General features: G+C 42.9%; 7 protein-coding genes, 3 long non-coding RNA genes and 1 pseudogene across 27 annotated transcripts; 5 read left to right on the top strand and 6 right to left on the bottom strand.

Annotated features, from left to right (window-relative positions):
* Positions 1 to 27,986: 27,986 nt before the first annotated feature.
* On the bottom strand, positions 27,987 to 59,625 carry LOC112917867 (uncharacterized). The gene is made up of 3 exons (XR_011997586.1): positions 59,411 to 59,625; positions 52,109 to 52,204; positions 27,987 to 28,067 (listed from the first exon to the last, which is right to left on the bottom strand). It is a non-coding gene; the product is annotated as an uncharacterized lncRNA (long non-coding RNA).
* A 1,448-nt stretch (positions 59,626 to 61,073) lies between these two features.
* On the bottom strand, positions 61,074 to 62,804 carry ADRB1 (adrenoceptor beta 1). Its single transcript, XM_025991888.2, has one exon. It carries the CDS (start codon positions 62,674 to 62,676, stop codon positions 61,216 to 61,218), a length of 1,461 nt encoding a protein of 486 aa, XP_025847673.2. The 5' UTR covers positions 62,677 to 62,804; the 3' UTR covers positions 61,074 to 61,215.
* A 581-nt stretch (positions 62,805 to 63,385) lies between these two features.
* LOC112916237 (uncharacterized) lies at positions 63,386 to 199,995 on the top strand. 2 transcript variants are annotated; one of them, XR_003234275.2, is made up of 8 exons: positions 63,386 to 64,255; positions 124,276 to 124,355; positions 147,330 to 147,435; positions 189,992 to 190,070; positions 190,491 to 190,548; positions 194,595 to 194,675; positions 198,461 to 198,635; positions 199,767 to 199,995. It is a non-coding gene; the product is annotated as an uncharacterized lncRNA (long non-coding RNA). The 2 variants fall into 2 exon arrangements; XR_011997585.1 differs by lacking the exon at positions 124,276 to 124,355 and having other exon boundaries at positions 63,388 to 64,255.
* Positions 183,696 to 249,384, bottom strand: NHLRC2 (NHL repeat containing 2). Of its 4 annotated transcripts, none has more exons than XM_072740087.1 (11): positions 248,742 to 249,180; positions 245,560 to 245,712; positions 228,265 to 228,720; positions 225,929 to 226,050; positions 221,312 to 221,441; positions 208,639 to 208,738; positions 205,700 to 205,931; positions 204,989 to 205,111; positions 203,636 to 203,845; positions 202,453 to 202,672; positions 183,696 to 183,925 (listed from the first exon to the last, which is right to left on the bottom strand). In XM_072740087.1, the coding sequence occupies exons 1-11, from the start codon at positions 249,019 to 249,021 to the stop codon at positions 183,837 to 183,839; spliced, it is 2,115 nt and encodes a 704-aa protein (XP_072596188.1). In that variant the 5' UTR covers positions 249,022 to 249,180; the 3' UTR covers positions 183,696 to 183,836. The 4 variants fall into 4 exon arrangements, 3 of the variants coding, with proteins under 3 accessions (XP_072596188.1, XP_025849623.2, XP_025849631.2); XM_025993838.2 differs by lacking the exon at positions 183,696 to 183,925 and adding an exon at positions 197,843 to 198,620 and having other exon boundaries at positions 248,742 to 249,384; XR_011997584.1 differs by lacking the exon at positions 183,696 to 183,925 and adding an exon at positions 199,530 to 200,661 and having other exon boundaries at positions 201,506 to 202,672.
* On the top strand, positions 248,948 to 270,226 carry DCLRE1A (DNA cross-link repair 1A). 5 transcript variants are annotated; one of them, XM_025993824.2, is made up of 10 exons: positions 248,948 to 249,437; positions 250,033 to 251,173; positions 253,157 to 254,848; positions 256,750 to 256,883; positions 257,997 to 258,115; positions 261,295 to 261,435; positions 262,965 to 263,110; positions 263,909 to 264,063; positions 267,877 to 268,018; positions 269,415 to 270,226. In XM_025993824.2, the coding sequence occupies exons 2-10, from the start codon at positions 250,711 to 250,713 to the stop codon at positions 269,573 to 269,575; spliced, it is 3,153 nt and encodes a 1,050-aa protein (XP_025849609.2). In that variant the 5' UTR covers positions 248,948 to 249,437; positions 250,033 to 250,710; the 3' UTR covers positions 269,576 to 270,226. The 5 variants fall into 5 exon arrangements, with proteins under 5 accessions (XP_025849609.2, XP_025849599.2, XP_025849590.2 ...); XM_025993814.2 differs by lacking the exon at positions 248,948 to 249,437 and adding an exon at positions 249,583 to 249,675; XM_025993805.2 differs by lacking the exon at positions 248,948 to 249,437 and adding an exon at positions 249,604 to 249,884.
* Positions 270,227 to 284,919: 14,693 nt separating this feature from the next.
* Positions 284,920 to 307,135, top strand: LOC140595729 (uncharacterized). Its single transcript, XR_011997582.1, has 5 exons — positions 284,920 to 284,951; positions 296,540 to 296,620; positions 297,217 to 297,391; positions 299,014 to 299,353; positions 304,771 to 307,135. It is a non-coding gene; the product is annotated as an uncharacterized lncRNA (long non-coding RNA).
* Positions 307,136 to 308,634: 1,499 nt separating this feature from the next.
* PLEKHS1 (pleckstrin homology domain containing S1) lies at positions 308,635 to 330,874 on the bottom strand. 2 transcript variants are annotated; one of them, XM_025993734.2, is made up of 13 exons: positions 330,775 to 330,874; positions 328,979 to 329,025; positions 324,374 to 324,462; positions 324,156 to 324,262; positions 323,345 to 323,479; positions 320,949 to 321,024; positions 320,127 to 320,252; positions 317,998 to 318,123; positions 316,815 to 316,921; positions 315,451 to 315,657; positions 314,602 to 314,703; positions 313,411 to 313,546; positions 308,635 to 310,348 (listed from the first exon to the last, which is right to left on the bottom strand). In XM_025993734.2, exons 2-13 carry the CDS (start codon positions 329,004 to 329,006, stop codon positions 310,178 to 310,180), a joined length of 1,410 nt encoding a protein of 469 aa, XP_025849519.1. In that variant the 5' UTR covers positions 329,007 to 329,025; positions 330,775 to 330,874; the 3' UTR covers positions 308,635 to 310,177. The 2 variants fall into 2 exon arrangements, with proteins under 2 accessions (XP_025849519.1, XP_025849527.1); XM_025993742.2 differs by having other exon boundaries at positions 320,127 to 320,249.
* LOC112918248 (U4 spliceosomal RNA) lies at positions 323,893 to 324,016 on the top strand (annotated as a pseudogene).
* A 14,102-nt stretch (positions 330,875 to 344,976) lies between the features above and the next one.
* Positions 344,977 to 376,715, bottom strand: CASP7 (caspase 7). Of its 2 annotated transcripts, none has more exons than XM_072740084.1 (7): positions 376,550 to 376,715; positions 369,089 to 369,198; positions 352,182 to 352,318; positions 351,595 to 351,723; positions 350,675 to 350,850; positions 350,154 to 350,283; positions 344,977 to 346,555 (listed from the first exon to the last, which is right to left on the bottom strand). In XM_072740084.1, exons 2-7 carry the CDS (start codon positions 369,196 to 369,198, stop codon positions 346,332 to 346,334), a joined length of 906 nt encoding a protein of 301 aa, XP_072596185.1. In that variant the 5' UTR covers positions 376,550 to 376,715; the 3' UTR covers positions 344,977 to 346,331. The 2 variants fall into 2 exon arrangements, with proteins under 2 accessions (XP_072596185.1, XP_072596186.1); XM_072740085.1 differs by having other exon boundaries at positions 352,182 to 352,315; positions 376,550 to 376,704.
* Positions 376,716 to 384,528: 7,813 nt separating this feature from the next.
* Positions 384,529 to 455,700, top strand: NRAP (nebulin related anchoring protein). 8 transcript variants are annotated; one of them, XM_072740079.1, is made up of 42 exons: positions 384,578 to 384,941; positions 385,256 to 385,350; positions 385,903 to 385,990; positions 390,169 to 390,273; positions 392,888 to 392,992; positions 393,730 to 393,834; positions 394,554 to 394,658; positions 395,417 to 395,524; positions 395,813 to 395,911; positions 398,923 to 399,027; positions 400,018 to 400,134; positions 402,285 to 402,389; positions 403,840 to 403,947; positions 405,151 to 405,255; positions 410,214 to 410,312; positions 411,620 to 411,724; positions 413,454 to 413,561; positions 413,825 to 413,926; positions 416,463 to 416,660; positions 417,242 to 417,346; positions 419,767 to 419,865; positions 420,932 to 421,036; positions 422,408 to 422,515; positions 423,985 to 424,296; positions 425,496 to 425,600; positions 428,368 to 428,466; positions 430,080 to 430,184; positions 430,903 to 431,010; positions 431,556 to 431,669; positions 433,365 to 433,562; positions 435,267 to 435,371; positions 436,795 to 436,893; positions 438,866 to 438,970; positions 439,320 to 439,427; positions 440,296 to 440,607; positions 446,305 to 446,409; positions 447,147 to 447,245; positions 448,534 to 448,638; positions 451,961 to 452,068; positions 453,593 to 453,904; positions 454,636 to 454,767; positions 455,330 to 455,700. In XM_072740079.1, exons 1-42 carry the CDS (start codon positions 384,870 to 384,872, stop codon positions 455,432 to 455,434), a joined length of 5,187 nt encoding a protein of 1,728 aa, XP_072596180.1. In that variant the 5' UTR covers positions 384,578 to 384,869; the 3' UTR covers positions 455,435 to 455,700. The 8 variants fall into 8 exon arrangements, with proteins under 8 accessions (XP_072596184.1, XP_072596180.1, XP_072596178.1 ...); XM_072740077.1 differs by having other exon boundaries at positions 384,623 to 384,941; positions 393,727 to 393,834; XM_072740076.1 differs by having other exon boundaries at positions 384,623 to 384,941; positions 393,727 to 393,834; positions 398,920 to 399,027.
* On the bottom strand, positions 454,829 to 488,232 carry HABP2 (hyaluronan binding protein 2). The gene is made up of 13 exons (XM_025993723.2): positions 488,013 to 488,232; positions 476,734 to 476,770; positions 469,804 to 469,914; positions 468,268 to 468,375; positions 466,941 to 467,057; positions 465,939 to 466,058; positions 465,271 to 465,442; positions 463,993 to 464,090; positions 462,640 to 462,892; positions 461,412 to 461,554; positions 460,525 to 460,659; positions 458,636 to 458,781; positions 454,829 to 456,189 (listed from the first exon to the last, which is right to left on the bottom strand). The coding sequence occupies exons 1-13, from the start codon at positions 488,079 to 488,081 to the stop codon at positions 456,025 to 456,027; spliced, it is 1,674 nt and encodes a 557-aa protein (XP_025849508.1). The 5' UTR covers positions 488,082 to 488,232; the 3' UTR covers positions 454,829 to 456,024.
* Between the last annotated feature and the right edge of the window lie 474 nt (positions 488,233 to 488,706).

The following is a 488,706-nucleotide window of genomic DNA, read 5'->3' as shown; positions in this document are numbered from 1 at the left end:
CTCCTGACTGGACCCAGACTGCTACTGAAGGTGAGAGTGACGTCTGTGGTAGAACCTCCTGAAAAGCACAAAGAGAAGAGGTTGACCTCAGAAACCTAATGTTTATCACACCAAAGATATCATTGCTTCTACTATCATTTAACAATTCATACGGGATCATTATTTATATGCAAAGCACCATGGGAGATAAGACAAGTCCCTGCTTGGAACAAGATGATAAGGAACCAGCACCCTGAGATAGCCCTGATGGTAGTGGGAAGAGGACAAGATTCCTGCTGGAAGAGACATCATCACTTGAGAAGGGCCTTCATGCATAGGTCACAACATATGGAAGGAAAACTAGAAAAGTCCAGATGGAAGAAGCCTCCATGCCTTTTTTGCTCAGGGTCCTGTAGGTGTCTCAGAGATGGTAACAGGAAACGTGCAGAAGGAATAGCTAGTGGTTCTGTTTGGCTAGCACTTCATCTGGATCATGTGCTTGGCACAGAAACATGAGTCTATTTTGCATTGCCAGGCTTTATCATGTTCAACCTTTATCAAGCAATGGTGAGACCCATAGGAATGGAAGGGACCTTAGGAAGGTATCTACCAACAGCCAGGCCATGAACAGCCTTGAGTGTCCCACAAAAGAAACAGAGTAACTGGGTTTGCCCAGTTGCTTCAATGGAAAGCCACAGGTTGGGGTCCCATCCACACTAATATATTGACTTCTCATCGTATTGACAGGTATAATAATAATACTTTCAGAAAAGTGCACATAGCATAAATAATACAGCTTAATAAATTGCTAAACCAAACACAGCTGTGCAATCAACACCCAGTGCTTTATTTTTCCTGATTGGATCCTGACTGATACACCCCAAACCCCTCCTCATGCTCCCAGTCATCACCCATCTTGGAAGGATGACTCTCCTAACTTCTAATAACATCGATTTATTTTACCCCACTTTTTGGGACTCGATATGCATGTACCCATACAGGAGGTATTCTTTTGAGTCAACATTTTGTTTAAAAGATCATCCATGTTGTTGGGTATTGTTGCAGGTCATTTATTCCTTTTGCTGTGCAGTGCTTCATTGTGTGGGTATATCACAGTTTATCCAGACTAATATTGATGAGCTCTGGGGGAGTTTCCAGTTTGGGACTCCTAGGAACAAAGCTGCGATGATATTGTTGTACACGTGTCTGATAAAGCAAATGGATATATATTTAGTGCACATATGCCTGGCACTAGAATATTGAGTCACAAGATACACACATGTCTATTTTTAGTAGGAACTACCCAATTTTCCCAGCATGGTTGTACCATTTGTACACTCACTAGCTGTGCATAAGATTCCCAGTTGCTCTATATCCTAGCAAACATTTATTTTGCACAGACATTAATTTTTTAAAAGATTTTATTTATTAGAGAGAGAGAGAGAGAACACGAGTTGGGGAGGGGCAGAGGGAGAGAGAGAAGCAGATTCCCCTCTGAGCAGGGAGCCTGATGCAGGACTTAGACCCTGAGATCATGACCTGAGCCGAAGGCAGACGTGTAACCAACTGAGCCATCCAGGGGCCCCAAGCACAGATATTATTTTTTTAAAGGAGACACTGAAATGTATGGGCCAATCAGAGTGGGTGACCCAACGGAGGAAGACTCTGAAAACCATGTTCTTAAGAAATTATTGAAAAGAATAAGGGCTTTTTTAACCTAGAAAAGGGAGAATTCTGGGGAGATAAGAGCACTGTGTCTGGCAGAGAACTGAAGAGTTGCTAGGTAAAGAGGGATTAGATCGGTCTCTGGGCTCCATGGAAAAGCAGGAATCCCTCTAGGTTCAAGGACCCACCCAGGATTTACTGCTGGTCAAGTTAGGGTAGGACTTAATCCCAGGTTGGCCTGTTTTCAAAACCCATATCCTTTTTATTTTTATGCTTATATATCAGTTTTATTTTTTAAACATTTGGAGATATCAACATATAAAATTGTATATATTTAAGGTGTTCAACTTGTTATTTCCATATATGTACACATTGTGGAGAGATCAGTGCAATCAAGCTTAATAATTTATCCATCACCTGCACATTGTTGCGATTGTGTGTATGTGTGTGTGAAGATTTAATCTGAGATCTGTCCTCTTTTTTTTTTTTTTAAGATTTTATTTATTCATGAGAGACAGAGGCAGAGACACAGGCAGAGGGAGAAACAGGTTCCATGGAGGAAGCCCGATGCGGGACTCGATCCTAGAGACCCTGGGCTGAAGGCAGCACTAAACTGCTGAGCCACCCGGGCTGCCCGAGATCTATCCTCTTAGCAAATTGTGTACAACGGAGTACTGTTAACTATCGTCCCTCTGCTATACATGGCTATTATGTCATCAGAATTCGTTCATCCTGCATAACTAGAACCTTGCCCTCTGACCAACATCTTCTCATTTCCCCTTCCCCACCTGCCCCTGGCAACCATCACCTTCTTGCTGCTTCTACGAATTTGATTATTTTACATTCCACATATAAGTGGAATCATGCAGTATTTGTCTTCTGTGTCTGGCTTATTTCACTTAGCATAATGTCCTCCAAGTTCATCTATTTTGTCCCAAATTGGAGGATTTCCTTCTTTTCTTTTTTAAGGCTGAATAATACTTCACTGAATTTTATATTTTCTTTATGCATTTTTCCATCAATCGATATTTAGATTATTTCCATACCTCAACTTTGTGAGTAATGCTTCAGTGAACATGGGATCCCAATTATATCTTCCTTGGGTCTATATCCAGAAGTGGGATTGCTGGATCAAACAGTAGTTCTATTTATAACTTTTTGAGGAAACTCCATCATGCTTTCCATAATGACAGTACCAATTTACATTCCCACCAACAATGCACCAGGGCTCTCTTTTATCCACATCCTTACCAACACTTATTCTTTGTCCTTTCGATAATAGCCATTCTGACAGGTGTGAGGTGATATCTCATTGTGGTTTTGATTTACATTTCCCTGATGTTTAGCAATGTTGAGCACCTGTTAGCCATTCGTATGCCTTCACAAAGCCCATGTTCTTTCAACATGACTGGTTTCTAAAAGTCTGAAGGAGGTCTCTAATATCAAATATATGCTTTACCTAATAAAAATGACTAAATTGGGAAAATAAGCCTGTAAGTCATCATAAATTACTTTGGTGGAAGTTGATGGTATTAGAAGACAGTGTGGCATCCCTGCAAGACTTTGGAGTCCATTTATTCACTCATGGAACAAATATTTCTCCAGTGCCTGCCAAATGCCTGGCACTGATCTAGACACTGAGATCCTGCAGTAGAAGAATAGGTTTTGTCTGCCAGTGAGTACAGCTGACAAACTAGTTGAGGATGGGAAGAGGAAGAAAGAAAATAAGAAATAAATAAGAAAACAGATGATTTCCAAGTATGCAAAACCTTTGCAGTGCCACATATATGTGGGTTCAAATTCTTAAAATTGACTTTGGACTTTGGACCCACAGCTACCCTAAGCCCCTGTTTTTGTATCTGTAAAAACACCTATAACATATGTTTGCTGTGCGGATGAAAGGGGCTTATTATATAAAACATAGAGCATGGGGCCTGCTAGAATGAATAAGCCCACAATAAGTTGTTATAACTATGAAACAAGTCGTCAGTTACACATTTCTTCCCAGATACCCATAGAAATCTTATACACCTGTTGTTTTTCAAACTTCATTTCAATTTCTAAGATCTGATTATTCAGCCCTATAGAGAGGAAGGATTGGCTAAATTAGTTACTATGTATAAATCACCTTTAATAATGCTTGGCAAATATTAAGTACTATATGTGTTTATTAAATGAATACATGTATGGATGAATGAACGAGTAAATTCTATTCTGGATGTGGTTCCTATCCGCTTCCATATCCACTTCCTATTAGGAGCCTGATTATATCCCTGATATAATTTTTCATCTCTTTTCCAAACAACCTTATATTTCCAACCTGACATAACCAGGCACACTGCACTTCAATTCATTCAACAAATATTTACCGAATATGTCTGGCACTGTTCTAGATACTGGGAATACCAACAGTGGACATTTTTAGTAAAGATTAAAATACTAGCATGAAGCAATAAATTCAGGCTAAGGGTGATTTCAAAATAATTTGAGAAATTATTTCAAAATATTTTTGCCTCAAAGAATTTGTTTTTTTCTAAGTTTAGTTGGAAACTGGTTGTCACCCCATGTCAAGTGGAGTGCTTGCGTGAGCTGCTTTCATTTACTGATCTGACATACCAAGAAACTGTGAGGTCTAAATGCTCGGTGTTTTCTAGAGTCTAAGTGGCTCAGTAGCAGGGAGTAGGGGTAAGGAGAAATGAGGATAGAATGTGAATATGGTAACAACCAAGATGACAATTAGGTGACTTGGATCTAGACTGCGGGGACCTAGAGAACAGTAAAAGAGGTAACAGGACCAGGTTAGGAAACCAGCCTCTGACAATCTGCCTCTGAGCATGCTTCCACCTTACTGCTTTCTTAAGGACCATGAAGCAAAAGGACCAGCATTTGGGTAAATCTAGGAAGCATGTGAGCCAAATAGAAATGTGTTGTGAGAAATTATGGCGCTTAGCAAGTGTGGTGTCTTCAAGAAATGGCCTGGAGTGGAGTCAGAACAAGGCGTTTTGAGGTGACCTATCAATCAGGCAGATCAAACTGCAGCCAATTCACCCTGCAAGGTCCACCAGGGCACAGGCGCTACCCTAAGAGACTTGGGTGAGATAAGAGCTCCAGTGGTATTGATCAAGGCCTTGAACAGATCAATTATAGTTTTTTGTTTTTATTTATTTATTTATTTATTTATTTATTTATTTATTTATTTATTTTTATTTTTAATGATTTATTTATTTATTTATTTATTTATTTTTATTTATTTATTTTTAATGATTTATTTATTTATTTATTTATTTATTTATTTTTAATGATTTATTTATTTACTTACTTATTTTTTCATGATAGACGTAGAGAGAGAGAGAGAGAGGCAAAGACACAGGAGGAGGGAAAAGCAGGCTCCATGCCGGGAGCTCAACGTGGTCGATCCCGGGACTCCAGGATCGCTCCCTAGGCCAAAGGCAGGCACTAAACCGCTGAGCCACCCAGGGATCCCCTGTTTGTTTCTTTTTAGGGAGAGAGAGTGCATGTGAGTTGAAGAGGGGTGCAGAGGGAGAAGGAGAGAGGGAATCCCGAACAGACTCCAGTGCCAGCCCAAATGAGAGCTCAATCCCACAACCCAAAGATCACGACCTGAGCTGACATCAGGAGCCCCAACACCCAACTAACTGAGCCACCCAGGTTCTCTAAACAGGTCAATTTTAATAAAATCAGTAAATATGACAACACTAGCAAATGAACCCCCTCTGACAATGGACTAGGAGCAATTTTACATCTACCTATGTGTTCTGCTGGCTTACACAAGGGTAGAGGCAAATAAATGCCTTACCTCCAACTGAGCTACTTCATTGCTGTGTTAATGCAAGTAGCGGATACTACTATAAATCAATTTTTAAAAATAACTTATGTTTGCTAACTCATTTGATTCATGCAAAAAACCTATTTTACAGATGAGCAAGCTAAGTAAGTTTAAGCAATGTGCTTGAGGTCACCGAGCTAGCAAGTGGCAGAGTCAGAATTTGCACCATGGCCTCAGACAGACTGCATGGTCTCAGCCAGGACACCAAATTCCTAATCAACAGGATCCTCAGTCCTGACACAGTCAGGGCACAAAAAAGAATGCACAACCACCACTTGTCGAGTAAGTGAATGAATTATAAATCATTCGGTGTTCTCTTAACTACCATTTGTCTAAGCAGTTGGAAGGCCAACTACACAATGCCAAAGAAAAAGTAACACAGCACATAAGCAATATCACAGTAGATCTCTGTACTGGTCACAAATTCTCTAGGTGGTTCAGATTAATTTGAGCAGCCTAAGATACAATTTACTCTGCAGGTGATTGAAAAAGAATATACCACATGATGATAATTATAATATACAAAAATGGCATGTATTTCTTGCCAGTGTATTAGAGTCTCTAGGAAAGCTTTCCACTCTTTGCCGGTTTCTTCGCTAGAAGGATATGCAAGTAGATACTGGTTTCCACAAGGACAAAGACCTGTCCTGGCAGTGGACTGCCTTTTGATATTTGGCCACATTTTAACTGAAAGGAAGCAGAGCTTTGTCACCACATTTTAATGCATCACAGAAAACGATATTGTCTTAGCACTGCCTCAAGTTCTATTTTTAAATGATATATTCTACTTATAAATATATTTTTATATTTAAAAAAAATTTGTTTCCTGTGACAGAAAACTCCCTTGGCAGAAATTTTGCTAAACATCCAGTGACATAGAAAAGATTTTTGTGTTGACTACTTTGGTTGATTGATTTCTCAACACCCATGATAAAAACTCTCTGAGCTCTAATGCTCTTTGGATGTGAAAAGAGTATGGTTTATCATCTCTAAATTCCATTACATGTCGTAAAATAAAAATATTCTCCAGATAGACCCAGGATTTCGAGGCCAAGTACAGTTGCTTACTTACTGACATTTCTTATTCTAATCTAATTAATTGACATGGATCAAATACCTGTTTTGAAAAATGCATGGAAAGTACAAAAAATATAGTCAAGTAGGGAGCTACAGATTCATCAGATGAATGCAACGAATTACTGCCTGGTACCTAATCATTAAAGAGGAAAGTTGGGGAAAAAAAAACCCCTTTAAATAACCTCAAATGATGGGAGTACAAGTTTTTCTGGAGTATGGTACCCTTAATATTATCGATTTTGACTGTTCTTGTTACTTTATCCTCAGCGTACTTTCTCTAAATGCAGATGAATTTCAGACGGTCTAAGGAGCGCCCTGAGATGACAAGACCATCTAACAGAATTAGTGACACTTGGCATTAAACCCGCGAATGGCTTTAAAAGTTTGAAAAGCACAAAACTGAATTATTTCATTTATGTCAAATCATTAAAGAACCATTCTGTGCTTACTTGAAAATGTGTAAATTGAATAATTATTCTTATGCTATCACCCTTTGCTTAAGGTTTTGAGTTTTAATATTTATTTGTTTTGTTTTTTAGTTTTGTCAAAAGAATGGGTTTTAGTAATCAAAAAAGTTAGGTTCCTAATTTGTTTGCTTGCATACAAGGGAGTCAGTGTTTGACTTCGGATCTGGGCTCATTTTCAGCTCCTTACACCATTTTCCACTGACAAGTTCTTCCCCTGGAATGGTTCTGGGAAATCTTAAGCCAGTCTTGCTTGTCGAAAATGTGCAACAAGTCTTTCCCATGTGTTGTTTATTTCCAGGCCACTGATTTTGTGCTAGGAAGACCTTGACATCATGTGATATGTGATACAAATATGACAGCCATCTCCTGGAATAAAGTTGGAGTTCTTAGGGTGCAAGAGCTTATATTTTTGTGTAGTGACATGCTTGGACAAACAATTTAACTAGCCAGAAAAATTAAGAGAAGTTCTGTACCATCAAAAACTCCAACAGCAAGAATCTCATATGAACTTGAAGGAAGCTATGGTGAAATGGGTAGGGAGTATATATTCTGGAATCAGACTACCTGGGTTTGATCACTTGATCTAACTGTTTGATCTAGTTGCCTCAGTTTCCTCATATGCTTAATGATGGTGAGAGAGGCAGATTGTGGTGTTGTCATGAGATCCAAATGAGATAATAGCATACGGCACGCCATGTACTGTCACACAGCATGAGCACTGAACAAGTGTTAGCTGTTGTAACATATAATTCAGAACACATGCATTAAACATGGCTCTTCTAAGCTTGGGAACAATGCAAGGTCACAGGCACTAGGAAAAAGACTGCAATCATGCAAATGGCATGATGAAATTAAAGACTTGGCCTTATCCTTGTAAAAGAATTCCCAAAGAAGCACAAATTATAAAGGCATAGTCACAGAGTTATTATAGAACTCCTTGCCTCTAGTGATAATGATAATAAGGATTTTTTTATGTGTGTGTGTGTGTGTGTGTGTGTGGTCTCTGCACTGTGGATCACATTATGGCGAAAGAAGAAGCTGTTACCCACTCAAATTATCAGGCACAGTACCCATGATAAAGTGGTTTGGGGTCGTCACCCAACACACTGGCACAGACCCGAGTCCATTCTTATCCACCTTCTCTCTGATTAGCCTCATGAGGTGTTTTTTGAAATTGTTTATGTGAAAAATAAAGATAATTCATAAAAGCCTTGCAGATTAATCCTCATGGAAGCTCCTAGAAAGTTCTGAGGGACTTAAGTTTATGCTCTAAATGCCACTAGGTGGCAGAGGAATGTTATGAAACCAGCTAACCCTCACCAGCCGAGAACGGTGCATCCCCCCTTCCTTCTCATCACGGGGTGGGTGGCCTGTCCGTAGGACCCTGAGAGAACTTTTCTGTAACGTGGATTTTTCTTCCTTGTTCTTCCACATACTCAGCCTTCAGAAGAGTCTGTGGTTCTGGACCGCAGGCACTAGCATCATCTAGCAGATCACGAGTGTAATTCTACTGTTGCCCAGATCCCTAAACCAAAAATAGCAAAAGCTTCCCAACCTTTGAAAATTTTATTTTCAAGTCTGGACATTTGGAAGAAAGGACAACAATCTTGCAGGCACGTTGCAGGACACTTGTCAAAGTGGATGAGCCCAACACACTGGGACACTGTCTTTCTTCCTTACATCACGCAGATCCACTTCTCAAACCTCCCTTTCTTCCACTCTGAGGAGGGACAAGGAACTCTATTTTATCTAAATCTTTAACTTCTTAACTTCAGAAATCATTCTTTTGGGCTATAGAGCATCATTTCTGGTGCTCCAAAATTCGGGAGGCTTTGGACTAAGCACAAATGATTTAATCAATTTCTCTTATTTTCATTTTTAATTTAATTTAATTTTTATTATTTTTTAAGATTTTATTTATTTATTCTTGAGAAACAGAGAGAGAGAGAGAGAGAGAGGCAGGCAGAGGGAGGAGCAGGCTCCATGCAGGGAGCCTGACGTGGGACTCGATCCTGGGACACCAGGATCACGCCCTGGGCCGAAGGCACACGCTCAACTGATGAGCCACCAGGGCTGCCCTTATTTTCATTTTTTAAAAGATAAGGTCCTGAGTCTCAGATGAAAGGCACTCTTTTTAATCCCGAGGTCTAGCTCAGTTTTACCCTATCTGGAGGGAGTTCAGGATGGGTTGATCAAGGAGTCTTCATAAACAGAAAGGAACTACCCTCCTGGAAAAGAGCTCTTTAAAAACAACAACAACAACAACAACAACAACAACAACAACAACAAGGATTTCATTTATTTATTCATGAGAGACACAGAGAAGCAGAGACATAGAGGGAGAAGCAGACTCCCTGCAGGGAACCTGATGCAGGACTCAATCCCAGGACCCCAGGATCACGATCTGAGCCAAAGGCACTGAGCCACCAGGCACCCAAAAGAGCCCCCTTAATGTCATGTGCCCAGCACATGAAGCAGAAATCTAGCAGGTTCTGCTTTACGATTTGGAATTTTATTATATTCAATATAATTTGCTAATAGTAACAACTATATTTTCCCTCTATTACTTATAACCAGGTAATTGTTATAATTTCTGGAGAGAAACCAAAGGTAGCTAACTGAGGCCCTTGGTTTCAGAAAAAAAGTCTTCCCCTTTTCTTTCCACATGGCAGATGCCTACTGCAGATTTGAGCAGGGCCAGCTGAGATGACAGCAGGGCATGTGGCCTGAAAAGGATTCATGCAGAGATATGATGAGGACCTCACAGTCTCAAAGGACATCTTATCGAGGTGACAGGGAGTTGGATTCAGAGGTGGCAAGTAAGAATGTGTCCTCCTACAGGACCCCCTTCCTCCCACCTGTGTCCTAAGCCCTCTGCGTGTTCCAGATCTGTCCAGGGCCTTTGCCAGACACAGGCTTGTTCTCTTTCTGATGAGCCAGTAGCCTCTGATGTTAGCCGAGATGCTGGCAAAGCATTTATGTCCATCCAGCACCTCTGCAGGTGACTGCCACCGTGGCCATTCGCTTGCTCTGTGAGTGGAGCTTTCCAGCAAAGGATCTATTTCTTGGCTTTGGGGAGAAAGTGGGAGAGAAAAATCCAGTTTTCCAATTAAGGAAACATCAAACTCAGGGGCTTCCAAATTATGCCTGCACACTCCTTTCTTCTCTAAAGAAACCCTCTGTCCTTGTAGGCGGGGAGCTGGGCGCTGGGCTTTCCCTGCATCCCACAAGGGGTTACTGGGTGGAGAGCCCGGGGTAGGGGAACAGCCTGCTTCCTGAGCCTTGCATCTCTGCCACCAGGCGTGCCTTTGAAGGGTGCCCTGGAAGGGGAGAGCGCACTGGATCGGTACCCCCCAACTAGTCCCTGCCCCTCCGTCCCTGGCCCACTCCCCACGGCTGTACCCAGCGCCCGGCCTGCCTTCTCCCTCTGGAGCCCAGCTCCCCCTGGTTGTGCATGGAGCCCTCTCTTCCCTGGGGATCCCTGTGCAGCCCCCCTCCCTCCCCAAGCTGAGACCACGCTCCCTCCCCGCCCCTGGGAGCCAGGTCTTTCCCCTCTGCTTGCCTCCCTGGAAAGGAAAGCCACCCTCATTTCTCATTTCGGTCCCTCCCCTGCTGGATGGTTTCTCCTTGGTTAGTAGGAGAGATTTTCCCAAGGAGCTGTTTCCCTTCCTCGTAAAGAATATTGGCTTAAAATTTTTTTTTAAAATTATTTATTCATGAAAGACACACAGAGAGAGGCAGAGACAGAGGCAGAGGGAGAAGCAGGCTCCATGCAGGGAGCCCCAGGTGGGACTCGATCCCAGGACTCAGGCCCTGAGCCCAAGGTGGCCGCTCGATGGCTGAGCCACCCAGGCGTCCCAGAACACTTGCTTTTGCAGCTAGGTACACTTCTGAAGCTTTGAGAAGAATATTGGTGCTTACCCAGAAATTTGCAAACTTGCTCTCAGTGGTGAGTGAAAAAGATGGTTTTTCCTGTTAAGGGCTCTGTTGCGCTGCCCTGGGAGGGGTAGTGCACCCTTCGGTGGGGGCTCTTTAGAGGATGGACAAGTGCCCACCACTCTGGGGTCCCCACGCCTCGTTTTGTGGTGCCTGGGGGACCAGCAGACTTAAACTTGTCCCTGGAGGAGGGGAAAGAGCCCCCAGGTGACAGGCTGTAGGGGATGCTGACTTCCCTTGGCACGAAGCTTGCAGGTTTGAGGCTGGCCTTTACTGGCATGATTGGAGTCTTTGCCAGTTGCGCATGTATTGATAAAGACCTAGTGATCATCTTGAAAGCTACAGAGATGGCCCGAAAGAAAACACAAAGGCCTATTTCTAATAAATCCAGCTAACATGTGGTACGAATGTTAGTGACCAGAAGCCTGGACTCTTGGGTTTTGGTTCTAGAACCAGGCAGGGTACGAAATCCTCATGGAGGCCCACCCTTTAGCCAGGGTGGAGATGGAGAACCCAGCATGTGACGGCGCCCTTGGCGGCTGCACACATGGGCTGTGTCACTGCCACTTTCAGCAGTTACTTTTTTTTTTTTAATATTTTATTTATTTATTTATTCATGAAAGACACACAGAGAGAGGCAGAGACAGAGGCAGAGGGAGAAGCAGGCTCCATGCAGGGAGCCCAACGTGGGACTCGACCCCAAGTCTCCAGGATCACACCCTGGGCCAAAGGCAGCACTAAACCGCTGAGCCACCCAGGCTGTCCAGCAGTTACTATTTTAACCAGGTAGCCTGATTTCTGCCTGCTGGAAAAGTCAGCCACCACCGTGTCCTTCCTCCTGTCCCCTGCCCCAACCCCCCACCAGGAGTGATAAATTCACCTCCAGCCCTTTTGGCAAGGAAGTATTCTGGCCAGAATAGGGCTTGGCTTCTGGGCCACCAGTTGCAAAGCTGTCCTGGTGACTGGGGGGCTCTGTTCCCTCTGCTTTGAGAAGTTTCCCCAGAGGTCAGGCCCAGTTGGGACTCGGTGAGCGTCCCCTCCAGAGGCAGGGAGGAAAGGGGAAATGACTTGTCGAGCAAAACATTGCTCCCACCCAGATTTCACTTCCGTTTCAGAAGGCGAAGCGACGGAGGCGAGGGTGCTCTGGTGGCTCGGAGAGGACTGGGGGACCGGGGGGCCCCCGGAGAGCAGCAAGAAGAGAAGCAAGAAGGCAGCCCCTCCAGGCGCACAGCCCCTCCTGCTTGGGCAGCGGGGGCAGCGCACTTCAGTTCTCCCCAGAGGCAGTGAGTGGGAGCCAAGGGTCTGTTTTGAATTGGAATTTGGTCCACCTGAAGAAGAGGTCAAGTTTTTCTCAGAATGTCACTCTCTACCCGATTTCTCAAATAGGGATGTGAATATTGGGTAAATCAAGACAGATAAGGAGGGACGTGTTAGCTTTCCCATGCAGGGGAGGGATAAAGAGTGGGAACAGGGGACCCTGAATTATTTTCCACTGCTGTCAAGGATCAAAGGAACATTTTACTATTAATACGAATTGAACCAAAAGGCACCTGAAATGAAAAGAACATGAATTTGTGTCTGTGTGTATAACCCCTCGGGCAACTAAACAGAAAGCAAATAGTAAATCAGAATCCCATCACCCATTAGCAGCTCTGAAGCCAGGGCTTTCCACCCCAAGTAAATGGTTTTCTTTGATAAAGGATTTTCACACTGGGGCATGTGGACTACAGTTCGCTCTGCCTCTTGCGTTCACCTCCCTGAGCCTGTCTCAGTTTGCTCGGGCTGCCATTAACAAGATGTATTTTCTCACAGTCTTGGATGCTAAAGTCGATCAAGGGGCCAGTAGGTTTGTTTCTTTTCTGAGGCCTCTCTCCTTGGCTTGTTGATGGCCGCCTTCTTGCCGCATCCACCTATTGCTGTCTCTCATGTGCGTGCACAAGCCTGATGGCTTCCTTTCTCTCTGTGTCCTAGTGTCCTCTGCTTTTAAGGACACCAAACCTACTGGATTAGGATGACCCTCAAGACCCCATTTTAACTTAACTACTTACTCCACTGGGCATGGGGTCAGTGTAATCCATTACCTACAGATGATGCAAAATACCAAGTTGGCCGGATGAATCTTATAGGATATTTCGTTAAGCAGGAGAAGACTCCTCATTTGTCTTCCTATGTAGTTTCTGGGGAGCTTTGCCAAAAATATCTCTTGCCTCCAACAACTTCCCTCTGACTCTTCCTTCCTCAATCACAGGAGGCTATTGAGGATCTGAAGGTTCAGAAAAAGTTGGAGGTCACCCTGGGTTTGAGACTAGGGCCAGACAGGCTAAACTCAGGCTGGAAAAAAAATTCGGATTCTGTCCGCCTTAGAGGCTGAACATTTGATGCAATGAGGCAATCCTGGGTTCTATGAAAAACAAGGGCCGGTTATATACATTACACACACACACACACACACACACACACACACACACGAGTGCACAGAAACCAACTATCCTTGAATAAAGAAAGTAGCATTGGTTATTTTTTACTACTAGGGATTGCCAACCTGTGCCGAAGAAAGCCCTTAGTCTGTAGAGGGTAAAATAACACCATCATCACCCTGGATCTCTTTTCCTCAAATTTTGAGACTTTAACACTAAATGAGGAGCATAATACCCAAGTCTGCTATGTCAGCCATGAGAATCCCTTGTCTGTTGGTTTCAATGTCATATGATGGGGTGTGGGCAAGATGGGGAATGGAGCCATACCCTCCTTGGATGTCCAAAAGCCTAGCGGTGACACCTTGGTTTCTTTCTGGTGCCCAGTCCCCATTCTGAAGTGTAGGAGTGCCAAGAAGAAATGCAAAGCCTAGAGCCACAAAATAAATACTGTGATAAACTGAGGCAGAAATGGGCCTCCAGCCCTAAGGCAGGAAGGAAAAAACAAAAAAGCATCAGGAAAGTATAGCTTGCTGCATGAAAAAAGCCAATTCAAAAGAATGGGAAGAAGAAGGACCTAAGGAATTTAACTTTTTACTTTGGACCAACAGACTATTTTGTAGCCCAGAAACTCCTTTTCTTTGGATTCCAACCTTGCTTTATGTCCAAAACGGGACTGGAAATGGACATTATGAAGCCAAAAATATCAAACAGCCTTAGATCCTTGGTTAAAAACATTAGCAGCAACACACGACAGAGCTCACCTCCCCCATTCTTAACATTTCATTATGAGAGGAAAACCACAGGCCGAACTTAGCAAAGGCTGTTATAATTAACTCACAAGCCTTCATGTGCTTGCTAGTGGTTTCCGAGTCTCTGAGGCTCAGAAGTAATGTAATATGGGTTTATTTAATATGTATTACGGAGGGAGGAAACAAAAACACATTTTTACTCTTTTGCTAAACAGCAGCCCGATTCTATTGCATCCATTTAATTTACTATTTCCAGGCTCAAGGGAATCATTTCCTTGTGACATTTATCTACATAGATTTGGGATGAAAGGAGTTAACATGTGTCCATCAGGCTTCCTAATGGCAAGTAACAGAGGCCAAATCTGGTCCCTTACAGCAGAAAGGAATTTATTGAAGTGTGTTAGATAACTTCTAGAATCCCAGGAGGGCCAGAGAATGAAGCCTGGAGGCTATGCAGTCAACAACAATCCCCAAAATCAATTCTTGAGCTGTTCTGGGGGCTGTTCTACTGCCTTCTCCCTGGGCCAAGAGATTGCTCCTTGTGCTGTGACCTCTTCTCACACTAGGCAAACTTCTGGATCATCTATAAGTTGGTTGTAGTGGCCACCGTCCTAGCCAGCATGCCCCCAAATCCTAACAAGCCTCCTCTGGTTCTCAGGTTGTTCCTCCTTCTCCAGAGATCTCTATGCAAATCTACTCCCTGCCCCAAACCCCTTTTGGGGAACCCAAACTTATCCAATGGAAAGGGGCTTGTGCTCTGGAACCACCCACCCCAATGTACCCCAGTTGCTTTTTCTCAGGTTGGAGTTGTTCTGTCTGGAGTAGCCACCTAGGGTGGTCCAGACCCCATGATCACTGAATCTTTGAGGCTGGGTCTCCTTGTCCCCAGTCTGTCATGGGGATGGCAGGCACTCCTGATTCTTTGACTACTGACCTGTTAGAGCAAGCTCATGCATACCTCCGAAGACTGGATAAGTAATAAGTCTTACAGGGCCGAATAGTGTAGACTCCTAGCAAGAAAGACAGTTCTTTTTTTTTTTTTTAATTGGAGTTCAATTTGCCAACATATAGCATATCACCCAGTGCTCATCCCGTCAAGTGCCCCCCTCAGTGCCTGTGACCCAGTCACCCCAACCCCCAGCCCACCACCCCTTGTTCGTTTCCCAGAGTTAGGAGTCTCTCATGTAAGAAAGACAATTCTTATGTACATGTCAAGGCTCTTTTCCTTCCGACACAGTGAGCCTTATTTCTATGCTGAGTGGTCACCTTGGAGTAGTCCAAGATAGGTAAAGGTCCCACAGTACTTTCTGTGGGCTATTCCCATTGCCATTCTGGCAAGAGCTCCTGGCTGACCATTTATGGAAAGGACTCATCCATCCCTTTGTCCTTCTCCATCTCTCTCTTGGGGGTGGAAGGCAGTACAGGGCCTGGTGCTACTTCTTTCCATTACTGTGTCATGTGTCACCCTCCATGTATGAGTGTCACAAGGCTGTATATTGAACATTTAATGTAGCAGAATAACCAGCGTGAGGATTGGCTACAGCTATATTTCTCAGCCGTAAGCTCATCAGGAAAGAATGAGAGGTATTTTTCCCTTCTCCCAACAGAGGAGCCAGGTTCTGTGTTCTGGATGTCAGGATTTCTCCTGTCTCAGGGAAGCATTTGATGCCTTTATTTTCAACGGTCCAGGAGACAGGACTCAACCCATTGGTATAGCAAGGGCTCTGTGGGTTGAAGGGGAGCTCCAAGGCTGGCCCAAGGGAAGGAGGGGAGGTCTTGAAATGGTGAAGACCCATCCAGCCTGCGGACACTACCTCATTGCAAGGAGACACCTTGGACAAGGGATGGTCACCTGGAGGCAGTGAAACATCAGGTACTGCTGTGCATTGCTCTGACAGCTAAGGTGAGTGTCCCCTGGTGCTGAGCCTGGCATGCAAGGAGTGGTGCACTTGGCATTAACTGCCTGCCAGCACCTGCACCAGTTGACCTGGCCTCATGGAGTAAGCAGGGCTCGGTTCAGATGGAATTGCAGCCCTGGACAGATGGCCATAGACCGTACCCACAAGCACAAGCACCCTAGAACAACCCAGGTTTGAGCTTCTCAAGTCCATTCATATGTGAAGATTTTTCAGTAAATATAGTACAGTATTGTAAATGTATTTTCTCTTCCTTATGATTTTCTCAATGACATCTTATTTTCTCTAGCTTACTTTAGTGTAAGGATATAGTACATAATGTGTACAACATACAAAATATTTGTTAATTGACTTTTGATGTTGTCAGTAAGGCTTTTGGTCAGCAATAGGCTGTTAGTAGTCAAGTTTTGGAGGAATCAAAATTTTTCTATGATCTTTGAGTGCGTGGGAAGTCAGCACCTCTAATATCTGCCTGGTTCAAGAGTCAACTGTATATAAGGTGATATAAGGTGAACCAACTGAGCATTGACCCTAGACTTAGAGAGTTAGTTTGGATGCTATCATATTCTCAAGAGGTTACAGAACCTCCAAGACTGGAGGCCCAAAGTATAAAATGGTTATTGGACTTCTCCCTGACCCTCACAAAATCTGATTTTGGAATAATTTTAGATTTACAGAAATGTTGCAAAGACACCACAGAGTTAATGTTGTTGCTTTATACATCGTGTTATGCTAACTAAACCCAAACTTTATTTGGATGTCTCCAGTTTTTCCACTAATGTCCTCTTTCTGTTCCAGGATCCAATCAAAGGGACCACATAGAGTTTAATCATCATGTCTCTCCAGTCTTCTCCAGTGTATGACAGCTTTTCTGTCTTCCCTATTTTTCTGTGACCTTAATGATCCTAAGGAGTGTTGGCCAACTATCCTGTAGAATGTCTCGCAAACTGAGTTTGTCAGACATTTTTCTCATGATTAGACTGGGGTTGTGGGATCTGGGGGAGAATACCACAAGGGTGAAGTGCTCTTTTCATCACATCACATCACTTCACATCAGAGGGTCCAGGACACCCACATGACATCACTAATCATGTCAGCCTTCATTACTTGGTGGACGTGGTGTCGCCAGCTTTCACCACCGTAAAGTTATGAAGCCCATTTCCCTGTTCTATTCTTTTAAAGCCACCCAGCCCTTTTTTATTTGCAATGGAAAAACAAAGAAATATGATGCTACTTGCAACAGAGTGTCATGGAACAGTTCTTGCCTGTTATATTTATATTTGAGCAAGGGTTTTCTTGAAGCCCTCTGCCTCGACCAAAAGTAGCAACTCTAATGGTAGGAATTTCAGGCTCTGTGACAGTTGGGTGTGGGCGTGTGGGCCTGGGTGATAAATGCAAGCAGCGTTCTCAATCCTACCGCTCAGGCAGTGCCCTGCTCCTCTGCCTATATATAGGACCGGAGCATGGAGTAGCCTGTTCATAAAATCTTCGTACAGATTTGAACACTTAACACACCCACACACATTTGAGGGACTATCCTACCACTTATTTTTTAACACAGGGGATAAATGCAGATTTAGAAGGGGTGATGATTGTTTACTCAGGGCAAATCTTTGATCGAGAGCGTAATTAGAGAGGAATATGGTTCCCTTTCTATTTCAAGTCCAGCTTGCTCCCAATGAGACAGTCACTCCATTGCAAGAGTAAGCACTTCCTTCCATCTTTGAAATTGGAGATAGGTGTGGAAACAAGCGTATAACCCCCAGCTTCGGTGTTTGGTGTTCATGCTCCCTCTAAGATGCTGTGTCTATCCTTTGAACTTGTTGCAGCCAGTTTCAGCTGCGGATATGACTTCAAGCATCTCTGATTTTCTCAACTGCCTCCTTTGACCCCGAGAGTTATGGATTTTCAGGTTTAAAGCTTGAGACAGAAAGTATTTCTGTGGTTGGGATCAGCAGAAAGACTATGAATCATTCAGAAGCTCTGCAATGACAAAGTCCTTGTTGGAACATTGCAGAAGTTGTTTATTGGGCTTCTGACTCGTAGAGAAACAAGGAATTTAGCAACAGATTTAGAGCAATAAAGGATGGTAATGTTTGTTCACACTTCGTGCTGTCAGAATTAAAATTCAGTTCCATCAGCCTTCGACTTGGGTCCTTCACAGAAACCATCTCATAATATCCTTTCACGTGGGCTGTGTTACAGCAGTTCTGCAGGAGGTGAGAGCAAAGCATAGATCTGATGGAAGGTTTTTCAAGGGATTGAAGATTCGGAAGTGGCCTCAGTGGGGCGGGGGGTGGTTCTGAGTCCAGAAAGGCACCTTAGGGTCAACTCAAGATCAAGGGTGAAGCAAGCCTCCCACATCCACCTCATTTTAAACCTTTTCTTTTATTCAACCCTTTTGCTGGAAATGGGACTGCAGGGCAGAGGATTAGAACGAGGTTCTGCCTCTGAGTCCTGAGAGGCTCACAGTTTGGAGGGGGTGGCCACAGGGGAAGGAGGACGAGAGACAGATGGACGAACACTGGCCAGAATTACCGGGTGATGAGATGGAGTGGGACGGGAAGGGCATTCTAGGCAAAGTCAGGGGGCGCTAAAAGGCTCAGAGGCGGGCTCCGAGAACTGCAGGTAACTAAAACTAACCAGCTTCCATGGAAACAACGGGATTTTGCTTCTCTTAAAAAAAAATGGCATAACACATTAAAGTTCATTTGGAATTAACATGCCAACAAAGCTAAGGAAATCTGGAGAAACAATAACGGGAAGAGGAAGAGGCCTTAAATGTTAAAGGAGATCAGAACGCTGCTTTATATATTTTTAAAAGATTTTTATTTATTTATTTGTCAGAGAGAGAGAGAGAGAGAGCACAAGCAGGGGGAGTGGCAGAGGGAGAAGCAGACCCTCGCTGAGCAGGGAGCCCGATGAGGGACTCAATCCCAAGCCCCAGGATCATGACCTGAGCTGAAGGCAGACGCTTAACCGATGGGCCACCCAGGCATTCCCAGAAAGCTGCTTTAAAACACTATGCTCTGGGCATAAGAACTGATAAGTAGATAGAACAGAACAGTTAACCTAAAACAGACCCCAGAACATTTATGTACTTACTAGATCATAAGGAATTAATGGAGGAAGATGTGAATTATTCAAAAAGTGGTGGAGAAATTGGTTACTTGTAAAAGATTGAAGTTACAGCCTCATCTGATATATTAAAATATGTTACAGTTGGATTAGCATAAAACATGAAGCCTTTTTTTTTATTAAAAAAAAAAGATGTTATTTAATTGATTTGACGGAGAGAGAGAGAGCACAAGCAGGGGGAAGGATAGAGGAGATGGAAGCAGACTCCCTGCTGAGCAGGAAGCCTGATCCCAGGACTCCAGGATCATGACCTGAGCCAAAGGCAGATGCTTAACCAACTGAGCCACCCAGGTGCCCCTAACATGAAGCTTTTTATTTATTTGCTTATTTTTAACGATTTTATTTATTAGTGAGAGACACACAGAGAGAGACAGAGACACAGGCAGAGGGAGCAGCAGGCTCCCTGTGGGGGACCCGATGTGGGACTCAATTCCAGGACCCCGGGATCATGCCCTGAACCGAAGGCAGATGCTCAACCACTGAGCCACCCAGGAACCCCAACATGAAGCCTTTTAAATGTAGAAGAAAATGTCAGAATTGAGCACTTTCTAAGTACCACTTCGATAGAATAAATTGTTATGAAGAAGAATGAGATTTATCAATAAAACAAAAAGGAATTCTTATGTATCTAAAGAAACAGCAATAAAAAGGCAAATGACAAGCTGGCAAAAATATTTTAACACTATGATAAAAGATTAATAGTATTCTCTTACAGGCAAACTTTACAAAATATACCAGAGAAATAGGCAAAGGACACGAACAGGAGTGTATACACCCAATAAAAGTTAAAGGATGTTCAACGTTGGAGATGATGCGAGAATGCACAATAAAATGAAAAGAGGGGGCAGCCCGGGTGGCTCAGCGGTTTAGTGCCACTTTCAGCCCAGGGCCTGATCCTGGAGACCTGGGATCGAGTCCCATGTCAGGCTCCCTGTATTGAGCCTGCTTCTCCTTCTGTCTCTGCCTCTCTGTCTCTCTCTGTGTCTCTCATGAATAAATAAAAAAATAAAAAAAATAATTTAGAAAAAAAAATAAAAATAAATAAAATGAAAAGAGCATATTTTCACCTATCCAAGCAGCAAATATTTTAAAAGAAGGGACTCCGGCAATACATACCATGAGCTGTGAAAATGTGTTCATCACCTTTGACCCTAAATTACACCTTTAGAGACCTATCTGAAGGCTAGAATTTTGAAAATTATAACTGGTTTTTTTTTTTGGTTAAGATTTATTAATTTATTTTAGAAAGAGAGAGAGAGGGAGGGATGGAGGGAGGAGGGGCAGAGGGAGAGAATCTTAAACAGACATCCCACCGAGCGGGGAACTGGATGTGGGCCTCAATCTCACAACCCCGAGATCATGACCTGAGACGAAATCAAGAGCGGGATGCTCAACCGACTGAGCCCCCAGGTGCCCCAACACCCCCATTTTTAAAAGCAAACTCTCCTTCCATTAATGTATGTGGGGCGTAAACCTACCAGTTATAGCTCTTCTCTTTCACATCATTTTACAATATTGTAAAAAAAAAGGGGGGGGGGGTTGTAGTCAGATTATTGAGTCACTAAAAGAGTAACAACAGGAAGAGTTACTTAACCATTCTTACCTTCAGTTTCTTAATCTTTAAAATGAGATCTTGTTGTTAGATTAATTCTCTTAAGTATGGGGGGGCACATAATAATTGCTCAATGAGTGGTGGAGTCATGGTTTCCATGTCCTCATCATTCTGATCCAACTCTTCAACATGCATTTGCTGATTTGATTTGAATAATCAGGGCAACTACTATTATCCATTTAGGAATCTGGGAGAGAACAAGAATCTGGCAGAGGAGGAGAGAGGAAGGAATTTTGGAAAATTTGAAGGATCTTGGTGCGTGATGGAGCAAAGTGGGCACCATGCAGTAGAAACTAGTCCAAGTGCTCCCACGGGAGAAGGAAGCAGAGCCTGGTGGGAAATAGAAGTTCTAGACCCCTGAGAGCTAAGTACAGATCAGCCTAGGCAAAAAAAAAAAAAAAAAAAAAAAAAAAAGATTAACCATATAAGTTTTCAGGGCATATCTATCTTGAAGGAAGCCACCAACAACTCTTGCTCCACCTTAGCCTGAAAAAAACCGAGACGACAGTCAGCAGTGCCCATCTTCCTGTGCGAGACATAATCACTTCTGTCAGCGTAAGGGCTCATGGTGTCTCTGCCTAATGGAGGAAACTCAAAACTGGTGTAGAGACTTGGTTAGCAGGACAGCTCCCAGGTGGGGTGATGTCCAGCTGCTCCCAGATTCCCATTACAAAAACGGGAACAGCCAGTCCTAGGGCTGCAAACTAAGGAAGACCTGCTGCCCCGTGTCAGGAGCATGCAGGAATTTCTGTTTTCTGCAACTCACTCAGACTTGAGCAGATTAAGGGAGAGATGAGTCCATCTGAGGCTGACTGTGTAATGCAGACCTTGGGCAAACTCCCTGCCCCCCGAGAACACAGCCCGGAAAACTTCAAAGCCCGACTCCCTGTATCTGTGAATTCCTGGGCTCATGTTCTCACGATCCCTTCTGCCTCTGGCCCCTCTGGCCGCTCTGGCCCTCACACCACCCCTAATTGGCCCCATATCAGCCAGGCCAGAAACTCCAAACCTTCAACACTTTTCACAGAGAATCCACTCAGACCAGGCACGTCATGAGTTTAGTTGTTTTAAGTCAGTTGCTCCCCCAACTGGGGCAGTTTTGCCTCCCAGGGGACATTTGTGAGTGTGTAGAGACAGTTTTGGTTGTCACACGGGGGGAGGGATGCTAGTGGCATCTAGAGGGTAGCTGGCCTACCATGACAAAGAATTATCTTACCCCAAATGTCAATAGTGTTGATGTTGAGAAACTGTGCCCGAACCAAAGATGTGAAGGTCGTGAGGCTGGTGACCTCAGCCAGCGCATGGGTTCCTGTCATTTCTCTGTCTTTCCTTCCTTCTTTTATTTTCCTCTGCCCCCCCTTGCCCCCTCCACTAGCCCCCTACTTCTCAAGAGCAAAACAAATCCCTCTCCCTGCCTCATGGTCTTCAGTCAAGCCATCACCTTTAGGGATATGAATATATCTTTGGAGTTTCATCCACTCTGCCAAGCAGCTCATCAAATTGTTTCTTCTAAGTACAGGGCTCTGTCTAGGCTGGTCAATGCGACCTCTCCCACCCACAACTATTACACACACATGGGGCAGAGCCACTTCTCTGGGAAATGGAAGAGGCATAGACCCCCACCAGTCTTTGGGGAACAGCACTTTCTTGCACCAGCACGTGGAGTGGGCAGTGGTGCCAGGCAGAGTCAGGGACCCTAGGGCTCTTTGCTCAGAGGCAGACGGCGTCAGGCAAAGCATGTGTGATGCTATAGTCACAGACAGTCTCTGGCATGAAGGTGAAGCCTTCTTCGCGAGAGTCTATGCTGCCTTTGTCCCCAGCCCTGTCATATGCTCTGCCGAGGCTCCTGGACCGCTGAGAAACTGGAGTGAATCTCTTGTGTAAGAAATGCAACAGGCAGCCCCTTCATTTTGGAAAGATTGCATCTCTACTCCCAATAGCCCATCCACCTCTCTTTGGAAGGGTTGACTCCAGAGACAGATAGATACATGTGACACAGAGGACCCCCAAGTTTTAAAGAAGGGAAACCACTGGAGGAATCAAGCCAACATGCAAAATAAACAATAAAATAGACTCAGTGCAGAAAAAAAAAAGGTTTAATTTGAATTCTACTAATAGGTCCAAGAAGACACCACTGCTGGGACAACAGCCCAGGTGATCTTGAGAAGGAGGCTTCTGAGAGCAAGAGAGAAGACCTGGAGATGAGAACTGTGATTGCCACATTGCAACCCCCAGTGGAGGCCCTGGATGCCACAGAATTGCAATTCAGTGAAGAAGATAAAATTGAGACATTCTCCCAGAACCCAGAGGAAAAATTAAAAAAAAGAGAGAGAGAGAGAGAGAGAGAGAGAGAGAGATTATGGGAGCAAGTTTAATAACGATAAATATTATTTCAAAAAGAGGTTGGGGAGTAGAAGAGCATGGAATGGAAGCAGAAAGGGATGGGGAAAGATACCCAGAACTGCTATAGTTAAAAAAAAAAAAAAGGTAGTAAGGGAATGAGGATCTTCCTAGAAAGGATGAATTCAGACCTAATGAGGAAGTACAACGTGTCCTGAGAACAGGCGGAAATAAACCTATTAAAAGCAAGATTCAGCAGAGAGTGAGGCCTGCCTGGGCCCAGCCCACTCTGCCCAGCAGCATCTTGCCAGTAATATTTGGAGAGGTCTATATAGCCCACACATTTTCCGCCAACACTACCAGCAAAAGTTCTCTAATCTGCAGCAAGAAGACAATCAAAAGGACCTGATAAGCATAACTGGAATCCATTGTTATTGAGAATTGCAGTTTATTGCAAAGTATGGAAGAAAAATATATATTACACATGTGCATTTTATGTACACGTATACCTGCACTTCTGATTTAGATGATTCTTATATTAATTTCTTGAGCACAGGGGAATGGCAAAAACCCTCTGTTTGGTGTGGCTGAGAGAAAAGTACTCGTTTTGCTCTAGTCCGGATCCTTTGCTGCCCAAGACCACAGGATGTGGCTGCTCCTCGCTTCTGCAGGTCCCGTGCTGGTCTGAGAGGCCATGGTCATCGTTTCTGATGTCCTCATTCAAGGTCATTTTTTTTTCTTTTTTACATTCCAGGGGATTGTTTTATTCAAGCTTTTCACATGCAAGTTGTCATTAGGATCTGTGCTCCCACTAGAGTCTCCTTTTGCATTATATTACCTGTCGTCAGTTCTGGGTTGAGATACAGCAATTCTTTTCTTTTTTAACTGTGACAAAATTGACAGATAACATTGTATTAGCTTCAGGTGTACAACATCATGATTCACTATTTGTATCCATTATGATCATCCCAGTAAGTCTGGCTAGTATCTATCATCTTATATGGTTAAAAAAAATATATATATATATATATATATATATATATAATTTTTAAAAAAGTTTTTTCCTTGTGATGAAAACTTTCAAGATCTATTCTCTTTGCAGCTTCCAAATATGGGCAAAATAGGTGAAGATGATTAAGAGTGATGAACGTCCAGTTATCAAATAAATCACGGGGTTTCTTTTGGTACAATCTCCCACCAAGGTGGGTGCTGTGCCGGCCTGTCTGTCCCTGCTGTCTCCACCTGTGGGTGCATAAGCTCCCCTGGTGCTCTGTCCCACGCCCGCTTGCTCTAGGATGCAATATTTAGCTCTTTACCTCCTGCGTATACTATGCCAATGGGAGGAGTTAACTCTGCAGCATTTGGTGGGGGAAATAAATTCCTAATTGGAATCTGAGATGAAGAGGTGTCTCTAGGTGGCAGACACCTGGGCTCCATTGTGCTCCCCATGTAGCATCTTAAAACAGCCTCCAGGCTGCTGCAGCTTGGGGTTTCCCACGAGGAACTCATGCCTGAGTCCACGTGGATACAGAAGCATCCTCAGTGCTGCGTCAGCACCCAAAGCCTGTCACCCTCCCCTTGAGAATGAGCTCCAGGGTGATGGAGGTGACTCCCTGCTCAGGAGTTCTGAATTTAACAAACTCAGACTTAGTGGCCAGTCATGAAGACCTAACCAGGAGATTCAGAACATCTGTAGAGGCTTGAAAACCCACTCGAAAAAAAAAAAAAAAAAAGAAAAAGAAAAAGAAAACCCACTCGAGGTAAAACCTGCCCACGTTTGCAAACCCAGAGAATTCCTGGAGCTTTGAAGTCCTAAGTAGGAAATGAGAAGCATTTGCGAGCTCAGATAATGCTGGAATGTCTTCAGAAGGAAAATCTAGAAAAGCAGATTGTATAGAAAGGATAGAGGAACTCCCACTTTAATTTTTATTCATATATATATGTATATTATTTAGATTTTTAACAGTCAGCTACATATTTTGTTTTCCTGTATTTTTAAGATGGTTAGAAACAAGACAAAAGCAAAATAGAACAAAAACAAAGGGGGATTCCTGGCCAAGAACACAGAGGTGCTAGGCTTGGAGACTTGGTCTTTAAGTGTTGTAGATCCCTGCGTACCAGAGCCTGATGTAAATGGTACAATCACCAGGACATAGGAGCGGGACTGTGAGGACAGAGAAAGTGGGAGGTGGAGAAAGAGTCCTGGCCCACAGCCTTGAGAAGCCCAGGTAAGCCTTGTACTGTGGTTTTGATTTTAACTCATACAGTTCATCCCCTTACAAGACCATGTGTGGTAGATCACCCTAGTAATTGTCCTTAGAAACTTCCACGTCTGTGCTCTTGGTAGTCTCCTCCCATAGGGACTCCAGATCCGACCCCATGAGATACCAGCAAATATGGATGCCATCTCAGAATGTTACCTCCATGTGGAGCAACCCAAGCTTGCCTGTTCAGGACCCAGCTGACAGTCAATACCAACTTCCAGACACGTAAGGCCATATTAGGCCACCCTGCCCCAGCTGAACTGCCTGATAGATACCTTTTGCAGCATGAATGACTCAGGTAGGATCCGCAGAAGCAGCACTAGCTAGGTCCAGCCCAAACTGCTGACACACACAATCCTAAGAAAATTAAATAGTTGTTTTAAGCCACAAAGTCTCAGGTGGTTTATCACGTGGCAGTATGCAACTGGTACACGGTGTCAGATGTCTTGTTACACTTGCATTTAGCACCTTGCTCTGCCAATAAACCAATCCTCTTATAGGTTTTACTGAAAGAGGGACAGGATAAGAGAATGAAAAATAGTACGGTATAGTTAGGGTTAAGCATTTAATCTCCCTGTGACTCCAGTTTATCTCTAGATTGGAGGTCCAACATCACCAGGTTTAGGTAAAAATGCTGTTTCTCCTCTAATTGCACCAGGAGATCAGAAATGGATTTTCAACTTCCAAAGGAGAGAAGTTTACCCAGTTCTCTGTGTTCTTCTCTCCAGGGAGATAGTTTGAGGAGTTTGGGGGAAAAGCCTGGGTCCCAGTTGAACTACCAAAAATTTCATATCAGGGAGCCCCAAGCCTCCTGGGCTGAGTCCCTCCCCAAGAACCTACCAGGCAGTGCTTCTAGAGGCCACTGATGAACTTGCATGTTTTCCTCCCTTCCTGAGGAGAGGAAAGGAGGAAAGTCATGTCTAAGGTATGGAACTGCTTCTGAATTTTTTTGGAGGGGGGGGTACAGGGGGAGAAGAGGTTTGAAATTTCAAAGTATAGTCTTGGGTAACTCTCAAAGAGGCTTTTTGTCTTTTGACCCTGCGTTTGCATGTTATAGCCAATTACTTATGTAATTTGTTAATGTTTACATTTATAATGATTAATAAGCATCATTTAAAAAAATGAAACAAAAAAAATGAAACAGGTCCTGTTAACTAGAGCCTTTTTTCTCAAAATGATTTATTTGATGAATCCTGTTTTTCTTATGTCTTCTCCATGGAAAGGCCAATCTGGCTGCAGTTTGGTTGTCAGGTTTCTCAAAAATGGGTGCCCTACTTGCACCCAAGACATGCCTTGCATGCACAGATCTGTCTTAACCTCTAAGGAAGGTTCTAACCTTTTCATCTTTCCTACAGCCTTGCCCTCAAGAGAAGTAATAGCAGTCATCTGAGGTAGTTTGTAGTGCAGGTCTCCTTCTAAAAATCTTTCAACAGCTACTAGGATGTGAGGAGAAAGCCCCAGACATGTTTCCCCAGGGTGACATTGAACGGTATACCAAATGGAATACCTGCCTTTGGGGGGTCCTGGGGCTGCCCTCTGGGTGTGTGCCCTTGGTTAACTTGAGGCTTTTGGGCATTCCAGACTGCCACGGTGGGACATCAGAGCCTGAGTTTACACGACCTCTGGGCATTCATCCTCTGACCCCCTCAATAATGAGATTCTTACTCACTATTTTCATCTATCTATCTATCTATCTATCTATCTATTTATTTATTTATTTATTTAAATTTTTATTTATTTATGATAGTCACACACACACACACAGAGAGAGAGAGAGAGAGAGAGAGAGGCAGAGACATAGGCAGAGGGAGAAGCAGGTTCCATGCACTGGGAGCCTGACGTGGGATTCGATCCCGGGTCTCCAGGATCGCGCCCTGGGCCAAAGGCAGGCGCCAAACTGCTGCGCCACCCAGGGATCCCCATCTATCTATTTATTATCATTAGTAATGAGTCAATCAAAAACAACAGCCTATTATGAATGATCTGGTTTACTAGGCGTAGTAAGCTATCAAAGAAGCATGAAATAAAGTCTCTGGTTAAGAACATGAATGTTCTACATATTAGGGGGGGAAAAAGTCAAGAACGATAAGAGGAAAGAACCTGAAGCTAAATGTAACTAGAAACAAATAAGCCCAAGTGTATTTCAAAGGAATAACACAACCACCACTGAGTAGATGTGGGGGAGGAGGAGGACAAGTCATTTTGGAACATCATACTTTGACTACCTATCCCCAGTCCAGGATGGAAAAAAAAGAATGGCCAATGAGTCTTGAACTCCTTTTAGTAGATTTATTTTGTGTAGTGGGGTGTGGAATTGAGCAAATGAGTAAATAGGTCAATATCTTAGGAGTCAGAGGCCTCATGGTGAAGAAAGGGGTGTGCAAATACAGAATGGAGGAATGCAAGGAAGAGCTCTGAGAAGGGTCTGGGATCCAGGGTGTCAGTGAAACCTGTGATTTCTACTCTTAACCCTTGAGCTTCTGTTTCTATTCTTGGACCACTTGCCTCTGTACCCCCATCCATCCTGTTCCAGTCACAGAGAATTTCCTTCCCATCACTTCGGTATATTGAAACCTTACCTCTTCTCCACAGAAGTTTCTATCTTCTACTCTCCAGGAGTAATTTCTTCTCTGAATGTCCATGGTTCTATAACAGATTCACTAAAAACACATTAACATTTGCCTTAGAATAAAGTTACATATGAGTGTCTTACCTTATATAAGCACTTTTTGATGAAGGACCAATGTCAGATCCTTCTTGGTTTCTCACAGGGTACCCAGGAATTCAATAATGACTTGTTCAATGAAGAAGGAAAGGAATATTTTAACAAGAATAATCAGTGTTCCGCAAAAATCTGACTGCACACATACTAAAGAGGGCAGATGTTCCTTAATGATAAATCTTGGTTTTAATAAGCGCCCTGTGGATCCATAGTGTGATATATCCTTCAGAAAGGAAGGTTGCAGGACATGCTAGTAGAGGTATAGTGTTTAGAACAAAGGAGGTGCTTAGGCCAATCTATTTGCCTTCAGCAAACTATTTCCTGATATTTGATTTTTTGGTATTGTATTCAAATATTTTTGACCATGATTTAAGAGAATTGTGATCCACATGCTCAAAACCATGCCATGAGCGGAATGGGATGAATGGGATTGGTTGGACTGAAAGAGATTCCCTGGGAGAGAAAGGGGCCAAGAGAAAAGAAGATGCACAACAATTGACTTTAAATATCTGGAAAGATGCTATGTGGAAGAAGGATTGGATTTACTTTACGTCTTCCCAGGGAGCAGACATAAGGTCAATTTTGGTGGAGATTGGTGCGAGGGACATCTTTGCCCCAGTTTAAGGAAGGGCTTTCTGACAAATAGAGTTGTCTATCTGGGAATGGCCAGTTGGGATCGGGTATTAATTATCTTCTCAGCAGTGGGCTGGAAGAGCTGGCCAGCACCATGGTATAGGACAATCATGTAACAGGTGCGGAGTCACACTGTATCACTTCCAGATACCTTCCACCTCTAATTTCCTATGACTCTATGATGCTGATTAAGAAGATAAGCCCCAAGAAACATTTAATGAACAAAACGACATGTGATGAAGTATAGCCAATGAGTGCCAAAGGAGCCAAGTAAACAGCAGTAGAGTCCTGGGGTTGGGCTTCATGGGGAAGTGGGTGGCATAGCATGGAGGTTGGGGAGGGGTGATGGAGACTTCTGGCAGAAGATCCAGCATAAGCAAAGGGGAAGGTCCGTAGCACAGTAGTGCAGCAGAGCTGAGAACATGGGCCGAGAAACCATGTTCTGTGGGAATGTAGGATCGGGTTACGCCTTGAAAGTTTATCAGGGGAATTAAGGCAAACAAAACAACCATGCCCCAGATTTGAAGTTCTAGTTCTTATTCCTGTCAATTACTAGCTGAGTGACCTTGAGTAGATCATGTTTCCCAGACCTTTGCTTCACCACTTTGCAGATAAGTAGTCTGGATGGAATGGTCAAGATTCCTTCTCCTTGGCAAGGCAGTGGCCTTTGGAAGATAAATTATTGGCTGCTGTTGTAGCAGATTCATGGGCAATGGTGGGACATGAGAGGAGTATTTGAAGATTAATTGAATATGCAGGGTAGATTGAAGTAGGAAGAGACTCAGGTTGGGAAGAACAGCTACGAGGCAATTCTAGTAACTGTTTCTTAAAATAATATCATTCAACTTTAATATTGTTTACTCAGAGTTTGATGCCACGGTGTCAGGAAGTGTGAAGTTTGGTCCCTCTATATGTCAACTTTGTTTCTAGGTCAAATTAATTTCCTGTCTTCCTGAGAACTTAAAAAAAAAAACAACCCAAAACAAAAAAACCGCCATGCTGCTGCCATCATTCTACTAAACATTGCACCAGTGACCGAAGTCTGGTTTTTGCATTCTGTGCATGAGACTGGTTTTGGGGAGGGCTCCCTTAGCAGTGTCTCTGGTACCATGTCCTGCAAAATATGCAGCATCATCCATGCAAGTATTGAAACAAGAATTTTCATACCACTTTTTTTCTCAGCCATCAGGAGATGGCCCGACCCAAACCTGGCTGGCCAAGAAATTCAGAATCTTGATCTCTTATTCCTGCCAGGCACTTGGTTTCATGATGAAGTTTCCCCCTGAGCTGTGGAAGAGCTCTTACAATGACAGTTTGCTCTGCTTCGTAAAGGAAAGTGCTCTTTCCACTGAGAGGTGAATGCTTGGGGCTGCTCTTAGGAGGTGGTGACTCCTCTCCTGGTCACAGCTTCACAGCTGGCCAGACTGAGAGGGAAGGAAAGTCAAAGCCACCTTAGGGTGCCCATGGCTGGTGGAGGCCGGGGGTGAGATGGAAGGGGAGGAGAGGAGTCTTTGATCAGTCTAACGGGCCGCTTCACTGAGCTAGAAGCACTAATTAGAGAACCAGTAGGTTGTAGGTCAGTGGCTGGAATGTCTTCAGAGAGTGGCCTGACTGTGATGTTATATGACAGATACTGCCTGGTGACTTGTCAGGGAAGCGTGAGAAGCTCCAGTTTACAAGTGCAGCTGGCAGTGGTGTGATGAGAGTTCACAAAAACGGAGTCTGTCAAGGAGGATTGGAATACACTGAGGTAGGGAGAGCCTAGCTGGGCCTCTGGGAACACCTGTTCGGCACATCACTCTGAATGCATGTTAGCTACCCCAGCACCCCACAGCCACTTTTCTTCCTTTTCTTCCTTCCTGCCTTTCCTCCAGTGTCTGAATAGAAAACGGATTTGGAAGAAGGAAGATGTGAGAAGCAAGATGAAATCGGGGTGAGGTTTGAGGATGGGGAGTCATTTTAATCACTTCACTGGTAGGTCATCCAGCCGAGAGAGAGAGGTAAAATCAGTGTGAGTTGTGGGCTCACTTCTGACACCTTATCCCCCTCTTTGCTCTTTCCCTTGTATTCCCAAAGCGCTGTCTATAGACCAGTGCTGGTCTGCAGGGTGTTCTTCATTTTGTTTTTTTCTTTTACGACCCACGATGAGATAACCACAGAAATTAGGATAAAGTCTGTAAAAACTTGCATAACAGTCTGGCATTGCTGGGACATCCAAGTGCATTGTGATCGTGTTTTACCAAAGCTTGGGTTTCCAATGGATCGGAAACTTAAAAAACTGGTCCCCTTTCACAGTAGTTTAAGAAGTGCTGCTCATGCTCTATCACTCATCAACAAAATGTTTACTTAGGGCCTATGGCACCCCAGTATCAGCTCTAGGGTTGGCAGTCTGGGCTTTGTATGGCTAACGAGTGATTCGAGGGTGGTGGTCTGGTCTTCCCTTGTGTCAAGGTAGATTCCAGAGAAAAGAGGCCACATCTCAATCTTCTTTGGTGTCCACCTAAGCCTCTGGCACAGTGCCAAGAACAAAGTAGACACACAATAAGTATGTGTTGAATAAAGCTATTATTTTGCAATCATAGTAAGAAAAATGAGATAAAAATTTGACAGCTGTGTGTGGCTACAGCAAGTAGGTGGCTTCTTGCCTTTCCGTCTCCCTACTCTGTCTATACCCATTCTAAAGATAAGCTTTTGTGATCACAAATATGGAATGAAAATGACTCTACTTCTGAACTTGAATAACAACCCAAATCTAAAAATGTCTGGTTTCTATAAGGAGTCTTTGAAGGAAGCCAAACTCTTGCTAGGCAAATTGTGTGGTCTGGCTTATCTGTGGATTATCTTAAAATTTTAGAGGTGGGGAAGTGGCTGGTGACTGGAGTCAAGGGTTCTCAAAAAAATACATACCTTTGGTGCCAGCAGTTGGCACAGAAATGATTTCACTATGCAGCTGGATAGTAGTAATGCCTCCGATAGGAACCAAAGCCTCAAAGTGGCCTCAGCAATCACCCACCTCTCTGATTCTCAGATTTCATGGCAGGGGAATTGAGATTCAGATAAAGTAAGTGACTTGCCTTTCTGGTTATAAATTTTAACCCATTTCAACGATTTACGATGCAAACATAACTTACTTTGGGCCAAAGTTTAATAATACGCAATCTTGCCACTAAAATGAACACAGTTGCAAAGGAAAACCTTAGTGATTTGACGTTTATTCAGGTCAGAGGAAGGCCAAAAACATACGTTGGCAAGAGTGTGCGTCTCAACCTGAGAGAGAATGCGTATTGTAGTAACTAGCAAACTGACCTCAGGGTCAGAGGGCACACTGGCAGTTAAAAAAAGGTTCATGGTCCACTGGAAAATTCTTTTCTTTTCTTTCTTTCTTGTAAATATTTACTTATTTATTTTAGAGAGAGAGAGAAGGGCGGGGTAGAGAATCCCAAGAAGACTCTGTGTTGAGCACATAGCCTGATGCAAGGCTTGATCTCACAACCCTGAGATCGCAACCTGAGCTGAAACTAAGAGTCAGATGCTTAACTGTGCCACCCAGATGCCCCTGGAAAATGATTTTCTGAGTCCCTTTTTATTTAGTATAAATGTAATGTACCATGATGAGCTCCCATAGCCTTCAGGGTGGCCCACCACCCCCAAGTACAGAGTTTTTTATCCTTGGCACTACTGACATTTTGGAATGGGTAATTCTTTGGAGTCATGGGAGGCTGTCCTGTCCATCGTAAGATGCTTAACAGCAACTATCCCTGGCCTCTACCCTCCAGATGCCAGAGCATCTCCCAGTTGTGACAATGGAAAATATATTTCGATATTGCCAAATGTTGCTCCCAGTTGGGAACTGCTGGTGGAATGGTTACTTATAGCTGTAGTGAACTAAACATGTAGTGCGATGATGCCTAACATCATTAGTCATTAGGGAAATGGAAACTGAAGCTGTAATGAGATATTCCCTCCCACCTGTAAAAAATGGCTAATTTTTTTTAAATGACAATATGATATGCTGGCAAGGATGTCAAAGAATTGGAAGTCTTTCTAAAAAGATTTTATTATTTTTTGAGTAATCTCTATACCCAATGTGTATCTCACAACCCCCAAGATCAAGAGTTATTATATGTTCTTCTGACTGAGCCAGCCAGTCTTGGGAAACTGGGAGTCTGAGAAACTGGAAATCTTTCTTTTTTAAAATAATTATTGTTACTACTTTTAAAAAGATTTTATTTATTTACCTTGGGGTGACATGAGCGAGAGAAGGGAGGAACACAGGGAGAGGCAGAGAGAGAATCCGAAGCATACTTCATGCTCAGCCCGGAGAGGAACTTGGGGGCTCGATCCCACAACTGTGCTATCATGTCCTGAGTCAAAACCAAGAGTTGGTCCCTCAAGCGACTGAGCCAACCAGGCACCCCAGAAACTGGAAGTCTTATACACCACTGGTGGGAATGCAAAATAGTACAGTCACTTTGGAAAATAAGTTGGCAGTTCCTTATAAAACTGTACACTTACTATGTGACCCAGTAGTCTCACTCCCAATTATAAAACTGAAATGAAAATTTACATTCACACAACAACCTATATGTGAACGTTTATAGCAGTTTTACTTATAAATGCCAAAAAAAGGTAGAAACAACCTGAATGTCTTTCAATTTTTGTATGGATAAACACTCTTTGGTTCATCTATACAATGGAATACTAATTCACAACAAAAACCAACGGATTATTGGTATGTTACAACAACAAAGATACATCTCAGATTCCCTACTGCCACTGAAGGAAGCCAGCCCCAAAGAGATGTGTGATTCCATTTCTATGACATCCTGGGAAAGGCAAAATTGTAGGGACAGGAAGTAGATCTGAAACTGGAGGTGAGGGGAGAGGGTTGCCTACAAAAATACACAAAGATACAGAGGAATCTTTTGGGTGATGGAACTTTTTTTTTTTTTTTTTTTTTTTTGTGATGCAACTATTTGATACATTTGTTGTGTTTATAGTCATATGACTGTATGTGTCTGTCGAGCTCACAGGACTGTCTGCCTGAAGGGGTGAATTTTCCTGTATGTACTACCTACATACTACTGTGTGCATTAATTTTAAAACATGAAAAATATGTGCTGGTATTATCAGAATTAAGTTAGCTAAAATAAATATAGTTCTTCATCTTTTCCAAGCTAAAAATTCACACTTCTCTAAGTTAGCTGGGCAGAAGAAGAACGATAAAATATTGTTTCCATAGCAAAGGCCCAGACGTTGTGATTTAATATTCCTTAGGTACGCCAAATGCCCTGGATACTATATAGCCCATATAGAAAGGAGGCAGTCCTTGCCCTTCTGGTAAAACAAACTTTAGCATCAAGCTCCATTAACTGGCCTCAGACATTTAAAATTTGTAAAATTTGTAATGCAAATATATGCAAGTCCTATGGTCACACACTGTTAGAGACACCTCCAGGACTTGCATCTTACACTTCTTCGTATTATGGAAAAAGCAAGTGATTAGCAAGTGTTTGATGATGATGGCGATGGTTGTGGTGGTGGTGATGGCATCAAGGCACAGGATAGTCTAGTCCTGTGCTGGATTTACTTCTGCCTACATTGAGTATCTTTAAAAGGCCAGTTTTGGATGGAAGAAGAGTGAGAAGTGGATCTAGAAGGACAGAAAGAGAATATCCAGGATGCCTCCCAATCACCTCAGTGTGAGAAAGTTATGCAGATGAGAAATCAAGAATGTTAATTGATAAGCTTGCTCATCTTGAGATAAGAGTGTGTCTTGGGCCCCACTAAGCCATCTTCTGGGCTGGGATTATAGTTCCCCAGAGGGAGTATTTTAGCCTGTATCCCCCACTGAGCTGCCAAGAATAATGATTTTAGGTGTGAGACTAGGAACTCTCCCAGAAGGCTGTCTTCAAGGTCAAGGGGACCATCTGGAACTGAAATGAGAGATCCACTGACAGGCGGGGAGGGCTGAGTGAGGCAGAGCTCACTGGGGAGCAACTGGCATCTAGCCCCTGTGTTTGAGAAGTTCTTCCTTTAGCCTTATGGTTCTCCATTTTATTTCTTAAAGATAAAAATACACAGAAAACATTAGTGAAACAAGCTGTAATAAGAGAATCTATGGTAAAAGATAACACACAAAACATAATTTCAATATAGTACAAACTGAAAGTCACCAAGGATGAAAAGAAGACCCTTCTGCTTGAATTGGCGAGTCTGGAAGGTACGAATATGTGACCTACACTGTTGAAGCAAAAGATAAAATAGGATTCTTCTTGGGAGAAACTTAGAGACGGCCAGGTAATAGGTCTGGTCAGGGCCTAATAGAGGGTTTGGACCGAAGCATCATCTCTGGCTATCCTCGTTCTTTGGTTTCAGTCACAGATGGGCATCTGAGGTTGGAAATGCCCACACAGGTTACATCCACGTGCTTTCCCCACCAAGCCAGAGGTATGCAAAACTCACTCAAAAACTATTACCAGCCCTCTCCTTGTCTCTCTCTCTAAGCGCCTCTGCTCCAAACCAGGGCAGGTCAAGCCCACGGGAAGCTACTCAAATACAATAAATAACCTCCCCATTTCCATCAGGCAGTGTGCAGTCTTAGCTGACTCACACTGAGATCTCCCCGGCCTCAGCCAGAAGTCAGGGGGCGAAATGTAAAAAGCAGACCATAGAAGGAATTGCTGAGTGCTACCTGGAAGGACAAGTTGAAAGTTCAACGCCTACAAACGTTTATTTCACTTCCGTTCTCTCTGGTAGAATTTCACAGAGGCCAAGTTTATCAAAACTCTGGAACCTTCTTCCCTCCAAAGTAGATCACACACCGAAAGATGTTTTCTGGAAGCCAGATGGGCTAAGTCCGCCCTCTGAGTACTAGCTCTCCCAGAATTCGAAAATGACAAAGTGACATGTTGCAGATCCCACATTTACTAGTTACTGATAGATAATGCAGGAAGGATCGTGGCTTCAAAGCACATGTTTTGGAAATTATGTAAATGTGTATATTTATGCAATGGATTATGAAAACCTTTTAAAAACAAACTTGGGCATTTACATTGCAGACCCTCAGATTCCAAACAAGTTGTTGTGCTCCATTTCAACTTCCATTCACCAGCATGAGGTCTTTTAAAAAAATATTGCCTTGCAATGAAATAATGAAAGAAAGCCACACACCAAAATAAGCTAATGAGGCCTCCCTCCAGATCACTACTCTGCATAATTTAAGGGGTGGAAAAGACTATCTTTCAGCACAGGGAAATTACAAACTGTGACAAGACTGTGAGGATAGAAAATGGAAGCAAGCCGTAACAGAAGCAAAAGTTGAAACTCCATGAGAAGGAAAGAAGATAAGTGTTTACTTTTTTGACTTTAATAAACTTTGTGGGGAGAGGGATGAAATAATTTAATTCCGGGAGGAAAAAAATGTGCTTTCATCTTCAAAGCACTTTCATTTGAATAAAACAGCTCCCTGAAATAAAAACAAAAGAATTTTGGCGGATTAGTACTCATTGCAATTCATTAAAATGTTGTGCTTTTTAATTTAATAGATCAGAGATCCTCATGATACCCTTGGAGGTGCAGTTCAGTGCTTTTTAAAAAAGACTTTAATGTCTTTCACTTGTGCATAAATATCATCAAACTATAGGGGCACCTGGGTGGCTCCGTGGATTGAGTGTCTGACTCTTAATTTCAGCTCAGGTCGCGATTTCAGGGTGGTGGGATTGAGCCCCACGTCAGGCTCCATGCTCAGCGTGGAGTCTGCTTGAGATTCTCTCTCTCCTTCTCCCTCTGTTCCTACTCCCGCTCACCTACATTCTCTCGAAGCCAACGAGCTTCAGCTTTTTTATCTTAATTTTTTAATGTTTTAATTTTTAAGTAATCTCTATACGCACCGTAGGGCTCGAACTCACAACCCTAAGACCAAGAGTTCCATGTTCCACTGACTGAGCCAGCTAGGTGCCCCTATTTTTTAATTCTTAAAAGATTTTGGTGTCCAGATATTAATATTAATCAACTCTAGGAGGCGGTGGTATACAGATACCTGATCCTAATAATCTTTACTTTTTTATTCTCTTTATCTTCCTGTTTAATAAAATGTAAAATTTTAAGGAAAAGCAAAACCCCATTGAGCTCAGTTGCAGTCAATTATAGATGTGCAAACCATGAATGGAGCAGTTATTATCAGAGTGAAACAAATATAGACTCAAAGGATAGAAACTCACATCTGACCCTTTGTGTAAGGTCCTTCTGCTGAATTCTTGCATGAGAATGAATCAGACTCCCCCAGATACAAACCTCCTGGTGCAGCTGTTGATAACTTGTTGTTGCCACCCCCATGGACTGGATTTTCCCTTTCGTTGCTGTGTGCTGGCTTGCCCTCTCTGGAATCCCTCCTCCCTGTGTTTTCGGCATAATCAACATGACAGTTTTTGATTAAAAAAAATTTTTTTTCCTGCTCTCCTACATGAGATTTGGGAATATAGACTAAATACAGAGAGGTAATTACAAGTAAGGCTCTGCCCTAGTTAATCAATTCATCTTGATTCAGTTGAACAGGCTTGTCAGGCCTTTGTTCTGACATCAGATGCCTCTCCCCAGCTCCTGTCTGCAGTCCAAGCACAGCCTCTATTCCCTTGGACGTTGCACAGGTGAAGCTTCCTTTCCAGGAAGACCTTACTTACTCCAGGCAGTTATTAGACACTCTGGTCTCCTACTCAGAGCCCTCGGCTTGATTAGTGTCCCCATTGTCTGAGCACATGCTAGGACAAACTCTCTCAACCACTGCCCTGGATTTCTGAACTTTTTGTCCTGAGCCAGTTCATGTATTTACTCTCTTCTGGTCAGCTTTCCAGCCCTGAAGTTGGAAAATACTCATCCTGTTTTATGGGTGGCTGGCTGGCAGAGGAATTTTTCAAATCTTTATGTATTTAGGAGAGGTTTATAGTAAAATGACAAACATGCTGGGAACTTTCAAAAGTGTAGATTTTTAAATTTTTTTATTTTTATTTTATTTTATCTATTTATTTTAAAAGATTTTATCTACTTATTCATGAGAGGCAGAGACATAGGCAGAGGGAGAAGCAGGCCTCATGCAGGGACCCCGATAAGGGACTTGATCCCCAGACTCCAAGATCATACCCTGAGCCAAAGGCAGACACCCAACCATTGAGCCACCCAGATGCCCCAGAGTTTTGTTTTTTGTTTTTTTTTTAAATGGAGAAAAGGTAAATATAAATATGGAGAAACAATATGTGGGGCTATTGGGTGACCACAAATAAATCGGTTTCCAGTTCACCCTATTAACAAACCATCTTAGTCTCTTTTTAAAAGTTTTTCCCCCTTATTTTTTCTTGGGTTTATCCAAATATTCTACTAGTGTGGTATGGTTGCATGAGTGCAGAAGGGGTGTAGGTGTTGGAACCTGACTGGCCTGGATTCAAGCTCGCCTCACTCAGTCTCTGGGTCTCAGTCTTCTCATATGGAAGATGGGAATAATAATACTGGCATCTATTTTTATATATAGAATTAGAAGGAAAGTCTCTGCTTCTCACCCACTACCAAACCTAGCACGCAGAATCTGTCCACGCTACCCAGCAAGAGTAATCAGCACTGAGACGATGTCCGAACTAATCTGCTCTGAAGGGGCAGGGACATGCGAAATCTCTGACTCTGGGACACCAGTTCAGCTGCTCTGGAAAATAAACTTCTTTCGAAATGAACAATTTAAGCGTGAGATCGGTGTTTGGAGTGGATAACTGTTAAGGTTGTTGCAAGTCTGGGATTCCATGATTCAATGAATATAAATTGTTTTCTAGAAAGAAATTAATGTGTTGAGTTAAAGTTGCACCCATTTATACAGAGTCACCAGACTGGACAGAAGTTCCAGTTAGTTTACTGACTTGTTTAAAAAAAAAAAAAAAACAGGTCTTGCAGCAACAGAGGTTGGACTGCTTCATGGAAAATCTTCTCTGCAGCACTACAAACTGGAAAAGGAATTTAGAAGGCCTCCATACGGCCAGCTGCACTTGCCTTCTCTTCTTCAAAGTCTGAGGTTGGCTATATAGTTTATGAAGTATTTTCTCTAGGAGATCTTGAGAATCATTGCTGTGGCATCAGGGCTCCCAGCAGACGCATTTCAGGGAAAGGAAGGGAGGAGGCTATCATTATTTGGATTCCAAAAGTAAAATCCTAATAACAGCATCATCCTAGAAAATGCATTTTTGAAATAACTTCCAAAGAGCAAGTAGGTAATGCAATAACAATTTTTATTTGCACCGGAAAGTACTATTTGTGGCCATTATGACTGCATCTCTTCTTAAATATTTCAAAGATGTTAAAATGAGTTTCAAGTAAGAGGAAAACCTAAATGCCAGAAAGAAAAATCGTGACTGATGTCTTTAGCCTGATGTCAAAGCTTTCTATAGGAAAGGGTGGACTTTTGATTTGACTTTTTTTTTTTTTAGATTTTATGTATTTATTCATGAGAGACACAGAGGGAGGCAGAGACATAGGCAGAGGGAGATGCAGGCTCCCTGCGGGGAGCCTGAATGCAGGACTCCATCCCAGGACCCTGGGATCATGAACTGAGCCCAAGGCAGACACTCAACCACTGAGCCTCCAAGGCACCCTTGATTTTATTTTATTTTTTAAGATTTTATTTATTTATTCACGAGAGACAGAGAGAGAGAGAGAGAGAGAGAGGCAGAGACACAGGCAGAGGGAGAAGCAGGCTCCATGCAGGGAGCCCGATGCAGGACTCGATCCCAGGTCTCCAGGACCATACCCCGGGCCGAAGGCAGGCGCCAAACCGCCAAGCCACCTAGGGATCCCCCTTGATTTGATTTTTACCAAGAAAATTGTAGCTCACTCTATTGTACTGTAGGTGTGTATTTAAAACACGGTTATGCAACAGCCTTTGATCAGCTGAATCACATTCTGCACATCTTACTTGATTACATATAGTGTCATATTTTCTGCTAATTATTCCTTTGAGTGCAATCAGACTAAGTTCTCTGTATTCTGGTTTTCAGCACAGGCATACAGTTAGGCTTTAATAAACACTTAACAATTAGCTTTTCAGGAATTTTTATATTCATTTCTGCGTGATTGTCAATTAGCGGGGACTCTATCCCTCTCCCCGCATGCATGTGGTTGTTAATGACAAGTAATCCAATGAACCTGGGGCTGCTATTTAAATGTCTACTGCTCAGTTGCATTAAGTAGTTTATGTCTTAGGATTCTGGGGATGTGGAAATTTGAATTTCCCTAATTCAGGGGAAATTGTGGAAAAACACTCAGGGGCTAAGACCATGGAAATGAGGTATGTAGGGTACAAATCAGAAAGAAAAACACAGGTGTGCCTGGGTGACTCTGTCGGTTAAACGGGTTAAGCCTCTGCCTTCAGCTCAGGTCATGATCTCCAGGTCCTGGGATTGAGCCCCGCATCGGGCTCCTTGCTCAGTGGGGAGATGCTTCTCCCTCTGCCGCTCCCCCCGCTTGTGCTCTCTCACTCTCTCTCAAATAAAGAAATAAATTTTTAAAAATCTTTAAAAAAAAAAGAAGGAAAAACAGATTTTGTCATGCATGAGAAAAGAAAAGGTCTTTTGGGGTAAAACAGAAGCAGTCACTAACATTAAAATCGTGATCTTCAATTGACAAATGCAGCTGTATCCTTAGATCTTGCACCTTTGGACATTACCCAGGTCATCATGGTTCAGCATTGAGGTAGGGAGAATGGCCCCATCAAATAAATTGCAATTTTCACTCCCCAACTCCAGGGTGATTTGGAGAGTTACTCTCTTAAATTTTTTTTTTTTTAATTTTTTATTTATTTATGATAGTCACAGAGAGAGAGAGAGAGGCAGAGACACAGGCGGAGGGAGAAGCAGGCTCCATTCACCGGGAGCCTGATGTGGGATTCGATCCCGGGTCTCCAGGATCGCGCCCTGGGCCAAAGGCAGGCGCCAAACCGCTGCGCCACCCAGGGATCCCCTGGAGAGTTACTCTCTTAAGCAAGACTCAGGCTGTCACCACCCACCTGACAAAGCAGGGGGAGGATCAGAGAACCCCGCAGGGGGAGGGGGAGATGGTGCTCCCACTTCCTTTTTTTTAAAAAGATTTTATTTATCTATTCATGAGAGACAGAGAGAGAGGCAGACACATAGGCAGAGGGAGAAGCAGGTTCCTCGCAGGGAGCCCAATGTCGGACTTGATCCCCAGACCCAGGATCACGCCCTGAGCTGAAGGCAGACGCTCAACCACTGAGCCACCCAGGCATCTCCTCACTTCTGTTCCATTAAAGGGCACTGGGTGTCCTGGGTGGGCGACCGTCTGGAGCATTGCACATGGGTGGACAAGAAGAGCTCTGAAGGATGGTGCCAGGGCTCCTAAAGCACCGTACAGCCACTTGTCCAACTCCACACTTGGGGCAAGTTATTGGGCCTCACTAAGCCTTAGTTTCTTCATCCATAAAATGTGATAACATTCATCTCACAGGGTTTTCTCCGATCGAGTGACACCCATGAGGGCATTGAGCATAGTGCTAAATAAAATAAGCAACACAAGAGAAAGACTAGCAATTGTTTTTAAAGTATTCTGATTTTATGCATCATTCCTGAAGTATTATTATCCTATTTTTCCAATTTCTTTTCGAGGACAGGTCCAAAAAACAAGGAGCATAGCTATAGTTATTAATGTGATGTAGTTTCCTGTGGGTCGGACCTGGTTCTGGGAGGGGCAAGGCCCCCTCTATGTCCTTATGGCTTGCCGCTGCCTATGGATTCCTCTTCCTCAGCTCCAGTGTAGGAAGGGGGTCCGATGTAATTAACATCTGCTGTCACTTGCTCCTCTGATTGTTTATGGTTTTCTGTTGTCTAATGACTACATGTCTGGGACTCCTATTTTTAACATTTACAACCTGACAGATGACAGCTCTTGGGTTAGAATTGTTCATTAAAAATAGGATTCTCAACAGGTAGCTGTTAGAAACAGAAAGGAGGCTGACTTAGGGAAGGTCACCTGATAATAGTGATTATTTTGACATAGCTGGAAAACAGTAGAACAGAGAGGAACAGAAAATGCCCGGTCAACACCAGTGCTCTCGGTCAAGGGAACTTGACAGTTATGCAACAGACAGACGCAGCGGTGGCAGTGCCAAGAATCTGCTTCAATCTGCCTGCACCCTGTTCTGAAACTGAGTGACCTTCTTGGAAGTGGGTGAATTTACCCTGCTATTTCTGGCCGCAGTTCCGGTTCTCAGGCTCTTTATTCTACCAGTGGCACTTCTAAAGTAAGAAATATGTTGTCTGCTTGATACCAAGTCCTTGGTGCCAAACACATTCTTTTAATGATGTAGGGGGAAAGTCCTGCATAAATTGGACAACAAACTAAAACTATAAGGAAAGAGAATATAACCCTTTCTTAGCTCTTCTTGGGGAACTCACCTGTCTTGAAGCTGATGCACCATGTTTTTCTAGAATGAGAAAGAATATATATATGTGTGTGTGTGTGTATGCACACACATATATAGAAAAGATATATATGTATGTATGTCTGCACTTTCTATATATTTATATGGAAATGACATATATAAACACATTTTATACATACATAAAGGATATATGTACACACATGTACATACATGTGCATATATATACATAGGTACATCATATTTAATAATCCTGCAACTATTTTATATAATTCTATGCTTTTCTAACTATTTTATATAATGTCTGAATTGGCTATAAGGAAGAAGCATTTGTCTGTGAAGATATTAGAAATATTGTCATTTGAGAACAATCTAAAGTCGGAGAAGGACAAACATTATATGGTCTCATTAATTTGGGGAATATAAAAAATAGTGAAAGGGAATAAAGGGGAAAGGGGAAAAAATGAGTGAGAAATATCAGAAAGGGAGACAGAACATGAAAGACCCCTAACTCTGGGAAACGAACTAGGAGTGGTGGAAGGGGAGGTGGGCGGGGGGTGGGGGTGACTGGGTGGCGGGCACTGAGGGGGGCACTTGACGGGATGAGCACTGGGTGTTGTTCTATATGTTGGCAAATTGAACTCCAATAAAAAATAAATTTATTAAAAAAAGAAAAGAAAACAATCTAAGGAAACTAGAAATGACTATTTCTTTCCCCAGCGTTTGTCCCCTCCCCATCGTGATTCTCTCACTTGTTTTTTTGTGGTTTTGTTGGTGCTATTAGAGTGTTTTCACTTTTCCTTAGAGGTGGGCCAACTATCCCCACATCTCCATATCTAGCCCTAGGCTGAGCCACAAATCCATTTTCTTAGCTGCTTGGTGGGTATCTCTCCCTGGGTGTCCCGTCAAACTCAAGAAGCTCAAACCACACATCTAGCTCTGTTTATTTGAACTATTTGAACTCCGCCCCCCCCCCCCCCCCCCCGCTGCTGCTCCTACCCCTCCACACACACACCCGCCAAGAGGCTCTTCTTCCTTTCTGCAATTTATAGCCTTGTCTTATCATTGAGACTCACTGAACTTATATCCCTTTCTCCAGTTCTTTCTCCACCAGACAATCCTCCCTGTTCTGGTGGAGTGCGTGCAATGGAACTCAAGCCTGAGTTGGTCATTCTTTTACATGAAAGTTTCAGTGACACTCTCCACTCTTCAGAATGAAGTCTAGAATTCTTGGGCAGACTTATAGACTCCTTCCCAGTCTAGCCTTTGCCTGTGTGCCGTGTATCCTCTCCCACTGTGCTCGCCTTGGTGGCCTTAGGTTCCAGCCATGGAAATGTTCTTGCCACCTCTGGGATCCAGCCTATTCTTTCTTACCTCCATGACTTTGGAAAGTTCCCTCCTCTGCTTGGAATGCCCTTTCCAACTTGGCAAAAACTACTCATCAACCAAGTTCCAGCTTAACTTGAAGCCTTTTGGCGATGCTTTCTTTGATTGTCCCTGCCCATTTGGGGATCTATTCCCTCTTGGAGGGGGGGGGTCTCATGGTAAACCCTGCAAAATTCAGTTGGAGACTGACATTATCCACTTATGCTACGAGGAGCCAGGATTGGCAATTGTATGTTTTCATTACATCATGTAGTACCTGGCTTCTAGCTGAGGCTCAATACATATTTCTAGAGAAAAATATAAATCAATTAACTCTTTAAAAACCTCTTTATTTTGTTTTTTATTTATGATAATCACACACACACACACACACACACACACAGAGAGAGAGAGAGGCAGAGACACAGGCAAAGGGAGAAGCAGGCTCCATGCACCGGGAGCCTGACGTGGGATTCGATCCCGCCTCTCCAGGATCGCGCCCTGGGCCAAAGGCAGGCGCCAAACCACTGTGCCACCCAGGGATCCCTATTTTATTTTTAAAAGACTTTATTTATTCATGGGAGACACAGAGAGAGAGAGAGAGGCAGAGACATAAGCCGAGGGAAAAGCAAGCTCCCTACGAGGAACCCGATGTGGGACTCGATTCCAGGACCCCAGGATCACGACCTGAACTGAAGGCAGATGCATAACCACCGAGGCACCCAGGTGCCCCTAAAGGCCCCTTTAAAGAGGCACCTGGGTGGCTCAGTAGTGAGCATCTGCCTTTGGCTCAGGTCGTGATTCCGGGGTCCTGGGATGGAGTCCCACATCGGGATTCCCGCAGGGAGCCTGCTTCTCCCTCTGCCTATGTCTCTGCCTCTCTCTGTGTGTCTATCATGAATAAATAAATAAAATCTTTTTAAAAACACTTTAAAATCATTGAATTTTCCTTCAAAGAGAGGTTGAACTTTCAGGTTTAACATTTCATGGTTAAATGTAAGGTAGTTACAAGTAATCAGTGCTAGAAAAAAGTCTTTGCTGCTACCTTGTTCAACCAGCAGTCTTTTTAGAAATTCAATATTGTGGTTAAGAGACAGAAAATTGCTCCCCCAAACTTACTGGAGGCAGAGGGCACTAGAAGCCATGCCAGTCCCAATCCCCAGCTCAAGGGCCTTTTTATCTCGTGCCTCCATTGGAAGTACCCAGAATAGGAATTTTTCATAATTCTCTCGTGTCATGGATTTAACCTGCCATGTGAATGTGGGTAATTCTACAGGTCAGACAAACTGCTCGTTTATATAAATAAATACTGAAACAAAAACGCTTGTACTTGACCCCTAGGCAATAAATCAGGTTGAAAATGAAGCCGTTAAAAATGTCAGCAGCTCTGCCCAGGAGAGGTAATAGAAGTCACCATAGGAAAGAGAGGACACAAGTAGTAAAAAAGAGAATTTTGGCTTGGCTAAGTTCAGATCATCAAATAAACTTTGGGCCACCTGAAAATCTGAAAATTCTATCTTTTAGCCTGAAAATCTGTTTGTGGGACTCTCGTACCAGTCTCTCCCTTGGGATTCCATGTTTTTCTTCTGAACAGGTCAGGCTCAGGATTCCACAGGAAAGACTCTCTCAGCATCCTGAAAGCCCCTCCTAGATCCTCCCAGAAGATAAGGGGAACAAAACAAAGGAATTGCATCCTTTTTCATCCTTAGAAAGTAAATTGAATTAGAATCTGGGACTATGAATTTACTTACATCATTCAAAAAACTGGTTGATATGTATTGAGGGCCAAGTCATTCTCATTTAACAGATGAGGAAGTGAGTTTGAAGAGGTAAATCACTGGCCTAGGGTCAAAGATCAAGTGACAGCAAACTTAGGACCCAGGTCTGTTGCCATGGTAACTGCTCTGCTCTGCTGCTGCTTCATTCTGAGGGGTGAAAAGATTCGGGAGTTTTATTGTGGCTGGATTCATTTGTTCCAGAACAAGTGGAACCTAGTCCAATTGCAGCTGGTGGGAGGTATTCTGGAAGGCAAGATGGAAGACCTGGGTGGTTCGGGTTCTGGCCGACATTCCCCATCTAGAAGTGAGTTTTTAGTGGGAATGGTGGTGCGACTCTGGGAGAAAATAAAGGACTTAGTGGGTCCAGGCACTGGGTGGGCTTGTGCTTAATGGATGACCATAGTACCTCTGAGAGCTATGACCCCCCCCCTCCCCCCAACACCAAACATAACAGAACTCTTTGAACCTGGAACTGAGACCAGCCATGTCAGTATGAGCTATTTGTTCCAGGAAACCTTCCCTTGGGAATGATAAGACTATAAACCAATAAATAACTGCACAGTTTGCTGCAGGAAATCCTGCAGATCAGTTTACCAGAGGCAAGAGGCAAACAAATGGCATTGCTTTTCAAATGGCAGTTTACTCGTCAAGACTTTCTTCAATCCCCTTGCTGTGCTATGCCCACCGACCACAGACGCGATACCACAACTCTGCTCGTCTCACTCAGCTCCACCTTCAAAGAGCTGCTGTAAATCACTGTGACCAGTTCTGAATACCCTATAAATATCCATGTTGACATTTCCTTTGGAGACGCTGCTAAGACTTTGTTGAGATGGTGTTCTCCTTTATCGCAGTAAGTTCTAATAAATTTGGCTTTGCTGTATCAACAAATCATCTGGGGACGTTCAGGGGAGTACAGTATTGAGGACTTTCCACCCCCTTTTATTGATGTGGAAACTGAGGTTCAGAGACACTAAGTAACTGTACTTTAGTAACACAGCCAATACATCCACAGAACCAGATTCAAATCTGGTTGTCTGCTTTCCAAGACCAGGTTACCATGGAAGCCTCGACTTCCTCATCTGTGAAATGAGGGAATCACATTGGCTCATGAAGATTAAGATTCTTCTCTGCTTGCTTTCAACTTTGATAAAAATAAATTTAACTATTTTTAAAACCAGAATAAATTTTCTTCCCTTCTCTTTCCCTTTTGTTGGAATATTCCCCGCAATTTTTGTTTTACATGGTTTTGTCTATCTAAAGACATTGCAAACCTAGTAGAAAAGGACCCTATTGAATTTTTTTTTATTGTGGTAAAAGACATGTAACCTAAAATTCACCATTTTAACCATTCCCAGGTGTGCAATTCAGTGGCATTTAGTACATTTAAAAAGGCGGTGTAGGGGTGCTTGCCTGGCTCAGTTGGTAGAGTGTGTGACTCTTGATCTCGCGGTTGTGGGTTTCAGCCCCATCCTGGATGTAGAGATTACTTTAAAGAATTACAAAACATGGATTTTTGGATGGCTCAGTCAGCTGAGTGCCTTACTCTGGGTTTTGGATCAGGTCATGACCTCGTAGTCATGAGATTGGCTGTGGCACTGTGGGGAGTCTGCTTGGGATTCTTTCTCTTCCTCTGCCCCTTCAACCCCCCTCAAATAAATAAATAAATCTTTAAAAATAGTCCAAAACATTGCTGAGAGAAATTAAATACAATTTTTTTAAAAGGTTGTGCTACCATCACTGTTTTCCAGGTCCAGAACAATTTCATCACCCCAAAAGGAAATCCCAAATGCATTAAACGTTCTCCATAACCCCCTCCCTCTTGGCCTCTGGCCACCTCTCGCCTCTATTCCATCTTTGTGGATTTACCTATTCTGGATAGTTCATATAAAAAGAATCATGCAATATGTGGCTTTTGTGTCAGTTTTTTTCACCTAGCATAATGTTTTTAAGCTCCTATCACATTTCGTGTTTCGTAATGGTCATGGTATATTTTTGACACTGAATAGCAGCAAAGGAACAAACCAGTTACATTAATCTCTATGATTGAGGATTTTTGTCCTACTGGGGAAGGAGAAGTGGTCCCCAAGGGTAACAATGTGAAAGAAAACCTTCCATACCCTGTGGCCACTTGGCCTAAGGAGAACTCTCCATCATTCTCTGCAGGCTCAGGGCTGAACCTGATAAGGAGAGTGTGTGTGTGGGAAGGGTGAGGAACCAGTCACCTGGCTTTGGGGTGCTTTTGTTGACCTACCTGTTCTTTTCCTGCATAGTCTTTGTATGCTCATGAAGACAGTGTGTAAAGTGGTTGGATAACGCCTAGCAACAGGGTGAGATTTCAGTTGGGATCCAGCTTGCCCTTAGGACAGTTCATATTTAATTTCACCAGCCTAAATGGAGAGAGGCTGCACAGGGAAGCTTTTCTGTCCACACCTGGCAAGGAACCATTGCTCTCTCAACTTCCCGTGCAAAAGGAAGTCAGTCTTTGCAATGTGATCACAGAGTTAGTTCATGCATTCCTTCTGCAGGTGTGCCAAGGTGCTGGTGTTTGTGAGCAAGTCTCTTTGAGACGCTTAGATTGTGAAAAGGATGCTTTTCATGAACCATTCAGATAAGTGTGCAGAAGGAAGGGTATACTGCAGCCCTCCCAGAATCCTCTATCAGACTCCTAAAAACATCAAAAAGAAGAAATGGTGTGCCTGCTACTGACAAATCTAAATCATGATTTGATGCCAGGCACTAATATAAATCTTTTCTCCAGTGACAGTGCAACACTTAGAAAATTTACTTCATCATTTCCTTTCCCAGTTAATGTCAAATTGAAAATTGATGCTTGATACATTTACTAGCAGAAAATGTTATGTCTTTCCATAGAGGACCTCTTTTCTGTTTTTCTTTCCCCTGAGTTATGGATGATAGGGGATGTTAAAATACACAAAGGGAAACTAAAAATGCCATTATGCTTCCTTTTCTTAACCTTTAAGGTAAAGACAAGGGGTCACAATGAGTTTAAAATATTTTATCTTATAAATATTGCATCGAGAATCATAAGTTGAGATAAATGTCACAGAAGCCACTGAAACATATGACCACAGTTAATTTATGAGGCAACCTAAAGAAGCTCAGGGTACTAAGATTGCTGTGAAATGATAAAACATTAGCTTTCTGGGATCCCTGGGTGGCTCAGCCATTTAGCACCTGCCTTCAGCCCAGGGCATGATCCTAGAGCCCCGGGATTGAGTCCCACATCAGGCTCCCTGTATGGAGCCTGCTTTTTCCTCTGCCTGTGTCTCTGCCTCTCTCTCTGTGTGTGTCTCTCATGAATAAATAAATAAAATCTAAAAAAATAAAAATAAAAAAACACATTAGCTTTCTTTTCAAATATGGCAAGTATCTAAGGGAGGAATGCTTAACCAGAGGTCAAAAGACCCCTTGACAATGACTGTGACACTTTTCACTTTTTACTATGTGCATCTTTCTGGGTGAAGATCATAACATTGTTTTTTCCTTTTTCCTTTTGTAATCTCAAAGGGGCTCATAGATAAGAAGATTCTTTGATCTAAGAGGTAGTCAGACTACAGTGATTCTAAAGGTCTGTTCCAGTCCCGAGATTCCTTGGAATCAGCCATGTATTCATCAAGGATGCTTTCCTAGTACGCACATGTAGACATGTAGATAAGCAGACAAACAGAAGATTGGCTATGTGATATATTGTTATTGTTTTCAAGAAACTGCTCATCAATCACCTTCATGCCTTTGGCTATTCTTTTTTATTTTTTTAAGGAGGTTCCATGCCCAAGGTGAGGCTCAAACTCATGACCTTGAGAACAAGAGTTGTGTGCTCTACTAATTGAGCCAGCCAAGTGTCCCTGCCTTTCTTAATCTCTGCTAATAGAAAGCAGCCTTAGTTATTTAAAATCTTCCTGCAGGGGTCCCGACTCTTGACTTCAGCTCAGGTCATGATCTCAGGGTCCTGAGATGGAGCCCTGAGTTAGGCTTCACACTCAGCGGGGAGTCTACTTGAGATTCTCTACCCCTCTCTCTCTGCCCCTTTCTCCTCTCCCCACTCACACACTCTAACTCTCTCTCTCTCAAATAAATAAATAAAATCTTTAAAATCTCCCTGCAATTGCCACTGCCTCAATAACTGTTTCATTACCCCTCTTACAAGTATGTATTGAATAGTATTACTCATAACGTAATTGATTTAACATATTTAGTAGGTCTAAAGATGTTTCATTGCCTGCCCTGAAAAATAGATGCCATTCTACAAGGGAACATTTCATATTACAGGTCCACAGTTTCTCATTCTTGATTCCCTAATCCAGAAAGTTCTGAGGATAGAGCTTTTCCATAAATCATTTGAGAGTAAATGTGACCTGACTTGGACTCATTTGGCAGCAAACCTGACCTGAACTAGTGAGAGTCTATTTATAGTCATTATTTATCCACTTAGTATGAATAATCAAACATTTCACTGCAGAGACATTAATGTTTGATTATAAAATTCTGATCTGGACTCTGCTTAGGGTATTATGTAATATATAGTGTATGCATGTATGCATCATACTTGCCTTCCTAAAACTCAAAAAATTCTTGAGAGGTCCAAAGGACAGAGCCTCAAATAAGGGTTTGTGGATTTATACCAGATATTTTGTCTAATCTCACTCACTCACTCTATTTATCTATCATCTATCTATCTATCTAATCTATCATCTATCTATATCTAATCCATCTATCATCTATCTAATATATCTATATCATTAAATGAAATGGAAACAATGCTATTTCTGTTCTCAAGACTAATAGAATCAAATACCTGGGTTCCCATAATGTAGAAACAGAAACAGGAGCTTTTCTAGTGGGGAATATGCTTTAATCTTAATGTCATTGGGGAGCCAGCAAAATATCCTCTCCACTCCCACCCTCATGAACTCAGAAATAATAAGTGAAAGCAGAGATATAGTCTTTGTAAAAAGCCAGATCAGTAACACTTGACAGTGACCTGCTTAAGTATCTTAACTTCTACAAAGGAAGATGTATCTGTTGGAAGGTGGAGGCCTTGGTGATAGCAAAAGGTGAGAAAGAGTCAAATGTAGGCAGGTTTCCATCCAAGCCCTATCGAGGAGAGAAAGGAGAATAGGTCTTTAAGCCAGTAGATTTCCAATATTCCAGCCCACTATACAAACAGATGCATTGATCAATTTTAGCCTAATGCCCTTAACATTAAATTTTACAACCAGCTTCCCTTGTTCTGACCCCATACTTCCTAAGTAGTCTTTCAATTATAATTATCTTCCCTGGGCATGGAGAGAGAACATCTGATCATGCTCAGGGAGGTGTAATAGGCTTTGGGACAGTTGCATTGGAAATTATTAAACTGGCTTTCTGATTTTATGTATCAATCTCAGGAGCTGACCTAGAGAAATGCATTCTTGCCACATAAGTTTCTGAGTGTTTAGGGCTGAGGGTCTGTAAATGCCTGAAGGCCATGCCTTTCATGGGGGTCACCTCATGGTAGGCCCTGCATTGCTGCCCACATTCCTTGTCTAAAGCCTCAGCACCGAGTCTCTCACAAACAATAATCCTGCTATGGTAATACAAATATAATGCTATTTAAATGAACTGTGCAATATTCAGTACATACATACATACATAAACAAAGAACACCAGCTAAAGTCCCAATGCTTTGTCAAAAGGCAAGAATCCATATAATTTCCCTTGAAATAGCTAAGGATTCGACATGAACTTTATTTCTTGTGTTAAGATGGCAAGACAATGATTGTGAATCTGTTTCAAGTGGAAATGCCCTGAATGGGAGATGCAAACTTTGAGAGAACTATGATGTTTGTTTGCTCCAAATACATTTTTTAGGGATATAATGTCATTTCTTACAGGATTGAAATGCAGACAGAAAATTTAAAACAAATCTGTGTGTTGACAAAGTAGGATCTGATTGATTCTCTTAGCTATGTTGATTGTTAGGATCCAGGGAGACCACATAGAGTCGGGAAAGGGACTTTTTTCTCTTGAAGTCCAGCAAGAAAAATGGCTATAGATCTCTCAGTTAGAAAGGAGAAAATCCCATTTAGGAAAGAACACACTACGTGACAAGTAAATCAACTATTTTGCCCCCTGACAACTGAACCTAGAGCCTAGAACATGTCGTTCTGAGTTAATAGTTTTAGTGAAATGCCTATTTTTAAAGAATGATAATATACAGTATACCACCCTCATACTCATTGAATTTATGTTGCCAAGGTACATAATTCCAGCAATCTATGTGCATTTCTAGAAATAAATTCATTTCTTAGAAGTGTTTGGGAAATAACCCCATTGTTTCCTGTGACACTAGCAGAGCTTGTTTCCTATGCATGTCAGTTTGAGGTTTGGCAACTTCTTAGAAAAAGTATTCTTTATGTCTGTAGGAAAAATCTGAATTTACAAAAGAAATAGAGGGTCACATCAGATTTTCTTGTGGTGCACAGGTCTAGGTAGGCCTGTTATCACTATGTGCCTGGATTGCTACAGAAGCCAGAGAACTTGGCTCTTTGGTTCTAGTTAGATTGCCAATGAATGTTCTGAGTGCATAACCTGTGCCAGGCACAGGAGCATTGGAGAGTTCAAGATAAGAAGACAAGGCCTTTATCCTACAATAGCCTCTAGACAAAAGTTTGGTGCATGGATAGGAGATAGACTTAGGAGTCGGGTGCCTAGACTTGATTAAAACTCCTCACCTGTTGCCTTGAACCAATTACCTGAGCTCTGTTGCCTTACCTCCACTGGGGGCATGATCTTTGGGCATTTTCTGGGCCCTCAGTCCTGTGCACATAGAAACTTGATTGGCAAAAAAGCAGTTCTCTGGGTCAGCCCCTGAGGTTGAGATACAAAAACCAGAAAGCCAATTTAATAATGAACTCGTATCTATTATAGGAGATTAAGCAAATCTTAGTTTTTTGATTTGGAAAATGTCATCATTGATGATTATGAGGGTTAAGACATTACATCCACCTATCATCCCTTTTTAAAAAAGAAAAAAAAGATTTTATTTATTTATTCATGAGAGACAGCAGAGACATAGGCAGAGGGAGAAACAGGCTCCCTGCAGGGGGCCTGATGTGGGACTCGATCCCAGGACCCCGGGATCACGACCTGAGCCAAAGGCAGACATTCAATCACTGAGCCGCTGAGGTGCCCCCACCATCATGCCTCTGATGCCAGGTTACTCTTCCTAAGACACTGTCTTTCTCATGACACTCTTGCTCATAAATCTCCATGCTTTCAGGAAGGTTAGAGTTCATCACTTTTGCATTAGTCTTCTGATCCATTACCAAATGACTTTTCCAACTTCATCTTCTAATTACTCCAACCACAGAAACTGTCTACAGTTGGCATTTGTTTGAAAATTCATCTCGACACACATACCTCTGTGGTATGTGCTCCTGCAGTTCTTTCCCTCTTGTAACTTCTCATGGAATGACTTTTCACATCATTTTATCCTCTTATCCAAGACCCTCATCAGATATGCCACCCCTCCACCCATTCCCTTCTCTCAACTCGATAGCTGCAATATCAATTTGGCACCTACTGGCCATATTTGGCACCCACTGGCTATTGAACACTTGAAATGTGGAGAGTCCCAGTGAAGATGGGCTATAGATGCAGCCTACATATCCGATTTAAAAAAATGTATCTGATTAAATTGTTTTATATCAATTACATGTCGAAATGATAATGCTAAATTCGCCTGTTTATTTTTACTTTTTTAAAAAATGTAAAGGTGCCTGGGTGGCTCAGTCGGTTAAGCCATTGACTCTCGGTTTTGACTTGGGTTGTGATCTTGGGGTCATGAGATCAAGCCCTGAATCTGACTCTGTGTTCAGCATGGAGTCTGCTTGTTTCCCTGCCTCTGTTCCTCCCCAGCTTGTGTACTCTCTCTCTCTCTCTCAAATGAATAAATGAATAAGTAAGTAAATAAATAAAATCTTTAAAAAAAATTTTAAAATGTGGTACTAGAGGAAGTAAAATTAAATATAGAGCTTGCATTATATTTCTATTGGCTAGTGCTGGTCTAGAGCCCTTGCTTTCGCCTGAGTTTCTGGCACTCAACCATGCCTGCCTCATTCTTTGTCTCTTTTCCCATGTGGAGGTCTAATCTCTCCAGTCAGAGTGCCTCGGGGACAAGCTCAGAGTCTTAGACTGGTTGTATCCCAAGCTCACTCAGTGCATAGTACCCTCAATCTTTTAAGAACGGTTGAATATATGAGTCACATCTCACATCTCAAAGACTCATCACAGAAATCCTCTAAATAGCTCAGGTGTCTCCTGAGCACAACTAATGTGAGAAAATTAATTTATCCGTATAAGCATAGTCATACTCAAAAGCTTTGAAGAGAGTTGTAAACGTTTGCCTTTTGAGGAGGGAATTTTCTTGGTTGCCCCTTTGGAGAAACATTTATATTGCCTGTTTTGTTCTGTGTTCACAAGGATGTTTCATGCAGGGACTATAAGGACGTATTAATTTTCATGTTACACTTTGTCGCTTTGTATGATATTTTTTTTCAGATCTTCAGAATTTTGTGGCTCTGGTGACATTGAAAAAAGTTAATGGCACGATTCTAGGAAGGATGATATGTTGATGCCACCAGACCAGGTGTCACACATAACACTGTACTGTGCTGCATTTCATTCTAGCTTCCAGCCAGGAGGAATGCCTGTAGCTGGGATGAGTCCCACTTAAAAAACAGGAAGAATGACAAGCAGCCTGGGTGGCTCAGCAGTTTAAGTGCCTGCCTTTGGCCCAGGGTATGATCCTGGAGACCCGGGATCACGTCAGGCTCCCTGTATGGAGCCTGCTTCTCCCTCTGCCTGTGTCTTTGCCTCTCTCTCTCTCATGAATAAATGAATTTTTAAAATCTTAAAAAACAAAAAACAAAAAACAAAAACAAAAACAAAAAAACCCCAGGAAGAATGAAAGAATTTGAAGTGGTTTGTATGAATACATGGAAATAGTGCATAGAAAGCTGAGGGGGGGGGGTGTCATTATTTTTCATGTATATCATCAGAAGGATTTTTATAGAGAAAATGGTGGATCGATCAGTCATCCTTTGTGAAATGGTATGGGGATCAGTCACAAGTCAAAACAGCAAGAGGGATTTGTGTTAACTACAAAGGAAACATTTGCTGATAGGACAGGCTATAAAATGGTTGGGTAAGTCTTTAAGTCTTAAGCTGAATTCCATCAATTTCAGTGGTCTGTGCTGATGGATGTATAGACTTGCTTGAGTAAAACAGTATTGTTTACTAGACATATCAAGGTCCTTCCCACACCAGAGTCTGGAGTTTTTCTTAGTGACTCAGTTTTACTTAAGTATACCTATTTTAAGAGAAAAAAATTATTTCAAGGTGGATAACAGAATCATTTAAGCCCAAGGAATTCTTTAAGAGGAGCGTCTTACTAAAATGTAATACCTCTAATGGCTTTAGAAAACTCCCTGGAAAAAAAAAAAAAAAGAAAGAAAACTCCCTGGAGTGGCAGAAAATGTCATTGGAACATCTATTCATGTTTACTTTTTAAAAGCATTTTTAACAAGGACAGTAAGATGGTAGGTGAATTCCTCCAGTTAACGTTAACAGATATGTTATGCCAGTAAAGTTCCCGTAGGTTTGTCACTGTTAGGTTGGGAAGGAAGGAATCCAATACCCTCCAAGCCACAAAAGAGGTAAACAAAAAGACCAACTCCCATTGCTCTCAGCATTTTTCATCTCTGAATTGCTATGTCCAGAAAAAGAGAACAATCCAGGGAGTCGCTTTTAGCATTTACAACTCAATGCTAAATTGTAGAGGTGAGCAACTTTCCAAATTGACTTACATTTTTTCTCAAAGTGGCTGTGGGTGAAAAATCATTAAACAACCATTTTTTGCTTAGCACACGGCAAACAGGTTTTTTAAGCCGATTTTTAGGGAGGTTATTTTATTTAGCTGAGGTTTCTGCAGAACTTTAAATGTGATAAAAAGTGAAGGACTATTTGTTTGGATTCATGGGGTATTATACATATATATTTTGCTCTTTTTAGCCTTTCCTTTCACTTAAAAAGAAAAAAAAAAAAAAAACACCAGCAACCAGGGATTTTGTGGGTGGAGTTGCAAGGAAAGGGAAAAGAAAGGAGGAAGTACTTGAAATGATAGACTTTGCAAAGCAATAAACTCCTATCTCAAAGGGTTTCACAAACAAAGCCTCCTGATCAGGCTTTGTGGGAAGTGAACCTGAGTGGTAGGGAAACCAACCCACTTTCCCAAGGTCACTGGCCCCAGTGGCCAGCCAGAGCAGCCAAAGTCTTTGGACCATCTATTTGAACAAGTGTTTTTTTTTTTTTTTCCTCTCTCTCTCTCTCCAAGAACAGAAATTTACCCAAGCTCACCTAATAATGACTTGAAAACTGATTTACATATAGTTGAAGGTGGACTAGCTGATGTTATCCTTTGCAATCAGGATACTGAAAGACTGACAAGGTCATTTGGTTAAAAAGTGAAAAGTCAAGAAAAACAGAAAAATAAAGCCTAAGAAAACCCCACACCCTACACTCAACGTGAAGACCTTTTATAGGAAATGTACAAACAATCCTTAAAACATTTTTTTTCATTTGTAATTATGAGCAATACTGAAATTCTCAGGAAGAAATCCAAACTGAACACATTTAAAATGCATCATCATAGGTTAAGTTTTGTGGCATAAATAGGAAGAAAACAGCTTGATCTTGCTAATACTAATTAACAGCTATGAGCAAGGGAATGTGGAGAGAGAAGAAAGGAATTATAATGAAAGCATTGAGACATGTTGAAAATCAGAGGCTTAGGAGACTGTTCATGAGAAATTAGTGCTGCTATGAAGATAATTTATCTAGAATTAGATGTTCTAGATATTTCAGTTCATTCAAGAAGAACTGAGGAAGTGCTCAAGAGAAGCGCTAAGGGAGTGTGGTGGCTCCCAGACAAGCAGGTGCAGAAGGTAGACATGTGTTCAGAGTGATCTTTGCACAACATGCAAGTGAAGGCAAAGGTTTAAAGGGTGTAGACGGTTGCTTCCAGTGCTTTCTTGGGTCCTGCTGACAATACTGCAAAGATTATGCTCTCATGATGATGTTATAGCATAAACTTTTCCTTGTGGCTGCTCTGCTCTTCAGAGCAGTTAGATTTGGAACCCTATTAACTGCTCCGTCAAATGACCAAATCTTATTGATTCAGAAACTATCTCCCTCTTTCCACAAAAGGGTAAAAAGACTCTGCTGAAGGGAAATTAATCCACAAAGCACCTATTAATAGTATTACCACCTCTTTGATTACATTCTCAGGGCTATTTCATTTACTCTTTAAGTGAAAGCAAGGTAAAAGTGGGAATTTCAGGAGAGGTGTATGTCTCAGAAAATAGTCCAGTGGAGTTTGCTTAAAAAATCTTTGCAATGTAGCAATGCCATTTAGGACATACTGAATACCAAATTCTGAGATTCAGGAGCAAGATTCTTGATGGAAATTTAAATAACGTGGAGGGTTATGTGTGAAGGAGAAGAGAGAGAGAAATTAATTTAATTCCATTTGCTGATGTGACTGTAGCACAACTATTTTTAGGTATAATCCAAACAGTGCATATCTTCTCCATTTTGATTAGTAGCAAATTGGCAGGGATTCAAAAGAATTAGTATTTCTCAGCACAATATGCCAGAAATGTACAAAATAAAACTAAATTATCCGTGCCAATGGGTTTAATTTGAATTACTGCGAAGGTTCTTTATTTGTGTTTTTTCCTTCAAAAGAACTAATGGGTCCAGCTTTGTTAAAAAAATCTTTTTTTCTTTTAAAGCTTTACACATATGGCAGCAAAACTTAATTTCCCTTTAGACCCCTGCTTAGAAGCTCTTGCTAAAAACTTGAAATGATAATATCATCCTGATACTTTGGGTGCAGAATTTCCGCCTGACAATTTTACATATTGCCAGAGGAAGTTAGCATGTTCAGAATACAAAATTAAAATAAGCTAGGAGAATGTGCCTCACAAGGAAAGGTTTCACAATAGCCACTTAGAAGTTATTAGTAATTCCCAAAAAGCACTTATTAATAATTCCAGTTCCAAAGAAAGCACCGACCGAAAAAAATAAACTCCATTTGAGAAGTTTTACATAGGCAAGTTTGGCAAAGGATTCACCTATACGCTATACCAATCCCACATTTCTGCACTGAAGAGAGAATTTGTAGATGCTGGAATATCTTGTTATACGCTAGAGAACTTTGCACAATCTAAACATAATTTCCAGTGTAGTGAATCAATGACGTTGGGTCACACTGAAGGTCACTGTTTTAATTTTAAGGTTTAAGCCTTTGGAATTTGTTGCACACAAACTCACGGCATGAGGTTGATTTTCTGGATATTCATTGCTGTCCTCTATCCCTTGTGGTGTGTCTTATTTCACCAGATTAAACAGGATCGACAGTTCTCTCGTTGCCATGAGCTGTTGGGAATGACAGCCCCCGTTTCCTGCATGTCTGTCATAAATCAGTGTTTGTCTTCTTCAAAGAAAACCAAAAAGGAGTTATCATGGGTAGCTGGAAATCACTGACTCGGTCTGTTTCAGAATCCTCATAATCCTCAGGGTACTCAAGGGATCCTAGAAAAATCTTTCTCCATTTCCTACAAATACATACCAACTGGACCCAAGATTAGTTTCTTGTAATTCATTCAAGAGTTTAGACCAAGTAGTTAAACTATACATATTTGTTTATTAAAGTTTAAAGGAGTGTCATGATTTTAAGACCTGAGTTTTGATGGGCCTGGAAATTGGGGCTGGGAAACTGTCTTTTTATTTAGGCACAAAGACTTATCTTTTTATTTATTTATGATAGTCACAGAGAGAGAGAGAGAGAGAGAGAGAGAGAGGCAGAGACACAGGCAGAGGGAGAAGCAGGCTCCATGCCCCGGGAGCCCGATGTGGGACTCGATCCTGGGACTCCAGGACCACAACCTGGGCCAAAGGCAGGGGCCAAAGGCAGGGGCCAAACCACTGCACCACCCAGGGATCCCACACAAAGACTTATCTAAACAAAATAACAATGAGGAAGTCAGGAGAGGGAAACATTACCCTGGCGTTTGAGTATTTGTCAGATGAAACTGTAGGCGTTTTCTATCAATTTTCTAGTATAAATTAAAATAAAGAACAAAATCCCTAACAAAATGCATTTTACATACTCATGGTGGGGTAAAGGAGGACAAAGTAGGCTCTATCTGGGGGAAGGAGTGAGATTTCAACCTGAGATTGATTTTATATTCTCCAAACCAAGTTTCTTTCAGTATTTTTCTTTAAATAAGTTTTGCCATTTTGCCCCTCCCACCCCTTCCTTCCTTCCTTTTTTTTTTTTTCCCTGGAGAAAGGGGTTAAACTTCATAGCATCTTTTGTTCATACAACCTTCTGTTGGTCTGGTCTCCAACACATCTACATCATTAACCTTTCTCAGAAGACTGTCTCCTGGTCTTTAGAATATTCCATCGCCAAAAAAAAAAAAAAAAAAAAAAAAAAAAAAGATAATCAATCTTGACTTTCCTTAGCAGGGAATAGTTTCTTCATGCTAAAGCCCAGAATGAGTCAAAACCTTATAATCCTCCATTTGGTTTATTTACTATACGATCATGAAATATAAAGCTTGTTTAAAAATAAAAAGATAAATACTTAAACTTATTTTGGAGAAGTGTAGAACTAATCCCAGGATGCTATTTCACTATACTTTCTTTAGAAACCAATTTTATGGAAAATATCCTATCCATTTGGGCGTGACACTTTTGCTAGGGAGTTAAAAATTTTCACATTTGCTTTTACCTGTGTCCACCCCCAAATTCTGGGAAAATGGTCTACTTAATTACATAAGAGAAAAAAAAATGTTTACTTAAAAGCTGTTTTTTGTAAATTTTTGCTTAAGCATAAAAGCACTTTTCACTCTAAACGGCCACTGGAGAAATCTGCACAGACTGATCATCATCTGTAAGCTGTGATTTTCTACTGGAAAAGAAAAACAAGCTGTGGAAGCCACTTACCTCGCTCTGGCAGGCAACTCATTATTCAAGGAGGTAGTTTTTTTCCCCCTTGCGTTTCTGTGCAAAGTTGCAGTTGATTTACCTGGCTCTATCACTTTTTTTTTTTTTTTTTTTTTAAAGATACACAATCCCAAATGTCACTTCTTAAGTCAAGTGCAGCAGATGGGATCTTGAAAACAACTATAAGTAGTCTAGGATACCTTGAATCCGACTGTGAAAATTTAGGGCAAGTCTGCAGCTCTCAGTAGGTGCATGCCTTATTTGGTCTAGAGGCATTTTGCTATGTTACTGAGTCATGAAAAGCTATTAAAAGAGCTCTATGGGAAACCCAGCCTATATTTTGAACAAAACAAACTGTCTTTTCCATTATCACTGACCCCTTACAGACACACGGCACATAATCTTGATTGTGCTTCATTGGTATTTATTGCACATGGACCAATCCCTCACACAGTAGTTAGTTGCACCAGAGTATAAATACTTGGTAGAACAGACAGAGGAAATACCATTTACACACGAGTGCTAAATTTTACCAGCAGATTCACGTGGGCACTTGGACATAAAAAAATAATAATAAAAATCCTTAAGGTAATTATATTTATAATATGGATACAGTTACAGTACCATGATAAAAGAGTATAAAAATGTATTTTTCCCAATAAACCATTAGCTCAATAACATAACAGACAACAGAAGTAGAGTCTGAATTTTATTTTAGTTTTGTAAGATCTGCCCCCTGCCCCGTTAAAAAATATTTCATTTCTTTTTGTGCAAGTAGTATCTCGTGTGGACTTTACAATTGCTAACACTGTGCAAAAATGGTATTTGGAACTACTCCTTGTTTTGTGTTTTTTTTTTTTTTTTTTTTTAAACGCATGTGTGCAGTAATCTGAACTGTTTCCTTTTGGGGTTTGTTTGTGGGTTTGTTTTTCTTTTTTTCCTGTCCTGTCTTCAATGGACAGAGTCACATGTCTCAGAGGCTCAGCGCCTGGTCCTCCCAACTGGTATTGATACATAAATAAGCTGTTTAATATAAACAAGTCTTTCTATCTTGCTGTGCAATGTGCACAGTGTGAGGTAGAAACCCCTCAGCCTGACCACCGAGGCGCGCGGGGACAGCAGGTGTGCCCTACAAAAAAGAAAGCAAGGTGAGGCTTGTTCCAAGAATAGCTTAAAATTTCTTGAAACGTGACTTTTTTTTTTTTTTTTTTTTTGCATATCCATCCTTTCTTCCCCCTTTGCTTTAAGGACAGGAAAAAATCACTACTCAGAGGAGTTAAAAATGAAATTTCTCTGGAAAGCAAAGGAAATCCGTCCTAGCCGCTGTCATTCCCTCCTGTGTGTCCGACTGCTGGCTCCTGCGCCCCAGAACGGGACGGGAAGCCAAGCCCATAGACCTCGATGCTTCTCCCTCCCGCTGCTACCCAGTCCTGGAAGCAAGTGTCACAAACCACCTGGAGGTGGCGGGGGTGGAGCGGGGGTGGGGAATCAAGACAACTCCAGAAACCGAAGATGCATCACACGCACACGCCAAAGAAAAGGCCGAAGCACACACACACGGGGGGCGGGGAGGAAGAGAAGGAAGGAAAGAAAGAAAAAAGGAACCCAAGACGGACGTGCGAGCCGCTGTCCCGCGTGCGCAACGGTCCGTGGCTTTCGCGCGTCTGCCTCGGAGGAGTGAGACGGGGGTCGCGGGCCTGGAGTTCACCTGCTCTGGGTCTGGAGTAACCACCGCTGCGTCCCCCGGGGGGCGCGCGGGGCGCGCGGGGCGGGGCGGGGCGCGCGGGGCGGGGCGGGGCGCGCGTCTACACCCGGGATTCCGAGGAGGCGCCCGCGCGGCGGCCCGCGCCGTCCAGGCTGGAGTCGCTGTCGGCCGCCGCCCCGCCGTTGCAGCCGGCCCAGGGCTCCAGCAGGCGCGCGGGCGGCGCGGCCCCGGCCCCGGCCCCGGCCCCGGCGTCGTCCTCGTCGTCGTCGTCGTCGTCGTCGTCCGAGGCGGCCCCGGGGGACGGCGGCGGGCGCGCCCGCGGGGGGTCCCCGGCGGCCCCGTGGCCTGCGCGGGCGGCGCGGCGCGCGCAGCACAGCAGGCGCTGGAAGGCCCTGCGGAAGTCGGGGCTGCGGCAGTAGATGATGGGGTTGAAGGCCGAGTTGGCGTAGCCCAGCCAGTTGAAGAAGACGAAGAGGCGGTCGGGCACCAGGTCGCGGTGGAAGGCCTTGACCACGTTGGCCAGGAAGAAGGGCAGCCAGCACAGCGTGAACACGCCCATGATGATGCCCAGCGTCTTGAGCGCCTTCTGCTCGCGCAGCGCCACGAGGCGCGAGGGCCGCCGCCTGCCGACGCGCCCGTTGGCCAGCGGGGCGGCCGCGGCGGGGCGCGGGGGGCCGGGCGCGGGCGCGGGGGGCGCGGGCGGGGGCGCGGGCGCGGGGGGCGCGGGCGGGGGCGCGGCGGGCCGCGCGGGGCCGCCCAGGAAGCGGCGCTCGCAGCTGTCGATCTTCTTCACCTGCTTCTGCGCCTCGCGGAACACCCGCAGGTACACGAAGGCCATGATGCACAGCGGCACGTAGAAGGAGACGACGGACGAGGCGATGGCGTAGGCCCGGTTGGTGACGAAGTCGCAGCACTTGGGGTCGTTGTAGCAGCGGCGCGCCTCGTCGCCCCCGGCCCGCCACCAGTGCATGAGGATGGGCAGGAAGGACACGAGCGCCGAGATGGCCCACACGGTGCACACGAGGGCCCGCGCGCGCGCGCGCGTGAGCAGGCTCCGGTAGCGGAAGGGCGCGGTGATGGCCAGGTAGCGGTCCAGCGCGATGACACACAGGGTCTCGATGCTGGCCGTCACGCACAGCACGTCCACCGAGGTCCAGAGCTCGCACAGGAAGGAGCCGTACTCCCAGCGGCCCCGCATGACGATCGTGGCCCCGAAGGGCACCACCAGCAGCCCCATGACGAGGTCGGCGCTGGCCAGGGACATGATGAACAGGTTGGTGAGCGTCTGCAGCCGCGGCGTCTTGGCGATGGCCGCGATCACCAGCACGTTGCCCGCCACGATGAGCAGCACGATGAGCGCCATCAGCAGGCCGATGCCCGCCGTCCACTGCTGCGACAGCGGCGCGGGGCCCTCGCTGGTCGGGGCCAGCGGCGAGGCGGACGGCGACGCGGGCACCAGCAGCCTCGCCGCCGTGGCCGCGCCCGCGCCGTCGGGGAGCGGCGCGGCCGACGACAGGTTGCAGGGCTCGGCGGCGCCCAGGGCGAGCGCCCCCGCGCCCATGCCGAGCTGCGGAGGCCGGGGGCGGGGGGTGTGGCGGGCTGGGGCCCGGGCCGTGGCCGGGGACCACGCCGGGGGACGTGGGGCGCGGGGGTCGCGGCCGGGTCAGGGCAGCCGCCGCGCGGGGCCGGAGGCATGGGCGCCGGGCGCCTTCCCCGCGGGAGCCGTGCGCTGCCGCCGCCGCCGCCGCCGCTGCTGCCGCTGGAGCCGCTGCGGGAGCCGCTGCTGGAGCCGCTGCTGGAGCCGCTGCCGGAGCCGCTGCCGCTGCTGCAACAGCCGCCGGGACCTCAGCATGTTTCTGAGCGCGCCGAGCCCGCGGCCCCGGCACCCGGCACCCACCCCACCCCGCTCCCACTCCCCCGAGCCAGCCCCCGGGACCTCGCGTCAGGCTCCTGCAGCCAATCCGGGCAAAGGCACGCCCCTCTCTGGTTCACCCCCCCCACCCCCCGCATCCGAACTCCCCGCACCCCCCACCTCCCACCCCCCCCCTCCCACCCGCCGTTCAGCCGCCCGGGGGTGTCCGGGGCAGATCGCGCACGAGCGCCGCCCCCGCGCCCGCCGCCGTCCCGAGCGCGCCCCTTGGAGCGCCCGCGGGGGGCCAGGGCCCTGCGCCCCCGTCCCCCGCCCGCGTTCCCGCCGCCCCCGCAGCTCCCGCTCTCCCCCGCGCCCCTCCCCCCTCTGGCATCCTCTACCTCGGGGGCCCCGGCTCCCCGCGGAGCAGAGCGCGCGCTCCCCTGGGCGGGAAGGGGACCCGCGGTCCTCCCGGCGCCCGAGCGCCCCGGACCGTCCGTCCGCTGCGGTCGGAGCAGTGGGGCTGCCAGGCGGTGTCTCGGATCCGCAGCCTTGCAGAGGGCGCGTGAAACCCTTCCCCGGTCCGGAGGGGGCCCAGCCGGCCCGCGTCCTGCCCGCTCGGGGGGGATCGGCGGCGGGTGCTAGTGGTGAGAGGAAACTTCGCAGCAGAGCGCCCTGCAGGAGCAAACCGCGCCTCCGCCGAGATCGCTCCCTGGGCGCTCTCGCAAGCAGCTTCTGTTCCAGTGCGGCAGAAGCAGAAAGGAAGCGAAGGCTTGTGCATCTGACAGCTAACGCTGAGGACCGGTGGGAAAATCACACACCCCTCGGCCCCCCCAGCTAATGAATATGTGAGTCTGGTGCAGCAGCGTGTGTCGATACCGTAGACAGAGGCTTACGGAAAACACGAATGTTAACGCAGAATCAAGGACCCCGCCCAAAACAAAAGGACACGTCTAATTGCGTTTCAGACCTTTCCACGTTCGGCAGCAACACCTGCGTTTTGGGTGTTACTACTCGTGATGTGACTTGATATTTTGAGCTGGGTCAATACAGACCAAGAGGCACCGGTAGTTTGGGTTGACATAACCCAAAACATCTGACATTTCGGATTCCTCGGGCTGCTCGGTGGCTTTCTCCTTTGCCCACGTTCCCAGATTCTGAAAACTCTAGCATTAGCTCTGGAGGGATGAGAGCAGAAAAATACGTAAATACTCGAGAGGATTAATAGCCCTATAGCGCTTAAGGCTCCATCAGTGGTTTTTGAGTTGGCCAGTGAATCCGTTGGAAATTGGTGAGTCGTTAGCCTATCAGGGGGCGGGATTCTGGGGGGGGGGGGGACAGCCACGCTGAAGGCACAGTGTATAGCTGCTGGACTGCAAGCCCCCTCTCTGATCCCGCCGCCACCGAGTCCTCAGCTGAGCCTTGAAAATAAAAGGCCTTTAATGGAATCCTTGAGAAGTAAACAGCTTCTAATTACCCATGTAAGGGTGCACGAAAACTATGCAATGCTCACAACACCCTTCTAGCATTGGAGTAAAAGGAAGAGGGTCTGGAGGGAGGAGCATCCACGTCTGGACCAAACTCCTATTCTTACCTTGAGGAGAGAGAGACTGGGTTTGCACAGCTCCCCAAGTCAAGAGCTAAAAGCAAGGCTTACTCGGCTTATAAGGTCCAGCAGTTTTAACCACCTTCCCTTACTTAAATCCAAACATAAACTTGCTTTAGGCCCAAACTGGATAATCAATCAGTGTTGGAAGGCAGGGTGGGTGTGGGTGTGGGTGATTTGTTTATTCACCCCTGCGCCAGGACTTGTCAGCCTGGTTCTGCCAACTTGGGGAGGTGGTGAAGGGGGGAGAGTAAGGAAAGGAGGGGTGCCAGAAAGAGGGGGAGGAACAGGGGCTGCACCCCAAGTTCAGCCTCAGTTACCTGTCACTGCCAACTCGGGCTCCCTCCCCCTTCAGGCTTCCTTCTGCTGCCGTCCTCAAGAGGCAGACTCAAAATAGCCACGGGGTTGGAAAGAGTTGCGTGTGTCGCTGCCCAGGAAAGGGGTTCTGAGTGCTGGGCCGCGGAGCGAGGTGGAGGGAATGTGGGGAGGAGGCTTTCTATCCTGCACCGGCTCTGCGTCAAGAGGTGTTACTGGAAGAGTGTGTGCCAAGCCCAAGTGCCCCTGATGGGCCAAGGGATTGCATTTCTGTGAGCGATAAAGCCAGAAGGTGGTTGTGGATTTCAGTGCGAGGCCCCGGATGCCAGTAACATTGCCATAGGGATACAGGTCTGTGTACTTGTGTGTGTACAGGCTCTGTATAGATCTGAGCATTTGTATACATATGTATAAACCACGTGTCAGGACATGAGATTTGGATTGAAGCTTTTTCCCCTGCTCACTCAGAGATACATCAAACTCCCCCCAGATTTCTGGATAATAAATACATTTGATCACAAATATTCACCATCAGAAAGTTAATTTTTTTTAAAGATTTATTTATTTGCTCATGATAGACATATAGAGAGAGAGGCAGAGACACAGGCAGAGGGAGAAGCAGGCTCCATGCAGGGAGCCCGACGTGGGACTCGGATCCCCGGACTCTAGGATCGCGCCCTGGGCCAAAGGCAGGCACTAAACCGCTGAGCCACCCAGGGATCCCCAGAAAGTTTTTTTTTTAATTTTTTAAATAAATATATTTTTTATTGGTGTTCAATTTGACAACATACAGAATAACACCCAGTGCTCATCCCGACAAGTGCCCACCTCAGTGCCCGCCACCCAGTCACCCCCACCCCCCGCCCACCTCCCCTACCACCACCCCTAGTTGGTTTCCCAGAGTTAGGAGTCTTTCATGTACTGTCTCCCTTTCTGATATTTCCCACTTATTTTTTCTCCTTTCCCCTTTATTCCCTTTCACTATTTTTTATATTCCCCAAATGAATGAGACCATATAATGTTTGTCCTTCTCCGATTGACTTACTTCACTCAGCATAATACCCTCTAGTTCCATCCACGTCGAAGCAAATGGTGGGTATTTGTCGTTTCTAATGGCTGAGTAACATTCCATTGTATACATAAACCACATCTTCTTTATCCATTTATCCCAGAAAGTTATTTTAATAGGAGTTCCAACATAGGGCTGCGGACATAAAGGGGTCCCTGGCATTCTTGGGGCTTTCTTTCACTTGTACTTATGGAAAAGTTCAGAATAGCCTGCATTCAACTAGAGCTAGCTTTTTCTTTTTTTCTTTTTTAAAATCTTATTTATTCATTATTTTTTTCTATTTTAAAATCTTATTTAGACACAGAAAGAGAGAGAGGCAGAGACATAGGCAGAGGGAGAAGCAGGTTCCCTGCGGGGAGCCCAATGCGGGACTCGATCCCAGGACCCCAGGATCATGCCCTGAGCCAGAGGCAGATGCTCAACCACTGAGGCACGAGGTGCCCCTAGAGTTAGCTTTCTTTTAAAATAAAATGGTCTCTGATCTCCTTTAAATCCTACATTTCATGACACTTTGGGAGGGAGGAACTTTTGAGCTGCCTTTTTCGGTCCTTAGATGAGGATATAGATTAAAAAGAGAAGGTTCACCGTATCCACTTACACAGCTGTTACATGTTGCAAGTTCAAAAGGAATAGCTCCGCCATTTCCCCATTCCCTCCTGGAAACTGCCAGAATGAATCAGTTTTTCGGGACCCCTCATTTGACAGTACTTCACAAAAAAGAACAGGAAGCTCCCAGGACAAATGCTACTAAGTGTGAGGAGAGGTGGTAGGCTTCTTCCTCCATGGTTACTTCCCCCACCTCCCTTTCCATCCCACTATCATGGTCTGCATCTGCCAGCCTCTGCGTCTCCCTTGCTCAATTTAATCTGGCATGCCAGGGTCAAATTAATATTTCTAAAACGCTGTTTTGAAGCAAGATGCTGGGTTTATTCTGTGAGTTGGCAAATTGAACACCAATAAAAAATAAATTTATTATTAAAAAAAAAATGAAGCAAGATGCTGTCGAGGTCAGAGACCTTCACTCTTTAACTTGGCGTAAAGGTCTAGTTCCAAGTGGCCTTTCCAGCACTATATTGCAGTACAATTGTCCCTGTCACCCTAACTTGCCGTTCTGTGTTCTTTTTCCTTTTTTTCCTTTTTTGGGTCTATACTTGTTTTCTTCCCCCCCCCCCCATCTGTACTCTTTCTCATTGGGTTCTTTCCACCAAGAATCCCCTCCTCCATCTCTGTTTCAATAGATTTGGCCTTCAAGACTTGGTTGATAAGTTTTTTATTTTATAATCATCCCTGCCCACTGTTTCTAGAAATGATCTCTCCTTCCTCTACCTACCATACTTTGCTAATTGCATTTCACAAGGTTATTAACAATATATTGCCTTTTGACACCTCTTGTCATTTAATTTTTACGTTTTTCTTTTTTCTTCTCAGACGGATTGTAAGCTCTCCGAGAGCCAAGACTATCCTATACATTTTTATATTTCCCATGTTTATTAATACTTACTTAATTAACTTAAGCTTTGAGTCATAAATATTTCATGTTCAATTTATTAAAATCTCATTATTTACTAGAATGAGAAAGAATTGAGTATTTTTGGAGTTGCAATCTTTCCCTAATGCTTAGAATTTACAGTAATAATTCATATTCCTCTAGTCCAGTCCATTTTTTTCATATAAGCATTTCAAAATACTTTGTAAATATAAGATAGGCTCCTGAGATAAATTTATATCATATCTACTCAGTAATGAATAAAATCGGACATAGGTAATAGGTTTTCCAAAGGGGTCACGCAAGTCCACATCAATAAAAAAGCATTACCTAATCTTCATAAATATTTAAGGTGAATGACCTTTTTCCTTAACCTTTCATTTGTGATACTATATATCCAGGATTTCTGCTCTAGGAGACTAGCTGATGACTTGAATCTTGTTTCAGGTTCTAGATTGAATTAAAGGTCTGTACAGCAGCAATTGATAGTAATTACAACCACCTATGGTTGCAAGCCATGAGGTTGGCCAACATGTTTCCATTCTTGAGCTGATTTTGCTAGAAAATGAGATAAAAATAATAGTGAGTAGCCTGACCGGACAACTTTTGGAATGTGGGCCAAAGGAAGTCTTGGGCGGGGGGGGGGCAGGAAATTTCCAAGGGAAGCCCCAAGAAGTGTATCAAAATAGTAAGCAAAATTTGTCTGGAGGCTGATAATGGGTGGAGGGATTTGTTAATCAGAGCTCCAGTGGCTGTTTCAGGGGGAAGGCACACAACTTTTCACATAAAGCAATACTACTGCTGAAACAGTCACCCAGCACTAACCAAAGAACAGCCTGCACCTGTGGCTGGCCCTTAAGGTCATATTCTGGCTTTGCAGCCACAGTTTACACAGAGACAAGCAGCTCCATCCACTGTGATAAGAAAGAGGACAGTGTGTGATCATAGCAAAGCCTGGACTCTGGAAAATTCAAAAGCTTTCCTCTCTCCCACTTCCTCCCTCTTGGCCACCTCCTCCTCTTCCTGGTGTGTCTAATGAGTACATTGAACAATGCTAGAGCCAATAACAATATTTTTCAAAATTTGGGTGCATTGGAACGTGTTCAGACTTAGGAGGCAGAAGATCCAGGTTTATATCCTGGCTTTGTCACTCCTGGGTTTGACCTTCCGCAGTGGCTTCATCTTGAAAACGGATTTACCATGCCCCCCCTCCCCATGGGATTGTGCATAGATTAAATGAGAGAATGTACGTGAAAGCTCCTTGAAATCACATATAGCTCTGTTTATTTGCGACACAGCAAATTCAATCTCATCCAATCCTCATGACATTTCAAAGCATGAAAGGGGTCAGACTTTGCTCGTATGAGAAGTCCATTCACTTAAATAAGCTTCTCTTTATCAGTTGGATTCTTCTCTCACACCAGATATTAATATGACTCAGAGGCTGGATAACAGCAAACTATTTTTAAATGCTTCTACCTTTGGCACATCACCTTTTTAAAAAAAGTTCCCCCCATCCCACTTTTTTGGTGCCCTTCCTTGGTATGTACCCTATCCTACTTGTTTATTTGAATCTCTTGAAATAAATTCCCTTAAAGTATTTCAGTGGTGAAATATTAGCAGTAAAGGGTTTTGTTTTTTTGTCTTCTCAAGTCAACTACTTACAACACCATGACTAGTAACTTAAAAAAAAAAAAAAAAGGAAGGCAATGCAATATAAAACTAAAGCCAACTTTCAGAAATTCTGTTCTTATTCAGTTGTATAATGAATAAAAGTGGATCACCCGCCAGCTGCTATCTTACCTTTAGGCGCTCGTGGCAATAGGGGTATCATTGCTACACATGGAAAGCATTTGGCCAGAAGTCGTCCTTCAGGGGACCCAAGTCCAGAGCTTGTGGCGACAACAAGCTGTGCTGGTTACTGGAAACTCTAGGTTTCATTTTAACAGAGTCTTACCGTGTTCCAGATAAAACAATTATGTCGTAACCAGCCCAGGAGTTTGTAACAAGAATCCCCCTCCCCCCCAAGACCTTGTTTTAAGTTTCTGAAAGGTAGGAATGAAACATTTTAAACATTTTAGCTCCCATTTATGCTGGCCATGTAGTTTGTACTTGAGACATTTCTGTGGAATAGAGGAACCACTTCAAAGCTTATGTGTGGTAGATAATCCCAAATAAAAAAAGACATTGTGTTTTCCATTCATCCATGGGACATGGCATCTGGGTCATTCGACTGAATGGAATTGCCACAGGGAACCAGTGGAAGAAGCTGGTTGTCTGCTCTGCCTCCCTCCAGGGGATAGACCAAATTATTTACATTTCTCTCTTTTTCACGCATTCCCATGAGACACCCAACAGGTGTCTTCTTCCATATTTTCCACTTCTTTGTACTGTATAGATATTTTTCTAGTTAACTTACTCATTACTTACGTACTACGTAAAAGGCCATCCAGACGCACTCAATATACAGAGGCATGGCAGGTCCTTTGCCTTGGAATGACTGAGTCTGAAGACACTGGTGAGACAGTATTGCTGCCACTTTGGTTTTGATAACCAGTGTGATCAGGCTTCTTGCTTTGAAAATAAATATCACCTGTCGGGCAGGACATTTATTTTCCACAATGTCTCAGCTTTGCAGCTCCTTGAATAAAATCTGTTAGAGACCTTTATCCCATGATAGATTTGTGTTTCCAGAGCATCATCCCCTAATTAAATGTTGAGGGGGCAATGACCTTCTTAGAGGACCTCTTCTAAATAGGAATTACTTTTTACACTGGTGGAGAAATGATTGGATTTTTTTTCTCCCCGTTTTAATATGGAGAGACTGAAGCATAGGGAGGGAGACGTGCTTGAGGTTTCAAGGAAAGGAAAAGGGAGTTCTTGACTTTCCTGCCTCCTGAGCTAATCTTTAATTACCAGAACCTGCATCCTTAACAGATTTTGGCTCACCTCTGACTGCTTGTCAGCATAATTCAATTGCATGATATATTTGGGACCCTGGAGCAGGTCGTGAAGTAATTTTTTGAATACAAAGCTCTGAACAAGTGAAGAGATTCTATCATGCAATGTTTATTTGTATTGTTCAATTGGTTTAAGTATAAGAGATCTAGAAGAATAATCATAGTTAGCCACACAAATGAAATTCTCATTGTTAGTACATTTCAGTGTGAATTTCCCAAAGTGCCACATGAATGCTAACTCTGAAGACAAAAAGAACACCAAAGAAAAGCCAAGCAATTAAGCAATTTGGTTTTTTGTTTTGTTTGTTTTTTAATCTGTAACTGGAAAAAGATTTCACAGAAGACTCTTACTGAGAATGAAAGGCTCAAAAGTTGGGACAACCTTGGGGATTTTTTTTTTTTAAAAGATTTTATTTATTCATTCATGAGAAACACAGAGACACAGGCAGAGGGAGAAGGAGGCTCCATGCAGGGAGCCCGACGCGGGACTCGATCCCGGGACTCCAGGATCAGGCCCCAGGCTGAAGGCGGCGCTAAACTGCTGAGCCACCCGGGCTGCCCAACCTCGGAAGTTTTATTCAAGAGTCTAAATAAAGCTGCTCGAGAGTTTGGAACAGAAAAAAAAAAAGCTCTACTTGCGTTGCCATTCCACATCCTAATACCTTTTCCAAACCAGGTAGTCATATATACACTAAGCTGTGAGGCTCTGAAATGCCGGGGAAAGGCACTATTCTAGTATTGGCATGGTACTGAAAATATTTTTTTTCTTATTCTGAAAATATGTGATTCTGACTTGCCACCATTTCCATCCTGCTCCCTACCTTTCCTCTCTCCTGCTGCCAATTACTCTGCAGCGGGCGTGTTTCACATCGGGACCCCCACCCCCATGACTAATTAATAGAGATTATATACTTTTTCATAGCTCTCTCTTGCAGATGGTCTCGGTTTATAAAAAAAATCCCACACATAAATACTCATATATATAGTTTTCGTAAGTCCTCATCTGGGAGGTGACTTAGGATAAAAGTATAAGCAAGTTAGAAGCCCCTGAGTAACCTTGCAAAAAAATAATAATCAGTATTTTATAGCATAGCCAGTCTTGATGGCAGATTTTGAAAATATCCCTAGCCTATGCAGCTTTATTCTAGATGCTTTTTTACTACATAATTTCAAATGATGGCATTTAAGCAAGATCACACTCATTTTAGTGATTAGTTTTGTCATTTACCTTTCTATACCATAATGATTAAGAATGCAGGCTCTGGAGTTGGACCACCTGGGTTAAAATCCAGGTTCTCCCACTTAGTAGCTGGATGACTCAGAACAAGTTGTTTGAACACCTCAGGCCTGTTTCCTCATCTGTTAAATGGGAATAATAATATCCTACCTAACTTGGGTGCTGTTTGGGAGGAGCCAATAAGATAGAGCATAACAGCAATTGCCATAGTCCTTGGCTTATCATAAATGCTTAACAAGCATCAGCACTGTTATTTCTCCCCCTGGCACCACCAGCATCTCTACAGATCATGGCATAAAGAGAAAAATATTCATTCTGTGCAAAACCAAGGGTGGCAAAGAAGGCAGCTTCCAATCAGTGGAAATTGAATAATTGAATAAATATGTTCTTTTTTGAAAGCGAGAGGATGTAGTAAAGAATCTAATTTGGTAAGTACTCTTTTGGTTTCAAAGGCAAGTTTATTCCTTTGTGGTCATTTAATCTTATTACCGTTCCGCTTGGGGAATTAGAATTTCCTAAACTAATTTTGCATCATGGAAAGGTCATTCCAGAGAGTTCTACCCTATGGTATAACCATATTCCAAGTATATGAGACAACAATGACAAAAGAAAGCCTCACTGGACTCTTGATAGAGAAAAGCCTATTTCCCCAGATATAATTGATCCAAGCTGCTGCTTTTTATGGTGTAAATTTATAAGACCTCAAGGAGGCCAGAAGAATCTCTTGTGACCTGCTTTGTGTCAGCATAGCACAGCCCTTCAGTTCCCCTGAGGACAAGGGGTCTCACCACCTCATCCCCGGAGGACAGAGGGTATAGAAGGAGGGAACAAAAGAAGTTTTTCCAAGTCTCTGAGGTTCGACCCCTAGGAGACTCTTAGACCCTAACTTGGAACTATTAATTTTATTTCAGAACCAATTACAACGTCTTGTTTTTCCGGTTTATGTTCTTTCATAACAGACTAAGAGAAACAAACTGGAGTGAAGGAGTAAGGCAGGAGCAGAGGGCAAAGAGGACATCCGGGAACTGTCTGTTAGAACACAGGGAAACGAGGGATGCCATTTACTGCAGAGACAGTGTTCTGTACCTGCAGACACTGTTGAAAGGTTTAGAGGGTGTTTAGCCATCCTCAGACTAAGAAACAGAGTGTGCATCTTTATTAAATAGTAGTATGAAAATTTTGGAACTTTGTATTTTCCAGAACACTTCTGTTACCTAGAAAATGAATGTATATGGACTATTTCATTCTCCAATGATGCTGGACCAATAAGGTGTGAATTAGATGGCTAGAAGTCCAAAATCAAGGTGCCAGTTGGTTCTCTCCAAGGGCTAGGAGCAGAGGGTCTGTCTCCTTGGCTTGTAGCTGGCTGTCTTCCCTCTGTGTTCAAATTTTTCCTTTTGATAAGGATACTTGTCATATTGAATCAGACCCACCTCAGTGACCTCATTTTATCTCCATTACCTCTGTAAAAGCCACGTTTGGAGATCCAAATAGGGTCAAGTTCTGAGGAATTGGGGGCTAGGACTCCCACACATGTTTTTTGCGGGGGGATACAGTCAACCCAGACCAAGATGTTACTTGTATGTAAGAAAGTTTGACGCTTTGTACACAATCTCTAGTCACCTGTGTTTCAAAATGTTTTCTTATGTCTTCTAAGACAGAGGGCCAGCAGAATGATTTCTCAGAGTTCACACTGAAGGTGGCCCCCCAAATAAGTAGCATGCAGACCCCGGTGAGAATAGCTACCTTTGTTGTGGGATTACGGCCAGCCTCAAAATCATGAATGCCACAGGCTGAGTGTGGTCAGATCAGGTTCCCATGTGTGCTAAGTAACCTGGGTCTTCATACAGAGGGGGAGGGATACATGTAAGCCACATCCCTGTTCAGTATGTGTCCCAGGTAGGGTTAAATGCACTGCTCTTTTATAGCTCTCACTACACACCAAGAAACTCAACTCTGGTCTTGTAAATGAAATAGAAAAATTCAGGTTCACCTTAATAATTCCCATTCAAGGAGAAAAATCAGCCAATGCACTTGGTTGGTTGTACAGACTACTTTTCAGTGGGTTGTTTTGACATTGTGTAGACCTACAAACAGTTGCCCTCCACAGCTGCAACATGGGTGTTATTTTTTTCTGAACCAGAATTAGGGTAACAGACAGCAAATAACTGGGTAGGAGAGATACAACAAACCTTTATAACTGAAGAACAAAGCTGGCCTTTGAGGCAAGATAAACTCAGATACTCACTCATATAGAACCCATTGACTAACAGGATTTTGATGACCTTGAAGTAATGATTTTGACTGAGAGGGTGATTCAGATCCTAAAATATTGGCAAGCAGGGGTTTGAGTAAGAAATAACTCCCTTCAGTATGTCGATTTAGATTTATTACGGGATCTGAAGCTCATGAACATTCTAATTTTATCCACCCTTAAGTGGTATATCTAATTGTCCTCTGTGGATACCGACGACAGAGCTGAGAACGTTTTAACCTGTGCAGGGCCATGGACCAAATGAAACTGACTTTTATGCCCCAAACACAAAAACCAAAAAAAAAAAAAAAAAACAAAACCAAAAAACCCACCTGATTAAGGTCTGAGAATTCAATCTGAGCATTTGTCTTGCCATTTGATATTGAGAATGGCTCACAGCTGTCCTGGATGCCTCTGCCATAGGAGCTGAATATGGAACCGGATGCCTAAGTATAAAAATGAGGATCTCTCTAACATAGTATGGCATTCTGCATTGCAGTGATGCCAACTCCTCCTGACAGATAAATCTGTTACGTGTGTGCTATGTAAACAGCATGAATTTAGATGTATATGCAACAGTATTTTTAAAAATGTCACATCTAAGTGTTTTTAATGACTAGGTTAGTTCAGTAGAACAATCTTATATAAGATGGTACTTAAAGAAAAGCTCAAATCTGTGCATCTGAGTATTATTTAGTCATCTGTTTGTGCAACTATATTTTTAACTTAATTTATGATGAACAAATAGTCTTTCTGAACTCCCAAGCTGTGTTTCCATACTTCAGTTTGGTTTATTTTCCTCTCAATTTCTTTCAGAACCCATTACAGAGAACTTTCTTTGGAAACTTCATAAAGTTAGCAGCATCCGTCAGAAAGCACCAAACCAAACAACCAAAATTAAAAACTGAGAATAGAATCATAGGGCATATGCATTCTTTCCAAGGCAATGTAACAGAAACAGATCTCTGTCACATTCTTTCTTTCTTTTTCCTGTTTCTCTTTATCTTTATTGAAAACATCATCTGTGGCCATGTAGAACGCCTACCAACACTTCTGAGTGCCAAAGAATGTTTATATTTTTGTTAATTGATGTGTCATTATTGTTACCGTATTAATGGTAATATACAGCTATAAAAATCCACTTGCCATGGGATGCAGGATAGTAGGTCTGTATGAAAGACTTGGACCCTGTCTTCAAGAAGTTTATCTTTCGAGAGTTTCCATCCCTTCCTTCCTTCTAATTTCACTGAGGAATAATTGACAAATACATGGTGCATATATTCAAAGTATACACTGTCATGATTTGGTATACATATGGGGTGTGGGATGATCACCAGAATCAACATAGCATATCTATCACCTCATATAGTTAACATAGGTAAGTCTTTTCGATTTTGTGGTGAGAACACTCCTAATCTCTGTTTCTATGAACTTTTGTTTTCATTTTGTTTTGTTTTAGATTCCACAGTATTTTGTCTTTCTCTGTCTAGCTAATCTCACTGAGCGTAATGCCCCCAGATTTATCCGCATTGTCACAAATGGCAGGATTCCCTCCTTTTTCATGGCTAAATAATATTCCATTGTGTCTATATGCCACATTTTCTTTATCTCTCCATCTGTCAAAGGGCATTTAAGTTGTTTATACATGGCTATTGTGAAAAATGTTGCAATGAACACGAAAGCACAGGTATCTCTTTCAGATCCTGATTTCAATTCTTTTGGATATGTACCCACAAGTGGGATTGCTGGATCGTAGGGGTAGTTCTATTTTTAATGCTATAAAGAACCTCCATACTTTTTTCCATAATGGCTTTGCCAATTTCCATTCCCAACAAGTGTACCAGGGTTCCCTTTTCTCTGTGTCCTCGCCAACATTTGTCATCTCTTGTCTTTTTTTATCAGACCCAACCTAGCAGGTGTGAGGTGATATCTCATTGTGGTTCTGGTTTGCATTTCCCTGATGATGAGTGACAGATGTCACTACGGATTGGTCAGAGCCAGTGACTAAACACCAGGCATTATTCTAAGGGTGTCATTTGCAACATCGAACTTAATTCTTGTAACAGCCTTATCTGGTATTATGTTTTCTTTGTAAAGGAAGAAACTGAGGCTCACAGAAGTTGAGTGATTTGTCCAAAGTTTCACAACTAGTAAATGGCAGAGCAGGACTTTCAACTCAGGTTTGTGTGACTCCAAGACCAGAACTCTTGACCACTCTAAAATAAGGCTTCATTTTATTTTTTTCCTGTTTTGAAACAGCTTCATTTTTTTTTTTGAAACTAAGATCCAAATTCAACTGATAAAAGAAAATCTTAAGTGAATACTATGCATAATGTCATGTCAATTTTTTCCGTGTTTAGCTTTTGTAAAAACTTCATTTGTAAGGATGTTTTCCATGAATGCACAGGGCTGGTTCCCCACGAGTTACCAAATTCTGCCTGTTTGGCATGTCCATGGCCTCTCAATACTTTCAAAATTTTTTTTTAAATTTGTTATTTATTTATGATAGTCACAGAGAGAGAGAGAGGCAGAGACACAGGCAGAGGGAGAAGCAGGCTCCACGCACCGGGAGCCCGACGTGGGATTCGATCCCGGGTCTCCAGGATCGCGCCCTGGGCCAAAGGCAGGCGCCAAACCGCTGCGCCACCCAGGGATCCCTACTTTCAAAATTTTGTTCCAATTTCTGTGACCAACAAGGAGAAAATGACCATTAACTTGGGGTGCCACCATCGGGAACAACATTGGCGAATGTTGATCTCACTCCCTAGGATCCCTTTCCTCACCTGGGGCCCAGGCAGCAAGCCAACCTTTCACCCTTATAGTTTTGCCAGCATGAGTCAGCTAATCCTATATCCCCTCAATCCCATAAATCAGGCTAGGCTCTCCACCAGATTCTCTTAAAGTCTCCTGCTTGGTTTGAGGGCAGTGGGAAAGAGCCACTCCTCCACAAAGAGCCTAGGAGTGACATTCAAGCCTCTAGTGAAGACCCTCATGATGAGACTAGGCCCCTGTGTGGTGTTTTGGGTCACCCTCTGCATGGATGGTCTGGCTCCTCTCTTTAGAATGCGTGGGTGCCTAACAAACCCTCAGCTGTAGAGTCTCAGCCCACACTGAGCATCAGAAAAGTCCTCTGTTAACATCCTATTACCATAGTTCGGGAGTTTTTGGCACTCAGTTGTAATCAGAGTCATGATGGAGACAGTGAGAGAAGGGGAGGGATGCCTTAGAAGGGTGTGTAGGGAAGTGAGGCTGCCAGACACGAGATGGGGGGGCGCTAACATTCAAAGCCACATGGCGACGAGTAACCCACTACCTGGAGAAAAACATCCCAGATGCTGAGGTGAGACCCTGGAGATGAGAAAAGACCTAGAAGAGAATTCTGTTGAGGAAGCAAAGAGAAGAGAGCTTCAAGAGAGGGGAGGTATAAAGGACCAGCTCCTAGATACTCAAAGAGCTCCTAGAAATCAAGAATGAGAAAAGACTAGCAGCTCAGTAGAAAACAGGCAAAGATCAGGATCAGAGAGCCCTCGATGATAGGAAGGTGGCCCCTGAACATCTGCAGAGATGCTCAGCCTCACGCCCAATATGGGATCCCTGGTGAAAACTACCTGGGGGCCCATTTCTCACCTTGGAGATGGGCAGACACAGCGGGGACGTGGTGCTGATCAGAGCGCAGTGTGGTTCCACCCCAGCGAACGTGGCAGCTGCCACCCAAACCACACACTAAGTCCATCTTGGACACAGAGGGACCCTGACTGGCCTGGAAACACATTTCCCTTCTGGGTTCTAGGACAAAAACGTCTCCGATTTTCTTCCTGGGCCATTGTGTTCGCTGACTATTCCTCTTCGGCCTCTCAGTGCCGGGCTCTGGACTCATTCCAGAGCTCTCTTCTCCATCTTCACCCTCTCCTTAAGTCACCTCATCCAATCCCATTGCCTAGTTGTTCTTTTTTTTTTGGGGGGGGGGAGCATGGTAAAATACCTGTTTTATATAAATTTCACCATTTTAAAGTGGACCATTTAGTGGCACTTAGTACATTCACATTATTGTGCAACTGCCACATCCACCTGGTCCCAGAGCATCCCCCATCACCCCCAAATAAAACTCTGTACCTATTAAGTGGTCCCTCCCCATTCCCTCCTTTCTCAACCCCTGAAAACTACTAATCCCGCTTCTGTCTCTGGATTTGCTTCTTCTGGATGTTCTGTATAAATGGAATTATTCACCAGCACAATGTTTTCAAGGTCTGTCTACTTGGTAGCATGTGTTCGGGCTTCCTTCTCTTCGGGGCTGAATCGTATTCCATTGTGTGGTTATTCTGCTTTTCATTTATCCGTTCATCTGTTGATGGCCATCTGGGTTGTTTCTACCATTTGGCTGTTTTCAGTAGTGTTGCTATGTTGTGCACAAGTTCTGTTTTCAATTCTTTGTGGTCTATACCTAGGAGTGGAATTGCTGGATCATACACTAATTCTATATTTAAACCAAATGCTTGCCTTTTTTTTTTTTTAACATCCATAGACTGATGACGCCAAAATCTATAGCCCTGCCTGATTCCTCCCAACTGTCTACTTCAAATCTCGTCTGGCATGCGGATATCGCCCTGCTGACTTGTCAGTACTGAAGCTGTTGCTCTCCGCTCCTTCCAGACTCCTCTTCATCCAGTCTTCCCAGCTCAGGAAATTGCACTGCCGTTGACATGGGTGGAGTGGAGACCCTAGGGCTCGCCCTCACTTTTCCCTTTTCCAGCTCTCCCCACATCCAGTCCATCAGCAAGTGCCATGGACTCTGTGTTTGTAGTCCTCTCCCCTTTACCCTGCTGCTACTTGGTTCAAGCCAGCAAATTCCTCTCTTGCCCCTAGAGTTTATTCTCTGCTCTGTAGCCGAGAGTGGCTTTTAAAAAGATATATATGATCAGAGAGGGTGATGGAACGTGAGAGACTCCTAGCTCTGGGAAACAAACAAGGGGTGGTGGAAAGGGAGGTGGCAGGGGGTTGGGGTGACTGGGTGACGGGCACTGAGGGGACACTTGACGGGATGAGCACTGGGTGTTATGCTATATGTTGGCAGATGGAACTCCAATAAAAAAAAAGGGAAAAAAAAGATATATATGATCTTTAAAAACAAAAACAAAAACAAAACTACTAAGCTCTCCTGCTTCAACCCCCGCTCCCACAGTGGTTTGCATTGCATTTAGAATTTTTTTTTCTTTTTTTTTTTACATTTAGAATTAAACCCAAACTTGCTCCGGTGGTCTGAGGCCTATGGTAATCTGCTTGCCTCCTCCCCTTTCCTTCCTTTTCCCTTGCTCTCTGCGTTTACTACACAGGCCCCTCTGTCCCTTGAATTGGAGCCTGCCACAGGGACTCTGAACTTGCTGCCCCCTCTGTCAGAAGCTGCATGGCAGTTCTTCTTCACTATGGAAGCTCTTCCACTCCAGTGCTACCTCCTTACAGAGGCCTCGTCTGACCGCCCCTTCCCTCAGACTCAGCCAATCTGGAGCTTATACCAGTCTGTTTCTTACATTGGTACATTGTTGGCATTTCACATCATTATCTGAAATTACCTTATTTATATTTACGTGTTTATATGATCATTTATCCGTTCATAAAAGGAACCCCTTCCAACCCCCTTCAGCAAATATAAGCTGCGCGAAAACAGCAATTTTGTCAGTATTATGGCTAACTCTTCAGACTCTTGGACACTGCCTGGCATCTATCAGGCACAGAGAAAACATCTGTTGGAGAAAACATCTGTTTTGGAGAAAACTTTTGTTGAAGGAGAAAGGTTCACATCTCACCTGGCCCTGAACAAACCTTCCTGAACCCACTACCACCTCTCATTTCCCTCCTGCTCCTCATCTACATATTTCCAGAAAGAGCAGATCATACCTAATGTACGTATTTAGTCATTCTTCTTTCCCTGCGTAATCCTCAACAATCCTGCTTTTCCCACCACTACCATCCAAAAGTGCTTTCTCAAAGATCTCCATAAAAGTCAAAACCAGTTTTCCAGGGCACTACAGCCTTTCTGTAGCACTGGACATTATTAACCCTGTTCAGTTCATGGATCTCCCTTTGAAATAGTGTCCTCTCTTGGCATGGCTTCTGGACCTACCAGGGGCATGGTAAACCTGGGAATACACCCTGGAGCATCCCAGAAATGTACTTGGGAGTTTCAGCCATCATACCTGGTGAGCAGATGGTCCAGAACAATGATGCCGGGTCATTGGCCTGAACACCCCGTGAAGAACACAAAGGGGAGCTGCTCAAAGCACCAGAGCTCCTGTGCTCATTCAGGTGGTACTTTTTCAGGGGTGTGTCATGCTGGGTGCCTGACAGCCAGGGAAGGTGCCCTTCACCAAAGGGCACTGCTGAGCCACCTGCTCTGTGTAGTTGTCCTTGGGCTGTCGATTGGTCTTTTATCTGCAAAGTTAAATAAGATCCTTTTCCTGTGCCTGTGGAAGCTTTTGATACATTCCAGTGGGTCAAAGGCGTATCTGCCGCAGCTGGACACATGATGTTCTAAATCATAGTCCTTGTCTCACTCCACTCAATTCCCACTTTGTGCAAGGGATGTGGTGGTTGGGAGTGCCCACCTCTCCCGTCTACTGGCTACATGGCCTTGGACAAGTTACTGCATACCTTAAATCCTCTAGCTCGATATCTGAAAATTGAGCAAAACCACTATGACTTCATAGGTACCTTGACTCTGATATGAGGATGCCTAGAACATTCAACCGTCAATGGGTCCCTACTGCCCTCTTAATTAGCTCTGGCATTCAGGCCCCCACCCCATGATCCTTGGTGGCTCCTCAGGTCCTGCCTTCCCCAGCATGCTGGGTCCTGGGCTTTTGGCCCAACCTTCCATTGCTTATGGGAGACCATTCCCCCCTTGGGCTTTTCTTTTTTTCCACATTTAAAAAAAAAATTTAAATTCAATTAGCCAACATATAATACATGAGCAGTTTCAGATGTAGTGTTCAATAATTCATCAGTTGCATAGAGCACCCAGCACTGGGGATCCCTGGGTGGCTCAGAGGTTTGGCGCCTGCTTTCTGCCCAGAGCGTGATCCTAGAGACCTGGCATCGAGTCCCATGTCAGACTCCCTGCATGGAGCCTGCTTCTCCCTCTGCCTGTGTCTCTGCCTCTCTCTGTGTGTCTCTCATGAATAAATAAAATCTTTTTTTTTTTTAAAAGAAAGAACACCCAGTGCTTATCACATCATGTGCCCTCCTTCATGCCTGTCATCCAGTTACCCTATCCCCCCACCCACCTCCCCTTCAGCCACCCTTAGTTAGTTTCCCAGAGCTAGGAGTCTCTCATGGTTTGTTTCCCTCTCTGATATCTTCCCATTCAGTTTTCCTTCCCTTCCCATATTAAAAAAAAAAAAATGGACAGGCATTAATTTTATAATAGGGAAAAAACACCTCAGCATTCATATTGTTTTGAATTACCCACCCTTATTTCAAAAGCCACGTATCCATCCATAAACCCTTTTTGAATTACCCCATCACCTGTGGGTGCTCAGACCCATGGATTCATCCTTTTAGAATCCCATTCTTTTTAAACCTCTCTGAGGACTCACAGTATTGGCCCTTAAAGTGTACAAAGTCAAGGATGTATGAGGGTAGAATATGAATATATGACCACTTGTTAGAGAAATCCAAATGTAAACTCAGAGGGTAAATCTTCACTCTTCACTCATTGGGTATTTTGACTGCAGGGATCACAGACTATCCAGCTGCCCTGCCCATGATTTCAATAAATATTTGTTTAATTGAATTGTTAACCAACGCATGTAAGAACAAGCAGGATCTACATGCCTTGTCTCCTATAAATAGAATAAAAATAACCCATGTAATTCATCAGATGAACTGATAAAAGGTTTTGTTCTCTTGCCTGGAGAGAGGGCCAGAGCGAGACCAGTTAGAAGCTTGTCCTTTCCAAACCCAGCAGCTTAATGCCACTTGAATGGATGAAAAACAGCAGCGGTTATAATGATCTACGAGTTCCTATCCATCTTTTGCTTTTCCACCCATGAAAGATACTTGAAGTACTTTCCAAGGACCAGATCTCATGAGGGGAAGAGGTGCCGCCCTCATTCCCTGCCTTGCAGAACAGTAATCGCAAAGGAATGTTTATCCCTGTGGACGCTTCACTCTGGCCTCGCCTTCACTCACCCGGCTGTGCTGTGCGGGGTTGTGCTCGACCCGCCTCCTACCTGATTTTGTGGCAGCAGACTAATGATGAGCTGATGAGCTCTTTTTTTTTTTTCTTCCTTGAAGACGTTTAGTTCCTCTGGGTGGTTAGTAAAATAGAATGAAGCATTGCCATTTTAATCCTATTGATTAAAAGGGGAGGCTGAATAAGACCATTCTCTCCACTGTTGACTTGTCTGTTTAAATTTTCTGTTTTCTTTAAACGTGAGCCAAAAAGCCTCGTTCTATTTTTAGTGATTGCGATCATCATTAAGCAGCCTTCTCTACACACCTTCCTGTTGTGAAGTCTGTACAAATTGGGTTAGTTCCGGTCCAAAAGGAACTTGTAATTTAAAACAGCATAAAAGCCAGTGTTTCTCAACTGGGGGCAGTTGTGCATCCCTGGAGGACGTTTGGCAATGTCTGGAGATGTGTTTGGTTGTTGTAACTTTGGGGTGGGAGTGTTATCAGCATCCAGTAGGTAGAGGCCAGGGATGCTGCTAACCATTCCGTAATGCATTAATAGCCCCACAACAACAAAAAACACCAATCCCAACATTTCAGTAGCACGGAGTTTGAGAAATCCTGATGTGAACGTATGGACTTAAATGCACAAATAGTTTAAAAATAGTGATGGGGCACCTGGGTCACTCAGTGGTTGAGTGTCTCTGCCTTTGGCTCAAGTCGTGATCCCAGAATTGTGGGATCGAGTCCCACATCGGGCTCCCTACAGGGAGCCTGTTTCTCCCTCTGCCTGTGTCTCTCCCTCTCTCACTGTGTCCCTCATGAATAAGCAAATAAAATCTTAAATCTTAAAAAATCTTTGATCTTAAATCTTAAAAAAATAAAAATAGTGATCCCACTTTGTGCAAGGGATGTGGTGGTTGGGTGTTGGGAGTACAGATCGAGAAATGTCTACCTTCTATCTAGAAGGTCTACACAAGAGATGGGAGGGGTCACAGACAACTTGGTGCCTACCAGAAGAGGTCCCGGGGGGCAGAGTCAACCACCTTTCTTCCAGATTGCAACAGGCCCTGTGAAAGGGACCAGGAGGGTGCAGGAGATCTTTTCTGAGCCAAGAGATCTTCATGAGTGCGTCTGATGGCTTAAAATCATTCTGATTTTTAACACTGGGGTCGACATCTGACAAAAGCACCAGTCATTTAGGAAGCAATCACTAACTCGCAAACCCTTTAAGTTGTAAGTGGTGGACTTCATTCTGTGATTTCGAAAGGAGTCACAAAGGCCAGAAACAACCGAAAGTCCAGGATCATGTTAATTCAAAGACCAAAAAAGAGGAACCATTCAGCCAGCTCAAAGAAATTATTGCATCATTTCCTTGTGTGCGGTTCAGGTTAAAAATAACCTTTAATCCTTGTCAAGCGCAAACTGTCTTGTCAAAGAGAATTAGGAAATTACCTCAGTGCCAGGTTATAGGGTGGGGCAGAGAAGGGGCGATTCATCAAGGAAGAAATTACTTGCTGTGTTTTAGGATTAAAGTGTCTGAGTGACTACAGAAAAGATGGGGCTGAGGGGGTACGAATGTGAAGGGAGAAGGCGAGGAAGGTGTGTGGGGAAGAGTTGGTAGCTTTTGCATGGGGAGGCACATGTGTGCCACCCGGGGAGGGGGGGCTGGCTCAAGTGTCCTGAAGCCTTGGGCAACTGGTTGTTCTTTTGTTCTCGGTCTTGGGCAGTCTGCCTTGGCCTTGAGCGCTCACAGAGATAGTCGGCAAACCACAAGCTCTGTGCCTATTGGGCCAGTGGTGAAACATGGGGAGGCTGACCTTCGAAGAGCCCCAGAGCCATCTCTGCACCTCAGCATGACCACAACACACCCAAGGCAAGAACAGACATGCTCCTCGTAGGGTCACCACTGCACAGACAGTAAAAGAACAGGGGGTGGGGGTGGGGGCAGGGGTGGCATCTGTTGAGTGAAGGAGGTTTTTTTGACCTTTGAGATTAACTATAGATTTCAGCCAGCTGGCAGTCACCTCCCATTTGCCTCTATGTGAAAAACCCCATAAAACAAACAAACAAACAAACAAAGGTGCTGTAGATGTGCCCCAAATTACACTGAAGACAGTGAAGTATGAGCAAAGATTGTCAAGGGCTCTGATGTCCTATCCCACTGTCCCTCCAGCCTTGTAATTGAGGACAAGGCTTATTGCTCTAGAGTTAAACTAGACTCCTTCTATGCAGTGATTCCAGAGCCTGTGTGAATATGCATCTTGTGGGAATTGGCAATTAAAAGATTAAGGCTTGTTTTCTTTTCTTCTTCTTCTTCTTTTTTTTTTTTTTTTTTTTTGAGGTTATACTGTACAGAGGTTGAAGTAAATGTTCACATCTGGTCTTGTGTGTGTGTGTGTGTGTGTGTGTGTGTGTATGTTTTAAAACTCAAAACCACAATAACTCTGAGCATGGCTTTTAGACATGAGCAGTACCATGATATCCTGTGTAATAAGCAAAAGAAATAAGAGAAATATGGTTTTCTTAGAACTGCCTAACTCAACTGGGAGAGTAGAAAACACACAGGCTGGACCCAGGTTTAAATCTTCCTCACCTCTCACTGGTGATAGCTCCTTGAGCAGTTCAGCTCGTTTTTCTGAGATTTAATTATGTCAACAGTGGAATGGAAATAACATTGCTTACTTCCTAGGATTCTAATGTGAAATGAATAAGCTAATGTGTGTAAGAGCCCTGCATAGTACCTGGGTTTGGTGGGTGCTTAATGAATAGTATTTATTGCCATATTTTTTTTTCTGTTAGAGAAGTACAGTGTCTCTTTGAGACATTGTTCTGTCAGTGATTATATATCACATTATATAATATGCCACAAAACCATGTCGTTACCAGTAGTCCGACAAATGCCAACACATTTTTCATTAGTACTGTCATCAAAACCCCTCTGTGAGGCACTTACCACGTAGAATTAAAACTTGCTCACCTGTTTGCAATTTCTATAAGTGGTGGTAAATCAAAAATATCTGTGTATACATAGATGTAAGCCAACTGTTAGAGAAAAATGCATCATAATGAATATGACATCATTTGGTTTGAAGGCTACGGAGGTTTGGTCAGCAGAAGCAATAGCTCAAGGGAGATGCTGGGACTCTAGCCAATAACTTCTGACCTACAGACAGAGAAGAGACTCTGGGAACTGAAATGTCTCTTATCACATTTTAATTCAAAAAATAGAATCTTACGCTCTGAGCCCAATCTATAAATGGAATAAGATATCAGGAAGAGTAGTTTTCAGGTGATAAATAGTGCATTTGGCAAAGAGCTTTCTACATGTGGCATCGGTAAAGCATGGGACTTTCTTCCTGCATATTCCCACCATGCGTATCTACAAAACAGATGGATGTCTGGAACTTAATGGTAACGCCATTCATTTATATAACACTTGTATACTGGGGCACCTTGACATGTAAGACCTCAAAAGTGGGGAAACTTATTGACTGATTGGTCTGTCTCTTCATCCATCCATCCATCCATCCATCCATCCATCCATTCATCCATCCACGCATCCATCCATCTACCCACCTACCCACCATCCCCCACCATTCACCTATCCACCCATTCAACTAACATTAATTGAATGCATCCTTTCTGCCAGGCCCTGGGCCGTAGGCCAAGCAAAAAGATGGAAAGGCTCAATTCTACTCCTCAAGGGCCTTTCAAAGCACTGAGAGTTGGACACTGAGAGTCAAAAGGGAGATATATTCAAAATTCAGTGAGTTACACATGGGCTGGGCACATAGCCGACTTTTAGTAAATACCGAATAAAGCCGATAAGAATAAACCACAGGTGTGTGTGGCAAGAGATGCCATTTCCAGCTCTCTCTGCCTTATTTATCTTGAGAGCAAGGGACTTTGAGCCTGACTTTCATCAGTTCGGAGGGGGAATAACTAGTGAGTAGGTGGCTCTTGCCTCTCTTTCTAGCCTACATTCCTCATCTCCAGAGAGAATGTTTCTGTGGCTTGAAGCCTTTAATGGAGAAAGTTCTCCCTAACAGGCTGTCTTCACTTCCAGCGAGGGAGGGCCCTTTGCTGCGTGCTTGGTCACTGACGATCCTGGTGGAGGGAGCCCAGGGATCATGTTCACGTTCAGCCGCTGAGTGGGCTGGATGGGGGCCATCTGTGTTACTCTCTCTTTATCTAATGTGGGTGCACAGGGCAGCCAGGAGTGGGTTTTTGAAAGGAATACTCAGAAAAGTTAAAAAATAGCACAGATGTCATCCCCAGTTCAATATCAAGTTGCGATTTATTGTTCATTTTAGTTTGTCTTCTGTGCCTTTTGCCAAGGATTTGGCCGTGTATACTTTGGCTTTTTTGAATTAGAATTTCAAACTACATGGAAACTCTGGTGCCATTGTTTTGCTTTGTTTTGTTTTAAGCAAATAAACAAAAAAATTGAATGCTGCACTTGTCTGTTTTAGACATCAGCAAAGACTGAAATTGATTTTCATATAATTCTGAGTTATAATAACTTTCACCTACTTGGATTCGGTCTGCAGTTTTGGCATGAACTGATGGGAGTTAAAATATTGTGAAGCTTAAACTTTTTTTTTTCTGGTTTGGATTTGAGAGTTTCTGGAGGGTTGAGATTTGAAAGTGATCATTATAAAACACATCATCATCAATCAAATTACTGAGACCACGGTGTACATGGCGTTCCATTCCAGCCTTGCGGAAATCATCCCATCAATTCTAATCTGGCCATTGTCACCGGAGCAGACAAAGAATCCATCAAATCAACAAGTATTTATCCAGGACTTATTACATACTTAGCACAGTTTCAGGGTAGCATTTGGAAGAGGAGCAGGACAATGTGGCAGATGTCTAAGATACATTCCTTCCTTATGTGAACAAGTACAAAGGAAAATAACATTTTTTTCCCCTCAAAATACTGTCTGTATAATCACTAGCTTTGAATAGATGTATGATTTTAGGTTACAAGGTTGAAAATATTGTAACTGCTCGTACTTTTAATGTCCGATGAGTTATTCGGGGGGTGCAAAACCCTACAAACTTATTATACTGGTCTGGTGTTTTCTTTTTCACAATTGTTGCTGATTTTGGCAGCATAGAACGGACCCCCCATCCTGTCTGCTGAAGAGCACAACAGTCTAGAAAGGGCTTCAAGGGAATTATTTCCTCCCTGGCACCCCTGCTGCTGAGTGATCAGCAAGGCTCTGCATGCCAGTTGGTATTGTACGGTCTCTAAGGCCCACGGAGCTGAGCAGCAGGCAGACAGACCCGGCTGTTCTGTGCATAGTCGTGGAAAAGGGTTGGAAGTGGCCAGGTTATATAACACTATGACTTTAAGAGAAATCCAGACCCTTTTCCAATAAATAAAGCCACAGTTGGGAAGTATAGGGGAAATTTTCACTGTACTGTCCAGCTAGGGAGGCATTCAAGGCACCTGTGAGTTTTCCAACAGCTCCCAGGTATAGTTTACACGGCACAAAAGCACACCCGTTTTAAGTGCGCTGTTCAACGAGCTTTAGCAAATTCATACAGTCGTGCAACTGTCAATATAATCCAGTTATAGAACATCCCCAACATTCCTTTAGGCCCATTTTCAGTCAATCCCTGCTCCCACCCACAGACCCAGACAACCACTGAGCTGCTTTTTGTCTAGGAATTTCACATAAATGGAATCATACAATATGTTGTCTTCTGTGTCTGGCTTCTTTCACTTAGCATCATGTTTTTACAGTTCATTCATGTTGTTTCATGTATCAGTAATTCACTTTTTCTTTCTGCGGAGTGTTCCTCTGTATGGATAGATCACTTCGTCAATCTCGTCCTCAGCTGATGAACATTTAGATCTTTTCCAGTTTTTGCTATAATACGCACTCTGTCGCTGACCGCTTTAGGCAAAACATGACACTCGTGATGAAATGACAGTTTGATCCACTCTGATTTTGTCCATGTCGCTGCACCAGTTCTGAAATAGACTTGTATTCGGCCCATGTGATATAAAACACATCCGAAAGTGGGAAGTTATTAAATGGATATTTTGTCCAGTTAAGACTTCGGTTACGCCACCTGAACCAGATCTTAGAGACTTGAGATGAGCCAACTCTCCCCAAGAGCAAGAGAAATTTGCCCAAAGACACTCTTACAAATTTTTTTCCTCTCTTACTATATCTATTTTCTTACTCTTCAAGTACTTCCCGGCTCCAGCTACCCTGTACTTCACCATTCATGCATACGCAAATATTTCATGGCCCTTTCCTTGTGTTAAGGCAGGTGCAGTGGTGGATATGACAAAGGGTCAAACATGAAAATTCTAACCAGTTTTGCAGAGGTACCCAAGTCAGTTTTTTGAACATTTTAGACTGACACCCACAGTAAGAAATACATCTTACTATATATAAATGACCGAGACAAAAGTTCCGTAAAATGGTACGTAACATTACCACGTGTAGGGCTCTATGTCATTTTCTGTTTCATTAAAAAGAGTTGACTGCAACCCACTGAATGGATTTTGCCAACACTCAAGGGTTGCATCTCGCAATTTTTTAAAAAGTTTCACAAAATGTTAACACTTTAAGATAAAGAAGGAGAGGAGGATGCTTTCCATCCAGGAGGACTGGGGCATGAGAGAATCAAATGGGGGCTGAGCTGGGGGTGGACAGTGTGGGGCAGGGGATGTGAGGAACTTCGTAGCAGCACAGATACCGCTCTGACCTTTGTCAGTCTGGCTTCCACCAGGCTTGGACCACAGTCCCCGGCAAGTCCTGTGTAATGAGGAAGCCAGGCCCCTGCGGTTTGGCAGAGGTGGGTGGCTGAAGGGATGACAGCGAGAGGACTTTTCCTTCCTCCCCAGCGAATAGAACAAGCCCAACCTCGTAAAGCAAATGTGCCCTCAGTTATTTGAAATTTACTGCCCTTGGATTTGATAATAGTTCTCTTGGAGTAGCTGAAGCGCCCAAGAACCGAGCGGGTTTTATGATCTCCCTGGAAGACCAAACACTTGGGCTGTGTCTCCAATTCTTTTGGAATCAATAATTATCTTTGGATGTTTTTCTTTCCTCTTCATCCAATCCTTTAAAAATTCCTTCCCTAGCCTGTTTTCTCTCTGCTGTCTTTCTTATGAAATAGCTAAAGCTGGACACTCTAACAAAACGGCCCCTTTCATCGTTGCCACCCAAATCCTTTATTTGGTGGTACTTCTCTCTGTCCCTAATTCTGGGGGGTGACAAGTGCCGTGGCAGACGTGGCTTTTAGATGAGCAGGGGGGGATTTTTTTTAAGAGGTGTTTATTGAAAAGTTATTATTGACGAAGGGTTTGACATACTTCATCTCATTTAATTCTCAAAATGAGCCCATTGAAGAAGACACTCTTGCCTCCATTTTCCAAAATTAAAAGTGGGGCTCAGAGAGGCTAGTTAACTTACCGGAGATCACAGAGCTATTAATTGGCAGAGTTGAGATTCCACCCCGAGTCTGCTGACTCTAAAGCATGTGAAGTTGCTGGTACCCATCCTGCAAACAGTCACTGAGAATCCATTGTGGGTGGGCATCATCCCTGCCCTGAGATGCTCATGGCACTGTATGATGTGACCTGGAAACAGCGAGAAAGACCTGACAGCTGTTGGGAGTTGGTCTGAGAGATCCGTGGGGGAGAAGCTGAGGGGTCGGAGGTTTATCGGTAGGAAGTGGGGAGCCCCTGGAGGTTTCTGAGCAGGGGAATCACGTGGCAGATGGAAGCTGCATCTGGCAGCAGATGGGAGGTGATGAGCATCTGGCTCGGGAAGGCAGCAGGGTGGGGGGTGAAGGGGGGCAAGCAGAGAGGAATGCCACGAATGTGGGAGCCTGACCAGACCTGATGGCTGATTCTGTCCAGGCATCAAAGCATCCCGCTTACTCTTCCCGCCATCCTGGCTGACTGGAGCGTCCCCCCTCCCTGGCTCATCCAAGAGAACTTGCCTGCAAAAGTCCCCAAGCCCTTGTTAGTCTTGAATTCTGCTCCTGGGAGAAGCTCTGTTGCCTCTCGCCTCTGGCTGCTGCTGGATTTGGCTGGAGGTCTGTTTCTTGGGTATCCTGAACTCATTAGTGTGTGAGACAAGTTTAACTGCTCTCAACCACAACAAATTATTTCACATTTTCCCCAGTTGCGTTTACGTGCTTTTGGAGACTGTGAGTTTCCTTGCATTGGGCCAGGTTCCACAGTGCTCCCTGCAATATGGTGCCCCCATCTGCTGCTGTTTCCTACAGTGTGTAGCCGAAAAAATCTTGAGTCAAGCCTGCCACGTTGGTGGATTCCCATTTTCAACATTTTCCTCTGGCTTCATAATTTCCTCCACCCGAGACAGGATCTTGCGCTTCAAAAACACAAGGCTCAGGCTGTGACCTCGGTCATGTCTGTCCCTCCTTGTGTTGGGCCACACAACCCTTCTAGCCACGGTTGCTCACCTGGCTCTTGATCTTTGGGAAAGAGGTGAGATGGTTACAGTGGCTCATGGCAGCCCATGATTGGGAAAGGTCAGGATCGTAGAATTAAACATGAAGGAAACAGCTTTTGTAAGCTGGACCAATTCTGCCTCTGAGAAACAGCACAATGTGGAGAACCCTTGATTTTCCAGTAAGTTTCAAACTAAGTCCAGCGACTGGGAAAAGCCAGGATTGATGAGTAGAGATAGAGTTCACCAGCTATGGAACCTAGGGAAGCTGACTTAATGGTGTCTGAACCTCAGGTTTCTTGTTTATAAAATGCCTTCAGAGATCACCACTGCCTCCTAGAGTGGGTGCCATGGTTGAACACGGTAGCATTCACACCTGGCACAGGTGGGCATGTCTTCATCTTTTTCTTTTTTAAGATTTTATTTATTTATTCATGAGAGACACACAGAGAGAGGCAGAGACACAGGCGGAGAGAGAAGCAGGCTCCCTGCGAGGAGCTTGATGCAGGACTCGATCCCAGGACACCAGGATCATGACCTGAGCCAAAGGCAGACGCTTAACCACTGAGCAACCCAGGTACCCCTGTCTTCATCTTCTTGTCCTTTATTTGCATTCATGCCTTTGGCTTGTTGGTCCTTTACCTCCTCTGAGCAGAAAAGCATAGTGGTCAAGAATGTGGCCTCAGGGTTCAGATCCTGACCCAACTTTGGGAAGTCAACCCAAGTTGACTTCAAAGTGCCCAAGCCTCAGTTTGCCCCCAAGTACATTGGGGGTGTTGTGAGCAGTAAGCAAGCTGATCTTTACAATCCTTGAATCTCAGAACTCTTAGGAGCTACCAGCTGGTCAGGGGAGCAGGCCTCTTCTCATCTTCCCCTTTCTTGCAGTTGCGCATTGCTTCTCTATGATGGACGATCTAACACAACCTGGAATTCAGTGCCAGTGAGCCCCATGATGAGTCTTGGATACTATGTGTGACTTCTGAGAAAGCTGCAGAGCAATAGTCTCAGCTTTGGAAGCTTTAGAAGCTCCTCTTCTCTTGGACACATTTCCTATGGCACATAAGCTTTATGAATAGGCTACTTCCTTTGGAAGAAAACAGTTTAGAAAACTTCATTATTTTTTAAATTTTAAAAAATTATGGTAAAATATATATAACATTTGACATTATAGAATTTGATGTTTTAGCCATATCTGAGTGTACAACCCGGCAGCATTACCTACATTCACATTCTTGTGCAACCATCACCACCGTCCATCTCTAGAACTTTTTCATCGTGTAAAACTGAAACTCTGCACCTATTAAACACTAACTCCCCATTCCACTCTCCCTCTGGTCCCTGACAAGCACCATCCTGCTTTCTATCGCTGTGAATGTGACTGCTCCAGGCACCTTGTACAAGTGGAATTGTACAGCATTTGTCCTTTTGTGTCTGCCTTCTTTCACTAGGCATCATGTTTTCAAGGTTCATCTGTATTGTAGCAGGTGTCATAATTCCTCCCTTCGCCTGGCGGGGTAAGCTCAATCCCACAACCAAGAGATCACGACCTGAGCCAAAACCAAGAGTCAGACACTTAACCCATGTAGCCACCTGGGCATTCCCATCTTAACCATTTCTAAATGTATAGTTCAGTAGTGTTAAACACATTTAAATTGTTGTGAAACAGATCTCCAGAACCTTTTCATCTTCCAAAACTGAAGCTCTGTACCTATTAAAAAATAATTCCCCTTTGGCCTCCCCCCACCCCAGTCCCTGGTAACCACCATTCTACTTTCTATTTCTATGAATTTGACTACCTTCCATAGCTCATATCAGTGAAATCATACAGTGTTTGTCTTTTTGAACTGACTTATTCAGTCACATTTTGTGACTTTACAAAATGTCCTGAAGGTTTATCCATGTTGTAGCAAGAGACAGGATTTCCTTCCTTTTCTGGGCTGAATAATATTCTACTGTATGTGACTACCACACTTGGCTTATCCATTCATCTGTCAGTGTATATTTGCGTTGCTACTGCCTCTTGGCTATTGTTACTAGTGCTGCCATGAACATGGATGTGCAAACATCTCTTTGAGACCCTGCTCTCAATTCTTTTGGAGATTATATATATATATATATATATATATATATATATATATATATACAGAAGCAAGATTGCTGGGTCACAGGGCAGTTCTATTTTTGCATCTTTAAGAAACCCCCATACTGTTTTCCATAGTTGCTGCTCTAATTTTAAAAGCATCAACAGGGTACAGGTGTCCCAGTTTCTCCACAACCTCACAGACAGTTGTCATGTACTGTTTGTTTAATTTTTTTTTCATAGTAGCCATTCTGATGGGTGTGAAGTGATAATTCATTGTGGCTTTAACTTACATTTCTCTCATGATGAATGCTGTTGAGCAGCTTTTCATATACTTGTTGACCATTCATATATCATCTTTGGAGAAATGTCTGTTCAAGTCCTTTGCTCATTTTTAAACCAAGTTGTTTGATGATTTCATTGTTGAGGTATAGGAATTCTTTAGCTATTCGGGATGCTATCCCTTTACCAGATATATGATTTTTAAACATTTTCTCCCATTCTACAGGTTGCTTTTTCACTCTCTTGTTTGTGTCTTTTGTTTTGTTTTGTTTTGTTTTCAAGATTTTATTTACTTATTCATAAGAGACCCAGAAAGAGAGAGCCAGAGACACAGGCAGAGGAAGAATCAGGCTCCATGCAGGGAGCCTGATGTGGGACTCGATCCCAGGACTCCAGGATCACACCCTGGGCTGAAGGCAGGCGCTAAACTGCTGAACTACCCAAGCATCCCTATTTGTGTCTTTTGATACACAAAGGTTTTTGAGTTTGGTACAGCCTCATTTTGGCTATTTTTGCTAATAACTTCATTTTAAAAAATATTTTATTTACTTATTTGAGAGAGAGAGAGCACACAAGTGGGGTGGAGGGAGGGGCAGAGGGAGAGGGATAAGCAGACTCCCCTCTGAACAGGGAGCCTGACGCAGGGCTTGATCTCCAAACCCTGAGATCATGACCTGAGCCATGTGTAACTGGCTGAGCCACCCAAGCTCTCCATAAATAACTTCATTTTAAGACAAAGAGAAGTGTGGTTATTTTTCCTGCATACATGTTATATTCTAAATAAGCCTGTAGATTTTAAGGCCAGTGGAACAAACCTATAATAATAATAGCAAATCATAACATCTCCCTCTCATTTCATTTGATGCAAGAGAAAAAATGGTCATGATGTTCATTTTAGAATATTCAGAACTCGGGGTGAGTAGTGCAGGGGTTAAGTGCAGCCTCTATCGTCTGTGTTCTGGGCCCAGGTCCACCCCCTCCTACCTGTGTCATCTGAATGCTTACCCAGTTCTCTAAGCCTGAATTCCTTATCTTTAAGATGAGATAATAACAGCTTTTATGTTATCTTGAGAATTAGGTGTGCTCATGTCTGCAAATTGCCAGAGAGAGTACCTGGCACAAAGTAAGGATGTGTTCAGTAAACCGAGGCCATTGCTCTTCTAATCCCATGCTGACCAGTGTTCCCTGCTGTTCCGGACATTTTCATTAAAAAAGGCTTGTTGGCAAAACTATTGAGACAATAAAAAGATCAGTGGTCACCAGCAGTTCAAGGAAAGGGTGGGTGACTAGGTTGGAGCAGAGGGGACTCTCAGGGCAGTGAAATTATGCTGTATGATAACAGTGGGTACATGATGTTTTACATTTGTTAAAACCTATAAAATGGACAACACAAAAAAATGAACCCTAATGTAAACTGTGGACATCTATTAAAAATATTGTATTAATATTGGTTCGTCAGTTGTAACACCTGTGTCACATGAATGCAGGATGTCACTAATAGGGGACACTGTGTATGAGGGGAGGGGTAGTACTGTACTATCTACTCACTCTAGATTGCTCTGAAAGATAGTCTGTTAATGTTTTTAAAAAGACGTGGTAATCATCCATACCGTGTGTCGTCCTACCTCATTCCTTCCATCCTGGGGGAAACAAGTCCTCCAAGGTCCACCTGCCAAGAGGTGTCATCTTGAAGTTCTCTCACCATCTGATTGTCTGTCTCCCCCATTTTATCCTTCACCAGTCTCTCTCCTAAGGCACCATCTAATGGGAAAGGGGCTTTGAATGGATCCGCCATCCTCTGACAAAGACAGGATGGTCCTCTCCTTTCTCACAGAGTAATGTGAACAGCCAAAGATGAGGAGGCTGGAGCCAACAGTGAGAGAATTCATTACTTACCCTTGGCTTACATTTCAAACGGAAGCATTCATCTATAATAGGTTCTTGTCCTAATTATAAGACGTCACCTCTTACTTGCTGCCCTACAGGTCAGCAGTACCCTGTAAATAATAACTACAATCTCATGTTTCACAAGGGTCTTTAGGTCCTCCCACCCTGAGGCTGACTCTAGGGACTGCCCTTACACGCTATGCTGTTCTGCATCCACGCATGTTGACTACCCTAAAAGGAATGGTGCCATTTTTCTTTTTGAACCAAATGAAAAGATGGGGAGAAAATATAGCTTACATTTAATGCCAGGGAGACCAGCCAACAGCATATTCATATAGAAATATTCTGTACCAAGCAAGTTTGCCTTACATAGACCAATACTCATCCCTTGGAACTGAAGTGCAGTCACAGGCTTATGAACCGTTCTCAGCATTGGACACACCTCTGTCACATCAACGATGAATAGTGCCTTTTTGGACATTGCAGCTGCACTGCCCCGAAAGACAAAGAGGTCACGCAGAAGGTAAATAATATCAAGTGTAGGATACTCTTGGGTGTTTGAGAAATGGCCATAATAAAAAATGTAATATTAGATTCTTGAAAAGCTTTAACCTTTTCCTCCAGATGCTAAGTATAGCCACCATGGTGACCCTCCTGTGTGCCCTTATTTGAAGTTACTCTCCATTCACAGCTCTCATTGAAGGCAGGGGACAATTAGGCAATGTTTGCCTTATGTGATTGGCCCTCTAGCCTCAGAGGAAAAATGCTGAATGGGGACAGAGAAGCTGGAGTTTACTGAGGGCCCCTGGAGCCCTGAGGTCATGTGAAGATGAGGCTTGGGTGTAGGGCCTGGGAAGCCAATTGCTTAGCTTGGGGGGTGGGAAGCAGAGGTTAAGTGCCTCACGCAGGAGGGCAGACGTGCAAGGAGAGGCAGAGACAGGATGACACCATCCCAGAGAGAGGGACATGGACAGGGTAGCAGCCTGATGCCTTTCTGGGTCCCTGGAGGCCCGCTACATTTCCTATACCAGGATCCCAGGAGGGGCTTCCTTTGCCTTATAATAACCTCCTTCTTAACTGTGCTTTTGGGAAATCCATATCTGTTCCTGCCACCAAATGCTATGGTTGGAAAGCACTCGGATGATGAGTGTCTGTCTGTCCCATCAAAAACAGACTCCTTTAGAAATGCATTTCAAAAATGGGCAAAAGACTTTAATAGACCTTTCTTCAAAGAAGATACACAAATAACCAATGAACATATGAAAGATGCTTGGTATCATTAGTCATTAGGGGAATGCAAATCAAAACCACAATGAGGTACCGCTTCATACCCGTAAGGATGGCTATTATTAAAATAAAAGCTGAAGAAGAAGGAAAATAACAAGTTATTTGTTAATGAAGACATACAGAAAGGGGAACCCTCCTATGTTGCTGGTGGGAATGTAAAACGGTACAGTGATGTGGCAATTCCTCAAAAAAATTAAACATAGACTTACCTTATCACCCAGCAATTCCACTCCTAAAGGTAGACCCACAAGAACTGAAAGAAAGCAAAATCTCCAACAGATACTTGCACATGAATGTCCAAGCGTGTGAATAATTGCAGCGTTATTCACAATAGTCAAAAGATATAGAAATAACCCAATGTTCATCAATATTTCTGGTATGGATAAGCAAAAGTGGTTTTTCTATACTATGAGATATTATTCAGCCTTGGAAAGGAATAAAATTCCGATACATGCTATACCATGGATGAGCCCTGAAAACATGCCTATTGAAAGAAATCAGACACGAAAGGACAAATGTTGTGTGATTTCACTTATATGAGGTACCTAGAGTGGTGACCAGTGGGTGGAAAGGGGAATGGAAAGTTGTTTAATGGAGTTTCAATTCTGCAAGATGAAAAAGTTCTGGAGATGGATGGTGATGATGCTTGTACAACAGTGTGAATGCTGCTGAATTATATACTTAAAAATGGTTAAAATGTTAAATTTTAGTGTTATGTATATTTTGCCACAATAAAAACAAATGAACAAAAGGCAATGGAGAGCAGACTCTTTTCTTTCTTTCATCATTTTGTCATGGTCATTGAGCATCTGGCAAATCCACTTGATGCTTTCTGTGCTGTTGTATGTAGGTGAGACATAGCGATGTGATAAAAGGGAGCTGATTGTTGCCTGACCTGTGTTGTAACCAGCATTATTCCAGACCAGTTGGGGTCAAGTCCTGAAATGGTGAGGAAATGAAGGAGATTTTGTTCTTATTCAGGGAGCTGCTCCCCCTGAGAGCACACACATCTAAACCTTTGATGGATGCACTCTTTTGAAACTTTTTCCTAATAATACGGTGGCATATCTTTTATTACCATGTTAGTAATTTTGCCCATACTGAACACAAAGTTTCCCTCCAGGTTGTTAAAAATAAGTGAGGAAGAATGTTCATCACAGAACTATTATAATAATTAAAAAGCTAAAAGCAATCTAAGTGTCTAAGGTAGGGATATAGCTAAGTCCATTATGGTATGTCCATACAATAGGACATTAGGTAGCATTAAAAATCATGTTTCTAAGAGTATTGAACAATGTGAGGAAATGCTCATATATAATGTTGAGTGGGATACAAAACTGGGTATTCATCATGGTTCCAATTTTTTATGACTATATCTGTATAGAAAATTATTTTAAAGAATAATACTAAAATGTTAATTTTTCATATTATGTGATTATTTCAGAGCAGAAAAATTTTAGGTAATTTGATTTTTTTCTTTATACTTCTTTTTCCCTGTTAAGGGATAATGTAAGTTATTTTTATATTCAGGAAAATTAAGTGTTACTAATTTTTTAAAAAGAAAGTGAGGGACACCTGGACGGCTCAGTTGGTTAAGTATCCAACTCTTGGTTTTAGCTCAGGTCATGATCTCAGGGTCGTGAGATCAGGCTGCATTGGTCTCGCCCTGGGTGCGTGGAGCCTGCTTGGGATTCTCTCTTCTTTTTCTCTCTGCCTCTCCCCACTCCCCCTGCTTCCCCACCCTGTCCACAACACACACTCTCTATATAAAAAAGAAGAAAGAAAGAAGAAAAAGAAAGAAAGAGAGAAAGAAAGAAAGAAGGAAAGAAAGAAACACAGAGAGAGAGAGAATAAAGAAAAAGAAGGAAAGAAAAAAGATAGATTAGTTTTGGTGCACAAGGGAGTCAAGTGTAGTACTCTCAGGACAGTTTCCAAGGCCCAGAAGCCCTTGACGCTTGGCCTAGGTCTGCAGTTGTCATGCATGCTAAGAGCACTGCTGAGTGACAAGTTTCCAGCCCACTCTTCCTGGAGACATCAGCTTGGTGGATCATTTATTTTGTTTGTCAACAATTTGAGGCAGCAACGTAGCCACCTGCTTCTTTTGCTAGAATTTGTGTCAGACTTTAGTCACTACTATTATATCGACACTTTCTAAATGAAGGTTTCACTTCTGTCCCCTGCACCTATCCAAAGTTGCACAGACCCTTCCACTCCTGAGCCCCTGGCAGCCCCCATTCTCCAAAGCTTTAGAGTTCCTGATTGCTTACTCAAAAAGAATCCCAGTGCTTGTTTATAATCTACAGAGCAGTTATCTGGGGAACTCTGAACTCATCTTGGTTTGAGTTTTGCGGAAAGGAATAGATTACTCTTCTTCCCCAATAAAATACATTCCCAGCTTGCTATTGTATAGAATACTTAAACCACAAACAAAATAAAAACTAGTGACATACTTCCTGATGTTAGCATCACAAACATTATTACAAAAGGAAAATTAGGTCAGCAACTCAATACAAGTGGTTATTTTATACTGCCTGTTATCATTCTCCTGATGAGAACAGTACTTAAGATTCTACAGGAATTGTTACATTTGCGTTTCATAAATATAAACCCTGTCATTGGCCTAAGCTTCTTCTGTTTTGGAACATTTAGGATGTTTAGTGTAATTTGTGTATCTTTTGCACTACATGAATCAATGTGGGATTATATAGCAAGAATTTAATTCAGATTTATTAAAATCTATCACCACGAAGCAAAACACTTGTTTGCAATGACTGAGGATTTTTTTTTATTATTAAATAATTATGGTAGTGTGTTCTTGGGCATTCTTTTAAAAAGCCGCTCTCTATCTAGGCAAAAGCACCATATTCTTTGAAAATGTTGGGAACAAATCATTTTCCTTAGCCAAATGGAAGCACCCAGGCCATTAAAATGATTATCCACTTTGAAAACAGACACTACAAGATTGAAATATAAAATACTCTTACAGAGCAACTTAAAAGAGCAAAACCTTGAAATAAAGACTAATCTAGAACACTTGCTAGAAAGACCAGCCAATGTCATCAAAATCAGTTCTACCAGCACAAAGCACCCTTGAGAATCTTGTTTGACATTGTTGAATGTTGAGACTGTTTGGACACAATTATGGCTATTGTTGGTCACAGCTCTGGCATGACACTAAACTAACATGCCTGTGCTGTCATTGTCTCAAGGTCAAGTTCAGACCATACCAGAAAGCTTAGCTACAGCTGAGTGGGTGACAAGAAGCAAGTACAAGGCCAAGACTATTTGCTATGGTGACTGAACACCTCCATTGTAAGAACAACATTTTTAATCAAAGTGACATTTTAATCATAAGTGGAAAATAAATCTAAATATTTAAAAACTTAAAAGAAATGAATACCCAATGGAGAGAGGCCATGAAATTCCTCTAACAAATCTGTCTTCTGGAAATAGCCAGGGAAACCCCCAAATCACAGAAAATGGCTAGCCTTAAAATGACCAACTCCTGCTAAAGTTAAATGTCCACCCTAGGAGCTGACCATGGAAGGTAATTACAAATGAACACATGAATAAGAGTTTTAGGAATGTAAACCACCAGGTTATAAACATCAACTGTTTTTTTTTAATATTTATTTATTTATTTATTTATGATAGACATAGAGAGAGAGAGAGAGGCAGAGACACAGGCAGAGGGAGAAGCAGGCTCCATGCTAGGAGCCTGACACGGGACTCGATCCCGGGTCTCCAGGATCGCACCCTGGGCCAAAGGCAGGCGCCAAACCGCTGAGCCACCCAGGGATCCCCAAACATCAACTGTTTAGTCAACTTTTGTTAATTGATTTTTTATGTTATTAAAAAAAATCTAAATATTTATGATAGCATTTAACAAGACAGTATTGATCTATTTATTTTAATTTAACATGCTAAATCTTCCTTTAAAAATGGGAAGAAGAAATAATTAGGGAAAGGAGCATATGATTATTGCCTCTAACAGCTTTATTGAAATACAATTCATATATCATACAATTCATCCATTTAAAATGTACAATTCAGTGGCTTTTAGTGTGGTTACAGAGGTATGCAAAACCATAGCCATGGTCAATTATAGAACATTTTCATCACCCCCAAAAGAAGCCCTATATCCCTTAGCCATCTCTTCCTAATCTATTCCTTCCCCCATATCACCTCCAGCCTTAGACAACCACTAATCTACTTTCTATCTCTATAGATTTGTCTATTCTGGACGTTTCATATACATAGAAATAATATAATATGTGGCTCTTTTTGATTTGGCTTCTTGCACTTGCCATATTGTTTTCCAGGTTCATTCATCTTGTAGCATGTATCAGTTTTGAATACTATTCCATTGTATGAACATACCACGTTTTATTTATCCGTTCATCAGTTGATGGACATGTGGGTTATTTCCACTTTTTGGCAGTTATGAATAATGCTACTGTGGACATTTCATACTAATCTTTGTGTGGAGATATGTTTTCAGTTCTTATAGGTATATGCATAGGACTGCACTTGCTAGGTCATATGGAACTGTGTTTAACCTTTGAGTAACAGTAGCTTATAATTATGGCATTAAATTTTCTTAAACATTTTATCCAGCATACATTTATATATAACTCAAGCAGATAGCCCTTAGAACTCTCATTGTAACTATAGTTTACTCTATTAAGGCTGATGATTCAGACACTCCTAGGACATGCAAGTCTCTCTCATTGCTCAGTACCAGACGTTTCTATGTTGATTTGGATTTATGTATGTGACACTTCTCTCCAAAACAACATAACGTGACACCTTGGAAATTATATGGCTTATTATGAAAGCAACCCTGCAGGGAGTGAAAAGTTAGGCAGAGACACTGGGATGTTGAGCTACATATAAAAAGTCATAGTGATTTGTGGTGGCCTGAAATAAGATCTTAGACTACCTAATCACCATGTCTATACCCAAAAGATGTAGTATGTGACTATCTTCTAAATTATTATGAAAAAGAGCTTTCTCTTTATGCACAGGTCCCTCTTACTTTTCCTTCCTAGGAATATTGACAGTTTTTTCAGGTGTGTGTGTGTGTGTGTGTGTGTGTGTGAACCAATTACCTTGAAATAGGTGTGATTCTTTCCTTATGTAAGGCAATGTAAACACTTTTTCAACAAGGAGTGCAGTAGCAATTTTCAAGTATATATGTCACCCAGGTAGCTTTGGGAACATTTTAAACAAATACTTTTCATTATTTCTAGGACTACACTTTTATTTTTATGTGTATTTTTCCCTGTAAAAGCCTTTAATTCTTCTACAAACTTTTTATCAAGGTTTTTATTAAGGCTTACTTTCTTGTAAGTGTTGCATTTCATTCATTCATTTATTCATTTTATTCATTCATTCAAAGCCATTCATTTATTGAAAGTCAAGGGGAATTTCAAGGTACTTGGGAGAGAGATCAAGAGAGGGACATTTGATGGGATTGGAGAGGTGGGCAGAGATGGATCTTGTAGAGCTCTGGAGGTTTGGTACAAAGGATTCTGGGTTTCATTCCATGTTCAGCAGGAAGCCACAGATGGGGGGGATGTGATATGATATGTTAAAGAAGATACTTCTGGAGTATTGGAAATTTAGAGCCATTCAACAATCCACAAGAAAGATGATAGTGGCTTGGATTAGAGAGATAGCAGTGTAGATCCAGAGAAGAGGATGGGCTGGGGATATATTTTGGGAGTAGCCATAGAAATGGAATTGAGGAAGATGAGAAAGAGAGAGAAAGAGAGAATGAGAATGAATCAAGCATTACTGCCAGGTTTCTAGTTCAGATTAATGGTGATGGTGATTACCCTTCAATGAAATGAGGAAGACTAGGGTAGAGTGGAAAATTGAAGTAATTTTGGAACATGAAGTCTAATATGCCTGTAAGACATCCAAATGGTGATAGTAAATGAACATCTGTGCATGCTAAGGTGAGCTCAAGGGTGTGACTCAGGTTGGAGAGACATTTTTCAGGCATTTACACCCTATGGATTATACAGCTGTGGGAATACTAAGGTCTCCTTGTGAGAGAATGTGGAGGGAGGCAAGAAGGGGCTTGAGGGCCAAGCCCTGGCAGACATGGAGAGGGGAGATAGAGGAAAAAACTTGCAAAAGGGATTCCAAAAAGGCAGAGAGAGAATAGAAGGCAAGCCAAGAACATAGGAATCACAGGAGCCAAGAGAGAGGAATGCCTGGAGTGGGAGAAAGGAAGAAGCTGGAGGTCTTGATCAGGGCAATTTTAGTAGAATGAAAGAGAGACAAGAGTAGAATTGGATTACCACGGGCTAAGGAGTGAAAGGGAGGTGGATCCAATGGGTGTGTAGACAATTCCTTTGAGAAGTTTGGATGTGAGAAAGAGCACAGAAATGGGGAAGTGGCTGAAGTTGGGAGAAATAGCGAGTTTCTCTTAAGATTAAAGGTAGGAGTTGTTCACTATGGGGATGAAGGAAAGGACACACAGAGAGAGAGATTGCTAGCTAATCACTATTTTCTAAAGTATGAAAAAGGCAAGATTGGCAGTTGAGAACTGGGGTGTGGACAGAGCAGAGAAGAAAAGGTATGGGATTTCTGTCTTGTTCAGCGGGAAGATACACTTACTAGGGAGAGAAGGATTTGGAATCTCAGGCTGTGTTGAGGACCATTTAAGATAATTTACTTAAAGGGAAATCAAATTTGCCAATGATTGTGAGAGGAGTTCTGGTGATACAGACCCCAGAGTTAAGTAACAGTGAATCCTAGAGTGGGAACAGTTTATTATTCCCCCATTCTCTTTTAGTTGACGGAGGAGAAAGCCTCAGGGTGGCACAAGTACATCTATAGTAATTCTCTAATTTCTGTTAATGTCCCTTTTTAAGCAAGAGAGAGCAGGTCTCAGACTTGATCTGAAATCATGTCAAGGGATCCCTGGGTGGCGCAGCGGTTTGGCGCCTGCCTTTGGCCCAGGGCGCGATCCTGGAGACCCGGGATCGAATCCCACATCGGGCTCCCGGTGCATGGAGCCTGCTTCTACCTCTGCCTGTGTCTCTGCCTCTCTCTCTCTCTGTGACTATCATAAATAAAAAAAAGTTAAAAAAAATTATTGAAATCATGTCAAGTAGGAATTGAATAACACTGCTTTGCTTTCATTGCACTTACCTTTCTATGATAATTATGCTTTTGTCAAAGGATACCGGTTTTCCATTTATGCTGGTGAAACACAATTTTCTTTTAAAATACAATTATTTGAGTTTTAAAAGAAATGACCAAAATGGTCACAATGGCAGAAGAAAGACTGGGACTTGTATTCCCTCACGTTGCCTGACCTGATTTTCATTAGTGTAACAGTTAACTTCCTCTACTCTTGTAAATTAGTGTCAAAGGGATGAGTCTCAAATTCCTGAGGTGAGATGGGCTGTACTGTGGGATGGGAACCACACTGATGAATTAATAGCCCAGCATCCCGGGAACCACCATGTAAGCTAATCCAATGGCAAGTGTTTGTGAGCTAGCTGGCGACAAAGAAATCCCAGGGCAGGAGAGCAGATGGTTGCACTGCCTGGTGCTGTACTCTTCCCCCTACACTATCCACCCCAGCTGTTGCCTCCCGTTAGAGTTCCTTCTGCTGCCATCTGTGCCCACCTTCCCTATGTAGTGTTATCATTCTGCTTTAGAACCATTCTCGCTGCCTGCCCTGCTGCTGTGCAAGAGAGAACACAAGAGAAGCTGAGGACACATTCCCAACCATCTGACTTCAGCATTGGCCCTTGGCCTTTGTGAGCATGGGCACCACCACTGGACGAATCAGAGACTAAGGGATTTTCCTGGTCGGTGGTGCCTGAAGGAAACCTGTCATTTTTTAAATTGAGACAATGCCCTTCTTGGTAGAAGGAGGAAAAAAGTCCTTTTTCTTTTTTCGCTTTTGGATTTCCAGCCATGTATGTGGACTTGTTTCTAGCAGAATAGTATCTTGTAGGGTGACCAGCTTTCCCAATTTCCCTGGGATTGTTTTGGCTTTAAAACCAGAAGTCTCACATCTTAGGAATCCCCCGAGTTTCAGGCAAACTGTAATGGTTGGTAACTGTAATCTTAGGTCCAGAGACAAGTGTACACTTGTGGGGTGGCATTTCTCTTGGACACTAAAGAATGTTCAGATGGCTGTGTCCAGAAACCTGTGTTTTGACAAAGTCAAGGGTATTAAATGATTTCCTCATTCAGATTTAGACCACAGTGAAAATATTAAAACCATGCTGTTTTTGTTAATACAAGTTATGTAATGCATTAAGAGAAGCGTTTGTTGCATCAGCAGTGGCTTTAATTGGGCTGAGGCAGGAAAACCTACAAAGAACCATTCTTCAAGGCATGTTTATAAAACCTGCTATGTTCATAGTGAGACGTCAGCTCCAATCAGCTTCTGACAGGTGGATTGATCCTATGATATATCTGTCTGCAAAACAGGCTGTGCATACCCCAAATACTTGGGATTTGCATTGTGTGTTACCTTAAAGTAATGCTAGCTGCAATGATAAACAACTCTGAAATAAATAGTAGAAGTGAATTTCTCATGCACTTAGAGTCTGAAACAGATATTTCTGATGGGTTGGTACTTCTCCTCCAAGCAGTGATTCAGGGACCTAGGCTCCTTCCATTTTGTGGTTGTATCCAACACATCGCTTTCAAGATTGTGATTATCTGCATCAAGCCATCAGAAGGGTAAAGAACATAGAAAAACATGCATTATAGTTTTGGGGGGAGGACAGGCTTAGATGTGACATACAACATCCATTTATATTGCTGACTAGGCAGTCCCAGGCCACATCCAACTGCAAAATGATTGGGAAATTCTGTCCAGCTAGTGCCTGGAAAGAAGAGGATGTGGGCTTGGTGAAAGGTAGCAGTGTCTATGACAGGTGATTGTCTTGTGTCCTTCTCACTGTAAACCTGAGGCAGACTTAATCCTGAATGTAAGAAACCTGGAAGTGCAGACACATGAGATTGAATTCTGTTTCTTTTAATCTTTCTTAATGTACTCCATCCTCACACATAAGTTGTACTTTTTTTCCCCTCTAAAACTATAGCTCATTTGGGTCAAATAAAAGTAGACAGTTTCTTTTTAAAAAAAAAACATTTTATTTATTTATTCATGACAGAGAGAGAGAGAGAGAGAGAGAGAGAGAGGCAGAGATACAGGTAGAGGGAGAAGCAGGCTCCATGCAGGGAGCCTGATGCAGGACTCAATCCCAGGACCCCAAGATCACGACCTGAGCTGAAGGCGGCACTAAACCACTGAACCACTCAGGCTGCCCTACAGTTTATTTCTTAATGTGTGGTTTCGAACTCTTAAGGAAAGGAGGTGAGGTCATAATTGTAAAGAAATACACTTATAACAGGTGAATGATCTTTCTGATTGAACAGGCCTAGAGAGTTCCCCTGCTCCTAAAGGTAACTTCTTAAGACTCGTGGAGGTCTGCATTCATTTTCTATTGCTTCGACAAACTACCACAAACTCAGTGCCTTAAAACAACACACATTTATTAGGGTTCTGAAGGCCAGAAGTCCAAAATCAGCCTCAGTGGGCTTAATGTCAAGGTGTCCACAGAGCTGCATTCTTTCTGGAGGCAATGAGGGGAGAATTCATTTCCCTGACTTTGCCAGCTTCTAGGGCCATCGCATTCCTTAACTCGTGGCTACACATCATGCTGACCTCTGTTTTCTTCAACACATCTCCATCTCTCTCTGACTTTTCTGCCTTCCTTTTATAAGGACCTGTTGGTCTCCTTGATTACTTTGGGCTCACTTGGATAATTCAATATAAGCTCTCCATCTCCAGGTCCTTAACTTAGTCACACCTGCAAAGTCCCTTTACCATGTAAGGTAACATTTCAAAGGTTCCATGGATTAAAAAATGCACATCTTTGGGTGAGTAGGGAGCTATTATTCAGCCTAGCATAAGATCCTATGCCTCTACTTTGAGTAATAATCAGCACATCTAAAGATACATTAAGAGATTAATGGGTATGATTGTGTCATTGACCTGACCTGGGGTAGGTAGCAATCTGTAGGACACTGGAGGGACTGAATCATTAAGAAATGCAACAATCGTGATATAATAGTGTCAGCACACAATAGGAGAAGAAACATGAAAACAAAAAAAATACCAATAATAACTTGTGAACATCTTCATGGAAATTGATGAGGTATGGGTAGAAGCACCTCAGAGTCTGTGTTAAGGGTGAAAAAAGAGAAGAACAGAAGTGGTTTTTGTGGGACCATAATATAGATAAAGAGATTGCCAAAGCTGATCACAGAATTGACAAAAGGCCATGAGAATGAGCAGTGTGGGGACTGTGCTAGGGAGGGTATCACAACTAGAATAGAGTGACACGTCTTGCTTTGTATCGGTTCCATCTCCCAGAGATTTGTTTGGGTAAGCAACTCAGGATCCAGTTCTGGCCAATAGAGAGAAATGAGTTCTGTGGAAAGAGAAGTCATCTTGGGGAAAAGAGAACAAGCGGCATCATGCATGTGTATAGATGATTCTATGGGTGGGCTGGGGGGAAAAAGGAGAGAGTTATATTTGTTCCAGGAGCTATACTAGGGGCCTTCTATGTCATGTTCTGTAAATAGTGCACAAGTTCTAAGAAGTAGTTCGTTGTATTAGTTATCTATTGCTGTGTAACAAATTGCCCCCGAATTTAATGGCTTAAAACTAAGAAGAGTCATCTATTATTATCATCCCTTGTGGTTGTGAGGGTTGATCATGTTGATCTAGGGGTTCTGGCTTGGAGTATCTACATATTTGCAGGCAGACAAGCTGAGGCAGGAATAATCCTAAGGCTTCTTTGTACACATGCCTGATGTCCGCATTTGGAACACTCAAACACTGAGGAACTGGAAGACTGAGTAGCTTCAGGATAGCCAAACTTCTTACATGGTGGCTCTGGACTCCATGGTGGGCTTCCTATATAAAATATAGGACACTCAGTTAAAATTCAAATTTCAGAGAAACAACAAATAGCTTCATTAGTATAAGTATGTCCTGTGCATAGACTAAAAATTATTTGTTGTTTTTCTGAAATTCAAATTTAGCTGGGTATCCTGTACTTTTACTTGCTAAACTGGGCAACTCTATTCCAAAAGCTCATGTCCTGTGTTGCCTTGCATGGCTTACTCTCAGAAGTTGCATAGCATTCTTCTGCCTGCCTAGATAGAGGGTAGCCATATAGCATTAAGAAAAGCATAGGGTTGGGGCATGTATATTTATTGGTGTGGCCATCTGAAAAATACAGTCTTCAGAGTACAGCCTTCAGAGTACAGCCTTCTGTACAGATCAGGAAACTTGGGTATAAGCGGATTCCTTGACTTGGTGAGGTGACATTGCCAATGAGTGGGAGTGCCAGGATTCAAATCCATGGCTGCCTAGACCTGGAATCCATTTTTGAGCACATAATATCCACGAAGGAGGAAAGTTTCACAGTTCAGCACACAATCTAGACTTTAGGGAAGCAGATGTCCCAAAGACCAGAGGAGAGATAGGCCAGATGTCCCCGTCAGATATTTTCAAATGAATGATGTCCCCAGAGGGTTGGGACGCTCTCAGAAATGTCACTCTGAGTCTGCAATTGCAAGTGATCTTCCTGCAGAAGAAAAGGGAATAGGGCTAGTAAAACCAGAGGCTGCACAGGAAATCCTCTGATGTTCTCAGACTTTAATAGGGGAGGAACAAAAATGGGAAGGAAGAGTACTTAACCAAGGACAAATAGAAATCTGTGGCGGAGAATTGTAGGAATAGCAGCAGGAAGCGTTACACCCCAAATGGTCTCAGCGAGAATGTCTGGGAAAACAAGGAAGGGCTAGACTTGTTGCTTTAGGTCAATGGTGTAACATTTATGGGCCAGAAGAGGAAGGAACTCTTCCAAGACAATGACCTTGAAACCAAAACAGCCTCTGGAACACAATAGATGATCAATACATATTAGTTCAATGCATGAATTAACACGCAAATAGGTTGAAGAGGGAAATAAAGTTATGCCAGGATTGGCTCCAGTAAGAAATCACTGAGTTCTTTGAAATGGGGCTTTTGGTACCAAAAATCTACAGCCAGGTGGGATGCTAAGGGTCAAGATCGTAAAGAAAGCAAACATCAGTCTGATGTCCTGAAGGAGTAATTAATTAATGGCCATTAAAATGGGTTATTGGCAAAAATTAGGACCACTGTTCCATTGCAGAATTAACAGACGTTTTGACTCAGCAGTATCTTTGGTTTGAAATGGTTACAATGTAAAACACAGTCATTCATTTTAAAGATTTGTCTTGTTTTAGTTGAATGTTTAAAATTCTTCCAACTCTGTATTTTCTTGCTAAGAAAAACCTTTAGCTCAATTTCTGACTAGAGAAGTAGTATCAAACTTTAACATTTCTTCTCACCCCTTAAGTTTGAGTTTAATGTATTAACTGAAGACCTTGTCTTTGTAACTATTTTAATATTTATCTCTATGAAATGCAGAGGACTTTTTTGTGCAATGGATAATACAATACAAAAAAAGGCTTGTTTTTGGTTTGGGTGTGCTTTCCGAATTTGTTTGTTGGCAAAAAAATTTTGACTAATATAATCAGTAAATGCTTTATCTTTTCATCTATAATTACAGATTTTATGTATCAATGTTGGACTTTTCCCATCAGGCCCTTGTGAGATTTGCATTCAGGACACCTGTAGCTGAAAGCATTTAGCTTATTTTGGTATTCAGAAATCTGTTGATAGATGCCAAAATTAAGACATCAAATACATGTATTCAGCCATTATTTTTTTGAATTCCTACCATGTACAGTCTGTGTTTTAGGCACTGAAGACAGAGCAATTAATACAATTGACTTTGGTAAACAAGTAATCAAATTAAAAAAAATAACTTCATAATGTAATATATACCATAAAAGGAAAAAAAAAGGTGGGGGGGATATGGAGTGACTGTAAAACCTTCTATTGTTGATATTTAGCTAAGATTTGTACAGGATGGGGGGTTGCCTGGGTGGCTCAATGGGTTAAGCCTCCAACTCTTGGTTTCAGCTCAGGTCATGATCTCAGGGTGGTGAGATGGAGCCCCGCATTGGGCTCCGCACTCAATGGGGAGTCTGCTTAAGACTCTCTCCCTCTCTCTCTCCCCCTGCCCTACCACTTGCACTCTCTCTCTCCCTCCCCCTCTCTCTCTAAAAAAAGAAAAAAAATATTTGTATAAGATAGTGACATATGAACACAGACTAAATTGATAAGGAGCCAGCCATTATGGATATAATAAGGTAATAAAAATATATTATCCTGCTAATAAATCCTATAAGAATGTATTTAGTTAGTTATTTAGGGATTTGACTGCCCAGAGCCAGGTGCTGTGGCTCGGCTGCCATCCAACCAAGTGGGCCAACAGATAGGCCTCCCGGGAGCGAGCTGCCCGGGCACCTGTGGCCCAGCGCCGGCCTTCCTAGCAGGACAGAGTGATGCTGTGGCTCCGTTTCTGCCTCCCACATCTTGTACATGATTGTGGGCCTTGCTAACCTGGAGCTGTGCCTGCAAAGGAATTCTGAGAAATGGAGTTCCAGCTTAGCTGGGTCGACACAATGCAAGGCCAGCCAGCTTGTTCTCAGAACAGCGAGATGACCAGGGTGGCTCACCTCCCCCGTTTTTGCTCCTGCCTTCCCTCCTCAGTGCAGATCTGTTGGACACTGCTGTCCCTGGCCCACACACAATACCGAATTCCCTCTCATTTCTCTATTTTCCATGGCACTCATTACCTTCTCCGCACAGTTATTCATTATCATTGTGTTTATTGCTTGCCATTTGCTTCCCATCTGTAGGATGGAAGCTCCACAGGAGCATCAATACTTTTCCATCTTGTCTTGTGATGTGTCCCAAATGGCTTGAACAGCCCTGTCACCGAGTGGGCATTTAGAACAATGGAAGCATGTCACAGATGGGTCTGGAGGAGTCAGCTGCAGCCAGGTCAGGTGGCATGGATTTAATTGTAAATGTGGTGAGAAGCCTTTGGGTGGTTTTCACCTGGGGAGTCATGTTTTAAAAAGCTCACTGTGGCAGCGTCCGCATGTGAAGGGGTGGACGTGAGGGGCCTGGAACAGGGCTGAGCCCAGAAGCAGGAAGACCAGGTAGGAAGTGATTGCCATTATCAGGTTGGGGTGAGAAGAGTGGTTACAGAGGAGAGGCGGGTTGTCAGATTCAAGATATATTTAAGTGGAAGAGCTTGCAGCACTTGCCAACGGGTTGGATATAAAAGATGAAGGTAGCTCCAGGTTTTCTTCTGAGCTACTGAGTGACATGGTGGGCCCATAGGCAGAGCCAAGGACTGGGAGAGGAGGAGGTCTGAGGACAGGAACTATGGTTTTCATTTATCATCTAACAAGTATTTGCTGAGTTTCTACTATGTCCTGAGCACTGTGCTAAGTCTTATGGATACAACCGTGAACAAGATGGACTAAAATCCTTGCCTTCTGACAGCTTATATTCTCATGGGAGGAAAAATCATTAAACAGGAAAGTCGGTAAGATGTAGTTTGTTACAAGGTGTTAAGAGATGGGGATAAGGGAGGAGGTAAGGAGTGTAAAGGGAGGTTGTAATTCAAAATAAGGTGGTCAAGAAGACCTCTTAACAAAGGGCCTTTGATAAAGACTTGGAGGAGGTAAGGGAGCAACTCATGAGGACACCTGGTGAAAGAATTTTCCAGCAAGATGGACTAGCAAATTCTCCTAAGGTGGAGCCTGCCTGCCATGTTTGAGAGGTAGCAAAGAGACCAGCAGTGAAAGGGGAGGACAGGGACAGGGAAGTGATGGGCTGGGGATCATCACTACGTATGGATTTGGCATGAGATGAGAAGCCCTCAGAAGCAGAGGAGCGACATCAGCCAATTTAACCTTTTGAAAGGTATGAGCCACCATTAACTATCCTGGTGGAGATGTCAAGGAAGAATTTGGATATGAGTCTGGAGCTCAAGGGAGAAATTGCTGCTGGATTTGGGTGCTACCTGTGTATGAGAGTGTTCATGCCATGGGACTAGATAAGGTCAACCAGGGAAATGTAAATAGGGAAATGCAAATAAAAGGCAGCAAAAATCCAAGAAGAAAGTGTTATACATGGATACTTAGGCCATCTGTAGTTTATTCCTGGTTCTGTTTCTTTTGCACCCTGACCGGGGGACCACTATTGGGAACAATGGTTGATTTAATTCTTATACAGTGCTCTGAGAGTCCATAATCAAAGGGACTTACAAATTCAAAAATGCATAATACATGGGCATATTGTAGTCCTTTGTAAGAAAAGCTCTGACTGTAAGTGGCGTCTGGTGGGCAGATATAACTGACAGACTCAGAAATGACCAAACATTGTCCACTACAGGTAGAGTCCAGCCTTTGTTCCTGGGACCAAACGCCACATTTGGCAGAGGCTGATGCTTTGTGCAATTAAGGCCAGTTAAGGTCACAGTTGGCTTGAAGCTTTACATAAAGAGATTACTCTTGCCTGTCCACAGATGGTCAGAGGCTAGCAGGAGTGTTCTGGTCAACCAGCTATCTGTAGTGAAGTGGGGTGGGAAGAGCCTGATTTGTGGTGTTTGCCTATTTCCACGGGTGTAAATAGTCTCACCACAGCCGATTTCAAGTTTCCAATGATTTAACAACTAGCTTTCAAAATTCCTGTGATTTTCCTGAATACCTAACAGCTGACGTCAGCATGCCACACTTTCTCTTTCCATAACCTATGACTAGGCCATACGTTTGAAGCCCCCAAGCCTGTGGCTTCTCAGATTCTCTCCACCCCCTCTATGTGTGCCTGCAATTCACATTGAAGGTGGCCAAGCGCACAGCACAAAGGCATTTACCTCTGGAGCTGGGAGCTCTTTCTCTGTCACAGTCACTTTTAGCCACGACCCCAAGAAGACATTAGCAAGTGATTTCTGAATTGAACTTGCTGTCTGTCATTTCCTGCTGCAGGATGCTTGTCCTTTGCTGGGATGGGCTTATATCTGGCATATAATGACGCTTTCTGCGCCATTAAATTATTTTGAGACCTCCTCTAGAGAGGGCCCTGAACTTGATGCTAGGGACGCAATGAACACAAACCTGCCCTTCAGGCCCTTGTAGGAGAGTTGAGAAAAGTGGAAAGAATACCTGGGAAGGTTATAATAATACTTTTTAAATTTTTTAGAGTCAGCAAATATGCCGTGCAAAATGAGGACTACAGATGGTGGATGCCTTAGGAGTTCACAGTAGGCAAACGCGGGCAGGCTTTCATGGGAGCTATGGGGCTGGAATCTGTGCGAAGGCACAGACTGAACACCATGGGAAGCTTGGGACTGGGATCCCATTTGCTTTCCTCATTTTCATTTACCGCTTTGCATCCAAGGAAATACCATTCCCCCAAGTACTCGTAATGATCAGCAAAATGCCCCTGGATGATTATACATTAAAACAAAGACCATATATCTATATATTTACTTAAATCAATGCACTACCCTCCCCAGGTCCACCTAAAATTCCACCCCATTTCTGAAAGTCACATATGGGAAGTTCAACATCCTTTGGGACTCACTGCTACTTAGGAGTGGGAAAGGAACTGTTTACTGAACCAATTCACTACATTTAGAGCCCAGTGACCTTTCTCCCATATGTACTATACTGTGTTTGAGGAAAGAAGCTCAACTAGTTGGTCAGTGGATTCTATGTGGTCACTGCAGCCTCTTTTTTCATGCAAATCAGACCCAGTATGAAGCATCTCAGGTTGGTCCTGTGGCTCGGAGAAGCAGGTGAAGCTATACCGAAGTGTCACCACCTCCAGGTCCCCAGGACAGGAGGCATTGTGTGGCTCCCAGGGGGGCACAAATGTCCCCCATCAGTCTCTTTGTGTATGTGATAGTGATTTGGGGGAAAATGCACAAACTAGAAGACATCCAGAAAGTGAGACTGTTCTCACTGGCGACATTTGTGCCGCATTCTTCCCGCCCCTGGTGTGCAATTGCAACACTGAGACCGGTGGTTTCTGGGAGCCAAGTGGTTGATTGGGAGCCCCAGGAGGCAACAAATACAAATTAATCTTCAGGTCCACCAGTTCCCCTGAAACACACCGCTTGCTAAACTGTGACTTTCAAGCCAAGAGCGGCAATTTTCCACAGCTCAAGTCTGGGAAAGGCTATGAAACCACATGGGTCAGAAAACCAAAGGTGGTTTTTTGCTATTTTGCATGGAGCAGCAGAGGTACAACTCCAGAATTCCAGATGGGCAGCAGCTGGAGAGAGTGTGTGTCCACAAAGCTGCATAGCAACTCAGAAAGCAACTGCTGGAGGTTTCTAAAAACAAACCACTGTCTTGTCTTGTCTTGTCTTGTCTTGTCTTGTCTTGTCTTGTCTTGTCTTGTCTTGTCTTCTCTTCTCTTCTCTTCTCTTCTCTTCTCTTCTCCTTCCCTCCTTTCCCATCCCCTCCCCTCCCCTCTCCTCTCCTCCTTTTCTTTCTTTCTTTCTTTCTTTCTTTCTTTCTTTCTTTCTTTCTTTCTTTCTTTCTTCCTTTCTCTCTCTCTCTCTCTCTCTCTTTCTTTCTTTCTTTCTTTCTTTCTTTCTTTCTTTCTTTCTTTCAGCTTCTCTAAACTGTTGGATTAACTTCTTTGGAAAGAAAGAGAAAAAAACAAAAAACAAACCCAAACCTGGAACCCATTGTTTTGTTTTCTCAATTTTCTTGTCAACTGACTCACAATTAAAAAATGTCAATTTCAATCAATTTCAATTCTGCAGAACAGAAAACTAGAGAATTTATAGGCAACTATTATAAACAAAGAAACCATCTGGTTCTTTAAGTAATTTTTTTCTGACAGAGTTCTCTCCAAGTCCTAAGATCACTTATTTTTCCTCATTGCACCACTGTGAATATTCCTGTTTTTCCATAAAGCCACAGAGCCCAGCTCAGGTAGGTTCCTTTGAAGAGGCAGGCCCCTTCCCCTCAGGGAGGGTGGGCTTCCCAACCAAAAGGCCCAACCAAAAGTGGGGTAATAAGGACATCTGTCTCTTATGTGGGGAGGGCTGTGTTATGGGAAGCAGCTCCATGACTAGTGGAGGTCATCCAACCCTGGTTATTCTGGTTCATTTGTCATTTTGTAGTGACAGTTTTCACTTTCCTCCAGGAATCTCCAGGGAGGTTTTACAACATTGTGACTAAAATTCTGTCATGTGCTGGTAGCTTCTCCAGACTGAGGATTTACTTGCCCCAAAGCCAGAGGTGGCTCCATCTTGGGGGCAAAGTCTTATGTAAGCCATGTGACAGCAAACAGTGGTCTCTAATCCCCCATCCTTGGGGGGCCCTCCTTCCTTTCAGTACCATGCGTACTGGCTCACAGCCCTATCCCACCTTCGGGAACCATCTGGCATCCCTGTCAGGGTTTCTGCAGGTTCCCGATAGAGCCTTGCTTTCTGCTCACCAGGCTGGGCCTCAGAGAATTCTCTGATGTGGACTTTCCATGCTCAGCATCTTGTCTTCCGAGACACCTCTCTTTCCTCTGCCTCTTTCTCTCTCTTCCAACCCAGTGTCAAATGCCACAGGACGCCCTATCACAAGACTGTGGCACTTGGCCGGCTTTGCTGCAGGCTCAGGAGGGATGGGCTGGAGCTCTAGGTGAATGTCACTCAGTCCTGACCCAAGTCTGATCTTCCTTTTCAGGCCCTCGGGGTGTCATTCTGCTGCTGGGTCCTCTTGTTCCCCTAAACTGGTCCTGTCACTCCCAGCTCCTCTCCCAGTTCCCCTGCCTCAGGCCATCCTGGCCCTCCCTGGGCTGCCCTTGAAGTCTTTACTTTCTGCCCGCTTGATCTGCCGCAGCACCTTCTAAGCTCACCCTGCCCAGAAAGACTATGCCCATTGGTCTCTCCTCCCTCAACCAAATGGCCCACCAAACCCATGAAGATATTTTTATCCTCACAGATGAAAGGGAGAAGCAATCATCTACAAGAAGAGAGGAATGGTGCCACTCTGCTATGAGGCCATGGCTAATAAGCTGGGAATTGGCTTTATTTCTCACTAAACTCGGATTGACTGTCCCAGTCTAAGACTACACTGGGTCTGTGTGGCACTGGATTTAGGTTCAAATACATATCAAGTGCTTCGGTGCCAGACATTCCAGTGAGCACTACAGATACAAGAGTGGACAAGCCAGGCATGTTCCCGAAGACGTGTGGCTGATGACGAAGGGCATGTGAGGACTTCCAAGAACCCCAGAATGTGCTTAGGCCCCTTGCTCCAGCCACATTCTGTTTTACCTCAGGGAATTTAGGTTGAAACCAACAGGCTAGGCCTGGAGAAGGGCTTGTGCCTCACAAGCTTAGAGACCCACAGAGCTCAGATCATCCTTGAGAATGCTGCATCCTGGACACACAAGTGAAGTCTTAGAGTTACCACCCAATTAAAAAAAATTTTTTTTAAAGATTTTATTTATTCATGAGACACCCAGAGAGAGAGGCAGAGACATAGACAGAGGGAGAAGCAGACTCCCTGCAGGACCCAGGACTCCCTTCAGCTCATGACCTGAGCTGAAGGCAAACACTCAACCACTGAGCCACCCAGGTGCCCCTCCTTCCAAAGTTTCTTCCAGTTCTGGCTCTGGCCAGAGCTGGGGACATACTTTCACAGGGTGATAGCTGCAGCCACAGTGATAGCTGGGAGCCAGAGGGAGGTCAAGACTACAGTCACAGAACACCTATAGAAGAAATGGATGTCAGTTTCTGCTTTGTGACCAGATCCATGGTCACAGCGTGATTCCCCAGAATTAGGTGTAGGGAGAGCCACAAAAGCCATGAGTGGTATGATTGTGGCTTTTAGCAGTTGTGTCCTCATTTCTGTGGTCAAGCAGAGAGGCTGAGAACATGTTGTGAGAAGAATGTTCCAGTAATGCCAGCTGGGTGCCAAGGGCAGAGAAGCAGGTTAATGTGGATCCTGAGAGGAGAGTCAGGCCCTTCCCCACTCCTGTGGAATTGGCTGCATGGGAAACTACCAGATTTATTCCACATTTTAATATTCTATATGCCTTACTTTCATTTCTTCTAGAACCCTCTGCTGTGGTTTCAATGCTATTTTAAAAACGCATGAAAAAAAAAAAACGCATGAAAATAAAACCACTGGTTAATGACCAAGATGCTACCTAAAATTTCAGTTCTGACCAACTTGTGGTCTAGACTAGAATTAGACAGTTCGTTTTTTGACAGGCACTTGTATCCCCTGGAGGTCTTGTTAAAATGCTAATTCTGATTCAGTGACTCCAGAGGGAGACCTGAGATCCTGCACTTTGGATGAGGCCTGGGTGATGCTGAAACTGCTGGCCTATAGCCCACACTTTTTAAATGGCAAAGCTTGATGATCTCATGGGCTCCACTAACACCACGTCCACAGTTCTGAGTCACCGTGAAAGGAACAAGGACAACAGGAGCACCCAAGACAAGGCTGAAACTCCTATGTCAGTGACTAAGGAAGAAGCAGCATTTCTCTTCCCTGTCCTCCTCCCACCGCCAGAGTTCACACTCTTGGGAACTGGGTTTAAGCTGATGTTCCTTCTCCCCCCTTGGCAGACACCCTACCTCCCTAGGATATTTCCATCTGTCAAGGATGGAACCACTTCTCCAAGCCCTTTCCAGTTAGTAAGAAGAGTGACTCTGGCTCCCAATACAGAATGTGACTTGTTCTTGAACCAAATTTCTGTGATCTTGGCTTGGGGAAGAATCAGTCTTCTCTTATTCCAGAAGAGTCGATATGATTAATGGTGGGCCGGCATTTGCCTTGCATATTCTTCACAACAAACCTGCAAGGAGGTTTTCCTATCCTCATTTGTAGAGGAAGAAACAGAGGCTTGGAGAGAAGTCAGGCAACACGTCCAAGGTCGTACAACTGACCAGTAACAGAGCTGCCATCGTAGACTGTGCTCCTTTCACCACAACTTACTGGTTTTCAATGACATATTCAAAAAGCTCAGGGTTTTTCTGGATTTCAGACACTGAAATCCATTAGTTGTGACCCTGCTACCAAACAGGGTGACCTTAAATTACTATAGACAAGAGATGGGAAAGGGTCATTAAGTACCAGGCAACATTTATTACTTAAACCAATGGATGTGTCCTAATGACTTTTTGAATTTCAAGGGTAAAGAAAACAAACAAACACATAAGCTTCCAGGCAAATCACTACAAATGAATATGTATCAGTGTACCTTTAGATTTCTCTTCTATTACATGAAACAAAAGAAGTAATTGTTGAACAGCATTGACATAATTTTTGGGAGAAATGTTTATGAACCAATAATTCTAACATATAGCGAAGTTAATGTTTGCAAAGACATTATCAGATTCTAGACCTTAGGAAGTCAACCACCTACATGCCTTGTATAAAAAGATTACCCATGGGGATCCCTGGGTGGCTCAGCGGTTTAGCGCCTGCCTTCGGCCCAGGGCATAATTCTGGAGACCCGGGATTGAGCCCCACATCAGGCTCCCTGCATGGAGCCTGCTTCTTCCTCTGCCTGTGTCTCTGCCTCTCGCTCTCTCTGTGTCTCTCATGAATAAATATATAAAATCTTTAAAAAAAAAAAAAAAGATTACCCAAAGAAGAATACCAATTAGCAAATGAAATAAAACAAATGACTTAAGAATGGGGCAGACACAGTATAAGTGTACAGTGTTTTGTGACCAGTTAAATACAATACAGTTAAATCTAAATAGTTATTGCTGTGTGGTTATAAAACTTCATATAAATATCAAAGTAATTATTGAAAAAGAAAATATATATTATTAGTAATAACAATTTAAGCCAAAAATTCCCAATTAAATAAACCAAAGCTGGAAATGGCTGAAGTAGAAAGTAAGTAATAATGTACTAAATGTCATGTTTATATATAAGAAAGGCAACAGGAACTATTTCATTCCTGTCAGTGACAATCAGAGAAAAATGAATTACATTAATATTAAACATAGTAAAGATGCACTATATTTTCCCCAAAATTATTAGAAAAGAAAAAATAAAATAGGTCAGACAAGTATAGCTTAAAGTGTAAACAGCTGTTAATCCTAAATAATAGAATTACACATGATTTCATTGTCTTCTTTTTACTTTGTTTGCATTTTCCAAATTTCTATAATAAACTTGAATTATTTTTTTTTAATTTCTTTTTTAAATTTTTATTTATTTATGATAGTCACACATACAGAGAGAGAGAGTCAGAGACACAGGCAGAGGGAGAGGCAGGCTCCATGCACCGGGAGCCCGATGTGGGATTCGATCCCGCGTCTCCAGGATCGTGCCCTGGGCCAAAGGCAGGCGCCAAACCGCTGCGCCACCCAGGGATCCCCTTGAATTATTTTATAATATACAAATGAAATCCCCAAAATTACTATGGAAAATATTTGCTCCTTTAAAAAAAACTATGCATGCAACCAGTAAACCAGTCTTACACGGTCTAATACCAAATAGCCTTGCTAACTGGAATTTCCTCATTTTAGTCTGTAGTCTCAGGATGGAATTTATCTGTTTCTAAGCCTCAAATGTAAGCATGAATAATTGATATACCTGGAACCTCCTATGAATATATCAGTGATCTTTGCTTTGTGAATAGCGTCAGATGAAGGCAAAACTCAATGACTTTACCCTGAAAGGTGAGGTCACTTAACCGACTGGATAAAACCCTCCCCTTTTAGCACTTCATTTTTAGTTCATTGAAAGACATAATTTTATCACCACCATCACTGTCACCATCACCATCACCACTACCAACACGAACTATCACCATCATCCTCATCACCATCACCACAACCACCACCACCGCACTGCTTATCCTCATAGCTGGCACATAGTAAGTGCTCATTAAGTATTTGTTCAGTGGTGATGCTGACATGAGATTGGGGGGGAAAGCTGGCATGGGTAGGAGAAGGAGGTATGATTAATCGAGAATATTTGGTCTGAGGATCTGAGGCATGTCAGGGGGAGATATCCTTCAGGCAACTGGGAATGTATGACTGGAACTAGGGGGCCAGGTCCAGCCTGGAAGCCTGGCTTTGAGAGCTGTTGAGAAGGAGAGAGAGAGAGAGAGAAAGAGAGAGAGAGAGAGAGAGAGACACGCAGGCAGCTTGACAGCTTGACAGTTTATGCTTTGAAGGCAGCAAGAGCTCTGTGAGTACAACAGCAGAGGGATAGGAGAAGAACAGGGCATATTGGGTTTTGTAAATCAGAGAAGGACATAGTGTTAAGGAGTAGGCAGTCAAATGTGCTTTAAGGAGCAGAGACTTCAAGGAGAACTCAGAGGAGGCTTGGGTATGAGGAGAGGCCATCCAACTTGATGATTACGGATCATTGGTGTCCTCTCAGTGAGGACACTCTATCAGACTTGCACTGTCTGACCTCGTAGCTACACATGGCGGTTGAGAACTTGAAATGAGGCAAACTCAAGTTGAGATGTGCTCCAAGTGCAAAAAAAACACACTGAACTATGAAGACTTAGAGAAATTAGGGGTGGGGGGGAAAGAATGCAATGTGGCTTATTAATAGTTTTTATATAGATCACATGTTGAAATGATATTTTCATTTCCAATATATTAGGTGAGGTTATAGGATGTATTGGGTCAAATAAAATATGTTATTAAAAGTAGTTTCAGGTGCCTAGGTGGCTCAGTTGGTTAAGTGTCTGCCTTCGGCTCAAGTCATGATCTCAGGGTCCTGGGATCGAGCCCCTGGTGGGGTCCCTGCTCAGCAAGGAGTCTGCTTCTTCCTCGCCCTCTGCCCCTCCCCTCTGCTCATGCACTCTCTGTCTCACACTTTCTCTCTCAAATAAATAAATAAATCTTTTTTAAAAAGTAGTTTCAACTATTTTTTTTTACATTTTTTAGTATGATTACTAGATTCTTTCCAACTACACATGTGGCTCACATCATATTTCTACTGGACACTGTCAGGCTAGTCTGCCAGATGTTAAAATTCAGCAGCATGTGTAAACTTGTCTTTCTTTTCCTTCCTTCCTTCCTTCCTTCCTTCCTTCCTTCCTTCCTTCCTTCCTTCCTTCTTCTTCCTTCCTCTTCTCTCTCTCTCCCTCCCTCTTTTCCTCCCTCCCCCCCTCCCTCCCTCCCCCTTCCTTCCTCCCTTTACAAATAAATGCATTTTAGCAGCTAGTATTTTCTGATGGACACTTGAGTGGTTGATCTTCCACTCTCAATAAAAATAGATGCTTTTTATAATATCAAATCATCAAATTGCTTTAGCATTAAATTGCCTGGAGCCATATTAAAGTCAGTGATACATAGTACATTAGCTATACTGAGCTATTAGCTTCCCTGGGAGAAAAAGAAATAACATAAATGAAGTTTCTTGTACACTAAGCAGCAAATAAATGAAAGCCTTTGAGGAAACCACCTACATAAAGTCCTGAAATTGTAATTACCCTACCTCCAATTTGGCAAACTGAGGTTTTCTTACAATATAGCCATCTCCCAAATAATGGTCCCTCCTGGTGGGAGGTAGCGAGACTGTGGGTTGCATGGGTCCGAGACAAAGATGTTACTGACACCTGAACAGCTGCCTAAGAAGGAAATTCCTAATGTTCTTCTTGGCTGGGATCAGGAATTGTTCTTGGACGTTGTGAGGTCAGCCTTTCTCTCTTGTATCTGCTTGTAGTGCAATGAATTGACTCACTTCTTAGAAAAATAAAAGGACACAGTACAACAAGTTGCTTCTACTCCCCTCTGGTTTCTATGAAAAAATATTAAATATGCAGTATTGAAATCTAGTGTCACATAGCTGTGTGGATGTCCTTCCTTTTTTTTTTTTTTAATTAATTTTTTTGGTGTTCAATTTACCAACATACAGAAAAACACCCAGTGCTCATCCCGTCAAGTGTCCACCTCAGTGCCCGTCACCCATTCCCCTCCAACACCCGCCCTCCGCCCCCTTCCACCACCCCTAGTTCGTTTCCCCAAGTTAGGAGTCTTTATGTTCTGTCTCCCTTCCTGATATTTCCCAACATTTCTTCTCCCTTCCTTTCTATTCCCTTTCACTATTATTTATATTCCCCAAATGAATGAGAACATACACTGCTTGTCCTTCTCCGATTGACTTACTTCACTCAGCATAATACCCTCCAGTTCCATCCACGTTGAAGCAAATGGTGGGTATTTGTCGTTTCTAACAGCTGAGTAATATTCCATTGTATACATAAACCACATCTTCTTTATCCATTCATCTTTCGATGGACACCGAGGCTCCTTCCACAGTTTGGCTATTGTGGCCATTGCTGATAGAAACATCGGGGTGCAGGTGTCCCGTGGATGTCCTTCCTGAAGGGGATAGAGAACTTTAGGGCTAGAAGGGACCCAATGAGGCAATCATTTCAGTAGACAAAGAAGTGGACTCAGGTCCTGTGGTCCCATGATGGCTGGTTCACCTCATCTGTCACCAGCAGAGCCACAAGGAGACCTGTCCATCCTGCTGCCTGCTCCCCATGGCTTGCCTCTCCTGTGTCCCCTACCTCCATTTCCTCAGGAAACTCTGTGGGACCGGAGCTGCCAAGAAGCTCCTGCACCTTAGGGTGGCTTTCTTCAGCAGTGATTTTTTTTTTTTTTTTTTTTTTTTTTTTTTAGTAAATGAAAGGAAAATGGTCCTTTTCTCAAATGCTAATTTAGGAACTTGGGGTTTTAAGTGAACACCTCTGGTCATGATTGGCATTTTTAATCCAGGAGCAGTGAAAATAAAACCAAGATTAATTGATTCCTTCCTATGTTTGCACAGCTATAGCCTTGGTTGAGGGGCAAAGAAGGGATTACAAAAAGTTTCCCATGTAGTGACCTCCTTTCTATAAAGCAGGACACCATTTTGCATCCAGAATCCTAGCTCAGAAGTAGGACTCACCTCTCTATTGATGGTGTCACATTCCAAGTGCGCCAGAGTAAAGACCAAGGATGTCATAGTTGTGAACGCCCATGGCCATTTCAATATGCACCAGGTTCCTCAGAAGCAGACCCTGAGATGCGGACTTATGTGTGAATACCTTATGAATGAAGCCTTCCCAGGGACTAGGGGAGCAGGACAAGGATCGAGAGAAGCTGAGTGCAGGTGTGCTCTCCTGTTACAGCCCTGCCTCAGCCTGATCCCACAGAGGATCCCTGCAATGTCAATGATCCCTCAGAGGGAATGCAGTCCTGGGCCAGGACTTTGTAAGGGCTGACCTGACCAAGTGGGTTCCTGGGTGGCCCCAGTTCTCTGTAGGTGTAGTCACAGAGAGTAGTCTTCTGGAGTGAGTCACGGGGGCGGGCCAGAAGCAGAGCACACAGGGCCAGGGCTTGGACACATGACCCAAAGAGGGATATGGAAGGGATCTTGGCGTGGTCCTGCCAGTGTCTGCTGCACCCCAGCTTTGGCTTGAACAGAATCTCGACATTATCCGCTATTCTGCGTTTGTCTTCCAGGGTTTCTTACCCGGACATCTGGGTTGGAATGTGCAGTGGACATCTGCTGTTTTCTGGTTACCCAATAGCCATCCCTCTTTCCTTTGATCACTGTAATTTAATTATTATTAGGTGATTGGGCAATACTCAACTAATAGTAATTTCAGGAAACGATTCTTAGTCTGTATCTTTTGGCAGAGACGACTCGCCCAGACCTCCTGGGTGAGCACATGCCCAAGGCCCCGGCAATCAGCACAGTCCATTCCCTACGGCCCCGTGACTGGTGACTGGTTCAGGGATAGTACCCCCGTCAGGAGTTGGATACAGGGAATGGGAATGACTCTGGCAGTTTTGAAGCAGAAAGATATTTTATGCAAGGGAATAGGTGCTCATGAGGTCCCTGGGAGGCTGGAAGAGCAGGCTCTGGCTGGGTCTTCAGGAAAGATGCTTTTGCTCACCAGAGATCAAGTAAGAAGGTAGAGAGGTAGGAGCCACCAACCCCCAAACCATAGTATTCAAGAATGTACCCAGTTGTTATACTCCAGGCCTCAAAAGCTTCTCAATGCCGGCGAAACTAGAGATTGTCCACGGGAACAGTGGTCCTTGTCCAGAAGCCACGACCGAGGCAGCAAGACAGTGGCACTCGGGTCACTGCTACCTTCCAGATCGCACCCAAGGACATCTAACAGGTGGCAGCTCTTTTGCCTGGCTGACCAGGAGGCCGGGGATATAGATTTTCAGGTTGCAGCCTTTGTAGCCCAGGGAAGCGTTTCTAGAAGGGCTCTGAGGGCCGGTTCCTGTGACCCACCCCCCCCTCAGGAAACAAGAGTTAGGAATTTGGTTTGGTCATTGAGGGGGAAGAAAAGCTCTCTGTTTCCTGTCGGATGTGAACATGAGAAGAGTTGGTTTAGAGCTGCCGGAAGCTCTCTTGACATCAGATAAGGTCTGAGAATGAAGCCAGTGCCTAGTGCAGAACAGAGTCAATCTGAGAGATCTAGAAGGACGCTTCTTAAGAGTCCAGCGAGGTGACTCCTTCAAGGTCACACAACAGGGACGGGCAGCACTGGATCTAGAACACCTGACACCCCGTGCAAGCTTCTCCCCATCATGCGGTCCTCCACTTAGGGCCCATCAGCCAGCCCGGCAGCTGGCAGGGCTTCCCAGTCCAGGTTTGCTACAGAAGCCGGCTGGCCCGACCCCTGTCAGGAGGCAGAGGTCCCTCCAGAGGGGCCTTAGCAGAGGACCCAAGCACTCAAAGCACATTTGCGTGGCAGGCCTGGTGGAGCCCAGTGTGTGTGAATCACTCACAACTGGGGCTTGGTGAGTGCGAAGTGCAGAGCTGGCTTTGCAAACACCCCAGGGGTTCTCTCTGAGTGGCACACTAAAATGTGACCACACCGGTTCGAGCTATTTTAAGCTTCAGAAACCAAGGGAGGTTAGGCGGGGTGAACCTGCGGGCTCTGAGGGCAGATGAGTTCCAGGCCAGCTTTCTCTGTGCCTCCAAGGTCACCTTGGGCCCCTCCGCTGTCATCGGTGACCTTGCTTTCCTCTTCCCTCTTGAAGGATGGGAAGGATGGACCCTTATAACCTCAGGGGGAGGGAGCTGAAGGAGTGGGAGTGGGGTGAGCACCTGGTCTGGTGCACCTGTTAGACAGGAGGAGGGGTGAAGGGACTGTCTGCTAGATCTGCGGTGCTGCCCTTACACTTATTTATTTGCACCAGTTTTATTTAATCCTCACAATGACCCTTTGAGGTACACACAACCGTTATCTTCATTTGTCACAGGAAGAAACAGAGGCTCAGAGGGAGTAAGAAGCTAACCCAAGGGCTCAAGGTGACACAGCAAAACTGGAATCTGAAACCAGGTGGGTCTGCATCCTTAATCACTGTGCCCTGTGGCCTCAAAACCCAGTCATAACCGCATGTATGCAGCTTTCTATTCCTCCCGACAGCTCTGGAAGTTCCATTTATAAACCCCATTTTATTCATCCACCTCGATTTCGATTCAAGTCGTGATCTCCGGGTGGTGAGAGGGAGCCCTCCACGCTCAGCAGGGAGTCTGCTTGCTTCAAGATTCTCCCTCTCCTGCTCCCTCCCAGCCTGCTCTTGTGCCCATTCTCTCTCAAAAAATAAATATAAATAAAAATAAGTGGGGATCGCTGGGTGGCTCAGCAGTTTAGCACCTGCCTTCAGCCCAGGGCATGATCCTGGAGTCCTGGGATGGAGTCCCACATCGAGCTCCCTGCATGGAACCTGTTTCTCCCTCTGCCTCTCTCTCTCTCTCTCTCTGTTTCTCATGAATAAATAAATAAAATCTTTAAAAAAAGTAAGTAAATAAATAAATAAATAAATAAATATAAACCCCATTTTTCAGATGAGGAAACCAAAGCTCACAGAGCTTGAGAACTCCCCCCAAGGATATACAGTCATACCCTTCTCCCCACTGGCCCTGGTATCTTACCTTTCCACCTTTAAGTGCAAAGACTTTTAGTGCTTGGAAACAATTTCTTCCTAGGAGAGACACGAACTCTACTGAGGAAACTGAGGGTCTAACAGGTTGGGTGGTCACACAGCAAACGGATGGATGGGTACGAAGAACCTAGACTCTGGACCCTTCGCTGTGTGCAAACAGTCCCTTAGTTTCCAACATACATTCTAATTTCAGGGATGTTTTATCTACATTTCTAGCTCATCTTCATTTGGTAGTAGCTTCTGCAACTTTGGCTTCAAGCTTCTCTATAGCTTCACCTTATCCTCTGTCAAGGAGTCAGTGATCTGTGACTGCACAAAGAGATTGAATTAGGGCTTCTGTAATTCTGTAATTATGACGGATACTTCTATAAGGAGAAGATACTTTTCAAAACAGGAACCCTCCTTTGATACAGTGTTGACACCTATAGTCTTTTGCCAGCTGAGGTCGGGAGCCCAGCTACACCAAAACCCAGGCAACAAAACTCCTCTAGGTTTCTCTTCATAGTTTTCTTGCAAACACCTGTGGGCTGGCAGAAGGGGCTGGGCCAGCCTGGGGGTTGGGTAAGCAGTGTTAGAGATAAAAAAGCCTAGAATCTGGGAACCAATAGATATTTGATGTGGTCTGGCCTTTCTTAAGTATCTTAGACAACAAAAATTTTTTAAAAAAAATTCTAATTATGGTAAAGTAGATGTTGCAGTTCTAAATAATATAACAACTATGGCAGAAAGCTGCATTTTAATTCCTTGACTGACTCCTTTTCGGAAATCGACAAGTATTTACCAAAATTCTTGCCTTCACCGAGTACTATAGAAGCCAGGTGCTGGGGACCAGAAATGAATCCAACTGGGCCCCTGTCCTCTGGCACCCCGCAGTCTAGTGAGAAAGATGAAAATAGTCATAGTAGCTCCAAAGCTGTGTGTACAGTGCTGTGATGTGGGCAGGCCCAGTGTCAGGACAAAGTGTTTGGCCACCAGCATTTCCTTAGGTGGGGAAAGTATGGGATGCTTGAGCTTTATGGAGGCCTGGGAGGCTGCCCAGATGAGAGGTGGGGCATTTCAGGGAAAGGCAATGGCTTGTATAAAGGCCCAGAGCTGGAATAGGATACCTGGAGGACCCCAAGTGGTAGTGGCCACAGGGAAGGTTGTTGAGGAATGAGAGATGAAGTTGAAGAGCTCAGCATGTTTGGTTTTGAAGAGCCCTGCATGTTACACAGAGGAATTTAAATTGTCTCCTGGAGGCCATGAAGAGCTGTTGAAGAAATTAAGCAGGAATGTGACATGACGGGGTTTCTATTTTAGAAAGTCACTCTGGCTGCCATTGGAGGATGGACGGAATGCCTCGTGAGACCAGCAATGGGGAAGCCATTTAGGGGAGGATGATGGCCAGGAAAGAGGACTGACATGGCACCCAGTGTGCAGTGGGGACCAGAAGGGGGAGGTGGAGAGGACATGTGCATTGAGATATTTAAGCAGAAGAGTCAAGAATGAGTGCTAAATTTTTTTAATTGGCTGTTTGGGTGGTGAACATGCTGAAAAAAATAAGGGGGTTCTTTTAAGAAACTGAAAAAGTTATGAATTATTATAATACAAAGGAAGTTAGGAAAATAAAGAAATGAAAAAAAATACCCAATAATCTCATCATCATGGCACAACTAGTGTGCATATTTCGATTTATTTCCTTCCAATATTTCCCCCTAGTTTGTAAAGCAAAGTCAGTTTCCTAGATGACACTTTGTCTTGAGTGTTGGCTGCTTAATGGGAAATGCTGCACACTTCTTCAAGCCTGGGAAAGACTTACTTCTAGACCTATTGCTGGAGGCTCCATCATCACTTCTTATTTTGAAAGAGATCAATTTTTTTTTTTTTTTTGCATCTCTAAGAGCCAGTCACTTTGATCCAGGACTTTCTTGATCACGAATGTTTTATAGTTTCCTCTGTTCCATAGCTTGGTGCATCGATAGTTTGTTCCCTTCTACTTCCCCACTGGCCATAAAAATGATCAAGATGATGGAACACCTCATGCCTTTGTGTCCTGGAAAATTCAGCCTGAGATGCCAAGAAATGACAGTGTTCATATTAGTCCTTGCTGTGGCTTGTGAGGCCCACTTGTTGGAGAAGTTGGTGGGGAGTGCAACCCTCCCCCCCAAATGTTTCATTTAGCGCCCTGGTGTTTTCACTGCCAGAGTATTCTCTGAGGGTAGTTCCGCTTCTAGCCTTGCTCCACAAGGTGTGTCCAGCTTGGAAAATAAAAAGTAATTGATGAGAAGCTTATAAAAAAAAGTTATCCTGGCTCTAGCTGGCTCTTCTGGGTCAGAATAATTTGCCATTGGCAAGCTCCGTGTTTTGCACAGGAATAGAGAGAAACCTGCAGCCTTCTTGGGGAAGGTATTATGCAGGATGTCAGTCCTCTTGGCTTTGCATGAAAGGCCTCAGGGGCATGACCAGACAGTCAGTGGCCTTATTCTGTGTTATCAGGCTGAAAGGTGATCTTGGGCAGAGCAGACATTTGTGGGACAGAGGCAAGCCTGGAAGGGGAGCCAAATGAATCTGCCAATTCGGTGTGAAGATGTGCTTTCGGCGGAGTGTTGGCAAATAGGAGGCCACTAGATCCACTCCTTGGGTTGTCCCTGCTCTTCCTGGTCACCAGGAGCCTTCCTTTTCCTAGGCTCCTCTGGGAAAAAATGTGGTGATCAATGAACCCAGGGCAGGAGAGAGCTTCAAAGTAGGAGCTGGATAGTAGGGAACCGGGAAAAGGCTGATGCCCCACAGTAGGCGTTGGCACCATTTTTATCTCTCACATGCCCTTGTGCAGGGAGGACAGGATGGCATCCAACAGTATGTTCTCTGGGGCTTTGCCCAGGCTAATTTTACATGACAATGGGTGCTCTATGCTCTTCCATGGAGCACTGGAATGGCTCTGCAGGTTTCGAGTGGCCTGGCAGTGGAGTTGTTCCGGCCCAGCTCAGCAGCAGGAAGGGGCCTGTGGGTAACCGAGGAGCCCGGACAAGCATTTCCCTTGGCCACTCCTGTGCTTCCTATAGAAGAGGGCCTTCACTGGTCACAGGAGGGGTTGTCCAGGGCACAGCGGGTCGCCGTCCTTGACCACTGGGCTCTTTCATGCAGGCTGAAATGAAGATCGGACTTTTCATTCCACGTGGCTCACAGGGAGATTTTGCAAGGCAGTGTGTCAGAGTGTTTGTGTGGCTTCCTGCAGGCCTAGCCCTTCACACTCTGTCCACGTGAAAACGCCCAGTGAGCCAGAGACAGAAAGACACCCGGGGCCTCAAGCGCAGTTGGACTTGATCAAGCTACTCATGCTAGCAGGAGTAGAAGCTTAGTGGTCAGCAGAGTAGCAAGATGGTTTTGAAATTTGCTGGGCTCTTTAAAAATAGATAAAGAAAACCAAATGACTTTTTTTTTTCAAAGGAAACCACTGATAAAGGAATTGTGACATAAACAAAGAAAAATGTAAGCACTCTGTTCTTTTGAGAGCAATAAAGGCAGCGAACAGGGAAATGCCAGAAGCTGTGACCCAAAGTGTGCACTCTTCTCGGATCCCATTTCCATTTGCACACAAAGGGGAGATTCTTGTTTTCAAGTCACCTTCACAAAAAGGTATAACTCAGTGAAGGAAATGAGCTATAATTATAATTAGTATTTTTTAGTTTGTTCTTTCAATCAAAATAGCTCTTAAGTAGAGTATCCCAGTGCAACTTAATCTTATGTCAACACGTGCTCTGGAGAGCCTGCACTGGCCCCACATTCACACCAGGGGTACAGGTGTCTGGGTGAGAATCTCTCCATAAGGAAGTCTGTCTCTATTTATCCCATGGGACCTTCCACTTACACAGCTCGTAGGCTTTCTTTGTTTAAGCGCATGGTTCCTGAAGGCAGAGACAGAACCAGATCGAACCTTTTGGACTCTTGGTAGCAAGTGACAGGAACCAAATTTGAACTACTTTATAAGCACACAAAAAGGGTGGGAAGAAAGGGGGGGCTTGACATTGTTTAGGTCATATAGCTGGAAACAACATAGGCAGAAGTAGCAGACATCCACTACAATCTACCTTAGCACCCAAAGGGGACAGTAGCCTCAGCCTCTTCCATTGCGGCACCCCAAAGTCCTACTGTTTCTCTGTGGTTGCTGGGCCATGAGCCATTCCAGAGCTCTCCTTTGATTCCACCCACCTTTCCCTTTTGAGCATGTAGCATACCTTCCACTGAAAATCCTGGTCTTTCTGATTCATGTTCCAGGAAGACTAAGGTCTAGAAAATAGTTTTGGATTTGTAATAACCCAAGATCCCTGAATGGATAGGATGCTGTGGTATTAGAATCCTGCATTAGGGAAGGAGTTGGCACAGCAAGCAGATGCAGCTCAAAGTTCTTTTTCTTCCATCTCCATAAAATTCCAAGATTCCAAGGAGTGGACTTTTGACTCTAGTCGGGGCTCCTTCAACTCACCCAATAGCCAATAATTATTGACTTTGTCCTGTGCTTCTAGAGGTAAAGAGTAGAAGAGGAGGCTGAGTGTCTTTACTGCATGGAACAGAGACCTACCCAGCTGAGCTGAGACCTATTTATCTTGAGATAAGAATTCCTATGGCACAATTTCATGGAGATCTAAGAATAGGGCCAGTAGTGGGCATTACAAAGAGTGCACAAGGGGGATGGCTGGGGGTTCCTGCTAGATATGCCAACAGCAGGTGTTTTCCTCCTCATACGACTCCCCAGAAATGTGTGTGCTTGTGTGCTTTTTATTTAGCTCTGCACTCCTGAGAGACTATAAGAAAGGTGTTCATCTTATTCACAGCTGTAATTCACAGCACAAAGTGTGGCTCAAAGGAAATGTTCCTTGTATTTTTGTTCAGTGAGTTCATGGATCTTCACCTGATGCTCTGCTCTTTCAGTGACCAGTTAACTCCATGTTCTTGATTCTATCAGGCCTATTCCTGGTTGGCTTCTCTGGTGCCTCTGCTTTTCCAAAATTTTCTCCCATAACCCTGGATTGCATTTGACCTGTCATGATCTTTTCAACCTCTTCTCCATTTTGACCTTTTGGTTTTAGCTTCCACCATTAACTGACCAATAGGCTAGCAAACTAGGATAGTCTAATTTATTAGTTCAAATTCTTAAGAGGGAGGGAGAGAGGAAGATAGAGAGAGAGAAAACCAATTAGTTAGGTCATCCATTTGTACCAGGTCATAGATTGTGAGCCACCTAGAAGATTGTCCTTCATCTGATGCCCACTTTCATCATTAGCTGAGTGAAGGATAGAAGTCAATGTCAACTGGTTCAAAATATAGGTTCCTAGGCTGTGGGGTCTGTGGACCAGGCAGTTTCTCAAAGAATGGAGTGGGTGCAAAAGGCAATATTTGACCTCTCTTGTAAAAAAGGGCAAACTCTCTAAAGAGCTTATTATAGTTAGATAAGACTTAAAGGCAGATCAATATTAATCCATATAAGATCTGTTCTTGCTGCCTAACAATTCTTCCTCCTTTCTTCTAAGAGACATCTTAGGCCACAGCAGAGTTCAGGTGACCCAGGATAGGCTCATCATTGGACCTCAACTCCATAGCCTTAGTGATTGAGTCAAAGGTGAACATGTGTCACAGGCAAGTCAATAAGAGTTCTTTGAAATTTTTAACAATGGATCTAAAGAGGAGTGCCTGGGTAGCTCAGTCGGTTAAGGATCTGACTCTTGATCTCAGCTCAGGTCTTGATCTCAGGGTTGAGTTCAGGTCCCAAGTTGGGCTCCATGCTGGGTGTGGAGCCTACTTAAATAAATAAACAAACAAAAACAAAAAAAACCCCACAATAACAACAACAAAAACAATGGATCTAAAAGACAGCAGATATTTTTTTCTCTCTGATCATAGAACTGCTGGGTTATGAGTTTCTACTGCCAGCAGCCAGGTCCTCCATCATATGGAGGAAAGATTAAAATACAAAAGTGAGGACAAGATACTGAGAGAGAAGCTTGGCAGCTCTCACTCCTCACAGCCCAAGGTGAATCCTGCCTTTGTTTTTGTTCTTCCCCCTATTTGATTCAGAGGTCCAATAAATTCTCTCTCTCTGTCTCTGTCTCTCTGTGTATTTCTTTCTTTCTCTTTCCTCTTCCTCTCTTTGCTCAGGCTAATTTAAGTGGACTTTCTTACGCAACAAAGGTAGTTTTGAATTAAGATGAATGCTAAATTTGGCCATTTAAACTAAATATCTGTTAAATGAGCAAAACTGAAAGTTATAGACATTCGAGGGAAAGAAAAAGAGACAAAGAAAGAAACAGAGAGCTAACAAGCAAGCCAGCAAGCAGCACTGGCCCAGGAATCTAGAAGAGACTTCATGGCTGGCCACATAAGCCTTCATGATGAGGATTGAACTTGATTTTGGAGAAGGATGGGATATGAAAAGATAAGGGATGGGGACAAGGGAATGTCTTCCAGGTGAAATGGTATGGAAGAAGGCTTATGAAGGAGAAGGAGAGAATGAGCACAACATAGAAGTGGGCACACTCTTACTTTAAGCCTTGCTTTCCTAAGATTGATTTCATCTATTGATCTCAACTGAAAATTCTTTCAGAATGTGGGCTATTTCTTTTGCATCCCTGTCCTCACTAATGATCCCTACTATTGCAAGAATTCCAAGATCGATAGTGCTAGTGTTCTGGAACTCTTGAGTGGCATTCTCACAATTCCCAAGTCACCAAGAATCCCATTCCCAATGGGGAATGATCATGATAAGAATAGTCATAATTTTGAGTTTCACAGCATCTTATTTTCCATGATTTAAAAGTTCTTCTTAGTAGGGAGTAACCTACATCTTCAACATCTTCCAAAATGCCTTTAGCTTCTACTTGATGCTATGGTAGACCTGGAATAGATTTAAAATTCTTTCTGGGTTAGGTACTGTTTTAAAATCTGATCAGAGAGGATCCCTGTGTGTCTCAGCGGTTTAGCGCCTGCCTTGGCCCCGGGCGTGATCCTGGGGACCCAGGATCGGGCTCCCGGCATGGAGCCTGCTTCTCCCTCTGCCTGTGTCACTGCCTCTCCCTCTCTCATGAATAAATAAATAAAATCTTTTAAAAAATCTAATCAGAGACTCGTGAAATCTATGAATTCTCTCTCAGGAAAAATATACACATATAAAAATTTCTGCATAAAACTGCAAGGGACATTCAGCCATTCCCAAGACCCACCCACAGATCTCTAGGGATCCATTGAGCTCCTGGTTAAAAATGCTGGAAGGTAGGGGGGTTATTTGGACTTTAGTATTTTAGTTCCATTGCAATACTCTTTTTCCTAGAATAGCTCATATAAATCCCTTCCTGCTGGTTTTCTTGCATGCTTGGTTATTTTTTACCATGACTTGATCATTTTCCTTGAGAAATGATTTGTAGGAGTGTTTTGAGGCCTAGGTTAGGGATACAGTTTTTCCAAATAGAATTTGTGATTGCTCCTGCTATGTGCTTAAAAACTCTACTGGGCAGCCTGGGTGGCTCAGTGGATTTAGCACTGCCTTCAGCCCAGGGCATGGTCCTGGAGACCTGGGATCAAGTCCCACGCCAGGCTCCCTGCATGGAGCCTGCTTCTCCCTCTGCCTGTGTCTCTGCCTCTCTCTCTCTCTCTCTGTCTCTCTCTCTGTCTCTCACGAATAAATAAATAAAATCTTTAAAAAAAAACCCAAACAAACAAACTACCAATTCAGAACCTCTTTAAATGATATGGATAGCTTACAAAACTTTTGGCTCTCCAGGAGACATGATTTTGGGCTCATGTGGTAGACTCAATGATAGCCCTCAAAAGGACATACCTACATGTTAATCCACGGAACCTACGAATGTTACCATATTTGGAAAAGTGTAATTAAGCTAAGGATTTTGAGATGAAATCAGCCTGGATTATCTAGGTGGGCCCTAAATCCAATGACAAGTGTCCCTATAAGAGACGCACAAAGGAAAGATGCACAGAGTAGAGGAGTCAGAGCTAAGAGATGCCAGCAGCCGCCAGAAGGTAAAAGAGGAAAAGAACAGAATCTCACACAGAGCCTTTGGAGGGAATGCAGCCCTGCTAACACCTTGATTTCAGATTGCTGGCCTCCAGAACTGTGAAGGAACAAATTTCTGGGTTTTTTTTTTTTGAGGGGGGATTGGTGTTTTTTTTTTTTTTTTAAGCCCCTGGTTAGTGGTATTTGTTACAGCAGCTACAAGAAACCAATACAGGCTCCCAACAGGACTGGCCTATTATGATACCTCCTCTAGGACACTTTCTCTGGTCTGCTCTGCTTCACACCAAGATAGCTGGAAAAGAGATGCCAAAAAGTATGCAGGGTTTCTTATCTACAAGTCAGCCTGCCACAGTTTCATAGATGTTGGCAGAAGATGCAAGATTGCCAGGTCAGAGACAAAGGATAGTTTATTTCTTGCAGCAGCAGTAGTAGCCAGAGCATTTGTGTGGGTTCAGTGTACCCCAATTTCCACAGAGTGACATGAAGAGGACCAGATAATGCCTGCACACACAGTGTGCAACATCTTCTAAAGGCTGTTTATTATACCAACATCCTTGGAAAAACAATCCAGAACAAAGGCAGTGGGTGCTTCTACTCACAAGATGTGAAGAAATGAAGGGGAGCCATGCAGAATCTTCCCCCACAACAGAGAGCTGGAGGGGGTGGGGGGATGAGCTGGGCTGCGTTTACTTCTTCCTCACTCTTGTTCTGAAGGTACACAAGTTATCAATGGCTACGTGACCCCATCTGTCCAATTACCAGAAATGGACCAGAGCAGCTCATGTGTAAGTGCCTGATGGTGATACAAGTGGTACAAGGGTTGGATGAGTCCTTACATGGAACAGAAATGAGTGAAAAGTGGTAGTTTCCAAGGGGGTGACAATCTGTTTCACGAACTACTGAGAGATGTGGTATAGTTATTGTAGCCCAATGTCCTGTGAGGCTATTTGAACTATCTTGCGAGGTGGTTTCAAAAGAATGCTCAAACTACTTTGAGCAACCATAGCCTTGTTTTTTAAAAAGGAGGTGGGAAGTGGGGAGCAGCTTTCAGGGTGACTGCTTTGAAGAAGGCCTCCCTTATTTGGATGTAGGGTCCAGCAGGACTGTTATACAGCAAAGCGGCAAGCTCCCTGGTTGATAATTCTGTGTCCTGAGAGCCCACCAGCACTAAGCTGTGAGGGGGAAGGCAGGCATACCTACAGCCAAGGGGTGAAGTCAGAGAGGGTAAGCTGTACCCAGGACCATTCCCTGCCTAATGGCACATTCCCACCTACAGGGACTCCATGGTCAATGCATCGCTCAAGGCTTACGTAGAAGCAGAAGGAGCCAGACTTTGGAAAAACCCACCCCAGCTCCTGTGGTTTGTCTTTATTCATGGTTTCCATAGTTGAGGTGCTCTCTGAGCCAGGCACTTCTGTTGGGAATCTTATCACCTGCCAATCTACATGGCCGCTTTGGGAACGGAAGTGCTCAAGCCAAGATGGACTTCCGCCTTAGCTCATTGTAACGCCTGCGTTCAACCGCTTGTGTTGATTCCATCGGAGGAAGAAAGCCACTGAGGCAGAAGCAGATAAAATGCAGATATGATTGATTGCCGGTGCTCCAAGGAGGAGGAGAGGGAGAGGCTGTGTGGTAAAGAAAATCCAAAGTGTTCTTTCTTCATCAAAGTTAAATGTTTCTGAATTCAGTACCTAATCCAGAACAAAACCCAATGCCTGAGATGTGAACTTTCTTTTTCTTCTTCTTTTTTTTTTTTTTCCTTTTTATTTTTGAGAGCTAAGCACATGTTTCCCCCTGCGTCAGCAAGGGGGAAAAGCGAGTTAAAGGCAACCAAAGGACATGAACTTGAACTGAAGCTTGAAAATATAGGCTGTCTTAGATTGGATCTCAAGATTCAGAGACATTTTGATATAGAGCTGAACATAAGTCTTTTCTCCTCCAAAGACCAGTTACCCTTTGTTCTGGAAGCAGAAAGGTTGAGCCTACATTTCCCAGGGTGGAAAAAAAAAATAAGGCTTCCAATTGAGCAAAAACCACAGTTTTCCCAAGACTTATTTTGGTTCTTTATCTTGAGGCTGGTTGGACATAAGATCTTGAGTTGGAATGTACGTTTGTAAGGGTGAAGGTGTCTCCAAGGATGGCACTTGTAGGCTTTACTTAGAGCTTTGTAGACGTGCACAGTGACCCTTGATGGTTGGGGGTTGACTTGTGGTCCAGGGGTGTCGTGAGTTGTTGCATGCAAAGGACTGAAGCAGGCAGTGTAGGAAAGAGCCTGGCTGCTGTTTCTGCATAGACTCTAGAACAAGACAAAAGGGTCTTTGCTCTGCTCTAGTTGGGGGGCTGGAATCTTTAGCATGAGGCTTAAGAGAGTTAACGTAACCAGAGGGCAGTGCGCAACCCCAGCTATAACATCAGTTTGGGCCACCATTTGGCCCAGCTAACCTAGGGGCAAAATGGAACTTTAGAGGGCACCCTTATTTCACAGTAGGAGACAGTGTGACCTGGAGGTGAGATGGGCTTTACCTAAGCCTTTGCATTGGTCTGGTCCTCAAGAAGCAGGCTCCAAGGCAGGACTCAATAGGCAAGGATTTTATTAGCGAGAACACCTATGTGGGGGATAACGTGGAAGAAGCCAGACAAGGCCACGGGGCAGGTGTGATCTGAGTGGAAGCATTCTAGACTGCTGTGTGGTCCAAGTCAGGTTAGCAAGGCTGCTGGGGGTGGGGCAGCCAAAATCAGCTGGCGGAGGAGTCTTATGTCTCCCAGGAAGGGGGCCAACTTAGAATCCCTACCATGTCATTCACTGGCCTCTGTGAAAGACTGGCAGTGGATTTCCGGGTGACAGCTGGGACCCTAGGCACATTCTCTCTCTCTTTTTTTTTTTTAAGATTTTATTTATTTATTCATGAGAGACAGAGACAGAGAGAGAGAGAGAGAGAGAGAGGAGAGAGAGAGAGAAGCAGAGACACAGGCAGAGAGTTAAGGAGCCCAACGCAGGACTCGATCCCAGGACTCCAGGATCACCCCCTGGGCTAAAGGCAGGAGTTAAACTGCTGAGCCACCCAGGCGTCCCCTACTGACACATTCTCACAGCCACCTCAATGCACTTGAACTTGGACTCACAGCTGGTACTCATCCTCCCTCTCTTCCTTTCTCCTTTCTAAATACCTCTCATCTTCTCTGTCACCTTGGCAAGTCCTGATGGCTCATGTATGACCAAAACTGTCATTCCTGGGAATACCTGAACCCTTGATAACAAACTCTTTTCAGGCTTGGGTTGGTGCTCATGTCTGCTTATAGTTAGGGAGAAGCCAAGGAATACCAGGTGATACCCAAGTAGATTGCTTGGATTCACACATACTCCTCTGTGCCCCCGTCATGTAAAAGCATCTCTCTGTTCTCCAGATTATCAAGGTCAAGAGCCCCAGCCAGCATAATGATTTCTCTCTTCTCCTGATGATCCTTGACCATGAATTCAAAATACACTGGTGGCAGCCATAAATTATAGTTCAATGGGCTGTTTGTTGTGTACCCTTTGGGAGACCAGGACCTTCAACTGGGCAGAGTCCAGAGCTGCAGGGACAGGAAGTTTAAGATCTCCAATGAGTCATTGGGAGTGATGGTGAGTGGAGCCACTCACTGCTGCATCTACCCCTTTGGTTCTTAAACTCATGTATCTTTCCTACTAGAGACCGTACCATGTAGGAGCCTCTGACTTAATAAACATACTACATCCTAAAGGACACACCCTATTTTTTCTGAGGGTTTCCTCCGAGTTGACACTTGAGCTGCACCTTTAGAAGCTTGTTCCAGGAGGTAGGCTAATCACCAAGTCAGCTGCCCAAGCACATATCCAATTGGAGAATGACATGCCAGTCTCTGCACTTTGCAAGTTCCCCCAATTTTCATGAGTGACTTGACTAACTTCAGGGAAGGTGTTGTATTATCTGTAATTTACTTTCAAACACTCTACCATACATGGTATGATATATACGTGGGTGCTGGCGTTAAACTCTGGGAAGCTAGTCAATGTTTAGAGTACACTAACCAGGAGCCCCCACTCTCACAATGGTGAGTTTGCATCTGAGAACTCTAAGGTCACTAAAGGCCTTCAGCCCTTATGCTAGATGACCTCCAATACATTCTCCATCCTCCACACTGCCCGGGGTGGGCCCTAGGAGCTGATGTTGGTGAGAGGTGCTAACCCAGCCTCTCTGCCTCTGGCTTCCTGTAAGGTTCAGCTGGTGGAAGGCAGAACAGATGATTGCCAGCTGGAAGGATGGAGAGGCTGGGGTGTTTATCCCTCTTTCCCACCCACAGCCCAAGCAAGCCCTCTGCGGCTCTGAATCAACAGTGGCTCCTTTCCTCCACAAAGGTTCCAGTTGCTGCTGAGCCGCCTTCCATTCAGCTACAGCTCCCTCCAGGTTCTGAACAATTCTTCTTCTGTGCCTTCAGGCTTTGGACAAGGATGGCAAAGCCTCTCACGGTTGCTCACTCTGGGGTGCTCCGGCTTCCGTTTGTTATTTCTTTTCACCCTGCCCTCACCCCTTTGTGACAGCGCCTTTCTAAACATTCTTTCATCCCCTTGTGTGAGTGTGCTATCTGTTTTCTGCCAAGACTTTGACAATAGAAACACTTTTATCTCAGATCAACACTCAAAGGTTTATTAATTAGTCTGGGGATTTTTAGACATGATTCTTATATTGGTGAAATGCGTGGTGTTCAAGATACGTGAATCAGTTGACTAGGAATGGTGTATGAGTGCCTCTGCCCTTGCACAGAGTATAGGAACCGAGAAAGTTCAACAGCCTCTTCCTTCTGGATTACCACTTTGAGCCTGAGATCTACCTAACTGTTTCCCTTAACCTGGGAATCTTGATGATAACTAGTCAGTTGGCTGAAACTCTCCAGCCAGTAGAACACTCTTACATTTGCCTCAAGGGAATCCAAGGACAGAGTGCAGGGACTTTATCAAGTTCACAGGTAGGTTGGATGACTTTTTTTTTTTTAATTTTGTTTTGTTCTATCTCCTTGCTTATAAAAGTCAGTATATGTGTCAGAACTTGGTTAGGACCTCTAGACTGTAGAGTGAGACATGGTTCACCCTCTTCTATCTCAAACTATTAGAAGCTACCAATACTACCTGAAGAAACACTCCATCATTGGGAACCATCAAGCTGGTTTCGGTCAGATCACAACAGAGAGATGCATTCGTCTCTCCTCCATGATAAGGGAAGGAGAGAATCGTTTTTCCCCAGACACCGGGCCTCCTCAGAGACCAAAGACCACAGTGGCACTGCCCTTCCCATGCCCTTTGTGGATTGTGTGTGGGAGGAGGGAGGAAAGTTTTGACATTTCTTAGTAAGTGCTGCCCAGGTTACCTGGCCCCTTACCCGATAGCTCTTTTCAGAGGCTGGAGTACATAAGGACTCTGTTTTCATCTCTGGGTCCTCATTACTGATTTGGGGCCCCAAGTGACATCAATATGTTATTATGAGCTATATTTACAAATGTAGCATTTCATTGGAGGTAATCTCCAGAGAGATCATATGGCTAAAATCCTCAAATTGTGGGAGAGGAAAAGAGGCCCAGGGAGGCTAAGTGACTCATCCAAGGCCACTCTCACTTGGTGGGTTGAGAGTAATTGGACCCAAATCACCCACCACATGCAGGGTTCTCTATGCACCTGAGGTGATTGTGCAGAAAAACTGGTATAATAAGTTCAAGGGCAAAGATTGTATGGAGGCACGTTGATCAATCACCGAGCAATCATTCTGTGTACCCAGAATTATGCCCAGAACTATGGGTCAGGTGAAGAAGAAGAGACATGGTCCCTCCTTGAAGAATTCACTGTCTGGTTGGGGGCTATCACTAAGCTGGGAAACAGCAATGCACTAGCTCCCTAGTGTGGAATGGCTCTGAGAACGCAGGAACACAAAGAATGGTAATTTAGGAGATGGGTGAAAGGTGTGCTCCATGCTCAGACATACCTGGTTCAAATCCTAGTTCTCCTTGGGCAAGCACTTAACCTTCCCAAGCCTCCCTTTACCAACTATGTGGGACTAGTAAGTGCCTGTGTCATAGAAGAGTGAAAATTCCATAAGATCTTGCTGCTAAATGCTTTGCATGGAGTTGGATTACGTGGTAAATGCTCTGCTGTCTGATTAATACTAATTAGTTTATTTAGTAATCTAAAAGGAGAACAAACACCTTGCTTCTTGATCAAGCCTCACAGTACATCTGGTATTCCAAAGAGTTTATTTAGGGGGCCGAAAAATCTTGAAGATGCTAATTAAATGACTGAAATGACCTGCCAAGTAAATATGATCTAGAGACAGGATTAGTTGAGATCAACCAATTACGGTGGGATTACCTGGCCACTGCCATGTCAGGGCTGACTGAGTGTCACACAGTATTCAAGGAGCAGTAATCACCTGCTTTCCCACATACTTCCTCATCTTCCGCCTTTCGATTGGCCACAGAAGCAAGCACAGAGCTAGAAATGACCAAGAAATCCATTTTCAGAGTTGTCTTTGTAGGGCAACTGCCATGCAGCTGTGTAGAAATGGATTACTTGTTCTTAAGGTCTCCGTTTGCTAATCTCCTTACCAGCTTCACAAATATCCCAAGATCAGGTTTAGTCCTAGATCACTCTACTGTAATGCAACTCCAAGGTGATAATATGATGAGGCCAGAGTGCACTCCTGTCCCTGAGTTCTTCATGAGTTAATTAAAAAGGTTACCTGCACCAGGCTACCTGCATGAATGGAGCCAGAAAGAGGACATTTGTCTGTCCAGCTGTGGGACGAACATTTTGATATAAGGAAAATTAAATAGAATGTTCCAGAATCCCAAAAATGTAACTTTGGCTCAAAAACCACTATTTTAATCTGAAAGATGTTTTCACCAGATAACAAAGCCTTAATCTGGTGTAAACACTGTCTGAACCCCCATGGTTCAGAATTAGTTGGAAAAATCAGGATATGAAACAAGTAAACTTTAGTTTAGTTAGGTCCATAGTCAGACTACTCAAACATAGGAAGAATTTGCTGTTCTCTTAGTATCTGCAATGGTGACAAATCTGTAACCTTTTATGTATTTATTTTTAAAGATTTAATTAATTTATGTATTTGAGATAGAAGATATAGCAAGAGACAGCATGAACAGGCAAGAGAAGGAGAAGCAGGCTCCCCACTGAGCAGAGAGCCTAATGTGGGGCTTGATCCTATGACCCGAGATCATGACCTGAGCCTAAGGCAGACACTTCACCAACTGAGCCACTTGGGCACCCCAGGCCTATAGCCTTTTAGACTGACTTGTACACTGACATGGATTTAACACAAGGAAATAAGAATGAAATTTACTGCAAAGAGAAATTCCATTCCTGGATTTGCCCTGAGAGCTTCCTGACTTACCATCTATAAAAAAATGGTGGATATAGCGGGGCGACTGTAAAATTTCTTTACCTTTCTTGCATGTTAGGAAATATTCCTAATGAAATGTTGGCAAAGAATGAAAAAATAAGTGTAGTAAATAAGATCTGTATACATGCACTCTACATATCATATCAATACGTGACACAGGTAGTTAATATTTAGAATTGTGAGGCATTTTTCTTAAGAATTGAATCCTTCAGAAAGAGTAGAATATTGTAAAGATAACAGGGAGACTCTTTTTTATATTAATTTGCTTAACATCTTTCCCCCTCAGATAACACCTACACATTGGCTTTTAGAAAACTGCTTGGGGTAGAAGGGCTTTTAGGGTGAGTAGCAACTGGCCTCTCTGCTCAACCTCCCACAACCCCAGGCCTGCTCCCACAGCTAATTGCATTTGCTCACTTCTGTTTGTTTGCTTTTGGTGATTATTTCCCTATCTTTAACTAACAAGCTTACGCTGCTAGTTCTCATTTTATCAACTTGAGACATTGTCTGTTGACTTCCTGCCTTGGGAAATGTGGATTTGCTCCTGGACGCTAGCCCTGTCCACTATCCACATCATCCCTGTTTCCCCTGCCATCCCCCTCACCCTCCTCCCCACCAAAGACACCACCGTCCAGTCCTCCACCAGCTATCTCTGCAACTTTGAATATATACCTAGATCTCCATTTCTTGTGCTATCAGCCATCCCTATCATCTCTTGATCCCATCAGTTTAAATGTGCCAAAAAGAAAAACAGAAAAAAAAACCAAACCCTGTAACATCTCCATGTTGAAAGTTCCATTCTAACGTGGTGAACAAGCACAGTGCTAAGACCATAGTAGGCACCGCATAAACACCCAGATAAGTGGGTATCAGTCATGTTTGCCAACACCAAGTTCAAAAAACCAGGGTCTCCCCACAACCTCCTCAACCCTGGGAGGCAGGCAGCAAGTGGGAACAAAGCCAAAAGGCATTTCACAAACCTCTTTCCATGTCATTTAAGGAAAGAGCACCACCTCTACTCTGCATCCTTGCAGGATTCTGAAAGGTCTCTACACTGCATTAAATTTTAAAAAATGAGATTCAAGAAAGCAAGATAGAAGCATCACAGACTATCAGAGGGAAATGAGGCCAACATAGGGGGATATCCTCGGGCTTCCCAGTTTGTCTGAGCTGTCCCCAAACTGTTTCTTTGTGTCTCTCTTAGAGACACAAAATGGCCTGCGGGGACTGTGGCATGAGCCTTCTAGCATACTCTTCATGGAGTCGTAGGCTCTGTTTTGTCCTGACATGCATCTTTGCTGTGCGTGTGTGTGATACCTTCATGGAACTGCATAGAGCTTCTATCCAGGGATTCAAGGGTTTCAGTCATCTTGCTTTTCTCCTTACCTCCCATTATTGGTCCCTTACTTTACTGCACTAGAGCCTGAGTCTCCCGAAATGTAGGCCAATTCACTCCACGACTTTGCTCGAAGATGTCAAACCCAGTGTATTGATCCAGTAGCTGTTTTATCAGAAGCCGGTTGTTTATGCTCTGACATGCACAGAGCTCTCTCTGTGCCCTACTTCCCACCAGATGCTGCAAACAGCTGCATTCCAGAATTTAATATAATGGTTTAGGAGTGTGACAATCCCACATTGCCATCTGACACAGTCAACTGAGGAGAGAACCCCTCCCATTTTTCTTATTTGACAGGAAGAGAAAGCAACAGTTCAGAGCAATTCTGTGCCTTCTTCTAGCATGCCCCGATTTGCTAATTTTTCTTACCCTTGAATGGACCTCTGTTAATTCCACGTCTAGAATGCTGGCCTCCACCTGCCCCCAGTGATATCCACCTCTGAATCCCTCGATCCTGTGAATGAGTCACCTTATTAGGCAAAAGGGACTTTCAAACATGGTTAAGGACTGGGGAGATGGGTAGATTTTTCTGAATTATCCAGATGAGTCCAATCTGATCACATGAATCCTTAAAAACAGAGACCATTTCCCAGTGGTTAGAAGGAGATGTGACTGTGGAAGGAAGGGGTCAGATCATTGTACCATGGGAAAGACTCAGCCTGCCATTACTGTTTTTGAAGATGGAGGAAGGGGGCCATGAGCCACGGAATGTGGGCAGCTTCCAGAAGCTAAACAAAGGGCAGGGAAGCAGTTTCTTTCAGAGGGTCTACAGAAAGGAACACAGTCTTACCCACACCTTGAATTTACCTCCGCATGACCCATTTTAGGCTTTCAACCTACAGAACTGTAAGATCATGCATGTGTTGTTTTCAATCACCAAGTTTGCTGTGATTTGTAATAGCAGTATTAGATAACCAATACACCGCGCTCGTCCAGATTGGCATGCCCTTACAAGATGCAAAGCCAACCAATTCTTCATAACAGCTAGGCACTTGACAATTGCTTATAAATCACATATGGGGAAATCTCAGCTACCTGGGACTTTTGCAAAATATGTCAAGGTGATGATACTTGAGTTTCTCCAAACAGTTCAGGATTTATTTATGTAAGACCCGAAACATTTTTTACTTTATTTTTTAAAAGACTTTATTTATTTATTTATTTATTTATTTATTTAAGAGAGAGAGAGAGAGAGAGAGAGAGAACAAAAGGGGTAGGGGCAGAGGGAGAAGCAGACTCCTCATGAGCAGGGAGCCTGATGTGGGACTTGATCCCAGGACCCCAGGACCCCAGGACCATGACTTGAGCTGAAGGCAGATGCTTAACTGACTGAGCCACCCGGGTGCCTCAACATTTTTTATTTTAAACATTTCGTAAGATGAACATTCGTAACTTTTAAGAAGTTTAAAATTTGACATTCTAAGTTAAATATCCGAGTTTAACATTTTAACCTTTAGGAAGATTAAATCCTTTATAAATCATATGTATATGTATATATAATACATATATATATAAAAATATATATACACGTATTTCTTCATATACACAGATATATACATATATATTCCTTTCTATTTAAGCAGAATACATTAAACTTTCTTTAACATTTTTTTGCAGTGCGTGGGGGGATTTCCTATTTTGAGCATTAGTTATTACCCAATATTATAGCATCACTGTGTGGCTGACTGAGTACTGAAAAACTACCATATGTAACAGATTTTCTAGAATGATCCCAATTTTAAATATTCTGTCTCCCTTTCCTTATGTTGGTCAAATGACCTTTCCTGATTTTCTGCTAGGACCCTGGTCCTATAGCTATATGGCTATTTGCCCTCAAAATAATTGGCCCCAAGCTGCTGTGCAAAAGGGAATTCTAAATCGTGTGTTCGCCTTGAATAGATTAAAAAGAAATAAAAATATTTTGCAGTTTCCTGTGTGTTACCTTTCAGCCCTGATGAAGGATTTTCTGCCCCAACCGTTTAGTTAGTTGTGTCATCCTTATTGGGCTGCTGGCATGGTGAGAGTAAGAGGCCTCAGGAAGTTAACTGGCAGTCCTGCCAAGCAGTTGATCTGTAGCGGGGCCAATAGGAAAACTCAGAACCCCTGACCCTTAGTCTCACTCTGTTCTTTGACCCGGTGGATCTACTACCTTGCTTTTGACTTCAGTAGCAGCCCCAGCGTGTCTCCCAGAGGGGTTCCAAGACTAGAGCCACCAACCAAACCAACCAGCATGATTATGGTCTCCCTTCTCAAAACAATATTTCCTTTCCAAACCCAGTTCCAGAAAATCTAAACCAACACAGGCCTCCAAACTCCAACCACAACCATCTTCAAAAGGCATATGAGCTGTTGCATTCTTAGCAGTCTGATGGCAGCCACCAAAGTCATCACCTATCAGATGACTGAGAGAGGGGGCTCCTTTCCAGGGGGTGATGTGGCTGGAACCAGCTTTGTACACAAGGCCTCCCAGCTTATGATCCTGGCCTCCCGTGGACCTATTTGATTAACTGAGCCACCCCTATGGTTACTAATCGCTGTTAATACAAAGAGGTGTCAACAAGCCTGTTGGATCGGATCTTGTCTTCCTCTGAATTTACTTAGCTTGGCTAGAGAGGGAGGGGTGAGGGAGTGTGTATGTGTGTGTGAGTGTGAACTGTGTGGGGTTGTGCACAGGTGTGTTGGCACGCACTATATGGGCACTCCTGTGTGTGCATGCTTCTGTGTGTGAGTGTGTCTCTGGGAATATGAATTATGTGCATGCATGTGTATAGTGCACGTGCACGTGTGCATGGAATACGTGTGCTCACACATGCAACCAAAGGGAAAACAGAGAGACACGGAGAGATGGGAGCCTCACAGGAAAAGAGAACCAACAGAGAAAGACAGAAAAGCAGACACATGTAGGGACAGACACAGAGAACGAGTGAGTGAAGGAAGCAAGGAGGGGGGAACGGGCGACAGAGGACAAAGGCAGGGAGAAGATGGCACACAAGACACAGAAAAGGAGAGACCAGGGGTGAGAGGCCCATGTCATTTCTGGAGGTAAGAGATGCCCTTTAGGGGAGGCGGTGGAATTGGAAGCTCCTGGAAGGTTGATGTCACTTCCTTGCTATGCTTCTGCCCAGTGGTCCTATCACCCAGCCTCAGCCCCGGCTCTAGCCCGTGAGGCCCCGGGAGATGGAAAACCTCATTGTGGAGCTGTAGGTTTATTTTTTTCTGATAACTTAGCAACATCAAACAAAGGAAGTCACGCTAGTCCTCTGCCTCAGCAAGGCAAACAGTTGCTGCCCCAGCCTGGGTGCCTCCCTCCCAGGACACACACAGATGGGGCCAGGAGCCAGAGGGGCGTGCAGGGTCCTTGGGGCAGAGGCCTGAGTCTGGGAGCAATAAAAACCCCATCTGGCATTTAGTGCTGAGCAGTGACCAGGGAGAGGGGTTGACTGGGAAGGGATGTGGCCCAAGCAGGAATCTTCTTATGCTTTTGTGACAGGCCATCTGCCTGGGGACTGCAGAGGGTCTCAGGCCCAGCTCCCCCACAGATCTGCATAATTTGTTTCCCTGTTTAGGCCTGGGTTTGTTTTTTTATTTATTTATTTTCATGTGCAGAAGATGGGAGTGGCGCTGGCTCAGTGGTTTCCAAAAGGTTCTGGGGATTCCAGCAGGTTCCATGGGGCTCCTTCAGGGCCTGTGATTGGAGGGGAGGTGGTCAAAGGAGCAGCGAGTCAGGTCTCCCCTCTACACTAACCTGAGCCACCCCCCGTTTCTGTTCTGCTTCTGTTTGAAGACTGCTAAGGAAGAGCAAGCGTGGAGACCCTGGTGCTGGGCGATGCCAGTCCCAGCACTTGAGGACCTGCCTTTCTACTCCAGAGGGTGGAGCTGCATTACTGGGGCCCTGGGACAGAGTGGACAGTGCACTTGGGGAGAAGGGGAGGCTCATTTCTTTCATGTGATTAGGGGCTCTAGACTCTTCCTGGTTGGGCCCCAGCGCTGGAAACTCACCCCAGAGGCTGACTCCCAGGGACTGAAGGCACATCCGTGGGCGGGCTGAAGGAGGGGGGAGGGCACACCCCACCCTGAAGGGCATAGTCTCCTCACTTTGGAATTTCTGGGTGGGGCAAGCCATTATTTGACAGAGTATTCAGCCATAAAGAAACAAAGAAGGTACTTCCTTGAAATCATTGCTACCTTGATGATGACAAATCCGGCCAGAAAGCCAGGGGAAGTCCAGATGAGCTAATTGGTTGGGTTAGAAGGTCAGAATCAAGCTCCATTAGATGGCAGCGGGCTGTGCCTTCCTGCCAGCTGGCTGCGTCCCCTGCACCAGGGCCTTCCAGCCGGTCCAGTCCCGCCCGACCTGGCCAACCTGGCTGGGGCCCACCCACTTTGTCAACAAGCAGATGCTGTCCCTCGGGATAGGGCATTGAGGCATATGCCATTTCTGGGCTCCCAAGCTGCCCCAGTGGATTGCCCACTGCATGTTCCAGAAGGATCAGAGGACAGGCAAGTGACTGGAAAACCAACCCTCCTCTGTTGAGTTCTCTTTTGAGCTTTCCCCTTGGATTTGGGAGCAATGAGGTGGGGGGACCTGCCTGTGTGCTGAAGCGGGAGTGGGGGCAGGGGAGGCATTCGCCATCAGACAAAAAATGTGACCAGTTGCTCAAAAGCCAGGTGGATAAATCTGCCAAATCAGTGAAACAGCATCCTGTTCCATCCGGAGGGGACAGCAAACACAGATGGACAAGGCTGAGTGGTAATTACATCTCCGAAGAAGATGCTAAATATTTAAATGCCTGCCTGGTGCCGATTCTTATCAGAGGGAATTTTATGATATTGGGTTTCATGAGCAGTAAACTCATGTACCAAGTTGTTTTTTTCCTCCCTCCTAAAAAAAGTGCCGGGTCCATATTTTACCTTGTAGCAGGTAATGGCTTTGTTGCCTTTATGCAAATCATCAGCACCTTCCACTTGGGCCTGAGTTCTCCCCCCGGAAAGTTCTTCCCCACAGCTGTCTCCCAGCTAGGGAAATCTCTCCATGATTGGACCATAGTTTATTACCGGGTCAAGGGGAACCACTTCAGATTTCTAGCATGTGGGTGGTTTGCATACATGAATCATGCAGGTGTTAAGGTTCTTCCAGAAGAACCAGCCGTATCCTTTTACCAGGCGAGGGCCCTCATTGCCAACTTGCCCACTGGGGAGGCTTGCCCTACCGTTGCAGGGGGTGGAGGTGGGGGACGCACAAGGGCCAGCCCCCCACCCCCACCCCCAGGCCTCAAAGGACATTGCGACTGGACTGCCGTATGCAAACACTCCAGGGCCCTGGTGCCTAGGGTCACAGCTCTGACACCCATTCTGGCTCTGTCCTCCTTCTTAGGCTCCCTCCATAAATCACGTGCCTCCAATTCCTGTCTCAGGCTCTGCCTCTGGAACCTCAGCAAAGACAGCATGTCCTATGTTGGTGGCCCCAAAGCGCTGGCATTATGAGGTCTTTCCCCTGGTGTCATAGATGGCGCCCCAACCCAGTCTGGTTTCTCATTTCTTCTAGAGATTTGCCTGGGCAGCAGAGGCTGTTGGTGGAGGCTCGGGCTCCAGCACAAGGAGGCAGCAAGTCGTATTGCTGGAAAGTGCTCTGCCGATTGACCTCAGCTTCAGTAAGTGAATTCTTCCTAGGATGCATCCACAAGGCAGAGCGTTTCAGATCTGAGTGCCACAGACGTAAGGTGACAGATGGAGGTGGACCCCATCACCTTGCACAGGCATCTAAAGGGCTGCTGTGCATCGGGTCTCCTCTACCAAACCATAGCTGGGTCTGAGTCAGTTCTGGCTGCTGTAACAGAATCCCATAGGTTGCAGGGTGGGGGGAGGGGGTGCTTATAAACAACAGACACTTATTTCCCATAGTTCTGGAAGCTGGGCTTAGTAGGTATAGTGTCTTATGAGAGTCTGCATCCCGGCTCAGAGACAGATGTCTTGTTGGTGGGCCCTTACATGGTAGAAGGGGCAGGGCAGCTCTGATGTCCCTTCTATAACCCACAAATCCCATACTTGAGGGTTCCACCTTCATCACTGTGGGACCCAGAAAATCTAACAAAAATCCCCTACCCCTGTACAAGCAGAGCAGGACTATTTTGTGCTACACCCGCCATCTCATGTAAAACCCCCCACACGACCTGCCTATTGTTTAAGGCACTCCCTCACCCTAGTTTAGCTATTAAGCACACCCTTATCAGAAACTAGCACACATAGGAATGCGGGACCTCTGATCTTTAACCGCCAAGGAATGAAAACCCCTCTTTTGCCTGCCAAACCTGTGTGCCAATTCTAACCAGAAGAATAGGCCAGTTCAAATGGTCACTATAGGGTGAATCGTAATTCAATTGGCCACCTGCGTGTGGACCGACATGACTGTGCAACTTTCTACGTATGTTACAATCTCATTGGCCACGGACCCCTGTAACACTACTATGCTTCTTAGTCTCGGGGTCCAAGTCCCTGCTCCGCCGTGTTGGGTATAATTGGACCCAAGCTCGAGCTTGTAAATAAACCCTCATGTACTTGCATTGGCATCGGCTCTTTGGTGGTTTCTCGGATTCGCAATCTTGGGCACAACAATCACCTCATTACCTCCCAATGGCCCCCACGTCTGAACACCATCACAATACGGAGTAGGTTGCAACACAGGAATTTGCGGGAGGTGGCAGATGCAAACATTCACTCTATGGCAGGCTGTCTTCTGCCACTTCTAGAGATTTAGTCCTTTATGTTGAAACACAATGTGACTTGTTATATTGTCAGCTGTTAGCAGCTTTGTGTGAATTAGTTTGTTTCAGAATCCAATGCGACAGTTGGTCCAGGCCGCTTCGGACAGAATGGGGAGGAAAGTCAGGATGGAAATAAAGGCTTGAATGAGGGTGCCTCTGCCATAGGCCTGGGTGATGCAATGGGGCTGTTGACAGGGCAGGTTTCTCCCTGGATACGCAGACAATATTGGTGGCAGTGACAACAACCCCGGTTTCAACGTAGTTCAGAGTCACACACAGTCACAGACACATAGTAGGATTTAGAGATGTGTGCTCCTCGACAAAAAGATAAATACGTAGGATTCCACTTCTGTGAGGTCAAACCCCTAGAAATGGAAGGCAGGGCGGTGGCTCCCAGCAGGTGGAGAGGAGGGAAATGGGAAGCTGTTGAGGGAGCATGGAAAGATTCTGGAGATCGGTTGTGCCGCGGTGTGAATATACTTAATACTACTGGTAGGTACGCTTACGATGATGAAGCTGGTAAGTTTTATGTTATGTGTGTTTTGCCACAATAAAAAAATGCTCTTCAAAGATAATTTGGGCTTTTTGTATAGTCGATCCTCATGTAACAGTCAACTGTTTGTTGACTTGATATTTGCAGAGCATATTCCTGTTGTGAACTCTCAACCTAAGAGAGAAGCTCAGAGAAACAAACACAAATGAGCATAAAGGGCCTGAAGACCCTGAGAGGCTGCTCCCCAGTTCTGACATATTGAGGCCATCCCTAGCCTGTTTCTCCCCATCTCCAGACTCTTCCCCACCATGGCCCTGCCCATACTTTGTCTCTCCTGGCCCTTCTTCCCTTTCAGTTTCCTTGAGACCTTTTGACCTCCTAGGCTGTTAACTTATGCCTTCCCAAAGTACATCTCTTTTGCTTTGCTCACTTGTCATGGCTCTCATCCATGACTTGATCAGCATAAGGCCTAGAGTTGAGAGTTGGGTATTTATGGAATTCTTGGTCAGGCCAGGGAGGGGGATAGGGGAGATTGGGGGGTTGAGGAGAGGGAGGGGTAGTGTTGGGGTGGACGTAAAGCCATCAGGGAAGGGATAGTGAGCACATTAAGGGACAGTGAATACACTTCCTGTACACTGTTGGATTTTTCCTGTCGAGTCAGTGCTTTTCTCTCTTATTTCTCAGATTCTGTGTGTTTGGGTCCTCGCTCATATTCTCATGAAGTTGTGCAATGCAATTCATTTCACCACATTCAACAGACCTTGTTGGAACCCACTGTGTCCACAGTGCCATTCAAAGGGTCAGAAATGGCATCTTCCCCCAAGGTGCTTATGGTCTGAGTAAAAGGAAATAATGACAAATGGAGGGTTCTTCCCTAGTCATGCTTAGCCTGGTAACACGGTCTTAGGAGAAGCTCTCACTAAACATGAAGGGGTCTCCAGAATATATGAGTTTATAAGAATGTGGCTCTTTTGTCCTACTTCTGATGACCAGGATTTCTCTAGGAGGGAAATCTCTCTGACATTTGGGTCAATGTGTAAGGATATCCCATGCATTCTAGAGTATTTAGCAGCTCTGCTCCCAGACACTAAATGCTAGAAGGATCTCTCACGCATTGTTGTAGCAACCTTCAGAAGGAGTATATTCTGTGTGCTTCCTGGGGGGCCATGTTGCTGGACTGAGAACCACTGGACTCTAGGGTAGACATGGATCCCTCCCCATATGTAGCTCCTATGTGTAGCTTTCCAAAGCATGTGACCCTAGAAACTGCCCCACAGCTCTTAGACTCCAAAGGCAATAAAAATGACAAAGAAGGGGTCACCTTGGTGGAATGAGTGCTCAGGAGTGGCAGGGGGTTGTGCTGTGAGTTTCATCCACCCCTCACCCAAGCCTAAGTGGGATTTCCAGAGCAGCCCTTCAGAGGTTTGACAATGTGTTGGTGTAGTTGGGAGACCCAGGGGGCTGGCCTCCAACTCCACGGGCTGGGGTCTAAGTGCTGCAGGAAATTGGAAGGCCAGAGAGGACTCAGTGTGTCAGAGGTGCTGAGTGGGAGCCCCCTGCTCCCCACAGCTGTGGGAGCAGAAGAACTGCCATGAGGCCATCTAGGTTCTTATGCTCATTGACCAGCTTGAAGGAGTTAGGAGACCCAAGCAAGGGAGACTGGAGGTGTAACCTGGAGGAAGTCAGGAAGGCCTGATGAAGAAGGCCGCCGAAAATAAGGATCTAACCATCCAGTGAGGGAGCTGCAGGAGAGAGGGCCCAGCGGTCAGCTTCTGAAAGGGACCTGCCCAAGCATCAGCCTGGATTCCACGAGGCCAAAAGGAACACAGAGCTTAGGAGCTCCCTTTGGAATAGGAGCCGTCTGCAGCCTCTGCTTCTCTTCTCTCTCCCTACCTCTTCCCACCCTCCACCTGGCAGGTGACTGAGAATAAAGATTAGAACTGTCCCCTCCCACCCTGGGGGGCTCAATTGGTTAAGCATGAGCTGGCTCTTGGTTTCAGCTCAGGTCCTGATCTCAGGATCTTGGGATGGAGCCCCACGTCAGACTCCACCCTCAATGGGGAGTCTGCTTCAGTATTCTCTCTCCCTCTGGCCCTCCCCCTCCACATTCACCCTCTCTTTCTAAAATAAATAAATAAACCTTAAAAAAAAAAAGAAGAAGAACTGTGCCTCCTCCCTATCAGCCTTCCCACCCAAAATAATGCCATACTGGGGAAGGAGGAAAGACTATTTCCAAATTGATTCCATGTGAGCCTTCAAGGGACTGTGGGATGTGAAAAGCCCTGAGCCATTACTGGAGTTTTCACCTGGCTGCAGGTGAGGATGAAATTTAAAAGACATGAGAGAGGAAGAGTTAAAAGTTGTGTTTGATCACAATCCCAATGTCTCTCTAGTTTAGGTAGGTTTCATATAATTAGTTTCAGAATAATCATCCTAATTCCCCTGTGCTCTGTAAGCCACTTCAGGGGAACTCGGTCAGCTTGCTAGGAAGGCAGCAAAGACCTTGGCAATGGCACAGGTTTTAGAAGGGCGCCTCCCCCCCCCCCCATTCAGGCAATTAGGCCTCCCCAGTCTTCATTTAGATGAACAGTGCAAGCTTCTGTAATTACCATATTGTCGTCAACTGGAATGTCTGCCGGGGCTGAAAATCGCAATGTGTAATTTGTTGTGATTGGTTTTCATTGAATGGGATAGGGGAAAAAAAAGTAAATTAGCCATAAATTTAGAGAGATGGCACATGGTAAAACTTTATGGAAACTGCAACATTAGCAGAGAAAAGGCTAACTCCCAAGAACACACAAGAGGAAAATTGTACTTCCTGTGAAATACCACCAGATCCTAGGAGTATAGCAAAAGCTGGTGTGTAAGGACGGTGCTTCTCGTTTTTCTAAGAGAGAAAGAAATGACATGGTGAGGGCTCTGGGATCCTCGGGGTTGAAGAGTGCACCAGCAGTCACAGGCACTCAGCAAAGAGCTAATGGAAACCCATCAGAGCTGTCTGTGGGTCATGCACAGGACTTGCCAGGAGGCTTGGAAGCCAAACCCACTGGGAGGTTTGCTGCTTTACCTTCAAGCCTTGGCCAGTACAACGGTGGTGTCTTAGTCAGCCAAGGCTGGTATGACAAAATACCACAGACTGGGTGGCTGAAGCAACACACATTTCTTTCTCAGTCCTGGAGGCTGGGAAGTGTAAGATCAAGGTGCCAGCAGATTGGGTTCTTGGCGTGGGCCTTCTTCCTAGCTTGCAGATGGCCACCTTCTCGCTGTGTCCTCACATGGCGGAGAAAGGAAGCTCTGGAGTCTTCTTATAAGGGCACTGATCCATCATGGGACTCTACCCTCAAGACCTCATCTAAACATTCATTTCCTTTGGAGAGCCCCACCTCCAAATACCATCGCAGTGGGGGTAGAGCTTGGAGAATCTGGGGAACATAAACATTCGGTCCATAACTCATGGTAACCATGCTGGGACACAGATAATAGACCCTCTGTCAGATGTTCTCTCTACTTCACCTTGGCCAACACCCAGCTGAGAATGTAGATGGCAGACTGAGCTGCTTCCTTTCGCACACTCCACCAGGCTTTCAGGAGCCAGAGTGAGGTGAAGGAAAGAGCCAGAGCAATGTGGTGTGACCAGTGAGGACCTTCCAGTGATATTTGTTGGGATGAGTGTGTCCGTAGGTGTGTCTTGTTCCAAAAAAGATTTAAGGTGTTTGCAAAGATAAAAAGTATTGGAAGGCAGTAAGAGAGATGAGGTAAAAGGACAGGGATAGAGACAAAATATAGGGCCAAGCCTTAAAATAGAAGGCAAATTAAATCTATTTTGCTTAACTAGGGAAAAGTGCCATGTTTTCTGGGAAGCCAGTGGCATTCTGTTCCATCTCCCTTTTAAATTAAGAGTGAAGCAGTGTTCCTCTCAATTTAGGGGCTTGCATTCTGATGAGTTTGCTGTGTTTTGGTTTTTGTTTGGTTCGCTGACCTTAAATCTCCATTTCAATAAGAAAAGCAGCTCCATCACAGCCAGTGAGTTTTCTTCTAGCGGCCTTCCTCTGGGGATCTTTTGGTGGGGAACTTGGCAACTTCTGAGGGTAGCAGAGGAAGTCAGAGGTTAGGAAAAAATCAGCCTGTACAATCCAGAAACTCCAAAAAAGAAAATTCTGGAAGGAATATCCATTTTACCTCTAGCATTTAGATGGCTCAGGATTTAATGATTTTTTCTTTTTTTAAAGGGAGTAAGACTAGGTAGGCATCCTCCACTAGAGCTGAAAGCTCCATAAGTAAAACAGGCTTATCGGGATGATTGACTTAACTTTTTCCTTTGGCTGTGTAGGCACAGGGTAACAGAGTAGGGCTTATTCAACTCTGTGATATTTTTATTCCATGGAACAAAGGCCATCTTTTCTTTGAACCCCAAGGCTTGTTTGCCAAGATTATCTTTATTCAAATGCTCCATGTTCATAAGCAACACCTCTGTAGGCTCACGCAGAGTAGTTATTTTCAGCTGCAGGTATTAAAACACAAAACAAATAAGAAACAGGGAAGTCACACAAGTATTACATTAATACTAATGATTCCCCATTATCTATAGGATCCAGTCCAGTTTCTTAGCCAAGGATGAAAGGATTTGCTACATTGACTCTTCTAGCTTGGTGCCTTACTTTTCCTCCAGAAACTTCTGTAAAGAGATTCTCAGCTCCACATTAAAATCTTTGGTTCTCCAATCCAAATCGTGACACTTAGCCCCACCTTCTGCCATCTTCCTCACTAGCAGCCTGCAACCAGTAGTTTATGGCCATTGATCCTAAGTACCTGGCCAGCTTCCTGGCCTTTCAGCCCGGAAAGCCCAGGAATTGGGATTGGGATCACTTGGGATGGATGTTGTTATGGGCTGAATTGCACTCTCGTAATTTTCACATGTTGAATTTTAATTCCTGATCCCCAGGACCTCTGGATGGGACTATATTTGGAGATAGGCCTTTAAAGAGGTAAATTAAAATGAGGCTATTGAGGTGGGCCCCAAACCAGCCTGACTGGTGACCTTGTAAGAAGAGGAAATTTAAACAAATAAAGAGACACCAGGGATGGGAGCACACAGAGGAAAAGCCATATGAGGACACGGTGAGATTGCAGCCATGTGTGAACTAAAGAGACAGGGCTCAGGAGAAATCAAACCTGTGGGCCCCTTGACCTTGGATTTCCAGCCTCTGGAACTATGAGAGATACCTCTCTGTTGTTGAAGCCCCCAGCCCCAGTCTGTTCTTTGTGATGGTGGCCAGAGCACAGGTGCCCTCCATAAAAACTTTCCTTTGAGCTCAAGTTCATTGCAGTCATTCCTCCTCTCCACTCATAATTATTTTCTGTACCATTCATTTGAAAATTAAACAGTTTAAAAATTATTCTCTTTGTGATGTATTTTTCCCCATCTGGTTCTTTAGTCATTCACCAAATCTTTAGTGAGCCCTACTATGCGTTGTTCCAAAGCAATGAGGGCCCCAGATTTTCCAGGTCAGCTACAAATCTGCCACAGAACCAGATAAAGCCTGGAGCACTGTAGGGCTGAGAAAAGTGTGATGGGTTTCTCTGTAAAAGTCACCTTTGTTCTGATTTTTAAAGGAATTGGAGTTGTTAAAGAATTTGGAAAACAGAAAAGCATGACTGTGAAAACAAAAATCACTCACAAAATGCCACTATGTGGGGAGAATCACGGTTATGATTTTGAATAATTTTCTTATAACCTGACTTTAAAACTGTGTGTTAGGAATACTTTCCTAGGTTCTGAAATAGCTCTTTAAAACCATTTTTATTGCTGTAATAATATTCTATTGTACAGACTTACTTAATCTATTTAATTTACCATTCACCTGACATCTGACTTTTTTCTATTTGTATTATTATGATGCTATGTTAAGTAGCCTGGCTCATTAGCTCTCCATATAAATCTATTCAAATTTCCCATAGCTTCCTGCGATAGATTATAAGAAGGGAACTACGGGATCATGGGACATGAACTTTCAGTTCTTGGTAGACATGCCCAAACTGCTAGCCTAGGGTAATTGCACATGCTGATATGGCTTTTACTATAAAATAATCAGGGACAGGCTATGGGTCCTTCTCTTGCTTAGAAGTGATAACCCCAGACTTAGGAGAAAAATCTTTATAAGATAGAAAACCCCTGTATAATATTGAAACAATGACTACAAAAAGGTCTCTTTTTTTTTTTTTTGTTATTTCACCTTGATTATGACACAAATCATTAAATTTGTCACAATCGAGATGCAATACTGAAAAACCGAGTTTTGGGTTGTTTTTCAGTCTAGGATTTTAAATATAGTACAAAAAGCAGAAGGGATTTTAGAAGCCACCTGCCAACTTTATAGATGACAGAACTTCAGCCCAGGGAGGTGGATTCCTTAAGGTCACGTAACCACTAGTCAACAGGTGGTATCGGCATTCATGTTTCCTGAAACTTCTTCTTCTTTCCATAGAAACTTCTCTTACGAGATTCAAGTCAGGGCAGCAGATAGCAAAAAGGCTATATAACTTAAACATTTCCTGCCACGCTATCCTCAACTCAGCTGCTAATAAATGGCTTTTCAAACACCTTCCCTTGATTGGTTAATTAGGAGAACAGTGGTTTTACAAAGGATCCAATGATATTTCTAAGACTAGGCCATGGATTCAAGCCGCACATTGGCCTTAAGAGGTACAGTTGGAAATGAAGGTTGCCCACCGTAGAAACTACCATGGCTTGCCTGTGGAGAAAAATGAGAGCTTAATGCCTTTTGGAGCTTTCGACTAGCTGATGATAGCCCTGTGCTCACCTCCCTTCTCAGAGCTTTTGGAATGAATAACTAGTGAGAGATACAGCATTATTCTTGCTTATCTTGGAACCTAGGGAAAACGAATCCCTTATCCAAGGACAGTGGGCAAAGCAAAATGTTGTCTTCCTTTTGCAAACTTAGAATTCAAAGAACACTAAGTTCTAGACCAGCACAATCCAGTAGAACATAATACGAGCCATAGACACAATTTTGTATTTCCTGGTAGGCACACTTGAAAAGATAAAACATTAATGTTATTAATGTATTTATTTAACTGCATATATCCCAAATATTATCATTTTAACATGTAGTCTCCAGAAACAGTATTATTGGGCTATTTTATATTTTGGGGGGTCATATTAAAATCTTTGAAATCTGCATTTACTCTTACAGCCTATCTCAGTGTGGACTAGCCACGTTTCCAGTGCGCAGTAGCCACATGTGGCAAGTGGCTGAAGAGCCCTAAATAACAGAATTATTGGACTGAAGAGCCCTAAATAACAGAATTCAGTCTCCGGTGAGCCCATGCCTATGAGCTCGTTAGCAAAGTGGAAGAGGTATCTCAGAATGGAAAAGATGATACAGTTGTTTCTATCTTTAAAATGCCTGGCAGCAATGTGTCTAAGTTGTTATTAAGAAATGTGTATGGGAGATGGGACGCCTGGCTGGCTCAGTTGGTAGACCATGCGACTCTTGATCTCAGGGCCATGGGTTCAAGCCACACATTGGCTGTGGAGTTTACTTATAAACAAACAAACAAACAAATAAATAAATAAATAAGTAAAAAAAAAAAGGTGTGTATGGGAGAGAGAAGTTAACTAGCCTCAGCTGGGCAGTTTTGAACATTTGGCCAACAGCTTGAATTCACATCCCCAAGTCTCAAGATTGTCTGCTGCTGACCTTATAGGCCACCCAGCCCCCCACCTCCGTTAATCACACCCAGAGAAAGGATCCCTGAGGGCCTGGCCAGGGGGAGGTCTAGAACAGGATGCCACAATTGGCAGAGGATTTCTCTTATCAGGGGCTCACAGTCAGAGAAAGAAAGTCTCCTTCTTCAGGGAGGGTTTCTTTTGTTTGGTTTTTCTTTTCTTTTTTAGCTGAAGGGTGTTCCTGGGAAAGATGAATGCCACTGGAAGCGGAAATTCTTGGCAATGAGAAAAAAACCTGCCTGATGCAGACACATGCCCCACCCAAGCGATTCCCAGCTGCAAGGGATTCAGCAAGTCTCTGGGTCCCGCTGCCCTTGATCCATCACAGGGAGGCAGGTCTGGGGAGAGCCAGTCGGTTAGGGTCTATCCCCTTCCTCTCCCCTGTGCCAGGGTTGCATTCACAGCACCCACACCCAGAGCCACCTTGCTGATTTGAATCAAGGGAGACCAGACAGGTCCAGCAGACCTTGGCATCTCAGCCTCTGCAAGTAAAGAAGCCTTGAAGCTGCGACCCGGGAATCTGGGGGAGGCCTGGAGACCACGTGCCCAAGAAGGGATCCAAAGAGGTAGAGGCCCCTATGTCACACAGCAAGGGAGCAGCCACGCTGGGAGTTGAACGTGTCTCTGGCTGGCAGCGCCTGTGCGTGGAAGGAGAGCCTCCTCTGTGGTTTGCTGCTGAAATGTCACTGTGTACTTGTGGGTGCTGGGGATGGAGGATGGAGAGGGAGAAGGAGTCTGGGAGCCATACCGCAGGTCATCGCCAGGGCTGTCCGGGTCGGGCTAGGGCCACCAGCGCAACACTGAGTCCCAGGCTTGCTGCTTCCTCCCTCAGTAGATCCTCTTTGTGCCGCTGTGTGCGTGTCGGGCACTGTTCCAGACCCCCACTGTCCAGCAGGGGACAAAACAGTCAGAAACCCCTGTTCTTGCCTTTCCCCTCGTGAAAGGAACAAAGTAAGCAAATGACATAAAATAGGTCAGAAGAAGGTGATGAGCAGGGAAGGGGGTTAAGGAGAAGGGAAGGGAGAGGGCTGCCATTTAGGGTGGTCAGGGGAGGCTTTGCAGAGAAGCTGCTGTCTGAGCAGTCTCCCCAGATACGGGCTGTTAGGCAAATTCTTTATCCTATTTACTCCGAACAACAGTCATGGTAATCCTAGATCCATGCAGCGTGCTTGATCTGCACACTGCCGAGTTCCTTGCGCACCTGAGACTCGTTTAATCCCCATGGGCCCGTGACACAGGTGCAGGTACTTACCTCATTTTACAGAGTGGGAAAGAGGGGCAGAGGAACGAGAAGCAGGTTTGCCTGACGTCACACAGCTCATGACGGGCAGGCAGGTTGAGTCCAGAGCCTGCCCCTTTCTCTGCTGCCCTAAAAGGGGTGGTCCTGGACACGGGTCTCAGGGAGCAACCCCGACAGGAAGTGATCCCAAGCTAAGCATTGCCCGGGGCTCCTGCTTTATCTGGGCAGCTCCTTCCCGGCGCTTCCATCCTTCTGTGTCCAAAACCGAGTAACCGACCGTTGTTCCAACACCTACTGTTCTCGAAGCCTCGTGCTGGACTTTGCAGAGGATACTCAGAGGTGGCGTTGGCTGGGAAGCCGGTCCTAAGCAACAGATGCTCGCTTTGGGCCGAGAAGCAAACCCGTTAGAAAGGGAGGCAGGACGAGATGTCACCAGAAGGCTGCGCGGGCGGCCGGTGTCGCAGGGGTCAGTCCCCTGGGGGGTGGCGGGGTCCTGTGCGGAGGAAGCGGGGAGCAGGGAGGGCCTCGCCCCTGCAGGAACCGCACAGGGTCAGGCCAGGACAGTGCGAAGGCACATTAGGGAGAGAGTGAGCTTATCAAGCACAACCCCATTCTGCAGCCTGTTTCCCTAGAGGTGTTAAGATTAAGAGGCACCAAAGCATTCCCAAATCCTGACTCGCTGTCCTGATTTAGGGGGGCTGCGAAGCCGGGCCATTGACAACATCGGCAAATCCCAAAGTAATCTCCAGCTGCTTTGATCTCCTAAGTACCCTGCTGCCCTGGACGCCCACTGCCATGGCCAGGTGGGAGGCCGGCATGGTACGAAAGCAGGAGGACTCCTTGTCAGTGGGAGAGAGGAAGAAGAGCCCAGAGGACTGGCAGCCGGTGAGCTGCACATCTTCACATCTGCACATCTTCCTACTAACGCTGACAGTGGGGGGCAGTTTCTCTTTGTCTCTGATTCCACATCCTGTGAAGGGAGGGCACAGTCCCTCCTGCCCCCCCACCCCCCCAGAGCCAGCCTCTGTGTGGAGGACACTACTGGCACTGCCCCCCGCCCCTGGACCCGCTCAGAGCTGGCTCCCCAGCACTCCTGTGCACCCATCCCCAGGGTTTCAGGGTTTCGGGGTGCTTTGCTTCCAAAGACTCCAACTGGAGACCTCCTTTTCGGTGGGTTGCCCTTGGGCTGGGGTAGCTGCTTCTCCCCGCTCTTGCTGGGTTCTCCTGGGAGCAGCTCCACTTTAAATCCCTCCCACTCGAAGCTTCCCCTGAGCCTACATCTAGTGAACCCAACTGAAGACAGTTTCCAAAAGCATTTTGCAAATTTGCACGTGAGACACGTGCTTGTAACCAGTTACCATTTGAAGTCGCTTCAGAACTGACTGTACAAATCTTACTTCTCTGAATTATTGGGGTCCGGACAGAACGAGAGGTCAAAGGGGACCTGACGCTGGTTGTTCTATAATGTACTGAGCACCCCCCCCCCCCCGGACTCTGTGCTTACCACCCCATCACCAGATCAACTCGGAGCCTTCATCTTCTTGGGCCTCTGGGGGCCTCCACTGCTGCTCTGTCAGCTAAGGCTGCACTGTTTTCCACCCCAGGGGTCGTCAGCTTATTCCCACTACGGTCCCTGCATGACCTTTCTCAGGGCTCCAGGAAAAAGCCAAGTCTTGAGTGTCGGACAAGGGCCCAGGCCGGATTCATTTTTGAGAATCATGTAAACAAGGTGCATGCTTTTGGAAATTGTCAAGGGGGCAAATCATGAACTCAGATTTTTTTTTTTGAACTCAGATTTTTGATCAACAAAACTTAAATAGAAACAGAGACTATTCATTATATTACCCGATTTAGTACTTTTAACAAGAACACATACACACATGCTTTCAAAATAGGTCCTCAAAATTCCAAGACTTGCTTTGATCTCTCTCCTATGGCTGATAAGTTCCCATATATCAGGGGCATCCCTGGGAGGCTGGGGATAAGGATGAATGAATCACCACATTCAGATCCTCAAAGTTTCCATCTTCATTTAATGAGAACATTTCAGCTCCCTTTCGAAACCAGATCACTTTAAAGACAATAAATAATCAAACTCACCTTACGAGACCCAACAGCCTTTTTTTCCAATGGCCAAATTCTTGGCACCCTGTCCTGTATGCCTTCATTCCAACAACCAGAAAAATAACCCACGTGCTTGCGTATTTATGTGTGCACAGTGCTTCTTTAAATCAGGTGTAACCAGCCTGGCCTCTTTGACTTCTATAAGACAACACAGGCTTTATCTGGAGCAGGACCCAGACAAGGGCTGAAGGAGGGATGGTGTCAGGGGTTGATGCAGACTTAGTTGAGTCCAGGAGGAAAGCCAGAGAGCTGTTTAGTCTATAGGCCCTCCATCCTGGTGGGGCAGCAGTGGAATGGACAGACATGCGGGATCAGAATCACCAGATGCTTCACTCAAGCCCAGCCAGGTGAGCCTGCAGCACCAAAGAGGTCTTGTGAAGATTGTCTTATCTCCCCAAAGGAGGACAGGATCCAGAGACAGGGATTCCAGAACCCAGCACTAGGGACATCTATCATAGGGTTGTGCGGGAGGGTCTGGGCACGTGCAGAGAACAAGTCACAGAACCTGGTAGGTGATGCCAGGAGAAGCTGACCCTTAGGCACAGAGGGACAGAGTGGGTACCAACTTAGGAAATTGGCAGCTGGCATGAGTTGAAGCTGAGAGACAAGGGCCGGAGATCCTTAAATCCCTCCTGCAGGCCAGACCAGGCCTGAACCCTCCCGAGGGAACCAGATGGGGACTGACCAGACCCTCAATCAAACCCAGATCCTCTGGCTTTGGATTCAATGGCTCTATTAAGTGAGTCCCCAGGACCAAATAGCCCCACATCCTAGATCTACCTGCTACCCCCCTCAGTCTGCCTTGTGGGCCCAGAAGGCATTGGTCACATGGGTCCTTTCCAGGGGCGCAGAGGCAGGGGAAATGGGCTGGATGTTTGTGGAGTGTGAATTTACTGAACATGAGTCTGGTACAAAACACTCCACATGAGTAAGTTAAGTAAACAGATTGTTTATAGAAAAGTCAAAAATCCTCTTTTTCCAATTGAACACATGAGCACAAATTTCCAAATCTCTAGTTTCGGTTGGAATTTTGTCATGGCAAATATTGACTGAAGTTGGTGGGCCGTTGGCAGGGTCTTGTCACTGTTTTGGTTATCTGGAGACTGCCAGGCTGTGGTGGGAAGATATCTTTGTGGGGAGTCAGGAGGCCTGGCTGGCTTCCGGCCCAGGCTCTGTTACCAACCAGCAGGTGTCCTTCGATGACCCTCTTGGACTCACCGCCCCCCTCTTCCTTTCCTTCTTTGTAGCATGAGAGTGTTGAAGACCTCTCAGATCCTTTCTAGCTCTGAAAATGCACAATTTTATGACCTAGATGGGGGCACGGTGGCTCAAACCATCTGATGTGAATTTGGACTTCAAATAATTTTGATAAATGTTCTCAGGCTTGGAAGGTGGCCTGTGGTACACTTGCAAGATCCAAATCGACCTTTTCCAAACATTTTCCAAGTCTACACAAGGCTCGTAGTGGTGGGGAGCCATTTGGAGTCTCCAGGCTGGACAGGATGGTATAGACTTTGGTGCCACTGACAATAAAGGCTGGGGCGTATCTGGCTGGACCCCGCAGCAAAGAACACATGGAGTATTTTCTTTCACTTTTTACCTGGATGGAGCTCAGTGCAAACACAGACTGGAAACTACAAATGGGAACACAAGCATTTGAATAGATAGTCTGTCAAGAACATTAAAATTCTTCCAAGGGACGCACCAGACTCCAAGTCACATTGACACAGGCTGTCAGAACAGACTCTCAGACCCTGCTTTGGCATCACCAGGGAGAAGCAAGACAACTCCCATGTGGAGACTGCCTTGCATTTAAGCCGGTCTCCAGGAGCATCTGACCCCTATCTCAAACATCTGCTGTTCTCCTTTAAAAAAAGGGGGGGAGTGGGAAGTGAAAAAAATATTTTCTTATAGGGGAGTATCAAAGTCACTCTGATGATGGGTAGCCATCATCATTTGCATGAGCATTAGAGAAACCATCCAGTATGATTGTGGAGGGAACTCTGCTTCAAGAAAACACTATTCACTAACATTTTAATTCACCAAATAAGGAAAGAAGGATAAAGAGGATTTTTTCACCTCTGTAAGTTCATTGCAGTAGGGCGGTATCTCCCAACACGCTGCTGTCGAAAGGAAGCCCATCTGCCTGGGTCCTGGAAGCAGCAGTTGTGTGGGTTCTGGATGCACAGGGAGAGGTTTGGCAGAGGCAAATGCTGGGCCAGGCACCGGAGCAGCCTTGGGTGGTGATAACAGGTGACCAGCTCTCTTCAGTATTCCCTACGTGGGGCCATCCCTTTGCTATGTCTACCATGTGCACTTGGCATTTATAACATGGGAGAAGACTTTTTTCCAATCATAAAAAGAATATATGGTGTACGGAATGTTCCAGGACTAAGAGTGGGAGCAATGAGACACTTGGACACCTCATTAAATGTACCTCTTACTTATCCACGATGATGGTGGTGAAGAGCAACCTAGATATTCCCAAACCCCTGAGAGCCCAAAAATAACTTCTATCAGGCACACACATGATTGTCTTGTATTGTTTCTAGAGTTCTGTTATAGAATCACCTCTTTGCAGAGTGAGATTGGTCTGTGCCCTTTAAAAAAAATTATGGTAAGACACATAATTTTACCCTCTTAACAATTTTTAATCATACATTACAATATTGTTAATGGTATGCCCATTGTTGTACAACTGATGTCTAGAACTTTCTCATCTTGCAAACTGAAACTCTATAATTGAACAACTCTTGTTTTCCCTCTCTCCCTAGCTGCCAGCAACCACGTTCTACTTTCTGTTTTGATGAGTTTGATTGCTTTAGATACCTTGTATAAATGGAAACAGGCAATGTTTGTCTTTTTGTGACTGGCTTATTTCACTTAGCAAAATATCCTTCAGGCTCCTCCCTCTTGTAGCATATGACACAATTTCCCTCTTTTTTTAAGGCTGAATAGTATTCCATTGTATGTATAGGCCACATTTTGTTTATCTGTTTATGGACATTTAGTTTCTTCTACCTTCTGGTTGTGGTGAATGGTGCTGTAGTGAACATGGGTGTGCAAGTATCTCTTCAAGATCTTGTTTTAAATGCTTTCGGATGAATACCCAGAAGTGGGATAGCTGGATCATATCTTAGTTTTATTTTTAATTTTTTAAAGGAACTTCCATACTGTTTTCCATAGTTGCTGCACCACCCTACATTCCTTTTTTTAAATTAATTAATTTATTTATGATAGTCACAGAGAGAGAGAGAGAGAGAGAGAGAGAGAGAGAGAGAGAGAGAGGCAGAGACACAGGCAGAGGGAGAAGCAGGCTCCATGCACCGGGAGCCTGACGTGGGATTCGATCCCGGGTCTCCAGGATCACGCCCTGGGCCAAAGGCAGGCGCCAAACCGCTGCGCCACCCAGGGTTCCCAACCACCTTACATTCCTACCAACAGTGCACAAGGTTCCCTTTCCCCCACATCCTTGCTGACGCTTTCTATTTCTTTTTGATAATAGCCATTCATATCTCATTGGGGTTTTGATTTGCATTGCCCTGAATAAGGATGTTGAGCATCTTTTCATGTACCTGTTGGCCATTGGTATGTCCTCTGGAAAAATGTCTATTTAGTTTCTCTGTCTATATTTTAATCCGATTTTTTTGCCATTGAATTGTATGAGTTCTTTGTATATTTTGGATAATAACCCTTTGTTGGGTATATGATCTGCAAATGTTTTCTCCCATTCAGTACATTGCCTTTGCACTTTGCTGATGGTTTCCTTTGCTGTGTAGAAGCTTTTTAGTTTGATGTGGTCCCACTTGTTTATTTTTGCTTTTGTTGCCTTTGCTTTTGGTGTCAAATCCAAGAAATCACCACAAGATTAGGAGCTTATTGCCTAAGTTTTCTTCTAGGAATTGTATGGTTTCAGGTCTATGTTCAAATTTTTTTAAGCCTATTTTGGTTTATTTTTTTTGTGTGTGTGGTTTAAGACAGCGGTTCAGAAAAAAAAAAAAAAAAAGACAGCGGTTCAGTTCCATTCTTTCACATGTGGGTGTCTGGGTTTCCCAACATCATTTATTGAAGAGATGATCTTTCCCCATTTCCTTGAATCCTCTGTTGTAAATTAATTGCCCATATAATTATGAGTTTATTTCTGGGCTCTCTGTTCCATTGATCTGTCTGTTATGCCAATACCATATTGTTATGATTTCCATAGCTTTGCACCATAGTTTGGAATCAGAAAGCATGATGCCTCCAGTGTGGTTGTTTTTTCTCAAGATTGCTTTGGCTATTTGGGGTCTTTTGTGGTTTCATACAAATTTTAGGATCATTTGTTCTCTTTCTGTGAAAAGTGGCATTGGAATTTTGATAGGGATTGCACAGAATATGTAGATTGTGTGAGTAGTATGGAAATTTTAACAGTGTTATTCTTCCAATCCATAAGCATGGCATATCTTTCCATTTTTTTTGTGTCTTCTTTAATTTCTTTCATCAGTATCTTACAGTTTTCATGGTACAGGTCTTTCACCGCCTTGGTTAAATTTATTTCTAGATTTTTTGATGCACTTATAAATGAAATTTTCTTAATTTGTCTTTTTGATAGCAGAGTATAGAAACACAACTGATTTTTGTGTATTGATTTTGGATCCTGAAACTTTGCTGATTTTGTTTATTGGTTTTAACAGTTTCAGTGGAGTCTTTAGGGTTTTCTATATGTGATATCATGTTATCTGCAAATAGACAATTTTACTTCTTCCTTTCTGATTTGGATGCCCCTTTTTTTTCTTGCCTAATTCCTCTGGCTAGGATTTACAGTACTATATTGAATTAAAAAAATGAAAGTGAGCATCTTTGTCTTGTTCCTGATCTTTGAAGAAAAGCTGCCAGTTTTTGATCATTGATTATGATGTTGGCTGTGGGCTGGTCATATATAGCCTTTAGTATGTTGAACTATGTTCCTTCTATACCTACTTTGTTGAGAGATTTTATCATAATTTTTTAAATGTGCAAAGTGGGTCCTTAGGGAGGGATTCATAGCAAATCTCTTGGCATCATAAGGTCACAGAACTGTGGTTTTCCTTGGTGAGTAAAGAAACAGGAGTTTATGGACCCAAACCATGGAGATAAGAGTTGTGGTGGAGAGGACAGTACCAACAAAAAAGGGCAAGTAGAGATCCAGTGAGGGATAGGAACATCTATACCAGGGAAATGATGCCTGATGTTGAGTTATTACTGATTCCTCTGCTATCCTCCAGTTGAATTAGATCCAAACCCATGGTAAAGATATATTGCCATATTCATGGTGCTGGGCTGGGGGTAGGGGTGGCTGGAGAAGGAGGAGTGATGGGGGGCTAGTGTGGGGTGGAAGCAAAAGAGCAGCTGGAGGGGGAAGCCAGGAGCCAGAATGGAATTAGAAGAGATGGTGAGAATGTGAGCCCCTGGGGGTACTGGGAAGTCTAGAGATGGTGCTGGGTTTCACACTGGGGAGGAGGATGCTATTTAAGGAAAGAGTGGCTCAGAAAGGATAAAGGGGACACTGTTCCCGCCCCTAAAGCTGGTAACAACCCAGTTTGGGGGAGAAGGCTTGTGTGCATGTGTGCACACCCATAGAGGAAATGTACCTGGTAACTAAGGCAGCAAATGCTAAATGCCCATTCACTGAGCAGAAAAGATAGCGAGCGTTATGAGAGTTTAGAATTCAGAGGGATTACTTTGGCTGGAATTTGTGGCGATGCTGCTAAATGTTTAACCACCAGCTTCTGGGGAAAAAAAAAACAACCTTCCATGGTATAAATACCCTAATTCTACCATGGTTAATTTTAAGTCACCAAGTTGACTTCCTAAAATGTGGAGTTGGGAAGAGACACACAAGAGCACACCATTATAGAGTAGTTCCACCACAAAGGTGCAGTAGATGCAAATAAACTCAAACATAGATTGTTATCAAATGTATGATAGTAGTTCAGAAGTGATGAGTTCTGAGCATTTTACTACCTTTGCCTTAAATTTCTTTCAAGTTTACATAATGTAATTTTTAATAATGCCCATGTTCAATAACTGGCTTGCAACATTCCTGAAAAATTACCAGTTAACTGTTGTGAGCTGATATTAAGCCAGCTCTGGGACACTACTGGCTCAGAACAGTCTTTCTGGAGAAGGTGGGACTTAACTGGGCTTTGGAGGGTGAATAGGAGTTTGATAGGCCTGGCAGAAGGCATTCTAAACAAGGCAAAGATGTGGCAAAAGTGTGGCCATTAAAGGGGGTGGTGTGAGTGAAAATAATAGGGCTTCTCTTAGTTCTATAATGTTTTAAGGTTAAGAAATTACTTTTTTAACAAGTCAGAAATGATGGAAAGACCCAGTAGGCATTGAACATTCATAATAGCATACAAGGTGCCAAATATTCATGATGTACTAAATATAGTCATACCAGATACTGAATATTCATAAGGTCTTGAAATGGCCACACATTGGTGTTACCCATTCTGGTCCCCTGTGTGCCCCTCCAGATGAAAGTCATAGCCGCTCAACAGGCTAATTGACAACCTACAGCTGTGGCCATGAACGCTTGCCCCTGGATTTCCCCCATGGAGCAAATGTGAGTTATTGGCCCAGGTACCTTCTGCTTGTGGGTCCTTTTTGCTCAAACCTCAACTCTGGTCGTCTTAGTGAAACCATCAGTGGGGAAGATTAATGTGGCCAAGAGAGGCTGGATACCCAAATACTGCATAATCCAAGTCTCAGGTGGTGTGACCCCATCCCTTTCGCCTTGTTTCTCGATTTTTAAAGTGATTTAATAAACTGTATTAATGTCTTAGTGAGGGCTGCTATTCCAGAATACCACAGACTGGGTAGGTTATAAATGACAGACATTTGTTTCTCCCAGTTGTGAAAGGTTGGGAAGTCCAAGATCAAGGAGCTACCAAATTTGGTGTCTGGCCACATCCTGGTTCATAGTTGGCTGTTATCTTGCTGTGTCCTCCCATGGTAGAAGGGGAGAGGAAGCTTTAAGGGGTCTCTACTATAAGAGTACTAATCCTGTTCACGAGGCCTCCACTCTTATGACCTAATCAGCTCCCCAAAACCCTACCTCCTAATATCACACTGAGGATTAGGCTTCAACAGAAGAACTGGGTGTGGGGGGGTATTGCAAATATTCAGTCTATAGCAGTTAGTTCTCTATGGCTATGTAAAAAATTATCCTACAACTAGTGACTTAGAATAACAAACATTTATTCTTCTAATTTCTGTGGGTCAGGAAGCTGGATGGGATCCTCTGATCAGGGTCTCTTGCTGGCTATCATCAGGGCGTTGGTCGGGCTGCAGCCCTCTCAAGGTCAACTGGGGGTGGTTCTGCTTTTAAACTGCTTAAGTGGTATTGGCAGATCCTCCTGTTTCTCTGGGCTGCCAGTCAGAGGCCTCCCTCATTCCTTGCCACGTGGGCCTCTCTACAGGACAATTACAACATGGCAGCTGCTGCCCATCGCAGCGAGGGGGTGAGAAAGCAAGAGAGGGGGTAAGACAGAAGTTGGAGTCTCAGGAAGGACAGCCCACCACTTGCCAGGTTCATTAGACAGTAAGTCACTAGGTGTCCAGTCAATACTCAAGGGGAAGGGATTTCACAAGGAGGCAGGGATCGTTGGGGGCCATCTCAGAAGCTGCCTGTCACATAAAGTTCTGTGACTTCCAGCTTAGCCATCGCAGTGGTGGACTTGGGGGCTGGCATCATATCAGAGTAATTCCATGCCCCAGTCCCCCAGAGATCCTCACCCCTGTCTGACAGCATCCTTGAGATGTCAGTGGTGGTGGTCCCATTTTAAAGGAAAGATGTTGGAAGTTTCATGACTCCTCTATGTCCACATAAGTAAGCAAAAGAGTCACAAAAGAGGCAGACCTTGAACCCAGGTCTCCTGAGTTCTAGGCTGTGGCCTTTGCCATTTGCTGTATGGTACTAGGGTAAATAGTGCCCCCCTCCTCAACCCCCACCTCTGCCAAATTCATGTCTACTAAAAACCTCAGAATGTGACCTTCTCTGAAACTAGGGTCTGTACAGATGTATTATTAAGATGAGGTCATACTGCATTAGGGTGGGTCCTAAGTCTAGTGATGGTGTCTTTATGAGAAGGCTATGTGAAGATACAGAGACATGGCGGGGGTGGAGGGGGGTGTGCAGGTAGGGATGCCATTTAAAGATGGAGGCAGAAATTGGAGCAATGTAGCTACAAGCCAAGGAAGGGTAAAGATTACAAGCAGCCATCAGAAGCTGGCAAGAGGCAAGGGAGGATTCTTTCTTAGAGCCTACAGAGGCCCCGTCAACCCAACACCTTGATTTCAGATTGCTAACCATCAGAACTGTGGGAGAATAAATTTGTGTTGTTTGAAGCCATCCAGTTTGTGGTTACTTGTTATGGCAGCCCCAGGAAACCAACACATGCATTATCTCCCTAGAAGATTCTAGCCACAAACTTCCTGACGTCTGCAGCATTTGAAAGGGTTTGTTGATAGTGGTTCACAAAGCACAACTACTCTGGATCAGCCTCCATCCAGAATTCAGTCTCCCAGGTCCCCTCCTGGCCAACATAGCCCGTCTTGTAAGCCAGCAGCCATAGCCCAGGACTGGGGGAAGAAAAGGGATACACTGAGTAGATTCACTGCCTGTGATCTAAGATGATGAACATTACAGGACAGAAGCATGGGTATGTGTGATTTTCTTTCTTCTTCCATGTGATAGGCCAAAGATTAAAATCCCTCTGCCCTTCTTCCACTCATTCCCTTGAACTTGAAGGCACTTGGAGCAATTGGCTCACAGTAGCTCTGTGTGTGTACGTGGAGTTGTCGGTAGTCTCTGTAGCCTTGTAGGTGCTGGCTTAGAATAAGAAGCAGAGGTCAGGGTTCAGCTGAAAAAGGGGTGGGTGTGGTAGGATGGCTGTGGGACACGTCCTCCTGGGTGCCTAGTTGGTAAGTTCACACAGAGGAATCAGTAGCATTGGATCAAAGGAGGGGGAGGCTCAAAGGATGTTCTCTGGGTGAGGTGCTCTGGCAAGGGGCTTCTGCTCCTGTTTGCAGCTTTGAAATGCAAGAATTTCCTCTTGTACGAGGAAAAATAGCTCATCATGTGAATTGTGATTAAGGTTTAAAGATTATCCTTAAAATAGTGCTTTAAAAAAAATGCCTGCCACCTTCCTGCTGACCTGGTGAAAGCGACTGCACCACTTGTATTCTGCAGGGCCCGGTGACTAGTGATTCATAGTTTGTGGTCCAAAAGCATCCCAGACTAGAAGGGGCCTTAGAGATGGTCTAAACCTACTCCTTTGGCAGAAAGAGAAGCAAAGGCACAGATACCTTCTCCAGTCCACCCAGAAGCTTCCCTCTCCCCTGTGAAACCAGCTGGGCCAAGGGCTCTGCCCTCTGTTTGTCTCCCTACTTGCCATTCTGGTGTCTTCTTCTCACATTCACATCTGCCTGTATAATCTCTATCCCTACAGCATCTATAGTTTACACCGTGGGCTCCAGTGTAGTGTAACCCTCCAACCATTCACCCAACTACCCATCACGTATTTATTGAGGAAATTGCTATGGGTCCACCACTATGTAATGTGGACGTGGAGATTATTATGGCAAGATCCTTGCTGTCGGCAAGTTTACTGTCTCATCAGAGATCGACCACTTGTATGTGAGTAACTAGACCTCAAACCAGACTCCTTCAAGGGAGTATAGACTAGTTCTCATCTAGCAAACCATTCGAAGAATTAGAAAATAATTGCCACTAGCGGCCATAGCCTCACAAGTAGGAATCATCTTTTGTCCTATAGAATTTGAAAATTAGTGGAACATATATTTGGCAACCATATACATCCTGAAGTTTTCAAAATAGCTCTGATGTAAAATATTCTCCTTCCAGTTCATGTGTCTTAACTGTTGGTCAGAAAGACTGAATGCCAAGCAGTCAGGATTTTCTGTATCCAATCCAACTTCTCTGCCCCCTTCCTTTTCTGCCTCCAACAGATTCATTCTTTGGACCGCAGTTGTAGGATGTATCTATTCTTGGAAGAATAACACCCTATGCCATTAGATCAGCTGTATTTTCAGCAATTACATGAAACTTCACTTTGGACAGGGCACTGCTTGGGTGATACGGAGTTACTTAAGTGTATCCGGGAGCACTGAGCTGAATGGGAGATGGAATCCTATGAAGATCACAAAATAGGCACAACAGAATGCACTGGGCCTTGGAGTAAGTATTTAGGATAGGTAGGAAGAAAATGAGAGAAGGTCCTGGGCAGTGGGAGAGAATTTGATTGTTTTGGCCATTTTACTACCTTACCCCAGGGGCAGTCCTATTAGACAGGAGCTCAGTGGCTGGGGGCCTGGAGATCCAAACCATAAGCCAGGAGACCCTTTAAAGTCTTTGCATTTAAGTTTCATAGTCAAAGAAGCCATGTTCTCTCTCTTTTCCCAACAGCTTAGAGAGAAAATAAGTCAACTTTGCTTACTGGATTTGTGTGAATGCCTCTTCTCTATACACAAGGACAAATAGTTCCCTGTGAGGCAGATCTTCATTCAATCGTGGAGAAATTTAACCAGAAATTAGAGAGCACACTAGGGAATGGTCTCAAGTCATCCAGGGCTTCCTCCACCCAGGGAGCCTTGACACATGTCCCTGTCCTGTCACAGATGTCCTCATTCCTCCCCACGACTTTGTCTTACTGGTGTTTCAACAGCTACCAAGCTAGTTAAAAGGTATGTTATATAATATGCATATTAGAGATAGATATGCAAGTTCAGAGTAGATTTGCTACATTTTTCTTCAGTAAAACTCCTTTTGTTCATCCAAACATAGTTTAAGCACCAACTACATACCAAACATGAATGGGGCTGAAAAGACAAGAGTCCCTCGGGTAAGGCAAGGTGTAAAGTCTTCTGGGAAGGAAGCCTCCTCCCAGCCCCAGAGTAAAGTAGTAAAAGAATTTCCTCTTCAGACCCGAAAGCTGCTCTCTAAGCCAGGTCACCATCAGGAGCCTCATGGTGAGCTTCCTTACATCCCATGGCCGGGAACTCGAAGGCATTGTCCCAAATGCTCTCCTTGATTGATTTTGTCTGAAGGACACTTCAGAAAAGCTCTGTTTCACAAATGTTTGGACTTCAGTCACTTTGACCTATTGCTTTCTGCCGTGGTGCTTCAAGCACTTGGTGGGCTTATGTTGTCCTAGTCTTCAGTCTTGTCTTTGGATTACAGAGATCTCGGAGCAAGGCCCAGAGAAGTTCAGGGACCTCTTTCAGGTTGGACAGCGAGTCTGGATGTCTGAATACTGCTCCCAACTTACACCAGTTTACCACGTGATGGACTTATACCATCTTGGGCTGAGAATGATCTTAGATGTCTACCTTGTGTCAGGGCCCTCGTCTTTCAGACAAAGAAACCGAGACCCAGGGTGGGTTACTGGTTGTCCATAGCCAGAGAATCACAGACTCCTGGAGCTGGAAGGCACCTTGGGCCTTTTGCTATCTAGTTTCACCTCCAACCCAAAGGAACAATACTTTCCACACTCTCTTTGCCAGTTGATTACCCAGCCTCTGCTTGGACACTTCTAGAAATGGGAAGTGCATGATTTTTTTTTCCTGTCCATTCCCATTAATAGACCTATCTCATTGTTATCAAGCTCTTCTCTGTAATCAAGGGAATCTAGTTTCTTGCTGTATCCACTGACAGCTGCCTTGCAGGGTCACAACACACAGCACAACCAACCCACAGTCTCTGTGTCCTAGGAGAGTTGTCCCCACCATGGATCCCTTTAGTCAACTGGACTGTTTCAGCTCAGCCTGCCTCAGTTTCCCTGCCCCAGACTGACTGTGTTTAGCATGGCTTAGTTCAGAATGTTTATTTATTTTGCTTTTATTTATTAATGGTAACCACCACCTTCTATAAGTCCCATCCATCCCCCCTTTTACTGAGCTCTAGAAGGCTCTCATTAGAACATCAATGAGTTCACTGCACTCTTTAAAATCAGGACAACAACAAAAAAAGCTTGAGTGTGCTTCTCCTGACAAGCCTCCTTAAATATAATCATAGATCTGTCACAAAATATACAGGCTTATGAGGGGTTGTCAAAGTCTTTCTGAAGTGGGAGATGTTTAGGGGGAAGAAAATTCTTTCATATTAACTGAAAAGGAACAAAGTAGAAAAAAACAAGGACCAAATGATTCTGTGAAGGGTTTTTACATAGCTGCAGTTTTGCAAGCTTTGCCTTGATTAATGATAATGCGGTAGATTCTGGAAAGAGAAATGAAGCTCTGAGCTGTTCGTGTAATTGGTCTTGACATTTCTCTTCTAGGAGTTTTTCTCTTAACTGAGTGAGAAAGCAGGTGAGGTAAGAGCAGTCTTTCCCATCATCCAGGTTCCAATCTCCAGTTCTGATGGGGAGCAGACCCAAAGGTCCCATGAACACTCTGTTTTCTTCAAACAATGTCCTGCTTTAGTGATTCCCACTATTGTGTCCACAATCTGGAGGGTTTAGGGACTTTTAGGCATTTAACGTTTTTAAAAAATTTCTTTTTAAAGCCATTTGGATTTGTAGCTCAACACCAGGGAGAATCCAGATCCTTCTGGGTTTCACAGATGGGCTCCCTGAAAGGTAGTTCTCATTTTCTTTGTTTCTTGGGGAAGCCTCTTCGAGGTCTGGTGCACATCTGTCTGTGCCACTGGTTCCTGAATGAATTGCTCACTGGCCTGAACATCTGGTTGCCTCAAGGGCCAGCATAGACGTGTCCCTGCATTGCATGGCATTGGAGGGATGATTGCAAGGACAAGCAATAAAGAAATCTGGTGCTGGTGGCTCTTCTCGGACCCTCCAGCTTCCACATGGCCATGATCACATCCCTCTGTCCTTATCTGATGCCAAATCTCCCAAGCAGCCCAGGGATTTCTAAGCCTTCTGCAATTACTCAGCATAATAAGATTTCAGAGCTCTCCCTGGCTTAAAATGTGCTTTCCATTTTCTCACCAGCCCACTCCCCTCCCCCGGCCTTGCCCTGAATTAGAAGTACATCGGCAGAAAGATTCACAGGCCCCTAGGTGCCCAGTGGCATATTTCTATCTTCCATTTCCCCTGTGAGCATCTCCTGGCTCTTCTTCTTCTTCACGCACCCGGGCCAGGCGAGAGCTTTCCATCCAGACACAGCCACAGTGCCCTGCCTGGACATGGAGCGTTGTGAAAAAGCAGCCTAGCCTGTCCTCCCAGTGAGAGCGCAGTCCCACCCTTCCGGGTCCCCAGTCATTGTGCTGAGGGTTAGGAACCAGCAGTGCAGAGATCAGTTTTCAAAGGAAACAGAAGAACCCTTTCAAGTGCCTAACCCTAATCACAGCCTCTTTCAGGGGTCCTGGAGCTGGTTTTGAAAACCACGTTGATGGTGCCTGAAATTAAGTTATGATGCACCTGTACACACAGAAGGAAGGGACATCAAAGAGAGGATCAGTGCGGACAGCGAGCAGAAAGAAATGCCAGGTGCAGACGCGGAGGACATCTGGCTCTCCCGGGGCCCGATGTCCGCTTCCCAGGCAAGGACAGTTAGTGGCTTCAGCGAGAGCGAGAGCGGGGGTGGCTTGGTGGTGTCCTCAAGCTTGACTGTGCGTCCGCTTCTGCAGCCTCCTTGTTTCCAGGCAGAGAGGACGGGTCGAGTGTCTCACTCGTGACTCTAAAACGTTTCCTCGTATGTTAGTAAAGGGAAGTGACCTCTCAGGTAAGAAGTGGGTGCCGACCTGACCGCGTGCCAAGTGGGCGCAGGCTGCTGCAGAGGAAACGCAGACCAGCAGCAAATTGCTCGGGAGAGGGAGGTCTCTTGGGGATTTGCTCAGATGAGAAAATAACAAATATTTTTAATTAATGTCACTTGTCTCTTTTTAGGGACTTTGACGCGTTGCGAATTTATTTTGGTATGTAATTTTAACACTATCTCCTAAGATCTTTTTATACTTTATCTCTGAAATGTGTCAGATTCCCATCTGACACTATTTTAATAGAAAGGGTTCTGGTGCCCGCCAGGAAGCGGCCCTGGGGACTCTAGAGTCACGGGGACCGAGGGGTTTGAATCCTGGGTGGGCAGCACTCTCTGGGTGAGCCCGGGCCCGTCATTGACCTCAGGAACGATGACCGTCCCCACGTCCTGGTGGCACGGTGGACTGGAGATGGCCCGATGGATGTGCAAGGCCACTTGCCCCAGGGCTGGGCCCGTCATTGACCCTCAGGAACGCTGACTGTCCCCACGTCCTGGTGGCACGGTAGACTGGAGATGTCCCGATCGATGAGCATGGCCACTTGCCCCGGGGCTGGGCCCGCCATTGACCTCAGGAACGATGACTGTCCCCACGTCCTGGTGGCACGGTGGACCGGAGATGGCCCGATCGATGAGCATGGCCACTTGCCCCGGGGCTGGGCCTGCCATTGACCTCAGGAACGATGACTGTCCCCACGTCCTGGTGGCACGGTGGACTGGAGATGATCCAATCGATGAGCGAGGCCACTTGCCCCGGGCTGGGCCCCGAGTGTGCAGCTGGGGATTTCCGAGGGGCACAGCGCTGGGAGTTTCCGACGCGTGGGGCAAAGGCTGCATCTGCCAACGTCTCTGCTCCCCACCACCTTCCCAGGAGGAAGCCAGACGGCCGGACACCTCCTGCTCCGGCCCGGCGTAAGCCCTGAGCAAATAACAGATTTAATCTCAGGGGAAGCAAGTGCATTCTGTTATGGGTACGGAAACATTTTATCAGTCTCCGGACCAAGTAAACAGTAGCTGAAAGAACGTCAGCCTTGCAGTCTTCCTGACGTGCAGGCCGAGAAGAGGGCACCGCGAGTGGCTCCGCGGCCCGGGAGGCACCTGCACGACAATAAATCAAACGGTGATGTGCGTTGGGTGCAAAGAGCGAGCGGCGCGGGTGTCCTGGCTTCCGAAGCCCGTGCTGGCCTCGTGTGTGAGGTCACAGGCTCCCTGGGCCCGACTCCCCCCGAGGCTCTGATGGCCCCCCGAGTTTGTCCCCATGAGTCTGTGAACTGCTTGCAGAGCCCCAGGCCAGCTCTCGCAGGCTGTGCCCACCCACCGTGAGGGGTGCTTTAGGACAGCGGGCCCCCCCTAGTAATACCTGCCTCCTAAGAAGGCTCCCAGGTGGGATGTGGTGGGAATATCCCAGCCAGATATTCGTTTCCCCAGGGAAAGACCCCACCTGGCCAGTGTTTGGGGCGCCTCCCGGCAGGGCAGCCAGCACCCATCGTGGGGATCCGCGTGGGGATGTTTCCAGGGCCACCGCCCACTCTGAACCTGACAGGGACCGTGCTTGAATGGGGGCTTCCCTGGAGAAGGAACACGTTTCGCTAGAGCCTGCGGTGACGATCCAGATGGCCCAGTGTCCCATCACAGTGATGGAAGGTCTTTACAGGGAGCTTCAGAACCTTCCGTATTTAGTTCCAAGCTGCACGTCCTTGGCTCCAGTTTGTCAGCAGGCCAGCTGCCTCCCAGGGGGAGTGGGTGCTGCTGTTTCTTCCTGACGTGGGTTTACTTGACACTGTCGTGCTTGCTCCGTTTGAAAGCAGAGTCCACTCGCTCCAGCCAGAAGCACTTAAAACTCAGACGCGGATCTCTCTTGCCTTCAGAGGATGAAGCTGTGTCTTGCTGGGACATGGGCCCCCAGTTCAGCTGTGTGCCTAGTGTTGGTCCCAGGACAGCTCTTCTTTCAAAATGCTGCAGAGGCAGAACGAAAGCTTGGTAGCAAACCATGGAAATCGAGGTGAAGAATGCTTCATTTGCCAATAGGTTGCTCCCCAAGTAAGCCATTTCCCTTTCCTTAGCGCGCCAGCAACCATGACATCTGTCGTCAGGACACCATGAAGTCCCAGGATCTGTTGCTGGGGTGGGCTTGCTTTCCACTCGATGGGTGACGCTCTTGCTGTTCTCCTAATTGTTCTTATTTTTATTCTCTCTGTAAGACTTGAGTTTACTGGAAGAAGGTTTTATCTAACCCACCATTTTTTTCTTTTAGACCAAAGGCTGAGATGAGACAGGGTTGAGTGTGTGGCTATGAGGGACACACTTATATGCTGGGAGAGGGTGAATCTAGGATAGTGGTTAAAAAAAAGAAATCCGTGACCTTGGGCAACAGGGACAAACCATCCATTGACCAATGAGTGCCTGCCTTCCGCCAGGCCTGGTGTGTGTGTGTGTGTAGCACACGGCCTGGCCTTCAGACTCCCATTCCCAGCCCTTCCAAGGAGAGCAGTTCTATAAAGTAGGTTGATTTAAGACACCAATACCTTTACTGGGCTGAGACAGGAGAGGCTCCAGAACCTGCTTGTGTTTTTCCTTTTTTTTCCTTCTTCCATTCTTTCTCCTTTTCTTTTTTTAAAACCAGAACTTCCCACCTGTATTAGTTTTCCATGCAATGTTGTGACAGATGGCCACAAACCTAGTGGCTTCAAACAGCACACATTTATTGTCTAACAACAGTTCTGGAGATCAGAAATCCAAAATGTCCCAGTGAGCCAAAAACATGACTGCTTTCCTTCCGGAGGCTCTAGGAAAGACTGTTCCCTTGCCTTTTCCAGCTTGAGGAGACCCCCACATTCCTTGGTGACATAGTTACAGGTTCCGGGGATTAGGTTGTGGGTATCTTTGGGTCATTAGTCCACTCATTACACAACCCAGATTCATGGAGTGCAAAGGTGGGGGCAGATAGGGAGCACGATGATTGCTCATGACAGTGATGCTCACGTCAGACTGGATTAGTTTTCTGAGGAAGCCAGGAGTCCAGAGCTGCTGGGATGGATTTAAATCACGCCTATCATTCAGAGTTCTTTCTTACAAAACCATACAGCTCACTATGCATTTTATCAAAACATTAACTCGACTTGTCAGTTATACACAGAGGCATGTGTAAATAGATCTAGAAGAGATTAACTATTATATTTTACAAATCTTAAGGTACCCAGGAGACAAATGGAAAGGAAAGGTTGTTGTTGTTGAATTCAGCACTTCATAGGCAGGCAGGATTCTGAATCTTATAGGTAAGAGTTTAGGCAGAGGAATTGTGTCTGTAGTAGAAGATAGGAAAAATCCTGGAGTGCTTTCGAAGTGAGTAAAGGGAGTTTTCACCAAACTACTACATTTACTTAGGCCCTGCCCATGTTTGCCATTGTCTGCTCCTAATCCTTACCCTAAAGTAAATAAAATCTGAACCTTCCTTAAGCAGAGACTATTGCTGAGTTTCCCTCCAAAAAACAAATTGCCACCACAGCTACCAAAAATAAGAGCAACGGAGATACACCTATGCCTTTGAGACAATCCACAGTTTTAAAGATAAATCCCTTTCTTTGGGAGCCTAATGTTGCTTTAAAAGATTCCTTTCTTTTCCATCCCCTTTCTCCCCAGATAATCTCCAAAGGAATATCTTTTTAAAGGGGGTAGGCTGAATAAATGTTCATAAAGCTTCCTTGTGGGTCAGTAGCCTGCTGTGGGTCACGAGATTCATTTGGGATAGTGTGAGGGTAGGAAAAGGCAAGCTAATAGTCCTTTGACAAAGACCAATTCTCTGTCCGTGTTTTAATCTTTAATCTGGTTACCATATGTCATTTCTGAAAGATTAGTTAATTGAAAGACCTTATTTTTCAGCACAAGTTGGACTAGCAAGATGCCAAAAAACAAGAACAATTAAGTAAATTTGTCACCTACAGAAATGTCTCAAAAAATACCTAATAAGTTTTTGATAAAAATGTTACAAATTAAGCTGGAGTGGGAAGCAAATACAGATTTTACTCCAAATTCATGGCCACTTAGCTCACAAGAAACGAATACTCTCAATTCTCTAAAAAATCATACTTAGAGATCTACTGGTAGTAATGAAGTCAGTGTGTGTAATGTGGACACCTCTGAATCAACTGTTTTTTGTTGAAAAAGTTAAAACAGTAGTTGCATACTGCCCAGTTGGAATTCAATATTGTTTTGCTGTTGATTTTTTTAAATAATAATAAACACTCACAGAGTTTATTTAGATAGTTACTGTATAAATTTCCTAAGGCTGCGATAGCAGAATACCACAAACTTGGTGGCTTGAAATCACGGAAATATTTTCTCTCCTAGTTCTGGAAGCTCAAGGTGTCGACAGGATCATGCTCCCTCTGAAGGTCCAGAGAAGGATCTGTTACTTTTCCATCTCCCTAGCTTCTGGAAATTCTTGATATTACTTAGCTTATAGATGCACAGCTGCATCTCTGATTCTCTCATTAGGTAGCCTTCTCCTTGTCCCTCTTAGGGTCTCACTGTCTTCCCATGGCCTTTCCTCTCTCCTGTGTCTGTGTCCAAATTCCCCTCTTTTTATAAAAACACAGGTCTTTGGATTAGGACCACCTTAAAACATTATGACCTCATCTTAACTAATCATATTGCAAAGATGCTACTTCCAGATAAGCTTATATTCTGAGGTTCTGGGTGACCATGAATTTGGGAGGTCAACTCAACACAGTACAGCTCCCATGTCCTTGGATCAGCTTCTCTGCCTATAAAGTAGGAATACTATTGCTTGTTCATCTGTGGTTTTAACATAATCAATATAAGACTCATTCTTTGAATCTTACTCCTGAGATCTAGTGAAATCGGAAGCCAAACTTCCTCTGGGATTATTTTTATATAACCTGAAAATTACTAAGCAAGGGAAATTTTTTTCATGTAATCTAGTATTTCCCAGAATGTACCTTGGGAAACATCAATTTCATAATATGGCTTATGAGTCAAGTAAAAATAATAAAACTAGAGATGTAAGTAGTGTGATCTGAATGTTTGTGTCCTTTCTTTTATTTATTTATTTATTGGAGTTCAATTTGCCAACATATAGCATAACACCCAGTGCTCGTCCCGCCAAGTGTCCCCCTCAGTGCCCGTCACCCAGTCACCCCAACCCCTCGCCCACTTCCCCTTCCACTACCCTTTGTTCCTTTCCCAGAGTTAGGTGTCTCTCATGTTTTGTCACCCTCACTGATATTTTCGCTCATTTTCTCTCCTTTCCCTTTATTCCCTTTCACTAATTTTTATATTCCCCAAATGAATGAGACCATATAATGTTTGTCCGTTACTGATTGACTTATTTCACTCAGCATAATACCCTCCAGTTCCATACACGTTGAAGCAAATGGTGGGTATTTGTCATTTCTAATGGCTGAGTAATATTCCATTGTATACATAGACCACAGATTCTTTATCCATTCATCTTTCGATGGACATTTGTGTCCTTTCTACCTCTTAAATTCATGTGTCCTTTTACCCCTTAAAATCATAAATTCATATGTTAATTCCCAAGGTGGTGGTACTGGGTTTGGGGGTGGGGAGGGCTTTGGAAGGTGCTTAGGTTATGAAAGTGATGGTGCCCTCATGGAAGGGATTAGTGCTCCTGTAAAAAAAAAAAAAAAAAAAAAAAAAAGGACAGCATTAGTGCCCTACTTCTACCACCTGAGCACACTGGCACCCTGACCTTAGACTTCCAGCTTCCAGAACTGGGAGAAATAAATTTGTATTGTTTATAAGCCATCCAGTCGGTGGTATTTTTATAATAGCAGCCCGAAAGGAAGTAAGACAGTAAAACTCTTGACTTCAAGTCCTAGTCCTTCACACCCACACACACTTCGAACCCATGAGTGCCAGGTGAGACAGGAGGCCTGTTTTGGAATTCCTACTAGCACAGCTTGGCATTTTCATTAGTGATTGGATGAAATCCTTATGCTCTGATGAGATTGAAAGATGCATGATGGCTTTGGAGATGGCTAGCACTGACAATCATAAAGGAAGGAAAAATCTCATGAGTGCAAAGCAGGGAATGATGGTTCTTGCCCAGAGGATAGCACATGATGATGTGGGAGAGGAGACAGATTTCTGGAATGACAGTTGGTAAAACTCTGCTGATCTGCTCCCCAGTGAAACTGGTGAAAATGATTTTTTTAAAAAAGCAACCTTTTAAAGTGTCTGGAAATGGTCTGGAGGTCAAACAGTAAATGAAGAAACATGTGTTTGAGAAAATCTATGCAAATTTGGTAAAAAGTTGAGAATCTGGGGTATCTGAAACAAGACTGCCTTCCTCCTCATCCTGCTGGCTCAGCAAAGTGAAGACTCCACTCTGGACTCCTGTGGCCACCAGCACAGGCTGCCTGGCTCCCAGCTCCCAGGAGGAGCTCTCTTCCTCGGAGGGGGAGGAACTCAGTGTTTTCAACCCCCAGCTACCTGTTGCTGAGGCTTAGTCCTGGCAAGTATGGTCAAGAGGGGTGGACTTCCTTCTTTTGCCCAGGCTCTGCTCGTGGAATAGAGACTTGACCTTGGGAAAAGTGTGATGAGAACATTGGAACCTCCTTGCCCCTGCTCATGAGGCCATGGTCCCATGCCAAGAGAGGCATGCCAGGAGGACTTCAGACTGCTGCTGCGCTTCTTTGCAGGGAGTATTCAGCCACTAGAGCAAAAATGTCACCCTGAGAGCAGCTTGCCATTGTGACATTCCCAGCTTCAGGGCCCTGGCTCAGAGATTTTGCTTGGGGGAGGAGAAGGGAGCAACAATTTTAAAAACAATTAATCTCTTCCTGGAGGAATGGATTTCATTTACAACAGAGAGTGCAAAATTTCAAATATAAAGGCACTTTCAAGAGCAGTGGAGGTCGTGGTTAAAGGCAATTGATAGGTGATTCATCAATTTCATGAACAGCCTAGATTAGAGGGATGGCTAGTCCACAGGACAGAACAGAGGAATAAGAGCTGGGTCCCGAGGTCAGAACAAATACCAAACACTGACCTCAGAAACTGTTCCTTCAAAGGAGCCACGATTTGACTGAGTTCATTTGTGGAGCAATTTATGCCCTAGCGCACTGTTGAAAACAATAGAGCAGTCAGCTGGAAATTGGTAGAGTTTAACAGCTGGGTGTGGTCAGTGAAAGAGAGGAAGGGGTCCCTGGGAATGCCACTGTCACCCCAGGGTAACTGTAATCCAGCCAGTCACTAAAATTAAACAGGCCGGTAACATTAACAATTGGGGTGCCCGTATCCAGAGTGGCTAAAATACATTATCTAAAGTGTTCCGTTTACAACAAAATATTACGAGGCATGCAATGGAACAGGAAAGTATGACCCACACTCTAGAAAAAAAGCCAGCAACAGAAGCTGCCTGTGAGAGACACGATGTTGGATGTAACAGAAAAAGACTTCAAAATAGCCACCATAAATATGTCCACAGAACTAAAGGAAAGCGTGATTATCAAAGTAAAGGAAGGCGTGACGACAACGTTGCATTACATAGAGAACATCAGTGAAGAGATAAAAATTGTAAAAAAGGAAGCAAATGGAAGTCCCGGAGTTTACAAATATAATAATGGAAATTAAAAATTCACTAAATCAAGACAATGAGAAGACAAGTCACAGACTGACATTCTGATAAAGGACTATTATCTAAGAAGTCAACAGTAAGAAAATGAGCAGCCTGATTTTTAGAAGGCAAATATATGAACAGAACAGATGCCTCACCAAAGGAATATACTGGTGGCAAATAAGCATATGTAAAGATGCTCATCATCACAAGTCATCGGGGAAAGGCAAATTAAAGAAATGATGAGATACCACTGCATACCTATTAGAAGGGTCAAAATCTAACATGCTACCAATCCCAAATGCTGATAAAGATGTGAAGCCACAGGAACTCTCATTCATAGCTGAATGCCAAGTAGTAGAGCCACTCTGAAGACAGTTTGGTAATTTCATAGAAAACTAAACATATTTTTCTTATCACACCCAGCAATTGTACTCCTTGGTATTTACCCAAATGAGTTGAAACCTTATGTCTACACAAAAATCTGCACACAAATGTTTATAGTAGATTTATTTGTGATTGCCAGAACTTGGAAGCAACCGAGATGTCCTTCAGTAGATAAATGGATAAATAAGCTGTGATACATCCAGACAATGGAATATTATTTGGCCCTAAAATAAATGAGACATCAAGCCATGAAAAGACACGGAGGAATCTTAAATTCATACTATGCATCTGAAAGAAATCTATCTGAAAGGCTACATGTTATATGATTCCAACCATATGATATTCTGGAAAAGGAAAAACCATAAAGATAGTGAACAGATCTGTAGTTGTCCAGGGTTAGGTAGGATGGAAGGATGAATAGGCAGAGGATTTTTAGGGGAGTGAAACTATTCTGTATGACACTATAATGGTGGATACATATCACTACACATTGTCAACCTATAGAACGTATAACACCAAGAGTGAGCCCTAGTGTAAGCTATGAGCTTTGGGTAAAAATGATATGTCAATGCAGGCTCATCAATTGTAACAAATGCCCCACTCTGGTGTAGGATGTTGTTAGTGGGGGATGCTCTGCATAAGTGGGAGTAGCAAATATATAGGAAATCTCTGTACTTCCTGCTGAATTGTGCTGGGAACCTAAAACTGCTCTAAAAAAATAAAGTCTATGAAATTTACTTGAGGCTTAACAGCATATTTGAACTATCAGAAGAAAGAATGAGTGAACCTGAAGATAAATCAATGGAAATTATTGTTGCTGAAGAACAGAGAACAAAGGGAATGAATAAAAATGAACAGTACCTCAGGAAAATGGGGGCCACCATCAACCACATCAACATAAGGACTGGAAAGTGAAGAGAGAGAAAGGAACAGAAAAATAATCAGAGAAATTAAAAATGTCCCAACTTTGTTGAAAAACAATATCTGGCACATCCAAGAAATTAAACTCTAAATAGGATAAAAACAGAGATCTATGAACACCATGGTAAAAATTATGAAAGTCAAAGATGACAGAAAAATCTTGAAGGCAGTAAGAGAAAAATAATGTGTTACATGTGAGAGAATTCCAATAAGATTAGCAGAAACGATGAAGGCCAGAGGCAGTAAGAATAACATATTCAAAGTGCCCAAAGACAAAAACTGTCAACCAGACAGGGTTGGTAGAGACCCCACAAGTGTAAAGGGTTAGCAAAGGTCCACAACAAGACTGATCTCATGTCAGATCAATTTGCTACAAGCCTGGGAGGTTTTCCATATCCTCCATGGGTTCAATAATTCACCAGAACAATTCACAGAATTCAGGAAAATACCTAAATGAAGAGACAGGGAAGGTGAGGTCTGGGAGGATCCCAAACATAGGGCTTTTGGGCTTTCTCCCCATGGAATCAGCATCTGTCACCCTCTTGGCAAATTGATGTGCTCACCAACTGGGAGGTTCCACCAGTAGTGTCCAGAATTTTTATTAGGATTACATTACAGAGGCATGATTTATTGAACATTGACCATGTGATTAAACTCTCTCTCCAGCTTTGCCTTCTCCTCCTTGAGGTCGGGAAATCAGGCTGATATCATGTGGCTCAAAGCTTCAACCTTCACTGTTAGTCATTCCAACCATGATCAGTCCCCATCCTGAAGCCTACCCAGGGGCTCACCATGAGTCATCTCATCAGCATAAAGTTAGATGTGGTCCAAGGGGCTGATAAACAACAAAGACACTTCATCAGTCAGGAGATTTCAAGGTGTTTCTTTTTTTTTTTTTTTTAAGATTTTATTTATTTATTCACAAGAGATACACACACAGAGGCAGAGAAATAGGCAGAGGGAGAAGCAGGCTCCATGCAAGGAACCCTATGTGGGACTCCAACTCAGGACCGCAGGATCACGCCCTGAGTCGAAGACAGATGTTCAATCGCTGAGCCACCCAGGCGTCCCATTTTCCAAGGGTTTTAGAAACTCCATGCCAGGAACCTGAGGCAAAGACCAGGAAAATACTTTATTATACCACAGTCATGGCATGCCAATCTTTTTTTTTTTTTAATTTTTTATTTATTTATGATAGTCACACACACAGAGAGAGAGAGGCAGAGATACAGGCAGAGGGAGAAGCAGGCTCCATGCACCGGGAGCCCGACGTGGGATTCGATCCCGGGTCTCCAGGATCGCGCCCTGGGCCAAAGGCAGGCGCCAAACCGCTGCGCCACCCAGGGATCCCTTTTTTATATGTTATTAGATTCAGTGTGTTGGATTTTTTTCATTTTTTTAGATTTTTTATTGAGGATTTGTACAACCCTTATTCATAAGAGATATTGGTTTGTAGTTTTCTAGTGACATTCTTATCTTGTTTTTGGCACCAGCCTCATAGAATGAGTTGGGAAGTATTTTGCTATTTTTTGGGAAGAGTTTTATGAAGAATTAATATTAATTCCTCTTGAAATGCTTGGCGGAATTTACCAGTGAAGCCATCTGTTCTTGGGAATATTTTTGTGGGAAGTTTTTAAATTACTACTTCAAACTGTTGACTTGTGTAGATCTTTGAATATTTTCTGTTTCTTCTGGAGTCAGTTTCAGTCATTTTGTCTTTATAGAAATTTGTTCATTTTATTAAAGTTATTGATATCTTTCATTCATAATCCTTTTTACTTCTCTAAGGTCAGTAGTAAGGCCCCCCCCCCCTTTCATTTCTACTTCTCTGTATCACTGTTCTGAATAGAGTGTTGGGCTTTGGGGGAGTGACATTTATGCTTTGTGAAGAGGGCACTGGTTGCGGTGGTAGCCTCTAGTCTTTTCGGTTGGCATCTGGTGAGGAAACTCTGCTCTGAGTGAGGTGGGCTGAGACTGCCTAGGGTCCCGGTGTTCTTAGCTTGCCATGCCTGGGGTGGAGTCGGCACCGTGTGAGTAGCCAGGGGTGAAGGAAGGCAGACCCTGATCTCTTAGTTGCATGCCCCTGGAATTTAGCTTTTTCAACACCCAGGTTGGGGAGATAAGAATGCTGGCAGCCTGATTTCCTGAGGAACTGCTCCAGCTCTCTCCTGGGAACCAGGGAAGAAGGAATCTGAGCTTGGGTACACCTACTGGAATGGAGCTTCTGTCATACTGATCTGGGGTGGGGGTGTAAGGGAGTGGGTCATGGTGCCACAGATTCTCAAGCTTTTTAGCTAGATTTAGTGTATTTTCTTGAACAAATGCTTCTTCATTTGCCCTTGGAACAATGTACAGAGATTTTAGATGGTTATTTATAAAAATTTTTCACCAGTTATGGTCGTTCAATGGAGGGAAGGTCCTCAGAGCTCCTCGTGTGACATTCTGGAACTAAGCCTAATCTCCACTATTAGCTATTCTTTTCGCAAAATGTATTGCTTAATTCTTGGTTTATGGCTTCAGGTGGCTGTGAACGGCTCAGGCAAGGCTGATAGAAAACAGAAGGCTGAGGAAGAGAATCTAGAGGGCATATATATGGGGAATTAGTATTGAATTGAAGACAACGCTGAAATATGAAACGATTAACTTTGAAAAGAGAAGGTTAAAGATATGAAGAGCTTGTACATGCATTCACTGAGCAACAAACAAGTAGAATGCTTTATCATGCAGAGCAAAGTACTTAGACTCAAGGAATCCCCTCTTTGCAAGGTTGTTAATAGAATGTACTACCCGTAAAGGTTGCAAATTGCATTTTTAAAACAGGCTAGACTCTTTTTTTAGATCCTATGAGTGACTAAAATACAACTTTTCTATTACTTATTCGTTACAAAAAATCTGACAGAGGCACTTTATTAACACAAATTATCAAAATAACTTCAGCGTTTTTACCTTTCACCTACCACTCTGAATCCCAGCAAAGCACCGAAGAATATCTTACAGTTTGTAATACTGAAGTGCAAGTCAACCAAATAAGGTTCTGGACCACACTGATGATTATTCTGTTCTTCCTCCAGAAAGTTAAATAAAAGCAGCTGTCTTTTCTACTTGCTTTTATGCAAGGCTGACTTAGGTGTGTTGCTGCCCAAAGATGAGGGCACAGGGTAAACAACCTCGTTAGATCCCTTGCAATGCTTGGATTCTTAGGTCATGTCAGCTTCCTGAACATGGGTAAGCTATTGTTTCTTCCCTCTCCAGGAATGGGGAGATAAACTACACTTCAAATATTTATCCTCCTTATCTTTCTTGTTCTAATAAGGGACTTGGTAGCGGTGCCATTTCCAATGAAATGCCTAATATAGAACTAGTTCAATTTAAAGAGGCAGCTGTTATTTAACGAGATGATGCTTTTCAAATTAAAATCTTAAAAATATTAGGGGACATGAATGCTCTCTTGTGTTGGCAGGATTGCAGAACTTGACCTTTCCACTCTGCTAAGGGCAGGTCAGTGTTTTCTTCAATAAGAGGAAGAAGGAATAACGGACACAGTGATAATGTCTATCAGTTTCTCTTAGCAATGAAATTAAAGTATACAGTTTATAGATTTAAAGTGTAATTTGCAAAGTTTAACTAAACTTACTGCTTATTAAAGTTGTGCTCTAAGCTTGACTGGAGCTTGAGCTTTGGGTCAAAAAGGGGACACTACAACTGGCCAAATATACACACCTATTTATTATTCACACTAAATTATGTATGTAGGCCACAATTTTATATATATATATATATATATATATATATATATATATATATATATATGGAAAATGATATATCCATAGTGATTATAATGAAACTATATCTGGATAGATAGGTCTATATCAAGGAACCTGAATAACTGAAATGACAAGCAAATACATTTCCCACCTTTTGCACTCTGAACCTTGCCATTTGGTATGGAGAGCAACCCCCCTCATCTGCATCCAGTGTCATGTCCGTGCTGCTGATTGTTTTTCAAGAGGAGTAGAAGCCCCTCAAAATAAATAAACAGGATGGTTTTAAATCAGTCTTAAAATTATCAGGTTTTAGTGAAACTAAGAAAATTTTTTTTATATTACTGAATATTATAAAGCCCTAAGGCATAAGCATGGTTGGGAGGTTCCAGAGAAGTCTTTAAGCTAAAAAGTGAAACTCTATCTGAACATAAAGGAAGGCTCTTAAAGTGCTTTGATGAATAGCAAAATGAAGTACAGTATGCATTCCTGTGACAAATTGATATCTCATCTTAGTGTCACTAAAACCTGATGATTTAAAAACTGATTTGAAGGGGCTCCTGGGTGGCTCAGTGGTTGAGCATCTCCCTTTGGCTCAGGTCGTGATCCCAGAGTCCTGGGATGGAGTCCCATGTCAGATTCCCTGCAGGGAGCCTGTTTTTCCGTCGCCTGTGTCTCTGCCTCTCTTTCTGTTTCTCATGAATAAATAAATTTTTTTTTTTTTTAAAGAGACTGATTTGAAGTAATCTGTTTATTTACTTTGAAGGGCTCATTGCCCTCTTGGACAGTAATCACAGCACTAATACATCACTGGCTGCTGCTGAGGGGTTGCTTCCCAGACTGACAGGCACGTTTCAGACTGGGGGAGTTTGGAAATACATTTGCCTATCATGTCGGTTATCTAAGTTCCTTGATTCCTTAATAGCTGAAGAGAAGAATTGAGGACAAAATATCCTCAATGTGTAGAGGTATTCCCTGTGTCATGAAAAAAAAAATCACATAATAAAGAGCAATACTTTTTTGGAAAGCTGTTGAGTTCAAGGTCATGAATCTATAAAATAGTGTGACTATGTGTTGGATAACCCGTGATTTTTTAAATAAGCCTTCATTTAAATGAAGTTTTAGGGGAATCCCTGGGTGGCTCAGCGGTTTAGCGCCTGCCTTTGGCCCAGGGCGCGATTCTAGAGTCCTGGATCGAGTCCCACGTCGGGCTCCCGGCATGGAGCCTGTTTCTCCCTCCTCCTGTGTCTCTGCCTCTCTCTCTCTCTCTCTCTGTCTACCATAAATAAATAAATAAATAAGTAAAATCTTTAAAAATAAATGAAGTTTTAAAATGTCCTAAATAAGGTTTTATATACACAAACAATATTTCAAATATTTTTGTGGTATATTCATTAAAAATGGGGAGGGTAATGAATATCCAATTTTTTCCCCCTCAAGATTCTTTTATGTCTGAAGTATCTTACCCAGCTAGGAGTGCAAAAACGTAATTATTGAATTAACTAGAGAATGGAGTTACACATTATTTACACTAACAAGGTTGCCTTTGGTGAGGTAAAAGTGTTTTAAATAATTTTCTCAATCCTATTAAAAATCTGTGTATCTTTAAATGTACTAAAACTTGGGTTGGTTTATAAATGTGTGTTTCATTCTAAAAAAATTAAGTCCCAAGGTGTAAATAGCAAATTATTGTTATTTTAAAGTAAAGCTAAACAAGCAGATTTTCCCCTGTATATTCCAAATTGCAGAGTCTTAGAATGGCTCAGAACCTGAGGTCTTTGGGTTGCGTTCCCCACTTGGGATAAATATATCAATTGTCTTCGAATCTCTCTTTGAAGAGTTCACAGGCAGAGAAGTCAGTGCTCTCCATGGCATGAATGACTCAGTGTTTGGAGTATTCACTAGTTGTTAGTCACTGTGGTAAGTGCTTTTCTAATGTTATAAAATGATTCTGTGGGGTAATAATATCTAGTTTAACAGATAAGGAAATTGAATGTCAGTGGAGAGTAAGTAACTTGCTCATGATCATTCTGTGATTAAGTGATGGTGTCAGGTCAGCTGGCAGAGAGTTGGTGTGTTTTAGATATGATGATATACCATATGACAGATTTATTTATTGGTTCTCATTTATGTGCTATCTCTTCATATATCCTAAAATAACCAGTATAGGCTTTCCGTCCCACCCCCACAAATATTTATATATTTAATCCTGTTTCTATTACTCTTCATTACCAGTGGTAAATTTTTTCAGGATGCATTTTTTTCAGTAAGCATTGTGATTGTGGGAAACAGAAGTAATCTTTTTCTCACTTTAGTTTGCTCTAATAATGTGTAACATTAATTTGTAGAATTTCAAACAATACAAAATGTACAGTGTAAATAAATACCAGTTCCTATCTCCTATATTAAGGGGATGTAGTTATTAGTGTTTGTTGTATCCTTCCATTTATCTGTTCCTTTTTTAAAAATTCCTATACATGTGCAAGCAGTTCTTGCCCTGAACAATATGATGAGTTTCAGTCACAACAGTTTGAATACCACCACTCCCTCAAGAACGTGGTTCTAATTTCAGCTGCATGGATTATTAACTGTAATTACCTAAGTACAAACTTCACTGTTAGCTCTTCAGTCCACAAATCACTGTGTAATAGCAGATGTGTCCATGATCAGTGACCAATGATGTCATTCTTCCAGTCTGTTGGTGACTAGTCACTGTTTGTGATAGTTCGTGCACAGACAACAAAGTGTGTAGTTGTGACGACTTCTTGTTTCCTAGTGATAAGGCCATGTGACACTTTAACAAAATGGATAACCAGAAGGGGGATTTGGCCAGAAAGACAGGAAGTATACCAAAGAAACAAAACATGAATACAGTAGAAGTGACATGTGAGTTGAATGTAGGTGGAACCAGATAGGCAGTAGCTGGCTTTGGGAATGCTGTTGCTATTCGATAGACTCCATGTCGCCCAGGGACACTGAGTGAGGGTGACCTTGACATACATGAGGAAAGTGGCTGTGAGGAGGAGGATGATGCCCAGAGGAAGTGATGATGGTAAAAAGTTTCACATTAAGGAAACTGGGAGATTGAGACAGCATTGAAAACACAGATGAATATGTTGGGAACTGATCCAAACTTAGAAAGGCAAAAGATGATTTTGCCTTTCAAAGAGAAAAATGCTATCATAAATTTTACAAGAAGAAAGCAGGCAATGTTCAAATACTTTTGACAAGGTTTCTTACAAAGAAATGAAAGTTGAATTCTCAACATTTGTAATGTTTTAAACAGTGTGATACTAGCTTTATTTTTTTCATTTTCCCATACTTCTGTAATTCCGTGGAGGCCTTGAGTCTCTTATTTACCTTGTTTCATCAGTTACCCTTTCAGTTAATTTATTCATTCTTATCTCTCAAGTACAACACAAGCTCAAGAGCAAGGACTGTGTGTGTGAATTATTCATCACTGGACCTAGAGTACAACACAGAGATGCTTAGTAAGTAGATGAATGGATGGATTTGCATTTAATGTAGTAAAGCGAGTATCTTTACACTGCTTTATGAGCTGAATGCTTACATTCTCTGCTTATTTTCTAACTGGAGTATCTTTCTCTTATTAGTTCATAAGAGCTCTTCACATATGATTTTATGTCCAGTTTTATGTTTTGCAATATTTTTTCATTTTAACTTTTTTGTTCTCATTTGTTATACAGATGCTTGAAGCTTTTATGTTGTCATACATATCAATCTTTCCCATTACTGATTTTGGGTTTTAAGTCATACTTACAAATGCCCTCCCCACCTGACACTATATTGTCTTTCATTTCTTCTGGCATTTTGTATTCTTATGTTGTCATTAATTCCTTTCAAATTCTATATATTGTGTTAAGTAGAGATATTTTTATTTTTTTTTAAAGATTTATTTGAGAGTGAACCGGGAGAGGGATAGAGGGACAAGGAGAGAATCTCAAGCAGGTGAGTGTGGGGCCCATAGCAGGTCTCTATCTCATGACCCTGAGATTATGACCTGAGGCAAAAACAAGAGTTGGATGCTTAATTGAGCCACCCAGGCACCCCTAGAGAGCTTTTTTCTTTTCAAATGTTCCATTTACTGAATAGATCACCTTTCCTAAATGCAATTTTTATATTTATGATTTTAATTAATGTAATTATGCTTGCATGATTTTATTTTGATTATTTGCTTACAGTGTTTTTTTTTAAATTAAATACTATACTCATTTACCCAAATATTTAAATAATAAATTGTGACTTACAGATATTTAAGCAGTAAACATCTCATGGTACACTTAGAAAGCATATTAAAAACAAAAATATGGCTTTAGAGAGAAAATATTTAATCTATTTCATGAAAAAATGTGCAAAGTTTTAGAAAAGAGGCATTAGGCATTAGCGTACAGTATAAATACATTCTTGCTTTTATAATCACATGTATTACACTTCTTTTGAGTAGTTAATGAAGGCCAGTGCACACATTCATTCTAAATGATCTTCTATTAACACATGCACTCGAAAAGATCACTAAAAATGTCTTCAAATGTATGTAGAAATACAATATTGTAAAAACAAATATTAATCCGCCTACATGAAACACTTGAAAAATGCAGACCACGTTGATTTTTAGAATTAGAGCATGAATGGAAATACCAATGTATGAAATTGTCAATGGGATTTCATTGCTTTTATCTTTGGAGAAAAATATATAATCAAACCTTTGGAATGACAGATATAAAGTCAGTACAGCAGACCCACTCTATTCTCAAAAATAAAACCTGAACTTTATCCACACAAAAGATGGGAGAGTCTGAGTCTCTAAAATTTGACAAATTTATGAAATGTTACAATTTGAGAGTGTATTAAACATATAGATCTCAAATACACAGCAAACTTGATTTATCCACAAATCAAATGTAATGACAGCAATGCAAACATTTCTAAGTTGGTTCTCAATGTACCCTAACAGTGAGAATTGCAAACTTTTAAAAAATATTAGCCTATGTAAAATATTAGGTGTACTGCAAATTAGAAATTAATCTTTAAATAATATAGCGTACTGTTCTCCTCCAGAAACTAATATATTATTAGGAATTCTAGAAAAAAATTTTACTTCAACAAAACCATGCTGCTCTGTTATTTGTGAAACCATAGCTCCTCACTGAAACTTCTACAGAAACTACTATTGTTTTTAAAGAGAGGGAAGCCTAAGGTGTGGAAAGGAAGTGGTAGTATATGTTTTACAGGTAAATTTGGGTGATGAGTATCACAGGCATGCATGAATAATACATGTCAACTCTATACAAGCAAAAACGTGTTCGTTTTGTACTGTGTACTGAACAAAGTAGGCAGCCATCCTGTACATGCTCCACAGCATGATTGTAATTCTGGTGGGATTAAGAATAATGACCGCGAATTCTAATGATAGAAGATTGTTACATGGCTGAGTCCTTCTACATTTTCAGAAAGGAACATGCCTATTTTTATCCTTCATTACCATAATTAATCAACTAATGTTTTGCCCTGTATACTTGAGGATCTAGTTCTCACGAGCACAGCACACTAGATAAAGAATCATAAGGCTGTTTATACAGGGCATATTTAAATCTGACGGCTGATTTTTTTTCTACTTCTCAGCATTATGAAGTCTCATTTCACTTTATTTCAAATGTATGTAACCAAGTATATTAAAACCGAAGGCAATAAATTGTCCACATACTTCATAGTCTCAAGTTTTCAACATTAACATATTTTTCTTTAATTACTGAAAAACACCAGGTCTGTCAGTTGCTACTAAAAGAGGAAGGAGTTCATACTGTACTCTGACAGTCACAAAAACGCCTGAGTATATGGTTATGTAGTGTTTTTTAGTATATGGTTGCTGGTACAGGCAGGGAGGCATATTTGCAAATATTTCCTTTTGGTTGGGAGCTTTCAACACAGCTAAACGTCCCTTGGTGTACTTGAGAGCGACATGCCTCAAAAAAGGACATACCAAACAGTGGAGAACCCTAGGCAAACATTCCACAGCTAGAAGCTAGAGTTCTCTTTCCAGCTCTAACCTTTGAAAATAATTAAACCAAATCAGCACATAAAGAAATAGAAAGGTTGAAATCAGAAAAGCTGCTGTCTGGCCTACCATGCCCAGGCCCTCTGTGGTCAGACTGGCTGTTGGGAGGCCAGAAGCATCCAGTGGAAACTGCAGGTCTACTATGCAGAAGGGCCAAGGTCTGCTGGTCATGGAACACATATAGGCAAATCAGTAAGCCCCTAATGTGTAATCTTATTCTTTAAGTTATCCTACTGCAAGGAAATGGGGAAAATAAATTTGCAATTATTCAGGACACAATAGTGACTTTTGGTTAGTGTGAATTCATAAAACTATTTAAATTCGGGGCAGCCCCAGTGGCTCAGCGGTTTAATGCCACCTTCGGCCAGGGGCTTGATCCTGGAGACTTGGGGTTGGGCCCCACATTGAGCTCCCCGCATGGAGCCTGCTTCTCCCTCTGCCTGTGTCTCTGCCTTTCTCTGTGTGTCTCTCAAGAATAAATAAATAAAGTCTTAAAAAAAAAAAACCCAAAACTATTTAAATTCATTTAAATAAAACTATGCATGTGCCCCAGGACAAAGAAGAGGAAATCTTGGTGATTAACAGTGAATTCTACTTCTAAAGTATGACGCAATAATTACCTTTTAAGTTGTACATTTCCTTATCGATTTCAGGAATGGGATTTTATAATAATTACCAAATTCTAATTTAAATTAGTAAATTATCTAATGAAAAGATATTTATAATCTTGTTCCAGGATGATCATGAATCACAGCGGTATGTAAAATTATACTCTATTCCTTTCAGTAACTAACACTAGAATAGGTTACCTGGTGAATACTTTACTGTAACAGCATTACATCTATTTGAGTCACGGGCTGGTTGGGGGGGGGGGGTGCATGCCAGTGTCATTTATAAAACAAGTAAGCAGAGGACTTTATGTGCTTTATGTATGTTAACAGGTTGGCCAAATATTATGCTTCTGGAACTCATTTTGGATATTAAAACAAAATGTTCTTAAATATGAAGATTTTTTAGGGATTGAGACAGCCCTGTGCTAAGAACTCAGTTATTTTTTATGACAAGGTCTTATAATTACTGTTTGAAGACCAATTAAAATAGCATTGCTGGAACTAACACTGAAAATCTGCTTAATTAATACATCTGTCTGCCAAGAAAAATACATCTGGATAATATCTGAATTTAAGAAAGAATGGTACATAAAATCTTTTGGGAAACAAAAGTATACAGAGTGTTCCCAAGCCATGAAGAAGATTATATAGGAAAAGTCCAAAGAGCTTATAGAGTCAAATGGATTTAACTTAAATTTCAAAAACAATCATTTTTGGATTATTTGGATTGATTACTATTTACTATATACAGCTTTGAAAGGTTTAGGTCTAAAAAAAACCCCTACTTTTGAGAGGCAGTGTAGCACAGTAGTCGAACAGACTCAGCCAGGCTTGGCTACTTCCTAAATGTGAGATCTTGAGTCTACTGGCATAACTGTTTAGAACTTTTTTGTTTCAGTTTCATTATCAGGGAAATAAGGAAAAACAGTACCTCTTTCAGAATGCTGTTGTAAGGATTACACGAGTTAATACATACAGAGCACTTAGAAAAGTGCCAGGCACAAAATAAGCACTCAATAAATTCTGCTACTTGTATTACTTTAATACTAGAGATTGAAGAAAGCATTCACAGAAGTACTCAATTCTGCAGTTTGTTTTCACTCTCCATCTAGGAATAGAGGTAGGAATTAGGAGACCTGTATTCAAATAAGATAAATCAGTCACTATTCACCTTTTAGTCATCCCACAAAATTGGCCAAGCAATAGCTCCTACCAGGTCCCACTCCAGCATTAGGCATTACTCTGAGAACTTGAGATATATCACCAACATTCTAGAGCCATTTTTGCATCTATAAAATGGACATAATATCTACTTGTCTGATTCATAGGTTACTTTGAAGTTCAAATGAGGCAAAATGCATGAAGGCACTTTGAAGATTTTATAAAGCACCATCAGAGTGTGTTACAGGGTAAGTATGTCTGGACCCTCTCAAAGGAAGTTTATTACTTATAGTTCTGGGTCTGTTTAAGAAAATTTTTATAAAACTATGTTTTTAACTATAAGATCACTTATAAAATAGCAGTGTACTTTATTATAAAACCGTGTTTCTTGAATCCCAGGTCTATGGAGATTATTAACATATCAAATAGTTGGTTGACAAATATTTTCCTTTAGAAATTGCAGTTGTAAAGAAAATGTCAAGGTATGTGTTAATGGTCATAAATTATTGTCATTATTCACTAAGCTAATAACTAGCAGTTCCAATAATTACTAAATGCTTTTACAAACACACTATTTCATTGAATCCTTATGGCAATCCCATAAAACAGGTAGAGTGGCCCTCTAGGGTTAGAATTCTAGAGCCTGGAAAACACATGCTTTTTTAGGGTTATAGGGTTAGAATTCTAGAGCCTGGAAAACACATGCTTTTAACCACTATACTACATTACACAGGAAAAACACAAGAAAAAGTAATGATCTTTTCTGTCTTCACCAAATCACATAATTAAAAGAACCAATAGAATAAATGGTTCCAAACTACATTTTGATCCTTGGTAATAAAGATGACTTTAGAAAAGTTGTATCAGTGCTTACAATTCAGTTCATTTTAAATCTTTAAAAAATGCTTCCAGTTTTTTTCTCTCTGAAAATAACACATTGTTCACCGAAAAAAAAAAAAAAAAACCACAGAATTAAAATCTTAATAATTTCATCATTCAGGAGAACCACTGTTGACATAGTTCCTCTCTATATATTTCTATGCAACTGTGAACTACGATTGTTCTTGAACATGCCAAATACAATGGTCAGACTGAAGTCTTTTTAATTGGCAGATATAATAAACTAATAGTAAATCTTGCGTAGGCAGAAAATTATTACAGATATATATTTTCAATATTTTCCTAAATCTTCCAACCATTGAAAAACAAGCAATGGATAGGTTAATTTGATACTATTAACTCAAAAGTATACGGCTGAAAAAATAAACTTAGATGGAAATTCTTGACTTGATCTTTGTTATCTGTGTATGTATACACATACACACATACATACACACTCATCTACACATACGAGTTTTTTGGCTAAGATTTATAGCTATCTGCAGGCCTAATAATACTAGAACTATTATAGTATTAGAACAGTTAAGGAGAAAATTGTTTTGTAGTCGTTGAACTTTATCAAAGTTACACTTACGGGTGATTAAACTATAAAGTTTTTCCTTGTGAATAGGTTAAATATTTGCTTGAGGCAGCATATTTAAGATAAGCAAAATTCTTTTCAGGGATCATACTAATCCTGAGTATAAAGTCAGGGGAAAAAAAGTTCTACCAATTGTGAAATGACATCTTGAAGAGTCGTGGAAAAAATAGTGACAAACCAGCACAATAATGTAGGGCAAAGATTCTAGGTATTACATCAAAGTGTATGTGATGCCATATTACTGGCACTCTGATTAAGGTGACTTATACTAAAATCTTACTCTTTCTAAACTATCACTGGACATAATTTATACAAGAGAAGAAAAAGTTAAAAAAATATGGAAGTCCTTACAGAAAACAGAAGGCAGGCAAGAATCAAGAAGTTTTTAAAAATAAACTTTCTAGTGCTTCGTCTTATGTAAGAGGTTTATGTTAGTCATAAGTTCTAGGAACCTATTTATACAGCTCTAGTAGGATTTACAAAAAACCATACTAAATCCATATAAATAATATTTTCAACATAAGAAACGGTGCAAACTGGTGACTAGGTAAGAATAACAACGTTCAAGAAAACTGTACTTTGAAAGAAAAGTATAAGCTTAATACTAACCTAAAATTGTCTAGACAAAAGGAATATTAATAGATTCTAAGAAATACATAACTATTTGTGTCTTTGTGTTTTATATTGAAAAATTAATTATCAGGTATTTCTGAAATAGGTTAGAACTGCATATACTTCTTTCCCAGGGAGTGAAAATATTATCATCATGTCCAACTGGAAATGAGAAGTATTATATTTCAAGAGAGATTAAAACATGACTTCGGCCTATTCTCCATAAAAGAGTATTAATGTTATACGTCCCTTTATTACAGAATATTTTTTTGTAGAAAGAAAAAGCTTATGAGGTAATTATATATAATTTTAAACAAGATTCCTTTTAACTTTACATTTACATATCTCTTTAAAAATAGCTTTAGCAGGTTACAAATTAAAGTCAGGACTATATACTTCCTTACTTCCGAGGTTTAGTTAACCTGAGTAAATAAAGCTAATGTGTTCAAAACTATATTTCAAAAAGAAAAATGGCAGATGATGGTGCTCAACAGATCACATTTCCAATATGTTTTTGAAGGGAGGAAAGGCATATTTATGCCACCTTGTCTATAAATATTTATTGGATAAATACAGTTTACCTGACATTTTCAAAATCCTGTAAGCTGATTAAATCATAAACATATTGAATCAATTATAGTAAAAACAAGAATAGGCTTTTTAAATAGATACAAAGGGAAATGATGATAATAAAAATAATTTTCACTATCTTATAGTGACAATTTCTTTTTGGGTTAAAAACAACCCTAGTGTCATTAAATCCCTGTATATTTCAGCCCTAATATTTTAAAGAGTAATAAATATATATACACATTAATAGCATGAAAGTGCTTCACACTAAAATTTTCTTTGAAGGCTTATAAGTGATTTAAAAAATATCACAATAAATCATAATTTAAGTTCTGAATATGGGAATCAAAAGTCCCAAACCCAATTTTAATGCTTACAGTGAAATTTAAATCTCTAAGACAACATATATACCCATTTAAATTCAGCTGTCACAATTTATTCTTTATCATAAATAGTATCACAGACAGTAATCTCTGAGGACTCATCCATTATCTTTAAGACTGTATTCATTCAGAAAAAAGTTAAGGGAGTGAGTCTGTACATCCTTTGACATACTTTTTCTGTATAGAGTTGTAAGGCATTAATAATGGTATGTTAAAATAGCAAATAATTTATAATAAAAATAGAAATTCTCTTTTAAATCACTCTTAACTGAATCACAGAACAAATGACATATTTACCACCCAGATACTCTTTAAGTTTCTACTGTGATGTAAAGACCTTTTTTTTTGTTTCTACTGTGATGTAAAGACCTTTTTTTTTGTTTTTTGTTTTGTTTTGTTTTTGGCTTAAAACAGACCTTAGGCCTTAAATGGCAGGTGTCCTTATACCAACATATGGGCCAGATCTTAGGTTCTGTTTAAAGTTACTGTGAAATTTATATATTCAAATATGCTCCTTGCTACTAGTAAAAGTAGAAAAAGTTGAAATATTTGGTTTCATTATTATTATCAGCATTCATTGCAAATTATCTTCATGATAGTATTCTAGACTACAATGTGGATTTAAGTTTTGTGCCAAATAGCAGCAGAGATTACAAAATCATGGTTCAAATGATGGTCAGTGATTTAGCTGGTACACAGCCAGAATGAAGTTATTTGTTTATAATAGATAAAGCCACACTCCATATTTACTTATTTTAGTATCAGTTACTAGAACTGAGCAGTAGGTTTCTTGGTATCCAGAGGCAGAAATAAAGCGGCTTTTCCTAAGTTATAGTGACGAGGAGGATGGTGGACAGCGGCTGTGGTGACTGGATAGCTAACTGGCTTTTGCTAAAATACATACTTGAGCTCTACTGGAGCTGTGCACTCTTGGTGTGTACTGGTTATCTGTAAAGGCTGACTGAACAAAATTCCCTTCATCATACAGGCACTGCTGTCTGCACTACAGTAATAAAGAAACACGCTGATAGATATAACAGCTTCAAGTGATAAGCAATCTCCAGGAATCTGCAGTGAGATTGCTGGTTGACTGGAAATGCTCTCTATTTCTCCAGAGGGTATCTGTCCTTGAAGAAGCCATTCGTTGCCTAGAAAATGAAAAGGTAATTTACTAAGACTGTATAAGACTAGTAGGAAGTTAGACAAACCTTATGAAGACTAAATTTATTCAATCAACAGATACTTACTGAAAGCCTCTAAGTGCCAGGTATTATGCTCTGTGTGAAGGACATAAATGGAATAAAATGACCACCCATGAGGAGTTCCTAGTCTAATAATCTTGGTATCATATCATTAAAATTCTTCCTTTGAACACTGTAAATGCAAATTTCTACTGAAATCAAACCAAATAATGCAAATATGTCTATAGATCCTTAATCCTTGAAATTAAAAATGAAACCTATTAAGTTCTAGAAATAAATAGGTCATTTTTACCAGATAAAAGTGTTTAGAAATAGCATATGAAACTCCAAAATAATCTAGGGTATATAAATGTATGTACAACTCTGTGGTGACTTTCAAACTCAAGATAATGATGAATTATTAAATAGCCAAAGGTAAAAACTAAAAAAATATATTTTTAGAAACAAGTAACACTGCATAGATTATTCAGATGAGCTCAACAATGTAAATACTACGATTTTGTCTACCTCATTTTAATACATAATTCTTAGATTTAAATACATAGATTATGCCACAAGTCTAATAAACTAAAAATCTTCAAGCTTCTAATATCAGAATTTTTTAAATGTCTTTATTCACATAGTGCCACCTCTCAGAAGGAACGTCCGTGTCAGGTTGAGGAAGGACATGCTTAAGTAGACATTCAACTTAAAGCAGGGTTAGATATTAAGTGCCAACATTTGGAAAACACAGGACATATTTCCTGCCATCTTAAACAGAAGATACAGAGCACAGTCTCATGACTTCTCAATGACTCTGGCCATCTGTACAAAAACTGAACCACCTATTGAGTGGTAATGAAATTCTATATGTACTTTTTTAGCTTTTTTCTTTCTTTTCACCTCAGGATGAGTCAACAGAGCATCTGCCTTTATTAAGCTTCTCCATCTCCCTTCCAGTGTACTGCTTCTAGTTCTCTGATATTTGAAAAATCAAATTTGAGAAAAATATGTCAAGGCAGAGTAAGGAGAAGGTGAAAGTTGAAAATCTAAAGAGTTAAGTGAAGAGTTTTTAAACCATTATTTTAAAATTCTCTTTAAAATTCTTTGCAGGGATCCCTGGGTGGCGCAGCGGTTTGGCGCCTGCCTTTGGCCCAGGGCGCGATCCTGGAGACCCGGGATCGAGTCCCACGTCGGGCTCCCAGTGCATGGAGCCTGCTTCTCCCTCTGCCTGTGTCTCTGCCTCTCTCTCTCTCTCTCTCTCTCTCTCTCTCTGTGTGACTATCATAAATAAATAAAAATTTAAAAAATAAAATAAAATAAAATTCTTTGCAAAAAAAAATTATTTGCTTACTTCTGTATTGAAGACTATTTTTATTTAATATTTGGATTTACTAGATAGATTTTAAACCAAAACAGGAAACCAATTATGTTATTTTAATGTCTAGTTCTAGAAATAAAATACAAAGTTTCTTTGGATATTTTTCAGATACATCACATGTGTGATTTGTGATGTTATAATATGCCAGGGGTGCTTTTATACTGCCTTTTTGGAGGGAGGGGTGTACTTAAAATCTTCACATGTGCTGACCACTTGAAGACGATATTGACCACAATTTAGTTAAAAATAGGTGTTTTAAAAGTCTCTAAATAACTGGCCAAGAAAACAATCTTTCCTTTAATCATAGGTGTACAAATGTACCTTATAAAATAATTTTCAAAAGCCTTAAATTATTAGGACTCTTGTCTGAAAGCTTATTTGCCCATATACAATAAATATGGAACCACTATTTTCGACAAGTGATAAAATAGTATTAAGGTGAAGTAGTCTGTAGAGAAAATTCCTATCTGTATTTTGTATTCTAGTAGGTCATTATTAATCTGTGTGTTGGACCAAGTAGACTTGAATATGTTAATTCTTTTTAAAGATTTTATTTATTTATTCATGAGAGACACAGAGAGGCAGAGACATAGGCAAAGGGAGAAGCAGGCTCCTCTCTCAGGGAGCCTGATGTGGGACTCAATCCCAGACCTGATCCTGGACCCCGGGATCACGCCCTGAGCTGAAGGCAGACACTCAACCACTGAGACACCCAGGCATCCTGAACATGTTAATTTGTCAATATCGTATTTAAAAAACCAATCCACTGCTCTTTAATTACACACAGAGAGATTCAATTAACAGTAATCTCCAGGGACACCTGGGTGGCTCAGTGGTTGAGTGTCTGCCTTTGGCTCAGGGTGTGATCCCGGAGTCCCAGGATTGAGTCCCCCATCAGGCTTCCTGCATGGAGCCTGCTTCTCCTCTCTCCTTCCTGTGTCTCTGCCTCTCTGTGTGTCTCTCATGAATAAATGCATAAAATCTAAAAAAAAAAAAAAAAAAAAAAAAAAATACTGATCTCCAATTGATACAGTGTTTTCAGACTAAAACTCAGGCCCAACAGTGATCTACCTGGGACTGAGGTGACAAATGGCCAACATCTGAGTACTCTCCTGTCTACGGAGCTGGCTCCAGACATCCTCCTTCTCATCTGCAGAGATCAGCCCTCTCCCTTGGGGGGTAGAGGGTGCTTTCCCGGAGCTCATCACCCCAGGGCCAGGCTCCCCAACTCTAGCCAGCAGTTCCTCCTGGCTAGACCACCACGATCTCCCTTCTCTGGGTCTGGATACGCAGCGAAGCTGGGCCTGGAGAGCAATGGATTGGTTTTTAGAATTCGATATTGACAAATTAACATGTTCAGGATGCCTGGGTGTCTCAGTGGTTGAGTGTCTGCCTTCAGCTCAGGGCGTGATCCTGGGGTCCGGGATCAGGTCTGGAATTGAGTCCCCACATCAGGCTCCCTGAGAGGAGCCTGCTTCTCCCGCTGCCAGACCAGACAATAGCAGCTACCCTGAGAAAGTAGCAAGGTAGGAAGGCAATGAGCCTGGGTCTGGGTTAAGGCACTAAAGAAGTGTGTGAGAGGGTAGGAAGGGGGTGGGGTGGGAGGAAATGGAGACTGAGAACATGTGAAAGAGCGTGGGAGACCAGGACAGAGGAAGGTCATTTGAGACAAGAAGTCAGCATTTAGTTCTGGACCACTAATATTTTACTCTAAAGTTGCTGTCCACTCTATCAGAGGGGTTGGGAAGCACTGCTGTCAGGCAAACAGCAGGCTGATTTCTTCCTATAAATTAATCAAGAGCACACAGGGATTCAAATACACATTCAAATCTCTACACGATTTACAGTCACTGAATACTTTGAGAATAAACTCGAAAAGGAAGTGCTCTTTGCTTAAACGACTACAAATTAGCGAGTAAGGACAAAGGCTCTGCCTGCATTCTGATCACAGTGATTCATTTGTATTCAATTACATATCCCCCAACAATGTTTTATTCTTCTACTTGGATGGCATCCTTTTAAGATACGGTTTTGGCATCCATTTTCTTATAGCGAGCAAGTAATGGGGCTTGAATTCTACCTCTGGCATCACTAAAGAAGAAAATGTAGCTTTAGGCTTAATAACTGGTAAATAAAATCCTTTTGAAATAAAATGAACAACAATTTGAAAGCTCTAAAGCACTTGATAGATGCAGATCTGGAAAAGTAAAAGATAATAGTAAAACAATAAAAAAAACTGAACTGGAAAGAACCTAAGTTACTTCAGTTAAAAGAGTATGTTTTTAAAAATGTCCTACTCAAGGGGAAAATCAATTTCATTCTTTAGAACAGACTCTGAGATACAGATCACTGTATTACTGGAAGGTACCCTGGTAAACACAATTTTACACATGAATGTTTGCATGATTATTCTCATACCTTCAGCTGTTAGAAACCAACAACTGGGTACTCCTTCAGTCAGCTTTGTTCCTGATGGGAGGTCTAATCTTAGCTTGAACTGGAGAGTCTGGCCTGGAGAGGCAGCCACTGGGGAAAGTCTAATGTTTGGAGCAGATTTAGGTAGTTTGGGTAATGTCTTCTGTTTCTCTACTAGGAATGGGCCATCTACCACAGCGTTGTCAGGTCTGAAGACTGGGAGCTAGGAAAAAAGAAAATCTATTAATTAAAGAACAAGTAGTTTATAGTAATTATAAAGAGCTTATCTTTGAACCTTAGTAGAAAAATGAGGTTCTCTGTCAACGAAACTTAATTGCATTCTAGCCTGAATTGGAAATGTGTCTACTTACACATCCTGATTATTTTATAGGTTCAGAAACACATTTCATCCTATCAAAAAGATTACCATTACTAATGAAACAGAACTAATAAGTTCCTCATCCAGTATGCTTATAGATAGTATGAAATTAAAGTAAAACTTTATCAATTTAAATGTAGGGGATATAATTCCACTTACAGGTTTCACTGCCGAATATAAGATGATGTATGTCAGGAGAAAGGACACTTATATTTTAAAATAAAGATACAGACTGCCATCATAACATTTCTTGGGAATTCCAGAAAAAAAAACTGTTTTTTTTTTTTTTTTCTTCAAATATATCAAGGGGTAGCTTGAAAATTTTGGGAGACTAAATTGATTATAATGCATTTAAATTTCTTCCAATGTTATTTTCAGTGTGTTGAGAAATGTGGCTCCTAGAGTTTCCTTGGGGAGGTTATTTGGTAACAGATTAATGTGTGATCTTTGTTTCCTATGGTGAATCCAAGAATCATAAAAAAACCAAAATACCTGGACAACCCAACCCATGCAGTATGTACGTGCAGTGTGTATATGTCTATACATTTTTTTCAGACATTTAAACATAGATGAAAATTCAAATTCTTTCCAACTTCCAGTATCTTAAACACTGTCATCACAAATGGAATTTTTATTTTAACAAGAGCAGGGCATCCTGGAAGGAGGCCGTCACTGACTACTCTACGTACACGTTTCACTTCCAAGACTGGAGATGATTTAACCAAAAGTACCTCCTCCTGTGCTCTGAGGACTTTAGTAGCATTCTCAAAATGATACTCTTTAAACTTATACTTTTAGATTGCTTACCACAGAAATCGTTTTTGTTTCTAAATCCATCACTTTAATTTGATGATTATTGGTGTCTGCTACATATAATAACTGGCCATTCTCTCCGACACACAAGCCTCCTGGTTCATTAAAAGTTGACTCGGTAAAGCTGGAAGTGATAACATTACTTGCATCTCCAGTTCCCGCTAATGTTGTGCAGTTTTTTGTTTTCGGATCCACAGCTTTAATCTAAAAAGAAAGAACAATGCAATATGTATCTGAAGATCAATCTCATGTTAGTAGTATAGAAAAGTGTAGTGAAAACAAGCCAGAGAACTTGAGTGCCGTTAACATTCTCAATAAATCTCAGAAAAAGAAGAGGCATTTCCAGGGCACCTGGGTGGCTCAGTCGGTTAAGTGTGCCACTCTTGACTTCAGCTCAGGTAGTGATGTGAGATCCAGGCCTGAGTCAGCCAGGTTCTGGGTTCCATGCTCAATCACAGCAGGGAGTCTGCTTGAGATTCTCTGCCTCACCTTCTCCCCTTTCCCTCCCTCCTACTCACGTGGGTGCTCTCTCTCAAATAAATAAATCTTAAAAAAAGGCATTTCCATATTTTCTTGAAAAGTCAAACATTCAAATTACAGTCTCAGGGGAGATACTACATTCTGAGGGCTAAAAAACTACGTAAAACACCCAGTTACATCTTATCTCCCGGCAGCAATCTTTGATGAAATTATTTCTGGAATCAAAAAAAATTTTAAATGTTATTCTTTTTCCTTACAAAGAGACACAGTTGAACGGACTTTCTTTTTCACGAGCATCTAACAAGGGCTTAGAATTGGCCGCTTATGTTAAACCTAATGACTCCCAATTGTGCCTCAATTATGTTAATTTATGGTATCATCACAAGGTATTAACATTTTCCACTAGTTTTTACAGCAAAGAAAAATGCAAGAAAAACGGCAACAGTTGAATAATCTGTGCAAGAGACAAAATTGGAAATGCTGTTGAAAATGGAATTATTTGCTAGCAAGCACTGCAGCTATGCAACAGCTCAAAACTGTTCCTTTGTTAGTTAACATATTAATTTCCCTGCCACCTGCCATCTTCTTATTAACCCTGTTACTAGGCATCTTTGATGCACCGCAATGCACAATTTTTTGCTGTAGTCAGAGGCAATTTATTTAGTCTCTTCCTCAGCTCCGAGTGCCATCATATCCTCTTTGCAACGAAAGGACTAAGAAAAGAACAGCAAAGGCTTGTACATAGTTGTCAAAGACTGTTACTCTTCTCTACTTTAAAGTGGCAGTTGGAGGAGGCTCACAGAACTTTCAGCTTTTTAAATGCCACAGATGAAAAGCAGAGTATTCTATAATTCTGTTAAGACTCACCTTGTGATTATAAGAGTCTGCCACGTAAAGTAAATTCCTTTTCTTGTCCCAAGTTACTCCAAGTGGGTGCTGAAGCCTGGCATTGACTCCTACTCCATCAACATCACCAAAAGCAAATAAATTCTTTAAAAAAAAAAAGGCAAAAAAATTTTTAATTTAATTTTTAAAAATTAAAATTTTTATAGTGTTACAGAATAGGGTATAAAGTAAAAAGACTATATATGCTACTTAAGCTAAAGGGGAAATGGGTCTGATTTCATATAAACAGGCTTGGGTATTTGATTCATTCAGACAAGAAAAAAATGACAGAATTCTGAACCAATGTTAATTTGTGGGACTTGGTAGTTTTATTCACATTAATACATATCTGGTCAGGAACAGGTCAAGTCTACTTATCTGGTGCTCTTTCTACCCTACTGTCAAGTATCTAATTTACATTTTCCTCCCCCCTTGGTAATCAATATCTTATCCTTCTGTTCTTCCTGAAGCCTTGACATTTGGGTAATCAAGTAGAGTCAATTGACTTTTCATAGATAGTTTTATTACTTGTGTTTCTTTATATTCACATTTCCTTTGGCCTGACTTCCACTTTAACTTATGAACAGGCCAAGAACTGGCTCTCCTGAATTTTATTAATTCTTCACAATTCGAAATATGCAAGCATGGTTAATGGTTTGGGCATAGCATGCAAAAGTGATTTTCATGTATTACCATGGGATCTCTTTCTCCTCCTACGAGGTGTTTCACTGCTCCGTCTTTCAGTGACACGGTTCTCACTGTACTGCTCTCACTGTCTGCGACAAACAGGCAGCTCCAGGGATCTTCGGGAGCCAGAGAAAGACCTGAAGGCTGGGCAAAGCCTGCCTTGTGAGGATATGCGTTATTTCGGTTCTCTTCATTTCCGCTTCCAGCAAACCGAAGGCAGGTTCCTTTTTTCAGCTCACTAAAAAAAGCCAAGTTCATAGGTGGAATCAGCAGCATTACGTTGTGTCCGATTTAGTTATTATGAATGTAAGTGATGAAATCGGTGGTGATAAACATTGTTAAAAAACAGACTCGTGACCTTGACCTCAAGTGTGCAAGTCAGCTTTACTTTCCCTATAGTTTTTCTAAATCATTAACTTATTCACTGTGTTGGGACTTTTTTTTTTTTTACATACACAAAATTGCAACTATTCTCAATGGCCAGATAGGAAATCCCTGACAAGAATAATGATATCATTGATTGGATAGTTGTGTGTTTTTTATTTTTATTTTTCCCCTTCTACAAATGGCCAGAAATAGTACATCTGGATTCCACCTTAACTTCTTACAGGACCATTATGCTTCTTTAATCAACTGTAAAATCAATTTCTTAGATACAATAGGGAAATTTCTATTTAAAGGAATTTGCAATGATTCTCTTTGTAATAGAAAGTTTTACACTTTAGCTTCTAGGTTTATGCTGGAGGAAGTGGAAGGAAGATGCAGTGGTATGCTGTGTTGAGGGAGGGGAAGAAGCAGACTCAGGATGCAAAATAATGAGATGACATATGTATCATCTCCAGCAGGCAGAAGTCTAAGGTGACCATCAATCACTTACTGATATGTTCCCAATGCTAAGTTAGATGGAGAACAGGGGACAGAGGCAAAGGAATATAGAATGTATAAAATATGGCCACTTATTCAAAAAAACAAAAATGTAATCAGAGAAATACATATGATATCTAATTTGCCAAACAAATGAAAGGTAATTAATGTGAATCTTAATTTCAAATAGGAGTTTCCTTAATTAAATAAAAGAAAGAGTGGGGAGAAAAAGTAACTTCTAAAATGTTAGGACTCTACCACTGGAAGATCAGTAATAAAGATCAAGCATCCTTAAAACTATGATACATGTCCATGTGATCCAACTGGACATTTTCCTATTATGAACAAGAGTGACAACTCTACTTATTTGGAAATTTAGCCCACTCTTGACCATATAGGTCGAAAATAGCCATCACTTGAACAGTGTATTCTGGCCATCTCTGTTACTTCTTTCTACTGTTTATAATTATGCCTCATGTTAATGTCTCTGGTCACCTCACTGTTCAGGCTACTATCATCTTTTGCCTGGAGATAATCATAGCCCCCTCACTGCTATCTCTGTCTCTAGTTTTGTCCCAGTCCAAATGCTGCCAGTGTTCTTTCAAAAACACAGATCTAATCATGTCGCTAGCCAGCTCAAAACTTTCCATAAAGGCATGCAGAATAATGTTCACATTTCTTAAAAGGACATAAAAGGCGCTTCACGATCTAGCTTTTACTCACATCAGTGGCATCATTTCTGACAGTGGAAATGACTCGTGTCTTTTCTGAGTGGAATACCTCCACTCTCCCTAACTCCTACTCCTCTATCTGGTTTTAGTTTAGCAGCTTCTTCCAGGAAGCCTTCTTTGATAACTTCATATTTTATTGGTATCAGGTATTCCTCTTTTTTTACATAAGGGACAATTTTACTTTAAGGGACAGTCTAGTAGGAAGAAACAGTTATGTAAGCCAATAAGTGCAATCAGAAACCGAGAGGGGGAGAGAGAAAAACTTATCAGGGCAGTTAATATAACTACATAGGGAGTGTAGTGAGATCCCAGAGAAAAACATGATCAGTTCTACCTGGAGTGTTAGGGAGAAGAGGTAACGCTCTACAGAAAGGATATAAGAAACTGCGCAGAGACATTATTTTTTCATCTTTATATCTCCAACAGTGGCAGCAAAATTCCTACATTTGCTGTATAAATCAGGCATGAGGCTGAGCTCTTCATACATACTATTAATTTTTTTTTAAATTTTTATTTATTTATGATAGTCACACAGAGAGAGAGAGAGAGAGAGAGAGAGAGAGGCAGAGACACAGGCAGAGGGAGAAGCAGGCTCCATGCACAGGGAGCCCGATGCGGGACTTGATCCTGGGCTCCAGGATCGCGCCCTGGGCCAAAGGCAGGCACTAAACCGCTGCGCCACCCAGGGATCCCCATACTATTAATTTTCAAAACAACCCTAGGAAGTGGATATAAATAAAGAAACTGAAGCATGGAAAGTTAGATTGGCTCTCCTAAGCTCCCAGAGAGTAAGTGGCAGAGGTAGGATTCAATCTCAGGCACAAAACCTGAGCCATTAACCACTCTGCCACACAGTACTTAAATGTTTATATTCATGAGCAGGGATGTGTGAACTGAATGTGAAGGGGTGAGTGCCCACCAAACATTTCTAGTTCTCTCTCTGGAAGCTTGACAGGACTGATCTTCGCACGTTCTTGGAAGTTAGCAATGGTGGTTACAAGACTTACTCAGGCTGATGAAATGTAAGTAAAAGTGATGTGTGTCACTTCAGAGTAGAAGCTTGAAGAGTCCCTGAACTACTCACCACCTCTCCCTCTGCCAGGATGACTGGTAAAGCTCCAGGTGGTGGCTGCTTCATCAGCCTGGTGGCAGAGGAGCGCTTCCCAGAGAACCTATGTGAGTGGGCAAGAAGCGAACCTTGTCTGATGCTCCTGAGAATCTGAGCTGTTTGTACAGTACCAAAGCTCAGCACATCCTGACTAGCACAGAGGCACTGCAAGAACAGAGACTGGAGGAGAGGGAGTTCTGTGAATTCGTGTTGTTAACCCAAAGAAAGATACTGTCGCTTACTTTTTCTTTGGTAGTCTGCCACAGTCCAGGAGCAGTGCCCATATCTGATGAGTCCCCGCCATGGCTATCCATAGAATGTCATCTCCTCGGACCTCTGAACCTTTATAAAATAAAAAGTAATGATTATATATGTATCTCGTTAATATCAATATTCTACATGTTTCAGATATTTAAAAAATGACAGCAGTATGTTTATAAATCATATTTATAGTTTTAAGTTGTTTTTGAAATTTTTCCATTTTCTTTGTGAAAGGTTTCTTTCTTTAGATTTATAAATTACGTGTAAATTCACAGAAATCCAAAGTATTCTTAATAGCAGGATGTCCCTCTGCATCTCTGGGCACAATGTTTTTAAATATTTGATTTCTTGAGAAAGTCAGTTGACATATACTCTCCACAGAAACTCCACCAGTCAAATACTTAGCAGTAACCACTGAAATCATATGCTTTAATAACAGGTTTTTGAACAATTTTGTTTTTTAAAGATTTTATTTATTTATTCATAGAGACAGAGAGAGAGGGGGGCGGGGAGAGGGAGAGGGAGAGGCAGAGACACAGAGGGAGAAGCAGGCTCCATGCAGGGAGCCCAACATGGGACTCGATCCTGGGTCTCCAGGATTACACCCCGGGCCGCAGGTGGTGCTAAACCGCTGTGCCACCAGGGCTGCCCTTGAACAATTTTTCATGAAAAAACCGTATCTTTCAATAGTGTAACAAATATGTATTCCCATTAGGGCACCAAGCTGGCTCAGTTAGTAGAACATGCGACTCTTGGTCTCGGGGTCATGAGTTTGAGCCCCACGTTGGGCATGGAGCTTACTTAGAAGTAAAATATTAAAAAAAAAATGTATTTCCACTACAGGATTAGCTAAACTTAGATACACATCACAGTTGCTATTTAAAAATCCATTGTTTAATTGGCTATGAGGCTTTTTCCAAAAAATATAGTTGACATGCAAAAAAGTTAAGACTACAATATATTATAATATAGACTACAATATATAATTGTTTACTAAAATTCATAAGTAAATTTCTACTTTCTTAGATTGATATTACAACTTACTACAATGTGACAAGGCTCTATTTCTCAAATTATTTCTACTGTTAAGATATTTATTTTAATTTAGGGGTACCTGGCTGGCTCAGTGGAGCATGTGACTCTTGATCTCAGTTGTGAGTTTGAGCCCCAAGTTGGGTGTGAAGCCTACTTTAAAAAATATATCTATTTTAAACTGTATTCTGAAGCGACTTTTATATATAATTGAGAATTTTTAACTAAAATATTTCGTCAGATATACCTTATGCTAAAAGAAGTATCTTGGTAAGGCCATCTTACTTGTATTTTCTTTAACTTCAAGTAGTGTGTGTCCAAATGGAACTTTTCTTCCTTCAAGTGTATTACCTTCAATATCTTTCAATTTAACAACAAAAATAATATTGACAGTTCTCAATAAATTGCGGTTGCTATGTGCCAAGCACTTTATAGAAATTATCACTCACATTTTTCTCAAACACCTACAGGTACTATGACTAGGCCTTTTTTACAGATGAAGAAACTGAGGCCTTAGAGAGGTTAGGTAACTTGCCAGGACCCCAGCACTAGTAAATGAACTGGAATCTGACACCAGGCAGTCCGACAGAAAAAATCTGTATCACAAGATGCCTCTTTTTCTGTGTTCTTAATTGCTGTCCTATGAAATCTAAGTATTTCAATTTAATTTTTCATAGTTAAGTATTTTTATGAACAAAAATTATATTACAGGTGACAAGGGCATCCATTTGTTCTGGGGACTCAGTCTCTGCTTAATCACCTTGTATAAATCAAAAGCTTTTCAAAATTATTTATTTTGCTCCTGCCATGTGAGGACAAAGTACAAAGGTGATCCATAAGCCAGAAGAAAGGTCTCACCAGAAACCAATCATGCTGGCACCTTGACCTTGGACTTCTAGCTTCCAGAACTGTGAGAAAATAAATTTGTTTTTAAGCCACCCCATCTGTGGTATTTTGTTATGGCAGCCCAAAGTGACTAAGACATTTTCCCTGAGAACAGAAATGAGACAAAGATATCTGCTATCAACACTTTTATTTAGCATCATATAAAAGTCCTAATTTGTACAAGAAGAAGCAAAAAATACCCAAAAAGGAATAGAAGTAAAACTGTAATTATTAGAGGTTGACATGCTTTTAAAGCCTCTACCTTGCCAAAGGAGAGCTGTGTTGGTGTATAGCTGAGTGAGAGACCCCATCAGTTCTCCAGACAGACCAACCTAATTCAACCAGGATCTACTATATGAAGGCCAAACTTCATAGTAGCAAAGTGTGAACAGTTTGTTTGGTTTTGCTCTCTGTGTACTTATTTCCTTTAGAAGCCTGAGGAATGAGAAAAGGTATAGAAGCAAAGGCTGTGTCAAATCAGGATTTCAGGGTCTTGGGATTCCCCGTGACAACTTATGATGACAATGATGACAGTGGGAGGGGAGGGGGCGAGAATGATGACCATCTAGAACACTTCTTATGTTTAAGGCACTGAGCTAATGACCAAGCACCTTACAGGGATTATTTCCTTTAACAACTTTAGCAAGTCTTAATCTTATCATCTCCATAGAAAAGGGTTAAATAATTTGCTGAAACTCACATGGCTAAACCTGGACTAGTTAATCTATTAGTGAGTCTGACTCCAGATTATTAGTGTTCTGATCAGAATGAAGAAACTACAGAAGTGAGCCTGGGTTCTTTTGGTCAAGTCCCTGCTTGGCCTGTTGCCTTCCTCCTCCTCCGCCTGATGGATTTATTAGCTCATGCTTGAGGCTCAGAAGCAAGGATCTGATCAAATCTAACAATGGCTCTCTATTCTAGGATGTGTGCCTAGGTTCACTCCTGTCCTTCCCTCCCTGTAGCCTGTGGAATAGCCTATGTCTGAATAATCTCTTACCAGTATTTTTTCCAATCCCTTGCCTTTCCATTTTTGGGTTGTTTCAGCTTATCAGCAGCTCTTTGTGACTCACAGGATGAAACTCTGTATTATAGCAAATACTTCTTTTTTTTTATATAGCAAATACTTCTATGGTCCTTTTTCTATGTGCCAGGCACTATTCTAATTTTTGCAATAAGCTTTTGAGCTAGATACTATTAATATCTTTAAATGAGGAAATTGAGGCATAAAGAGACTAGGTAATTCGTCCAAAGTCACACAACTACTAAAATGTAAAACTAATTAGATCCCAAAAGGTCTGGCTCCAGTCAATGCTACGCTGCCTCTCAGGAAGTTTTTACTTGGCCTGATCACTTCACTGAGGGCTGAAGAGTTTGTTCTTGCAGATAAAATGAGAGTTAAAAAAAAAAAAAAGAAAGAAAGAAAAGAAAAAAAAAAGGGAAAAGGGAAAAAGGTAGCCTGGCATTTATAATGTCTACTAAACCAACAAGAATCATATTAATAATTTATACTGTTCACCCTGGATTTTGAAATCTAAAGCACACAATTATATCACCAAGTATGGGTATTAGTTTTGTTCCTTCTAACAAGAATGTTGACAGTCATGAACATTTCAATTTTAAATTAAGAGTGCATTTAGTATTACGGATTTTCAAGTCACTTAAAAAAAAAAAAAGACTGTCAAAAGTTTGAAAAGGTTTTGCGAGTATTTTAAAAGGCAATATCTCTCATAATTGTAAGGATTAGTGAAATAATTTTAGAAGATAGGAATAAAATCAGCAAATGAAATATGGAAATAAAATTACCTGCCATCTAGCCTTTAAAAATTCACTGTTATTTTAAGCAGCTATGATCAAAAATAGATCCCAGTGATTAGAACCCTCTAAATAGCATCTATGAAATTGTCCATTTGTATAAATAGATCTTCTACACTAGTCTCTAAATCTCTTAGGAAGCAAAATCTCAGGCCATTAGAAGAAAGCAGTAAAACCTAACATCCCCTGGGCACAGGAAAAGACCAATCGCAGGGCACAGGAGAAGGGTAGAAGGAAAAACCCTCTCTACCTCTGGGGGAGGGGCAGAGAACTATTTTAGGCCAAAGACCCCATACTGATTGATACCAATATAGGTTTCCCACTGCTGGGGAGAAGCAGAAAACTCCTCAAAACCACTCAGTGTTTAGCTGCCAGAGAGAGAAGGAATGGGGACAAACAAAAAGCTCCCTAACTCCTTTCATGGAGGCAGGGACACAGGGTCTCTCCAAGACTGAGGCTAACTGGAATAGAATACCTTCTTAGGCCCAGTGCAGCCTGGTACAGAATAAACAGCAGCAATCTATCTTCGGAGCACTGCAAGAGTGCAGAGACACAAGCCTTCCGTGGCTCAGCTGTGCAGGATAGCTGAAAGTTGATGGTGTACTGACACTGAGAAAAACGCTCCAGCTACAGGCCCCCATGCTAAGGCAACTGCAACCACTGCAAGAGGAATTTGAAAGCTATGATAAACTGACAGTAACCACAGCAATAATAAAACCCAGACCTAGCCTAGGTTCTGACTAAATTGTCTCAACCTCCCTTATGGCATAAACACTACTGATCCTATCAGCCTCTGGAGTTCTATTCAAAATTACTGGAATATAATTAAAAAATGAGAAGACACACATAAAAGCAAAGCAGAACAAAACAAAACCACCCAAACCAAAATTCCATTTTCAAGAGATAAAGCAATCAACAGAAACAGACTCAGCAACAACCTGAAATTTAGAATTGTATCACATGGACTTTGAAAGAACTATACTTTCTATGTTAAAGAATCTAGAAAAAGTGGGCAGCCCGGGTGGGTCAGCGGTTTAGCACACCCAGGGTGTGATCCTGGAGACCCAGGATTGAGTCCCACGTTGGGCTCCCTGCATGGAGCCTGCTTCTCCCTCTGCCCGTGTCTCTGCCTCTCTCTCTGTCTCTCATGAATAAATAAATAAAATCTTAAAAAAAAAAAAAAAGAATCTAGAAAAAGAGGTAGCCAACATACCAAAATAGATGAAGAATTTAAGCAGATAGATGGAATCTATAGGAAATACTAAAATGGAAATGCTATACAGAAAAGAATCTGTGATAAAAATTTCCTTCAATAGGCTCATCAGTTGACTAAACACAGCTGAGGAAACAATGACCCTAAAGATAAATCAATATAAATTATCTGAACTGAAACACACAAAAAAAGGGTGAAATAAAACAACATGGTATGTAAAAGTTGCTGGATAGAACGTATCAGAATCTGACATATAAGTAACTGAAATCCCAGAAAGAACAAGATAGGAACAGAAAACATATTTGAAGAGATGATAGGTGACAATTTTTCCACAGATAATGAAGGACACAAAACTATAGACTAAAGGATTCTAACCGCATAACTCCTAGACATATTGGTCAAACTGCTGAAAACCAAAGAGAAAATCTTGATGACAGCCAAAGAAAAAATGCACTTTATATATATATTAAGAAACTATGAAAATAATTAAATTATACCTCTTGTTTAAAACTATGTAAGTTATAAGATAATGGAACGACATCTTCAAAGTGTGAATGTGTGTGTGTATAAAGTCAATCCAGAGTTGCATATGGAGTAAAAAAATGTCTTTCAAAAATGAAGGCTAAATACTTTTTCAGACATCCCACCTCCAATCCCCCACTTAAAGAAGGCCAAGAGAAATTAGTGTGAGCAGATACATGCCTCAAGAAATGTTACAGAAGTTCTCTAAGCTAAAAGAATATTATTCCAGAAGGACACTTGGGACTCTAAGAAAACTATTTTGAAAACAGTTTGGCAGTTTCTTGTAAAACTAACACACACACTTACCATATGACCCAGCAATTTTAATTCCTAAGCATCTACCCAAGAGAAATAAATACATATATCCACATAAAAACCTGTACACAAATGTTTACAGAGGTTTTAGTCATAATTGCCAAAAACTAGAGATATCCAAAACAACTCTCAACTAGTAAATTAATATGCAAATAGTGATGCAGCCATACAATGGAATACTACTTAAAATTAAGAGAACAAATTGCTGATATAAGCAACAGGGATGAATGTCAAAAGCACATTATGCTAAATGGAAGAAGCCAGACATAAAGACTATACTGAGCAACAAGAAATAGAGGATTGTTGCCAGCAGAAGGAGTGGGCAGTAGAGATGGTAGGAAGGAGACTGAACAAAGGGTCATGAGAACTTTTTGGGCTGATAGAAATTTATCTTGATTGTAGTAATGGTTATAAAACTGTATATGTTTGTCAAAATACGTAGAACTTATTTCTAATAAGGGTGAATGTCACTTTCTATAAGTTATATCTTATATATATTTTATATTTATATTAAAAAGTCTTATAAATAAAGTCAATGTGATAATAAAAGACTCTTCTCTCGAACTTTAAATATAAAAAAACTACAATTGTTTTTAACAAAATAAGAAGTCATATTGTAAAAAATTTATTCCTAAAAAGAAAAATCTATCACTTGATTATCTTAGAGGTATATTATAACATATTAATGGAAGTCAGAGAAGCATATTATCTAAGCACATAAGCACCAACATGAGATTTTTAAGCTAGCACACCAAACAATTGGATTTCAATCATTTAAGGTTGGGTAAGAACAGCTAAATTATCAAATGCTGATTAAAGGGCCAAGGATGGTTAATGGGTTTCAGGCACATTCTCCTTTCCATAAATTATTCTAAATCAGGTAAAGTCTAAAGCACTTAGAGACAGGCAGGGGTTTTGACCTTTCTGATAAAAAATCTCTTAGAAACATGGCAAGCATTCTGAAAAAAATATAAATTTATTGTAGTCAGTAATTATTTTTAGCGCATTATGAAGCTCTGACTATATTCACAGTGATAATAAAAAAATTATGATGAAACAATCTTCTGTACAAATCATTTTATGTTAATTATTTTTATGCTTTTACTACTGATAAAAATATGAATGGCATGATTGGGCTATTCAGTCACTATTTAAAATACATACATATACATGTTACATACATATTTAAAACAGAGATATTCAAGTACCTTTCACGTTATTTCTTGAAGTATGTTGTTTATTAACTGGGCCTCTTGATAAGATATTCAATTATGTATTTGTCCTCATTATTTTTCATTCTTTTTACTTAATCTATGGCTTTCTCTTAAAGTTCAATTTTTAATTTAACATAAAAAAGATACATGTTATATACAAGGTTTAATAACTAAAACTCAATGTGCACACCACTAAGCTGAAGACGAAGAGTACTGTCTGAAAATCTTATGGTTCTCTCCCATGATCATATCACCTCCTTTTCCCACAAGGAACCACTGATCTAAAAATTTGTGTTTTTCATTTTTTCTCTTTGCTTTTTCAATTTTACCATGTCTCAATGGATTTTCAATGGATAGCTGACCCTTGAGAACAGGTTTGAATACATGGGTCCACTTATATAAAGATTTTTTTCTATCAAAACAGTATAGTACTGTGCTGTACAGGATCTTGGCATCAAGTCATTCATTAAAAAATGTATCAAAACAGGGGATCCCTGGGTGGCGCAGCGGTTTGGCGCCTGCCTTTGGCCCAGGGCGCGATCCTGGATACCCGGGATCGAATCCCACATCGGGCTCCCGGTGCATGGAGCCTGCTTCTCCCTCTGCCTGTGTCTCTACCTCTCTCTCTCTCTCTCTCTGTGACTATCATAAGTAAATAAAAAAAATAAAAAAAAACATAAATACATTTATTTATATCTATGTGTGCATATGTGTTTCATATGTATTTCATCAAAACACAATCCTATAGGACTTGTTACCATTTTTATGATAGAAACTTGCTGGTAGTTCAATCATTACTTTATAAATAAATTTCTTTACAGATAATTAATACTTTTTTCCAAAATATCAAGTTTGTTTTAAGCTCCTTGATAATTTGAATATCATAACTGATTATATTTGCTTTGTTTTATTACCAGAAACCTTAGAGACAGATTATCTTTAGCAAAGTATAATGAAAGCATGCATTCATTTTTTGGTATTAGTACAGCTGCATCTCTTTTCTACCCTGTTTCCTGTTGCTTCAATTTCTTTATTTTAAATTTATTAGTGTTTGTTTCTTTGTAAGCTACCCGAATCCTTTGTGGAAATAAAAGTATAAGTAAATGGAGTAGGATCCATTACTGGTGTGATTAACTGTGATAATTGATCCACATAGGAAAAAAAACTTTAAAATCTGGGAATCATAAAAGTAAAAATGCTTTCTTCTAAGAACTATAAATGTACATTTTTTAGCCAATCTTTTGATGTAGAACCAAAACCTTTTCTTCATGTAGCCTCTGATGGGTCTTGTATACTATACTGTATTTTCTCTTATTTTTTAACATTTTCTTTTCTCTAGCTTACTTTATTGTAAGAATGTATAATATATATAATACACAATACACACATCAATCAACTTTATGTTGTCAGTAAGGCTTCCAGGCAACAGCAGGCTATTAGAAGTTTTGGGGTAGTCAAAATTACACACAGATTTTTTTTCCCACAGAAGAGTCAGCACCCCTAACTCCCCCCTTGTTCAAAGGTTTGTTGTATAGTCTTGCTTCCTATTCAACTTTCTGTAAAAGAAATCATATTGTAGGTCTCTTCTGTAACTTGGTTTCTTACTCAGATGCCTAAGACTTGTCCGCAAATGCTAGCTGTAGCTGTGGTCTGTTATTTGCACTGCAGGACAGCCTAATGTATGAAGATATTACAACATCGAATCTATTTCCCATGTTTTCCTCCTGATAATTCTGTCCTCTCTCAAATTCCTAACTATGGTAGAACTTCAGAAATATCTTCTTAATGTACTAAAAAACTTAAGTGTTTACAAGAACCATTTTTATCAGCCAGTCCCCTTCAAGTTTTTTTTTTTTTTTTTTAAGATTTTATTTATTTATTCATGAGAGGCAGAGACAGAGGCAGAGACAGAGGCAGAGGGAAAGGGAGAAGAGGCTCTATGCAAGGAGCCCAGTGTGGGACTCGATCCCGGGACTGTTGGATCATGCCCTGAGCCAAAGGCAGATGCTCAACGGCTGAGCCACCCAGGTGTCCCTCAAGTTGCATTTAATTCCACATCTATTTAAACCAGTTGTACGATTACATAATTTATATGTACAGCAACCAATTCAATATGAATGCAAAGTTGTTTTTATGAAAACAAAGTTGTACACTTTGGAAAAGACCTAATAAAATCAAGTATCTAAGTCAAATTGTTGAACTAAGTGTGGAAAGACAATTCTCATGACACTTCAAGGAAACCAAAGCAATATATTTTGAGTGGTATAAGACCCATCAGAGGCTACATGAAGAAAAGGTTTTGGTTCTACATCAAAAGATTGGCTAAAAAATGTACATTTATAGTTCTTAGAAGAAAGCATTTTTACTTTTATGATTCCCAGATTTTAAAGTTTTTTTTTCCTATGTGGATCAATTATCACAGTTAATCACACCAGTAATGGATCCTACTCCATTTACTTATACTTTTATTTCCACAAAGGATTCAGGTAGCTTACAAAGAAACAAACACTAATAAATTTAAAATAAAGAAATTGAAGCAACAGGAAACAGGGTAGAAAAGAGATGCAGCTGTACTAATACCAAAAAATGAATGCATGCTTTCATTATACTTTGCTAAAGATAATCTGTCTCTAAGGTTTCTGGTAATAAAACAAAGCAAATATAATCAGTTATGATATTCAAATTATCAAGGAGCTTAAAACAAACTTGATACTTTGGAAAAAAGTATTATCTATAACATAGAGATCAGAAAAAAAAATTCTTTAGTAAAGAAATTTATTTATAAGGTAATGATTAAACTACCAGCAAGTTCCTATCATAAAAATGGTAACAAGTCCTATAGGATTGTGTTTTGATGAAATACATAATATGAAACACATATGCATAGATATAAATAAATGTATTTATGTTTTGATACATTTTTTAATGAATGACTTGATGCTAAAAAACTGTTTAGTAAACACAATTGTAAGAACAAATATTCTGTGATGCAATTTCCTCATACTTGGCAAATCTAATCTAGGATTAGATTTTAGAGTAATTTAAAGTAGTGGCTCTAAAATGTTTTTGGGTAATGTACAACTTTGAAATTCTGATGAGAATCTGATCAGTTGCCCCAAATCTAATATAGAATTTCTGGGAAGTTTAAGTACCTGAAAAAGCCTAACCAAGAATGCCTGGGGTATAACTCAAGGTTAAAAACTGTTGGACTAGAATAGTCATTGTGATTATAAGTCCTTCAAGATATAATGCTTGAAAACCATTTTCTCTTAGCATTTTGAAAGTTGTTAAGCTTAAGTGCACTCAAGATTACTCCTTTTGCCAAGTACCTGGAGCAAAGCTATTCTGAGCTGTAAGTGAAATGTGGAGCCATATGTTCTTAATGATCTGTTGAGCTAAGGTAAGTCTCACTTCCTTTACTGAGAACTGAGCTTAATAAAGACATGAGTCTCAGCATATTACTCCAGTTGGAAGCTGAGAGAGTACTTTGTCTATAGAGCCAAGATTTCCTTAGAAAACAATTTGGGTACATTCTTTTTTTTTTTGGGGGGGGGGGTACATTCTTAATAGGAAATAAACAACCAGAGATGCCATGCTACAAAGTATGAAAAACTTTTAGCCTAGAAAAAAAATATTTAAGTAAATCCGACTAAATAAAGTATCCAGTAAAGTACATCCTATTTTTAAGCAATATAAACTGATTTATGTGATAGACTGAATTACTAGTCTTACTTCTTCACTTCTCTGTTCTATTATACATCCACACCCCTATCATGGCCTCATTGTAGGCAAAGTGCATAGCCCTGTCCCATGACTTCGAGCTTAGTCATGTGACACACCTAATAAAATATAGGTAAGCAGATCCCACGTGAGCAAAGGCTTAAAATGTGTGTAACTGGGCTTACTCTCTTGTGTTCCTGCCTTTTGCCAAAAGAATATGCCTCAGACAGCTACAGGTTCAAAGAAGTTGAGAAACAAACGGGGCAGATCTAGACCCAAACATCATCTTGGAACCAGGCCCAGGCTTAGCCTTGATCAGCTGAACCCCAATCCTATCTGAGAAATAAAGGTTTAGGTTTGTATGAGTGTTTTGGGAACCAGGCCCAGGCTTAGCCTTGATCAGCTGAACCCCAATCCTATCTGAGAAATAAAGGTTTAGGTTTGTATGAGTGTTTTGGGATGATTTATTATGAAGTGTTACTGTGGCAATTATTAACAGATACAGCAAACAGAAATTGTAATTTGCAAAAGTGTAAATATCTATAGCTGAATTGCTATATGCACTATTAGCTTTAAATCCCGGGGGCGGGAGGGGGGGGTTACATACTAAGGAGAGACCATTTTTTTCCCATGAGGGAGGGTAACAGCACATCAAAGTAACAATTCTCATCCACTTTGACTATTTTACTGAGACACGTTTCCCTATTTTTCTATCTATAAGATTTATGTTCAAATAGTTCAGTGTATCAATAGTTGAGTGTACTCTTGCCAAGGAGGCAGGACTGATAGATAAGTCCTGGTGGGGATGAATATTTTTAACCCTGAAATTATTTAGAATTGTGGGTGTATGGTAACAAAAAGAAGACTGAACTGTAGCTGGCTTTACTATGTTTTACAATTCTCTGCATATATTCCCTTACTGATTGCACCTGGGACACACTGCTCCCTCTCCCTTCCCAACCCCTCCTCCCTGTGAGCCACTAAAACAACTCATGATTATTAGGACACAGAATTCCAAAAATAAGTCTCAAAAGTAACTTATGCAAAATACCTAAGTTCTTATTAAGTGCAGTAATACTAGAGTTCATTCAATTATTTGATATTAAAAGTCTTATAAAGATAATCACAATGGAAAAAATGAAGGTCTTAGAATTATAACCAAATTAACATCACAATAGGAAATTATCTCAAATGTAAAGCCATTAAACCAAGCCCGTGCTTATTCACCCTATAAATATAATTCAAATCATACAAACCATCTAGTCCCAAATTCCATTTTCAATGTATTCTACTAACTTTCTTTTTTCATTACTCTGGTTTTAGATGTGTAGATAACTATCTCAGAATCACTGGGGGCCAATGAAAAATAAAGAGTACTAATGCTCCTACATTATATTTTAGTCAATTAATATAGATAAGATTATAAAAATAATGTAAATATCTCATTGTAAATACCTACATAATTCACTAAAGTTTTTTTAATTACCCAAAAGTAGCTATCCTATTTCAGTACAAATTTTAATCTATAAAAAGCAGCTATCACGTCTTGATTTCTTTTCAAATTAGAATAAATAAAAAGGACATTGTTAAATAGCATAGTTCATGAATAATCATTTGAAGTTCTGAAACTACAGTCTTCCCAATTTAAGAATATTCAGAACTATTATTAATTGGAAACTGCAGCTACGACAAAATTCTTTAACCTCAGAGTAATATATAGTCTATTGTGTGTATAAAATGTTACATATAATATACACTGTAACTTACATATATTACTGCTGGCTTTATTGTTATACAATTAACAAATCCCACCATAGGTAACAAAAATATAAAATAACTAGCAACTAGAATTAATCCAAATGGATGTCCCCCAAATATTTTAAAAATCTTACATTTATTAAAGGAAAAGTAACTTATATTTACTACTAAAAGTTTACATACCTGACATTCCAAAAACTACATCCCAAGGGGAACTAATGGGTTGTTCTTCTCCTGGAGCTCCACCTTCTTTATCTGTACCTTGAATTCCAATGCCGGCTACAGTGCTCACCATCTCAGCTTCTAGATCAATCTATAAAAATCAACATGTTTTATGAAATGCATGTTACTTTTTTTTCCTTTTGGTACCTGAAGATTTCCAACAGAACATACAGAAAGTTTCTGCAACACAAATACTCTTTAAAAAAAAAGTTAAAAGAAAAAGGCTAATCAAGCATAGGGTGAGCTTGTTATTCAAGTGCACAAAACTCAGTCCTTTTCATTTCCCCTTCCATTCATTCCCCCTCCCTCATCATGGCCTCTACCAGGATTGGTGTTGATGTCATCCTAACTATAAAATATGTTAAAAGAAAGTGAAATTTGAAATTTCAAAGCAAAATCTAGAAAGATGCATGTTTCTTAAAACTAAATGTATGTATTTCAATTATGCGTGTCTAGTACTTGACAAATACAGAGCTTAATATGTGCTAGGCATTGATCCAAGAATCATCCATCCATCCTTTCTTCCTCATAATAATCCTATGATTAATATTGAGGAAACTGAGGCACAGATCATAAAGCAGCTTTCCCAATATCCCATAGCTGGTATGCTGAGATCTAGGATTTAAACCCAGGCAGTTCTAGCTCTACTACATTATACTGGCTCTACTTTATAAACTAAGATAATGAAGTCTACTGAAACAAGACGCTTTGGTTTTCAACTCCTGAGACCTTTCCCCCAACATTTTACCATAAAAATTATCAAACAAACATAAAAGTTGAAAGAATTTTGCGTCAAACATCCATACACCCACCACTTCATATAAACATTTCACTTACCTGCTTTATCATGTATCTTACTGAGCTGTCCCTCAATTCATTTACATTTTTTGATGCATTTCAACATAAACTGTAAACAAGAGTACACTGACCCTAAATATCTCTGCATACTCAAAATTAACAAGAGTTCCGTATTTTTTCAGTTCCTTTTTTTCTTGAGGCAAAATTTGCAATGAAATGCACATACCTTAAATGTATCATTCAATGAATTCTCATAAATGCATTCCTCTGTGTAGCCTCAACTTACATAAAGATATCGAATGAGATCTTTATTCTGTTAAGACCCCTTAAGCCTTCTTCCAATCACTCCTACCCCCAGAGGCAGAGTACTGTTTTTCCATCATGGATCTCTTCTAAGACTTCAGATAAACTGAACCAAAAAGTACGGACTCTTGCGTGTGAGCCTTTTACCAAACAGGTTTCTGAGATTTATTCATATATAAGTAGTTTGTTCAGTATTCCATCATAGGAGTATGCCACAGTTCATTAACTTATTTTTCTACGGATGGATACTTGGACTATTTCCAGTTTGGGGCCTTCAAATAGAGTTGCTTTCAATATTCTTGTATATAAGCCTTTTGGTGAATGTATTTTTTTCACTTCTTTTGTGTACATACCCAGGACTATATAGGGCAGGTATAGGATTAGTTTGATTAAAACAAAACAAAACTGCCAGAAGGTTTTTTTTCCCCAGTGATCTATCATTTCTGAATTTCCACCAACAATGTATGCAAGTTCCAACTGCTCTACATCCTTGTCTTGTCAACCTACGGTGTTATCTTTTATTTTTGGTCAGTCTTTTTAATTTTAACCATTATAGTGGATGTATTTCATTGTGGTTTCTTTTTTTAAGATTTGTGTGAGAGAGAGAGAGAGGAAGAGAAGGTGAACACAAGCAGAGGGGGCAGCAGAGGCAGAGGGAGAAGCAAACTCCCCACTGAGCAGGGAGCCTGATACGGGGCTCCATTCTAGGACCCTAGGATCATGACCTGAGCCGAAGGCAGATACTTAACAGACTGAGCTATCCAGGTGCCCCTTTCATTGTGGTTTTACTTTGCATTCCTTTTTAACCTGTGATATTGATTACTTTATGAGTTTGTGTCCATTCTTACATCTTTTGAAAAAATGTCTTTAAATCTTTGCCACTTATTTGTAGGAAACTTTATATTTCATGGATTCTAATCCCTTTAGATATGTTTTGTAAATTGTTGTGACTAATTTCTGACAGCCTGTAGCTTGTCTTCATTTTCTTAACAGTAAATTTTAAGAAGGTTTAAATTTTGATATATTCAAATTTATCATTTTTTTCTTTTAGGATTTTTCTGTGTTCAGTCTTTAAGAAACGTTTCCAATCTGCAAGTCACAAAAATTCTGTTTTCTTCTAAAAAACTTTATGGTTTTAACATTTATATTTAGGTCTCTGACGAATACTGAATTGATGTTTGTATTTGATGTGTGAAGTAGGGGTCGTGTTTCTTTTTTTCCTTACATATGAGTATCTGGTTGTTCAAGTACAATATGCAGAAATGACTTTCCTTTCTCCCTTGATTATTTTGATGCTTTTTGAAAAATCAAGTAACTGTGTAGGTTATGAGGTTACCTCTAGACATTCTGCTCTTTTTTACTGAACTATACATCTATCCTTGTAAAAATACCACACTGTCTTGACTAGTGTAGTATTAGAGTAAGTCTTGAAATTAGATAGTGTGTCTTTTAACTTTGTTTTTCCAAGATTGTTTTAGATACAGTAAACCTTTGTTCTGCAACCTCCAAGTAAAAATATTGGAACCTGCTTGCCAATATCTTTAAAAACAAACAAACAAAAGAGCCTGATGGAATTTTGATTGAGATTGCATTGAATCCACAGATCAATTTGGAGAGAATGGATATTGAGCCTTCCAATCCAATTACTGGATTATTTTTTTTCTTAGTAATGTTAGAGTTGAAAGTATACAGTTCTTGCATGTATTTTGTTAAATTTATTCTATGTATTTTTTTATTATTGTAAATAAAATTTAAAAATTCCAACCTAATTTACTATTACTAGTATATAAAAATACTGTTCATCTTTTTATATTGACATTGTATTCTGCAACCTTCCTAAATTCATTTATTTGTTCAAGTAGTTTTTTTTATAGATTTCTTAGAATTTTCTATGTACATGACATGTAATTGGCAAATAGACAGTTCTTCTTTTTCAGCATATGCCTTTTCTCTTTCCTGCCTCATCACAATGGCTAGTACTTATACTGGGGGTAACTTTTAACAGGTGTGGTGAGAATGGTGATCCTTCCCTTGTTCCCAAGCTTGGAGGAAAATCATTCACTATTTTGCATTAATCATAGTTATAAGCTTCTTGTAGATGTTCTTTATCATATTGAGGATGCTTGTTTCAAGTTTATTAATTTTATCATAAATAGAAAAACATTAAAAAGCATTTAATATCTAATCTAGCAAAGCAATCATAGTTATTATCTTTTATTCTGTTACTATGGTGAGTTACATTGATTTAAGCAGTATCCTCTTGCATTATTTTTAGTGGCTGTTCTATAATCTCCAGAAATTGTAAAGAATATTCATCAATGTAACCTTATTTGTATTTTAACTGAGCCCAATCTGCAAAATACAACAGGCAGCTAGGGATGGGCCCTTGGAATCCATCTTGATTTAAAAAATATATCAAAAACTGTTAAGATAATTCCTCTTTGCAAAAAGCCACAGGTCCAGATGATGTTACAGAGGAGTCTTAATGAATATTCAAAAACCATTAATTCCTATATTAGACAAATTATTCCAAAAAAACAGAAAAAAGAGCAAAAACTAATTAGCTCGTTTAATGAAGTTGGTGTGACCTTGATTCCAAAATCAGGTGAGAACAGTATAAGAAAATATAGAGCCATTTAATTTGTGAACATGAATTTTAAAATATTTAATTCAGGATAATCAAATTCAGCTGACTTTTAAAAAAAATTACTAAAATGATAAAAGTTTTAACAATGATTGGTTACCTCTGGGGAGCTAGAACAGATGATATGAACCTTTTTTACCTTTATGAATTACTTCTTTTTTATTTTTATTTTTTTAAGATTTTATTTATTTATACCTGAGAGACACACACACCGAGAGAGGAAGAGACACAGGCAGAGGGAGAAGCAGGCTCCATGCAGGGAGCCTGACGTGGGATTCAATCCCACGTCTCCAGGATCACACCCTGGGCTGAAGGCAGCACTAAACCGCTAAGCCACCCGGGCTGCCCATATTAGTTCATTTTTAATAAATAACTTTTGGAATGAGGTAAAACAAATTTTAAGACTGACTGATATGTATTTCCAGGCAAAGCATAAGAGCTGAAGGGAGGTGGGAGTGGTATGCTTTTTTTTTTTTTTTTTTTTTTTAGGTTTGAGGAAATTTTAACCAAAAAAAGGACAAAGCTTCACTCTGTAAACAGTGGTTAGAAAATACCTCCAAATAAGGAGTTTTGGGGTGATTACGCACTTTGAAACAAAGGATAAAAAAAGGACTTGATTGGTAGGTTTGTCTTCTGTGACAACTACAGGCTGATACACAGGAAATTAAGACACCTAAGAATAAAACTAAAGCAGTTAACTCTGAAAAAAGTGTAACAAAGAGGATTTGAAGGATTTAAGCATCACCCTCTCATTTCAAATATTTAATGTGGCAAGTAAATACAATTTTTTTCCGATTAGAAGTAGTAAAAGTTTACTTAAAATTGAAAATTACCTTTCTTATAAGGTGGTTTTCAGTATCTGCTACGTATATGATATTATTCCTTATAGCTACACCCTGTGGTGAATTAAAAGTTGACTCTGAAAATATTCCATCTTTTCTTCCAGGGTTGGGTCCTAAAAGACAAGATAGTCACAAGACAATTTTTTTCCACTTAAAAATTTATCTCAAAGTAAACCCCCTTAAAATATATTTTTCTCCCCCCCCCCCCTTTTTAAATTGTATCTATAGGGAAAGATGGATGTCAGTTGAACCTATTGTAATCATTTTACAACATATGTAAATCCTGCCAAAATAAATAAAATTTGTATTTAAAACTGGGATTTTAATATAAGTAGTATGATACTTCCACATAAAAACTGTTTCCCAAGATATGTTTTTCTCAAGAATAAATTTTGCTAATGACAGGGCTCATTGGATAATGGTTACTTTAGTAGTATCCATCAGAAGAGAATATTTTAAAAATTATCTTAATTATCTATTACGTAGACTAGAAAGCATTAAAAATAATTTTAATCTTTTCACATCTAGATGAATGACTTAACAATTTTGGAAGATATACTCCCTTGATAATACATTGAAAATTATGAATTTTTCCTCAGAAAAATATATGTGCCCATAAGATGTCACAAACAATTTCACGGGATTCCTAGATCCTGAAGGCCATTCAAGCATTTCTTAACTAGCCTATGTACCTCAGGTTAAGAAACCATCATATTTACTATTTCACTTTGTCACAAAGTTCTACAGTATCCTATAAACACATGGAGAAACAAAGAATGATACTGGTCTAATGGCCTACTTCTCAGCTTCTCTAATACAGGCAGAGTTTCAAGGGTGGAGAGTACACAACATAAACATGTAACTGTTACTTCTGTGACCAGAGAATAAGCCATTCAAAGCCTCTAAGTCAGCACTCCCAAACTACACTTTGCAGAACTCCACTGTCCTAGATGTTAGTAAGAGAAGTAGTATAATGTAGTGGCTAGGAACATGAACTCAAGAATCCAAGTGACTTAGTTTAAACTCTACCTTCTTCCTAGCTGATGATCTAAACTTGTTCTTTATATCTCAGTTTCTCTTCTGTAAAATGGAACCAATATATATATATAACCTAACTCATAGCTCTGTGAGGGTTAAATTAATATGGGTAAAGTGCTTAGAATAATGCCGGGCATATACGTGTTTGCTATTATTACTATTATTAATAATACTATTATTGTTGTTAAAGGGAGCTCCCTGTGGGAAAAAAGGGAGAGTATCCTAGTCACTTCAGATTGGAAAATATTGTATGCTATAACCTCTCTTAAATATTCATGAGGTACATAAGCAGAGCAAAAGATTGAGTAAAAGTAAAAGCAGAGTACAGTGACATCACCACCAATAAAAGTCTCTTAAACCACATCTAACTAATATTTCCTAATTATATCTGATCACAGAAATTCTTTTTAAAAACTACTGTAGAATAACGTTTAATTTATCACAAGAGAACATCATTCCTAAAAATATGCTTGGAAAAGGTAGCTTGCTGGTTTCTCTGTTTAACAAAGGAAAATATTCATTTACATTATTTTGAAAATTATACAGTTAAAAACCTTTTAACCATTTAACTCAATCTATTATAATAGATAAATTTTGAGCAACAATTCTCATAATTGCCCATCGTAAACCCAAACATCAAGTTGCTGAAATGAAAGAAACACAAAACACATATTCTAATAAAAATGAAAAAGAAGAAATGTGAAAAATCTAAGAGCGAGGGGAACAATATCTAGGAACACTAAGAATAACACTAGGTTTTAGGAATACGGGTAGTTTATTTGGGGACACCTGGGTAGCTCAGTGGTTGAACATCTGCTTTCAGCTCAGGACGTGATCCCAGAATCCAGGATGCAGTCTCACATCTGGCTCCTTGCAGGGAGCCTACTCCTTCTGCCTATGTCTCTGCCTCTCTCCCTCTCTCTCTCTGTGTCTCTCATGAACAGACGGATAAAATCTTTAAAAAAAAAAAAAAAAAAAGACTAGTTTATTTGCATTAGGAATGCAGATACCCCTACTTTAGTACTAATGCTGCATATGTGATTAAAGCAGGACTGCAAAGAGATGAATTACTTTTCTCTTTGCTATTATGTTACTAGATGTCAATTCAGCCTGAGTAATAAGCAGGATTAATAAGAATGTACTTAACAGATTTTATTAACTATGTAGATATCAATAAAAGCCTGTTTTAGATGTAAAACCAGGGTGATAAATTTCAATTTTAATACACTTCCTCAAGCTTTTTTTTACTATAAAATATATTACGTATCACAATTAGACACAAACTTTACCTCCAATGCTGTATTGAATTTGTCCATTCTTCCAGACGACCAAAATTCTATGATGTCCAGTGTCTGCTATTACCAATCTATTAGAAACATGGTCCACTGTTACTTTGCCAGGAAACAGCAATGGTGAAGGTGGCAACGAATCTTTATAGAGTTTTATTTCAATTTTATTATCTCTGATCTGTCCCCTGTCTTTATAATACTTTAAAGCTATGGAAGTATATAAAAATAATTTATCTTTGTGTCCCTCTCCGATCAAAGAAAACAACATATTTCCACGGGGTCCAAGTATGACCAGAGTTGGCCAGCAGGAAACTTCTAGTTCTTGCCAAAGACTGGCATCTGCATCATTAACCACAGGGTGAGTGATGTTGTATCGAAGAACAGCGCTCTTAATGTTATCCAGGACTTTTTCATTTGGAAACTTAGCTGAGTGAACACCAACAATCAGAAGACCATCTAAATGGGAAAAATTATAAGTTAAACATTAGGAAGTATTAAAGTTTGAATGTCATCATCCATACATTAGGTTATGAGTCATTAATAAACACTACAAGAGTTTTGTTTTGCCTTTTTTTTTTTTAAAAGGCAGACCTAAAATAGTGTCTTCAACTGCATTTAAACACATGCATAGGGCAGTCCCGGTGGCTCAGCGGTTTAGCGCCGCCTTCAGCCCAGGGTGTGATCCTGAAGCCCCCAGATCAAGTCCCACATCGGGCTCCCTGCATGGGGCCTGCTTCTCCCTCTGCCTGTGTCTCTGACTCTCTGTGTGTCTCTAATAAATAAATAGATAAATCTTAAAAAAAAATATCACATGCATAAAAAAATTAACATCTAAATCTCATGACAGTCTTGGTAACTATGTAAAAATATATGTGATCAAAATCATGTGGTTATTTCAGGACTGAACCTCTTTGTGTCTTAATTTTAAAAAAAAAAACATTAATATCTTATGAAGATACCGAAATATTGTTATTATACTCTACCTATTATAAGTGCCTTTGAAATTCATAATGACTATGACTATTTTTTGCTAATATTTATCATTATATTATCCTCTTAGATTTTTCTGGCCTACCTACATTACAGATTAATGGAACAAATATAAACAAGATGTTTCTGTAATATAAGGTCTTTGATTTATTAAAACTCCTATTATATAGTTCTTAAAACAAGCCTTAATTATAGATAGCAGAACTGCTAAAAACAAAGAACAAGATACTTCTTTTACCTAATCAACAACCTAATCTTTTACCTAATCAACGTATGTCAAAAAGATATAGGAAAAAAAGTAAAAAGTGTTTGGATTCAGAGAAAAAACTCAATATTGACTATCAAGGTAACACAGGTAATAATGGCTATGTAAATTATAATTTCCCAACACACTCATCAAAAACCATGCACATCAGCATAAAGAAAAAATAAAACCATGCAAATTGGGGGGTTTAATTTCCTGATAGCTCATTCTTCCATTTGCAACTATTAACTCCCAAAAAAAACACATCACACATGTACACATACCCCTGCCTAATGACCCAGAAAATACACAAAAGCAGGTACATTGCTAACAAGGGGTCAAAACGTGAAGAAGCAAACCCTGAAGGGGAGTTTCCAATGTTTTTTTCCACTTCATGGCTTTACACCGAGGTAGGCCCCAGTTAGGAAGCCATGAGGGTGGTGAAAACAATGGAAACCTCTTTCTGGCCCAGGGAGCCAGCAAGACTGAAGGATGCGGTGGGAACCCCAAAGGGAAGAGAGCTGAGAAGGGGGCTCCCCGTTTCTGAGTATGAACACTATCTTGGCTTAACTCCTATAAACTATACACCACTTGTGAGGCAGGCCTGCAAAAACACAGCCAAAGCTTAAAATATGGAGAATTGAATTGCTGAGCTGATGAAAGGAGAGCAGAGCTGATAAAAGAGGAGACAGAACTTAGAACTTAGACATTCAACCAGCAAAGCTGAAGGCCAATGAAAACAAGTGACAGATACCAGCACCAAAATAATTATGAATTAAAAGAAAGACTTTAAAGGAACTATAACTATGTTCCATGAGGTAAAGAAAAACTCACTTGAAATGAATGAAAAGATAGGAAATACAAACAGAAATTATAAAAAAGAACTAAATGAAAATTTTAGAATTCAAAAATACCTATTTAAAATAAATTCACTGGATAAACTCAATGGAAATTAACCAATCTAAGGAACATAAAGAAAAAAGACTGAAAAACAAATGAACAAAACCTCAGGGACCTGTGGAACAGTTTCAAAAGATCTAATGTATGTAGATTTGGAATCATAGATGAGGGCAGAAAAAATATTTGATTAATGCCCAAACTTCCAAAATTTGACTGAAGATATAAATTTACAAAATTTAAGAGGTTCAAGAATTCAAGAAATTTACTCCAAATAGGATAAATGAAAAAAAAAAAAAAAGGATGTTAAGACACATCATAAATGAGAGATTAAAAAAAAACCCACAAACATTTTGAAAGAAGATACATACAAAAACAACACAATGATCACTGTTTGCTTAGGCACTGGGAAGAAGGGGGGGAGGAGTGGGAAGGATTATACACTTAAAAAATGTGCAGTTTACTGTGTGTCAATTATACAACAATAAAGTTTTCCCCCAAAAAAATCATTAGCTCTGGAGTCCTATTTCTTGTAATCAAATTCTGGCTTTACTACTGGCTGAGTTACTTTGGGCAAGTTACTTAACCTCTCTGGGCATCAGTTTTCTTATTTGTAAAATTGGGAAAATAATAGTAACTGCCTCATAGGTCAGTTTTGAGGATTAAAAGAGATAATCTGTTATAAAGTATTTAGCATAGTATCTAGTATACTGTGAAAGCTCAAGAAATGTTTACTGTCATTTTTACAAGTTGTAAGTTCAAAGATAACCAATAAAAAAAATACAACTTTTTCTAACTATAGCAATTAGTAAAATAAAATTTGTTGTGTTAAGAAACACAACAAATAAAAGCTAATACATATAATGATTATGCATAATAATGATAAGTAAATATGAATGGGCTTAACTCATCCATTAAAAGAAAAAAGATCTGGATACATTCTGCATATCAGAAATACAACTAAAACAAAGTTAACCAGAAAAGCTAAAGAGATAGGCCAATGTGCACCACGCAAGCAAAAGCAAAACAAGGATCTTGATCCTAATACTAGACAAGTAGATTTCAAGCCTAAAAGCATTAAATGACAAAGAACCATTTTAATGCAAAAAGCATTCATAACAAGGATAAAACAGTAATGAATATCCATGTACCAAGTAATAAAAGCAACTCAATAAAGCAGAAACACACTACTCTCAGTGTGAACCAGGTCAAGTAGACAAAAAATAATATTTAGAAAGCCAAATTAACGTAAACAGTGAGGTAGATCTTATTGATACATTATCAAACTGTACCATAATACATTTTGCTCTCCTCTGAAGTATACACAGAGTATTTAAAAACACCAACCACACAAAGGAAACAAAGAACACACTCTAACCACAATACAGTCGAACTGGATATTAATAACAAAAAACAAAAGGCCAAAACTCATGACCCTGAGATCAAGACCTGAGCTGCAATCAAGAGTCACCCAAACTAATTGAGCCACGGAGGCACCCCAAAAGGTCTTCTGTTTAGAAAAAACACATTATTTCTGTGTTTCTCCTTTATTCTCACAATATGACCACACTCACAACACTTTGACATCCTAAGTGTGGGGTTTCCCCCCCAAATTTGGCAATTATCTGTGAAACAGAGTGGGTGTCGTTTGTTTCAATTCTAATACTAACCAGAGTTAGTACAGATGCCATTGGTTAAGGCCTCACTCGCACAAGACAACTCTGCCACTTTAGATGCCAACCACAAGTAATAGGTCCCCAGGTAATCCTCAACTTCTGTTGGACTTGTCAATTGAGAGATTACTTCGACTCTTCACTTGGATTCAATTATTTGCTAGAACAGCTCACAAAACTCAAGGAAACAGTTATGTTTAACAGTTTATTATAAAAAGATATGATAAAGGATGCAGATGAACATCCAAATGACAGAAGACAACTGACAGGACAAGTTCTGAGAGTGGAGGTGGAGCTTCCATGCTCTCACCAAGGCCTCCACTCTCCCAGCACATTCACATGTTTGCCAACTTGGAGGCTCTTGAACTCCGTACCTCTGGGATTTTTATGGAGGCTTCATCACATAAGTATTATAGATCATTAAGTCCATTTCCAGCCCCTTTCCCCCTCTCCAGAAAATGGGGTGTGGGCTGAAAATCCCAAGCTTCTATGATGTATTATTCTTTCCTTCTGGTGACCAGCTCCCATCCAGAAAGCCCACCAAAGGTCCCTTCAGAATGAAACACATTGTTAATCTCCCAGGGAATTCCAAGAGATTCAAGAACTCTGTCAAGAACTGGGGTAAAAAAACAAAACACACAAAAAAACCCCAACAAATATTAAAACAAAAGATAACCTAGTGTTTTTATCACTTAGGAAGTCACAAGAGTTTTAGGACCTCTGTACCAGGAACTCAGGCCAGAGACCAATATACATATTTTCTATTATCTCATAGCTTTCCACTTAGAGATTTAAACATTTTCTATCAACTTGATAGAAAGGTGAGACAGAAGTCAAAATTACAGAATTTCTAAAAAATGATAATGAAAATACTATATATCATAATTTACAGGGGTATACTTAATGCACGGACAGAAGAAATTCATAGTCTTAAAGTCTTAAACATTTATATAAAAAATTAAAATAGATAATTAACCACCCTGCTATAAAAATCTAGGAAAATATACACACACACAAAACCACACAAAATGACAGCCAAGCAATCTTGAAAAACAAAACCAGAGGTAACACAGTTCCAAACTTCAAGTTATACTACAAAGTGGCAGCAATAAAAACAGTATGGTACTGGCAAAAAAACAGACACAAAGATCAATGGAAAAGGAAACCCAGAAATAAACCCATAATTACATGCTCAATTAATCTCTGACAAAGGAGGAATGACTATACAATGGGGAAAAGACAGTGTCTTCAACAAATGGTGCTGGGAAAACTGGACAGCTACATGCAAAATAATGAAAGTGGACCAGTTTCTTTCACCATACACAAAAATAAACTCAAAATGGATTAAAGACCTAAATGTGAAACCTGAAACCCTAAAAATCCTTGACAAGAACATAGGCAATTGTTAATTTCTCTAACATCAGCCACAGCAATGTTTTTCTAAGTATATCTCCTGAGGCAAGAGAAATAAAAACGAAAATTACTGGTTTGACATCAAAATAAAGTTTCTGCACACCAAAGGAAATAATCAACAAAATTGAAAGTCAACTTATTGAATGGGAGAAGATATCTGCAAATGATACGTCCAATGAACAGGATCAAAAATATATAAAGAACAAATACAACTCAACACCTGCAAAACAAATAACCCAATTTAAAAATGGGCAGAAGACATGAACATTTTTCCAAAGAAGACATCTAGATGGCCAACAGATACATGAAAAGATGCTCAACATCATTTATCATCGGCGAAATGCAAATCAAAACTACAAAGAGGTATCACCTCACACCTGCCCGAATAGTTAAAATCAATACCACTAGAAACAAATGTTGGTGAGTATGTGGAGAAAAAGGAACCCTCTTGCACTGTTGGTGGCAATGCAAACTGGTGCAGCCACTGTGGAAAACAGTATGGAGGTTCCCTAAAAAATTAAAAATACAACTACCCTACAAGCCAGTAATCACACTACTCAGTATTTACCCCCAAAACACACAAACACTAATTAAAAGGGATATATGCATCCCTGTATTTATTGCAGCATTATTTACAATAGCCAAACTATGGAAGCAGCCCAAATTTACATAAATGAATGGATAAATATGTAGTATATGCATACAATGGAATATTATTCAGCCATTAAAAAGAATGAAATCTTGCCAGTTGCAATATGGGTAGAGTTAAGAGAGTAAAATGCTAAGTGAAATAAGTCAGAGAAAGAAAAATACCATATAATCTCAGTCATATGTGGAATTTGAGACAAATGAGCAAAGGGATAAAAAGGAGAGAAACAAATGAAGAAATAGATTCATAACTATTGAGAACTGATGTTTATCAGAGGAGAGGTGGGTGAAATAGGTGACAGGATTAAAGAGTACACTTATCATAATGAAAATTAAAAAAAAATTCGAGGAAAACAACAAAACAAACCAAAAGCAAGCACAGGGAAAGAAATGAAAATAAAGCCAAGAATTAATGAGGTGCAAAAAAGAAAAACAAAATCCAACATCTATTCCTGATTAAGAATAATAAAGATATAAATAGAAAATAAATAGGAATTGATGGATATTTTCTTTCCAGAAGAGGTTAAACTTATTCACATTTATTGACACAATTGGTATGTCTGATCTCAATTCTTTCATATTATCCTCTATTGTAATTTCTGTATATATATTTGTCTATGTTTCTCTATATGGTGTGTCCTTTTTTGTAAAAAAATTTCTTTGGGAATAAAAATGATGTGATATATACATATAAAATATTATTCAGTCATAAAAATGCATGAAATCTTGCCATTTGCAACATGGCAACATCCATTTGCAAGGATGAAGCTAGAGAGTATAATGACAAGTGAAGTAAGTTAAAGACAAATATACAATCTCACTCACATGTGGAATTAAGAAACAAATGAACAAAGGAAAAAAGAGAGAAAGAGACAAACTAAAATACAGACTCTTAACTATAGAGAACAAACTGATGGTTACCAGAGGGGAGCAGAATGGGAGGATGGGTGAAATAGGTAATGGGGCTTAAGGGTACACTTGTCACAATGAACACTATGTATGGAATTGTTGAATCACTATATTGCATACCTGAAACTAACTTATTATATCTTAATTATACTGGAATTAAAATAAAAAACTTAATTAAAAAAATTTCTTTGGACTTTAGGAGGGTTTGTATTTTTATTCTAGTGGTTACCTTTGCCTTAAAGCTTTTTATCATTTTTAAAAGTATCAAACTCCACTTTTCATAACGTTTTATTATCTGGTCAATCTTTTTTTTTTAGATCTTATTTATTTGAACGCGAGAGAACATGCCAGGGGAGGAGCATTGGGAGAGGGAGAGAGAGAATCTCAAGCAAATTCCATGTTGAGCACAGAGCGGGACGCCGGGCTTGATCTCACAATCCTGAGATTCTGAACTGAGGCAAAACCAAGAGTCGGTCACTCAACCATCTGAGACATCCAAACACCCCTGGTCAATCATTTTTAAATGGCATCCTTTAATTCCCACCTGTTACGTATACAATAATCAATAGTTTTGTTTCCCATTCTCTCCCTCTTTTTTCCCTCTCTTTAGCTGTATTCTTTCTACCTCTATATGATTTTATATTATTCTTCTACCCACCAGTGACAGATTTATATTTTGCCAATTTAGCTAAAATGGAACCGTTTTCCAGTATTCTATTCCCGGCTTAGTTCTTATCCTCTCCCGTAAGAGAGATTTTATGAGCAAACTCGGAGGTTTAAGAGCAGGTGCCATATTCTCTTTTGCTTGGAGGACTGGTGCAGCGCACCACATGCTACTGCATTTCACACACTTTGTAGCTTATCTGCTGTCTCACCTTGGTGGCTGGTTGTGGGATAGGAGCTATGTATACCCCATAGATGTACCACAGCTCCTGCCAGATCTCCTCCCTCAGCTTCTCCAACTCCTGCATCAGATGAATGTTTAGCTCCACAGCAAAGGACACCGACTTAATTCTGTTGGTCACCTCACTATTTAGGTTGAAGTTTACCTGGGTTCCAGGTCATGCTTGCAGGTGGCAGTCTGCTCTTGCTCTCCCTTATTTCATATCCATCTTTCCTTTTTAATTGCCAGATCTGCTGACTTCTAGTTGAGGCAGCAGACGCACAAGAAACAGTCACATGTAGACTAGATATACAGCTCCTACAACTATACAAGGTCAAGTGCCTATAATAAATCCTTTATTATTCCTCATCATGAATACACATATGATATCTTCATCCATCCATCTGGCAGTTTCCTTAGTCACCCCTGGTTAGAAGAAGCTGTTTCTCAAGTAGATTTACCAGAAATTAGATTCACAGGTGCATCTATTCACAGGTGATTCTGAGTTCTTAGACATTCAAAACTGGTTTTCCATAACCCTGACTGAATCTTGAAAGATAGCTGGTTTGATATAATATCCTTGGTTTGTAGTTTCTCTATATAAGATTCTTGAAAATGTACCACTGCCTTGTCTATATGTTATTTGTATAAAGTCTGTCCCATCTAATTTACATGCTTCTAAAAGTGATCATTTTTCCTGAAAGTGCTGAAGATAATTTTAAAATATCATTAAAGTGTAATAGTTTCAAGTAGGGTACTTCTTGGGCTGTTGTTCTGTGTTAATTTTCCCTGGTATCTGGTAGTTCCTTTCAATATGCAGATTCAAGGTTTTTTATTTCCAGAATCCAAGACTGGATTCTAATTTTACATATTAGTTTTAGTTAGTTGTTATGATTTTTGACTTCAGTCTCCAAGCAGTCTTATGTTGAACTCTGCCTGCCTTTCTATTCAATCATTTCCTGTTTTTACTTTTTTTTTTTTTAGATTATTTTCATTCTCTAAGTTTGTTTTACCTTCTGCTTTACTTCAATGCCCCTTATAACATTTTTATATGAATTCATTGCCCCTTGGGCACCTTGTAATTTAGTCTTTATTTCTTACATAATTCTGATCTTCTTATTTCTTTTCAGAATTCAATCACCACTCATTTCCTACCTCTTTGGGCGGCGGCGGCAGGGGGGTGGGGGGGCACAATTCCCTTCTTAGTTTTCAAAATTCTGATTCAAGATCCTTTTATCATTGCTCCTAAATTATGTCTGAGGATATATAACTCAATATAGAGGAATGTGTTACAGTTTTTGTCAATTCTGTGGATCATTTTTAAGTAAGAAGTTAATCTACATTTCAACTCTGAATCACATTTTCAGCTATTTACAGTTTTATATGGATGAGATACGCTTTTTAATATTCCCACCCATTTTGTGGACAAGGCTCCTAGGTTGAGTGAGAGTGCACTTTTCTGATAGTTCCCTTTTTCTGTGAAGTTTCATTTTTGGATAGCATTGTTGGAAGGAGATTGATATATATACTCTTTGTTTTCTGCAAGATCCTTAACTTTCCCAACTCATTCATTGATTCACTTTAAGTAGAAGTAGTATCTTCAAAGAAAATCACACCTCTGTATCTGATTCCCTCCAAGAAGCAATGCTTCTCTGAGGCTTCCGTTCTTAAGCCCCTACTCTTTCAAGGGCTGGTGATATGATCTAAACCTGTGTTCAGTACTTTGCACTTAGTGTTGGAGTTTCTCTTTCTACTGGTAAGGGGGTTACTCTATGCCTCGCCCAAGACCTCTGAACCACTCTTCTTTTTTTCATGGAGTCTTTTAAGCCTCTCCCATTCCCGTTCTAGCACTTGCAGGAAGAGGACCTTTAATGGAATTCAGTTTATTTCTCAACTTACAGATAATTTGAGGGCTATGATATTCTTTGTCTCCTAGTATTACGGAATGATCAAGTGTGGTTTTAGTTACTCTTTTTTGGTTTTACGTTTAAAAGGAGAGGAAGAGATAAGTGAAGAGATTCAAAATCAGATGGCCTCCATTCTCCTCCAAACTCAGAAATAGGAGAGATAGATTCCTGTTTTTAACATCAGTTATATTGAGATATAATTTACTTAAATTTTGTCCGATACTTCGTTAACTGAGCAAATAAACTAAATCCTAAAACCAGCCTCTTACTTAACAGAGAAAAATGATATGTATTTCCAATAAGATAAAGAACAAGGCAAAGATGCCCACTGTCTTTACTACTATCAAATAATGAACTGGGAGGGAGTTTTTATTTTTATTTTTTTTGGGGGGGGGGGGTAGTTTTTAGCCAACCAAATTGGAGAATAGAAATCAACTACAGACATAAGATTTGGAAAAATTCTTTGCAGATAATATTGCATTTTCGAGAAACCACAGAGAATCAATCATAAAACTAAACCAAGTGGTAAAAGACTCAGAAAGCAGAATATAAATTTAACAGATAAAACAAATAGTTTTTATGTACCTAGACAATAATCAGTTGGGAGTATATAATGGTAGACAAAACCCCACTTAAAATAAATAGCTACAAATAAGCTTGAAAAGATTTTCAATCACTCTCTAAAATGCAATTTAAAAATACATCAAGGGGCACCTGGCTGGCTCACCCATTAGAGCATGCAACTCTTGACCTAAGGACCATAAGTTTGAGTCCCATGTTGGGTGTAGCATTTACTTAAAATACAAATAAAACTACACCAAGATACAGTTTCTCACCTATTAAATCAGTACAAATTAAAAACCATGTCAATACATTTTACTGGAGCAGGAGTGGGGAAAGCAGCACCCTTCACACCGTCTTAGCAGGAATGTAAACTAGTACAACCAACCCTCCTGGTGCAGAATATGGCAATACCCAGTAAAACTATATTATATTCGTTTAACTTTGACCCAGCAATCCCTCTTCTAGGAGTTTACGCTTAAGATATGCCACCAGTGATATAAAGACATATTCACAAAACTGTTTGTAAGTGCTAAATATTGAAAACAACCTAACGGTCAATACATAGGACAATGACTGAATATTTATTGTTATAAATTACAACACACACACATACACAAAGAGGTGCTACGTAGCTATTAAAAATAATCAGGAAGTTCTCTATATGGAGTGGCTGCCAGGATACATAGCTATATTTGAAAAAGCAAAATGCACAAAAACATCTAGAGTAAGTCACCATTAGTATTTTTTTTTTTTAAAGAGACAATAGAATGGAAGAATGGGATGGAAAGAAAGGGAAAAGGGAAACACAAGAGATGAGTAGATGGAACTATACTTTCTGTATGGTTCTGACTTTCAGGACCATATTTAAATTTTATATCTTCAAAAACAAAATTAAAAATATAAACAAATGTATCTAGCTGTACTTCAAATGAATAACATAACCTCATGGAGAGTGGGGAGGACTAGTCTAAGTAAATTTTAAATTTAGTTGAGAGTGACCAGAAGCAAAGACATCCCAGTGGCAATAAACACAGGATCTTGGTTTCTCAAAACCATTCCCAATATTTAATACTAAAAGGAATCAAAGCTCCCTGGAGAAATGGCCGATTCAGGGAAGGGGCTGGGAAAGTACAAGAAGAACCTTTAAATATTGTGTTGTGACAAGTAAGGAAGTGCTCAAAAAATGATAAGGACATGTCGAAAGGACATCAGTGATAGCCTAAAGAGGATTCCATTTGTCAAAGAGGGACAATATGAACATCTAAAATAATGATGGTGATGATTATTACCCAATAAATTAAGAATCTGTAAGTCAAATATCTATATATTTTACATGTGTGATACATATACATAGTGTGTGTATATATCATAATACATTATTACTTCAAAATATATATATATTATATTATATATATATAATATATATATATTCCTTCTGATAAACACAGCCAACACCTCTTTGAAGAAGTAAAGATTATGGGGAAATGGGAACTGTGAAAAGGTGTTAACCAGATGAAGAGCATAAGGAAGGAGATCCATGGAGAGAAAGCAACACATGCAAAAAAGAGTGCATGAACGAAGAGACTGAAATAGCTGACTAAGCACAGACAACGAAGGGGAGGGAGTGTGGGTCAAAAAAGAATAAACCTATAGATAGGATCGACCTTGTAAGTCATTTAAAGGATTTTTTTTTTTTAGATTATCCTTCAGAGCAATGGAAGTCACATGGAGAATGAAGTGCAAGTCTCACAGATAATTTAAAATAAACTCATGACATCCCCCTCCAAAGCTGTCCTTTCTATCGTGTTTCCTTCTACTGAATGGCACTAACATCTGTCCAATTATATAAGCCAAAAACCTACCTAGGATATCTCTGTAATAACCAAAGAGCCTTCTTTCACCATCCATATTTAATCCATGACCAAATCCTATTAATCTTATCTCTCTATAACTAGTTTCACGCTATTATCATGTCACACAGGGAGCACAATAGCCTTGTCACAGATCTGTTGTATCCACTCTTGTCCACTAATTAGTTATCCACCTGGGAGTGGAACTAATCTTTAAACAAACACAAATCTCATCATGTCACCCTCTTCTAGAAAATCTTCCACTGTCCTTTGTATAAAAACCAAATCTCAGCTCTCCAGCATGTTCTCCACCCCTTTTCACCCCTCCCTTCAGGGTGTTATAATAACCTGGCCTTCCTTCAGTTCCTCCAGAATATCATTACTCCTCTTGCTTTGATGCTTAACACACAATGCTCCTTCAGCCTGGACAGGGTGGTTCTTCACCCTTTCTCATCTAGTAAAGCTACACTTCTTTTAGACCTCAAACTCAATTTTTACTCTTAAGAAAGCCTTAATTTCTCCAGATTAAACTCCATTATTTGTTTTCATAGCACCCTATGATTTTCCTTCTTAGCACTAATCAGAAATTATAAAAATATTTGTGAGTATTTGATTATAAGTCTTGCCCCTGTTAACAAGACTGTAATTCCTAATCATTATTTAGGGATAATGCATGTTTTATTTTTCACTAGCACAGTGCTTAGTACATAGTAGAAAATAAAACAATGAATAGATGGGACATGAATAGTGAAGAAATTTATGTATTTATATAATATATAGACCATATCATATTGTCTAAATAGAACATCTATATTAATCTACAAAGACAACTGCTAAGTAACGATGCCTCACATTTTTAGTGTCAATCTTAAAGCATAGAGATTTTTTAAAAATTTGCTTTTTCCTGTTAATCGTACACAATAAAAAACAGAATGTAAAAGATTCTTCACTTTATGAATCTTTTGCCAGCACAGGGATCAATAAAATATGGAAGGAAAGGAAGAGACAGAAGGAGGGAGGAAAAGAGGGAGGGAGAAGGGAAGAAGAAGCCATATAAAATAACTGCTTATAAAATATTAGTAATAACAAATTCAAAAAATCATTTTAAAAGCTTCAAAGGTCTTAGTTTTCAGAGAGATGCAGATATATAGAATTGTACTAGATTACAATTGTATATAGCAATATATACAAAATTGTTATATTTATAATAATATATAGTAGAAAGCATAGTTTAATCACAAACACTATAATAACCTAGTTAAATACAAGGATTGAAAACAGTTGAGTTTTACATGTTACAAAATTATAAATGGAGACATTCTAAGATCTAAAAGACAAACATGATACTTTACTAAGAAAGCATAAGGGTATTTATTCCAAGCAGAGTGACCACTGAGTTAAGTCAAGAGGAACAGTGACCCTGAGGAACTAAGGCTAGAACACCCTGAGGGAAGAAGAGAAGCATATGCAGAGGTAGGAATTTCGGTTTCATACTAAAAAACAATGGAAACATGAAACGATCAGAATCACCGAACACTAAAGCACAGAGCCAAACAAATTTGAATTTTTTTTTAGAATTTCAAAAACTTACGTTGCCATGTCTCTCCTGAAACATCCTAGAACTAGTCTGTCATAAATTGACCAATTTTCCCATCATACTTCAGCTACTTATTTTTTTAAAGATTTTTATTTATTTATGAGAGACACAGAGAGAGAGAGAGAGGCAGAGACACAGGCAGAGGGAGAAGCAGGCTCCATGCAGGGAGTTTGACGTGGGACCCGATCCTGGGTCTCCAGGATCACGCCCTGGGCTGAAGGCACCGCTAAACTGCTGAGCCACCCAGCTGCCCATACTTCATCTATTTAAAAACAAAATAATATATGGACTGCTGCAAAAAAAAAAAAATAAATAAAATGTATGCAGATGAGAATTAACACAGCACGCCTGACTGGTATTCTTTCGAAGGCCTGCTTATATGGCTGGCCCTTGCCTGGATTTCAGGAGGGTTCTCGCCATTCCCTGAACAGATAAGAGCGATTCATTACCTCTAAACTGGTCGTACAAATCATATGGTCTATGCTGAACACTTACTTTCCTTGTGGGACTCTAGAATTTTCCCTATATACCACCAGGCAGAAGCTACCTATTTAGGCAGCCCCCAATAAAAACCTTGGTTGCTGAGTCTCTAATGAGAGTCCCTGGTAACATTTCAAATGTGCTGTAACAAGTCCTTGCTAGGGAATTAAGTTGTTTTGTATGATTCCACTAAGAGAGGAGGAAGCCTATGTTTTGTCTCCTCTGGACTTAGCCTCACCCAAGCACCTTTTTCCCTTTGCTGCTTTCACTTTGTATCCTTTAGCTGTATCAAGTTAGAGCTGCCAGTCCTCCTAAAGAATTAAGGAACCTGGGGATGGTACTGGGAACTTTGACAATCGAATTATAAATGGACTCACTGAAAGGTTTAGTTTTATTATAAAATTAGAACTGCATTCTTCTAATTTTTGATAAAGTATAAAACAGAAAAATGTATCTACTACATAGTGAGAGTACCAGCAATTATCCTGTAGTACCATGGCATTAGGTTAAGTCTGATTTAATCAGGGGCACCTAGGTGGTTCAGTGGTTGAGCATCTGCCTTTGTCTCAGGTCGTGATCCCAGGGTCCTGGGATCTAATCCCCCATCAGGCTCCTCACAGGGAGCCTGCTTCTCCCTCTGCCTAGGTCTCCGCCTCTCTCTGTGTCTCTCATAAATAAATAAATAAAATCTTTAAAAAAAAAAAGTCTGATTTAATTATACATTAACATATACCTAGCAGTCACATTTTAAAACATGTCATGTTCCTAATAGATGTTTTCTTATAACTCAAGAGTACCTTTCCTTAATAGCCATTGTGCTAAATTTGGGTATTACATAATAACATACCATTAATGCATCTAGTATAAAAAGACAAATTATAAACTCACAAGTAGAAACAGAAAAAAAAAATCCTAAAACCTGAGGTACCAGTCCGTTTAATGTTAACGTGCTAAATCATTATTAATAACAAGCTTTGGGCACAGCTACATTCTTAAATATCTAAAGACCAGAACCATTCATTACTATTAAATATCTTTTTACTTTAGACTCTGGCATTTATAATGTCTCCTGCTATTGTGAAAATGATACTGGTCACCATTACAAATTTGATTTAAAGGCTGTTTTACAAAGGAAAGAGACTGGGTATTAATTTGGATCATTTTCAGGCTGTTTTAGAATTAATAAGCACTTCCTCACTTAGCTGAGCATTTCTGGCTTACTGATAAAATGAACTGAATATTCCAAGGAATTTAAAATAGGCTGCTGAATGTCACTTCAAGAACTATTAACATTGCTGCAAAAACGTTCAGAAACATGGTAGATAGTAATGATACAAGATAACATTGCTGTAAGAAAGCAAAATAACTTAGTGACAGCTTATTGAACTTTTATGTGATAATCTCTGGGTATACCTGCTTTTGTGTATATGAATTGAATGTATATTTTTAAAAATATAAAATATTTCTATTTTACCAGCATTACCAACCGATTAAGTTAATTGACCATATTTAAGATAATCTCCAGAAGACTGTAGTTGGTTAACTTAATTGGTTAATCCCACACGTGAAGCAAATTTAAGAACTTCTTGAAATGGGTCCTTGTAATGTAAAAATATTTCTATGTTACCAGCTTTTTCATAAAGTAGCACATTACTGAAGTAATGTTTCCTTGACGTTATAGCGTTGAGATCACTTCAAGAATCTTACTTCTCAGAAGTGTATTTGTATGTAAAATAGTTTTTTGTCACAATTTGCTGTAACAAATCAAAAACAACCTTAAATATCTCTCTGTATCTTCAATGGAAGACAAAGGCTAAGCTATTAAGAAACGTTCATTCTTAATAACAAAACCTTTCACAATGGTCAGAACCTAACCCACCTTCCCAGAAGTCGCTACAATGCCACACTGAACCCTAACCCTAACCTCTCCCCAAGAAGCCTACTCTTCCATGCTTCCCTGCTTATTTACCTGTCACTTCCTCAGCCAGCTTCCTCCAGCTCCCTTTTCATTTTCAGCCATACTCCTGCTCATTTTTCAAGTTCCAGCTTAACTGTCTCCCCCTCTGAGAAATCTTTTCCAATGCTTCTAGGCAAAGTGAATTCCTCCTTTCTTCAGGTTCCATAATGCTTTTTATTCAACTCCTGGTACATATTTCCTCGGCAGTTCAGAGTCCCCTGCACATACTACATGTTCAATAAATGCACTTACTTACATGAGCTTGACCAAGACACATAGGCATCCAAAACCAGGAGGTAATGAGATACTCTTATTTCTCAAATTAATACAGATAAATTTATGAAAACATGACTTAGCTACCAGGAACACCGGAGTTCTTGATAAATCTCACTGGCAATTTCAAGAGAGAATGTATTACAATTTACAAGCATCAGGGGTTCTACTTGTACTGAAGATTTTAATCTATTACTCCTTTTTAAAAATTACTCCTTTTTAAAAACTAAGTTATCTTTCAATGCTCCATTCTCATTTTTACTCTAAGATCATTGATCCCCTCTTTTTATCACTCCAACTGTGGAGCTTCAATTAATTTAAGACTAATTAAATGGAACCTTTAATTAGTTGCATTCACCCCATATGCTCTCCTTTTCAGAAAGAAAACAAGAGAAAAAAGATCTGAAAATATTTCAAAGTTCTAAAGCAAATACTAAGTAATCTCTTACATCTTCAGAATTTGTAATACCATAAAAGAGGATTTCCTAGTGTGCTTTGGAAAACATTAACCTTTCTAAATCATTTTTTAATAAAGCAGGGTCACAGAAAAAGTATCTGCTATAATATTTGGCATTCCACTGTAGTTCATGTCATCTGAAATTAAAGGAAGCCTAATCACATTTCCTAATAAGAACTTCAAACCTTTATATCTTAGTGAGAAGAGTGTAAGATTAGAGTCACAAGTTTCATTTTCTCATAGGAAAAATTTAGGTAAGTCTAAATATACAAAACGAACTTTTAAAAATACTTGATCATAAGAAAGTAAATTATGTCCTTAACCTTAGGAAAAAAATGTACTAAATGCTGGTTCTTTAGGAAGGCAAACCATTATCACTAAGCTTAACTCTTCATGAGAAGGTACATGAAGTCCTTAAATCATAGATTACAAATTACTTTTAGAATCATTGAAGTCTTGCCAAATGTTCATTTTCCTATGAGCAAATGAGTCAGCTACTCCTCCAGTGCCTATGCCAGGACAGTCTGTTAGAAACCAATTAAAGGGCAGATACCTTCATCAGAGTATGTGTGTTCTAATGTATGAAGATCAGGCAATAGGTGAATACAGTTTATGCAGCAGTAGGTGAAGAAATCAAGGATGACTACTTTTCCACACAGATCCTTGTAGACAGAAAGAGGCTCTTCTGTGTTCAGCCATTCTAATCCTGAAATTTACACAAAATAAATTATCATGATTAAAGGAAAAGGCAAGGATAATCATCTAAAACTTTCCATTGAAATGTATGTAAACCAGTATTACTTCTAAGGAAGGGATGAGGGGTTGGGGTAAAATGGGAAAGATGCTATTATGGGGCAGTATGCAAATATAGTAAAAAAAAAAAAGGTGACTAGATTCTTTCAGAAATAGTGAAATAGTCTGTGTGTGAAAGAAAGCAAGATCCAACACATTTAGGAAAAAACAAGAGTAAATATCAGATAGTAAGAGGACACAATCAGGTTCAAATGAGCTTTGAGAATGAAGCTCAATCTTAAGAATTTCGAGACAGGACTAAACTCAAAAAGGAGGGATCCCTGGGTGGCACAGCGGTTTGGCGCCTGCCTTTGGCCCAGGGCGCGATCCTGGAGACCCGGGATCGAATCCCACGTCGGGCTCCCGGGTGCATGGAGCCTGCTTCTCCCTCTGCCTGTGTCTTTGCCTCTCTCTCTCTCTCTCTGTGACTATCATAAATAAATAAAAATTTAAAAAAAAAAAAATCATATTAAAAAAAAAAAACTCAAAAAGGAGCAAAGCGTTAAAATATAAACATACAAAATGCCTAAGCCAATTTCATAAGAACTAAAGCGCTCTGGATTTGAATAAGACCTTAAATACAAAATACTTTAAATGCAAAGTTAAGCAAAATGCACTATTATAGATTTCATGGAAGCAATATTATTATTGATGAAGAATGTGTTCCCTTCCCTCCAAAGAAAAATGGAATCTCATTAATCCGTACTTTTGTAAATCAGAATTTATAATTACTTGAGCATGACTTACAATTTTAACTATGCACTATAAAGATTTTTCTTAAAAATTTAAAGTACAGTATCTCTACCAATTTAGAAAAACAAAGATAATGAGTTTATTATTTATAAGTAAATGCAGCCACTAAATTATATCTCAAAGCAAGTATTCGGAAACAGTTTATAGAAACTGAAAGCCAAAGTTGGGTGGAATTAAGTGAATAATAACAGTTAATGACTAATAACAGTCACTGGAGTTACTCAAAACAAAATTCTAAAAAAAATTAATATCTGCAAATCAAACTAGCATTTCTGCCTTAATTAGTCCCACCTAGTAAGGTTTTAGGGTAGAGTGAGCTCTTAATTATGCATTTTAATAAAGTGTTCATTGTATAGCAGATGGATTATATAAAACTTCAAACTAATGTATATTTCATATTTTAATTGCAAAATATTTATGAATCGGTCTTTTAAATGTATTTTCTGTAAAAGGTCAAGTGTGACTTAGACTGGAGGGTAAAGAAAGTATTATTACATGTCAGTTATTGGGCTTACCAGGCTTAATAATAATAATAGTGATAAATTTTACAATAACAATAATCACGATGAAAATAATTTTAAAAAGCCATCAACACTTATTGAGACATCACACAAACTAAGAACTTTAGCTATATTACCTTTAATGCACATAATTAACCTGAAAGCTAAATACTGGTTCTATTTTATAAGGAAGTCACATAAGGCTTGGAAAAATCAAGTCCCTTGCTCATGCAACTAACAAATGAACTAGGATTTCATCCCAGATCTGTCTGAAATCATCCTTTATACCACAGTTTCCCATAAACATATCTCTTTGAAGAAATGAACAAAGTACACTGTTTCTGAGATAGAGTATGTTTTGTGTTTTTTTTTCTTTCTTTTTGATTTCTGATAGAGTATGTTTATGACTTCTTGATTCTAGTTTACCGACAATGAAACCAAGAAGAAACTGGTTATCTAGTATTCTGAGCTCAATAATCAGATCCAGCAGAAAATCTGACTACGTCAGATACGAAGCCTGAATATTTTGCTGTATTATTCATGAGTCACTAAGGTCCTAACTCCTGGTAATAAAATACACCCACTGCGAATATAAACAACACTAGAAAATAAATAGAACAACACTGTCCCCAAACCTAGCGGGTCTCCTGCTACTTTCTAGCACTGTAACTTCTTACAAACTTTTTTTTTTAAGAAAATGCGCATATGTGTCTCATCTCTTAGTGTCTTTTTTTTTTTCTCTCTTTTTTTCTTAGTGTCTTTGACGGGACAAGCAGTCTTGCACCTGATTCTCCTGCCATCACCCCCCCCCCCCCCATTATTTCAAATTCTGTATAGGGTTAGTAACGGGGGGGGGGGTGGGGGGAACAAAAAAAAAAAAAAAAGCATGTTTGAAGGTGGGAGCAAAAGGCTTGGAAAGCCACACAGGACTGTTGTGAAAGGCAAGGTTCTGCGGTATCTCCCATGAGATACTGACCCCGGCCATACCCAACCCATTAACTATACATGTGGTTTCAGTGTCCGCCCAGGAGACCTGCCAACACCAACAAAACAAGGCCAGTCCCAACCAAAGAAGGCAAAGTACGGTTGCGTTTATCAACGGCAAGATGTGCTTTCCCAAAGGGCGCTACTGGGAATATCAGTTCCCGGGTGTTCCAAACACTCGGCTGGCATTCAAGCCCTGGAGATAGGCTGTAATCAATTCAATTGAAAAAAAAAAAGAAAAAAATGACCACAGAGTTCAAAGGCCCTGAACGGAGAATGGTTCACGGCTGACACACACGCCGGGCCGGGGGCTCCGGGTCATCCGGCTCGGGCCCAGCCTTCCTGTGCCTCAGTTTCCCCCACGATAAAACGGATACCACCTGGAGGGGGGGGGGGTAGGGGAGGAGTAAATACGAGAGTCCCCGTTGGTGTTGACGTCTGTGGGCAGCACACAGCGGGCCGCAGAGGATGGGAGGGACGAGGCAGGCATGGCAGGTCCGCTGGGTTCCCACGAGCCCCGGGCGGACGCGGAGGCGCACGTCGCCGCGCCCCGGGGGACCACCTTTGGGACCGGGGGAAGCCGCAGGGCTGGCGAGGCGCCCCGGCCGCGCGGTCGCACCCCCCGCCCCCCGCCTGAGCGGAGGGCGGCGGCCCCGAGCGAGGGGAGGTTCCGGCAGGGGTCCCCACCCCGGAGCCTGCCCCTCACCTTCCGGAAACTCGGGCACTGACAAGTCCTGCTCCCAGCCGTCCACCTTCTGCAGATACTGGTAGACCAGGCTGTCCTTCTCCTCCTGCGTGACGGCGTCGAGCAGGGCGTACTCCAGCGAGGTCTGCGCCGGGAGCAGGCCCGCGAGGCTGCAGCCCCGGGCTCTGGGGGCCGCCATGTTCTCTCCGGACAGTCCACAGGCGGCCGCGGGGGCCCGCGGGAGGGTCTCGTGTGGGGCGAGAGGAAGCGCTGGCCGGCCTTCCGTTTCACAACGGCACATTCACCTCACCCTCCGCCAGCCCCGCACTCCACGCACACGACACCTTTTTCTTTTCCGTGACCCTGCATTCCAGGGCTTAGGCACAAACCGTTGGAATTCCGGGGCCCGTAATTTTTACCACCGGCCCCAACCACCCCACCCCTTCCAGAGCGTTTCCCCGGCTCGGCTGGACATTCGGAGCGCCAGATTCAGCATGGGGAGAGATTCCGGGTCCGCATTCCAGGAGCCCTGACGGCCTATACCCCCACACACCTCACTTTGGAAATTAGCGGGTTTTAGAACAAAGCGGAAATAAAATAAATCCGTAGGATTTAAAAAGGACACAAACTTTTTCAAAGTCCCGCCCTGAGACCGGGGTCAGCCGATTCGACACAGCACTAGCAAGGGGAAAAGCTGTTCCCGCCAAGACACCAAAGGTAAAGGGCGGGGGAGTAGGACTAGCCTCCTGATATAGGTGTTTCTTTGTTTTTGTTTTTGTTTTTTTTTAAGTTGGGAGTGACTGGCGATGGCTTTGGCTTATACACGGACACCGTATCTTGTCGCCCCGCGGAGTGAAAGTGCGAGCGCGAACATTTCGCCAGCGGAGCAGGGGGGAGGGGGGGCGCCGAGGGGAGCGGACGCAGCTGGAGCTGCTCCCGAGGGTGTGCGGGGCAGGTGGGCTCAGGCGAGGATCCCGGAGGCGGGGGAGGGAGGGGGAGGGCTGGCCTCCGACTTCAGCAGCGGACGGTTCTCCAGCTTTTATGGAACCAGCTGTGCTCGCAGCTCACTGTCTCCCCGCCCTGCAAGGCGTAAGGCCCCGCTCCTTGGCCTTGCAGCCTCCGGAGTTCAAAGACCAGGCGGAGCAGGTGGGAGGCCTCCGGCAGGTGAACCTTGGTTTTGAGGCTGATGGAGAGCGAGGCTGGCCACCGCTGGGGCGGGCCGCTTCTGCAGTGTGGACTTAGGAGTGCAGTGTGGGTGGCCTCGGTGCAAACACAACTTCATGCATCTGAATCTTGTTTGTTCATTGTGCAGTGTTGGCTCCTCGCTGCTGGAAGAAGATAATCGGACTGACCCAGGAAAAGTGCAGTGATCGAATACCCAAGAGTCACGGATGCAGGCAATTAATTACTAGTCCGCCACCCCGCCCCTACCCCGCCTGAACGACACACCTCTTTGCTTCTGGTGTGTGGTTATGGTGGTACTAGTGAGCTGAGACAGCCTTGTAATGTGCGGGAAACCTGCTAAACCAGTTGCCCAGGGACTGTGGCATTTGTGAGTTATTTGGAGCATTGTCCAGTTCAAAGGGAACCCACAGGACCGACCTTCATCATAACTTGTGCAAACCTCATTCTAAGCTAAGCCGTTGAACCTATACTTCCTCTTAGCGCTTGGTTTTCGAAGTGCTACTGATTCTTATATTTATGAATCGAGTCCTTGGAAAGGCCAACACACTTGAATGAAATAGTAGTCACAATGGGAAACTTCTCAGAGGCTACCCCTGTGGTAGGTTCTCTTAATTTTATTGTGGTATAAATGGAATAGCAGGTGCTTGCAGGTGTAAGGTCTGTAGTTTGCCAATATATCCACTACCAGAGCTTTAGATTCGCATCAAGTTACCTTTTTTTTTCTCAGCAAAATAGATTTCCATTAAAAATTTTTTATAACCAGAAATAGATTCTTAATTTGCTAAAAAAAAAAAATCATTTTGCCATGTTAGAAGATGTTTTGGAAGAAGACATCTGGGAATACAAGTCTAAAAGAAAACCCAAATCAGTACATACAAACAATTGCTCTGAGAATATTCGAAAATCTGTTGAAAAAGCAACAGATGGAAAATGCCAGTCGACACGAAAGAGAAATAAAAAGAGAACTGTAGAAGCCCAAGAGAAGACAAAGGACCCTGAAATGTGCCTTGGAGAAACAGGTAGTCAGACTTCCGTAGCTTCTAGTCAGAATTCTAGTTGTGGCGATGGTATTCACCAGTCCCAGGACAAGGAAACCACTCCAGGAAAGCACTGTAGGACCCTCAAAAATAAACAAGTATCACCAAAGATACGTCCAGTTTATGATGGATACTGCCCAAACTGCCAGATGCCTTTTTCCTCATTGCTAGGTCAGACACCTCGATGGCATGTTTTTGAGTGTTTGGATTCTCCACCAGTCTCTGAAACAGGTAAGACTACAAAAAAGGGAGTGGTCTTTAAATAGTCTAAAAGACCTGCATTAAAAAAAATAATAATAAATAAATAAATAAATAAATAAATGACCTGCATTAAGCCAGATGGAGTCTGGTGGAACAAACAAGGCAAGCAGTGAAGTATCAATAATTTATTTACCCTGGAAGGAAACAAGGAAACCCTTCTTGAGAAGGGTAAAAAAGATCATAGTTAATGGTATAATTTTAAAGAATGTTGCAAACTTGAAAACAGTTGAAATGCATTATATTGTGTCATAGAAGTTCCTAAACATCTCAGTGATTTTTCATAAATGTTAATTGAGCACATACTCTACTAGATGCTTTCACTATGGCCTCTCACAATAACTGCAAAAAGTGGTATTGATGTTTTATAGATGAGCATTCTTAAAAGAATGCCTATTATCTTTTGTGAAACAAATTTAGAGAATTATGAGTCTTCTAAACAGGATTCTGTTGAATTTGTCATGCTGTGGTAAAGGAAGAAGATCTGGGAAGGAGTCTTACATTTTTAAGATTCAAATTAAAAATGTGCCAAGTGATAACTGAAGTAATGCTATGCTTTTATTATCTTTTATATAATATTTAACTTGGAGTACCTGAAGAATGGGTTGTTATGATGATTTGTATATTTCAAAATTATATATACCATATATGGATTTTTTGTAATCTCAAAGAATTAAAATTCAGCGAAATAAAAATACTACTCAGTATGGCTTTCATGTAATGTATGATTCAGAGACATTTTATTATTAACCTCTAGTTATTTTAAAGTGCTGCATAAAGACGCAAAGGAACTTTAAAAAATTTTTGGCATTAGCTTTTTTTTTCATGTAAAGCAAAAGTCTCATCAAATGCTAGTATTTTGCTTTTAAGTGGCTTCAAAATCAGAAATGGAAGTTGGAGTCCTATGGTGAGCAGCTCAGGGTGAAATGTCTTATGAGAAAGCCACCTCAAAGAGATTTTTCTTTTGATTTTTCACTAAACTACTTTGAATAGCATCGCAGAGGGACTCTTCTTGAACTGAATTCTGTGCCATAACAAATACTTTTATGTGATGATTTTAAATTATGTTCATCGACGAGGTCTTCTAATTTAATGTAACCAGTCTTTTTTGGGAGGGAGAATGGGTCATTTTTTGATAAACCTGGAAATTGGGGCACCTGGTTGGCTCAGTCTGAAGAGCATGCAACTCTTGATCCCAGGGTTGTTAGGTGGAGCCCATGTTGGGTGTAGAAATTACTTACATAAAACCTAAAAACAAAACAAAAAAAAAACCCTGGAAATTAACATAGAAGGGGATATACCAAGATGGTTTACAGAATGTTTCTCAATTATAATAGTATAACAGGGAATAGTTTCCAGGTTATTAAAGCCATATTATTAACAAGTTACCAAATTGAATTTCGAATCTTAGAATCTAAACTATTTAGTGTATGAAGAGCTATAACTAAGATTGTTGTTACTCTTGTATGCAGTGTAAGTATTAAATGATGGACCCTAATAGGGTACTCTAATCGTCCCAAATCTGTATTGCTTGATAAGACAAAAACTGGGGTAGAACTTTAGTTCTCTGAGAGACACACTAGTCTTTTTCACTCTCTATTGCCAGAGCGATGGTGAACCAGGAAGGCCTGTGAATACCTTGTGTAAACATGAACTGAGTTTTGAAGGGGCTCATATTTTTGAGAGTTATTTAAGGGGAAGAAAAGGTGTTAGTCTTACAACATTTTTTTTTTTTTTTTGGAAAAAGATTATCTGAAAATAAATCTTAAGTATTTGTTTAAAAAATAATAAGCGCGTTGCAAAACCATACTGGATTACTGTTATTTTATGCCAGATATTTTGATTGTGTAAAGATAAGTTCTTAAGGCCTCAAAGTATGGTTGGTAACTTATCACTTACGTGTTAACACTGGGCTTTGATCCTGCGCTACTTTTTTTTCTATTTTAAAATTTTCAGAGTGTCCTGATGGTCTCCTGTGCACCTCAACAATTCCTTCTCATTTCAAGAGATACACTCACCTCCTGCTGGCTCAGAGCAGGGCGAGCAGGAGTCCTGTCAGCAGCCCAGCCCATCCGTCAGGGGATTGTTGCCATGAGACTAACTCAGGCTTTCTCTGTGGCCTTGAGGAAAGATGGTCTCTGCCTTGGAAGCAATCAGAAGACTTAAATGTTTCAACTCATCCCTCATTAGTGACACCGTGTCTCAAGAAATTTCAATCTCCAACTGAAACCAATAAAACGATTTCTTCTTCGACAAATAGCCAAACGTCCCAACAAACCCCACAATTTCCAGAAGGTATTAATAATGACAAACTGATAGGAGTCGGTCTCCCTCTTGCTGAGGAACTAGGCATCCAAAGCAACTCAGAACACATACATTCCCCATTGCCAGAAAATGACTTTAGCAGCTGTGAAATCTCTTATTCTCCGCTTCAGAGTGACGAGGAGACTTACACTATGGATGAAAAGCTGGGTGATTCGCAGCAGGAACTCTTTTTAACGGGAAGCTCTAAAGATGGCAGCCTGGAAGAGGATGACAACAGCTCTACTTTGTCTCAAAAACTCCATGGTGCCTTTTTGATGGACCAGCAGGAAAGTGGCCCCCACATGGACAACTTCTTAATTCAGGATAAATACCATGAAGTATTATATAAATACAACACTCTAACTGGTTCATCTCAACTTTTTTCCCAAAATAGAAGTGTTATTTCATGTGAGGATCCAGCACATCCTGGTCATGATTTTGTGCTGTTTCCATCTGCATTAGCACAGGGGCTTACTTCTAGTTATCAAGCTGCTAAAGCAAACCTTGGAAAGCCAGAATGTCACCCATCTCAATCAAATAAACAGAAACAGGTCATTGAAGAATCAGGTGTTTGCAATCAGATTCCTCTTCCATCACGTAATAGTGAGATCCTGAAGGCAATCGAAAGCCAAGGAGAAGGGGATCTTTCTTTCCATCCAACCCAAAGTAAAATCAGAAAATTATCAAGTAAGAACTTCAGTGCTAAGAACAATACTAACTCAGCATGTGTCTGCAGAAAGGCATTAAGTGGTAGACTAGACAGTAAAGTTACGGTTCCAAATACAGAGAAATCTCCTGGCGCACCTACTGCTGTCGAGTCTCTGAAAATGTCACCATCTGGTCCCAAGTGTCCTGCAACACAGCCATCTCCCAAGGTAATGAAACAAATGGATATAGGTGTTTATTTTGGACTACCCCCCAAAAGAAAGGAAGAGAAATTGCTGGGGGAAAGTGCAGTAGGAGGGATGAACTTAAATCCAGTTGTAAGTCCTAATGAAAAGAGGTCCCGGCAGCGCAAGAGGAAAGCAGAAAAATCTTTAAGTGATTTAGAATTTGATGCAAAGAATTTAAATGAGAGTCAGCCCTCTGTGGAAGCTTCTAATGAGAGGCCACAACACAGAAGAAAGAGACTCAAAAAGTCAGATTCACTAGAGGAAGGAACACCTCGGAAGCGGTCACATCACCTTAACAGGACAGAATCCAAAACAGTCAATTTAAAGAAAGACAAAGTCTCCATAAAATCAGCTTGCGGCAGGCTGCAGAGAGGGAATATGAAAATTCCGGAGTCACCTAATACAGGACAGTTAAGAAAAAAGACATGTCCATTCTATAAGAAAATACCTGGTAAGTTCAAATACCAATGCTTAATATATCTACATTAAGATATATTAAGTCGATTAAAAATCGACTTTTAAAAATTTCATGTTTATTACCCATGTTGTATCTGTGTGTATTTGTATAGAACAATTTTGTGTAATATATCTACATTAAGATATATTAAGTCGATTAAAAATCGACTTTTAAAAATTTCATGCTTATTACCCATGTTGTGTCTGTGTGTATTTGTATAGAACAATTTTGTGTAATATATCTACATTAAGATATATTAAGTCGATTAAAAATCGACTTTTAAAAATTTCATGCTTATTACCCATGTTGTGTCTGTGTGTATTTGTATAGAACAATTTTGTGTATGTATTTCTTTTGTTTTTTTATACTTCATTGATATGTAACATAGATTTTTTGCCTATTTAAATGTTTTTGCCCCAATCAGCAAACTTTTATTAAATATATAAATATATCTATTAAGTATAAATATATAGTATTTTGCGCACAAGATACTCGTATATAGATTTTACAGATGGACACAGATGAGTAAAGGTCAGTTTAATGTGGAAGGAGGGAAGGCTCTCTGTAAGTAATTATAAAAACATATAAATTATAATAAAATTTCATTAAAACAGTCTCTAAGCACTTAGAAATACAAAGCACTAAATAGCTTCAAAGAAGGAAAATTAACAGATTGTATAGGTCATAATAATTGTCAAACATTTTTAACCTCTAAATCATAACTTATTTCCACAGCCTTTTTTATACTTTGTCATTTCTCATGCCTTCATAGACGAGTTAGAAAAATGTGTAGTAAAATGAACTTTATTGTAGACCAATAATTCTTCTAAAAATAATATAAAATCTGCCAAAATGCACCTGGTTTCAGAAAGATTGTGCAAAGTACTTTGATAGCTGCAATCTGTAATTTGCTCAAAATGTTTATATAGGGCGTATGATTTATGTACCTTACAGCACCAGTTTTGTTTTTTAATGCTTATTTGATGAATTTTCTATATTGTAAGTGAGCTTGAGACTAGTGTGCCATGTGTGGCTAAGCCTCAGTGGGATTGTGAAGGTGTGCTTACTGACTTAGGTATCACAGTTTACACATGTGGTGCTTATTTCTTTCATGAACACTTTTCAAAACAGCTCAGCTCTATTTTTTTTCTTTATTGCTTCTTCAGGTAGCCTTTTTTTTTTTTTTTTTGGAATTTATTTTCTTGTTTCCTTTCTTCACCTCCAACCTCCCATCCCCCACAATGAAATTCAAATACTACAGATATGCTGTCCATCAGTTATTGTACTGTGACCCAGTGGAGGCCACAACCACTGTAATATGTATGGTTATTTGGGCCTTTGACCGTTCGTACCCTCCAGTATCAGTTGCCACAATAGAATAAAATAAGAAGAAAATGAGCATTTTCCTTTTGCAGTTTTGCAGAAGTAAAGGATTTTAGATCAGTAAAACAATTGGTTTGTAACTTAGTATTTTAATTTTTTTGGTACAGTTGCTCATTAAAAAAAAAAAAAAGCCAGTGGGAGCCTGGGTGGCTCAGTCGGTTAAGCATCTGAATCTTGATCTCAGCTCAGGTCTTGATCTGAGGGTCGTGAGTTCAGGCCCCTTGTTGGGCTCCACACTGGATGTGGCACCTACTTAAAAAAAAAAAAAAAGTACATAAAAAAATTTTTTTAAGAGCCAATACTGGGATATTTAGCATAAACTTAAAAGACTCATTTTCATCTGTAGTATCCTCTTTTGGCTGAATTTATGTGGCATAAGTTTTTAAATTATGAAGCTCAGTTGAAACAGATGTAAAGACGTAAGAGAGTTCACTATATTCGAATTGGATGTCTTTCACATTTTACTCCGTTGGCTATTGCTCAGGCAGTTGTGTGCTCTTCTCATTTTACAGGGACTGGCTTTACAGTTGATGCCTTCCAGTACGGATTGGTTGAAGGGTGCACAGCCTATTTTCTCACACATTTTCATTCTGATCATTATGCTGGATTGTCTAAAAACTTCACATTTCCAGTTTATTGTAGTGAGGTAAGTTTTTGCCTTCTAAATTTATGGGATGCAGTGGATTTCTAAGCATGTGGTTAAAAAAGAACAATTAACATTGTAAAATCTATCATTCTACTAGAAAAGATGTGAGAAAACATTGAGTCTAAAGCTAAATGAGTTATTGCTAATGGTTACAAGACTTTTTAAAAATGCTTTATTATATGGAAACAGTAAACTACTTCATGGTGTATTAAAACACCTAAGTTCCATTTAGTAAACATTTATTGAGTGCCCAAAAAGACTTTCAGAGCAAAATACCTAACTTCAAGGAGCTCACAGCCTTCACGGGATACATTTGCAAATACACTGTGGTAGGATTGATATTGTGACAGAAAACTGAATGGAACACCAGCAAATAGAAGAAGAAAGTGCTGTATTCTGCCCCAGGCCAAAGTCAGAGAAAGTGGTGGAAGAGATACCTTGAATTAATTATTAAAAGGTGACTATTTTAGTGCCTACTACTAAGGGCTTTGGCTAAAACTTCAATTTAATTTTCAAGCATTCTTGCATTATTTTTATTGAAATAAAATGAATCTCTTTTTATGAATGAAGCAACCGAGGTTGGGAGAGACTAAGTGGTGTGTCCTAAGTCACAGAGCTAGTAGTGGCAGAGCCAGAATTTGAACATAGGTCTGTCCAATTCCAGAACCGGGCGGAAGAAAGAGGAGAGGGCATCCTAGGTAGAGAGTAGAGTTTGTACACTGGCATAGACGCCTGGGAAATCTACCCATTGCAGGCACTTGAGACAGTTCAGAACAGCTAACCATGAGAAAGAGAATAACAGAAGATAAACCTGCAGAAATGTGCAGGGGCCAGATCATGAAGGGTTTTGTATATCATCTGGGGATGAGGGACTTTCCGCAGGAGAGGGAGAGCCAGTGAACCATGTTTAAGCACAGTTGTGACATAGTCCTTGTAGGAAGGTCCTCCTGACATTCTGGAGGGTTTCCATGAATACAAGTAAGTGGGAAAACAGAGAGACTAAGATACTTGGTTCCAAACTAGATCTGAAATAAAAGACTTTATGTGTTTTATTGTTGTGTCCCACAATTTAGTGTTGTATTGTATCAGCAATAAGCACATTCTGTTTTGCAGATAACTGGCAATTTGTTGAAGAGCAAACTTCATGTGCAAAAACAATACATCCATCCATTGCCAATGGACACTGAATGTATAGTAAATGGTGTAAAAGTTGTTTTGCTTGATGCCAATCAGTAAGTATTAAAGTTACCTTAAGACTAGCTTGTATTGGGATCCCTGGGTGGCTCAGCGGTTTAGCGCCTGCCTTTGGCCTGGGGCGCAATCCTGGAGACCTGGGATCGAGTCCCATGTCGGGCTCCCGGTGCATGGAGCCTGCTTCTCCCTCTGCCTATGTCTCTGTCTCTCTCTCTCTCTCTGTGACTATCATAAATAAATAAAAAATTAAAAAAAAAAAAGACTAGCTTGTATTTTAAAAATATTTAAAATAAAGTATTAGTACGTCTATTTAAGAACTTTTTATTGGAACTAATGTGGTTGATATTTTTAAAACTTTGAGTAAAAACCGTTCTCCTTTTGAAAAAAAATAACATTCAATTACAGAATCAGATTAAATGTAGAAAGGTCCTTTAAATGTTATCTAATTCATTTTTAATGCAGTTTAAATTACTATCCTTGACATCGGAGACTCCATCTTATTTTTTAAAAAAATATTTTAACAAGTTGCTGCTGTTTTGAAGAGCTAACCTTTTGCCATTTTCCTTATTTTTTTTTATTTTTTGCCATTTTCTTTAATTTCACTTATGTAAGTTAACAGTTTGCACTCCATTCAGATACCAGAGGATTTTTCTTTTTTCCCTTTTAAAGAAATCCTTCAGGGGGTGCCTGAGGGGCTCAGTCAGTTAAGCTCTGCCTTTGACTTGAATTATGGTCCAGGATCCTGGGATTGAGCCTCAAGTTGGCTCCCTGCTCAGCGCGGAGTCTGCTTCTCCCTCTGCCCCGGCCAGTACTCTCTCTCCCTTGCTTTCTGTCAAATAAGTACATAAAATCTTTAAAAAGAATGGAAAAAAAGAAATCCCTCAGGCTTTTAATACTAAAGACTTGGAAGGTTTTTTTCTTAGAAAGTGGTTTCCCTTTTTCCCTTTTTGTTTTTTTTAATGTAAAGCACTGTCAGTATCCTATTACCGAAATCCAACTGTCAGCTGTGCTTCTTCATACTTTTTATATATGATTTGAATGGTCAGAGGTGCTTAGAGAATTAAAATTAAGACTAGATCTCTAAAAATCCAAACCCGTGCTCCCGCTTCAGGTTACTTTTAACTTTTTGTCTGATAACTTTGTTGCTGTTTGTTCTTTCTTTTTTTCTTTCTCTTCGTTCTTTCTTAATAGGGAGGAAGAGGGAGAAAGAGACTCTCAAGCCAACTCCCCACTGAGCACATGTAATACCACTACAGTAAAAATACAGAAAATTGTCACTATCCCAAAAGGTTTCCTTGTGCTCCTTTGCAGTCAATCCCCAAGCCCCATTCCAGCCCAGGGGACCATTGCTCTATTTCCTGTCCCCATGGATTAGATTTGTCTTTCCTAGAGATTCAGCAAAATGAAGTCACATAGTACGTACTCTTTTGCATCCAGCTTCTGTCACTCATCACGTTTTTGAGATTCATCCATGCTGACGTGTGTATCAATAGTTTGTTTTATTGCTGAGTAGTATCTATTGTATGGGCACACTATGATGTCTTTGTTCACCTCTTGATGGACAACTGATTTTTGTTTTTTGACCTTGTATCCTGAGACCTTGCTAAACTTGCACATTAATTGTAGTAGGTTTTCTATAGATTCCTGAAAATTTCCTGCATGTACTATCGTGTCATCTGCAAATATAGAGAATCTTGTTTTACTTCTTACTCTCCATTCAGAATGCTTCTTTCCCCTCTTGTTCATGGTACTGGCTCAGACCTCTAGTACAGTGTTGAATGGGAGTGGTAAGAGCAGATGTGCCTTGTTCCTGACCCAAAGAGGAAAGCTTTCACTCTTTCTCCCTTTAGCTTGATGTTAGCAATAGGTTTTTCTTAGATGCCTTTTATCAGGTTGAAGAAAATCCCTTCCAGTCCTAGTCTGCTGAGAGTTTGTAATCATGAATAGGTGTTGACTTTTGTCAAATGCTTCTTCAACATCTTCACCTCATTATATGAGGTGATCATATAATTTTTCTCCTCTATGATGTTAAAAAGGGTAAATGATGCTGCTGGACTTTTTGAATGTTAAACCAGCCTTGCATCACTGGGATAAACTCCACTCAGTCTTCATGGAGTATCCTTTACAAAATATGTGTTGCTGGATTTGATATGCTAAATATTCTATTAAGGACTTCTGTGTCTGTTTTCGTAATGGATATTGGTCTGTAGTTTTTGCCTTTTTTATAATGCTTTTGTCTGGTTTTGATATTGGGGTACTACTGGCCACATGAACTATGCCCTTCTACTCTGTTCTGAAAGATGTTGTATAGATTGGTACTATTTCTTCCTTTTGTGTTTGATAGAATTCCCCAGTAACGTCATTGTGGTCTGAAGGTTTGGGGTGGGAAGGCAAAAGGAAGTTTTAATTACAAAAGTAATTATTTCCAGTGTTTTCCCAGAATTAATAATGAAAGCTCTATGTATTTTGGCAGTATTGAGGCTCAGTGGTTCACTAGAAGGACCCATGGGACTCAAGAGCTGTTGTACTCATGCTTTCAGGGAAAGGATATGGATTAAAATCAGCAAAGGGAAAAGGCAAATGGGGGGCAAAGTCCAGGAGAAACCAGGCACAAGTTTCCAGGTATCCTTTTCTAATGAGTAGCACAGACGCACTTAGTTCTCCCAGCAGTGCTGTGTCACCACACATGCCAAGCATGGCCAGGCAGGGAGGCTCATGTGAGCCTCGAGTCCAGCCAGGGCTTTTACTGAGGGTCAGTTACATACACATACAATACCACGTGACTTGCCTCAGCTCCTCAGACTCCAGTCCCCTAGAGCAAAACAGATATTCACCAGAGATAACAATATTAGCATAAACTATCTGGTCAAACTGGTAACACATGGCCTATGCTTCAGGCATAAAAAGCACTCTTACCAGGCAGCATATTCCAAGAATTCAGCTCCTCTCTCAAGGGCCAGCCAAGGATGAATCCTAAAGACAGGCCTTAGGTGAGGAAGTGTGGCATCCAAACAAACCTAGCCTGCTGAATCAATCCTATCCTGCACACCACTTTTTTTTATTATTATTGTGATGTAAACTTGCTTAAGCGCTGTTTCCTCTATAGTACAGTGCTGTGTCCTGTGGTCCCTACTAGAGGGTATTAACTTGTTGATATTGAAGTCCTTCAGCTGCCTTGCATGCATTAAGACTCTTCCTTTGAAATGTTTGTGTTCAGCTGTCCAGGTGCTGTCATGATCCTGTTTTATCTTCCTAATGGTAATGTCCTGTTACACACTGGCGACTTCCGAGCTGATCCCACGATGGAACGTTCTCGTCTTGCAGGCCAGAAAGTCCACACGCTTTACTTAGATACAACGTAAGAAAGGCTTTGTTTGTATGCCTTTTTTTTTTTAACCCCACTGACAATATTTGCCCTGCTTATTATGAACAATTTGCACAGTTGCTTAGGTAACCAAAATGATGGCTTCTTGTCAGTGATCATTTTAAGCCTTTATCAGAGAACTGCTGTTTGAAAAAATACATACTTGCTTAAGAACAAATTTGGATGACCTGTCTTAACCAAATACAACTCCATTTTTTCTTTTTTTGTGATTTCCTTTGGTTTATGTGAGAATCCTGTTACTGAAACAAGGAAGAAAAATTGGGAGGCAAACTTTAAGAAAATACCCTTTTAAGTTACCTTTTCAAAGTATGTGAATGACTATTAACTGTAATTGTGAAGAAGAAACAGAGGCCAAAATGTGGTTGTATTTTTGAATATCCAAAGTACTTTGTTCCTTTCTCCAAAAGTAATTTATAAGTGACAGCTTTGAATTCCTAAATGTTATAAACATAATGGTACAAGCTATTTTTTATTATATATTAAAGTATCTCATCAGTTGGTTAGAAATGAATTATGTCAACTATTTCAACCTGTTTTAAGTGAGTTTGGATGGCATATTTTAGTAAAAGACGGTCTTTCACATCCAGTTTTCTAACACTATAGCTAATTATTTTATATGTACTTTAAACACTAAATACATTAAGAAAATAGTAAAAAAACAAGCTTTTTTTTTTTGCTTCGTTTTGCTCTACAAATAGAATTCTGAATTTCTTTATTGGTTTTTCATCAGAAAAAAGACAAGTGTTTTCTCTATTCTTATGGCTGACCAGCAAAAACAATTTTGAAAATGGGAAAAAATGTTTCTTCAATGTTTGTACTTTATGACTTTTTTTAAGTGAAAAAAAATGCTTAATTTTCATCCCAAGTAGCAATAGCTAGCTAGTAGTCTTACGGTTAGCCTTTCTTCATTAGGTGTAATTGCATTGAGGTTAACTCAACTGGATCTATTATATTCTTGTAATACTATATACATTTCTGTATCTCCTCAGAGGAGCAGATAATCATGTGTTATTAACTGTTTGATTTAAATTTGCTTTATTAAAAAATAATAAATAAATTTGCTTTATTAAATTAATAATGATTGGTTTCATTATTTTAAGAATTTTTTAAACTAAATCAGACTTCTTTAGTTCAGAGATAATCCCTATCACTAGTATTTCCTTTGATAGTGATTGAAGTTAAAAAGATGCTGGGGTATATATTCATACCTAAAATAGCCAGCTAGAACTATTTTTGAAGAAAAAGAGGCAACTTCTTTATGTGAGGACAATAAAAGAAATATAATATAAAAGACGTATTGGAGATATAAAATTCCAACATAAATTATCCATGGCTCATAACAAATATTTTAACCATAGGCAAGGGAATAACTGCATGCTGTTAATATATTATACAACCACTACATGTAAGTCAGCTAGAGCTTGGTTTCTAAAATAGCATCTACCTTAATGCTGTGGCTTTCTTGGTGCTCGTTTAATAAGTACCATATTTCCATATTACAGATATTGCAGCCCAGAATATTCCTTTCCGTCTCAGCAAGAGGTTATCCAGTTTGCCATCAACACTGCCTTTGAGGCAGTAACTCGAAACCCACGTGTTCTGGTTGTCTGTGGCACTTATTCTATTGGAAAAGAGAAAGTCTTCCTAGGTGGGTAGTAGCTGTATCTAATTTACATTAATATATTATAAAGATCAGATCCTCTTTTGCATAAAGCCCTTTCAGTCTGGATGCTTGTACTTGATACTTATTTCCTGAAATGGTGCAATATTACCTTTGAAGAAAAACTTGATAGAGTGGATTCATTTAAACGTTGAAAGGTTTAACTTATTAGAAACACTTGATAAGTGTGTTTATGGCAGCCTTTACATCTGCAGAATGTTTACAGAGGAAATGTCCAGGCTACACTAGTATTTCAGGGAACTTTGAAAAATAACTACTGTATAGTCATATTGCTGCCTTCTTTGAGGATAACCATCAATTTAATTATTTTAGAGAACAGTTTTCATTTTTGTACATAAATGATTTAGAATATGTAATTGCAATTTGTCAAGATGGCATTATATATACTATTTCACAAAATACTTTCCATTTCTTCCTAATTATGGCCACGTCATGTCAAACATTAAGATACGAAGTGATAAAGCTGGAGTTTTAACTCCTCCAAATTTGGTTCCTTCTTTTCTTCTATCCCTTTCTATTCGTCTTTTGCAGTTTTTAAATACTAGGTCCTTAAAAATAAATTCTCTGGATTTCTCACAATTTATTTCATACAGTTAACCAACAAAAGTATTCAGCCTTTTTGAAATATAGCAAAAGTGTGAATGTTTTGAATTTCTTTTGTTATTGTTGGTAAATTATTATTTTAAATTTTGATTAGGTTGTAACTTTATAATTTTTTTCATAAGCTGCAGTTATGCTATTTTTAACCTTTTCCTTTGCCTGTAGCCATTGCTGATGTTTTAGGTTCAAAAGTGGCCATGTCCCAAGAAAAATATAAAACCTTACAGTGCCTCAACATACCAGATCTTAATTCCTTCATCACTACAGACATGTGCAATTCACTGGTTCACCTTCTCCCAATGATGCAAATTAACTTTAAGGTAAGCATTCACAGAATATGTATTTTTAGGATGGACTAGAAAAGTTAATACAACGATTATAAACTGAAATCCCACTTTACGTGTATTTAAGGCAGAGGAGTTCAGTTATAGTGGAGTCATAGTAAACCTTGCCCCAGAAAATCTTTTAAGTGTAATTTAAAATTTTTTAATTTGTTATGTGTGTGTAGCTGCATGAAGTAATTCAAATGCCCACAGGGACTAGAGAATTGTCCTAAAAGAAACAAAAATAGAAAAGTGTGCAACTGTCTGGTCATTTAAATCTTCCGTGTTTTAAGATTGTCTTCTAGTTCTTTCCATTGAGTTGGGAAATGAACAGAGAATTCTAAGGAGTTCTTTTTTTCAGGTCTTTTCTGTATTAACCTTAATCCCAATAACATTGATAATATGTTGGAAACTTACTTGTTGTGAGGATTAAGTGAAATAGTAGAAGTGTATCCTAAGAGAGCAACTTCTAGTGTCAGTTCTAAGGTGTAGGTTAAGATATAGAGAGGTGCAGGTTAAGATATAGAGAACCTGGCTGGCTCAGTTGGCATGTGGCCCTTGATCTCAGAGTTGAGTTCAACCCCACATTGGGCATGGAGCCTACTCAAAAACAAATAAACAACAAAAAAAGATACATATGTGACCAGATATTTCCAAAATGACATTTCAAAAAATAACACTTTAAAAAATTTCTTGTCTTCAAAAACCCAGATAAAGCAGAAAGCCAATGGTTTCCATGAGGTTATATCTTAATTCTTAAAGCCAATTTTTTTATTTTGCCACCAAAAATAGTTTTGTTGCATCAGAGCTAATGACATTTTGTGAAAATGTAAACAGATATGATTTTCAGGGTTTGTAAGGCAGGCTTGAAAGTCCTAGAAACCCTATAAAACCATTCATGCTATCTAGTTCAACATCCTGAATCCATATATGTGATATGGATTGACTACCACCTCTGATTTAAAGCTGGTTGACTGGATGTGGTAAGACATTACGACAATAAACAATAATGTTATAGAGGATTAACCTACTGAAAAACAATTCTAGTGGCATATACCGAAATCAGTTTTTATCACAAAACTGGTTACCAATAAACAGAGACAGGTCATGGATCAGAGACTTTATGTTGATTAGATCATTCTTTTTAAGAAAAAAAAAAAAAAGATCTATTAGAGAAAGAGAGAGAGCATGCATGAGTGGCTTGCGGGGGCAGAGGGAGGAGGAGAAGCAGATTGCTTGCTGAGCAAGAAGCCAGATGCAAGGCTCCATCCCAGGTCCTTGCTGAAGGCAGATGCTTAACCTACTGAGCCACTCAGGCACTCCTTGACTAGATCATTCTTAATAAAGTTAATAAAATGGCAGTAGTTCCCGGATTGTAGTTAATGAATGACTAGCAGCTGCTGGCAGCCTCTTCCCGTATGTTTGGCTTGGATGATAATATCATCAATTTTTGTTTGTGGCACAGGTTAATGATGTTTTTGTGGTAACTCTAATTTGTTTCGTGAAAAGCAGAAATTCTCACTTAATTCTACTGAGTGATCTTGTGAAACAAATAGGAATGGATATGTTTTATGACCTGTATTGGAAATTGGACTCTCACTTTATGATATTAAATGTGTAATTGCACTAAACCTCAGTTTTGTATTGTTCCCTTTCCTTTGTGAGGACCAGGGGAAGAGGGTTGGTAATTAAGCAGATAGTATCACGTTACCTAGATCCTAGACTATGCTAGACAAAAATCCAAAAATTTGCAGGGATTATAATGAAAACTTAGCTATCTATCCATAACTTAACCTTTTTTTGTGGGGAGGCAGTAGTTGGTAAGAAATACAACTCTTTAAATGGTAGGTATTTGAATTAATAAGAGATCATTGTTTGATACAAAGGAGAAATCAAAAGATTGTTATTAATTTACCAGTGAAGTATAAATATCTGATAAACACAATCATATAGAATAGCACCTGGGTGGCTCAGCAGTTAAGTGCCTGCCTTTGGCTCAGGTCATGATCCCAGGGTTCTGGGATCAAGTCCTGTATCAGGCTCCCCACAGGGAGCCTGCTTCTCCCTCTGCCTATGTCTCGGCCTCTCTCTGTGTCTCTTATGAATAAATTAATAAAATCTTTTAAAAAAAAACACAATCATGTTTAGCCTCTGACTAGTAATCAAACATAAAAATAACAAAACAAGAATGTTTGTCTCCTACCAAATTGGTATGCTTTTTTAAAGGTAATATTCCCATGCCATGATTTAGAGAAATGAGTATGCTCATCCATCATGGATAGAAGTGGAAGTTAGGGGTAAATCCTTTAACTCAACAATCCCATTTCTAGGAATTTCTACAAAAAATGAGCCCTTTGTGAAATGGTCAGTCTGTAAGGCTTCTAGTTGCTGATGGTATAATAGATGATAAGAATTAGAAAAAGTTAAGAAAGGGCATATGGTTTCCATTTTTAAAAAAGACCCAGAAAGTGGGTTTTATTGACCATCTCCCCACTAGGCTCTCAGCTTCCGGAAGGTAAAGGGCTGTGTCTCTTATTCACCATTCTGACACCACAATGTGGCCTAATACTGGAACAGACATGTATTGAATGAGGGACAAAGTAGATGGATGCATGGATTTGTCTGTTTTCTTCAGAACTTTCTACCAGCATCTTTTATAACAGTTCAGAGTATGAATAATTAAGAAAAAGGAGACATCTGGAAATCCAAGATGGCACCATGTGCAGTTTAGATTTTTTTATTATTTTAAAGAAAATTAGAACTTTATTATAAATTTATACTAAGCTCTTGACACTGTGGGTTTTGCCTAAAGACCAAAAGTATTAGACTTTTGGTGTCTCTTGTACCGTCACTGTCTTTCTTTGGATTTTTCTTACCTTTCAAAGATTGAACTTTAGTTGTTGATTTTCAGATTCCATCAAATGTCATCACTTATGATGACTTTATTTTTTTATTTTTTATTTTTTATTTTTTTTAATTTATGATAGTCACAGAGAGAGAGAGAGAGAGGCAGAGACACAGGCAGAGGGAGAAGCAGGCTCCATGCACGGGGAGCCCGACGTGGGACTCGATCCCGGGTCTCCAGGATCGCGCCCTGGGCCAAAGGCAGGCGCCAAACCGCTGCGCCACCCAGGGATCCCACTTATGATGACTTTAGTTTGGAAAGTTCTACTCACGATTTATTAGGGAAGCATAGAACTTCCAACTGTAGTAGCATGAAAAAGTTTTGAAAGTATTCTAGTTCATGTTTAAAGGGTGGAAAGGAGTGAGACCCTGAGAAGAGTGCTAGTGTGTGTCTTTGAAATATAAGTACATGTTGAATATAATGCCGTTCACAGAATTATTCCCATTTATCTGTCAGTCCTCCGTTGTACATATATACATGTGGATAATTTTGGGCTGCTGTTTACCAGTGTTGATACTGGTATCTCTAACAGAAATACTCTTAGATACTAGTATCTGTAACATCCTAACAGTATATTCAGTATCCTAATAGTAGTAGGATTAGGAGAGTTCTTTCTTTCTTTGGTAGCTATCTGAATTGTAATCTTTCAATCTGTAATTATTATGTTAAAGGCTGCTTCATCTTACTTTTTTTCAGACTACACTTTTTTTTTTAAGTTTAGATAAAAGGAAAAATTATTTTTTCAGTGATTTTATTTTTTTCTGGAAGTACAACTCTAGGTTATTGCAAATTAATGTTTACCAAGTGCACACTCCCTAACACTATGCCAATGTGATCATTTTGTTTTATTCCACAAAACCCACCTTCACTGACTATTAAATACATATCCTGTTTTTATTTAACAGGCTTTACAGAGTCATTTGAAGAAATGCGGTGGAAAATTTAATCAGATTTTGGCTTTTCGGCCTACAGGATGGACGCATTCTAACCAGTTAACTAATATAGGAGACATTGTTCCTCAGATCAAAGGAAACATTTCAATATATGGTATAATTATGAAATTTTTTCACTTTTAATGTTTGTTACGACATTTTTAAAAAGAGCTATAAATTATTGAAAACTACATCTGAAACTAATGATGTACTGTATATTGGATAATTGAATTTAAATTTTAAAAATGAAAATAATAAAAAATAAAAATAAAAAGAGCTGTAAAAAAAGATCCAAGAAGAACAGGCACCAAAGAATCTTTTAAAATCTAGTTTCTGCTCTTTGTACTCTAAAACTGCATCTTTTAGTACATACAGTGATAGAAAGGAATGTGACAAGAGTAAAAAGACACTGGCTAATACAGATTATTTTATTTTTGAGATCAGTGCTATCTCTAGGAACCCTAAAAGTGCTTGAGAAGAGGGGTGGGCAATGCAGTTGAGTCTGGAAGCTCAGGTGCCACTGGCAAACTGTCAGCAGGAAGATTGGGTTCAATGCCATGACAGCAAGAGGAACAGACTTGACTCATTTTTCTCATTTTGTGGAGGAGGTTTGCCTTTGTCCTCAGAAATTGTTTATTGTAATTGTGGCTGACAGAAATGTTTTTGCTATGTCCCTAGACTAATGACTTAATTTCAGCCCCTAAAGATCCCAGTTAAAACAAGTATCCTTCTCCCCTTCTCTGTGGCACTTGATCTTCAGTAAAGATAAAGGGATTTTTAAGATTTTATGTTTATTTTTATTATTTTTTGCTTATTTTTTCTGTGTGCAAAGCTCAGGGACTATAATCTGTTTACTTGCTCTGGAAACCAAGAGTCAATTGCTTGACACTCTTCAAATTTTACTCTTATTTTTTCCAGGATTTTCCTGAAGTCCATAGCTGAGTCAAGTGCTTAAAGAGAAAAGCCTAATTTAAAAAGAAAGCCTAGGGGATCCCTGGGTGGCTCAGTGGTTTAGCACCTGCCTTTGGCCCAGGGCCCAATCCTGGGGTCCCAGGATCAAGTCCCGCATCGGGCTCTCGGCATGGAGCCTGCTTCTCCCTCTGCCTGTGTCTCTGCCTCTATCTCTCTCTATATAGGTCTATAATAAATAAGTAAATAAATCTTTAAAAAAAAAAAGAATTAAAAAAAATAAAAAGAAAGCCTAATTAAAAATAAGAATCTATAAACATGCATATGAAGTGTCTATAGGAAAAGCAGTAGAATTATTTAATGCTCAAAGTTTCTTTTTTTTTTTTAATGCTCAAAGTTTCTGTATCATTTTAATATTTTAATTGTTATTCTCCATATAAGTTATTAACACATTTTTTAAAATCAGAAATAAAGCACCAGGAAGTTTTTGACAGAAATACTCTGGATTGCTTTCCTTTTTTATTTTATTTTGGCCTTGTGTATTTTTAAAAAATAATTCGATTTTTTTTTTTGTCTGCAATATCTTCTCTTTTGTTTTTCAGGAATCCCTTATAGTGAACACAGCAGCTACCTAGAACTGAAACGTTTTGTTCAGTGGCTGAAGCCCCAGAAAATCATACCTACTGTGAATGTTGGTACCTTGAAATCTAGGAGGACAATGGAGAAATATTTTAAAGACTGGAAATTGGAAGCTGGATATTGACTTTACCCGAAAGGACTTAGAACTGTTAAGTAACTTAGGTATAGCTCATTACTTAGTTAAATCTTTATTGATATGAAATATGCTTTGTATGGAAAGCCCTGTGAAGGCTGCTTAGAGAGCTTGTTTTCTCATTTATGTTTAAATAGCATGTTTATGGTGCCAGGTATCTCGCAGCATCATCAGTAATGATGGACACTAGTCTCCCAAGTACCCTTGATTCTTGCTCCTCCCTCAGGAGCAGTTATCCTCTGCATCTAGCCTTAGGAGAGGCAACAAAGGCAGCCTTAGGGACCAAAGGATTCATGGTAATAGATAAATGACATTGAAAGCATTGTATATAAGTAATTATGTATCTTTAAAATTATTTAATATGGAGCATATTTTTATGAGATAACTTTTATATGATACTTAAATAAAAAGTAATCTTAAATTTGCCACAGTGTCTTTTTAGGAATTTAGGAATTTTTAGGAATTATAATTTAGGTTTTTAGGAATTATAACTGTGATGTTCATACAATTATCAAATTTCAGTGAAAATAACATTTAATGCTAAGGAAGGTGATTTAAAGACCCTAGGTAAAAATAAATAAATGGAACAAAAAAACACCCTAGGTAATAACCCAATAAAGGATGGTGAAAAGTTTACCTGAATAGATGTTTATTTGAACTGTTTATTCAAGTTCAACTGTTTATTCAATTACATCAGATAATTAGAAATTCTGATTGCAACATTGGGATTTGCAATAATAAATGAGATTATATAATTTATTTATGAATCTTGATATCTCCAACACAGACTAAGTAGCTGATCCAAAAATGAACATTTGGGGCAAGCCAATGCATATTAAAAATGTTTTTCTGGGATTTAAGAAAACAAGTATAATGAATATGTATACATATATGTATAAATGCATATTCTTATGTTACCTCTAGAAATGACATTTTTTCTTTTTCTTTTTTAAATATTTCATTTATATATTTGAGAAGGAGAGAGAACATGAGCAGGGTTAGGGGCAGAGGGAAAAGCAGACTCCCTGCTGAGCGCCCCCCCCCCCCCCCACACACACACACACACTGATACTAGGTTTGATCCCGGGCCTCCAGGATCATGACCTGAGCCGAAGGCAGATGCTTAACTGACCAAGCCACCTCTAAGACATTTCTTAATAAATGTTTTCTTGGAAAATTATTTCCAGTAATGATTTCAGTAAGGATAGTATTCCTCATGAACTTTATTTTCACAAGCTTGGCTTTTACATTGCTATGTAGGTAAGGGTGATAGGGATCACATTTAAGGGAAGAAAAACTTTTAGGGGCTTGTTGTAACTTATTACAACATTAGTAAACTCAATTTAACTCTACTCCCAGTTGACTTCAATTACACATTTAAAATATATTAACTTGTTTGGGGTTGACGTTTTAAACTTTAGTTAGTAAGAGTTAAATTAGAAAGACTTTGTGTAGCCCACAAATATAGGCATTTTTAATACAGGGGAGATGGTCAAGTCATTTATGGTCATTTTAACTTATTATTTGAGTAATAGGTTTTTTTTCGTAGGAATTGTCCTTTTTCATTGGTAAAAAAAGATTTTTTCATGATTTTAGAGGTTTTACTTGGAAAATCCAGGCATATTATTTAAGGGTAGCCTCAGCCTTTTTATTATTCAGTACAAAAAACCTCTTTCTACACAAACAGCACTATTTACAGCAGCTCAGAATGACTTTGTGTGCTGCCATTGCCACAGAACATGCAGAACCTCATTTAGGGATCACCCCAAAGAGTTTTAAATATAAGTCACAGTCACAGCCAAACTTCTCGAGGCTCCATGGAGAGCTATATATGAAATTCTTAGTTCCAACACCTCACACTTCAGTAGATAAAAAATTTCAGTTTTAAAGTGAAATGAAAGAAGAAATCTACCATAATAAATCAACCCAAAATAAATGGATGACAGCTCTCGAGCATCTTATACACATGTAAGGAAGAAATGAATTAAGCCATCCCAGAGGAAGATGTTCTACTATATCTGTATTTGGAACCTTTCAGAGAGCTGCTCTGCAATCTTACCTGACACTGAACATTGATTTCCCAGAGGCAGTAACACTTGACAAACTGATTCCCAGTTGTCATGACTTCAGTGTAACAGGAAAATCTTTCCTAGTCGATGTCAATGCCCTTTCAAATCTAAATCACTTATCCCTGCTGCTGTATTTATTAACGTACCTAAATATGAAACTAGTTTTCAGAACAATAAATTTAAGTTCATGATGTATTCGGTTACTGAGTTCCAGTCCTATAAACCAAATGCCTTCAAAATTTCCCTATTTGGTCCTGAATTACCCATCAATAACTAGACTCAGGAACTAAGAAGGGAAGTCATCTTCAAGTACTAATCCTTGAAATAATCTGTCTTGAAAGAATATTAATATTGGCTTGTGACCTTTCTGGTGGTTTTATTACTGTTCATGCAGTAATATTGAGTGAAATATTACTGTTCACTCAATATTGACCTTAGAAAAATTCCAATAAAGAAGTTATTTGATTGGTGCCTGGGTGGCACAGTCAGTTGAGCATCCAGCTCTTAGTTTTGGCTCAGGTGGTGATCTCAGTGTTGTGAGATCAAGCCCTGTTATCAGTCTCCACACTGGGTCGAGAGTCTGCTTGAGATTCTCTCTCCTCCCTCTCCCCACCCCTCTTCGCCCCTGCACACTTTCCCTTTCTCACTCTCAAAAAAAAAAATGAGTAAATCTTAAAAAAAAATGTTATTCAAAGCCAGCAAAACCATAAGTTAATGGTTATAGATAATAGCAGAACAGTTTAGGTATAAGAATTCTAATCTGAATAGTTGGAAGCTTTTAGCATTATAGTCATTAAAATGTGCTAATTATATTATTGCCTCTTTCCCTTAATATCTGCCCCTTCCTCCAAAAAGTAGACCTGCTCTGGGCAGCCCGGGTGACTCAGCGGTTTAGTGCCACCTTCAGCCCAGGGTGTGATCCTGGAGACCCAGGATCGAGTTCCATGTCAGGCTCCCTGCATGGAGCCTGCTTCTCCCTCTGCCTGTGTCTCTGCCCCTCTCTCTCTCTCTGTGTCTCTCATGAATAAATAAAATCTTAAAAAAAAAAAAAAAGTAGACCTGTTCTTTGCATAGGTCTCATTCCAATGCCCCATGAGTTCACAGCTCCATTTTTTGGTAAGCCAGAAATAATTTATAAAACATTTGTTATGAAGTGTACCAAGTGCACAAAACTGAGTATAACATAAAATGATTATTTTCTTAAATATTCATAGCCGAGCCAGAACTAGAGTGAGGCAGGAGAGGTTACGGTACATGATTCAAAGCAGAGCACTGGTTCTCAAGGCTGACCCTGCACTTGCATGGCCTGGGGAGGGAAAGCCTCCCTGCATTTTATACTAGAAAACTCTTGCCTTACCATCTTCCCAGGCCCTGCTTTATAGCATCTATTTATGTGTTTTGCTGAATCTAAAGTGGTTTTCTAAATAAAATAGTGTTACATATTTTTTTTAAGATTTTATTTATTCATGAGGGACACAGAGAGAGAGGCAGAGACACAGGCAGAGGGAGAAGCAGGCTCCATGCAAGGAGCCTGACGTGGGACTTGATCCCGGGTCTCCAGGATCACGCCCTGGGCTGAAGGTGGCGCTAAACCCGCTGAGCCACCCTGGCTGCCCATATATATTTGTTTTTAATATACATTGAAACATATAGATTATAATCTGAATTTAAAAGTGTACATTTTAAAGAACTTCCAGATTCATCAGCATAGAGTTAATTAGTCCTGTTTTTCTGAGCCACCACAACCCAGATTCTGCTGAGACTTGTCCCCTAGGATATATAAACACTTTCAAGTGAGGGCTTATCATATTCATTTTATCATCCAGCACCTTTCTCGGTGTCTGGTCCAGAGACATTACTAATAAATGGTAAGTACTTGAATGAATCTTGAATAAACAGTGAAAAATCCATGTACATTCTAAGAATTTGACTTCCAAAATTCCTTTTTTTTTGTATTTTTTTTTTATTGGAGTTCAATTTGCCAACATATAGCCTAGCACCCAGTGCTATCACCGAGTCACCCCAACCCCCGCCCACTACCCCTTGTTCGTTTCCCGAGTTAGGAGTCTCTCATGTTCCGTCACTCTCACTGATATTTCCCACTCATTTTCTCTCCCCTATAATCCGTTTCACTATTATATTCCCCAAATGAATGAGACCATATAATGTTTGTCCTTCTCCGATTGACTTCATTCAGCATAACACCCTCCAGTTCCATCCACGTTGTTGAAGCAAATGGTGGCTATTCGTCGTTTCTAATGGCTGAGTAATATTCCATTGTATACATCCCACATCTTCTTTATCCATTCATCTTTCGATGGACACCGAGGCTCCTTCCACAGTTTGGCTATTGTGGACATTGCTGCTAGAAACATTGGGGTGCAGGTGTCCTGCCGTTTCACTGCATCCAAAATTCTTTCACTCCAGAAGAACCACTGAAAATAAAAATATATTCAAACTACTCAGCTCATTGTTTTCCATACACCAAAACGTCTGTTATTTGGTCCAATTCAGTGTGGAAACAACTTAGAGAATAAACTTTTCTTTGTCAAGATGTATCACCTTTTTTGGACACCTTTTTTTAAAAAAAGATTTTATTTATTTATTCATGAGAGAAAGAGAGAGAGAGGCAGAGACATAGAGGGAGAAGCAGGCTCCCTGTGGGAAGCCTGACACGGAACCAGATCCCAGGACCTGGGGATAATGACCTGAGCCAAAGGCAGATGCTCAACCACTGAGCCACCCAGGTGCCCCTTGACACTTTTTTTTTTTTTTGACACTAAAATCAGTCATTAAGCATTTAAATCCTCCCTGCAAGAACTTTTATCAATCAGCATTATTTGTGATTAACTGCTATGTGCTCCACACTATTCTTGGGTGTTGTGGGGAAATTAAGATAAGAACAGTTCAGTCTAGGGGCACCTGGGTGGTTCAGTCAGTTGTTTGCCTTTGGCTCAGATCATGATCCTGGGGTCCTAGGACCAAGCCCTGTAACAGGCTCCCTGGGTAAGGAGTCTGCTTGTTTCTCTCCATTTACTCCTTTCCCCTGCTCATGCTCTATCTTGCTCTCTCAAATAAATAAGATCTCAAAGAAAAAAAAACAAAACAACTTAGCAAGCATGTATTGAGTGATTATTCTGTATAGGGTGGGCTTACAAACCTTTAGGGGACTAATGCATGCAAAAATGGTTTCAAACATCAGAGAATATTAGGGAAGAAAGACATGCCTCTAAGCACTGTAAAAGTCAAGCTGTGAAAAGTGGTATAACACCAGAGTGCCTGGGAGCACTTCAAAGGGAAAAGTTAATTCTCATAAGGAATAGTCCGTAGAGAAGATGATTTTTTACATGATTCTTAAAAACACTGACAGACTTCTGAGAGACTGGAGAGCAATCCAAGAGACCGCAAAGTCCTGGAGATGTGACAGTAGAGTGTGGGAGAGGAACTTTGAGCATTGATGTGTTAGCATGTGAAGCTCAGCCTAGAAAGGGTAGGTGGGAGAAGATGGCAAAGAGCTTTGATAGCCATACTAAGGCTGTTGGGAGGTTAGTCTGAAGAAAAGCGAGAATTTTTGAAGATTTCAGGGCAGTCAACACAAATTTATGTGTTGGAAATGAAGAAAAACTGAGTTAGGTATCAACACACATGCCCATATTGAATAGTATATAAGCATATGAATTAGAGTTTAACAGGAGAACTGGGCCAAGTCTTGAACCTCGGCAAACACATTGCAATTATGGTATATCTGTGAGGTGTTGATATTTAAGACAAGGTCGTTGCCTTGGAGAAGTTTGGCATTCCCTTAGGGGGTTGGCTAACATATGTAAAATACTTCAGAGATAAATTTGTGCAGTTTTATATCTTGAGAAAGGAGATATTGGGGTACCTTGGAATTGTATGAGCTACTTGGTGAAATAGGATACATGAGAAATTAGCGACACAAAACACAGGTAAATAATTCATGAGTGATTAATTGAACTCTTTAAAAAGCTCATTTAATTTAAATGAAACTTGCTTATGTAAGTGCTGCTCTTATGTTTGGGACTGCATTTTATGGCTTAACTCCCTAAAGAGCTATTGTAGATTACATAGGGTTTTAAAAACACCTAAGAACACAGTTTGCTTTGTCTTAAATATGATAGACTTTTTTTCAATGAGAAAAAGTTGTGTAAAGTCAGATTATCTGTATAAGCCCTTCTGTTATTTCAAAATGGAAAGCAGAACTTAAGATCATAAAATGGCATCAAAGCAATGCTTTAATACACTATTAGATAATGTTATTAAACTGTTTTTTTAAGTTTGTTTGAAAGAACAGTTATGGACTTCCTGTTGAGGCTCTGAGCTCTGATTACATATCACAAGGGATAAGTAGATAAAATTGTAAATGAACTAAAAGCAACAGTGTCTGGAGGGGGAATAAAAGCCAAATACTCTTGTTTTGCTAAATCAATTTATTTTTATGAGGGTCTTTTATCCATGGAAAGAGTGCTGAACTCTGTTACTTTTTTTTAAATAGGTTTATTGAGATATAGTCACATACCATATAATCCACTCATTAAAGTGTGCAATTCAATGGTTTTTAGTATATTTACAGAATTGTGCAACCATCACCACAACCAATTTTAGATTATTTTTATCACCCAAAAAGAAACCCCATAGCTGTTAGCAGTCACTCCTCAGTCCTCCCCCACCACACCCCCACCCCCACTCTCATCCTAGACAGCAACTAATCTTTCTGGCTCTATAGATTTACCTATTCCGGACATTTCACAGAAAAGGAATATAATATGTGGTCTTTTGTGATTGGCTTTTTTGACTTAATGTTTTCAGGTTTTATCCATGTTGTAGCATGTATCAATACTTTATTCCCTTTTTATGGCCAAAAATAGTCCGTTGTTTGAAAACACATTTTGTTCATCCATTCATCTGTTGGTGGACATGTGGGTTGTCTCCACTTTTCGGCTGGCCTGAATAATGCTGCTCTTAACATTCTGTACAAGTTTTTGTGTGGACATATATTTCCATTTCTCTTAGTTATATAGCTAGAGATGGAATTGCTGGGTCATATGTATTTAGACTTTTTGAGGAACTGGCAAATTGCTTTCCAGAGTGCTGCATCATTATTTCATGCCCATTAGCAATTTAGGAGGGTTCCAACCTCTCTGCATTCTCTCCAACACTTGTTATTGTCTGTCTTTTTTACTACAGCCATCTTGGTGTGTGCAAGGTAGTCTCATTGTGGTGTTTATTTGTGTTTCCCTAATGACTACTCATATTGAGCATCTTTTCACTGTTTCGAAAGAAAACTCTGTACAGAAAGCTCAATTCAATGAAAGCTCTAAAATGTGTTATGAAGCCTAAGCAAAATAGTTTTATAGACTTTGATTTCCTAGAAAATGATGATGCTTAATAATTACATGCCTACAATTTTGGTTCAATAAGAATTTTTTTGAATAGTAACAGGACAAATTTGAAATGCATAGCAGCATTCCAGGTATCATCAAGTGGTTATATGTGGTGCAGGTAAGACAGACTTACTGCCCCAGCTTACAGAAAGGAAGCAAAATTATCATAATTATAAGTTAGGAGGATTTAAGATAGGAGGGTTTTAAATATCAGGATGGATCACACTAGCTGACTTTGAATAAGCAATGCTATTTATAAAAATTGTCCACTATGTTGATATGATATATAACCGTAAATCTTTACCCAGTTTTTAAATTTTAAAATTGCCCCATGCTATTTAAGATCTCTGAAAGCTGGATAATGAAATAAATAACTTATTGGGGTCTTGTTTAGCCCTGAATCCTATAATTATATAATTCCTGGCTAACATCAACTTCTCCTTTAAGTACATAATAAAAGCATACTGTTTTAAACAATTCAGCTATTCTTATGTCATGAGAATAATCAGCCAAGAAACTTATCTTTTTGTTTCAAAGCTGTTGACTTTTATGTAAGAACTCTATACTTCTTCCAGTATAGTAATTTATTCATCTGTATTAAAATTTTTAACAAGTTTCTGACAAAGAACAGGTGACATAAGTTGGGAGTCATTAGAAGTTCAGCATAAAGTTCTTTTTGTCACCATTTGAAATCCCTGGACAAGAGAAAACAGAGAGGTTTGGTTACATTATCCTTGCCGTGCCAAATAAACAGTTGAAGAAAACGTTAACTATCCTTTTGCTGCATGTCTGCATGTAGGCTAGGAAGGGTGATTGATGTTAACCATGCTAGCTTGTCAATTGCTAACCATTTAATGATAGAAGCTTGAAATTTAAAAAATACACAGTATTAAAAAGTTTATTTGGCTCCTCATTGAATGACTTAATTTATTTATTCAGGCAACATTTACTGGATGCTAATTAAGGGTGAGATGCTGACCATGCTAAGTAGAGGAAGGGATGTAGTTTCCTCGGGGAAGTCCTCAGGGACCAGGTAGCATTTGAAGTGGGCTTTTAAACTTGAGTAAAACTGGGATTCTCAGAGGAAAGATAAAGCTAAGAGTGGCATTTACATCTAAAAAAAAATCAAACATAATTACAAGTAAAAAAGTTTCTTCTCAGGGAAGAGGTGGATAGCATCCACTATCCAAGAAATAGGTAAGTATCCATAAAAAGTCATTCAGGCAATAAGCTGAGTGGTTCAAAAACAACCAACAAGACAGATTCCTGCCTTTACAGGGCTAGAGGAATACACAAAGCAAATGAGAAATTATAATACATTATAGAGGAAATGGGATATTGGGGGCAGAGGCAGTGTCCAAGCTGGCCGTCCAGAGACAGAGGAGAATAGCCGGATTAAAGCCAAATCAGTTCATCATCCCCTCCTGGCATTCAGTCACATTCAAAGGAACGACGTGACAAAAACAAATCAGAAGCCCTTTGAATCTTTTCTGTGGGTTCACAAAAATGTCAGAAGGGGGTCTCATTTTCAATGTATTTTACCAAGTTAAAAGTTACTGCAAAAGGAGAAGATTCTTAAGCTAAAGCATTAATGGAATTTCAGTTAAATTGGTGGCTAGATCATGCTTATTTTTTGTCCTCTCTCTATCTCAAGATGCCTTAACAGGGTAGTAAAGTTATTAAAAAGGAACTGATTCACAAGAATAATCTCCTGGGTGGATGAGAGATTGCAACAAAAGATGTCTGGAAGACAGAAAAAAATAAACTGGACAGAACAGAGGGTAGATAGTCTGATAGAGGATCTAGAATGAATTAAAGCCATGTATTTGTGTGCATTGTGTGTATATAATGATGCAAGTGAAAAACTAATGATGTTGATGCACACTAAAAGCTGTGCAAGAAAGGAAATGGAACCTTAGTATACTGTGGTTCTGCAATGAACAATATTTACATACTCATGATGATGCAAATAGTGCTGAATGATTTAATCAAAGTCAGTGATAGGATGCTGTTAAGGAATGGGGAAAGGGGAAGGTGTGAAGAAAGAATGGTTACATCTGTTCCCCGCTGTAAATGCTCCTATTGCTCCTGATTGAATAAAAGTAAAATTCCTTGCTGTGGTTTTAAAAAACCCCACATCATCTGGTCCTCATCTGCCTCCCTGATCTCATGACCTCCAGCTCTCCCTTTTGCAACCACCATGGTGTGACACTAGCCTTCTTTCTCTTCTTTAAACAAGTCAGTGTCTTTCTCTCCTCAAGTCCTTTGCCCTTGATCTTTTCTCTGTGTGATGTGTTCTATTGGCAGAGAATCAGTCGGGCCCCAATATTCATTCTCCTCTTCTTCCACAGTGATAGAATTTTAGCTCAGCTCATGGCTGCCCAAACCACATTTCAAGCGTCTCGTGCAGCTAGGTATGTCTGTGTGACTACGTTCTAGCCAAAAGTATGTAGGCAGAAGAGGTGGAAAATGGCTGAGTTGTGCCCTTACAGAGAGATGTGCCCTTGTCCTTCCCCCATCTTGCTGTTGGATATGTAGATGTGGACCACACAGATGAGGAGCAGAGCCTGGACCCCTGAGAGCCTGGACAGGCCCTCAGGCTGTCATGTAAAGTGAAAAATAGACTTGGCTCACTTAAAAAAATTGTTAAGGGTCTGTTTACATGCATCCAACCCATATCCCAATTAATGCAACTCTTGCCACAGATTTTAACAATGCAACTTCATGCAGATACCATCACCAAGGAATGTTTCTTGACCACCCTACCTGAAGTCAGCCTTTCTAATTTCTATATCAGGTCTTGTTTTCTTTATAACACATAGCACCATATATTAAATTGTTTTACTTAGTTATTTGCTTTGTAATTGCCTTTCTCCTAGAATATAAGTTTCATGAATGCAATGATCTTATCTGTTTCATTCATTGCCTGGAAGAGGCCTGGCACTATGAATAATATATATTTGTTGAATGATTGACTACATCACACCACAAGTCAATAGATAAAATAGACGAATCGAGAAAAAAAAAAGTGTTGGTGTACCTGGGGTGGCTCAGTTGGTTAAATGTCCAACTCTTGGTTTCAGCTCAGGTCATGATCTTAGGATTGCGAGATTGAGCTCCGAGTCAGGCTCCTCGCTCACCCAGAGTCTGTTCCAGATTCTCTCCCTCTCTCTCCCTCTATACCTTCCCCCCGCTCCCGTGACCCCACTCAGGCTCTCTCTCTCCAATAAATAAATCTTTTTTAAAAAATGTGTCATGCCCATATTACTTGGAAATATAGAGGTAAATTTGGAGAAACTATAGTTAAAATATTCTTAAATGGCTGCTTCTAGAAACCAGGGCTAAAATGGGGACAGGTAGCACAAGGTGCTGTTACTTTTTTATTACAAATGCTTTAATACTATTTGAATTTTTTAAACTTATTCATATATCACTTTGGAAAGGTCAAACTTAAATCAACAAAACACTGTGTAGTCATCAAGTGAAGTGATGGAAGAATGTTTAATGGCATGGAAAGACATCCACAACATGAAAATAAAAAAAGTAGGTTACATAACATGTCAATATGTAGAGCAGGATCCATTTTTGTATATGTATAAAGCACATATGCATTAAAAATGCTACATTATACTCGATGCATATGGCAAATTCCTAACTTTAGATGTAAGTGGATATTCAATTTTTATTAATAGAATCAGTTTTTCCTGATTAACACCGTTGAATGAATATTTAAAGACTTCAGGTTTGAAAGGATACTGTGTTGTCTTCATTCCTAGGGTTCCCATAGGCCTTGGCCAAGCCTTTGCTTTCAGTCATTTAATGAGGAGTTTTACCTTTATTCTTAGAGCAGTGAGGAGCCACCCAAGTGTGTTAAGCAGAGACGGTGTGATAAAATTGGTTTTAGGCAGATTTCTCTCCCTGTATTGTGGAAATGATTTGGAATTGGTTTGGAAATGGTTTGAATTACAGAAATGAGTTAGGAAGCAGTTGAGGCAATCAAGGCAAGAAACCAGGGATACCCTAACCCTACCATAGGAGAGTAGCAGTCTGGTAGAGAGAAGGGGACCGTCTGAAGAACAATAGGTTGATGTTAGCAGGATGGGTGGCGAGAGTGAAAAGTGCCTGAGGCTATAAGTTCCCCAAGAGTAAGGACCATTTTGACCTATACTACTTCATCTTGGGGCCCACCTAGCATAGTCTCTGGTACATAGTGACATCAGTAAATATTTGTGATCTAAAGAAGAGAAAAGAATCAAAGATGAGGCTCAGAAGTCTGATGAAATTACCTGGGTGAGGGTTGGGTTGTTTGCTGAGCAGTAATACAAGGGCCAGTGTGGGTAGAGAGAGACTAGGAAGGAACTTGGACTCGTAGTGTTATCAGTTCCTGGTGCTCATTCAGATGAGGGCAGCCAGTGAACAGCTGCGTGTCCAGGGCTGTAAGATCTTGGCTTGAGATAGTTTTGAGAGTCATCAGTGGAAAGGTGGTACCTCGAGACCCAGAAGGGAATAATACTTCATTAGAAGAGTATATTGGGTGAGAGGAGAAGATACAGGACAGACCCTTGGAGCAGCTCCCGAATTAAAGGACAGCTGGCCAACGGGGAGAATCAAAAGGAGTGACCTGAGAGATAGAAGGGGAAATCTGGCATCACAAAAGTAGGGAGAGTCAGCAGTGAGGAGTGTTGTCAATAGAGAAGGCATCAAGATCAGTTCTGAAAAACACCTGTTGTGTTTAGAACAAAGAGGCTGTTGGTGACATCAAGTGGGGGTTTTAGGACACACAGGGGAACTAGAGATTGGGAACCATTTTACTGTGTAAAGGGGACGGATGGAATGATAGAATGAGCTACCACCTTTACTCTTTAGTTTTTTCCCCTTGATTTTGAACACATCCCTGAACTTGTACCCACTGCGGCACTGTCACCTTCTCATCACAGTTCCGATGACTAGTTTGGCAGCAGGGAGATTTTTCCCCTTGGTCACACTGGTAATTAGTACACTATCAGGAGGCTGACAGGGACTTATTTGTGGTAGTTCAGAATGTGGCTGCCATAAAACCAGTCCTCCAAGTACTTGGCTCTCCCTGCTGCATGATTACACCCATGGTTCCTGTGTGCCTTTTCCATCTTTTCTAGAATAAAGTCACACACATATACACAAATCCAGAGAAGGATCATAGACTTTATGACATTAAAAATTACACTGCCACTGCCTTCACAGTCTAGATTATTGACAGAGATATGCATTGTGTATTTTCTCAAATTTTCTTGGCCAAGGGTATTCTCAGCCTCTGGCTATTTTCTGAATATAGTCTTTTCCCCTTCTTTCCTCTCTCAAGCCATTATTTCCCTTTCTATCCTTGCTCCATAATATTATTACTGTTCCTTTATAATCAACCTGTCCTGTTTCTTCTCCATGAGCAGCATGAAATCTCTCTCTGTCATCTTTCCCATCTTCCCTTTTGTGGTTTCCTCTTTGTAATAACTCTTGGAAGCAATAAGTGATTGGAAATTACATAGGAATATTAAGGGCATGATGCTTTTGGGGTAGAGTATACTGTGTTCAAACAAAATGCTTCTAATTGTATGCTACCTGTTTTATCATCAACACATTCATTTAAAAAACACTTTATTGAGCACTTTCTGGGTGATGGGTACCACATATGTGCTGTAAATACTGATAGCAAATACAGGCCCCAGCAACTGTGCGGTAAATCTGTGAATGAATGAGAAACCTCAAGCAGCCACTGACAGGAGGTTTTGGAGGACAGGATGAGAGAGATTAGTCCTCACACTTGGAAAATCCTGGAGATAAAAACCACAGCAGCATTCCACAGAGGGAATGGTGGTCTCTTTTACAGCATCCCAGACAAGAGCAGCTAAAGGGATGAATGGCAGGTCTTGAGTGCCTTTTAGTGATGAACATGAGTGGATGAAGCACCCCACACTCCACCATCGCTCTTCCTTGATAAAAACCTTTTGATTGGAATGGCCACCAACCAAAGGAAGAGGGGAATTTTCCCAGTTCCAATTGAGCATGGCAACATTAGACAGGTGTGCTGGGAATATTAATACCATTTCATGATGGTCTGAGGGGCCAGGGGTTAGCTCTGCAAAAGTCATCATACAACCTATAATTAATGTAGGACTCTTTGAGAAGAAATATTGCTTATGCATCAGATGTAGTAATGAAAACTTCTGGCTTCCAGAGACTATAAATTTAGGCCTGGTTCTGCCACTAATTTTATGGCTTTTAGCAAATTAATTCACTTCTCTGAATTAATGAAACCTGAGCTCAGTTTCCTCCACTACAGTTGAGAGAGCTGATTCATCTCTAGATCATGCCTCTATAATTCTGTGAGTCTTTTAACTCAGTTTAAAAAAAAAAAAAAAAAAAAAGAATGTTTCATGCTTTTCCAGGGCTTAGACATGATGGTATTTATCAAGTTAATTATTGCAATGAATCTTTCTACAATATTAAAATATGTCAGATGAGACAATGTTTTGTGTATTTTTTACATAATATTTACTTTTCTTGTCTAAGCAGAACTTACCCAGCTTAGATATGGGACCATGGAGGTGTGGCAATGGGAAATCAGACCCTTATAATGAGTATTAACTGTAAAATGGTTGTATTAACTCTAAAATAGGGTCAGGTCTACAGCAACAGAACAGCCTGTCAGTAAGTGATGAAAAGAGAGACTAGAGCACATTCATTCTTTGGTATTCTCGGGGTATGGTGAAACACAGGAACAGAACAAACCCATAGATGCAGATTATTCATTTTGATAAAAAATGTGCTGGTACAGATAATTGGTAAGACCTATATATTACATTATTTGCCAAATGATGACTTATATTTCAAAACTGCAATTTTCAGATTCAACTTAATGATGGATTGCATTAACAGGCTTTGGCAGAACTATGGAACCTCTTTGGTGATTCCCTGGGTGGATAATATGCTGCAGTATCTGCTCGTTTTCTGCACATAGAATAAAGTGATGGTTCAAGAGTCATTAAGGAAAAGGATATATTTAAAGTCTGAGGTGGCTATGGGGAGAATTGGAAATTGAAACATACAGAAGCTGCATGGCTCTGAGTAAAAACTCCTACTCGTAGGAAAGAACTTTCACATCCCATTCCTTTCCATGCATCCAGGATTCCCTCTATAGCCTTATGATAGCCAGGTTTCCAGATGGAAAATTGGTCTATTCCCAATCAGGAAAGGCAAGACAGGGCAATGGCCCCTAGTGGGGTCACAAGGAGACAGCTATTCTGCTTTTGAAGAAAAAGAAAGAGTAGCTTTTAGAATTAAATTTCTCTCTCTTTCTTCCTCCCTCTTTTCTCAGTCCCTCTGCCTCTCTCTTTCTTTTCCCTCTCCTGATTATTCTCTGGAGGCATGGCTACAAACACTGCCAGGGTTCAGACCCCACTGTTAATGTTCACCCATTCTTGCAACTCCTTTCCCCTCAACCGCATAGCTAATGTTCAAGAGATAATAAGCATTTCCCTCTGTTTATCCCTAAAGGGGTCCATGGAGACATTTTTTTCATCATTTCCTGGCTTGGTGAGAGAGGATGTTGTTAACCAACTGCCATTTTACTGGTGAGATTACAGTGTCAAGACTAAAGGGCAGCTGGTTTGCTTCACCGATAAAAGAATGAAAGCCCTTGCTTGTAAATAGCTTTGCCTGTGTTAGCAACCTCTTAAATCGTCTTGCTACCCTCACATTCCCCAACTGCTACTTCAAAAGCTCTGCTCCATTCCTAGGCTATGTTACCCTGGTGACTAATCTTGATAATCTACTCTTGAAGGTTCCCATGGAGGCAGTATTTTAGCACCTGTGTGTGATGGCTTTGAATGTGGTGAGACAGGTGACTGAGGACCATGGAAGGTAGGCCTGCACCTGGTAATGGTGGGGGCGGGGGGGCATTGGCTGGGGTGCAGTAGGGTGTTTGTGTGGAGCCGGGGAGTTGAGAAGGGGATGCTCCCTTGCTAGGATCTGAGCAATGGTGTGCTACTGAATTTCCCCACCACTTCGCATCACACCTGTCATAATTATCTTAAACATAAGAAAGGGGATTTATTTCCAGCCAATGCCAAGCTGCTGGAGAGGGTGGCCTCTTGGCTTTTCAGAAGTTCTGAATCTCATCTCCAAAGTTCTGCTAGGAATTGATACTGACCTATCCTGCCTTCTAAAAGTAGTCACCTGGGATCCCTGGGTGGCACAGCGGTTTGGCGCCTGCCTTTGGCCCAGGGCGCGATCCTGGAGATCGGGGATCGAATCCCACGTCGGGCTCCCGGTGCATGGAGCCTGCTTCTCTCTCTCTCTCTGTGTGTGTGTGTGACTATCATAAAATAAAAAAAAATAAAAAAAAAAAAAAGTAGTCACCTGACAGAGTTTGCAACAGCTTCTGGAAAAAGAGGTTTGGTGAGAGGAGAAAAGAATATAGTGCCTAAATGAACCAAAAAAGGAGGAGGGGAAGAAGAGAAGAGGAAAGGGAAGAGGAAGAGGAGGAAGGGAGGGGAGGAGGAAGGGAAGAAGAGAAGGAAGAGAGGGGAAGTGGGGAGAACAGGAAGGGGAAGAAGGAGAGGGAGGAGGGGAAGGTAACTAGATGATGAAATCTGGCCAGTTTTTGAAAGAAAGCATTTGTCTTTATCTCTTCCCAAGGTTTCCAGAAACTTCCCACCGTGTAATGCTTAGTTCACTCACAAAAGGATTTTTTTAACTCCTCATGGGTTTCTTTCTGAGCTTAGACAAAAATTATTCCAGATGGAAGCTTAGTAAGGGAGTGGGAAGAGCTAAACCAGCTCTCCCTCATTCCAGGCTTTCTCAGAGCATGGTCTGTGGGTCTTTTTCAGAATCACCTAGGGCCCTACTTTTAAAAAAAAAAAAAGGAGAGGGAACAAATTCCTGGACCTAAATCAGTATCTTTAGGGGTGGGTTCTGGGAATTTGCAATCTTCAGGGGTTTTTGCTTTTATATCTAAGGAGGAAGGGCCCTAGATGCTTCTTAATGCCTATAAAAATTCGTGAACCACTGCTTTAATCCATAAGACTCAGAGCTCTGTTTTTATCTCTGTAAAAGAGAATTTAACAGTTTTTTAGCATTTGAATCATCAGCCAAGATATGTGGGCATTGCTTAGCTCTAAGCATCCTGAGACATTGAAGAAATATGTGTGTACAAATATTGAAAGAGAAAACAGTGGCTGCATTGCTATGACACAGAGTCAGGGAGCATAAAAGTAACCAGCATAATAGGTCACTTAAAATAATGGGAACTAGGAACCTCATGGGCTGGTAGCTTGAGCATGTAAATATGCAACCGGAGACAGATGATGCACCTGAAATCAAAGTTCCAATAAGGAAGTGGCTTTGCTAGGGATCTCTTCACAGACTGCACTGCAGTGAATTTCTCGCACATGGAAGCACTCCTCACTGCCTCTGGGAGGGCACACAGCTCAGTACCCACAGTTTGCACGCTGTAGGGCCAGCTGACTTTTAACACTACTGTAATCTCAGGCAGAAACACACTAGGATCTAATGCCTAGCCAGTTGGCTGGCTCATTTCCTCATACAAACCCATGCTGCCATGTTTTCTCTGATGGGCTCAATGTACAGGAACTTCCAGAAGATGCTCATGAATGACCCACAAAGGGAAGGGAAGGAAGGAGCACACAATGGGGCCCAGATTGCTAATGGTGTGGTGAAAAATAAAACATCGAGTGGATCTGAAAACCTGGTGTCCGAGAATACTCAAGGCAACAAAGAAATGAACAACACAGAGGCCCCCATGCTTTCCATTTTATGTCCCGTAATGACCCATCTGTTAAGTTTCATTTTTCACGGATAGGAGTTGAGTGAAGAAATTCCCACATGCATTTAAACTTAACCAAACTAAATCTATCAAAGAACAGGATCATTAAGTAAATGAGATTGGAGAGTCAAACATTCTGAGAAGAAAACAGAATTAAAGATTTTTGGCAGTCAATAATTCACCTTGAGTGGATTAAGTGAACATTTTGCGAAGTGATGAATTCGAACAGAAAACAATTCTGGGGGTGCCTGGCTGGCTCAGTCAGGGGAGCATGTGACTCCTGATCTTGGGGTTATGAGTTCAAATCCCACAATGAGGGTAGAGATGACTTAAGAATAAACCTTAAAAAAGGAATAAAATAATTCTGTTTTTTATTTATAAAGGTTTATTTTAATAGATTAGTTCTCTAGTTTTACTCAATTCTAATAGGTTTTGATAAATATTGCTTACCTACTGACCCTACATCGTTTTTGTTTTTGTTTTGGTTTTGGTTTTTTGTTTTTGTTTTTCTAAAGAGATAAGTGACTAGAAAGCTGCAGCTAGCAAAGGCAGGAAAGAAAAATCTGGTTAGAAAGAGAGAATAGGGCAGCCTGGTTGGCTCAGCGCTTTGGCCCAGGGCATGATCCCAGAGACCCGGGATTGAGTCCCACGTCGGGCTCCTTGCATGGAGCCTGCTTCTCCCTCTGCCTGTGTCTCTGCCTCTCTCTCTCTCTCTCTCTCTCTCTCTCTCTGTGTGTGTGTGTATCTCATGAATAAATAAAGCTAAAAAAAAAAAAAGAAAAGGAAGAGTAAATAGCATGTGCAAACATCTTGCAGTGGAGAAGAGCTTAGAGCCTTTCAAGTGCTAAGTGGAAACCAGCTGTTTGGTGTGGGGAGCCCAGGGACAGTGACTTTGATGGGAGGAGTGCCATCACATGAGGCTGGGTGATGGTGACAAGGAAACTGGATTTCACGGGGGTGGTGGGATGCTCTCAGAGGTCCCTGGGAGTGACCTGATTCATATGTTCAAAGATGTGAATTTGTTTCTCAAAATTTACAATAAATAAAGGCAGAATAAGAGGGAAATATAACAATCCATATTTTGTTGTTTTCTTGGTTTTTTTGGTTGGTCAACTACGTGTTGCTGACAGTTAACTGATTTGACTTTGTATTATTTTAAGAGAAATAAATGCAAATATCTCCCAAGTTTTGAACTTTCAGAAGTTCACTTTCCACCACTTACTTTGCTTTCCCAAAGGACCTACATGAATTCGCTACCTGCATTCACTAACTGAAAGAAATCCAGAGAGAGTCTTTGCTGTCGGAAAAAAAGATGAAAAGAGAAAGTAGCAATCAGTGTTTGTTTGGTCTTTGATGGCAAGCCCTCACAGAGGCAGCACACCGGAGCAGTGAGAGTGGTGCTGCCAACTTCCTTCCCTAGGAATGACACTCTGCATCCCAGCATGAAGCCTCCAGAGCTCTGAACTGTGTCTGTGAGCACCTGTGCTTTATTTCCATTGATTTTGCACATCCATTAGCAAGATTTATCCGTCCTAAGGTATCAGAAAAGCCTAAGGGGCACCTGGGTGGCTCAGTCAGGTAATCATCTGACTCCTGAATTTGGCTCAGGTCACGATCTCAGGGTCATGAGATCAAGCCCTTCGTTGGTCTCCATGCTGAGCATGGAGCCTGCTTAAGATTCTCTCTCTCTCCCTCTCCCTCTGCCCCTCCTCCCACTCTCCGTCTGTTAAAAGGGAAAAAAGAAAAGCCTAAGAGAGGTTATCTTTTTTGATTCTGGGAACACTAAAAAATTTTCCATGTAAATGAACGGTAATTACCTCTTCACTTCGTAACATTGGCTTATGAAGGGGTTCATAGGTGCACTCTACTTTCAGATAGTGAGGCTAACCTGTGCTTAAAACAATGACCACACTCTGGGGACTAAATATCCATAGCCAGCAACCAGCACAGGCCCCCAAGTCATGATAGATGCTTGATGATTTCTTCTTGCTAATGCTGCTCACTCTACTTCTGTCTGGGAGGGAAAGACACAGATAAAGAATATAAATCACTGATGTCTATAAAACATTATCAAAAGGGGTGCAAAAGGATATTATGAACACAATGAACAGAAACAATGGAAAACTGTCATGAAATAGGTGTTGAACTTCAGAGCTGTTAACTACACTCATGAAGTCACTGCTTATGATTTGTAATATTCCTCACTATAGAAGCGTTTATCCATTTACTCTTTAAATTTTCCTGCGTTATCAGGCTCTGCTAAGATGACTGATCATTCATCACTTACATATTTTGAAAGATAAATCCATTGTATTTCCAAATATCATCACTTTCCTCCCCACTTCTTATCATTTCTGTATTTACTGTTGCTTTGGTAGTCAGTAGATTCATCATTTTTTTCAGAAGCCCAGCTTCAAAATTGTCCCCCCCTAATCTCCCAAATAAAATTGTTGACACTCAGAAACCTAAAGAAACTTAGATAACATTTTTCCACGTAGATGTGACCCTAACTCACCCAGTGTAAAAATGACCTTTGAGAGGAAATGTGATTTCAGTGCTGTACCATTCCCAAATGCTTAGATATGTCTCTCAAATATTCCCAGTGTCCTTTAATAATCCATTGAGTGTATCATTCGGGAACTTACCTAAACCCTTTTTGAGCTTGTTTATGCTTTCAGCCTCTACCTCTTAATGTTATGCTTTCAACCTCTACCTTTTCCTTGATTTCATGGGTGTTCAGAAATGTGTTTATCTTAAATTCCCTTCCTATCATTAGACTTCCAAAATATCATTAGTGCTCTATGCTCAGTCTCTACCCAAGTTTGGTGTCCCCCTCCTTCTGGGGCGACATTGCAAGGAGAGGGAGCGCAATACGCCTCTGTATTCCCAGAAGAGGGGTTGATGAGGAGGACACCCAGCAGGGAGGGGACACTACTCAGACACAATCAAAAAGGAGCCACTGCTTACTAGCTGTAACCTGGCCTCCTTAGGAGAAAGGAAATAAAAGCTTCATGGAAAGCCTAAGGACAGGGGGTTGCCACAGTCATCTGGCTGGGGAATCAGGTAGCATGGGTGAAGTACTGGCCCCTCACTAGCAAGTTATTTAATGTCTCTAAGCCTCATCCCTTCTGCAAAGTAGGCTAATAATTCATCTTCACTTCATGCGGTGCCTGGGTATAATAAATGAGAAGATGGATGTATGCTAGAGTCTCAGCTCAAAGCAGGCATGTCAGCAATCTAGAACGTTTACCCTGATGGGCTCCAGCCACCTCTGACCTTACAGAGGGTCATCACCAGGGCAAGCTTTCATCTCCAGGATTCCAGACACGGCAGCCCCCAGGTCCTTCCCATGGAGCTCTGAGCCCTCTCCCTTCCCGGCTTAGAACAGGGCATTGAGCTCGCCTGACCGTGTTTGAGTGTACTACGGTTTGTACAGTTCCATTTGCACGCCTCTTCCCAAGGACATGATGTTTTGTTGGCCTTTGTTTTCAGCTGCAGTACTTTGAGCCCTCGATTTCAGAAGACTCCATTATGACTTTGCTAGAGTCTAAGTGAGAGCTGGGTCCCATAATTACTGAAGCATGGTTGCCTACATTGAAACTTCCTATTTCCATTCTGGCCACTCTCAGTACCTAGCAAGCCCCTCTACCATTTATCCTTATTCGCTTGGCATTCAGCTTCTGGAAAAACAGCATGGCATACAGACTCGGAGATTCCGATTCTGGGTCATCTGTAAAAATTTAGGACTAATTCTGGCACACATTCCTAAGAAGGCACTAATATTGGTAGTTTTCTACTTAGAGAAGAACCATCTATCTGTCCCTAATCTTTGATTGAGTTCCCAGTTCTTCTGGTCTGGATTTATTTTAGGACTAAAGCCATAGGCCCAAGCTTATTTGCATGTTAGCTTTAGATGGCTATTCCATCTGTGTTTGAGATTTGACTTTTTGCACAATTAGTTTTGAGCTCCTGAGACCCATTCTTGAGAATAAGTGCAGACCTCAGATTGGAGACACCAAGTCTTCTCCGATCCCCAAGTACACAGCCATGTTAGCTATTCTGCTAACTCTCCTCTGCTGGGCATTGTGCCAACATGTGTGCTTGGTCTTCACTAAAGGAAAAATATTGCAATTCTAATTATCTTAATGTCTTTATACCCCAGAAATTTCTTTTAAAAACATTTTTTAATTAATTTTTTTTCTTCTTAAAGATTTTATTTATTTATCCATGAGAGACACAGAGAGAAAGGTAGAGACATAGGCAGAGGGAGAAGCAGGCTCCCTGCAGGGAGCCTGATGCAGGACTTGATCCAAGGACCCTGGGATCATGACCTGAGCCAAAGGTAGATGCTCAGCCACGGAGCTACCCAGATATCCCTCTTTATATATATATATATATATATGATTTTATTTTATTTGTTTGAAAGAGAGAGAGCACAAGCAGAGGGGAGGGGCAGAGGGAGAGGGAGAAGCAAACTCCCTGCTGAGCAGGGAGCCTGACAAAAGGCTCGATCCCCGACCTGAGCCACAGGCAGCCACTTAACAGGCTGAGCCACCCGGGCGCCCCACCCCAGAGATTTCTTGTCATGGATTAAGTAACTTAGCTGAAATTGATATCTAACTTTATAAATGTCAAGTACTGGAATGCCTGAAATTGCTACATTACACAGGAATCACTCGCAAAACTGTCCTTCTGTTCTTGTGTTTTGTCAGCCTTTGAAATATTAGCCAGGTGTGGATTTCATTCCAATAAAAGATATGTGCTTCCCGCATGCATTAAAGTGAGGAAATGGTGAAAGGCCTTCACTGCTAGCAGTTGGGCCTGTCCTCTGATGATGGGAACAAGTGTGGTCATTCTGCATTTTAAGGATTTTATTTATTTATTTTAGAGAGAGAGAGCATGAGGGAAGAGAGGAGCAGAGAGAGACTCAAGCAGATTCCAAGCTCAGCACAGAACCCAACATCAGGCTCAGTCTCACGACCCTGAGAGCATGAGATCACGGCCTGAGCTGAAATCAAGAGGCAGATACTTAACCCACTGAGCTACCCGGGCACCCTCCCATTCTGCATTTTAAAAGCCAAGAGTGAATGCTGTAGCATCCCCGATACTGTTTTGTTCTGACTCCAAATTCCAACAACATAAATGAAAACCAAGCCTCTCTTGCATTAAGATGTGTGATGGACAGCAATCTCCCTCTTGATTGTCTGGTGCGCTCACCAGGGAGCCTGCCTCTCTTCCTCCTACTCCCCCTGCTTGTGAACGCTTTCTTTCTCTCTCTCTCTCTCTCTCTCTCTTTCTTTCTCTCTGTCAAATAAATAAATAAAATCTTACAAAGAAAAAAAAAAAAACCAGGTCTGGACAAGCTGGGAAAATGCCTGGAGGCAGATTGGGATAGAAGAACTCACCCACTTTCTTTTTTTTTTCTGTATCCTTATATCTCCCTGAATGCCACCAATTCTGCTTCTGTGTGTTCTACTGAGACTCATAACCTAGATCCTTCCATCAGAGGGAACCAGCAGAGGGCTAGGGGAATGAGTGACTCCATATATTCCTCCTCAGGCCGCCTTTCAAACAGAGACTTCTATGAGCTTTTCAATGCCTCTTGTTAATTCATCCAACAAATCTGGGAGTTAGGAGTCCTGGGTTCAAGTTCTCATTTTGCTACTAACTGAGTTACCTTGGGCAAGTCGATTGACTTTCCCCTCCCCCATCTTTCAACCTCAGGCTGGAGAGAATAATATTAGGTTTGAGGGCATCCCACACTCCCTTTAGCTCGGGTACTCCATGTCTTAGGAAGATCTTTTGAGTGTCTGCTCTGAATGAGACACATAACAGAAGTCCTGGAGCCTGCCCGTCAGTAACTATGGTGCAGTCGGGGAGGGCAGCCATACAAACAGGAATCAAGTTTATCAGTCTCAGTCTCCGTGTTATGAAATGCCCAAGCAGCTGACTTCTGAGGCTCACAATTTTGATTGCAAAGCTTGAAAATAATACTGATTATAGTTTGTAAACAAATCTGTGAGCTCTTGGGAGGCCAAATATCATCAACAGTCTTTTGCAATTTGTTGGCGTAGGGACAGACATCTGCAAATTGTAGATATTTACATAGATGAAATACAATACTCTAAAGGGATTAGACTACATTTCAGTAAAAATGAAATGTCCAGTCACCATATTATAAATTTAATTCCAACCAGAATCTTTATTAAGCCTTTTGGGGCAGGAGGACATGGGGATATAAACATTTTAAAACTCGGCTGCTTTCCAGAAGCCAGCAGTCTAAAATGCAGCAATGTTCTTTCCAGTTGCTGAGAAGAGAATGTCCTATTTTAGTCACATTTAAGTAACTTTAATTGAACTATTAACTCCTTATTAGCTAGTTCTTGAGAAAAAGTCAAGGCATGTACAGGTATTTAGAAAAATGGCTACATTTTAGGTGTGTATCCTCAGTCATACTTGACAATGAGTCAGGGTCTTCATTGGATCGCAGACCTTAGGATAAAGCTGTACACACAGGAGGCTCTCAAAAAATGATGGCTGATGGAATGACCTTGAAATTCCAATATACCCAAAAGCCAATTTTAATTAAAGGAAATAACTAGCACTTGTACACTTGAAAATTTTAGAAATGGTTTGGATTTCCCTTATTTTTCTATCTAAACCCCATTTTACAAATAAGGAAACTGAGGCTCATAGAGATTATTAACTTGCCCAAGATTATATTGTCAGGGTATCAAGATTCTCGATCTTTAATGTTAAATTCCATAGTTCTTTCCAAAGTCCTGAAGGCTTAAACCATAGATGTGTACAGACATAAATATGAATAGAGATATTTCTTCTAATAACTTTGCATGTTTTGGAGGTAAGGAAGTCCTTGAGAAAGAATTGTTTTTTATCTATGATTTTTTCCCCCTCTATATCCCCTCGCCCAGCTTCTAGGCTTTCATACATACCTTGCCTTTGTGGCATGCACTGAATTTTTGAAATATCAAAGCCAGGTTTAAGTTTAAGAAAAAGCCAAAAAAAATAACCTTCAGAATAATTATTTTTAAGATTTGTTTATTTATTTGAGAGAGAGAGAGAGAAAGAGAATGGGTGAGGGGGAAGGGAGAGGGAGAGGAAATGAATCCTTAAGCAGACTCCTCACTACTCAAGCAGCTCAAGATGGGGCTCCATCCCAGGACCCTGCGATTACAACCTGAGCTGAAATCAAGAGTCAGACTCTTAACTGACTGAACCACCCAGGTGCCCCAAGAATAATTTTTAAGAAATCCTTCAGTCTTTAAAGATTCCTTTTGGTGTCCAATATGCATTGGCCAAGCTTCTTAATCAGGGCTGGCAACTGGCCTGGTTTTTTATTTCCCTCTACTGCTACCTGCTGGTGGTACATCTGCAATAGCATCTTCAGAACATAGACCACGTGATCATTCATGTTTCTGGGATTCTCCCTAAGACCTAAATCAGTGATTCTCAACTCTGATTGCATATTAGAATCATATGTAATGCTTCCAAAAATACTGATGCCCAACGGCTCCCCACCCCACTGGGGATTCTGATTCAATTTGGTCTGGGAAGATGCTCATACATTGACATTGTTTTTTGAAAAGCTCACCAGAGAATTCTAATATGTAGCCAGGATTGAGAACCACTGACCTTATCAATTAAAGCTCACTAGTACAGAGATAATTAGGAAGATTAATGTAACCATGAGAAATATGCATTCAATTTTGTCATATCTAGACCAGTTTTCTAATTTATTTCATATGCTTAATACAATTCATTTCAACAAAATTGAAATCATTTCCTTGCAAAGTTTTGGTATTTTCCTCATGATTAAAAAAGAGTCCAACCTAAAATGAGTCAGCTTTATTATTTTCCACATTTCATATTTATCACCTCTGATACAAACAAATGCTAAAAATAAAATAAATTATGAAAAATGTATGATTCAGAAAGGTAGGCTTGCATTTCAAATTCACGTTCCTATAAAGTTTGCATTCCTTTACCACATGAGTCCATGTTAGATTAAGAAATCAGAGGCTTTCTTACTACTTTACGCAGGCAGTTTGAAAATGCAATTTATCTGAGATTGAATCACTGTTCAGTCATGAGGAAAATTGAAATTTGCAGAGGGAGAAAATAATGTATGATTTAAACACACAAAAAAAATAAATAAACACACAAACGTCATACACACATCATGTATAGATCCTATATATTTTCTACAAACTGAAAATGAGTGGGAATAAGGGTTTGATCTTTTTGGAAGTGAATTTAACAAATGATTCACAGAACATCTGTTAGAATAAGTAAATATTTATCTGGTGTTTCCAGGAGATGTTCTGTACGCCGGCAGGTTAGGAAGTGTCCCCACACCAGAGCCAACCCCAATCTCAAACCGAAAAGAAAACATGGTGTACTTATACTTTGAATGTCAGAATCTTTTATCATCACCTGTACCTGTTAGGCCTTGACCTTCGACCTGCCAGACTCCCTGGCATCAGGAAAAAATGCAGCGAGGGCATTTTCTGTTTTCACTGTGTGAACTTTCTGGAAAAAAACCAAAACCTAACACTGAACCAAAAATGAAAAATCCCACCTGGTATCTTTCAGCCTCTAGACTTATTCTTAGCTTAAACAATTTTAAGAACACACAAAGGATTCACAATCTTGTTAAGGAATGTTTTCTCAGTCTAATGGGGGAGTTGTCACTATTAGCCTCAAAGTCAATTTGTATTGGAAAAAAAAAAGTTACATGATATAACCCATTCCTCAGTAAAATGAATCTGAAATTTCCACTGAACTGAAAAGATTTCCAATAAATGTAGCTCTTACGAAAAATAAGGAAATGGGGAAGAGAGGCAGAGTAAATTCAGTTGGTTTTAGTCTTATTGCCTGATTTCATCCTGATTTAAGTTCTGAAAATATTGGGCAATTATTTATTTTCGTGGCTGAAGAAATAAGTTGCAAAACTAGGGAGATGGGATCTTGAAATAATCTGAAAACAGTCCACCAGCCCAGTCTCATCCTTTTTTTATCTATAGGATTAGATTTTAGTTCTGTGAATTTCCTAATGTTATAATTTTGGATTAGGCAAGATTCTAATTCTGATCACTCAGAACAGATCTCAGGGAAATAGTGTGACTTTTTGAACTTCTGCTAAAATCATTTTGTGCATTGGAGGAAATCATTTCAGTGCCCTTTGGTACTGAAAAGTAGACGGCCCTAAATCCTTGAGATTAGTGACGATGTATCAACCAAAAAGCTATCATGAAGATGAATTGTTCCACCTGGTTTTATTTAAAACCAAATGGGATTACTCACAGAGATCCAGTCTACTTGACTTAAACATCAATTTGTTTGGGAGGGAAGGTTGGTTATTTGGAGTCCAGATGTAAGTTTAAAGAGGAGAGGGTGGGGAACCAGAGAGCTTGTCACTTATCTAGGGTTGTACAGTGAGTCAGTGGTGGAGCTCAGACTAAATCCAGATGTTTGCTATTCACCAACACCCCACTGTTGGGAACCCTACTGTTGAGTTCATTGGCAACATTACGCTCTTTCTAGTTCTTTTGATAAATGCCAACCTCTGCAAGTTTTTAATCAATTTCTCTTCTTTTTTTTTTTTTTCAAATGGTGCTCTGTATCATTTGAATGTTAAATTCAGATCTCCTTATATCCAAAAGAGGTTGCTGAGAAACATCTGATCCATCCCAGCCACCTTGCAGAAATGCAGCAAAATTATGAGGTGAAAAATACTTGAAGTCCTTACAAGGGTACACATGTGGGATTACTACTTCTCAAGACAAAAACAAGTTATTCAAGACATTACATTTGTCAGGAAGGGAAAGCCAAGATTATGCTGACAGTTGAAACCGCAATCCAGCAAGACCCAAGATTTTAGGAGTAACAAAATTTATGAAAGTGTTTTGATATTGTCAGCATGTTAAGTTATATATATTTTTAAATGATTAAAAATATGAGTATTTAAGCAATAGCAGAGTTACACTTAATTTTAGCATAAGTATATTATTATTTTTTAAAATATGGGTATAATTAAGTAATAACCAGTATGCATATTCTTTAGAAGAGTTTATTCTCAATTCAGATGTCGGTCCTAAAAAAATTGGTAGAAAATACCACCTCTGCCAACTTTGCATGGAAAACACATCTATTATTATAATTTCTATGCTGGAGGTGATGATTTTACCAAAATGTAAGCTCCATGAGAGCAGTAACTTGTGCTTCTTTTGTTTATTGCTGTAGCTCTGGTGCCTTAACTAGTACCTGGAACATAATAGGTTCTGGAAATACTTGCTGAACCAATGGCTTTTTATTAAACAGGTATAAATTGGCCAACAAAGAGACAGGACTGGAAAACTGGGAAGATTTACCAAGGTTTAAGTGCATTTAATACTTGGATCTTAGTCTCACTTTCAGGCTGAGGTTGATCATCAATTTGGGAATAAGGAAGGGATTTCAGCTTTGACTTTGACTTCTTCAGCCCATATGTTTACAGGTAGGTATTCACCTTGACAATTTGCAATGCCAGAGATGGCAAGGGAAAGAGGGGTTATATTTCATCTGTCTGTCTATCTTCAGGGTGTCTTGCACACAGTAGGTATTCAATACATATTTGTAGAATTGCACTGGATGATGCAACTTACGTCTTAAGGGTTGCTTTCTATTTTTCTTGGCAAATGTTAATCTGGAAACAAATCGACATAAGGACTGAACACATAGACATATTGTTATTCAGGCCTGCCACAATGATTAAGTTTGGTTTTATTTCCAGACCTGAAATGAAAAGCAGTTAACATATGGAGAAATGCTACACAACTCCTTTGCATTTGCCAGTCATTTTCAAAATGAGTGCTATCTGCATAATTTTCCATGCGGGTTTGTAATAGATTTATGTTCTATTAAGATGCTCTGGTTAAGTATTTCAATATGAGGCCCCTCAAGTGCCAGGTGGTTGACATCAATGGGCTGAACTTGCTCAATGCCGCCCACACCCAACCAGGATTCTTGTGGCAGAGCTAGAGACCCTGTGGCTGTATTTTCCCAGGAGGGTGCTGGGGGAGTTGAACACCCTAGGAGAGCATACAGGGAGTGTCCTTCCCCACCTCCCGGCCACACCTTCCTCTGTCCATACTTATTCCTCCCAGTAGGTGCAGTGAACATCATTACCCGCTTTCAACACACTTTACTTCCTTTCCAGGTGGGAATCTTTACATCTAGGCCAGGAGTTCCATAATTTTTCCCATCTGAAAAAAATTTACAGTTCTGCTGGGTATTCAGTTTGGTTTTCAATAATTGATATCTCAAGAAAGGCAATACAAATGCAGTGGGTGATAGTAGCAGCTTCACCTGACAGGCAGCTAGTGATTTGCTCCTGCCATGCACTCTGGCCACAGACTCCCGCCAGCAGCTGAGAGCTCCAATTTGAAGGCATAACATTAATGCCATGAAGCTGGGTAACAGAACAGGTCAACTGAATCTTTGCCACTATGGATGAATAAAAGCACGTAGGGATGCCTCAAACCGTAATGGTCATCTAAAGGTGTTTTTTTTTCTGAACCAAAAAGGGTCCATGATAGAGGGTGGCTTTATTTGAAACCAGATCACTTCTTGACTCTGAAAGCAATTAAGTCACAGCTTTTGATGGTTTTATTTTGTGCAGAGAAGCGAGAGAGTGACTTCTATCATGTAATTTCTTTTTTTTTTTCATTTTTATCATGTCATTTCTATATGAAAGGTCTAGCTTTAAATTCTTAAATTGCTTGGAGCACATGGACCGGACACATGCTAGAAGCAAATAAAGCCTCTGGCCTAGAATTTTTCTGATACAGAAACATACAGAAAGAGTTGTATTGGTTAAACAGCTCAAGGAGAGTAGCAGAGAGTTAAAAAGCCTGGGAGAAACAGATATGGGAAAAAAATGCTAATAGGCACATGAGAAATGTATCTAGAAATATTACAGTAAAAATAAAATTGGGGACTCTTTGCTAAACATAATGAAATTCGAAGGAATTTAGACAAAGATCTCAAAGAGCGTGATTGCCATCTATCAGATGGGATTAAGGGACTAAACCTGCTAATTCATTGACAAGCCAACCTCTCATTGTTGTCTTTCGACAGGGAATCACAGACAAATTAATCAGTAAAAACAGTTTTTAGATATTAACTTTAAAAAGGGGAAGAAAGGATAAGTTTCCAAAGGGAAAGAAGTTACTGGAAACCACCTTGATTTTATGTTGACATCAGGACATTAAAAAAGGAAGAAGAGAGAAAGAAAGAAAGAAAGAAAGAAGGAAGAAAGAAAGAAAGAAGAAAGAAAGAAAGAAAGAAAGAAAGAAAGAAAGAAAGAAAGAAAGGAAGGAAGGAAGAGAAAGATCTACTGACATTGGCAAAACTGAAATGATACCGGGAATACCCAAAGGTCAAATCCAATGAGTTGGATTTGTTGTTACATCAAAAGGTAGGACAAGTTTTAGGAGTTTGGGGGAAGTATCTCTAAGATTTTTCATATCTTAACATTTTGTGGGGGACAATCAGTTCAAGTAGCCCTATCATCCCAGTGCATGTAGAGGCCCCTGGCATATCCCTCTCATAAGCACTCTGTAATGTGTGCACTCTTTCAGGGTCGGTCAAGAGCATGAAGCCAGACTCCTGGTTCTGTAACTTAATAGCTATGTGACCCTAAGCAAATCATATCACCTCTCTGCTCCTTCGTTTTCCTAGGAGTATAATGGAGGCAATCAAAGAGGTAACCTCTTAAGATCGGTGTGAAGATTAAATGAAATTATGCTACCAAAGTCCTCGCACAATTCCTGCTGTACAGGAAACACAATAAATGATATATTTCCTGGGACATCTGGGTGGCTCAATTGGTTAAGTGCATCCAACTCTTGGTTTTGGTTCAGGTCATGATCTCTTAATCCTGGGATGGAGCCCCCCATCAGGCTCTGTGCTCAGTGGGGAGCCTACTTCAGATCTTCTCTCCTTTGCCCCTCCCCTCTGCTCATGTGCACACACACGCACACTCACTCTCTCAAATAAATAAATAAAGTCCTTTTTAAAAATAGTGTTTTTCATTATCATTATGTGCAGTGATATTTTTCACTGTCATGCTCATTTCAAAGGCCTCTTTGTCCTTTTGCTCAACCTGCTTTCTCCCTCCTCTTTCCAAATATCATTCCATCCTTATAGTCCCAATTTAAGCCTGGTCTGTTCCAAGGAGCCTTAGACATTAGTTTGTATGCACCTCTTCTTCCTCTGAAATCCCTCATTGCTTGTTGTTTGCATGATAGATTTTAGCACTTAAATTCTTTCTTATGTCACACACTTGTCTCATGATAATTAGTCATATCTCTCTGAGTAGATTTAGAATGATAGTCTGAGGGCAATCAGGGTTCCTTAAAAGATTAGATTATCATTTCTCTAAATTATTTCCGTTTTACAGATTCAGTAGTTGAGGCCCAAGGAGTGAAGTATATGCTCTAGGCTCAAAGTCAAACTAAGTGACAGGTCAGTGGGACTCCAAAGACCATGCCCCACATCGTGCTACATGGGCTTTGGAGCCAGGCCAACTTGGATTTGAATCTCTGACCTTGGGACAATTACTTAACCTCTGTGAGCTTCTTTCTCCTCACCTGTAAAATAGGTTTTTGCAGGATTATTTGAAAGGTTAAATGGAATAATGTACATAAAGCCCCTGTGCAGTGCCTAGCATTGTTGAGTAGATGCTCAAAAAAATGAAAAATAAAAATCAGACCCTTTCCATTCCTTTCTATAACTGTAAGAATAAAGAAGGTACCTTGTAGAGTTTCTAGGCTCCAGGCCTGCATTAAGCAGCAAGGAATAAATACCTGTTTATTGACTCAGAGCAAAGTGGAGGGTATTTGCTAATGACGAATGTTAGAACTCTTGTATCCCAAGAGTCTCTGACCTATGTAGCCCTAAGAACTCATCTTTGTAGCCAAAACCAAGTGGAGACTTTGTGTCCTGTGGACATAGTGGCTGAACTTTGGGGAAAGCTTCAGGTTGTGAGATGGTAACCTTGTATTCTACTTTAATTCAACATGTCTTTTGGGCAGCCCTGGTGGCTCAGCCCTTCAGCCCACGGTATGATCCTGGAGACCCGGTATCGAGTCCCACATCGGGCTCCCTGCATGAAGCCTGCTTCTCCCTCTGCCTCTCTCTTTCTCTCTCTCTCGTGTCTTTCATGAATAAATAAATAAAATTTAAAAAATAAATAAAACTTCCTTTATAAAAAAATAATAATTCAACATGCCTTTATTACTAGTCTGAGCACTCTAAAAGACCCTAACACCATAACAGTGATCAAGAGACAGCTTGCTTGCAAAGAATCCAGACTTACGTGGAATAATACACATACTGACAAATATCCTTAACAGATTTTTTGTGCCACAGAGGAAATATATACAAAGTGGTGTGGAAACACTGGTGGGCAGTCAAGTCTACCTGAGAGATAGAGAAGGATGCCATTTGGTTGGACCTTGTGGGTCAAATGTTTAAAGAGTAATTAATTTAATTAATTAATTTAAAGAGTAATTAATGAGTAAATGCTCCGTTAAAAGTGCTTACAGCACCGGGGTTTGCTTTACTCTTACTTTTCCCTTAGTTCCTGAATCCTAGAGAGTGAATCAGGCAGTTCTGATACGGTTTTAATGATGTGGATTGTTGCCTACATTCTCAAATTCAGCAAAATGAGAGGGGAGGATTGCGGGAGGCGGAGGTGGGTATGGAAATGCTCCGAAGCACTGAATAATGTGCAAATGCCTCACAGCCACTGTAAGACCATACGAAGAGAGGCATCTTTCCTAAACTGATGGTGACACTAGTATCAAGTCTATTTATACAGCTCAGTAAATAAATACTGCATTAAAAATGTTCACAGCACAGCCTAATAAATCCACAGCCCAGCTCAAGTTTGGCTTATGTAAGCTGAGAGGAATCCTGGCAGACTTCTCTACAGTTTCACCCACTTTGTTTGGAAGTGTGAGATATTAATTAAAGAAAAGCGGGATTATTGCATGCAGGCTGATTTGCGCTGGCAGCAGCTTGCCAGCCATCTGTAATTGGTTAAGAGCGATTTCTTCCTAAAGATCTCCCTTGACTTCAAGCCCTACTCCTCCTCTGCTTAGCCATTGCTAGAGCTTCTCATCTCCTAGCTGGGTCCTCATGATTTGGTCATTGTTTAGGCTCTGGGAAGACTTTTCTACTATAGTGTCAAATTTTGTGTGATTTTTGGTTTTTGTGGGTTTTGTTCTGTTTTGGTGGCAAGATAAGTTTATGAGAAAACAGGATCAGATTAGCATATAAGGCAAAAAACACTTGATCAAGGAGTTACCTTTCTTTGGAGCACAAGAAATCCTACCAGGCCTAAATATGATTGAGCAAAAGAGCAGGTATGTTTTCAAAACAGTTCCTAGAAGTCCTTAGAGTAGGGAAGATAATTTCTAACTCCTTTAGACAGTATCGATAGCTACCTAGCTATTGGCAATTTGGGAAAGTTTGTCTTAGATGGTTTTTTGGTATCTTTCTCCTTTTTCTGTGGTCTGGTACTGTGTATCCTACCCTTTTAGGTACTGAGTGCTCTCTTGTCCTCTCTTGCCATCCTTCTGCTCTAAATGAAGACTCGTATAGTTGTTTACACCTTAGTATGAATGAGTCTTTAAGCAGGTTCTCTGGTCCTTGAGGTACTTTTATTTATTTTTTAAAAATTTTAAAAAGATTTTATTTATTTATTATATAGAGAGATAGCGCAAGCAGAGGGAGAGGCAGAGGGAGAGAGAGAATCTCAAGCAGACTCTGCACTGAGCAGCCTGATGTGGGACTCGATTTCATGACCCTGAGATCACAACCTGAGCTGGAATTGGGAGTCAGATGTTTGATTGACTGAGCCACCCAGGCATTCCGAGGTGCTTATAAGATTTGATGGTAATGAGAATTACAACCTATAAGGGAGTTGGAGATTTTTTATTAATCAAGTAATCATTGTTTCTTACACAGGGATGCCCTTACCATCCTTGCATGAGGTAACGTTTTAGAAAAGGCTGCTCAATCAGTCCAAGGGGAAGACTGTTCCTGTCTTTATTCTTCATCAGCTATAGATGAAGCCTATCTCCAAGATTGGGGGGAATGCCTTGGTATCCAATTTCCCTACCCCAGTTTAGAGTTTGGGTGAAATGAGTGAAATTTACCTTTGTATGTTTTTGTTGAGATATAATTTACATATCATAAAATTCACCTTTTTAAGGTTTACAACTCAGTGGTTTTTAGTGTATTTCCAGGGTTTTACAAGCATCACCACCAACTAATTCCAAAAACATTTCACCACCCCAAAAAGAAACCCCATCGGTATCCATGAGCAGTCACCCTCTTATCCCACTTCTCCCCTAAATCTACTTTCCATCTGTCTGATTGTGTGTATTCTGGTCATTTTATGCAAACAGGATCATATGACATGTGGCCTCTTGTGACTAGCTTCTTTCACTTAGCATAAAGTTTAGAAGGTTCATCCATTTGTAGCAAAGGTCAGTATTTCATTCCTTTTTATGACTATATCATATCCCATTATATGGATATATCAGATTTTACTTATCCCTACATTGATTGATGGACATTTCCACTTTTTTTGGCCATTAATGAATAATGGTGCTATGAATATTTATGGAAAAGTTTTTGTGTGAATCTATACCTAAGTTCTATTTGGGAAATGTTCAGCTCTAAGCAATTTTTACACCCATATCCTTAATTAGGTTATCACCTCTCTGAGGTAACATATTTCATTCCTGTTAATATCACTGGTGCTTGGCACTGCACCCTGAACCCAAGAGGTGCTCAAAATTGTCACTGATGGTGACAATTCAAAGGGCTCGGATTGTGTAAGTATGGAGGAGTTCTGTACTACAGGACTTGGAGAACCTCTGGCTCTGCTAATTCTATTGTGATGGCTGTACACTGGGGGTTTGGCCAGAGGTACAATTCCATCCCCCACACCTGCAAAAAAAAGAAAAGTCACCCTTCCTGTGGAGTTTTTCCCAAACCTATTATATAGGATTAGCCTGTAAATTATTTATTCATTTAACGCTGAATTGGTTCTTTGAACAAAGGATTTAGGATCATGGACTTGCCTTGTAGCTCTCTATGTGTATGTTTGTATTACCTTCATTTGATGATGAGCTTTGCAAAGTCAAGGATTCTTTATTACTCATCTTCTGTCCAGAGGAGCAGCCTAGCAGCCTCTGTCATCAGAGCTGTGCATTAATTGCTTGTTAACTTGAATGTTATATGGAACCAGATGGCCATCTAAAAGGAGAGGTGTAAAAAATGCTAACTAGTCATGACAGGAGCCTCCAGAGAATTCTCCTGGTTCCCGGAACATACGGTGTGGACTTTTAAGGTTCCCTTGGGCAAGAGGCCCAGAAGATGAATGGATATTATTGAAATCAGTGCTGGATGAGAAAACTGAGTCATTCCACACATTCCCTGTTTTCACTGGGAAAGTGTGCTCTAGGCTCGGCGTCTACATCACTGAGCCTTGGGGATTATCTTCTTCTGGGACATCAAGCCACCTCCTCCTCCAGGAGGCTTTCATCATGGTGTAGAGTTCAGCTTGTGGCCTCCAGAGCCGATCTGCCCGGTTTAAATTCTAGTTCTGTCATGTTCTAGCCACGAACAAGTTATTTAACTTCTCTATGTTTTAGTTGCCCCAGCCAAAACATGGTTTTACAAAGCTGTGGTAAGGCTGGGTAGCATGGCCACCCTGGACGCAAGGCATGATTAGCACTCACCCTCATCTCTTTCCTCTCTGAACTCCTCCATTGCTGTGCAGTTTGGTAATTAATTGTTCTCTACTTTTTCTGATAGGGTGATTGTACTGGGCTTCCAATAATTTTCCTGGTGGTCTCACTTCTCCAGAACATACTTGGGAACCAAGAGGTAAGCAAATGACAGCACCAAGATAACCAAGCACCCCTCACAGAAATGTCACAGAACCCCGAATTAGAGATGAATGGGCTTTAATAACAAAACCTCTCACACTCTTGGCCTATTAACTCTTAGTTTATGTATGTTTAGAACATCAACTGCTTTCCCAGCCCCAGCTTTAAACACGAGCAGTCCATTCTAGAGCATCACCGTCCACCAGAATGTCCTGTGATGATAGTCTCTATCCGTGCTGTCCAGTACTGAAGTCACTTGCCACATAGGACTGCTGACCACTTCAAATGTGGCTAATGTGACTGGAAAACTCCATTGAAATTTTATTTAGTTTTCATTAGTTTAAATTTTAAAAGTCACACGTGGCTATTGGCTACTGAACTGGGCAGCTTCAGAGCCCAGTACTGTGAGTGCAAGATTCACTTAAATGCTTGGTTTTCCAGAACCATCTAGCCAGAGTTGGTATTGAGAATGGCTTCCGAAATCCTTCCAGATCCTTGATGATTAGACAAAGATTTCATCAACTCAGATGTTTTAAAGACTTTTTCCAATAAAACACATTTCTTGCATATCTGGAAATTCAACTTCGCTAAAGAACTCTGAGTTAATCCACATTCTGAATCTGAAAGGCCTCTCCCTTTGGGCCTGTTTATGATACTTTAAATTCTCCTTATCATCCTAAGGGAAGCTCATTTGGCAAAAGTCCTAAAGAGAAAGGTGGGGCGGCCGGGGTGGGGGGTGTTGTGGTGCTTGGGCTTCTCAGCTTATTAAAGTATTATTGTTATTTAATAACACCTGTCTTCTCTCTCTCTCCATACACATACACACATACGTACATATATGTACGTGTACAGTGGTTCACTCAACCACAAATGCCTTTCTGGAACCTATGCAAAGATGTCAGGAACTTCAAGTAAGAGTGGATGTGTTTGGCCTTGCGCATTCATTGCATATCTCACCAGCTGCTATTTAGAATCGACTCTGGATAGTTTGCATTCTCAGCAGAGAGACAAAGTAGAAAGATATGGACTCCCTCTGGAGCGGGTTTTTAGGGGCACGAGGCCATAGCAAGAAGGAGTGCCCAGAGAGGTGGCACCTCCCAAAGCCCTGAAGTAAAGGTGTTGGTCTGGGAGCTGGGCGTGTGTCCTGGGCCTTGGAGAGCCCAGGTCAGCCTCTTCCCATTTCTGGGCTCTGCTTTCTTCCCCAGCAAGACAGAAGAACTGCACCAGGCCTGGGATACGATGACCAAGAATAGCTTATAATCCATGCTTGTTACTGCCTTTCCTCCAGAAATATGCCTAGAACAGCCCCCCCCCGCCCCCCAAGGACAGCAGGCTCAATCACTCGGCGGTCCCCGGGCCCCAGCCCATGTTTATCCACCTGGAATCGGGTTGGAATGAACATCAAGGGTATCTCTGGAAGGAAAGGGATCACTGCACTGAGGACGGGTGTGGATGTGGCTGGGGGTGGGCGGCGTGAGGAGGCCTGTCCCAGTCTCTCGCTCTGGGGAAATTATATTAATATGAGGCACAAGTCTTTCTAGGCCTGGCCTGGAGACCTGCCCCCACCCCTCAGCAGCCTGTCCTCAGCTCTCCGCCAGCGGCAGAGAAGGACTCCGAAAGCAGGGCTCTGGGGCACAAGCCTTGATCACCAGACTTCCGGGCCGGTTCAGTCAGCAGCTTTCCTTGGGGTCACCACCTTTGTTAGGAGGAAGAAAGGCCCCTCATGGGGCAGGGACCCAGGTTGAATCCTGGGGGAGAGTGGCTGGCCCCGGCTCTGGGAAGGGAAGGCACAGAGAATGAAGGGGGCCGCTGAGGAACGGCCTGGCCTGCAGGACTGGCTTCACCTGAAGCTGAGCGCCAAGTCCCCTATGTCCACCCCAATGCCCTGGGCATCTAACGGCGTGCGGCAGCACAGAGTCCAGACAACATTGCTTCTGGCAGGCCCTTTAGGACACTCCCCAGGGGCCAAAGGCAAGGAGCGAACACTGGGTTTCTCACCTCCGGAATAGGGTTCTTTTTGGAGAAGGAGGCAGGGGGTGGTCGCCATTAGCCTCTTCCAGAATCATTGAAAACTGTGGGCCCTCGCCCCTCAAAAACTCCCACATGGGGATCCCTGGGCGGCGCAGCGGTTCAGCGCCTGCCTTTGGCCCAGGGCGCGATCCTGGAGACCCGGGATCGAATCCCACGTCGGGCTCCCGGTGCATGGAGCTTGCTTTTCCCTCTGCCTGTGTCTCTGCCTCTCTCTCTCCCTGTGTGACTATCATAAATTAAAAAAAAAAAAAAAAGAAAAACTCCCACATGCACATTCCACATTCTGTAGCCTCTCAGGAGACACACCTGCCTCACTCCATGCCCCCCGGGGATGATGCTGCTCAATTGCCCCTTGTCCACTCCACCTGGGAGTGGCCATTAGACTAGACAAACCATGAAGACTCCTGACTCTGGGAAACAAAGGGTTGCAGAAGGGGAGGCAGGCAGGGGATAGGGTAACTGGGTGATGGGCATTAAGGAGGGCACTTGATGGGATGAGCACTGGGTGTTACACTATATGTTGGCAAGTTGAATTTAAATATTTTTCAAAAAGAATGCAGATTCCAGGGGCCCACCCTGGACCTATGGAATCAGAATCCTTGGGTTGTGGGTGGGGGAATCCTGGAATGTGCCCTAGGGATTCCTTTGGGGAGCAAAGCCCTCCTGTGAAAGGAGCCCCTAGAGTAGGATCCCCTTAACAAGACCCCTGGCTGATTCAGCTGCAGGCAGATGATTAGGGAGGGAGAGAGGGCTGGAAGCTGGCTCACCGCCTCACTCTGGAGTACTGAGAAGAGGCTGGGCGCCAGGAATTCTGTGAGCTGGGTGAGGCTTTAGCTCATCCCATGAGGGGCTTAAGGCCCGGTGGCTAATGTCTGTCCATCTACCTAATTTTAGCTTTTATTAGCATTACAGTGTAGACTTCTGAGCCAAACAAGGGAAAGACCTTCGGGCTTCAAAGCAGTGTATCCACCCACATTGTTGGTGCTGAACAGTTTTATATTGATGGTTTTGCATTTCCTTTACTGAGGTGGCTTGGTTTCTTACTTATAAAAATTAAATATATATGTATATATTTACATAAATTTTATATATTCATGTACACATTTATTTAAAATATATTTGCTTATATTTACATTTACGTAATAAATAATAAATATAAACAAATATAAATATATGAGATATATATTTATATAACAAATATAAAATTTATTTATTTTCCACACTTGTATTTTTTTCTTAAATAAAAGTGACAGGCTCTTTGCAAAAAAAAAAAAAAAGAAAGAAAGAAGAAAGAAAGAAAGAAAGAAAGAAAGAAAGAAAGAAAGAAAGAAAGAAAGAAAAATTTGAACATTACAGAAATGCCTCCCCCACATGGCCAACCTTGGTCCTACTTCTCAGAGATGATTCTTACTGAAAAAATAGCATTATCAAAGCAGGAGCTGCATAACCAAACTTGAGTACTCACTGCGTATCAGGCAGTGGACCAGGTGCTGTACATACATCACCCATTTAAACCTCAAGACAACCTGATGGGGTAGGCGTTGCTGTCTTATTAGGGTTGGGGAAATTTTGTATACATGCATATGTATATGTACACACTGGTAATTTATTTTTGCAAAAAAGGGACAATGTCACACCTACGATTCTGCAACTTGCTTTTTTCATTCTTACTATATTGTGAACATTTTTTTCCATGTCTGCACATGTAGAACATCTAACATCTGCAGAGGATCCATCCAATTACACGAAGTCCTCATAATTCAGCAATCCGGAATAATTTTTTTTTTATTACAAACAATGCTCCAGTGAACGTGAAAAAAACAAAAAATCCGATGTGTTGTGTGAGTACACATTACTCACACAGTAGGACAAATTTCTGGAAGCAGAAACAGTAGGTGAATATGCCCACATCAGATCATTATGGTTGTGCATCTTGACCTGATACAATGCTATATGTCAATTACATTTTAATAAAACAAAGGAAAAACCAGATTCTTCAGTCTAGCTTAAAAAAAGAAACAGTAGGTAAGAATCTTTAGACAATCTGGATAACAGATCTTTATTTGAATGTGACTTCTATCTGCTGAAGGTCTTTTCAAACCTAAGTCCAAATACAAAGTGAGGATCAAGACATCTGTTTTTCAGAGCTGGTTTTAAATTCTTGGTTCTGCCACTAAATAGCTATGAAATTGGGAACCACAGAAGAAATATCTTATTATTATTACTGTTATTTTTTGACATACTACGGCACAACAGAGTGATCCAGCAATTCCATACGTCATGCTCTGCTCAACACGGTAAGCGCAGTCACCATACAATGTTACTGAAGTATTATTGACTTTATTCCCCAAGCTGTATTTTTCATCCCTGAGATGTACTTATTTTGTAACTGGAAGTTTGTACCATTTAATCTCCTTCTCTTTCTTTGCCCGTGCCCCGATCCCCTCCTCTCTGGCAACCACCACTTTGTTCTCTGTATTAATGAATCTGTTTCTGTTTTGCTTGTTTTATTAAACATTTGGAGCCTTGACGTCTTCCTGCACAAAATGACAACATGGTAAGATATATTTTCTGAAGCTTCCTTATGCTCCAGCTTCCCCATATTTGATTAGTCCTTTCACTCTCTACCTTTGTTTTTCTGCATATGAGAAAAGATTTGATGTTTTTGGCCTCATAGGATCAATTAATTAATTAATCAATAGGTTAAGACCTTTCAAATGTAGAAGCGCTAAGTCGTTGCCTTAATTACTCATAGAGAAAACAGATCTTTGCTGCAGATGACCTACTGCTTTGACTTCTAGAATAGTTACTGGGCCTTTAAGAAAACAAGATAATTACTGAGTCCAAGAGGCCACTCAGCATTTTGCACCATGGGCATGACAAGTAGTGGGAAGTGTTTGGGAGGGCTGATACGGTATCGCTTCTCTTGGGAATCTTGTCTTCCTGGAATGATCACTTCCAACTCTATGTTCCCTAACAAAGAAGGGATTGTGTGGACCACAACTTCAGAGAACACACAATGCATTTTAGATGAGGGACTTACCCAATCTCTGTGGTGTGTGGGACAAAGTCTGAGATAAAAAGGCCTTACATTTCCTCTGTGTTCCATAGTCATTCTCCCCCTTGGCTCTCTCAACATCCCCGATGCAACAGCCAGAGAGGTGAGTTATTCCCGCTATTAGATACGGATGCAGAAAATCAGAGAGGTGTGCTGACTCGCCTCATCTCACACAGAGGTGTGAGGTGGAGCCTCTGCAGAGTCCAGGGCCCATCCTTGCTCCTCTGTGGTGGGTCCTAGCATGCTACTCTCCAGTTCCTTTATGCTGATTCTTTTTAATGGCTGGAGTCCTCTTCAGTGTCCTCTCCAGTCCAGACTTAACCAGTTTTAAGGGTTCGTATTTTAAGGGGCACATGCAGGGTACAGCATGGAATTTCTCTGAATTTGGGATCCGGCCAATGGTGAGTTTTATTTTCTAAAATACAAATAAGAAGGAAATCAAATGACTAAAGATTATCCATAGGATTGTTTGTTCTCAGGCTGTCCTCATTAACACCCTTTGAAGCTGGCTTTGAAGAAAAATCCTATGATGAACCACAATATCTAGGTCAGAGGAAGCCAGGATGAGCTGTATATTCAGGTGAAAGATTATTCCCTGGGTGGTCACTGGCCTGAGTCTTTTTGGTAGATTCCAGAAAGCACCGATGATGCCTGATGGGCCCAGTTGCACCAGGAAACAAAAGCCTCTTGAAATAGAAAATACAGATGAAACCATACAAAACCAGCCCCTGAAAAGATTGGGGGAAAATTGAGGTTTGATGTGTCTCTTGTAATCTAGCATTTCCTCCTTTTTTTTTTTTTTTTGAGATTTTATTTATTTATTCATGAGAGACAGAGAAAGGCAGAGACATAGGCAGAGGGAGAAGCTGGCCCCCTGAGGGGAGCTTGATGTGGGACTCGATCCCAGGACCCCAGCCAGGATCACACCCTGAGCCAAAGGGAGATGTTCAACCACTGAGCCACCCAGATGCCCCTCCACCTTTTTTTTTTTTTTAAATACAAACCCCTTCTCCTCCTCCTTTTAAAACCTCACATGGCCTCCTCTCGGTGTCCCTATTCCATCCCCAAGCCAAACTCCTTGCCTCTCAACTGTAGCCCAACAGGAGGGAAAGTAGATCTGATTGGTACAAATGCTCTAAAACAACAGGGGCCCTTGGCTGCCCCTCCTTTGGTTCCACAATTCCCTTCTTCCAACCTTCTTTTCAATCAGCTATTTGGATTTTTAAAAAGAACTGGATATCCATTTTAATATAAACAATAGTCAGTAATGGTAGAGTGGGAAAGTAGAAGTTTTTGACCTGCCAGATAACCATGTTGGCAAACACCCCATCTTTCTCCATAGCATCTGATTGTGATCCAGTAGAAAGGGGTAGGTGGAATCAGCACAGGAGAAAGACTGTCATTTCCTCCCATGCAAGTGACTCCACAGTCTAGAAAGGCAGTCTTGATAAACAGCAGTCAGTGATGCCCAGGTGGAGTTCCTGGATTTGCTCCCAGGCAAAAATTCATGTTTTGACTTCAGAGCTGATGGCCGGATCTTTGGGTGGGAGTAGTTTGGTAACTTTCAGAAGATTCTATTGAACCCTTGGCCCCAGTGTGAGTTTCTGGCAGAGGAAAATTTTTATAGTCACCTGATTGTTGGACTGAGCCCATGAAACCTAGTTCTTTTCCAAACTCCTACTTGGTCTTCAAAACCCAAGACAGACACTACCCTTCTCCAAGACACTTTTCTGGCCTTCCTCAAATAGATTCACTCCTTTTTTTCTTTCTGGTGCTGTGGCCCTCTGTTCACATCTTAGGGCACACACTGTATAGTAACCAGCACATAACATGCCTGTTTGTTTTTTTTTTGTTTTTTTGTTTTTTTTGTTTGTTTTTTTTTTAATTTTTTATTTATTTATGATAGTCACAGAGAGAGAGAGAGGCAGAGACACAGGCGGAGGGAGAAGCAGGCTCCATGCACCGGGAGCCTGATGTGGGATTCGATCCCGGGTCTCCAGGATCGCGCCCTGGGCCAAAGGCAGGCGCCAAACCGCTGCGCCACCCAGGGATCCCTAACATGCCTGTTTGATTCATAAGGTGTGAGCTCCTCAAACTTCAGCTGAAGCCACTTATCTTGCTCTAGGACTTAGCCCAGGATCCAGCATACAGGAGATATTCAATAAATGGTGAATAAGTGAATGGATGAAGGAGTGAGTCCTTGCTTTGCCACTAACTAGTTATATTCCTTAGAAATTCATTCATCCTTGCTGGCTTTTCCCATTTAGGTAATATGGATAACACCATTTGTTTAACCAATGAGATTATTGTATAATGCAGAAGAGATAACACCTATAAATTCATAAACTCTCAGAGCTGGAAGAAATTTGAGAGACCTAACAGAGTGGTTTTTAGGAATTTTAAGCAAAGGAAACATTTCTTCAAGGAGAGCTAACAGAGCCAACATAGAAAACAGATAAATGATAAATATAGATTGTTTTCATTGAAGTCTTTCATATTTTCCCCTTCCTCATCTCTTCCTCAACTCCTTGTTCTCTTACAAGCCCGGGAAACACGGTTTGAAAACCAACTATCAGGCGCCCAGGTGGCTCAGTTGGTTAAGCATCTGCCTCAGTTCAGGTCCTGAGCCCATGGTCCTGGGATCCAGCCCCACATTGTGCTCCCAGCTCAGCAGGGAGTCTGTGCCTTTTCCTTTGCCCCTCCCCTTGCTTGTGTGCAAGCCCTCTCTGTAAAATAAATAAATAAAATCTTAAAAATTAAAGAAAAGAAAACCATCTTACTGTAGAAAAAAAAAAAGCCAAAGCCCAGAGGAGAAAGTGATTTTCCTAAGGTCATGTGGCATGTTAGAAATAAACATAGGCCAGGGAAGGAATCTGCCCCATGGAGACCCTACTCATAGGCAGAGTCATGGCTAGGCCTTTGAAAACATACATCATTAATACGTACTCACACATTTTGTTTAATTCTTACAATAACTGTGAGGGAGGTACGGTGAGGCCCATTTCTCAGATGAGGTGTCTAAAGAGTAAAAAAGGTGACCCTGGCCAACATTCTCCAGCCAATAGTTGGAGAAGTAAAAGCAGTAATGCTATGGAGCACCTAGTGGGTGCCAGTCCCATTTGTAAGCATGTGACAGATATTATCACACTTAATTCTCCAAAGAGTATTATCCTTACTCCCAATTTTGCAGAAGAGAAAGCCAAGGCACAAATTGGCTAGAGGAGAAGAAACACAAACCCTGAGCCAATGTGATTCCCTTGCAAGTTCCTTCTGCCATCTTCATGCTGTGTCTGAGGTCTTGGATCCTGATGGTTAGTCTCCTACCTGGGGGCCCTCTCCAGATACTACTATATGTGAAAGAATTTTGAAAAGTTTCTAAAATAACATTGTGTGACTTACATGTATTTATGTATACTGTTCAGATTCCACCCAAGACTTTGATCTTATTCCCAGCCGGGGCTGGTCAGCAAGACTCACCTCCTTCTTGACAGACCGGCTGAGAAATAAGGAGGCCTCGTCCAGGCTCTGGGGCTTCAGATCATTCACGGCCAAGAGGTGGTCGCCATGAGAAAATATACATCCCAGGCGTGGGGGACCTTGCCACTGAGCCACACTGCAATGGGACACAGCATTCAATGCAAGTGTGAGACTGTGCTCACACGACGCAGATTGGGGTTCCCTCATTATCATCATCAGCTTCTTCAGCCATGTTGCACCCTATCTGAGGCCGACAAACTCCCACCTCCACTTTCTCTCATTACTCTCCCCTTCCCCTGGACTTCTATTGCATGGTGGGAACACCCACTTATTGTATATTTCAATAACATGCATTTTATATTTGCTTGTTTATGTGACTGTCTTTTTTGCCAGGCTATGAGACCCCAGAAATCTAGTGCTACCTTCAAAAAAATTTTTTATAGCTATGTAATTCCAAGTAAACAGAAGGTGTTTAATAAGTATTTATTGAGAGTGAGCACATGATGATTATACAATGACTATCTAATGAACAATAAAGGAACTCATGAATGGGCAAGCTCAGGTACAGAGAAGTCTATAGTCTCAGTCAAGTATTAATTGAGCCTCTGAGAGTATAGGGAATTTGGAAAAGTTGAAGACGGTGTTTCCTGCCCTCTTATATAACTTGTCATCCCTTTACATTAAAGGGATTTCTTGCCTTGTAAAAATGCAATCTTCCACCAAAATAAATTGCAAAGTTTAAAAAATGATGTACAATTACGTAAACGGTGCTGATTTTAAGAAAATTCTCTCTTTCGTATCTGTCCTTGACCAACTGGTATCTGGAAGTCTTTGACCTTGGTCCACCCTTTTCTTTTAGACCTTATATCCTTGTTGACTTCATTAACGTCATTCATTTATCAGATAATCACTGCTCATTGATTGGGAATAATTTCCTTGGGCCATACCTATTCCTTTCTGCTTTTCCTTACTTTCAAAGAATCAGACACTTGCTGCTGACTGTACTTGTGGGTCCTCCTATCTGCAACCCACTTCCCAGCTCCAACAGCAACACCCTTATTTCTCCCTCAACCAAAGACCTCTGGTGATCACAGCAACACCACAGTCCAAGCTCTCTGTTTTGCCACATACAGAGTTTCAAGATATAATTGTCATCTCCCTATCTTCCAACTCCTCAGATCTCCAACCTACCATATCCGTCCTGCAGCTTCTGTGAGAGTGAGATAATTGATGATGTCAGAAGGAGAAAGGAACACATTTAGTTTCTCCACTTGGTCTTCATCAGGGATGTTACTATGAGATAAAATGTGAAAGGCACATCAGGAAACTGTCTCTGGCTCTAAACTGTACTTTCTGAGTATACTTTGGCCTCCTACACCTAAGTTGGTATTTTCCAGTTTAAGATTGTCCCCTAAATTTGGAGACTATGAATTTGTTACTCATTAATGCCCTCCCACCCCTCTTGGAATGTGGTAGTGGATGGCAGACAGTGGTGTAAGAAATGGACTAAGTTTTTTGTTTTTTTGTTTTTTGTTTTTTTTAGAAATGGACTAAGTTGATTATATATCACATCCATCTGCTCATTTCTCCATAGAAATGATTCCATAGAAGGCGACCCTTGAAAGAGTTAAAATGGAGAACAATCTCATCTTGGCATCACTTAAAACCTACATGTCCCCCTCCTATTCTATATCCAAACCTCATGCATTTATGTGCCCATAATTTTAATGGTAGACATTGGGTGACATGCTACCTAGTTCGGTGTGATCCAAAGTTCCAGGGCCTCAAAGACCAGCCAGGGGAGAACTTTTAGAACTATTTGAAATGCTACCCACAGCCCAGGGGACCACTTTGTTCCAGCTCCGTTACTCACTGTCCTTGGACACCACATCAGAGAGAAAGGGAAGCTGGTCAAAATATTGGCTGACTTGGAGATTTTTAGGAACTACTTTAAAATTCCAACTCTGAGTAAAAAAAAAAAAAAAAAGGAAGGCTGCCTTGCTCTAAGGGCCCAGAAAGTTTTAGAAATTAGAACTTTACTTGATTAGTATAGATAATTGCACAACAGTAAGTGATGCCAACTCCTTTCTGTCATTTGTGGTTTGTGCTTCCATATTGGCAGGTGGAAGGCAAGAGTCCTTTTGTGAGCCCTGTTCTTGCAAGTGAAGGCTCTCATTCTGGATCTCTGGAAGGGCCTGGGATTCCTCTTTGTTATCAGCAGACTCATGGGATGTCTCTCTGAAAAAACTAGTGTATAAGAAGTTAATACAATAACCCTCCTTCAGCATGTCTGTTTTCAACTTCCTATGGTGTGTGAATCAGATTTCGGTAATTAGGAGTCATGTGAAAACTAACAAGTGGGCAGCCCGGGTGGCTCAGCAGTTTAACACCGCCTTCAGCCCAGGGCCTGATCCTGGAGATCTGGGATCAAGTCCCACGTCAGGCTCCTTTTTTTTTTTTTTTTTTTTTTATGATAGTCACAGAGAGAGAGAGAGAGAGAGAGAGAGAGAGAGAGAGAGGCAGAGACACAGGAGGAGGGAGAAGCAGGCTCCATGCGCCGGGAACCCGAAGTGGGATTCGATCCCGGGTCTCCAGGATCGTGCCCTGGGCCAAAGGCAGGCGCCAAACCGCTGCGCCACCCAGGGATTCCCCCACGTCAGGCTCCCTGTGTGGAGCCTGCTTCTCCCTCTGCCTGTGTCTCTGCCTCTGTCTCTCTTTCTGTGTGTGCGTCTCTTATGAATAAATAAAATCTTAAGAAAAGAAAACTAACAAGGTCTTCAAGTATGTGCCCAACCCTCAGAATCACAGAATCAAATTCAACAAACTTCCCTTCTGAAATGGATATGGAGGCAAAATAACCCTTTACGGTGGGAGGGCATTGAAGGCAGAAGTGAGAGCGTGAAACATAAATTCAGAATAGAAAATAAGTTCCCAGGGGGACAGAATATGGCCTGAGGAGGTCACTAAATGGCTCTCAGTGGGTGGAGAAAGCATTCTCACTTCTTTTTGTGTTGGAATTATGGAATAATGTGTTGAACTTGGTCTATGGTAATGCTTCTTTATATTAATATATCAACAGTAATTGTTCTATAAAAGTGCATTAGCTAAAATCAATTTTAATAAGATGGCAATTTTAGGGGTGCCTGGGTAGCTCAGTCAGTTCAGCAGCTGTCTTTGGATCAGGTCACGATCCCAGGGTCCTGCGATCAAGCCCTGAGTTGGTCTCCCTGCTCAGTGGGGAGTCTGCTTCTCCCTCTGCCTTTCCCCCTTGCTAGAACTCTCTCTCTCTCTCTCTCTCTTAAATAAATAAATAAATAAATAAATAAATAAATAAATAAATAAATAAAATAATTTTTTAAAAAAGAATCATTAGGGAAAAAAAAGAACATGGTAATTTTACCTACCAGGATTTCATTGACATGTAATGATGCTCAGTTCTCTCAGAGAACTGGTCTGGACTACCAGGTTCAGGAGATTCACCAGAATCACTGGAAGCAATAAAAGAATCCAACTAGAGACAAGAGGAACAGGTGTAAGGATGCAAATCTACCAATAATCGATACCTTTTTACCCCTTCCATGATGGTGCTGGGCCCTGAAATAGTAAGTACATCCACCATTGGATGAACAGTGGTGCTCATTCTTGGAGACTGAATTGGTAGAGGTTCTCCAACGCAAAGTCTGTTTTCTCCTCCTGGTTTCCCCCAATGCTTCCAATACGGTGTTTTATCAGACTACGTTACTATTTAGTTTTCCATTTCATCACTAGGCACTTCATGATATAAACTCTTTTTCCCAACCAGTGCTACTATAGAATCATGTCACCTGGCTGGGTCAGAGGCTCCCACAAACACAGAGCTGGCCTCAGGCTATTCTGCTCACAGGCTAGCCAAGTTGCTTCAAGGAGCTGTAAAGGTCCTAGCAAATATTGGCCCCAGGAGGCTCTCAACTAGCCCCTCATAGCTAGGTCATTGCGGGGGGGGGGGGGGGGGGGGGGGGGGAATGATTGCTCAAAAACCCTGAGGGCTTTTAACTGCCTGCCCAACAGATCAATCATTAACCCATAACTGGAAAAATCCATTTCAGTCAAGCCAGTCTTCCCGCTGCTCCCCTGTGAATGGTGGGCTTCCAGAGCCAGCTTTCATGCTACTGGCTTCACCTGGAGTGCCCCCTCTCCTCTGGCCTTGTGAGGCCCCACAGCCCCCTCTGACCACCTCAGCCATTGCCAATCTCCTTCTTCTCTGAACTTCTACTGCATCGTTTTGTACTTAATTTTGGGGGGAGTATTTTTTCAATGGTTTTCAGCTTTGTTTCCGCTGGCCTTCTGTCTGGAAATCACCTCGCCTGCCCTCCTTCCCTCATGCCCTGCACACATATTACAAGCATCTCTGTTCAGTGCGGGGCCCTTTCTGTCTCGTATGGTGGCTGGCTCCTGTTCAAGCGTCAACACTGTGAGCACGTCACCTGGGCCTGACTCATTGCTCTGTACCACTGAACCCAGCCTAGCGCCGCCTCAGGAACAGCACACAGCAGGGGCCCAGCAAATATTTGTGCAAGGAATGAAGGATTAATGGAGGGAAGGGGTTACCTCTGAAAGAATACTTTGAGGACTGATATAATGACTCTCTTCTTCTGTATCTTCAGTAGTTCCTGACAAGAAGTCCTGTGGTAAATGAGCTTGTCTGAGTCCTGGAGATTTTTTTCCCATTAGATGCTGAATGAGGAGATGGAGACAGAATTAATTCTTTTCTTTTTTCTTCCTTCTTTCCTTTCTTTTTTTCTCTTTCTTTGCTTTTTTGCAGGGGACAGAATTAAACCACATGCTCTCTGGAAAAGCCGGAATAGATTAATTGTGTTGGGAAAATCAGAGAATCTTCCAAGGTTACATGCAGAAGCCCACACAACTTGAACTTGCCTCTTGAGTCTGGGTCACCTTGATGATTTAAAAATTTAGCCCATCATTCAGGCTTTTCTGTACCCTTGGGATCTGAAACTCAGAACAAGTGGTTCTTTCTGGTGGGAGTAGGGGGCAGTGTTCTAAGGCAGGAAGCTCCGGAACAGAGGCCCCCACCCCCACCTGCTTAGTTCTCACTCAGTGCCATCTGAGAAGGTAATTAGCCCGTGGCCAAGGCACCACACCTTTCCTCTTCCTGCTCAATATTCCCCTTTTGTGTTCTGCTCACATACTTCTATTGTTTCCATAGCAATGCAATTTGCTAGTTGTTGATCATGTGATAGTATGAATTATAGTCTTCAAGGTAATGTAGGTTCAACTAGTTACTGCCTCCCCTCCACAGTAGCTACAAAATACACTACTAAAGCAGCTGCTTTGCATGCCAGGGAAATTGTTATAAGTACAACTTGATTCTTCTAAGAACAATGCCTTAGAGCAGGGGGGTTTGACAAGATCTTGAATGTGCTCTAAGAAGTCCTTGAAGGAAAGTGATTTTAAAAACATAATACTTTCAACTGTGTCCATTTTTCTAGAGCCAAGATCATGAGGCTAGACCAGGCTGAACTAGGGAGGAAGAAGGGTTCCCACCTAATTTCAACAACAAACCCCAACAAGGCAGACGATAATCTTAACTGGGACTGGTTGAAAAAGCACTGAGTTCGAAGACAGAGCGTGAAAAAAGGGCAAGACGACCAGCCATCTTATCTCTAGGCAGAAGGGATATCATGAGTGAAAAACAAGACATAATTTACTGAAAAGAGTTCTCTTTTGCAACCCATTTCCTACAAATACCAAATGAGGTGTTTGGCCTGGTGAATTTGATCTGCTGCAGAAAGCTTTTAAAATAGTTGGAGAGCTCCCAACTAGATAAAATAGGAGGTTATGCCATATTAAGATGTGCTGGGGGCCCAGGGAGGAGGGAAAGTCAGTGGTTACATCTCGAAAGGACAAGATGGTATCCATAGCAGAAGAAAAAAAAAAACAACCAAACAACTACTCGGCCCATTTATCCAAACTTGGAAAGATTACAAATCTGAGAGAGCAGAGTATCATCACAAGTCATCTTCAAGGGCCAGATGTCCTTTTTTCCCCCCCTCAAATGGATTTCATTAGAAGATGAAGTCAGAGAGAAAAACAAGATCAATCTGGGTAAATGAAGGAAATTAATAAGAACCTTGATGTTGGGCAGCCCAGGTGGCTCAGCGGTTTAGCACCACCTTCAGCCCAGGAGGTGATCCTGGAGACCCAGTTTCGAGTCCCATGTCAGGCTCCTTGTAGGGAGCCTGCTTCTCCCTCTGCCTGTGTCTCTGCCTCTCTCCCTCTGTCTTCCATGAATAAATAAATAAAATATTTAAAAAAAGAAAAAAGAACCTTGATGTTACCCCAGAAGTATAGGTTGTGTGGCAGAAAACAAGTGATGTTTCAGGAATCTCTTTATAGAAGTAATCTGTGCCCTCTGCGGTAAAGTGAAACCAAGGTTGCCAGGTAGGCTTTGGGTTAGCTGGAAAGTTCTCCACCCCACATGCCCAGATGCATGCAAGAAGCACCTAGAATGAATGAATACATTTCGAGGTAGGCAGGGCATGCAGGAAGGCTCATTCACCGTATAAGAAACAGACTGAACATAAGATCAACACTAGAGCTAAACATCATTCTTTGGTGCTTTGGACTCAGAGGAAGGTGTCCGATACATCGTAAGAATTTTGAAGCATGAGCTGACCCCCAGGCAAAGCGTCCTGATTGGTAGACACAAGTCTGATTACCACATCCGGAAGACTGTTTCTTGGTGTCTGACAGCCTCTGGTGACAGCCTCTAATGTGCTGGAGAGATCAAAGAGAGGGCTGGGGTCTGAAGAGGGCCTTTTATCACCCGATGAGAATTTCTCCTGCTTATGGAAAAGGAATATTGCAGTCAGGGCATGATCGATCTCTCACCTGGAATTCAACAACAGCCTTGTTGAGGGGCTTCCTGCCTCCAGTCGTTAACCACTAACATTTATACCCCCCAGCCAGCCTTCTGGAACTCACTAAGACATGACGTGATCATGCCTCTCTCCTATTTCCAAACCCTTGAGGACTCTCAGCCGGGCCTGCAGACGCCCTGAGTTTCCCTCTACCTGTCTTTTTAAGCCTATGTCCCTCTGCACACCGCCCCTTGGCTCTAATCATTTGAATTGGCACGTTTTCTAAGTTGTTCAATGCTTATGATGAAAGCAGAGGCCAAGGGAGAGGGAAGCCAAGGCATGTCTACCAGTGGATTCAAAAGGCAGCCGTTATGCACCTTGCATGACAATCATGGCAAGTACTATAGTTTCGGCCACTCTTGAAAAAATGCCACAGTTACCTTTCGCTCCTCCAACCCCAGTAATGAAGATTGGGAATGTCTGTATTTTTAGGTCTCTTGCAAAACGACAAAAGTATTTTTTCCCCTACTCTTAATCATAAAAATAACAAGGCTGTACATTCTCTCACTTATTTATCCCTTGTGTTGAGGCCAGTTGCTAAGGAGGAAAAGAAAAAGCTGCCATTGTGTCCCCGTGAAAGGGGTGGTGTTCACTGTTATTTCATTAGTGATGTAGAGTCACCTCTGTATCCTGGCGTGCTGCTTCCACATCCCAGCAGAACGAAGACACGAAGGAGACCCAGTCTTTAATCTTCTCCCTGTTGATAGGAATAAATTCTCAGCTGGCGTGTGGCAACAATAGCACCTGTGCTCCTTTTGAACCGGAGAAGGGCTCTTTTATTAAGGTTGGAACAGGCCGTGGGAGCAAGTACCAGGGAAATAAAGATTTTTTTTTTTTTCCAAAGTAGCTTAAAGGACCCACTGGCTCCTCACCACCTCCACATTTGCACACTAGAATTAATCTTCACGCCACCTCTGTGAGGAAAGCTCAGGGAAATGGGAAGAACACTGGAAAATAACAGTAATAATCATAGGGTTTGGAGCTCTGGGCTTTGACACTGATTTCCTTTGTGTTCTTAAGCGGGCCCCTTAACCTGTCAGCGCCACTTTTGTGTAGCTATCCAGGTGTGCCTCCCTTTGGGGAACCATGTGTTTATGAAGAAGGTGTTGGAATGAATTTATATAAATCACATCTTCTTTTCTATTGACTTTTCATGACAATGTAAAAAGAGAGCTTTCTGCCTTGAGCTTCATCAGCAACAGATCAAGGTTCTTCGCACTTTGGTGTTAGCTTGCGCTGCCTCCTCTGACAGCTTCCTCCCCTGACCTTAGCCTCTCTGCCAAGCAGCTGATCATCTATAACGGATCCATTTAAGGCACCTTTGCTAGCACCAGGACATCCCCTCTTAAAAACTAAAGACCCCTTCAGGGATGAGCATTGCCCCTCCTGAACACAGGGAGCGTGGGCAGATAATCTGTGTATTGGGTTGGGTTTCTTTTTCTTTTTTTAAGATTTATTTGCTTTTTTAAGAGAGGGAGAGGTAGAGAGCAGGGCGGTAGGGGGTGGGGGAGGGAGACAAGCAGACTCCCTGCTGAGCAGGGAGCTTGATCCCAGGACCCTGAGATCATGACCTGAGCTGAAATCAAGAGTTGGATGCTTCACCGACTGAGCCGCCCAAGTGCCCCTGTGTATTGGGTTCTTTTACATGAGATGCATCTGGGGTGATGGTGGTAGGGTTATGGGTTGAATTGTGTCCCCTCAAAGTTTGGATATTGAAGCCCCAACCCCCAGTACCTGAGTATGTGACCTGATTTGGAAATCGGCCTGGGTTATTGTAGATGTAATTAGCTCAGACAAGGCCATACTGACCTCCTAATCCAGTATGACAAGCATCCGTATAAAAAGTTTGGATGCAGAGACACACACACAGGGAGAAGGCTGTGTGAACTTTACGGTTCTGCCACAAGCCCTGGAACTACCAGAAGTTAGGAGAGAGACCTGGAACAGACCTTCCCCAGAGCTTCAGAGGGAGTGTGGCCTTGTGACACCCTGCTGTCAGATGCCTAGCCTCCAGAACAGAGACACAACGCATCTCTATTGTTGTTTTTAAATTTGTTTCAATTTATTTTTTAAGTTCAATTACTTAAGGGGCACCTGGATGGCTCAGTGGTTGAGTGTGTGCCTTTGGCTCAGGCTGTGATCCCCAGGTCCTGGGATTAAGTCCTACGTCGGGCTCCCTACGAGGAGCTTGCTTCTCCCTCTGCCTGTGTCTCTGCCTCTCTCTGTGTGTCTCTCATGAATAAATAAATTAAATTAAAAATAAATTCAATTACTTACCATAGAATGTATTATTGGTTTCAGAGGTAGAGGTCAGTGATTCACCGGTCTTATATAATACCCAGTGCTGGGGATCCCTGGGCGGCTTGGTTTGGTGCCTGCCTTTGGCCCGGAGTGTGATCCTGGAGACCCGGGATCGAGTCTCACGTCAGGCTCCCGGCATGGAGCCTATTTCTCCCTCTGTCTGTGTCACTGCCTCTCTCTCTCTCTCTCTCTCTCTCTCTCTATGTCTATCATGAATAAATAAAATCTTAAAAAAAAATACCCAGTGCTAATGACATCATGTGCCCTGTCCCCCGAACCCCCTTATTTCTGTTGTTCTAAGATACCCAGTTGTGGTGTTATGGCTGCCCTAGGAAATGAATACTGTGACTTTTCAAGGTATTTTGACAAATAATGAAGACTGTCAAGATGGTGTTGAACAGTATGTGGCTCTGGGCTTCTGTTCAAAGTATGTTTATTGTTTATTGGTTTAAAATGTTTTATTTGTCAGGACGCCTGGGTGACTCAGTGGTTAAGCGTCTGCCTTTGGCTCAGGGCATGATCCCAGAGTCCTGGGATTGAGTCCCACATCGGGCTCCCTGCTCAGTGGGGAGCCTGCTTCTCCAACTCTGCCTGTGTCTCTGCCTCTCTCTGTGTCTCTTATGAATAAATAAATAAAAATCTTTAAAAAATGTTTTATTTGTCTGTCTTTTTTTATTGTGCACATGGGAAATATTCTGTGCTATCTTACCACTTACCTGTCATGGCCAATGAGGAAATATTCCCTGTTGGTGGTTCTGATGGACATCACCTCATCAGAGCAGCATTTAAACATTTTATGTACAGATTGCATTTTTTCATGGCTACTTATGCCAACTTCTACACTGGAATTTCTGTCAGATATAGACATAGAGTATTAAACATTTAAACGTGAGAACTAATGTTTTATATTAGGTTTCAAACTGAACAAAATTTAGATCTGCTTAATCGACATTTTGGAGGTTGTCTGATAATTTTAGATAAAAAGTTTAGATCTGGTTTGTCACTGATTGAAAACATTTTGTTCATCCTCAAACTTAATTCAGAAATTCTTTCTTCATGTAGATTCTTTGTTCTACAAAGTATCATGTTTCCTAATTTTCTTTTTGTACATAATTTCTGAAAGAGAGGACAAAAAAGCCAAACTAAATGCTTTTTGAAAAATCCATCTTGGCTTTATGAAATGATGATTTTATCTGCTCTCATCCATAAATTAAGTGAATTGAAACTTTTTGTAACTAGATGCTTATTAATTAATAACTTATGAAGCTTTGCGCAGTGGCAGTATCGTAGCCAATGAGGTTTATCCGAGGCGCGATTATTGCTAATTAATAACTTATGAACTACAGTATACAATACAAAATAGGTATTTAGCTATGTTTTACTCAAAACGTTCATTTTAGCTTCTTTTCAGCAACAAATATTGTAAGTGTGAAGCCTTTGTTTTTTCCAGTCATTGATTTAGATTTCAACTTGCATGTACCTTTTAGTATTTACGGTTATAAACGGTTTTCCCGATTGGATACACACCGGTCAATTTCAATGGATCCTCGGTGATGTTGGTTTTTGTAATAGGAAAGACGAAGACTCCTTTCCCCACTCTTTGAAAGAATGAAAAACCGCTTTTTCCAAGAAGACTGAAAAATGAAACCATTTTGCATCTTAGTTAAATCTCAGAGGAAGAGAAAGGATTTAAAAAATGTTCATAAGCCTGGTGGGAGGCCTGTTAAATCATGGTGAATACTTACAGCGGAGAAGAAAAGCTGAGGAGGTGGTGATTTAATAAAGTAATCTTGTTTGCAGACTTCATTTTCATAATAAAATGTAAATCGTTTGCCTAATAAAAGAAAGTGAACAGACTCAGTTTGTTCCCTGTAAATTGTGGAAAAGAACTGCTTCAATTGGAAAACACTATTTACCTCTGGAAAGGTCTTCAAATTATTCAGTTATGAAAAAGGACATCTATAATAGGATAGGCCATGAAAACAGAAAACCAAATGACCAACAGTGTTCTTATCCATCCACATCCAGGACCTTGCTTCAGATGACATGTAGCAGCTCTTTAATGTCTAGCTCTGAGTTCTGGGGGCACCGTTGCTGGCTTTCTAGATGTGAGCAAAGGTTTGTCTCTATCCTTGTTGAAGAGCCAGCCAGAGGAGCAGGCTAATTCTGCTTTGCCTTGGCTTAGCAAACAAAAGCAAAACCACCTGCTCCTGAAAATCAGGTGGCAGAGTGATTAAATCAGAAGGTCTCCAAAATGTTAATAGCTTCTCAGTAAGTATTGAAATTTATAGTTTTTTTCCCTGTATTTTCAAAAATGTCTTCAAGACATATGCACTCCTTTCATTAATTAGAAAAACACAATGTTGTTAAGATAAAATTTATTTGAAAAAAAAAAAAAAAAACCCAGCTTGGTTTTGCTTTCGCATCCAGGCTATAGTTGTAGTTTGTCCGTGGTTTTGTAAAAGACAGCCTTTACTAAAGAGTTAGAGCTTTTTTAAAAGTGAAAACAGAATAAGGATTAGGGAGCACAGCTAATGGGCACATTGTACTATAGTCTATCTAGTAATTCTTTTTTTTTAACATTTTTTTTAGAATAGTTTTTTTAAGACTTTATTTGAGAGAGATTGAGGGAGCATGGGCAGGGGGAGGGGCATAGGGAGAAGCGGACGCCTGGCTGAGCAGGGAGCCCGATATGGAGCTGGATCCCAGGACCCTGGGATCATGACCTGAGCCAAAGGCAGATGCGTAACCACTGAGGCACCCAGGTGTCCCCTTCTTAACATGTTTTTAAGTTTATTTATTTAAGTAATTTCTACATCCAGTGTGGGGCTCACACTCATGACCCTGGTATCAAGAATCACATGCCAGGTGACTTCCAACTGAGACAGCCAGGTGCCCCTAGAATCTAGTAATTCTTAGGCAGCTGTCCTCACTTTGCCTCCTTCTCCTTGCTCCGGAACTACTCTAGGTTCTCCTCACTCCTCATCCCTACACACACACACACACACACACACACACACACACACACGGAAAAAGAAAAGAAGAACAGAAGGCAACAATATTGCAACTAGCTCCTCTTTAAAAATCATTGTTTGGCCTTGGACATAAATCACAGATTTATTTACTGAACAAGTATTTATAGAACAGCTCGGATCACTAAATCTCCCTGTTTCTTCATCTGTAAAATGGAGACAGTAGCACTGACCTTAGAGATTTGTGGTGAGGACTGAGGGAGTTAATGCATGGAAACCTCTCAGGACTGGGCCTGGCACCCACTAGGGCTCGCTGAAGAATAGCTCTTATGAATAAGAGAGGAAATTTTAGCTTTTATCATATGCTGAATAAACCAGTCTCTCATCTGCCTATAACATAGAGGCTCTTTGGTGGTATTAAATTTAGAGGGTTCAACAGATGTAGATATTTTATGAAAATGTGTGTCTAATAACATTGTATACAATTAACAGAATCTTTTTTTTTTTTAAGATGGGGAGGGCCATTGGAAGAGGGAGAGAGAATCTCAAGCAGGGTCCACACCTAGCATGGAGCCAGATGTGGAGCTCGATCTCATAATCCTAAGATCATGACCTGAGCTGAAATCAAGAGTCAGAAGCTTAACTGACTGAGCCACCCAGGCGCCACTACAATTAGCAGAATCTTAAATAAAGTAAATATCTGTGAAGATGTTGCCTTGGCTGGGCACTTCCAGGGTGTCCCCAGTATTCATACTGACTACCAATTCCAGGGCACAAGAACCCTGATGGTATTTGTTGACCATGACAATGGCATTGTTTTCTCCAGAACTTATGCTAAGGAATCACCTTAACTCTTAGCCTTCCATCAGCCTTATGGCCTATTACTAAATCATGCCTATTTTCACTTCCTGAATACTTCAGGATCCATCCCTATTTCTCTATTCCTACCAGCACTTCCTTCAAGACCTTCAAACATTTTTAGTATGTTTCAATTCACATGAACTTGAAACCTCTATATGTTTTCCACCGTGTTTCAGTGGTGGTCCAGTTTGACCTCCCAATTCCAGTCTTGACATCTTCAAATCCGTCCTTGACGTACCCCTGAGACTAAATGACAAATATGACTGATCTAGCACTTGGGGCAAAGAGAGAATAACAGGGACTAGGTTTACAAAACAGAATATATAAAATAGTGGTTTTCAAGACACTGAGCATGGACATTTCAAGTCACTGATCCCTAAAAGACAGGAAGCAATCAAGGTGGGCCCTACTGTTCCCCTGAGAGAGTTTCCAGGCTCCAACATAGGAAAGGGGAACTGAGATGGATTTCAAAGCAAAAAACATATTACCAGGGACCAAGATCTTTTTATAATGATAAAGGGGTCAATTAATCAAGAGGACATAAAAATGCTACAGATTTATGTACCTAATAAAAGAGCTTCAGCATACATGAAGCAAAAACTGATAGAACTGCACAGAGAAATAGACAAATCCACAATAACAGTCAGGGATTTCAATATCCCTCTCTTCATAACTGATAGAAAAATAGGCAGAAAATCATAAAGATATAGTGGACTTGAACAACACTGTCAACAAACTTGGCCTGATTGATATTTCTAGAACACTCAACAACAGCAGAATGCACACCTTTCTCAAGGGCATATGCAACATTTACCAAGATAGGTCATATTCTGGGCCATAAAACCCGTCTCGATAAATTTGAAAGCACTGAAGGTTTACCAAGTATATTTTCAGAACATAATGGAATCAAATTGTAAATCAGTAACACAAAACTTTTGAGAGTGATACATTTGCCCATTTTTTGATTGTGGTGCTGGTTGCCCAGGCATATACATATATCAAAACTTATCAAAGTATACATTTTATTTTTATTTATTTTTTTAAAGATTTTTAAAATCTATTTATTCATGATAGACACACACAGAGAGAGAGGCAGAGACACAGGCAGAGGGAGAAGCAGGCTCCATGCAGGAAGCCCGATGTGGGACTCGATCCCGGGACTCCAGGACCACACCCTGGACCAAAGGCAGGCGCTAAACCGCTGAGCCACGCAGGGATCCCCACAAATTATACATTTTAAATATGTGGTTTATTGTATATCATTTTCACCACAAAAAAACTATTTCAAAAAGTATGACCAACCTAAAATGCAAATCTAATGACACCTTTCTCTTGCTCAAAAGGCTTCAAGGATTCCTGGCCATATGAGGTCAAGGTCTGGCACAGGATAGTGCCACAGCCTCATCCTCTACACTTCCCCGTTCTACTTTCTATACTCATTGTCCTCTGACACATCCTGTCTCTAACCCACGCATTGCTTTTGTTCATGCCATCCCTTTTCTGCTCAGTTGTGCCCTTTTCCAATCTCTTTTTAAAATCCTATGCATCTTTCAGAGTCTAGTTTAAATGCCTTCTCATAAAGCCTCTCTGGATTCCCACAACTACTTACAAGCTCTTCCTCAGATTCCCATAAAATTTCACACTTATTTCATGATTCCTGTCATAACTTGGTTATTTGTGCTTATCTTAGCTTCTCAATACAGCTACTCACATGTGTTGATCTTAACTTCCCAACAAAATCTATAAACTCACTGAGAGCAATGACCCTATTACTTAATCTGTATATCTACTGCAATATGAAGCACAGTGGCCTTACTAATAATAGATGCTTTGAATAGACATTCAAAAATACTTTTTTAAAAAAGATTTTATCTACTTATTCATGAGAGACACAGAGAGAAGCAGAGAGAGAGAGAGAGAGAGAGAGAGGCAGAGACAGGAAAAGCAGGCTCCATGCAAGGAGCCCTATATGGGACTCCAGGATCACGCCCTGAGCCGAAGGCAGATGCTCAACCGTTGAGCCACCGAGGCATCCCCAAAATACTTAATTTTCAATTGAATTGGATAATTTGATTTCTAAATTATTTCATCCTAAACTCAGCTTTCCTAACTACCCACCTGCAATGAACTATATGAACATGAACAAGGACCTTTGAATAATATAGCTCGAGCTACCTCTATGATAACAACATAGGCAATTTTTCCAAGTGAGAATTTCTTACTAAATTATGAAATACTCTTCAGTCTTTTCTGGGTTTTAGTACCATCTCCAAGCAACAGATGGAACATTTGGTTAATGAAAATCAGAAAATGTCAAATTTCTACATAGGTGAGCTCTTACAAAATAATTAACCAAATCCGACAGCTCCTGCCACTCTCCATACCCAGAATCATTGTCCCAGAAATGCTGCCCATTAGCCTCACTAAACTGTCTTCTGTACCCTGATTAGCTTGGTGAGAATTGTTGGTTATTTTCAATAAAGTTTTTTACTTCGGAGAGTATACCCCCCTGGATACCTGGACTCTTCTGAGGTTTGGGTTCCATTATGGCTGTCTGTTCTCATCTGTCAAAAGGAAGAGTTAAACACCAGTTAGTCCTTAAACAACAATGTGATTCACTGATGAGTGACATGATCATGCAGCATTAGGATGGTGCCTGTGAATGTTGCTGTACTGGGTTATCAGCCTCCTGCTTTCCTTTCTGCTCCCAAAGCTGAGAGTAGCCACAGTAACGAGGACACATCCAAGCAACTTGCGTTCACATGGCAGTTCTGTCGAGGTGTTGCTTAAGTGTGACAGAAGGAGCCGTGTTCCCTGGACTTTCTCTGCTCCTGCTCCATAAGTGACTCTGACAACAAAGTCCCTGCCAGAAACAGCACCAAGGAGGAGAGACAAGAACAGGCCAGAGGGCAAGAGGCCGTGGACCCAATGCAGCTGAGAAAGCATTACTAGCCAAAAGGAAGCCTGAGATAAGCCCTTCTCCATGCCAGGACCTTGCTTTCTCCAGAGGGAAACTAAAGAGCAAGGACCAAGGCATATCCCTGTTCTCAGACTACCTCAGGTGTCTGCCAGGCTCTGGGGTGAGATTGACTCCAAGAGGCAGAGCTCCTTCCTGGGCAGCTGTGCCAGCAATCCTTTGACCCCTGTGGGGTCCTGTGAGAAGGGGGATACCACAGGGTAAAGGGCCTCAGGGCAGGGGAGATCTGTGACATCTGGGATGTGCTGGTGATCAATTTTTACCTTAAATTAGTAAGACTCTCAAAATAGAAGGAAGCATCAAGCAGGCCAGTGCCAGGGCAGTGCCAGAAAAACGGGAGGGGGCAAAGGGCCCTTTATACTATATATATATATATATATATATATATATATATATATATATATACACTATATATAACACACAGAATATGTGTTAACATGCAAAAATATGTGTTAACTGACTCTGTTACGGGGAAGGCTTCCGGTTAATAGTAAGCTGTTTGTGGTTAGTTCTGGGGGGAGTCAAAAGTTATATGTGGATATTCAACTGCATGGGAGGTCATCACCCCTAACCCCCGTATTGTTCAAGATTCATTTGTCCATGTAAATAAAGCTGTGTTTCCTACATAATATATATTTCATATTATATATATTAATTTCATATTCTACATAATGAGTCCAGTACATGTATATAAATGTGAAATCCATTATATAGGAAACCTATTATATAAATTTTGCTTATATAAGCAAAATAAGCAGAAGCTTATGTTACATAAGCAAAATTATACATGATATATGAAATCTCATTTAATTTCATATTTATTTTTATTTATAAAATATATAGATTTCACATATATTTTTACATAGAATACTATAAAACTGACATTACTTTTTCAATGGTATAATACCCATTTTACAGATGAGACAACGGTTATCAGAGATACTAAGCAATTTGCCTTTGACCACATAATTAAAAAGAAGCTGAGACGGAATTCTGAGAGTTGTCGTCTGAACCGCTTTGCTTTTCCTTCTATTTAAGAAAGAAGAATTAAACCTTTTCACAGTTCTACTTGCATTTCTTGTTTTTGCCTGCAAACAAAAAAGCCTTTCAGATTTATCTCTTTGATCTCACTCAGGAGAATGTACCCACTATCATTGCCTATAACCTGTTTATTTTAATGTCATTTGGGGTTTGATGAGTGTGATACCAAAAGATCCGATTTCCTTCTGACTTTACAGTTATGAACCAAGAACCCAAAACAGCAATTTTGCTCAAATAAAATTTCAGATTAGCACAGCCTTGAGAACCTAAGACATTCAAAGCAAGCAGTACTTACTGGAAGCCAGGTGGTCACTGATTCAGTTCTCAGCACAGTACTCCGTCTCTGGGTCTCCTGACCTTACCCCTGTTCACTCTGAGCTCTGAGTGGTAAGGTGAAAATTAAATACAATCTGTTTGAAATGTGAACCAACAGGAAGTTCCTAAACTACTACCTTAGGGCAGATTTTATGCTTGCCTTAAGCTAAAATGGAAGCTGTTGTCCTAGGGGAAGTCCTGGGCTTTCATCCTTTTTGTGGCTTGGCACAGAACTGCCCCTGGCATTCCAGCTGTCTAGCATGAAGAAATGAAAGCAAACAAATGAAGAAAAATCCCACTAGCCTTTGTTCATAGTCACAATGCTCCTTATTGAGAACAGTGTCAGCCCTGCCTTGACCTCATACATTCATTGCTGTTGAAACAATTCCTTTGCTTCCCACCCATCCATACCCTCTCAGTGTGTCCCTCCTGGGGAAAGTAGGGAGGATTCCAGATGAGGAAACAAAAGCCCGACTTCTCCAACACACTTGCACATACCAAGGGCCTCCAGATGATCTGCTTCTTCATCCATAACAGAGTTGTTATCAACAGGTGGCACAAGGCAGGCTCTCCTCTACAGCCACCCAACAACTCTTAAAAATAAGAGTTTTGGGGGTGCCTGGTTGGCTCAGTTGGTTAAGCATCTGCCTTTGGCTCTGGTCATGATCCTAGAGTCCTGGGATCAAGCCACCACACTGGGCTCCTTACCCTGTGGGGAACCTGCTTCACCCCTCCCACTGCCGCTCCCCCTGCTTGTGTGCATGTGCTCTGACTCTCTCTCTCAAATAAATAAATAAAATCTTTTTTAAAAATGAGAATTTTGCTCACAAGAGGCAATAGTAGTCAAGCCTTGTTGAAATTCTCTCTTCTTTTTGCTTCCAATGTACTCTTCTCATTTTGTCTCTTCTGCACTGATCTATTTGTTTTGTCTCTTTGCTTGCTCCTCTATCTGCATGCAGCGCATTCATTTCAGAATCTCCAGAGTTTCTTCCTCATGTATTTCCCCACTCTACAAGTATTTTTTGATGCTGAAAGTGTTAAGAGTCTCTTGAAATTGGTGCCCTTGAATTTAGCAAGATTTCTGCCTGACTGATGTGGGGTTTTTTTTTTTCTATTGGTATTCAGCTGTTCAGGAGCAGAATGGGAGAGCTGAGAAGTGAGGTTTATTTCAGGCTAATATTTTTTGTTTTGTTTTGTTTTTGCCAGAGAGATACCACAGATAGACAAAGGAGTAAGGGAACTTAGGATATTTGCAAAAGCCTGGAATGAGAGGGGCATAAGGAGGAGAGAGAATAAAAAGGGACTCCTAGGGAGGAAGTACTGGTGAGATTGAAGAAAGATGGAGCAAGTTGCCTCTTGGGTGGCATTAGAACAACGGGATCAGGTAGGGAAGGGGTGGCAATGTAGCTCACAACAGAAAGAGAGAGAAACAACAAAGTAGGAAGGAGACTCTCAAAAGTTGGGACTCCACCTAGTAGCTTCTTTCCCCTAAGCCCATCTCATGCATGGGGTATGAGGCAACTCCTGGCACCCTATGTTTCTTAGATCTCCTGTTGGTCAGCAATGGGGCTACTCTGCTTCTCAGTTTATTTGTACTTCAATTTCTATTGTAACAGAATTAACTATCTTTCATTTCTGGTCCTGGAGGGAAAAACAAAAACACATGTTCCATATGGATTTTGAATAAGTTGTGAATTTGAGGAATCAGGCAAAACTCAGTCCTTAGCATTATTTCATTCTTTTGTCTTTTGCCCTGGGAGGGGTGTGTGTGTATGTGTGTATGTTGTATGTGCATGTATTTTTTAATGCTTTTATCACTTTCATTTTCTGTTCAAGTTGAAGGCAGTTAATAAGAAAGAATATTTTATTTCAGCATTTGTTGGTACCAGTTGGATAGCAAGCATTACTGGGGATAAAAGAAGAGTTAAATGCAGACTTTGTTCTTAGTGACTTTATAAGCTAATATGGGAGATAAGTGGCATAGCAATAATAAGCAGAGTGTTAATTAGAGTCCTAGCAGGGAATAGCACACTTTAAGGAAGAGAGTTATTGAAGGAACCATCTATAGAGGTGTTGGCTTGATTAAGACTCAACAAGGTGTGGAGAAGCATTCAGTGTCTCGTAATAATGGGAAGCCTTTACCACCTCCAGGCCTGCTGGGATAAGAGGAGGGAGCAGTTCTTCCAGATTCTGATAAGAGTGGTAGCTGTAGGTGAGGTTCCAAGACATGGAAGCAGTGGTCGTAGGAAGACAAACATGGCTACTGTCAAAACTACAGCCCTTATGGAGAAAGCAGAGGTGGGTAAAGGTGGGGTAGGATAGGGAGAAGCCAGCAAAGGAGATTAGAGGGAGCAGAGGAGTACATGACAACACAGAAGCATGTGGTATATGGAAGTGGAAGCAAATGTTTTAGAAGGAGGGAGGGTTCATTCACGTCAAATGTTGCCAAGAGGGTGAGCAAGATGAGAACTGAGAACTGGTCACTGGATTTGGGAAGGTGAAGGCCATCATGACCTTGGCAAGAGCTATTTTAGTGGAGTGGTATAGAGTAGAAAATCTGATGGGAGTGAGTTAAAAAGAGAAATGGTCCATCTTCTGGGGTGCAGAACATAGCAGAGAAGAGTCGAGACTAGTGGAGAGTTGCTTTGGAGAAGCAAGTGAAGATGACCCAAAAGGAATCCAAAATGAAGAATATGAAGTGGTGAGGGCTTTTGGAAAATGCAGATTAGGAGTCATGGGAACTCAGAGGAAGAAGCTGTTCTTCCACAGATGGAAGAGGATGAAACCTCCTTCAAGAGGAAAATCTCATGGAGGAGGTGACACCTCATCTAGGTCTTGAAGCCTTCCTACCCTTCCACTCCCCAGTTATCCCGGGGCACATGTGACTCTTGGATAGTAGACATTCTCTTGATCCCAGCCTTGGCCTCACCCACTGGTTCAGAGGCAGAAGGAACCTACCTTGTGAGTGGGATGCTGGGGCAAAGGCTCCCTTTCTTCCCTTGGGTGGTGCAATGTGTGGATGGAAGAGCATTTTGCTTCCTTGAGGGGAGCCAACATGAAAATGAATCTGACATAAGGAAAGAATAGAGCTGAAATAGTCACAGAGATGCTGAGCATTCCTCTCAATGACTGGCAAACTTTGGGTCAAATCATGGTTGAATTCCATCCTTCCTCTGGACTCACTAGTTAGGAGAAACTGATATTCCCTTGACTATTTAAATCAATTTACATTAAATGGTCTTGTGCAAATGGAGATCATTTTGATCGAGAGACATTATGATTTGAACATTAGAAACTGACCCAGGGATAGAGATGGGGGAGGGAGTTTAGAAGGAGAGAAAGGGGGGATCCCTGGGTGGCGCAGCGGTTTGGCGCCTGCCTTTGGCCCAGGGCGCGATCCTGGAGACCCGGGATCGAATCCCACGTCGGGCTCCCGGTGCATGGAGCCTGCTTCTCCCTCTGCCTGTGTCTCTGCCTCTCTCCCTCTCTCTCTGTGTGACTATCATAAATAAAGAAAAATTAAAAAAAAAAAAAAAGAAGGAGAGAAAGGCTTAAAAAAAAAAAAAGGCGTGGTAAAAAAGAAGACAGCATACTATTTTTGAGCATGAAGTCAAACTTTCCAGGTTCACTGCTATGCTCTGTGAACTTGGAGAAGTCACTTAACATCTCGGTGCCTCAGTTTCCTCCTCTTGAAAGTGAGAATGATAATAGTAGTTACTTGATGAAATTGTGATGAAGATTAAATAAGCAGATATTTGTAAAGAGCTTACAATAGTAAGAGCTTGGAAGGTAGTAAGTACTTTACAAGTGTTTGTCAAATAAATCAATGGTGCTGTGTCTGCAATTTCCAACTGAGTTTGTGCATGAGTCTCACCTCTAATGAGAGGGGCTGAGCTCCCCGATTTTGAAGACTCTCCAAAATACATAGTGACAGTGTGGGCACCAGGTCATTCTTTCTATGTTTCACATGAATAAATAGAGGCCCCAGCAGGCTTAGAAATCATCTAAGAGAGAACCTGGTAACAAACATCATGATGGAGCCAAACCCCACCAGATCTAGAATCAGGACACCAAATTTATGCTTGTGTTCTGCTTCAATTCACTTGGAGTTTTTCCTCTTTCTTCTTCTGGGGCCAGGAGGCAACAAAATGACTGCCGGAACTTAACAACCCTATGAGTCTATGGGTCTCATGATATCATCTTAATTGATACTGTATTTTACCATTTATAAAGCATTTGCAGTGTCTCCTGTTCACACAAAAGCCTTCTGAGGGAGTCAAGTCAGATGTTATTCTTCCTGTTTTACAACCAGGAAAGGAAACTAGCTGATAAAATATTTGATATTAGGGGTGCCTGGGTGGCTCAGCGGGTTGAGCATCTGACTTGATTTCAGCTCAGGTCATGATCTCAGGGTCCTAGGATTGAGCTCTGCTTTGAGCTCCATGCTCAGTGGGGAGTCGGCTCGAGGATTTCCCTTCCTTTCCTTCAGCCCCTCTTCCCTGCTCACATGCCCTCTCTCCCTTCCCTCTCAAATAAATGGATAAATCTTAAAAAAAAAAAAAAGTTTGAAAAAAAAAAGAAAGGTTTGATATTAGATAAGTTACTACTGAGGGTAACTGGAACTGAATCCCACTGAAAAACTCTGGGAGCCAACACATCTGCCTGTCATCCCATCCAGGGGTGACAGAGTTGGGGCATTTATATACCAACTCCTGTCAATCATCAGAGGACATTAATTTCTGGCACTTCTGGCCTGTCACACATGTAGCAAAGTGGGCCCATGTACAGAGGGACTTCTCAGGCAGACACATGACTGTCGGCACTTGAGAGTAGGCCACCGCATTACCATGATGACCATGAAGGGCTAGGGGTGACCACCACCAGTATCAGCCAGTTTCCTTTGGCAAGATGTTCTGGTCACCTTTACGTGCGAATGGCCTGTGAAATGTGCTATTTTAGTTAGGCACATTGCTCTTTTGACCTCAATCATGTTTTTGAGGATAAGAAAGTCATAACATGGAGTAGGCTAAATAATGACCCCCCCAAAGATGTCCACATTCTAATCCCTGGAACCTATGACTACATTACCTTACATGCAGGTGTAAGTTAAGGATCTCAAGACAGGAAGGTTATCCTGGCTTAGCCAGGTAGACCTGATGTGATCACAGGGGTCCTTAGAAGAGGGAGGCATTTGGTCATAGGAGAGGGAAGAGGCTATATTGCTGGGTTGAAGATAGAGAGAGGGATCGGGGGAAGGAATGTGGGCAGCCTCTAGAAGCCAGAAAAAGCAAGGAAATAGATTCTCCCCTTAAGTCTTCAGAAGGAACAGAGCTCTGTCAAGACCTTGATTTCAGATTTCTGACCTCTAGAACTCTAAGAGGATAAATTGGTGTTGTTCTAGGCCATTACACTTGAGCTCATTTGTTACAGCAGCTATTGGAAACTAATACAGGGGGAACGGATGTTGGGTGGGTTAATGGAAGTGTCTACTTCAGGGCTCTCATAGGTAGATCACATGACCCATGCAAAACAGAAAGGTTAACTTCACCACTCTCACCCTTCCCATCAAACATGCTCCCAGTCTCAGGAAATGGCACCATTTATCCACCTGCTTGTGCCATAAACCTGGGAGCCATCCTGTTTCTAGCTTTTTCTCACAATCCCACTTCAAATCTGTCAGCAAATCCTCATGGCTCTACCTCCAAAATAAAGCCCAAACCTGACTACTTTCACAACCTCTGTGGCCACTCCAACCTGCCATCACCCCACCTAGGCAACTACAGCAACAGCTTCCCACCTGGGCTCCCTGCTTCTATTCTTTCCCTCTTTAATCCAGTCTCCACAATGTCTTTTACAACAGTTCATCAGATCCTACCACTTCCCTGCTCAAATCCCTCCAATGACTTCCTATTGTATTAGCATGAAATCCAAGGTGCTCGCCATGGTTGAAAGCCCTACATGATCTGGCCCTGCTTGCCTTTCATCCTTATTTTCCACCATCCTGCTCTGTAGTATGGCTGTCTTGATGTTTCTTAACAGGGTCAGGTGGTAGCTACCTCAGGGCCTTTGCACTTGCTGCTTGCCCTGCTTAGAACCATCCTTTTTCACATATCCATATGGTGTACCTCTTCACTCTACTCAAGTTTCTGCCCAGGTATAGGCATTAGAAAGGGCTTTCCCAGCCTTCGACCTAACTTGTCCTTCTCCTACTTCACCATTCCTGAGCTCCTTATCCTGCTTTATTTTTCTTTATAGCACCTGTCACTATATGAAACTATATCAACTATCTGCATTTTCTACTGAAATATAAATTTCATGAGGACTGAGACTGTTTTGTTATCTGTTCTATCCCCAGTGCTAAGAACAGTACTTAGCACATAATTCAACAAATATTTATTGATTGAAAAAATGTATATATAAAAGGCTACTTCCCTGTAGGTGACTATCATGGTTAGTCAAAGACAAGTGGTGGTTTTTCATGTAGGTGTGACTTACTCAGAACATGAATTCCTGCATTTTTATATAACCACCCACACCTTCTAAATCTTTATGCCTGAAAGAGAAATTGGTCCTCAGCTACCACAAGTCCTGTCAGAAGTTAGAAGAAAAATTGTGAGCCATCTGTGATTTCATGGAAAGTACAAATCCTCCAACACAGCTCTTTTCAATCACAAACAGATCATTTTGCCCTCTCAAATGAGAGGGACCACTGTTCCCAGTGGGTACGTGGCTGTTAGATGCTGGTGGATTAATCATAGAAAATTCTCACCTGCTTTTCTTATCTAACCCACCACTTTTTGTTCACATTCAAACCTTCTGGTTTTAAAAGTAGCCATTCTCATTTGTTCTTGGTACTTACTTAATTTTTTCTATTTTTGTTCTTTTTTTAGAGTTTATTTATTTGACAGAGAGAGAGAGAAAGAGAGAGAGACAGACAGAGAGAGAGAATAAGCAGGGGGAGCAGCAGAGGGAGAGGGAGAAGCAGGCTTCCTGCCAAAAAGGGATCCTGGCATGGGGCTCGATCCCAAGACCCTGAGATCATGATCTGAGCGGAAGGCAGATGATTGACTGAGCCACCCAGGTGCCCCAGTACTTAATTTAAAACATTAAAAAAAATTTTTTTTTAAAGCAGATGGAATATACCTATCTTTAAAAATTCCCTCCTCCCTTGTTTTTCTTAGTTTTCTTCCCCCTTCCCTTCCTAGGGGTAGTTACACCCTTTACAGTAAAGGGTGTAACACCCCTTAGCACACTCCCCAGGGTTCAAGGTTTCTAACTTGTTCAACTTCCCTTTCACAGGTGTAGTCTACTACTGCTCTGCAAGCTCGGCTACAAGTTGGAATCACACAGAGGGGTTGAACAACACTGGTTCCTGGTCCCACTCGCGGAGATCCTGGCTTCGTTGGTCTGGGTCCCGCCCGGGGACTAGAAAAGTGCTCCAGGTGAATGTCAGGTTGCAGCCACGGTTGAGAATCATCACATCTAGTCCCTCTCATGGGGGTCTTTAGAATCCTCCCCTTCTGAGTACACTCCCCAAACTCCTTGGAACTTTCCATATGTCTCCTTAAATTTACAAAGACCCGGCTTTTGCTTGATGATTCAGAGTTTTCATAACGCTGCCCACAGAAGGCAATGTCTTAAAATCATGATTTTATGGTTCTTTGGAGTTTGCAAAGCCATTTCTCACACATGATTTCTCGGACTCCTCCCTACTTCCTTGGGAGGTGGGAATTCAGGGTCAGGAGCAGGTGATGGCAGCTGGAGCAGCTGTCTGCAACGTTAGGGCCAGGGCGGCCACAGTGAGCAAAACAAATAAAACAACAAAGACAAAACAAGACTAACAGAACAAGATAGAGCAAAATGAACAAAAACAACAAAACCCTTCAAAAACAGGATGCCCAGTTAAATTGGAATTCCAGGTAAACAGTAATTTTTTTAATATAAGTATATTCCATGCAATATTTGGGACATACTTATACTTAAAAAAAATTGTTCTGAGATTCTAACTGACCTAGGCAACCTGTATTTTACTGGGCATCTGTACACTCAGAGCCTGTTCCTCTTCTGAGGCTCAGGCTGGTGACTATTCCATTCTCTTGCCTTCCTGTGATCTCCTAGCGACTCGTCAGCTTGAGCTCCTGCCCACGTTTCTCCTCGTTTCTGCATAGGTAGCCATTATCCTCAGAAAGAGCCTCTTCTGGATATTAGAATACACTTACACTTCCTTTTTCCCCCTTTTCCTTTCTCCTTCTGTGGCATAAATTATTTATAAGTTTAGGCTGGCTTAAAAAAAACCCACAGACATTTATTCAGTACTTTCTGTGTGCCAGGCATTGTGCTAAGTGCTTTGCATTCACTATTTTATTTCCTCCTTCCATGGCTCTTGGAGGTTGATACCATTTCCTAGGTACCTATTTAGGACTATTTCCATTTTAATATGGAAAAAAGGTTTATGCAGGTTAAGAGATTCTGTAAGGTCATACAACTTGGAAGCTGCCAAAGCTAGGATTGGAACAGGGCTGTCTGACTCCAGACTCTCTGTTCTTAACTAGCATGCTAGGAAAACAAGGTGGTTCCAGGAGCCTTGTGGAGTTGCTAGTCAAGTCTTCTAGCTTGTTCAGCTTAGCTTTCTGAAGCCCCTGGCATTTGGATCAACCCCTGGATAGACCTCTTCCGTGCCATGTGGGTGGCCTGATAGATTAAGTGTTGACAAACTAGCAATCCATAAGATGAATATACATTTTTGGAAACCTTATTTTTAACCCTGAGAAAGAGGAGGCTTTTGAATAAAGACTTCAGTGGCTGTTGCCAGCCAAGTAAACGCTAAATCAACCCAGGGACAATGTTCTTTAAACACGTTTGCTGAGGCTAAGGGGCAAATAGTTTACACTGATTCTGGGTAGCTGGCCACAAATGTAATGTGTCAGAGAGGCTTTTTTTCAAGTGTTCCATATCTTTTTTGGTATAAGCTGCCCCTGTGCTTTAGCAGTCTGTAAATATTTGTGCAATTAATGTATGCTGGCAAATGTCTCAAGAGGAAAGCAGGCTTCATAATGCCAAGCAAAATTGTAATTAGCAACACAAAAGAAAAAGAATTTGTCTCTTTCATCTCCGTGCTTAAAAACTGTCAGTATTTAATGCAGCTGGAAGCTTCAGAAAAGATAATTTGCAAAAGCTGGTTTTCCTAAGCTTTTAAGTTGGTCCTTTACCCTAGTATAAAAAACATTCACTTGAAAATTATTTTTTCCCTTCCCTACTTAACATTAATCCAGTTAATACTAATTATGAAAGGTGTTGTAGAGGAAAGTTCCTTTAAACATATTAGTAATGTCATCAAAGGGAGCATTTTGCATTGCGGTACCCATGATGTACTGGAGGAGGGAAAACATCAGTGGCCTATGCTGTTTAGAAATGATTGCCTAAGTGATTGGAGAGGAAGAGGAAAGAGTGTGCTTGCTGACACTAGCTGGAGAAGCAGTGCACCTGGGCCCACCCACCGCAAGCTGTGTACTGTCCGCTCCTCCCTTGTACATCATGGGCTTCCTCAAAAGTTGTCACAGCCTTGAAGCTCCTGTATCGCCTCCAACGTTCCTGGACAAGTGTTCTCCAGTCCTGAGCACACCTGTACTTTTGATCCTTTGCCATTCAATCTTGGGGTAAAATGGCTAGCCAGGTGTTATGGACTGAATATTTGTGTCCCCCTAAAATTCATATGTTGAAATCCTAGCCCCTAAATATGACATATGAAGGTGAGGCCTTTGGGAGGTGATTAGATCATGAGGGTAGAGTCCTCATGAATGGATTAGTGCCCTCATAAAAGATATCCCCAAAAGCTCCTTCCCCCTCCTGCCATGTGAGGATACAGCAAAAAGGTGAAATTTAGGATACCGAGAGCCGACTCTCACTAGGCATGGAATCTGCCAGCAACTTGATCTTGGACTTCCCAACCTCCAGAACTGTGAGAAATATATGTTTGTTATTTAAGCCACCTACTTCATGGTGAAGTTATGGCAACCTGAGCTGATTAAGACTCTGCATAGCTAGGTCTGTGAATAGCCAGGGCATTGCTGGCTCTTTGGTGATCTTTTTCCAGCTGTTTAATTTAGGCTTTGCAGCCACTTGTGATCTTCAAGGGAGCTTTCTGATATCAGTATAAAGCACCTGCATCAGGATATCCAGGTAAGTTTGTTAAATGAGCAGATTCCTGGTCTCCCTCCCAGGAATACTGAATTACAATGGGAGTGGGATGGGGTGCACGAATCTGCTTCATACACAGATCCTGCAGGATCCTCAGGTACCCAAAGCTTGAGAATCTCTTAAGTAAAAAAGTCATCTTCTATCCGTTGACCTTAATTTTTTCCCTTCTATACTGCCTCCACTCAGCTTTTCAGGGGGGTCTAGGATGAAAGAGTAGGAGATATTTCCTCCAGCAACCCCTCTCTGAATCTCCAAGCAAGGAACACCCCTCCTCTGCATTCTGGAGTAAAGTACACAAGACAGCTCCTATTTATTGGAGTGATTTGTTAACCTCCTCTGGGGAAAACATCATTTCTTGGTCATCTTTTTAGCCTCACCCCTAATACAACACCTGGCGCTTAGTGAGACTCTTTCAACAGCTGCATAAATCAGTCTTTGGTGTCATCACTGCACTTCTGGGAGACCTCACTTTGAAAGGCATAGACCGGAAGACATGATCAAAAAACAGTCCTTGAGGGGAAATAGAGGGTCCAGTGGAGCATCTTCCATTTTTGTTTTTCTACAAGCTTCGTGTCATTATCATCATCACCATCTTTGACCTGTACTCAGTAGAAAACTGAGTGCTTTGTGCCAGGCATTGTGCTAATAAGCACTTCACATACCTTAATCTCCACGATATTACTACCCTCATGTACAAATGAGGAAATTGAAGGATTGCCTGAGGTCACATGAATATTAAGTAGTCAAATGGCAGAGCTGAGATTAGAACTCAGATGGCACTCAGAACCAAATTTCTAAACACTAATGGTTAAAACACCTTTGCTAATCTTGGATCCTAAGAAATAAGTATAATGCCATGCTGGTTGAGATATGCTTGAACTACTTAAGCTGGAATCAGCAATTTAGACCAAAACTGTCAGACTTTTTATATTTTCCTCTTTCCCAAATCCTCCCTGAACCTCATGCCATCTACTTTGGTCAGACCATCAAAACCCAAGAGGTGCTCAGCCTTGTCTATCTGCAGCCATAACACCATGTGCTTCAATCTAAATATTTGACATAGTTTGTGTTTAAATGCTTAAAACAAACTTACTAGAAACTTGCCATACAGGTTTACAGTGTGTTATAAGTCAAAACTCATGGCAAAGCCAACTCATCATATTTAGTTTCTGTGGTTTTGAATGTTGACCAAGTGATTTTTTAATGGCTATTCATGCATGAACCTGCAAGCTATGGGGTTTCCATGTCCACATGAGCACTGTGGTGGTAGCTGGGGCCTTCCAAATGTGTTCTTGGTGTGTTTGTGTTAATTACTTACGAATCAAAGATAATTACTTGCCATCTGATCCAAAATGAAAGCTCTGAGGTCTATCAAAGGGTGATCTATGGCCTGAGGACACAGGCAGGGAGAACTAAAATTCTCTTGGTGTCCACCTGGGCTCTGAGGAAAGGTGGAAAGAGATAAGCTCTGAGACTTCAATGCACAACAGCTCCTGCACCAATGAAAACATGCAAGGATTGGCTCCCTTAATCCCATCCTATTTGTGTGGACATTTTAAAGGCTGCAAATCATATTTTAAGACACTTTGAGAACATATAAGCAGTCCTATTATGTTGCTCAGAAGGTTCACTTAAAATGGGGGAGAGCAGGGAGATCCCTGGGTGGCTCAGCGGTTTGGAGCCTGCCTTTGGCTCAGGGCATGATCCTGGAGTCCCGGGATCAAGTCCTACATCAGGCTCCCTGCATGGAGCCTGCTTCTCCCTCTGCCTGTGTCTCTGCCTCTCTCTCTCTCTCTCATGAGTAAATAAATAAAATCTTAAAAAAAAAGCGGGCGGGGGGGAGAGCATAGAAAGCCTATCATGTAAATTCAGGGCATTATATCACTTCACAAGAAGATATGAAGGTTTAGCAATGCCTAAAAACATGTCTTCTGTGGATGCTTCAAAATATACATGTTCTTTCACTAATTCCTTTTAGGCCTATTCTATATGATCAGCTCCACGTTCAGAAGTGCAAAATGGAAGCAAAAATGTTTAAGAACTCAGAATTGAGCTTCTCAAGATGTAACATGCACCTGGATCCTCTGGGGACCTGGTTACAGTGCAGATTTGTGTCAAGCATGTGTGGGGTGGAACCCGGCATCCTGCATTTCCAACAAGCTCCCAGGGGATGCTGACAACACTGTGCACACACTGGATGCTGCAAGATACTACATTATCTACAAGGCCAACAATATAAAAGAACCTTCTGATCTGAGTATCTTTGAAGACCTCTTAAGGATCACATTCCTTCGGGCTAGTGCTACCTAGCCTACTGCTACTACACTCCCTGCTAATGACACAGATAAATTGCTGCTTTAATTTGGTGACCACCACAGCATCTCACTTGGCCACATGATTGCCGGAAAAGGGCATGAAAGATGAAAAGCTAGAAGGCAGGTAGGGTGTGCTCCTCGGGAGTCCAAAGGCAATCTTTGGATCCCAGGGTATTTGGTGACAAGATTTTCAGGCAATGCGCTGCAAGACTGGACAAGATAAAGGATTTGTCTCCTAGGGCCTGTGCCCTTCCAGAAAACATCGTCTTCTTTCTCACAGAGAGGCCTTCCTTTCCTGGAGGCTTTGAACCATGTGAATACACTGAACTCCAATACTTTGAGGCCTATTTTGGGCAATTCATAAACACAATAGGCTTAGCTGGTTTATGGAAATTTGTTCAAGGAAAAGGCTCAGGGTGGAGTCTAAGGTTGACTGTGAACATATCAAGAGCTAACACTTAAAATAGGCTAATGGTATCTTGAGAAAAAAACAAGGAGAAGCCCAGCTACGAGCCCATTATGCTCGCGAGGATAATATCCACCTGCACTGGCTTTCACCAAGTGCTGGTTCCTCTGGTACGGGGCAGGCTGAGTTCTAAATAAGAAAGAGAACTAGGAACATGTATTCACCAGATTGGGTTTGTATCAGAATTTTGGTTTATAAAAAGATCAGAAAGGTTAAGAGGGGAGAAGTGACTAAGCACATACTCAACTTGGAACAGTATCTCTGATCTTGATAAACAAGAGTGTCTGCCCAGTGAAGTATTCAAAGAAGGCTCTTTCTTGACAGCCACTTCTATCTCTGGTCTAAAGGACACATATCAGAAAGGGAGACAGAACATGAAAGACTCCTAACTCTGGGAAACGAACTAGGGGTGGTGGAAGGGGAGGTGGGCGGGGGGGGGGGGGGGGGTGGTGGTGGTGGGGGTGACTGGTGATGGGCACTGAGGTGGGCACTTGACGGGATGAGCACTGAGTGTTATTCTATATGCTGGCAAATTGAACATCAATAAACAACAAAATTTATTAAAAAAATAAAAAATAAAGGACACAAAGGAATATTATTTGTGAGCTCAATACCTATGATCGCTCAAGAGAATTTTTAAAGAAACCCAATACCCCGACACTTAGAATCTTTAATGAAGTTTACAAGGGAAATAACTAGAGTACTAGAATTTTTACTTCCAGTTACAATGTACTTAGGCACATTCATTTCTACAAGAGGTTCCTTTAATAGGATAGTCTGTTTTCCAAAGAACAGCTGATGAATTCTGAGAATGGTAGGGTGGATGCTTGTTGATTCATGATCTGCACTTAAATTTTGTACAATTGGATATTTTAGATGGCAGGAAACCAGAGACAGATCTAATAAACTGGCCGTAAAGTAGTTTTCTTATTGAAAGAAGATAAATGGTAGCCCATTGTGAACAGCTTTATAAATTAATTAACCCTTTACATGAACAATTTTAGTTTCCCAAGTGACTGACTTGCTGTTCTGTTAGTGTTCCAGCTTCAAAAGAGACATGAATTATATTTTGTGTGGAGGTCAAGTTAGTGAGGGTCAATCCTTATCCCGTTTTCCCATTTTTTCTACTGCCATAAAAAAACTTTAGAATGAAAGCAAACTGAGAAAAAAAAAAAAGAAAAGAAAAGAAAGCAAACTGAGCAGGTTAGGAATTAAGCAACCACTTTTTAATCAATAAATATGAACATCTGTGTGTTAACCAGTTATTAGGCCAGAATAAAATCGTAACTTATCAAGAATCCAAAAGGTAACCTTGAAAACAAAGTGGAAAAATCTTTGCCATAAACTTTTCCCCCATAGAGAATTAGGGGTAACAAAAAATTTACTCAGAATAAGGCTTGGAATAATCTAAAAAATTCCAGGTAGATTTCAAAGCTAAAAAAAATTATTTTGCACATAGTGGTCAATACGGAGATTATCGGACAATTCAATGAATAAATGATTGAAGGGAGGAATCGCTGAACCTCAGGGAACAGGTTTACTTATATTCACATTATGGACCATTCTGATACCCACTCCTTGCTCCTGCCTCACCTCACTTGGCTTTGCTGTGCTCTGTATTTGCAGGAAATCATGCTTCCAAGGCGCTTGTCAGCTGGCTTCCAGGTAAGGTGGTGGAGGAAGAGTCGAGGGCAGGAGAGATGAAGCTACGGTATTTCTTTACATCTGACTCAACTGGTCTTGCCCCAACTCAGGCAGGGGCTTTGTCTCTGCCATGGCTCCAATTCCCACAATCCCTTGGTGGTCCCGGCTCTTACCAGGCAGCCCCCAACATGCTGCCACTTCTGTGGGCTACCCCAGCTTCTAGACTAAGGGGACCACACCTTTTCATAGCCTTACGTGGTAACAGATTCCTTTTATTTGGGGTTTCTTTTATCATCTTTGTGGTCAATTTCCTCTATTAAATTTCCTCTACTGAAACACCTAGAATGGTTTCTGTTTCCTGTTTGATACATATTAGAATCATTAACATTTTTTCCCTTTATCTGGAAAGTTTTGCATGAGAATCTGTCCTAAGCCAATGAAAAATCACTCAAATCACACTCAATATCCACTTTCTGCAACACTGGTGAACAGATGCTGTTTTTTTTTTCAGCCCTGCAATGCTCTTTGCCAAGTAGACCCCATCTACCATGTCACCACCAATCATGGTGGACACAGCCAAGAGTCTGCGGAGGTTGTTTCTGTTGTATGTGCTACATGGAACAATAAGCAGATAAATACAAACAAAAAATTAGTCTTAAGAAGGAATTACAAAGCCATCAAATGGATACATTGTAAAAAGAAAAAAAAAGAGAGAGAGAGTCTCTGAAAACATACGAACATAAGACAGCACCAGAAAGTTTCTTTCCTTTTGAATCAATAAATGTTCCTGAATTAAAAACCTTTAGAATTTCTAGGTATTTCAAAAGCATCAAAAAAAAAAAAAAAAAAAAAAGACTCATGAACAAATGATCCATGGTTTTTCAGCAAGAATGCATCCCTGAAATGGTTATCTTTTCAGAAGTAGAGTTCCTTGGTAAGCATGGAGACCACACATGGGATCTGCTTCTTCTCGTGGAAGTGGGGGTCATCCGACTGGGACTCGAAGTGCCTGGCCACCCTGTTGTTCACCCTGGTGAGGATATGCAAGATCTCCAGGCTCTTGCCGTGCTCATTCAGGGTGGAGCACAGGGCCTGCACAAACCAGGACCCACTTCCTGGGCTCCTCCATGAGTAATAGCCTTCAACAAGACAGAAAGGAGAAGATCAGATCAGCTGAGCTGGCCGCTGCCCCATGCACCACCAGGAATGGACTCTCAGTGTATGGGGCCTTCATATCTGCTTTCCCGAAATTATCTTACTCTTCTCTTCCTGCAAGTTCCCAGTGAGAATTACGCTGGTGTGCTCAGAGAGCAAACATCTTCAGTTTAGAAGGCTGCATGGAGATGCTTAACACATATGTTCCTGAACGATACACACCAAATACCTAAGTGTGGATGAGACAAATGGGCACGTGGAGCTTTCCAAGGGAAATGCTGGAAAAGCACTCCGGCACTCTGGAACTCCTCACCGCCCTTTGAGGTGAGAGCTACGTTCTAGTCCAAGCCTCAAGAGAGGAATTTTCAGGAGATCTTAGAGAATTTTGAGATGTGTTCCTGTTGTTGGGGCACACAGAACTGGAGCCTGACTCCTTATGAAGAAATCTGGAAGTGAGAGGTGGCTGGATCACCTACTGCCTTAGGGGTAAAGCCAAGAGAGCGTGCTGTTCTGAGAAGGCCAACACCATAAGGGCAAGGGGTGTGCTTCTCATGGACCACATCTGGTCTATGCCAGAAGAAGCTTTCGCTCTGTCTGTCCAACAGGATTTCTTGGAGGGACAAGGAAACCTCAGCATAAAGAGGTTGGTCAAGTGTCCTGGAGGATTCCCAGGAGCTGAGGAAGGAATCACAATACACAGCCAGGGATGGAGATGCAAATCAAAGTCCAGGAGATGCAAGGCACAGAAAACCAAGGGATTCGAGAACATGCCCAAGAAGAAAGGACCCAGCTTTAATCATCTCATTGGTGCAGAGCACAAGAAGCCAGGTAACCATGCAACTCGGAGCTTCCCCTAACTCTCTCCCATCTTTGACTCTGAAAGAGTCTAAAAAGGAACCAGCATATGGTGAAGGAGGTGAATAAGGGAAAAAATCAAGGCCCTGTTAGCACCTTAGACCTATAGCAGGGCTGATCAGAACCTGGAAGAAATTTAAGGCCGAACTGGGTTCTGGGTCTTAGTTATTATTTCAGTCTGGATATTCTGGTTACAGTGCTGTGACTGTAACCTGGAGAGAGACCATACTGTCTAATATCTTAGTGTGAGCACCACGGACCTGGTGATGGTCAAGGGAAGACTCCATCACTCCCAACCCCCAGTTGGAAAGGAACATATAAAACAAAATCAAGCTGTATTTGGCTTACATGATAAGCTGTGCTTTGTGCTCCTACTGCCAAGTGGTCTCACCAGTTTGATGAGATTCAGTCAACGCCATTATAATTGATAACAATCACTTGAATTTTGAATAGATGTACAGTAAGTCTAGGAATGACCTATGTGGGTAAAGTGACTGAGGCACACTTAGAATTCTTCCTGCAGCACCGAGCACTGGTAACCACCAGTGAGGGGATTTAAGCCCCAAGTACCAGAAAGCAATTCGCTTGCAGAGGGGCTCGAATAACTCATCTCATTCTGTAAAATGAACTAATGAGGTTGGTCCTATGCTGCCAACCCCATTTCATTACTGCCCCTGCCCTCATGTCCCCTAACCCCTGACCTACGTGGTCTTCCAGGGAACCAGCCTGAAACACAGACTCATCCTGTGGCTCTCCTACCTAAAATAGCTCCATTGTACTTCTTTATCAGGGTGAAGTTTAGGCTGCTCAGGATATAGCTCCTCATAGCACAGAGGACTCACCAAGATGCGGCCCCTTGCCTACCCATCCAGGTCTGATCCATGCCATACCTGGTCACATCCTGTGCTATGGACTGTGTCTCTCAAAACTCAAATGTTGAAGCTCCAACCCTTCATGGGACTATATTCAGAGATGGGGCCTTTTAGAAGGTAATTAATGTTGAACGAGGTTATAAGGGTGGAGCCCTGATCCAAAAGAGTTAGTGTTCTTATCAGAAGAGACACCAGAGAGCTCCCTTCACCTCCACCATCTCTCTGCCCTGTGGGGACAGAGCTAGAAGTAGCCAGTCTACAAGCCAAGAAGCAGGGCTCCACTAGAAACCAAAAGGGCTGGGCCTTGATCGCAGACTTCTTAGACTCCAGAACTGTAAGAAATGTATTCCTACCCTTGAGTCTGTGGCATTTTGTTACAGCAGCCCAAGCAGGCTAACACACCCCGTGATCTGGCCTTTTGAGTGTTACCAAAGCACTGGGCATCTGACCCTTCGGCATGCTGTTTGGTAAACCATCTTTCCCTCCCATTGTTGTTTGATTTTTTTCATGACTCAGTTATAGCGACTTTCTGGGAAAGCTTCTCTTACTGCCTCCCTAGAGTTCACCCTTCTTCCTTTACCTCTGCCACACTTTGCTCAGAGTGCCTATAGCTCTACCATTGGGTTTGTTTATCCAGGTTCATGCCCCCATGACACTGCTTCCCTCTTGAGAGAAGGAAGACCAAATTATTTTTTCACATGATCCTTAAAACTTGTTTTTTTTTTTAAAAAAAGATTTTATTTATTCATTCATGAGAGACACACAGAGAGAGGCAGAGACACAGGCAGAGGGAGAAGCAGGCTCCCTGTGGGGACCCGACGTGGGACTCGATCCCCAGACCCCAGGATCACGACCTGAGCCAAAGGCAGATGCTCAAGCACTGAGCCACCCAGGTGTCCTGATCCTTAAAATTTGTGAAGTTGTCATTCTTACGAAATCCCACCGGTAGATCCTGCCAGAGTTGGTTTTCCAAACATACTAACCAATTTATTATAACCAAGACCTACTACATAACTACTACCCACGTGCAGGAGTTCCAAGTGATAGGTTTTACTTAAAACAAAGGAAGGAATTCCACTGAACTAAGGCAAACATGGGAACTTGGGAAATGAGTAGGCTTGCTCATTTCTGGCATTTTCTGGTGCCTGTTTCTGGGCTGCAATGTAAAGGAATCTGGGTCTGAGCTATAGCCATAGCTGTATACAGAAATTTCTATGTGACCTGGAGCATATCACTGAAACTCACCCAAGCTCATTTTTTTTTTAATCTGTCAAATTAAGATACTAATGCCTTTCCTAACTTCCCAATTATTATAGAAATGATATGAGGTAAGAGACAGGAAAACACTCTATAAAATGTCAAGTGCTATAGAAATGTTTGTTCTTACTATGACCAAAAATAGTAGTAGTAAATGTAAGAATTGAGCTTACTTGGAGAGAACAGTGAACACATCCCCATGGTAGGCAGAATCATGTCCCGAGACATGTCCATGCCCTAACCCCAGAACCTGTGAATGTTACCTGAGATGCAAAAGGGACTCTAGCAGATGTGATCACGGTTATGGAAATAAGAGGTGGGGAGAGTATCCTGGGTATTCCAGGTGGGATACCTAACCTAATCACAGCAGTCCTTAAAAGAGGAGAACCCTTCCCAGCTGTGGTCAGAGGCAGTGGACGACAAACTAGGGAATTCTAACATGTTGGAAAAAGCCTCCAGAATGTTCCTTCTGGAATTCTGTGAAGCCACTATGTTTTGGGGGGTTTATCACTGCAGCAATAGGAAACGAATATAGCCCCAAGCCTGCACTGTGATGGTGGGATGGCATGGTCTGGTTAACAGGCAATGGATTTGATACCTGGAACTGTAGAATAGGCGAAGAGAAAGTCAGCTTCAACGGGGATCTTATATCGAGGATTGGCATCTGTATCATTAATGGGCCCCGAGTCGGCCTGGACCCCATCATCGAGCTCGGTCCCCCGGCAAGCCTAAATACCAAAGCAAAGATCACTCCATGGAGTCAGGAACAGGAACCTGTGTGCTCTTCACTGCCACGGCCCAGTGCTGAGGGGTGTGCCCAGCATGTGCTAGCAGCTCAATGAGAATTTGATAAATAAGTAAATAATGGACAAAGGTTGTGTCAAATTAGCAAACAAAGCAAATGAAAATATTGCAGTGTCTTAAAGAAGTCCTCAGTGCTGGTGATCTGATGCAAATACAGATGCCAAGCATCTAGAGGTAGAAAAACAAAACTCAAGTTTGCCACCCTCAACCGAAACTGCACCTACATGTGTAAAAGTGTTAGAACCCAAGTCACTCTGTAATCACTCTGTACTCTTTTATCTTTTGCAGTGGTATTTGGCTTTGAAAAGTGATTACCTGAATGAAGAAGAGTTTGGGTTTCTCTAGAAGGGTTCTGCATCTATCCCCCCTAAAATGGGCGGTCAAGTCCTTTATTGCTGTCATGCCATCTGTTCCGTAAATTAGATTTTCTTCTCCGTGGCTTAATAAGATGCAGGCGAAGCAAGCAGAATTTCTGTGGTCCTCTTCAGAGGCTGCAAGCAAATGATTTGAGGACTGAAAAGTCAAGATAAAAGTCCTATGGGACCTCCAAAGGGTCCTCCCTCCCAGACTGGCAGTGGCCACCGACTGTCAGACACGTATGCAGGGGAAGGAGCACCTCTGTGGAGAGAAGGAAGACCAGTGGAGAGAAGTAGAATTCTCACTCAGTCTGAAACCAAGCTGGTGCTGCCTCTTGAGGAGGTGTGCCCCATGTGTGGGTGGGGTTCAGGTGGCTGCTGGGAGGCAGCATCTAGGGGTGCTGATGGGCTTGGCCCTGCTGTCTGTTAGGTCTGTGATGCCAGCCAAGTGACTTCACCATTTTGTGCCTTTATTCCCTTATCTATAAAATCTTTCTAAAACCTAAGGTACTTCTAAATATATGGAGATTATTTATCTGCCACCAGGGAAATGTTGACACTTTCAGCTGTGTTCTAGACAGGAAGATACAGACTTATTCCTTCTCTATGAATTAGCTTTCTGAAACTGAGACCGTTCTATAGATACCAAACCTATCGCTTGCTGTCAGGGGCACTGATTTCATCTTTTTAGGGGAGAGATCGAAGTTTCCTGAAAAGCTCCCCTGCCTGGGCCCGAGTAACCCTAAGGATGGCAAGGGTGCCCAGGCGGAAATCGCTCCATCACACAGAGGCACCCTCCCAAGAGGGGCATGCTGCTCCATCCTGGAGCAGGGAGGAGGTGGGAGGGTGGGAGGCGGGGAGACATACACACATACACACCTTTCTTTAGCAGATCTTGCATCTTGGCACAAGAACAGTCATTATAGATGACCACATCAAAACCCAGGTTTCTGAAGCACTTGAAAAGAGCCTCGGCATCTTTGTCCGTTCCATTTCGGACGCCCATCCCTGTGGGAAGGAAGCCCAGGATGAGCCATCCCTGGTTGAGACCTGCCTGCTAGCAGCATCTGGTCGAGGTACTAAGCGTAGCCTTACTGGCTCTGGTGTAAATGCTCCCCCAAGGTCACTGTGTGCATGAGCAACTGAAATAAGAAGCAAACTCAAAGGAGAAGATCATCCAGCCTGCCCACAGAAGGTGAGCCTCGTCACAGCAACCATCTACTCCCAGCAAGGCCAAACAGCTCCCCTTGATTCTTAGCCCTTTGTTCACATCCCCCATCAGCTCATGTACCAGGTGGGACCTTAGACTTGAAGCTCCTGACATCCCTCATGCCTTCTTCCCGGGCCATGAACAGCATCAGGCGGGGTGTTGCCTGCCACAGCAGGTGGGCACAGCCCTTCTCTAAGTGAAGTCTGATACAAGCTGAAGGCAACGGGAAAGGTTAGCCCTGGCCCACAATACTTACCTGTCGTTTTGTCGAAGTTCTTGTTGTTTATGATGATGCATTTGCCCACCTTCTCAAAATTCATGTTATACTGGTATGTAGGCACTTGGTCCTGGGCAGTCTTGATTGATCTCCCGGAGTCATTTTTCTTCTTCCTACTAGGAAAATAAAAAGCCAGTCAGGGGCCGTGAAGGATGTCTGGACACAAACGGCCTCTGGATTCCACTGCTAGCATGGCAGGGGTGCCCAGGAAAGCTGTACCACCTGTGAGGAAAGGCCCAAGGTGGGCAGATGGCTCCATTTAATTGGTCATATTTGAAATGAACAGGATCTCCTGCCTTGTTTTACTAGATGCCAGAGAGAGTGTGATCCTGGGGCATACTGGCTGGGATGGCTACAACGTGTTTGTAACACTTGGAGCTGTTTATAGCACCTGGAGCTGTCATTCCTTGCTGGTGGGAACCTACTTTTTACCCTCATTGTTGAAAACTCACAGAATCTACCCAAACTGAATTTAAACACAGCCCGTGGCACAGCAGTTTAGGGTGCAGGGATGCACTGCTGGGCGCATGCATAGATCAGGTGCATCCCTGCATCCTAAAGTCGAGCAAACAGAAAAAGGGAAACTGATCTACACATATGCCCAGCAGTGCTGTTCAGCAAGGGCCCCAAGCAGCAAATAATTCGAATGTCATTTACAGTGTCGTGGATAAACTGCTGAATATGCACATGATGAAATAGCATATAACAGTAAGAATGACCAAACCATGACAACACGAAGCCCCATCAATGAATCTCATGACTATCGTATTGGATGAAAGAACTCATATTCAGAATACTGACACCTCATATTAGAAGTGGTTACTTTAAAAGGGGGAAGAATGGAGGAGCAATTTAAAAAAGAAAGCCATCCCCTTCCAATCTCCAGATGCTGGCCATCCAGCTTACCAGAAGCCTGGCATGGAGGCTGGAACACGCAACATCATTGAGCAGACACAGAAAAAAATGTCAGAATGTGAGCTGAAAGCAGCTGTGCTGGTCATCCAGGGGAATGTAAACTCCATGAGAGAAAAGATTTTTCTCTCTGTTCTGAAAAATTGCTGACTCCCCAATCCCTAGAACAATGCTTGGCACATAAGTTGCTCAATAAATATTTTTTATAAACTACAGACCAATATTCCTTATGAATAATAGATGTAAAATTAAAAACAAATTTGAGAGAGTGAGCATGTGAGTGGGGAGGGGCAGAGGGAGAAGGAGAGAATCTCAAGCAGGTTCCATGAAGAGCGTGGAGCTGGACACATGGCTTGATCTCACCACCCTGAGATCAGGACCTGAGCCAAAATCAAGAGTTGGATGCCCAACCGACTGAGCCATCCAGCTGTTCCTGGATATAAACATTAAGAAAACATTAGCAAGCCAAATCTGGCAATCTCCGAGTAGGATTATTCACCATCAACAAGTGTGACCAATCCCAGTAATTCAAGGTTAGTTTAACATCCAAAAATCAATTAATGTAATCCATTATATTACTAGACAAAGATAAAGGACAAAAACCACCTAAACAGCTCCACCGATGCAGAAAAAAACAACTGACAAAATCCAATACTCTATTATGATAAAAATGCTAAGTAAACTAGGATTACAATGGGACTAACTCAACCTGAAAAGGGTAACTATGAAAAACTCACAGATAATATCATACTCAGTGAGGAGGCACTGAATGCTTTCCCTCTAAGGTCAAAAACAAGTCAAATATGTCTACTCTTGCCACTTCTGTTAAATACCGTACAAGAGGTTCCAGTCAGGAGAATTAGAGTTAAAAAGAGGTGTTCTATGAATGAATGCATCAAGTGCATTGCCTCATTTTACAGTTATGGAAACAGGTACACAGGGGGGCAGGGGTTGTTCAAGGTCAGCCAGGTAGTAATGAGCAAAGACCACCACACTGGCCCCAGGTGATATCAGCATCTCACGTCGGTGCTCCAGAGCCCCACACCCTAGAGCATTTGTCAGAAGACTAGTCCAGCATGATGCCAAAATTTTGGTCAAACATTGGGAGGAGAAGGTGAAAATAAAAACTCAGCTTGTTACCTGACAAATGTGGGCATTTCATTATGAGTTTCACTGAACCTCACCTGTAGTAGTTTCTCAAAATCTCTGGAAGGACATGGCCTTTGCTGTTACCCCCCCTACCTGGGTCTAGATTACAAAGTGACTCTGTGTGTCCAATCTCCAGATTGCTTATTGCTTTTTTTCAACTGTAACCCCACTCTATCCTCCACTTTTACAAGGCCAACGTTCTTCTGTAATATCACCTGATTTTTTAAAAGAGATAGAGCCTCAATTTGTTCCACTTTCTCTGGACTCTTCCTCCCTACATTTTCTTTCCCCAGGAAGGCAGCACAAACAAGCACTGGACTGGGACTCAGATATCTGCCCACGAGACCCTTCACAGAGCACTGACCTCCTTGGAGGTCCTAGAAAACAGAGCCTTCTGTGACCGTCACAGAAGAATATGGCCAATTCATGGGCAGTAATACTCTTGTAGAGTCTTTTCCCTCTCCTGGGTCTCCATAAAAGCTCAGAGGGGACAAATATTGGTAAAGTGAGCTTCTGTAGCATTCAAGGACATGCCATGTGGGGGTTGGGGGGTGACTAGGATTTACTTCTGAATTCCCTGTCAATAACCCATACTGACAGTGTCCTCTGTGCATGTGGAAAATTATCTGCACGTAGTCTTTTTTTTTTTTTTAAGATTTTATTTATTTATTTATTTATTTATTCATGAGACAGAGAGAGAGAGAGAGAGAGAGAGAGGCAGAGACACAGGCAGAGGGAGAAGCAGGCTCCATGCAGGGAGCCTGATGTGGGACTCGATCCTGGGACTCCAGGATCACACCCTGGGCTGACGGCAGGCGCTAAACCGCTGAGCCACCCAGGGATCCCTGCACGTAGTCTTTCATATGCACACAAAATCTTGAAGCCTCTGAAGGACGTGAATGTGACTTAATTATACCCATTTTATAGGTTATAATAACAACTAACATTTGCCAGGCCCTTAAAATTCTCCCTGCATTTTCTCATTTCCTCCTGACAGGTCTTTAGCTAATGTAAGACCACTCAAAGACCCTAATAAGACTAGTATTAAGTCTAACAGGCTGGAAGTCTTTAAGAGATAAAACTCTACTTCTATCTTCTGCAGTGTGAATTATTCTGAAACTGTACAACAACATCCAAGTACTAAACACACTGTGATTTTTTTAAAGCTGTCACTAGCCCATCCACAATGATGAGCAAAACAAAACCAGTGAGCATCTTTTATAAGAAAAACAGGGTTGGTTATAAGTTACATGGAAAAAAAAAGACTCTACTTCTACCAGAATAGATTTGGAAAACACTTTTTTTTTAAAGGATTCCAAAAGGGGAATAAGATACACACACTTTAAAGAAAATACTTCCCATGTTTATAAAAAGTACCTTAAAATTGAATATGAAATGTGTGATTCTTGTTCCTGGTAAGTATTTCGAAAGGGAGGGAATTCCCTTACCTAGCCTGCCCCCAATTTGAACCCTCATTTTTCAAAATGAAATAAGCGTCTGCTTCCTCTTTCTGGATTTGAGTCAGTTAATATTTATTTTTCCTTCTTTTTGCTAAACCTGGGTCTTCCCAGACCACAGATATGTCTTAGGGAGCAGTCACTTCCATCGCATCAGCTTTGTCTTCTTCCTACAGTTGGCCTTGGGATAACTCCATCTGTAGCTTAACTTTGGGGAAGCAATCCCTGTGATCAGGTTAAAGCACGTAACTGGAGGGACAAACACAAGGAAGAAATGATTAAGATGCAGAAAGCACCAGAAAAAAAAAAAAGTGGGTTGAAGCCCACTGCCTGATAGATACATTGTGTTAGTTAGAATCAGAGTCTGAGAGATCAGAGTTGGCCACCTACTAGCTGTGAGGCTTCCGGGCACCCTCTCCCCCAGGGATGAGCACCCTCTCTGTTCTACTCTTCCTTCAAGACCCCAACGAGAGCAGTGACTTTACTTCCATTTTGCCAATTCTGGCTGCAAGGCTGCTGCAGAGATATGAAGTACAGTGTCACATTTAGGAAGAGACATGATTTCTGAAAGACAACTGTTCAAGGGTAGCTCCTGCTTGCTGCTTCTGCATGCACACAGGAGAGGGGTTTTGCATGAATATTCCTCTTGTGTGTGACACCTAATGCTATTTGGAAACACTTGTGGACTGGCGAGTTTTTTCCCCTCTTCCCCCTGCTGCTCTTACTTCCAATGGTGAACCTTAATAGCATGCCTCAGTTAAAAGAGCTGGTTGGCAGACCTAAAATTTGTCCAGTTAGCCACTCCATCATGACCTGCAGGACAGCTGCAAAGATCCACTTCAGTCAGCCTCTACTTCCAGGTTGAACCATGAAGGGGAGGGTCTTTAGTCAAATTAACATAGTACTGCAAGAAAGCATGAGGAAGTTCTCTATGTCCTGATGTGGGAGGATTTCCAAGACGTAGGTTCAGTATGAAAGAAAACAGAGGAGCAGGACAATGAGAACTGTGTATTATCCTTTGGGGGAAAATGAAGGGGGAATATTGTATCTTTATGGTTGCTTGTATTTGCATAAAGACTCTTGAAAGGTGACATAATGGATAAACCCATTAATTCCAGGGCCGGACTGCTGGTTTTTGAAACCTGATGGCACCATACAGCTGACTGATCATGGGTAAGCTACTTAACCTCCCTATGCTTAGCTTCCTCCTCTGTAAAAAGGACAAAATTACACCTTCTGCTTCACAGCTTACGAACAAGTTGATAGTCACAAAGCATTTAGAACAGTGTGTGGCCTGGAGCAGATAGTACATAAATGTTATTATTATTACTAATGGTATTTGTTGTCTATCATAAAGAGTGGTCCCCTGCATAATAGGGGGCCAGGGCCAGGGTGGCAGGATGGAGGAAGAACTCGACTGTATCTCCTTTTTAGTACATGTGAATAAGTTAACTATTCAAAGGATTAAAATAAAAATTATATAGTAGTTAAACATCACCTGCTGCAAATGGATTTAATTATCTGGCCTATTTTGGAGATTACTGGATTCCTACTTTTTTGTGCCACTCGTTGAAAGGGCTCCTGAGAGACCCCGTGATTCTGTTTTTCACTGTGATTTCACATGTGATTGGATTTCCTAGCCTTTTGGGCTGCTGCTTCCTCTCCACCTCAGTAACAACGGCAGTCATAAATATGGTCTTAATAAGTACCATTTCAGAATCCTCACTACCATGTACACATGACCTCAAATGGTCTTTATAACTCTGTAAGGCACTGGACCCATCTCATAGGAAAAGAGGACATTAGCTTGTCCAAGAACACAAAGCCAGACAGGAGTGAGAGCCCAGACTCACTCACAGGTCCAACACCAAGTCCCCTATTCTAGTAGTTCTCACCTCTGTTAAAATCCAGATTCCTGGGCCTCACCGTAGACTTAAGAGAATCAGAGCCAGGCCTGGGTGTTTTCCTGGAGATGTTCACATCCTCTGATGTCAGAGGGCCTCAGCACTAGCCTGTCTTCCCACCTCTTAGGCCCTCTTTTTTTTTTTTTTTTAAGGTTTTATTTATTTATTTGAAAGAGAGAGAGAGAGAGAGCATGAGCCAGGGGCTACAGGGGCAGAGGGAGAGGGGGGAACAGACTCCCTGCTGAGCTGGGAGCCTGACGTGGGACTTGATCCTGGGACCCTGAGATCACGACTTGAGCTGAAGGCAGACACTTACCAACTAAGCCTCCCATGAACCCTTGTGTGGACCCTCTAGACTCTAACCTTCCCCTGCCGACCCCTGCACAGGACAGAGAGCTAGCTCGCCCCCTCCTGTCAAAGGCCACTTTCAATGTGGGTGCTGCCTTTGGTACCTTTGGTTCATGGCCAGGAGGTGGAACCAGATACATGGTGGAAGGTGGAAGGTGCCCCTGGGCAGCAGCGAGACTGGACGCGGGGTCATGGGTGTGATTTACAACTGTCTGTGAAACCTGCAACGTCTCCTGGGGGGCAGTCACACAGAGCTTGAAGCTGAGGTTACTTTGACAGCACAACCGAAATGCTTCCAGGAAATGCCACCCTGCATGCAATGCCACCCCCACTTCTCCTTTGTTTGCACAGTGTTTGGAGAGTCCCCTGCACTGCCCTGGTGGCGCAGTAACTCAGAGTCGGGGAGGGAAGCTTTGCAATCCTAGTACCAGCAGCTTATAAAGAGTTACTGTCTGTTTGGAAATCAATTGCCAGGGCCAAGCAGATCATCAGATAAACAACTGCCCTCGGACAGGAATGAGGGCCTCAAGGGCTCCAAAGAGATTGTGCTAATTAATTAGCCACTGCAGGAAGATGGCAACAGTCCACAGCACAGCAGGTTTGCCCAGCGGTGGGGAAGGAGAAGGGTACTAAGAAGCTTTCAAAGATCCAGATGAGAAATTTCTTCAGCTGATGATCCTCCCCCACCCCCCAAGATAAGATCTTCTAAAAGTAGTCATTCTTGTAGTCCTAAGTTCATATGACTTTTCTGCAGAAGATCCTGGCACGTGTATGCGCTGCTATGGCACAGACCCCAAAAAGGAGGGCATGAGCTTCTTCCTGGACTAGGTCAATGGAGACCAGCCTTTTTCCTGAATCTGACCAAGAGGGCAAACGGTGGAAGAGCCACTTCCCATTTCCCTACGTCACCAGCAACCAGTATCAATAATATTTGTGTAATGTTTTATGCTTTACAAAGCCTGTTAATAATCACTATCCCATTTATTCTGCAAAGTACAGATGAGGGGTACAGAAAGACATTGCAAATACAAGCTGGCCATGGTATTTTTTAAGTCAGATTCTATTATTTCCCATTTCTACTTCTTGCCTGCTCCCCCACCCCACCCCTTCTCCTCTGCCTTTGCTAATTCTCTGCTGATAAATCCAGCTTTTATCTTGACCTTTTTCACCTTATGAAGACTTTGGCCAAGATTACTATGCCAAAGAAGAAGAAGAAGAAGAAACATGTGTTTTGAAACGTGCTATTAAGGATAAGGATCATGGTAAGCCAGAACAGTGAATTAAAAGTTCTAAATCCTCTTAAAAGCTCCTGTGTTTCATAACTGGCTACAGATTTAAAAAAAAAAAATCTGGCCATAAAATCGCTGTTCTTTGGGCCAGACAAGCAAGAGTGCAATAACCATGATAGCCTAGCAGAACAATTTAGTAAGTGTTCGCAAGTGTGAGCTAAAATGCAACGGGTGGTTAATTTACTACAATGCTTCCTAACCATCTTTCTTGTTTCTAGGTGTTGCATTTCCTCACCAGTAGGAGCGAGTGCCATTATCTTCTCTTCCCAGACATATTCAGATAAGCTCAAATCTCTGCTAGGAACACACATAATGACAGCATTGATTATTAGGAAGAAACTAGATGATCCTAACTTCTTAGGTTAGAGACCCATTTTTTTTTTTTTTTTGAAACCTCAGATTCCACGGAGTGAGGCCAACTCAGTCATTTCAACAAAGTCAAGAGACAAAAAAATTACAACCAAGCTCTGATGGTTATTTGTACAAAAAGACATCCTTGGAGAGCCTACAGCAACTCATACCAGGAAACATCACAGGATAAAAATACTCTGCCTACTTTATGAAGAAGTAAAAAACCTCAGAGAGTGCACAATGAATTTTTACAATCCATTCTGGGTGTGAGTATAATTTTCCCCATCACCGGAGTGGATAAATACAGGTTTTATCCTCTTACAGGATCCCCTAGGCTGCTGGAAATGTGAATTATACCTTTCTATATTCGGAAGGGAATAGAAACATGCAAACCTGCTACTGTTTATTTTCTAAAACGTCTCCATGAATAGGATCCCCAGAAGCTCTATCTGTTTGCAGACATTCATCAGCAGGAAAGTAAACACACCACCAGGCACACATTTCCCCAGGGCTGTTTCATTCGGAACTAGAGCTCTGGTTTTCGTAGCTGCTTTGTCTAAATATTTTTGGGATGATTCATTCATGGTTTCAACATTTTAGCAGCGGGTATCCCCGACAGTCCGGACATACCAAGTCACAGAGTGAGGCAGAGAGGAAAGGAAAGAGTGAAGGTGGTACCTCGTGTCTCCATCCGCAAGCACCCCCCTGTGCATCAGAACTAGGCTTCGCCCAGCAACTATGGGCAGCGAGTTTCCTTCTTCTCTGTAATAATAAAAACTCAACATGCTCGGGGCTCAGCAGGGGACAGCAGACTGGCACAGCCCGCCCAGCCCTGAAGGCCCGTGACTGAATCAGCAGTGAACTGCACGCTAGAGTTTTCCATAGGACCATTCACACTGAGGCTGGGAAAGTCACACTGGCCTCCCCTTCTCTGCTGACCGGCAGAAATGCCCAGGCTCCACACTGCCGCATCCTCCCCACCCCGGGACAGCTCCCTAGGGACAAAGTGACTTTCTAGGAGCATAGAATACAAAGTGGGTGGGGGGAACCCCAGATGTCCACAAAGATGCAGCCAGAAGCATCATTTTAAGAGTGATAACATGGAAACAGGGGAATGGCTAAGCAAGAGACTGAGTATCAGAAGAACAAAATCCCACACAGCTATTTAAAGTGATGAGCATGCAGATGTGGGTGACCCACCAAAGTGCCAGTCTACAAAAGGTGGCAAAACAGCACACGCGGAAATTGCAAAAGTGGAAAATTATATGTAAGTAAATGAACAAAAATAGGAGGTGACTTCGTGGAGGATCACTGTTCAAATTCTTTGGGTTATTTTTCTCCTTATAAAGGTGCTCAAGGTACTAACACAAATGAAAGAAAAGGTGGACCAAATGGCCTTAGTTTTCAAATAAGGCATATAAACTTTTTTAATGGTCTGGAGTAAAGTGAATGGTCTCGCAGTTACTGTACCTCCACATGCAAAGAGGAAAATGTGGACACATAAAAATGAAACAATTATTAAGCAAATGTTTCAGCATTGCTTTTCTCAACTTCCTGGTTCAAGGTCTTGGGCAGTAGAAGGGTGTGAAACTGAGAGAGTGGAGCTGCAGCACCTGCTACTCTAGGCAAACCCAACCAATTGCTGTCCTCAGGTATAGAGAAACTTGGCTCTGTACATTCTTTTCTGAAATTCAAATTTGCAAACATACACCTACTTTGAGAAACAGAGTTGCTTAAAATATGCTAGGGAGAAAAAGACTCTTTCCCCCAAACTTATCTACATACACATTTCCCTCCTCCCCCTTTGAAAAATGAAATAGAGAGACCTCTGACAATAAAAATTAATAAAAAGGGCACCTGGGTGGCTCAGTCAGTTAAGCGACTGACTCTTGATTTTGGCTCAGGTCATGATCTCAGGGTCATAGGACCAAACTCCTAATGGGGCTCCGTACTGGGCTTGTAGCCTGCTGAAGACTCTCCCTCTCTCTTTCTCTCTCTCCACCCCTCCACCCCCTGCTTGTGTTTGCCTTCTCTCTCTCTCTCTAAAAGAAAGAAGGAAGAAAGAAAAATAAAAAAAGAAAAATATTTTGATAAAAGACTAAAAAAAAAAAAAAATCAGCCAGGGGTAAATCAAGAACAGAATTCCCTTTCAATAGCCTAGAACTGATGTCTGTATTATGGCTGCAAGCTCCAGAACTTAGAACGGCTAACAGGACAGCCCGCGTTCTTACACAGTCACTGCATTTATCTTTTCCACTTTCAGAGGAAAGGCAGAGCAATTCTCCACAACAGGTGCATGCTAGACAACACCCAGAGCTCCAGTAAGCTCGGAGTTTGAACATGCAGGGCCACACTGTACATCTCTTACTTGTGACCACATGTGTCCTGGAGAAGCAACAGGCCTTCTAAACTAAGAAGCTTTAGTTTCTTTTCTTTTTTTAAGATTTATTTATTTATTTATGATAGACATAGAGACAGAGAGAGAGGCAGAGACATAGGAGGGGGAAGCAGGCTCCATGCTGGGAGCCCGACGCGAGACTCGATCCTGGGACTCCAGGACCACGCCCTGGGCCAAAGGCAGGCGCTAAACCTCTGAGCCACCCAGGGATCCCCAGGAGCCTTAGTTTCAAAGTACTTTTCTTCTTCTTCCTTCTTCCTTCTTCCCTCCTCCTCCTCCTCCTTCTCCTTCTTCTTAAGATTTTACTTATTTATTTTAGGTGGGGAGGGGCAAAGGAAGAGGGAGAGAGAATCTCGAGCAGACTCCCCGCTGAGCACAGACCCTGATGTGGGAGCTCGGTCTCATGACCCTGAAGATCATGACCTGAGTGGAAACCAAGAGTCTGATATCTAATCAACGGAGCCCCCCCGGTACCTCTCAGAGTAACTTCTCTATGACTAGACTTACTTCCAGAAGAGTGTTTTAACATTTTTATTACTATGAAAACCCGGTCATTTACTTTCCTTCTTCATTTTTTTCTTTTAACCGTACAGCTCATTTTTCCCCTTCTGGGAGAGCCATAACCTAACATGACTGGAGATATTCTACATGTGTGGAGCTTCAAAGTTTCTAGATCCTGTGTCCATGCTTTAGAGGTGTGGCTCCCTGCTCCTGTAATGGGTACTTGGCTTTCTTTACCAGAAAGCCCATCGCTAGCCCTGTTGGAAAGCTGTCCATCCCTCAGCTGAAGTGAAGCAGAAAGGGAGCACTTTCAATGAAGAATTAAATTTGCTGACCCAGTTGGGTAGGAGAAAAAAACCGCTCTGCTGGTAGATTACTGTGGTTGAAAGGCTCTACGTCACTGTAGTCGTGACTGGCACTTGATTTAAGGGGTGGAGCACTGGACCCAAGTTAGACCTGGGTCTTGGTCTTGGTCTTGCTGGGTGACTATGGGTAAAGCACTTAACCTCTCTGGTCTTAACTTTCCTTGACCGTTGGAGGTGGAGACTGGACAAAGCACGATTTCAGGAGTCTTCCAGTTTCAACATTACAACGGTATGATTTCTTCCCCATCAGGAATGACATACGGTTTCTTCATCAGGCAATTCAGCAAGCGGATGGTTACTTTATTCAATTCTCACAAACAATCCCATGGAGGGTATTCACGTCCCTATTATGCAAATGAGAAAACAGGCTCGACAAAGTCAAAGGACCTGCTAGTCCCTCAACTGGTGATTGGGAGGCCAGGACCAGAAGCTGGGATGTCAGCCTCCATATCACCCCTGCTGTCGTTTTAGGTGGTGTCATCACTGCTGCAAATACAGCAGTCAACCTTTAGTACCGTTTATGTACAAATTCGGGAGCCAGGCATCCAGTGCTCTGCAGTCTGAATTTGAAGACTTCCTTTATGGAAAAGTCAACTCCCTGGGTATATTTTAACATTCCTCTTCTTTTGGGGTACCCAGCCAGACCTCGCCCCTTTTAACCAGAGTGTGATCAAATGGCTTTTGCTTCATTTGGAACATAGTCTTTGGAATGAGCTCAAGGTCTGCGATCTTTGTTCTTTTCTCTAATTCCAAAGCATTGCTTCTTCTGAAACACCCTCCCCTCCACAGGAGAAGACAAGCCACCTGGATCTTTCCTATAATTCTACAAAGAACACATAGTCTTACAGGGATCTGTTTACATACAGCCCTTAGTTGGTGGAGAAACCCGAGTAGCAATGGAGGAGAAAGAGTTAGAAGCCAGTGGCCTTCCCTAAATACACTTGAGGAGCACAAAGGGAGGAACACAAGGATGACACGAAGCAGAAAGCCCAGGAGAGCTGAACAAGTGTCTCAAAATGTGGGAGTTTATCAAGTTTTGAAAACAAGGATTTCCCCCAGCCCCCTTCCCTTGGGAAATGGAAGGATAAACACACCCCTCTGCAGGGACACAGAAGGCTGTGGGGAAATCTGAGTGGGTAAAATCTGTTTGCTACTTTGTCTTCTATTTCCAATTAATACTGACCTCGGGCAGAATTGAGAAAGGGAGAAGCACAGCTCCACTGTGCCCCAGAGAGGACATGCGGGAGGCTGCTGGGCAGGGGCCGTCTTGCACCTGCCATGGCTCCCGGTGGCGTCACCAGGTCCAAACTCACCCTGTCCATGGGCCTCCACCCACATCCCAAGAACCTGTCCTTTGAGGCACAGTCTGATCATCACTTTCATTGTGGCCTGGCCCTGGCAGGCAGGCTCTTCCTCTCCCCTACTAACTCCACTTCCAATGTATCAGGTTCTCCCTCCTTCCTCCCTCCCTCCCTGCCCCTACACCCCACGCTTCCCAGTACACTACAGTTTTCAGCCGTTTCTGTAGCTGCGCTTAGACACTCAGTAAGAACCCGAGTTTACACCAGGGCAGGGACCACACCACTACCCTGGAGGGCAGGTACCCTGTGCCAGGAGCTAGGGTTACCTTGAAGCCCTCTTCAAATGCACAGATGATTCTAGGCCTCTTTCCATAAACTGTGGTTCATAATGAATGGACACACTGATTTCTTCTAAGTCTTTTCTGTTTACAAGTCCAAACACTTTTATTCATTTCAAATTAATATCTTGAATATTTTTCCTTTGTGGTTTCCTGTGTTTTCCAAATGTTCTTCAATGATGAGGAAATTAGAAAATACTTTAATAAAATTAGTGGAGTTTTTTGTTGTTGTTGTTGTTGTTTTTAAAGTAAGTTAAAGAACAGCCGTGTTTACTCAGGGCCCAACAGAATGGAAATAAAACGATGCTGTGGTGCCATCTAGTGACACTGAGGTGACAAAGCCAAGATCAGTCTGAAAGCTTAAAACTACCCGGGGGCCAGGGAGTCCTCCCAAGGCTCTGGGGAGAGAAGGAGACTTCTTTCTCATTTCCCAGAATCCCTGAGGTCCTCAGGGGAAGGCGAGTGTCCTCAATTACAAATGGGCAGGAGGTGCCAACTGTCCCCCCCACCTTGCCTTACCTGACAGTAATTCTGACACTTTGGAGAAGGGAGCTGGAGATGGGACAGGCTGGGTGGGGTCCCTGCCATCTGGGGCGGAGAGTACTGGAAGTAGCTCCTGACTCACCTACACACCTGACAGGTGGGATACTTCTTGTCCTGCACTCTGCTGAGGGGACCACGGGAGGGGGTGCCGTATTCAGGTCACCGCAGTGAGTTAAATTCAGTGGAAGAAACAATCCCCGTTAGAATCTCAAGACACAGAGCTGGAGGTGCATGGAGTCGACAGGCCAGGTGTGACCATGGACACCTGCTCTTTGTGGCAAGTCCCATTGTTCAGAGCTGCACTTAGAGTCTTGGCCCATCACAGGCCAAGTCCCTGGCACCACCCAAAACTGTCATGTGCTCTTGCGCAGCAGAGCCAAGGCAGCAGGAATGTTCAGGGAAATTATGAAAGGTGGCAAACGCTGGTGCCATTCTGACACTATGACGATAGAAATAGGGATTTCTTCACTTCTTTCTCTAATCAGAGGGCTCAGGGGTCAGCAGTTGACTTCCACTCTTCCTTGGGGTTCAGGTGCCACTTTCCTCGTCGTCTCTCCCCTCTTCGGCCATTCCTTCCTTTTGGTCACAAAGTCCCATTCCTTTTACCTCTGGGACCTGCGGCATCTCTTGGGGTCCGGCCGCTCCTCTCCACCTGATGCATCTGGCCCCCAAGAGCTGCAACAGCTCCCTGCCCTCTTCAGGGCCTGCCCTGCACTGCAGCTCTGGCAATCCTGAACGATTCTTTTTCTTTCTTTCTTTCTTTCTTTCTTTCTTTCTTTCTTTCTTTTTCTTTTCTTTTCTTTTCTTTTCTTTTCTTTTCTTTTCTTTTCTTTTCTCTTTTCTTTCTTTCCTTCCTTCCTTCCTTCCTTCCTTCCTCTCTTTTCTTTTCTTTCTTTCTTTCATTCTTTTTTTGGTAGGTAGATATGGTTGATTAAGTCACTCTACTTTTTTTTTTTTAATTTATTTGAGAAAGAGAGTGAGCACAGAGGGAGAATGAGAGGGAGAAGCAGACTCTGTTGAGCAGAGAGCCCGGCATGGGGCTTGTTCCCAGGACCCTGAGTTCATGAGCTGAGCTGAAGGCAGACGTTGAACCAATGAAACAACCCAGGCACCCCTACTTTTCTCTTTAAGATTTATTTAAGAGAAAGAGAGTGTGTGTAAGTGTGCAGGGGTAGGGTAGGGACAGAAGGAAAGGGAGAGAGACAACCTCCAGAAGACTGTGCTGAAAGAGGAGCCCAGTGTGGGGTTTGATTTCATGATCCTGAGATCATGACCTGAGCAGAAACCAAGAGCCAGTCATTTAACTCAGAGCCACCAAATGCCCCTAAGTCACTCTACTTCTAAAATTCTTTCATGACTTCCTTGCTCTTAGGATTGATTCCAAATCCTTAATGTGACTTACTGGCAAGTCCTTCTAAATCTGGCCCCTGCCTATTTCTCCTGTCTTCTCTTCTGCCAGCCATCCACATCCCACATTCCTGCCAGCACGCACCACCACCCTGATCTCAGGTACCCACCCACCCCCTCCCCAACTTCTTCCCTCTATCAAGTCTCATACATCACATCTCCCAGGGGACATTCCTTCACCCAAGACCAGGGTGGGTCCCTTTTTCAATTTTACTCCCCAAGTGCCCTGCTCTGTCCTGCCTCCGTACCAGCAGCATACCTTAGTTTCCTGTTGCAGAGCCGCCTTCCCTGCAGGAATGTGACTGTCTGGGGCTGGGGCCATGTGGATCTTGTTGACCTTGTTTCCAGCTGCAGCCCTAGGCCAAACACAGAGCCTGGCACATTAAGGCAGCAGCTGAGAGTCCTAGTTGAGAGCTCGGTGTGAGAGACAGGTGAATGCAGGTTCAAATTTGGTATAGGGGACTTCTCTCTGTTGCTCCACAGATACTTAATGAGTGACTGAAGTAATGAATTAGTGACCCAAAATGGGATTTGACATAGTTAATTTTACTTATTTATATATTTAAAGATTTTATGAGAGATATAGAGACTGAGAGCATGAGCAGGGGAAGGGGCAGAGGGAGGAGAAGCAGGTGCTCCACTGAGCAGGGAGCTGGAAGCAGGCTCAATTCCAGGACTCTGGAATCATGACCTGAGCCAAAGGCAGACACTTAATTGACTGAGCCAACCAGGCACCCCTGACATGGTAATTTTAAAGCCAGATGAAAGAACATTCCATCTTACTTAAGTAAAAAAGAAAGGAAAAACCTAAATTTTAAGGGTATATCACAAATCCAAGTAGAAGTTTATGTGAATCAACTGCCTCCTTGGTAGGTGGTCTGTGCATCATGTAATATAGGGTTCAAGTCCGATGCCTAGTGAAGGTACAGGAAACAAGCAACCAACAATCTACAACTTGGAAGAATAAGATACTAAATTGCCATTTACTATAGCTCAGGGTTGTTTAATAATTCAACAGTCACTTCTTACAATACATATAACTAAAACAGCTTCCAAATCCTTGACATGACTTGCAGACAAGCCCTTCTAAATCTGGCTCCTGCCCATTTAATTTAATTCAAATATTTAACTGGAAAAAGGAATATAATTCAAGGATTTTGCAAGAATAATTACTGTTTATCTTGATAACATGTAGCTTAAGGTCAACATCAGCCATGCTATAAAAAATGGTACAGTGAACTAGAATACAGAAGACTATCTGGGCTTATTGACCTTTCCAAAGGACCTAAGGGGGTAAAAAACAAACAAACAAACAAACAAACAAACACCTGTATCACAGACCATATCTATTTTTGCAAAATGATGCATCTGTAAGGCAGATGTATCCAAACAAGGCACTCGAAGACCTTCCAAGGGGTACAGACACCAGCAGCTTTAAGGAAATGATTGATCAGATCCTCAACCTCTATATGTATTTTTCCTAAAACTGGACTGCTTAATATATTGCCTCCCCTTTCTCAGTTTCTTGTTTCCTACTATATGAAAGAAGCACAGACTCTCATCCATCCTAATTCTTAGATGATATCAAAACTTCCACATTGTCTAACAAACAGACAATTCAGTATCTGTGGGTCTCCTTGAATGAGGCAGTGCAATGGTTTTTCTATGTATACAATAATCTAATAAGAGTGAAGGACGGCATTAGAAATGGGGCTGTTTGGGGCCACACTGGGCTGTTCCAAGTTCATGTATATGTTTAAGAAATATACTAATAAAAATATATATAGTAGAATGAAATGGGAGTGATGTGGCTTTTATATAAGGATTTTGCCCTTTTTACCTCCTTATTATTTCTTAACACTATCATCTTTGAGCTAGAGTTCTGTGACAGCAAAGCAAATAGACACTGACTCAGGGAGGGAAATAGAGCACTAGGTTTTCTTTACACCCTTTCCTTCCTCCCTCCTTCCCTCTTTCTCCAACCTACATCTATCCATCCATCCATCCAGCCATCCAACCTTCCTTTCTTGCATCCATCCAATCTTCCTTTCTTGTATCCATCCATCCATCCATCCAATCTTCTTTTTTTCCATTCATCCATTCAACCTTCCTTCCTATTATTATTAAATGCAAAATTTAGAATTTTAGAAGTGAACTCAAGAAAAGATAAGGCGAGACTCAGTAGACAGGATATTTCCTTCAATGGAGTGCTACCCTAAAACCTCTGTCCCATGTCCCTGGGTTCTACCTTTCAGCTAAAACCTGGTCCTATCTGGCAGCAGCAGCCCATGCTCAGCCCCAGAGGAGGCTGGCTGCAAATTATCTCTGCCCAGGACAGCTCCTTCCTCCTGGGCGGCTGCCATCCAGATGCAACGCCACCGGGCAGGGCGCCCCCATAGTTTCGTTTCCCCTGCACCTGGGCTTGCCCTACGAGACAGGGAGCACACATGGGAGCCCTCCTGTTGTCACATACAGCTGACAGGACTCTGTGCATATCTTCTACGCTCAGCACAGGTGTCCTGCCCAGAATGTTCCCCTCCCCACACACATGCAGAATGGCAGAGGCATAGTGGGCTGAGGAAGCCCAGGGCCCCTCTTTCATCCTGCAAAGAAGGAAACTTACCTGAAGAGTGATGGGACAAAGGAGGACCGGTCTGGCCTCGCATCAACTGCATCTGGGCTTTCTGAGTCCCCAGCTGCCTGCTCCATACCACAGTCTTGATCATCTGCCATCTGGAAAGAGAAAAACAAACCAGAACATTGGTATCTAGTGGCATTGCTGGCCTCAGGATATTTTTAAGCAGCACTTTCTAGGTGTTAACAGTTTTTAATTAAGCCTGGAGGTGAGCAATCTTGCATACACAGGCTCCAGGGCTATTGCATCAACAATTCATTCAAATGCTTGAGCACCAACTTTATTTCAGGCACTGTTCCAGAGATGGATGAGACAGCAGCAAAGGAAACAAAATCTGTGCCCTTAGGGAGCTTCTCATCCGACATCCAAGATTTTGTTAAAAGTACCATGTGTATAAGAAGCTGTGGATTTTTTGTTTCTTGGGTGACCTATAAAGAACTTCTTAAAATCAACACCCAAGAAACAAAAAACCCAATCATGAAATCGGCAGCAGACATGAACAGAAATTTCTCCAAAGAAGACATACACGTGGCCAACAAGCACATGAGAAAATGCACCACATCACTTGCCATCCGGGAAATACAAATCAAAACCACAATGAGATATCACCTCACACGGGTGAGAATTGCGAAAATTAACAAGATAGGAAACAACAAATGTTGAAGAGGATGTGAGGAAAGGGGAACCCTCTTGCACCGTTGGTGGGAATGTGAACTGGTGCAGCCACTCTAGAAAACGGGGTGGAGCTTCCTCAAGAAGTTAAAAATAGAGCTACCCTATGAACCAGCAATTGCACTACTGGGGATTTGCCCCAAAGATACAGATGCAGTGAAACAGCAGGACACCTGCACCCCAATGTTCATAGCAGCAAGGTCCACAATAGCCAAACTGTGGAAGGAGCCATGATGTCCTTCAACAGGTGAATGGATAAAGAAGATGTGGTCTATGTATACAATGGAATATTCCTCAGCCATCAGAAGAGATGAATACCCATCATTTGCTTTGACGTGGACGGAACTGGAGAGTATTATGCTGAGTGAAGTAAGTCAATTGGAGAAGGACAATCGTCATATGGTTTCACTCATATGTGGAATATAAGAAATAGTGAAAGGGATTATAAGGGAAAAGAGAGGGAACTGAGTGGGAAAAATTAGAGAGGGAGACAAACCATGATAGATTCCTAACTCTGGGAAACAAATAAAGGGTTGTGGAAGGAGAGATGGGTGAGGGGATGGGGTAACTGGGTGATGGGCATTGAGGAAGGCACTTGATGGGATGAGCACTGGGTGTTATACTATATGCTGGCAAATTGAATTTAAATTAAAAAAATGTTTTAAAAAAAATCATGAAGCTGTGGAAAGTCCGTCAAGGTCTGTAGCAACAAGAAACTCCCCCCATATTTCTGACAGGCTATAAAGTGCTCAGCTTTTTCCTGGCATCACTCAAACCCAATTAAAAAACAGTAGGAATCTGGGATGTAAGCTTTCTGTATTAGATTCTTTTATTACATGTTTCTACCAAAATAGGTTTCCAGCAAGTTATTTTCCTACTCAAGAATCTTCAAGAGATCCCTACCATCTAAAAAGTTCAAATCTGGGGCACCTGGGTGGCTCAGTGGTTGAGCATCTGCCTTTGGCTCAGGTTGTGATCCTGGGGTCCTGGGGTCCTGGGATCGAGTTCTATATCAGGCTTCTCACAGGGAGCCTGCTTCTTGCTTTGCCTACGTCTCTGCCTCTCTCTGTGTCTGTGTCTCTCATGAATAAATAAATAAAATCCTCAAAAAAAAAAAAAAACAAAAAAACAAAAACCCCCCACAAAGTTCAAATCTAAACTGATCTCCCTAGATTTTAAGACCCTTCATCATGGGATCCCTGGGTGGCTCAGTGGTTTAGTGCCTGCCTTAGGCCCAGGACGTGATCCTGGAGTCCTGGGATCGAGTCCTGCATCAGGCTCCCTGCATGGAGCCTGTGTCTCCCTCTGCCTGTGTCTCTGCCTCTCTCTCTCTCTTTCTCTCTCTCTCATGAATAAATAAATAAAATCTTAAAAAAAAAAAAAAGACCCTTCATCATCTAGTATTGGAGTCTGCAAACTATGCCCACCACTTGTTTTTACAAATAAAGTTTTACTGAAATACAAAGATACCCATTCGTTTACATATTGCCTATGGCTGCCTTCCTTTCACAACCAGAATTGAGCAATTGTGATCGAGACCATGTGGCCTAAGAAGCCTAGAATATTTACTACCTGGCCCTTTACAAAAAAAGTAGGGTCTCCTACTAATCTACTACTTTCTCTGCTTCAAAGAGTTAAAAATAACAATAAGAATAAAAACTGACTGGGGTCCCTGGATGGCTCAGTTGGTTGAGCTTCTGCTTTCCAGCTCAAGTAATGATCTCAGGGTGCTGGGATTGAGCCCCACGTCAGACTCCTTGCTCTGTGTGGAGTCTGCTTCTCCCTCTCTCTCTGCCCCTCCCCCCTGCTCGTTTGTTTTCTCTCTCTCTCTCAAATAAATAAAATCTTAAAAAAAGAATAAAAACTGACTCATTATTTATGTGTTTTATAAGCATTATCTTATTTAATATTCTCAATAATGCTGTTAGACCACCCCTGTGATCACTGCTTTTTGACAAATGAGGTAGGTGAGGCAAGAAAAAGTTACATAGCTTGTCCCAGGCTACATAAATAATTAATAGTAAAACTTTGATTTGAAGCCAGCCATATCCACCCCAGAGGACCTCCCCCCCTTTACTATCATACCATGCACCCTCTCAGTGTCCTGAAGCATATTATGTTCATTTCAGGTTCTATCAGGGCTCATAGTTCTTTCTGGAAGTCACCACCCGTACATTCACTGGACATGACATCTTTGCCCAGCTCACTAATAATCAGTCTTCAGAATTCAGCTTAAATGTCACCTCCATAGGGAGGTCCGCCTTAATTACACCGATCTCATCAGTCCCCCCACCCCCTTTCTCCCTGTCTTCTATTTTCACTCTGCTTATTGTTCAGCTCAAACACAATTCTAAGCACCCAACACACAAAAGGTGCTTACTGAATAAATACTAATTGAATGGAAAGCTGGAAGAAACCAATGTCCCAAGGGAGGAGAAACAGCCAAAAGGAATGTAACAGGTTGGGAGCAGAGCCTGTGCTAAAGTCCTTTTTCCTAAATCACATCCTGTTTCCTTCCTGATGAAGGGCTCAACTTTTAGTAATGGAGGAAAGCCCCACCAGGGCCCAATTTCTTCTGTTTCGATCTCTAAGAGATTGTAGACTGGGCCACAGTTGGCAAATGCAGGTCTGCATTCCCATTAGGCTCACCCTGGGATATTATCACTGTTGGAGAACAAGAAGGCATCCACTTGACAGAACACGTTGTGCCCCAGAGCACAAGTAAGGACTTCTGGAGGTGGGAAGGAGAAGGAATCCAGCTTGAGAGGAGGCGTCCAAGATGGCAACATGCCCACCTCATGGAATTCTGAGTGGCATTATCATGTCACCTTGCAGCTTACCTTAGTGGGGTGAAGAGAATGGGGGTGGGTGGGGGGGAGAGGTCCCACAGCAGCTCTCTACAATGACTGAGAGGAGCCATGTGGCCAACTTGTTTTTCAACACCTCATGAGCCCCCCCCACCATTGCCACCAATGAGTGTCGGGTTGGTGGCAGTTAGATTTTTCAGATTAGAGTGCAATGTTTCTTGAAAACAGAGATAGCCCCGTCCCTAAATCAGATACACATAAATTCAGGCATGCAGAAACTCTTCATAGTTTTCATTTCATCTCCTTTATGCAGATTTAGTTACTTTTCTTTTTTTAAGTATTTTATTTATTTATTCATGACAGACACAGAGAGAGAGAGAGAGAGAGAGAGAAGCAGAGACACAGGCAGAGGGAGAAGCAGGTTCCATGCAGGGAGCCTGACGTGGGACTCGATCCTGGGTCTCCAGGATCATACCCCGAGCTGAAGGCGCCGCTAAACCGCTGGGCCACCAGGGCTGCCCCGACTTAGTCACTTTTCATGGGCATTGTTGTTAGCAAAGCACAGAAACATTTTTAAAAATAACAAGTTAAAGTCATACAAGATTCATCAGAAAAAGACACTACCTCTGACATGTGGTCTTTAAGCCTTGAGCCTTTTGTGGATGCTAACGTGACCAACTTTTAAAAAAGGACAATCCTAAGCAAACAGCTCCTAAGAAAGCCAGATGTTTGTTCTGATATTGCGGGAAATGCTGAGAAGAGTTTTGGCAACTCCCCTTCATTCACTCATTGAATATTTACTGGGGGGATAACACAGCAGGTTGTGTGCTAGGAGCAGAGGATAAAGCTGGGACCACATTGACCTGGTGCTGCCTTGACAGGGAGGTTTTGATAAAAGGATGGCACAAATGTCGAGCTACCCTGTGGTGAGTGCCACAGGGACCAACCATCCAAAGCCATACCAGGGGGACCCTCCTGAGCCTCGGAAGAATTAGGGAGGGCTCTCAGGGAAGGAGATATTTGACCTGAGGTCTGAGAAGGGGAAGCCGAGAGGGCGGGGATGGGGTGCTGCAGGCAGAGGGGAACTGCACACACATGCTCCATCAAAGCAGGGGTGCAGCTTTAACTCCTTGTCCTTCCCAACCACATGGAGGGGACTTTGGACTTGGCTACCAAGACATAAAATTCAGTCTCACTTCTATGGTTCAGTGTGGGAGGCTTTCCATGAGCTTTTCCCCCAAACACGAGGCAAGAAGGGTCTTCCGTCTGAAACCTACGGCCTCTTTCTGGATTGATGCTGAGCACTGTGTAGGGGGACAGCAAACACTCAGTGACTCTCTTACTCCCATGAGGCCAGGCTTGATTTCTGGGGAAAATCAAGTTCACCCAAACAAGGGTGCTGACCCAGCAGGGTGCCTGATGTTGGCCACATCATTTCAGCCAAGCCAAGATGTGGTGTTGACCCTGTATTTCCACTCATACTCAGAGCCCACTAGGAAAATCTATCTATCTCAGCTCTGCTGTGCCTGGATGGGGCAGGCCCAGTGTTGTTTTCCAGTGTTCATCCTCTTTTAGGGCTCAGGCCATAAAGAACAGTCATCACACAAGTGTTCCCGCTCATCCAACAGCGCATCTGTCTTCAATTACACGTGTCGATCTTCTCTCTAAATGAATCAGTACGTGATGCACATAAAGCACTGGCACTGCCAGGAGCTCCACGTAGGCACTCCCGGTTAGCTCTTGTCATCCTTATTGTCGTTAGTATCCAGTAAGATTCGAACTCTTTGCGGACAGAGAGCGTATCTCAACTAGAGTGTATCTTAATTATCCTTTTTTGTTTCAGTCATAGAAAAGTTCTGGACAGAACATAGTGGACACTCAATAAATCTTTCTTTTGGGGGATCCCTGGGTGGCGCAGCAGTTTAGCGCCTGCCTTTGGCTCAGGGCGCGATCCTGGAGACCCAGGATCGAATCCCACGTCAGGCTCCCAGTGCATGGAGCCTGCTTCTCCCTCTGCCTGTATCTATGCCTCTCTCTCTCTCTCTGTGTGACTGTCATAAATCAATTAAAAAAAAAAAATCTTTCTTTTGGGCAGCCCCAGTGGCTCAGCGGTTTAGTGCCGCCTGTAGCCCAGGGCGTGATCCTGGAGATCCAGGATCGAGTCCCACGTCAGGCTCCCTGCATGAAGCCTGCTTCTCCCTCTGCCTGTGTCTCTGCCTCTCTCTCTCTCTCTCTCATGAATAAATAAAATCTTAAAAAAATATAAATAAACCTTCCTTTTTTTTTCTTTTAAGAGAAGGATGGGGGGGAATTGGCAAAGGGAGAGCAAAGAGACAGATCTTAAGCAGGCTCCATGCCCAGCGCCGTGCCTGACGCAGCGGCTGGATCCTGAGATCATGACCCGAGCTGAAATCAAGAGTTGAATGCTTAACTGACGGAGTCACCCAACTGCCCCGATAAATATTTTTTTTTTATAAATGTTTTAATTAAAATGTACTTAAAATGTTTAAATCATTCAGTGTCTGAATAAATTATTGACACAGGACAGAGAACACAACCAAGTTGAGAGCCCAGTCATGGGAAGAGCAGATCAGGGATTAAACTGGCTCCTCCATCTACCAGCCATGGGACCTTGAACAAAGGGCTCAATTTCTTTGAGCCTCAGCTTCCTCATCTGTGAATTGGGAAGATAATGATGCCTAAGTCACAGGCTGTGAGATGAATGGAAAAACGCATGTAAAGTACTAAGTACACTATAGCACATTCTAGATGTCCAATAAACATTCCTTATTATCGCCACTGTCAGCAGAACTCAAGACCAAGAAAACATTCAACTGCCAACCTTCACGGATATTTTAAGCAGCTTTTACAGAGAATGAAAAAATATTTCTCTAGTGATTGTTTCTAAACATGTTTTAATAGGTGACTGGTACATATCTGGTAGGAAAGCACTTCTGGCTATATCCTGAACTTTTTTTCCATGAGTGGGAGGACTCATTGCATCTACTTCCTCTGAAAAGTGGCATAACACAACTTGCCCCCCACTCTTCCCCCATGAAGACAATCTCCCTAAAAGGCTCAAAGAGAAGCAGCCCTGAGGACCTTTCACCTTTGGCACTTGGAGAAGGCTCCCCTGGTACTTGGGTACCCCCGTCACCAGAGGCTCGCAGCACTGCTAGGAGGCTGGAGCCCCTGCCCATTGCAGAAGAAACCTGGGTTTCTTCAGAGAGTTTAAGTAACCTGCCCAAGGCCACACAACTAACAGGAAGCAGAGGTGGATTGTGAACCCAGGTGAGGGCTGTTCATAGGGGCTGAAGGTCAGCAGCCCCTGAAGGAGGAAATAGCCTGTAAGTAAATAAAGGACAGGGCCACACAGTCCACCAGAGCAAGAGTTCAAGGGAAGAGCCTGAGCATGGCCCACACAGAGTAACCCACAAGTAATTTTACTGCTCCATTACGATAAACTTGAACACAACGGTGAAAGGTTGCAAGGTCGACTGTGGTCCTGTTTTTGTCACCTCCTCAAGAGATCTTCAAGGGCCCTGCACCAGCGGCCCCAGGCAGGAAGTCAGCAGCTCCTGCACACTGAGCCCTGACCCAGGCCCCCCTGCTACATGCACCGGTCACCTCCTTCCATCCTCCCGGCGCCCCTCAGGCCGCGATCAGCACCGTTCCCATTTAACAGACAGGCACAGCGAGGCCCGCGGCTGACTTAGAGGGGCGCGGGGACCAGCGCCCAGGGTGGTCCCACAGCGGAGCGCTCGCTGTCAGCCTGGCGAGACCGCCACCCCCTCCCTCCCCGCTCCCTCCACGCCCCCTTTCCCAAAAGCCGAGCTGCGGGGCTGTCCCGCCGGCGGCCAGCAGGGAACCGAGGGCCGGCGGGGCTGGGCGGGGCGGAGCGAGCTGGGCCGGGCCCTCTCCCCGGACTCGGCGCGCGCGGGCGGGCGGGGGGCGGGGGCCGCGAGGTTACCGTGTCGGCAGCGGCGGGGCGGCGGGGCTGGCGTCCGTCTCGGTCCCTCCGCGGCTAGGTCTGGGGCCGCCCGCAAGAAAGCGAAAGTAAAAGCCCGGGCGGCCGAGGGCGGAGTCGCGCGGGCCGGTCCCCGGGGCGGGTCGGGGTCGGGGTCTGGGGCGGGGCCGGGGCTGGAGGCGGGGCCGGGGCCGGAGTCGCGCGGGCCAGTCCCCCGGGAGGGGCGGGGTTGGGGTCTGGGGCGGAGCCGGGGGCGGGCCCGGGCCCGGGGGCGGGGCCGGGGGCGGAGTCGCGCGGGCCAGTCCTCCGGGAGGGGCGGGGTCGGGGTCGGGGCTGGGGCCTGGGGGCGGAGTCGCGCGGGCCAGTCCTCCCGGAGGGGCGGGGGCGGGGGCGGGGGCGGGGCTGGAGGCGGGGCGGGGCCTGGGGGCGGAGTGGAGTCGCGCGGGCCAGTCCTCCCGGAGGGGCGGGGCCGGGGGCGGGGCTGGAGGCGGGGCGGGGCCTGGGGGCGGAGTGGAGTCGCGCGGGCCAGTCCTCCCGGAGGGGCGGGGCCGGGGGCGGGGCTGGAGGCGGGGCGGGGCCTGGGGGCGGAGTCGCGCGGGCCAGTCCTCCGGGAGGGGCGGGGTCGGGGTCTGGGGCGGAGCCGGGGGCGGGGCCCGGGGCGGGGCTGGGGCCTGGGGGCGGAGTCGCGCGGGCCAGTCCTCCCGGAGGGGCGGGGGCGGGGGCGGGGGCGGGGCTGGAGGCGGGGCGGGGCCTGGGGGCGGAGTGGAGTCGCGCGGGCCAGTCCTCCCGGAGGGGCGGGGCCGGGGGCGGGGCTGGAGGCGGGGCGGGGCCTGGGGGCGGAGTGGAGTCGCGCGGGCCAGTCCTCCCGGAGGGGCGGGGCCGGGGGCGGGGCTGGAGGCGGGGCGGGGCCTGGGGGCGGAGTCGCGCGGGCCAGTCCTCCGGGAGGGGCGGGGTCGGGGTCTGGGGCGGAGCCGGGGGCGGGGCCCGGGGCGGGGCTGGGGCCTGGGGGCGGAGTCGCGCGGGCCAGTCCTCCGGGCGGGGCGGGGCCGGGGCGGGGCCGGGGGCGGGGCCGGGGGCGGGGCCGGGGCGGGGGCCCTCCTCCCCCTCCCCCTCCCCCTCCCGCTCCCGCGGCCGCTCTCTCCCCGAGGTGCCTGGCGCGCCCCGCGCCCTGCAGAACGCGGCGGGCCGCGCGCGTGGCGGGGACGGGGCAGGCGCCCCGGCGAAGTTGGCCGCGTACCCGGACGGCGCCCTCGGAGAGTTCGCCGACAGCTCTGCGGTCCCGCGGCGGCGCCCGAAGCGACCCGGGGCGCGCTCTGCACAGGCCCGCGGGCTTGGCGGCGCTCGAGGACCGGCGCCCGCCGGGCTCCCCGCCTTCTCCCCTCCCGCTGCGGCCCCCGTCCGCGCCCCCACTCGGCCCCCGACCCTGGGAAGGCGGTGCTCGGCGCCCGCAGCAGCTGGAGGCACCGTCTCCGGGGCCGGCCTGGAGTCGCCGGTGGGCGTGCGGTGTCCGCTCGCGGGGGCGCCTCGGCTCGCGCGGGGGCGGCAGGACTCGAACTCCGGTCTCCGGGGGCGCGCTCCCGCCTCGCAGCGCGGCGAACTTGTCGGGAGGTCCCTCCAGAGCAGTGAGCGCCCCCAAGTGTCGGCCCCTGGGCGTGGGGCCGTGACCCGGTCCACCGCGGCGGGGCCCTGCACGCCCTGGTCCCGCCGGCTGCTGCTCCCACACCCCCGCGCTCTGCCTTCCTTCACCCGTGGGCCGCCGCCGGCGCCTGCAATGCCCTTCTCTCCAAGACGCCTCAGGGACAGCAACTAATGAACTAATGACGTGTTGAGGCTCTGAGAAGAAAGGACACTTTTTTTTTTTTTTAAAGATTTTGTTTATTTATTCATGATAGACATAGAGAGAGAGGCAGAGACACAGGCAGAGGGAGAAGCAGGCTCCATGCAGGGAGCCCGAGGTGGGACTCGATCCCGGGACTCCAGGATCACGCCCCGGGCCAAAGGCAGGTGCTGAACCACTGAGCCACCCAGGGATCCCCAAAATGGCACTTTTATTTATACCAGAAATAATTGCGTTTAAAGAACTTCCTGGGCCTTGAATGAATGGAAACCTTCATGGCGTGAGATGGGGCAAGAACCACATCTTGTCTTTTTGTTTGCTTGCTTTACCCTGGGCCTCAGATTTCAGTATTGTCTCTAGGATCTCGCCCAGGTGAGGACACTTTCTTGGCTTAAGAAAGACTGGCCGCAGGTAAGTGTCAGGGCGTAATTATAATTTATTAACTTCTGCAAAAATTTTAAGCAGTTTCCTTATTTTTCCACTGACTGTGGAATAGGCTGAAAGTTTGTGTGCCTCACTCCCATTCATGTGCTGAAACGTGATGCTCAACGTGATGGTATTAGGAGTTGGGGCTTTTGGGAAGTGCTTAAATCATGAGGATGGAGACCTGGTGAGTGGGATTAGTGCCCTTCTAAAAAGAGGCTGGACAGAGCTTTCTGGTTCTTTCTCCCCTCTGAGGATGTAAGCAGAAGTTACTGTTTGCATCCCCAGCGAGGGCTCTTACCAGAAGCTTGTTATGCTGTCACCCTGATCTTGGACTTTCTAGCCTCCAGAATGGTGAGAAATCAATTTTTGGTGTTTATAAGCTACACAGTCTGTAGTATTTTGTTATAGCAGCCCAGACTGGCTAAGACAGGCTGCGCTACTCTATCAATCATGTTCCTGAAATGTAGGTGGTAACTAAGTCCTGTAGACACTGAGATAATTTGCTTTTTGGAGGAATTTGATTGTGAATCATTTAAGAAATGAAAACTCCCTATCAGTAAAGAAAATTAGCTACTGATCCATAAATTTAATTTAAATTAAATTTTTTGCAAGTTATTCATGAAAGAGAGTGAAACACAATGTTAGATTTTGGAAAGGGCCTTAGCAACAAATCCCTCTGCTCATTTTATAGGAAAAGAATCTGAGGCTCAGAGGAGTGGCCCCTATCCCAGACTTGGCTAGCAGCAGAGCCAGGACCAGGTTGCCTAAAAAATAATGAATTTTCCATTCACAAGAAGGCTCTACCATAGGTTATATAATGCAAACGTTAAAACGTACTGCACACAGGAATTCATTGCTGGCTCAGGAAACGTGTGTTTTTTTTTTAAAGATTTTATTTATTTATTCATGAGAGACACAGAAAGAGACAGAGACACAGGCAGGGGGGAGGAGCAGACTCCATGCAGGGAGCCCGATGTGGGACTCGATGCCGGGACTCCAGGATCATGCCCTGAGCCAAAGGCAGATGCTCAACCACTGAGCTACTCAGGTGTCCGTAGAAAGATGGTTTGAAGGAAAACCTTTTTTTTTTTCTTTTTCAGTTCCTTAGTTCTTTCTTTTTGCACTTTCTTTCTGGTCTGGGGAACTACAAAGTTCTTGTTCACAGTATTAACAAATAAAATCGTGGGACAATGGAAGGGAAGAAATAATTTTGAATTTTTCCCTTATAATAATTATACTTTGGATCTAAAAGACAATTCTCTTCTATTTCGTGTATCTCTCCAATCTTGGCCCGTGTCATTGTTTTAAGCTTCCTTTCCATACTCACATGATTGCCACATGAGTCTTCTTCTTCACCCCAGAAAAATCCCCCAACCTGATTATTTAGTTGGTTTCCTGAGGGCTAGCCTCGTGGGTGCTCCTGGGCTGGTCCCTCTGGCACTTTCTTCTGGTCCTTCCCTCCGGCCCTGGTGAGCCCTCCTCCCAATAGGCACAGCACCCCCAAGGAGTGCCACCGGTGATACTTCTCCCATTCTTCACAGCACAGCTTAGGCCAGGCTGCAGGAGGAAGAGGTTTTGCTTCCTGGTTCTGGTGTGTCTAGGTGTGCTCCTGGAGAATCAGGTTCTTATAGAAGTTTCTCCAGTGCCCAGCTACTGCTATGCTTGGTAGTCAGCAGAACCCAGCAACATTGGCACTCCTTCAGATGCTTTTGTAGCAGAATTCTCCCATTGAGATACCTCCCTATGAACAGCTCTCTCTAGCATCCAGAGGGTAGGCTTCCAGAAAGTTCTAGAGGACAAATTTCTAGCAAGTTCCACCAGAGTGGCACCACAGTGACTTCTCTGCCATCGAGTGAGCCACAGCCATACTCTCCAACAAGATTTGGATCTCAGCCTTGGGGTAGGGAGGGTGGGGTGCTCTCTATCCCAGCTCTAAGTTGGGGTAGCTGTTATGTTATGTTCCCACAGTGGTAATTAGCTCAGAATAATACATTTGACTTTATTAGCTCTTCTTTCTCTGGCTCACTCAAACTCTCACTCCTGCCTTATGGAAGCACTCCCCAAATAAACTATGTGCATCCAAGTCCTTGCCTCAAGCTCTGCTTTTGAGGGAACCTAAACTAAGGTTGACACCCCCCTCCCCCCTCCCCAGCATTGAAGGAACAACTCCAGTCCAAGCAAAGTGACATGGCAAAGGGTAGGGAGATTTCTCCTCTTTCAGAATTGGTCATGTCTGCAATTTTAAAACCATTTCACATCCACGGCCCTGGAGGGCACTGGAAATGACTCAGAGCCAGGAAGAATTACCTCATATTCTGGATGACAGAACCAAGGTACCAAAAGATCTTGCCCAGCTGAAGCCAGGGGGCCACCCTCAACTGGAGGAAATTGAAGAGCTGAGTAAGTGCTGTGTTTAAGTTCAAAAAGAGAATAAATTACACACATACTGAACACCACCACCATTAATATAAAACAAAATGTGGGGTTTTTCACTGATCACAATCTCCCTATGAGTCAAGACTTTAAAAAAAAAGTCAAAGAAACATGGGGCAGTGTTGGCAGAAGCATCCAAACCGACGACCAGGACTCTCCACTGTCTGGCCCTGGGTCACCACAACCCAGCCCAAGTCCTGGGCTCTCTGCTGATCGGACAGCCTATGAGACCCCTCTCAGGAGCCACGTTAGATCGATGCAGCTTCACCTGTCTCAGGACCTGTGTCTGCTTGTGCCCATCCAGCCCCAGCAGGGGCAGCTAGCTCAGTGTGAGCTTCCATCTTCACAGGGGCACGGCCAACAGTATCTTTGGCCTTCTGTTGCCCCTGCTTTCTTCCCCTGTTGCTGTTGAGGCATGATGCTGGGGGATGCCATGAGCATACACAGAGCATGGACGTGCAGGGGTATAACTTTCACCAAAGGGAGACAGGCCCATAGATACATTCTTCCACCTTCCTTCCCGTAGCAGGTGTTCCCTGTAGCAGTTGTTTATATGGCCTCTTGGAAGATGGGGATCAAGCAGTCCAATGCACCTCACATCAGCTCGTGGCTACTTTGACAATTAACCTTCCTATAGACTGTCACCTCTCTCTTTCCTGTGTCCTTACTTCTGCTCCCTGGGACAACCCCTCTGAATAAAGTCCTTGAACATGTTCTTTGCCTAATGTTGTGTTTTCTGGAACCCAAGCTAAAACGCGCTGAACCAATCCCAAAAGCCACAGAATGTAGTGTGCTCATCAGCTAAGTCTTGAATGGGCTGAGGTAGTCACTGTGGCAGAGGGTGGAGGGTACCTCTAGGGGATGTGAACGGGGTGGGATAGACGAGGGAGAGGTGGCCCATGGTCCCTTCCAGGCAAACAAGGGCCATGTGGATCTTACCCCAGCAGTGAGTGGTCACTGAGTTCCTCATGGTGTCCATTTCCAGTTCACTGGGGTTGTTTCTCCTCATGACTTCTGACACCTAATAGATGCCTTTTAAAAGCAGAAGTGATGGTACAAGTCAAATTCAAGCTGCTTCATTCTGGTAATTCTTGTTTTCATGAAGGTGACTGAGAAGCAGCAGCCACTGTCCTGGACAGTCACACCGTAGATGGAGAAGTGTTACATGGCTTTTACCTTAAATGAAAGCTGACTGTAATTCTTCATCCCTCTGGATTGGGGTGGACTCCTTTCTCAGTGGTTCCTGGGACTTGTAGCCAGCTTCCCAGATCAAGCCTGAGAAGCCCGGTACAGAGAAGAACATAGGCTTTGCTCTTTGTTGTTCACATTCTCTTCAGGTGCCCTGCACCACCTGCCAGCATGGGAGTCTCCCAGAGCCAGGAGTCCCACCTAGGGTCCCCTTCCTGCTGAAAAAAGCAGGCTTGGGCCCCACCATCTATCCATGGGAGCCTCAGACTACAGCCTCTCCTTAGTGTCATGTGCATTTTTCACCTGCTTTACACCCCCACACACCCCCTCACTGACTTCTCTCCACCTGGGGACACCCAGCTATCATCACAGAGCATTTGGACCAAAGGTCACTAAGTGGTAGCCTGGCCAAGTCCTGGACCCTCTACTGTGCACCCCCTGCCTCACTCCCAGAGCATTTGCAAAACAGGGACTTTGATGTGTAAATGCAGGTATTCGGCTTTTCTGGAAAAGTCACAGTATTTGGCAGCTCTGGGTACTGATTCCCTCATGATAAGTTGGCTGGGACTGAAGAGTGGTTGTGCATCAGATGGGGTGTTGCCTGCCCATTTCGGAAGGTACCTACCATGACCTGTGACTTCACCTCTGGCCTCTGTAGGCATTTTGGTTAGAGTATTACATTTGTCTCATTGATTCAGTAAGTACTTACTGAGCATCTTTTCTGTGTCAGGCCTTGTTGTAAGTACTAGAGATAGAAATGACAAGGACCGGGGACCCCATTTTGATGGAATTTATATTTTGATAGAGGAGACAGATAATTTTAAAAAGGAGAGATTCTAACCTTCAACATGTCAGGTGGTGGCTAACTGCAATTAAGAACATAAAGCAGAGTAAGGGTCATAGGAAGTAGTGAGCTGAGGGATTGCAATAGGTGAGGTGCTGTCTTTTGTAAGCTGTTCCTAGAAGGTCTGGTTAAGGTGACACATAGTGGATACTGTAGGCAATGGAGGGGCTTCATGATGCCAGGAAGAGAGGGTTTGTCTTTAAGCTGCCCCACTGCAGGCCTGGGAGACAAGAGAATAAACAGACAGACCTTGGAAAAACCAGGATAACATAGAGGCCAAAACACAGAGTTCTAGAGTGTGCTTGCCTTTTTTTTTTTTTTTTAAGATTTTATTTATTAATCCATGAGAGACACAGAGAGAGAGGCATAGACATAGGCAGAGGGAGAAGCAGGCTCCCTGCAAGAAGCCCAATGTAGGACTCAATCCCAGGACCCCGGGATCACGACCTGAGCCAAAGGCAGATGCCTAACCACTGAACCCCCCAGGGGCCCCCTGGTGTGTGCTTATCTTTGCACTCTAGTAGAAGCTAAAATCAAATGAATATCTTAATCAGTTTTTACCCTCACTGTTGTAAACATTTTTTAAATTGTTCTTTTTTTTTTTTAAGGATTACTTATTTGAGGGCAGCCCAGGTGGCTCAGCGGTTTAGTGCCGCCTTCAGCCCAGGGACTGATCCTGGAGATCTAGGATCGAGTCCCATGTCGGGCTCCCTGCATGGAGCCTGCTTCTCCCTCTGCCTGTGTCTCTGCCTCTCTTTCTCTCTGTGTCTCTCATGAATAAATAAATAAAAATCTTTAAAAAAAAAAAGGATTACTTATTTGAGATAGGGAAAGAGAGAGCAAGGATGAAAGCAGGAAGAGGGGCAGAGAGAGAGAGTCTTCAAGTAGACTCTCCACCTAGTGTGGAGCTCAACACGAGGCTTGATCTCAGGACCCTGAGATCATGGCCTGAGCTAAAACCAAAAATTGGACGCTCCACCGACTGAGCCATCCAGGTGCCCCATGTGGTAAACATTTTAATAGATAAAACCAAAATTTCAAAAATTGTATTTGCCCTTCCCATGGATTGAACCAATCCTGTCTTATTCCTTATATTTTTGGGAGCTGGCCTTTCTGCTTTAGTCATGGGCCTCACAGAGCAAGCTTTTCTAATTTCATCGTTGGATGAGTGTGTGGCCTATCTCTTTGTATTCTTTTCTTGGGTTATGATCACAGTTCGTGTTAAACTACTACACGCTGCCTAGTCATACACGAGGATTTGGTCACCCACATAAACATGATGCTGTTGTGAGTTCATTTTTCTATTTAGAGAAGCATGTCAGCTAGAAATACCTCCACCTAATTTCCCAGACGCATGCGTGCTGAGTGAGTGGCCAAAATAGCCCCTTGAGTAAGTGGCAGCTTTAAAAACCATCCAGCTGCTGACTTCAAGCTAGAAGGTCAGTAAAGGAAAGTGGAAGTTGGATTTTGAATGATCAAGGTGCTCACAAGGATTTAACAGTGGTCAGGATTTTGGAGACTTGCACAACTAGCCTGAGACTTCTTTGGATTTCTTGCCTGTTGCCTATCTTTATCTTCTCTCTTTGGACGTCAAGATGAATGTCCAGGCTTGCTCTAGGTGTGGGTATGGAGTTTATCCTGCCGAGAAGATCAGCTGTCTAGATCAGGTCAGTAGACATTTCTTGGCCTTTGGAAATAATAACCAATATGGGAGATTTATCTTCTCACATACGGACATGTGGGGCTTCTTGAACCATCTAAAAAAGATGTATTTATCATTTTTCCTCATTTCTACCCATTCCTATCTCTGTCTTCTATGTCACCTTGAAAAAAAGGTTATTCATTTAACATATTGTAGTTGTGTGTGGGTGTGTTTATCACCATTTTACCTCTAAGGATCCATTTTTACCTGGAAATGTATAAGAGTCCAGAGTCTGGAAAAAAAGGCAATTTTGCTACATCTTTTCTATATGATTTCTAGATATGGCATAAAGCATGTTTTCACTGCGAAGTTTGCAAGATGATGCTATCGGTTAATAACTTCGTGAGTCACCAGAAAAAGCCGTACTGTCACGCGTAAGTGTTTGGTATCCTGCCCACCACCTCTTGGGTTTTGTTTATTTTTTAACAGGTAGCCAACCAGAACTTCAAATCACACAGCCCAGAGTTAAAGCCAAGAAATATCTTCCTCAAAGTTGTCGTTTACATATAATCATTGATGAGGTCTAAGGCAGGATTTTATGCAAAGGACAGAAAGTTGAAATTTTCAAATTTCCTTTAGGTAAAAAGTCAAATCCATTATAACCCCATGTTAAATTATTAAATACCGTGCAGAACACTGTAATTGCTGCAGATATGCCTATAGAGCTTTTTTCTTTTAAAAAATTCCAGAATCCTTTTCAAGTTTTTTTTTTTCAGAAAGTATTTCAGTGACCATTTCTAGTTAAACTTAGCTTTTAATTTCTTTGATTTCCTTTTTCCCCTTTAAGACATTGCCTGGAAAATAGTAAACTTAATTATTAAGTTTTATATTTATCAATGAAAAAATAACCATACATTTAGGAATAATCAATCATCTTGGGTAAAGTGCATTTTGAATTTTGGTTTATATCTATTTTTTTTTCCTAGCCACAACCCCAAGAACAACACTTTCACAAGTGTCTATCATACTCCCTTAAATCTAAATGTGAGGAAGTCTCCAGAAACCATCCATGGGGTAAGTGACTTAATTCTGAATTTCAAAATAGCCTTTAAAGAAAGTTTATTAGCTCAGTGTCTATGTCCAAATTGAACCGCTCATTTCAAGTGCAAAGTGCATTTAAGTAACAAATATTGCTATTTGTCCTACCGCAGTAGAGGCCCAATACCCAAGATAATCTGATAATCTAGCTTGAATATCTGATGTGTTTGTAATCTCTGCCTACCAGCTCTGTTCACACTGGTGACGGTTTACCGGATAGGCCTGTATACATTAGGCGCCTAATAATGTAAAACAAAGTTTACATAGCTGGAAAACATTACAAGAGCCTTTCCTTGCTTTCTCCCATAATTATTTTGGTATAGAAAATGAAAAACCTCTAGTTTCACACTCTTAAATCTCTCTGAATTCAGGAGTTTTTATGATCACTAGCAGCCTCTCTTTCTCCTGGGGGTAGGGGTAGGTCAAAGATATTTTGATTCAGAAGTGGTGTTTGGATAGACAAGAAAGCCGTGTTGATCAACCAACCTCTTCTGAAAAACCAACAATGGGGTTTTGTCAAATAGCTAGCTACCACTTAGATGCCTGCATTTATTGAAGTGATGACTCATTTAACTTCTTTCCCCCTTGCCCCACAAAGTTGCTCTGTGAGATGCATCTAGAAGCTTTCTAAAATTAGAAAATTGCACAGGAGGTGGAAGGCTGTCAGTGATCTGCCCTCCTCATGTCACCTCACCTCAGACTGCCTCTCCTGCCTGCCCAGGCCACCCGTCTCCTCAGGAAAATGTGTGTTAGATCGAGCCTACCCAACGCCCCCTGCCAAGTAGCTTAATTTGCTGAGAGCCCTGGACTGATTGTGAGCTTATTATTTTTAAACATGCTTATGCAACATGCACTGTACAGTCGTTTAATTTACTTAATACACATTACTATCTAGTAGGGTAAGTAATGCTATGATCCCATTCGGCTGGTGACGAGCCTGAGGTGCAGAGTTGCTCACACATCATTGATTCCTAAGGATTCGCAAACCTTAAGAATTCACAAGCAATCCTAGGTTACTGAGAGGGTTTGTTCTTTTAGGATCTTGGTTTCATTTCTTGAAATCTAAGGGCAGCTACACAAAACTGCAAATAAATACTGAGTGTAGCTCTTACTTGAACAGAGCACCAAACATTCTGCTGGGCTCTTTCACTATCTTATCTCATTTTTTCTTCACAAGAATCCTCTAGAATATTACCATCTTACAGTCGGGAAGTCTGAGGCTCAGAGAAGTTAAATAACTTGCCTAGTTTTGCCCAGCTACTTGGGTGGGTACAAATCCAGATCTCTCCAACTCTAGAACCGATAGCCTGAACTCCTCCAATGGCCTACTTCTATGTATGTAGAAGGTGGCAAACTGTCCAGGAGATAAGCAGTTGTTTATGTTTACAAAAATCCAGATATTTCTAGAGTTGTACAGCCAGAGTTTGACAGATTAAACACAAGAAGTACTTATATGGCAGAGTGCTGTTTGTATATATTACACTCTCTACAAAAAGATCCCTAATATCTTACTTCTCCACACTGCACTAGCTCTAAACTGGTATGTCCCTCCCTCACAATCATACAACAGGTCACACAATATTACCTTTCTTTGAGATGGTAGTGGATTCATTTTCTTTTCACTGTATGTGACAGGCCCAATCTGGAGTGAGATTTTTGCTGGTTCTGTTTCTAGCCACAGACAGTGATGTGAACTTCCCGGGATGCCTGCGTGTGTGCATTTGTTTGCATCTGTGCGAGTCTATGTGTATGTGTATACATATGTATGTGTGCCTCTGGGGAGTGTATGTATGTGTGGGTATAGGTGTGAATAGGTGTGCGTGGGCATATGCATGTGTGTGCATGATGTGTATATATACACATGTGCGCATACAGGCATGCGTGTGCATATGTATATGCATGTGCTCTGTGTGCGTGTGTATGTGTGTACGTCTCTCTGTATATCTGTGTGTACATGGTGTGCCTATGTGTATACATGTCTATTTGTGTGTGTGTGTCTGCATATGTGTGTTATGCCAAAAAAAAAGGCTGTTGAGGTCACTTCCTCCTCCTTCCCCACCAGGAAAAATTTCAAATGGAGAGCCATGTCCCTTCCAGGCCCCAGATCTTATAGCCACATTAGGAAGGGGGATGGATTACTTTCTTACCCTCTCTCCCATCTTCTCTGAGAGACTTTGCCAATTGAGTACAAACAAATTCGTTATGTATGTACTAAAAGAAAGAACAAAAGGGATGCTTCAGTGATGGTGATGAAGGAGGAAAGTAAAGAATTTGAGTTGGCATTTGAAACAAGTTGACATTTTTTTGTGTTTCCTAGATGTCCCTTTAAAAAATAATAAATAATGTCTAAGACAAAATTTCTTGTTTGGCAGGTGTGAATGGAATTTTTAGAAGAATAAAACATTTAGATTCTCTTTTATTCAGAGAAGGGACTTTAGCTCTTAATGCTTCTTTCTTACCCCACTAGTGACACTTGTGGCTTATTTCCTTTTCCTCCTTCCTCAGAATAATCTGGAATCTTATGAAAAGTCTCTGGAGAGGCAGACACTCCCCAGTGATGGATTTGTCCTGTGGGTGGAGGACAGCAAATAAGGCTTTCTATCTATTTTGGTCACACAATTCTGATTCCTAAAGTCAATGGCTCTCGAGGAGGGCAATTTTACCCCTCAGGGAGCATTTGTGATGTCTGGGGACTTTTTAGAATGTCACAGTTGGCAAGAGGGGTACTATTGGCATCTGATGGGTAAGGACCAGCTATACTGCTAAAAATCCTTGCAGTGCACAAGACGGGGCTTGTGAAAAAGAGTTATCCAGCCCAAATATCAGTAGTGCTGTCAACCAGAAATCCTGCCTTTAGTCTATGTAATGTTTGCAGTAATTTCTCAAAATCCAGGGGAAGAAGCAGAAGCAGATAAAGCACTCTCAATTTCTGTATTTAAAAATACATATATTGCAGCAAGCAAAGTAGCAAGCCTAGAAATTCAATGAGAGAAAGTACCCTTCATGTGGAAATAGAATTGCCAGATTCTAAACCTGGCTCTGATTACCCATTGAATAATTTCGTAAGGTCACTTCTTTTCCTTCAGTTTCTTTCTTCATCTATAGAATTAATGATTCAAACTTCAGCTTATTAAAATTGCAGGTTTCTGGCACCATTTTAGACCTCATAAATTATGACATCTGGATTTGGACCTAAGACCTTTTGATTTCTTTTATGGTTGGCCCTTTTTATGTTGTCTTTATGAGCTCTTTGCCCATCCCAAGACTCTGAAGTTACCATTGTGATATCAGTTCTGCCCAAATTGATCTACACATTCAACATAATTCCAGTCGAAATCCTGGTGTTTTTTGTAGAGATTGACAAATGGAGTCTAACATTGATGTGGGCACACAAAGATTCTAGAATAGCCAAGAGATTCTGAAGAACACAATTGAAGGACTTCAGTTACGAGATTTCAAGATTTACCACAAAAGTAATAGTCATTAACTTACTATAGTTTTGCATAAGAATAGACAGACTAGTGGGATACAATTCAAGGTCCAGAAAGAGAGCTGCACATATGTGGTCACTTGAATTATGACAGATTTGCCAGTGCAATTCAGCGTAGCAGGGACTATCTTTCAATAAAGCAGTGCTGGAGTGATTGGATATTTGTATGGAAGAAAATGAACTTTGATGCCTACCTCACACCTATACACAAAAACTCACACCTGTATTACAGGTCAATATATTAAAGGTAAAATTATAAAGCATAGGAGAATATGTACATGAATTTGGGGAGCCAACATTTTAACAAGCTCCCGGGGTGATTGTTGCACAGACTAACGTTAAGAATCATTACTCTAAAAGGCAGCATTTTCTGAGGTTACTCTAACCTGCCTACTGGGTGTTGTGTGATAAGTTCATCAAGACCTTCAGTCTTTTTAATTGTACTGCTAAATGGAGCTTTGCACACCACAGGTGCTCTGTACGTGTCACCTGGCTGGGGGAACAGGAAGAGCCACAGTGAGACGGACAACCCAGTGTGTGTCATAGTGCACTTAAGAAGCTTTGCCACTGAGATTCAGAAAAATCCCTCCAATTTAACTGTATGTTATTTATTTTCTTTCTCTTCTCTGATGGAAACTTTCCTGACCATGTCTCCATCATGCAGATTGATGAGCAAGATGAGGGCGAACGGTTTAAATCAGTTTTTCACTGGGACATGAAATCCAGAGATGGGACAGCTGCACCTAACAGGCAGCCCCTGATGAACGAGGTGAGAGAAGAGGTGTGAATGGGTTTGGACAAAGGGAAAAGAAGGCCACACTTTGCAAGTGAGACACATTATTGTTATTACTTCTAGAGGAATTGATTAGGCTTTGATTCACCCAGTCTGTGGTTCCAGCTGTCCACAGAAGACATCCACCAGCATGGTGTGGGGTCATCTCCACCACATCTGCTTCCAGTCCAAACTCACTAGTCAGTTTGTCCCTTCCAACTACTGGGTTTCTGACCCTGGGAGCAAACCACCCAGGCTGGAGACCATGGCTGCCCTTTCTCACTCTGCCTCTGCCCCTGCATTTCTCCCCCCTTGCTCTGATCCACATCATCTCCTGCCTGGACCTTCATGGGGGGCTCCCAAGATGGCCTTCTCTCTTCTGGCTTTGCCTCTGTCTAGCCTGTTGAGTGATGTTGGCCACACACAGCTTCCTGGATGGTCCTGACTTACTCTTCCTACCACCTGGGAATTTATGCTCACTATGGAGAGGCTCATCATTTCAAAATTCCTCAGGCATTTGCTTTCAATTATACACATAATACTTGGATTTTCCTCATCATAAAAAAAAAATCCAAAGTACAAAGCTAACCCCCTGTGCATCATCTCCAATCAGTCCCTCTGCGGGGGTGCCTGTTGTTTTCAGTCTCGTGGTTATTCTTCCAAACTTTACTCACTCATTTACAAATATAGATCTATGTAATTCATTTCTTAGTACTCCCATTTGGATATGGCCACTGCCACTTGCTGAGGGACCTTTGATGAAATTATTTTACCATTCTTTTCTTTGGCTTTCTCATCTGTAAACTGAACTTCTGACAGTTCCTGACATACAGAACCATTGAGAAGTTTAAAAGAGTATATAAATGTAAAGACCTTAGAACAATGGTAGGCACAGTAAATACTAGCTATTACTTTCATTGAAAATTATATATGTATATTTCTATTGGGATGTGTAATTTTTCCCATGAAACGACATACCTTGTTTTGCAACTTGTATTTTTCAATCAACAAATATCTTGGAGATATTTCTTTTTTTAAGATTTTATTTATTCACGAGAGAGAGAGAGAGAGAGAGAAGCAGAGACACAGGCCAAGGGAGAAGCAGGTTCCATGCAGGGAGCCCGACATGGGACTCGATCCCGGGACTCCAGGATCACGTCCTGGGCTGAAGGCAGCGCTAAACTGCTGAGCCATCTGGGCTGCCCACTTGGATATATTTCTGTGTCGACCTCCTTTTAAGTTATTATGGATGGGTGTATCATGAATGCAACCATTAAGAATGGATGCATCATGCTCTTCTGTGGATGGGCAGGGTTCTTTCCAAAAATTTTCCTATTACAAAGTTGCTATGGATACCCTTGTGTGTGACCTCTCTTGGACACAAGTGTTTCTCTAGAACAGATAATGAGAAACAAGGTTTCTATGTCAAAGAGTGCATGCCTTTTTAATTTCTATGGCCACTGTCAAATTGCTCTCTGAAATGGCTGTGTATTTGATACATCTATGGGCAGAGAATGGGACTACTTATTCCTCCACGTTCTCACCAGTACTTGATATTACCAGATAAAAGTTTTTGACAATTTCTATGTTGTTTTAAGTTAAAATTCCCTGATTGCTAGTATGGTTGAGCATAATTTCACATACCAATTATCTGTCTTTCTAGATCTCAAGAGTGTAGTTCTACCCAACCTTTCCAATTTGCCCCACCTTCAGCCCAATTGGCTTCTTATCTCTATCCCTAGATTCTAGTCAAACCCATGTCTTCATGGTCTTTTACATGAAGCCCATCATTGCCTTCGTGTTTTTATTCATGGTAGTCCCCACTCCTGGAATTTATTCAATGAATACTTATTGAGCCAATTATGTACAGGTGTTGTTCCAAGCTGTTAGAATGTATTAGTGAATAAAACCAATGAAAATCCCTGCCTTCATGGAACTGACCTTCTAGAATGAATGTCCTTTTTTTTTCCTTTTGCCCCTGTCAATCTGACCTCAGCCTTGGAGGTCCAGCTCAGATTCCATCTTCCTATCCAGAATGGAGCCATCACATATAGATTACTTCTTAAAACCTTGTGTTTATCATCAATACACTACACTTAAGCACACAAACATTTTCTAATTACTACTTGTTTTGTATTGGTTTTATCTCCCTATATAGGCCACAGTTTTATTAAATAAGGAACCGTCTTCCTTTTTTGGGGCTTTTTAAAAAGGTTAATTGCTTATCTCAATATAAGTCACATGACAAGTAGGTTTTTGCAGTGTGTCTGAATAATGCTGGTTAATCTCACATTGTCCATCCATAGCAACTCTCCACTGCTCAATCTAGGTACAGTGATGAGCAAAGAAGTGTTAAGTTACATTTGGAACCCTTCTAGAATATACATGAATCTCAGAAAGTTCAACTTTTTAGGAATTAGATTATTTCCTAGGTGAAGAAATTGAACATTTTTGTTAGCTGAGACCCACCATATGCCAGTCGGAGTTTATAGTTTTTAGAGAATTTCTCTTATGCTGACAGTGTATGTGAACATTGCTAGGAGGGTGGAGTAGGTCTTACCAACCAAATGTGCAGGGTATGTGTTTATGCATTTGTGTGTTTCCTTTTCAGAGAGCCTATTGGAATGGATATGGGGAAGGGAATGCTTGGTGCCCAGGAGCTATGCCAGACCCCGAAATCGTAAGGATGGTTGAAACCCGAAAGTCTCTTGGTGAGGTAAGAGCCCTAGAAATTATTCTAGCAATTAGTTTGAATGTTTCTTTATCTTAAAATTGTGGTAAACAGACTACTGGCCCTTCCCCCAAAGATTACCATGTTCCAATCCCCAGAACTGTATATCTGTTACATTACCTGGCCAAGGGGATTTTGCAAATGTGATTAAGGTAAAGATATTGAGATAGGAATATTACCCTGGACTATTAAGGTGGACGAATGTAATCACAAGGGTCCTAATAAGGAGGCAAGAGGGTCTGAGTCAGAGACAAGGTGATGTGATAACAGAAGCAGAGGTCAAAGCCATTGGGAGCCATAGAGTAAGGGATGCAAGTAGCCACTAGAAGCTGGAAAAGGTGAAAAACTGGAGTCTTTTCGAGAGCTTCCAGAAGGGAACAGCCCTGATGGCCCATTTCAGACTCCTTGCATTATCATACAGGCCTTTGAGTCAAAGAGGTTGTGCTCTCTTTGGATTCCTTGGGTTGGGCCAGGCTCCCCACAATTTGATATAAGCATTGAAGGGGAATCTCTTTGACCTGAGAAGTAGGATTTTCTTCAGTGTTGAAGATGTTACTCAGATTACCAATGGAATAACATTTTCAAATTTACTGCAGGTGATTGAAATGTTTTCTGAATATCTTATAAATCCAGGTGCATTGGTTCTGTTGATGCTCACAAGTCTAGTCGTTCTTAGCTGATGTCATATTGTTTTTCATGCTGACATTGGTTTTGACCAGCAGGAGTATACAGAAGACTATGAGCAACAGAGGGGCAAAGGGAGCTTTCCAGCCATGATCACACCTGCCTATCAAAGAGCCAAGAAAGCTAACCAGCTGGCAAGCCAAGTGAGTGTCCTAGTGCTTAGTCACCATAGATTATGCTCATTTTTGTCACTAATGAAACTCTGGGATTCAGATAAAAACCTGTAAGAGAATGCTTATGGACAGTAGGGATCATTAGTGTGATATTATGGAGAAAACTGTGCTCTTATGTTTTCTCTGTGTATTACCTCCTGTGCCTTGATTGGGCCACATCTAACAAATGGAGAGACCAGGCAGCTCAGCCAAAGACTGGACCAAATAATATCTTGAGGTCACATTAGCATTTGAGACACTGATTCTCATTAAGTGGGTGGTACATCTTCCTGAGGAATAGCTTCGCTATTCCTGTTGGCTAAGAGCTCAGAGTTTGGAGCCAGAATGCAAGGGTTTGAATTCTGGTTCTCTCATTTACTGGCTGTGTGACCATAAGCAAATTCCTGAGCTTCTCTATTCCTCAGCTGCTCATTTGTAAAATGGGGAAAAGAATGGTCCTGCCTCATGCGATTTTTATGAGGTGAAGTGAGTTAATGTTTGTAAATGGTTAGCCCTGCCTGGCATTATCTTGGACTTAACACAGTGGCACTGATGCTTTTTGAAGAGGAGCTTATGAGACCAGCCCTAAAGACTTGGCCATCGGCTTGTGTTGAGTCCAGCCCAATGGTATAGCTTCAGGACAGCTGTAAAGAAGAGTCCTCTCAAAGGTTGGTGGGTATGACCTTGACCCTATGCTGTCTCTTAACCAGGTGGAATACAAGAGAGGGCATGACGAGCGCATCTCCAGGTTTACCACGGTGGTGGATACCCCTGAGCTGCTACGGGCCCAGGCAGGGGGACAGCTTCAAAGTGATGTAAGAAATAACGGAGGCTTAGAGGCCTATAAGATTCTCCTTTCCTTCCTTCCTTGGAGGTGGAGGGAGGAAGAATGTAGGAGGCTTCTCAGTCCCCCGTGGGAGCCAGGGAAGAACTTTTTAAGGTCAAGGATAGTCAAGTCAGATAAGTCAGCTAGCACAGACCTTGTGAAAACTCTTCCAGAGAGAGAAAAACTTTGATGGTATCAGTTGCAAATCAGATATATATGATTAATCTGAAAAAAAAAATCCAGTCCTTGTCACTGGAAATTATAGAACATAACTTCTAAGGAATTTCTACCATTTGCCTTTTCACAGCCCAGTTTTTCTCTAGCATAATAAGACCAAGAATTTAGTCTTCTTCTGAGTGGGAAGTGTAAGTGCAAATCCAGGTTCAGCTTAATGAGTGGCTTCCACTTGCTTTGGGTTGAGAAGCCTCTTTTATCTCCCAGACTTGACTGGAGGCTCTTTGAGGGCAGAAGCCTTCTTCTTCTAGCCCATAGCAGGTGCTGCACGAGTATGTGTTGAATTCTGCATTCAGTATCTCCATGTATCAGGCACTGTCCTGGGATTTGGGGAATAAAAAGGTAAAGTAGATACACATGGTCCATCAAGCCATAAGCCAACGATGGTGCCATACGGGGTGTGACAGAGAGATATGAGGGGGTAATGCAAGCCCTCGGCAGGGCTTCTCATCAGATGGCCTGGTAGATCATGTGATTGTGGCATGAGATTCATTTTCTTTTTTCATTTTCCAGGTGAGATACACAGAAGACTATGAACAGCAGAGAGGAAAAGGCAGTTTCCCTGCTATGATCACGCCTGCTTATCAGATAGCCAAGAGAGCCAATGAGCTGGCTAGTGATGTGAGTTCCATGACAGTGTATTCGTGGTAGGGGAGGAAGCAGGAAGTTACCTGGGCTTGGCAAGTACAACTTCCTGTCTGCTTTTGCATGCACCATGGCCCAGGGAGTAACTTTCCTTCCTAGTTTTGAATTGGTTTTACCAAGGCATTGATCTGGCACTTTTATGTCTAAGACATACTCCGTGGACCCAAGCAGAAAAAGAACATTCCACAAGACATTCTTTTTTACTCTCCTGGCTTCTGTGTATAGAAGGTTAAATTCACAGGTTTGTCCGTTCCCTTCATTTAGGTGAGGTACCATCAACAATATCAAAGAGAAATGAAGGGAATGGCTAGTCCAGCTGCTGGAGCTGCAAGCACAAGGGAATGCATGGACCGATATGGCCAGGTATGTAATAAAATCACTCCCTGGGAGACTGCCCTTTCTAATGATCAGTTCTTGGTGGGTCAGTAGCCCACTAGCCTGTGACCATTTAATCAGCTGATGGCCGTTTAATCAGGGGTTGGGCTGTGGTTTATCTTGCCCTATTGATGAAAGGTAGATTTTTCCAAGTCAAAAAGCAAAGACAAATAATTACATGGGGCTCGACTTCATCCACGTGGAAAAGCAGTTTCTAAGCATTTTTCCTTTCCTTTTTTTCAATACTTTTTATTTTATTTAAATTCAATTTGCCAACATAAAGTATTAACAGCCAGTGCTCATCACATCACATCACATCACATCACATCACATCACATCACATCATTTTTAAAATATAAAGAACCTCCATTGGGGATCCCTGAGTAACTCAGTGGTTTAGTGCCTGCCTTTGGCCCAGGGCATGATCCTGGAGACCCGGGATCGAGTCCCACATCAGGCTCCTTGCATGGAGCCTGCTTCTGCTTCTCCCTCTGCCTGTGTCTCTGCCTCTCTCTCTCTCTCTCTCTCTCTCTCTTTCTCATGCATAAATAAATAAAAATCTTTTTTTTTTTTTAAAAAAAAGAACCTCTATCAATATGGTGGATTTGCCAAGAGTAAAGCATTCTCACCTATTCAATGAAGAATGATCTCAAGGCCTAAGACTGGCTAATTTTAGCTCATCACTGTATAAGCACAAAATGGATCCAAATGCATGTCTGGAAAAATATTGGGCACTTCACTGAGTAGCAAGGGTCAATTCTTAGAAAGTGTATATCTTATCTAGGTTGCTAGATGAGGCAATTTACAAGAGAATGCAAATCATTTCCTCAACTTCACTTCTCACATGAACTACATAGTGATGGGGTAAAAAGGTTGAGATGATAATTAGAAGCTAATTTTTATTTGTACATTCCTCTCTAGGTGCAGGAGAGAAAGGGAACATTATTTTTTCACAGTTGTACGTAAAGAATATTGGAAGGCTAAGTGTGCGTACTGGAAGAGTATATTCTTAGTTGATTTTTTTTAAATAATTGAAAAATTGAATTTTTATCAGTGAGTTGATTCTACAATATACATAATTTATTCAACATACCTAATTTATGAAAGGAAACAACTTACTTCTTTTCTTTAAAAGAGTGTCTAGGGAGACACTCATGTAAGATGGAGGTGTGTCTGAAGATGGATTGTGACCCCTTTGCAAATGTCTGTCTGAACAAAAATGTTTAGTTTTAAATGAAAAAGTTCGTTTTATTAAATTCTGTAAATTAATTAAATGGCCTCAGTGCTTTAAACTCAATGAAATTATGCTTTTGTGGCTTTAATGTTTTAAATATATTGTATAGAAGGCTCAAGACAACTTTTAAAAATATTTGATTCCTATATTTGGCAAAAAATATTTTGTTCCAAATGTGACCACTGCTATCTGCCAGTACATGAGTGTGTCTAGACATATCCATACACATCCATGAGATATAACCTTATAGTGTCATAGTTGGTTCTTGGTTTTTAGGACATCTTGGCTGAAGTGGCCGGCTGTGCTAATAACAAATCTAAGAATCAAAGTGGGTGTTGTGTGATAGCACCACCAGCAGCTGTCAAGAGGATGAGCCTTGTATGGCATTTCCTTGTGTGATTTAGCGGGACCTGCCAGGCATGAGTAGGAGGGAGTGAGAGAGAAGCAGACACTCAGAGAAACCATAAATATCTGTAATACCTAAAATGCCAAATAATTCATTCTTCTTTTTCACAAATAACAATTTTTTAGGTTAATAGACATGGACACAACTTATTGTTTGTAACCAGTCAACTCCCCAATAGGATTGAGCGTCTCACTAAAAAGATTTACATATCCAACATAAAAATAGATATATATGAGCAGAGAAGTTAAAGTAAAGCCACATACCAACCCCAAATTATTGAGCAGAAGAGGTAAAAGGGGATTACCAAAGAATTTGAGAACCTTCATTATTATTTTTTTAGCTTAACTTTCTTTTTTCTTTTTTTACTTATTGCATTGCTGCCAAGAACATTTTGGCAGCCAAACATAAAGGGCCACTCTGGCTAAACAGTTGTCATTATTGGATAGAAGGGAAGCCTGGACTTTCTGATTTGACCCAACTATTTTATTAAAGAAAATGTGTGTGCCAGACTCCAGCCCTGGTATGGGAGTGAGGCAGGCTCTTGCCTTGGAGGAGGCCAGACAGAGGATGGAGTTATGAGCCCAAAGGGGCACACAAGGCTGTTTCAGACTGGTTGGGAACACAGATGAGGAAGCAGCTGATTCTGCCTGGGGCAGGACTTGGGAATGAGGGAGGAGTTTCCCAGACAGAAGGTAGCATCTGAACAGGTCTTGAAGTATATCCCACTGCCAGGAAAGGTTTATGCTAGTGACATCATGACAGTTCCACGAGAAAGAAGGTTTTCTTTTGTGGGAGTAGGTGGAAGAAACAGGCTCAGATGATAATAGTCTGAAATATACATTTAGTCCCATTTAGAGCCTCTTTGGGCAATTTGAATTTCCCCCAAATACAAAAATTCAAATAATTATAATGCTCTTCTTCCTGGCAAATAGCCTACATCACTGGGAAAATAGTATCTGGGATGTGAATGGTTTTTTTCTGCATAGATCTGTCAATGGGCCTGAGAAAGGCAGCATTTGAGATTACTGGAGGGCAGAGACCACCCTGGTGTCAGACATGGAATGAGCACTCTATAGTCCACAGATCTGGGAGACTTGTAGAATGTCTGGATTTATCTCATGGAAATGATGATGATGATACTTACCATTTGTTTAGTGCTGTGTGCCAGGCACCAGTAAGTAGAGCTGACCCCAGAATCCACCGTCTTAGCCACCATGTAGTTCTGCTCCCAGCGTGATCCCTGGAACGTCCAATGGATGGGCCTCTATAGGATCAGGTTCTAGGAGAGATCATTTACAAATCCCCCACTCATTCAGGGAGGGGAGCCTCACTGATGGAAATTTTCTATTGGCCCAGCAGGGTTACTTGGAGGAATATCAGGAGCACAGAGGAAAAGGCAGCTTCCCCGCCATGATCACCCCAGCTTATCAGAATGCCAAGAAAGCCAACGAACTTGCTAGTGACGTAAGTAGTGCATTGGGGCGACCTGCAGAGCCACAGAAGCAGAGGGGAAACGAGATTTTGAATTCTGTACTTACTGAAACTAGCACGCAGAGCCATTTATTTAGACCTGAGCCAGAGTAAAACGTTAGCCCTCAATTTCTCTCCAAATTTCTGACATCTACTGCTTTTGTTCAACTGTTTGGTCACATTTATCTGCCTCAAAGGAGAGTGACACCAACAAACTGTGGAAGTCACCTTAGGTTAGTTGAAGCAGTGCAGATGCTGGTCTAGCCAGAGAAGCTGGGGTTAGGAGGGTCTTCGCAAAAGAAGCCATCTAGAAACCCAGTACTTTAGGGGGATAGCTGTTAAAACAAGTCCTGTGATTACCAAACCTGGTATAACTCAGTTGATAGGATAAATTTTATTTGCAGAATGTTGGCCAGCTGGCAGTCCTCGAAAGATAGACTATAATTAAACTCGGTAGAGTGACGTGCATGTGTAGATCTAAGATGCCAACTTGCACATGGTCTATATATGGTTAGAAGCCACTCATGAGCTTTACACCCCCTTTACCCATCCCCTTTGCTCTATGCCGTTCAGTTAGCATCCCATTTACCCAGGATAGTGCACTCTTGTTGGCCCGAGAGGGAAGTAAAATATTCACTTTGCCCTTCAGCTGATTAGATGAGAAAAGATGTTGAAACCATGGGCAGACTGGGTTTGGAATTACACCTTTTGGAATGATTGTTTTGAGACGTTTCTTCATGCAGAAATTAGAGGATAAAGTACACAAAGTATGAAAAGGGCCAGTAAAACTTTGATACCAAAGGGACTGAGTGGTTTATGGATTTCATGGAGGAAAAAAAAAAAAAAAAACATGTGATTTTTTTTTTTCCTTCAGAAAATTCTCTTAAGTAAATGTTGACGTTAAATGGAGGGTCATTTTGGGGTAATTTCTCTCACGGAGCATGAAAACCGCAACTCCGGGCCCTCTTTGTGTGCTTCTTTCAGATAAAATACAGGCAGGACTTCAATAAGATGAAAGGCCCTGCACATTATCACTCCCTCCCAGCCCAGGACAACTTGGTTCTCAAGCGGGCCCAGAGCGTGAACAAGCTTGTGAGCGAGGTGCGTACATAGAGGGGACCGGGGTGGGGCAACCCCAATGTGAAAAATTCTGTAGAATGCCGCAGAAGCTACCCATGGCTAGCCGTTCCCTTGGAACTGATGCACAGTCAAAAGCCACTCCCAAGAGAGCCTAGAATCAAACAAATTAAACAGTTTCTCCAAGGGCTCAAAAGTTTCTTTGCAAATTCTCAAAAGTTTCAGGCAGTGGTTTTTTGTTGCAGAATCCTGCCCTAGCCGACCTGTGTAACAGTATGTCATTCTTGCAGAGTGGAATCAGATCAGAAAGTGTTTCCCACCTGGAACCTCCCTCATTCTCTATTACTGTCATTGGGTTTCCCCGAAGTTCTGTGTCTCCTATGAATTCCCATTACCTTAGAGGCTGGACTGGCCGCCAGATGGTGGGTTTTGTTTGGTGTACTCGGTGATTCAGATTTTTTTGAATTCCTCTGGCAAGGAAATAACAGGCTCGAGCTCCCAAATCCTTATCATGCCCTCAAGCCTTTTATTTCACAGCAGCTTTTCACTGGCATTTCCTCTCTGGACTCCAAAAGCATTTGAGTTAACAACCTCTTGCAAAATGGGGAAGAATGAGGGCTATTAAAAGATAATCGAACAAGTTATCTGCAATTCAGAAGCAGACATTCAAGTATTCTAAAGTATTTTTCTTCCCTAACTCCTGAAGGTCAGTCTTCCATCCTAAACTATTCCTTAATTTGTGGTCCTCTAACTCTGGGCTGCTCAGAATCACCGGGAGGGACATCATCCTCATCTCAGTGGGAGACTCATGTATTTTGAAGTAATAGATGGGTGCCTAGGTCTTGGAATCTGCATTTTAAACAAATGTTCCAATTATTCTGATGCTCTAGGCCAGAGGTCAGCAAACCACAACCGGAGTACCAAATCCGACTCCTAGGCTGATTTTGTAAATAAAGTTTTATTGGAATACAGCCACCTCATGTTTGGTTATATATGGTCCCTGGCTGTTTTCACACTACAAGAACAGAGTCAAGTAGTTGCTAAACTTTGCTCTTGATTCATAGAACATTAGATCTAGATGGGACCTTGGCAGTCTTTAGGTCCTCACTTTGTCATAGTCTAGAAAAGTACAGTGTCTTATTGTGGCTCAGAGAGATTTTGAGGGATAGAATTGAAACCAGATCTCTGAGAGTACAGTTTTACCCACCCAGGAAAAACACTTAACATTTTGGCCTTTTTCTAGGTGAAGATACTATAAATAAGTATATGAATAAAAAGACATTTATAGATCAGAATTCAATTATATTTATAGTTTGGTATACTTTTTTCACTTCTTATCAGGTTGTGAGCAGTATAATGCATCTTGCATACTTTAAAAAGCATGTTTCCACCATATGTTTTATATGATAGGATAAAAAATTGTATTTAAAAAACATTTTTTTTTTTTTTTGTTAAGAGGTCACAAGAGAACTTCGATTTCTTTTTGCTTATGTTTATCTAGTAGGACAAACCAGTCATGCTCTATTTGTGATACTCAGGTTTCAGCTGCCTCCTCCAATTACCTGGGCTGACTTGGGGCCTATTCAATAACTATAACCTTACATCTTATATCCAGCTACCCAGGGGAGCTCGACCAGCCAACCCATTTGAAAGTAGAAGACACTCTGTGCATCTATGAGGAATCTCATTTATTATACTCCTTCGTAAAGTAACTTTTTTGGTTAAATTTTATTGAAGTGTACATAAGGAAAAGTATATACATCATATGTGCCTACTGCGAGGGATTACCACAAGTGGACACCTCCATGTAACTAGCACCCAGATCAAGAAACAGAATGTGACTCACACACACCCTCCACAATCTTCCAGATACTTTGCCCCAAGAGTAACTCCTGTCCTGATTTCTTAAACCCATCTTGCCACTTTTTTGGGGATATATGAAATCTTACCATATTTTCTCTTGAAATATATCTTTAATTTTCCAAACCAAAAGGATGACTGACTTATTATTTGAAAGGAGAACACATGCTGTCAACTTATGGTACCCTATGCCTGGTATTTTTCAATGTTGGGTTGAAAGTTTTCTAAAAATATCCATGTAAAGTCCTGGTGACATTTTTCAAGCGTGGCTTTGGGCTTGGTTCTATTGTGCATCTGGTGTCTTGGTTTCCAAGGTGGAATATAAGAAGGACCTGGAAAGTAGTAAAGGTCACAGTATCAACTACTGTGAGACGCCTCAATTCAGGAACGTGAGCAAGATCTCAAAATTCACCAGTGATGTGAGTTTTTAACACCTGAGCATTTGTTTGGACTTTTTTATGAGCTAAATTTCTAGGTCTCTTAAGAGACAGTCTATGTGAATATATCTGTCTGTCTCAGAGAAGCATGGCTTCTGAGCACAAATACCTATGAATTTTGATCAAGATTGCCTGCAGGGGTAGTCCATGTAGTATTACATTCTGTTACATTCCCCACCACGCACTTGACCTTGATTCCTTAATGGCAGTACCTCTCCTCTTGTGTTCTTGTGTAGCAGCATCCAGCTCCTGGTTGGTGAATGCTGGTGAGGGAGCCTGGCTGAGCATGCAACCTCCCCTCGCCATGTGACTGTGTGCTTCTTAGTTAATGCCTGATCTCATATAACCTGGGGATCCAGATGTTCTTTCCTTGTTTTACAGATGAACAGATGGCATTTGCTAATTTGGAAAATCTCAGAGAAGTTCTGAGGCTGTCTCCTTGAGAACATCAAGGACCTATACTGGATTATGTGATTTTGTTTCTTCTTAGCTGCATATTATAGTAGAATTTATGACCACGAGGGACTTTGTAAGATTCAGGGAGGAATTTATTTTGCCTAAATGTAGTGGTTGAGAGCACCAGCTTTGGAACTGACAGACCTGGCTCCATAATTAGTCAAGTGTTCAAATTTGGGCAAGTTGCTAAAGCCCTCCGAGCCACTTTGTCCATGTGTAAAATAGGGATGATAATCAATTATTCCTCCTCATGGAGTACTTGTGAAGATGAACTGAGTAGAATCGTGGTAATAGTATTTGGTTAAATATTTTCAGTGCCTAGAAACTCAATGGCTTCCCAGGACATGTGATTTTAATGCAGCTTCATTAGAAGCTACCCATATTTTCCTATTCATGACTTCTTGGCATCCTGTTTTGGTTTTCTCTTCATTTGGTAAACTGCATTTGGGACATGACATCATTGTTTCACATGGTTTTAGTAGTCACCAATTTGTGGTGTAAAAATCACCTTTGCAAAGCTCAGGTTGTATTCTTCAAATAATTAGAAACAGAAGTAATAGCATGCAGATTTGTACTAGCCCGTAGCATGGGGCTTTGTACCCAGTGCTGGCAAGGTCAGTCTTGTCCATTGGAGAGTTCCATGCTTATGGTAGGTTTTCACATGGGAAAACTCTAGCATATTTACAAATGAAAATATTAAAAAGAAAATTGGATCTGTTTTGTGCTGTCTGTACTCACCTGATCCTATGTTTGGTCATGTGCTTATGTGCTTGTCTCACTCCAACTTCTTGAGCTTGCTTGAAAGTTGTTTTTTTCAAAAATTATTTGTCTTATTTTGTATTCAGCAATACACTGACTACTTAAATAGGTTCTATTTCATCATTTCTATTTCCAACTTAATGCATTAAAATGGGTAGTTATCTCCAGCAAGTTGGGAAGAGTATGCTTTTATTGAAAGTTTTGTGTTTCCATGTAGAATAAATATAAAGAAAATTACCAGAACCACATGAGAGGCCACTATGAAGGAGTTGGTATGGACAGACGGACTCTCCATGCTATGAAGGTTGGAAGCTTGGCAAGCAATGTGAGTCCCATTCTGAAGGGTCTATAGGTCTGGGACCTGTTGGGGTGGAGGGAGGTGAAATGAAGAATTCAGCCAATTCTTTTCAACCTTCCTTTTTAAGAGTCAGTGTTCTATGGCATTAAGACTGACCCAGGGGATCCCTGGGTGGCTTAGCGGTTTGGCGCCTGCCTTTGGATCCTGGAGTCCCCAGATTGAGTCCCACGACGGGCTCCCTGCATGGAGCCTGCTTCTCCCTCTGCCTGTGTCTCTGCCTCTCTCTCTCTCTCTCTATGTCTATCATAAATAAATAAATAAATAAATAATTAAAAAAAAAGACTGACCCATAAAAGCTTCTAAACATAATCTATATAACCAAAGCTGGGTAGAACCCTTGAAAATGTTCAAAAGCTTCAATTTATTTATCTCAGCTTTCCCTGGCTTGAGGAGTACTTAGGTATATTATCTCTGATCCAGTGTGAGAAAAATATTCCATTTCTGAGAAAAAATGAGAAATGGATTAGCATAATTCTTACTTGAAATTCTTCAAATTTCCAAAGTGTTTGTGATTTATTTGGAGTTGATTGGTTCGTTCACTTATGTAATCGTAGTGTTCATTGAAGACCTCCTCCTATAGACAAGTACTGGTCAAGGTAGTAGGGTAACAAAATAGTTCAGATCCCATAGCGTGTAATCTATTAATCTTCCCTTGACTTTGTCAGTTCAGTTGACAAGTTTGCAAATGCCAAGTGGTAAATCTTGGCGGTAAGGGGCACTTAAAAAAAAAAACTATTTCATTAGTAAAACATACAAATGTCAAATTACCTCTGCTTGAGAATGTCAAATTTGACTTTTAGAAAAAAATTTAAATACTCTGAAGACTCTTGACTTTTCATTTGTTTTCTGGGGGTTGGCCAAGAAACTCTTTCATCATCTATCCATGTGCCAGTGCTTCTTTTTTAATAAAAACTATAAGGGGTTCCATAATTAATAAGAAAGATAAAATAAATGTGCTACAGATGGAAGTTAACTAATTTTGGATTAATTAAGATGAATTCAAATTAATTAAAAGCAAAGTGTGAACATAATTTTCCTTGGAGGTGATGAAACTGAATTAATTTTATTTCTGGTTACTTTTTAAGAATTTCCTGTGACATTCAGACAAGGTCAAAAGAAAGTGGGGACTCATTTCTTTTTTCTTATTTTTTTTTTTCCTCCCTGCTTTAGATTGCCTACAAGGCTGATTATAAACACGATGTTGTGGACTACAACTACCCAGCCACTCTTACTCCCTCTTACCAGACAACAATGAAACTTGTCCCCTTGAAAGATGTAAGTCCTATTCCAATTGCACCTTCTGCTTTATTCCTTGTCACTTCTTCCTGTGGAATGATTCTTAAGTAGCAAGATGGAAAGAAACCAGAAACAACAGTTCCTAACACATGGAAGAGATTGAGAAGGGGAACTCTTCCACTGGGAAGTTCATTCATGCATGTTTGGAAACACTTAGATTTTCCATGTCAGGTGGGGACAACTCTGATTTTATCTTGAAAATAACCTACAGTTCAAGTTCTCCTTTTAGGAATTGGTGGAATATATCTGCCGTTTGGTACATATTTAAAGTTATTCTTCTATAGCAGTGATAAGCTTTCTTTTTTTTATTTAAAGTTTTGAAAAAAAAAATAAAATAAAGTTTTGGCATGTAGCGTATTAAGGGACCAGAGGAAGTAAAATAAAATGGCTGTAAGTTGAGAGGAAGTGGTAATATTGACTTGATTTTTTTTTCTCAGGAGCACTTGGGAAAGTATATGTATTTCTTGATTATTATAGTGGTGATTTTATTTATAGTTTGCCTTGTCCCAATGAAGTAAGTATAATTAATTAAACTTACTATTTTCTAATTATAAGACTTTTACTATATATGTTTGTTACAGGAAATTTAGAAAATTCAGAAAAGCATGAAGAAAAAGATTAGTCATCTGTGTTCTTAAAAAGTAGTTAAGGTGGTTTAGAACTGAGTTCATATCATAGTTATTTGTCAGTGATGGTTATCTCTAACCAATCAGTAATTTAACAAGTAATTCCACATGCATTTACTGAATGCAACTTTCCTTCACATTGTTTTGGGATCAGCATGACTCTAGTAGCACTGACTTGGGTTTTGCTCTCAGTAAATTCACCTTGCTCTCCCTTTTGCTCAGACTGAGAGTGAAATTGGGTTCCTCTGGGCACCTCAGTGTTTAACGTGGTTTACAGGACAACAAAGGACAATCTTTGGCAGATGATAGCTTAATGAATGAAATGAGCTTTTCAAATATGTAGTAAAGTGAAGGATGGGAAATCAAGGAATACGAAGAGCCTAAGCTTTGCTTCTTCTTTTCCCAAGAAGTTGGGCTGGGTTGACTTACTCATATCACCTTCATGAAACCCAAGGTTACATTTGACTACTTAAGCTATTTCCTTTCTAAAACTCCATCAGTCATGCTTGAGAGGGCAATCCAAACTAGAGAGATTCCTACAACTTTATACTCCCCTTGTAACATGAGTTGCTATTACATTTGTCTGTGTAAGGCTGTGGATCAAACTATGCACCTGAAATAGAGCCTACTTACTTGGGCAAGTCTGATAGAAGAATTAAACCAGACTAGATTAGAAGATATTAATTAGAAGCAGAGAGAAATTCTGAACTGGAAGACCAGGTTGCAGAGGTGTTTAGTTTGACCGCATAGTGTTTAAAACATAATTGGATCAACATATGGAGCTTTGGGGAGTTTATATAAAAATTCGTATTTTCACCTATTCTAGAAAAATCTTAAAACTCTGGGAACGGCAGCCCTAGTTCCTGTGTGGTAGCAACTGGCTGGGACTGAGTGGCAGCTGCTCTGTGTTATCTTCTTCTCCTTTACTTTCCCTTCCTGGCTCCTGTGTGAATTTGAGTTAACCACCCCTGATGTAGGGACTTAAATATTCAGGAAGTTTGGGGAATCCATTACATGAGCATTTCTGGTCTTTCTGTCTGGTAGCTCTAAAGGTGGTCAAATAGCTATGAAATTGAGTAAACAATCATGGTCTTTAATTAGAGAGCATTCTCTTCAGATGGATTTTCTCAACACTACTAACATTAAAATGAGACTCCATCCTCAGCAAAGAGTTCCTTCAGAAAGTAGATTGAAGCAATGGCCAAACATCTGTGATATTGCAAGGATGTGATTAATCATGGAAACTGTTGATTATGTCCCGCAGAGGAGAGTAATTATGCTCTGCAACATATTTAATGCAAACTTATTGGGAAAGAATATGCCTTTTAAAAAATACAGTTTTCATGACATTTTATCATGCTTAATTCTGAACTCTAATAGACTATTATGAGATGATAATTTCCCCTCTCAGTTGATGCATCAGGAAGCCAGTGTACTCTAATCTCATTAATGGTTGACATTGAAATGACTTTATCTTTCCTACTTTTTCTATATACACCAACCATATCCACAACTCAGAATGTGCAAACACTTCTCTCATTGAACCATGAAAAAAAAGCACAAAGCGATGCTGTTCTTTATCTCTGAATCCAACAAAACACCCTGCGTCCGGTGTCAGGACCACTCTATTTTTCCTAGATCCTGTTCGAGGAATTAACTTATAAGTCATTTGTTTGTACCCAGAATATATTTCCCTGTCTAAACAGCGGTAGCTCTGGCTACGGGGGATCCCCTGGTTCATCTGTATAATGAAAGTAATAGTTCCAAGCACACTAGCTTTGGCAAACCAGATATATAGTGTATAGGTTGAGAGCCACTTGGGAGGTGGAGTGCTAGAATTTGAATCCTGACATTAGCTGGGTGACCTGGGGAAAATCACCTCAGTTCTCTGGGCCTCAGAGTGTCTACCCACAGGGTGGTTGGATTAAATGCATTAAGATGTGTGAAGCACTTGAAATAGTGCTAGACACAGAGTAAGTGCTGTATTTAAGCCATGATGATTATTATTAGGCCATGCTGGGATAGGCAAGAATGGAGTGAGTACAAGAAAAAGATGAAGGATACAATGGCCCTTAGGTCTATTTCACATGGGTCACTGGGTTTTAAAAATATTCAACTGTTTGTCAGCATTTAAAAATTGTAAGAGTTGGCTTAATAATATGGATTTCTGGTTTCTTTGGAGTAAGTGGAAAATCTGATCACTCTGGACCTCACATTGTTTGACCAGAACAATCTCCTAGAGTTTAGTAGCAGATGCTGCCCTTGACCACAGTCCCTGCCACTCCTTACTATTTCCCCACCAATGAGGCCAAACACTGAGCCCAGACTAGTGCTTCATTTGTACCTAGCGAGTGGTCTGTCTGGCTGTCACTGACTTTGTGACCTTTGGGCTACAAAGACTCCCTGAGCTGGGCTGTCACCCACAGAGGCAGCAATAAGATGTAGCAGCTGGCAGATAGAATGGCAGATAGACTCTACATAGCTGGCAAATGGTAGGATAGTGTAGTGGTGGCCACAGGCATGAGCCCCTGTGGCAGGCAGAGCCAGTGGCCAGAGGGGCATGGCCAGAGGTGGTAGGTGGAGGTCTGGGCAGAGATGGCAGTAGATAGTGGAGATGTAGCAAAGGAGTGTGATGTTCTTACCCTAAAGAAGCTGCCACATTGTATGGGACACCATTGTATGGGTGGGGGGTCCTGGGCTTCAGGCAATAACACAGAAGCATGAAGACTGGAGGTGGACATTCAGTGATCTGATAGCTGTGAACAAAGCCAGAGAACAGCTGGTGGAAGGGCCTAGCCTGGAACCTGTAGGCAGGGGGGCTCAGGTATCCCAAGTGCCTGGGTCACTTTGGGGTCCTGGGAGCAAGGACCCCACTGAGATATCTGTGTGGACAGGCCTGTGTCTGAGTTTGCTCACTCTGCACAGAGTAGATGCTCTGCCTCTGCTTGTTGAAGGAATGAATGAATGAACAAATGAATGAATTGACAGGGGACCATGGAGGCAGAAGGAAAGGTCAGGATTAGGGGTGAGTTGTTTTTCCTCCTTTATCTGGATGTAGGGCCAACTTTGGTTAAATTGTGGAAGAGGCTGTTTGCCATCCACCATTCACATTCTTTCTCTTCACTCGTCTGCAGTCCAGCCCCCCTTCTGCCTGTATGGGTCTCTGGGGCTCTCCCTCAGCTCATATACACCCCCTCCCCATCCCCCTTATTACCTGCCTCCACACCTTCAGATATATCCCTTTACCTCTCTGCTCACGTTCCCATTCTCTCTACAGTGGATCCTAGACCTGCTTGGAGGAAAATAAGATGATCTTCTCTTGGGCAAATGGCTAATAATCCTTGGGTCTCTGAGGGGCAAATTGTATTTTCAAAGGAGAAAATCCATGAGCCCCCAGTATCTTAAAATAGTGGAAAACTGGGGAGTCCATGCATTGGTGGCTGCTGGAGGCTTACCTCCTTGTCTTCGAACCCACCCACCCACCCTTCTTCTTCCAGGACAGTGCCAAGCTTCAAGCCCCTTTCTCAAGAACTCTGGCAATGTGGAAGTGAGGGCCAGGCAGGGGCTGGTGCACAGGGTGAAGACATGTTAAGACTGTCCTCAAGCAGAGCCACTGATGTGCCCTTGCCTCCCATTCAGACACGCCTGTGGCATCAGTGGGACTTGCTGTCTCTCATTTTTCTTTCCCTTTTTAAAAAACTTCTTTTCTTTTGAGGTTTAAAACATATATAGAAAAGTACATTAAGTATAGATAGGCAGCTTGAATTATTATAAAGTGACCTCGTGCAAGTGTTTTCTTTGGGAACGCACCTAGGAATAGAACTGTGGAGACTTCGGGTATCCGTGTGTGCCAAAGCGCCATATTGGTTCCCAAAGTGGCTGTGCCAACCCGCACTTCCGCCAGCTGTGTTGTTAGAGTTTCCACAGCTCCACATCCTTGCCAGCCCTTGGTATAGTCAGCAGTTTAAATTTTCACTCTTCAGGCGAATGTGCAGGGGTGTCTCATTGCAGTTTTAGTATGCATTTCTCTGATTCATAATAATAATAATAATGTGGATGAGCACCTTTTCCTGTGCTCACTGGCAGTTTCGTTGACCTCCACTATGAGCTGCCTGTTCAAGTCACTCACTCTTTAACATACTGTTTTGTTTTGTTTTTAATCTGTGGACTTAAAGATTCCAACTGGAATGTTTGATCCTTTTTGTAGTAGTTGGAGAATCACAGCTCTGCTGGGCTTAGGGGTAGGGAACTAAGCAAATCTTAGAGAAAAGTACAGGTGACATCTTCTTGCACTTTTTTTTTTTTAACCAGGTCAACTACAGGCAAAGCATCGACAAGTTGAAGTACAGCTCTGTGACCAACACCCCTCAGATTATCCAAGCCAAAATCAATGCCCAACAACTGAGTCATGTAAGTGACCTGACCTTGCCCAGCCAGGTGTGGGGGATTCACAAGTGCTCTGTGGCCCCTGGATATCTGGCTCCCCAAGGATTTGGTGTTCATTAACGGTGACATATGCCTTATGACAACTATGAAATGACCCCCATTCGATTTAAACTTTTTATTATGGTAAATTCTGAATACATTTAAGTGTAGAAAGGATGGTGTAATGAATTCCCTATGTATCCATCACTCAGTTTCAACCACTATGAACTCATGGCCAGTCTTGCTTCATCTGTATGCCCATCTGCTTCCCCCTCCTATGTTATTTTGGAGAAAATCCCAGAGATTATATAATTTAATCTGCCAATACTTTAGGGTGAATCTCAAAAAGATACAAAAAAATTTAAACATGTATATATTTTAATTTAAACATATTTATACAGTTTTAATATATCACACCAAAAAACTAATAATAATTCTTAATATCACTAGTGTCCTATTAACATTTAACAGTATAGTGATCTCATAAAGTCATAATTTTATTTTACAGTTTGTTTGAATCAGGATCCAAATGAAGTCCACGCTTGTGACTGGTTGATATGTCTTTAAGATTCTTTTCATCTTTAAGTTTTGCTGTTTATCTCTTTTCTTTTCTTGCAAGTTGTTTATTGGAGAAACTGGATTATTTATCTGGTTATGTTTTCCACAGTTTGAGCTTTGCACACTGCATATCAGTGTGGGCTTCATGCGTTCCACTTGCCTCCAAATGTCCTGTAAAATAGTAGTTGGATCTATAGGTTTGATCAGGTTTAGGTTCAATTTCAGGGTAAGGATGCTTTCTGGATGACACTGTATTTTTCCACTGGGAATCACATAATGTCTGGTTGACTCTTTTTCTGTGTGACTTAAGGTGACTTTTTTTCAATGTGGGTAGCCATTTGATAATTGCTTTTTGAGTATCTATTCTGCATATAGCCAGTTGTTCAGCACTGCAGCATGTTAAAAAAACAAAAAACAAAAAACAAAAACCCAAAATTAAGTTCTCTACCCTCAAGTGCTTCAAGGAGAGTTGGTAAAGTAACCACAGGGAAATCTTTTATAAACTCACAACTCTGGGTGTGCCTTTGAGTTGTTTTTTCATTTGACCTCTTTAAACAGTTAATTTAAAACATTCATAAAATGGCAGGCTTCCTTGTCAAATGACTTTTCCAGAAATTCCTTCTCAGCTGTGAGCCCACGGGGAAAGTGAAAAAGAGAGCGTTGCCTCCAGAATTCATCTTCTGTCTATCTAAAAACCTTGCATTTACTCTGTGGGTTTATTTTAAATCCAACAGGTGAATTATCGTGCTGACTATGAGAAAAATAAGTTGAACTACACCTTGCCACAGGATGTACCTCAGCTGGTGAAGGCCAAAACCAATGCTGAACTATTTAGTGAGGTGAGCGAGCAATAGAGGTGAGAACATGGTGGAGCTAATATAACCAATGTGAGGATGAGGGCATCAGGTGCAACAAGCAGGAGCTATTCTGTTTGTGAGAGACGTTCATCAAAGCCACCTATTATGTTATAGTTTTGAATTTTGCTATTTCATGGCATGTGGCTGTTCACTGACGATAAATTGATCATGGGAATTTAATTCTTATTATATGAACATGTGGAGAGCATGCCCTTAAACACACACATATACCCCATCATCATAATCATCGTCATCCTGATGGCTTCTGATGGCTACTTTGCTGTGCAGAGAAAATTTAAGGTTTTTAAAAAAATTTTTTTTAAGATTTTATGTATTTATTTGAGAGAGAGAGTGTGAGAGAGAGCAGGGGTTGGGGGAGAGGGGGAAGCAGACTCTCCATCAAGTAGGAAGCATGACGTGGGGCTTGATCCCAGGCCTTTGGGGTCATAACTTAAGCAGAAGGCAGACACTTAACCAACTGAGCCACCCAGGCCCCCTGAAAATTTAAGTTTTAAGATCAATTTTAATCACTAGGTTCTTCCTGGAGCCACAAGAGGGCTGTGGTTAGGATGGGGGCAGGAGAAAAAAAAAAGGAATCACCATCAACCTGCTTTATGCTCCACACTGAGATAGGCACCTTACATATGGAATTATTCAGTTCTCATAACCCTGAGGACCTATTTATGGCAGGGACACAGTGGCATGGGCTTTGGTATCAGAATGCCCTGGGTCAGACGCTGGCACTGCCATTTTTAAACCGTGTGACCTACGTGAGGTCATTGACAACTCTGAGCTGCACAGGCCTAATGTGAATATTGACAGTTGATGAATAGAAGGCACTTAGGGAGGGTCAGTGACCGGTAGGTGTTGTTACCAAGCCAACATCAATAGCTTACATCTCTACCAGCTTAGGATCTGTGCTCACTTTCTATATCCAATTTATCCCCACAGCAACCCTGAGACAGGTAATAGGAGGTTTTTTGTTGTTGTTTTTGGTTTTTTATTTTTTTTTGCAAATGGCAAAGTAAGGCTGAAAGAGGTAATGTGCTTGGCCCAAGGTCTCATGATTAGGAAACAACAGCGAGGATGGATACATGGTTCTTCTTTTTGTCCTGTCCCATCACCTTGGCCCAGTATGGCCTTGTAGCTCGGGGATCAATGCACTGTGTTCATTATTGCTATTACCTTTTTGGCAATAATAGCCAAGATTCTGGTCTATAAACAGATGAAGAAACCAGCTTTGTTATTGTTGTTTCGAGGGGAGTGGAAGGGAGGGGGAGAGAGAGAGAGAATCCTAAGTAGGCTCTGTGGCCAGTGCAGAGCCTATCTCACCAACCAGAGGTCATGACCTCCAAAGCCAAGAGTTGGATGTTTAACCGACTGGGCCACCGAGGCACCCCTGTTGTTGTTCTTTTAAAATGCCTTTTTAGGACATCCCTGGGTGGCGCAGCGGTTTGGCGCCTGCCTTTGGCCCAGGGTGCGATCCTGGAGATCCGGGATCGAATCCCACATCGGGCTCCCGGTGCATGGAGCCTGCTTTGCTTCTCCCTCTGCCTGTGTCTCTGCCTCTCTCTCACTGTGTTCCTGTCATAAATAAATTAATTAATTAATTAATTAAAAAAAAATAAAAAAATAAAAAATAAAATGCCTTTTTAACTTTGGTCAGGAATATGGATTGTGACTCCTGTTCACCTGTGTTTCTGTTTGTCAGGTTAAGTATAAAGAAGGCTGGGAGAAGGCCAAGGGGAAAGGATTTGAGATGAAGCTGGATGCTATGTCTTTGCTGGCCGCCAAAGCTTCTGGAGAGCTTGCTAGCAATGTAGGTTTTCTCTCATTAACTCAGAGGTGTATAAGAAATGATTCTCCTAAAATGTCAGTGGTCCTGCGGAAAAAATAACGACTGCTTACGTTGTAAACATCACACTACTTTCATCTTCTGGGTTCCTGAAAGACCGGGAGGTTGTTTTAAGAATCCTTTCCAAAAAAAAAAAAGAATCCTTTCCATTGCCTAGTAAATACCAGAGCCCCCAAGTTGGCAAAGTTTTTCTTCCCCTCACTGTAGACTTTCTTCTTTTTCCCAAGATTAAATATAAAGAAGAGTATGAAAAAACGAAAGGCAAAGTCATGGGCACTACAGACTCGAGGCTTCTGCACTCTCTGCAAGTGGCCAAGATGAGCAGTGAGGTAACGTCTTTCCTGTCCCTCAACCCTTTCCTCAGACTTGTGCTATGAGTCATTCTAGGGCCTACTTCATCTGGGACTTCTTTATCTTTTTACTGACTTCCACCTACAATGTCTTTCCAGCTTGCAGAAGTTTGTTCCACTTTACTTAGCTGAAGTGTAATTTTCTTTTCTTTTCTTTAAAAAAAAAAATTATTTATTTATTTGAGAGAGAGAGAAAGAGAGAGAGAGAGAGAGAGAGAGAGAATGGGGGGGGGGGGAGGGAGGGGAAGAGGGAGAGGGAGAAGCAGGCTCTCTGCTCAGCAGGGCTCTATCCCAGAACCTGGAGATCATGACCTGCATCGAAGGCACACACTTAACCAACTGAGCCACCCAACAGCCCCTGTACTGTTTTGTTTTTGTTTTTAAAGTAGATGAGGAGTGTGGGCCCGAAAGATGACTGGCATCTATAGCTCGAGATATGAAGTTGTCTGGCCACATGTATTTATTCCATAGATGTTTACCAAGTAACTACTATGGGTGAGATCCTCTGTATGACACGGGGGCTGTAAAAATGAACAACATATAACAAGTTCCTTCCCAGAGGAGCTTAATTATATGGGAAGAGTTAGACACTAAGCATCCGTTTGTTGTGGCAGTGTCCTGGATGAGTCCTGTGGCCGGATACACTTGATATTCAAAATGGTTAGCAAACAACGGTTTGTTTGCATCTAAACTCCAACCAATCAAAATGATGCTGCTTGTTAACAACTGTAATGGCTGGATTAACCCTGCTAATTATCACTTACGAAAATCTTTTGGGGAGAAGGAGAGTTCTACAAGGGACTTTTTTTTTTTTTTTTTTTTTTTTTTTTTTGGCCTCTAAAAACACATTTATTGTCTTATTAGGGACTAAATGAAGAGACAAGTTCCCAGGCTGATCCTTCAGCTTTCCTAAGGCCATATGGTCCTAAGGCCTCATGGTTCAAAAGTAGCATGTATCCAGGGTGGAGTAGGGGAGGACAGCATCATTTTGGAGGTCTCCACCACCACAGATCTCTGTCTCTGGGGGGTGTGTCCAGAGCTGGATGGATGTAGCTAAGAGCCAGCCATGGCAGGTAGCTGTCCAGTGTTCTGTAGTACTCTGTTCTCTGGAGGCTGTCTGACTCCTTTTGGCTCGTGGATGATGGCTCCTATGCAGACAGGTCTAAGTCTGGCTCCAAAGTGTTCTGGGCTCCAGATGAGTGGCTGTGTTGAGGGCAGGTGTGGTTCAGTAGCCCACACAGACTAGAAAGTAGTTCCCAGTTGAAATATATACTGTCCCACCAGGGCTCCCCCAGCTTAGGGTAGAAAGGTTTCAGATCAGGTCTTCCCTGCCAATGCTGAGCAGGCCAAAAGGACACATGAGCACGGAGTTTCAGCTTTACAATTGCTGCTCCAAGGTAGGAGGCCAGTGTATGCTGCTCCCATGGTGCAGCCAGATCCAATTACCTGATGAGTCATTTAGCAGCCATGGTTTGACTAGAATAAGAGTGTTGGCATCTGGGTTGCCATTTTGGAGGTGTCTACAGAACAAGTTCTAGGAAGTGCATAATCATGAAATATACAGAGACATTGAGAATTTGGCTTCAGTTGAGGCAGAGAACAAAATGATATTTCTTTTTTATTGTTGGAGCAATTGGGGCCAAAAAAGATTGTGCCTTGCCCAAAGTCATATAGTAGTCAGTGGTAAAGGTGGAAGGGTAGAGGGTTAGATCCTAGGACTCTTACTTACTGGCACCATACTGCTTCTACTATCACATGCTACTTTTCTCTACCGTCAAACCACCATCACCACCACCATCACCACATATTCACTATTATCACCACCACTATCACAATCATCACTGCCATCACCATCATCACCACCACCATCACCACATATCCACTATCACCACCATCATAATTAACACCACTGTCACCACCACCATCACCATCACTACAACCATTAACAATATCTCCACCATCACCATCATTACTGCCATCATCACGGTCACCACTATCACCATCACCACCATCATCATTGCCATCCTTATTGTGAACATTTATCAAGTGTTTGCTATATGCCAGTCCTCACAATAAGCAGGTTTCAGCTATTTTGCTTGCTTATCACAATAGTCTCCTAAGGAACATGAGCCCTTAGAGAGGTGTTGTAACTTTCCAGAGATTATCCAGGTGGCAAAGTATAGATCAGGTTTGAACTCAGGCTTATTTGACTCTGGAGACCAGGCTTTGTTATTCTGTCTACAGAAACCTTGAGTAGAGCATCTCCTCCTGAAGCAGCCATATAAAAAGACTTAGTATTGGTGAGAGGCATTTCTCCTAGAGACAAAGTAGTGCGAAACTGGAGCTCCCTAGCACTGCTACCTTACAGAGCCGGAAATTGGGTCATACCTGACAGATGAATGGCATTGCCAATTCCTCATGAAATCCTGGGCTTCTTTCCTGTGCTTTAAATCACTTCTAAAGTGATTAAAGTAAAATCAGACTTCAAGTAATGGGCCTTGTTGATACATTCAAGGTTGAATACAAGAAAGGCTTTGAAGAGAGTAAGACCCACTTTCACCTACCCATGGATATGGTGCACATCAAGCATGCTAAGAAGGCCCAAGCTCTGGCCAGTGACCTGGACTACAGGAAAAAGCTGCATGAATACACTGTACTGCCTGAAGATATGAAGACTCAGTGGGCCAAGAAAGCCTATGGGCTCCAGAGCGAGGTGAGCCCCCACCCATTGCTGGTTCTCCCCATGCACCTCTTGCAGTTGGGTACGGTGACATTTTGAGGGTGATTTGGAACCTGTGCATAAGTCTATTACATAACTTGGAGGGCTAGGAAGAACTGCTGAGAGGTGCCAGGCCCAGGGAGGATGGAGAACAGGTAGGGAGGTAGAGCTACAGATATAGTCAAAACAATGAAGGCTAGACGTTGGAGGACTGGGACTGCGAGCTATTGCAGGAGTCAAGATGTGCTGGTAATGGCAATGAGCAAAGGGGAAGCAAGTTTTGAAGATGGTGAGTGAATCTTGGAAATTTAGCAGGTTGGTAGATAAGATTTTTGATCAAAAAGTCTGAAAAACCCTCTGTGGTAAGGTGGTGGTGTTTCAGCACTAAGCCAGAACATGCTCTGCTGGTTACCAGCTGGGCTCAGTGTCTTCACCCCCAAGTAGAGTCCCCCCTGATTTTAACGGGGCAGGTGGGCAGTTCTTTCAGAAAAACAAATGCAAGAGCAAGGGTGACCCATGACCTTTGCCCCGGCTGCATCCCTGGGTCCGATTACAGCTTGGGTTTTCCCTTGCAGCTGCAGTACAAGGCCGACCTAGCATGGATGAAAGGAGTCGGGTGGCTGACGGAGGGGAGTCTCAATTTGGAACAGGCCAAGAAGGCTGGCCAGCTGGCCAGCGAGGTAAGCTGAGCTTGGGCCCAGGCTTCTAGTGGTTCTCAGCCCATGAGCCTCCAAGAGCCATCTTTTCCTCGGATAATGCCTCCCCAAGCCCCACACTTGTTTTGAGCCTGACTTCAAGGAGTACTTCATCTTGCACCTGTTGTGCATACTGATTAGTCTTTCACACCCTTACACATCCCAGGCAGGTTGTCTGTGAGAGCCTACCAGTTTACGCAGAGTAGCAGTGGCATCCAAAGAATAATTTAGACGGGTGGTCAGACACAGTCCCTGAGCACATGGGAAAATGTGTCTGCCACGCTCCCGAATCCGAGAGCCTGATGCTCAGAGGTCAGCAGTCTCACAACACCTACACCTTAAATTCGCAGTAGACTTCGGACGAGACACTTGAGCTTTCTGATCCTCTTTCCTCTCGGGTAAAACAGAGAATGTGAGAGAGTCCCTGTGGCTCTAAGCCTGTGCTTCTCTTTACACCATGCGAAGCTGGCTTTGGCAGCAGGCAGACGAGGACTTTTGAAGGGCATTTCATTTGGAAGTGTGACTATTTCAGGAACTCTGTTTGGGATCTTCAAGGGGAATTCTTGTTTCAGGACCAGGAGGGCTGAGTCGGCATATCTCTTGCAAATGGTACTAATAGTGATAATCTATCTGACATTTATGGGCTGACAATAATTACACAATTGTTGCTGTCCTTGATTGACTGTACTAAGTACATTTACATATGTAGGGCTCACATACATGTCGGGCTTACAATGCCCTATATGAGTAGACACTATTACTACCCTATTCATATCCTCATTTCAATGAGGAAAGAGAGACCAAGAGTCCCATTTTGAGTGGGTAGCAGAGCTGGGATCTGTCCCCATTGTGTGCAGGCCAATGCCCCTGCTCCTGACCCTGACGTGGTATTGCATCTCCAAAGCACATTTTGTAAATTATTCTTATTTTTCCATTGTCCATCCTTTTCTCCACACTGAAGGTTAGAATATAGACACAAAGAAGGTAGAGAAAAGCAAATAATGTTTTAGGGTTCCTATGACAGAGCTTCTTTTCAGGCCTGCTAAGCTCCAGGTGGAGCAACCAAGCCCCACTTGTCTTGGATAAAGGTTTGGAGAGGAGATGCAATCAGCTGACCCTCATCCTTAGGAATTCCCATTCCCATCTGACATCTTGTGTCCACGAATCTTTAAGCTCCTCAGGGGCCAGGAAGATAGCATCCTGTTTTATATTTCTATGGTGTCTGTACAGGCTGGATTCTTGGCTCCTCACTGAGTTCTTATGGCTTGACCAATGCAGGGTCTGGAATGATTGGGAATTTCCAACCATGGGAGGGTAATGTGACTTCCTTCAATTATGTGGTGAAGGAGTTTTCCCATCCCACCTACTGGATCTAGAGAGGAAGATTACAAGTCTCCTTGGAATATTTTCCCTAGGATTTTTTTTTTCCTGAAGGAGGAAATTTGGATGCTTCAATATTCCAAACTCTATTTTGGGTTCACTTGGTATCTGTGACCCTCTTGCTGACGGCCCTGGGGTTTTGGTCCTCTCTGCTCTCCCCACCACAGGAAGCTTTCGCTTCAGTCAGCCATCCTCAGCTGGCGCCTTTCCCATCAGCTTTGGCACCTCCATTGGAAAAGCCAGAGGAGCTAGCCTCCGGGAAGGACAAGAAGTCCCTGCAGGGAGACAGAATTAGCACATTTGAAATTTGGCCAGTTCCTTGGTGGCTGTGAGATGGGGACACCAGGAGGGCAAGACCTCAGTGATCTGGAACATTAAGAAACTGTGAAGGTGAATCCCACCTGACGGCCAGCCTCCTCCTGTCCCTGACTCCTGGCATCTCCTCTCCTTAGAGCATTGAGGCTCCTTGGATGATCATGACAGCACCATGCATGATGGTGATGGCTAATGGGAACACTCACTGTGTCCAAGGATGCTGCTCATGGGAAGCAGAGCACGAGAGGCTCTGCTCTACGCCACAGTGGGACAGCTGCTATTTTTTGCCACCATTGTGGCCAGAGTGGCTCAGATGATTAAGTGATGCACCCAGGGTCACGAAACTGGAAAGAGGCAGAAGCAAGATTTGGCCTCAGTCTTCCTGGTTGTAAAGCCCAAGTCCCCTCCACCTCTCTTCCCTGTGCCAGATATCGATTTGTAAAATGGTTACATCCCAGGGCACAAGGCAACATATAGGATTTGGGGAGGGGAGAGATTCAGGTCCTCATTCAGGGGCAGCAGCTAAGAGAAGCTCACCAGAGCAGGTGGTCTCAGGTCTGTGTGGGCCCTACTACGCTGCAGACCCCACTGGAGCACTTCCCCCCAGAGGATGGTTGAGTGGCTAAAGCGTGCGTGTGGATATAAGCACCAGTGTGGCAGTGGGGACAGCCAAATCCTAATGCCACAGTGTTCCTTTTCTTTGGAAACAGAAAAACTACAGGCAGAGGGTGGATGAGCTGAAGTTCACCAGTGTGACCGACAGCTCCCAGATGGAGCATGCCAAGAAGAGCCAGGAGCTGCAGAGCGGGGTGAGTCCTGAATGGCCCTTTCCCCATCATGCTGCTGTGTCATGGGCTGGGCATCCCGGGACAACAGCAGATGCTGCCCAGGCACGATCCAGGAACCAGGGAGCTTTCCAGCCCATTGGCTTTCCCCAGGGCCTCCAGGCTGTCTGTGGGAACTGGACCCCCTCTTTCCCTGCCTCCTTCACATCCCTTCTCTACTGGTTGTGATGGACAGATACATTCTTTTCGGCTTTCTGGATTGCCCACTCCCTTCTTTTTTTCTCCCTCTCCTATCTCTTCATCAAAGACTCCATAATTATGCAGCCAGTAGAGAATTATTTTTGAGAAGGGTGACTTAGGCTCCAATCTGAGTGGCACGACAATGAAACAGCATGTACTTTATTGACACGTCAGCATTCAGCACGCTTGACACATCTGTACCGAGCAGGTGCTAGAGTTGGATCTTCCTGGCCTTCTTTCCTAAAGGTCTGGGTACCTTGCCAGAAAGGGTGCCATCAACAGAGCTCAGAGTCAGCAGATAGCCACTGTTTGGGGGGTGAGAGGGAAGGGGAGAGAGAGCAGAGTGGTAAGATTTCTGCAAAGCAGATGTTCACTGATGCTGTCTTTTGGGTCATGGCTCACTTTCCAGGTTGTCAGTACCTGTGAATGCATTGGGATTGATGATGGGGGTGTGGGAGGTGGAGCTGCTTCTTATTTTTCTCATTTGGGGAGTCTGTGCTCATCTGAGCCTGCTCAGGGTTATTTCCTGTGGCCAAGGATAGCGTAGATGGAGCAGCTTAGGAAGGTTGATGCCTTCTTGAGGGAGAATTGTGAAGACAGACACCTGGGAGGTGTTCTCAGGTCAGTCCCCTGGCCACATTCTTCTCTCAGCTCCTCACTGCCTCTCCTTCTGCCTTCAATCCTCCTGCTGTAAACCTCCTTTACTGTGTTCTGCTGGCCAATGTCTGGTAGTTTTGTAATGGACTTCCTGTGCAAGCCACAGAAATGCCAAGCAGATCTGAAGACACATCAGTGATGCCACCCACCCCATCCTGCCACCTGCTCCTGACCCAGTGCTCTCTCCTAACAGGTGGCCTACAAGGCAGGAAATGAGCAGTCTGTCCATCAGTACAGCATCAGCAAAGATGAACCTCTCTTCTTACAGGCCCGAGCCAATGCCGCCAATCTCAGTGAGGTACGGCAAGAGGGAGTGGGAAGCTGTAGGCTCTGCTTCCTCATGTAGGCGCCTGGGCAACAAAACCCACCCACCATATTGGTGTGTCAACTGAGGGTCCACGCATCTGGTCATTGTAAATAACTCGTCTAGCAGAACTTGTTCCTGGCTAGTGTTTTAGGGGGAGGGAAGGATCACCTTTCATAGTAACGAGCTGGTGAGACACTTGAACCACTGACTGTATAACAGGGTAGAAGGCATTGGTTATTCTAGGGAGGCAGTTAGAACAGCATTAGAGTATTGATAGGAGGAAGTGAATATTCATTCCAAACTGCTTGGATTTGATTCTTGGGTCTACCACTTACTAGATGTGTGGCCTTGGACAGATTCTTTGTTCAGTTGCCCCATTGGTAAAATCAAGGGAACACTACTAGTCCCTGTCTCACTGGGTTGTCACCAGGCCTCAATGAGCTCATCTACAGAAAACACTGGAAGGAGTGTGTGCAATGTAGCTGTTACTCTCTTAGGCACAAAAACATGCAGGATCTCAACTTCCTCTTCTCTCTTTTCCAGGGGGGGGCCTTCCTTAGCTCTCCCACTCATCTCCCAGGTCTTTGGAGTCCTGGTCTGAGTAATAGGTAGAGGGAAGAACTGTAAGGAGCAACAGAGGCTAAATTGATTCACATACAGAGAAAGAAAGGGAGACTCACAGAAGGAACTTGAAATCTGCAGGTGGAGGCAGGACAGGAAATGGGGCAGGAAGGACAGACAGACCCAGGTGGTCTAGAGGCTGAGGGTGGAGGACCAAGGAATGTAGTAGCTTTATTTATTTATTTATTTTTTTAAAATTTTTATTTATTTATGATAGTCACACAGAGAGAGAGAGAGAGAGAGAGAGGCAGAGACACAGGCAGAGGGAGAAGCAGGCTCCATGCACCGGGAGCCCGACGTGGGATTCGATCCCGGGTCTCCAGGATCGCGCCCTGGGCCAAAGGCAGGCGCCAAACCGCTGGGCCACCCAGGGATCCCTGTAGTAGCTTTAAATGCAGTAGCAGCTGGGCTAGGCTGGGTGTGTGGGCAGACGTGGGGAACAGACCTTTCAGACATCTGCTGTGCGTTTTGCACTGTTATTCGACGGCTGACATGTATTTGAGACCTCCATGAAGACTCCTAGTATTTTTCACGGTCTCTGGAGTTCGAATTCTGCTTCTTTTGGCTGAAGTCCTGTGTTTCCTGAGGCCCCGAGGCAGGAAAAGTGAGGTCTGGTGGTATTCAGGCTACCAGGTTGCTGTGGAGGGACACAATGAGTGTTTGCCTCCACAAGAGAGCATCACAGAAGCTAGGGAAGCTCTCCCACAGGAGGGTGATCTCTTCTCTCCTACATCTCCTCAGAAACTGTATAAGAGCAGCTGGGAAAACCAGAAGGCAAAAGGTTTTGAGCTGCGTCTGGACTCCTTGGGCTTCCTGGCAGCCAAAGCCAACAGGGACCTGGCGAGCGAGGTGAGTCAGTGTTCAACTTGTACAGCATGGCCACGAATCCTGCCCTTATCCATCTGGGAGAGTCAGAAAGGATTTGTGCAGGTCCTTGGTCTCTCTGAGCCTCAGCGTCCAATCTGTGAAGTGGGGGGACCGATGGCCACTTTGCAATGAGGTAGCCACGTGAGTGCCGAGCACACTGCTTGCCACACGTTGGCTTTCGGTAGGTGAGGAAGCTTTACTACTAGTAGTAGCATGACTAGTAATCTAAATGGCTTATTTGACAGACAAACTGATGCCCAGAGACATTCCAGGACTAAAGATGCTGTGGCCTGTCCACGACTAAGAGTACAAGGCTCTGGTATCAGATGGGCCTTGGATAAAATCCTCACTCCGTCCCCTATTAGCATTGTGGCTCTGGGAAGCTTGTGTAACCTTTCACAATCTCTATTAAGTCATTGGTAATTCAGCGGTTGCAAAGCGATTAGGAGGAAGTGAAAAAATTGATGAGTAGCAAGCTTCTGCAGTCCAGTGCCAGCTGTTGGGAGTGTGATGTGAGATAGAAAGCGTAGGCCAGAACGTTGGGCCACGTCCACTCACTCCACCAAGACGGTCTGGCTTCCACAATATATGCACACACAAATATATTTCTTTCTATAAATATACGGAGATATCAGCTGAATTAAACAGTGGCTTGGTGATGCACTTGATGTACCTTCTGACAGAAGCTCCTTATCTCCTCATCTGGTAAGAGCTCACAAACCAGCACTGGTCAGCACTGGTCAGCAGACGCACTTTGAGGGGCCTGGTTTGTGTTCCATACATGGTGCCAGGTGTTGATCCTGTTGTCAGTTGGCACAGCGGAGAGGAGAGCCCGGGTCTCCTGATGATGTTGAAAAAGATACCACATGCTGGCGTCCTGTTACAGTTTTTAAAGCATTTCCGTATTTTTTTTTTTCTTCTGATCCCCATTCCCCTCGGCCTCACGTCTTTTTCCAAGCCAGTATGCTCCCTTGTGCTTTCCATACTCCTACATACTGATGATTTGAGCCCCTTTCTCAAACAGCAATTGTATTTTGGCCATCCTGCATCTCTTTTGTTTCGTGACTACTTTTTGCTTATGAGGCCTTCACTGTTCCCAGGAAGGCATTTATATGGCTTTCATGAAAGCAATGGGCCACTTAAAAATAAATCCAGAAAAAAATGGGGTTGAGTGATACAGACAAGAGACAGAATGTCACCAAGAACTTGGGAAAAGATAGTTGCCATAGATGAGCATTCAGTTTAGCTCTAAGCTGACTGGCAGCTGAGGTGAAAAGGGAAATAAGGAGTAAGGTTTTATTTCACTGTTTGATGATAGGAGGTAAACTCTTGACAGTAATTCTAGTAACATTCTGTCCTATGGCTTTGTTTGAACTTTCCTGCCTTTGGTTGGAAAGTGAACGATGCCTTTAGGAGATGCGAATGTACCCTGCCCTCTTCCTCCGGTTTAGGTGAAGTACAAGGAAGATTACGAGAGGTCCCGAGGTAAGCTCATTGGAGCGAAGGATGCCCAGGGGGATTCACAAATGAGCCACTCGCTGCTAATGTCCAAGCTGCAGAGTGAACTCGAGTACAAGAAGGGGTTCGAGGACACCAGATCCCAGTGCCACGTCTCCCTGGACATGATCCACCTTGTGCATGCCCGCAAGGCTCAGCATTTAGCCACAGACATAGGCTACAAGACGGCATCTCATCAGTTCACCGCTTTGCCCACCGACATGAAGGTGGAATGGGCCAAGAAGGCATACGGTTTACAGAGTGAGGTAAGCTCCGTATGTGCACGTGTGCATGTGCGCTAGCATCCCCGCGACGGTTTGCCCAAGCCCCCACTGCCCCCACACAATATTTTACACATCGAGATACCTGTTTCTGGATCCCAGGGTGGACGCATCTTAGTGTTCTGGGCAGTTCAAATTTTATTCAAACTCTGCCCACTTCAGACTCTCTACCACCACCCAGAAAATCACAAACCGGCTTTCTTCTCCTTGGAATTTGTTCCATCTATATTTTCCCCGTTTCCTTTACTGCAGGGGTGGCAGGGGGTGGGGCGGTGTATTTGTGACATTCTGAACTGTGGCCTGTTCTGGGAGAGCATCTCCCATCCTCCTTCCAACCTTAGCAGTCCCTTTTCAGAAGGAGCAGCACGCTCACCTGAGCGGCCTCTCCCCTTTCTCCCTGTATGCCCCACCTGGCTCAGTTTCCCCCTCTGCCTTCAGTTGACGCTTGTACAAGAAAGTGGGTGAGCTGCAAAGGCAAGAAAGTGGGTGAGCTGCAAAGGCAAAGGCGGGTCAGCTGTGGCCAGGCTGTTCCACATGGAGAGTGGGGTCGGGAGGGCAGTGTAGACCCATCCTTCCTGATCGAGCTGTTTGCGGATAGATGGGTGATACGTTAGTTTCCGAGAAGTGTCCATTTAAATGGCTTTCCATGAAAACGACTCCTTCGAGGGCAAGTAAAGAAAGGAGACATCCCTCACCCCCTCCCTGCCCAGCACCTAGGAGGTGCATGGGGAGGAATCGGGCTCTCGGTGGGAAGCCTTGGCTGTCTTGTGAAATTCCCTCAAATAGCTCCCCACCTGGGTTCTGTTGTGAATTCTCATTTTCTTCTCCCCTGCTTGTCATTTTAAACAAGAAAACGGGGGAAGCAGACAATGAGGACGCTCCTCTTGCCGAGGTAGACGCGCGTCCCTAATGAGGGACCAGGTGGATGGGCCCAGCCCGCTCCAGCCCTGGTGCTGCTGGGCGGGGCCTCACGCCACCGGCAGCGGGACGCTCCAATTACAGGGGAAATTAATTGACATTTTGGAGCTCTACCTGTGACTGTACAGGAACGGATAAGACAAAAGTGGCATCTAATTTGACTCAGCTGGCACCAAGGCGACATCTGGGCGCCGTTAATAGCGCTTTAAATGTCTGCGCACCAACAATGGCCTGCCTTTTTTTTTCCTCTCTCTCTCCTTTGTCAGAACCAATACAGGGCAGATGTGAAGTGGATGAAAGGCACGGGCTGGGTCGCCACCGGGTCATTAAATGTGGAGCAGGCGAAGAAGGCAGGAGAACTCATTAGCGAGGTGAGATTTCCTGACAGCGTGCAACAGGCCTGGCTGCACTAGGCGTGTGGCATTTCTGTATAAAATTAAAATAATTTCCACTCAAAAGGCAAAGGAAAAAGGCAAAGCTACATGAAAGGCCTGGAAACCCAGACTAGGGCTGGTAATTAGAGGGAGACTGCATACCAAACACACACCAGTAGGGGCCCATAGAGCCCTGGCAAAAACAAAGTGGGTGACAAATGATATTATGAATAGTAATGACAATCCAAAAGAGCTCAATTGCTACCCACCAACTTACCTTTTTAATGAAGCAACAAGGGAGAGATGATGAAAAGATACATTTATTGCACCCAGAAAGCTCTTTTGTGACTTTATGCACATTTTCTCCCTCTCTCTTTCTGCCACAGTGTAAACAGTTTTTGAATATTCACGTGGTGTGGGGCACGTGGCTCGGGCCTCTCCTGTTGAGGGTGTCTAACTTCTATTTAAATCTCACTCCTGTCTACTTGCAGCCACCCTAGCTGGACCCTAAGGCATCATGGTGTGTTAAAAAGAGCATTCTGCTCACACTTTAGGAGAGTTTCATTAAACGGGTCATTGAAAGACTAGATCAGAGTTCCTCAATCTCAGAACTATTGACATTTTGAAAACTCTTGGATGGCGGGGCTGCTGTCCTGAGTCTTGAGGGATGTTTGGCAGCACCCCTGACCTCTACCTTCTAGATGCCAGTAGCACCCCCCTCCAGTTGTGACAACTAAAAATGTCTCCGGATCCTGCCAAAAGGTGGAGAGCCACTGGTCTAGGTACACCAGGGAGCTGTCCTTGCCTCATGCTCACAGAGAGGCTGCGCATCCTCCAACAACTCGCATCCCCCTCTGTTCGTACATATCTGCTCAGAAGGCAAGTGAGAAATTTTTTAGTTGCCTTCAGAGTAACCTGGTCTTTCTAGACTTTTCTAGGCGGGGTGGAAACCACCAGGCTGTAGCCCCAGAAGATTGTAGCCTTAGTTATAAACCTCCTGGGACACTGTTGTGAGAAGATTTTCTTACTGAATGCGTGGACAAAACAGAAAGAAACACCTAAGTTGGTTTTTCCAACACACTTGCCCAGTGTTGATGTTTTCTCACAGGAGAATAGTTAACCTGACATGTCACATAGCTGTTTCCAAAAGTGGGATCACTCTGACTGGCTTAACTTTTAGGAATCTTAGTTAACACACAAGGCTCAGAAATTCCTGGGGGCTCAGTGGCTTTGCCTTATGTAGTTCAGTCTGATTGAGGAAAAGGTCCTTTTAAAAGGATGATTTTGAGAAACTTGCAGGGGCAAACATCTAGGTTTGAGGACTCATGATCCTAAACTCTCATTGGGCCCACCCATAAAAGGATGTGAAAAATAAATTATACACACAATTTAGACTTCAAGATGATTCCTTCATCTAAGTTTGGCATCCAAGGGATCTTTCTAGAACTATTTATCCCATGGTGGGCTTAATTTTCCACCTCATTTTACAAACCTCCTCAGCAAATTTGCTTATCTTCTATGCTTCACACCAGTTCTCCAACTTCAGTAAGGCAAGAAAATCTTTCAGCAACTTTCCCCAATCGTCTCACTTCAGTTTGGCACATTTCCAGTTTAGCATCAAATTGACTGACCTCTTAATTTTCAGACAATGCCACAACACACTGTGGAAAGAGACACAAATGCATACATGCCTGTCACTTAAAGCAGGAGCCAGCAAATCTTTTTTTTTTTTCTTCTTTTTTGTCATGGACCAGATAGTAAATATCGGGTTTCTGTTGCAGCTTTGTGGGCCACACGTTTCTATTGCAGCTCCTCAACTTTGCCACTGCAGCATGAAAACAACTGTAGGTTACCACGTAAATGAATGAACACGGCTGTGTTCCAATAAAACTTTATTTATAAAAACAGGGGACAGAACAGAGATGGCTGCATTATGAACCGTGTCTTCTTTAAACAATGCAACCTACAAAAATTGAACCTGATAAATGAGGAAGTGCTCATAAAATAATTATTCGATTTGAGGAAAGATACGCTTCGTAATTCCATTAAGATAGCAACTGTTCTAGTCTCCTGGAAATGTATTTGGATTAAAAAAAAAACAGGAATTAATTTAAGCATGACTTTTAGGATCAGAATTGGTATCTAGGTCTTTGCCAACATTTGAATTCTTTGTAATTCTTTTTTTCCCCCACTTTCAAAATGTATGATCTCTCCTTTCAATAATAGCACTCTTCTTCTAGTTATTGTGACATTTTAAAGAATTCTTGCTTATGTTAACTAAACCGGGCTCCAAAGTGACTGAATAGTTATATCACTGACTGTTAAATGCAGGGCTTTTGACCGTGATAATCTCTGCCACGTCCTTTTGGGGAAGGAAAACAGGAAGCTTAGTTGATAAATGTAACTTCCTTCTTGCTTGGGAGACCCAAACTAAGATATGTAAACAACTCTGACACAGTATTTGAAGCCTATAAAAAGAATCCTTTCCTAAGTGTGCATCCCCCAGTATTTTACTGGTATAACCTAATTTTGCGATGTTTTCTTTGCACCAGGTAGAAATACTTTAATGTTAATTGACATGAGGTTATTCTTAAATTGAAACAAATATTAACCTGAAGGCACCTAGGATATAAAGATGGAGGAAGCCGAATAATAATTATGTTCACAAATTCACTCTAATCTCAAGCAACCTATGATTTTCCCTTTCAAATGGCATGAAAGAGCAGCACAAAATTCACAGCTTTGATCTTTTTCTGCTCAACAGAAGAAGTACCGTCAGCATCCAGATGCTTTGAAGTTTACCAGTATTAAAGACACTCCGGAGATGGTCCAGGCCAGAATTAGTTATACCCAAGCAGTGGATGTAAGTGATAATATATATACATTATGACTCTAAGAGTGGGCTCTTCTTTCAACACTGCGATTGAAGCTGAGGGGTTCTTGCCTTGCTCCTTCTGTTGTTCTAAGGATGAAGGAACTTCTCGTCCTTTTGCCGAGGCACACCTTAGCGGGGGTGCTTCCTCATTAGGATGCAAATGGGGTGTTAGTGCTCTTCGGATGCCAAGTGGGGCTCCGCCACCCCGCCGCCCCCATGCTCTCATGTCTTCCCATTTGCATGTCTTCAAGATTTGTCCGTGGTGGGGCCTCCCCCTCCTTTTTGTTTTAAAGTGTTGTTTTCAGAATTGGAACTTTTAGGGCAAAAATTCTTGGTAATTGGAAGACTCAGCCCTGCCAGGGCTCCTTGGGACCCAAGGGCAGGAATTCTTGCTCTCTGAATTCCCCCCAAAGACTTTGAAAATGATTTGGGTCTTGTGTACATTAGACTAACTTTGAAGTCATTTTCCATATTCCCTTTATAATGTGAAACTGAGATCTGGCCTTTTGCCCTCATGGCACAGCGTGCGTTGGAGACTAAATTGAATGATGAGATCCCATAAAAACTCACGTTAGGACATGGATTAACTCCGTTTGGCTGATTCTACTGAGAGAGGCCCACAGATCTTTGTACAGGGCAGTCACGCCTTATAAATATCTTCAAACCATTCAACTTGCCATGAAGAAAATTTCCAAATCTTGACTGGGGTGGGGGGTGGAGGTGGGGTTCAAAATTATCTCTCTTGTTTCCTGATTGAATAAATTATTCTAGTTGTGCCTGATTCAACAGGCGTTTGGAAATGTCCCGGGTGCCTGTCAGAATATTTATGGGATGATTTACACACTTACGGGTTTCGGGATTTATAATTTCTTGATGAGTGGCCCATCAGAAGCAAATTGAATTCTGAGAAACACAGATGGTCAAACCAAGAACTTTCCTAGGAAGGAAAACACCTGCTTCTTCCTTACCCTAACCAACTCTAGGGGGCACTGCTGTGATACGCAGAAACTTGGACACACTAATAAGATTTAGGATGGAAAAGCCCGGTTTAGAAACTTTCTCCGGTGGCCGATGCCAACTTCATGTGTCATCACTACGAGGATGTCATGAACCCAGATCAGAGTTCTGGGTGACTAGCACCCCAGACCCACCGAGTAGACACTGATTAGCACAAGAATTCTCGAGATGGGGGAAGGCAACAGGGATTGAAGTAGATCCGGGGCAAACGTCACCGGTGGAAGAGCCATCTCTCATGCCTCTGAGTTTCGATGCCCTCTCAGGGTTTACAGTTAATAATAAAATTACTAAGTGTTAACTAGACCTCGTTTTCCTAACTGACACCCATGTCAGCAGATACTACAAGTGGAATATTCGCTGAGAGGCAAGTTTCAGCCTGTCATGTTCTGAGCTGGGAATAGGACTACGGAGGGAATGAAGCACATGTCACTGTGCTGGCTGTGAGATCTAGGTAGAGGTGCTCAGGATCCTGTCTCTACGGGGAGGTGGGAGCCACCCCACCCTTGTCTCCTGGAGTGTGACTTGGCTGATGGCTACATGGAGGAGCCTCCTGGGTCTAATACAAAACCTTTCTTCATCCACAGAGGTTATACAGGGAACAAGGAGAAAATATAAAGCATCATTACACTCAGACAGCCGACCTCCCTGAAGTCCTGCTGGCCAAGCTGAATGCTATGAATATCAGTGAGGTGAGGCTGTTGGGAGGGGCACTGGTTTTAATTAGAGGAGATCAGGGGACCTGGGCAGTGCACAACAGCCTGTGCTCACAAGCAGCCTGTACTCCGAAGGTCCTGGAGCTCAGTCTAATGCTCCACTGTCACCATCTTGAAATTTGTAATATTTTTGAATAGGGGACCCCACATTTTCATTTGCATAGAGCTCTGCAGATTAGGTAGGCAGTCCTGGGGAAGAGTCAAGCTCATTTACAAGAATGAGACGGGGAAAACTGCCTTTGTACAGGGGCGTTTGTGCTGTGGGGCTGAGATATGGGAGCACCAGAATATAGGTGAGGGTATCCAGGGGCTATGCCAAGGAGAGATCTTGATCAGCAACTCCCCCCCTTTCCTGTTCTTCGATAGAGAAAGTTGAGTTCTCTTCATGTTATGCAAACAGCTCTGCACACTCCGTCTCATCCCTGCTTCTTCCACTCAGCTTGCTGCTCAGAAGAAATCTGGGTCTCTCTGACTCCAAAGAGTCCTCCCCAGAAGGCTCTCCCTCCTATAGGTGGGCGCCAGGCAGGATCCAACTCTTGGTTTTTGCTAAGACACAGTGATTTCAAACTCCCACTGGGGGTGAGGCAGGGTGGGGAGAAAACCCAACAACACGGTAGATCGCCATCTCAGCAAAGGCAGTTTCAGAACCACCAGGTCACGTGAAGGTCTTTATTTGTCCACATCTTCCCAACAGACACGTTATAAGGAATCCTGGAGCAAACTTCGGGACGGTGGCTATAAACTGAGGTTGGATGCCATTCCGTTCCAGGCAGCAAAGGCTTCTGGCGAAATCATAAGTGATGTGAGCATCCACCTCCATTACTGTGTCAATGTTTAATACTAACCAATTTTTACTCCTTTTGCCCCTAACCCCTGCCTTCTTCTTTTGCCTGTGGATACCATCCTCTGCTTTCCCAAATGACTGCGTTAGGGCAATCTGATAACGACCAGCGAGAAAGAACAGACCAGACAACAAAAAAAATCCCCTGGCCGGGGTACAAAGCCCAATGCCGGACTGTAACTCCGGACCCTGGGCAGATGAAATGCACCCTCCACCAGGCGCTTTCCTAAAGCAAGTCCACGGGCAGAGACTGTTAACAATGCACCCACCTTCCTCCAGCGTGGGCCGCCCAAGTGCTAACGTGTCCTGCCACTTCATATCCAGCCCTTTAGTCATTGGGAGTCTTGCATATGAAAGAATAGGCCTTTTGACGACTCCCGCGCGTTTTCTTTCAACTCACCCAGTCACTGTCAAAAGAACAAAACATTTTCGCCCAATACCCACCTCTCCCATTCCCTGTCCCTTGTCCCCGAGCTGTTACTCTCTCCCGCTCTCTTTCCCTTTAGTACAAATACAAAGAGGCATTTGAGAAAATGAAAGGGCAGATGCTTGGCTCCCGGAGCTTGGAAGACGATATCAGCCTCGCACATTCAGTGTATGCGAACTCGCTGCAGAGCGAAGTAAGTGGGAGAACATGTGGTGGGGCTGGGGGGGGGGGGGTCACCCCACCCCGTCACCAATGATGCACAGCCAGCGTCTGTCCTTTGTCCTTCCGGTTGTGGCTACTGGCTGTCCTAACTAGTTATGCGTCATCATTAGGTCCCTTGGCTCCTCTGGGCTGTGGCTTCTTCCTCCATCAAGAGTTTGAGCTAGTTGACCTCTTAGCTCCCTTCTGAGTTGGGCATTCTATGATTTGCCCTGTGGCCACGAATGGGGGCCGGTTGGCTGGATCTGCCCTGCAGAGGCAGTCTGTTTGGTCTGCAGAGTGAATTAACCGCAAACCTTTAAGAAATGGAAATTTTCACACAAAAGGTTCAGACTTCTGGCCGAAGCTGGACCTGGATTCCTCTCCTCAAGGCTTTAGTTGCAGTTGACTCCTGAGAGCTCCATTTAGAAGGGATCTATGCTCTCCTGGTCAGACAGTCACCCCTCCTCTCCCACTTCCTGCTTTTTTTTTTTTTTTTCACTTCCTGCTTTATTCACTGGTGCTACTTGTCTGGCTCCCGGAAACATCTGAGTTCGCAACCCCTGATTTTGACCTCTGGAAGCTGGCACAAGCGTGTATACACTGTCCCCTTGCACATAATGTGAGCTGGCTGATGGTGGTGGTAAAACATCCACTGTGTTACAGAGGACTAAGCACTTTTACAGGCTGTGTCTCACTTTACCATCAAGTGCTCTTTAGGAACTTCATTGTCTTAGCCATCCTGGTCTACTGATAAGAAAGCCTAGACCCTGAATGCTTCAGTCCCTTGTCTAAGGTCAGCTAGAAAGTGGACCTGGAGCCAGCCCTACATCTTATGCTCTTTCCACAGCTTCACATGGTTTCTGCCTCGGTTTCTCCACTTCCAACATTTTCCCCCTATCTGTGCTGGGGTGCTGACCGAAGAGTGTGGGGTTGGACATAAATTGACTTTGGCTTTATGCTAAGGGTCAGGGGAGGATCATGGAGGTTAGAAGTGGGTGTGCTGGAGCTTCGGGAAGGATGGAGGAGGTGGCCATTATGCATCCGAGTTCCAAGAAAGCTCGGAGTCAGTTTCGCTGACCTTCCAATAGCTTCTCTGAAGACGGCAGTGGAGCTTGTGGTCTGGAATGGGCCACTCCTTTCTTCCATCAGCATGCATCATGGGCCCTTGGGAATACCCATCCCTCAGAACTAGCCCCACTGCTCCTGGCCCCTGGATTTCTTAGGATGTCACCGATGTTTTGAAGAAGCTTTTCACACTCACCTGAGAAGAGAGTTCCTGGTGTCTAAAATCTGAACTTGAGAGAGTGATGGGGAGAAATTATGGTGGGCAGGGCACAGGTTGGCCATGGATCTTCTTGCCTTTGGACAATGGGATGATCCAAAGACTGGAGCAAGGGAATCACTGACATTATGTCTGTCTCTTGAACTTCTGTATTTTCCCCAACTGAGGGAGCCACGGGCCTTCCAACATCCAAATACATGACCTCCAGGAACTAGGGGTGGTGAGTGTTGGGACCAGGAGATGAGTCCTGCTTATTAAGCCAATCCCTGCAGGAAAGGAGCGCTGGTCCTGCCAGGAACACCTCCCAGGCTTACCTGGGACAATTGCATTGCTGTTGCCATCCCGATGGTCCCTGTTCAAATGATGTCTTTGAAATAGCCGCTGTCGATCTGTCTGCCCCTCTAGGTGAATTACAAGAAAGGCTTTGAACTCTCAAAGGCACACTTCCATCTGCCGTTGGACATGGTAACCCTGGTGCATGCCAAGAAGGCTCAGAGCCTGGCCAGCGACCAGGACTACAGACACCCGCTCCCCCAGTACACATCCTTGGCTGAAGACCTGAGGCTCAGCTGCGCCAAGAAAGCTCACAAGCTGCAGAGTGAGGTAAGGAGACCCGGCCTCTCTCTCAGGGCTCGGTCCTCTCAGACTTGACTATGAGGCTGTGACCCACAAGCTCCTGTTGGCGCTGTGGTGAGGGGGTGGATGAGAAATCCTCAACCCAGGATTTTCTTTGGAAACACTGCCCCGAGTTCCTGCCTAGCAAAATTGTACAGATCGAACAGCAGCAGGAAACATTTCCTGCTACTAAGTGTTACATTTTCATGCGTGATCTCATGGAAACCTCAAGATAAGCCTGTGTCAGTAGCCTGTACCCCATTTTATGGAGACAGTACAGTGAGGCTCAAAGGAGTGACAAACAGCTTGCCCGAGATCACACACCTGTCAGTGAGAACGGGGCGCTGATGCTTGAACTTAGATGCTATCTGACCAAGATGCCCTTGGTTCATAGTTTTACATGTTCAAGGTTTGCCGATGGCACTGCCTCTGGCCTCAGGTCAGACTGGAGGTTTTTATTGCTGCTTTGTACATTCCCGGGGTCACCAGTTTTCTATGGGAGTCTGTGCTCAGGAAAGGGTGGGATCAGAGTGGCCCCACTTCAAGCAGAGGAGAGTGTCCAGAGGAAGGCAGGACATCAGGCCCCAGAGATCCTTCCTAAGTCCCTGCAAGGAGTTGTGGGGCCTTCATGGGCCTCCCATGTGCATTTCGAGCTCATGCTGCCTGTTTTCTGAAGCAGGCGGCCTGGAAGTGTTGGGAAGCATTGGGGACTTTGCTACTCCCAAAGAGAGCCTGGCTGTCTCCCCTCAACAGGCAGCAGCATCCTGTTCGGTGTGCCCCTTATTTCCCAGCTTGCTAGGCTTCTGTGCTGTGGGGTTTGCAAGGAGCCAGCTGGGCTCGGAAAGCAAAGCACTGTACAAAGCCTGCTTACTGGTTTGATGGGGCCTAGGAGCTGAGGGGTGCTCAGATCTGGCTATCTGTCGTCTGTTCGAATTTTCTGCCTGTGTACAGTGTTTACTGGATGACATAAACTGTCAGCAGCCCGAGAGCAGCTGCAGGAATGAGGGAGCTGCCACGCTCAGCTCAGGGCCTGCGTGTCACTTGAGTGGAACCCTCACCTGCCCTGCCTCTCGTCGTAATAGCAGTTGGAAGGCAGCACGTCTGGGGTGGGGGTGGGGGTGGGGGTGGGGGTGGGGGTGGGAGAGGCACACCTTAGTGGCTGCAGGGGAGTGAATTTGGGGACCCTTTAAACTGTCAGCCCAAATCACTCAGGTACACACACTTGCCCTATGCATGGTAGACTCAGACAGGCCTGTGCCAGATTATTCTGGATTCATTTATTAGTTTTTTCTTAACCCATGATTAATTAATGCCACCCTCTGCTGCTGGGTTTTGTTTTAGAAGACCTATTAAACCATCATTTCCACATTTGCCCCAAGACAACTGAATTTCTAACCACAATCCACTCCAGCGTTTATTTTTTGATAGTCTCCATTAAGATAAAAACCCGCTGTCCCTCTGCAGCTCCTGAGACAAGTGACAGCAGAAATCTTTTGTTCTGACCTACATTTTTGTTTCCCCGGATGAACGTTTACTGGGAGACATTGTGTGTTCACTGAGGATGGTCGATCTGGAGAGACTGACTGGTGGACTTGAGTTCTAATTATGATGTTGTCCTGGGTCCTCTGATTTCTCTTTGCTTCCTTGCTCTGTAGGTTTGGCTTTTCTGAATCTTTGTGTTGTTCCTTACAGAATTTGTACCGGTCAGACCTGAACTTTATGCGAGGCGTTCCCTGTGTCATTCCAGGCACATTAGAGATTGAAGGGAGAAAGAAAGCATCTGAACTCATCAGTGAGGTAACCAGGGACCCTGGATGGAGGGGTGAGGGCTGGCAGTGTATTTCCACAGCAGAAGTACTTCCCTAGCACTCAGCTCTCTGCTTATGGCTAGAGAGAGCTAGATGTTGAACTTAACAATGGCAACCACCAAGCCTTCTTTCTAGATTCTTCATTCACACTGGATGCCATTTAAAACAGCTTTACAAATACCAAGCCAGGTCCTCTATGAATCCATAAGAATTATTCACTGGCTCATAAGATCTGCTTTCCTAGGGTTCCTTTGAAAAGTGGCCCTGTGGAACAATGACAAGAGGGCAGGCCTGGGTGGCTCGGTGGTTGAGCATCTGCCTTTGGCTCAGGGCATGGTCCTGGGATTGAGTCCCACATTGGGCTCCCTGTGGGTCGCCTGCTTCTCTCTCTGCCTATGTCTCTGCCTGTTTCTGTGTGTCTCTTGTGAATAAATAAATAAAATCTAGAAGAAGAAGAAGAAGAAAAAGAAGAAGAAGAAGAAAAAGAAAGAAAGAAAGAAAGAAAGAAAGAAAGAAAGAAAGAAAGAAAGAAAAGATAAAAAAGAAAGAAAGAAAGAAAGATGACAGCCCTGAGAGACCAACAGATAGGGAGACTGAAATTCTATGCCCGCTCTCATTTGTGGTGTGACCTCCATCCCATCACCTGTCTTCTCTGAGTCTCAACTTCTTAATCAGTCAAATAAGGATACTCCTACCCCTCTCATTTAGTTTTTAGGAGATTAGCACTAATAATCTAAGCAACTGTGCTTCTCTGATGGCTGGGAAAATGATTGCCATAGGCTTGGTGATAATTTCATAGTAAAAGTACAGAAGTCTAGAATTCTGAGCTCTTTGAGCTTTGAAGGAATTTTGCTTACACCTGAGAGAGCTCTGGGACTTCCACTCACTGTAGATGCAAGGACAGGGGGCATAATGGAAGGCACCGGAAGTATTGGGTGGGCTTACACATTGATTGGGAGCTCTGAGAAAACAGAACTGGCCTCACCATGGGAGTTTAGGTTGATCTTCGTGCTTTACTTTTCCAGTGAGATCTTGACAGAGAGTGGTTTCTGAACCTGCTGGTGCATCAGAATCCTCTTTGGAGCTTTAAAAAAATATAGAGGCCTGGGTCCAGTGGCAGTTTACTGAATCCTGGTTTCCCAGGGTGGGGCGCAAGCAATGTGTATTTTTTCAAAGCTGCATGATTGTTTCTGGGACACCCCCAAAGCTGAGGACCTCTGGGTCTCCGATGAGCAAAGGTCAAGAGCAAAATCAGAATTTGAATAATCACGTTCACTGAGATCATGAGAGCAGGTGTTGGACTGGATTCCGGGGAACGGACTAGCAGCCTTTGCAAAGCAAGGTTTTATAACTAGTGCTTATAGAGCTATTTCTCCTTCTTTATGTCTTATCGAGTCTTTTTCTTCCCTCAGAGTAAATACCGTCAGCATCCCCAGTCATTCAAGTACACAGCTGTGACAGACACTCCCAGCCTCCTTCATGCAAAACTCAGCAACCAGATTACCAATGAGGTAAAATCAGATGGCTTTGGAATGGGCTTTTAAAAAACTGCTAGATTGTTAAAAAAAAAAAAAAAAGCATGAATATTTAGTGGGGTTGGGGCCGGGGAAAAACACATGTTTGCATGGAAGCCTGGAAAGAAAAGAATGTTGTATATGGAATGTAACATTTTCCAGAAGGAAGGAAGGCCTAGTTGGAAACTGGCTTTAGTCTCTAGTCCCACAGGCAGTCACAGACCAGCCACACCAGCGTCTCCAGGGAGCTTGTTAGAAGCATCGAACCTCAGGCCCCACCCCAGACCCCCTGAATCCACAAGGTCATTGAGCAGGATCCTTATGGGTTTCCTTTGCACATTGAAGTCTGAGAAGTACTGGTCCGTCATTCATCTGTTCTGCCGAGGCACACACTGGCTAACTGCCTTTATATGGTCGCTCTGATGATTAGTGTAGGGAGGATGTGCGGTTATCCAGGGGCGGTTCTGTAGTATGGTGTTGCTCAGACTTCTGGAATTTCTGCCTCCTCCCCTCACCTGCTGTTTGCTCACTTCATTTAATCATCTCTAGCAGAGGGGCATCCAGGGGAAGGAATCTCATTACCTCAAATCATCATTCCAGCCCCTTTGGTTCTACTTCTTAGAGGCTCTCTTGCAAGTTTGAAATAGAAATTGAGCTTGGCAGAGAATTAAATTTGGCATCGTCCTTAGTTTTAAAAATTCTCCTGCTGACTCTTTGAGAAGGCAGTTGAGATTTGGCTATTTATACAACGAGGTTCCACTCTCACCCAAGTCAGAAAGTAGGACCCAGCAGCTCGGGGTAAGAATGGTCCCAAGGGCTTGTGCAGTGACAGTCTCAATTTTCAATTCCTCTTGAGCCATTCCTGCCTGCAGTGTAAGCTGGATGCTGTGGGGCAACCATGCCTCATATGGTGGCCTCTGGCCTCAGAGAGCTCACCAACCACAGACTCACTTCTGATCATGAGAGGAGATGTTTCGGGAACTGGCTGAGGCCACCCAGGGTAGCACTGGCATGAGTTTGCTCTTGGAAGGAGCCAGGGCTTTAGTAAAGGATGCAGAACGGGGCTTAGGAACCTCTCTTCCACCCACCAGAGCTTTTCCTAAATCTCCCAGATCTTAGCATTTATCGTCTTTTACACTATATCCTCAAGGGAAAAGTCTACAATGAGAAGAACCTTGATGGTGTTCCTAAATGTGTTTTTCTTTCCTTAGCTTCTTGCTGAACAAAGTGTAGAGGAGAGAGAGAGAGAGAGAGAAAAAAACCCCACCTTTTTCTTGACGCATCTTAGGTTCTCAGTGGGGATTCTGTAACAAAAGACAGATTAACAAAAGAAAAGCGTACAAGTTTATTTAGTATGAGTTTTACACGATACGGGAGCCTCCGTGAGGAAACGAAGACCAGGAGAAACGGTTAAACCTGGGCGTTTTTGTACTAGGTTTGATGGAGAGTAGAAAGTCGAGGGAAGATGCGAGAGGGCCAAAGGGATGAGCTAAGGACAGGGGTGCACTTTGCAAGGTCTGTTCACTCAGATTCCTCTCGGGTGCCCTCGGTCTTTGGAGATAAGGAGGCTCATTTCCTCTGGGTGGAGGGAGGGCACCTCTCACAGGAGGCTCTTCTGACCTGCTTCAGGAGAGGAGACGACAAAGAGTTCTCCTAGCACCTGCGGCTTCAGACATTCCTTCCGCTTAAAGTATTTGGTATGCCAAGGTGCCATATTTCGGGGTAACCTGGCCTGAACCCCATCAAAAGCAACTTGCAATCTCTTACATATTCCTTTTATGCCACTCAATTTGACTCATGAAAGACTGTCTTTATTGAAAGAAAGATCTTCCCCAAGGCAGAAGGTGTATCCACGACCCAGCGAGCGGCCTTCCGCAAACCTATCTCCCACTTGCAAACGAGGGACCTCCGGCACCGCAGAAACACACAGCATTATCTCCTTGCTTGTTCTTTTTTCTTTTTTACCCAGCGCCTCTATAAAGCAGCCGGAGAGGATGAGAGGCACCGGTACACAATGACCCTGGGTCTGCCCGAGTTTGTCCGAGCGAAAGCGAACGCAGCCAATCTGAGTGACGTAAGCCTTTCTTGTTGCCGAGGCTCAGACATGCTCCAAAGCCACGCGTGTCTGGGGCTGTGATGGGCTCTAACAGTGACCCTTCTGGTGTTCCCAGAAACTTTAAAAAAAATGTCTTTTTGATGCTCACCGTAAATACACCTTTTCACAAATGTGTTGTGTACACGCGTGCCAGCGCGCACTACAGCGTGTGTGCTAATGAGATTTTTCTTTGCAAAAGAGAGAGCTTTTGCTCGTCAGAAATCGATTCGGGAGCACTGTACTACAAATGAACAGGGTAGCCTTTGTTCACCGATTCATGTAATTTTTTTTTTTTTTTAAAGAAGATCTACATGTGTTCCTACTGTAGGCAAAATACAAGGAGTCTTGGCGTAATCTCCGTGCTCAAGGCTACAAGCTGACAATAGACGCTCTCCCCTTCCAGGCTGCTCGCGTCTCTGGAGATATAGCCAGTGATGTGAGTTGAATGATATGACCTTCCATCTTGCCTAATTTCTGTTAACTTCATGTAAAACAATGTCTACGGCTGATTTTCCTGAATTAAAGCAAATCTATCACCATGTGAGACAGGATGTCACCTGCAGAATATATTAGTTAGAAATGAGATTCTTTGACGGAGGGAGGGAAAGAAAGCTTCTGTTAATCAGAAGCTAAATTCAGGCAAAGGATTCCAGCAGGAAAGAGATGATGATTTATTTCTAATTGCAGGGTCTGGGCAACAACCCCCCACCCCCACCCCATAATACATGAGCTGTCCGGCTTTACCTGGAATTCGAAAGCAAACTCGCAATAGAAATCTTAACACAGCCCTAACACATCTCCCTCCTGGCTCTCTGTAGTTTCACATGTTGGCGTTAGGATTTGCCAGCTGTGTTTCAGCCACTCTGTTGATAGCGTCCATAGCTTTGGGACATGAAGGTGACTTTCTCTTTCCCACAAACAAATCACAGAAAATGTGGACTTCAAATAAATGGATCCTGTCTTTTGGGTTTAATGTTTTGCCAAGTACGAACGGTTAAAGCACAAGTTTCTCTTTTACCTTTTTTGATAAATTCCTTTTGGCCATAGGACATGTAAGGGGAGTGGGGCCCTTTCTTTGGTTCTGAGGATCTGGTTTTAATTAGATAGGAAGAATGGAGCGATGTTTTAATTGTTCAACCCCCAGGGAGGAAGCATGCTCTCAGGCCAACCTCACTGTGGTTTTTCTTATAATCATCACCTCCTAGTGTAAGAATAGGTGATTTTTCTAGGGTTTGCAGTGAAAACGTGCAGGTGGAATTTAAGCAGGCCGAATGCCAGCCCCTGACTGTGGTCCTCCCTTCCAGTTTCTCTACAGACATGACTTTGTGAAGGAGCGAGGCAGGCTGATCGGGGCCCGGAGTGTGAGTGATGACCCCCGACTCCAGCACTGCTGGCGGGTAGGCCAGTTGCAGAGCGAGCTTCAGTACAGGCGGGGAGCGGCAAGCAGCCAAGCCCACTACCATTTGCCCATGGACATGGTGCACCTGGTCCATGCCAGGAAGGCCCAGGCCCTAGCCAGCGACCACGACTACAGGACACGGTGCCATGAGTTCACAGCTCTGCCTGAGGACCTGAAGATGTCCTGGGCCAAGAAAGCTCACGCCCTGCAGAGTGAGGTAGGGGGCCTTTGGGCCACATACCAGCCCCTGACCTACCACCTTCCACCGAGCCTGGGTGTAAATCTCTGCTTCTTCCTTTGCCTATCCAACAACCCCCTCTTCCTCACCCTACCCTGCCCAAACCAAGACTTGCTGGGTCTATGTTACGTCATCTAGGTTGGAATCATTCAATCATCTAACAACCATTTCTTGAGCACCTACTGGTACCAGCCATCGTTCCAGGCTCTGGGGATACCGTAGTCAACCAGAAAGTCAAAAAACTGCTGTGCTTCTGGGTCTTCCACTGTATGGGAGGGAGATAGAATATGGTAGGTAGGATCCAAAGTATGTCGGATGGTGACACGTGTTGTGGAGACAGACAAAGCAGGGTAGGTGTGAAGGTGTGGGTGGATCTGCACACATGCAATTTTATTTTTATTTATTTATTTATTTATTTTTTATTTATTTATGATAGTCACAGAGAGAGAGAGAGAGAGGCAGAGACACAGGCAGAGGGAGAAGCAGGCTCCATGCACCAGGAGCCCGATGTGGGATTCGATCCCGGGTCTCCAGGATCGCGCCCTGGGCCAAAGGCAGGCGCCAAACCGCTGCGCCACTCAGGGATCCCTGCACACATGCAATTTTAAATTGGGGGTGTGGTCCGGGGAGTTCCCATGGAAAAGGTGACATTTGAGCAAAGATCAAAGTTGATGAAGGAAGGGCAGACCACTCCAGCCAACGGAAGAACAAATCCAATGGCCACGTCCCCAAGCAGGAGGAGCCTCAGCTTATTTGAAGCCGGTATAAATCAAGTGGGCCAGGGAGGAGGACGTGGTCCAGAGTGGGGTCTGAGAGAGTGCACAGGCTGGATGCTGTGTGGTGGGGGTGAAGGTCACGACCAGAAAGCAGTAGATCCAGTCATGGCTAACACGACCAGCTGACTGCTGTTACTGTCCCACTTGCTGTGATGCCACGAGATGGGGACAGCTTTGACTTCTCCTTTCCAGATGAGATCATGCTAGAGATGCCAGGCAGAGCTGGCTCCAGAGCCCACAGTCTTACCCATCTTGCTCTTAGGGAGGGAGCTCAATGCAGGGGAGTCATGCTTCCTACAATGCAGGTGTGGACACAGACACAGAAGGGAGAGGTCCTCACCCAGGCGAGGGCTCCAAGCAGGTTGGTGGGGAGCATCACCTGGAGTGACTACAGAGCATGCTGGAGGCAGTCCCATTGCCCTACCACCCCTCAGCTTCCTCCACTGGGATGCAGTAATGGTGATAGTGTGGGCGTGGTATGCACTTGGGAGCCTTGTGCTGGGTGGCAGGCACTGTACCCCCAGATCTTGCACACATTGTCACTGTAGGCTTCCAAGCAGCCCTATGAGGAAGAAACTCTCATATTAGAGCGCAGCCCATGGGACCCTTCCCATCCATATGAGGGATTCTCAACCGTAGCACCTAGGATGTTCTGGGCTGGACAATGTTTTGTTACAGACAGGCCCTGTCCTGTCCCTTGCAGCATCCTGGCCTGCACCCAGTAGCTGCCAATAGTGCCACCCTCCCCCAGTGCAACAAAGTGTTTCTCAATATGGCCAGATGTACCTGGGACATCTGCATCCAGTTAAGAACCCAGTTGTTAGTTTAGGACTGGTCCACACGAAGAAAGCTAGCGTGGTGTCTGGTCCAGAGAAACTACAGTGTTAGCTATTTGGATTGTTCTCTGCAGCAAGCCTTTCAATTCCCGTTGTCTTTAGGGCAGCAGCTGCTCTTAGGTGGAGTTATATGACACAGGCAGAGTATAAACACATAATTGAGGATTAATTGTGAGTCAGCACGGTAATGATTTAATGATCACCTAATTACTCATCACAATTTGCTGGAAGTTCAGAATCACAGTGTTCATAAGCAAGTTGAGTGTGGGGCAGGATGCGTTCCTTGGGCCCCACACCGAGGACACAGTAGCAAGGTGCCCGCCCAAGTCCCACTGGAAAGGCCTTCCACTTGCTAGATGGCCATCCTGCCACCTCCAAGAATATAGCTCATGGCATGACCCTCTTGTCAATGAGCTATTCCTTGGGGGTGGGGGTGGGGGGCGTGGGATGGGAAGGAGGCCTCTGGGGCAGGGCAGATCCCAGAGGGAGATACGCAGGCCATCTGGGATAGGTGAGGGGGCCCGAGCTGGGAACCTGAAGATGTTCGTTGGAAACTTCACGTTGTCACCTACTGGCTACGTGTCCTTGCAATAGCCCTTTGCTTCCTAGGCCTCCATTCCTCTAACAGAAAAGCAAAGAGGGTCGATTTGATTGGTGACCTCGGAATTCAGGGATCACAGGAAGATGTTTTTAAGATAATGGCATCAATATATCATCAGATTTTTTTTTTAATTGAGTGAGGAAAAAAAAAACCCTAAATATTACCTCAAGCTACCATTTATGTCACAGCTTTGTGTTCTGTTTTGTTTTGTTTCTGGAAAGAAAAGGATATTTTAACACTAAAACAAGTAGGAAGTACAATCGAAAAAGGAGGATTTTCCAAAAGTGGTGGTTGGTTGGTACTCTTACACTGACATTTTATGAAATAGGATGTGTATTACAATTTTGAATCCTGAGAAACTATTGCTTAATTTTTAAAATCACTATATTATGCTTCACGTGTTGTTTTATAAGCCTCAAGTTTGTTCATTTGGGGGTTTGGGTTTCAAGATGTTACAAACAGAGGACACCCAATAATGTCCAGCTGGTCCCGAGGCTTCAGTTTTCTTGCAATCATTATTAAAAATCTAATTTCATGTGGTTATATTGTGCAGAAAAAGGAACAAAGGCTCCCCCTGTGTGCACTTGATTCAGCAGAGTCTGGGGGAGGAACAGTAGCCCTGTGCTGCAGCTGCTTCTCCTGCTCTCTCCTGCCCAGGCCAGAAAGGAAGCTGTGGGCTGGGCCAGAGGGAGCCCAGGGGTGCTCACCACTAGGGTGAAGGCCTCAGGCCATGATCACTCAAGTCCTGTGTGCATACTTGTCTCCAGAAGGTCTCTGAGACACATGCTTTTCCAAGGAATGCTCTGGCCGTGAATGTCTGTGATCTTGGATGGAGACTGCAGGGAGTTTTGAAAAGCCCCCTGCAGGGACTGTCAAGGGGACAGCCCTGACCCCACCTTTTACAGCTGCATGATCCTTTTACAGCACCTATACTCTTACGGGTAGACTCCGTAAGCTCTATGAGCCTCAGTTTCCCCACCAGAAACAATGACAACAACAATAGCTAAAATGTATGGAATGTTTATTCTGGACCAGGCATTTGCTTAAATATTTTGCACGAACTATCTCATTTAGTATCCAGGTACATACTGGTAGGACTCTCATTTTTACAGATGTGGCAACTGAAGCACCTATACTCTTGAGTAACTCGCCCAGGGTCACAGGCTGGCAGGGAAATGACTTGCTCTAGGCCCCATGGCAAGTAAGAGGCCAAGGGAGGCTCTGGTCTCCTGACTCCTGGTTTGATGCTCTTTGGCTCCCCCAGGTGGCTGGACTAGGAACCCAGGTGCTCTGGCTCTTAAGGGTTCTCTGAATGACTGTGTGGTACACCCGGGGAGACAGCAGCCCTTGGCTCTTCTGAGAATCTGAACAGTCCCTTGAACTGCAAAATTGTTCTGTAGATGGGTATAAGAACCCCGCCTTTGCAGGGTGATGTGAGCCCTGCATGAGCTGATGAGTCTAAAGCAAACCATACCCTAAGCAAGGGGGTGATTATAAAGATTCTCATTAATATGACAAATAGACCTCCTCCCCTGGCCACTGCCAGGGTACATTTGTTTACATTGTTGAAAATTGAGGACCAGAAACTGTAGCCTGTGCTCCAAACTGGGGGCTCCGGGAGACCCCCCCAGAGGAATCCGAAGGTGGCTTCCAGGCCTTAATATGTGCAAGGAACAGCAGGACTGCCATCTGGGGAAGCCAGGTGCACTTGGGCAGCACGAGTGGGTTCCTTATTATCTTAGAATCCTTCTTTCAGACCATCTTTGGGTAGCTGATTCTTCTCGACTCCCCTCTTTCATCATGAAGTCCAGGGCAGGCGTGTTGTTTTTAGGGTCTGCGTGAATAGTCACACCTGGGCTGGGAGCTGAAATATCAATAGACAATCCATTTATAAGAGAGTCTGAGGCCCAGTCAGATCTTTGGGGAACCTGCATCTTGCTTTCTGACTTACCTGCGATTGTACTGTTCAGCTCGACAAAGGCAAGTTGAAAGAGTGCTCCCCACTTCATCTTGCCTATGAAAGGAGCAAGGCCCGGCTGTGAAGAGGCCCTGTAGGATTATTCTCTCTAACTTAGAAATTTATCCAATTTTCTCTGTTCTTTATCAGAGTGGAAGGCAAAAGCTTTGCCGGTGTAGACCGAAAGATCGTGGTATAAAAAGCAATCTTACTGACATGGGGTTTTGAAACCTGCTCCTGAACCTGAGTGATGCCTCCCTTCACCAGTTGGAAAGCAGAGTGGAATTTGCACAGGGGCATTAACCAGCAGACAGTAGATCAGAAACGGACCCTCTTTGAGGCCAGCTGTGAGGGACGCTGTGAATCCTGAAATGAAAGGAAACTAAAAAGGCCGAAAGACTGGTTTCTGGAGTGATATTTTGCGTTACAGCAGAGCTTATATCTAAATTAGGGAAACGCTATCACCTTCGTTTAGATCCAAATTTTTAGATTTCCTTGGAGACTCTTTTTCCACCTTTAAAAATGCCTGATTTCCATAAAGAGAAGAAGAAAAATGTTCCTGTGACTGACTGTCTTGTCCTCGGTAATGGTGGGCTGATGGCAGAATGGTAATAAGATTTAACATTTCAGGAGACTCCTAATCAGACCCATTGTCCTCCAGCATGGCTCAGGATTTTCTCCCAGGAATGCTGCTGTAGTTCTCATCTTCTGAGTCCTTAAAAAATGAAGAAAATGGGTAAGGCCTCGCCCATCTTTGCAATATAAGCAAATCCTGAGCCAATGGTGGGAGGCGGAGATAAACCTAGGCACAAAAAGATTAGAATAGCTTACATGCTGTAGGCCGCTTGGATCTAAGTTTGTGTGGTTCTTAGAGTCCTGCTGTCATTGTCTCTGCCCCCCGTCCCCCCACCACCACCATGAGACAAAAACAGATCCAATGCATAGAGTGGCTTTTGCTCCTTAGGGCCCTCAGGTGTTCTCATGAGAACAGCAGGGTTGTTATGACCTTCAACTATCACAGAGAGAAACTGAGTCACATTTTGGTAAAGCGATTTGCTCTGAGTCCCAGCAGGTTTGACCCAGAGTTCAGGGCCCTTTGATCACCTGAAGGTGGGTAAAACTGTTCTATTTAGGCGGCAGGCAGGCAGGCAGGCAGGCAGTCGCCTCTCTGCCAGAAGGGAACAGAATAATCCAGGCTGATGCCTGGGCTTGGGGTAGATCTCTACTCTCTTTTTTTTTTTTTTTTTTAAGGGATCATGTGCATCCATTACCTTGGTTTCTAACCCTGCCCATTCACAGGTAGGGCCTGCTCCATGATTTAATTCCTGGCGGAGGGCACAAACTCACACGGTTTGGCTTAACAATACACAGAATATGGTCCGAATGAAGACGTCGACGTGTTACAATGAAGACGAACACAAATGCTTTTTACAAATCAAGGAACTTGAAATAACCAGATGGTCTTCAGTGCCGTGTTGGTGAAAACCAATGATCTTTTCCCCACAGTTTCACTACAAGTCAGACCTGATGGGCATGAAGGGGACGGGATGGCTGACCCTGAGTTCGCCGCAGCTAGAGAGTGCAAAGAAGGCCGGAGAACTCATCAGCGAGGTACCATTCAACCCAGCTCTGCTGTAAATGCAACCTGGTGTTTAGTTCCTCCTGAGGAGGGAAACTGCTTACAGGGTGGAGATGCCAAGAGGGCCCCGTGGCCCCTGGACCCCAGTGTTTTTCCTGGGCTTTTGCAACCAAATCGCAAGACAGAACACGATTTCCCTCCAAATGAGTTCACTTGCTGGGCAGTAAGACAGATGATGAGCTAGAAGATTCTTAGTAGGTACATCAGGTAGTTATGAGCTAAGCCGACTCATTGTTTTCATGGGGTTGCAGAATTTGCCATCCACCCACAGAGTTTACCCAGAGTGTCCAGTGTCTGGGGTTATCTGATTTCAGAGGGCATTACACATTCTACAGGGATGATTACCTTTACCAAACACCCCACCATATTGGTGGCCTGGAGATTCTTGCCCAGGGATCCATTCCAGGGGGGCACTAGCTTCTTCCATCTCTTAGTAGCAGAACTTACTTGGACAGGGTCCTATTGATGCTGAATTTCCTTATTGTGGTGTGCCCTGGTATTGTGCAGCCTTTTTTTTCCCCCAGGAGAGTAAATTCTTATAAAATGTTCCTTATCAGAGGGGCAGCTTGCACCCCTGTGAAAGACCTGTCTTCCAATAATATCTTTGGCACATCTGATACTGAGTAGGTGGGGTGAAGATGCATCCAGAAAAATGCATGGTGTTCAGGTGTTCAGCTGTTCAGTGGGAATCTGTGTCTTTCTCTTACAGACCAAATACCGTAAGAAACCAGATAGTATCAAGTTCACCACGGTGGTTGACTCCCCAGACCTGGTTCACGCCAAGAACAGCTACATGCATTGCAATGAGGTGGGTATGTTCTCATCAGTAACCCTACGTGCCCGGCAGTGGGTAGTGCTGTTCAATACTCAGTACTTAAGAGCACGGGCTTGGGGTAGACGGGAGTGCTACCTGGGTGATCTAGGGCCAGTTACTTACTCTCTCCTACCCTCTCATTCCTTATTTGAAAGGAGGGCAATGATAGCAACATTTCATAAGATTAAGTGAATTAAATGAGGATTAAATAACTAATGTATGTGAAGCTTTTAGCAAGTATCTGGAATGTAGTAAGTCCTCAATAAATACCCCCTATTATGGTTTGGTTCATAATCATAACAATAATATTGTGTAATATTGATGATCTTTTATGAAACACTAGATGAGATACATCTTAATTATTGATAAATGGTAATGGAATTAAAAGCCAAACATAACCCAGTTAAGAAAAAAAAAAAAGGAGCAGCTATATTAAAAGCTTCTTTATGCTTCTATGCTTTCTGGACAATTTAGCCTCATTTCTTCTCTCCTATATTTATTTTGAAGTATAGGAACTTAAATATTTTTTCTCTGAGGTCGTTAAGAGATTTGATTTTCACACACAGTGACAGAGCCGACCCCTTGTCACAGAGTCCAAATGTTGTACTGACAGGTTCATGTTTGTTAAGCCCATATTGAATTTGGAAAAGGATCAGAATATTCAATACTATATTTTCCCTTCTTAAAGTAGATGGGACTCAATCCCTTCCTAAAATTCTTTGCAACTCTTAGGTCACTGCTCTAAAAATAGCAACTGAGATAAAGCTTGAGTTTTAAAATTGTGTCTTCCTGGGCCCCAGGTAGACTATGAAAACTTAAAATTTCTGAAAACATATTAAGGCCATTCAGAATAAAAAGACTTACTAGCTGTTGTGTCTTTTTTATTATCATTATTCATTATTCAAACAATAAGGGCATTAAGACATCTTGTTCCTAGTAGAAAGCTTGAACAACACTCAACTGCAAAGATTCTCGAAATAGCCACACACCTTATGCTTGTTGCAAAACAAGTGTGGCCAACCAAGATGTTGGTTTGGGGGCCCATTTGGAGCAGATCTTGATAAATATTTTAAATAGGTTCTACTTACAATCAGCCAGCCCTATCTGACTCTCAGCCCATGGGCCGCCTTGGTCAGATGGTGGGCTCTAAAGGGATGCTCTCCATGTGCAGGGCTGGCATCTGCTCCCATGGTGGGCACCCGGTGGGAGGGGCAGCCTGCGTCTCACCTGTGACCTCAGCTAGCACAGCTCCGTATTTACCATGAGCCTGTCTCACCCACAGCGCCTGTACAGATTGGGGGATGCGGAATCCCTGCACAGATATACGCTGATCCCCGACCACCCCGATTTCACCAGAGCCCGCCTCAACGCACTGCATCTGAGTGATGTAAGTGAAACAGCAGTTAATGGGGTGTGCACCTCTTTGCAAATGTATCTACACCCAACCTGGATTTAGTTGTTGGGGGGGAAAGTCCCAGGAAAGAGGACTTGAGACAGGAAGAACGCGAGACCGAGAGGGAGACAAACCACACGTGTGACTCTGAGCCACTTGCATCGCTAGGCCTCAGTTTCCTCAACTGGAAAATGGGACAGAGCTGAGCTGACTAATGCCTGTGGTTCCTTCTGGCTGGAAAATTCTGGTTTGGCGCAGGAATTGCCAAGACCGCAGTCAGGTGCCCCCCTGGCCCTGGCAGGTGTAGACACCTGCTCTGTTTCTTTCCCGGACACATCTCCTTCGCCCTCCAAGCAGGGTGACTTTGGAGGCCCAGAGGCACTTTCTCGCTGCACAGTTTGGAAAGACGCCGCAATTGTGGTCCATCGGGTACAAACACGAGCTGCTGCTCCTTTGTGCGTGAGGCGGTGGCCTCCAACACTTCTGTTTCCCTTAGATGTGTGCCCTTTGCGTGCATAACCAAGATGCTGTTTCCTAAACCCGGGCTTGTTGTTAGCAGGGGTTGGAGGCTCCTGGTTGTAATAGAATAGGCGGCCGCTCGGCCAGCAAAGCTGTGATCCTGGGATAACAGGTAGCCAGGCGGCGGAATCAAAAGAGCCTGTCAGATCAGAATAACACAGGCCGAGTGTGTCGGCCTGGGGCAGCGCGGGGCCTCCCAGAGTCCGGCCATTCTTCCCTCCCTGGCCTGGCCATTGTGTCCTGGGGCTCCGTGCAGATCAACAGCTGCTACCGTGCACCCCAGAGGTGGCCGCCTCGCAGGGGTTGGCGCGAGGCGCCTTCTAGTTAGCGTGTGTATTAGTTTGTTGCGTTTGTAAAGCCCTGTGGGATCCCACGCAGTGAATGCGATGGTGCTTTGTAAATATGAGTTATTATGACCATTTGATGCTTTTGAGGGATGTGCGAGCGATAATTTTAGAACAGCAGCTCTGGTGGGCTGACCTCCATCGGGGGAAGCGGGACCTCCCCCTCCGCAGAGCTTGGACAAAACAGCCATCGTATCAGGGCTTCCAGGATGGGGGAAGGCCAGGCCTCCGTTTGCCAGACTCTCCGAGGTCCACAGCCCTGAAAACTGGGATAAACCTGTCGGTCCATCAGGAGCCCGGTTGAAGGAGGACGGCCACCGCAGGCTGGTGACAGAGCATCTTTCGGCTCACAAGGGACGCCAGTCTGTAGAGTCCCGGAGCTGAAATTAGCCGCCAGGGCATGCGGATATGGAGAACTCATGAACCTCTTTTGAAAGAGCACTTCTTCGGGGGCGTGGAGAATGCACACAATTGGATCAAGTGCTCTGTGAGGAAGATGTGGAGGGAAAGTGACCTTCCTGGGCAAAGAAAGCCATTGAGATGTGTAAGGCAGCCGAAATAACTAAAAATCAAATGACTCTAATGTGTGAGGATGAGGACAAAACTGTGCCCACTGTGATAAAGAAGAGGAACGCCCAGGGTTCCAAATCAAAGAGCCTACGGAATCTAAAGGCTCCCAGTGGCAAGACAGAAACCTCAACAGAATAAAAAAACTCAGAGAGGAAGTGATCACAATCAAGCAAATAGTATACAGGAGAAGGAGCAGGAGAAAGGGAGCCAGTGCCTTGGCGAGAACCCCAATTTGGGCCACGCTGGCTAGCTGACCCTCAGCCGTAGAGGCTCGGAAGCTGGGGCGCATCGGACACCAAAGTGAGGTGATGTAGGAGTTGGATGCTGAGTGAAGTTTGGTGTCCTTGCCCAGCCCAGATCTGGTGTGGAGGCCCTTCGTAGGAAGGCGCCAACTGTCCCCTTCCCAGGGGAGGCTCAGGGCTTTGACCCTATTTGCTATCTGTACTGCTACTTGTGGGGCCACCATATCAGGGAACGTGATGCTAAAGGGGATGGTCACTCAGTCATTACCCGAATGCTTCTCCCCTTCTGCAATCCTTCCCTCCTGGCTGCTCAACTCAGTGGTGACCCAGTAAATCGAATCCTTTGGGCCTTGTTTATGATCCATCAATTAGGAGATGACTCCAGTGATTATTGGCTCTTATATCTCTAGGCCCTCGAACATAGCAGGTGTTTGGTTTGGGTTGGTGGCGTTGGACATTGGAGTTAGAGGTGATGATGAAGGTGAAGGTGATGGATGGCGGTACACAACAATGCAGAGCTCAGTGTGCCTGGCTCCATCTCCACGGGCCCTTCCTGGTTCCAGGCCCAGTTGTGCGGTGGTAGGAAGCACTTTGCTTTTTATCTGCCATCCCTCCTTTGCTTAATCTCCTCAATCCCCTGTAGAACAGAGCCTCGGCCATGACCTCTATTTCCAAGTGACAAAAGCAAGGTTCTTAAGGGGCCTCCTGACCTGCTGTGGCTCTTGGAATGAGTGAGCCACCGACACGGTCTGGGGCTGTCACTTTGTCGTCTGCTGCTGATACACCTCACCTGCTGTGGCTGAAGAAAGGACAGCCCTCCACTGGGATCTCCAGATGGCTCCTTTCATGGAGCCATTCCCTTATCTTAAAAAAAAAAATGTTAGCTACATGAAGGCATGGGAGATTTTGATGCTCTCTCGGGTGCGTGGGTCTACCTGAGGACCAAGAGGATGTGATTGCAGACTCCTGGAGGGTGTGTGAGAACAACTTCAAAAGGGAAAAAATGAAAGAGGAAGATGTGAAATACACGGGTCAGGAACTCGGTCAGGTTCTTGGCAATCAATTTAATTCAGGTGAAGGCTCTTCCCTCCGTGTGGGCACCAAGGGTGCATGTGGTATGCAGCACTCTTCATAGTGATGGTGAGACATGGCCTCGGAAGTAGCCGAGGGGCCCTCAGGAAGTCGTCAGAGTTAACAAACACAGGGGTGCCCGATCCCAAGGAATAGTACTTTCAGCATGAGGGAAGAAGCAGAGTTCTTGAACTTTGAGTTCTGGCATCTAGATAGAAGCTGCAAACCTAAGGCACTGCAAGTGAACGCAAAGACAGGAAGGAGTGGGGTGGGGGGGCTCTGGTGCCAATAGGATATAGCAAATGAGCCAGACTCACAGACTCCAGACCCACCAGAGCAGGGCCTGATGTTGAGGCCTGGAGCTTAGAGCTGAGCCCTTTGTGGCCAGTCTCACCAGTCCCAGAGCTAGGAATGTCCTCGAGATGGATGTGGGGAGGCCATGACTCTGTCCTTGGGTACCTGCAAGGGGGAGGGTATGTGTTCAGGAGCTATTCCTGCTGAGAGCTAACAATATGCCAGGTGTGGAGTTCTCACTCCCTGCTCACTCATTTCTCTGTTTTCCCCATCTAGAAAGTCTACAGAAACTCTTGGGAACAGACCCGGGCTGGCGGCTATGACTTCCGGCTGGATGCCATCCCATTCCAGACTGCCCGGGCGTCCAGGGAGATTGCCAGTGATGTAAGACATCAGATTCTCTCTCCCTCTGTCACTCATAGGTTTGACTGCTTTCCCCAAGTCTGATGAAAAGCACACCACCAGGAACCCAAACTGAACAAGTATTTCAAGTGAAATGAAAAATCAGCCTTATTTTCTAGAATCTTAGCCAGAAGTTTCAGATTGAGGAGGGTCGTTGTCTGTCCTTAAGAGAGATACTCTTAAACATTGATGTATGTGTATCCAGAAGTCAATTAACATGTGATTGATGTGTTGATCTACAATAAAGGGACTTCTAGCTGAAGGGGTAGCACAAAAGGATAGAGATTGAAAAAAAAAAAAGACAAAAAAACAAAAAAAAAGGATAGAGATTGAGCTTCCCCCCTAGATTGATTTTGAGTTCACATCCTGGCTTGGTCACTTAAGACTTGGCCGTGTGGTATTGGGCTAGTTGCTTATATCCTCTGAACGCAGATTTCTACATCTATGAAAGAGGGATATAATTTTCATCTCCTAGGATTGATGTCGGAATTGAAAAAAAAAAAAGGTTTACAGCACTATGCTAATAACAGGTGTTCAAAACATGGCAGCCATTATTATCGAAGGGGAAAGCTTCATAGACTAGAGAGATCACTGATCACTCAGCAATACCTTGCGTCTGCCCACAATGAGTACAGAAATCAGGAACGAGCAGTTTTTTTTAAAGATTTATTTATTTGTGAGAGACACACACACAGAGAAAGAGAAAGAGAGAGAGAGAGAGACAGGGAGAGAGAGAGACAGAGACAGAGGCAGAGGGAGAAGCAGGCCCCATGCAGGGAGCCCGACGTGGGACTCGATCCAGGGTCTCCAGGATCACACCCTGGGCCAAAGGCAGCGCTAAACCCCTGAGCCACCCGGGCTGCCCCAGGAACAAGCATTTAGAAACAGTTTTAGCAAGTACCCATTGTGACAACCAGGCCTGTGCCCGGTGGGCTCCTCTTGAGTAGGGCAGAGGCTAGTTTGGGTGTTGCCACTGCATATCGATCCGATGCAGTAGAACCACCTATGGGACTTTGATGGATTGAAAATTTAAAAAGCAAAACAAAATGAATCCGGTTCTTCCCTATAGATGATTTGAGGAGCACTGGACTGGGCCCCTACAAGCTAGGAAGAATCAAAGGAAGAGTGGCTGCTGAGAGAAGGGGCATCTTTCTCTTCCTGTTAGTTTATTAATTACCGTTAAGCAGCATTAATACCCATAGCTGCCACTCAGTGGGCATGAACCTGTGCCAGACATGAAGCTTAGCCCCATCTCACTGAATTCTCTCCCATGGGGTGGAGGTCCATTCTCCCATTTTATCAGGTGGGGAAACTGAGGCTCAGACAAAGTAACTGGCCCAAGGCTACACAGCTAGAAGGAAGCAAAGGGAGATACAGATCCCAGGTCTGCCTGAATCTGAAGCTGGGCTCTTACCTGATTGTTGAACTTCCTGCTGAGATTCCTGTGGGCTGGCCCGGGAGGGGTGGCAGGCACCAGGGACCCATCTCTGCTCCTCTGACCCGCAGTTCCGGTACAAAGAGGCCTTCCTGCGGGACCGGGGCCTACAGATTGGTTACCGCAGCATCCACGATGACCCCAGGATGAGGCATTTCCTCAGCGTCGGCAAACTCCAGAGTGACAACGAGTACAAGAAGGACTTTGCCAAGAGTCGGTCCCAGTTCCATAGCCGCCCGGACCAGCCCGGCTTCCTCCAGGCCAGGAGGAGCCAGCAGCTGGCCAGCGACGTGTGCTACCGGCAGCCCCTGCCCCAGCCCACCTGCGACCCGGAGCAGCTAGGCCTGAAGCACGCACAGAAGGCCCACCAGCTGCAGAGTGACGTGAGTGCCCCCTCCCGCCCGGCTGAGACCCTTCCCCTGCTGCCTTGGCCATCACCCCGCATTCCACATGACCTTTTGGGGGGAGCTGGGCTGAGATAGAATCCGGGGTACCTAACCCTATAGGAATAGGAAGGAATAATAATTTTACTGTGGGCCGGGCTCTGTGCCAAATACTTTTTCCAGCATTTTGCCATGTAGCTCCCACAGCAGCCCATCCCTACCCCATTTTACAGACGAGGAACCAGAGGCCTAGGGAGGTTAGGGAACTGACTCAAGATCGCCTAGAGAATAAGTGGCAGACCTCGGATATGAACCCCATTTGGTTTCATATGAGAGCTCAAGCTCTCGAGGGCCTGCCCTGCTGTTTCTGAGAGGTCTTAGCAGCTACCTGACGCCGTCCTTGCCCTTTCCCTGGGAGGCAGCTGAAGCCCAGAGCAGGCAAGTGGCTTTCCTAAGGCCACAGAGCCAGTTGAGTCGGAGCCCAGACGTGAACAGTCCTCCCCACCCTCTGCCCCCATGGTGGCTCCCGTTGCTTGAGTGGAAAGATGCACGGCCCAGCTCACAGCACACTGGGCCCTCCGTGCCAGGCGGCTTCTGCCTAAGAAGAATTGTTTCCCCTCGTCCTGGCTTTACTGACAACGGCATAGGCTCCATCCCACAGAGGCCACCCTATGGCCAGACCACCCCAGACCCTGTCGACGTAGTCCTCTTGCTTCCCTCCTTCCCCTAAGGTCAAGTACAAATCAGACTTGAACCTGACCAGAGGCATTGGCTGGACACCCCCCGGCTCCTACAAAGTGGAAATGGCTCGGCGGGCGGCAGAACTGGCCAAGGCGAGGGGCCTGGGTCTCCGGGGAGCTTCGGTGAGTAGCAGGCCGCAAACCCACCCAGCTGGCAGGGCCGTGGGGAAAGGCAAACTCAATGTTTCTTTTCAAACTTTATTTTTGGCCAAAGGTCAGCTGGCTCTAAAGAAGTGTGAAATGCAGCTGGAGCAAGGCGCCTAATTTCATGGGTCTGAGATGACCAGGCGGATGACACCCGGGTTAAACTTCCTGCAGGGCTTTCTCTGAAGTCACAGCCATTAGTTCTGCGGAGACAAACCTACCGGGGCTCCATCAATCGCGGGCCACGGCAGCCAAGGCTGTGCCGACTGCTTGCTCGTTACATCCGCAGAAAGGGTCAGGGGCTTGCTGGCTGCAACAGTCTGGGTTTTGAACCCGACTTTGTTCAGAAGAAAGACGCCACGTCTAAATGAGAGATTGGCTTTGCTTCTTTCTCCTTCTTGCCTCCAGGATCCTTGTTCTTGGGGAGGGCGGAGGAGGGGGGAACCTTCTAAATGCTCCCGGGGCATCTGAGGCGGCTCATCCTGGGGGAGCAGGGCGGAGGCCTCATTCTGACTCAGGGAGGGATGTTTGATTTCTGCAGGGGGGGCCAGAGGCTGTGGAGCCCGCAGAGAATCAGAGGGGGGACGTGAATCCAGACGCCACCGAGATTCTGCACGTCAAAAGGAGGAAGGCTCTGCCGTTGTGAGTGAGCGGCGTCCACCCAGGATCCTTGGGAAAGAGGCTCGGGAGCAAACGTGCGTGTGCACCAGAGACGTGCTTCAGTTCGAGCGAGCTGCTCGCAGGACAGGACACCGTGCCAGCCCCTCCCCGAGCCGCCTCCCCCGAAGCAATGACCTCAGGAAGCCACGAAGCGTGTTGTATTCTTGGCCCCCCCGTCTGACCCTGGAAGGGGGTGGCTATCCTGGGGCGTACCTTGGGTGTCTGGGATGAGGAATAAAGATGTAAAGGTCATTCCCACTGGCTCCGGTCATTCTGAAATCCCTTATCTGCAAATGTCCGAGGTGAAGGCAGTCTGTGATTTTCTAGAAGGTACCATGGTGTGAAGGGAAGCCACCGAAGGATATATTGGGTTGATTCTGGCATTTCTTGGGTTACCCACGAGGCAGCCTGATAAGGCGGTGGAAATGTTGGTCTGGGACACCCCAGGCTGGCAGCTGTTGTCTCTGCTTAGAGCAGGGGGGGCTCCCGGGGGCTCCCAGGGTGTCCGGTGCTGCCCATGAGGACTTGCCTTGTCTGGGGGCTCGGGAGAATGGGCTCTCAGGTTCAGAAGACACCTCAGAAGCTACTCCCCTTTTGGATGGTGGCTTTAATCCAATTCAGGAATTTGGCAACTTGGGTATAGACTCCTGGCTTCTTCCCACACTCCAGGCCCCAGCTCACTATGCCATAGACGTAGTAGGTGCCATTCTTCTCACAGGTCAGAGGACCTCCAGAGTCTCCCTGAGGGAAAAGATACATGAGTTCAGCTTGGTGAACTTGGTAAATCAGAATATATTCGGAGACACCCTCGACCTTCCATGGGAGGTGCCAGGGGTGATGGGGTGATATCGCCCCAGTGGGTTTCTCTGGAACGTGGTGGCAGGGCTCTTCCTATGCCTTTGAAGATACAAGGCTCTTAGGGGAGAGAAGAGAATGCCACCATATGCCCCTGAGTCCATGAGGGCTTGGCAGAGAAGCTGCAGGGCTGGGCCGCAGTGCCGAGGTCACGCTCCTACTTCCACCCTCTTAGTCATGACTCATGATCACACAGTAAATTCTCAGGTGCCCCAGCTTCTCATTCCTGCAGGGTCTGGGGGTAGGGGCAGTGCTCTATTTGGATAAAGCCGTCCTAGGACCTGTAGGACACACACAGGGTGGGGAAGATAAGGCTCAGGGACAGCATGGCTGAGATGTTCAACACGCTCTATGGGGTTAGATCTCGGTTCCAACCCAGGCTGGCGGACTGTGAGCCAACTGGGCCTCAGCTTCTCACATTGTGAACTATGGAGAGCAACAGACCCCCACCCTCCACCCCCACCCCATCCTGGCTCTTGTGCAGATTCATGTTTGCAAAGTACATAGAACAGTGCCTGGTTCCTATGGAGTCCAGCTGAAGTGGCAGGAGGGGCTGGTGAGAAGGGACAGCTCTCAACACGCACCGCTGCTTACACCTGGCATCTGACAGGATTTTCAGTGAGTTAGCTCTTTGAATCTTGGCCACACCTTAGGATTCTAGGAATACGTTATTCCCGTTGTATAGATTAGGCACTGGAGATTGGAGAATTCTATCAGTGTAATGAACTGAATGTGTTCCCCCAAAATCCTTATGTTGAAGCTGAATTCCCCAATATGATGGTATCGGTGGGTGGAACTTTTAGGAGGATATTAGTTAGAGTCCTCATGAATGGGATTAGTGCCCTTGTGAGAGGGACCCCAAAGACATAGCCCCCTCTTTCCACCATGTGACAGTGAGGAGTCGGCTATCTGTATCCCAGGAGAGGGCTCCCACTGGAACCTGACCACGCTGACACCCTGATCTCAGACATCCAGCCTCCAGAAGTGGCAGAAATAAATCTGTGTTGTTTAAGCCCATTTGTGGTGATTTGTTAGAGCAGCCCGAGCTGACTAAACAATTCAGTGATTGACAAAAGTCATAAAGTAGAAGAACCAAGTTTCAAACCCATGACTGTCTGTTTCTAAAGCCTGCAAACAAAGCCCTTGAAATATTTAAAGAAGGGAGTGTTGTGTTTTCTTATTCATCTTCCAGGGGTTTCAGACAAATCACACTCATCTGCTTACCACCCTCCCTTGAGTAGGTGGATATCCATGGCCTCTTGGGAAGGGACAGAGGGTCACAGTAGAGCCACATACCTTCTTCAAGAGTGATGGTGATTTTCCCCTCCCAAAGGGGACTCGAGGCTGGCAGCTTATTGTTGGGTCCCTTTGCAAGGGGGGGGAGCTGGGATTTAGTGTGTCCATGCTGGGGTTTCCAGGATAGTTGGTTGATTTATGAAGATGATAGGCAGAAAATTCTAAGTTTAGGTATTCCTGGGAGTCTAAGAAGGATGTCTCCTGTGAGATGTGGCCCCTATAAGGGAGCTTGGTCTCCTACTTGGGGTAAAGGCTTCAGGTCACCTCAGCACCAGTAGATGAAGCCTCCACCATCTCCCTCTCCTGCAGCCTCTGAGTCACCACAGGTCCCTGTGACTTGGGGTCCCCATAAGTCCTATACTGGAGAGAATGTCAGGCAGGCCCTGACTTGGTTGTTGCTGTAGAGGAGCCATTCAGCCACCTGGTATGCTAGGGCTAAGTTCCCACCCTCATCTCTGTCTCTGTCTCTGTTTCTCTCTGTCTCTCTGTCTCTCTGTCTCTCTCTCTCTCTCTCTCACACACACACACACACACACACACACAAATCCTGATGATTAGTTAATATTATTGTGAGTTCTCAGGGCCTATCATCTTTCTTCTTCTAGTCACTAGTCTTTTAGGTAGTTCCTTATTGGGATTTTCAGACATACTGCCCAGGGATCAAGGCCAGAAGCGCCATCTTCATGTTTAAACACAATGAAGCAAATTCCTGCTCTGCCACTCATCACCCAGGTGTAGAGGCCAAGATCATTTCTCTAAGCATCTATAAAATGGTAATGACCTTTCACCTTCACCAGTGTCATGAGAATTAAATTTGACAAGGCAGGCAAAGTGACCACTACTATTACTATGCTGGGTCATCCTGGATGGATGTGGATTCCAATTAGCCAGAGGACAAGGATGCCTGCCTATGCCTTAGATTTATGGCAGGTGAGCCTCTAAACCTGCCTCCCAGCCATGGGCTCTCATATGGCCTCTGCCCAGCGTAAGCTCCCACCCATGTCTCCTTCTCCAAGTGCCATTTGGAGTCTCTGACCTGGCAGGAGTCTTCCCTAGGCTTCTGAAGGTTTCCTGCACAAATCATGCTGTCATCGATCATGTGGTCATAGAGTTGGCGGGAGTTGCACAAAGTGTTGGCAATCAGCCTGACCTTGGCATCCAGGAGCTGGCGGGATCCTTCCCCTGCGGGGTAGAGAAAAGAGGTCACCACTGTGGGGCGCTGGGCGACACTTGCCCCATCAGAAGCTAGCTCGCATTGATAAGAAGATGGCCACAGGTCTGAACATAGAAAGTAAGGTTTGTCCAGGAGATGCGAAGAGGAGCCTCATCTTTCAAGGGTGGGGACCCTTTGCTTCCAGCCTTCACTGTGATTTTACAGACCTTCAGTGCTATGCTTATCATAGGGGAGTGGAATCATTTACTCCTTCTTTTGTCTCCCCAGCTAGACCATCAGGTCAGAAGGGCAGGGATCGTGTCTTAAATCATTTTTAATTTAATTTCAAAAGAGTTTATTTATTTATTTGACAGAGAGCACAAGCAGGGGGAGTAGCAGAGGGAGAGGTAGAGGGACAAGCAGGCTTCCCTGTCAACCACGGTACCCAATGTGGGGCTCAGTCCCAGGACCCTAAGATCATGACCTGAATCAAAGGCAGATACTTAGCCAACTGAGCCACCCAGGCACCCCTCTTAAACTGTTTTTTAAATTTCCTACCAGAGGGCTGGCTCACAGTAGATTCCTAAGGATGGATGTAGTGCCCTGGTTGCCCTTCTAGGTTACTTACTTCCCAGGGCATTGATTTCTTCCTCCGAGGATCCCCTGTTCTGCTCTGGTCAGCATGGTGATATTGAAAGGTTTAAGTGGGTGACAATGAAGATCCCTGTGAAGGATCACTGGCTAACCTTAGATCTGAGTAACCTGAAATCTTCTTTCCCAAAAGTTTCTGACAAATTTGTGTATTAAATTTCTTTTTGGGCAGCCCTGGTGGTTGAGTGGTTTAGCGCCACCTTTAGTCCAGCACCTGATCCTGGAGACCTGGGATCAAGTCCCATGTCGGGCTCCCTGCATGGAGCCTGCTTCTCCCTCTGCCCCCTGCCCCTGTGTGTATCTCTCATGAATAAATAAATAAAATCTTTTTTAAAAAATTTCTTTTTCTTCATGAATACAGGTCAATTTAAAGTGTTTCTTCTTTCCATTATTAAGGAGAAGATTTAGGGGGAAAGGAAATCTATTTTGAATATTTGAGAAAGACTTGAACTATGCTTCTGAATTTCCTATGTTAAAGAATATAATCTTGTCAGCACATGAGAAAATTAATTCTGTGGTTACTTTTTTAGATAAGACCACATCCTAGAGACACATCAATAGCTTGGTTTAAGAAAATGTATAGAACGTCTACAACATGGACATCCCTGAGCAAAGCACTCCAGGGGAGACAGATGAACGAGCACAGACCCTGCCGCCCAGGGGCTGGCTTAGCCAATATCTCTGTAGAATGCTTGATAGCAATCTCCTATTATCATGATTCCAAACCTAGGAGGTAAGTGTGGTTAAGAGGAACTAAAGCTCAGCTGTCCAAGTGACAAAGCCAGGGACCTAACACAAGTCTGTCTGATGCCAAACCCATCTTCTTTAAAATCTATCCTCTTTCCAACCTACCTAGGGAAGGAGAGAGATCTTCGTGGATGCAGGATCAATGCTTGATGGAAGTCAAGGTAGGAGCCAGGGACAGATATAAGGATCATGGAAGGCTCCATGGAAGTGATGAGACTCAACAAGAGCTTTAGCCATGAGGCACTCGCACTTCCTATTAGTAATACATCTTCAGTAGAATATTGATTTCAAGTTCAGAAGGGACCTTAAGTTTGACCCCTTCTCTGGTTAATGCAACTTCCCTGAGTCTCAGGAGAATGCATGGCCAGACTCACCTGTTTCTGTCACACCCCACCCAGAGATGTGGCACTCAGTCCCAGAGGGGAAGGCACTATTGGGCAAACATACGGTCTTCACATATTTGGATTCCAGAGCACAGTGACCATCCACTGGCTTTAGCTTGAGCAGAGCTAGGTCGGGAGAGAAAGAGGAAATGAGTGATGATACCCTCTCTGTGAAAGAAGCATTAGCTTCAACTTGAACAGGGGGTGCATGTAAGCAAAGCCCCATTACCAGTGCCTAACAAAGGAATGGCTTCCTCCTCAGCCACTGCATTCTTTAACTGATGGGGAAGAGTCACACTTCAGGCTGAGAGTAATATCAAAAAATAATAGTGGGGTTTGAAATCATTTCTAACCCATTGTTTAAAGAACAGCCTTCATGAGGAAAAAAAGATATTGAGAAAGGAGAGAGAATGACAGTTCCCAGGAATGGAGAACTGGGCTACACACTGTAGGCAGCAGCTTAATGTCATTGCCTCTACACCTGAGTACATACCAGGTACCAGATGTACATGGGGACGCATGTGCATCATGTCACTTAACACATAGGAAGCTGAGCATTGTATACCAGTGTACATGTTTTATAGAAGAGGACCTGAGGCTTGGAGAAGTGAAGCCACCTGGTAAGTGAGGGAGCTGTGATTCAAGGCTGAGTTCTTTCCACAATTTAGCCTTACTAGCATCTCTTCCCCTCATTTATCCATAACACCAACACAGACCTTTAAAACTAAAAGATCTCTGGAATAAATTCTCTACCTTCTAGAGTCTGTGAGGGACCAAAAAGAGAAGAGCACCTTCTAGAACCAAACCTCAGCTTTCCACCAGTAACGAAATCCACCCAGAACAAGACTTATGAGAGATCCCCCAAAGAAAAGACTTGCCAATATCATTGTGGGGAATCTCTTCTCTTTCATTATAGAGGCTGTACTTGAAAATCTTCTCCACCCCGAATCTCTGCTCATGGAATTCTGTCTTCTTCAGGTCCTGGTCCCCTAACACCACTGTCAGATGTCTGGCTTTTATGCTGCAAGGGAAGGTAAGATGGTCTGGTATCTGAGAGACTGAAGCTACTCCCTGGCTCTGCTCCCCATGAGCTGGGTGGCCTTGGACCTTCTGCAGCCTTGGTATCCTCATCTATAACTGTCATTTGTCTCACAGAGCTCTGTGGCCCAAATAAGAAAATGTGAGGAAACATGGTCTCCAAATGTAAGCTGCATCCCACATTTCCTAAGAGACCTCCCATTACCGCTAGGATTTGCTAAAGAGTAGTCAATTAACTTCTTGAACAACTACTCTTTGTGGAGGCTAATGTTTGCATGTTTGAGGAATCACAGAAGAAATTGTTTAAAGACAGTGGATTGGAAGACCTTCAAAGCCGCCATCAAAACCTGGGCTACAGGGGACCAGCCCCGACCATGAATTTGGGGAGTTTCAGGGAAGTGGTGGTAATTCAGGCTCCTCAGTAGATGCTGGCTTCTCTAGGCCACACAGCAGTCATAGCTGAAGTCACATGACACCAGCAAGTTCATAGTAATGACATCAGATGGGAGCATTCTATTTTTCTCTGTTCAGGGCAAGACTGGAGAGGTTAAAGAAACAGGTAAGTCTGGGTTCATATCCCATTTACCTACTCACTTTCCATATGACTTTAGGTCATGGTCGTGGAAAGGTGCTAAATCCTCCCAAGACCCAGGGTCCTTGTTTATGAAATGAGAATAACAGTCAACTTTTTCACGGCACAGATATTTACTAAGCACTTGTTCTGTATGAAGACCTGCCCTAGGCATTGGGCAAGCATTCGGCAATTAATAAAAGTGTCTTCCCTTAGCATTGGGCAAGCATTGGGCAATTAGTAAAAGTGTCTTCCCTTAGCTTGTCGTCCAGTTGATAGTGTTCGGGATTAACTGTCATAGCACATGTAATTCCCATGGTAAGTGTTCTAGATGGTAGCTCTTTTCTATCCGGTTTTAAGAAGATACTCTTTTGCCCTTAGAGCTAGATCAGCCCCTCTTATCCTGCCAGAGTCACCAAGATGCTGCTGAGATGGGAAGAGTAGAACACCCCCAGAGACTTGAGTGTCCCTGGCCTCTGCTTTTGGCAGGCACCTACTTGGTGCAGTGGGCAGCAGTCAGCACCCAGCAGGGGTGAATCAGCGCTCCCCCGCAGAAGTGGCCCTGGGGCATGGAGACGGTCAGTGGCAATGAGGTCTGCAGGGATGCCTGCCACGGGTGCTTGCCCGCTGTGCTCTTAAAGCCTCCATAGATTCTCTTGACCTTCTTTGTCATCTCAGTCCTCCCACACGAGTCAAATCCTGGAAGCTTGGTCAGAGGCTCTGTGGGGCTTCCCTCTGGGTCAGCAATGTCTGTGGGACACAAGACAAATCATGCTACTTACTTTCATTCCAGGGCCTCAGAGGAAGCTGTCAGAGGTATGACTCCAAGTCCAGCAGCTTAGCAAGCTTCAGAGTTGAGACTGCACTGATGCATACAAGGTGGGCATGTAGCAGGTGCAAAGTTAATATGTGTTGAATACACGATTACTATAAAGCAAGTCTACAGAATTCAATTTGAAGATGTTGCTTTTTACTTCTTATTTTAATATGTATAAAAATGTGTGTGAATATGTAAATCCATTGCTGGGTATATACTTAGCTATTCATTACTGTACACATATGTTTGGGAGGCTTTTTTTGATGTATAGGGGAAGATATTCAGATGAAATAGAGTGGGGGACATAAGACATTTGCCCAAATAAATGTCATACAAGGGAGAGAGTGGTAAGTGTTGCATGGATGGTGCCCATTCCATTCCATGGGGTTTGTGAGGAGGAAGAGATAACATTTCCCTTGGTATGTCATGGAGGACTTCCTGGAGGAAGGTTTGCTTGAGTTGATTTTTAAAGGATGGTTGGATATGGGCAAAATCTGACACAGGATGGAGTATTCCAGACAGAGCTGACCATGAGAACAAAGGCACAGAATCGAAACCGTCCAGGGAGGTAATCCCACTGATCAGAGTGGGAGGGTGCAATGTTCTGGACACAGGTAGAGAGCTGGGATAGACAAGCCTGCCAGGAAGATTGTGAGGCTGGAATTCTGTCCATGTTGCATCCTGAGAGACATGGAGTCTCAGCCAATGTTGGCTCACCGCTGTTCACTGAAGACCTGGCCTAGTGCCTGCACATAGCCAGCAACCCATACGTATTTGTTGAGTGCACTGACTGGAGGTCAGGAAACATGAGTTTATAGTTGGATCGCTGGCCTCAGTTTACGAAAGTATCCAGGCTTGCTAGGCATCCTGAAATGGGAGCAGTGGATTGGGCATTTGGGTTCCCACTAGAATGGTAATTGGTAAAACAGGTATGGTGAGTGGACAGGGGCAGAAGAGATGGGGTGTCAGAAACATCTATCTATTGACCTGCAACCTAACCATTCCTGGAGCTTCTGGACAGCCATGGTCTTACCTAGGTCTGAGCAAGCTGAGACATCACAGTACTCCCATTTCAACTTTGCATTGTTTGCTTTAATGAAACACCAGGGCTTTTTGTCTCCATCAGGGTTTCTAAAATGAAAACATAAAATAACCCACAGTCAAGGTTTGGTGAAGCCACCCAGCCTCATTAAAGAACCTTTGGATAAGAGAGTACCAAGTTCCTGCATTCCCCTGGGACCATGTTCCATGCCATTCTTCCAACAGGTTAAAACCCAAGCACATAAGCACAAACCCCAGCACGTAAGTGTTGTTGGCAAAACTTTAACTTGCAGAGGAGAATCCCTATGACCAGAAAATAGTTAACAAGCCTTGTGCCATATCCATGAGACATAACAAATTGTAGGAAAAGAAATGAGATCCCTGTTGAAGAGTCTCCTTTGTCAGGAAAGTGAAATAGCCAGACACATGGTGAGAGTAGGGCTTCTCTGCCTTCACCTCCAAATTCCATCCATGGGAATTCTCTGAGGAAGTCTGCCACAATCATCACCCCGAAGACCCCTCCACAGAGGAAACAACTCAAAGTGAGTGAAGGTGGGAGATAACATGTTTTGTGCAAAGGAAATCCTCTGGCTTAATGGAATCAGTTTAAAGCCACACAAAAAAATTCCTGCCCCTCATTTGTCCTTGTCCTTGGTTAGAGCAGTGGAGGAAGCCAACAGAGTAGTCTGGAAGCAGGAAGAAAGTAACTAGTCATCACCAGGGGGTAAAAATGGCATTATCCTGATGTGGGAAAACCCGAACGTCCTTGTGGCAGAGTCTGCAATGCTCACTGGACATTCCATTTTATCCTCTTCATTTCTCCCTTGAAGTTATGCAGGATGGCGTGACTATTTCTGGCTAATGAAATATGTGTGCAGAGATGATGTATCCCTTCTAGGTTCAGGTAGTAAAAAAAATCATGCTCCATTTTCGAGTCTCTTCTTACCTTTCCTGGGTACTTGAGTAACTTTGTGGAGCTTAGACTCTCCCTGGCCCCCCTGGCCCCACCCTGCATGACACATGCCGCCACAGGAAAAATTAAACCCTGAGGTGTTCAAGCCACTAGGATTTGGAGGCTGTTTGTTATAGGAGCACAACCTAGCCTATTGTATGCAGGAAGGCCTTCCTAGAAAGAAAAGCGATGAGTTTCAATGTCCCATCCACCAGTTTCTAAGCTGGCCCAGGAACACTAGGAGCAGGGAAGGGGATAGACAAACCCTTATGCTGACTAGCACCCAAGACTGCTCATGGGGAAATAGGTACATTTTACCTGCAGAAGTTGTGCTCCCCAATCCCATGGGCCTCAGCATCTTCCATAAATATATTGTAATTCTCGTGCAAGAGGAGGTGGGAGTTCCAGTAAAGGCATGAGTGTTGGTTGACAGTCTTACTCACTTTGCCTCGGTAAGAGTAGCCATCACCAACGTAGCAGTCATCAGGACCTTGGAGAGAGCAGGCAGGGACATGGGAACTGAGAGGGACTGGCACGCTGCTCCTGAAAAGGGCCTGGCAGGTGTATCAAGTGGGAGGAGGATCAGGCCTGAATATGGATCATCCTGAGATTCCATCATGAACTCCAGAAAGAAAGTGGCTTGTATATTCCACATTCATCCCAGCTTAAAACATGAAATGTGGCTGCATGTAGATGGAACTTAGTTCTTTAATTTTGGCTCACACGAGGGCTGGTGGCCTGTGGGTTGAGGCCTAGGGAGGGAGGCCCAGGTGTGCTTGATTTGCCTGAACCACATCCCAATTTATGGCTTCATTTACAGGGAGCCAGGCACCCCCTATGCCCTTAGGTTGGAAGGGTGAGGCAATAGTAGAGTTTGGCCATCTTGACGTGAACCCCATTTTGGGAATAAAACCCCAAAATAAAAGGATTCCAGAGGCCTCATGGTGGCCCCAAGTTTCTGTTGAAGTGGTGGTAGAGACCCATACCTATTTCACAGAATTTTCCCTTGAACTGGTCAGGGCAGGTACAGGTGAACTTGGATCTCCGCCTTTGCCGGGAGCAGGTGCCACCATTCTGGCAGGGATTTGGCCTGCACACAGGAGCCGCTGTGAAAACAGGAAGTGGGGCCACCAAGGCTCTTCAGAAGGAGTTGTAGCTACATCTGAGGTGATGAAGAGATATTGGTGGCACTCTTGGTGCCCGTCCTTTCACAAAAGGTGGGTTGCCAAAGGAGAAAGACAGACCCACTGACATTCTAGTAAATGTACACATAAATCTTGAGAATGTAGACAAATATGGTGAGGAAATATGAGGGAGACCGTGCAAAAAAGATGTAAGTGGATGGGTCACTCAGTAAGGAATAAGAGGCATGGACTGGGCAGGGGCCTGGGGGCCAGTCTTAGCGAGGTTGAAACTTGGCTCTGCCCCTCTGTAGCTGTGTGACTGCAAGCAAGTTACTTAACTTCTCTGAACTCCAGTTCCTTCATCTATAAAGCTGTTCTTTGCGGTATTTTTGGAAGAATAAGAAAAAATGTAAATCTCTTGGGACAATGCCTGACTCGTAGCGGTGACTAAGTACAGATTTAATCCTCTATATGGTCCACTCCAGGAATAGACCAGGGTTTACTTCCTGGAGGAAATGAATTTCAAGATTATTCTTTTGAGATGGGGAGGGACACAGATTAGTCAGTTCCCCCTAGACTCTCTAGAGGTAATGCATTTTTTTTTCAAGATTTTATTTTTAGGTAATCTCTGTACCCAACGTGAGACTTGAACTCACAGCCCAGAAATCAAGAGTTGCATGCTCTACTGACTGAGCCAGCCAAGTGTCCCGGGATGATGCATTTTAAAAAGTCCTAGTCAAAAGGGACATCTTGGATGCCACTAAAACATCAGCACTATCTGGACTTCTACACAAGAAGTTGCAGACATCCCAGGCACAAGCCAGAGAGAGAAAACCTAGCATAGAAGGAGCTTCCAGCACTTACCTCTGGAACAATCTGGACCCTTGTAAGGGTGTCTACAGGCACAGTGGTAATAGGGAGGACTCTGGGTGATGAGACATTCGCCCCGGTCACATGGGTTTTCCTTGCACTTGTTTTGCACTGTAGGAGATCCATAGAGAAACAAGGGACATGATTTGGGGACACATTTTACTTACTGGGGTACATACGCAGTACAATGTTGGGGGGGGTGTGTGATGGACAGGGTGTGTGTTCTTGTCTGTGGTCCTGAAATACCATGCTACTTCTGGACAAAAATAAATACATTTTAAAAAATAAATCCTTGGGTCATGGATGATTATATCCCAGTTCCTTCTAAGGCTCATATTCTTTATTATTCTATCTTTATTGTTAAAAGCCTTGATCATTTTTACACCTTCAACAAACAGAGCTATAATTTGAGTTTCTCTACTTTGTGGTTGATTTTTTGTTTCTCTTAATATTTTGTCATTCTTCGGAGAAGTTGAGGGATGAACCCAGATGCTATATTAATGCCTGATACCCAAAGCCATCCTGACACATTTATTGAAAGACTTGTGGGATTGAAAATGGAAGGAAAGGATGAAGAGCATACAGAGAAAGGAAGGCAACCATGAAACCCTATTTAAAGATCCTCACTGCTCCCCTCACCCCAGTTAGATGGTTGCTAGATGGAACAGGATCCATGTTCTCTCCAGGGGTGCAATTAGCCCATAAGAGTTCTAGTCTCAGTATCTTATCACATGACTTCATGTTATACCCACTGAATAGGTCACTGAAGGCAGACATAGTTTTTTTTATCAGAATATCAGTGAGGATGGAAGGAAGAAAGAGCATGGAGATGGGAGCCAGGCACCAGGGCTCTAATTTCCACTCTTCTCCTAACTAGCTGTGTGTCCATGAGCAGGTCCCTTGGATCTCTGAGCTCCCTTTGTCTAACTGACAAAGGGAGCTGGGGCTCACGTGCCTTCAGATTCTTTCTGCTCTCTCATTTGAGAACAATATTTCTCTGTTGTAATTAGTTTAAACACTCTAAACAACAAGCCCTGAGTGTAGGCTACACCTTGGTCAGAGTCCAGCTCTTCTCTCCTTTTAGCCTCAGTATTCCCATCTGTAGAATGGGCATACCAGTCCTATCCAATATGCATGAGTGAGAATTCAATGAGATGCTGCTTGTTATCATGCCAGGAGTTCATTATGGCTGATACAAAATGTGTATGGTTATACTCCTTTGCATGGAATCATTCAGCCCTTTTTATCGCCTAGAGTTAGAGGAGGAACTGCCTCTTGTTCAACTCAGGGGGAAGAGTGAATCCAGGGAAAGTGCACTCACCATTCTGACATCTGTTTCCAGAGAAAGGGACCGGACAGCTGCACGTGAAGTTTTCCCCGCTGACAAGGCAGTCCCCACCATGTTCACAGGGGTTGGACTGGCACGGATCTACGATACGTGGGCAGAAGTCAAGGATTGCAATGAACAGCAGGTGAGAAGCCCCCTACTTGCTCATCAAATTTCAGCTTCCTGCCCCGAATGAGAGTGAATGCACAACCAGGGATGGGGGGAAAGGGGGAACATGAAATGCCCTTAAAGAGCAAGGAAAACTGCAGTCACACGACCAGAAAGAGATTCAGGTTAGTAAGAGGACAGGCGAGAAGGAATCTCATTGAGTTTCTCATTGAGAAACTCCCCTTTCCACCATCAGTGTTTTTCTCCTCCCAGTCTCGCTGGGAGTGCCACGGGGTCTGCCTCTGATGCTGAAGGCATTTCATAAGCCTGAAGACCTCCCCTACTCCCAGTGCCCGGGGGTGGAGGTCAGGAGTGGGGAAAGAAAACCCACCCCTAATGAAACACAAGCTTTCTGAACATCAGGAAAGAAGACCAAAGGCAAGAGGGTGACAGAAGAATTGGCGGCGAGGAGGAAATGACCCAGTGGCCTTCATCTTTCTTCAACTACTTGTTCAGTTAGATTTTGTCATATTTCATCTGTGCCTTTGGCTTTTCATGGTTGTCTGAATGGATCTTCCCTTGGGGAATTCTTTATCCTTCTGTTCACACACATTGTTCTTTGGTTCAGGAACTAGGATCCCTGGGCCCAGCTCTTGTTTTGATGGTCCCTTCTGATGTTCCCCTGATGCCCTGTATCTTGGCCCTGCCTTCCAGGCCACTTCGCACAGTTACACAGTTTTTATTCCAGCTGCTAAGTGCATTCCATTCCTTCTCCTGGCTCAGTCACATGGTTTTGCCTGGGCCCCACTTCTCATTTTTCCTTCTGTCCCATTGCTTGGGTTAAGGAGTCATAAACACAAAAACAAATGTAGAAGCACACTTGTGAGTGCACGCACACACACACACACACACACACATCAATTGTGCAAAGCCTCCAAAGAGTGTGAAGAGAAAGAAAAACACAGCACAAATGGAAGGGAAATTTCAATGCCAAATTTGTGATAGCTACAATCCAATGCTTAATGCTAACCCAGCCTCTTCTGCATAATTAGGACCTACCTGTAATCAAAGCGAGGACGTGATTTTTGAATATGAATTTTACTCACAGTGTAGGAGACCCAGATGATGATGCACTAACTTTCTGTGTGACCCTGGCTAAGTCAACTCCACTCCTGGCCTCACCTGCTTCACCTGTCATTTGGGGGTGGGAGAGAGTCTCTAGGAACCTCCCCAGTCCTCCTAGTGTATGATTCTAACTGGAAAAAAAAAAAAAAAGCCAGTCTAAACCATTTACGCAATACCCATTTGATGATGCCAGTCAGAGAGGAGAGAGGGGCACTTGCCTATAGTCCCATATACACTCTCTTCTAAGGTGTGCTGTCCTTCCCCTAGGAGGACCCTCCAGAGAGTGTTGGCACCTACCGTCCTCCGTGTAGTACCAGTCAGGATTCTCCGGGTAGGCAGCAGTTCTATTGACGTCCTCTTCCTGGTTGTGATACTCATAACTATCCTCGTAGTAGTCGGGGGTCCAATCTACAGAAGAAACCCTAATCGTTAGACCTAAAGATTCCTAAATCCTGAAGGAGGATCCCTGTGCCTTCCCAGCTCCTCAACTGATGGGGTGGACAGAAGGGGTGAGGTGTTCTAAGTTTTCATTTGGGTGTGTTATGACCCAGCAAGGCAGTGTTGGCATTAGGTCCAGAGCACCTAACTGGAAATGGGGAAAAGTCAAGTTCTTGTTTCCATTGACTATGACTTCGGACAAGCTACATGTATTTTTTTTTTTTTTTTTTTTTTGGCCTCAATTTGCTTAGACCTAGAAGGTCTCTAAGGTCCTACGTGAGATGCGCCCTGGGTCAGATCCAGTGGCATCTGAGCACCTCATTGGGCAGTTCTGTGAATAAACTTTCTCCCTGGGCCTTTATTAGTCACCTTAGCTTACGAAGTCAAAGAAATTTGTCACTTCCCTCTTGGTTACAGCATCAAACTACTCTCATTGTATCTATAGAATCATCCTAATAGCTAGTGTTTATTGAGCCTTTACTATGTACTGGGCCCTGTGCTAAGCATTTTACATGGCTAATTTCACATAACTAAGGATACGCTCCCATCCTTCACATAGGCAGGACATGAACTAGGGCAGTTGATCCCCAGATGACTTCTAAATTGCATTGGCTCGACTGCTGTAACTGGCCTCTTACGGTGCCTTGGTTAATTCACACTTCCCTTGGGAAAGGGGTCCAATCATCGTCATCGCATACCTAGCCTGCTAATTAGGATTTGCCCAAGGACAATCCAGAGAAGATTCCTGTGAAAGACAGGGTGTAGGGCACTGCCCACAGGTGTCAACCTCACGCCAGGCCAGTCCACTGGGAAGAGCAAGTGTGTGCATAACACTGGGCTCTTTGTCAGCTGGGGAACTTGGAAGATGCTGGGAGCTCTGAGGCTCACGGAGAGAAGTTTGGGATTTGAAGAAAGTTGGGCTGATTTTGCTCCCTCCGGCTGGCAGGAGTGTGGCAAGGCGACAAGCTGAAGCTCTAAGGAAGCTGTCCAGAGATGCATATGGTAATGAGGCGGGAGCAAATGCAGCTAGCGACACTTGCAAAGGCACTCCCACAGAGCCAGCCGGTGGCTCGGAGCGTGGCACTTTACCTAAGCCTGATTATCAACCACATTATCTCCTTCGTCTCTCAGTCATTCCCTTATAGTCTTTATCTCTTTGGCTTTTGAAAAATCGACTTTTGCACAATGGCTGTTTTATATTTCCCATTAAAATGGAACGATCTTTTTATTTCCTTTTTGAATACGCCAACTCTGGTTCCTTGCCAAAGTTTCACCTCATTTATCACAGTGTCAAGTCAAGACTCCCTTTGCTTGCTCATTATTTCTCTCGAGCTGCTTTTCCCCACTATGAAAATGCTCCCAGAGGAGGCCACCTTTCCAGGGATGAGGATCTAGGTTGAAGATAAGGCCATTGTCTTCCTGGAGCAAATAAAGTTTCTTTCCATCTAGCGCGATAAAGCAGAGAAAGAGAGTGAGGAAGTGAGGTGGGGTGGGGGTGGGGGGGGGGCAAAACCCGTTTTTCAGAGTTTGACATGAAAGATTTCAAACTGACATTTGGGAGAGACAATGGGTTGGTAATGAGCTGATTACATCATTTATTTATTTCTATTTTTCTTTAGAGAATGTATTTTTGTTTTTCCAACAGGTGTTTATAGATAAGTGCCTTCGGAGTGCTCCTGCAATTTCTCCCATCCCGCCCTCAGGTTGAAGGTCAGCCAGGCTAATCTCAGCGAGGCCATTAAGCATCATTCCCTTTGCAGATATTTGGAAACGGGGTAGGTTTTTACATAAATGGAATCGCGTGACTTTTCTAGGTGGCGGGGGATGGCTGAAATGTCTGCTGGAGGATTTTAACTGGAATCCAGCCTTGTTAACAAGGTCTGCTCAGCTCTCAGTGAAGCTAAAGAGGGAATAAGACACGTAGGCTTTGAGTCATCCTTCTGCTAAACAAGGCAGAAAAGTCCCTGCTCCTCCCTGGGGCCCAGGGCCCTTGGCTAAGTTGGATAGAAGCGACAGAGGCTCAGTGGCCCAGTCACCAGAAAGCCAGCCAACTGGAGTTTTGTGCAAGGAAGAGAACCAAGATCCTTTACATTTGGGGGTGCCTGCCCCATGTTTTCAGAGTGTTTATAGAAGCATTGCCTGGCAGGGTTTCTCCACTTCAATAGACTTAAAGTCTACTTTGTCTTCTCTACGCTATTGGCACTTAATCCCATTGTCTACCTAAGACAAGGGAGTTGTGTACCTTCGATGGGCCAAGTACTACAGCAGGTTCAGGAAGGCACTTGGAATAATGGAGAGGTCCACGTAAAAGAGTGGGATGTGGCCTCCAGTCACAGGAGCTTCCAGTCCAGGCTGAGTGGGGGAAGAAAGCTGGCCAAGAAAGGAGATGAAGGGGTAGCAGAGAGGTAGGGGAGCCAGATGTGGCCAAGTCTCGGTCAGAGAGCTTCAAGTCCCACATAGGCACTTTGGTGAAGTATAAGCCCATCTAATGGGGGGAGAGGGCCCCATCTCGCCACCCATCCCTGTGGCCACATCTTTTACAGTATGACTTTGCAGATCGTCCTACCAAAATATTGGAGTTCATCTCCCTGCCCCTTGGATCTGCACTGGCCTTGGGACTTGCTTTGACCAATAGCATGTGGTAGAAGGACAGTGTGCCAGCTCCAAGCCTGGGTCTCAAACAGTCTTGTGCACTTCCTCTCTCTCTCTCTCTCTCTCTCTCTCTCTCTCTCTCTCTCAGACCCCTGCGTCTGCCATGTGAATGACTCTGGGCTATTCTGTGGGGGATAAGAGAATGTGTGGGGCAGCAGGAGGCCCAGCAGTTTCAGTCAAGGCTTTAGACATATGAGAGCCCAGCTGATCGATCAGCTGACTGCAGACATACCAGGAGGCCCAGCCAACATCAGCTGAGCCTGATCCAGACCAGAGGAACTACCTAGGTGAACCCAGTCTAAATTGCCAACACCCGGGTGGCTCAGCGGTTTAGCACTACCTTCAGCCTGGGGTGTGATCCTGGAGACCCGGGATCGAGTCCCACGTCGGGCTCCCGGCATGGAGCCTGCTTCTCCCTCTGCCTGTGTCTCTGCCCCCACCCCTGTGTCTCTCATGAATAAACAAACAAATAAATAAATAGGCAACCCAAAGAATTGAGACATTATTCTTATTCTAACAAGAATAGCAATCGTTGAAGCCACTAAGTTTAGGGTAGTATATTCTGCAGTAATAATGAATGAACCCAGAGGGCTTGATTGCTGTTGGGCTGCCCGTAGGATATGAAGTTGAGATATTCCGCATTCCTCCGTGGCCCAGAAGGCTGTAGAGTGCCAGGTTTCAATGCTGGAGCTCAGATGGCACCTCTGTCTTGTGGTTTATTATTCAACTTTGTCCATCTGATTATTTCCTCCACCTAGAAAGTTGGTGTCTTATGAGCAAGGGCCATGTCTATTCCTCTTTGTAACCCTTAGCACCCAGCACCGAGCCCTCTACGCAGTTAATGCATGCGCTTGGCACGTGAGGTTTTCCCTCTGTGGTGGGGCTTCTCATCCTTCTGATTGGCCAGCAAAGTTAGTATCTGCTTGGAGCAGAGGAGACAGGGAATTTAGGAGAGAAACTGAAGAAGAAAATGCCTAAGGAGCTCTGTAGGAGTCTAGAAATGTATCCAAGTGCTTTCCTGCACAGAGAGGGATTACGGCCTGGCATAGAATTTGCTTCCATTGCTGGATTGTAGGATAACACTCTAGGTCCAAATACAGATTATTGGAGACTTTCTCTGGGCTATAGAAAAGGAGAATGCTTTGGGTGAAGAATGGGAGCAGCTGTCAGAAGCATTTTATATTAGGTATAAAGAGAAATCCTTGTGGAATTGTCTATTTATGAGAGACTGTTTCTAGAACTTATCAGGAAGGATGGGGAGGCTATCCTGAACTCACTCAAATCATCCCAGTAGCTGGCTATTATCTATTGAGCATTTTCTATGTATTGGACACTATACTAAATAAATATGGTTGCACATAGAGAAACCCCATGGCGTAGGTGTTATTATTCCTATTTGACAGAAGTGCGGGAAAACGAGAGCAGGAGGAGGTGCCATCAGAACCCAGGTCGACCTAACTCCAAGTCTGGTTTGCTTTCCTACCAGCCCGGGATGCTCTTGTGGGTTCGTGTTTTGTGAAACTTCATGGGTTTTAGCTTCCAGGAAGTAATACACATTGAGAAATTTTTTTTTACCACATGCTCCAAGTCCCTCAACTGAGATTACTGTGGTCTGGTACCCAGGGTCTCTCGGAAAAAGCTCAGAGTTTGTGTGATGGGGGCTCTGCATCTGCTCTGGTTAAGGAGCTTGCCAGATGTGCGGAACGGAATAAAAATCTCTGGAATGCTATCCCTGTTGGCGTCATCCATCACCGTGGCACAGACGGTTCCTCCGAGGGCCTCCCCCAAACCCCAGCCCTGTTGGCCTGTATTTGACGCTTCCAATCCAGCTGACAGGGCAAGCCCAACGGAGACCCTCACTGGCAGGCGGCAGGACAGCTGATGGATGGGCTCAGCTTGTGTTGCTGGGCAGAGCCAAGCCAGCTTTGAAGAGGCATTTCCGCAGGCCCGTTGGCTGTCACGGCACCTGCTTTGGGGAGATGAGCAGTCTGTGCTGTTTGATGGCCACTTCCTCTGCCACCCATTGGGGACTGTGGCCTGGGCACCTTCTGCTCCAGCAAAACCCTTGCCACGCACAGTGTCCAGCAAGACCAACTACAGAAGCAGCTTGCCTGTGGACACGAGCATGGTGTTTCTTGGCCACACTGCTTTCTAAAGCCAGCTGGGATCTGACAAATTCCATCAAAGCACAACCCCCATGTGAAATTAAAGCAGACACGAACAGGGGGCATTTTTAAAACCTAACCTGCTCTTTGCAGAAAGGCCCAGCTACTACATCTCACCCTGCTCCACAGCCAGAGGTTGACCAAACACCTTGAGATGGACTGGGAGCCCAGGGATGGTGTGCTCCAGGGTCCCTTCATCTACTCACCAAACTGGAAGAGGCTATTGGCAGAGTTCTTCTAGAGCCTAGAATTTCAGAATGTTAAAATCCAACACCCTCCACTCCCTACTAACTGGTTTTTCAGCCTGGGTTTAAACACCGCAAGTGATGGAGAACTCACTACCTCCTGGGAGCCCAATGGCACATTCAGATTTTTGGACAACTCTGATGGTTAGGAAGTTCTGTTTGCAGACCAAATCTGATCCCATGGCTTCTCATCTATTTAATTAAAGCTAAAAACTTTATGAACACATAGAATGAATACTCCCTTTTCTGTGATTCATGTTTGGTAGGGCCACCGCTTACAGTTCAAGTTGCTCACTGCACACAGTCCCAGGCTGTCATAAACTCATGGTCACTGTAGATGTCTTCTGCAATTTTCTGGAAGATAGGCATACAGTGTCTTGAGGTAAAGACACCTCTTAATTCTCACAAAGTTGACCTCATGGACTAGGGGTGAGTCTGCTTTTCAAATTCTTGAAGAGAGTGAGGTCTTGGGACTCTTCTATGCTCCTCGTCCACTGTGTGACCTCACAATTCTGGAGCTCCTTCTCTCTGACACTGAGGCCAAAGCTGCTCCTTCAGTGGTGCCTGAGTAGTGTGAGCTGAAGGACAGGGAAGGGGCAGTTCTTCCCACCTCTTGGCTTTGGACCCTCACTGGACTCCAAATGCGGATGCTGATGTGACCTGCCCTCTGGAACACGATCCCTCAAAGGAACTAAATTATGTGTTGTCGAATAGAACAGTCTCCTTTGTTTTGGGGAAAGACATAGACCCTCTCAAAACCCACACACCATGCTCGATTCCACAAACACTCCCTGAACATAAGGGGTGGACAAAGATCAGACATCATTTGCATTGAGCCAGCACAAGTCTGTCTGCCCATTCAGGGCTTTGCTGCTGGAGAATACCGACTGTCAAGTGGATTTTAACCCAGTTGTCTTCACCCGTGCTCCAAATAAGCCCTCGATCCAAGGTTTAGATGTGACTGCCATCTGCATGTTCTGTCTCCCTGGCTCCTGTCCTCTATGGGTGGCCTGCATAGTTACTACCAGTGGGAGATGCCAGCCTCTGCCCTGATGGGGTTGTATATGGGTTTCTCCCTTGGGTCTCAGAGCAGCACAGGGAGACATGAGCCCAGAGTCAGAGACCAAGATTGGATGATGGCAGGAGGAGCAGCCCTGCTTGGCTCAGGCACAGCTGAGGGTACTGGGCAGAGGGGTGGTGTTGGGGGTGGGGCTGGTAGGAGGCCACCACAGGGGTGAGTCAGCCTGGGGACTGTCTGCATGGCACAGCATGGACCAGGCTCCCCATCCCAGGGGTAGAGTGAGTGGGGGCCCAGGGCTGGCCTGCCTGGAGCCAGTGATTGCCCAGTGCCACCCTCGCTTTGAATTGGACTTTTCATCTTATCTCATCCATATATGACCTGTAGCCTCCCCTCCCAGGGTCTCAGTTCCCTTCTCAGTAAAATGAAAGGATTTAACTATATCATCAATTTTCCCCTTGGGGTCTTGAGATGGGGAACCAGGGGCATCCACGGGCAACTCAAAATTTAGTAAAGCAGTGTGTACATGCACGGAGGGACAAACATGGGGAGTGCGTTTTTCTGGAAAAATTCTCAAAAGGGATCTACAACACTTCTGAACCATATGAACCTGGAGCTTGTGCCAACACTTACACACGTGGGTCACTTTTCTGCTGTCCCAGAACCACCCTGTAGTTTGTGAGGAGCCCCAGGGCGATCCACAACTCACCTGGGTCTGGGTCTATGAGTAAAGACATCAGGGAGAACTGAAAAAACAAAAACACAAACAAACCAACACAGGGCTGAGCAAGGTTGAGTCAGCTGACTGGCTGGGCGGCTCCCTGAGCTCCTGCAAGCCAAGAAGAACATCTCCCAGGGTCACAGGTAAGGATCAGGAGCGCTGGGTGCTCTGGGCTGGCTGTAGCTGGGATGGGCTGGAAGGTGGGGCCTATTTGAAGATGCCCCTTTTTTCCTGTGCATCCTCCTTGGTACAGACTTGTGGCGCTTGTGCTTACCTGTTCTCATGCTGGGGCGCGCGTGGCTGTCCAGGTACAGACAATCTCATCAGTGATAGTGATTAGCATATATTGAGCATCTCCTGTCTGCCTGCTTGTGCGTTGCCGCATTTCATTCTTATCAGAGTCCTATGAGGAGGCTTTTATTAGCCCATTTACAGGTGAGAAAATTGAGGCTTAGAGGTCACACAGTTATGATAGGATTTGGATTCAGACTCAAGTCCAGGTGATTCCCTTGGTGACAGCTCCTTGGGCTGGGGATGGACAGATGCTTAAAACTCTCCAGAGGCCTCCCATTGTTCTTGGAATAAAATGCAAGCACCCGCGGCGATCTATAAACCTCCTCCCATACCCTTTCCTTCCACAGCCCTTTACTAATCTCCAGCCACACCTGGGTTCCAAGTGGTGCTAGCTAAGCTCCTCTCACCTCACGGCCTTTGCTCTTGCTCTTCCTTCTGCCTAGAAAGCTGTCTCCCATGACCACCACTAGGTCCCGTGACATCGGCTTAAATGTCATCTTCTCAAGGAGGCCTTCCCCAACTCCCCTATGGGTATGACTCCCTCCCCCATTGTTTTGTCACTTTATCCGTTCATTTCCTCCACAGTTCTTATTGCAACAGTACTTTACAGTTGTTTATCTGCATGTTATCTGTTTCTCACATCGACTCTGTCCTCCAGAAAGGCAAAGATCTTGTCTGTGTCATCACCAATGTGTTACCCCATACTGAGTGTAGTGCTCGGCACGTGACACTGCTCAAAGAGTTTTTGCTGAATCAATAAATAGTGTGTTGAACAGTTCCTTTTAGAACGCAATACTTACGGGAAAAAGAAAGCCTTAGTCATTTAATAGCTGGAATATTTGCTTTTACTTAATCCAAGGGTCAGCAAACTAAGGCTTTTGGGGGCCAAACCCGGAAGTATGGTTTTACAAATCAAATTTGATTGGGACACAGCCATGCCCGTTTTTCAGGATCGTCTGAGATTCCTTTTGTGCTATGCCAGCAAAGTAGTTGTGATGAAGACCAAACAGCCCCAGATATTTCCTATCTGGCCCTTTACAAAGTTTGCTGACCTCCGATTTGGAAAAGGAGGGTTCTGATCGTTGACAGGTCTCCCTCTGGGTCTTAGCCACCAAAAAGCTGTGGTCAGTGTGGTCATTTTCCCAGGGCCCTCATCAACCTTCCCCTCCCTCCAGCAGAAGTTCTGATTCTTTAGGCCTCCTTAGCCATTTTGGGAACTAGGCAGAGGATAAATTAGAAAAGACAGGTAAAAAAAAAGGAACGCATCCAGACAGGATGTACTTAGCGCACAACAAGTGGGCTTCTTGACAAAAATGCTTCTCCTGCGTCTACTCATGAGGGACCCGACAAGTGGGTTGCGGACCTTCAACCAAACACCTAGCCTCGACCCTACAAAACAGAGTCACGAAAGACAAAGAGGATGGGAAGGCTGTTCTTTATGAAATGAGAAGAAAGAGGCATGACAACCAAATGAAGTGAGTGATCCTTGATTTAAAAAAAAAAAAAGCTATAAAGGACATTATTGGGGCATTTGGGAAATATATTAGAAAATATCGCTTCAATGTGGAATTTCTTGAGAATTATAATGGTATTGTGAATAGATCTATGTGTATATTCAGTGAATTATTCTTTCCCCTTTTCTGTAGATCTGACAAATTCTACCATAAACGGTTGGGGAGCACGCAGGATGCAGAGGGGAAGAGGGGCTGTTTGCTGTCTGGACTCAGCCCGTACCTGTTTAATTGCCTCACAGTTGCCAGGCCTGGTTTCTGCAAAGAATGAGCAGAAAGGTGGGTGTTTTGTCTGGGGAGGGGGTTGATAGTGGGGGGCCTGACAGAGGAAGGGCAAGTTCAGGTCTCAAGGGTGTTCCTGGGTCTGGGGGCTTGAATGGGTGGGAGCATCCAAAATTGACCCCTCCAGGCTTGAGCGCCAGGACAGAGCCAAAGTTGGGGCAGGAGACAGCCCCAGGTGAGATCGTCACCCCTCCTGCCGACTCTGCCTTGATCCCGTCCTTTACCTGCCTCAGCTTCCCCCCATGGAGCTTGTCTGGAGAGCAGGGCCTGTCCCCCTCTCCCTGTATTTGCCCAGCCGAGAGGAGGGACCCACTGATTTCTCCTATTTGAACGGAATGCCTGGCCACTGCCGGCCCCGAGAAGTGGGCAGGAAAGGAGAGAGGACGTCGAGGATCAGACTTGCTCCAGGCCCCGTGGGGAAGAGGCCCTGTGACACCTGTGCGGGGGGGCCAGAGCCCTGCATCTCGGCTCCCACCTGGACGCGAGGGTGGGCCAGGTGCTGCGCAGCCCACAGCCAGCAGGTGGCAGACGTGCCCTTCCCAGGAGCGGGAGCTGGAGCTGCGGGGGAAACCCACCAAAAAGCAAGCTGGACCTTTGGAGGGCAGCGAGCGCTGGGCGCCCTGTGGATCCCACGGGTTCTGGGGGAGGCTGAAGCAGCTGTGCAGCCTGGGTTGCGTGTCAGCAGCTCCCAGGGATCCGCAGCAGGACAGCTCATTTTGTGAACCCCCGGGGCCGCCGGCAGGGAGGCTGCAGGGAGAAGTGGAGAGGGTCGCCTGAGCGCAGGCCAGCTATCTGGGGACCCTGTGGGGAAGTCCAGGCCAACAGCCAGTTACTCATGCCATCTGTCTGGATCCTGGGACTAACCCGGGTGATGCGGCCCAGGGGATGGGGAGGCACCATACCTACACTATCTGCCTCCTTTCATCCCATTGTGGCATTCAGTTTTTCCACATGACCAGGAAATGATAGAATTCCTACTCCTGGGACTTGCAAATCCCAGGAGGAAGACCCCTAAAGCTAAAGAAAATGAAAGAGGAAGAGGAGGAGATGACTGTGGTCTCACTTGACCTGTACTAAGAGCTGACAGTGTGCCAAGGGCTGTGCTAAAGGTCGTACACGCGTTTGGTCTCGTTCATCGTACACGATGCTTGATCCTTGAGGTCCTACAATTATGTCCGTTTTAGAGGCGAGCAAACAGATTTGCAGAGATTAAGTTGCCCAAAGTAATTCCACTGGTAAAGCCAGGATGGAATGGGGCCAGCCTTCCACCAGAGTCCTTGGTCTTAACCTCCGTTACTATGAGGGATGAGGGAAGCACGGCAGGTATATATTGGAATGGAAGGATGGAGAAGGAAACAGAAGAGCTACCTAATTCTAAGAGAGACAGAGTGTTGAGCTGGGTTCTCAGATCAGATCTCTGTCCTTGGTAAGCTTTATGAAAGGCCTGTCCAGGCTAGCCCAGGCCTGGCAGGACACAGAGAGGGCAACTGGGCACCAGTGACAGCTGTGGAAGGCACAAAAGTCAGCTCAAGCCTCGGGCAGTCCACTCTGGCTAACACATCTCAACACACAACTCCACCCAGATCAAGGGGGCATACCAGCCACTGCCTGCTTCTTCCACCATTTCTGTTCCTTGTCTCAACAGGGCTAAAATAGCAGCTTCTAGTATCTTCTAGTATCTTCCAGGTCAGGGCTGATTAGTGGGAAAGACAGAGAGGGCAGACAGAAGGATATTGTCTCTGGGTCTTACTGATTTAGCCTGTAAATCTCCTTGGGGCTGAAGAGCGTTGAAGTCTAATCTGTTTTGTCCTATCTTTAATCTAGTTTAATCTTTTTCTAGATTATTTCAATTCTGATGCTTCCCCTACCTTTCGGAATTCTCGATCTTCTGGAAAACAAGCAAAAAGGCAGAGACTAAAACTCTGAGTTGATGACTCCCAGGACTGGGAAGCAGAAGAGGGGAGATGTGGACCTAGACCCATCCTTGGGGCCAGAAGCTTGGATTAGCATGAAGCAACAACAGAAAAACCTTTCACCTGTTGGATAAAACATTAGGACTCCAATCCCCCCATGCCTTCCCCCTTGGATGGTCTATTATGACCTGGTGGTAGATCATTGTGGGGGAATTGCATTACTCCCAAGGGCAGCTGGTGGGCGCTAACTGTAAACCACGGCCTGGAGAAGCTGCAGCCACTGGGCTGGAAGGCAGGCCCGAGACAAGAGTGCACAGTTCAGCAGGCCAGTCCTCACTGTTGGACAGAGAGCTCAAGGTCAGGGTGAGAGGTGGCAGTGACAGAGGTGGTCAGTGTTCTCGTCACTAGCCAAGCATTGCCCCATGCCATCACCCCCCCCCCTTCCGCCCACTCTGGCTCCTGCTCCAGACAAACTATTGATGAAATTAACAGTCGTCCAAAGCCACTTAGTCCTTTTCAAAAAATACATGTAACACAATAGTTTTTAATGTTAACCCCTTGTAAGGGGACCATTCAGTAGCATTAGTCACATTCACATTGTTGTGTAACCGTCTCCACCATCTTCACCCAAGACTGTCTCATCATCCCCAACAGAAAGTCTGTGGTCATTAGACAATAACCCTTTTGTCCCTTCCATGGCCAGTACCTGAGTAACTGTATTCTCTGTTCTGTCTCTCGATTCGCCTATTCTAGGTACTTTATATGTGTGGAAGCACAAAGTTTGTCCTTCTGGGACTGGATTTATTTCACTAGGCATAATGTTCTTAAGGTTTATCCGTGTCGGTAGCATATATCAAAATTTCATTTCTTTGAAGGCTGAGTAGTATGCATTGTATATCCATTTTGTTTATCCCTTGGTGTGTTGAGGGACACTTGGCTTGTTTACATCTTTGGCTCTTGTGAATAAGCTGCTGTGAACGTTGGTGTACACATATTTTCCAGTCCCTGCTTTCCATCCTTTTGGGTAATAGCTAGGAGTGGAATTTTCTGGGTCATATGATAGTTCTATGTTTAACTTTTTGAGAAACCACTATACTGTTTTCCACCATGGCCGCACCATTTTACATGCCCACCAGCACGGCATGCGGGCTCCCATTTCTCCACATTCTCTCCAACTCTGGTTACTTTCCCTCTTAAATACTTCTAGCCATCCTAATAGGTATAAAGTGGTGCCACTTGGTCCTTTTTTTAGTCACGAGGAATCTTGCCTTTCTTGCTTTCGCACATAAGCTGCACGATGCTGTCTCAGGATCAGCAGGTTTGCTGTGGCTTTGCTTTAATCTGAAGCTCAGGGCAAGGAGGCAAAGCTCTAATGGGGAAATCTGGAGGCCAAAGAAGAAAGCCCTGGCCTGTGGTCTGTGTGGTTGGTTTCCTTCTTGGGAGCCTGGTTGAAGCAGGACAATAGTGACCAGCAAGGGTACATTGCAGAGAAGAGCGGATCTAGAGCCTTCGTGTATGGAGGAAGCTAAGGCCTGGAGTGTGTGTGTGTGTGTGTGTGTGTGTGTGTGTGTGTGTGAAGTATTCCTGCAAGGACATGAGCTGATTGGGGCAGGGGATGGACTCAAGGCCAGATCTCCTTGCTCTGAAGCCAAGTCATCTGTGTCTGGCTCGGAGGGACTCTGTGCAGCTTCTCTGCTTTGAAGCTCAGAGCTTTAGAGCCCACTCAGATCCCTGTCCAGGTAAGCAGGGGACTGGACTACAGCTTCATGGGACAAGCAGAGATGGGGGGTGGGGTGGAAGGAAGAGCTCCAAGGCACTTGTCATTCTTTGCTGGAGAGCTGGGTGAAAATTCAGATTCCTGGGCCCTATCTTCAGAGGCTGTGTGTCTATGGGTCTGGGGTAGAACATGAATTTTTCACCCAGTACCCAGGTGACTTTACCCTCAGCCCAGCTTTGATTATAGCTGCCTTAGGCATGAAGCTCCTGGCCAAGGAGACGATGGGCTGATCTTTGCTCCCGTGCCAGGTATCAAATTGCTCTGTGCCTCAGTTTCCCCGATTGTAAAAGTAAAAATTTGCTCACCCTGATGTTTTATTTAAGGGGATTCAGAAACACCTCAGGAGTGTCGCATTGGCAAAGAATTGGGGAGGATTGAAGGTTAGGGAGTAAGTTCATCCAGGAGAGTGAGATTGGGTAAAAACAGTCCTTTCTGGATGTGATTATGCAATTGGAAGGCCTTTGGAAAGGCGAAAGAACACACAAAACAAAAGAGTAGGGTGGGTCTGAGTCCTGCCACATGGGCATAATCCCCCATGTTAACCTTGGCCAGTTGGCCTCAGCAAACAGCCCAGGGGTTTAGAAAAGTAATTTCTCACTGATGGGAACCAAGTCAACCCGTGAAGCTGAGCTTTCTGTAGTGTGGAGCTGCGGGTCCCCGAGCTGATGTGCGAGGTGCTTGGCCAGGGCGTGACACCAAACACTGCATGAGGCGGTCACTCCCTTCCCAATTTTACTGTCAATCCTTCCAAACCCATCACAAAGAAAACCTTGGTGGAGCTGGTCCGTCTCTATCCTCTCTACCTCCAGCTAGTCTCTCTCTACCTCCAGCTAGTCTCCCCTTCCCCAAGGAGAAAGCGGCTTCAGGCTCTGAGCATCTGCATGGCAAGTGTAGCCAGTTAGAATTCAATGACATCATTTTCTGTTTTTTTTTTTTCCATTTGTAATAGTGACAATTTCCTTTAAAAATAAATCTATCCAAATAGAGAAAAGGTAAGTATGTTTAACGGACATATTAAGAAACTGGCTTGGGCTTTAGCAAAAATTCATTCATGAGTAAGATTTGAAAACACTGAACTGATTGGTTAGCAATCTGGCAAGCCTCGAAGCTTCTGGTGTTAGAAAGAAAAACTGGAGGGACTGTGGAAGTTGCTGCCGGGTAGGAGTAACTTTATCTCCGCCTGAAGCTGGAGGCTGAGACCACTGCCTCTTCTGGCACCTTCCATACCACACTGAGCGTTCTCATTGTTCTTGGGTAGCGCCTGGGGTGGCATCCTCTGCCCAGCGGTCATGAGCATGGACCTGGCATCGGGCAGACCTGGGTTTGAATCCTGGCTCTGTAACCACCCAGGGCTGCCACCTGGGGCAGATTATTGAACTTTTCTATAGCTTAGTTTCCTGTCTGTCAAATGAGGATGACACTGTCCCTAACTCATGGGGCTGTTGGGGAACTTAAATGAGATCATAAACATCAGGCACATGATAGCTGACATATAGTAGAGACTTAATAAACTTAATGAATTGTTGTCACTATGATTATAATTATTAGCCATTGTCAATGAGTTTGATTCTTTCTTTCTTTCTTCTTTCTTTTTTCCCTTTTTCCCTTTTCCGTTTCCTTTTTCCTTTTCCTTTTCCTTTTTTTTCCTTTTCCTTTTCCTTTTCTTTTTCTTTTTCTTCAAATTGTGGGCATGATTGAAGAGAGCTCACTAAGCATAAACTCTTCCTGGGATTTGTTTGTCGGGTCACAGGCACGTCACACCAACCCCCATCCCTTCATTTTTCCTGGGATCCTTGCCAGGTCCTAAGCCAGAAAACCTTGTTATATTAATTATGAAGAAAAGCATGTTTTATTTAAAATCCCGGCTGCCGAATATTCTGCTGTGCTGTTTCTCTGTGACAGCGGCATTGCTTTTGCATTTAGGGAACCCTAATGGATTTAAAATATAAATATATCTGTGCCTATATACACATGCAATTTCCCGCGACCTGATTTCCCTAAATACCAGTGCATACCGCCAAAGCTAATGAGTTGGAATTTGCTTTGGATCAGTTAAAAAAAAATGTATAAGAAGTCGCAGTGAAATTCAGCCCCTCTCTTTTCCATAAGACTGTGTGGGTTCTAGCAAGAGAGAGGTATGATGCCCCTCCACGCCTGAAAGAGATTGGAACATTCTGGAATGTTGAGGCTTAGAAAGAGGTGACTTGTATCTTCCTGTGAAAGGCCTGGGTCAGTCCTGGGGGCCATGTAGATTTGGATGCTCAAATTTATCAGACACTGAACCCAGTTACCTGACCATCCAAAATTGGCTTCAACCCTTCAACATCTACAGTGTTACTGCATCGTAACAGACAAGCTGGGTTCTCTCTCTCTCTCCCTTTCTCTCTCTCTCTCTGTCTCTCTCCAAGCTAGAGCCCAGCAGATAATGTATATCTGTCAAGTAAAAGGGTGCCAATAGTTGAAAGTGGTAGGGCCTATGGACCTGGGGGCTTGAGCTTCTCCTAAAAGTAGGAGTGATAGCCCCTCATCTGGTTGGTGCCAAGCAGGAATGTGAGCCCCATGTTATTAAAATATCTGGTTTTCAAGAAAAGCTGGGAATTTGTATTTCTATGTGAAACGTTCTGATTTGCAAATGTTGCCAAGCAATTGAAAAGAAATCAAAATACTCAGGCTGACCCTCTACCCACCAAATAAAACTCGGGCTAAGAGCAGAATGTACCCCAAGGTGCCAATCGGCAGACTCAGACCTATTCAGAAATTTCTGCGGCGCTTCACCTGGGAGGATGCTAGAATTCTTAGGTCCAAACTCTAGGGCTTAAAAAGTCCAGAAATGCGTATGCCTGGGTGGCTCAGCAGTTGAGCATGTGTGTTGGACTCAGGGCCTTATCCTAAGGTCCCAGAATCGAGTCCTGATTCGGGCTCCCTGTGGTGTGCCTGCTTCTCCTCTGCCTGTGTCTCTGTCCCTCTCTGTGTGTCTCATGAATAAATAAATAAAATCTTTAAAAAAAAAATAAAATAAATTTTAAAAAGTCCAGACATGGGGGCAAACACTCTGGGAGAGGAGGAGGCACTGTCTTCTGTCTTCTCTGGGGATGGGCCAAGCTAAGTAGGACAGGCCTGAACGAACCTTGTCCTCTGGCTTTTGACCCTCAAAGAGGTCAAATTCCATTATGGTGGAGGCCAGTGGCACCCTTAAATCACCCAAGAGCCACAGCAAGAAGAGGTTTCTGAGCCCTGATGGTAGTGTCCTTCCTTCACACAGCTGAGTGGGCTTCCTGTGATGGGGAAGGAGTTGGACACACCTGGGCCTCAATCCTGGCTGGGAAGTCAGTGTAACATCTCTGGGTATGTTTCTCATCCATAAAATGGGGACAACCATACAAAGCTGTTCTGTTTATCAAGGAAAACCAATTCTAACCCAAGCTGGGAAGGACCTATGGATGAATCTCTGGTGTTCATGGCGATCACATTTGACCTATACCTCTTTGGATCATGGATGTCTGAATAAAAATCTGAGTTAAAGATGAGCTTATAGAGAAGGCATTGTAAGGTTTGCCGCATGACCTAAATTCATGAGAGAGTGTCCATACATCCTTCCAAAGGATAGTGACCACAGGCCCTGTGACTACTTTTAAAAGTTTTGGAGGCAAATGGAGTCTGTAACACCAACCAGCAAACCAAACCCTGGTCTAAGAGCTTCCTGTTCCTACACAGAGGACCATGACCCTGGTCAACACTCCAAACACTTGGAGATCCATGCCAGCTCTGTGGACAGAGGAAATCTCATCGTTAGCCAGGGTCCAGGCAAAAGACCTGGTCCAGACAATGAACAGCAGCCCATAGATCTGCTACTTCCCAGCTGTCTGACTGGAGGCCAAGCTGTCCATTTTCTCACCTGTAAAATGGGAGCGATAATGGTACCTACTTCTTTGTGTCCTTCCCAAGATGAACTGATACACTGGCTCACAGGATTTCTCATGAAATGATAGCAGTTGGTTATTATTATTAGCTATGTGGGGTGGGCAAAGCTGCCCAGCCCATCTGGCTCTGTGACTCCTTCCCCCTCGCCCCCCCCCACCCCCACCCAACGATGCCCCAAACTCTCCAAAGCATCTGAGCGAGTTGGCCACTTTCCCCTGGATGTCTGTGGCCTGGCCTGTGGAACGCAAGCCGCCTTCTCGACCACCTGTCTGGCACACATCTGGGGTAAGAAAACATTCCAAAGCCCTGAATCCTCTCTTTGGAACTGACTAAGCTCATTGCCTGAAGGCTATCTCTCATATTTTCTCTTTTATCCATTATTGACTTATAATTTCATTGCTAACCCTAAAAATTCACTGGGGCTTGCAAAAAAGGGATTTTTTTGGGACCATTATCGTTTTGTGAACTTCAAACAGACTGCATCAACTCTCTCCTTGCCTGCAAACTTTAGGCTCTAATTCTTTCCGACTCATACTTTCTCTGGGCCCCTTGCGGGCTTCTGATAATTTCCACTTCTTCCTCTAGACCTGTGTGTTATTTCTGCTGGGTCTCAGCCCCCAGATGTCCAACGAGCAATCAAATGAGGCGGGGGCACTCATATACAAGTCACTTTTGGAAAAGAAGACTCTCTCAGAGGTGGGGCACATGACAGGTTAATGTGGGGCTAAGGTCAGTGTCTGAGGATAGTTTGCCGAAAGGGGAGGAGAGGTTATTGTGTTTGAAGCATCTAATCGAAAACCTGAAACTGAATCTGCTTCCTACAGGGAAAGCTCTGTGGAGTAAAATGGGAAATAAAATGCAAAAGGATTTCACAAGATAAAGAGGTTATGACTATTAATTCAGTTCTCACCCCCTGCTCCTTCTCTATCCAGCCCCCTCCCCACAAAGGGGTGCCTACTGTCCATGCAAGACCCTCAGATGGCATTTCCTTACCCTGCTCACCACCACCTCCCTTGGGCCCAAGTTTAAGTCCCTGCCCCATCTACTAGGGTCCTGTGAAAAAGGAGAAAGAGTATTACCCACAAAGCTTTCTCCAAAACGAATCCATCCAAGTAAATCTGTTGGCAGGATCATGTGCAACCAGTAGGATTCTTCTCTAGAGCCAAATCATAGGGCATCTTACTCTAGTGTCACCCGAAATGGCTAGAAAACTGTGTATGTCTGTCAACGTGTACAAGGAGTGTTGATAGCTTTCAAAGGGTTCTCGGAGATCCATGCCAGCTCACAGCCCACATCTAAGCGGATTTTCTTGCCCCAGGCAGCTTAGTTAGAAGGCACTGATGGAGCCTCTGCTCCAGAAGGGCTCAAGTCAGTTGCATGGCCTCATGGAACTGGCTTCTCAACACCAATCAGCATTACAGGCATGCATTAACTCTAACAGTCAGGATGCCTTCAACCTGGCAACACCAGCCTTTCATAGCTGAGGTTTCTAGTCACTCCTGGCCAGTTGCTTTGGTCCTCCTCATAACCTCAGTCTCTCCAAAGCACACATTTGAAAGGAACACTTACCCCAATGGCTGTCTTTCCCACCAGAACCATTAACAGCAGAATATGGAGATTGGACATCCTGGCAAGCATCTGTGCAGCTTAAGGACTCTTGTTTTGCCCTAAGTACAATTTCTTTTGTTGTCTATGCCTTTAGGATGGGAAAATGTCAGTCTCCAAGGATTCAGAAACAAATGAAGAGGATGCCAATTATTAACTAGGCATCAAATACTGTTTAATGTTTAATGTTTTGCAAACCAACTATCTTGATTAAACAAATGGTAACTTTGGAGCTGGGCTGAGTCATGGGGTGATTTCTTTTCTGGGGAGAAAGGATCCAAAAGAAAGTGGCACAGTTCAAGAACCCCAGCTCCCGGGTGCACCCCAGGAGGGCCGCCGAGTGTTCTGTGCAGAAGGTCCGATAGTTAACTAGCATCCCAGTTTCAGGATGAAAGCCCCAGATCGGGTAAGGCTTCTGCTAGGGGCCCTTGCCATTGCTGATTCAGACAGAATGTTAACAGAGTTCTGATTCATCAAAACTCAAACAGAATTAAGGCATGGATGGGCTCCTAATAACATCACACTTTCTATTCATGAAAGATAAAGGATGCAAAACTACTATTGACAAACATTGATTCTGGGCCCTTTGAAGCATTGCCCATGGTTGCTTGTTGGCTTCAAAAGTTTTCTTTCAAATCTCATTACATAAGGTTTTTAC

The sequence above is a fragment of the Vulpes vulpes genome, chromosome 15 (genome assembly GCF_048418805.1).
Source record: "Vulpes vulpes isolate BD-2025 chromosome 15, VulVul3, whole genome shotgun sequence".
NCBI classification, from domain to species: Eukaryota; Metazoa; Chordata; class Mammalia; order Carnivora; family Canidae; genus Vulpes; species Vulpes vulpes.
The sequence above is the reverse complement of the archived record's forward strand: the minus strand, read 5'-3'. Positions and strand labels throughout refer to the sequence as shown.

Bases quoted from the DNA above. Each gene is read 5' to 3' on its own strand.
- CASP7 (XM_072740084.1), bottom strand. From the start codon at position 369,198: ATGGCAGATGATCAAGACTGTGGTATGGAGCAGGCAGCTGGGGACTCA. The intron at 352,319-369,088 runs GTAAGTTTCCTT...TTATTTTCCTAG, and splicing joins TTTGTCCCATCACTCTTCAG to TAGGAAGAAGAAAAATGACT. The intron at 350,851-351,594 runs GTGTGTATGTGT...ATTTGCTTGCAG, and splicing joins GCAAGATCTGCTAAAGAAAG to CCTCTGAAGAGGACCACAGA.
- PLEKHS1 (XM_025993734.2), bottom strand. From the start codon at position 329,006: ATGGAACCCAAACCTCAGAAGAGTCCAG. The intron at 323,480-324,155 runs GTGTGTATCCAA...TATATCTGACAG, and splicing joins GGATCCATTGAAATTGACCG to AAATTCCAGTGTAGAAGTTG. The intron at 321,025-323,344 runs GTAAGTGGTAAG...TCCTATCAACAG, and splicing joins TTCCTCATTGGCCATGACAG to GGAGAAGATTAAAGACTGGG.
- NRAP (XM_072740076.1), top strand. From the start codon at position 384,870: ATGAATGTCCAGGCTTGCTCTAGGTGTGGGTATGGAGTTTATCCTGCC. The intron at 393,835-394,553 runs GTGAGTGTCCTA...TCTCTTAACCAG, and splicing joins CTAACCAGCTGGCAAGCCAA to GTGGAATACAAGAGAGGGCA. The intron at 403,948-405,150 runs GTGAGTCCCATT...TCCCTGCTTTAG, and splicing joins TTGGAAGCTTGGCAAGCAAT to ATTGCCTACAAGGCTGATTA.
- ADRB1 (XM_025991888.2), bottom strand. From the start codon at position 62,676: ATGGGCGCGGGGGCGCTCGCCCTGGGCGCCGCCGAGCCCTGCAACCTG.
- HABP2 (XM_025993723.2), bottom strand. From the start codon at position 488,081: ATGCTTGCCAGGATGTCCAATCTCCATATTCTGCTGTTAATGGTTCTG. The intron at 466,059-466,940 runs GTAAGTGCTGGA...CTGTTTTCACAG, and splicing joins GGGTCCAGATTGTTCCAGAG to CGGCTCCTGTGTGCAGGCCA. The intron at 461,555-462,639 runs GTAGGTGCCTGC...CTTCCCTTGCAG, and splicing joins ACTGCTGCCCACTGCACCAA to CATAAAAGCCAGACATCTGA.
- NHLRC2 (XM_025993838.2), bottom strand. From the start codon at position 249,021: ATGTGCCGTTGTGAAACGGAAGGCCGGCCAGCGCTTCCTCTCGCCCCA. The intron at 203,846-204,988 runs GTGAGTCTTAAC...CTTTCTTTTTAG, and splicing joins CAGACTCTTATAATCACAAG to ATTAAAGCTGTGGATCCGAA. The intron at 198,621-202,452 runs GTATGAGAATAA...TTCATTTTCTAG, and splicing joins TTGGTTTCTAACAGCTGAAG to GCAACGAATGGCTTCTTCAA.
- DCLRE1A (XM_025993824.2), top strand. From the start codon at position 250,711: ATGTTAGAAGATGTTTTGGAAGAAGACATCTGGGAATACAAGTCTAAA. The intron at 263,111-263,908 runs GTGGGTAGTAGC...CTTTGCCTGTAG, and splicing joins AAAAGAGAAAGTCTTCCTAG to CCATTGCTGATGTTTTAGGT. The intron at 268,019-269,414 runs GTATAATTATGA...TTTGTTTTTCAG, and splicing joins AGGAAACATTTCAATATATG to GAATCCCTTATAGTGAACAC.